General features: G+C 35.9%; 3 protein-coding genes, 1 long non-coding RNA gene and 2 pseudogenes across 8 annotated transcripts; 4 read left to right on the top strand and 2 right to left on the bottom strand.

Annotated features, from left to right (window-relative positions):
* Positions 1-27,253: 27,253 nt before the first annotated feature.
* Positions 27,254-28,026, top strand: LOC110208977 (phosphoglycerate mutase 1-like; annotated as a pseudogene).
* Positions 28,027-90,805: 62,779 nt separating this feature from the next.
* LOC144457552 (uncharacterized) lies at positions 90,806-98,496 on the bottom strand. The gene is made up of 2 exons (XR_013486959.1): positions 92,706-98,496; positions 90,806-92,399 (listed from the first exon to the last, which is right to left on the bottom strand). It is a non-coding gene; the product is annotated as an uncharacterized LOC144457552 (long non-coding RNA).
* Positions 98,497-147,272: 48,776 nt separating this feature from the next.
* TBC1D32 (TBC1 domain family member 32) lies at positions 147,273-384,457 on the bottom strand. 4 transcript variants are annotated; one of them, XM_020986958.2, is made up of 34 exons: positions 384,373-384,457; positions 384,039-384,193; positions 376,118-376,279; positions 368,349-368,526; positions 364,491-364,559; positions 355,978-356,103; positions 352,322-352,400; positions 352,044-352,147; positions 351,892-351,953; positions 346,785-346,929; positions 345,373-345,432; positions 343,862-343,952; positions 342,564-342,701; positions 341,565-341,657; positions 329,625-329,767; positions 328,603-328,730; positions 321,937-322,138; positions 320,510-320,592; positions 307,041-307,179; positions 305,696-305,783; positions 303,081-303,199; positions 286,509-286,625; positions 279,606-279,694; positions 275,346-275,468; positions 274,617-274,725; positions 273,726-273,819; positions 252,729-252,854; positions 226,414-226,497; positions 214,655-214,724; positions 193,145-193,260; positions 191,856-192,010; positions 189,333-189,473; positions 174,912-175,100; positions 147,273-148,083 (listed from the first exon to the last, which is right to left on the bottom strand). In XM_020986958.2, exons 2-34 carry the CDS (start codon positions 384,191-384,193, stop codon positions 147,964-147,966), a joined length of 3,897 nt encoding a protein of 1,298 aa, XP_020842617.1. In that variant the 5' UTR covers positions 384,373-384,457; the 3' UTR covers positions 147,273-147,963. The 4 variants fall into 4 exon arrangements, 3 of the variants coding, with proteins under 3 accessions (XP_020842617.1, XP_078011301.1, XP_078011302.1); XM_078155175.1 differs by lacking the exon at positions 226,414-226,497; XR_013486958.1 differs by lacking the exons at positions 147,273-148,083; positions 191,856-192,010; positions 193,145-193,260 and having other exon boundaries at positions 175,012-175,100.
* Positions 360,935-361,513, top strand: LOC110208799 (large ribosomal subunit protein eL18 pseudogene; annotated as a pseudogene).
* LOC110208811 (uncharacterized) lies at positions 384,187-385,241 on the top strand. The gene is made up of 2 exons (XM_078155178.1): positions 384,187-384,508; positions 385,040-385,241. The coding sequence occupies exons 1-2, from the start codon at positions 384,220-384,222 to the stop codon at positions 385,081-385,083; spliced, it is 333 nt and encodes a 110-aa protein (XP_078011304.1). The 5' UTR covers positions 384,187-384,219; the 3' UTR covers positions 385,084-385,241.
* A 69,606-nt stretch (positions 385,242-454,847) lies between these two features.
* On the top strand, positions 454,848-473,030 carry GJA1 (gap junction protein alpha 1). 2 transcript variants are annotated; one of them, XM_020986961.2, is made up of 2 exons: positions 454,848-454,919; positions 470,092-473,030. In XM_020986961.2, exon 2 carries the CDS (start codon positions 470,108-470,110, stop codon positions 471,254-471,256), a length of 1,149 nt encoding a protein of 382 aa, XP_020842620.1. In that variant the 5' UTR covers positions 454,848-454,919; positions 470,092-470,107; the 3' UTR covers positions 471,257-473,030. The 2 variants fall into 2 exon arrangements, with proteins under 2 accessions (XP_020842620.1, XP_020842619.1); XM_020986960.2 differs by lacking the exon at positions 454,848-454,919 and adding an exon at positions 454,926-455,094.
* Positions 473,031-576,716: the final 103,686 nt, after the last annotated feature.

The raw sequence follows: 576,716 nt of genomic DNA, 5'->3' as shown, positions 1-576,716 counted from the left end.
TGCTGACACCAAACCCAGTGTACTTTCCACTAGACTATTTTGCTTGGGACAGTCTCTGGGCCCAAGTACAAATATCATAAAATAGGCCATGATGTTATGTTATCAGATGGAAAGGAACAATCATATTCTTGAAAAGGGCAAGAAAATTGCTTGTAGGCATCCCTGCTTTTTCATCATTCCACCTAAGCCCTGAAAAACAAGGGCTTGTGACTACATCGGTCTTCAATGGCAAAAGAAAAAAAAATACTTTGTACCTTGACAGTCAAGTAACCTCCCCTGTATTATGAAAGCCATGAGGCTGACTGATTTAGGACTGTTCTACCAATTGGGGTACTACAATATTTGAAGTGCTGCTGCATACTATAAAAGGCCACTCTGAATCACGGGGCATAAGCTAGAGTGTTGAGGGAGAGATATTCCCAGTGAAAAAGAAGGGTAATAAATCAGGAGTAGTGAGTGTTTCTGGATAGTTTTATTGAGTTAAATAAAGCCATCTTGACACTTTTTGAGTACACTCTGCTGGGAGGCAGAATTGCGACAATTGTAGGGATTGCCAATATTGGAGAGAGAGAAAAAGGATGCTTTCAAAGCAATTCTTCCAGTTGGATTCAGGTATTTTAGAAGAAGTAGCAGTTTTCCAAGGTGAGTAACAGTGGGCAAGGATGGGTAATTAATTATAAAGTGATTGCAGTGATAAATAGGGTGGGGCAATGAGGATTTTGCCTTAGAGCACCAAATTCTGGAAGGCACTGAAAGTACTTGTACTTCTTCAGCCAGCTAGATATATCTGAACTAGCTCCTAGTTTGCAAGGAAAATTAGTTAACATGGAGCCCTCTGGTCTCTGTATCCCCTCTACTTCTCTCTCCATAGTGGTAGCAGCCTAGTATAAGTCTTCTAGTGTTCCATTGAATTTATCTTTAAGAAACAAACAAAACAAATTGATTTGAGAACTGGGAACTGAGAGGGTGACTATCTATTGGGAAATAGCTGAACAAATAATAGTATACACATGTAATGGAACATTACTATGTGCTATAAGAAATAACAAAAAAGGACAGTTTCGAGGAAACCTGCAAAGATTTGTATGAATTAATCCAGGGTGAAGTGAACAGACCCAGAAATGCCATTTAGATGAACACAACATTGTAAAAGTGAACAACTTTGAAGGACACAATGCAATGATCTACCATGATTCCAGAGGACTGAAGATGAAGACTGCTATCCACCTCCTGATAGAGATGTGATAAACCAAAAATTCAAAATAAATCATCTTTTTGGATTTAGCCAGGGTATGAATTTTTTCTTGATTATTCATATTTATCAAAAGAATTTTTTTTCAGTCCTAATTGTAGACTGCCTTCTGCTCAAAAAATCAGTCTGGCTAACTTCAGAGAGCCTCATCATTTGAAGGTTAGACATTCAATGAAACATTTTGGTTCATGAGAATTCAAAGACCAATCGTTATCCTGTCCTGTGTCTAAAACAGTAACTTCATATTTATAAAACCCTCTGAGCAAATGCACATGTTTTTTTAAAGGCCAGTTCAAAGTTGAAAGAATTTAGTTAGTGATGAGGTAAATTGGATGCTAGTGCTAATGAATTGCATTCTCCAAGAGTGTTCTAATAAACCTTGATTAAAATGGAATTAATTTTAAGTTTCTTGTCTGTTGAATTTCACAGATTTCATAGCGTATATTGATTATAGTCACCTCCGGAGTAACTTTTGAAAATCTACAAGGTAGTTCAAATCCAAGTAATATTGTATATAACAATCATAGTATATGTTTTCTATTCTTTTTGTGAGACTAATAGTAGGGACTAATAATAAGGACTGCCTTTTGTTTAAGGTAGTATGCATATATACATATATAGATATATATAGATATATATATATGTGTGTGTGTGTGTGTGTGTGTGTGTGTGTGTGTGTGTGTGTATATGTATATATATTTTCATAAGGAGATGACTCAGATTCATTAGGCTATATGGGCTGTTTGTTTTTTTTTAAATAAGCAAGATGAATCTGCTGATCAATCCAGACTTTCTCATGAGTCTGTCCTCCTGTTTAGGCTCATGCATTTATGAGATGATCAGGTATAAAGATGCTGTCTGCAACCATATAGCAAATTTAGCACATCTTCACAGGACTCCAATGGACAGAAAGTGAACAAGGGGATATTTTCACTGGAAATATTTTCATATGTGATCTTGGGCTGCACTAAGAGAGGCATAACTTCCAGAAAGTAGATAGTAGCCCTCCGTACTCTGCCTCAGTCAGACTCAATCTAAAGTATTGCTTCAAGTCTCTCTCCACTCCAATCCATTCATTCAGCCATCAAAGTGATTTTCCTAAAATACAAGACCCAACCATGTCACCCTTCTACTTAATAAACTCTAGTTGTTCCCTATACCTCCAGGGAAAAAAAAAGAAAAAAACAAGTTCTCTGTTTGACGTTCAAAGCCCTTCATAATTTACCCCTTTCTGGCTTTCCAGTCTTCTTACATCCTTCTCCCTGTGATTCACTCTTTGATCCAGTAGCACTGGATTTCTGACTGTTCTTGAACAAGACACACCATCTTTTGGTTCCCGGAATTTTCTCTGCCTGTCCCTCCATGCCCAGAATGCTCTCCCTCCTCAACTCTGTCTACTGACTTTCCTGGTTTCGCTTAAGTTCCAACTAAAATTATTTCATTTACAGTAAGCCTTTCCCTATCTTTCTTAATTCTAGAGCCTTCCCTAAGTTAATAATTTCCTATTTATTCTGCATATAGTTTGTACCTATTTCTTTCCATGTTGCCTAACCCGTTAGATAGCGAGCTCCCTGAGGGTAGGGTCTGTCTTTTATCTCTTTTGGTACCCCCAGCTCCCAGCACAGCATCTGGCACATAGTAAGGCACTTAACAAGTGTTTTTATTAATTGGTTGATTATTGTCTCCAGTTATAGGTGCTCATTTTAAGAAGCACTTTAATAATATGGAGAATGTCCAGGAAAATAGAAACAACATGGTAAAAGGCTTTGAGTCCACTCCATAAGGAATGATTAAACAAATTAGGGATGTGTTTCCTGAAGAAGAAAATATTCAGGATAGCTGTCATCAACTATTTGAAAATGTTTCATGTGGAAGAGGGATTAATTTTCAATTAATCAATCCACAAATATTTATTAAGCAACAGGCACTGTGCTAGACCCTGGAGACAGAAGTACAAAGAATGAAACTATCTCTACTTTCAACAATTTTATATTCTGATGAAGGAGACAACAAGCATGTCTGTAAATATACAAGCCATAAACATAAAGTGCATAAATACAAGTATATACAGAAGAATTAAATATGAGATAGTTTGGGAGACAGGGAAATAGCAATTCAGGGATATAAGCAAAGATTTCATGAAGAAGATAATGCTTGACATAGATTAAAAACTAATTGGAAACTAAATAACATAATCCTAAAGAATGAGTGGGTCAAAGAACAAATCATAAATAATCAATAATTTCATTAAAGAGAATGACAACAATGAGTCAATATTCCAAAATTTATGCAATGAAGCCAAAGCAGTGATTACAGAAAAATTTCTTTCACTAAGTGCAAATATAAATTTCAAAAAGGATAGAGGAGGTCAATAAATTGGGCATTTAAATAAAAAAAAAACTAGAAAAAAAGAACAAATCAAAAATCCCCAATTAAACACTAAAATAGAAATCTTGAAAATCAAAGAAGAGATTAGTAATACTAAAAGAAAGACAGCCATAAAACTAGGACCTGGTTTTATGAAAAATAAAAATAAAAATAGGTAAACCATTGATTGGTTAACTTGATTTTTAAAAAGAAAGAAGAAAGCCCGGTTATTAGTATCAAAAATGAAAAGGATGAATACACCACTAATAAAAATAAATTTAAAGTGATGATTAGAAGTTATTTTGTCAAATTATATGCCAGTAAACCTAACAATCTGAGTTAAATGGGTAAATATTTACAAGAATTAAACTGTCCAGATTAACAGGAGAAATAGAATACTTAAATAACCTTATTTTAGAAAAAAAAAAGAATAAATCATAAACAAGCTTCCTAAGTAAAAAATCTCCAGGACAGATTAATTCACAAGTGAATTGTACCAAATATTTAAAGAAAAAATAACCCAATACCATATAAACTATTAGGAAAAATAGATAAAGAAAAAAATCCTACCAAATTCCTTTTATGACAAAAATATGGTTTGGATACCTAAACCAGGGAGAGCAAAAACAGAGAAAGAAACTATAGACAATTTCCTTAATAAATATCAATGCAAATGTTTAAAATAAAATAATAGAAGGGAGATTGCAGCAATATATCACAAGGATCATACAGTATGATCAAATGGAATTTATGCCAGTAATTCAGGGATGGTTCAGCCCTAGGAAAACTATACCACAATTTACCATATCAATAACAACAAAAAATCTTATAATTATGTCAACAGATGCTGAAAAAGCCTTTGACAAAATACAACACTTATTCCTATTAAAAACACTAGAAAACATAGGAATCAATGGAACTTTTCTTGAAATGATAAGTAGTTATCTATCTAAAACCAAGAGCAAGTATTATTTGTAATAGGGATAAATTCAAAGCTTTTACAATAAAATCAGGAGTGAACCAAGGATGCCCATTATCACCACTATTATTCAATATTGAAATAGAAATACTAGCTATAGCAATAAGACCAAAAAAAAAAATAAAGAAATTAGAAGAGACAATGAGTAAACAAAACTATCACTCTTTGCAGGTGATAAGATGGTATGCTTAGAGAACTCTAGGGAATCAACTAAAAATTTTTATTTTCATACAAATAAGGCAGAGCTAAACAATTAGGGAAATATTAATTGCTTATGAGTAGCCTGAGCCAATATAATAAAAATGACAATTCTACCTAACTTTATTTAATTATTCAGTGTCATACTGATCAAACTACCAAAGAATTATTTGATAAGGGGGGGGGGGAGTAACAAAATTTATCTGGAAGAACAAAAGGACGGGGGCAACTAGGTGCTGTAGTGGAATAGAGAACCGGCCCTGGAGTCAGGAGTACCTGAGTTCAAATCTGGCCTCAAACACATAACACTTACTAGCTGTGTGACACTGGGCAAGTCACTTAACCACATTGCTTAGCTCCCCACCACCAAAAAAAAAAAAAAAAGGTCAAGACTATCAAGGAAATCAATGAAAATATGTGAAGGATGGCCATTTTAAAAACTTTACTACAATACAGTAACCATCAAGAAATAGATTGGTGGATCAGTGGAATAGATTAGATACATAATACACAATAGTAAATGACCATAGTACTCTAGTATTTTATGAATGCAAAGATCTAAGCTTTTGGAACAAAAACTCACTATTTGACAAAAACTGGTGGGAAAATGGGAAAAAGTTTGGCAGATACTAGGCATAGACCAACCTCTCACCTTGTATAGAAAGATAAGGTCAAAATGGGTAAATGATATTGACATAAATGGTTATATCATAAGCAAATTAAGGGAATGTAGAATATTTTACCTGTCAGATATGGATAAGGGAAGAGTTTGTAACCAAAAAAATAGAGGTTACAGGAAGTAACATGGATATTTTTGTTTACATAAAATTAAAAAGCTTTGTACAAACAAATCTAATGAGGACAAAATTAGAAAGAAAACAGGAACCTGGAAGAAAAACTTTACAGGCTTCTCTGATAAAGGTCTTATTTCTCAAACATATAGGGATCTGAGACAAATTTATGAAGGTAAGACCATTCTCCAGTTGATAAATAATCAAAGGATACAAACAGGCAGTTTAGAGAAGAAAAAAAAAATCACACCTATCAATAGTCACATTAAAAAATGCTCCAAATCACTACTGATTAGAGAAATGCAAATTGAAACAACTCTGAGATATCACCTGACAGCTATCAGATTGACTAACATGACAGAAAAGGAAAATAACAAATGTTGGAGGGGATACAGAAAAATTGGGACTCTAATGCACTGTTGGTCAAATTGTAAACTATTCTAACCATTCTGGAGTACCATTTGGAACAATGCCTAAAGAGCTGTAAAACTTTAAATATGCCTTGACCAAGCAAAATGATTACTGAGTATATATTCCAAGAAAAGATCAAAGAAAAGTGGGGAAGACCTATTTGTACAAAATATTTATAGCAGCTCTTTTTGTGGTGGCAAAAAAAAATTGGAAATCATGCGGATACCCATCAATTGGGGAATGCCTAAACAAGTTGTGGTATATGATTGTGATGGAATACTATTGTGCTATGAGCAGAATAGTTTCTGAAAAAACAGGGAAGACTTATATGAACTCATGCAATGTGAGATGAGCAAAACCAGGAAAACACTGTACATAGTAACAGCAATGTTGTAAATATTGTGAAAACTGTGAAAAACTTAGCTACTCTGATGAAGGCAATGACCCAAGACAATTCCATAGGACCCATGATGAAAAATGCTCTCCACCTTCGGAGACAGAACTGATGAATTCTGAATGCAGGTCAAAGTACACTTTTTTAAACTTTATTTATTTTTAGAATTTTATTTTGTTTTGTTTTGCAGTATGGCTAATATGGAAGTATGTTTTATATGACCTCAAATGTTTAATCAAAACCAAAGTGCTTGGGGCAGCTAGGTGGTACAGTGGATAGAGCACTGGCCCTGGAGTCAGGAGGACCTGAGTTCAAATCCAGCCTCAGACACATAACACTTACTAGCTGTGTGACCCTGGGCAGGTCATTTAATCCCATTGCCTAACACCAAAAAAAAAAAAAAACAAAGTGCTTGTCTTCTCAAGGAGGGAGCATGGGGGAAGGAGGGAGAGAATTTGAAACTCAAAAGTTTAGACAATGGTTGTTTTAAAAAATCTTACATATGATTGGGAAATATTTAATGAAATAATTTTACATTTTAAAAAGATAGTGCTTGAGTTGCATTGTATGGAAAAGGGGAACTCTAAGAAAAAGACTAAAAAGGAAGTACTTTCTAGACACATGAGGTGGCCAGGAGAAAGCCATTGAAATAGGAGATCAGGTGTTTTATATTTGAGAAACAAAAAAAAATGACAATTTTGCTAGATTTCAGAGTGCAAGAAGGGGAGTAACGTTCAATGAGGTTGGAAAGAGAGGAGAGGAAAGAGAGGCTGGAAAGAGGTTGGGGAAAAGTTATAAAGAGAGGAGTTTGTTTCATCCTAGAGCTGATAAGAAGTCATTGGAGTAGATTGAGCAGAAGAATTTACCTGGTCAAATCTGTGATTAAGAAAAATTACTTGGATAGCAATGTGGAGGAAAACTTGAGGCAAGTAGGGTTTGAACAAATCTAAGTGATCGGCGACTGAGACCTGGACTGAAGTAATAGTGCCTATGTGAGTGAAGAGAAGAGGTCAAACTCCAGAAATTGGAGATACAGTATGATTTGGCAACTTACTGGATAAGTCAGATAAGGGAGACACAGAAGTCAAAGGCAATACCAAGTTTATGCAAATAATACAAATAAATAAAGATAATTCCAAGTTTATGCAAACCTAGGAGAATAGTAGGGTAATGGTATTTTGGTGGTGGAAGGAAGTCTGGAAGCATAGAAAGTCTAGGGAGAAAGATAGTAAGTTAAGTTTTGGACATGAACTTGAGATGTCTCTGGGACATCTAATTTGAAATATCCGATATACAATTAGTGATGCATGATTGTAGCTCAGAGGAGGCTGGGGATGGAAATCAATATATACACACTTACACATACACACACGCATATGTTACATATACACATATACACCTATACTTAACATAAGTGTGATTGCATAGATGTAATACTTAAATTCATGAAAGCTCCATGAGAACTTACAAGGTTACAAAAGAAGGCTATGATAGACTCTTGGGGAATACTTACAATTAATAAATATATTTCATATGGAAGATATATATTTATTTTGTTTGACCCTATTGTAGTGAGATCTATAACTTCTATATCAATCAATATGATATGTGTAATGATTATACTATTTAGATTTGTTGGAACTTCCCTACTTTCCAGTGGACCCTGACTTGGAAGCTCAGGTTTCAACCAAAGCTAACAATCCCTGGTGCCTGTAACAGCTAAGAGAACTGAACCAGGTGCCTCACTATTGCTCCTGGCCATGCTAAACTCTGATTCTGTGTCCTGCTGAACATTCACAAGGCTCAATAACCCTAATGACATGAAGACTGTTCACACAAGACCCAAGAATGCCTATATTTTGGTCCAGCCATGGACTTGAAGACTGTTAACTCAAGACCCAAGAATTCCTGTATCGTAGTCCAGCCATTTGTGGTTTTCACACTTAAAAACCCTATCCTTGCCATAAGAGGATGAGCCCCCCTTCTTAGGAAGGAAGACTTCACTTGCAAGCCATTTCCCTCTCTTTGAAATTAAATTTCTGTTTGATTCCTGACTCTCTTACCTCTAGCCTGCTCTGTTTGGTTCTGGCCATTCACAGGTTAGAGGCTGATTCAGTCCAGTTGAGAAGGCCCAAGGGAAGAATTTGGAGCAACAGGTAGAAATTGTGGAGATTTTAAAATGGGCTTGTTGACAGGAAAATCTTTCTAAAAATTAGACTGGCCTAGAAAGACGATGGGCTCAAGCAAAAGGTAAAGATCCCACTCCCTGGATATCTTCAGTTCGAGAATGCATAATCACTTATTGGATGTGTTACAATGGGGATTCTTTTGCAGGTAGGGGTTTTACTAGATTAATGCTGAGGTTCCTTTTAGCTCTCAGTTCTGTAATTCTGTGAACCAAGTTTATTTGCTCACAATTTAGAAGCATGGCATTAAACCACCTTTGTGAACTCAATTCTTCAAGTGATACAAGGTAAGCACACTAGTGTGGCTCTGTGCCCAGTTAGAAACGTTTATTTTCTTCTAATTGCTTTCTTCTCTGTTCCTCCTTCCATTCTTGAAACTTGACATTTCACTTTCCCTTTAGGAAACAGATAAAGAAGAAAGGAATACACATCACCTTTGCATGAACTTTCCATGGAACAGTGTCATTAACTCAAATCACTCATTTGATCAATAACAGGTGAAGAGAACCAGGCATTCTTCTAAGTGTGTGGGGAAATTAGTAATTGGTTTCTATCCTACAGTCATTTGCGCAGTTCAGTCAGGAGATAAACTAGTACAATTTGCTGTCCTCCCTACAATTTATTCAAAATGACCTTTTAGTACTAAATCAAGAACATATTCTAAATTGAAAATACACAAACCAGAACAGCTTTTCCTGAATACACTGTCATGGGATATTAAGCACACCTTAAGAGGTCAACTTAAAAAATGAGAGTAGCTAAATATCAAATTGACAATAGCATTCATCAGGATTACTCAAGGTCTTAGAAAATATTGCTTTCTTTCATCACTTTAGTGCTTACAGATGAGTTTCAGACACAGAGTCTACTTTGAATAGCTCTTTCACAAAAAGAGATTTGGTCATGGAGTAACTTTTGACATCTCTAGGTTTGTTTTTTTTTAAATCTTTTTCTCTCTATTTGTCTCTGTCTCTCTGTCTCTGTCTTTCTGTCCCTGTCTCTCTCTCAATATATAGATATAGATACACATATATATGTATGTATATATATACATATATATGTATATATACACATATATACATATATGTGTGTATATATATTTTATATATACATATATGTATGTATACACATATATACATATATATGTATGTGTATATATATACATACATATATATACATATATATGTATATATGTGTATACATACATATATGTATATATATGTATAGCTTGATAAGATAACAAGATGTTTCTTTTTTCCAGTGGCTTGATTTCATCATCACAGCCACTCCTACAAGCACAGACTGCAGTCTGTCCATATGTTAGCAGATGGTTTTCACAAACATCTAAGGACATAAAGAGTATACCCCTAATGTCCAACTCTGTCAAGTGAAGCCTCTGAGTTTAGTTAGCCAAGTTCTTAATTTGCTGATGCACAATTCATCACATGCCATAGTCTTGAGGCCTTTCCAACTTGAAAGGATTTGCCAGTGCTTAAGTTCATTGACACGACCTTTGAAAATTCAGTTACCTCCAGTCATTCATGGCATCAAGGCCATAAATTAGGAATATTACACTAATAAAATGTGTTATTCCTTACCAAGTACCAATAAGTTTACAAGATAGCAGATTTACATTTCATAAGACTTACAAGCTAAGTACATATACCATTACACATTAAGTACAAAATCAATTTTTTTTAAATAAAGTAATTATATTCCTTTCAAATATGCAACAAAAATTAACATATACATTTCTTTATTTTCTTCTTCTTTTCTACCCTCTCCCAACCCTACCCTAGAGATGGCATACACACACATACACACACACACACACACACACACACACACACATATACATACACAATTATTCTATACATCTATTTATCAATTCTTTCTCTGGCTGCAGATAGCATCTTTCTTCATATGTCCTTTATAGTTAATTTGGTTATTTGTAATAGTCAAAGTAAATTATTCACTCAAAGTCATTCTTAAAACAATATTGCTGTTACTATATACAATGTTCTCTTAGTTCTGCTCATTTCACTCTTCACTATTTCATGTAAGTCTTTCCATGTTTTTCTAAGATCATCAAGCTCATGATTTCTTATAGCACAGTAGTATTCCATCACTATCATATACCACAACTTGTTCAGCCATTCCCCAACTGATCGTCATCCCTGCAATTTCCCATTCTTTGCTGCCAAAAAGAGAGTGGCTATAAACATTTTAGAACATACAGATTCTTTTCCTTTTTCCCTAATCATTTTTAGAAATAGACCTCATAATGGTAATGCTGGGTTGAAGAGTATAAGTTGCTCTTTAGGCATAATTCTGGATAGGCAATTTACATTTTAAAAATGCAATTCAACTATGATATTAATGGTATATTTATCCAAGCCAGTTGTTTAGACCGATTCAATAACCTAGCAAACAGTGACAATTTGGTTGTAGGCAACATGCTGCAGTGGAGAGTGCAATGGACCTAAAGCACTGAACATGGAGTAATGGGACTTGATTTCAAGTCCTAATTCTTCAACTTACTTTTCATGTAAGCTTGGGCAAGTTCCTTAACATCTATAAGCCTCTTCACCTTCCTCTGTATTCTGAGGCCTTGGATGTGGCCTTTTGACTTATTAAGAGGATTTGTTCTGTGAAGTTTGGACTCAGTCAAAGGGCTGCACTTGAGTACCTAAAGGGCCACATGTGGCCTCAAGGCCACAGGATCCCCAACCCTGGCTGAGGGGATTGAATCTAGATGACCTCTGATGTCCCTTGTTACTATAATCTTTTGACATTCAAATATATTCAAACATGCAAGAAGAAACTCAGAATATGAATTCAAATGTACTTAACTAAAATAAAAAAAAACAATATTCATAGTTTAATTTATACTTTCAATGAATGAAGTATTTTCATTTTTCTTATTCTGCACTAAAGACGTTTTGCTATTTGACAAATAGGGCTAATGATAGGGAGTGTGATTTTATTGGTGTAGGGAACTTTTGAGTGAAGAAACTTCTTCTGCCAAAGCCAGTCAGCACATTCTCTCTTTCATATAGTTTTTTTTAACATTTCCATTTATTATTTATTTTTACCATTCTTTTCTTTTAAATTTTGAGTTCCACATTCTCTGCTTCCTACCCATAGCCTCTTACACCCATTTAGAAGGCAAACAATATATCTATTATACATGTGAAATCATGAGAAAGATACTTCTATATTAGCCATATTGTTTTCAAAAAAAGCAAGAATGGGAAAGTTATACTTCAGTTTGCACTCAGAGTTCATCAGCTCTCTGCGTGGAGTAGGATAGTATATTTTTTTAATCATGAATCCTTTGTAAATGTCTTAGATCACTGTATTGATCAGAGCAGCCAAGTCTTTCATAACTGATCATCATAACAATATTGCTATTACTGTGCACAATGATCTCCTGGTTCTTCTCACTTTACTTTGTATCAGTTCATATAGGTCTTCCCATGATTTACTGAAACCACTCTTCTCATCATTTCTTATAGTATAATAGCAATCTATCATAATTATATACTGCAACTTGTTTATCCATTCCCCACTTGATGAACATCCTCTCAATTTCCAATTTTTTGCCACCACAAAAATAATTACTATAAATATTTTAGTACATATAGGTCCTTTTTCTTTTTCTTTGATCTCTTTGGGATATGGACCTAGCAGTGGTATTACTAGGTCAAAGGGTATGTGCAGTTTTCTAGTCCCTTAAGCATAGTTCCAAATTGTTCTCCAGAATGATTTGACGAGGTCACAATTCTACCAACAGTTCATTAGTGTGCCTATCATTCATTAGTGTACCCTCATTTCCTTCAGTCTTTGTCATTTCTGATAGGTGTAAGCCCTCCACTTCTTTAAGGTGGAAGCCAGTAACTCTTGTGTCATCCTGACTAGGGGTTTTATGATATTTTATTTGTTTCTTTTTGGCTGCTTGAAGCATTTTCTCTTTGACCTGGGAGCTGTGAAATTTGACTGTAATGTTTCTGGGAGTTTTCATTTTGGGATCTCTTTCAGGAGGTGATCAATATATTCTTTCCATTTCTATTTTACCCTCTAGAACTAAGATATTGGAAAAATTTTCCTTCACAATTTCTTGAAATATGATGCCTAGGCTCTTTGATCATAGTTTTCAGGTAGTCCAATAATTCTTAAATTATCTCACTTCAATCAATTTTCCCAGTCAGTTGTTTTTTCTACATTTCACATTTCCTTCTTTTTTTTTACTTTGTTTTGTTTCTTGATGTCTCATGAAGTCCACATTACCTTTCTCTTGCCCAATTCAAATTTTAAATAAATTATTTTCTTCACTGAGATTTTGTATTTCCTTTTGCATTTAGCCAATTCTGCCTTTTAAGGAATTCTCTTTAGAGCATTTTTGTGCCACTCTTACCATTTTGCCAATTTTGTGTTTTTTTTTAAACTGTTATTTTCATCAGTATTTTTGTGCCTCTTTTCATAATTTTCTTGTGTCAGCTCTTTTTGCAGTAACAAAGAATTGGAAATTGAGGGGATATCCATCAACTGGGAAATGGCTGAACAAGTTGTGGTATGTGATTGTAATGGAATATTGCTGTTTTGTAAGAAATGATGAGCAGGCTAATTTCAGAAAAACTTGGAAAGACTTAGATAAACTTATGCAAAGTGAAATGAGCAGAACCAGAACCCCATACACAATAACAGTAATATTATACTATGATCAACTGTGAATGAGTTAAATCTTTCTTCTCAGCAATGCAATGATCCAAGATAATTCCAAAGGACTTATGATGAAAAATGCTATCCACCTCCAGAAGAAGAACTGATGGAGTCTGAATGCAAATTGAAGCATACTATTTTTTACTTTCCATAATTTTTTCATGTTTTTCCCCCTTGGATTGTGTATCTTCTTCTCAACATGATTAATATGATAATATGTTTTGCATGATTGAGCAGTTATAATCCATATTAAATTACTTGCTGTCTCATGGAAGGGGAAGGGGAAGGAGGGGAAAAGAAAATTTGGAACTCAAAACAATTTTTAAATGAATGTTAAAAATTGTCTTTATATGTAACTGAAGAAAATAAAATATTATTAAAAATAATTTTCTTGCATCACTCTCATTTCTTTTCTTACTTATTCCTCTGTCATTCTTATCTCTTTCTTTTAACTTTTCCAAGCATTCCTGTTGGACTTGGGTTCAATCAGCATTTTTCTTTGAGGCTTTAAAAAAAAAAAGCTGTTATCACATTGTTGTCTTCTTTTGAGTTTATGTCTTGGTCCTCCCTGCCACCATAGTAGCTTTTTATGATCAATTTCTTTTTTGTATGTTTGCTTATTTTTCCTACCTATTTCTTGACTTTAAATTATGTTAAAATTTGACTGTTTATCTGGGTGTGGGGAAGCAGTGTGTGAAGCTTCAAGCCTTTTCCTGTTCCTATTTTGAGAACTAGTTCTGGGGATCAGCAAATTTTTGGTGCTTCCAGCATGGTGTGGTCCTGGGAGAGGTATGATCATTGATCTCCTGATATGCATTCTGGTCTTTACCCAGAAAGGGCCCCCAGTCCTCTGCAGTCACAATTGCTACTGCTCTTCTTTGATTTGGAACTGTGACCAGGGCCCCTGCTCCCAGCTGTCCTCTCCACTCTGGAACTATAACTAGGCACTGGGTATGCAGAACAAAGTTGCCAATCAACTCTAGCTGTACCCAGTGCCAGCAAAGAGTCCCTGTTAAGATAAGAGCTCCTGAAGCTGTTACTGTTGCAGTTGCTTCTATGGTACAGCTGTGGCACATGTGGGCTCAGGACAGGCCTCCATCCTTGTTCTACAGATTTTTCCTACTCACCTCTCAAGTTTTCTTAGGCTAGGAAAATGGCTCATCCCAACCTTTTGTTGGCTCTGCTGCTCCAAATTTGATTTGAGGCATTATTTTAAAGTTGTATGGGATCTTTTGTTATCACCATATAGAGTCAACTGAACAGTGAATATTGAGTTAAAGTTCTCTTTTGAAAGAAATTCAGACCTGGAATTTCATCTCCATTTTGATCTGGCTGGCCATGTAGCCAGCATCTATTTAGAATTTATATGAGGACCATATGGACAGCCTACTGAATATGATCTATCATTCTTTGGCTTGGTAATGTAAGTAACATAAGTCAGTAGTGAACATAGATACCAAATCAGAAAAGAGGAGTCTCAATTACAGTTAACTTTGTTCAGCTCTTGGGAAACAATTCAATAATGCACATTTCATCATATGAATTGAAGAGATTTCATCTGCTTTCTTAAAACAGACATGGGGGGCAGGAAGCACAAGGTGATTTGGGGTTGAGTTCCTGGGTTAATTATTCAAATGGTTTCAGAACAGCAGCAAATGTTTTGCATTGTTCTTCTGTAAGTTCCTTAACTTCAGATTTTAGGATAATCTCAAATTCTCTGAGGAAAGGACCTCAGATCATCTAATCCAACCATTTAATTTACAGATATTCAAACTGAAGCAAAGAGGAGTCTAGTCATTTGCCATAAGTCATATGTTTACTTATGAGAAGAGGCAGGAACGGATTCCTTGATTCCCCAAATGGGTGACATCTCTATTGTATCAATCAGCAATATGCAGTTATTAAGTGCCTATGGTGTGCTAGGCACTGCGCTAAGTGCTGGGGATATAAATATAAGCAAAAAGAAAGACAACCCTTGCCAACAAGGACTTTGTATTCTAATTGGAGAAGACAGCATATAAAAGAAAGGTAGAAAGGTGGAAAGGGTGAGGAGAAAGTGGATGAAGAGGAGCAAACTTTGATTCTGAAGATGTTTCCTTGACATGGTAGAGTAAGTCAGGAGAGCTGGGGGGGGGCAGAGGAGCAGCCTAAAAAAGAATGAAAATAAGGATGGTTTGGGTATCCTCCTTAAAGTGGAGGTTCTGTGAAGACCTAGAAAATCAGAGCAAAAGGCTGAAGCAGATGAAATTCCAAGGATAGAATGAAATTCCAGAGTGAAGAGGCTTCTTTGGTATGACATAATTTTTTAAAGACAATTTTTCTTTTATTTTGTTGTTGGTGTTGGGGGAGGGGACTTCTTGAGACTCATGATTTAGCCATAGCTAGAATTAGAAAAAGTCCAGAGAATCAAGAGTACAGCCTAGAAACCTGGACAGCTATCATTGTCTTATTGATTGAAAGGGACAATACATACATCTTGGTTCATGGTCAATATTGTATTTTTGAAGGGTTATTGACAATATATAAAAAGTCAAATGATACGTAGTGTTTCTGTACTTTGTTATACCAGATGAAAGAAGCAATTGTCCATAAAGTGGCTTTCCCCCCAACACTTAATAAGTCCTCTATAGATCTGGCATCAAAAAATGGATCACAAGGGAATTTTTTTTAAAAATCACAATTTTACAATTTACACCTAGTAAGAATTTGTGTATCTCACATTGTTAATGAAAAACAATAAAACAGTTAATAGTAAAAACAAATAAAAGAAAAGCATTCATTCCCTCACGTTCCCATCTGAAAAAGTCCAATTGGCAGAGTTGCTTCAAAAGAAATGGGAACTAAGATGGTAAAATACCAACTCTAATTCTTTCTGAAAACATACCCTTTTTGAAACAGAAAAGAATGAATCAGCTGAGGACCATAAGTAGAAGCACTGCCAGGTTCTACAAAGCTTAAGAATAATGGTACCTTTTGTCAAAATGATAATGGGTGATATTTTTTCTTAAGATGAAATGGTAAGACATAATGTAAAGGAATTTACTTAATTGAAGCTTTTAAGGATTTTTACTACATTTTTCAACCAACAAAAATAGTTCAACTTATCATAGAAACAGGTAAGCTCCTAGAGTTAGAAGGTAATGTAGGTCAATTCCCTACCTGACGAGCAAATTCTTCTTTAACATTTCAAACAAGTGGTCATTCAACCAACCTCTTCTTGAATGTCTTCAGGGATTGGGGAACTGACTCCTTCATTTAATAGCCTATGCCAATTATAGATAGTTTTAATTGTTAGTATTTTTTGTTAATATTGAGCTAAAATTTGCATCTTTCATCCATGGAATTCAAATCAATTCAACAAGAAAGCTTTTATTAATTGCCTATCATTGCCAGACTCTGTATGTACCAGGAATTAGGAAGACAAAAACAAAAGGAAAAACAACCTGTACTTTCTGTTGCCCTGCACTGAGTCCAGTTATTCATCCAAGGTCTAAGCAACAAAAATATAATGCCTCTTCCACATGATAGTTGCTCAAATATTTGAAAATAGCTATCTTCACCCCTTCTCTCCAAAACCTTTTATTCACTTGGCTGAATAACTCCAAATTCCACAATAGATTTCAAGTTGGAAGGGATCTTAGGAGTGATCTTGTCCAATCTCTCATTCTACAGATAAAGGTACCTGGATCCAGAGAAGTTGAATGACTTGCCTGAAGTGTTAACAGTAGTAATTGTGGGAAATGAGATTTGAACCCAGGTCTTCTGACTCCACAGTTGAACTTGTTGCCTCCCTGACCTTCGTGGATATTCATTTGGAGCTATGCTCTATTCAGTTACAATTATCATTAATCCCTTCATTAAACAAACAAAAAATAAAATCATTAATTAAGAGTATCAAACAGGGCTCATTTTAAAGCAACATGCCACAATTGTCCATTAGCTTGTGTGCAATACAGTCCACCAGCACACACACAAGGAACCACATGGTTTTGTTTGTTTTTCCTTGGTGTAGTTTTATAGCAGGTAGCCAGGATGTTGTTATGTTCTTGCTTTATGAAACTAGAGATATAAACTGTAGCCTTGTAGATATGACTCTCTGTGGTGTTAACATACTTCCGAAAATAGGAAAGTGGGATAGGTTGAACAGAAGCTTTGGAAGATATAGTCTCAAAGAATTATATCAAAATTGAAGCAATGGTTCTCCAGAGAGCCTGGTTCTGTGGTGTGACTATAGGTCTGGCCAACCAGATATGCAGCTGTATCTCTTAAAATACAATTGCTAGGGTGAAAAGAGAAAAACCTTAGTTCTTCCTCCATAACTACTAATCCCCATTTGAGTGCTTATAATATTATAGGTCTACCAGCTTAGTCTTGACCATTGGGAAGTTTCTGCTGTCTTTCTCATGTTTTCTTTCAATAAGTTAAAGACTTTATGCACAGAAATGGGACAATAAGCCATACAGTTCAGGATGGTGTGTTGAAAGCTCTTAATGTTTTTAATTCAGGGGAGAGTTTAGCTTGATTAAGAAAAATAGCAATGCTGGTATGTACTCTCTTTATCGCTTCCTTTTATTTACAGATTGTGATAATCAGGCAATGGAAAAGACACCTCCTAAAATGAGCACAGTACATCATACAAAGCTATCAAGCCAAAGCTTGCCCTGCGATATCATTTGTTTCAGATACTTCTCCTAAAACTCCTGTTTTCAAGATCTTTCCTTCTCATGCCTCCCACACATCTGCAGTCTGTTAAAGAGTATTAAAACACTATGTCATTTTTACTTCATTTAATTTTTCACACAAGTTCCTCCAAGGATTTTTGTTTAAATTCAAATCATTGATCTCATTCTCCTTTCTATAAGGTGCCACATTTGAAGATATTTTTACTTTGTTCCTAAATAAATATTAAATGTTCCTGTAACAATGCCTTTAGAAAAAGAACAAACTGACCCAAGAGCATGTAAAAGGGATCTATAGATGCAAAGGAATGGATATAGGCACACTCTCCTAGTTGAGGTGCAAGCAATGACAGCCTTCAGGTATCTCTCAAGTTGTTTAGTAGGCCTTTGCCTTCCACTATGATCCAATTACTGGGTTCGGTTCTGAATTGATTGTTCAGTAGTAGTCTTCAGAGGCTTTGAAGTTAGGGTCTAAAATAGAGTAAAAGAAAGTGACCACCACTGGGATGCATTTTGCAGATTAAAGGACAGTATGAAGACCTGGACATATTTTGATTATAGAGGAACACAGGTCATAGGTATGAAGGGAAAGAAAATTCATAAATAGTTTTAAAAGGACACTGGTTCCACAATCGCACAACATTCAGTCAGAAAGAAAATATTAAAAATTAAAATTATTAATATAACATCTTGGTCAAGAAGATAACCATGATTTTAGTACTCTTCCACTTCTATAATGAGACTTTTTAATATTAAAAATTCCTAGGTGAGGCCCAGCTATGTGTAGAAGTTAGTAAAAACTTAATACACCAAAAATGAGGGCAAAATTTCCCTTTGACCTCTCTTTTGTAGAGTCAAATTTCTTGATCATTATTTGTTAATTGGTTTCTTTTAGTCCTCCAGAAACGAACTGAAAATAAATCAGTATTCCATAATAGAGGATTAGTATATAAGATTAGTTGATTACAAACAACCCTCCCTACCTCCACCACCACATTTGCATGTACTTTTTCAGAAGCAGTAAAGTGCTGCTGTATCAATGAAAGAAAAAGGAAAATTCTCCAAAAGCCTATTATTTTATCTTGCTGAAGTTTCCTATTACATTTGAAATATAAATCTCTTCTGTTGTGCTATGAAGAAATTCAATACAATGCTTCATTTCTTATAATAACCATTAACAACATTGAGAAATATTGGTTCCATTTTAAGGCTAAGGAAATGACTAAAATTCAAAGGTTTTTAACCAACTAGGCCAAGATGATAAAGCTGATGAAACTCTTAGTATAAGATGAAACTCAATTTATTCACAGGCTGCTTACAACCTATATGATTTGGGGCAAATCATTTGATCTCTCTAAACCTCAGCCCATTTCCTCATCCATAAAATAGGGATAACAATACCTGCATTTTTACAAGACAAGGTTGTTGTGAGGAAAATACTTTGTTCAATTTGAATAGAAATGTGAGGAATTGTGGTCATAGCTGTTCATAAAATTCAAACTCCTAAGCCTGACAATTGAGATACTTTGTAATTTGGCTTCCCCACCTATTTTTATAGGCTTAATTCACACTATTTCCCTTTACACATTTCAGCCAAACTGGATGCTAACTGACCCCTGACCTTGATACTCCATGCATTCACACAAGTTGCCTCCCATATCTGAAATGCATTCCTTACCTCCTCACCTCCATGTCTTGGAATCCAGAGCTTACTTCAAGGCTCAGTTTAGGGATCACTTTCTATTTGAAGTCTTCCTTGATCCCTCCAGCTATTAGCATTCTTTACCTCATCAATTTTCCTTGCACTACCTATCTGTGTTTACAGTCTCCCCTCCTGATAAAATGCAAGCTCCTTGAGGGCAAGAAATACTTTATTTTTGTCTTTATATACACTGGCCTCGCACCAAACATTACTCATAGCAGATGCCTAATAGCAGCATGTTGTATTGAATTGAATCAAATTGTTTTTGTCGTTAAATTATTACTGAAATGGGTGCTTTGTCAAAACCAACCCTGTTCCTAATGTCTGTAGCAGAGCAGAACATTTAGACATTTCAAATGAGATGGTTCCCATAAATACTTCTGTTACTAAGGAAAGTAATGTATTATTTTCAATATATTCTGTATTGAATAAAGTCTCTTTCGGGCATAAGTAAATGAAAATGCATCCTAATTTCCTTAAGTTCAAACTTCAATGATTCAAGTATCTTTGATGTCACAGTTGTTCCCCTGATGGATTGTCTTTAGAGTTATTGATAGTAAAAAAAAAAAAAACATATCATGACCCTGGAGCTAACCTTGTGAAAAGTCTCTCAGATCTTAGGCTGGTGGACAAACATTATGGTCCCATGACCAAAGCCTTCCCAATTTGGTAGGACCTGCCAGAGTTTGTACTCTACTGGAATAGTCTTCCAGAACCAATTGTCATTCCACCACACAAAACCCTCTATTGTCTTTGAAATCCCTTCATCATCTGGTTCTAACCTCCCTCTACAAGCTGATTACACATCTTCTCCTTAATGCCCTCTCCACTGAAGCCAAACTACACTACTTACTGTTTCCCCATAAGAGTTATTCTCTCTCCCATCTCAATACTTTAACACAGGTTGCTTCTTATGCCTGGAATGCACTTCTTTCTTACCCTCCACCTCAGAGAACCCCTAGTTTCCTTCAAAGCCCAGCTCAAATGCATCTCCTATAGGGAGCTTCTATTGATTCCTTCAGGTGCTAGTGCAAATCACTCTGTATTTGTTTTATGCGTATTTTATATTTACTTATCTGTGCAAATGTTGTCCCTCTTCCCAGTAAAATGAGTTCCTTGAGCACAGGAAATAACTCTTCTTTTTTTTTTTTAATTTTGTATCCTCCCCCAAAGAGGGGACTAGGTAGCACAATGGATTGATTGCTGGGTTGGGAGTCAGGAAGACCTGAGTTCATATCCAGTCAAACTTACAGGCTGTATGACCCTGTAGTATATGCAATATTTATGAGATGTTTTGACATTAACATTCTATGAATGATGTATATCCCCAAAGATGTGTGCAAGAGCCTCAGACTCTCCTGTATAAGTTTGTTTTATTCAGTTTATAGCCTTATTGTTTCTGCAGCCTGCTGGGATGCCCTATCCCACCCTATCCTCTTCTGGGAGACTGTGATAAGTCTCCCTGGTGGCCAGCAAGGTGAAAGTTTCCCATCCACTTGATATATTGTCAGGAGAATGAGTATAGAAGAGGGCCCCTGCTTTTGACCTCCCTTAGGAAGTACTGACCTAAACAACCCAGGAACCAGCCATTAAGATGCCATACCCTAGTCTGTTTCCGCTGATAAAATTTGACCATCGTCTATGGCAAAGCCTTTAAATACTCCTCAGGGCCATGTGTATGCTCTGCTCTCTAGCATATGGCAAGGGAAACTCTGCCCAGCCCTCTAAGCATTTCCTAGCCACTGAGCTGCTGCCCTAGATTTTCCCCTTCTCCCTCTCCCCAACCCATATCCTTTGCCTATGGACCTCGCTACTCATACTGCTTACTGCCAGCTGTATGCTCTGCCAATAAATGTGTCCTTGAAGGACATGAGTCCATACCTTTATTTTGGAACCCCATAAATCAGGTCCAGTCTAAGATATATATATATATATATACATGCATACATACATATGTATATATATATAACATATATATACATATATACATATATACATATGTATATATATACATATATATATATATATATACATATGTATATATATATGTATATATATATGTTGTATATATATATACACATATGTATGTATGCATGTATATATATATGTACGTATATATATACATATATATACGTATATATATATACATATATACGTATATATATATGTTATTTATATATATATATATATATATATATATATATCTGTTATATCAGGCCCTTTGCAACTGCCTCATTCTCCTGATGAGCACGGCACTGTGATTTCAGGACATAAACAGCAAAGGCTGTGGGTAACAACCTTGCCTCCCAGCAAACAGGGGCTCCTGTTCCCTGAGAACTGCCCTATTATAGTAAAGGAATCAGACAACTTATGAAATATACCCCAGGCAAGTCACATAACCTCTGTCTGCCTCACCAAAAAAAAAAAATGGTGATCATAACAGTTGTGAGAATCAAATGATGTATTATTTGCAAGAACCCAACAATGTTTAACACATAGTAGGCATTTAATAAATGCTTGTTCTCATTCCTTGGCACATAGCAGGTGCTTAATAAATACCTATACAATTCAGTTGAATGAGGCACTGGAGCATGATTTTGATGGAACACAAATGTACTAAAACTTTCATTTGGGCTTCTTTAATTCATCAGTCATTTCAAGCAAGCTTTAGTTTTCACTGGAGCCCTTGCCTCTGCTTGTTCCATTATGATTATCAATTAATTAATTACAAAATAATGCTAATAAGGGGCAGCTAGGTGGCACAGTGGATAGAGTACCAGCCCTGGAGTCAGGAGGACCTGAGTTCAAATCCGGCCTCACACCAGACACTTGACACTTTTTAGCTATGTGACCCTGGGCAAGTCACTTAACCCCAATTGCCTAAAAACAAACAAAAACAAAATAATGCTAATTCCTTCCGCCAGTGGACTATATTGTTTTCTTCCTTCCTGTTAGTCTTCAGTTCATAGGGCTTTAGTACTTCCCTCTTTTATCTAGTGTCTCCCTCTTTTCTTTAGTCCTTCAATGTTCTAGTGTATTTGTTTCAAATAAATTTATTATGATTCCCAAGAAGAGCTGGCAAGCTAAGCCTCATTTGCTGCCTTTCAGTCTAAATTGAAGAAGTCACTAACAAGTGCAATAATGATACTAATAATAAGTATTTATTCATAGTTAATGCCTTTCTTGATTTTTTTCTAGCTTTTTGATAAACTATGAGTTGAGTATCTCCTCTTCTATCCACCCTCTTAATCTTTTAAATCCAATTTCTTCTTCATAAGCCTTCTTTCTCCCTTTGTCTGTGTCTTTCAAGCTTTGATGTTACCTTAGATGAATGATAGGTTTTGTTAAGAATAATCCCTTCCAGTGTTTGCTTCCTTCCTCTTTCAAGCTTTGATGTTCCCTTAGATGAGTGATGGGTTTTGCTAAGGATAATCCCTTCCAGTATTTGCTTTCTTATAAAACACTGGAGGAAAAGTAATTCTTAACAAAAGCTATAATGGATGTCACTGATCCAATCAGGATAGTCAATGGATGAAATATTTCAGTTCAAGAATCACATTTGTACTGAAAATCTTGACAATGACACAATTCACTCTTTCTGGTTGGGAAGATTCATGAAGGCAGGATCTGTATCATATTTACCTCAGTCACTTGCATAGTGCTTGGCACAGAGTTTTGGACATAATAGTTACTTAATAAATGGTTTTTAAGTTTAACTAAATTCCAGACTAAGCAGAAATTATTTCAGCAGATTTGATACTATATCACTTCCATTCTGCCCACATCTCCATATATATGAAAGTCTTTTGTTTCTTGAAAGGAATAAATCCACTTTAGTCACTTGTGTATTTATGAGATTGTGCTGTTTGGGTAGATACTATGCATTTATTCCCCATAGGCCATATCAGTAAAACTTGCAAAGTGTCAGCATCTTGGTAGTCTGGACATGTGGTTTTATTTGTCAAGGGAAATCCAGGTGAAGAAATTACCTCTACCAATGCAGATACAATCATACAGCAAATCTTGTAACCTTAAATAGTTATGGAAAGCATTAACAGAAGTGACTTGCACAGCTAGTATGTATCAGAGGCAGGTTTTGAACCAGACTGCTTCTTGAAAGGACATTACTTATATTGGATTTGACACAAATGTGATGATCAGGACCAGAGTAACTCAAATTAAACTGTTGTAAAGAAGGTGATGAGTCTGAACCTTTGCTTCTTACAAACAGGAATGAGTTCTAGTGACCAGGCCCTTCCACCCTCCCACCCACCCCCCCGCCACCAAGGATGTCCTATGAATTCCATTTCTTAGAAGAAAGAGTGGCAGAATCCTTGCTATGCCCTTTCTCCCAGAATTTCCAAAAAGCCATGAGGCAGTTGGAGACTATGACACTTGCCATCTCTGTTAACAAATGACCAAAAAGTCAGAGAGGTTTTACAATCACATTAACTTAAAAAATACCAAAGAGCTCACACAGGTTATAAGAAAACAGCTTTCTTTATTCCATTGGGGGAAGGGAAATTAGACCTGGGTCAGGGCATCCTTTAGTAGGATACCTAAGGCAGCGGGGCTAAACTTTGATTTATATATTTGTGACTGCAGAAAGAATCAAACAGGGCAGTGTAGCAACAGTGGTAAGGCATAACAGCAACAGTGAGCCAAGGTTGCCTGATCATAAAAAGTCCATTAATAGCAGGGATCAGGTCTGGACCTGCTGGTGCTTTCCTGAGCTCAAGGACCATCAGTTCTGTGATTTAGTTGCAGTAGTGTTCAGCCAGAGGATTGTTGTTATGCCAAGCTCAGGGCACAGCTTGCTTGCTGGGCCTTAGCTCTGGATAGTAAAAAGAAAGGACTAAAAAGGGAGGGGCGGTCTTGCACCCTGACACATTGTACCGAATCCTCAAATTAGCCTTATTACTAGCTCTGCATTACTCCTATGGTATAATCCAGTTTTTCTTTTTTAATTTCCTGAGTTTGTGGAGAACCTCTTTATTGCCTACATGTTTGAGGGCTGTACCATGGCCTTCTTCCCTTAAATAAGATTAATCAGGCTTCTCAGGTCATTTCCTACTAAAGAAGAACAATGACTGGAAGATGTTCAGCAATGCTTAAGAAAGCTAATTGACTTTGGATTATTAAGCCTGCTGTACCCAGGACCAGTAAACAACCAAGTGACAAGGGTAACTGGGGGGTTAAGTATCTGACAATCTCACAGCACTACGCCTCAGGTTAATTCAATACAAAGCCAAAACACTGAGGAGAGCTGAAATGACAGAGAGAATATGATGTACCTTTTGGGAAATGGGAAATAAAGAGATAGGAACAGAGATGTCAGGATAGAAGAGTACCAAGCTGTCCTTGCAGAAGCCGGCCTTGCAGTGCATTTTCCTCAAACCACAAGTGATGATGTAGCTATAGCGAATCATTAGACAACTGCTAGCAACAGAACACAAAATGGAGGAAGACCATTGTATTACAGATGTGAGCCTGCACTGGGGCTTTTCCAAATCTATGTCTTGTGTGCCATGAGGAGGAGCTAACAATTGGGTCCTGAGTCTTTCATCTCATAACTGGTCCTACTGGATAAAATGAGTTAAACAGCAATTGGCAAATCTTCTGTATCTCTAATACTCCTTTGTATACTTGAAGGAGGAGTAACTATATGTGTGTGTTGGGGGGGCAGGGAGAGAACTGAACAAACTAAACTGTGTCTTTCCTAGAATTCTTGAGTTGAGAACATACCTATATGCTACCAAGTGTCATGATGAGTCTAGAAGTGGTAGCTGTGAAGCTGATTGGTAAATGCTCTTTTATCTATTACTGATTCTACAAAAAAAAAAGTAAAATACTATATACAATTAAGCATGTCTATTTTTTTTTTATTCCATATAAACACAATCCCATTATGTCATAATATGACTAAGGCTCAAGGAATCACAGCAGAGTCAAGGAGGAGGAGGTCAAGGAGGGGTTTTGCACAAGGTAGGGGCTCAGAGCTATTGTTAGTAACCATACCCCTTAGTGAAATGTCCTCACTACAGCTTCTCAGATGTTATTTCCATTGATAAAATATATATATATATATCCATTTCTGATGTTGAACTGTTTGATGATGGTGACATCCAAGGAGATTTATTTCTCTCTGATTTGTCGTAGCACCCTAAGGTACAGCTTAGGCAGCTAGCTGACACAGAGCATAGAGTGCTGGACCTGGAGTCTGAAAGACCTGAGTTCATACTGGGCCTCATATACTTACTGTCTGTGTGATCTAGGCAAACTACTTAACCTCTATCTGCTTCAGTTTCCTCAACTATAAAGTGGGGACAATAACCGCACATAGCTGTTTTGAAGATCAAAAGAGAAGATATTTGTAAAGTGCTTAGCACATAGTAGGCCCTTAATAAATGCTTGTTCCCTTTTCTTCCTTCTTAAGGACCACAAGGTCTTAGCTGTCTTAAAGGCCCAGCATTAAGAGTACCTAGTACATAGTAGATAAGTGGTAAGTGCTAGTTGACTTGATGAGGTACAGACGAAATCTACTATGTATGTGCTGTTTCCCCCTACTGGAACGTAAGCTCCTTAAAAGCAGGTACTGCCTTGTGTTTTTGTTTGTTTCCTCAGAGATTGGCACATAATAAGCACTCAATAAGTGTTTTTTCATTTAATCATTCATTCACATATTCATTCACCCAGTCAATCATTCTGTCCCAGAAAGTTTGGGACTCAGAGATCAAACAAGAATCAGACAAGCCAATAAAGCATAAAGTAAGAGGTGTTTATCATGGCAAGTTTTAACTCACACAAGCATAGACCAATAGCCTAGAATGAGACACTGGAAGGGGCAGAGAAGTAGAATGGAGCAGAGTTAACAAAAGACAAACTCAACTAGAAAGATCGATCGTTAGAACCTCAGCTGTGATGAATTTTGAGCACCTGTAAGGGGAGGAAGTCAGGTCAGCAATGGTCCTTCTAAGAGGATTCTCTTGGACATAAAAGATTGAACTTTTTCAGACTCTATCATTCCTCCTAGTCAGTATTTGGGAGAGCTAAGATTGAGTCACCTCTCACATAAGAGCAGGTTAGTCAGACAAGGCCATGGATTTTACGGCTATGGAGAGAGATTCTCCTATCTCTAGAGGGTATAGTGCCAAACACTAGAATTCAGGAACTCTTGAAGTTGAATGAAAAGTCCAGTATCAAAAATTTTAATTTCTGACAAAAGTCGGAAGAAGGCCAGGAACTGAAACCTACTTTCAAGTGTTCCCTGTACTTCAAGTTATCATCTGGGGATACAGATACAAAGACAAAAAATGATATGGCCCCTGCCCTCTAGAAAAAGTCATCATTTTCCTTACCAGTTGAGAGGGAAAGAGAGAAGGTTGGAGTAATTAAAAAAAAAAAAGACAAAGTCCAAACTAAACCATTTGTTTTAAACAGAGTTCATTTTAGTAAGCCATAGGGAAAGGGTCATTCTTCAATTAAGAGTCTATCCTTCCAGCAGGGCAGACCTAGGATTGAGGAGTTCGCTGACTGTCCTAGATACCTGCTGCCTCAAGCCTCTGCCCCACCATGGCTGCCTACAAGCTGGTCCTGATCTAGCATAGAGAGAGTGCTTGGAACTTGGACAACTGCTTCAGCAGCTGGTACTACACAGATTTGAGCCCTGCTGGGCATGAGGAGGCCTAGCATGGTGGCCAACAGCTATGAGATACTGGCTATGAATTTGATATCTCCTTCACCTTTGTCCAGAAGAGAGCAATTCATACCCTTTGGACAGTACTAGATGCCACTCACCAGATGTGGTTCCTGTAGTGAGAACTTGGTGCTTCAATGAGCAGCATTGTGGAGGTCTGACAAGCCTCAACAAAGCAGAGCCAGCTGCTAAGCATAGTGAGTCCTAGGTGAAGATCTGGCAACAATGCTACAACATCCTACCACCTCCCATGGAGCCTGACCATCCCTTCTACAGCAACATCATCAAGGACCATTGATATGCAGATCTGACTGAGGATCAGCTGCCCTCCTGTGAAAGCTTGAAAGACACCTTCACCCAGACTCTGCCCTTCTGGAAAGAGGAAATTGTCTCCCAGATCAAGGAAGGAAAACATGTTCTGATTGCAACCTATGGCAATAGTCTTCAAAGGATTGTCAAACCTCGTAAGGGTCTGTTTAAAGAAGCAATCATGGAGCTGAATCTGTCCACTGACATTCCCATCATATGTGAGTTGGACAAGAATCTGAAATCCATCAAGCCTATGCAGTTCCTCAGGAATGTGAGCAAATGAGAGATTGTGGTCAAGGCCATGGAGGCTGTGGTAGCCCAAGGCAAGGCCAAAAGATGAAAGCAGGTTACCAGCACGTGCCAGTAATAGCCAGGTCCTTCCATTCTTGCTGTTACCACCACATCTCTCACTGCCTGTTGCACACACTGACTACCACCTCAGGGATCACAACACCTAATTGCAGTAGGGGACTGATGGATCCTTTTCTCATTTCTTCTTCTCTTTTTCAGACCAATTCTTTTCTCTCTTAGTGCCCCTCCCCTCAACCACATTAGTCAGAATGCCTCCTAGGCGGTTCGGCTCAGTAAGGATCTGGTCAGTGGTTAGGGATGTGAACATAGTAAGAAGTGACCAATGTGGGGAGTTGAAAGAAGCAATTTGTCCAGTTATTCCTACGAGCCAGTCCTGCCAGTAGGGCAGCCCTCTCAGGGGCTTGTTGTAGGAAGCTGCCTATTACCCAGGTGGTCATTTAACAAATTATGAAAGTCTTATTTGGATATTTTCTCCCTAATCCAAGAAACGTGGATTTAGGAGGTTGAGATTATGTCCTAATGTTTACCTGTTGCATATGCTTTCACATAAGACCCTTCCAGGCTGGTTATTACTGGCTTTTAAAATTAAACTGTCCCACTTGGTAGTCATCAGAGATCTCAAACTGCATCAGAGAAGGGAGAGTCCCTTGATTTCTAAAGGGTGGACAAGTATATCCCACTGTGCATTTGATAGCTGCTGTTCTATTTTGTGGCAGTAGAATGTCCCTAGATCATATTGAAATATGTCTTAGTGTCCCATTGTCTTCCACCTTATGTCCAGCCACCTGAATCCTTATCACTTTTACCTAACCCTGCCTCCTCCCCCCCTTTTTTGTTGCTCACTATAATAAAGGAGTGATGTGCAATAAAAAAAAAAAAGAGAGTCCATCTTTCGATATAAGTCAGTTACCAATCATCTTCAAAGCAGCTGTGTCACTGGGAATCTATCATAAGAATTCTTTCTATCCTTTCAAGAAGCAGTTAGAACACAAATCTTCTTCCATGGGAGATATGCCCTTGAGCCAAAAGTCCTTTTGTAATATCTTCAAGTCAACTAGGAGAAGTCATCAGATCATTTAGAGGTTCCCCAAACAAATCTCCTTATAATCTTATGACAACAAATTCAGTGCATCAAATATTTACACTGTCATATATTATTTTATTATATTTTATAACTTGTTTATGTGTTCTTATGAAATTTAAATAAATTATTGATTTTATTTGAATAAAATATGAGCTAAATTTATTTGTGATAATGTTTTAATGAAAATTGAGGGTAGCATGACTTTTTTTGTAAATAAGAGATGGGGTCACTATAAAATGTTTTGAAACCACAGCTTTGAGGCAAAAGAATCTTCATTGGTGAGAAATAGCAGTTTCTGGTGATCCCAGTAAAAAAGCACAGAATGTGAAGTCAAAAAGTTTTAATATTCTCAAAAGTGTTTTTGTGCTTATGAGTCCAACCCCACAAAGAACCTTTTTTTTTTTCAAGTAGGTGATGAAGTGGCTAAGAGGCAATTATCTTAGAGGAAAAGATGTTGTGGAAATATTTTAATTTTTTACTTCATTTCTGTAGTTTGTTTTTCTTGTTTTTCTCCCCACAAAATCAGAACTCAGTACTTCATTGTGGTATACAGATGATTCTGGACTGTCAAAGGCTAAGCCAGTAACGCAAGGTCTAGGAGGGTCCTCCATGCTGGAAAAGCTTTAAGGATCACCCCAGCAATAATTAAATCCCAAGGACCAATCTACCTAGGTACAGAGAAGTTGATCTCCAGCTGACTAGGCATTTGGGTGATTAATTCTTTGGCCATGAAAACATATAGATAGAACAAAGAAAAATATGAAATAGTCATCAATCCTCATGCCTTTATTCCATTTTGCATTAAAAAAAAATATAAAGTTATAGAAAAGGGGGGAAGGGAGTGTTAAGAATCACACAATTTTTAGACTATATATAACCTAACTTGGTCATTGATACTCTAAATGTGAAATCCTTGTGCAATAAACAATATGAAGACCTACTGCTGAGGTAGCTGAATCAAACTGATCTTGACATTCTTGCTAAAAAGACAAAAAAAAAGGAAGAGACACCAAAATATAAGAATTACAGTTAAGTGAAAAGATACCTCACAGGTACTTCTTGGAGGGACAAAGAAAAGAGTTGGTGAAGTTGATTTTATCAGACACAAAGAGGAAACAAGAAACATTATTTCCTAAGATGAATATCACTTCATGTTTCAATATTCATTATAAGTGTTACAAAATGAACATTATGATAATAATCATAACTCACACACCCAAATTATGTAGAGAACACAAAGAGGGAGAGAACATCTATAAAGTACATGATCAGATGCTCCAAATTAAATTAGCACACACTTTAACAGTTGCTGACTTCAAAGCAATTGGGGGAATAGATAACGACAGCAAGAAATAATCAATAAACCTTTATTAAGTACCTACTATATGCAAAGCACTGTAATAAGCACCAGGGATACAAATAAGAAGAAGAAATACAGTCCCTTCCCTCAAAGAGCTTACAATCTAATGAAAGGGGGCAATTCACAAAAGGAACCTGAAAGTGGGTGAGGCAAACAGGTACTCTTTCTTTGCAAGGGGTATGATGGAGTTCAGTCCAAGGAGTGCAGATGACAGAAATAGAATTGATTGGCCGGGGAGGAAAGGGGGAGAGATAGAGAGGGAGGAGAGGGAGATGAGGGAAAGAGAAAGATGAAGAGTGGGGGAAAGGGAGTGGAGGGGAGATGTTTGATATATACAGCATGAGCTTTTGATGTAAATGGAGTTACAAAAGTAAAATTCAAAGAGAAACTCTCTTTTCCTAATCCTCACATGTAACAACTATTCTTGACCAGGCCTAATGCAGACCAGTTCAGTGATTATTCTTGGGATTTAAATGGAGTTGAAGACTTGGGGGCCATAAAATGCAAAGATTATAATTCTACTTGTAACAAAGGACATAGTACTAAAAAAAAATCAATGCTTCCCCTCCCTACTTCTACAATTACTAGGAGAGGTTAAGTGATTTGCCCAAGGTAGAACGTGGAATTTTAACCCAGATCCTGTGATTCAAAAGCCAGTGCTCTTTACCCTATACTATGCTGCCTCTCATCAAAATAATACCATCTTAGAAAGGGGAAGAGCCACAGAGACCATCCAGTGGCTAGATTCCAGCCCAACCCACATCAGAACAGATCACCATATTCTTGGAGTGATTGTCTCCTAAAGCACAGAACAGTTTGTATCAGAGGATCCTGTGCTATCATTAATAGAAAGCTTCTCTTGTGATTGCCACATATCTCAGCAATCCCACCCCTCCATCCTCCCCCTTTTCGATCTGATTTATGCTGCTGTTTACAGAAGTTTCATTACTCTCCTAGGGTACAAAACAATACAAGAGTTTGACCCACTCATCTACTCAGGCAGTAGGCTAACCCAGTGGTACTTGATAGTGGAGCTATGCTGCCTCTTAATAGGATCCTCTTCTCATTCCTACAAAAGGGTATCGTACTGCATATCAATCAACAGGCCAGGGACCAACAGGCTTTCACCTAATACTGTAATAGTTCACCTAATAAATTACTCTGGAAGAGCCTCTTCGCAAAGTCACTGCAGCACATGACTATAGAAATTCAAAAAGGATAAAATATCAGTACTGTGCCACACTACCCCAGCTGCTAGGCATATGGAGTGATGGCTTTTATTCCAGGACTTCAAAACATTTCATGCAAATTATCTAGTTAATTAGGGAAGGGTTTTTATAACTTTAGTTCTGGTGACAGTTCGTTGCAAATTAGAAATTCAAAAAAATAAAAAGCTGCAACAGTCAACCTTCATTCTTCATTTCATGTCTCCCACCTTCTTTTTCTGTTTCACTCAATTTTCACCTTTGATTAGATAACAGTAAAAGAATGGCTGTTGATTGGTACTAAGTATGTCAACTAACCTCAAAGCAACCAAACAATAATAGCTCCTACAAAGTTTTGTTGTTGTTCAGTTGTTTTCAGTTCTGTCTGACTCTTCATGACCCCATTTGGGGTTTTCTTGGCAGGGATACTGGAATGGATTGCCGTTTCCTTCTCCACCTCATTTTACAGATGAGGAAACTGAAGCAAATAGGGTTAAGTGACTTGCCCAGGGTCACACAGCTAGTAAGTTTCTGAGATCACATTCGAACTCAGGAAGATGAATCTTTCTGATTCCAGGCCTGGCACTTTATCCACTGTGCAATCTTGCTACCCTCTCATACAAAGTACATAACCTTAAAACAGTTAAGATAATTCATCAACTAATATAGTTGTGACTGGTAGTACATGACAACTTGTAGTTTTATAGTTCACTGGTTGTTAACAGAAAGGATAAACATTTTACTTTCAATAGCTCTCTGCCTACATTTTTGTAGTTGATTGAATTTTTATTACCTCTTACTTAGATTTTATTGCCATTGTTGTACCAATTTTTATATCGCTATGTTATTTCTTCACTTATGCAAGTCTTTTTTATCTATATGTGTCTGAAGTACTGAAAAATCATTTATTAAGCATCTACTACACGCCAGGCACTGGGAATGCAAAAACAAAAATGGTACAGTCCCTATCCTCAGGGAGCTTACATCCTACAATATATATGGATAAAGAATGTTTTTAAAGAAAGGAATTTTTTATCTTGAGACTCAGACTGATTATGAGCACAGTCAAAGGGCAGTTCATAGTCAAATCCTTTACAGTTGTATGAGTGTATATCTGCATATATACATATACATGTGTATGTATCTATGTATACAAATGTAATATGTATGTGCCTGTATGTATGTGCATCTGTGCAAGTATATACTGTCCTGCCATCTCACAATCCTTGGGATCTCTGGATAAAATGGTATGAATTTTTTTTCTTATATGGTTCCAGATTTTTTTCCAGAGAAGTTGAACCAATTCTCAGTCCCACTAGCAAAGAACTAAAACGTCTGTCTTCCCATGAGCCACTCTAACAATACATTTTCTTATTTGTATTATATTTAATAATTTGACTAATGCAAGGTGATACTTCTGGGTTGTTTTCATTTTTATTTTGATTATGAGTAATTTCGAACCATATGTCAGATGATTGTTGATAGTTTATATTTCTTCTATGAAATTGTTGTTTATACTCTTTGGCTGTTTGCCTTTTAGAGAAAGTAGAACCTTTTTTTTTTTCTATCACTGACATAATGCTATAATTATACTCCCTGATAATGTGTTTGGGTTGACTTATCAGGCTTCTAAATAGCATAGAGTGTTCTTCGATGATTTGATTCCTGTTTGGTTTTCATTTTCTCATAGATTACATTTCTGAGTTGCCTTTTTACAGAGGCTCCTACTACACTCTAGTCCTTTATCATTATACAACAAAAATAATATTTGGTAGAGTCTATCAATATTCCATCATTAGGTATTTCAATAATGTTAAATAATAATTTAATCTTTAGTTTGTATATGTGGAAACAGGCCCCTAAAAGTGAAGAGCACTCTTATCTCAGTTGTCCGGCGTTACTTCAAAGATATATGTTTCTATGCTAGACTAGGATGCCATATAGCAGGAGTGGCTGAGTCAGAAAGTGGTTTAGCAGAGTTTTCTTAACTAATTTACCATTTGAGGAGTGGGAAGCAATCAGCTTCAATTTTAAAAAGAAGAACACATTGAGGAATCAAGTTGAGTCAGACAAATTGCCGGTTCTCTGGTGCTCCTTATATTTTAATGCCCTAATTTTGTACTGAATTCTATGGCTTTGCATTTTTGTTCAGCAATTGGTTTTCCTACACGTCTCAACCCTCCAATCTTAATAATCAATTAAAAAACATTTAAGTGCCTACTGTGTGCTAGACACTATGCTAAGTGCAATAATTCATAGAGAAACTATAATGAACCTGCATTTGCATTATAGTTTGCATTTGCTTTTTGCCCTATTTGGACTTGGCCTCATCATTGCTAGGTAAAGATTGCCCTTTCTCCAACTGAATTTTACTAATTGCTGGTATGTATCAGTTGTATCAGGATTCCCATGTGAGAGGGTTATTTATTGACCAATCTATCAATTCCCATTTGCTGTTTGTCTCCTCGCATATTTGAAAGTATATGGGAATTATGGCCATTGAAAAAGTCAAAGTGGTGAATTTACCATCTTGTCTAATAAAATAGCTGAGCATACTAATACTAAATCTAAATGTCAGCATAAAATTTCAGTTTTTATCACAATGCCATCTAGTGATTATTGCCTCAACTCTAACTAATGTCTCTATGTTTATGGCTTAAATGGGATTTTATTTGCATAATTAATGCTTCCAAACTATAACTGCACAATTAAACAATATCTTAGAAAAAAATAAAAAATACATAAATAGTTCTGTGCTATTGTTATTACATCAGATTCAGTCAGGAACCTGGAACTGAATGCTTAGATTATTGACATTGACATCCATAGGATAATGACCAGAACCAGGTCAAGGCTTGTGTATACCCTAAGAAATGTTGAAACATTTCACCTACTGTGTGTTACTGTCAATGGAGATTTTGAGCCTACACTGTGACATATATGATGACTTATCACAAAATAAATATCCAGGAAAAGCAGAATATCCCGGAATTAAAAAAGTATTCATTTGAGAGAGAGAGAGAGAGAGAGAGAGAGAGAGAGAGAGAGAGAGAGAGAAACGAAGAAAGAAGTAATATTAAAAATCATCCATAAGTGGTACATTGGAAAGAATAATGCATTTGGAGTAAGTGTGTGGTGTCAAATTTCAGTCCTGTTACTTAATACCTGTGTGACCTTGAACAAGTCACTTAACCTTTTCCTAACTTCCCTATAACTAACACTATCCTCATAATCACCCAGGCTCTTAACTTTTGTATCATCCTCAACTTCTCACTCTCTCATTTCCAAGCCCATATCAAATAGAACATCTAATATCTCTCATATACACCCTCTTATCTCCTCTTAAACTGCCACCACCCTGATGGAGGCCCTCATTGCTTCAAGCCTTGACTATTGCAACAGCCTATTGGGTCTACTTGTCACAATTCTCTCCTTTCTCCGGTATATCCTTCACACAATTGTCAAATTGACCTTCCTAAAGTGCAGGTCTAACCATATCACCCTTCTATTTAATGAACTATAGTGGTTCCCCATTAAAATATAAATATAAAAAAATATAATAGCACATTTAAACAATGGCTTGGAGAAAATAAAAATTATACAGATGGTTCTACTTTGCTTCTACTTTGAATTCAATTAAGAATCTGGAATTGTATGCCTACATTACTCTGCATGGTCATGGCATTGACATATTTTAAGTCCTGAGCTTGGCTTTTAAAACCCCTCATAACCTGGTCTTTTCCTACTTTTTCAGTCTTCTTACAACTTATTCTGCCTACTCTGTTATCCAATGACATCGGCCTCTGTGCAGCTCCTCATACATGACACCCCATTTCCCGGTTCCAAATTCTTTTTCCTGGCTGTCCCCCATGCCAAGGTGGCTCTCCCTCCTGATCTCTCCCTCCTAGCTTTCCTGGCATACTTCAAGTTTTAACTAAAGTCAATTTTTTTCAAGAAGATTTTCCCAGTCTTCCTAAAACTTAACCTTCTCTCTGAGACTACCCCCAATGTATTTTATATGAACATATATACATATGTAATACATACATCTTGTTTGTACATACTAGTTTATATATTATTTCCCCTATTACACTATGAGCTCCTTGAGAAAGGGGCTATTTTTTTTTACCTTTCTTTACATCCCTACTACTTAGCACAGTGCCTGGCACATGGTAGGCACTTAAGTGCTTCTTAATTGATTGACAGCCTCTTCAGGCCTGTTTATCTATAATATGAGGCAGTTGGACAAGCTGACCTTTATGGTTTCTTTCAACTCCAAACTTATGATCCCATGTTAGGTAGTAGACCACTTTGCCTGTCTGAGGCCAGGCCGAGTGCCAAGTGCATCAGCATGTCCAAAGCACATAACACATCTGTCAGGAACTGCCTTTTTTCCCCACATCCATTATTTCCATTCTAACCAAGAGTTATCACATACCTGTTTATACTTAATGGTTGTAGACAAACCATACTTGAGAAATGGGTTTTTGCTAACAGGAAGAGTATGACATTCTCTTGTATGAGGTATCAGGCTGAGTCTATTACCAAGATGTACCTGGTGTTGCTGCCTCATGTCAGATCAGCTGCCTGCTTTTGCCTTGCCCTCAAGTAATGGTGAACACCCTGTCTCCTGTCTGCACAGGCTTTTGGACATTGACTTTGCCTTGCCCTTTGGCATTTTTATACTTTTTGTTCCTGTCTAGCTGCTTGGTTTCTGATCCATTGCACACCTTTGGCATTTGCATATGGTCTCTCTTCTGCCTGCCTGTATGACTTTCCAATTTACTGCTTTGCTCTGACTTTGCTTTACGGTTCTAGACTCCTGACCACCAGCTTGGTGGGTGACCCTCCTTAGTAACCTAAGGATCCTGTTCCTGGTATGTTTCTGATTCTTCCATGCCCAGCTCCTGATTCTATATCTACATTTCACCACTCCTCATGGTCCTTGAGATATTGCTAAAGACCAAAGACTAACTAAGAGCAAGGGAGAATGCGTAACATTAATTGTGGTACTATCTACTTTAGTCATTGTCAAGTCTAACTACTTATTTTGAATAAGATGTTCTTTGCTCAAAACCAGTAGTGGCTCTGAGTAAATGGAAGCATTTTATAAAACTTAAGAATTAATATTCCACAAATTCAAAACTGGTTATAACTTCATCATGGGAATATATTAAAAATTACCTTTAATCATTAGCTTTTCTTTGAAGATAGTTCTAACCTAATTCAGATTACAGGGGGGATATTTAAATGGATTCAGGACAAACTATTTTAAACCCTTTAAAATATCAATTTGCTCACAGTTAAATTTCTATTCTAAGTGGATTTTATTCTTGTGTATTCATTAAAGCTAGGCTAACAGGATGTTTACCAGCCAATATGTTGTTGGCCTTATTTCCATGTTATTTCCTTTCATTGCATTCCACTCTATTCCATCGTTGCACAACATAATGAGAGCACAGATATGTTGAATACCAGAGCTGACTTATATTCAGATTTTCGGTAATTGGTAGTTTCTATTAAAATAGGTTGTAGGTCCTTGGCAATCCTTTATGCCACTGAGGAAAAAACTGCTTTTTTTTTAATAGTCCTCTGTTGCTGCTGTTCAGTGATTTTTCAGTTCTGTCCAACTCCTTATGACCCCATTTGCAGTTTTCTTGGCAAAGATATTGGAATGATTTGCTATTTCCTTCTCCAACTCATTTTACAGATGAGGAAACTGAGGAAAACAGGGTTAAGTGACAGTCCTGTCAAGTGACTTGCCAAGGGTCACATAGCTAGTATGTGAGTATCTGAGGCCACATTTGAATTCAGGAAGATGAGACTTCCTGACTCCAGGCCCAGGACTCTATCTACTGAGTCACCTAGCTGCCCTGAAATAGTCCCCTAGTCATGTTCATTGTAGCTTAGCCACTGGCTCTCTGTCTCACTGAAATAATGGAACCCATAAAGAAGGTATTCATCACAGCACATATGGTCAGGATCTTAGGCTTGCTGGTACAGCCATTTTCACTGGTAAAAGGCTAAGTTAAAAAATATCTTTACCCAGAAATGCTAGGACAGCGAGGTGGTATGGTGGATAGCATTCTGGGCCTGGAGTCAAGAAGATCCGAGTTCAAATCTAGCCTCAAATACTTAGTAGTTGTGTGACCCTGAGCAAGTCACTTAACCTCTGTTTGCCTCAGTTTCCTCCTCTGTAAAATTAAGATAATAATAGCACCTACCTCCTAGGGTTGTTGTGAGGATCAAATAAGACAATGAGTTTAAAGTGCTTAGCTCAGTGCCTGGCATATAGTAAGTGTTATGTAAATGTTAGCTTATTACTATATTATCTGCTATCCTAGTTTGCATTTGTGTATATAATAAGAAAAAAAAAACAAAAAAACTATATTTGTTATTTCTTATTTTGTACAGTAAAATTATTTCTAGTTTATTGGGTAGAAGTCCACATGTGACATTTAAAAAGGTTTGAGAGACATAGTTTCTGGATAATTTAATTAATTTATTAATAAGGCCAGCAGGTTATTAATAAAATTTGATCATCTCTCTGAGACCAAAAACCCGTCATAATGGTGGGGTTATAGTTTATATGTCCTTTGAAGAGGAGGTGTTCCTGAGGGGTGGTAATCAACTTGGACTAGTTAACACAAAAACAGGTGTGGGCTAGATTAAAATCAAGGCCTTGGGTACATGGCTTAGGTCCCTCAAAATTTGGTCAAGGAGACATCAATTTACATATCACCTGTCTTTATATCACCAGGCCTGACTGAGCAAACACTATGAGCAGGTATACACCCATTGGTCCATACTTAGAATTTCTTTTACTGTCTGATTAGATCTTGGCCTGGGTAAAAATTTAAAAGAGATTTCCCACACTGGTTGGTTTCTGTATGAGGAAAACCTTGATCCTAATACAATAATTAGTTATTAAATATAAGAGAGAAATATTCATTTCTCACATATATGAGATTATACTACATGGGCTCATAATGTATATTTTAATTTTGTTTTAATTCTTGCTTTTACTTCTCAGCAAAGACCAGGTTCAGTCTAGACTTTTATGTGCAAGAACCTGTTATCAATAAGATGCATTGTTGAAAGATACCCAATGATTTTACTTTCCAACCCTGATTTTAAATATTTTCTACTTGTTCTTTCCTATAATTGGGAATAGCCAAAGTCAGTCTTTAGCTTAAATATGTACATATTGCAGCACAAGGATGCAGCTGGGAGTCACTACGGCATAGACAGTTTCCACAGTCGTAGCTATGGTAGTAGGTTGAAAATAAAATGAGTGAAAGCAGGTTCTCTGCATTCTAAAATAATCCAGAAAATGAGAATCATTCATAAAACTGCTTGATATGCTGCTTTCTCTTAGCGCATATTACTTCATTAATTATTATGTTCTAATTTCATTATATGACCTTTATTTTAGATATAGATTTTCTACATAAATGAAAATATGATTCTGTGATCTCCTTCCAATATTCCTTCCAAAGATGTAGAATACAATCTAATTATGCCAGCCTGTATTGTTTTAACTCTTATCTATGTCCTCACCTAAATTCATCACAAAGAATGCATCTTACATGCTGGAGGATGTCTTCACTTTCCTTTGACTTCATGAGGACACCAGTGGAATCAAATGTTATTCATTGATTATCTCTTATTTTTACTAAGTGACCAACACATTGTTTTTTTAACCATATTTTCTCTGATGACATTCTTTTCTCTGGTTCTCCTTTATAGCTCTGTATTCGTTATGTGTAAGAGCTTACTGGTGCCCACCATGTATCTTTCCACTGCTCCCTGAATGATAATCCATTTTTAATTCTTCTGAGATTGTAATAATGTTCCATGACTTGCAGGCAAACAACAGTACCAGTATAATACATACAAACACACAAACACACACATACATGTGTGTGCGTGTGTGTGTGTGTGTGTGTGTGTGTGTGTGTGTGTGTGTGTGTGTGTGTGTGTGTGTATGAGAGAAGTCTGGGATCATTAAAGTGGACTTGAAATTTCCAAAAACAATATAGCCTGCCACCTTCTCCAGTTGAATGCTGAGTCTAACTTTCTGCCTGTCTACCTGTCTCTCTCTGTCTCTGTTTATAAATGAATGAATGAATGAATGAATGAATGAATGAATGAATGAATGAATGAATAAATGAACACACACATCTACAGGCCACATATGTGCACACATACATATGCATATATCCACATGTGTGCACACGCATGGATGTGTGTGTATATATGACTGTATACATTGCATTAACATAAGTATGTGTGCATATAAAATGTTATATAGTACATGTAATATAATACATAAGTAATATAATTACTATATTATTTTGCTATATATTGCATATGATATACAATATAGTATAAAATATATAATGTGGCATATATATTTATACATGATTATATGATATAATTATACATTACATGCTGCATAATTTTATATAGTATGTATAATATTGCATAGTGCACATAATACATAATTACATATATTATTATACCATATTACTCTAAGTTATATATTACGTAGATTATATGTATTTATTTACATACATATATGTGTGTGTACGTAAGCTCTCTAGGTTGCCCATCTAATTATACTTAGGAATCCGGATAGTAGGCATTTAAAAAAAAATCTGCCAGGGGGATAAGCATGAGCATGACATGAAGTATAACATATGGAACTTGGAGCCAGGAAGGCTTGGATTTGAATCCTGCTCAGATATTCAATAGCTGCTAGTTATTTAACTTCTTTCACCTTTAGTTTCTTCCTCTCTAAAATGGTGATAATGATAGTACTTACCTCACAGGGTAGCTATGAAGATCAAATGAGATCCCATATTTAAAGTGCTTTGTCATCTTTAAAGTATTACATGAATACCATCTATTACTGGGCAGATTTAGGAAATACCTGTACTCTGATTTTGCCTCCACTACTAACTGAATGATCAAGGGCAAGTCACTGAACTTCTTTTAAGCTAAGCCTCATCTGTAAAATGGGGATGATAATAACAGTACCCACCTCACCTGGTTGTTATGAGAATCAAACATTATATTTAAAGTATTTGTATACCTTAAAGTATTATATGCATATCCCTCATAATTATTTTTTCCTGTGTAGATAGGCCAAAATCTTTTCAGAGGTTAATGGATCTCATCCAGAAAGCTCTTCAGTGGTCATCTGCAACCAGGAGTATACGAATGACCTCACCATCTATAAGGAATTTCTCTTCATCTTCTACATTGACTACCCTTCATGACAGTGGCAAATGGCTTTGGGAAACATACATCTCTCTTTCATTTCTCACCTACTATAAGTGATGATAGAGTACTGGGAAAAGTTTATCTCTGCCACCATGCCTTTCAAGAAGTTGTGCATTTGGGGCAGCCAGGTGGCGCACTGGATAGAGCATCGGCCCTGAAGTCAGGAGGACCTGAGTTCAAAGTCGGCCTCAGACCAAACACTTGACACTAGCTGTGTGACCCTGGGCAAGTCACTTAACCCCAATTGCCAAAAATTTTTTTTAAAAATTAAAAAAAAAAAGTTGTGCATGACTTTGATGATCTTTAATCTCTGCTCAAAGTGTAAGTTTCAGTGTGAGTCACCTACTCCACAGCCCTAACACTACAAGAGGTCTTCACCACTGCATTGGACGTAGTCTACAGCTCTGAGCTCCCAGAGTAGACCAGAGCCCAGTGAGAAAGTGAGGAGCATGGGGAAAGGAGTGGCAGCAACAGGTAAAGTTCTGTTCAACTGTCTCATTTTTGTGACTGTTTCCAATAAATGATGCCTTGGTTTTAAGGGGAAAAAATGGGAATTTATTTTTCATTTGTCTAATCTTCCAGGTTGGTTTAAGATTTTTAAATAGTAATATTTAGACAGTTCTCAGAAAAACTCATGAAGAGTTCAATGTGGTGCCAACAGCAAATTCAGACCATGTCTACTCTGGGAAAAGCAACAACATTGCATTGGAAAATGGTCCAGTTTGTTTTGCTTTAAGCAAGTAAGAATTGTTCAGAAATTATATAGCAATGTGGCTGGAAACAAAAAGATAAATCATTTAATATTTGGATTGGAATGGACAGAGAGGTCATCTAATACTTTATTCCCACAGGAATATCTTCCTCAACAACCATGACAGGTAGCCATTCAACCTTCATTTAAATAATTCTAGCAAGGAGTTCACTCCTTAATGATGCTGTTTATTCCACTATTGGACGGCTCTAATTACTAGCTAATTCTCCTGTACAGGGAACTAAAATCCACCTCTCTGTTATTTCTGTTCACATGTCTTTGGTCTTTGTTCTGTCTCTCAGGGGAAACAAAAACAATCTACACCCTCTTCTATATGACATCCCTTCAAATATTTGAATTAAATTATCATTTCTTCCCTTAGGCCTCTTTTCCTCCAAGGAGAAAAAAATACCTCCAATTCCTTCAAATCCATCTTTCAAGGCTTCTAGACCCAGAACACTATTATTTACCGTCCTTTGGACATTTTCTAGTTGGTCACTTTTCTTCCTTAAAAATTACACCTGTGACAGAATGCAGCATTTCACATCCAATACTTTGTGTGTGTCACAGAGTTCAATGGGGCATTGTACCGAGATTTGGGATATTGTACATTTATTACATAGCCGGAGACAACTTTTGGAATGCAGCCATCTCTCACTTTTGTCTCATGTTGAGTTTGGATTGTAGTATTTTACAACTAGAAGGGGTGTTAGATATCCAGCCCTCCAAACTGACATAGGAAGAAGTGAAACCCCAGAGAAGCTCAGTGGTTTCCATAAGATCATATCAGTAGTTAAGGGCAAAGTCAGGATTTGAAGCCAGGTCTTCTGACTCTCAGTCCACTACTTTTTCCAGTATACCATACTGTCATTAAATGCCTAAACCCTCTACCTCTACACCAACTCTTATATGCATCCCCTTTTCTTCTCTGATGCTACCACCATCCTGGTGCAGCTCTCATCACCTCTTACCTGGGATTATTGCAATAGCCTTCTGTCTGGTCTCCCTGCCTTGATTCTTTACCCACTCCAGTTAATTCTCCATTCAGCAATCAGTATGATTTTCCTAAAGTGTTGGTCTGTCCAAGTCACTCTTCTATACAAAAAGAAAAAAAAAAGCCCATTTTCATTGGCTCTCTGTAACCTCCAGGATCAAATATAAAATGGTTTTTTTGGCATTTAAAGCTCTTTATGATATGACACTTTCCATGATTCCAGCCCTCACCTACTGCAATCCTTTGACATTCCACTTTCTGATTCCCTTTCACTAGCTTTCCCTTATGCCTTGGAAGTTCTCCCTCTTCAACTCTGCTTCCTGTTTTCCAAGGCTTCTTTCAAGACTCAAGTGAAATCATACCTTTTGCAGGGAGATGTTTGCAAGTCTCCCCAATCCCAGCCCCAAGTACCTTCCCTTGAGTTTACACTCTGAAGGTCTCTTTTAACTCTGGAATTGATTGTGTGACCTGAAAGACACTAGCACAGGACTGCCCAGCATGGTGTCCCCTTATCAGAAAAGGTGCTATGCTCTATGAGCAAAGCAGAATTGAAGTAGTTCGAAAGAAATGCAAGATGCACAGATTTAGAGAATCCATCCCAAATGTTCACATGGACTATTTATGCCCAACTTGTGGTAGAGCATTCCAAGATCATATTGGTCTGATTTGACACTGTCAGACTCACTGTAACTTGACTCTGACACAGTGAGGTCCTTTTAGTCCTCTTTGAGAATGAAGGACAATCAAGCAAGCTTCCATTCACACTGTATATATTTTGTATATACAGAATTGCTTGCATGTAGTCTTCTACATTAGAATGTAAGCTCCCTGAGGCAGGAACCATCTTTTGACCTTTCTTTGTATCTCCAGTTCCATGCCTGGTAAATACTAAGTGCCTAATTAAAGCTTATTGACTGCCTGATTAGCAACTCTCAATTCAGACCATTGGTTGTACTGGTATAGCGGATTCAGTTTTAACTTAAATTGAACAAAGATGTTACTTCTGTGGTCACCTGTACCTGAAGATTATTCTGGCGCCATTATTCTAAGGTTATTCACATTGTTAATGAAGATCTTACTAAAATCATATAGAACAGAGACCAACCAAGTGAATCAACATAGGCTCAGGAGTGAGTTATTGGTCTCCTGTAGACCTTTCCTGATAAAGATGTCAAGAGTTCGTAATGAGAGGCCTTTAATAATTCTGCATTCATAGCCTTGCTCATCCTCAGGACTCTTTTCAAACACTGATCTATAACATATCCAGCAAAGTAGGTAAATATGCCCTTTCTTCAAAAGGAAGAAAACTCGAGCCATATTTTAACAGGATTTGCTAGTGTTAGAGTATATTAAAGTGAAGATAAAAATTTGGGAAATCACCTAGGAAGCATGGTTATACATTTTAGGGAAGGAAAATTATTCATTTACAGTCATTCTTTTAGCTGAGTTTGGCCTATCTCTCTCCCATTTATATCTTTTTTAAAAAATTCTCGATGCCTTTTAACTTACTATTGCTTTGGACAATACCAATTTTTGGCAGTTGTCACTTTCCCCCATGTTGGCCATCCTTAAAGAGCTTGCCCAAAGGAGTATTGAGGATTATAATAAGAGCCAGCAAGTGAAGATCCAATCTCCTAGCTTCTCTTAATGCTTAATGCCCCTATGGGACCATTCAGAATTCCTGGGACTTGCTAATTTTAAGCTACCTGAAGCTCCCTTCCCCAACCACCATTCTTTACTCCTTCATGCCCATCCAAGTATCCCTCTCATATAATAATAACAGCTAACATTTATATAGTGTTTACTATACGTCAGGCACTATTCTAAGCATTTTACTTATAATTATTAATTCATTTGATCCTCACAACAACCCTGGGAGGTAGGTGCTGTTATTGTATCTATTTTACAGATAAAGAAACTGTGGCAAACAGGTTAAGTGACTTGTGAGGGGTCACACAGCTGGTAAGTATCTGAGCCTAGATTTAAATTCAGGTCTTCCTGATTCCAGGTCCAGAGTTCTATCCAGGCCCATTACTTAACCTCCATATCCTTATCATAATCTTCTCTATTTTTACATGATGGCCTTTGAAACCAATGCTCTATACTTAACAAATTGTCCTCCACTTGAAAAGACTTTGTATATATTTACTGATAAATATACATGTTTTTTCCTGCCAATAGAATGTAAGCTCCTTGAGGGCAAGCACTATTAATTTCTTCTTCTGCCCAACTGCTTAACACAGGAACTGGCACATGACAGGGGCTTAATAAATGCCTATAGAATTAAAGTTAATTGAAAAAGTGGTTGAGAAAAGGGTACAAGAGAAGTCTGGCTCCATCTCCTCACCCCTAAGGTTCCTGTAACCACAAAAGTTTCTTATGAGACTCTCACAGGCCTAAACTGTATCAGGAATTCTCAGTTCCCACTATGGGTTCCACCAGAGAGTACAACCAGGTAGAATTCACCACACTTTTGAGAAAAGAAGTAGGAAATCCTCCTCAAACACATCCAGCATACCAGTATTCTTTATAATGGGTCTGAGGACCATAGTTCTATAGGGGGTAGGATTATAAGAGCCTTATTGATGGACCCAGTCCTATAGGATTTCAGGATGAAAAAAAAAAAAGTCAAATTTCTCCCAAAGATTCCTCACCTACAAAAGGGTTTAGATACATCTTGGTGTCATAACAGATAAAGAGCTGGAGTTGGAGCCAAGAAGATCTGGGTTTGATTTCTGCTCCGTCACTTGCTATGCTAGCTGTGTAACTATGGGCAAGCCATTTAATCTCCCTCAGCCTGAATTTTCACATACGTAAAATGGGGATAATTATAGTCCATGTTTCACAGAGCGGTTGTGAGGATCAAATGAAATACTATGTATAAAGCACTCTGCAAATCTTGAAGTGCTGTATCAATGTTACCTACTATTATTATTTAAAAGCATGAAACTTGAGATTCCCTCTCTACTAAGATGTTCTATCCATGACCAGGAGGCCCCAACTACTCTCAAAATGAAATATATTGAGGGGAAGCCAATAGTCACAGAAGGCATATATTTTTCCTTCTCTATTTTCTTTGTCCAGTTTACCAAGTAGAGGGTCCTGTCTATCCATCTCCTCTCCTGTTCCTTCTTCCATCTGCCTCATTTGATTTCCTTTGCCAAGATGAAACATTATGGTGCTATTTAAAAATCACCTTTTGTTTTCATGAGAGCTCCAAAACAGTTCAGTTTGTTCAAATTTTCCATTTCTTGAACGAATGTCTAACAAGGCTTTCTCAGTCTATAGATTCCCTGTTCACAGATGGCTGGTTTGCTTACCAGCTGTAGTTTGATAGTTATTACAGTTAATTTACTTAGAAAATTAAGGCTTCACTCTGCCGCACAAGGGTATTTTACACTTAGCTGACAAATCTAATGCCCTTCTAATTGCACTGGCATACTCGGACTACCATGCCTGACCTTGCTCGTAAATCTCTGAGTCACAAGTGTAGGCAGTATCCAGGATTTCAAAATTTCTCAACATTCTGCTATTGGGATGACAGCATCCATCAGCCAGATGGAGAATACTACCTCTTCCTGACTAACCTCAACTTATCAGATGAAAGAGAGAGAAGCATTTGTTTTTAACTTGGGAAGGTAAATTAGAACAGGCATTGACTTCTTGACAGGAAGTGATAAGCACTTTTCCAGCCTTGTATTATGGAGCAAATATTCTGAACTCTCCATAGCATTTTGTTTGAGGTGGCACCAGAATGAACCAAAATGGGAGTCACAACCACAGTGGAAGTGAATGCCAACATTCCCTCTCTGCCAAAATGCATCCATATAGGAATTTTTTGTAATGTTTTCTTTGCAACTTTATCATGACGCTATTTATTTATGATGTCTCGTTATGGCGATCTTACGCATGAAAATGGAGAAGGCAGTGATCTATATTGTATGGTTTGAAGATTAGCAAGCAAGACTTTAGCATTCAAAACTGTCTCACACAGACACACACTGTGTGTCACAGTGTCAGAAACTCCACAATTACAGATTCATTCATTTGTGGTCCTTCCCCTATAATCTATTGATACTCTTAGGAAAGTACCACATTAAGCTAATCCCAGCTTTAATACTTGTTAGCTCTGTGATGATGAACTAATCACATAAAGTCTCTGTGCCTTAGTTTCTGAAAAAAAAAATGGGGATACCAGTGCCTAAACTCTACACATCACTGGGTTGTTGGGAGGAAAGACATTTAATAAATCGTAAAGTACTATTTTAAAAAGGTAAGTTATTATAATTTACATCAAAGTGTTATTGGCTTAGCAGGTTCCTTTCCTTCTAATAGGAGGGATCTTCAGCTCAGTATGGTGGTTAAAGGTGAGGGTGAGAGGTTGGAAATAAGGAAGTGAGGATCACTGAAGACATTAATCTGAGGAAACTGAATAGCCTAATGTTTTTTCCATCTTTTCATTTCTGAGGAAAGAGTAAGAGCTGTTTGTGAGTACACAAGAATGGAACATGGGAATTTTCTTATGATTAAAGAAAAAAAACAGTTACTGTTAATAAACAGAGAAGGACAAGATCAATAGACATTACTGAAGAAACAGGAGATCCAAGAAGGCAATTTAATGCATTCTGAGAAAATTAGTGTGTTTTTTCTTCTAGAAGCAAATTAAGAAACAAAAAAAAAAAAACCCTATTGTTAGATAAGTGTGACATAAATAGTTGAAATTTAGTCAGGAAGGTGCTTTTCTTCTACTTTGGTGATTTTGTTTCTTTAATTGCTTATGGGCTAGATCTAGGATTTTATAAGTACAATTCCCAATGTGAAAAGGCTCTGCCTAGATGGAAAACTGTAGCTTATCTGCACCTTATAATCTTAAAGAGTTTCCACTGCTAGGTTTGACTGGCCCAGGCTCACAATATGTATCCAATGTAACACTTCCACCCAGACCTTCCTGATTCCAAGAAAAGATCTAGCTGTTATTACAAACTGTTTTTGTATTTTTAAAAATCCCTCTAAATTGGAAACTATTTTGTTTATATTTGGTAATTAAACAGTTATACTAATTATTTTAATAATTATTTATTAACATGTCCATTAATAACAATTAGTGATCAGTTAAATGTTTATATTAATTATTTTCGTATTTATGTTTTTATAGGAATTTTATGTTTTATAGGAAAAGCACTATCACTTAACTAGATTATACACTAATTTATGTTCTGAGCTAAGTCTGGTTGGAGGAAAGCCCTAAGAGTCACATTATATTTAATCTGATACCAAACTAGGGTCATAGTTTCTAGGTAGAAATCAGAAATTTGTAAGATATGTCCTAGCAAGGACTTACCTTACATATGTCATGAGTTGCAGCTATTTGTTAGGAAGCAGGTCTGACTTTAAGCATAGGCAAAGTAATAGTAACAATAATAAAAATAGTAGACAATTAATAATTGGATTAGTTATATAATTTTATAATTAGATAATGATGATTAGATTAATAGTAATAGAGTAATAGTAATAGGCAGAGGCATAGTGATCAGGTAGGGAAGAGACATAGCATAGCAATACTTTCTCCTGGTTAGATCACATCTCATATAAGGTATTAAGTTCTGGGAAGCTAAAGAGCATCCAGAGGAGGTCAACCAGGATGGTAAAAAGCCTCATGTTTTCCATACCATATGAAAATTGGCTGAAGGAAAAAGATATATTTAGCCTGGAGAAGAGAAGGCACTGGTGAGCCATGACATAGTAGCTTTCTTTAAGTACTCAAAAGATTATCATTTGAAAGAGGGATTAGATGGGTTTGGTTTGGTCTTAGAAGGGAGAACTTGGAGCAACTAGTAAAAGTTTAAAAGGACTGATTTAGGCTTTATGGATGGAAAAGCTTCCTACAATTGGAGCTGTCCAAAAGTAGAATGAATTGCTTTGGCAGGTAATGGGTTCCTTCCCTATGACTGGAGGTCTCCAACACAATCTGGATCATCACTTATTGGGAAAGTTATAGAGAAGTTCTTGTTCAGGTATGAGTTCAATTAAATGTCTTTTGAGTTCCCTCCAGTTGTAAGTCAGTGTCCATCTTTTTGGTTCGAATTCCCATCTAGGATTTCTTGGGTTCTTAACCTAGGCAAAAGATGAGAAAAGAAAAGGGAAAGAGAATAAGCTTTTTTTTAACCACTTACAATGTACTATATACTATGTACCAGGCACTATGCTAAACTCTACAAATATTATCTCATTTGTTGCTTCACAACAACCCTTTGAGATAGGTGCTATTATGATCCCCATTTCATGGCTGTAGAATCTGAGGCAGACAGAAGTTCTGACTTAGCCAGGATCACACAGTTAGTAAATTTCTGAGGTCACATTTGAACTCAGATCTTCCTGACTCCAAAACCAGCACTCCATCTAGCCCTGTACCATCTAGCTGCCTCTGGCAGAAATTATTGATCTCTCTCCTAGAGATAGCCTATGACCTACAATAAGCAACCTTCCAAACCAAAATAAGCTATCTTCCCTTCCTTCACTTCTATATGCCACCAAGAGGGGTACACATATACAGAAAGATAGCTCATCAACTTCTTCCTCAATCACACACCTGTCCTCCTCCTCTATCCCCCACATCCTCAGAACTCAATGCTGTAAGCGATTCATCAGAGGTCATCTAGGTCAGCCCATATTTGAAAAAGAATCCTGAATATAATCCCTTGGCCCCCACCTATTCCTCTAGAGGAATAGGAAGCCTATTACTTCCCAAGGCAGCCCATTCCTTTTTTTTTTATTCTGATTATTAGGAACTTGTTATTTTTTGTTTGTGTTTGTTTGTTTGTTTGTTTGTTTGTGTTTCCCTTATAATGAACCCAAACCTGCCTTTCTATAATGTCTACCATTACTCCTAATGCTGTCCTAAGGGGAAAGCAGAAGTCTAATCCCTCTTCCATATGATAGCCCTTCAAATACATGAAAATAATTATTATTTCATTTTTAAGACTTCTCTGTTCTATACAGCATGTCTCAAATGTCTTAGTGCAGTTTTAAGTTATTATAGCTACTTAAGCTATGTATTATATTACATTACATTATTTTAACTTAAATTATATTATATTATGTTATATGGTATCTTATCATACCATATCGTATTATATTGTGTATTTAAACTACTGTAACTTAAAACAGCATTTAGATTCTTGGGATACCCTGTGTATGACTAATTCTTGCTTTAAAGTAACTTGGCCTTGATTTTTTTTTCCCATTCATTGAATTATCTTCATGACAGGAATCAGGGGAAAGGTACTCCCTAGTAGGATGGCCTGTCTTCATGCAGAGCCCTTATTATGTTGATCTTAGTCTTCTGAGTATCAGTGGTTCCATGGTATATTTATTAGTATCTCCATTAATTTATGCCTCTGTGAAAAACTCCCAGTGTCCTAGGTTCAATAGTTGCTGGTCCATGCCTTAGTCCATACCTAGATTCATTAACTATCCCCGTCTTATGTTGGTAGGTTTTCCTGAGGTGTCCATTCTTAGCATAATACTGTATAGCCAATTCTCAAATAGCACAGACTTGAGGTTCTTCACCATGCCTGGCTGCCCTCCTCTGGATCTAATTAATGTATTTTCTAAAATGTCGTGACCCGGACTGAATACATAATGTTTTATGTTTCACAAAATACTTTCACACATATATAGCTTCATTTACTCTCTACAGTCATCCTTTGGGGACAGATAATAAAATTTGTATAATGGCTTTGGTCTTACAAAAGGCTCTACTTATATGATCTTAATTTTTACAAAAACACATTAGGTAGATAAGAGAGGAATTGTTATCCCCATTTTATATGTGGGAAATTTAAAGCTTAGTGATTGTCTGAGGTGGCAAAGTAAAGTGGCAGAGAGTCTCAAACCCAGGTTTTCTGGTTTCTAATCCAATTTTCTTTCTAATATATCACACACTTTATCTCCAGCATGGAACTATGGGCTCCCACCACTCTTTCAAGGAATAATCTGTATTTCTGTAGGTTTGCCTGAAGAAGTAATCCTGTGTAACCCATGCATTATCACGTTGCAAGATTCTTGTAAGCCCTTTCCCCACTTCCATTGCTTGAGACAAAGTGTAGAATAAGTTCTTATAAAGGCTCTCCTCATCAAAATAAGGTCATATAAGGCCTATTGCTCTCTCCAGGAAGTGTCCAAACTCTGATCTATGGAGGAACTTGAAAATTACTATAAATTATTCATGTTTTGGTTAATGTACTATAATATACTTAGCAACTGAGCCCAAGAAACAGCTCTGACTATTGCTAAAGTTTATAAACAAAATTCTAGAAAAAAAAATTGGATTACACATGCATATCATTTACAAATATTAAAGGGAAAATATAATCAGCTTTAATTCCTAATCTACATCAATGGTAAGCTTAGCCTATGCTTGTTCTTTCCCAGTCCTTTCTCTTGCATGCAGCCTCACTTCCTCTATACGTCGCTGCTTAATAGCAGCAGATGTCCTCCCATTGCATCAGACAATCACACTGTCAGTTCATTGTCACTTGAGACTTCACATAGAACTTATGTCTCAAATTCAGAGAAGTTTGGCAACATGCCTCATAAATATCCAGTGCAATGATTACTAAATCAGTTGATGCCTGGGTGTATCCCTGATGCTCAGTGTAGTACCCAGGAGAACTGTTTCAGTCATTTAGGGACTCAGGCTAGGAAGTATTCAGACAATATTTTTGTTGGAGTTATGTTTTTCTCTGAAAGCCAAAATGAAGAGTTCACACTTCATTTGGTAGCTAATGGAGAATCAATAGCTTTGTTCATGCCACTTCTCCATTTTGGAATGGAATCCCCTCATTCAATAAGCGAAAGCTCCTCTCTTTCTTCAAAATTTATCTCAAGTGCCACCTCCTCTATTGCCTTCCTTGACCTCTAATCTCTAAAAGCTCTTCTTCTCTATCCTCTTAGCTGAGAACTTTGTATTTCACATGTAAAAATAAAAAATTGAGGTGACTTGCTAGTAGCTCCCTCTTTATTCCTGTTCTTCATCTTACCTCACTTAGATGCTTTTGAAAACTATCTCCTTCTATGCTCCTATCTCACAAGAACTGATCTTTCTCTTTGCTAAGGAAATCCACTACACATGCACAAGCTATCCGATTCCATCCAATCTTCTTCATCAGATTACTTCCTCCATAATCCCTGACCTCTCATTAATCTTCAATCATTCCTGTCAAACCATTGTTTCCATACTGCCTGAAAACATGTTCATGTCTCCCTTACCCTCAAAAAACCCCCTCTTGATCTGTCCAACCATGCCAGCTATCACTCTATATCTCTCCTCTCTTTTGTGACTATGTTCCTTGCAAAAGCTGTCTACAATAGGTGTCTCAATTTCCTTCCTTTCATTTTCTTCTTAACTCTAGTCTGGCTTCTGACTTCATCTTTCAGTTGAAACTGCACTCTCCTAAGTTAGTAACGATCTCTTAATTACCAAATATAATGTCATTTGATCAATGCTCAGCCTTTTTTTTAAATAATTTATTCATTTTTAGTTTTCATCATCCACTTCCATAAGCTTTGATTTTTAAATTTTCTCCACCTCCCTCCCCAAACTCTTCCCCAAGATGGTGTGCAATCTGATATAGGCTCTACATATACATCCCTATTAAACATATTTTCACATTATTCATGTTGTAAAGAAAAATTAGAATGAATGTGAAGAACCACGAGAAGGAAAGAAAAAAGAGAGCAAATAGTATGCTTTCATCTGCATTCAGACTCCATAGTTCTTTTCTGGATGTGGATAGCATTTTCCATCATGAGTCTTTTGGAGTTGTCTTAAGTACTTGCATTTCTGAGAAGAGCAAAGTCTATCAAAGTCAGGCATCACACAATGTGGCTGTTACTGTGTGCAACATTCTCCTAGTTCTGCTCTCTTCACTCAGCATTAGTTCATATAAGTCCTTCTAGGTTTTTTTCTGAAGTCTGCCTGCTCCTCATTTCTTATAGCACAATAGTATTCTATCACGTTCATATACCACAACCTGTTTAGCCATTTCCCAATTGATGAGCATCCCCTCAATTTCCAATTCTTGGCCACCAAAAAAAAGAGCTGCTATGAATATTTTTGTACATGTGGGTCCTTTTCCCATTTGTGTAATCTCTTTGGGATATAGACCTAAAAGTAGTATTGTTGTGTCAAAAGGTATGCACAGTTTGATAGCCCTTTGGGCATAGTTCCAAATTGTTTTCCAGAATGGTTGGATCAGTTCACAACTCCAACAATGCATTATTGTTCCAATTTTCCTACATCTTCTCCAGCATTTATAATTTTCCTGTTTTGTTATGTTAGTCAATCTGATAGATGTTATGTGGTACCTAAGAGTTGTCTTGATTTGTATTTCTTTAATCAATAGTGCTTCTTTTTTTTTTGGTTTTTTTGGTGAGGCAATCAGGGTTAAGTGACTTGCCCAGGGTCACACAGCTAGTAAGTATCAAGTGGCTGAGGCTGGATTTGAATTCAGTTCCTCATGACTCCAAGACCAGAGCTCTATCCACTGTGCCACCTAGCTGCCCCTAATCAATAGTGATTTAGAGCATTTTTTAAAAAATGATTATAGGTAGTTTTAATTTCTTCATCTGAAAACTGCCTGTTCATATTCTTTGACCATTTATCAATTGAGGAATGACGTGTATTCTTATAAATTTGACTCAGTTCTCTACATATTTTAGAAATGAGGCCTTTATCAGAGACATTGGTTGTAAAAGTTCTTTCCCAATTTTCTGCTTCCCTCCTAATCTTAGTTGCATTGGCTTTGTGCGAAAACTTTTCAACTTAATGTAATCAAAATTATCCATTTTGCATTTCATAATGTTCTCTATCTCTTGTTTGGTCACAATCTTCAGGCTTTTTGGCCACTCTGCAGCCTTTGACACTGTCAATTACTCTCTTCGCTTGATATTCTCTTCCCTCTAGATTTTCTCTTTCTTAACATTTAATTTTTATTTTCCCAATTATATGTAAACAAAATTTTTAACATTTGGTTTTTTTTCTTAATTTTGAGTTCTGTTTCCTTTTCCTCCCTTCTCCTCTCCCCTTAACCCTCCTTGAGAAGGTAAGCAATTTAATATAAATTATACATATGCAGTCATGCAGAACATTTTCATATTAGCCATGGTGCAAAAGAAAATGGAGACAATTTTTTAAAAAAAGATAATTAAAGAAAGTTTAAAAAGTATTCTTCAATCTGTATTTAGATTACTTTAGTTCTTTCTCTGGAGGTGGATAACATTCTTCTGGAGGTGAATGAGAGTTTTAAAATATTATTATAAATGAAACAAGTGGTAGAGGAAAAATTAGAAAAGAAATGAGATCTATTAATGAGAGAATTAGAAAGATAATTAACAGCTTGGCTTACGAGGTACAAAATCTTATACAAGTAACACTCCTTGAAAATTAAAATGAATGAAATAGAAGTTGACAATTACATGAAGAAATAATAAATATTAAAACAAAGTCAACAGATTGAAAGAAATATATAAAAATGCAAAGTATCTCATCAAAAACAGTTGACCTGGGAAACAAATGAAAGAGAAATAATTTAGCAAACACTGGGCTATTTGATAACTATGATTTCCTCCCCACTCCAAAAAAACCTTTGATATCATATTTCAAGAACTCATGAAAGGAAACTGCCCAAATATCATAGAATTAGAAGGCAAGGTGAAAATAGAAAGCATACACTAGTTACCTCCTGAAATGAGTCTCAAAATGAAAACTTCTAGCAATTTCTAGAGCTTCCAGGTCAAAGAGAAAATACTGCAACTAGCCATTAAAAAAAAAAGAATTTGAATAATGAGGAAATATATTTAGGATCACACAAGATTTAGCAGCCACCACCAAAAGGGAGAGAAAAGAAGAGAATACAATACTCCAAAAGACTAGTGATGTAGATTTCCATCCAAGAACTATTCAGAAAATCTAAGTGTGATCCTGCATGGGAAAAATACACTTTTTATTAATTAAGGAATTTCAAGCATTCTGGGTAAAAAGACCAGAGATGAATAGAAACTTTTAAATATGAACATAATAATGAAGAAAAATATAAAAAAGGTAAATGCAGGTAAGCAATTAGAGAAAATATATTTTAAGAATAAAGCATTTGCATTCTAATAAGAAGAGGTAATAAGAAGTACCCCTTAAGGACTGGGATGTCAACAAGTGTTATAGACAGAGTAAAATAAGAAAGAAGTCCTGGGAATGATTTTTGTTATGTTTTTTATGACCTTAAAAGGACGGGGGGAAGTGAGAGGAGAGAAATGATACAGTAAGAGAAAAGAGGGAAGGATAAATAGAGGACTTGTTATTTCACATAATTGAGGGGTACAAGTAGAAGGGGGTAATGGAGTAGGCATCACTTGAACCACATTTTGAACTGGTATAGAATGAAGTGAACAGAATCAAGAGAATAATTTCTATTATAAAAAATATGCAATTTTAAAACACTCTAGAATTCTGATCAGCACAATGATCAACCATGATTCAGAAAGACTAATGATTTAGAATACTGCCCACTTCCTTTCAGAAAGGTGAAAGAATATATATGCAAAGTGTGACATATTTTTTAATATAGCCAGTGTGACAATATGTTGTACTTGACTATGCACATTTCTTTCAGGAAGTTTTGTTCTTTTTTTCCCACTGGGGAGTGAGAATTGAGTGGGAAATGACAGATAACTGCTAATTATTTTTTTTAAACCCCCCATCAAAAAAAAGAGGTAATATATCTTTGGGAAGATTAATATTACTCTGGCAACTGAATTTATAGAATAAAAAAGAGATCTAATGCTATCACAGTATAAGACATATAATAGGCAATAATAAATGTTCACCGTGGACAGCTGGGTGCCCCAGCAAATAGAGCACCAGCCCTGGAGTCAAGAGGACCTGTCAAGAGGACACTTATTAGCTGTGTGACTGTTGGCAAGTCACTCAACCCTGTCTGCCTCCATTCCTCATCTATAAAATGAGCTGGAGAAGGAAGTAGCAAATCATTCCAGTATCTTTGCCAAGAAAACCGAAAATGGGGTCACAGAGAGTTGGCTACTACTGAAACAACCCAATGACAAAATATTCACTGAATGAATATTTTTTTAAAAAGAAAGTTAAACAATGAAGAGTAAAATGATTGTTTCGCACCAAAGAGTACTCAATTGAAATTAGATGAGATTAGATAACATATAATTGTAGTTTTCTTGGTCAATATTATTGTAACTTCCTCAAGAAGCATTCAGTAGCACACGATTATAACACAGAAGGAAGATAGTGGGGGTAAGATGGGGTAGGGAATAAGTAGCAAAAGAACAAAGGATTTTAGGGAAAAGGACAGTGTAAAGTTGGACTGGTTAATTGTAGAGTCAAGACTGAGAAAGGAAAAAAAGATGAGGCCAAGGCAGGGGCAATGACAGGACTGATAAAGTAATGAGGAATAGAGTGCCTAGGACTCTTGATGAAGACAAAAAAATAAATTTAGGGGAACTGAGATAGATGGAAATATGAGAGGGAATACATAGTCTCAGGGAGAAATTTCAAAATTCTAGATTGTAGAGTATGAACAGGTATGAGAGATGGTGAGATCAAGAAAATCTATATGTGATCCCTATGTGTGGCTGAGATAAAATGAAGGTACAGATCATAGGAATTATGGCCGTTTATAAACTTGGAGGCCAGAATGTTTGAGAGAACAGTTAAAAGTATTGGGATAAAAATAAAGACTGTGTATTTAATTTCTTGAGAAAGGAAGGAGAATGACCTGGATCTGGTGGATAGAGTTTTGTAAATGGATGAAATGAATATCAGAGGAGGAGAATTACTTAATGATAACAGTAAAGGATGAAGATGCTGAAAGTACAAGTGATGAGCAAGAACTATATCTGTTTATTTTTTTGTTCCATAATGGTAAGAATGTAAGAGAGAACTAATACAGAGGTCATTTCTAAAAGAGTAGAATAGGGACTCCAAAGGGCACAAGGGAGGGGAGGGCAGATTTGGATAGGAACTCTTAAAAGGTAGTACTGTATTTTTTTCCCTTCAACATGAATATATGCAATATTGGGAGTAGTCATAGGGGTATAGATTTAGCATTGAAAGAGATCTCTGAGGTTATGTAGTTCAACCACTTGTAAGTGGTTATCCCAACTCTTCTTCAAGATACCTCTTCCACCCCTTGCCTCCACCCCCATCCCATGGGCTGAGGTATTTATTGCCTTTACTCCCAGATGCAGCCCATTCCTTTTTTTTTTTTGACATTTCTGAGAATTAGGAAGTTTTCCTTTATATCTATGTGGAAATTGGCCATCCTGTAATATTTACCCTTTGCTTCTAGCTCTGTCTTCTGAGGACAAGTAAAACAAGCATAATTTCTCTTCTGTGTATATATTAATTCTGTGTTCAATAAAGATATCACAGATAACTCAAATATTTAAATGAGTCTGTGATCTCATCAATTTGGGAATGTCCTCCAATGACATCAATCACAATCCATCTGCATCTACCCATTCCACATTGTCAAGGAGAAATCTATGCAGGTACACAATTTATGAGGACATAAACTATCAAAACATATTATAGATAATATACATGATCTCTAAATTTAAAATACCAGTGTGGGCTTCTTAAATGTTATGGAAAAAAAAAAACTAAACATCCCTACCCTTTTACCAACGTTAAGCTTGAAATTCTCAGTCTGTAGCTTCTAAGACTTTGTCATTACGATCCTCTCTAATAAATGAATGGTATTCTACATATCTTCTCACCACAGTAAACTCTTATACCTAGTTGAACCCTCCCTACTTCTCTAAAAAAGGCTGCTTTGTGACAAGGAGAAAGGGATGGTATCCATTTCCTACAAACATCTCTCCATACTCCCTATGGAGACTTGTCCTCAGTAATACTCACTGTTTGGATGACTCTGTGTCCTTTATTTGATGAGGACATTCTAACACTTTCTATTACATACTCTTCTTTTTTCCCCAGGGCTACAGAATCTTGACACCTTATCTAAATTCATTTCTCTATAGCTAAGAGAAATTGCTGCTAACACCAAATTGCCACTTAAATACTATATTTTTAATCTCTATTTTTGCAGGTGAGGTGAATGTTTGGGATACATAAGTCAGGTAATTCTTTTCTGACCCTTATCAAGTAAACCAAGCCAATTCCATGATCCTAGGATATCAGATTTAGTCTCCAAGTGATGGTCACTATTTCACCTTCAACTCCTCCCTTAATGGTAAAAAGTATGTTACCTTTGAGAGTGATGAACAAATGCCAAAATGCTTTCAAAATATAACCCTTAGTCTGATGATGGATGAAAATAAATGGGTATTCTGGGTTCCATATATGTCCTAAAAAAAATATCATTATTACTGAGTGGTTCTTCAGTGAGGTCAAAGTTGACCTTCATCCCAGAGTCTAGCACAGAGTCTAGCTCTTAGTAAGTACCTCATAAAAGTTGTTTGATTTTGTTTGACTTGATGTGTTTGCTTCAAAAGGAGCTCTAATCTAAGACCTTCATGGAAGAAGGACTGAAAGATTGCTTTTTTTCCCCTTCAAACTATGAAAAAGAAATATATTAAAGTGTGAAAGCACTACCGTGTTTCTCCATGAGTCTCATAGAGAAATTGATAGGTAATATATTTTACAGTTTTCAGAAACCCTGAGGGTATAAGAAACCAAATGTAACTAGGGATTTTATTCTTGGAGGCAATATAAATTTCCTTCAGGATTTCATTAGAATTAAGGGTGGAGGGTGAAATGCATTAAAAGAAGGCTTTATGAATTCAAAAGCATTCAAAGACATTTGGAGTTCAGTGTCAGCACCTCCATTTCTCATTTGCTTTTTATTTTTCTCCTCAAGTTGAATGACTAATTAGGTTAGTTGAAGCAATGTTAGGCAGCTGCTCCACTTGATTGAATGGGTCCTTCCAAACACACAGAGGTCTGTTCTATGTCTATCAGATAATCCTAATCCAGGGGTCTTAAAATGCACTAAATTTGTGCAAGGCCAATGCTGCTTTTTGCCAATGGATTGAAAAGAACTAAATTTTTTTTTAAATGAGACAAGTTTTGTCTATCAGAAAACATTCCAATATCTTGCCATGTTCATTAGTCAATCCCACCAATTCAATTCAGCAATTCAACATGTCAAATATTTATTAGATGACATCTGTGCTAGGTGCCAGAGGTACAAAAACAAAAACATAACAACACCCTCCTATGCCTTATGAGGTGCTTGCATTTCAGAAGAGAGATAAAAAATAATATCATAGATCTAGCACTGGAAGGCACCCAATCCAATCACCTCATTGTCAGGATTATGTAAGTGAGGCTCTGCAATAGAATTGATTTGCCCAGTGTTACATGGGTAGTAAGTATCATAGGTAGCATCTGAACCCAGGTCTTCTGACTCCAAAACCAGAGTTCTTTCTATTGTCTACATTGTGTTCAAAAAAAAAAAGTAAATACAATGTTCATGCAAAGTAATGCAAAGTAATTTCAAGATGTACAGAGTACTGGAGATGAGGAGAATGGGCAGGGATTCAGGAAAGACTTCAAAAATATTCCAGATATGGGAAACCACTTGTACAAAATTGAGGAGTCAAGAGATGCAATGGGATGTTCAGGGAAGAGTGAGTAAGCCAATTTCACTAGAATGGAGGATGTATATTAAAGAGTAATATGAAATAAGACAGGAAAAGTAGATGGCAGCCAAACTGTGGAGGACTTTAAATGCCAGACTAAGGATATATTTTTTTTTAATTTTATCTGAGCAGCAATAGCAGCCACTGGAGTGTCCTCTGTGGAGGACGGATTGGAAAGGGAACAGGGTAGAGGCAGGAATAAAAATTAGAAAGTTCTTGAAATAATTCAGGAAAGACATGATAAGGCCTGGATTAAGGTAAATGCTATGTGTATGATAAGAAGGGGATAAAATATGGAACATATCATGTGATGCTTGGAGGTGACAGTTGCTTATTCTGAGTGGTGCCTAGAACTATTTGCAGATTTGGGGAATAAGTTCATTTCCATTTTCTATGTAATTTTTACCTGTAGAAAAAAAATTTTGAAGGCACAATTTGATAAATGTTAGGCAAATACTATTTAATGCAAGAAAACAAAATTTTACATAAATTTCAAATGAAAATGCTCATGCTAGAGTTCAACACGAGATCCTGTTTTTGTTTTTTTTTCTTATTTTGTGTTCTTATTCCTTGTTAATATACTGAAAATACTGAAAGCCAGTATTTGTTCACAAAAATGATTGAATACTTTCATATTTGATTTTCCTCTTTTCCATTTTCAAGGAAAGATGGCTGCACAGAATTTTGTTTTATCCTTTTCCTTTATGTTTGGATACAGTTCTTTTTTTTTTCCCTTAGTCTGTGGCTTTGTTGTTGTTGTTCAGTCATTTTTCAGCCATGTAACACTTTTGTAACGCCATATGAGGTTTTCTTGGCAAAGATACTGGAGCAGTTTGCCACTTCCTTCACCAGCTCATTTTGCAGAGGAGGTAACTGAGGCAAATATGATTAAGTGATTTGCCCAAGGTCACACAGCTAGTAAGTGTCTGAGCCTAGATTTGAACTCAGGTCTTCCTGGATCGTGGCCCGGCATTCCATCCACTGCACCACCTAGCTGCACCAAGTCTGTGGCTATACAATGCCAACAAAAGCATTTCAAAGGTGAAAAATTAAGTTAATCAGCTGTTGATTTTGTCTGCACTTTTCCAAACCACTAGTTTAACTATTTAGCTGAATCAACATTCCCTGAATTTACCCTGGGCACAAATGGCCCTTGAAAAAAAAAAAGAGTCAATTTAGTGATAAAGACAGTCATTTCATATTGTTTAGGTGAAAAGAAATTGACCATTTTTTCCACTTTGCAAAACATTGGCATAATTTAAATTTATGGTACTTTGCTAATTGGATTGTAAGTGATGCAATGGATAGAATTCTGGACCTGAAGTTAAGAAGACTTGAATTTAAATTCAGCCTTAGATACTTACTAGCTATATGACCTTGGGCAAGTCACTTAACCTCTGTTTGCCACAGTTTTCTTATCTATACTGGCAAGGATAATAACAGCACCTACCTCCCAGGGCTTCTATAAGCATAAAATGAAATAAAATTTTGTAAAGCACTTTGTAAATCATAAAGCACTATATAAATTCTAATTATCATCATCATCATTATTATATCATGCTGCATGACTCTTTCTTATAGAATATTAAATTGTAGAGAAATACTTAAATACCTTTTATAGATAAGAAAATTAAGAATTATTTGTTCAGGATTACTCAGCACGTTTGTGAAACATATTAGATATAACCTACGGCTGAGATCCCAAGATCTAGATTTACACAATCCAGATTTAATATGGGGTGGGCAGTATCCTTAAGAATAACTATTTCTTTGGCTCGTGTTGCCTCCATCCAAAGTTTTTTTGGGGGTAATTTTTAAATATAGCTAATGTCTTCATTTTCCCCAGAAGCAAACAAGAGCTCTCATTACAAAGAGCTCATTACAAACACTAGGCATAAGAAAACATCTACCTCAGGCATTTTGTTGTTCAGTCCTTTTCAGTCATGTCTGACTCTTCCTGACTTCATTGGAGGTTTTCTTAGCAAAGATACTGGAGTGGTTTGTCATTTCCTTCTTCAGCCATTTTACATATGAGGAAACTGAGACAAATAGGGTTAGGTGACTTGCCCAGGGTCATACAGCTAGTAAAGTCTGAGGCTGATTTTAAATTCAGGTATTCCTGACTCCAGGTACGATACTCTATTCACTGAGACACTTAGGTGCCCAGGACTAATGGTAATGGTTGCTAATTCAAGGGTATCTTGTTAAACTCTATTCTGTAGCACACGTAAATGGCAAGTTTACAAATAAATAGTTGGTTTCAGTACACTATGGGGTACCATGTACATGTTATTCCAGATTTGCTGAGTAAAGGACACAAGCTAAGAATGAGAAAAATGACCCAAAGTATATCTGGACCCTTTGATTCAGGAGAGTCTCTGACCCAAGGGTTACATGAGTGATGATCAAGAATACTATTGGGCTTTCCCCTGAAGCCTGTGTCCTCTTTTCCTTAACCAATGGAAGACATTTCCCAAATATAAACATAGGCCTTGACATAGGACATCCTTTATTTCACTCCACAAAATGCATAAATAGAGAAAGACTAAAAGGGGTCATTAAACAGAATAGAAAATATATAAAGGACTCATAAATACCTGATAATCAACAAACACATTTCTCCCTTTCAAGTGAGTTCTACTTTCTCCTGAAGTCCTAAAGTCCTTCAAACTCAGAACTAGTAAAAGCAGGACTTAATTTTAAATCTTATTTCCCCTTCCCACTTATCTTTCTTTCTACTACCCTCCCCATTTTCCTTCTCATGTATCCTTTCATCTCCCATTTTTGTTCTCATTTGTTCTCCTCTTGCCCTCCTATCCTCTCCTTTTTCTACCTTTAACATTATACTTTTGGAATAAAAATATTTGTGCATCATTATTTCACCTAATCTTGGGATTATCTGAACCAAATCAGTAGTGCTGGCAGTGTATTTTTTTTAACACAAGTGGACAATATAATGATGTTCTTCTGGCAAATCTGATCATCTGTTTGGGACAGAATATGAAGATGAAAACATCAAACCGAAATTCCAAGATGTTAATAGTAAGAATAGATATCTGCCAACACATTTTGAGATGGAATTTTTCTTTCTAAATGTCTATAATACTGGGATTTTTGCAAACTTCGTTGTAGAATTTACTTTCTGTTCCCACTATATACACACATACAGTAGGAATAGAAGGACTCTGAAAGAAATGAACACTTAGTTGCCAATTTGATGTCCTACAAAATAATAGAGAGGTCTATAAAATATCCTAATTTTAAGAATTATTTCTGCAAAAGAGATCAAGAGGAAGGGGGGGGGAGCAGATGCTAAATAATAGCAGGAACTTATGTAAGCAAAGGGTCTTGAAGACAAATGTTAAATCATGACTTGGGTCAGATGTATTGGCCAGGTTTTCTCCATTTAGCTAGCCAAAATATTCAAACAAATCAGTATTTTCATTGATTTAGAGGTTTCTTCTAATAACACAGATTGTAACCCAGTTGTGCTGGGCAAATCCTATTGATGTTCTCTGATAAGTTTGAGACTGAAGGTGCACCAAATAAACTGAAGGCCTTCCTTATTTTCTTCTCACATTGAGGGGATACCAGTGGAGTATACCTGTCATCACCTCACATTGCCTAGGCACTTGACTAGCCCATCTTTTCTTCCTATCTTACAATTCCTTAATTAGTACCAATTAATCAGTCCATTCATTGATGAATGAATATCAATATTGCAAGATAACCAGCAGAGTAACAGGAATACATCTGATATGGGATTCCTAACACTGACTTTTTTGAGGTATGAAAAGGTAGATTTTAGATGAGAAATAATGAAAAGCAAGACTTAAGTAAATCTTTCAAAGCCTCAAAAGAGATTCAAAGCAATTCCTAAGTAAAATATTGTGTCATTTTGCCAACTTCCCTCTCCTATTTGAGGCTTTTCAAGGTAATTTAAAACTCTAAGACTAGCCATAGAATATATGAATATTTTAAAAACTAATTAACATACATGTTTTTGTCCATACTATATCAAAATTGCTTCTGCATTTATAAAAAATCAGAATGGAAAGTAATTGATATCCTAGAGTCTCTGCTTGAATTAAATATAAGTTCCTTGAACAAAAAACAATTCACCAGATTCTCACTGTAATACCCATAACATGTACCTTGTCTTCCTAATCCTGGGGGATTTCTTATAGAAAGTTCAGATTCAGAGCCTAAAACGACTAGAAGGTTTTTGTTTATTTTTTTGTTTTCCAGTCCCCATCAACTCTAAGAGAAAAAAGCAAACGAACAAACGTGAAATTATGTCAGTGGTAGGGTAATTATAGCTGAATTCATGCGGACCAAACAAGAAGTCCAATGAGGTAACAGCCTTAATGAATTAACACTGGAGAATACTAACTTTTAATGCACTAACAGCACCACCCCCTTTACCAGTTCTGGTATTCCAGAAGGGTCCGGAAACCAACACATGGGCTTGTGCCTTAGGACCCAGACACAGATCCACTCTTGTTACAAAATACCAATAATCAATGTATTTTGTGGGAAAAAAATTTCAGAATGGTAGGTGCACACAATGTGAAGATTAAAAAAAAATTTGTTATATACCCTAACCAAGTTTATGGGTTCAACAAGGGAAAATACCTCCTATTATTATTCAGCAATTTTTAAAAGGCTACAGAAGAATGGGAGAGATGGAAAAGGGAGGAATTAAAACAGCAAGAATGAAAAGGAAGGTCTCTGTAGAGAGGGGGTGCCACTAAAGAGTACCCCCAATGAAAGAAGGACCATAGGGAGATCCTTTTGTCTGAGATAATGTTGTATCTTCCTGGACAACATCCTATATATATATATATATATACCCCTGCCCCAGGGACATATCTAAAGAGCCATGTAAAAGGATCAAGAAATCCAGGATGGGGAAGACTGAATAAACTCAGATTTTTTTTTCCCCACACTGTTTACAATTAAAGTAAGAGCTTCAGAAGGGGAGAGGGGAAAATAAATTTGGGAAGTGAATAGTGGTTATTGGTGGGGTTTTTTTGTGAAGAATATGATTCAGATTTCTGGACAATGACTTGAGATATAAATGAATGATTAGCTCTAGACCTGGGATATAATACTGCTAATGAGAGCCAATAAAAATATATTTGCCTGAAGATCAAGAAAGCTTTAAATTGAAAATGAAGGAAGAGAAACAAAAATATACACATTTATCTGACAAGTCCAACTACAATATAAAATAGCAGGTAAAATATGAGAAGAATATTAGTAGAGAGGATCTTTTGTCACAAGATACATCATACAAATAGAGAAAAAGTAATGAAAGTTTTGGCCTGAGATACTTATGCAAAAATGTGCAGTAAATGGGCAACCGACAAGGTGAAATTGAGATTTTAATTTAAGAAGATAGATACAACCTCATTGTTTATCTGAGAGTTGATAGAATCTGACTTGTGACTAGAATATAACTAAAGTATGCCTTTTTCAAAAGAAGAGATAAAGGGGGCTATAGAGTAATCAAGGACAGATATAAGAAAAACCATGAAACAAAGGGAGAAAGCATAGTGACAGCATTGAGGGGTAGAACGGGACTGGATGTTTTATGTTCCTATCCTCATTACTTCCCTTATGAACTGGTAATTTTAAGAATAAGGCGCAAAAAAGTGGTGGTAGGACAAGATTTTATAATTACATAGAATGGTCTGGTGGTGATCTCTGAGCTGTTTTCAGTGATCTCTAAAACTGCTGAGAATGAAAAAACACTGCAGGATGGGATATAGGAAAATGTCTCTTTTTTCATTTTTAATGGGATAAGGGAGTTTTTGACAAAATTCAACACTCATTTCTACTAAAAACACCAGAAAGCATCTACCTCAAACCATCAGCAAGCTGCATTTGTAATGGGAATAAGCTGGAAGCCTTCTCAGTAAGATCAGGAGTGAAACAAGGATGCCCATTATCACCAGTATTATTCAATATTGTATTTAAAATGCTAGCAAGAGTGAGAAGAGAAGAAAAAGAAATTAAGGGAATCAGAATGGGCAATGAGGTAATAAAACTCTTTTTGCAGATGATGTGATGATATACTTAGAAAATACTAGAGATTCAACTAAAAAGCTAGTTGAAATAATAATTTTAGCAAAGTTGCAGGATATAAAACAAACCCACATAAATCATCAGCATTTCTATATACCACCACCAAAACCCTGTAAGAAGAGATAGTAAGAGATACCTCATTTAAAATAACCATAGGCAACGTAAAATACCTAGGAGTATATCTGCCAAGAAAAATCCAGGAACTACATGAACATAATTATTAAACACTTTTTACACAAATAAAGTCAAATTTAAATAATTGGAGAAATATTAATTGCTCCGTGGGTGGACAGAGCCAATATAATAAAAATGATAACTTTACCTAATCTACTGATTCAATGCCAGACAAGTAAATTACCAAAAAAATTACTGAGCTAGAAAAAATAATAACAAAATTCATTTGGAAGAACAAAAGGATAAAAATATTAAAGGAATTAATGAAAAAAATGTAAAGGAAGGACATTTAGCAGCACCAGATCATAAACTATATTACAGGGTAGTAACTATCAAAACTATTTCTACTGGCTAAAAACATAAAGGTGGATCAGTGGAACAGAGTAGACATACAATACACAGTGGCATATAATTATAGATATCTTGTATTTACAAATGTAAACAATTAAGCTTTGGGGATAAGAACTCACTATTTGGTTAAAAAAATTGTTGGGAAAACTGGAAAGCAGTCTAGCAGAAATTGGGTAGAGATCAATATCTTATATAATAATACAACAAAGATAAAGTCAAAATGGATACATAACCTAGATAGAAAGGGAGATATCATAAGTAAATTAGCAGAACATGGAAAATATTACCTATCACACTTACGGACAGAAGAATTTATAAATAAGCAAGAGACAGAGAGCACTGTAAGATTTAAATAGATCAGTTTGGTTACATTAAATTAAAAAGGGTTTATATAAATAAAACCAATATAGCCAGAATTAGAAGGGAAGCAGAAAATTGGGGTGAAATGCTTATAGTTTCTCAACTATAGAGATAGTTTTGTCAAATTTATAAGATGTCATTTCCAAATTGATAAATTGTCAAAGGATATAAACAGGAAGATTTTAGAAGAAGAAATCAACATAAAAAAATGTTCTAAAGCATTATTGATTATAGAAAGGCAAAGCAGAAGAACTTTGAGATATCTCACACTAATCAGATTGACTAAAAGGATAGAAGGGAAAAAATAACAAATGTTGGAGGGGATGTGGAAAAATTGGGACACTAATACAATGTTGATGGAACTGAACTGATCCAACCATTTTGGAGAACCTTTGGAATTACGTCAAAAAGTTATAAAGCAATACCACTATTAGGTCTGTTTCTGAAGGTGATCAGGGCAAAAGGTAAAGAACCCATGTGTTCCAAAATATTTATAGCAGCTCTCTTTATGGTGGCAAAGAACTGGAAATTGAGGGGATTCCCATCAATTAGGGAATGGCTAAATAAGTTGTGGTGCATGTTTGTGATAGAATATTACAGTGCTATAAAAAATGATGAGCTGGTTGATTTTAGAAAAACATGGTGGGGCAGAGCCAAGGTGGTAGAGCGAAAGCAGTGATTTACTTGAGCTCTCCCCCAAACCACTCCATACCTATTAAAATGGCTCTAAATAAATTCTAAAGCAGCAGAACCCCTAAAAACACAGAGTGAAATGAATTTCCAGACCAAGACAACCTAAATGGTTGATCTGAAATGTATATTGTACCAGGCCGGGAGCGTGGCTGTGGTGTGGGCACACAGGCTGCAGCAAACCTGGAGCAGGCCTCAGAGGCCTAAATCAAGGGCAGCTGTGGCAGTTTTCAGACTTCTCAACCTACAAACACCAAAGACAACTTAGAAGGTCAGTGGGAAAAGTCTGTTTCTGAAGTGAGAGAGGAGATAGGTCTCAGTCCTAATTCCTGAAAGTATGGCCCTGAGGTGGCAGCTGTTTCCTGAGCTTCCAGGCCCACACACTGAGGCGGAATCCAGTGGCTGATCAGAGGAGGATTGCAGGCATCCTTCGCCAGTGCTGAGGCAGGAATCTCTTGCTTTGCCCGTTCTTGGATCTGGGTCACAGTTCTGGGCGGCTGTCCTGGGGCAAGGAGGAGCACTGGAGCGGTGGAGCTTGTAGTGGTGATACAGAGAAAATTCTCCTCACAGTTCCAGGACAGAAAGGAGTACTTGTGGTCACTCACAGACCAGAGTACAGGCCAGGAAAGGAGTAAACACCTTGCCCCTTATCATATCACCTTGCAAGAACTGAAAATTTATAGGTCCCTAGAAGTATCTGTAAAAACAGCTGTACAAACCCCCAAAGTTTAGGACAGTACATTCTCCACATTAGAAGAAGACTTCCACCTTAATAAAGAGTTTATAACTCAAGTAATTGGCTGGGATCATGAGCAAACCTCGCAAGAACTGTCAGACCATAGAACCTTTTTTTGGTAACAAAGAAGATCAAAACATACAACCAGAAGAAAATAACAAAGTCAAAGCTCCTACATCCAAAGCCTCCAAGAAAAATATAAATCAGTACTAGGCCTTGGAAGAGCTCAAAAAGGAGTTTGAGAAGCAAGTAAGAGAAGTAAAGGAAAAATTGGGAAAAGAAATGAGAGTGATGCAAGAAAATCATGAAAAACAAGTCAACAGCTTGCTAAAGGAGACCCAAAAAAATACTGAAGAAAATAACACCTTAAAAAATAGCCTAGCTCAAATGGCAAAAGAGGTCCAAAAAGCCATTGAGGAGAAGAATGCCCTAAAAAGAAAAATTGGCCAAATGGAAAAGGAAGTCCAAAAGATTACTGAAGAAAATACTCCCTTAAAAATTAAAATAGAGCAATTGGAAGCCAGTGACTTTATGAGAAATCAAGACACCGTAAAACAAATCCAAAAGAACGAAAAAATTAGAAAATAATGTGAAATATCTCATTGGGAAAACAACAGACCTGGAAAATAGGTCCAGGAGAGATAATTTAAAAATTATCGGACTATCTGAAAGCCATGATCAAAAAAAGAGCTAGACATCATCTTTCAAGAAATTATCAAGGAAAACTGCCCTGATATTTAGAACCGAGGGCAAAATGAAATTGAAAGAATCCACCAATCTCCTCCTGAAAGAGATCCCAAAGGAAAACTCCTAGGATTATTATAGCCAAATTCCAGAGTTCCCAGGTCAAGGAGAAAATATTACAAGCGGCCAGAAAAAAAACAATTCAAGTATTGTGGAAACACAATCAGGATAACACAAGATTTAGCAGCTTCTACATTAAGGAACGGAGGGCATGGAATATAATATTCTGGAAGGCAAAGGAGATAGGATTACAACCAAGAGTCACCTACCCAGCAAAACTGAGTATTATCCTTCAGGGGAAAAAATGGTCATTCAGTGAAACAGAGGACTTTCAAGCATCCTTGATGAAAAGACCAGAGCTGAATAGAAAATTTCACTTTCAAATACAAGAGTCAAGTGGAACATGAAGAGGTAAACAGGAAAGAGAAATCATAAGAGACTTATTAAGGTTGAACTGTTTATATTCCTGCATGGAAAAATTACATTTATAACTCATGAGACCTTTGTCAGTATTAGGGTACTTGGAGGGAAAAAAAATTATATGTATGGAAAGAGAGAGAGAGAGAGAGAGAGAGAGAGAGAGAGAGAGAGAGAGAGAGAGAGAGAGGGCACAGGAGAAGTTGAAGATGAAGGGGTCATATCTGGAGAATAAAATTAAGGGGTAAGAGAGGATTATACTGGGAGAAGGAAAAAGGGAGAGGTAGAACGGAGGAAATTATCTCATAAAAAACAGAAAAGAAAAGGCTCTTACAGTGGAGGAGAAACAGGGGAAGGTGAAAGGGAATGAGTGAATCTTATTCTCATAGGATTTGGCTTAAGGAGGGAGTAACATACACACTCAATTGGGTATGGAAATCTGTCTTACTCTACAGGAAAATAGGGGGAGAAGGGCAGAAGAGAGCAGGGGAATGATAGAAGGGCAGATTGGGAAAGGGGGTAACACTTCTGAGGAGGGACAGGGTCAAAAGAAAGAATAAAATAAAAGAGGGGGCAGGATAAGATTAAGGGAAATAGAGTTAGTTTTTCACAACATGACTACTAAGGAAGTGTTTCGCATAACTGCACATGTATAACCTATATTGAGTTGCTTGCCTTTTCAATGAGGGTGGGTGGGGAGGGAGGAAGGGAGAAAATTTGGAACCCAAAGTTTTAAAAACAGGTGCTTAAAAAAATGTTTTCATATGCACCTGGGAAATAAGAAATACAGGAAATGGCGTACAGAAATCTATCCTGCCCTAAAGGAAAATAGAAGGGGAAGAGGATAAGAGAAGAGGGGGAGAGATAGAAGGGAAGGCAGACTAGGGGAAGGGATATTCAGAATGCATGCCATCTTGGGGTGGGGGAGGGGTGAGTTGGGGTGAAAATTCGAAACTCAAAATCCTGTGGAAGTAAGTGTTGAAAACTAAAAATAAATAAATTTTTTAAAAAGAAAGAAAAAGAAAAACATGGAAAGACTTGCATGAAATAATGAAGAGTGAAATGAGCAGAACTAAGAGAACATTTTATATAGTAACAGTAATATTGTTCAAAGAATAACTGAATTCCTGTTATTCTGAATATTACAAATATTTAAATCAACTACAAAGGACCTGTGAAGAAAGACACTATTCATCTCCAGAGAAAGAATTGATAAATAGAAGTATGCATAGCATAGTTTTATATAAACACACAGAGGTTGTGATGTTGTGGTTTGTCCTTCATTCTCGAAGAGGACCATAACAGCAGGAAGATGATGACATAACTTGCAGTTGAATTGGATTTGAGGGAGGGAGGGCTGTGCAAAGAGCCAAGAACAGATCACTAGGACACTCCACTGCAAAACTGTCTCCAGGATGATACTTTCTCCTCCAGAGCCATCTGGGTCCAGTGGCCAGATATTGATCAGGATGACTAGAGATGGCCTAGGATGCAATGGGAGACCTTGGCCCTTTTAAGCTAAGGTCTTTTCAGATTCTCACTTTGAGTAAGGCAATGCCCATTCAATGAATAGGCCTGATTAAGAAGTGAGTCAAGGGATAGCCCTTTTAATTAAAAAAAAAAAATCAAACTGGGAGGACAAGACCCTAAGGGTTGCTGGCCAAAACACAAATAATTCTGTTTACATTCACTCTGAGCTTAAAGGGCCCCAAATAAACAATTAAGCGTGCTTGGGCAGGGACCTATTGCTGTCCAGTCACACACGCGCACACACACACACACACACACACACACACACACACACACATCAGTGGCCTTCTCTATTGCAGAGTTTGAAGGGAAAAAGGGAGGCAGTTTGGAACTTAAAATGTAACAAAAAAAAATAAAGTTGAATTTTGAGAAAGAAAAATAAATAGGATGGGGAGACTTCAAGCTATAGGTTAGTGAATTTCACCTCAATTCTTAGCATAATTCTTGAACATATTATTAACAGAATGATTTGTGAGTATTTTGGAAGGTGATCTAAAAGCCATAGGTTTCTCATGGTTGTGGCAAACTAAACCCCATTTTCTTTTTTGACAGTGTTACTAGAATGGCAGCTCAAGTAAATGGTGTACTCACCATATACTGACACGTCAGTAAGACATTTAACAAAGTGTTTGATGATTTTCTTTGGGATGAGATGGAGAAATGGACTACATGATTTTTCAATAAGCCACATTTGCAACAGGTTGAAAGAATGTACCAAAAGTCCTTAATGGACTTCCATCATCCTGGAGACAGTTTTATAGTGGAACCTCCCAGTGATCAGTTCTTGGCTCTGTGCCATTTATAAGTTTTTATCAGTTGATTGGTTGACGGTATAAATGACATGATTATCAATATGCAGATGGCACAAAGCTCTTGTTAATAAATACAATGGGCAGCGGGAAAAAAGTTAGAATTTGGGACAAATTTAATAGGAATAAGTTTAAAATACTAAACTTGGATAAAAAAATTGTATAAGAATCAGATGGGAAATATGGTTAGATAAGAGATTTTTGGGAAAAGATAAGAGGATTTTAGTGGACTTTAAGTTCAATATTAGTCAACTTTGTGACTTATCTGCCAAATATCTATCTATGCATATTATATATGTATGATATGCATATATGTGTACATATCTTTGTGTGTATGTATATGTGATTGTATACATATGTGTGCATATAAGTATATGTATATATGTGTGTGTATAAGTATATGTATGCATATATGTATGTATACATACATGTATACATACATATACATATATACACATATACACACACACATATATACATATATATACACATACACACACACACACACACACACACACACACACACATATATATATATATATATATATATATATATATATATATATATATATATGTAAGATATAGTAGTGCTCCTGGGATGCACTAGTAGAAATATAAGGGAGGTGAGAGTCTTGCTATATTCCTACACTCTCTCCCGGTAAGACTACATCTGGACAGTACAATTTTAGATTCCACATTTTAGGAAGGATATTGACAACCTAAAGTGTACTGAGAGGAGAGTGGCCAAGATGAAGAAAAGACTTTAATCTTTGCCACATACAGGTCATTTTAAAGGAGCCAGGGATGTCTAGCTTGGAGAAGAGAAGATTTAGGGAAAACGCAACAACTGTCTTCAAATTTGTGAAAACCTGTCAAATGAAAGAGGACCATGAAAGAAAGAAATAGGAAGAATGGGTAGAAGTTCCAGAGGGACAAATTTCATCACATTTTAAGGGAAAACTTCTTAACTACAGCTATTCTAAAGAGAAGTTATCTGCTTTCAAGGATAGTAGGGGTCAAGTGGAAGTTAGATGATCACTAATCATGAATACTATGGAAAGAAATCTTGTGGTATAAGTTAAACTAGATATCTTTTGATGCCTCTTCCAACTCTGTGATTCTATGATGATTCCATCAAAGTTATACTTAGCCTTCATTAACGACAAAGGGCAACGTTATCTTCTGGCACTATACGTATCCAGAGTTTACCCTAGCCCTAGCGTCTCATGACTCATATCAAGGCTTAAACTCTGAGATCATCCCTGTCCCACTGAAAAGTCACATTTATAGATCCCCCCCCCCAAAAAAAAAGGCTTCTTGAGGGATCATTTCCTTGCTTAAGTGTCCTGGCTCTGCTTAAGACCTAACAACAACTTTAATGCAGTGGTGACATTTGCTGACTTCCTGTCCTTCAGTATTGGTTCATTTTATCAGCTGCCACTAAAGGAGAGGTCTTGTTCTAAAGAAGTCCCTATTTCAACCAGAAAATGCCAGGCTGTCAGTCAGTGGGTATTTAGTTTCATAGGTTTCAGAGCCCAAAGAGATCTTAGAGCTCAAATAATTGAGCCCCCTCATTTTATTGATTAGGAAACTATTACCTGGAGAGGAAAATAATTTGTCCAGTCACTCAGCTAGTTAGTTGAGGTCGTAAGATTAGAATCTAGGTCTCCTGACTCCCATTTAAGTGCTCTTTCCATTATACAACTCAACACGTTAATGATATCAATGAGAGAAATGGGTAAAACTTTTTAATTTTACATTTAAACAAAAGAAAATGACAAATGTGCTAAAGTGATGTAATTTTTTAAAACAAACACACAAATGTATGCACTGAAATGAAAAAATGTCCACATCAACATTGTTATGTGGGAATGCTTATCAAATTTAATCAACAAATATTCAACAATTTTCCCCTAACTCTTTGCCTTTGTATAAACCATCCCCTGTGCTTGAAATGTATTGTCTTTGCTCCTCGACTCTGCTTCTCAGAATCCTTATCTTCTTTCAAGGGTCTTCTCAGAGCTAACTTCTCTCTTTTTATTATTCTTCAGTTATTAAAGCTGTCTCCCACACAAATTATTTTGTATTTACTTATTTTTATACATGTTGTTTCTGTCTCCTTCACCAGCCCACACCTACTCAATGCCCTGGTAATTTGTAAATTCCCTGAGGACAGGGACTGTTTTATTCTCTCTCTCCCCCCACCCTGCCCCACCCCCCCACCCCATCACCACTACCACATTCAGCATTTAATATAATACCTTGTTCACAGTAGGCGCTTAATAAATGATTTTTGAGAGTTAATTTGATCAGCCACCTACCATGTGGAAGATACTCTAAAAATTGCTGTGAGGGCTGCAAATAAATACAATATAGTATTTCTGCCCTCAAGAAGCATAGCAAACACAGGATGTCCCAAAAGTCTTACTGTGGTTTTTATACTTGTTAAAGACTTTTGGGACACCATGTATATTTCAGAGTCAGGACCTGAGCTCAAGACTTTGATATCAACTCTCTATTTCCTAAGCAACACTGCCTCCCTGTGTTTCTGTGAAAGTTACACCAGCCTCCATAAGCAACAAAGGAGCTGTTATCTTCTGATTCTAAAGGCACTTTATCTATGCACATATTGTTTCCCTCCCCATCCCCACTGATTTGAGTGCCTTACCTCTAAGATTACCTTCCATTTACACTGTGTATCTTGTACATACATAGTTATTTTCACGCTGTCTCCCTCATTAGAAAGTGAGCTCCTTGAGGGCAAGGATTTTGTTTTAGCTTTTTTATCCTTAACACTTAGCACAGTATCTGGCAATTATAGTAAGCCATTGAAGATCTGTTGACTACTATTGCTGTTGCTGCTCTTGATGTTATGAGCAGATAAATTATATGATTTTACACTATGCTTTATCTGATTATATCACCAACTAGCTGTGTGACCTTAATAAAGCCACTTGGGTTATCTAGGCAAGACTTATCACTAAAATGATGTGTTTGGACTTCATAATTTCTAAAGTCCCCTCCATCAGTATGATTCTGTGTTCAATAAATCTGGCTTAGTGGTACATCAAGTAGGTGGGAGGGGGGAAACCAAAAGAAGAGGGATCAGTTAAATTATTGAAATATGTCAGAGAAAAGACAAAGAAAGGTTGAATGAAGGTAGGAAGAGAGAAAGTGGGCAAGACATGAAAGAGACTCTTCATAATATCTACTATGACAGTAAATCCTTGTCACTTTGAGAGCTGGTTTGATTTTGGGGAACAGATACAAACTGTTCAAAACAAGACTTGGAAAATATGTTGTATGACCAAGTTGGATACTACAATTTTCAGGCAGACATAAAGTGTAATTACAAATTATTGATAATGATTTTCTTATATGGACTAGAAACCTCTTGTGAAGGCAATTTCCCAAATTTGGGGAGACAAAAGGAGTATAATTAGAATAAGTATTTGCCTTCCTAGGTCACTACTATAAAAGATGGTACTCATATAAGTACAGTTGAATCTCTGCATAAGAGAAAGATGGTAGCTTAGATGTAGGAGCAGATGTCAGGAATGATCAAAGAGAAAAGATTTGAAATTTTAGAAAAAGTTTTCCATGAAGTAAAAGTATCTGCTGGTTTAAAACTCAAAGACCCTAGAAATTACCTTCTCTATCCTCCTCATTTAGCAGATGAGAAACTTTTATGCTGAGAGAGTTTGAGTGATTTGGCAAGAGGTCACACAGGGATAGCCAGTGAATGTCAGACACTGGGACTACATCGCAGGTCTCCTGAGCCCCAAACCAATGAAATACAATATACCTATATTCAGGAACTGCTAGAATGGTAGTCTATTGTTCTCTCAACTTCTAGTCACCCCAATCTACTGCTGATAAAGTTATTTTTGTTGTTCAGTTATTTCAGTCATGTCTGACTTCATGACTCCATTTTGTTTGTTTGTTTGTTTTTTGGTGAGGCAATTGGGGTTAAGTGACTTGCCCAGAGTCACACAGCTAGCAAGTATTGTGTGTCTGAGGCCAGATTTGAACTCAGGTTCTCCTGACTCCAAGGCCAGTGCTCTCTCCACTGCACCACCTGCCTACCAAGTCCCCATCCCATTTTGGGTTTTCTTGGCAAAGATACTAGAGTGCTTTGCCATTTCTTTCTCCAACTCATTTTACAGATAAGGAAACTGAGGCGTGCGGGGTTAAGTGACTTGCCCAGGGTCACACAGCTGGTAAGTGTCTGAGGCTAAATTTGAACTCATGAAGATGAGCCTTCCTGATTCCAAACCCAGAGCACTGATTAAGTGGTTAGACAGTGCACCACATAGCTGCCCCGAAGTTGTCCTACTTATTCAATCTACTCCAGGGACTCCCTGTAATCTCTAGGATTAAATGATCTGCTCCTCAGCTTGCCAACCTAAGATTTCCTGTGCTCCTCACTTCTTAGCTTTTTTGCTGTACCTGCCTCATCCAAGATATTGCCTTCTCGATAGATATATATATCTTGATTCTATACGTCTCCCTCACCTGACAGTTTGCCTTTGTGTTCATGACACTGAACTGTTCCCTCACTGCAATTAACTTAACTACAGCAATCTAGCAGGGATAACCTAGGCCCCTTCACTGACACGAACAGATTCTGTTGATTGTATAAAGACAGGAGGTACAGTGAGTGAATACAACACCAAGAAGGCCTGAGTTCAAATCATGCCTCGGATTCTTATTAACTGTGTGACCCTGGGCAAGTCCCTTAACCTCTGTTCACCTCACTTTCCTCATTTGTAAAATGGGAATAACAATGGCATTGACTTTCCAGAGCTGTTGTATGGATAAAATGAGAATATTTTAAAGTGCTTTGCAAATCTTAAACTAGAGTGGAGGGAAAGATGATGCACATAGATAAGTAGAGAGAAGATATCTATAAATCAACTGCAAACTAACCAAAGGAGGCATTCTAAGCTAGGAAGGGGTGGTAAATTAAGAAAAACCTTAAGCAGAAGGTGGCATTGGAGCTGATTCTGGGGGAAAAAACAAGAAGATTTTAGGAGATGGAGGTAAATAAGGAGAGCATTTCAGGAGTGAGGAATAGCCAGTGTGCAGGTACAGAGATAAGGGATGGATTATACTCTCAGAAGGCTGCCTGAGGCACTGAAAAGTTAAAAGACTTTATTTTCCATCACATTATTTTTGAGCAGTCAGGTGGCTCAAGTCAGCTAGGCAGCAAGGTGCTTAGAGCACTGGGCTTAGAATCAGGAAGATTCATGTTCCTAGCTGTGTGACCTTGGGCAAGTCACTTAACCTTGTTTGACTCAGTTCCTCATCTGTAAAATGAGCTAGAGAAGGAAATGGCAAGTTACTCCAATATATTTGCCAGGAAAACCCAAAATGGAGAAACAAAGAATCAGAACAATTGAAAAATGACTAAACTGAAAGTTTTCAGTCATAAAGCCAATATGCGTCCAAGGCTAGACTTGAACCCAGTGCTTCCTGATTTCATGAATGGCTCTCTGTCCATTATGCCATGCTACCCCTCAAACTATATTGCAAAGAAAGGTAACAGGAATAGAAATAACACAAATGCTAATTTAGTTGCCCAACTCAAGATTTTCTCTTCCAGACATGGATGTTGTGGGGGAGAGAACAAGGCACAGAAGCTATAACTCATTCCAGGCGATAAAATCAAGTTTTATTATATAAATCCATACTTAATATACCTTCCTATAATATGAAGTCTCATCATGCTAATATAAATTTGTGCCATAAAAAAGTTATGAAAGGAAGTTCCTCTGTGAGCAGGAGAGCTCGAAGTTCAACATAAATCTGATGAGCTTCTGCAACTCTGAATTGCTTGAGTTTATTGCTGCGCCACTTGAAATCATCCTTATAATTCTGCTCTCATTCCTCAAGATCCCCAAAGAGCTGTCAGGTGCATCCTCAGAAGCATCATTGCTTTGTTTTCATCAGCCTGCATGCTCTCCGGCATTTCCCCATTGCCTGTCAAAATAATTAATGTCTGCAATGGACAGATCAGGTACAGTACATTTTAATATAGGCTCCTGTAAGAAACCCGGTCAAAAGAACATTTCACTGAAATGAGCTTCAAGTCTCTGACCTTTCATTTCTCTCCAGAAACATTTCTGTTCTGTGTTGAGCCTCCTGGACACAGCTGTCAGCCCAGCGCTGTTAATGACAGTTTATCTCCAAGGAACTAGCTTTGCCAAAATGGTTGGAGAAGTTAGGTTGGTAAACGATCAGTTCAGGGTCCTCCTGGGCTGCCAAAAGTGTTAAATAAAAACAAATCCAGGCAGTTGAATAAGACTGAAAGGTTTTGGGCACTTAATGAACGTGTTCACCAGCTAGCAAATATAACTCTTTTTATCAATAAACACATGCTAGCACATTGTGTATCTCATTGCCAGTGGGATATCGAACACCTCACTGGGTGGCCTTTCAAGCCATTAAGTCCGTGGCCCTCAAGCAAGCCTGATTCCTTCACCATCACCAATAAAATATTGTACTTTATGGTTCACCTTTCTATAATGATGCATTTCAGTCTCCTCCATCTCCTCCTTCTTCCCCCTCCACTCTCTCAATAATTCTGAGTGCATTTAACAATAAATAGCCCTCCATAAAATATCCTGGGTGCTTCTCAGAATGCAGTCTTTGCTTCCGTTCTGGGTTTCAGAGCCCTCTATTATTTTGTGCTAAGTCATTCTTCCTTGTTACCTAAATCAACAAGGAACAGACAGACCTATGAGATGTGTAGGGGGAAATGCATTATTCCAGTAACCAGATGATGGAAATATTAATGATCCATTCATCATATTTCAGAGGGAAGGATTTTAAAGTATTCTTGCCAACATACTCAGAGTTATGTTTTTTTAGCTGCTTAATATAAACAGAAAATGCTTAGTCTAAATACTGAAAAATGTTCTAAACTACCACTTGCATTAGAAAGCTTATTTCATATAAGTTCTCAAGTCTCTTCAGAGGCAGTACCTTTTCTTTTCCACCTCTACATAAGAACAAAAAAGTAGAAGAAGCTTAGAAAAAAAACCACTTCATTTATCAGAAATTTCAGTCCTCGGCATATACTCCAAGGAGGAAAGGGACAGAAAGACCTATATATATAACATAGCATTCCCAGACGCTCTTTTAGGAATAGTAAAGAACTGAAAACAAAGTGGATGCCACTCATGTGAGGAATGGTTCAACAAATTGTGGCAAATGAACATAATAGGATATGACATGCCATAAAATGATGAATATGAAAAATTCAGAGAAACATGGAAAGTCTTGCATAAATTGACACAGTAAAATAAGCAGAAATAGGAAAACAATATGATTGAAGTATTATAAATAGAAAAAAATAATAAAATGAAGCCAAATGCTACTATTACAATGATCAACTTTAGCCCTTGAGAAGAGCTGCAGATGGTAGCCATCTCTAGGGTTGGAGATGAGGAGGGAGGAGGGAGAAAAGGAAAAAAACAAAAATAAGAAATTTACAGGATACCTTTATTATATATTAAAAGGAATAGCAAGATGAACATAATAGATTTGCAGTTTCATGTGAAATCATCTTTTTTATTATACTCTGTTATAGAAATGTTTGTTTATTCCATAAATGAAAAATAAAATAAATAATAAAAAATTAGAGAGGTGGGAGATGATGGGTGTAGAATGTTGTATATAGGCACTGTACTTGTTGGTTTAGCTTAACTAATTTTGTGACAAGGAAAGGCTTGGAGGAATGATGGAGGTAGAAGAATATATCTAGAAATGCCTGTATGGAAAAAAAAAAAGGAATAGAACCTGGAGCTATGATTCTGCTGATACAGGGAGTTCCTTGGTGAGGAAACTCCCTTTCACCAAAACAAAACACATGAAAATATTTTAAATGAATTTTAAATTTTTTAAAAATATTTTAAATTTTAAAATAAATTAAAACAATTCATTTAGCATGTGAAATGTACAGAATTAAAACTGCTGTCTATATGGCCCTTGATGGTGTATGTAGAGTTGAGTGTATGTATTTGATTATATATCTAGGTATGTATATGTGTATATCTATGTACGTGTAAAATTTTGTTCTCATAGAACTCTTACGAAGTAGACAGGGTGTATTTTATTGCCCTCATTTTGAAATTCGAAAACAGATTCTGAGATGTTAAGTAACATAGCCAAATGGCTAAGAAGTAGTAGGGCCAGACTAGGAACCTATGTCTGATTCCTGACACTAAGGCTCTTTGGCTGTGCTATAGTTTTATCTTTGATAACAGAGGAAGGAATTATTATTAGAAGGACTTGATTCCTAAAAAAAGGATGATATTTGAATTTGTTAGTAGACAAAAGAGGTAATTGTAGCATAACTGACCTCAGAGCAAGAAAGATATGAGTTCAAATCCCATATCTGACATAAAGTTACTGTGTGACCTTGGAAAAGTTACTTAACATCTCACTGCCCAAAGCAAATCTCTAAGACTAAAAATTGCAGAGCAAGTGCTTATCTGCAATTAAGTTTTCTAAACCAATGGAAATTTCAGGGCCAATTTTTAAAAAATGGATAAAATGGAAAGACTCCTTAATGAGATGAAATTGGTTTCTTGGTTCAGTGGGTCACATGTCCTGAATTATCCCATCTTATTTTTCTATGTGGTATTAACTCTGGAAATCCCATAGTCTATATTGTATCTTCTAGACAAATGACATCAGAAACATGTGGCATATCAAAATTTGAAGTACAACAAGATAGACCTGCCATTCTTTTGCAATAATTTAATTTTATTCCACTTTACTGAATGGATGAAAACTGCTTTGGAATATATACCATAAACCAAAATACGGTAATGATGAAAGCTGAGTGAATCTTCCTAGACACAGAGATGCTCCTCTTTATGGAGTGGGTCACCTACCCCAAGATATTGTATCTTATGCTTCTATATTATACTGACCCTTGAAGCCTAAATTTTGAGTAAGTTGAGGGAGCATCCTTTTTTTTTTTTATTAAATTTGCAGGGCACCACTAAGAAAGGTGTTCCTCCCTCTTTCCCACTCCCAGACCACTTCACCACCCCAAACGTTCTTCCCCTATCTATCAAATGAGAAAATATCTGTAAAGCACCAAGCACAGTTCCTGGCACATAGTGGATGCTTCATGAATGCTTATGTCCTTCCCCCTTCCCCCTTTACCAGGAAAAGACTTTGTATTCCATAGTTTGAAGTAAGACTTAAAATACAAATACCTCCAAAGAGGTATTAAACTCATATTAAGTTAAAAAAAATACAGTTAAAAATAAACCTTTCCCTGAGAATGTGTTTTGATGGTAAAAGAGAAGATAAGCATTGGAGAGATTGTGGCACATGTGATGGAAAAAGGCACAAAGACGAAAGGCTAAATTTTGCTAAAATTTCCTTTACAAGAAATTCTTCCCAATCTCATCTCTCTTCTTCTATTGCCTTTCTTCCTCTCCTCCTTCTCTCCTCTTTATCTTTCTCTTCTTCTATCACTTCTACTCCCTCTTCAATGATCTTTTCCCCCTCATGGTGTGGGGTTAAAAAGGAGGGATAAGGGGGAAGAGAAAGAGTTATTCTGTTTGCTTTTTGTTGTTGTGGTTGTTGTTGTTTAATATGATTGACAGATTTTATAAGTGATGATTTTTTTCAAGAATTTATCAATACTTTATAGAAATTGACTATATTTTTCAAGAGTTATGCATGCCATGGTTGTATCTAATGTACATGTAGTAAATGTAGTTATACATGAGCTCACAAAAAATCCATAAAGAATTTCAAACTTAAAAAACAAAGTGTAAGAAATGTTCTTTTCAGTTCTGGCTTACTCCCCACCTTCAGCCAGAAGATTCCAAGATAATCTACCTTTGGGATTTCATGCGATGAAGCCACTATTTTCCTCCCAGCTCTGAATTCTGTTGTCCTTCCAAACTTGGCGAAGTGAGCTGAAGGTCAGGCCGTTTGTGTATTTGCTTTCATTGATTAGGATGCAATGATCAGCAGGTGGTAGTGGTGAGTAAAGTTCATGAGACGGTGCAGCAGATACAACAAGCTAGACATGCAAGACACAATGGATTTGCAAAACAGCATGGGCCAATGTAATTTAAGATGACCTTCTGGTTTTCTACGTGGGAGTAGAGTATTTATTTGCAATTAGGGGGAAATAGTCTGAAGTGTGTGATGTGTATCTGGGACTGAGGTTTTATATTGACTTTCTGAACTTCATTGAATAACAGCAAAAAAGTATATTAGCAATTTTTTTTTTAAATTGCCCAGTTGCTTTAACTCCTATCTTAAGAAATTATGCTGATTTTCCAGGAGGCCCAGAAGGTCAGGACCATTGCTTTAAGGACAAAGAAACACTAGAGCTTTATGGTCTGTCTTAAGAATGGATACTTTTAAAGAGACTCCTTTTGCCTCTTCCTCTCACATAGCCACCACCCTAGTTCGGGCCCTCATCACATCTCAAATGGATTATTGCAATGAACTCTTAATAGGACTGCCTTCTTCAAATCCCTTCCTTCTCTGATATTTTCTTCACATTAAATATCAAAGTGATTTTCCTAAAGCACAAGTGTAACTGTGTGACTCCCCTACTCAATAAACTCCAATGGTTCCCTAGAGTCAAATACAAACTCCTCTGTTTGGCACTTAAAACCCCTCTGGAGTTCCAATAATAATGATAGCATGAATGGGAGCAGAACAGCCCAGCTCCCACTCAGTCTCCCCAGCAATTTTTTCAAGAGAACAAGACTAAATAACATTCACAAAATCCAAAGAGAAAACACAGTAAATATCATTGTCAAGTCCAGATTGTGCACAGCGGAACAGCCAGAAGCTTGCATACTTTATGGGTGAAAATGTGGTAAGGAGAAGGGGCGGTGAAGAGGAGTGAACCAGAAAAATTGAAGTGAATACAGAATTCAAAACACTTCCAGGTCAGAAGAGGAATATTCTAAACTCACTTGAAACCTGTAGTTTTATGATCCAGGGAGAAGGATAACTACCAGTATGCTGCAATGATGAAGCTCCACAGTGCTCTGATACCCATGTTAGTTCTCTGATTCCAGGCCATAGAAAGAGGAAGCCCCAGCACAGTAAGATACCTGTAGAGTTCTGAGCCCCTACTGGGAACTGGAGTGGCAAATACCCCAACCAAAAAGACAGTGACTGCTTCATAATATAGGGGATCTGAAATATTTTAGCATACTGACCTCCATTGGCCATGAGAACACAGCTGAACAGTGTTCTTCACCTAAAGGAGTTTAGTGGACCTGGAATATGCCAACACTCTCAGGACCATGATCTCATGTAGTACAGATGAAGACCAATTAAGAGGCACACTATCCAAGAGTACGTAGGTAGCCAGAACTTGCCCCTGACACAAAGTCTCAATCTGGTAAGTAAGGATGGAATTATGAGTACACAAAAGCAGATACGCATAATAAAGAAATTTCATGGTTCCGAGGAAATCAAAGGTACAAGCCTAGAAGAAGAGAAAACCTCTAAAAGTATAAACAGAGCTATTAATAAAAGAATGGTAAAGCCAAAAAAGATTACCAGAGTTCCTGGAAGAAATGAAGCAAGAGAGTGAATGGATATTTTAAATTAAATGGGAGCCCTAGAAAAAAGTTCAGGAAAGGAAATAAATAGCATAAAGCAAGAGACAATAAATATTAACCAAGTAAGAGATTCCTGGAAAATTAGAATAGACCAAACAGATATAATGACTCCATGAAACAAAAATGAAATACTAGAACAAAGTCAAAAGAACGGGAAAAAATGTAATATATCTTTTAACATTTAAAGTCCTCACAATTTATTCCCAACCTACCTTTATAGTCTAATTACACAATCCGTTTAATATATCCTATAATCTAGTCAAAATGTCGTTTATATTCCCCACATATGACATTCCATCTTCCATCTATGTGATCTAGTACTACCTAATATGAAACTTTTCTTTACCAGCTAGAATGCAAGTTTCCTTTCTATCCCGAGCATTTATCCTGGTGCCTGCCACACATCAGGCACTTAATACATGCTTATTGATGGGATGGATGGATGGATGGAGAAACTCATCTTTTTTGGTGGGTATGTATTATTTATTTATTTATTTTCACTTTCAACATTCACTTTTATAAGATTTTGAGTTCCAGTTTTTTTTTCTCCCTCCCTCCCTCTCTTTCTACCTCCCTTTCCCCCTCCCTAAGACAGCAAGAAATCTGATATAGGCTATACATGTACAATTATATTAAACATATTTCCACATTAGTCATGTTGTGAAAGAAGAATCAGAACAAAAGGGAAAAGCTATGAAAAAGAGAAAAAAAAGAAAGAGAGAGAAAATAGTATTCTTCAATCTGCATTCACACTCCATAGTGCATTTCTTTTTTTAAAAAATTTTATTAATTTATTTTGATTTATCAACAATCACTTCCATATGCTTTTGAGTCGAAAATTTTTCTTCCTCTTCCTTCCCCCCACCCTCTCCAAGATGGGCACACAATCTGATATAGGCTTTACATTTACATACCCATGAAACATATTTTCACATTAGTGAAGTTGTAAGTAAAAATTAAAACCAATAGGAGGAACCATCAGAAAGATGAAACAAAACTCAACAGAAGGTAAAAATAAGTGATAGTGATTTGACTTCCATAGTTCTTTCTTTGGATGTGGACAGCATTTTCCATCCCAAAGCCTCTGGAGATGTCTTAGATCCTCGTAATGGTGAGAAGGGTTCAGTTTAACAATCTTAGTCATTGCATAACGTGGCTGTTATTGTGTGCAAAGTACTCTTGGTTCTGCTCACTTCACTCAGCATCAGACCATATAGTCTTTCCAGGTTTTTCTGAAGTCAGCCTGTTCATCCTTTCTTATAGCACAATAGTATTCCATTACATTCATATACCACAACTTGCTCAGCCATTCCCCAATTGATGGGCATCCTCTCAATTTCCAATTCTTTGCCACCACAAAAAGAGCTGCTATGAATATTTTTGTACATGTGGGTCCTTTTCCCATTTGTTTGATCTCTTTGGGATATAGCCCTAGAAGTGCTATTGCTGGATCAAAGGGTATGCACATTTTTGTAGCCCTTTGGGCATAGTTCCAAATTGTTCTCCAAAATGGTTGGATCATTTCACAACTCCACCAACAATGTATTAGTGTTCCAATTTTCCCACATCTTCTCCAACATTTATCATTTTCCTGTTTTGTCATGTTGGCCAATCTGATAGGTGTGATGTGGTACCTCAGAGTTGTTTTGATTTGCATTTCTCTAATCAATAATGATTTAGAGCATTTTTTCATATGACTATAGATGGCTTTAATTTCTTCATCTGAGAACTGTCTGTTCATATCCTTTGACCATTTATCAATTGGGGAATGGCTTGTGTTCTTATAAATTTGTCTTAATTCTCTATATATTTTAGAAATGAGGCCTTTATCAGAGAGACTGGTTGTAAAAATTCTTTCCCAATTTTCTACCTTCCTTCTAATCTTAGTTGCATTGGCTTTGTTTGTGCAAAAACTTTTCAATTTAATGTAATCAAAATTATCCATTTTGCTTTTCATAATGTTCTCTATCTCCTGTTTGGTCATGAATTCTTCTGTTCTCCATAGATCTGATAGGTAAACTATTCCTTGTTCTCCCAGTTTACTTATGGTATCAGCCTTTATATCTAAGTCATGAACCCATTTTGACTTTATTTTGGTATATGGTGTGAGATTTGGGTCTATGCCTAGTTTCTGCCATACTCTTTTCCAGTTTTCCCAGCAGTTTTTTTCAAAGAGTGGGTTCTTATCCCAGAAGCTGGGGTCTTTGGGTTTATCAAATAATAGATTACTATAGTCATTGACTACTGTGTCTTGCATATTTAACCTATTCCACTGATCCACCTCCCTATTTCTTAGCCAGTACCAAGCAGTTTTGATGATTGCTGCTTTATAATACAATTTAAGATCTGGAATTGCTAGGCCACCTTCCCCTGCATTTCTTTTCATTAGTTCCTTTGATATTCTGGACCTTTTGTTTTTCCAAATGAATCTTGTTATTATTTTTTCTAACTCTATAAAATAATTTTTTGGTAGTTTGATTGGTATGGCACTGAATAAGTAAATTAGCTTAGGTAGGATTGTCATTTTTATTATATTAGCTCGGCCTACCCATGAGCAACTGATGTTTTTCCAATTATTTAGATCTGATTTTATTTGTGTGAAAAGTGTTTTGTAATTGTGTTCATAGAGTTCCTGGGTTTGTTTCGGGAGGTAGACTCCTAAATATTTTATAATGTCTACAGTAAGTTTAAATGGGATTTCTCTTTCTATCTCTTGCTGTTGGGCTTTGTTGGTAATATATAGAAATGCTGATGATTTATGTGGGTTTATTTTATAGCCTGCAACTTTGCTAAAGTTGTTTATTATTTCAAGTAGTTTTTTACTTGATTCTCTAGGATTCTCTAAGTATATCATCATGTCATCTGCAAAGAGTGATAGCTTTGTTTCTTCTTTGCCTATTCTAATGCCTTCAATTTCTTTTTCTTCTCTTATTGCTAAAGCTAAGGTTTCCAGTACAATATTGAATAACAGTGGTGATAAGGGACATCCTTGTTTCACCCCGATCTTATTGGAAATGCTTCTAGCCTGTCCCCATTACATATAATGCTTGCTGAAGGTTTTAGATAATGCTATTTATTATTTTAAGGAAGACTCCATTTATACCTATGCTTTCTAGTGTTTTTAATAGGAATGGGTGTTGTATTTTATCAAAAGCTTTTTCTGCATCTATTGAGATGATCATGTGGTTTCTGTTGGTTTTGTGTTGATATGCTCAATGATGCTGATAGTTTTCCTAATATTGAACCAACCCTGCATTCCTGGTATAAATCCTACCTGGTCATAGTGTATTATTCTTGTGATAAGTTGCTGCAATCTACTTGCTAGTATTTTGTTTAAAATTTTTGCATCTATATTCATTAGAGAAATTGGTCTATAATTTTCTTTCTCTATTTTGACTCTTCCTGGTTTAGGTATCAACACCATATTTGTATCATAAAAAGAATTTGGTAAGACTCCTTCTTCACCTATTTTCCCAAATAGTCTATATAGTATTGGAATTAATTGTTCTTTAAATGTTTGATAGAATTGCATGTAAATCCATCTGGCCCTGGAGATTTTTTCCTAGGGAGTTCATCAATGGCTTGTTCAATTTCTTTTTCTGAGATGGGGTTATTTAAGTATTTTACTTCCTCTTCGTTAATCTGGGCAATTTATATTTTTGTAAATATGTATCCATTTCACTAAGATTGTCAAATTTGTTGGCATATAGTTGGGCAAAATAATTCCTAATTATTGTTTTAATTTCCTCTTCCTTGGTGGTAGCTTCACCCTTTTCATTCTTGATACTAGTAATTTGGTTTTCTTCTTTCTTTTTTTAATTAAATTAACCAAAGGCTTATCTATTTTATTGGTTTTTTCATAAAACCAGCTCTTAGTTTTATTTATTAGTTCAATAGTTTTCTTAATTTCAATTTTATTAATTTTTCCTTTGGTTTTCAATATTTCTAATTTGGTGTTTAGTTGAGGATTTTTAATTTGTTCTTTTTCTAGTTTTTTTAGTTGTATGCCCAATTCATTAATCTCTTTTTCTATTTTATTTATGTAAGCATTTAGAGATATAAAACTTCCCTAAGAACTGCTTTCGCTGCATCCCATAGGTTTTGGTATGTTGTCTCATTATTGTCATTCTCTTGAATGAAATTATTGATTGTTTCTATGATTTGTTGTTTGACCCAATCATTTTTTAGGATTAGATTATTTAGTTTCCAATTATTTTTTAGTCTATCTTTCCATGGTCCTTTGTTACATATAATTTTTATTTCATCATGATCCGAAAAGGATGCATTTAATATTTCTGCCTTTCTGCATTGGATTGTGAGGTTTTTATGCCCTAGTACATGGTCAATTTTTGTGTATGTGCCATGTACTGCGAGAAAAAAGTATATTCCTTTCTATCCCCATTCAGTTTTCTCCAGAGGTCTATCATACCTAACTTTTCTAATGTTCTATTCACCTCCTTAACTTCTTTCTTGTTTATTTTGTGATTAGATTTATCTAGTGCTGAGAGGAGGAGGTTCAGGTCCCCCACTAGTATAGTTTTGCTGTCTATTTCTTCCTGTAACTCCCTGAACTTCTCCTGTAAGAATTTGGATGCTATACCATTTGGTGCATATATGTTTAGCAATGTTATTACTTCATTGTCTATGGTGCCTTTTAGCAGGATGTAGTTTCCTTCCTTATCTCTTTTGATTAGATCTATTTTTGCTTTTGCTTCGTCTGAGATCAGGATTGCTACCCCTGCTTTTTTCACTTCAGCTGACGCATAATATATTCTGCTCCAGCCTTTTACCTTTACCCTGTATGTGTCACTCTTTTTCAAATGTGTTTCCTGTAAACAACATATTGTAGGATTATGGTTTTTAATCCATTCTGCAATCCATTTCCGTTTTATGGGAGAGTTCATCCCATTCACATTCACAGTTATGATTACTATCTGTGTCTTTTTCTCCATCCTTTTTCCCCTATTTATGCTTTTTCCCCTCCTTTTTCCTTTCCCCCTTCACTAGTGTTTTGCTTTTGACCACCATCTCCTTCAGTCCCTTCCCCCTTTTCTTCCCCTTTAGTCTTACTGCTTCTTCCCTCTTTCCCCCTCCCTTTTCCCCCCTCCCTTTTCTTTCCCCTTTTCCCTCCTACTGCCTATAGGGCAAGTTAGATTTCTATACCTAACTGATTATATTATGCCCTTCTTGAGCCAAATCTGATGAGAGTAAGGTTCAAACAATGCTCCCCCTTCCCTTCTTTCCCTAGTTCAGCTGTTCCAGGGTTTTTTTCTGGGGTGATATTTTCTGGGTTTTCAGAGGTTGATAGGGGAGAGTGAGAGAGACTACCTTTTCACTCTGCCATCTTGGCTCTGCTCATCATTTCTTATGGGAAAATAGTATTCCATTCCATTCATATACCACAACTTGTTCAGCCATTCCCCAATTGATGGGCATCCCCTCAATTTCCAATTCTTTGCCATAACAAAAAAGAGTTGCTATAAATATTTTTGTACATGTGAGTCCTTTCCTTTTTTTATTATCTCTTTTATTATCTCTTTTTATTATCTCTTTAGGACATAGACCTAATAGTGGTATTGCTGGATAAAAGGGTATGCATAGTTTTATATCCCTTTGGGCATAGCTTGGAGGAACTCATGTTATTCATCTTTCTATCTCTTAAAGCTCTTAGCACAGAGTTTTGCACATGGCAGGAGCTTTAAAAATAGTTATTGCATGACTGAATGAATGAATTTTTGTATCCACAAATGTTTGAATACCAAAGAAATTAAAAGTTAAAAAAGAAGAAAAGTACATATATTTTGAATAGTAAATTTTGATTTCTACCTAAGAAATATCAAAAGTATATTGATAAATTAACCTTGTTAGATAGTAATAATATTTTTAAAATAATATTTATTTTGGCCTGGGCCAAACTAGGTGGCACAGCGGATAGTCTGGCCTGGAGTCTGGAAGACTCATCTTCCTGAGTTCAAATCTGGCCTCAAACACTGACTAGAAGTGTGACCTCGGTTTTTCATCCATAGAATGAGCTAGAGAAGGAAATGGCAAACCATCCAGTACCATTGCCAAGACAACCCCAAATAGAGTTATGAAGATTAGGACATGACTGAAATGACTGAATAACAAAACAACCTATTTGTTTTGGCCTAGATTTTCTTTTCCTATATCTAAACAGGAACATGTGTTAGTTAATTACTTAGTTATTTTTGTGAAACAAATTACATGTGCATAATATAATATGTCATACTTCAGTTACTCTTCCTTGACTATGTTCTCAAGACCTTTGCTCTATAGATATTACCTAAAGCAATATATCAATACCAAGAGCTATTATGCTTGCTTTGTGGATGCCCTCCATTAATTACTCAAATACTCAAAAAGATCTGTGATCTCATTGATTTGGATGTTTCTTCCAATAATGCAGACTACAAATCATTAAGACCTTGCTATCCTATTTGACTCTTGTCTACATTGCATAAGTTTGCAATAAAGGGTCTATCCAACCTGCTGTAAGCCTTCTTTGATTTCTCCTGACATCATGCAAATACCAATCAAGCACATGGACTTTTCACCTGTCATTCCTGAATATGATGATCTACTCATCTGTTTTGTTGTTTGCACTTACAGTTCCTTGATAACATCCTCTACTCCTGTTCTTCTTCACAGTTCCTTTATTTTTTAATATATTGCAACTTGTGCACACCCACTATGCACCTCTCTGTTGCTCTTTGTGTGATATTTAATGTTTAATTCCTCAAAGATAATTGTGCTCCATAACTAGCAGTCATGCAGCACCAGTAGTATAATTATAATGTGCATTAATTATGTCATTAATTCTAATGTTGATTCAAAAAACATAGATTCCCTTTAGCCAGTATTTCCCACAGAATGGCTCATTTGTTTTTCATTTGCTTCCCTAACAAATTTAATAACACGTGAGCAGTAGAAACTCAGTAGTGCAAGAGTCAATTGATTGCATTTTTCATAAGTGCATCTCTATCCCACAATGCTGTCAGAAAAAGGACCACACAGGAGTTCTGAACCACTAAAGAAAAACTGTACTTAACAGTGTCTAGAAGATGGGCTTCATTAAAGAGCTCTGAGTGGAGAAGAACATGGTTTTTTCCCTTTATTGATGTTATAGGAGTCAGGCTCAGGAGGACTGAGGCCACAAGTATGAATCAGTGGAGGAAATGAGCTTCAGTCAACTGAATCAATCTTTGAAAGACTGCAAACGGTATGATCATTTTTTGACATTCTGAAAATAGCATTTGCTTTATTAGAATTGGACAACCATCTTCTCCAACAGAGAGCTAAGTAGAAGCTTGCCCACAGGCCAGGAAGCCACTGGTGAGAACCAATATTCTTCTTTAAACAATGGAAAACTGTCCATTTTTATTTCAAATTCTGGGGGGAAAATAGCATTCTCTCTCTTGAAGCCAAGTAATTCATGCTTGGTTTTGTCACTTACCCAAAGAAACTGAGTTTTAGGAGTCAGAAAAATTAAAGGGTTTTTTTTTAAATTTCTGAGGCTAATAGAAATGCATTCCAGGCTAAATTACTGATTAAAAAAAAAAACAACTTGTTAACTCTGTCACAATTAGATTAAGAAATCTATTTCATTTTTTAGAGAGAAAAGAATATTGCTTTATTTTTAAGTCCAGAAAAGTAAGTTTATAGATTTCATAAAATATATTTAAGTCTCTGTCTACTTATGTAAAATTCTTCAATTAATTGAATTATTTAAATGCCTTTTTTAAGGCAAAAATGTTGGTTTTTTGTTTTTACCTTCTTTACTGGGTATTTTTAATTAACTTGGTCAAATTGGTTACAACCTGATTTGTGGATCCAAATCAGTTTCAATTAGCTTTTGGCTTTCAAAACAGCTACTATGGCTACCCATCATTTCCATTCAACATTCATTTATTAAATGCTTTAGATATGTACAGTACTTAGTTTTCACCTGTACTTAAGGTAGAACAGAATGCTAATCACTGAGTCTATTCAGACACATGCATCCAAAAGCAATAATTAAAATCAGTGAAGTCATCTTTCAATACAAAGAACAATCAAATATAGCATAATAGTATACTGTATTATATGTAATATAGTATATGTAATGTGTGTTGTATATATAATATACTATATGGTATACAAACATGTATAACATGCACTGTTGTCTATAATACAATAACATGATAAAAGCATGCCATCCTTCATCTATGGAGTAGTTGGTGCTACTGACAAGCCTTCCACAAGGTGTGTTGCCTGTGTCTGCCCCATTTGACATGATGTAGTCAATATTTCATGAAGATCAGGAATTAAAACTATAAGATCAAAACTTGTTTTCTATGTTACTCTGAGAGTTATGATTATTGAACTATTCCAGTAACATGGGCACTGGCTAGAAGAAATTTATTTAGTTAGATTGAAAGGCAATTAACTTTAAATAGCCCTATCTTTTGTCCATGTCAGAAGCAGCAAAGACCTAGGTTAAATTCTCATCTCAGACCTATACCAGCTGTTACCCTAGCTGATCACAATGGGAGAAGTGACTTTCCCAGGGTCACACACAACTTTAAGACTCTAAGTTGCATTGTAGGTACTCATCTGCATTGTTAGAAGGCATTTCCTCAAGAGGTACCCTTTATCAAAAAATCACAGGTTCAATTTTTTAAAAAATGCTTCTATAAAAGCATGTGTTTGTGTAAAGATGCCCACAGACACTTTTATTTAAAATAATAAAACTAATTTCACTATAATAGGCCACAGTTAATATTGGCATGTGAAGAATGGCCACTACCAACCAACATGCCTTTTATTTTTACTATTATGTTTTTTTTTTTATGGTTCAAGCATTTTAATTCCCTTCTTCCTTGTTTCCTAATGTCTGATCAATTCAATATAGGCAAATTATCCTAAAATGAACTGTTGCATTTAGATAACAACTTCTTGATAAAATATTATTGTGACATCTAGTACAATCCCTCACACGTAATAGGCACTCAAGCAATATTTGTAGAAATGGCAATATTATTTTCTTTATTTGTAAAATAATAAAGCTAAAATTAGTGTGAGCATTCCTTCCTCCACTGATTCAAATTACATTTGCCCTAATAGATGATTTTTATGAGTTTTTAAGACCAAAACTTCCCACAATACCTAGTGGCCAGTTTTCAGTAATGAGTCTTTCCGGATTTACCCTATCTGGTCCTGGGAGTGTGATGTCAGGCCCATACTCAAAATCAGGCTAGAACAGGGAATGAATCTATGATGTCATTGGTAAAGGGAGGTAGGAAGTGAAGAATCCTTCTCTTATCAATGTAGGCTAACATCTCAGCAGCAACTTATACAGCATTAGAGAAGAGCTACTAGGACTCTAAGTGTTGAAGTGATAATGATTTGCCCAGGGTCACACAGCCAATAGAAATCTGAGGAAGAATTTGAATCCAGGTCTTCCAGGTCCCACAGCAGCTCTCTTTCCACTTCTCCACATCACCTTAAAATCCAAATGTTATAAATTAAAAATTGAAGCAGCATTTTAAAATAATTTATCATAATATTTCCCATTAGAATATGAACTTCTTAAGGGCAAAGAGATGTTTTTGTTTTTGTTGTTTTGTTTTGTTTTTGTATTTCTGTATATTTCTAGAGCTTAGCACAGTGCTTGATACATAGTAAACTTGTTGACTTAATGATAAATTAAAAAACTACTCAAATATTTAAAAGGTCTTAAGTTTATATAAGAAAAAAAGGATTGACCTAGTCATGTTTGAGTAGAGAAGATTTAGACAAAGATACTTACAAAAAGAGCTGGATCCTTGGGAACCTCATTCATAGGAAATAATCGGTTGTCTGAAACATCAGTGATGAGTTTCTACTATTCGTTGTCCTCATAAGGTCTCTGAAGAATAAATGGCTCCTGAAAAATCCCTAGTGCACAAGCAACCTTGTGGAGTGGGGAGGGAGCTGAAGACTCAGGAAAAAAAGCTTAACTCACATTGTAAGTAAAAATTTGTTAAGATATCTTTTAAAAAGAGACCTAGACAAAAACATGTTACAGATAACTGAAATCCTGGCCTAGTGAATGGTTTAGATTTAGAAACAAAACAAAAACCACTTCAGTCCTTTCCTCTTCATTTTGCTAGCAATGCTGTACTGAAAAATAGGAAATCATCATTTCTTTTAATAAACAGGAAATGCTTGCTATGCAAGCTTTAAGATTGGCTTTTGACTAGCATTTGGTTGTGGGGTTTCATGACTTTGAGAGCTCCACAAATCACGTAGGTGCATGTGTGGAAGAGCTGGGAGCTTAAATGATTGTTTTAAAGTGAGGTCTTATTGCTGGAAGTAGTTGTTCCATTAGAGTGAGAATTAAAGTTTGAGGAAGCTTGTTGGAAGGAAGCTTAATGTTGTGTGTATGTGTTTGTGTGTGTGTTTAGCACCCAGCACACTAATTTGTCACTGTGAATGGATGACTAAATACAGTCCTTATGTCATCATTGAGAATCTGCAGCATTTGCAGCCACACTATTAAGAAGCAGAGAGGGAATTGTTAATACTCCCTCCTCCTCCCAATGCAAGTACATTAAAATACTAAAGAGACACATTCTTGTTGACATAGAGCATGTAATGGTTTATAGACAAATTTGGGGGCTGCATCCTAAAAGACGACGAACAATCTATTCATTTCTTAGAACATCTTGAGATTTTGTCAGTCTCAAATATACAAGATTAGCAATGGTTTATTCCATAAACAAGCAAAGCCATCAATACTGAATCCAAATGAGAAGGTGTTGAATAATAAATCTCCCTAAATACTATTTTTCATCTATCCTTTTGGGATATTATCAATGCATATTCACTCACCAAACTTTGGACTTTGGAGAAACTGAAACATTGAAGGGATTCCTATCTCTGTTGTTGAAAGCAAATGTGATCCTGGTAAAGATAAGTGGTTGAAAGACCACAGAAACAATTGTCAAAGGATCAGAAATCTTAGCCAAAAGGAATTTAGGAGTCATTTAGTCCAAACCCCTCATTTTACAGATGAAGTTGAAGCCCAGAGATTAAGTGACTTGCTCATTGTCATTAGAGTAGGGAATGACAGAATGGGGATTTGAACTCTGAGTTCAGCATACTTTTTGGTACCCTAACAATGGAAAAAAAAAAGATAGGGATCCTAAGATGTCTGTCCTTCCTATAAGTCATAGCATGAACTCATTTGTATCACATTCCCTGAATGAGACTTGGTTAAAGGCTTTCTTCAATATTTTGCTATCTAATTAAGATGATCCTAGATTCTCCAAATCTGTGTTAATGGACTGAAAACTCTGACAGTTTAAATGGAAGGGCTTAAATATAGACAAGTGACATATTGTGGCTGTCATCTGAGGACCAGCCTAGCTAAGTGCAGGGAGGCTCATCACCTTAAAAAAAATGGCCATCAGATGATTAATTTTTGCAAATGGTAACAAGTAAAGGGGTCACAGCATGTGTCAGAGAAAACAGCATCACCATTGATGAAATTACAATCAGAGGTATATAGAACTGGAATTCTCCCCCTCTCCCACCTCATCTCTTAAAATTCTTAGCTCCCTTCAGGGGTTTCCTCTTACAAGAGGCCTCTCTTGATTGACCTAATTGTTAGTACTAATTCCCTCTCACTCACTAAGATTTTGTATTTATCACATATTTTGTATATAAAATTTAGAGCAAGAAGGAAGTTAAGAGGCCATGTAATTCAACCCCTCATTTGACATTTACTTATCTGATCACATGTAGCTCATTACTGGTTTTTCAGTTACTCAGAATTTGACTTCCTTTGGGCAAACTTTCTGTTCACATTGTTCTAGGCCTTTTGTGTATAGTTCTTTTGGTTCTGCTTATTCTTTTGGCTTTGCTTATTTTTTCCCAGGAGAACAGAAGTTCCCTGAGGGGCAAGGACTTCTTTTCATTTTTGCCTATGTGTTCCTAGTACCTAGCACCGTACCTGGAAGTGACCTCCAAGGTCATCTAGTACATCATCCTCATTTTAGTAATGTGACTTTTCTAAGGTCACACAGGCGATAAAAAACAGAGCTAGACTTGAACCCAAGTCATCAAATTCCCAACTCAGTGCTCTTTTCCTATTCAATATAGAGTAAATATAGTCTTCACTGAGTTTTCTGCCTCTTTTTGTCTCCTTCATCAGGTTTGCACTGTCTTTTTTTTTCTCCACGGTCCCCTACCCCCACTCACTGAAGCTTGATTTAAGCTTCCCCAAACCTAGAATATGACAAGAAGATGCTATAAATTGTCCACCTTGTAAATGTTCTTCTCTGAAAATTCCACCTAACACCAGACTGAAAAGATGCATGTGATAAATTATTTTCTGGCTTGTAAAAGATATCACAGTCTCTACTTGGTCATTAATTCTAATATTCATTTTTACTTGGCCCAGACCAGATGCTTTTGATAAATATTTCTGAACAAGTTGCCTCTAGGATAGCTGCATAGTTCAGTCAGGTGGAGTATATTAAATTAAGGTCTCTGATCGGGGGTTATTTATCAATGATCCTCTGGTGTAAGAACCATTCAGAAAGCTCATGTGTGTAGATCTCAAGTTAACCATTCTTTGGGAATATCCAAGTCTAAGGCTCGTTCTTCAACCAAAGCCAGAATATAAAATGGCAGCTCTCTACGCCAATGGAACAATGTGCTTGGAATGTTAGATGCATATTTTTTGTGCCCCTTAGGTTTGATCACCTTTGTCTCACTTGCTTCGCCCTTGCTACTGTTCTGTTAGTATAACATAATAATGAACAAGTATGTGATACAACTACCCAATGAAAAACGACATTAATTTGCTCATGTTAGTGATAATTTGCTTACGATACCAACATCTCAACGGTTTATCAATATGATGAAAATGAGCAGCAATAGTGTTATCAAACACCTGCAAACTGATAAAATATTTTGGAAGACAAAATATACACATGTCATTTGTCTTTCGTTTATGAAGAGAACCAATGACATCATAGGTGATATATTGACTTGCACATGAATTGTGTTTAAGTGAGGCAGAGTTGTACAAAGTCATCAGCCTCACTCTCTCTTCTTGAGTCATTGAGCCCAGTGGCAAGACAAAAGTCAAGATGACTGGCAATGGCCCAGGATGCAGTGGATGACCAAGCTCTAGGAGATTCATAGTGCCCGTTTAAGCTGCCTCCATAGCTGTCAGAACAAATTGCTGTCATCTGCTCATTCTGCTGGGGAAAGTTTTCACATTCTTGGGGTAGTCATCTGCCTAACTCACCAATGGGTTTGAGGCCTGTTGGTTACCCTTAACCTGCTTTAGCCCATCTGTTGAGATGGTTTACTGGGGTATGGCCATGGCACATTCTACAGCTTCTTGGAGCAAAGCGTGAGAGTGAGGTGAAGCTGGACACCAAAGGTGGATAAGCAACCTTGTAAAAGGCTCAGCAAGCCCTTACACCAGAGGTGCTAGTCCTCCCTGAACACCCCATATACCTCTATACACATAAAGCAACACTCAGTAGCACAAGGCACTCTCTTTAGCCCAAAATGGAACAGACTTTCTTAGGAAGCAAGTGGATTTCCCTTCTCTAGAATTTGTTATGTGAAGGCTGGCTGATCATTTAATGGAGCTGCTATAGATGGAGGCCTTGTTCTGTTATGATTTGTACTAGATGTTCACTAAAGTCCTGTAGAGTTCTAAGATTCTGTGTACATAAGGGTTAAGCTGGAGGGAGTGCTCCCTAACAAAACTTAGAGCAGGAAAGCTCCATGACAAGAGGGGACTCAAACTATCAACTATTCTCACTTCCAAAGCAAAGAAGGAGGAACGTGGGTGGTACTGTGAATTGGAAAAGAAGAGCCAGATAAGCAAAGGCGAGAGGTAGGAAATCATCACCTGAGGAGATAGTGGCAGGGTAAATAGAGATCTGCCTCTGGAGTCAGCAAGACCTGATTTCAAATCTGACCTCAGACACTTGGTTATACAATCCTGGGCAAGTCATAACCTTATAACCTTGCTATGATCTAGGCAATTCTCTAAGCTGCTGAAAAGACGCCAACTTGCATTGGTAGAGGAAGAGCCCTTATCTGAGAGTTCCTATTATCACAAGCCCAGTCCCTCACTCTAACCTTAACGTCCCTTCTAGGCTTCTATGATTCTAGTAAAGCACTTAGTTTAGATTTCTAGTTATTAGTGGATATTCCTAGTTAATTTCTAAGAGAGAGCTAGTTAATGATGGATAAATAGCTGTGTCATTCTCTGGACTTCTCTCTCTTCTCCTCTTCTCATTCTACCCTTACCACAACCATCCAACATATATAAAATAAAATAGATTTTATTTGATTTTCTTAAATATTTCAATGTGTAATAACTTGACTAATGTCAGTAAATAATCATGTGATTCTTTTATTGGGGTTCTTCTGGGGAGCCTAACTCTTGCACAAATATCCTACCTTCCTGTTAGTAGGAGGATCATAGGTAGAGCCTCTTTACTAGAAGTTAGATATAGCCCAAGGATTTATTTCTCTGCATAACACTACACCTCTGGGTTTTCCTGTTGGGAGATGCCAGTTTTGGCTATTGTTGAAAAAGTCAATACTTGAGTGTAGCTTGAGCAGCAGCTTTGGACACAGATTTCACTGTTTATTTTTAGTTTTTCCTTTTATTTCCCTTTCTTTTCTTCAAAGGAAGACTCAATTTGACTGCTTCTAGTGTAAGTGAGTTTCATCTTCCTGGCATGAGAGTTTACATTATGTATTTTTCAGTTTACAAAAATCTATTTGTGGTGACCTCTCAGTTCATGGATATCAAAAACACAGAAGATGAAAATACCAGACTCAAACACTCTTGAGAATGAAAAATACCTAAGGTGAAATATGAGTTCTTTATTTCCAGCCAGTAGATTATAGTCTCAGAATGCCTATTAAAAATAAGCATTCTTTACCTCTATCCTCTGGGATTAATAAGAGTATCCAATGAAAACTCAATAAATGTTTGCTCACAGTAAAGATGGCATGGAGAATTTGATTCCAGGATATATAGTGACTTGACCTGATGATCCTTATACTTAGGAGTAAAGAGGTGGTGCTCTGGACCTAGAGTCAGGAAGAGCTTGACTCCAAGTAAGACTTCAGACTCATATTAACTATGTAGAATGTATGGGGTGTTCAGGGAGGACTTGAGCCTCTGGTGTGAGCCCTTTTCAGGGGATGATCATCTACCCTTGGTGTCCACCTTTCACCCAACCCATACTTGTGACTCCAAGAAGCTGTAGGATGTGTAGAGGCCACACCCTGCTAAAACTATCTCGGCAGATGGACTAAACCAGGTTGAGGGTAACTTACAGGTCTCAAACCCATTGGTGAGTTAAGAGGATGTCTACCCCAAACATGTGAAGACTTGCACAGGCTGACTGGGCAGATGAGAATAATTTATTCCAAGAGCCATGAAAGCAGCTGAAGCAAGCATCGTGGAGCTTGGTTAGACACTGAAGATGCCAAGTTCATCCACTGCATCTTGGGCTATTACCAGTCATCCTACTTTGCCTTGTCACTGGACTTCAATGACTCAGGAAGAGAGTGAGGCTTGCAACTTCGTGTAACTCTGCCTCACTTAAATCCAAGTCACGCATAAATCAAGACATCGCCCCGTGATATCATGGATTCTCTTCAAATAAAAAAAAAAGGACACAAAACTTTGTGGCCCTAAGCAAGTCACTTAACTGCTGTCTGCCTCAGTTTCTTTGTCTGCAAAATGTGGATAATTATAGTTTCTACTATCAGGACTGTTATGAAAATAAGATGAGGATATTTGTAAAATGCTTCATAAGCCTTAAAGCACTCTATTAATTAGTATTCTCTGCATTGAGGAGATTCACTGACTGCCCCCCTAGTGGCCAGTAGAAATATAATAGCTCCCTGAGGAGCTATGATTGACATAATTTCAGTAATTCATTTTCTGCAATCCCAGTGTGCTCTGTGTGTATCCCTGTTTGGAAGATATTGGGTCTTTACAAATGATACCTCTAAAAGGAATGTGAGAGCACATGCTTTATATTATAGCACTCATTCCCAGGACTTGTAACCCAGCTCTGATATTTATTAGCTGTATAAGCATGGAAAAATCCCTTCCCTTTTCTGAACCTTATTTTCATCATCAGTAAAATAAGAAATCATCATACTTTCACTAGTTACCTTAGAGTGATATTCTGGAGAAAGTACTTTATAAAATATAAAGAGTTATATAAATATAGGTAGTTATTATTTGGGGGAGAGGGAAGGCTCAAAGTCTATAAAGGAGGCTTCAGACCAATAATATATGCATAAAAAGCAGGAATCTAGAACAAAGGTAGAAGATGATATCCTCACAGCTGATCTACTAACCATTTTTCTTCCCATTTCCCCTTATTTGTGTGGGGAAACCCAGAAGATTTAATGTGCTGAGGGAAGTTATGGTACCTAAGAACTATACTGTGGCAGTTTCTTGAAAAGTACCTCTCTGAAAAGTTAACCAAAATTGTTTAAGGATGAATGCAAGTTCATAATCAGATACGTACTGTAGTTGACAAGGACTTTCTAACCCTGAACCAGATAGAGGCTTACTACCAAGAGGATATGAGTTCCAAAGACAAACAAAATGCTAACTAACTCTGATTTGCAAGTCAGCTGGTCATCCTTGTGCTGACTCTGGGAACTGACAGCCTCTCTTCATTTAAAGAAAAAAAAACTGAACTCCATATGAGGCTATCTCCCTAGTCCAATGACTGGATCTATAAGAGTTTCACTTGCTCACTAAAAGTCCTAGGACTTAATCTAAAGTTTTCTTCTTTCCTTCCTTCCTTCTTTCCTTCCTTTATTCCTTTCTTTTTTTTCTTTTTCTCTTCTTTCTTCTTTCTTTTTCTTTTCTGTTTTTGGACCTGTGTTTTGTGTAGGGAGTATAGAACATCTTCTATCAATGTAAAATCTATACCTTCTCTGAGAGGTTAAGTGACTTACCCAAGATTATTCACACAGTTATGTGTCAGAGGCAGAACCTAAACTCAGGTCTTCCTGACTCTAAGGCCAATTCTCTACTTCTTTTTAATGAGGCTGCCTTTTAAGGTAGAGGCTTAAAAAATGAAAATGGGAGAGCAACTACTCCTCTTCTGGGGAAGATCTATGCCTTTTATCTTTTCTCTGTTGAAAACTACTTCTAAGATCCAATTGATAGCATCAATTGGCAGTACACTGTCCAGCAGAGAGATGGAAAGTGGCATGGAATAGCAGAAATGATGTGATGTGAAACCCAGCAATGAGCAGCAGTGGAGATAGTGACCTGGGGAGGCAGGCCAAGTGAGAGAAGCACACTGACATCATCAAAAGACGTTGGTGTTAGCATCAGAAGCATAAACTGTCCCTTATGCACATGTTCTGGTTTTATGAGTTCACTGCCTGTTTGCCTTTCCAAATATATATATAATGGCCACATATATTCTCTTTTTTGTATGCTCTTCATATATGTTGCCCTCATGTGCTCCCTATCTTTAGTGATCATCACTTATAATTCCTAAATAAACCTATCCCTCCCACCAATTTTATGTGGCTTTGACGAAGAGTGTATCCCAGATTTATTTAGAGGAGAACTCTCTATTATTTTTTTCATACTTTAAATGCTTTTGCTTTGAACTAATTGGATCCTCTTGATAAGTAGTAAAGATAAACATAACAGGAGTGGGTCTTAAGCAGGAAGACTATAACTTGTGAGCTAGGATTTTTAGTGTATGATCCACATCCTGGTAGATTTTCTGGAGCTCCAGGTATGAAAGGTGGCATCTGAGATGTGAAATTTTATAATTTTCAGTGTCTACATATAAAATCTTAGACTAAGCCTTGACTCCTCCCTCTCCTTTATTCCCTACACCCAGTTATGTACAAAGTAATGATTCTTCATCCTCTAGAATGCTTCTCTTGCAAGTTTCCTTCTTTCCAGTACATCCAGCACGCCACTGCCGGATTCAGGTTCCTAAAATGCTTCTTTCATCATGCCTTTGCTTGAGAACTTATCTAACCAATGAAATCCAAATTCCTTAGCCTAACTCTTTAAGGTCTTACATAACCTTGTCCCTCTAACTCAATCTAACCTTGTTTCCAACTATATACTGGGCAGGCTAGTCTTCTCTCTGCCCTTGGAATTTAATTCATATAATACAAAATGAATATTCCTTTCCCTTCCTGTACCTCTCCTTCCCTTCCCTGTTCTTCCTTAGAGACAATTGCTAAAATTTAGTCTTAAATTATTTTGTTGATTTTCTAGATTTAAGAAAATGATAGAGAAATGTTACTAATGCAGAACAAACTTAAAAGTGTGCCATGCGTACATTTTTCTAGAGAACCAGTTGTTAAATATTCACCAGCAAAGCACGAATACTATTATTATTATTTATTCTTATTTGACATCTTCCTTTCCTAACTGTCCCATCCTCAAGTGATCTTTCCTCCAAATTATTATATTCTATCAAAAGTTCATTTGAGAATTAGTCATCATCTTTTCTGTGATTTTCTGGAAGTGTTATTAATCTTAGATTATGATTCAACTTTTTATGACATGTTCTCAGAGAGATATTACAAATGCCAAAGTAATTTCCTGGAGGAGAAGGACCTTGTTTCATTTATCTTTGCATCATCTAGTAGGTGCTTGATTAGTATTTGCTGATTTAATTTTTCCTGAATAAGAGGATGACACAGGTCAGGGGCACAGTTATTGTGTTTGACAATGTCCCCATGCTAAGTAGCTTCTCTTTTCTTTTCGAGTTCTGCCTCATCAATGCTGAGAACCAAGGTTGAGAGTAGAGAATACATTATACACAAGGGCAAGGGCACTGGATTTGGAGATAGAGAACCCGGGCTCAAATCTCTTCTTTGCCAGTCACTAGCTATGTGATCTTGGTTAGCTCATATTTAAACTCTCTGGATCTCAGTTTTCAAACTGGTAAAAATAAATGAATAAGACTAGATGACCTCTAAGGTCTCTTCCAGCACTAAATCAATCATTCTATGATGATTCTTTCCCTGCCATCCTATCCCATCCAGTACTATGTGGTTTTAGAAGAAATTATAGAGGACAGAAATTAAAGAAACATGAGCAGAGCAACCTGTCTGGTGCCTTGATAACTTTCAAACATCACTTTCACACTTTCCCAGGCGGCCTCTGGTGTGGAAAGCTGTTGAAGCGCAGCTTTGTGCATGAAGGCAGCAAATCATTTCTAGCAATATGAGAGCTTCCAGCACTGCATTCCAAATGACACCAGATAAGCACTAGGGGAAGCTGAGGAAAGAGATTAGGTGATTTTTTTTTAAAGCAGGAAATTGTTCATGTTGATGTCTGAATACAATCCTGTTCAAATGAAACCTGGATTCTCTTTTTTTCAGGCAGTGCTTTCTGTAATTGTACTCATTGTGCCAACTATGCCTGAGTCCTATAGATTGGCTGCTGGATATTCTATAAATTTATTTTGGAAAACAGTGGTCCCATTTGAGGAGAGCAAATGTTTTATTGAGTGTGTTTTCCCTTTTTTGGGAAGAGGGGTACTTTATATATTTAAACATGTAACTCTTTATTTGCTTTCAACTATTGAAAATTCATGATGCATAAGTTGATCTGAACCTTGGCTACCACCCTACAAATTCTCTTTCTCCTTTAATATATGTTCCAAATCTCATTTTCTTTCCTCTCTCTCTCTAGTCTTAACACCCACTTCCAACATTTGAAATTATCTAGCCTCCTACTTAATAAAGAAGATTGAAGCCATTCAATATGACCTAAAGATTACTATTTAAAGCTCACTGGCTCTGTGATCAGAGTATCCAGGTTCATCTCCTATGATAATACCTATGACCTTGAACAAGTCACTAGATTTCCTTAGGCTCTAGTTTTCTCAGCTGTAAAATAAGCACGGTAAATTAAATGGTCTCTGAGATCCCTTCTAAGTTCTTGAATGTTCAAATGACTCCAGTAATTCACAAAGCATATTCTTAGTGTATCCTCTTGACTTTGCCAGTAAATGTACTTTGCTATACAGTTCCCTGGTTCACTTACTCTGATCTTTATGAAGTTTATAACATCCTCCCTATTAAACATAGGTCCTATTCCATATATCAATAAACCTTTATGAATATTGACTTCTATATATTGAAAATATAATATTTATCAAATACTATACTCATAGGATGATAATTAACCTCCTGAGAGAATTAAATGGGATTTTTTGCACTTAATAGTATTTTGTTTTTTCCAATTACATGTAAAGATAATTTTTAGCATTCATTTTTGTAAGATCTTGAGTTCCAAATTTTTCTCCCTCCCTCCCTTTCCTCTCCCTTCCTGAAGAAAGTAAGCAATCTGATGTAGGTAATACATGTATAACCATGTTAAACATATTTCCACGTTGGTCATGTTGTGAAATAAGAATCAGAACAAAAGGGTAAAAAAAAAAACAACAACAACAACAAAAAGTGAAAATAGTATGCTGTGATCTACATTAGACTCCATAGTTCTTTCTCTGGATGTGGATAGCGCTTTCCATCATAAGTCTTTCGGAACTGTCTTAGATCACTATATTGCTAAGAACTAAGTCAACCATAGCTGATCATCACACAATGTTGCTGTTACTTTGTACAATGTTCCCTTGGTTCTGCTCACTTTACTCAACATCAGTTCAAGTAAGTCTTTCCAGGTTTTTCTGAAATCTGCCTGCTCGTCATTTCTTACAGCACAATAGTATTCCCTTACATTCATATACCACAACTTGTTTAGCCATTCTCCAAATGATGGGTGTCCCCACAATTTCCAATTCTTTGCCACCACAGAAAGACCTGCTATAAATATTTTTGTATATATGGGACCTTTCCCCTTTTTATGATCTTTTTTATTGATTGATTTATTTTTATGATCTTTTTATGATTTTAATGTATGGGATACAGACATAGTGTTGGTATGGCTGTATCAAAGGGTATGCACAGTTTTATAGACCTTTTGGGAATAGTTCCAAACTGCTCTCCAGAATGGTTGCATAAGTTCACAGATCTATCAACAATGCATTAGTATTCCAATTTTCCCACATCAAGAATTAGGTTTTTAAGCTGGATTTGGAAGATGAGAGACACAGATTCACTCTTTATCCAATTAATCCAAAAAGGAGTCACTAAGTGATGACTTCCATTCAAAAAGATCCAGTTGAAGAAATTTAACAGTGTCTTGTGTATTTGATGATATTTTACCCATTTTTATTTAATCAGCCAAGGAATTATGAAAGTGTTTTCAATCAGGTTTAATTTAATTGTGTTTGCTGTCACTTCATAATCATTTAAGTAAAGTGTCATTGATTACTGGCATGGGAAGATCTGACCTTGGCTTAATATTCAACCCAATCCAACAAACAGTAAGCCTACAGTATGTGCAAACTGAGGAGGCAGCTAAGTGGCTCTGTGGATAGAGCACTGGGCCTGGAATCAGGAAGACTGAGTTCAAATCTGTCTTCAGATACTCACTAGCTGTGTGGTACCCTGGGCAAGGGGACCTTTGCTTTGTTTGCCTTAGTCCACTGGAGAAGAAAATGGCAAACCATTCTAGTATCTGCCAAGAAAACCCCATGGACAATATGTTTGAAGGGGTCATGAAGAATCAGACATGACTGAACTACTGAACAACAACAAAGATGCAAATCAACGGAAGACACAAAGACAAAATGGAAAGTCTCTGACCTCAAGGAGTTTGTATTACACTGGAAGGATATAATTACTCAATATGCATTCATTAAGCATTTACTATTTGCCTGGAACTGTGCCAAGTACTGGGGATATAAAAACTGAGAGAAGAGAGCAGGCATTAGCAGCTAGGAAAGTTAAATGCAATAAGCCAGCTGAGAGGGGATAAGCTAGAGTTGTAGCTGTGTGAACAATGAGGAGATGGCACAAAAGACAGGCAAATAAATAATTTGAAGAGGGAGAGGAAACATACAACTAGGGAGAATTAACATTCTATGATTAAATATAATATATTTGCATAGTACTATACACATATATAAAACCTCATTTGATTCTTACAATAGTGTTGTGAGGTACTGTACGTATGACAGATGTTATTCATCCCATCTTACAGATGAAGTAACTGAAATTCTGAGAAGTTAATTGGCCTGTCTATGATTACACATAACTAGGATGACAAGAGAGGATGATGTACCTGCTAGACCCTCCAGTGGCTTTTAGGTACAGCCTTTCACTTTTTCATACCACCCAGAATGTTGAATCTTCTTAATAGTATTCTTGTACTTCTCTTACATATAAATTTAAACACAAACCTTTTGCTTTTGTTTTTTTCAGGAAGAGGACTCCTACTAAATTGTTTCTATTTAAAGTCATTATAAAAATGGCCCCTGATGCCATCTGCCTTTGTAGAGCAGCACAGCATGCTTTACCTCAGTAAGAAAATGTAAGTATATTTATCTTTGGTTGGAGCCATCATCTGCTGTCATTGTAAGAGAGATGACAAAAATAATTACAGTGATATTGCCGACTGATCACCAAAATGGTTCTCAGATATCTGCTTGCTACTGAATCTTTAGTTCCTGGTCCTTTTAGAAAAAAAAAAGTTATACAATTTCTATGGGAAAATGGAGATTAGAAAGTCAAGTTCTATAAAAAGAAAATAAAAAGTATAGAAAATTCACTCAGATTTGTGGGAACCATGTTTGATTTAGGTGCACCAGAATTAATGGGAGGCGGGGTAGAATAGGACAAGACTGCTGCAAGTAAAAAGGTATATCTACCAACAAAACTCTCACTGGAACCTAGCAGGACGATAGATGGGAGTGAAGGGGACTGGTTAAAATGAGAAGCCACTACACCCTCTAAGATGTACTAAGGTTAATTTAATAACAAAAGGTAGTATTTCTGGATGCAATTGAATGAACTCTTTGACCTACCATTAAAAATGGCCATTTAGGACAAAAACCAGAAATGGAGATATGCATTTCTCCTGGCAGGAAGAAAAAAAATAGAATTGAATAAGATCAATATTGCACAAGAACAGCAGAGAGAACATGTAACTTATAAAACTCTGAGTTCACATAGGATTCATTCCAAAGGTTGAAGAAAGTGGCAAATGTTAGGAAAAATCTTTAGCAGCTCTATTCCTTGCTTCTCTGTAAATTGGAGTGGGACCTCTATCCTGAAGGGAAAATAAAATGCAATTCTGTGTAGAAAGGGACCTAGAAAAACCCTAATGAGGGTCATAACACTTGTCTATTTTCAGAGGACAACAGCCTGGCCAAACGAGCTAGTATTTTCTCTGTGTCACATTTTCTGCCTCCATTTTCAATTCTCTGCTCTGAGTAGTGTGTCTCCCTGATCAATTTCTCCATTTTTTTAGAGTTAAGATTGCTCTGTATTTGAGATGCTTTGGCAAAGACTGTAATGAAAATTTTAAATCTGAACAAGATTTCTTGAAGTTCTAAATGAGCCATCAAGGAGAATTTCTGCCAGATGGCACCTATGATGGAAGGCCTGGAGGCTTGCTTTTAGTCCCCTGGTTCCCAGAAACAGACTAAATCTCGCAGAACCCATATATCCTCTGTATTTTTTAAGTTCCTTATCTGAAGAGGGGATTGAACTAGAGGCAAACTGCTTTAACTAAATATCAGGAATCAAATGAAATAAATTTTCAGAAAGGCTTTAGAAGTCACAGACTGGGCAAAATTGAAAATAATAGGCATAAAATATGGTCCAACATGGACAAACATCTTAATCATTTTGTAGCTGCCTATAACAGAGGATTGAGACTCTATGTGAGGTTGTCCTATGCCCTCTTAGGAGTTATCCTCTGATATATCTGAGAATGGATGGAAGCAAACTGAACTGACATAATTCAGATACTCAGTACTAGACTAAATTTGCAACCATGGAAAGAATCCCATTAGAGAAAAACTCCTATGAACACACAAACATACATGCAGGCAAATACACAACTTGCATATACATACATAAATATTTGCCACAATGACAACATACTGGAAAGAGATTTAAAGCCAAGACTTAGACAACATTGCTACACATCTTTCAGTGTTTCCTGCTCCTTCCCAGTCCATACTCAATCTTTCAAGGCAAAAAACACAAAGCTCACAACCCTTGACTATCATACTCTCCTACTCTTTGAACCAAAACTAGTCTCCACCTCCACCACTTTTCTCCATACCCCCAGCAACTATTATGCCTCCTGGTGCCCCCAAGCATCCTCACAAAATTCAACAATTACTTCATTCACTCTCTAAGGTGTTAAGTGTTGTGGAGGGACTTGAGTTTGTTTTCCATTACCATTACTCAAAGGTAAAAGGGGAAAGAGGTTTCCATCAAAGACCATAATCATGGGTCCTTTACCTAGGAAAAAGAGTTGTATCCAATCCATTTTCTTTTAAAGAACTACATCTCCCAGAAGCCTGGTGGAGTTCCATAGTTTTCAAGCCACCTAGTTTGAAAGGAAGACAGAAATCTCATGATGGGATGAGGCATGGGCAAGAAAAGCCTAGGATGGATGAAGAGAGGAGAAAGAAATGGCAGCTGGAACTTCTGCTGACATAGTGATAATCTGGTTGTTTTGTTTAGATACTGTGCTGTTAAGAGCTTTATTGCTTATCTGGTTGCAGTGCCAAAGATCAGTAATCTCAGAATGTCCCATGGTTTCAATGTTGTTCTGATTGCTGCACAACCCTTCAAGATGTAATGTGATATGTCTGCACAGACTGTTTCCAGTGATGATCTTTAATCTTCACACTGTAAATGAAACTGTCTATGTCCTTCATCCATGGGGCCAAAGATAAAGGGTGAGTTGTTTTGCAACCTTTAGTTCCTGGAGGCATGGAGCACCATACTTTGGGAAGGGAGTGGTGAGCATTGCTGCTGCTTGATTTAGGTGCCTTTATTTACCTTGCATTCTATTTTACATAAATATCCCTTACTTTCTGTATGATGTGACACAATTTATCCTGGTTTGATTGGGAAACAATTAGTAGAAGTGGGGACCCATGAGCTATGGATTGAGATAATCACTTCTGGAAAAACATAAACCTGGATGTAAGCACAGAGGGAGAACACACTAAGAGATTCATGAACTACACTTATTTTCTCTCTTCTCAGGTAGTACCAATTTCTCCCAACCAACCCCAATATACATAGTCAGTACAAGTGGTAACTAAATTTTACTTGAGGTGCGAGGACATATTAAAGTACAAACTTTACAAGATGATGTAAATCACAAGCACGATTTCAGGCAGCTTGCTACTATAGTTTACAGCATTTAAAAGCCCCAGAATAGGGTTCTCTTAATGTTGGAATCTTCTGTTTTCAGTGAAAATATTGCCCACTGCATCAACAAGTGCACCATTGTTTTTCATTTAAAAAAAAGACATAGCCTGAAAACTGTTAGCCTACATCAAAAGACTAAACAATTTGCATCCATTTTCTAATAGATGTCTGATAGTTTAATAGACTACAAACTACTTGCATGTCCTATTTCCATGTCCCTGTCGTATCCTTCTTTACCCTAAACATATTTTGGACCAACTCCAGATCTTAGAATGTAGGTGCCTTAAAAATTCAAAAAGATACAGAGAGAAAGTCATGTCCCAATGTATGCCTCTAGTGTATGCTCCAATACAAAATCTAAAATAAGCCAAAAATCTGGTACTGGCCAAGAAAGAGAGTGGTGGATCAATGGAATAGACTAGGTACATAATACACAGTAGTAAATGATCATAGTAATACAGTGTTTGATAAACCCAAAGATCCAAGGTTTTGGAACAAGAACTCAGTATTTGACAAAAATTGCTGGGAAAACTGGAAAGCAGTTTGGCAGAAATTAGTTATAAACCAATGTTTCACAGTGTATGCCAAGATAAGGTCAAAATGAGTATAGGATAGACATCGCTTATAATTTAAAATCTTTTAGAAAGGGGGCGGAGCCAAGATGGTGGAGTGAAAGCAGTGACTTGCTTGAGCTCTCCCCCAAATCCCTCCAAATACTCATAAAAAATGGCTCTAAACAAATTCTGAAGCAGCAGAACCCACAAAAAGACAGAGTGAAACAAATTTCCAGCCCAAGACAACCTGGACGATTGATCAGAAAGGTGTATCACGCCAGGCTGGGAGCACAGTGCAGCACAGGCGCGCAGGCCACAGCAAACTTGGAGCAGGCCTCAGAGGACTGAATCGCGGGCAGCTGTGGAGGTTTCCAGACTCCTCAATCCACTAATGCCAAAGACAACTTAGAAGGTCAGTGGGAAAAGTCTGTTTCTGTCGGTGGTCAGAGAGGAAGGTGGGGTCTCAGCTCCATTCCCCAAGAGCCTGGCCCTGTGAGGGGCAGCTGCTTCCCGAGCTTCCAGCCCACAGACTGAGGGGGAATCCAGTGGCTGATCAGAGAGGGACTGCAGGGATCTCTTTGCCAGTGCTGAGGCAGGAATCTCTTGCTTTGCCCGTGGGTGGATCTGGGTCACAGTTCTGGGCAGCAGTGCTGGGGTGAGGAGGAGCACTGGCGTGGTGGAGCTTGTAGTGGCTGTGGAGAGGAACCCCTCCTCACAGTTACAGGACAGAAAGGAATACTTGTGGTCACAGGCCAGGAAAGGAGTAAACACCTTGCCCCTTATCATGTCACCTTGGTAGAACTGAAAATTTACAGGTCCCTACAAGTATCTCTGAAAACAGCTACACAAACCCCTGAAGCTTGGGACAGTACACTCTCCACATTGGAAGCAGACTCTTACCTTAACAAGAGTTTAAAACTCAAGTAATTGGCAGGATCATGAGCAAGCAGCAAAAAGAATCAGACTATATTATCTTACTTTGGTGAAAAAGAAGATCAAAATATACAACCAGAAGAAGACAACAAAATCAAAGCTCCTACATCCAAAGCCTCCAAGAAAAATATGAATCAGTCCCAGGCCTTGGAAGAGCTCAAAAGGGATTTTGAGAAGCAAGTAAGGGAAGTAGAGGAAAAACTGGGAAGAGAAATGAGAGTGATGCAAGAAAATCATGAAAAACAAGTCAACAGCTTGCTAAAGGAGACCCAAAAAAATACTGAAGAAAATAACACCTTAAAAAATAGCCTAACCCAAATGGCAAAAAGCCAATGAGGAGAAAAATGCCCTAAAAAGAAAAATTGGCCAAATGGAAAAGGAAGTCCAAAAGATTACTGAAGAAAATACTTCCTTAAAAATTAGAATAGAGCAATTGGAAGACAGTGACTTTATGAGAAATCAAGACACTGTAAAACAAATCCAAAAGAATGAAAAATTAGAAAACAATGTGAAATATCTCATTGGAAAAACAACTGACCTGGAAAATAGATCCAGGAGAGAGAATTTAAAAATTATTGGACTATCTGAAAGCCATGATCAAAAAAAGAGCCTAGACATCATCTTTCAAGAAATTATCAAGGAAAACTGCCCTGACATATTAGAACCAGAGGGCAAAATAGAAATGGAAAGAATCCACAGATCTCCTCCTGAAAGAGATCCCCAAAGGAAAACTCCTAGGAATATTGTAGCCAAATTCCAGAGTTCCCAGGTCAAGGAGAAAATATTACAAGCTGCCAGAAGGAAACATTCAAGTACTGTGGAAACACAATCAGGATAACACAAGATTTAGCAGCTTCTACATTAAAGGACCACAGGGCATGGAATATAATATTCCGGAGGGCAAAGGAGATAGGATTACAACCAAGAATCACCTACCCAGCAAAACTGAGTATAATCCTTCAGGGGAAAAAATGGTCATTCAGTGAAATAGAGGACTTTCAAGCATTCCTGATGAAAAGACCAGAGCTAAACAGAAAATTTGACTTTCAAATACAGGACTCCAGTGGAACATGAAGAGGTAAACAGGAAAGAGAAATCATAAGAGACTTATTAAGATTGAACTGTTTACATTCCTGCATGGAAAGATGATATTTGTAACTCATGAGAACTTTGTCAGTATTAGGGTAGTTGAAGGAAAAAAATTGATGTATGTATATATAGATAGATGGAGGGTACAGGGTGAGTTGAACATTAAGGGGTTATATCTGGAGAATAAAATTAAGGGATGAGAGAGGATGATACTCAGAGAAGAAAGGGAGAGGTAGAATGGGGTAAATTATCTCAAAAAAAAAACAGAAAAGAAAAGTCTCTCACAGTGGAGGGGAAACAGGGGAAGGTGAGAGGGAATGAGGAATCTTATTCTCATAGGATTTGGCTTAAGGAGAGGAATAACATACACATTCAATTGGGTATGGAAATCTGTCTTACCCTACAGGAAAATAGGGGAGAAGGGGACAAGAGAGCAGGGGGTGATAGAGAGGAGGGCAGATTGGGAAAGAGGGTAATCAGAAGCAAATACTTCTGAGGAGGGACAGGGTCAAAAGAAAGAATAGAATAAATGGGAGGGCAGGATAGGATTAAGGGAAATAGAGTTAGTTTTTCACAACATGTCTACTAAGGAAGTGTTTTGCATAACTGCACATGTACAACCTATATTGAGTTGCTTGCCTTTTCAATGAGGGTGGGTGAGGGAGGAAGGGAGAAAATTGGAACTCAAAATTTTAAAAACACATGTTTTAAAAAAAATGTTTTCACATGCAACTGGGAAATAAGAAATATAGGAAATGGGGTACAGAAGTCTATCCTGCTCTACAGGAAAATAGAAGGGGAAGGGGATAAGAGAAGGGAGGGGGGAGAGATAGAAGAGAAGGCAGACCAGAGGAAGGGGTATTCAGAATGCATGCCATCTTGGGGTGGGTGGAGGGGTGAGAAATTTGGAACTCAAAAACTTGTGGAAGTGAATATTGAAAACTAAAAATAAATAAATTTATATGAAAAAATAAAAATAAAAAAATAAAATCTTTTAGAAATCAGAAAGAAATTAGGGAGGCATGAAATATTTTACCTGTCATATCCATGAATAAGGGAAGAATTTATAACAGAACAAGAGATAGAGAGGATCACAGGAAGTAAAATGGATAATTTTGATTACATTACATTAAAAAGATTTTGAACACACAAAACCAATGCAGTCAAGACTATAAGTAAAGTAGGAAGCATATTCTCAAAGAGTTTGCTTATACCTTTGAACCACTGCTAGATCTATTTCCAAAGATGATTAGAGGAAAAGGAAAAGAACCTATACGTCCTAAAATGTTTATAGTAGCTCTCTCTGTGGTGGCAAAGAACTGGAAATTTGGGGGATACCCATCAATTGGAGAATACCTGAACAAGTTGAGGTATGTGATAGTGATGGAATACTACTATGCCATAAGAAATGATGAGCTCGACAATCTTAGAAAAATATGGGTAGACTTGCATGAAATAATGAAGAGTGAAATGTATACAGTAATAACAATGTTGTTTTAAGAACAACTTTGAGTAAATAAGTCATTTTGACTATTATGAATACCCAAATCTACCACAAAGGACAGATGAAGGAAGATGCTACATGCATCCAGAGAAAGACTTAATAAATAGAAGTATGTATAGAATGATTTTACATGAATATACATATTTGTGTCTAATGGTAGTCATCTCTAGGGTGGTGAGGAGAGAAGAAAAAAAGGGAAAAAATTTACATGATAACTATTATATATTTTAAAAGAGTAGCAAGTTATATATAATAGATTTGCAATTTCAGGTGCAATCATCCTTTTTATCATGTTATGTTATGGAATGCTTGTTTTATTCCATAAATTAAAAAAAGAAAGGTCTTTTCTTTTGTACTTTATTTGGTTGTCTTCATTGATCACTAAAATTGAGATTGCTTATCTAGAACCAATGGCATAACTAATTTTGCATTCAGTATGGATAAATCAAACCTAACTTGACATATTATTACATTGGACAATGAGGATGACAAGTAGAATTTTTTCCTGCAACATCTATAAAAAGATAAAATTTCTAGTTCTTTTTTGTGTTGATTTCAAATTTTTGCTTCAGATTTTGTTTAATCACCCACAATTTTCATGGCAATCACAGTTTAATATTTTAATTCATTCAACTCACCTAAAATTTGGCCCCTTATGATTTCCTGTTGTATTTTAACTGTAGACCATCCCTTTGAAATGTCCAATAATAGGTAATCAATCAACAGGTATGACTGCACTCTGTTGGCTCCAGTATTGCCTTTCCATGTCCTGTTAGAAATATTCCTAGAGTTAATTAGTCACGTCACCTGAAAAATAAAGTTGTTGGATCTTTGGACTCCTGTCTTGCTGCCTGCCCTACCCCACAGGTTAGAAGAATCCATGGGGATTAAGTTTCCCAGGAAGAATCCTAAATTTGTATCCAAGAAATGGTTCTTTAGTCACCTTTACAAATCATAAGTCTCTAAGTTTTGATAAGATCCCTGATGATTTTTAAATAATTTTCTGCCTTGTAGTTTCTTTAAAAGGTTTTGGTCACTTTAAAAAATGTTTCCACATTGCTCCTTCAACTATTATTTAACATGCTTATAATAGCACCACCTCCTTTTTCTTAGGACCCACAAATATAATTGCATTATTTAAATTTTTGGTAGAGTTCATCTGCTTTGCCTATGAGATTTAAAAGTTAGTTTCCTACCAACCTCACAAAAATATTCAGATGACTGACATACCGTTGAGGCACATTGAGAATTTAAATAATGCAAACCAACAGTGACAAGATACAAAACACTTGAGAAAACAGGATTTGAAACAATAGCAATGTTTATCAAGTGATGCCTAGATTACAACTAACAAAACTATCTGCAAGGTATTGAGACTTTCACTGCATGACTGAACACACTTAAATTTGTTCAAGCTTGTCTTGCCACACAACACGTAAACTGGGACTTCACACAGCATGCAAGAACAAGCCAACTAGTGACTTCTTACTACCCCCATCTCCCTGTCACATTCAGTTAAATCACACTATTACCACCTCATATGCTTAATTTATATCAAAACTGACAAGGCATTTAATAACAGTGGGTGATAACAAAATTTTATTTGCATTTTTAATTCAACCAAAATATATTTACATCTAGTACACTCCTAAACCTTCCCTGTATTTAACTACCTTGTGTTTATTTTGAATTTATCACGTATATACTGATGTGGTATCTATCATCTCCTCTGATAGAATATAAGCTTCTTAAGAATAGAGATGTTCATTTTCATTTTTTTATTCTTTGTATCTCAGAGTTCTTAGCTCATTGTAGTTGCTTAATTATCTGTTGGTAAGTTAATTGATCAAGTGCTATAACTCACATATTTTTTGTATTCTGTCCTTTTGTGTCCAGGACTCTTTACATACAGAGAGGGCAAGCAGCTCAAAAGTATATACAGGGAATAAGGCAGTGTTTCTGAAGATGATGACTATGAACTATGTACTATGTAGGTACACTTGCTGCTGTTGAGTCATTTCAGTTGTGTGCAACTCACCATGACCCTATTTGAGGTTTTCTTGGCAAAGATACTGGAGTAGTTTGCCATTTCCTTCTCCAGTTCATGTGACAGAGAAGAAAACAGGCAAATAGGATTAAGTGACTTGCCCAGAGTCACACAGCTATTAAGTATCTAAGGCTGGATTTGAACTCAGGTCTTCCTGACTCCAGGCCTGGCGCTCTATCCACTGTGCCACCTACCTGTTCCTGCAGGTATATTTAACCCTTCCTTTAGGATAAGCCTTATTAAAACAAAGAAAAGAGATAAATGTGCAAAAGGCCTCAAAGTTTTTTTAAAGGAAACTAATGGCAAGAATAGGAGTTTAAAATAAATTTAAATAAAGTGAATACCAGAGGCAAGGAGGCAGTATAGAGCAGTGGAAAGAGCCTTGGTTCAGATCCCACCTGTGTCACCTTGCCCAAGTCTCCAACCTCCATGAGCCTGAGGTTCCTTATATTTATGTTGGAATAGATGGCCTCTGAGATCCCTCCTAGATCAATATGATCAATGATCATATGACAAAGAGAGGAAGAGAGCAAGCCCAGAGGTATGTGTCAATAGGTCAAAGGCAAAGGGTTAAAACCAAGAGAAATTGTTAGGAGTTGCCAGGAACACAAAAGAAACAGCAGTCAGACCAGAGTACAAGAGCATTTATCAAGTACTTACTATGCGCTAGGAACTGGGCCAAGGAAAGTCAAGTACACAGCTCCTGCCCTCAAGGAGCTTATCTTCTAAGCAAAGAGGCAATATGCAAACAGCTACATACATCAAGATAGATAGATAGATAGTTGGATGGATGGATAGATATGTGTGTGTGTGTGTGTGTGTGTGTGTGTGTGTGTGTGTATACACACACACATATATGTATATGTGTAAAATGGATAAAACGGAAGGTAATCATAGAGGAAAATGGGTAGGGGTACTGAGAAATGACTTTTACAGAAAGTGGGATCTGAGTTGAGTTTTGAGCGAAGCCAGGAGGCAAAAGTGAAGGGGGGAAACCAGGGGAAAGGCATAAAGTAAGGACGGGGATATAGTGTGTGAGGAACAGCAAGTAGTCCAGTGCAGCTGGATCCTGGAGTAAATGGAGGGGAGCAAATGATAAGAAGAATAGGAAGATAGGAAGGGGCCAAACAGGCATTTTATATTTTATCCTGGAGGCAACAGGACACTCCTGGAGTATATCAAATAAGGGGTGACATGGTCAGCCCTGCACTTTGGAAAGACCACTTTAGCAGCTGAACGGGGAGTGGATTAAAGCAGAGAGACACTTGCAGACAGGAGAAAAAACCAGAACATAATGCTACTTCAATAGTACAGGTGAGACATGATGAGGACCTGTACCTGGGTGACCACTCTGTGAATGGTAACAAGGGAACTATACAAGAGTTGTTTTGAAGGCAGAAACATCATTGAGCATTACCGAAGGCCAGTTTGATTTTGTCAGTCATTTATGCTACTGATCTTTGCCCACTTCCATAAGCTTATCATCCCCTAAAAGTTTATTTCATGGGGACTGACGTATTGGTTATAATCTCTGTGGCGATTTGACATTTTTGTCAGACCAGTTCTTATCACAATTGTCAGCTTGAAAACTGTTGAGTTACTTTCAGCTTTTTTCTCTATCAAACTGGTAGAGAGACACTATATAGTTGAGAAATGATAACCTAGTTATAGCATATAGTCTGTATTTTAATTTAAAAAGCATGGAGGATAAATAATTGAGACTTATTGAAACCTTTTTGGTCAGTTAAAAATAAAACTTTTTTATCTTAAAGAAGGGAAGAGACTAACTGAGAATATTAGAACTAGAAAGTAAAAGCAGTGAGCAGTAGCAGAAATAAAATCCTAATTTCTATCTTTTATCTCTTCTTTACAATTGTAAGCATTCATTTAAGTAATAAAAGAGGTCACTTTTAAATCACAGGACCATAGACATAGAGGTAGAAGGAGCCTTATAGTTCACTGAGTCCAATCCCCTCATTTAGTAAAATGGTTTACTCACAACCTTGTGAGCTTGGATGTTAAGTATCATTCCTTCTAGTTTACAGATAGGGAAACTGAGGCATGGAGATGTTAAATGATTTGGCCACTCAGTGAGTATTAGAGCCAGGAACTGAACCCACGTCTTCTGACTACAAGTTTACTTTTCTTTCCACTAAAGCACATTGAAAATATTTTATAATTAGTTCATTGTACATCTAATTTTACCTGATGTTTTCATTTTAAAATAATAGTATAAATGATAACGATGATGATGATGATAATTGGCATTTGTATAAAGGACTTTAAAGTTTGCTAAGCATTTTATATCCATCATGTCATTTGATTCTCTACTTTGAAGGTAGAGGAATGAACTAAACCAGGAGTGAGGCCACAGGTTTCCCACTTCTAAACTGAACAAACTCCCAAGGCCCTATGGGTCTATGACTGAGCAGATTTAAGCTTACAAGTTATGCTTTAAAATATCAGACTTTTTATTTTTGGATTATTCTTATGGAAGTGAAAATATAGAAATGCAGAGGCAAAGAGAAACTAAAACTTTAAATTCTTTACCAAAGCATTATCTTCAGTTTATGAAGTCCTTTTAAAGGTAAGGCCTTTTACAGTTTCTTTATGTGAGATTTTTTTCCCCATTTATCTCTATAAAATTATTAGCCAGTTTCCCACATAGATGGTATAGCAGACTGCCTCTTCAGTATGGTTTTAAGGGCACCGGGAAGATCCTAATGACCCTCAAAATCTTCTCTTATGTTGGTAGCATTCTGCTATCAGAATTTCATCCTTTTGGCTTAATGTTTTGACCCCCATCTAAATGCAAACTAACTCTGAGAGAGATAATACTTTAAACTTTTATCAATCATTTGCACCTTCCCGTGAAGAAAGAATTTTAAATAATATTTTTAAAAGGGGACTGAGAGGAGTGGGGGCATGAGGATGTTAGATACCTGGAGAAGAGGCAGTGATACACATATGTGTATGTGTGTATGCTGTTTTGAAACTCTAATGACTAGAATTAGTCATCATACATACATATACACATATGTATAAGTATGTATGTATATATGTTAGTTTCTATATATACATATAACACATATGTACATGTGTAGTGTTTTGAAATGCTAATGGCTAGACTGCGGAGTTGCCATACATACGTTATACATATATATGTATATATGTGGATATGCACATATATGTATGTATACTGTTTTGAAACTGACTACAATACTTAGTCATAATATATGTATATGTTTATGTATGCATGCACATATACATATATATGCATACATACTGTTTTGAAATTCTAGTGGCTAATCTGCTTAGTCATTATTCATATAGAAGTTACTTTATCCTCAGATTTCGAAGGCCTCTGAGATTCATGTTGCCCCAGTTTCTCAATTTTCAATTTCTGGTGCAGATTAATGAGCAGGAAGAAAGGCACAGACAAAGCTAAGCTCACTTTTCCCCTTGTCTGACCATATTCCTGAGTTTCATATGTGTACATATGCAGCAAAGCTACCCTTAAAAGGATAATATACTGGATTGTGATACATGAGTATATATACTTCAGAGAAGAATGACTAATGATGAAAGTATAATTTTGTCTATTAATAAGTGATTGCATTTGAATAAATATAATAGGCCACACATCCTCTGTGGCACAGGCAAGGCTTAAAATGAAAGCATGAACAAACACAGGTGATGCTCTTTGAAGATATTTTTAGGGGCATCTGGACCTATGATTTCATTACTGTTCATTAAAGGAACTCCCAGTATGAAAATTCTCTCCAGGTATGTAGACTTGCAATTCTTCCATAACTTGAGGTCTAAAAGAGATACCTGATTCACTCAAAGCTTAAATGACTTTCCCATAGTCAAACAGCTAGTGTGTGTCCAAAGCAGGGCTCGAACCTTGGTTTCTTGCCTCCATCACTTTTTTAGAGAAGCAGCTTAGCAGAGTAGAAAAAGTGCTGGAGTGGGAGTGAGGAAGACCTGGGCCCAAATTCTCTTTCCAGCACCAGATTCATCACCATAGAAAAGTGAGTAAGGTGTTGGAGCCTGTTTCCTCAACTATAGAATAGGGATGATAATACCTTCACAGAGCTGTGGTAAACCTCAAATGTATGTGAAGCACTTTGAAAACTTTAAAGTGTTACATAAATGCCAGTTGCCAGTATTATTCTTATTAGAAAGCAAAACACTTCACCCAACAGAAAAGCATTTTGTTTTAAGACTGGAGATAACACCTTTGGCTCTTTCTCTCTCTCTGATGTCAAGATAGGCAGGGGACACACTAACTTTTACTTTCAGTCACTCTTCGTTAGGACCTATGCTTTGTGTAGTTAAGTTTGGAACAGCTCTATGAGATGTGTGTTACTGGTATGAAAGGGAAAGGAGAAATTTCCTTGAACAACTGGAGGACAAGTGGCCACAAAATATGAAGGCTGTTTCCATGTCTCAAAAATATTAATCACTTGATATTGTAGACAAACCTTCTAAATTAAAATCCAGACACGACTGCAAAACATGGGCTTTCTGATGTTTGTAAAAAGCCCAGAATAAAAGTATAAACTCCAAGAATGGGTGTGCTGCTGATTTAGAAAAATTGGCATCTTTACATGATTCTGATTGATAGTTGTTACTTTTTTTTTTTACTTTCTCACATTACTTTTTTTTCCTTTGAATTTTTATTTCCATCTCCCTTGGATCTCTAGAATTTAACTACAGTATCTAGAGTTCTTTTATTTTCAGATTATGATAAAGTTCTTCTATTTTCTATATGGAGGTCTTATTTTATTCCTTCAGCATTGATTTGTAAGTTTGAGAGCTGCTCCTTTGCAGTTTCCCCACACCCTTTCCAGTCCTCATGTTTACATTGCCTCTAATTGTTTTGTTCATTGCACTCAATATCCAGACATTCTAGCATCTCTCTACAGCTTAAGTGATAATGGGGCTGGCTCCTGCCACAACCTGTTCTCTGCCAACGTGTGAATAATGAGACCATCTTTGTTGGGTGATTACTTTGTGAATAGAAATGAATAATTTACCTGATAATCATTTCCATCTATCAGACTCTGCATTTTCCCTAATAAGTGACTTCAACGCATTTACTTAAAATATATATTGAATTTTTCATAAGCTGGATGAGTGCATTCAGGCATCTGCTTATAGAGTCCCCAAACATTCGTCTTTGAGAAATGAAACCTTGGGAGAAAATAGCAGGTAAACTAGATTTTCAAACAAACCCTAGTGTTGGCAGCCTTCTGTGTGCATGATCTGGGAAAAATCCCTAGAGTTATTTGTTTCATGACACTCTGCTAAAGTGATTACCTGCTTTCATATCTTCCATTCAGGTGAGTGATTCAGGTGACCTCATATATTAAACAGAAGGCTGTACTGCAGCTACACACTTAGAAACCCAACTCATCCCTAATGTGGTGAATGATTGGAATCACTGGAGTTGAAATAATCTACTGTGAATAACAGAATTCATATCTAGGGTCCTAAGCAATTAATATTGCATTTTAAACTCTAGTTCAGACAGCTCTTGCAACCTAAAACAAATGATTTGTACCTTACCTTATCTTTACCTATTGAAAGAACAAAGAAGCATTGTATTTAGTGAATATGAATATGATCATAGATCTAGAGCTAGAAGGGGCCTTTGAGGCCATTAGGAAATTAAGACCCAGTGAAATTAGATTTCTTGCCCAGGGTTCCATGGGAGCATCAAAAGTAGGACTTGAATACAGTGCCTTTGACTCCAAAGTGAACATTAGGCTTAAAGATAGGATGGACAATAGATTAATATCAATACTTAATACACCTGTGCTAAATGGCATAGTATCTAAATAATTAAAGGAAAAATCGATCTATCTACATGGAGAAATAATAAATATATAATGATAGCTACCATTTATATAACACTTTCAGGCTTGCAGAGCACTTCAAACATATCACACATTTTATCTTCACAACAATCCTGAGAGATAGTTGCTATTATTATTCCAATTTTACAAGTGAAAAACTGATGAAAAAAAGAAATCAAGTGACATATCAATTCATACAGCTAGCAAATGTCTCAGGTCACATTTGACCTCAGATTTTCTTCCAGGTACAACACTCAAACCAATGTGACACCTGCCTGTCTCTGCAATAGACAGAGACCTCAAAGTGTCTCCTTCAAATATACAAAAATAACAAACAAAACAAAAAGACCAATAAGAAGATAAGGAACAAAATAGGATTTTAGAAGAGTTAGGCATGATAGATCTCTGGCAATTACTGAATGGGAAGAGAAAGAAGTATATATATTTCTCAGCTGAGCATGGTATTTTTGCAAAAGTTGACTGGGTATTAAGGCACAGAAACCTCACAAAGGAAAAAAAACATAAATATTAAAAATATATTTTACTGACCACAAAACAAAAATATATTAAAAAGTTTTCAAAAAAAGGATTTAAAATTGACTAGAAATTAAGTAATTTAGCAGTAGAAAATTAGTGGCTCAAAGAACAAATCAGAGAGACAAATGGCAATTTTACCAATGAAATGATAACAAGAGAGCACACCAAAAATTTGTAGGATGTATCTAAAACAATCCATAGGCAATATATCACTAAACACCTTTATTAACATAATAGAGAAAAAGCAGATCAATTAATTTGGCACACAACTAAATAAAATGAGAAAAAAACTAGAAAAGCAACATATCTAAAAAAAGCTCAACAACAAAAATCTGAAAATCAAATAAAAAGAATTTTTAAAGTAAAATGTCACTGAACTTATTAAAAACACAAGGAACTTTTTTAAATTTAAAAAAACCTAGTAAAGTTATATACTTTGATTTTTAAAAGAAAGAGAAAAATTAAATTTCTAGTACCAAAAATATTGGCTTTGAAATGTCTATGGAACATCCAGTCCAGAGGTGCAAAAGGTGATGAGAGAATAAAACTGTGGAGAGATATTAGGATTGAATATAGACATCTCTAGGAATCACCTACATGGAGATGATAACTGAACTAATGGAATGAGATCACCAAGTGAAATACCATAAAAGGAGAACAGGAAAAGATCCACCCCTAATCAATAAACCAGAAGAACCCAACTATTAGGGTAAGGGCTTGATATTTGACAAAAACTTTTTGGAAAACTGGAAAGTCCGGCAGAAATTGATATCTCACACCACCTACCTAGAGAAGTACCAAATTGATATATGAAATATTTTTTAAAAACCCTCTACATTATAAACAAATTAAAGAAGCAGAGAAGGAAATGACCTTTACAACTACGAACTGGGAAAGAATTCATGACCAAATGGGGGACATGAAAGATAAAAAAAAAGACAAAATAAACAATTTTACTACATAAAATTGAAAAGATTTTGCACATATAAAATCAATGCAGTCAAAATTAGAAGGGAAACAGTAATGTGGGGAAAATCTTTGTGTTTTTTCTAAAAAGGTCTCATAATCTAAGCTATATAAGGAATTAATTCAAATTTATAAGAACAAATGCCATTCTCCAATAGATAAATGGTCAAAGGATATGAAAGGCAGTACTCAAAGTAAGAAATTCAAGTAAGCTACAAACTTGTGAAAAAATATTCCAAATAATTAATAAATGTAAGTAAAAACTGAGATTCTACCTCATGGCCATCCAAAGATGACAAAAAAGGAAAATGGCAATTATTGGATGGGCTGCAGAAAGGCAAGCACACTAATGAATGCACTGTTGATGGAGCTCTGAACTGGTCCAGATTTTCTGGAAAGCAATTTAAAACTATTACTCCCAAAGTCATCAAACTGTGCATACTTTTTCACTAGTATTAGTTCTATATTCAAAACATACAAAAGGTAAATGTTCTATAAATTATATATATATGTGTAATGTATTTGTGTATGTGTATATATGTATACATATAAATATAGATAGATGGATAGATAGAATGATAGATGGATGGCTAGATATAGATATAATCTCTATACAGGAAAAAACCAGAAACTAAAGGAGTACCTATAAATTTTGAGAATGGCTAAAATTTATTGCAAATTAATGTAATTGAATATTATTGAATTTACAAAGCAACAACCTTGTAGAGAAACATAACTTTGAAAGACTCAAGAAAGTTGATAAATGAAATCACCAACCATGAACCCAGAGTACTGATGATAAAACATGCTACCCACCTCTTAACAGAGACGTATTGCTCTCAAGATTCAGACTAGGATATACTATTTTGAATGTGGCCAATGTATAGATTTGTTTTGTTTGATTATTCATATTTATTACAAGAGTTTTATTTTTCCTAATATGTATGGGCTAGTGTGGGGCTGGAGAAGGAGGACTCAAAAACAGCATTGTCAAAAAGGAAGAAAACAAAAGAGGTCATTGAAGAATTTTTTTTAATGCACAGAAGTAAACAGAAGAAAGTTTAGAAGGAAACACAGACCAGAAGGAGAGCTTTGAAAGTAAAACTGAATTTATTATATACTTAACATTTTTTAAGTTTTATGTAATAAAGATTCCTGTTTCCATGGACAGTCCTTATCTACTCTTCTTTTTACATGGAAATTCTCATTTTATTTGGCGTTTGTTAAGTTCAGAATAAAAACAAAAATAAGAAATCATCTACACCACTGTTTAGTTTCTGGGAATGATTATAAAATATAGGCATGGGACAAAAAAAAAGATTGCAATTTGTGAAAGAATGCTTTTTTTTGACTCATTTTCATTCATAACAAAAATATATGGCATCTACATTAACTAGATGACTTCCTATGAATCCTATCAAAATATCTTCACAATTCCAATGGAAAGTAAAAATTTTGCCAGTGGTGACAAAATATTAATCACCAACAAGAAAAGGATTGGAAAACAAACTCAACCCAAATAGGATTTGGATTTAAACGTGAAAGTCAGGCAACATAGAAACAACTATAATGCTGGTCACAAATTCAGGGTGTAATAAAGGTAAAACTGTTTCATACTCATGCATTAGAAATAGGGTTTTTGTTCTAGAAAATCATTCTGTGCCAACTTGAAGCATGTAGTATTTTTTATGGCTTAAGGTTATTTCTGCTTTTATTTGGGTTTCTTTTTTTTTTCTATTTAGTCTAACAATTTCCCACCCTAAAGATCCATTCTCACCCATTATCCCACCCCCACTCCCATCTCCCCACCCCACCCCAATGATCTGTACATCCTATGGATTTTGTTTACAGTTAAAGCTTCCACTGCATACTTTGATGTTAGGTACCTTGACCTTGTAGCAAGATATGAAGAGCTCAAATGATGTCAGGTGGAATGTACAATAAATATAAAACATTGAGCATGGTCTCTTTCAGCTTCCAGCATGGTCTGGACAGACAGGTTGCTGTTAGCTGTCGTGCTTCTTTTCTCCCATTTGTTTTCCATTCTTAGTAGGAATTGATTAACCTCTCTTTCCCCTCCTTTTATATTGCTGAGTGGAATAACCAATGGCAGACGTCTGTATTCCTTCTGAATGGGGACAATCAAATGAAATTCACACTGTATTCAGTACAGAATTGCATTCGATTTTTCTTTTCAGTACAATTAAAATCTGGATTCATTTAAATATTCGTGGCATATCTAGGGCAAATGTTGTGCACAATAAAAGTTTATTATATGCTTTTGTATCTTTTCCCTGAAAAAGGGAAGCAGTCTTGGGCCAGTAAGTGAGTGATAAAGAATGGCCCAGATGCTCGTATTACTAAATATTACAATACTGACCACATGGTACCAAACTGATGCCATTCTCTTCCTAAACCCTTCCTAATCATAAAGCTATTGACTAATATCTATTATCATTAGATTACACTCAGGTTGTCTGTCTTTGCTCTCTCTCCTGCTTTATTTAGTTTTAAAACAGGAATTTAAATCTGCTTGGTCAAATTCTCCTGAATAGAAAGTAAGAACTAGATCTGGTCTCTTCTTGACAATTTCTACCAAAACTACTTTATGCCATTTTGAACTTTTTAAATTGACTTTCCTCCAGCAATCTCCATGTGGGACCATCAGGCCCAGTTTGCCTGGTTTTTGCGTTGTTCTGGACCCCAGTGGTACAAGAGCAGAGCAAGTAGATGTCTTTGCCAACTGCAGGGAATTAAGTATCCCATTGAGAGTCACCAGGGGAAAAGCTTTTTGAAACTCCTACAGCTGGTACAGCACTTGATGTGAATATATTGAATGTCAGTTAGATCCAGGAGTGAAAAATATTCCAGGGCTTGAAGACACGTCCAGAAATCATTTATTTTGCCTCAAAAAGCCACTGGAAAAAAAAAGCCATTGAATATTCCCAAATATTCAGCTTGTTGGCAAGAAATGGAAGTTTTGTTGGGACAAAAGGGAAAGCAAGCTTCCCAGAATATTATTTCATAGCATCTGGAGCTGGGGTTTGCAGGGTTTACAGTTGGTGAAAATTCATTGAAGGTCCAGGCCTTTTTTGTTCTTTCCAAAGTGACACTGTAAGCAAATATCCTGTTGCCTTCAAATAATGGCAATCATGCCAAACACAAGCTCAATAAAAGTTTTAATTACTGCAGTGATCTTGGTGTATGCTTATGGTCGTTGCTGAAGGGGACTGAAGAGTTGGGTTCTATTAAGAAGTTGAGTTCTATTAATAATGATAAAACAGTTCTGAAGGAATAAGGGTTTATTGAAAGAGAGAGGATATGCCAGAACTTCTATTAGTACAAATCCTAACTCTGACTTGTAAGACCCAAGACATTACAATTTACACATGTTAAATTATATTACTATTGATAAATGCCAGTATACTATTGATAAAGCCAGTATTTTTATTTTATTACTAACATTCATTTTTACATTTTGAGTTTCAAATTTTCTCCCTCCCTCCAGCCCCACCCTCACCTAATGAAAAGGCAAGCTATAAGATAACCCATTATACATGCCGAGTCATAGAAAACATTTTTGAATTAGACATGTTAAAAAAAAGCAAAAAAAAAAAGTGGAAATACATGAAAAAAAATGTCTCAAGATGAACTGAGAGTCAATTAGGTCTCTCTCTGGAGCTGGAAAATATTTTTTCACCATGAGTCCTTTGGGAATTGTATGAATCATTGTATTGATCATAGCAGCCATAGTTTCTGCTCACTTTGCTATGCATTACTTCATATAAGTCTTCCAAGTTTTTTCTGAAACTATTCCCTTCATTATTTCTCATGGCATAATAGTATTCTATCACAATCATGTTATCAAAAGCCACTTCCCAGTTGATGGGCATCCTCTCAATTTCCAATTCGTTGCTACCACAAAGAGTTGCTATAAATGTTTTATACATATAGGTTCTTTTCCTTTTTCCTGTCTCTGTGGGATACAGACCTAGTAGTGGTATTGCTGGGTCAAAGGTTATACACAGTTTTATAGCCTTTTAGGCATAATTGCAAATTATTCTCCAGAATAGTTGGACCAGTTCACACCTCCACTAACTGCATGTGATTACCTATTTTACTATATCCAGTATTTATTTTCCTTTATATCAGCGATATTGAGGCGGATCACTTTAATCTATGCGAGTGCGACACTGTAAGTGAAGTACAATAATAATAATAGCTAACATTTATTTATCGTTTTAGGGTTTGCAAAGCACTTTTCATGGGTTATTTCATTTAATCCTCACAATGACCAAGAAGTAGGTGTTATTATATCCTCATTTTACAGATAAGGAAACTAAAGCAGCTGGAGGTTAAGTGACTTGCTCAGGGTCACACAGCTAGTCAGTGTCTGAGGCAGGATACAAGCTTAGATTGTCCTGACTACAAGTGCAGAAAAAATCTATGTACTTTGCCACCTAGTGTTGTCCCTCAACATACAATATGTGTTTCAGCAATATAAGAAACATTCTTCTTAATGATCTTGTTAGCTGTTTTCTGAGTTCTATCTTCCCACCTCCATGCCCTTATAAAAGTGGTTCATGTTTGGAATACACTTCCTCTTCATTTCTGTTTAACAGATGCCCTAGTTTTCTTCAGAGGATAACTCAGGTGTTGCAAAGAGATGATGTAGCCAATAGAGTCCAGGACTTAAAGTCAAGAAGACATGAATTTGAATTCTGCCTGAGGTACTTAACTAGCTGTATGACTCAGCAAGCCACTTATCCTCTTTAAAAGTCTTAGTTCTGTCATCTGTAGATTGGAGATAATAATAATAGCACTTACCTCACAGGGCTGTTATAAAGATCAAATGAGATAATACATGTAAAGTATTTTGCAAACCTTAAAGCAGAAAGTTCCTAGCCACTGCCTGGAACACGTATAATAGGTGCATAGTAGATGTTTGTTGGTTGATTATATACTTATGGAATGTTGGCTACTTGAAGATAGAGATTTTTTTTTCATTTCTGTCTTATCATCTAAGATTTTGTTTTGCAGATAGTAGGCACCTAATAGATTATTAAATTGAAACCTGTTCTAAACATCCAGACCTTTCATATTCCAGAAAAGTTAAAATTTGAGGGTTGGACATTAAAGGTATAAATATTCTCAATCAAATCAAAATGCAACATTAAAGGTATAAATATCCTCAATCAAAACAAAATGCAGACTTACAGAGGTTAAAAGGACTTCATCAGATCATTGATGGGTCCAGGCCATCATCTCTCAAAAAGATCCAGGGTAGATGACTTTCCCTGTGAAAAGATATCAAACCATAGGGACTATTCTTGATAAGTAATTTCAAGACTTAATCACCCTCACAATCACATTTTTTTTCCTTTCATATGATCTACTTTCTACACCCTCTCCTTCTGTCTTCTACACAGACTGGCTAGCTACCTTCTTAATATAATTCTTTATATATCTGAAAATAGTAATTAAGTTACTCAATAACCTTCTGGTCTCCATGTTTGACGACACTGTTTCTTCCTCCTCCCCTATTATTTTTCTGCTTTTCATCCTTTTCATGGTCTTTACTCTCAATCCTTTACATTCGATTGTATATTATAATCATTGCTTCACTTTCTGCCTTCCATCTTAGCCAAGATAAAATGGTTGTTGATTTCACCCCCTGCCAAAATATTCCAGAGTGATAGGGCATAAGGAAAATATAATCTACCTCCTACTTTGAGGGTTTTTTGTTTTTTTGTTTCACTTGGATGCATTTTATTTCAATCCCTTTACTTCATGAATGTGAGCACATGGAGTTGTTGAAGGCTCATTTCACATCCTAAAAATGTAAATCTACGTAGCAACCTGAAACCTTCCAATTTCAGTGCCTCTTTTGCTAAGAACTCTATTTGTTATGAGGAAATATCAAGTTGTGCAGACTGAACGGATTTTCTAGAAGTCTTTTCTTAAATCCATCATTAATTCATTTGATAACCTTGGAGAGACAGTAAAACACTAATGTTTGTTCATCTAAAAAATAAGATGATAACCAGCCCACCTTATTTGTTACTTGTTCAAATCACTTATATGCAATTCAACTTGTTTCTATTTTGTATTTGCCTAAGTCAAACTGGTGTTTAAAATAATTTCACTTGACAAATGCTTTGTTTTCTCTCTGCTTTATATAGGATACCAACTCACTTGTCAAAATTAATTCTAGGTTGAATATCCATGTTGTTTATGTATTTGGAAGAAAAATTCTTTGAGGAAAATTACAAGGATAGGCAATACATAGTATTCTACATATTTTCGATTGTAGAAGGCAACCTAGCATAATGAATAAAATATGGACTTCAGAGTTGGAAAGAGTAAGGTTCTATTTCTGCTCTCACAAATGGTGCCCAGGACCTCAGTCAAATCACTTAACTTCTCAGTGCCCCAGGCAAATCTCTAAATCAATAAGCTGTAAAACGGTTGCCAGTCTACATTGACTGGGAGAGTACCCTTATTAGGAGTTCTCTGTACTAATGAAATTACAAGTTTATACCTAATCCCACCCCACCAAAAAAATTCTGTTACATGTGTCTGCTGTTAATCCATTATAATATAAAGCTGCTATGTATTCTTATTTGCCTCCTATCTTCCTCTGAGTTGATTTGGAAAGATAGCAAGCTGAGGGCATGGGTGTCTTGTTCAATGGTGTCAGACTCTTCATGACACCATTCAGGAATTTTTTGGCAAAGATACTGAAGTGATTTGGCATTTCCTTATCCAAATCATTTTACAGATGAAGAAACTGAGGCAAACAGGGTCAAGTGACTTGCCCAGGGTCACATGGCTAGTTGACAGAGGCTGGATTTGAATTCAGGTCTTCCTGACTCCAGGCCTAGTGCTCTATTCACTGTATTATGTAGCTGTCTATATGGGTTTCTTAGGAAGTGCTAAAGATATAATCATCAGCACCAGCACAATGATAGGACTGCATCCTGGGCTATCTCCAGTTGTTCTGATCGATATCTGGCCACTGGACCCTGATGATTCTAATGGAGAAAGTGAGGCTGGTGACTTTGCACATTCCTCCCTCACTCAAATCAAAGTCAACTGCAAGTCATGCCATCATCTCCCTGATTCATGGTCCTCTTAGACAATGAAGAATAAACCACAACCTGTGTAATAGTAGGAGCTGCTTAATAGGGACCCAGCTGGCCAGTCCCAATTGAGCAACTCAGCTCCTCCTCCCTTCTTCTTCCCTCTCCTCCCTTCTCCTCCTCTCTCCCTTCCCCTCTCCCATTACCTGAGGGTGTTCTGCCCAAAGGAAGGTAAATTTTGATGGCCAAAAGCTACCTAGTTAACTTGGGGTTTACTGGCTAGATTTCCTTCTCAAAGACCAAGCCTTAAACCCAATTCACTCTGGAGCTCACAGATTGGACAACAATAGGCCCCTGCCCAAGCACCACTTCATGGTTATTTTTTGGGACCTCCTGGCTCATAGTGAATGTAAATAGTAACTGTTTCTCTTTTGGACAGCAACCCTGAGGGTCTTCCCCTCCCACTTTGATTTTTTTTTTTTTATTAAAGGGGCCATTCCTTGACTCATGTCTTAAACAGGCTTATTCACTGAATGGGCAGTGCCTCACTCAAAGTGAGAACCTGAAAATACCTTGGCTCAAAAGGGCCAAGGTCTAGGGGGCAGCTAGGTGGCAGCTAGGTGGCAGCTAGGTGGCGCAGTGGATAAAGCACCAGCCCTGAAGTCAGGAGTACCCGAGTTCAAATCTGGTCTCAGACCAAACACTTGACACTTACTAGCTTTGTCACCCTGGGCAAGTCACTTAACCCCAATTACCAAAAAAAAAAGGGGGGCCAAGGTCTCCCATTGCATCCTGTGCCATCTCCAGTCATCCTGATCAATATTTGACCACTGGACCCAGATAGCTCTAAAGGAGAAAGTAAAGATGGTGATTTTGCACAGCCCTCCCTTATTCAAATCAAAGTCAATTGCAAGTCATGACATCATCTCCTTGATGTTATGATCGTCTTCGAGAATGAAAGACAAACTACAACCACAACTACAGGACTGATGACATCCCCCTAACTCACTAATAAGTTTGAGGCCTATAGGTTACCCTTAACCCAGTTTAGCCCATCCACCAAGATAGCTTACTGGAAAGTTGCTGCTGCACATGCTTCTCGGAGCCACAGGTGAGAGTTGGGTGAAGGTGGACACCAAAGGTGAATGAACAGCCCCAAAGAGGGCTCAACAAGCCCTCACACCAGAGGTGCTAGTCTTCCTGACCACCCCGTACATCCCATGATGCATATAAAGAAGCAAGAGGAGATATATGAACTCTTGCAAAGTAAAGAAAATAGGAAAATAATATATACTTTAACGGAAAGAACAACAAAGTAATGAAAACTAAATATTGTAAAATTATAATGACCAAGATTGGCACCCCCCAAAAGAGAAGGCAATCTTCTATGGAGACACTGGGAACTATGGATGTGGAAGAATGCATATGATATCAAACCTTCCTATGTGTCATTTTGTTTAACTGTTGTTTTTTCCTCTTTTTTATTTGTTGCTGTAATGGATGGTTGTTTGGTAGGGGAGGACAGCAGAGATATAGGTGATGTTAAAAATAAGAGATACAAATTATTTTTTAATTACTCCCATACACAAAAGGAGACTCTCAAAAGGTGAACTACAGTAAAAAGAAGCCCTGTCTGGTGTCCTGACTGAAGAATCAAGATCTCTGTAGGAAAAAGCTGTAACTCCAGCCAGATCAGAAAATGAACTCTTTAAACCTGGCTAGTGCCAAGGATGCATAGAGAGAATGAATATCTACTGACTATGGGATAAAACTCCAAAATTGGCAGTATAAAGTGACTTCTGCACGCGAACACCATAGGTAAACACCAAGAATGGCAGGAAGCAGAAAGCTATAGCCGAAGGCATTAGACAAATAGATCTAGTGATGTGCCACAGCATGACCTCATCATGATAATGAGTATTCTACGTCAGATATTGTTGGAAACTGTACTGATAACTTTTTTTGTGTTCTGTGCCTGTGACTACAGAATCCACACCAGTGCATAGCTCTAACCAATTAATAGAAAAAAATTCTACCTAGATTCTTGTTAGGGCCTTCAGTTGAAAAAAAGGGTAACAGATGCTTTTCCCTTCCCCACCCCTAATTAACATAGGCTTTTCCTGATATGGTAGGCCAATAATACAAGGATTATAAGATGATTAAATAGTTTTCCATTAGGATAGTAGTTTGCTAAAAAAAGGCTCCACTTTGTCCCCATTACCTCAACTATCCCCTTCCTGCCTTTCCAATACATGCACGTACATCTACATGTGTACTTACATGTATGTATGATGTATGTATGGATGTATGTATGTGTGTGTGTATATATATATATATATATACAGAGAGAGAGAGAAAGAGAGTATGATTTAGAAATGCAGGTCTGAGATCCTCAAACACAACATACTATCAACTGTCTCTCTACCTATGCCCTTACTGTCCCCCATGCCTGGACTGCGCTCCCTCCTTTCTTCTGCTTCCCAGTTTCCTGGGCTTCCTTGAAGACTGCTCAAATTCTACACTATGCAGGAAGCTTTCTTGGTCCTCCAGCTGCTAATGATGTTCTATGTTCAGATTTCCTTCCATTTACTATACACACACACACACACACACACACTATATATGTACCCACACACACACACATATATATATGCATATATATATATATATTTATAGTATATACCAATTAATTATGTGTTGTCTCCCCCCACTAAAATATAAGCTCCTTGAGGTCTGGAATTGTTTTTTGCATTTCTTTGAATCTATAGGACTTAATATACTACTGGGCACATAGTAAATTCCTAATGAACAGGCAGCTTGGTGGTGCAATAGAACATAGGATCTAGAGTAAGGAAGACCTGAGCTCTAATCTAGCTTTAGATACTTACTAGCCATGTAACCTTGGGAAAGTCACTTCACTTTTGTTTGCCTCAGTTTCCTCAACTGTGAAATAGAGATAACAGCACCTACCTCACAAGGCTGTTGTGAAGTGCTTAGTATAGTTTCTGGTACATTGAAGGAGCTGTGTTCATTCCTCCCTAACCCCTGCTCCTTCATATCTACAGGATTTAACAATGTTTGGCACACAGTAAATTCCTAATAAATATTTGTTGATTGACTATTGTTTTTTGACTACTATTGCTACAAAGCTCCACTATCAAGCATCCCATTATAACGGTTTTGATTATAACAATAGGTAACATTTATATAGTCCATTTTAAGGTTTGCAAAGGACTTTGCATATATTACCTCTTTTGATCATCACAACTTGTGAAGTAGGTCAGTTAGAAAATATGTATTAGGCATCTAGGAGGTGCTATTATTATTCTATTTTACAGCTGAGGAAACAGGCTGAGAGCTTAGACTTACTCAGCATCACAAACCTACTAATTGTCTAAGGCAGAATTTAAAATCAAGGTCTTGACTCCTATACCAATACTCTATCTTCTATACTACCTAGGTGCCCTCATAATACATCTTTCTTACCATATCACCTATAAAATTGCTATTAAATCTGTCCTTTGATATCAGCATTAAAATGTAATTCTAATTTATTATATGTGCCTTTGGGATGCTTAATCCATGTTATGAATGGGATATGTGTATGCTCCTCTACCAGATCCAACACTGATTCCTCATCATGGCATTGAGGTGACCTTGAGCTCATTAAGGTATGCCAGGGAAATGTAAACTTAAAAAACAAACTAAAAATGTTTCAATGACAATTGTTTAGGAATGAGTTGAGGCAAAGTATGAGTGGTTGGAGTGAAGTCCATTCAGGGATGACATGGTGAGACCTGTACTTCTGGAAGATCACATTGGCTACTGAGCAGTGAAATGATTTGAGTGAGGAGAGACTTAAGGCAGGAAGATGAACCAGCAGTATATTTCAATATTCTAAGCATGTGATGAAGAGGTATAACAGAAAGAGAATATGCTAACTATTCAGGAGTGATTTCAAGCAGAATATCAGTGGGTAGAGACAAGTTTGTTGGGGAAGGCAGGTAGTCAGAGTCCTCAAGGCCCTCCCTCAAGGTCTAATTCAATAGTCTTTGAGTAGGAAGGCATCTAAGAAGTCATCTGATCTAACCATCATCCCTAGGTGGCCATTCCTTCTCCTTTTAAACTAATCAATCAACAAAAGCTATATGCCAGGGGTTGTGTTAGGTGCTGGAGATAACAAAACTAAACCCAAAAAAGTCCATAGCTTCAGGAAGCTTATATGCAAGATGGAGGGGGTAGAGAATGGAGGATGATAAAGGAAGAGACAAATGTACATGTAGAAGAAAAGTGCATACCAAGACTTTTTTTGGGGGGAGGGGGTTGGAGTTATGTCAGGGGTGGGGAAGGGAGACGAGCTGCTGGAGAGATCAGGAATGGCCTTGTACAGAAAGTGACATTTGAGTTTAGTTGGAAACTAAAAATACTCTAAGGAGGAAATGAAAAAGAAGTGAATTTGGGGTTTGGAGACAGCTAGTACAATGTCATAGAGAGATTAGACAGAGTATTGTATCAGAGGAACAGAAAAAAGGCCAACAAAACTCTAGTAAAAAGGACTTCACTATCTCCCTAGATATTCCTTTCCATTTTTGAACTTTTCTAAATGTTAGCAGATCTTCCTTATACTGTTATTGCATATAATGATCTTCTGGTTCTGCTCACCTCACTGTGCACCATTTCATACAGGTCCTTCCAGGTCTCTCTGATACCATCCCCCCATCATCTCTTACAGCATGAAAACGTTCTATCACAATCAAGCACCACAACTTGTTCAGACATTTCCCACTTGACGGGCATCTCCTCAATTTCCAATTCTTTGCCACTAGGCTATTTTTTTAATGTATCAAATTTTCTACTCTTATGTCATGTACAGCATGAAGTTTCTGGAGTTTTACTGAAAAAACTGTATTGCAACATTCAAGTGAAGAAAATAAAGTACAATTGTGTCAATTTCCTAAAAGCCAGTAAGGAGATAGTAACGAATGCAGAAGAATTTACATATCCATAGAGAGGCAGTAACATAGAAAGAGCATTCAGGTCAGAGTCAAAGAATCTGAGTTCAACTCATTCTTCTGTTACTGTCTGTGTTAGCTTGACAAAGTTATTAAAATCAATCTATCCTCAATTTCCTCATCTATAAAATGAAGGCAAGGGGAAGATCATATCAAAGATAACTTCCACCTCAAAATCTATGATACTGTGATCTTATATGTATACATAGACTAATGATCTATCTTTCTTTTGCATTTGTACCCACAGTAAATAAATAACACAGGACATAGTACAAAGTAGGTGCTTAACAAATACTTTAGTTGGTTGATTTTTAAATATACACATTATCTCAATATCAGTTTTGCCTTTTTCTTTTCTCCTTTGGTGGGAAAGCAAAGCTTATTGAGATTTACCTTTCTTTGTATTCCCTATACTTAACACTGTGCCTATCACATACTAAGCACTTAATAAATGTTTATCAAATAACTGACCCTATCTAGAACTTAGAAATAAGTTTAATTTTACCATGAAAAGATTTAAGTTAGCTATTTCATGATTACACAATACCAAAATGGCTGTCCTATTTTTTCAAAGTGCTACCTACCATAAAAGTATCAAGATCAGTATTCCCATACTGGAACTCACACATCCAATGAGTTGTCTCATCTCTTCCTAAGCTAGTCACCCTGAGAAATGGCCACCTATGCTCACAATGCTGCCAGGGAACAAAACACTTTGGGACTTTGCAACTGCCTTCACAGCTTGTGGTGAATATCCTCATTGCTGTCAAGTTTTTGTCTTTTAAGCGCTGATTTGGTTCCTGGAAAAAAGCTAAAAACAATTCAGATCTATGTCTGATGAATATGGTGTGTTATCAAGCTGGGTAATATCATGTGGGCTCAAAAATAGGGTGTAACCATAAAGTAAGGAGACTGTTATTTTAAATCTTTGCAGCTGTATTTAGTCAGTTTATGAATCAAATCTTATAATGCCTTTTATGAGTTTTTAAATTACAACAGGTAATTAAATTATAGAGAACCTCTGTCAGATTTCCTAATGCCACAAGGCTCTTTCATGTCCCTGGTTTACTGGAGGAAAAAAAATGTAAAAAGGAACCTACTAAGGGACCTGTAGAAATCATCATTTCATCAAGTTCTTTATTAGGTGGTGACATATTTCATTGTATTTCAAAACAGTGTCATGAAAGTATGAAATCTCATAAAAGAGAAGTTATTAAGTGTATATGCTACCTATTTTGCAGCAAATTAGTGTGATTGTCTTCAAATGCAGTAAAAATAGATTTTTACACCTTGAATATAACAATATACATAAAAATCAAGGAGGGGAGTGATGATGAATTTTGGTTTGGTAGTTTATCATTAAAAAATATCAGCAGGCTAAAGTAAAATTTCTCAAGACATTTAAGGAAACTTTTAGTAATAACAGAGAAGATAGTGGATGTTTACACAGTGATAGATGACAGCATAAACTTCCATTCATTAAATTTTGGAGCCTGTATCATTAACGTCAGCAATTATTTCCAGCAGGGGTGGCCCAGAGGAAAAGTGGTCTAGGCTGTTACCGAAAACAACATACTAATAGCTTGTGGCCATTGTGGAGATTTACAGCCCTACAGAAACTCATTAGTTTGGTCTTTTCTATTCTTTCTCCAAACACCTATGGTGAGTATAATGAAGTTGGACTAAATAGCCACAAGGAATGGGCATTCTGCTTTATAAGGGGCACTTAAAGGTAAGGATCAAGTTCTGATTGAACCCATGAAGTTTTGTGACTCTCTTTCCCTTTAGAGTCCAACTAAGCTTTCTTTTTTGCAAGGTAAAGTTTTATAGTTTTCTACAGATACTTTCTATATTTCTCTCCCACCCACAAACCCACTTGCAATTAGTTGTGGGTGGTGGCCAAGAGTGCATCATTAGAGTAATTGGCTACATATAGTCTGGAAAACCTGTGTGTCGAAGGTTGGCCTGGTTAACTGCAGATGAAATTTCAGCAACCTCAAATATGTGCAAAGACACATTGTGGTACCACTAAGCCAATCCTAGACAACAAGGCAAACTTCCACCTCACAAAAACTGAATTTTAGCTACTTATGAAACAGGTAATTTTAATAACAACAGCAATTACATTTTAAGATAAGGGAGAAAAGAATTTTCCATAAAGAACAAAATGATAAAGTCCAATGATAAAACTTCAGGGAAAACATGTCATTTTTTTGCTTACTTAGTTTATATTCCTAGTACACCACTTACATCAGGTATATCTTAGCTTACCAGTATTCTTAAATGTCCTTCTCTGTTTTCCTGTGGTAAATGACAACATCATTTTGCTTTTCATATGACATATCTGAGTTCCTATATCTATTGGCCAGATCCTAGACCATCAAAGTCATTTTTAGGATGAATATAATCATGCATTTAAAAAACAGTCCACAGGTTAGCCTGATTTTGTGATTATATTTGTCTCACAGAGGCAATTTGGTATAATGTTTTTTTATCTTTACCTTGAGAAACAATTTATGTAATATAGGAGTAAATTGTTCTCTATATACAGAATGTCCCAAAAGTTTCAATGAGGTTTTAAGCAACTTTAATTTTTTTAAAGTTTTAAGTCTAAAATTGCACTTGGACTTTTGGGACACCCTGCATTTGACAAAAGTCACTTGTAAGATCATCTTAGGCCAGATTTCCCTCTCCTTTCCCCAGACCCCTTTGGGAAATTGTTTATGATTGTCTGTTATCATACACAGGTTACTTTATTTTCTTAGGTTACAATTTCAAAAACTTTTATTAGATAAATAATTGTTTTAATGAGTTCTCAGCATTACACATTTTGTTAAGGGTAGCTTAAATATTCTTATTTCAAAAGAGAAAAGCAGAGGACAGCGTATTCATGGGGGGAAAACTTTTTCAAAATTGTATTACTGTAATCTATTCTTGGTATTTGGATTTTTTTTGGAGGGGTGGTGACATGATGTGATTGATTTAGAATTTATTTATTTATTTTGGTCTGTCATCAACACAGTTCTTTCCCTGTTTAACAAGAAGAGTGCACATTGCCAATGACTCAAATGTTCTACTGCTCTTTCTAAACTTTTGTCATAAATCATAAAGTATAGAAAAGAAAAGAAGGCACATGACTTGACAGTGTAGTGAGAAGAGAGCTATATATACTAAGCTTAACTGTAGGCTCTGACATTTACTGTACACCCATGCTTACAGTTCTAACATTCTGTGATTCTTGGATTCCTTGGCTTTCAGACACAACTGTCTACTCATCAAAGCCAGTCAATTAAAAAGGAAGACAAGTAAAACATGGCTACAAAGTGATGAGTGATTTCCATAAGTCAAGTGTGAAAATCAATCTCTGATCATTTCTACTTACACCAAACTGTTCTCTTTAGCCCAAGAAACTGACTCCACATTATCTCTTTTCCCTTACTCTGCCTGGACTAATCTTTTTCTCCTCATTCCAGAAAGCAAAAAGTATCTTCGTCATACTGCTCCTCTGGTAGTTCTCACTTGCCTGCATCCCACTCAGTCAAAGCAAAAACTATTAATGCTTCAAACGCTCCTGCGGGTTTCTATGAGAGAAGAACTGAAGCCAAACACCCAGCTCATGCTGTGGAATTCTTTTTTTAACTTTACTCCTGAAGTGCCTTATTATCCTGAAGTCAAGTATTCACTGGAGTATTTTGTTCTTTTAGTATGTAAAACTTTTAAGTTCTGACTTATGCTCTCTGGTAATTAGAGGTAGTTTCAGCTAAACACTCTTCAAAATGGGCTCAGAGAAAATACAGGGTCTGCTTTCTAAACTGATCATACTAATCATACTTCCAAGAGAATAAAATAATTGGGAATGACCTAGATAAATGACCTTTCTGTTTGGCCTGGGCATTTGATAGCCTTCAAAATCCTGCCAAAGTCCCCGTAATGGTTCCAAATCTTGCCTTGCAGGGCTCTGGCAAGTTTTTCTCATCCTTTACCACATGAAACAGTTTCCTTGATGAATCTCCCTCTCCCTTGACCCACCCCACTGCTAGTCCCTTTTTCTTAAAGTTCAAATTACAGAGAAGTAGAATAAAATGAAGCTAGGTAATGAAGTCTCAGCTACAATGAAACAGCTTTTATATCATTCTAAGTTCTACCTACTGCAATATGCATTAGTGTGTCTGCATTGACTCTAGTGGCAGGCTCCTGGAGGGCAGGGTCTTTGCCTTCCCCCTTTTATAGAATGTTGGATAGCCATCAAGTATTGATTTGGTCTGAGCACATACTTGGTTTAAAAATAGCTTTGAACTGTTCCACTAAAACATTTCTGGAGTGGAGGAGTTCAGGGGCACCTTTTTCGTCATGGTGTTCATCTGTTAGCACTCAAGGCTAACCTTAGGAGCAGATGGGGTAGGTGGCCTCCCATGATACGGGATTTGAAATGAACCAGAAAAGACCTCTCCAACCAAAAATATGTCTTCTAACCAGTCTACCACTGACTCTTAAAATTTCCCTATAAGTCTTTCCTTTGGATTAAACACTATTGTTTCTAGGATAAACAAAAACAAAACAAAAATCCAGCTTTATAATCCAGCCAAGCTGGTTTACTTGTTGTATCCCAAACTCAGTCTTCTTTTTCTTGCATACATACCTTTGCATGTGTTGTCCCCTATTCCTGTAATGCAGTTTTCCCTTGCTTCTACCCTATATTTTCCTTAATTTTTTTCCCTTAGATTTAAAGCTCAGTTGAGATGCTATTTAGAGATTGGATTCTTAACCTAGGGTCTAGGAACTTATCCAATTTGGAAAAGACCAGACTGATGGGAGGGACAGGTATAACAGTTATTCTCAAATATATGGAGTTGTGATGCAGACAAGGGATCAGACTTGTTTTATTTGTCTTTAGCAAGTAAAACCAGGAGAAATGGGTAGGAATTGCAAAGAAGCAAATTTAGGTTTGATGTCAGTTAAAAAACAAAACAAAACAAACAATCCTTAACAATTAAAGCTGTTCCAAAATGAATGGGCTGTTTTAAGAGCAAATAGGTTTCCCCTCTGGGGGCCTTGAAGCAGCAACTGGAGGATGAACACATGACTTAGTGAAGGTTCCTTGTTAGCACAGGTTGGACCATATGGCTGCTGAGATAACACTACAATTCTGAGATTCTGTAATTCTGTGAATGCCAGGATAAGAAGTTTTTAACTGTATTTGATAAGCAATTAGTAACAACTGAAGGATTTGGAGAATAAGGTGCATAACTAGGCCTGACCACTAGGGAAATTACTTGGGTAGATGGATTGAAGAGGGGAGAACCACAGGCAGAAAAACCACTTCGAAGACTAACTCAAGTTCAGGTGACAAGGACCTAAAGTAGAACAGTAGCAATTGGAATGGAAAAGAGTGAATGCATAGATGAGATTTTTCAGAAGTGGAATAATTGACATTATTTGAATAGATATGAGGGGTGAAGAGGGAAGAAGAATAGATTTCACTATTCTAAGTTGGGGTGACTGGGAACCAGTCAATAAGCATTTATTAATTATCTACTATATGTCAGGTACTGGGTTAAGTAATAGGGATACAAAAAGAGGCAAAAGATAGTTCCTGCCCTCAAGGAGTTCACAATTTAAGGCATAATGGAAAATAATAGCACTATTAACAAAAATAGAATAAAAACAGAAGAGACAGATTTTGAGGGAAAGACAAGAAGTTTATACTTGGACATGTTAAATCCAGAGTAGACTCTGGGTATGCCTAAGAATTAGAAATGCATATTTGAACTCATGGGGAGAAATCAGAATCAGTAATATTGATCTGGAAGACATCCACATAAGAGCTACTTGTATTCATGGGAGTGAATGACCTTGCTAAAGGCAATAGTAGAGAAAGAAAGTTGAGTAGAGTGTCACAAACAGAGCTTCATGAGATGCCCATCTTGGGTAGCAGGAAAACTTTAAAAGGCTAGTGAAGGAGAAAAAAAAAAAGAAAGATGGCAGGAAAGTAAAGAGACTATAGTCAAGAAAAGAGAAATATTCAAGTGGTCAAGATAGGGAAGAGAGAAGAGTATATTCAGTGCAGGGTGATGGGAAAGAACTGAGTGATGCAGAGATTTGGAGGTCACAATGAGGACAAAGAACAAGGTCAGGGGTTGCAAGGCAGAGAGAAAGGTGGAATGATTGCAAGTTATGATCAGACAAAAGAATTTCTCTGTTCATCAAGATGTCAGTAGAACACTAGTGGATGATGGCAAGATCAATGGTATGTCCATCTCTATATGTAGGTGAGGTGGAGTGAAGAAGTGGTAGAGAAATTGGAAATTAATAAACTGAGGAATTGGGAAGTTGGGCTGTTTGAGGGAGTATCAATATGTATGTTGAAGTTTCCTAGCATGGAAGGGAAAGAAAGATTGTAAGTCAGTCACTGAAATCATTGAGAAAGGAAGAAAAGCATCCTGGAGATCAGGAGATAACAATTACAAGAATCTTAATTAGGTGAGAAATATAAATTGAATAAATCTTTTAGAAGTGGTTATTGAGTGAAGGTGGTGAAAATCTACAAGTGGTAATGGGGAGCAAGGAGTATTCCAACTCCTTTACCACATGAGTTGGGTGCCTTACTGAAAATACAACCAGTACTGGAAAGGGTGATGAGGGAAGCTAAGTCATCAAGAGGGAGCCAGGTTGCAGAGCTTTTAAGATGGAAGGAATTAGAAAGGTAAAAATTTAAGATGAAAGCAAGTTTCTTAAATATGGAAAATTCCAGAGAACACTGGAAGGTTGGACAGCTATGGAGTGGAACATTGGAGTAGATGGGTTGGGGGCAAGGATGGAAATAAGGGAGTGGGCACTGGGGCATAAGAAATAGAATTTGTACAGTTACTAGGAAGGGAGGGTCCAGAATCTTTGGCATTGCAGACCAGCCAGCTGGTAGTGTAGAGTGAGCAGTAAGACTAGCCTTCTTACCTTATGGAGGTTGCAAAAGAATCAGATGAGAGAACTGCTTCCATAACTGGAAGTATATGATAAATATATATATATATATATATATATATATATTATATATATGTATATATTTTTTTCTTTTAAGTTCTTCTTTTATGAACTACCAGGAGTGGATTATTAAACCAAGTGTTTAAACACATGTTCTATTCTCATATTTATCACTTCCTCCACTTTATCTTGAATCTCATTCTTCTGAGAAGGATACCTTCTGATTAGAAGCATTTCATAATAGTGTATAAAGAAACCATTTGGTGAAATCACTGCAGAAAAGGAAACTGAGGCTATGGTGATTAGTACTTTGGAAGTATTTTGCCTTCATTCATATTGCTATAAAATTTATTTTTGTCCTAATTATATCTGATAGAACAAAATGAAAGGAAGATTTTTGAGGGATTCAACAAAGGAATTAAACTTTGGTTTTTAGGAATAACTTAAATTTGAATAGGATAAGAAATAAAAGAGGACTGACACATTTTCTGATGATAGTTGATCAATGTTTAAATAGTGGATTAGATGATCAAATTTTAACAGTGAACATTTTAATAAGTGCCTCCTCCAATGTATCTCAACTACACTCTATTAGCAAACATGACACTCCAATTAATTCCATGGTGCGAAGACTTGCATGGTGGCCAGTTGCCAGTAGTAGAAAACGTGTTGGGAATTGAGCCAAGGGAGTTAACTGATTTTAAAGGCTAAGATATTGCTGGAGCTAAAAATTCAAGTTTTATGTGAGGCTAAATCCTTTGAACCTACTTTAACTCATCAGGTAAGTAAATACGTTGGCACTAATTTAAGTGATAATTTTGCACTTACTTTGTAGAAATTGTAATTGTTACAGATGAATATATTTCACAATAAAGATTGTGTTTGTAATATTTTAAATCACAAGTGAAATATTTTTATTTCAATATAATTTCTCCTTTACTAATAGATAATACAAAATAATCCAAAAATACTTATGTAAATACTTAACTATGTATTGATATGATCTAAACAATAAAAATATCTAAAAAAACTAATACTTTTGCCATAGGGACAGGAAGCATTGCTATAAATGTGTTTTATTCTAATTGCTTAATGGAAAATTATTGATTGATAGGTACATTATGTGGTCCACCAATATCAACAAAATGTCAAAGAATACAAAAAAGCCCCCCCCCCCCCCGCAACATTGGTTGGACTTTCTGTTTTTGATTTATGGGAGGAAATGGGAGTCTTACATAGAAAGGGCATGAACTGAGTTGTTAGAGTTACCCACTTCAGTGAGATCCCAAATCTATTAGACCATTCAGACAAAAAAAAGGAAGTAGTGAACACAAGGCTAAATTTCTGCTGTTCTACGGGATTCATTCTCATTGTGTTAAAAACTAACCTGCAACAGAAATGAACTTTTCCTGCTTTAGCTCCTTTCCTTTGTGGAGAAGAGTGTGAAGCCAAAAAGCTGCTTTCTTCCCCAATTCAGTCCATCCCTGTTAACTCAGCAATGCATGCATCTTCAGCAATTCACTCACACGTCATGTCATCAGCCCCCTGATGTCATGGTCCTCTTCAAGAAGGAAGGACAAACAACAACCTCTGTAAATAGTAGCAGCAGCTGCCCCACTGGAGACCCAAGTGGAACTGTGGCAACTGTGCAACATATCCTTCCTTCCTTCCTTCCTTCCTCCTCCTTCCTTCTTCCTTCCTTCCTTCCTTCCTTCCTTCCTTCCTTCCTTCCTTCCTTCCTTCCTTCCTTCCTTCCTTCCTTCCTTCCTTCCTTCCTTCCTTCCTTCCTTCCTTCCTTCCTTCCTTCCTTCCTTCCTTCCTTCCTTCCTTCCTTCCTTCCTTCCTTCCTTCTCCCCTGCCCTCCCTTCCCATGTCTTCCCCTCCCTCTGCACACATATAATATCATTACAAGCTAGATTTTTTTTTTCTGAAGGACCATGCCTTAAACTCAAATCACTCTGGTTCTCACTGATTGGCCAACAAAAGGTCCCAGGCCAAACTGACCTGGTCATTGTTTGGGCCCTGATTGACTGAGAATGAATGTAAATAGTAATTGTTTGTGATTTAGCCACAAACCCTGAGGGTCTTTCCCTCCAAGATTGATTTTTTTTGACTAGGTACAAGAGACCATTCTCTGCCTCATTTCTTACCTAGCCTTAATCACTGAATGGGAGCTGCCTCTGTCAAACTGAGAGCTGTTAAAGACCTTAGCTTTAAAAGGCCAAAGCCTCCCACTGCATCCAGGGCCATCTTCAGTTGTCCTCATCTATATCTTGCCACTGGACCCAGATGGCTCCAGAGGAGAAAGTGAGGCTAGTGACTTTGCACAGCCTTTTCTCGCTTAAATCCAAATCCAATTCGCTTGCATGTCCTGGCATCACCTCCCTGCTGTTATGGTCCTCTTTAAGAATGAAAGATAAACGACAACAGCAACGGCAGAAACAGGAACAGCTGCCGCTGGCCTCAGTCTCTCTCCAGAGGGGACAAGTAAGAGAACACAAGTCCAGAAACCAGCCTCAGCGAATAAAGACTATATAGATTTTTTTTTCAGTAAAAGCTATTTGTATGTTAAACATATTTGTAATGTTTCCCACAGCACCAAGCAAATCAAAATGTTTTACAAACACAAATAAACACTTAAAGTTTTACAAAATGCTTTTCTCACAACCAAATATGGTAAGTAGTATGACTAATATCCTCATTTTACTGATGAAGAATTTGAAATTGAAAGCTAATATATCTTTTTCAAGGTCACTTTAAAAATGGTACAGTGGGGACTCAAGCACAAGTCTTATGATTTTGGCAAGAGTACCAAAATTTATTTGTGCACCAGTTATTTGGAAGTTAGAATAAATATCTTACAGAAATATTATAAAGTGGTGATTAGGCAGCAAAGGTAGCCCCCAGATGCCTAACCGACCAATTATATAGCTGAAATACCATACATCTGCAATTTAAAATAATAGAAAACAATATTGTTGCAAAAGTATGTTACTTCATTTACATAACGAATTAAATAGGCTTTGGGCTGATCAGGGAACCTAATCACCAATTCTGGCTCTATCAAAGAGAAAATTAGCTTTCTCATCTTGATTTTGCTATACTCTAGGATAAAGTGTTCTGAGCTGATTGAAGGCTGGAAGTGGGAAGGAGATAGACGTTGTAAATGTACTCATATTCTGTTCAGTTTATTTATACTTTATGAGTCTAGACCTTTAGTATTTCATTCCAACAAATAATCATAAATTAGTATTTCGTGCATAGCACTCAGTTCTTTATATGGTAGGAAATAAAAACAAAAACCAAAAACAAACCCATAAAAATATGTTCTATGTTCTCAAGGAGCTTATAATCTAGCAATGTATGAATTAAAAGTTAAAATTATGAGTTAACATAAAATAATCACATGTTGTACTATGATTAAGCACAAATAAATCATTTAGATGATAAGTGCTATAAATTCTCAGGAAGGTGAAATCACTGTGGATTGGGGGAACTGAATCTTGAACAGTGGTAGGATTTCAAAAGACAGAGATGAAACAAGGAGGTCATTCCAGGCAAAGGATAAAACACAAGAATGTTGGAATGTCCATTTGATGAATTATAATAGTCATAGATTTCTTAGAATTTAGAACTGGAAGACATCACAGAGAGTATATATGATCCAACCCTTCATTTTGTACACAAGGAAACTGAGGCCCAGCAAGTTTAAATTATTTGCCTCAATTATAGCTCTAGGTCCCATGATTCTAGGGGAATAATAAGATTTAAATCAGAGCTAAAATTTAATTTTTTTTTTGTAAATTAAAAAGGTAGGCTGAGGGCACATTGTGATGGATCTGAAACACTAGGCTAAAAAGTTTGGCGAAAAGGGGGACTTATATGAGGAAAACCAGGAATTAGAAGGATCAATTGTGTAAGGCAGATTGGAAGGAGGAGTAAAGTAGACCAGTAAAGACAACTATAGTGATCGGTAAGGGACATGGGATGGCCTGGATTAAAACAATGGTAATGAAACAGAAAGTTACATATAGGACAGGTGCATAAAATTAAAAATTGGGCAGTGCTTGGTAACTGACTGAATATCAGGAGTAAGGGAGAAGGGGTTATTAAACATGATTCCAAAGTTTTGAGCCTAAGTAATTAAGAAAATCATGGATAGTATCATCAATAGAAACAATGGAAGTTATTTTGGGGTAGAAGACAATGTATTTAACGTCTAAGTGAAAATGCCTAGGAAGAAGTTACATCTGGTGAATAATCTCTCTTTTTTCTTCAGTTAATAGGACTTGAAGAAAATATCTAATCATTTATTTTATTGGTCACATGAACCCTCCTCACTTTCTTTCTTTCTTTTTAAATACATATATTTGTTCCTATCTTTTATGTGACTTTCTTAGCGTTTGTTTCTCCCATATAAAAACCAAAGATTTAGCACATAGAGTCAGAATGCTCTTAAGTGTATGAAGAAGACTATACTGTATTTAATGTGTATGTATAACATAACTGTCTTTAAAATGTACAACCATACTGATGATTCTATGATCCTCCCCAGATATGAGTAATATATTGCCATGTTAGTGTAGTATCAATCCTTTCTAATTGGTCTAATTAGCTAAACAATCATGTGGATAGATTGGTAGGGATAAGGATTGAATGGGAAGACCTACTAAAAGTAGATTTTCTTTCCTTTCTAGAAACTATAAAACCACCATCTGAAATACTCCATGCATAGCCATTATCTTAATGTACATAGAAGATATTCCATTAGGTACCCATGGTGAATTTCTCTGACTGATTTAATACCTAAATAACTATCAACACGAAGTGTGTGAGAGTAATTATCCAGAATTATAAATGTTATTGTTAAAAACTTCACCAATGATTACATGCTATGTCATAAGATATGGTTTATTATAATTGAATCATAAATAGTATATCAAGTACCCTATTCAAAAAAGAAAGAAAGAGAGAAAGAAAGAAAGAAAGAAAGAAAGAAAGAAAGAAAGAAAGAAAGAAAGAAAGAAAGAAAGAAAAAGAAAGAAAGAAAAAAGAAATACAATTGGCCCTGCCTTTAGGGGATTGTTGTTGTTCAATCACTTCAGTCAGGTCTGACTTTTGTGACCCCATTTGGTGTTTTCTTGGCAAAGTTTGCTGGAGTGGTTTGCCATTTCGTTCTCTAGTTCATTTTGCAGAAAAGGAAACTGAGGCAAACAGGGTTAAGTGACTTGCCCAGGATAACACAGCTAGTAAATCTCTGAAGTCATATTTGAACTTAGGTCCTCCTGACCTCAGGACCAGCTCTTTATCCACTGCTTTCTTAGGGGCTTATAAACTCTAAATAATGGAAAGGAAAAGAAAAAGACTATCCAAAGGTAGGTCATATTCTTTTTTTTCCTCCAAACTACACTGATGAAATTAAATAACTCACACAAAGTAAATTCACAATAGCCACCACATGGGCTAGAACACTTTTTAATTGCCTTCCACTAGCCAAATCACTAGGCAGTTATTCACACAGCATTATTTACTTCTACAATGAAAATTAAAGTTAGCCTCCTGGCTCTAGCTGAAGTCAGCTTTCTAAAAGTGCAACTTTTGTGTATTATATCCTACCTCAGTTTCCAATCAAAAGCAGCAATGAACATTCTAAAATTAATGTATTGTTTCTTCTTTTTCCATTTCATATTTCCAATTACTGTGGAGCTGCTTTTAAAAAGAAATAAAGTGCTGCAAGTTTCTTAGGACCAACAACAATAATTCAGGAGTAGAATGGGAAGAAAGGGAACCATAAACTTATATTACAGGTTCTGTGGAACAGGTTTTGAAAATTAAGTTTGAAAGCAGACAAAGCTGTGTGTTTTAGGTCATCTAGAGGACTCTCTAGCTAAATTCACATGAGCCATGGATAAAATGTACAGGATGTCAAGTTAACTTGCCCTATTTTCTTTGATAGACTTTATCACCACCTTGTGAAAAGAACATCCCTGATATGGTCATATTGCCATTTACAATATAAAACCTGGTTTTGGTAGTCTGATGTTCTAATAGTTTAAAATCACACAGAACTGAATATTATACAAGTCATCATGCCTCATGCCAGTTCTTTCTTGTACAGAAAAGAAAAAGGGTTTGTTGTAAACCATTTTTTGGTAAAATGGTTAGAAAGGATGAGGTTGGGTAGAAAAGCCTGCAGCAAAATTGTTCAAGTTAAACTCAAAAACAAGATGTTACTATTGGACAACTTTTATTTAAAATAGATGGTCCTACCGAAAAAAATGGTTATTTAATGTGCACTTTTATACTCTAAAGACTCTTCATAAATAAGAAACACAATGACAATTATATTACATGAAAATAAACTGGAACCAGCTTTGAGACATACTTGTTCAGGTAAATTTTCCTTAAGGACAGACTTCCATTCAAATAAAAGAAAAAATGATGTGTTCACTTAAATTAATTCAGAAATCAATGCTTTAATTTCTTGCTTCAAATGAAATCCAAATCAGATTAATCACTACAGAAAACATGTCAAAGAACAACAGTAGAATGTTCATCAGGATAGAACAACCAATTTAACTTTGAAGTAAGAAAGGTAGAGATTTTCATATGAAAATTTATTCATGGATCTAGGTATCACCTACCAACTTTTAGAAAATAATTAGGCAATGAAACAGTAGTGCACCCCTCCCCTCTGCTTCTTCACATGAGGACCATGAATACAGAAAACAATTGTCTTATCTCTATGGACACATACAGGCTTGCAAGATGATTATTTTCAATATTGCTTTTTATTACCAAACTCATTAGAATTATTTGAGTTAGATGACAAAGACCAGATTGGAATAAGGTGGTATAGTTTAGGATGCACTCAAAGAAAACACAAACAAAGACCGCAAGTAACCTAGGGCTGGCACTAAAGCAATCTACTGGCAATTGTAAACCAGCCTAGAAAAATGAATTCATTTCAGGTCACCAATTGAGATAATGCCTTCTTGAAAATACTATTCTATTCACAAACCCCTCATTATTGATTTTACAATATGTGCATTCACAAAGCGTGAATTTTTATGGATACCAATATGAAACAATCAGTAGCCTTTTAAGAACAACTAAAACATGGAATTGAAATGCTAGTTCTCTGGAGCTACGTGCTTTGCACTCGAATGTTCTTCATGTCTTGCAGTAGCATGGGCCTATAGTTCTGTTCCAAGTTTTCCATGTATTCAAAGTAGTCACTCACCCGAAATCCATGAAGTGCTTCCTCCTGCCCAAACAATACAAAGGGATATTCATTAACTTTGAAAAATATATTCAGTCCCATTAAGGAATTTTAAATGTCTTCATTTAACTCAACCTACTTCTCCCCCCCCCCCCCCGTTACAGGTTGAGTATTTTAGACTACCAGAAAATGTCTTATGTTTTGTGAAGTGAGAAATCAGAGTATTCTCCATCAGGCAGTATTTTAAAATAAACTAACTGGGTTTTCTGTACCAAAAACCTTCTATGAAATATCTCTTAAAAATTTACAAATTCCACAAGCAGTATTCAATAAACAACAATACAAATTCTTGAATTTATTCTAAAGATCAACTGCTAAAAGATAATATTATTTTTCTCCTCTGGATTACAAAGTACATTAGCCCTATAGCTATCCTTCCAAAAAAGTACAGCTCTTGGAACTACAGGAATAAATATCAACCTTGCTGAAGTGATTATGTACCAAAGCAAAATACTAGCACATTTTTGATAGACATATACAGGGTATTACTTTGCTAAAGTGCTTATAATTATTACACTCATACTTCTCTCACCTCCCAATATATAAGTAGTACCTATCTTCACGAAGCAGAAAGTTTTATAGGAGACTAAATTATATTTTCTTGGATCTGTGATTTCATTGACATGTATGTTCCTCAAGATTGGAAATCACTCATGCTTCGTATGCTATATAGTTATTGTCCTTGTCCCCCCATAAATCCTCTAAGGCAGGTTCACTAAAACAGGCTAGGGACCTTCTCCTTATCTTTCTTTTTTAATTAATTTTTTTTGTATTTTTTATTTATTTATTTTGATTTATCAGCAATCACTTCCATAAACTTTTGAGCTTTAAATTTTTCTCCCCTTCTCTCCTCACTGCCCTCCCCAAGATGGTGTGCAATCTGATATAGGCTATCTATACACATTCCTATTAAGCATATTTTCACATCAGTCATGTTGTAAGGAAGAATTATCTCCTTATCTATCTTGATATACTGTAGACTCCAAGGCTATCAGTGATCCTTGCTTTCACTACTTAATTACCCTACATCCTTTTCATACATCTGTCTAATGTAATCTTTAATGCCACTTCTGCACAATTCTGTGGGTAATAAACTTATTACTTATACTCGCCACATAATTTTATTTGTTCTGGGTCTAACCTAGGACAATCAAGTAAATCAACATCACAGGTTAAAATGCAATGAGGTATTCATAGACCAGAAAATGCAATTTTAAAAATTCACTAATCATAAGACATTAAAAGAATGTAATATATAGTTAGTCAACAAACATTTATTAAGTGTCTACTAAGTGCCAGGCACTGTGCAAGATGCAGGAGATACAAAGAAAAACAAAAGACAGCTTACAGATTTGAGGAGTTCACAAGCCAATGGGGAGACAATACACAAACAATTAGGTACCCCCCCCAAAAAAAGACTCTATGTAGGTATCTGTATGTATAAGTAGGAAACAATCAATAAAGGGAAGGTAGTACTATCAAGGGGGATCTGGGAAAGGTTTCATGTAGATGAGATTTTAGCTGGGACCTGAAGGAAGCCAAGAAAGCCAGGAATCAGTGATGAAGAGGGAGAGCATTCTAGGCATGGAAGACAGCCAGGGAAAATACTTGGAGTCAAGTGATAGAATATTATCTTTTTCTTTTTCTGGGGGGGTGAGGCAACTGAGGTTAAGTGACTTGCCCAGAGTCACACAGCTAGTGAGTCTGAGACCAGATTTGAACTCAGGTTCTCCTGACTCAGGGCTGGTACTCTATCCAATGTGCCACCTAGCTGCCCCAAGTGATAGAATATCTTGTTGAAGAAAAAGCAAGGATGTCAGTGTCAGTAGATCAAAGAGTACATGGCAGGGAATAAGGCCTAAGACCACTGGAAAGGTGGGATAGAGGCCAATTTGTTTTGCTTTTTTAGACTCACCTGTTTCTGTGTGTGTGTGTGTGTGTGTGTGTGCGCGCATAAATTTTTTTCCCATCTGCTCAGTTTTCTTCTGTGTATATCTGGTTTTTTTAATATACTTCTTATAAGCAACAGATTCTGGGGTTTTGTTTTGCTATTCAATATGTCATTTTTGTGCTTTATTGGACATTTAAAGTCATGAGGTTTGCATTTTGCTCCATTTTCCTCTGATACTTTGTCCCTCAAATTAAAAATTTCTTGTCTCTACTTCTGTAAGGACAATCATTTGTCTCCATTTATTTTAGCTTAATCTAATTTAAGACACCTTTATTCCCACTGGCTCTCTTCCCTGAATCCTGAAGCACTACCTTCCCATTTTTCATTCTTTCCCCTAGTTTTGTTTAATTCATTAATTCCATTTTCTTTCTTTCTTTAATCTACTTACCTAATTCTTCCACTTTTTTTCTCAATTAGTCAAGTAGAATCCCTCTTCTTCTTTTCCCTCCTTTGACTGGGTTGTATGTTAGCTTTAATTTCATTTTTCTCAAAAAAAGTCTTTTTCTCAAAAAAAAATCTCTTCCTCATTTTCTCTATTATTTCTCTTCCCTTTTAACTATTCTACCCTTTTTATTCTTTGATTCATGGTTCTTATATTTATTTATTTATTCCTTCTTCAGTCTAAAACTCCTTGTAGAATTAAAGCTTCTAAGGTATAGATTTTGAATTCTCTTTCCTAAAGTTTCTATGTCATTGCCTTGTACTCTTGTCCTGCCCCAGTTTTCTGTTGTGCCTCACTCTTAAAATTCCAATTCTTGTATATGATAGAAAGGACATAAGTATTTCTCCACCTTAGGAATTTTCTTCTATCCTTGTTCGTGCAGTTCATTACTTCCCTTCATGTCCTCTCCCTCATAATAAAAATAATTATGATTATTTGCCCATTTGCCATGAAATTTCCACTCTGGATTCAAACTTTCCTACTTTTCTGAGTATAACTGGTCCATAGAAGCTGATTCCCTTTCTCCTGTAGCAGGATGAATAGTTTCTTTACTCATTGTAAGGTCCCCATGTCCCACAAAGAATATATCTCTTCCCCCATGGGAATGTTCATCAGTGGCACCCTCTCTCAGTACTGAAATGATTTCCCCCTTTCTTTCCTTCTTCAATCCTTCCCTTTGCCTCCAAATCCTTTCTCATATAGGTTTTTTTTTCTTCCTGAGAAACTATGGGTTGACTTCCCCTTCATGATTAATCTTTGACTTGATTACACCACATATTCCCTTCTATCTTCTTCCTCTCCTCACCTCTCCTAAGGGCTCTCCAATCTTTAGTTTAGCCTCCCCCCCCCCCCCCCCCGCCCAAAGACGTACATACAAAATACAATGATTCACCTGTGGGTAGGGTGTTGTGAGGTTTTAGTCCATGTTTCAAGCCTGTTCCTTCACTATCACTTCTATTTGACTCCACTTTCACCTTTCACCCACTTCAGCCTCCCACGCCCTGCACCTGAGACCTCTTTTGCTGATTGGATGGCTCTTCATAGAACCTCCACTAAAGGAAGGTACCCAGGTCAGTCAAGTTGCATTCTTTTCCTGGCTCACTGTAGACTTCCTCTACCATTCATCCAGCTGAGCACTCTTCTTCCCCTTCCATCCCTCTTTCAGTTTCATTTTATATATTGTCTTCCTCCATTAGAAGGTAAACTCCTTGAGGTCAAGAGAGGTCTTCTCTGTGCTTAGCATAATGATTGACACATAGTAAGCTTTTACTAAATGCTCATAGACAGATCTTTGTCTCCTTGTTTATTTTTAAAAAGTAAAACTAACAACAGATTGCTAATCTGTTATAGTTGTTGTAAACTCCACAGGTATCTTTTCCTTTTAGTTTTTTCCTTTTTTTTTTCCTGGTGCAATTTATTTCACCTCTCTGTGCCTTCCTTGGTTACTCTATTTGTTTACCAGTTGTGGGGGAGGGGGTCCTGGGGTATTTGAAAAGCAACCAACGTCAGGCCTGGCTTACAGTGTAGGAATGCTTCAAATACCCTTTCTTATTTAACATCTATTTTTTTTTCCATTAATGGTTAAGCTTGGATTTACAAGGTATGTCTCCATGGGTTGCATCTTAAGTTCCTTTGCTCTTCAGAACAAATTCTATTTCCTCCAGTGGCTTCTGGTGGGTGCAGAATAATCCTAAGTTATTCAAATTTATTTTACTTTACATTCAAAGATTTTTCTTCTAGTCACTTGCAGAATTTGTTATTTGTCTTTGGAACTGTTAAATTTTAGAGTTTGTGGCAGTTAAGTTCGTGGCATGTTCCTCCTCGAATCCTCCCAGGTGATCTATGAATTCTTTTGACTGTCACTTTATTTTATTCTTTTGTGTTCAGAAGGTCTGCTAAGTTTTCATTTCTTATCATGTTCTTCTAGGAGATACCTAATCCTCAGGGTTCTATGTGTTCTTCCCCTCCCCAGATTAATGTTTTGTTTGAATAGAGATCATGTTTTCTTTTTAACATTATTGCTTTTTGCTTCTCTGCTTCTAGATTGTCCTTTACTTCTGGATACACGGAAGTATTCCTAATCAGTTCTGCAATACCAATCACTTGTTTTCTCTGTTTTCTTTGATGAGGTTTGCCAATGCAGATTTCATTATTTTGGCAATACAGCCTATAAATTCTGCTCCTACAATTATTAATATTCTATTAAAACATTTGGTAACATCCTATTATGGTTCCATCTTCTCCTGGAAATGCACAATGTTCTTTGTCTCTTTAGGTATTGATTCATTTTCTTTTGTCTTGCAATATTTATTTATATTGGTCACCTGTCTTAGAAGCCTGTCCTTTACTTTTCAATGCAATTTGTACCTCAGGTTCATATCTCTCTAATGTAACAAATATAAAAACTCATTACTGAATGCTAGGGAAGTCATTCAGTCTGTTAAAAATAGACTCTAATTTTTTTTTTTTCATTTCACTTTGCCCTAATTCTTCAATAAAATTGTCCTAGGCAGCTAGGTGGTGCAGTAAATACAGTACTGGTCCTGGAGTCAAGAAGACCTGAGTTCAAATCTAGTCTGCAAGCTGTATGACTTTGGGCAAGTCATTTCACTTCTGTCTGCCTCAGTTTCTTCAACTATAAAATGTGGATCATAACGCACCTACCTCACAGTGTTGTTGTAAGACTCAAGTGAGTTAATATTTATAAAGTGAACACTTTATAAATTCTTATTCCCTTCCTACATAGTCATTATTGTACTGGATTCAGACAGGACTGCCAATTATTTAAATCTCATCTTCTTCAATTTACTTGATTTCACTGAATTTTAATTAGAAACACCCTGCATCTATTTATTCTTGCCTTGCTCCCCAAGAATTCATTCTTTACCTTTCAAATACTTCTTTCAACCTGAGATAAGAATAATCTTTCAGCTGAAAAATTCAGTCCAAATGACTGTATGAGAATGACAGTGTTACACCGCTTGATTTGTCTATCCTTTGTATAGCCTCCATGTAGTAGGATCTTACTATCACCATCGCTAAACAATATAAATTTAGAGGTTTTACAAATTGTCATTCATAACAAAAAAAAATTAAGCTTTACTATCTGTGAAAAAATGATTTTAGTACATATTAAAGATTTTTAAAAGAATGAATTTCTAGTTGTTCTCATTGTCCATTTTATATATATAATTCAATGAAAGATGAAAGAATTTGGAATAGAACTTTATTATTTTTTCTTCTCTACGTAAAAACAATTGAAAATCTAGTAAAATATATTTCAATAATTAAAGTCATTTTAAATAAAAAAGAAAGACTTTTTAGGGATATACATAGGTCTTACTTTGTTCAAGTACATATTCCCAGAAACTACCATTTTTGGAAAATATGGGGTTTTTTTCATTTTAGACATTAATTTTTAAACAAAGGGGAAAATAGCTCACTATCTGAATATATCCTCATAAAATCAAAGTATAATGGCTTTTAAAAGACTGTTGTAAGAGAAAATATTAAATACACATTTTATGAAATTGCTTTTTAGATTATACATTATTTTATTGATTCACAAACGATTATATATACATATGTGCATACACACATATTCTCCAAATCTATTTTTCTGGTGTCACAGTGACATATTTTTCTTCATACTAGCCCAAAAGTTTTTTCTTGCATATACTAATGTATTGTTTTGTTATTAATTATGCTGTTTAAATTGTCAACTTATTCAAGTTCTAACAGCTTAGTTTCTTTGGATATTTTTTTTTCTTTTCATTTACATTCATAAGTGTCACATTCAACAACAGGAGACCCTTATTCTTGAAATAACTAAATATATCATCATCATCATCATCACCATCATCATATCTCTTCCTTTGAGGTTTGCAAAATGATTTTTACCTATGTTATCTTATTTAATCCTCTCAACAACTTCTGGAGGTAGGTAGGTGCTTTTACAGACAAGGAAACTGAGGATAAGAGAGGTTGTGACCTGCCCAGTCACTTAACATAGCAAGTATCAGAGACAGGATTTTATTCTAGGTGTTTCTTGACTCCAAGTTCAGCACCCTTCCAACTGAGCCAAATTATATCATTATCATCTCCTATATTTAAAGAGCACTCTTCTGTTTTTAAAACATTTTCACATGTATTACCTCATTTTATTTTCACAGAAGACACGTGATGTTCAATTTATCCCCATTTTACAAATGAGGAAAGTGAGGTTCAAAGGTTAAGGAACTCACTCAAGGTCCTAGGGAAAGTAAGCAGCAGAGCTGGAATTAGAACTTAAATTTTCTGACTTCTGAGTCAGGTCATTATGTGCTACATCACACTAAATATCTACTAAATAAAACAATAACAAGATATCAAAGTCTCAGTACCCTATCAATTATTTAGGTTTTCCATTCCATATATGAAGGTGATTTTTTAAGTCAATAATAGTATGTTATAAAGTTCATCAGGCTGGTCAAGAATATCAAAGTACTGAGATTGTGAAAGTTAAATAGGAATGCTTTTTTTGGGAACAAACAGGGAGCAAACAAAATAGGGTTGATATAGACATAAGAACAAAAATTTATTTTAAGATATTTTAAAAATCTAAACAATGCAATTTTCCTTTTGATCAAAGAGCCCCCATCCCTTTGGCAACCAGCCTATAGTCTCTCTGTCTCTCACATACATATATACTTCTATAACTAGATGTATTTATAGATTAATTTGCAGATAAAGATAGGTTGAGCTGTATCTACAGATATGATCTCTATAGCTACAGATAGATATACATATAAGTTTATATATAAATCATATACAAATACATTTATATATGTATGTTTATATGTATATATATATAATATATATATGTGTGTGTGTGTGTGTATATATATATATGTATATGGTATGCAAACTGTTGCATTGTTAGTGTTGTCAGAGAAGCTTTTCCTGATCACCCTAGGTATCATGTTTTCCCCTTCCAAAATTATTTTGTATTTATTTATCATTTTCTACACTGCACTTACCAGTAGATAATATGTTCTTTGAGATCAAGTCTTATTTCGCTTTTTGTCTTTATATCACTAGTGCCTAGATCAGGGATGGGGGAACCTGTGGCCTGTAGGCTACATGTGGCCTTCTAGATCTTTGGGTGCTGCCTTTTGATTGAGTCCAAGTTTTGCAGAACAAATCCTTTTATTAAGGAGATTTTTCTGTGAAGTTTAGATTCAGTCAAAGGTCCACACTTGAGGACCTAGAGGGGAATCTGTGGCCTCAAAGCCAGATGTGGTCTGACCTAGATTAACGATGCCTTACATGTTGCTTTAAAATGTTCCTTAAATTAAAATGATTTTTTCTAGTCTATAGTCCCTTTTATTAATATTTTTATAATATATCATCAAAAAAGTTATAATTTTTAACATATGCATACCTTGTATGAACTCAGCTTCTAAAACTTTCCTTTATGTAGATGTTATTTTCTCTCTTGGTCTTAAGTCTTTCCAGCATTCATTCAGGAACTCCTAGTCTATCCTGACCTTCAGAAAACCCTTACAACTCCTCTTGTTAGGTAATTTTATTACCTTCTGCTGGGAACCAGAATTGGTAGGAGTTACTTTTTGGCTGGTCAAGGCAAAAAAATGGAGTGGTTGCAGACTGAAGAATTCCATTGTAATTAGTCTTATTTTCCAAACTCTGGCTCTCCTATGATAAATGATGATGAAAGGCAGCCCACTGATGTTATATTATATCCTAAATCAATGGTTTTCATATGATCCAAGCTTTAGTACTTTCCAAGATTTTTTCACCATTCCCACTTTACCTAAGGCTTACTTTTAATTGATATTAATCAGTATAATGACAGGGACAGATAGTTTTCAAATAACTATACTGACTCTCATCTTAATAGGCATATAACAAAAACAAAAATAAAAAACAAGTGATTAGCTCTTTATTGATTTCAGTAAATGACTCCTCTAAAAAGTAGTAAGGAGGCAATAGCTAGAGATCCTAAAATCATAACAAGTTATGGAAAGACCTAAAGCCCTGTGATAGATCTGCCCAACAAACCTTAAAGAAAAAGACAAACTGAAATAAGAGGTCAAATGCTCTTCAGAGCCAGCCTATCAGAAGTAATCAAATGAATTTTTAATGTGGCTTACCAAACTGAATTGCTTTCTTCTTTCTATTAACTCTTATTTTCAAAAGTTCTATTTTAGGCACTCAATAAATACCTGTTGTGCACTTCTGGATTTTGTGGGAGAAGACTGTGGAGAAGGAGCAGGGAAGAGATAAGAAATTGTGTCAAATACGAATAACAAAATCATTTAGGTAATTTGGAGGGGTTTGGACTAGTGAAATAGATTGAATTTGGTTAGGAAAAATTTTGTGATACTTGGGAGAAATTAAGAAAAATTTGAAGAACAATCCACAGACTAGTTCAGATTATTTTTTCAGGTTGTAAGAAAAGCAGGATCTACCAAAAAAAAAAAGCAAAAAAAAAAAGCAGGATCAAGAACCATTAGGGAGGATATTAAATGACTGAAGTGAATTATGGAGGATTCAAGGAAGACTAGAGACTAGAACAAGAAGAGGCAGATTCAAAAATGATGAGCAAAGATGAGTATTTGGCAAGACAAGTCAGAATGAGAAAGAAAAGATAAGTGGAATAATCAGAGGATTAAACAAATGATAAAGAGGTTTGTGGGATATCAAATAGTAAAATAGCAGGAGATTGGTATAAAGGGTTGATGGAGGTAGGTGTAACTATGGTATTTCTCTTGAGACCAAAAAAAAAAAAAAAAGGGAAATTGAATAGGGTTATTTGTAAATAGTTTAGCCAGGTGCTTGAGGTAGAGGTGAAAATGCCCACAAGTAATTTCATTGAACACGGCTGAAAATCTCAGCCCTCACAGAGAAACGAGGAAATTGTGCAGTGATTGAAAAGAGTGTGCAATGTCTGTATTTCTTCACAGCTGAATGAATGTTATCTGTGCTTCAAGTGTAGGCTGATCTTCCTCCTTGAGGAGAAGGTAAAGGGGCTCAAAGAACATATTTCTATGCTACAGGTTGTTAGAATGAAAGATTCCTAAATGAAAATGAAGACTTTAATATGGAGAAAAAGGGGTCTGAGGGGAAGGAAAGATAACTTGACCCTTGCCAAACTGATGGAAAATGGAAGAATGTTATACAGAGGAGAAAGAAAAATGATAGCTGTTAAATTAGCAATTAAAATTGATTTCTGGTTCTGCTTGAGGAAATGGGAGCTATATGCTTTGATGAGGTAGAAGAACTTGTACAAAAAAGAATCACACAGTGGAGCCACAGAAGTTATCAGATGAGGCGTCATCTAGTAACAGGTAGAAGATCAAGAGAATAGTAGCATTAATTAGTAATTTCTTGCTTAGGAGTACTGAGGCAGCTATTTGTTGACCTAATAATAACAACAGAAAGATCTACTGACTTCCTGGGGCATATTTCCAAGTAATTATTACAGACAAGTCTCAAAACATCACAAAACAGATGATGCCACCACCAATTCCTGTGATTCCTGTGGCACAAATGATGCTTCTATATGGAACCTAAAAAGGACAGGCAGTTGGGTGGCAGAGCTGATAGTGCTGAATCTGGAATTAGGAAGACCAAAGTCTTCCAAGTCCAGCCTCAGACACTTATTAGTTATGGGACCTTGGGCAAATCATTCAACCTCTATTTGCCTATATTTCCTCAACTGGAAAATATAATAGCATCTACCTCACAAGGTTGTTGTGAAGGTCAAATGACACAATACTGTAAAACACTTAGCACAGTGTGTGGCACACAGTAGGTGCTACAGAAATGCTAGTGAGGATGATGATTATCACAGCTTATAATAAAGGGTTGATAAATTACTGACCAGAGATATAATATATCTAATAGAGGCTGGTAAGAATGTAATTGTGGGGGCAGGTAGGTGGGACAGTAGATAGAGCACCGGTCCTGGATTCAGGAGGACCTGAGTTCAAATCCAGCCTCAGACACACAACACTTACTAGCTGTGTGACCCTGGGCAAGTCACTTAACCCCACTGCCTAGTCATAAAAAAAAAAAAAAAAAAAGAATGTAATTGTTAGGTGTCTTTGAAATTTAAGGGGGAAGGGGACAGCTAGGTGGCACAGTGGATACAGCTCCAGCCTTGGAGTCACGAGGACCTGAGTTCCAAATTTGACCTCAGACACATAACACTTACTAGCTGTGTGATTCTAGGCAAGTCACTTAACCCCAATTGCCTCACTAAAAAGCAAACAAAAAAAAAAGGGAGAAGAAGACTGCTTATGTATATCCCCTAAGGGAGATAACAGAGAACAGCCACAGATAAGAATGAATAACAGCATCTCTGACACCCTGAAATTCACAAGAAACAAAATTCAAGAAAGAAGCCAGTGTAACAAATGGCCTCAAATTCCTAAAGTTAAGGTAACAAACAAGAGAAACTAGAGATCTTAATGCAATGGGAAAATTTGATCTCACTGGTATCACTGGGGTCAGAAAAGGCCCATGACTTGACTGTGAATTTCAACAGGGAAACTCCTTATTCAAAAGAAACAGGAGACTTCTGCTTCTGGGAGCCAAGATGGTGAAGTAAGTGGTGAGTCTCACTTACCCTCACCTATTAACCCCTGAAAGTCCAGAAAATATCACCCCAGGAAAAAACCCTGGAACAGCTGAACCAGAAGAAAGATGGGGTGCAGCAGTCCAGTAGCCCAGGTAGCTTGAGGAATTAACTGGAAAGGCCCCTCTTACTTTGGGGAAAGGGGGAGCAGTACACGAGAGGCATCCCAGCAAGCTAGTGGAAAGCACCACCTCAGCATACCAGGAGGAGATCTTGAAGCCCAGGTGGTAAAGCAGGCAAACACCAACACCTGGGCCCCTGCAGGGGAACTAGTGGAAACCAGCTCAGAAAACCACCAGGTGCCTCGGCATTCTATAGCAACTGGCTCTCCCAGTGCCTCAGCAAAACTAAGGAAAGCAGCACTCCAAAGGGCCCCAGGTGGATAAACACCCTACAAAATTCAACTGAAAGGAGCTGAAGAAAGCAAAAGGAAGGAAATGTTTGGGTGAGCAGGAAATCTCCAGGAGCCACACTATCCAATCCTACCCCTAGAGTTCCAGTATTGCTGATTCCAGCCAACACCAGGTAAGCTGTCAGAACCCTACGACCTCCAACTACCAACACTGGAGCCCCCAGTAAACAAAGCCATCGACCAGGCTCTAGGCTCCCAACATAAGAAGCCTGGGGTCAATGTCCTCTGCTCCCCAGCAGGAGAGCCCAATCTCTTTAAAGGCCAGTAAATAAGCAAACACTATGAGCAAAAAGAAACGTATGATAGATTCTTATTACAGGAAGAGTGAAGATCAAGGCAGAAATTCTGAAGAGGACAACATTGTCAACAAAGCCACATCTGGAACCTCAAAAGGGAATATGAGCTGGTCTGAAGCCCAAAAGCCTTCTTAGAAGAGCTCAAGAAGGATTTTAAAAGTCAAATGAGAGAGCTAGAAGAAAAAATGGGAAAAGAAATGAGAGGCATGCAAGAGAGTCAATAGCTTGGAAAAGGAAGGACAAAACTTAACTGTAGAAAACAAGTCCTTAAAAAATACAATTGGCCAACTGGAAAAAAAGTACAATGAAGAAAACAAGTCCCTAGAAAATAAAATTGGCCAAATGGGGAAGGAGGTAAAATCTAATAGAAGAAAACAATTTGTTAAAAATTAGAATTGAGCAAATGGAAGCTCTCTATGAGAGAGCAAGAATGAGTCAAACAAAAACAAAAGAATGAAAAAATAGATGAAAACATAAATTACCTCATTGGTAAAACAGCTGACCTGGAAAAAAGATCCAGGAGAGACAATTTTAAAATTATTGGTCTACCTGAAAATCACAGTGAATAAAAGAGTCTGGACTTTCAGGAAATCATAAAGGAAAACTGCCTTGAGGTCCCAGAACCAGAGGTAAAAGAGCCATAGAAAGAATTCACTAATCACCTCCTGAAAGAGATCCCAAATTGAAAACACCAAAGAATATAGTACCCAAATACCAAAATTATCAGGTCAAAGAGAAAATACTCCAAGCAGCCAGAAAGAAACAATTAAAATATCATGAAACCACAGTCAGGACTACACAGAATCTTGCAGCTTCTACATTAAAAAACTACAGGGCATGGAACATGATATTCTGTAAGGCAGAGGAGCTTGGATTACAACCAAGGATCATTGTAACTCTTGAGAACTGTATTGTTATTACACTATATTAAAGGAGTATACATAAAAGGGGTAGGTATAAATTGACTTTGATGTAATAATGAAAAAAGTCTAATCAAGTGGGTTAAATGGATCCAAGTAAGTGAATTAATCTGATCTAACTAAGAAAATGTACTGAGAGAAAAGGAAAGGAGGGGGCAGACAAGGGTAAATTACATCACAGGAAAAGGCACAAAAACCTATTACAGCAGAGGGAAAGAAGGGAGGGAGATGAGCATTGTTTGAACCTTACTCTCATCAGATTTGGCTCAAAAAGGGAATAACATAATCAGGCATAGAAATCTAACATGTCCTATAGGCAGTAGGAGGGAAAAGGGGAAAGAAAAGCATAAATGGGGGGGAGGGGGAAGAGGATGGAGAGAAAGACACAGATAGCAATCATAATTGTGAATGTGATATATGAATGTAATGGAATACTATTGTGCTATAAGAAATGATGGCAGACTTCAGATAAACCTGGAAAGACTTGTATGGTTTGATGCTGAATGAAGTGAGCAGAACCAGGAGAATGTTGTACACAGTAACAGCCACATTGAGTGATGACTGACTTTGACAACTTAACCCCTCCCAGCAGGATCTAAGACATCTCCAAAAGCCTCATGATGGAAAATACTATCCACATTCAAAGAAAGAACTATGGAGTTTGAATGCAGATTAAAGCATACTATTTGCTTTTTTTTTCCTTCTGTTGTGTTTTGTTTCCTCTTTCTGGTGGTTCCTCCTATTAATTCTAATTCTTACTTACAACATCACTAATGTGAAAATATGTTTAATAGGAATGTATATGTATAGGCTATATTAAATTGCATGCCATCTTGGAGAGGGAGGTAGGGAGGGATGGGGAGAAAAATTTAAAACTCAAAAGTTTATGGAAGTAAGTGTTGAGAAATCAAAATAAATTAATTTTAAAAAAAATTTAAAAAGAAACAGGACATGGAAAGTGTGTGTGTGTGTGTGTGTGTGTGTGTGTGTGTGTGTGTGTGTGTGTAGGACCGGGGTAATAAGGGAGACAGAGGATAGATTATATATTAAGAATGTATATTCATTTGAAGAATTATAGAAACCAAAGGGGAGAAGCATAAGAGAGAGTATTTAGGTGAAGATCAAAGTAAGAAATAGAAATGGATTGTTATTGGAGTATATTTTAGATCACTTGGACAAAAAGAGGAAATAGATGAGGAGTTTGAGAAACAGATCAAAACTCTGACACAGAGGTATGATATAACAGTTATGGGGGCCTTCAATATCCCAGAAATCTGCTGGAGCTTTCTCACTGCTCCAAAAAAGGAGCAGCTAATAACTTTTTATCTTACCTTAGTGATAATATATCATCATTCAAAAAGAAGAGGAACTAACATGGGGAAATTGTGTTCTGGATCTGATAATAGAGAGGAACTGGTTGCTGGGGTGGATATGAATCTAGGGGAAAATGACCAGTCCATCTTAGGGTTTCTGACAGAAGAGGGGAAATTTGATCATAATATAACATACATTCAGTACCTGGGAAAAGCAGATTTCAAACAGTTTAGAGGAAGGATAGGTGAAGTCCCATAGACTAAAGTAGTTTGGGGAAAATCAGCACAGGAAGGAAAAAAAAGAAGGAATGCTCAAAGATGAAATTCTGAAGGCCCAAAAGAAAACAATTTCAACATAGAGGAGAAAATGGGATTTGTCTGAAAAGACTAAAGTATATAAACAGGGTACTCACTAAACAACTTACGTTTTTAAATGTACAGAAAAATGGAGGCAAAGCCAGTTAACAGAGGATAATGATAAAGGCACGACACAGTCCTATCATGGTGTTAGGGTTGCTAATGTTCATAATAAGCTAAGGCTAGATAGAAAAGCAAAGGACAAGGGGCAGCTAGGTGGCGCAGTGGATAGAACACTGGTCCTAAAGTCAGGAGCACCTGAGTTCAGATCCAGAATCAGACCAAACACTTGACCCTTACTAGCTGTGTGACCCTGGGCAAGTCACTTAACCCCAACTGCCTTAAAAAAAAAAAAAGCAAAGACAAAATAATGGGATTGGGAGTTTAAGTAATATTGAGAGGAAAAACAAGGGAATCAAAGGAGGGACAGGATATTCCACTGTTGTAGATGTAAATATTATAACTGACAACAAGAAGGCAACATTATTCAAGTCTTAGTTTTCTTCTGTTTTCTCTGCAAAAAAAGTGACATTTATACTAAATCATAGGACAAAAATAACTAACAGTGAGATGAGCTAAGAACACATCCCTTCTCAGATTTCTTTTTAGTAAGTGCAAAAGAAAGAAAAATGGAATTCTGAATGAGATCAGGTTTGGATAATCCTACATTTTCATTATTTAAAAAAAATCAGAAGACCAGATAAAATAGGGACTTACAAAGGGCAGGGTTTGTAGAATACTGTAGCTTTTTTTAGGGGAGGGCATGTTTCCTTTTTGTGTTTATATACATAGTGCCTGGTCTGATGTTTGCACCAAAAAGGTAGGCAGTTAAATATTCCTTGAATGAAACTGAATTTGCAGAATGATTTCTTGAAGAATGATACCTGGGCATCACTGACTTTCACAAAAGCACATTTAAGAAGGGTTTTATAAGGAGCTCTGATTTTACACTCTAGATACAAATAGCTTAGAAACTTCCAGAGTGAATAGGCAGAGGGACTACATTTAAGTGGATATTTAAGGGTTCAAATATTTTTGTGAGAAAGGAAATCCTTTCTAGTCTGAGAGGAAGGAGAATACTACCTATGAAGTATTAAAAGAGAAGGTTGCACTTACACAGAGACTTCAGTGAATAATGAAGTCCATACCATTAAATAATATGCCTAGCCATAAGCCCAAGTATCAGTCAATACCAGCTGTTACTGTGTTCTGAAAAATTAAATAGAAAGTTTAGCTGACTAGGTGACACAAGGATGGAAATCCTGAAACAGGCTCAAAAAGAGCCTGTATTACACTTAAAAAAGCAATCAAAGTCACTCCAAAAAATCATTTACTTTATAAAACATATGCAACATGAACAAGTAGGTAGAGTATGAGGAGAGTTTGGCCTGGAGGAAAATACAGGTTAGCACAGAAAAAATACTTGTAAACAAGTTCCCACTATACTGGTTATTTCTGAGCAAGATCAGTCTATCTACAGAATTTATTTTAAAGCAGTGACTACTTTTTAAAAAGTTAATATTCAATCTGTTTCCCTCAGTCTGATCTCCATTTCTTTACTCTGTCAACATATACTGGTAACAGCAGCTGGAGCTCAAGAAATTTCTTGACATTTTGCTGATTGGTTGGATATTAATCTGATTTGTTTTGTAATTATAAACTGATTTTGCCATAACATGTAGGCTTTGATTGGAACATTTTAATTAAGCTCTTTAAGATTTCAAAGTATGATTTTTTAAAGTTTTTAAATTTATTTTAAACTTAAATAAAAAAAGGAAAAAAAAAAACATTGCCATGTACACTGTAGAACCCAAGAGAGGATTCAATATAAAGCAGTAAATTTCCATTTCAAGAAAACCTATATAATGAATACTACACATTATTTTTAAAGCTGTCCATCTTTTCTTTGCTTCCTTGTATGTTTTCTTTTGTCCTCTGCTGTGCACTTTTTACTTTATTTTAACCCTTCCCCACCCACCTCCCAAGAAGGCGACAATTAAGCCTGGACATATTTACATACACAGACACAGATATCCATAAATATACACATACATACACACACTCAAACACATATTTGTAAGACCATATAATGCTTATTTTTACTTGTCATCTCTTCCTTCATAAGTCCAAATCTTTCCATAGTTTTCTAAATCTACCAGCTTATCATTCCCTACACCACAACAGTATTCTGACCCAATCACATTCTATCTGGGAGACTGTCTATGAGAGTTTTTTTCCCCAATTTTCTGCATTCCCTCTATCTTGGATACAGAGGTTTTATTTATACAGGAAAAGTTTAATTTAAAATAATCAAGATCATCCATTTTATACTTCAACACTGCTCTCACCTTATAATATAGTTTAAGGTCTGATACTACTGAATTTAGTTCTTTCACATCTTTTCACCCTGGTTTCCTTGAAGTTCCTGATCCTTTGCTCTTCCAAATCATCCCTGTTATTATTTTTTGACTCAGTAAGATAATTTTTTAGTAATTTAATTAGGATGGCATTACATAAATAGATTAGTTAGGTAAAACTGTCATTTTAAAAACTATATTATCTTTATCTACCCATGCACAATGAATATTACTTCAATTATTTAGATCTAACTTTGTATAAAAGGTGTTTTGTGTTTATATCTGTATAGTTCCTGTGTCTCTCACATTTTTTATACTGTCTAGTTATTTTATATGGTCTAAAACTATTAATTAATATGACTGACACACAGTATAGTTTCCCTCTTTTTCTCTTTTGATTAAATCTGATTTTAGCTTTAACTTTGTCTGAGACCATGATTACTATCCCTGCTTTTTTACATAATAAATTCTATTCCTGACCTTTATTTTTATGTTTGTATCTTTCATTTTAATAGCATTTCCTGAGAGCAATAAGTTGTTGAATTCAAATTTTCAATTTACTATCAATTTCCATTTTATAGGTAAATTCATCCCATTCACATTCTAAACTATAATTACTTGTGTATCTTCCTCACCACTCTTCTCACTCTATTCTTATCCCTCCTCATTCCTCTACTTTACTTCTACCCACTACCTTGTCCTATTCCTTAATCTACCCCCCTTCAAGAATCTCTCCATTATCCTCTCTCTCCACCGTATCCCTTATTTTTTTCTGAATTCAAATTTTTATACACTTCTAAATATATGTTGTTCCCTCTTTATCCCATTCCCATTAATCTACCCCCTATACCCCCTTTCTATACCCCCTAATCCTTTTTCCTATCCCTTCCTTATCCTCTTCCCCTTCCTTATCCCCTTATCTTCCCCTCATTTCTTTCTGAATTTAGAAGACTTTTATGCCCTCATAGGTATATATATGAATTATTTCCTCCCGATGAGAGTTCCAGAACTGCCTGCCCTCCTTTTCTGTATCAGTTCTTCCTCTCAAACCTCATTTATATGAGATAATTACTCTTTTTACCTTTTCATACATCATTTTGCTTTTTAGAATCACCTCATACTCAGCTCTACCCCACTTCTTTTTGAACTACTCAATCCCTAATGACAATCTTAGACATACAGTTTACATTTCCATGTATAAAAATTAAACTATTTGTCCTTATTGAGTCCCTTGGAATTACTCTGATGTTTACTTTATATTTCTCTTAGATCCTGTATGTCAACTTTTCTATTAAGTTCTGGTCTTTTTGCAATAAAATCCTGTGTCTGTCAATTCACTGAATGTCTATTTTTTTGTTGCTGTTGTTCAGGATTGTACTCAACTTTGCTGGGTGTGATATTTTCGGCCTCAACCCCAATTCTTTTGCTTTTCTACATACAGTGTTCCATGACCTGCAGTCTTTTAGCATAGCCACTGCTAGGTTTTATGTAATTCTAATTGTGACTCTGCCATATTTGAATTTTTTTTTTTGCTGTTGCTTATAATATTTTCTCCTTGAGCTGGGGCTTTTGGAATTTGACTATGATACTCCTGTAGGTTTTCCTCATAGGATCTCTTTCAGGTAGTGATCAACGGACTTCTTCTATTTCTACTTTCCCCTCTTGTTCTAACGCTTTAGTACAATCTTCCTTAATTATTTTTGTATTATTGTATCAAATTCTTTTTTTGAGTGTAGCTTTCAGGTAATCTGATCACTCTTATGCTTTCTCTACTTGATCTGTTCTCCAGATCAGTTATTTTTCTTATGTTTTACATCCTCTTCTATTTTTTAATTCTTCACATTTTGTTTTATTATTTCGTGGTCTCTTACAACTTTGCTGGCTTCCCCTTGACCAATTCTACTTTTCAAGGAGTTGTCTTCTTCCTTAAGATTCTGGATCTCCTTTTCCAGTCAGTTGACTTTCTTTTCATAATTTCATTTTCTTGGATTATTTTTACTTTAAAAAAAATTTCATCAATCTCTCTTATTTGAATTTTGAAGTCTTTTTTGAGTTCTTCTATGAATTCTTTTTGGGCAGATGACCATTTGGCATTACTCTTTGGAATGGGAGAGGCTTTTTTTGCTTCAATGTCTTCCTTTGAAGATGAACCCCAGTCTTCTCTATTCCTACAGTAACTGTCTATGGTTGGGATATTTCTCCTTTGCCTGATCATTTAAAAATTAGCAGGTTGTTATTATTTCTAATGCTGGGGAAGAGAGGATGGCACCTCTGGCCTCAGGTCTTTCTTGATGTTATTTTGAGCTTTCTCCTGGGCCCAATATCTGCACTCCTTTCCCATTCGAAGACACAGATAGGGACCCCCGGCACATTCTGCTGCAAATGTTGTTGCTCCCTGAGAACCATCCAGTGGCTATTCAGTTCAGTGGACATTCAGTTCTCCCCTCTGGTCTGGAACTGAAATCAAGAATTCAGCTCTTCTGTAAGCCCCACAGCAAGCAGTGTCCCTGCCCCCATGCTTCTGTACTCACCAGGCAGGTGCTAGTTCCTTCTCTCCCAGGATCACATCTCAGCAGCATAGCTGGGCCTGGTGTCCCTTGTCAGCAGAGGCTCCCTCAATCTTCCCATGCTCAGATGCCTGACTTCCCACACTGTCCTAGAGGCGAAAATTCCTGTGGCTGAGGTCAAGGCTACCTCCCAACCCAGCTTTCCCAAGGCTCACTACTTGCTATTTCAGTGAAGCTATCCTGTAGGTATTTATACTTCACTCAGGTGGAACCTCCATCCTGGGATCTTTTTCAGATCTTCTCTGGTTGTCCCAAGAGGACCACTGTTCTGCCCCAACACTTGTTTATTTTTGCTGCTCTACATTCATCCTGAGGTGCAATTTGTCTTGTTTGTGGAAGAAATCTGGAGAAATTGGAAGTTTCTGACCTACTCCACTGTCTTCCCAGAATCCTCCTTTTTTTTGGTGGAAGGATAATTTTTTTCTTAGCCTAGCAAAGACCACTATTTTTCTTTCTCTTTTAAATAGCAGATAGAGGAGCACTCCAACCATTAGCATTTTTATGTTTGTTTTTTGTTTGTTTTATCAGTTCCAGGTCATGAGGGCCTTTTTCTCATATCTTTTAGTCTGTTACCTATCTAATGATCTCATCTGCTGCAACATAAGTTAAAAGTGGTTTTGTGACAGCATTGATATTTCATGGCATTAGAATTTAAGTCGATGCCACTTAATTTACAATATTTGGAGAGAAGTTGATGGTAAATGAGTCAAGACAGAAATCTAATGTACTTATATAGAGCTGACATTACTGACCTGCTATAGCACTAAAAAGTGATAAGGTGAATGAAGCATGTTATATGGCAGAGTACCCATGAAACCTCTAAAACCCATCTTCTACTTTTGAATAGAATAAAAAGGGAAAAGAATGCACAATATAAACAACTTCACTTTAGATTCAATCTGCTGGGGTTTTTTGCACATCTTCAGCATCTTGAAGTATATTATTGCAGTAGCTCCCAATCCACAGATATAAAAATAATAACTTACATTATAAGGGTTACAAAGTACTTTCCTTTGCAATGTAGATGTTAGTTGATGATAATGACAACAACTTTCATTTGTATGGGACTTCAGAGCTCATAAAATACATTATAAGGAAAACTTCCAAGGCAATAAGAATTATGTGATGATAATAATCAAATGTAAATACATAAGTTAAATAAAAGGATGACCACAGAAGTTTATTTTGCAATATGTCAGTGACCCGTAATTTTATCTATATAGGCTTTTCCCTCCACTAATGTAAATTTTGAAATCTAATTAGAAATGAGAGAGTAGAAATTCTTAATGTGTAAAAATAACTGCATCTAGGGTAACGTCCAATTTGAGATGTCCAAAAGAAAATCAGTGATGTATAACTGAAGTACAGGAGAGAGACTAAGATGAGGTATACAGAACTGAGAATCATCTGGATAGAAACGATCATTGAATTCATGGAACTGATGATATCACCAACTGATAATAGTACGAAGGAAGAAGAGGACTCATGACAGACACACAGGACATACAGTTACATGTATACAATAAGCATATAAATGCACATACAAAAGAGCGTGGGATTAAATGTCAGGATGACTGGTGAAAATAGTAAGTGTAATGATCATTCAGAGAAAGGAGGAGCACAGTATAAACTGGAATAGTCAGGGTAGGAAGTAGAATTTGCATAGTCTTAGAAGATGGGGGTGGGGAGCATTCCTGGCTGGAGAAACTAAAATAATGACCTACAGGTAACTTATGCATACAGAGAGTACAGACAGCATGTGGAGATAACCAAATTAGAGACATAGAGTTGGAAATGACTTTAGGGGTCATAGAGCCTAACTTTCCACCACTTGGTGGAATCTCTGCACTATCTCTGCCAGGGAGTAAATCATCAAATAATTACAAAATTCCAAGGCTGATGAGCTTAGTAGCTAATAAGCAAACCCATTCTATTTTTAATGTCTCTAATTGTTAGAAAGTTCTGTCAAAATATGTCTCTGTAACTTCCATCAATTAGTTCTAATTGTTCTTTTGGGTCTATGCAGAATAAGTTTAACTCCTTTTCTAAAATTCAGTCCTTTAAATATCTTAAGAACTGTAATGTTTCCTTTCTTAAATCCTTTCTTATTTAGGCTAAATATACTAAATTACTTCAACTATTCCTCAGGCAGCAGGGTTTCAATTCCCCTTAGCAGCTTGATAGTTAGCTTCTGGATAGAATTTAAGTGGTGAATGTTCTTAATAAATTTTGTTGTTAGTTGAGTTTTCAGTCATGTCCAACTCTTTGTGACCCCATTTGGGGTTTTCTTAAAGATACTTGAGTGGTTTCCCATTTCATTCTCCAGCTCATTTTTACAGATGAGGAAACTGAGGCAAACCGGATTGAGTGCCTTGTGCAGGGTCACATAGTTAGCATCTGAGGCCAGATTTGAACTCAGGAAGATGAGTCTTCTTGACTCTAGACCCAGCATTCCATTACTGCATCACCTAGTTGCCCTTATTCTCAATAAACAGCATTCTTAAGCAAATAAAACGTGACATGCCAAAAGTATTCTAACCAGTAAAGAGCAGAGTAAAATATCTCCCTTATTCCTGATACACTTCTTTAATGCACTCAGTGATAACATACACAATTTCTTGGCAGACATATATGTTTTTGATTCATAATGAGCTTGTAGCCCTTGAGAAGATTTGAGAAGATTCAAACATTCTTGGGGAGAAGCAACTTCTAGAAAGCATACATGCAGGAGGAGAGATGAATAGCATATGGAAAAGCTCAAACTGTCTGATTAAAGGTGGAACAAACACTGGCCTTGTACTTTAATGGAGACTGAACCAGAACCACACTGATTCATAGGAATGTATCTCTCCTGAGGAAGAAAGAGAGGGGAATGCAAGAAGGAAGGAAGGAAGGCAGGCATTCAAGAACCAATCTCTTCTGTGTGCTTCACTATGTAAATAATACCTGTTATGTTTAATGCCCTGTGAGCTAAAGTTCATGTGTGGGAAACAGATGTTTATCCCTAAGGTAGCACTAGATAGTAACATCCAGGTGCTACCTCTGTTGAAGAAAAAGAACCAAATAGCAACGTTCTCAGGTTTTATCAGTGTTAGGGCAAACAAATCAGAAAACTAAGAGATCCCCAAGTGTCCAAATTCTACATTCAAGGAGCCTCTGACATAAAGATTAGAAATGCTCTACAATTCATAAAATTCATTAATCACAACATCTTTAAAAAAAATGATACCACAGAAAACTGAAACTTCATTAATTTGTGTGAGAATCTGAAAAATTAGATGTATGTAACTGGGTGTTCAGATTTTCTGGTGGGAGGGGAGGAGAAAGATCCTTGAAATTTAATCTAGGATTTTTAATCTAAAAGAGATAGTGTTTTATACTTGCCTTGAGAAACAGAGACTATGACATGAGATTGAGTTTTGTAATTCAAAGGTAGGACAATAAGCCAGAGTGGCTAGGGGTCTTTTTGCCCTCCATTTAGCTGAAAGGAGGAGGAAGTGGAGTTGGGATAAAAAAGGAGACAAAGGGCTCAGGCAACATTGAAGAGAAAGAGAGTTAAAACCTGAAAGGGGGAAGGATATGTGGAAGAGATGGCACCTGGATTGAACAATGAGGGAAGACAAGAATTCTGAAAAAGAGAAATAAGGAGGCAGTGCATGCTAAGCATGGCAGATGATATGTGAAAATGCATAAGGTTAGGTAACAATCAGTTGTCTGGTTAGGCTAAAATGTAAATAAATGATAAAAATAATACTAGTATTTGCCCACAAATTTATAGTTAATAGGTTTTAAAAAGTTTTTATTTATTTTGTAAAATATTTCCAAATACAAAATTTTTTAACATTTGTTTTTTTAAATTTTTGAGTTCTGAATTCCTTCCCTCTCTCCTGCCCTTTCCCACCCCTTGAGAAGGCAAACAATAAATCAATTATACATGTAAAATTGTGAAAAACATAATTCCATATTAGCCACATTGCAAAAGAAGATCCAAACAAACAAAAAACCCAAGAAAAATAATGAAATTTTAAAAGTATGCTGCAGGAAAATAGAAGGGGAAGGGGATAAGAGAAGTGGGGAGGAAGATAAAACAAAAACAAAAACAGCATGCCTCAGTCTGCATGCATTCAGAGTTGATCAGTCACTTCTCTGCAGAAGGATAGCTTTTGTTATTAAGGATCCTTCAGGAATTTTTTGGAACACTGTCTTGATCAGAGTAGCTAAGTCTTTCACAATTGATCTCCCTTACAATACTGCTATTACTGTGTACAACGTTCTCCTGGTTCTGCTCACTTCATTTTGCTTCAGTTCACATAACTGTTTACAGGTTTTTATGACACCATCTGGTTCACTGTTTCTTACAGCACAATAATATTGCATCACAATCACATATCACAACTTGTACAGCGAATCACTAATTGATGGGCATACCCTCAAGTTCCAATTCTTTGCCACCACAAAAAGAGCTGCTATAAATATTTTTGTACAAATAGGTCCTTTTTTCCTTTTTTTTTTTTTAAATGTCTTTGGGATATAGACCTTGTGGTATTGCTCTTTGGGCATAGCTCCAAATTGTTCTCCAGAATGGTAGGACTAATTCACAACTCCACCAACAGTGCATTAGTGTGCTAAGTTTTCCATATACCCTGTAGCATTTGTCATTTTTCTCTTCTGTCACATTACCTAATCTGACAGGTTCAAGGTGGTATCTCAGAGCTATTTTAATTTGCATCACTCATTAATAGTAATTTAGAGTATTTTTCATATGACTATTGATAATTTTGACTACTTCATCTGAAAACTGCCTATTAATATCAATTGGAGAATGGCTTTTATTTTTATAAATCTGGCTCAGTTCCCTACATATTTGAGAAACAAGGCATTTATCAGAGAAACTTGCCGTAAATTCCCCTCCCTACTTCACATAAAGTATTCCTCTGTGCCCTTAAACGTGACCCAGAAGTGGGTATGAACAAAGGAATTGCCAGATATCTGGTCCTAAATCTATCTGCCAGGTCCCCTGACGGTTTCTGACTTGCGAGTTCCCAAAGCTGCTGCTGCTGCTTCTGTCGCCACTACCTAGTCCCACCATTGGTGTTAGTCTTCAGCCCCCATGTCACCAATCTCTCCTCCTGACCTCCTAAGTTTCCTTAGACTCAAATAATATCTCACCCTGACCTTTTGTTGGCTTTGCCACTCCAGAATTTGATTTAAGGTGTTATTTTAAAGTTGTTTAAAAAGAATGTTGAATGAGTGTTTCCTTTATTCCACTGTCTTGGCTCCACTTCTAGTCAGTAGGTTTCTAATGGATCACTGATTCCCAAATTAGTCAAAGTAAGGAAGTGTTTGTCAGATTTAATAAGAATCAACTGGCTCCCTTAGGTCTCATATACAGCCTCTAAGACAACAGTTTTTAACCTGTCATTTGTGAATCGGTTTCATGGGTTCCATGAACTTGGATGTAGAAAAAATATTTCCACTAACCTTTGGTTTCCTTTGAAATCCTATGTATTTCATTTTATGAATGTAAAAACATTTTGAAAGGGATCCATTAAATTTACAAGACTGCCAAAGGGATCTATGACACAAGAATGAATAAGAACCTCTGCTTTAGGAAGATGGCGCATCTCATTATTTATATCAAATCTATATAAGGCTACTCCATAGGAAGTCACTAACTACAGTGATATATCTCACTCTTGGGTCAGTAACAGGTTTCTTTGCACTCTTTTAGTGGCTTTGGGTCCTTTCTTATGATTCTGGGAAGCATGGAACATTACTTCTTTCTCAGAAGGTCTAGATAGATGTACTATCTATGCAACTTTTCTAATTCTGTTATGCAGCTCTAGTTTTGTGGTTCCTTTTTTCCTTTCTTTGTGTCATGTGTACTATTAACGGCATTCTTTCTTTACTGCCTCTTTTTTTTTCACTTCAAAACATAAAACAACCCTTTCCTTTGACAAAGATGTATCACTACTATAATTCGTATTTGTTAAACATGATTAAATTGGTTTAGGACTTACAGATGGAACAAGAAAAGGATAGGACAGGGTCAGGAAGAGAGGGAAAAATATTTTACTGGCATAAGATGGAAAAAAAGTAAAATAGAAGAGGGAGAAGAATAAGAGGATTAAGGTAAAGAAGATGTGCATCTGGTGTGAAGAAGAGAATGTTTGAGGTAGAATGAACTAAGTTATGAAAGAAAGTAGAATGTGAAGACAATCATTGATGCCCTTAACCATAAAAAAGAAGAGAGGTGGAGGGAAAAAAATTCTCTACTTTTTAATACTGGACATAAAGTGGAATTGTTGGCATAGAGCTGTCTGAAAAGGAAAAGTGACATGGAATAATCTCAGATCATAGGGAGTGGATTATAGTCAAATTAATTAGTTATTATGACCACAGGATATTTGTAATTCAAGAAATAATTAAATTTGACTATAACATTTTAAAAAATTAGATCGGGTATATTCCATTTGATATGTGCCTTCTGGTATTTAGAAGCTCAAAGAATCACAAGGGTTTAGTGTAAAAAGGGGACTTAAGGGGCAGCTAGGTGGTAGAGTGGATAGAGCACTGGCCCTGGAGTCAGGAGGACCTGAGTTAAAATCCAGCCTCAGACACATAACACTTACTAACTGTGTGACTCTGGGCAAGTCACTTAACCCCAACTGCTTTGCCAAAAAAAAAAAAAAAGAAAAGAAAAAAAAAGGAGGGACTTAAGAGATCATTAAGTCTAATCCTCTTCCTCATCCTTTTTTTTAACCAATGAGAAAACTGAAATAGATCAAAGTGATTTGCTGAAGATCCCACCACTAGTTAATGACAGAGCTATTATTTTAACTTGTCTTCTGATTCCATATTCAGTGACCTTATCACATGAAATATGATATCCAAATAAAATTCTTTAAAACTAAATTACATGTTATTATATTTCTTGTCATGAGTTTAATTATTAACATTTCTAAATGAAATTTACTTTTACAATTAACTATGTAAGACAAAAAAGTACAAAAATATTTCAATGAAAACTTTTTTTTTCAGACTGAATTTTAGTATTGTATACTTAAAGGAAATCTTAATAGCTTTCAAACTTAGCGTCTTTCAAATGATTTTCTTCTAAATAGTTGGACTGCCATGTAGTCTAACACCATTATTTACCAAACAGAAAGCAACTAAAATATATCTATTGTTAATCAACGGTAAGGCCAATGTGAAATTACAGGGAAAATCTTTTTAAACAGCAACAAAACAACAAAATAGGGTAGGGGTTAAGTTTACCTATTTTTGATAACATTAGTCCAAAATTAAATTGAAGGACACGGGATATGTGCATTCTCTCTCCATAAACCGATATACACACATACATATATACACAGTACATATGTATGCACATAGGCATGTGTATACATATATGCATAAACATACATACATGCAGATACATATATACATAAACGCATATAGAAAGATATATAGATGATTTGCTATAAAAACACTCCACTTAAAAAATAATATAATATTTAATTTATGTGTTGCCCATGAAATTAAAAGTAGACTTACTTTAAGAAAAACCTGTAAATCCTGAGACTGCGAATGCTTTAGAATGTCTTGCTGCAAATGTTTTAATATACATATACATATGTATATCTGGTAATCAGGACCAAGAAAGATACAAGTGGCAATGTAGTGACAGATTTCAATCCAATCCAAGTAATTCCAGAAACACTGAGTGATCCACTGCTGACAAATCTAAAAACAAACAAAAAACATTCAATTTGTTAGAAATCTTCCAAAAGTTTGTTTTACTTTTTAAGAAATAAATTTTTTTGATATTTTTTGTTTTCATATTACCTATATTTGCAACTGTATTTCTCTCCCTAACTTTGCCCAAAGAACCAGCCTTAATGATAAAGACTAAAAAGGAGTAGGAGAAAAAAAAAAGTTAGCAAACATAACCAAAATACCAAAAAGTCTGACATCAATTTCAGCATTCCACAACCACGGTCCTGCACCTTTAAAAGAAGTGGGAGAAGATTTTTTTTTCGGTCATGCAAAACATTTCAATAACAGTCATGTTGTGAAAGAAAACATAGACCAAAAAACAAAATAAAACAAACAAAAAAAACAACCCCTCAAGAGAGCAAACAAACAAACAAACAAAAAACAAGTATACTTCAATCTGTATTCAGATAACATCAGATCTTTGGGTATGGGTACCATTTTTGATCATAAGTCCTTCAGAGTTGTCTTGAAGTGTTGTATTGCTGAGAATAGTTAAGTCATTCACAGCTGATCATCCTACAACATTGCTGTTACTTTGAACACAGTACACTTCACTATGCATCAGCTCATATAAGTCTTTCCAGGTTTCTCTGAGAACATCCTGCTTCTCACTTCCTGTAGTACAACAGTATTCCATCATAACCACATATCACAATTTGTTCAGCCATTCCCCAATTGATGGACATCTCCTCAATTTCTAATTCTTTGCCCCCAGAAAGAAGCTGCTATAAACATTTTTGTACATATAGGTCCTTTTCCTTTTTTTTTTTTTAATCTCTTTTGGGAAATAGACCTAGTAGTGGTATTGCTAGGTCAAAAGGTATGCATTGTTTTATAGCACTGTGGGCATAGTTCTAAACTGCTTTACAGAATGGTTGAATAAGTTCACAACTCCACCAATGGTACATTAATGTCTCATTTTTCCCACATTCCCTCCAAAATTTGTTACTTACCCGTCCTATTAGCTAATCTACTATGTACGAGGTAGTATCTCAGAATTGTTTCAATTTGTATTTCTCTCATCAATAGTGAGTTTTCATATGGCCATAGATAGCTTTGATTATTTCATCTGAAAACTGATCATATCTTTTGATAATTTATCAATTAGGAAATGGCTCTCATTTTTTATAAATTGACTCAATTCTCAATATGTTTCAGAAATAAGGCCTTTATCAGAGAAACTTGCTTCAAAATTTTTTCCAGTTACTATTGCCAACTATATTTCCCTCCATCCTATTTCCCCCCCATTCATTCTATTTTCTCTCTTCTTTCACCCTGTCCCTCCTCAAAAGTGTTTTGCTAATGACTACCCCCTCCCTCCAATCTGCACTCCCTTCTATCATCCCCCCCCCCATTTTATTGCAGGGTAAGATACATTTCTATATGTAATTTAGTGTGTATGTTATTACCTCTTTGAGCCAATTCTGATGACAGTAAGGTTCACTCACTCTCTTTCACCTCCTCCCTCTTCCCATCCACTGTAAAAGCGTTTTTTGCCTCTTTCTGTGAGATAATTTACCCCATTCTGTCTCTCCCTTTCTCCCAGCACATTCCTCTCTCATTTCTTAATTTTATTTTTAGACACTATCACTCCATATTCAACTCACATCTGTGTCCTCTGTATATCATATACACACACACACACACACACACACACACACACAACACACACACACTCTTCTAACTACCCTAATAAAAAGGTCTTATATAAATATCATCTTATATAAATTATTATATTATCTTAATATATCTTAATGTATCATCTAATATATATTATTATAGATATCATATATCATATTCCCATGTAGGAATACAAACAGTTAATAAGTCCTCTATGATTTCTCTTTTCTGTTTACTTTTTTACACTCCTCTTGAGTCTTGTATTTGAAAATCAAATTTTGTATTCAGCTCCCATCCTCAAGAATGCTTGAAATTCCTCTATTTCATTGAATATCCATTTTTTCCCCACATGGATTATACTCAGTTTTGCCGGGTACATGATTCTTGGTTGTAATCCTAGCTCCTGTGCCCTCCAGAATATCATATTCCAAGCCCTCTGGTCCTTTATTGTAGAAGCTGCTAAATTTTCTATTATCCTGATTGTGGTTCCATGATACTTGAATTGTTTCTTTCTGGCTGCCTGCAATATTTTCTTCTTGACCAGGGAACTCTGGAATTTGGCTATAATATTTCTGAGAGTTTTCCTTTTGGGATCTCTTTCAGGAGGAGATCAATGGATTCTTTCAATTTCTATTTTACCCTCTGGTTCTAGAATATCAGGGCAATTTTTCTTGATAATTTCTCGAAAGATGATGTCTAGGCTCTTTTTTTGATCATGGCTTTCAGGTAGTCCAATAATTTTGAAATTATCTCTCCTGGATCTATTTTCCAGATCAGTTGTTTTTCCAGTGAGACATTTCACATTGTCTTCTATTTTTTTCATTCTTTTGGTTTTGTTTTATAATTTCTTGATTTCTCATAGACTCATTAGCTTCCATTTGCTCCATTCTAATTTTTAAGGAATTATTTTCTCCAATGAGCTTTTGGACCTCCTTTTCCATTTGGCAAATTCTGCTTGTTAAGGCATTCTTCTCCTCATTGGCTTTTTGGACCTCTTTTGCTATTTGTTCTACTCTATTTTTGAGGTGTTATTTTCTTCAGTATTTTTCTGTATCTCCTTTACCAAGCTGTTGACTCATCTCTCTTTCCAATTTTTCCTCTGCTTCTCTTACTTGACTTTCAAAATCTGTTTTGAGCTCTTCCATGGCCTGAGAGCAATTTATATTTTTCTTGGAGGCATTGGATGTAGGAGCTTTGACTTTATTTTCTTCTGAGTTCGTGTTTTGATTTTCCTTGTCACCATAGTTACTTTCAATAGTCTAGAGGTATTTTTTTTCCCGTTGTTTGCTCATTTTCATAGCCTATTACTTGACTTTTAACTCTTTGTTAAGGTAGGGTTCTGCTTCCAGGGTGGAGGGCACACTGTTCCAAGCATCAGGGGTTTTGTGCAACTGTTTTCAGAGATACTTCTAGGGACCTGTAAGTTTTCAGTTCTTCCAAGGTGGTATGCTCTAAGGAGAGGTGTTTACTACTCTTCTGGCATGCACTCTGGTTTGTGAGTGACCACAAGCACTCTTTTCTGCCCTGGCCCTGTGACGAGGGTCCCTGCTTCACTGCTGCCACAAACTGTGCTATGCTAGTGCTCTTTGTTGCCATGGGACTGCCACCAAGGACTGCAACCCAGAGCCAAGTATAAGCAAAGCAAGAGAGTGCTGCCTCAGTGCTAGCAAAGAAACCTCTGTAATCTCCTTCTGACCAGTTGTTTGATCCCCTTACCATCTGTGGGCTGAGAGCTCTAGAAGCAGCTGATACTGGTTGTCACTCTCAAGGCCTATTCCTGGTTTGCTGAGGCCTGGTCTGCGCTTGTGTGACCGGTGCCAGACTGCGCTCTTCATTCACCCTGGCACAACAGACCTTTCCTACCAACCTTCCAAGTTGTCTTGGGTTGGAAATTTGTTTCACTCCATCATTTTGTGGGTTCTGCTGCTCTAGAATTTGTTTAGTGTCATTTTTTTAAAGGTATTTGGAGGGGTTTGAGGGAGAGCTCAGGTGAGTCCCTGCCTTTACTCAGCCATCATGGTTCCACCTCAAGATATTTTTTCATATAGATTTTTGAGGCCAAACTTTCATTTTTGCAGGGATCATTATAATTTCACAGCATTTGGCCTATTGGTCTCAGTGCCTCAATTTCTTTCTACTTCAATTCATTCTCTGAAGTGATATAAAAGCGATTTTACTTAAGCACAGATCTAACCATATCATCTCCTTACTCATTTAACTCCAGTAGTTATCTATGGCCTCTGGAATAAACTGCCCCTCCTATATTCTGCAACTGAGTCAAAAGAGCTTCTCACATAAGATATTCTATCTCTCTTCTTTGTGTCTCTGCACTGACTGACCCCTATAGTTGGAATAAACTCTCTCCTTATCTTTGACTCACAAGATGTTTTACTTTCTTTAAGATACAGCTGAAATAACTTCTTCTACATGAAGCCTAACTTTGATTCCCTCAAGTCCTAGTACCCTCTCCTTGAAAACACCTTGTATTTAACTACTTTATAGTTATTTTCTTCACGTTTATTTTGAATGTATGTAAATATGCACATACATTGAACATACACATACGTACATATATTGAACATACACATATACACATACAAGATATACATATTTATGTATATTTATTCATATGTGTGTGTGTATATATATGTATATATATATATATATATGTATATATATATATATACACACACACACACACACACACACACTATAACACCTAGCACGTATCTGATCATAGTAGAGATTTTAAAAAATTTTTTGTGTATGATTATTGTTCTTTCCACTCATATTGTTTCAGTCATTGTGAATACTGTCTTGCTGGTTCTGTTTATTTCACTTCACATCAGTTCATATAATTCTGTCCATGTGTCTTTGTATTCATCCTTTTAAAAATTATCTGATAGTATGGCAATATTCCACAACATTCATATGCTAAAATGTCTCTAACCATTTCCCAATTGATAGGCATTTTTATATGGGCATTTTGTCACCTTTAATATCTAAATTACATACCCATTTTAAGCTCATCTGAGTATTTGGCAGATGTTACTTTATGCTCAGTTTCTGCCCAACTACTTTTTAGTTTTCCCAGTACTTTTTTTTCCCCAAATACTGAGTTCTTCACCCCAAAGCTAAGATTTTTAGGTTTATCAAACACTAGGTTACTGTGTGCAGGTATATTGTATAGCTAATCTGTTCTACTGATCAACCATTGTATTCTTATCCAGTATCAAATTGTTTGATGATTACAGGTTTGTGTATAGTTTGGGTTTGATATTATTAGGTTGCCTTCCTTCTTATTTTTTTTAACCATTGATGCCCTTGATATTCTCGACCTTTTGTTCTTCCAGATGAATTTATTATTTTTTCTAGTTCAATTAAAAAAAAATCTTTGGTAGTTTGAATGGTATGGTATTGAATAAGAAAATTTAGATATTATTATTATTTTTATTATATTGACTCCACCTATCTATGAACAATTGATATTTCTATAATTATTAAATCTGTCTTTATTTATGTGAAATGTTTCGTATTTGTGTTCATATAGTTCCTGTGTCTTGGCAGTTAGACTATCAAGTATTTTATACTGTCTATAGTTATTTTAAATGGAATTTCTCTTTCTATTTCTTCTTGTTGGGTTTTGTTTGTAATATACAGAAATCCTGATTATTTGTAAGGGTTTATTTTAAGTCTAACACTTTCCTGAGGTTTTTATCATTTAAACTAGCTTTTCAGTTGACTCTAGGGTTCTCTAAGTAAACCATATCATTTGTGAAAAGCAATCATTTTCTTTCCTCATCTGTTTATTACTTCAACTTTTTTTCTTGTCTTATTTTTTGTAACAAACATTTCTGTTACAATATTAATCAGCAATGGTGATAAAAGACATCCCTGCTTCACCCCTGATTTTACTGAGAAGGCTTCTAGTTTATCTTCATTACAAATAATGCTTGTTCTGAATTTCTGATAGATATTGCTTATCATTTTAAGAAAAGTTCCATTTATTCTTATGCTTCCTAGCGTCTTTAATAGGAATGAGTGTTTCTATAAGTATTAAAATAATCATATGCTTTTGTTATTGACATGGTCAATTGTGCTTATAATTTTCCTAATATTGGACCAGCTCTGCATTCCTGCTATAATCCAACCTGGTAACAGTATATGATCTTTGGGACATACTGTTTTAATTTACTTGTTAGTATATTTTAAATTTTTGCATCAATATTCATTAGGAAAATTTGTCTATTATTTTCTTTCTCTGCTCTGGCTCTCCCTGATTTTGATATCAGACCATATTTGTGTTATAGAATTTGGTAGGACTCCTTCCTTGTTTTTTCAAAAAGTTCATGTAGTACTGGAATGAATTTTTCTTTAAACATTTGGTAGAATTCAACTGTAAATCCATTTGGTCTTTCCCTACCCCCCTTTTAGGAAAAACATTTATGGGTCATCTATTATTATTTTTTTTTTACTACAATAGAGTTAAGTATTTTATTTCCTGTTCTTTTAAAATGAACAATTTATATTTTTGTAAACATTCATTTAATATAAATTGTCTATTTTATTGGCATATAAATGGGCAAAATAGCTTTTAATGCTTTTATTTCATTTTCATTAGCTATAAATTCACCTTTTTCATATTTGTTACTGGTAATTAGGTTTTCTTCTTTCTTTGTTATTTTTTTTTAAAGAGCAATTCCTTTTTTATTGATTATTTCAATTTTTTTAAACTTTCAGTTGCATTATCTTTCCTTAATTTTCAGTAATTCTATTTTGTTGTTTAATTGAGAGTTTAAAGTTTTGTTTTCTAGGTCTTTTTGGTTACATGACCAATTTGTTTATTTGCTCTTTCTCTCTTTTATTGATGTGTTTGCAGATATACAATTTCCCCTAGCACTGCTTTGGTTGAATGCCACAAATTTTGGTATGTGGTCTCAGTGCTGTCATTATCTTTAATGGAATTTTTGTTTCTATACATTCTTTTACATTTTACCCTTACACTAACTCCTTAGGTTACTTAGTTTCCAATTCATTTTTAACCTATGCTCTAAAGGCCCTTTACTGAATGTATTTTTATTGCATAAATTGCATATATATATATATATTTAATTTTCCACTGTGTTTCTTACAAATAACATATTGTTTGAGTCTGGTTTCTAATCTAGTCTGCTATCCTCTTCCATTTTATGGGTGAGTTCATACCATTTACATTCACAGTTATGATTGTTAACTAGGCATTTCACTCCATCTTATTCTCTTATACCTATCCTTCTATTTTTCATCCTGTTCCCTCCTCAAGAGTCTTGTTTGCTTCTGCCCACTGACTTTCTTAATTTACCCTCTCTCCTGTCAACCCCCCCTTCCATTAACTCCTTTCCCTCCTACTGTCCTGTTGGGTAAGATGAATTTCTGTACCTAATTATATGTGTATGTATATATTTGTGTACATACACATACACATATATACACATACACACCTACACACACACATATGTGTAGGTATGCATGTATATATAAATTCCCTCCTTTAACCAGTTCAGATGAGAATAAAGCTTAAGTGTTGCCTGCTCCCCCCTTCTCACATGCAGTCTTCTTTGGTATAAATTACTCCTTGTGCCCCCCTTTATATGGGATTATTTTCCCCATTCTTCTTCTCCCTTCCACCTCTCTCAATATATCTCTTTTTTCACCTTCCATTCTCCTTCTGAGATCATACCAATACAATAAAAACATATCGATAAACAGACTCCTTCTAACAACTTTAGTCATGGTAAAATACCTCAGGGGTTACATGTATCATCTCCCATATAGGAAGATAAACAGTTTAACCTTGTTTTAGTCCCTTATTATTTCTGACTTGTGTTTACCTTTTTATGTTTGAGTTCTGAGCTTGAATGTCAAATTTTCTATTTGGCTCTTGTCTTTTCATCAGAAACACTTGAAAGTCCTATTTCATTAAGTATCCATTTTTTTCCTCCACTGTAGAATTATTCTCAGTTTTGATAACTAAATTATTTTTGGTGGTAATCATAGCTCCCTTACCTCACACAATCATATTCCAAGTCCTCTTCTTCTTTAGAGGTACAGCTGCTAAATTTTGTGTGATCCTGACTGATACCACAGTATTTGAAATATTTCTATCTGGCTGTTTATAGTCTTTTCTCTTTGACCTGGGAGTTCTGTAACTTTGGTTATAATGTTCCTGGGAGTCTTCATTCATTTTGTAATTTCTTTCAGGAGGAAACTGGTTGTACCTTTCAATTTCTAATTTGCCCTCTTGTTCTAACATATCTGGGTAATTTTCCTTTATGATTTCTTGAAAACACACACATATATGTGTGTGTGTGTGTGTGTGTGTGTGTGCATACATATATATATGTATATACACACACACACATACACACACTTCATTATATTTCCTGTATAATTTCTTGAAAAAAAACCTTTCTTTTTTTGTTTCAGGTAGTCCAGTGATTCTTAAATTATCTCTCCTTAATCTATTTTCTAAGTCAAATGTTTTTTTTTCCTATGAGATATTTCACATTTTCTTTATTTTTCACTCTTGATTTTGTTTTATCATTTCCTGATGTCTCATGGAATCATTGGCTTCCACTTGGGTGATTCTAACTTTTAAGGAGTTATTTTCTTCAGTATTTTTTGGACTTCTTTTATCATTTGCACGATTCTGATTTTTAAGGATTTATTTCTTCAGTATTTTTTATGCCTCTTTTACCAAGCTGTTCATTCTCTTTTCACTTACATAGCTCTCATTTCTTTCCCCAATTTTTCCTCTATTACTCTTATTTGATTTTTAAAATCTTGTGTTTGCTCTTTAAAAAAAAATCTTTCTTTAACTCTTCTAGGAATACTTGTTGACCTTGTGTCCAATCTGCATTTTTTTTTCTTTGAGGCTTTGCCTATATATATATATTTTTAAGTGATTATCTTCTCTTGGGCTTGTGTTTTAGAGTACCCTGTCACCACAGTAGATTCTTACAGTCAGGTTCTTGTTTGTTTGTTTGCTCATCTTTTCAGACTTCTTCTTGATTTTGGACTTTATGTTAGAGTTGGGCTCTGCTGACCTCTAGGGGGGAGGATGTCTGGCCTGAGCTTATATTTTTTATGCCTTTCTACTGTTTTCTCATGTCTTGGGACCCATAAGCTTTTGGTGTTTCCAAAATGGTGTGATCTGGGGAGAGGTTTGTTCACTGCTCTTCTGGTCTATGTTCTTTAAACTCTTGTCCCAGTTTGGATTAGTTTTGTGCCTGGATGAATTTCCATAGACTGCCACTGGACTGGGTCACAGGTAGCCTGTTGGAAGTCCTACATATTCAGAGTGATGGCGCTGCTGGCTTCCTCTTGGTTTTGGTCTCCTGCCCAGGTTTATTCTACAGCAGGGTTATATATGTGATGGGGTGGTGCTAAAGCTTATATAGAGAAGGGACCATGAAAAGAATGCCAAGTATGCTACGTAAGTGATGGGGTGGGGTTAGGGAGTAGTCAGCATATGCAAGTAGTCTGGTTCTGGGCTGCTAGAATGTATGGGAAAATTCAGGGAGTCAACAGAGATAGCTTTATTGAGGGAACTAGATAGTTCTGTTTATACATAGGTTTGCAAGAGGCATGGTCCTTGGGCCGGCAACCAGTGCCTGCACTGACAGCCTCTGATGAATTTGATGAATTAAAGGGTTAACTCAGTATATTCCTGTAACAAAGATTTTCTCACAAGAGCTTACTGAGATTCTGGGTTGCTTCCAGAGACATGGTGTTTGCCTTTTGGGGTCCAGGTCCCACCACCCCATTATATGGACTAAAGGTTAGAACTAGGTTCCTCTTCTGTTAATGGGTGTACTGCTACCCTGCTACATTTGTGGAACTTGTTCTTGCACATCTAGGATCCTTCCTCCCTTCAAACTGCATCCAATCCTCTTCACTCTAGAACTGTGAATAGGAACTGGGTAATTGGTGACACAGATGCCAAATGGCACCCATTTCTAATCCCAGTGCTAGCACAAGAATCTCTTGGTATCTTTCTGCCCAGGTGGTCAATCTCCTTAATATACCTGGGTTCTGGGTTGCTTCCCACTGCTACGGTTTCCCCTCCAACCTGCTGCAGCTTCTGCTGCTTCTATCTGCTGCTCCACTGTTGCTGCTGCCAGGTCAGCTTCCAAACCAGTGTCCACAGACATATCTATCTTCCTAAGCTTCCTTGGGCTGGAAAAATAACTTTCTCTTGGCTTTCTCAATCAAAATTTGGTCTTTTTATGTTCTATATGGGTCATTGTGAAGAAAATGTGAAGGAATTAAGGCAAAATTGACAGCTTTCATTCCTCCATCTTGACTCTGCCCCAAAGCCAGATTTTAAAGGGATTTAAATGCTAAACATACATGTTTCTACGTCATTCTAAATGCAAAAGAGGGTGCCCCCAAAACTATTTGAGCAGTGAAATAAATAACATAGTCAGATCTGTACTTTAGAAATATGAGATGGCAACAAGGTGGAGGATATGTTAGAGAAAGGACAAATTTCAAAAAGGGAGACTAATCAGGAAGATATCACATAAGAGTCCAGAGTATGTGACATATTGCAGCAGTGGAAGGAATACTTAAGCAAAAATCAGTAAACAGAGACTTTTAGCCTAGATTTGATTGCTTACCAAGTCAATCAATCAATCAACAAGCATTTAAATGTCAACTGCATACTAAGCACTAAGGACACAAAAAGAGAACAAAATAGTTCCTATGGCTTAAGCGAATCATCAGCTTAATTTCTGCTTTAGAAAAATGGGAAAAATATTTGCCCTGTCTTGGTTATATGGCTGCTGTGAACACTAAATGAGATGGGAAATATGAAATTACTTTGAGAAACTCTACACTACCATATAAATGTTATATGTGACATTATGTTATTCATAAATGTTAGTCTTATTTTGATGTATCATGACACAGAGGTGACTCTAAGTGCCAAAGTCTATGTCAAAGTATAGCAGGCATACCAGTAGTAAAGGGCTGTAAAAGTGTGGGCTTGGTTAAAAAAAAAAGTATATTTACATTGGGAGAGACCTGACACCAAAAAGGTAGTTAGGTGGTGACAAATTACTTTTGGCCACGGCAATACATGAAAATAGTTTGCACTAAAGGGTGAAGAAATTGTCATCTATATTGGTAGCAGGAGGGCCCTCTCCATTAAAATCAATCATGTCTCTTCTAAAGTACTGAAGGACAATTATAATTATCTATATATTTCATGTGAACACTAATGTGCTAAGTTGGTAATGGATTTAAACATTAGAAGTGTGTTGTATATAAATATGAATGAATTAACTTCATCAGTTTAGTAAATGCCATAAAATTGCTTTCCCTTTGCCCTTCCCAGGCTATACACAATATAGATAGATTGGTTTTTCTTATAATCCTTCTTATACAATGTGTACTTACTGCCCTCAATTAGGCCTCAAAAAATTGTCATGATAGTACTGAAAAATGAAGTGTTATCTGGCGAACTAGACCAAGTTATACTAAGACTAAATTAAACTACTTCTAGCATTTGTATTTTATATACTATCTTATATGAGAAATTCAAAACATTTTATTTATATTACCTAATAAACGTTCACATCATCAACGTATCATTGAAGTAGTTTGAATCTCTCTGTAAATTAGTATTGCTCAGTTATTCTCCAGATTTAAAAAGTTAAATTCATCTTGGCTTCCATAAGGAATGAAAATGCATTTTAACAGAAAACATGATGTCTGATTTTTAAAAACTTGCCAGTGATTTCTCATATAGAATGAAAAATATTAGTTGCAGCCACATGATTGCTAGTTGGAACGATACTATAAAAAAAACAGAAATAAAATGCTATTCATGTAGGTTTTTATGGAAACTAACATTTCTAAGAACTAACTGCATTTTCAACTCTTCAAAGAGTTGCTGTGGTTGATGAGGAAGGAAAACAAAAGTTTGCAATACATAAAAAAATGCGACTTGCTCTAATGTGAAAACAGTGTTTCCAAACTCTCATCTAAGGATAAAACCTAGGCAGTAAAAGAGTTAAAAAGTGAGGGTGGAGAAGGGGAAAGGAAGCCTTTCCTTACTTCTGTGAAGATATGAAGGGCTTAGCTGCTTACTTTTACATTCTTCAAGCAAAAAACCAGGGATGTTAAAATGAAGAACAGAGGCAACAACAATTCAGTCACTAAAGTATTCCCTATATAATTATATGACATGACATGAGATTCTAGATTTATATAAACTGTCTACATCACTCAAGAAAAGTTAAAAGCAAAGAGCAGAGGTTGCCCTAAAATCCCTTCACATCACCAACATGAAATGATTAGCCTAAAATGGTTAAGACAAATGAATGAGAAACCTCATCCTTCATGAAAAATCATTATTAAGTATTCACGTTCTTTGGTCCTGACCTGTAATTTCACCAGTGTAGGGAACTCCCTTCAGGGGAATTCTCTGTGTTAAAGTAGATCAGCAGGTGTTATGAAACTCAGAGACAATCAGTTGCCTGGAAGAGTGGTGTCAAACTCAAACAGAAATAGTGGCCACTGAACAATACACAAGGATCCCTGTGGGCCACATATTGACTTAGAAAACCACATATTAATATATTCTCTTCTATTACATATTTATTTACTTGGCTAAATATTTCCCAATTACATTTTAATCTGGCTCAGGGGCACTCAGAAACATCTGTGAGCTCCCACAGTGTTTGACACCTCTTGCCTGGAGCAATGGAATGTAAAGTGCCTCGCCCAGAGTCACACAGTTTTGTGTCTGAGTCAGAACTTGAACCCTGGTCTTCTTCACTCTAACCTAGTGTTCAAGCAAATATACCACTCTATCTCTCTTGTTAGTTAAATTATTTAAGTAAATTTACTACTTGCACAACAACTTAAACTGAAATGTAAGGTTACTTAACTGTCAGCTGAAATAATTTAACAATTTCATTAACATCCCCTTCACCACCTAGTAAAGGAATTATAGATTTTTCTCCACTAAGATCTTTAAAAACCCATTTGCATATGAAAAGATGATATATAGTGATTCATTAGTTAATAGTAGCATTATGGAAAAAGATGCATCATAACATGCAAAGAATAAGACTGTAGCAAAGCCAAAATGTCACCTTTACCCTGTGTGTTGCATTGCTCTTGGGCACATCCTAAAGTCTAGTGGTCTGGCGCTAGGTGAGGTTTTTTTTTTTTTCAAAATAAAAATGGACATATGCTATTCAACATAATTAACGACCTTTATCCATAAGCTAATAAAGAGATAGTTCTGAAACACAGGTCTTGCCAGGTAATTCATTTGCTCAATAAAGTCTACTTTCTCTTAAGTGTACAAAGACTTTTGTAAATATATGTAAAAAGAGCTTTAGGCTTCTCTGCACATATTCAGTTGACTGTCTCTAATGTACACTCAGGTCCCACAAATCCTAATCCAGATATATTTTTTAGGTAAAAGATAAATCAATCAATGAGTTAATCAAGATGCATTTATTAAGGGCATACTATGTATTTGTATATTCATATGTGTGCATAACCAGAATCTACTTCTATGTACTAGGTTGGGAGGATGCACAAATTAAACAATTCCTATTCTTAAAGAGTTTACATTCTACTGGAGGAGGCAATGTGTATGTATACACATATAAGAATATGCAAAATAAATACATGGTACTTAGGGAGGAAGAAGGGCACTAGCAAGTGGAGAGGTTGTGTGGAAAGTAGTGGGTGAGCTGAGTCTTGAAAAAAGTAAGGGATTCTATGAAAGGGGGTGCTTTTCAAATAAAGGGAGAAATGCAAAGGGATGGAGGTAAGAGATAGAATGTCACATGTGAGAAACAGAGAAAGTCAGTTTTGGTGGACCACAGGGTCAAAGAAGGAGAGTAATGTATACAGAAATTAGAAAGAAAGGTTGTGACCAGGTTGTTAAGAAATTTAAAAGCCAGTCTAAGATTTTAGTGCTACACTTAGTTGTTGTTTTTGTTTATTTATTTACTTGCTTGTTTGTTTAATTAAGCCTAGGCCAAAACCTAGAGTCAACAGAATAAGCTGAAGCCAGGGAAATGCAAAAATGGATGCAAAGTTCCTCCCCCTCCCACCCCAGGATTTAGTCATGGAACCATAAAGCTTTAATGCTGAAAGAAACCTCACAGATAAGGAAACTGAGGCAGAAAAAAGGTTTGTGACTGGCCTAATTTAAACCAAATGTGAGTAACACAGTAAGGATTAGAACACAGGTTCCTCTAAGTCTTACTCTAATGATCTTTCCAGGCTACCTTCCTCAAACTGTGACAGAATCCCAGAATAAGAGAGTTCCTAATTAAAACTGGAAGGACTAGTTCAAAATTCCATAATAATAAGAAGTATTACTTTGATTTTTAACAAAGAGGAAACAACAAATGATCAGTCTGGATTGGCTTATTCAATATGAAACGTATGTATTATTGATAAAAAAATAATTATATACATTTCCTATATTTTGCAAGACTGAGAATTTGATTTAAAAAAAATTCTTCATTTATCAGTTGAACAAAGTAAGTCTCTTGAAGTGTTTACCTGTGATGGGGTGAATCCAGACATGTGAAAAGCTGAAAAGACAAGTGGAACCTCAGTTTTCAACAACATTTCAATATAATGAGCACCACAAAAATATATGGGATGTATGCCAGACTCTGAGATATCAGTAGGTAGGTATTTCTGAAAGAAAAAGAGAAACTGAGAATTAGTGAAAATGTTGGCTGAATCAAATGTGCACTTGTTTATATCCTGTCATGTTACTCCTTAAATTGTTGCTGTGCAATTAGTGTGGTAGCACAGAAACAAAGTAGATTGATATATATTATAATTATGAAACTCAATTTAAGTTAAACTTAAGAATACTAAAGAATACAGAGAAAATAAAAGTTGGGGAGATAAATAGTCTTCAAATACACAAGGAAAAAGTGCATTGGCCAACTTTGGCTTCCTGTAATAGCATAATTTTATGCTGAATTGAAAACAACCACCTTCAATATAAGAAGTCCAGTAAAATGAATGAGATCAGTCTTAATTGTATTTTCTGAACAGCATGCCCTTGCTGCTAACTGAATTTTCAAAGATGAGATAATAATACTTCTGATTTTTTATCTCATCAGCTGTCTGTTCTCCTAGCATAAAGGTGATCTATCCTATACATCTATATTGTCTGCACTGCCTAGCACAGGAAATATGTCAGTTGAAATGTGAAATAATTCATACTTCAAAGGCTAAAGATATTTTAGCACAGGCTAAATATGATTTTATTGCTCAATAAATTTTTTGGATTAATTCATAGCATGGAGAGACACAAATTATCTGACAACACACAAAGAGAAATTTCACTCTTATCTGCCACACTATTTGTATAGAACTATATTAATAAATACATTTATAGAGCAATAGTTGATGGTGATAAAAGTTCATAAAACTGCTATGTATTATTCTAGTACCTTCTGAAACAAGAAAAAATATAGCATAGTTTTAATTTTAATGATGTTTTACAGAATCCTAACTGTTTAAAAAGCAGAAACATCTATGAGTTAATTCTATATAATTCTATAGAAGATTTGACTATTAAGAGCATATAATCATTCCCTAATCATGCTGCATAATAGATATTTTTTTAAAGTAATATGCAACTAAGAATATTTAGATAAAGTTAAGAAAACAGTGGGGTGGATGACTAGGAAAAATTTATAGATATTAATATGTATTAGAAAATGTATGGTTAAATAAAGAAATGAGTAAACTCAGGATTAAAAAAAATAGAGGTTAATATATCATCTTCCTGTGGGGTTGTTGTAAGGATCAAATGGAAAATTATTTGTAAAAAAAAAAATGCTGACCACACTGCATGGTGCATAGTAGGTGCTATATAAATGCTGATTCCCTTCCCCTTTCTCTTCCCTCAGGTTGTTAGAAAAATCATATTTTATTCTAGTGAGCATTAGTTAGCTAAATTTATATTTTCATTCTCTTAAAGATATTTCAATGGAGTTAATTTAGCTCATGAACCTGGAAGAAATCATGTCATTTGGAATCCAGACCATTTTTTAAAATATGGAAATGAAGAGCATTCAAACATAAATCTTTCTAATTTAAAAGTAGTTGTGGTGTACGGTCACCTTGAAGTACCAAGGTGAATTTATCTCTTTATTCATTTAACATTTTTCCATCATTATTAGTTATATGATCTGCCTGGTCTTTGTGCCCAAGATGCTAATGTAATGGCCACTCAAAAATATTTTATGCATTTAAAGTTGTTATGTTATTATTAGTTAAATGCCTTGCCTGGTCTTTCTGCCTAAAAAGCTAATAGCTAAGTAGCCATTCAAAAAAAAAAAAAAGCTGGTGTGACTTAAAAAATAGAGTTCACGAAGCTTGACATATGATTCTGAGAAAATCGTAGAGATTAAAAAACAAAAACCCTGCAAGATAAAAAAAAAACCCTTTAAACTTTGCCAGCTGCCAAATTTTCTAGCCTTTGACTACAAGTTCCAGCACATTTTTTGAAGTTCAATAACTTGTCAAAGTGTTCAACCAAAAAGGCCATAAAGATATAAAAAAAATTAGTGAAAGACATAAATAACTCAACTAACATAAAAAAATTATTAAAATGTGGTCAGAACTTGATAGCACTAATCTACAAAAATACTGAAAATTACTTTTCTTTCTAATCACACTTATATTTTCTACATTCTAACAATCTTATGCTTTATTATTAATCAAGAAAACATAGAAAAACAATATTAAAAAGTAGTCACTAAGTAGTACTTTTTGCTTTACACATGAATATTAAAAAGTAAAACTTGTTTTACTGCCAGCTTTGAATTCAATAATGCATCCATTACTATCAATTTACCTGTAACTTAGTTACTCTAAGGTGTAAAGAAAACTTTTTGAATAAATGTTATACACACACACACACACACACACACACACACACACACACACACACACACACAGAATTGACTACTTAATAGTATATAGTTAAAGGCTTTCTGAAACAAAACGAAACAATTTTCATACATACATACAGATACACACACACATAAAACTTACAGAAATATGCAGTCTTGGCAACCAGAGAAATGCAGAAGTTAGCAGCCTAGAGAATTTCTGCAGAAATATTAGTGTTTTCTCTTTGTCACCCAACATTATAAGGAACAAAGAGGACACAAACCAATCATGGCCAGGGTAACGTCCCTGTAGGCAACCTTTAGAATATTGTTAAGAAATAATCATAATTTTTTTGGCAATATAATGTGAAAATGTACGAAAATATTGCTACAATGAGTTATCTATATTACTTATGTATATGAAAGTGTTCATTTTCAAGTTTTCCTTCAGGAATGACAGATGCAAGATACCTTATTCCCACATGCAAACACATTTACAAGTAGTAAAGTAAAAATAAGCAATATCAGATTAAAAAGTGGAACTATTATGTTATAATTACTTCAATGTATTACAATTTATTCTATTCTCAATTAGAGTCTGATGCTACTAGTGAGTCAAAAGCAAGTTGCTCATTTTGTGAGAATACACTCATTTAATTCAGTAATGTTTAAAAAAAAAAGTTTGGTAAAATTCGGTACAATTATTTTACCTGCTAATGAATAACAAAATTTCTATTCAAGTAATAAAAACAAATCTACATACTTAAAGAAATTCAGTAACATGTGGCTAAATTTAAAAAAAAAAAAGGGAAGTATTTGGCAATATCATGAGATTTTCGTAAGTCAGCCGAAACAAGCATTTAGTAAGTGTTTACTACTAGGCACTGTGCTAAGTGCTGGGGATAAAAAGAAAAGTAAAAATAGAAAAATAGTCCATGGCCTCAAGAAGTTTATATTCTAAAAGGGGAGGCAACATGTAAATAATAACATATATAAAGGATATATGCACAGGACCAGAAAGGTAATTTCAGAACGGATGGAATTAACACATGTGAGTATTGGGAAAAGCCTCTAGCAGAAAGTTGGATTTGAGGTGACTCATGAAGAAAGCAAGAGAAAATAGGAGTTTGAGAAGGTGAGGAGATCAAGGTTGGGAGAGGGAAGGGAAAGGGGGGGCAGTTACCTGTGAAAAGGAATAGAAACAGGAATTTCTAAAATAAAATATTTCCTTGAATAAGTCTATAAACAAATTCTAATGAATGGACTGTTGATATATCATAGATAATTGTGTATTAAGAAAACTCAGTATTTTGGGCACATTAAACACAAATTGACTACTGCAGGTAAAAGTAATATTTTTAAAATATTTATTAAGATATTTTTTAAAAAATATCTAGGAAATTTAAATCATGGCAATGTTCCTTTTGCTTAGATTTTATTCAGAAAGGATACGAAGTGAAGATTTTATTGCTGCTTGCTGCTGCTTCAGAAATCTCTCAGAATGCTTCAACACCAAAGTGAGATCATTTTCAGCACCATCTTTGAGTAGATTAAGGAATTTACCATATCTACATAAAACCCACCAAACATTTAAAATGAGACATGCACTTAAAAAAAAAATTAAAAGTCTATTTAAGTGAATTAATAAATATGGAGGTTAATTTTTTAAAAATTCCTCATTCTAAATTCTTAACTCTAGTACAGATTTGAACCAAGGTTCCCAAATACAATACAACAAAGAGTTTGTGGAGAGCTTAGATTTACAGAGAAATGGATTTGAACTTAACTCTATAGGCAAAAGAGAGCCACTGAATATTTCTTAGCAGAAGAGTCATATGACTAGATAAAGGTATGGAAAGATTATCCTCACATGTATATAGAATGGTTTAGAGAGGGAAAAGAATAGAGATGATAAGATCTGTAAAAAGGGCACTGCAAAAGACCACATTGTGAGTGTAATAAGGCGGATGGAGGCTCTGGCCATGGTGAAGAGGTTTTGAATACTAGAAATAATGTGGAGGAGAATTTGGTAGCTGACTGGATATGAAAAATGAAGGATAAGGAAAAGTCAGCTATAACTTCAAGGAACAAGGATTACAAGATGAGATTTAGAGCTGGAAGGGTTCTCAGAGGTCATCTCTTCTGACCCTATCACTTTAAAAATTAAGAAGCTTGGGCCCAGAGAGCCTAAATGATTTTCCCAAAGTCACTGAGGTAGTATGAAGGAGATCGGACCTGAACAAATTTATTCTGACTAGATCTAGTACTCTTTGCATTACAGTATAAGAAATAGATAGAGGATGATGGCACCACAGGAAGAAATAGTGAAGTGAACATAAAGAGTGGGTTTAGAGGGTGGGCTAGTTTTATGAGCTTTTACAAGCTTAATTTTGTACGTGATGATTTTGAGAGGGATATCTGGGTATGAGATCTAATAATTACAATCAGAGATGGAAATACAGAACATAGAGAAAGGTCAACACTCTAGTGGCAGAGGAAAGGGAAGACTGCATTTTTCTTTTCTTGATATGAGTAAAGTCATTTTATAATAAGCCTCCATTTCAATATAAATGAGCAGTCAGTCACCTCTAACACCTAAGAGTCACCTATCTTTACCCCCACATATTAGGTGAACAGCCATGCCCCGTCTTGAATCCCTGAGGTCAATGACTTACTAAAAGATTAGGAAGTCTCTGTCACCTCCCCTGGAACACAACAAAATGCCCATAAGGCCAGTGGCTGCCAAGTGGTAAACATGTTTTCCCTAAACTCTAAGTACATTCAGAAGTCTGATTGCCCTATACAGCCCCTCTTATCTTTTCCAAACTTTTCCTTGACTTGGTTTGTACCTATGGATAAAATAAAATCTTTTCAATGACTGTACCTTAAATTGTAGCCAATGGATACTCTTTCCATGACAGGATTCAATATAAAGATCTGTCAGTCATCTACAGCAGCACTTCTCAAAATTTCTTAACCCACAGTTTAAGAAGTGCTTGAAGGGCTGCAAGTGGAAAAAGTTTAAGAAGCCCTGAGCTACAGAAAAGTTAGCTGAAGCTGTGGCAGTGAATACTTGTTGGCTTACTTAATACTGTTTGGTTAATTATATGAATTTCTTTTTTTTATATAAATTTTTTTAATATAAATTTATTTATTTTTAGTTTTCAATATTCACTTCCACAAGTTTTTGAGTTCCAAATTTCTCACCCCTTCCCCCACCCCAAGGTAGCATGCATTCTGAATACCCTTTCCCCTGGTCTGCCTTCTCTTCTATCTCTCCGCCCTCCCTTCTCTTATCCCCTTCCCCTTCTATTTTCCTGTAGAGTAGGATAGACTTCTGTACCCCATTTCCTGTATTTCTTATTTCTCTGTTGCATGTGAAAACTTTTGAGTTCCAAATTTTCTCCCTTCCTCCCTCCCCACCCACCCTCATTGAAAAGGCAAGCAACTCAATATAGGTTGTACATGTGCAGTTATGCAAAACACTTCCTTAGTAGACATGTTGTGAAAAACTAACTCTATTTCCCTTAATCCTATCCTGCCCTCCCATTTATTCTATTCTTTCTTTTGACCCTGTCCCTCCTCAGAAGTATTTGCTTCTGATTACCCTCTTTCCCAATCTGCCCTCCTCTCTATCACCCCCTGCTCTCTTGTCCCCTTCTCCCCCTATTTTCCTGTAGGGTAAGACAGATTTCCATACCCAATTGAATGTGTATATTATTCTCTCCTTAAGCCAAATCCTATGAGAATAAGATTCCCTCATTCCCTCTCACCTTCCCCTGTTTCCCCTCCACTGTGAGAGACTTTTCTGTTTTTTTTTTGTGAGATAATTTACCCCATTCTACCTCTCCCTTTCTTCTCCAAGTATAATCCTCTCTCATCCCTTAATTTTATTCTCCAGATATGACCCCTTAATCTTCAACTCACCCTGTGCCCTCTATCTATATATCTATATATACATACATATAATTTTTTTCCTTCAACTACCCTAATACTGACAAAGTTCTCATGAGTTACAAATATCATCTTTCCATGCAGGAATGTAAACAGTTCAATCTTAATAAGTCTCTTATGATTTCTCTTTCCTGTTTACCTCTTCATGTTCCACTGGAGTCCTGTATTTGAAAGTCAAATTTTCTGTTTAGCTCTGGTCTTTTCATCAGGAATGCTTGAAAGTCCTCTATTTCACTGAATGACCATTTTTTCCCCTGAAGGATTATACTCAGTTTTGCTGGGGGTGATTCTTGGTTGTAATCCTATCTCCTTTGCCCTCCAGAATATTATATTCCATGCCCTGCAGTCCTTTAATGTAGAAGCTGCTAAATCTTGTGTTATCCTGATTGTGTTTCCACAGTACTTGAATTGTTTCCTTCTGGCAGCTTGTAATATTTTCTCCTTGACCTGGGAACTCTGGAATTTGGCTACAATATTCCTAGGAGTTTTCCTTTGGGGATCTCTTTCAGGAGGAGATCTGTGGATTCTTTCAATTTCTATTTTGCCCTCTGGTTCTAAAATATCAGGCAGTTTTCCTTGATAATTTCTTGAAAGATGATGTCTAGGCTCTTTTTTGATCATGGCTTTCAGATAGTCCAATAATTTTTAAATTCTCTCTCCTGGATCTATTTTCCAGGTCAGTTGTTTTTCCAATGAGATATTTCACATTGTTTTCTAATTTTTCATTCTTTTGGATTTGTTTACAGTGTCTTGATTTCTCATAAAGTCACTGTCTTCCAATTGCTCTATTCTAATTTTTAAGGAAGTATTTTCTTCAGTAATCTTTTGGACTTCCTTTTCCATTTGGCCAATTTTTCTTTTTAGGGCATTTTTCTCCTCATTGGCTTTTTGGACCTCTTTTGCCATTTGGGTTAGGCTGTTTTTTAAGGTGTTATTTTCTTCAGTATTTTTTTGGGTCTCCTTTAGCAAGCTGTTGACTTGTTTTTCATGATTTTCTTGCATCACTCTCATTTCTCTTCCCAGTTTTTCCTCTACTTCCCTTACTTGCTTCTCAAAATCCCTTTTGAGCTCTTCCAAGGCCTGGGACTGATTCATATTTTTCTTGGAGGCTTTGGATGTAGGAGCTTTGATTTTGTTGTCTTCTTCTGGTTGTATATTTTGATCTTCTTTCTCACCAAAGTAAGATAATATAGTCTGACTCTTTTTGCGCTGCTTGCTCATGATCCCAGCCAATTACTTGAGTTTTAAACTCTTTGTTAAGGTAAGAGTCTGCTTCCAATGTGGAGAGTGTACTGTCCCAAGCTTCAGGGGTTTGTGTAGCTGTTTTCAGAGATACTTGTAGGGACCTGTAAATTTTCAGTTCTACCAAGGTGACATGATAAGGGGCAAGGTGTTTACTCCTTTCCTGGCCTGCGACCACAAGTATTCCTTTCTGTCCTGTAACTGTGAGGAGGGGTTCCTCTCCACAGCCACTACAAGCTCCACCACGCCAGTGCTCCTCCTCACCCCAGCACTGCTGCCCAGAACTGTGACCCAGATCCACCCACGGGCAAAGCAAGAGATTCCTGCCTCAGCACTGGCAAAGAGATCCCTGCAGTCCCTCTCTGATCAGCCACTGGATTCCCCCTCAGTCTGTGGGCTGGAAGCTCGGGAAGCAGCTGCCCCCCCCAGGGCCACGCTCTTGGGGAATGGAGCTGAAACCCCGCCTTCCTCTCTGACCACCGACAGACACATGTTTTCCCACTGACCTTCTAAGTTGTCTTTGGCATTAGTGGATTGAGGAGTCTGGAAACCACCACCGTTGCCCGAGATTCAGTCCTTTGAGCCTGCTCCAGGTTTGCTGTGGCCTGCGCGCCCACGCTGCGCTGTGCTGTGCTCCCAGCCCGGCACGATACAGGTTTCTGATCAATCATCCAGGTTGTCTTGGGCTGGAAATTTGTTTCACTCTGTCTTTTTGTGGGTTCTGCTGCTTCAGAATTTGTTTAGAGCCATTTTTTATGAGTATTTGGAGGGGTTTGGGGGAGAGCTCAAGTAAGTAACTGCTTTCACTCCGCCATGTTGGCTCTGCCCCCCATGAATTTCTAATAGTATTGTAAAAATGTTCAAGTCATTCAACACAAATGCACAACTTCAATGGGAAAAGAAAATAATATGAGGAAAATAAAATTCAGGTTCATCTTGGATGACCATCAGTAATTTATTCAAGTGATTAAATGTTTATTGAGTTCCTATTTTGTGCTACACATTCCACTAGCTGCAGGAGATAGGAAAAGGGGGAACTTTAGGGAAAGATGAAATAAGGCTTCATGGATGAAAGAACATTTGAACTGGGCCTTAGAAGGCTTAGATAAGCAAAATCATAAGAAGGAAAAAAACTGGAATTCTAAGTTGATGGAACATTGTGAACCAAGGCACAGAGATGGAAAAAATAGGGAAAGACTTCAGTGAATGGCATCAGTCCACGTTGTAGCATTTGATCCATGAAAGGGACAGTGGTAAGGGAAGAATGGATTGTAAATAATTTGATTTGTTAGGGTTTTTTTGGCTGGGCAATGGGGGTTAAGTGACTTGCCCACGGTCACACACCTCGTGTTATGTGTCTGAGGCCAAATTTGAACTCAGGTCCTCCTGAATCCAGGGCCAGTGCTCTATCCACGGCGTCACCTAACTGCCCCCTGATTGTAAATAATTTGGGAAGCACATTTCTGGGACAGAGCCAAGATGATGGTATAGAGAAACTGCTCAGCTTAACTCTCCCAACATTTCCATCCAAACAACTTTAAAATAATGCCTCAAGTAGAATTCTGGAGAAGCAGAGTCAACAAAAGGTCCGAGTGAGACATTCTTCCAGAACAAGACAATTTAGGAAGTTTGAAAGAGAGATCTGTGACACAAGGGATAGAAGATGATCCGATGCCCACACAGATGTAACATTAGTGGTGGAACTAAGTGGTGGCAACAAAAGCATCAGCAGCTTTGGAAGCTTTTAAGCCAGAGATAGTAAGGAGACCTGGCAACTGGTCAGAAAGAAATTACTTTGCTAGCAGTGGATGCAGGAGCAGAGGATGTTTGGCAACTCTGCTGCCTTGGCCAATGTCTGGGTCAGTTCAAGGGCAGAGAGAAGCACTTTCAGCAAAGGAGTGAAAGCCCTGAGGAATGGTATTACTTTTGGTCACAAAGTATTAGGGACACAAGGAACAGTATCACTTCCAGCCCCAAGTATCAGGACCCTGAAGAAAGTATTACTACCAGTCCCACGTGTAAAGGGGCCCTTCGGAGAAATATCAATTGAAATCCCAAGTGATCAGGGGCCCATCCTGGGCAAGGAGCAAGGAGCATGACAAAGAGAGAGGGACCACACCTCTTCCCAGATCATGCCATCTCTGAAGCACCAAACACTTCTAAACTGCTAGAACTAACTCTGAAAACAGCAGTGCAGAAGAAGCCGGAAGCCTGAGAAAGTATCCCTCCTTACCCCCATGCTGGAACAAAACACAAATTAACATAAAGTCCTAAATCAAGAACTGGAGGGGAAAAATGAGCAAGTAACAAAGAAAAAAAAAAGAAACTGAACATAAAAAGGTACTATGCTGACAGGGAAGATGAAAACACAAATTCAGAAAAAGATAATTAGATTAAACAACTACAAACAAAGATTCAAAGAAAAAATGTGAACTGGACATAAGCCCAACAAGAATTCCTAGAAAAGGCTGATTCTTAAGAGTCTCGCCAAAGACTGAGATTCTTATAATCTAGCCACTGCTCAGATTCTTAAAATGTGGCCCACCTGCATTAGCAATACAAATGCTTAGATTCGGATGTTCTAATAAATCTTGTCTTTGGCTGAAAGAAGGCTTGGGTCAAATTCTTTTGGGTAGGACCCACATGTCATGATTTCGGGTCCCAGCACCCCTAACCTCTAAACCTCAACATTTTGGTGGCCTATGCAGGGAAGCTGCCTAACCCCAAGCTCTTCTCTAGCCAAGACTGGAAGTTATGTATGCCTCCCCTGCTTCTTTCTTGCCCTGAAGTTGGGGTTGCTCTCCAAGTACCTAGGAAGGCTTGGAAGTGCATTTTGGGCAGACAGGTATGAGGCTGTTTTGGCACTCAGCCTGATGCCCTCAGGCTCTCGGTCCACTGGTTCGGTTCAAGGCACACCTTCTGTAGCATAGAGGACAAGGATGGACACAGTTGGGAACGGGGGAAACTGCAGGTGCTTTTTAGTTCCTGGAGGCTTACTTACTCCCTTTTCTCTATATCCCTGAATCCTCCTTCATGGAGGCTACAGGAAAAGTGAGAACAGCTAACAAAACATCATAACAGATTCTGGAGGTTTTATGATTGATCATTAAGGAGTTTTGAAACACCTCCTTACAACCCTGGTCACTCTTTTCCTTTGAGTCAAGAGGGTATCTGTTAATCCCTCTCACAGGACAAGAGAGTTTCACACCCCCCACACTTCTGAATTCACCCTCTACAGCCTGGGCCCGACTAGCAATGGCCTTGGGCCCTGGGGCAACCTTTGCCTGGAAGCATCACCCAGGTTAGGCACATCCTGCTCAAGGTAAAGAAGTTAGCCTCCAAACTTGGGTAAGTACACTCTTTTAAAGTTGTAGTTTTAACTGTTAATGATGAGGTATTGATTCTCTGTGTAAAATAATTTGGAAATGCATTTAACAAAATTGAAGTCACCTGATTGGTAATGGGTTTGTTTTAAATTTCAAATTGGTGAACTTTTTCTATCAGTTATGTCAAGCAACTTTTCATAATTTGGTTACCACTAAAATAATTTGGCTATTGTTGGTTATTATTTTAATGTGTAAACTTGCCAAAAAGCTTCTTTGGGTTTTGTCTTTCTAAGAATTTGTAAGTATATAGAAATAATCTCTAACCACTGGCTTTTTATACCAGGGCAAATTTAAATTTGAGATGTAAATTCTGGAAAAGTTTTTCCTAAATGTGATTAGTGAAACTTGCTGTTTAAAGTAATAGCTCATGGGATTTTATTTTGACTTATCTGATGAATCATAATAATCCATCAATAATCAATAATACACCATCTCTGAGAGAAATGCCACAAGCTACTCAGAGAGAATGTGATACTGGTGGGAAGTCAGCACTGGGAAAAGCTGAGAGGACAATTTTAGCCTCAGTCTAATATGGGATGCTCCTGGTTCAGGTTAACCATTATAATCCATTGAAAAGGAACGTTAACTGCTTGGTACTGGCTAAGAAATAGGGAGGTGGATCAGTGGAATAGGTTAAATATGCAAGACACAGTAGTCAATGACTATAGTAATCTATTATTTGATAAACCCAAAGACCCCAGCTTCTGGGACAAGAACTCACTCTTTGAAAAAACTTGCTGGGAAAACTGGAAAAGAGTACGGCAGAAAACTAGGTATAGACCCAAATTTCACACCATATACCAAAATAAAGTCAAAATGGGTTCAGGACTTAGATATAAAGGCTGATACCATAAGTAAAGTGGGAGAACAAGGAATAGTTTACCTATCGGATCTATAGAGAACAGAAGTATTCATGACCAAACAGGAGATAGAGAACATTATGAAAAGCAAAATAGATAATTTTGATTACATTAAATTGAAAAGATTTTGCACAAACAAAGCCAATGCAACTAAGATTAGAAGGAAGGTAGAAAATTGGGAAAGAATTTTTACAACCAGTCTCTCTGACAAAGGCCTCATTTCCAAAATACATAGAGAATTAAGACAAATTTATAAGAACACAAGCCATTCCCCAATCGATAAATGGTCAAAGGATATGAACAGACAGTTCTCAGATGAAGAAATTAAAGCCATCTTTAGTCATATGAAAAAATGCTCTAAATCGTTATTGATTAGAGAAATGCAAATCAAAACAACTCTGAGGTACCACATCACACCTATCAGATTGGCCAACATGACAAAACAGGAAAATGATAAATGTTGGAGAAGATGTGGGAAAATTGGAACACTAATGCATTGTTGGTGGAGTTGTGAAATGATCCAACCATTTTGGAGAACAATTTGGAGCTATGCCCAAAGGGCTACAAAAATGTGCATACCCTTTGATCCAGAAATAGCACTTCTAGGGCTATATCCCAAAGAGATCAAACAAATGGGAAAAGGACCCACATGTACAAAAATGTTCATAGCAGCTCTTTTTGTGGTGGCAAAGAATTGGAAATTGAGAGGATGCCCATCAATTGGGGAATGGCTGAGCAAGTTGTGGTATATGAATGTAATGGAATACTATTGTGCTATAAGAAAGGATGAACAGGCTGACTTCAGAAAAACCTGGGAAGACTTATATGGTCTGACGCTGAGTGAAGTGAGCAGAACCAAGAGGACTTTGTACACAATAGCAGCCATGTTATGCAATGACTAAGATTGTTAAACTGAACCCTTTCTCAGCATTATGAGGATCTAAGATTATCTCCAGAGGCCTAGGGATGGAAAATGCTGTCCATATCCAAAGAAAGAACTATGGAAGTCAAATCACTATCACTTATTTTTACCTTCTGTTGAGTTTTGTTTCATCTTTCTGATGGTTCCTCCTATTGGTTTTAATTTTTACTTACAACTTCACTAATGTGAAAATATGTTTCATGGGTATGTAAATGTAAAGCCTATATCAGATTGTGTGCCGTCTTGGGGAGGGCGGGTGGGAGGAAGGGGGAGAAAAATGTTCAACTCAAAAGCATATGGAAGTGATTGTTGATAAATCAATAAATTAATAAAATTGGGGGGGAAAAGAAAAAAAAAGAAACGGAATGTTAACCACCTGGTTATTCCTGAGTCTGGCTATGAAATGTATTTGATACTCCATGGTTAAAAAACTTCCACCTGCAAAAGTGTTACTTAAACTTTGAAAAAGTAAGGAGATCAGATAATCCTGCAGGTCAAATGTAAATGATTTTAATAGGACTCTTACACTTTTACTTCTCCCTATACTTAGGCCGTGCAGTCTTTTCTGTCAGATTTGTGTCTTCCAGACTACAGGCCATTCACCTACAATTGCTAGCAAGCAGCGGGTATCAGGCAATGTCCCCTCATTGTTCCCTGGATGCAGCCTATCCTTGGCTCCAGTCAACGTCCTCTTTGGGACCCCTCAAGGCAGGGACAGCTCTATGCCCCTTGCCAGCAGGAAGCAGTTTCAGAAGCCAAGACTTTTGCCCCCTTATCCCAAAAGAATTTGGGTTCCATTTGTTTGAGAAGGGAATGATGAAGATGGGATCTGAACCCCTAAAAGGAAAAGACCATGTCTTTGGGATCTGGACCCCACAAAATGAAAATCTTTGGACATTCCCAAATCCCTAGTGTTTGCCTGATGCTGTAATCCACTCAACTGGCTTTTCCTTGTGGCTATGCCCAATCTCCCAACTCTTTTTGTTTACCTCCCAACTGCCCCTAGCCACTTCCTACCCTTAATCCTATCTAGAATCCATTCTTCCTTGGCCAAGTGGTCCAGGTCCCCTGCTTACTGGCCACTCCCATCCAGATCCTCCTTAGACCCCACGTCCAGTCACCCCAAACTAGTTGGCCACTCCTAGTTCCCTCTCAGTCTTTCTGTATATAAGGTCTATCTTGTCTTCATTAAAGTGCTCAGAGTCTAGCCAAAGGCTCAAATTCTTAAAATCTAGCCAAATGTTGAAATTTTTAAAATCTGGCCCACTTACATTAACAATACAAATGCTTACATTACTTAAGAGTCTGCCCAATATGACTAATGTTCTAATAAACCCTGTGATTTTCAAAATAAAATTAAGAGTGGTAGAGGAACAACTAGTTAAAGTAATGAAAACAAAGGAGCAAATTATGAAAAGACAATTAAAAATGTGGTAAAAGAGGCACAAAAAACACTGAAGAAAATAACACCTTAAAAAACAGAACTATCTAAATGGAAAAAAAGAGGTACAAAACTTCCCTGACAAGCAACAAAACAAAATATAAAAACAAACCAAAAGTAAGTAAAAGGAACTGGCTAAATGGAAAAAGTGGTAAAATAATTCACTGATCAAAATAATAACTTAAAAATTAGAATTGGGCAAGTGGAAGCTACTGATTCCGTGAAACATCAAGAAACAAAACAAAGTAAACAGAATGAAAACATAGAACAAAATGTTAAATATCTCTTTGGAAAAACAAATAACCTGGAAAATAGATCAAGGAGAAATAATTTAAGAATTATTGGACTACCTGACAGCCATGATCAAAGAAACAGCTTGGACATCATATTTCAAGAATTTATGAAGGAAAATAGAGAGTAAAATAGACATGGAAAAAATCCACTGGTCACCACCTGAAAGATATCCAAAAATGAAAACTGCCAGGAAAATTACAGCCAAATTTCAGAGCTCTGTGATCAAAACCAAAATACTTCAAGCACCCAGAAAGAAACCATTCAAATACTATGGAGCCACAGTCAGGATCACACAAGATCTAGCAGCTAACACAAGAAAGGAGCAGAGGGCTTGGAATATAATATTCCTGAAGGCAAAAAGAGCTGGGATTACAATCAAAGGCAACCTACTCAGCAAAACTGAGTATAACCCTTCAAGTGAAGAAAAAAAAAATGGACCTTTAATGAAACAGAGGACTTTCAAATATTCCTGATAAAAAGACCAGAGTTAAATAGGAAATCTGACTTTCAAATAAAAGACTCAGGAGAAATCTAAAAAGGTAAAAATGAAAGAGAAATAATAAGTGATTCAATAAGATTAAACTTTTTACTTTTATATATGGGAAAATGATACATACAACTTATAAGAACTTTATCATTATTAGGGCAGTTAGGAGTTAACGTATGAAGAAGTTGTGAGAGAGAGTCTATTATGTTGGACTAATAAGAAAAAATGGATAGATGAGGAAGAGGAATGCCCTGAAAAAGAGGGAAAGGAAAAGAAGGATGGGGAAAATTATCTGACATAAAAGAGGCACACAAGGAAGAGTTTTTATAATAGAAGGGAAAAATGGTGAGAAGGGGCAGAGTGGCAGCAATGCTTGAACCTCACATCAAAACTGATTCAAAGAGGGGGAAACATATATATGTATGGATACGTATGCGTATGTATATATGTATGTGCATTACATATACATACACATACTCAATTGGTAAGAGAAACTTATCTTATCCAACAAGGAAGTAGGAGGGGAAGGGGACAATGGAAACAGGTTGATAAAATGGAGGGCAGATGAAAGAAGGCAGTAGTCAGAAGCAACACAAATAAAAAGAGAGAAGATTAAACAGAAGAAAGTAGGATAGACAAAATGCACTTAGTTATCATAACTGTGAATGGGATGACCTATCCATAAAACAGAAACGGACAGCAGAATGGATTAGAAACCAGAATCCAACAATATGTTGTTTGCAAGAAACAAACTGAAACAAAGAGATACATACAAAGTTAAAAAAAGTAGCTAGAGAAGAATTTATTAAGCTTCGGCTGAAATAAATAAAAAAAAAAGTCACAGTAGCAACTATGACCCAAGACAAAGCAAAAGCAAAAATTTCCTAATTAAAGGGTATGAATAGGGAAACTACATATTGTTAAAAAGAACCATAGGCAACGAAGTACTAAACATATATGCAACAAAGGGATATAGCATCCAAATTCTTAAAGGGAAAAAATAATTACAGGAGGAAATAGACAGTAAAATTATGCTAGTGGGGAACCTCAACTTTCCCCTTTCAGAGCTAGACATATCTAAGTATAAAATAAATAAGAAAAAAAGGAGATGAACAGAATCTTAGAAAAACAAGAAAGGATAACCCTCTGGAGAAGACTGAGTGGGAATAGAAAGGAATATACCTTTTTCTCACCTGTACATGGTACCTTCACAAAAATTGACAATGTATTACGGCATAAAATCCTCACAACCAAATGCAAAAAAAAAAAAAAGCAGAAATATTAAATGTACCCCTTTCAGATTATACAGCAATAAAAATTACCTTAATACAGTGCTATGAAAGCACAGATTAAAAATTAATTACAAACTAAATATTCTAATCCTAAAGAATTAGTGGCTCAAAAATGGAAAAGAAAAGGCAGGGAATCTCCTGAGCTGTTCCAAATTTCTCTCCAAACAACTTTAATGTTTGCCTCAAAACAAATTCTGAAATGGCAGAATTCACAAAAGTATGGAGTGAAACAATTTTCCAGCCCAAGACAACTTAGAAGGTTGACAGGAAAGGTCTATTGCACCAGCCTGAGAGTGGAGGAGTACAGTCCAGCCCAGACATCAGGCTACAGCCTAGGAAACCAGAAGCAGGCCTTGGGGGTGACTGAATCAGTACTGCGAGTGGCTACTTCTGGAGATGTCAGACCATAGACAGTAAGAGGATCAGACAACTGGTCAGAAAAAGATTACAGGGGTCCTTTCCTGGCACTGGGTACAGGACCCTGTTGCATTGCCCATATGAGGATCTGGGTCATAGTCCTAGGGTGAGGAGGAAGGAACAGTAGCACACCAGAGCTTATGGTTAAAGGAAAGTGGGGACCCTGGTCAAAGTTCTAGGGCAGAAAAGAGTGTGTGTGGTCAGTCATGGATCAGAGTATAGGTCAGGAAAATAGTAAACATACCTACTCTTACATCATACCACCTCAAAAAAAGTGAGAGTTTACATACCCAGAGACCTAGCTCTGAAAAAAGCTGCACAAAACCCCTGAAGCTTGGAACTGTGCCCTCTCCACCCTGGGAGCAGAGCCCAATTTTAATATAAAGTTAAAAGGCAAGAAATTGGCTGGAAAAATGAACATGAAACAGAAGAAGATCACGATCATAGAAAGTTATTACAGTGACAGAGAAGATCAAAACAAAAACTCAGAAAACAACAAAGTCAAAACCGCTATGTCTAAAGCTTCAAAGAGAAAATGTGAATTGGTCTCAGGCCCACAAAGAATTCCTGGAAGAACTCAAAAAGGATTTTAAAAGTCAAATAAGAGAGGCAGAGGAAAAATTGGGGAAAGAAATGACAATGCTGCAAGAAAATCATGAAAAAAGAGTCAACAGCATGGTAAAGGAGACACAAAAAACAGTGGAGAAAATAATACCTTAAAAAACAGAATAGGCCAAATGGTAAAAAGGCACAAAAATCCAATAAAGAGAAGACTGTCTTAAAAAGTACATTTGGCCAAATGGAAAAAGGTATACAAAAATTTACAGAAGAGAAAAATCCTTAAAAAGCAGACTTGGCCATATGAAAAGATGTCCAAAAAGTGACTGAAGAACAGAACTCCTTAAAAAGTAGAATTGGCCAAATGGAAAGGGAGGTACAAAAGCTCACTGAAGAAAATAATCCTTTAAAGATTAGAATTGAGCAAATGGAAGCTAATGACTCCATGAGACATCAAGAAGCAACAAAACAAGATCAAAAGAATGAAAAAAAAAAAGAAGAAAATGTGAAATATCTCTTTGGAAAAAAACAGTGACCAGAAAATAGATCAAGGAAATATAATTTAAAAATTACTGGACTACCTGAAATTCATGATCAAAAAAAGAGTCTATGACTTCAGAAAAACCTGGGAAGACTTATATGGTCTGATGCTGAGTGAAGTGAGCAGAACCCAGAGGACTTTGTATACAATAGCAGCCACGTTATTCAATGACTAAGAATGTTAAACTGAACCCTTCTCAGCATTACAAGGATCTAAGACATCTCCAGAGGCCTCGGGATGGAAAATGCTGTCCACATCCAAAGAAAGAACTATGGAAGTTGAATCACTCTCACTTATTTTTACCTTAAGTTGAATTTTGTTTAATCTTTCTGATGGTTCCTCCTATTGGTTTTAATTTTTACTTACAACTTCACTAATGTGAAAATATGTTTCATGGGTATGTAAATGTAAAGCCTATGTCAGATTATGTGCCGTCTTGGAGAGGGTGGTGGGGGAGAAAAAGGGAGAAAAAATTTTCAACTCAAAAGCATATGGAAAAAAAAATTTTTAAAAAAAGAGCCTAGACATTATCTTTCAAGAAATTATGAAGGAAAATTGCCCTGAGATTCTAGAACTAGAAAGTAAAATAGGAATTGAAAGAATCTACCAATCACTTCCTAAAAGGGATCCCAAAATGAAAACTCCCAGGAAGATTATAGCCAAATTCCAGAGATCCCAGGTCAAGACAAAAGTATTATTAAAAAAAACAACAACAACACAGAATTTAGAACCTTCCACATTAAAGGATAGGAGGACTTGGAATATGCTATTCCAGAGGGCAAAGGAGCTAGGATTACAACCAAGAATCACCCACCAGAAAAACTGAGTATGATAATTCCAGTCAAAGATGGACATTCAGGGAAATAGAAGACTTTCAAGCATTCCTGATGAAAAGACCTGAGCTGAATAGAAAGTCTGGCTTTCAAATAAAAGATTCAAGAGAAGCTAAAAAGGTAAAAAAGAAAGAGAAATCATAAGGGATTCAATAAGGTTAAATTCTTTATATTCCTATATGGGAAGATGATACTTGTAGCTCCTAAGAATTTTCTTTTTCTTTCTTTTTATTTTTTGCAGGCTGGATTTTTTTTTAAAATTTTTTTCTTTTTTAGGTTAACATATACATTTTGAAAACAAAATTTTCTCATTATTAAGGCAGATAAGACTTCACGCTGACAGAAGGCATGGATCTGAGTGTAATATAATAGAATGATTACCTAAAGATATTAAAATTAAGGGGTGAAAAAGAGGAATACACTGGAAGAAGGGAAAAGGTAAAGGTAGAAGCACAAAAGAGCTGGAAGGGAAGATGGGGAAGGTGAAGGTATTGTGTGACACTTATTGGAATTGGTTCAAACAGGTAACAATATCCACACTCAGTTGGGTACAGAAATCTATATTATCTTAGAGGAAAGTAGAAGAAGAAGAGGATAAAAGAAGGGTGGAGGGGGTTCTGATAGAAGGGAAGGCAGATTGTGGAAGGCAGTAGTCAGGAGCAAAAGTTGAACAGGGTAAAAGAAGAAAGCAGAATAAACAGGGAAACAGGATGGAGGGAAATATAGTTAGTAATAATAACTGTGAAAGAAGTTTTTATAGTAAATTTCTCTGATAAAGGCCTCATTCCTCAAATATATAGAGAGCTGAGTTAAATATATTTAAAAAAAAAGAGCCATCCCCCAATTATTAAATAATCAAAGGATATGAACAGGCAGTTTTCAAAGTAACCAAAACTATCTATAGTCATATACAATATAAATAAGTATTGATTAGAGAAACACAAAGTACAATAACAATACCTATCAGATTGGCTAATTATGATAGAAAAGGAAAATTACAAATATTGGAGGGGATGTGGGAAAACTTAGACACTACTGCACTATTGGTGGAGTTGTGAACAGATCCAACCTTGCTGTAGAGCAATTTGGAACTATGCCCAAAGAACTATAAAACCACACATACCCTTTGACCCAGAAATACAACTACTAGGGCTGTGTCCCAAAGAGATGAAAAACCAGAAAGAAAAAGGACCTATACATACAAAAATATTTACAGGAGCTCTTTTAGTGGTGGCAAATAATTGGAAATCAACAGAATGCCTGTCAATTGGGGAATAGCTGAACAAGTTGTACTATGTGATTGTGATGAAATATTATGCTCTCAGAAAAACCTAAATAGACTTACATGAACTAATATAAAGTGAAATGAGCAGAAACAGGAGAACATTGCTCACAATGATAGCAACAGTGCACAATGACCAGCTGGGAATGATTTAACCATTCTCACCAATACAATGATCTATGACAATTCTTAAGTACTTTTGATAAAAAATGCTCTCCATCCTGAGAGAAAGAACTGATAGAGTCTGAATGTAGATCAAATCATACTTCATTTTACTTTATTTTTCTTGGTTTTTGGTGGGGCAAGGGATCCTGTGTTTTCTTTCACAACATGAATAATATGAAAATAAGTTTTGCATGACTTCTTATCTATAACCTACATTAAATTGCTTGCCTTCTCAATGAGGAGGAGAAGGGACAGAGAGAGGTGGAAAATTTGGAATTCAACTTTTTAAAAACGAATGTTAAAAATGGTTTTACATGTAATTGGAGCAAAAATTAAATAATAAATAATACTAGAAAAAAGTATGAGTGGCTTAAACAACCAGTCATAGAAACAATCACTAATTTCATTAAAGAGAATGGCAACAATGAGACAACATACCCATGTTTGTGGAATGCAGCCAAAGTAGTTCTTAGGGGAAAATTTATATCTCAAAACAAGTACTTCAATAAAAGGGAGAAAGAAGAGATCAATGACCTGGGCATGCCACTAAAAACAACAACGGAAAAAAAAAAAAGACATCACCACAAAAAAAACTAGTAAAAGGACAAATTAAAAATCCCCAATTAAACACCAAACTGGAAATGCTGAAAATTTGTGGAGAATTGAAAGTTAAAAAAATTGAACTAATAAATAAAAATAAGATCTAGATTTATTAAAAAAAATTAACTAGATAAACATTTGGTTAATGTGTTTAAAAAAATGAAAGAAGAAAACCACATTACTAGTACCAAAAATGAAAAAAGGTGAATGTACTACCAATGAAGATGGAATTAAAGCAATTTTAGAACTTATTTTGCCCAATTATATGCCAGTACAACTGACAATATAAGTGAAATAGATGAATATTTACAAAAATATAAACTGCCCAGATTGACAAAAGAAGAAAAAAACATACTTAAATACCTCTACTTTAGAAAAAGAAGTTGAACAATCCACTAATGAGACATCTAAGAAAAAATCCCCCAAACTAGATGGATTTACAAGTAAATTCTACCAAACATTTAAGGAATAATTAATCCCAATACTATCTAAACTATCTGGGGAAAAATGAAGGAGAAATAAGTCCTACTTAATTCCTTTTATGACACAAATATGGTTTTGACACCTAAACCAGGGAGAGCAAAAGTAGAGAAAAAACAATATACACCAATTTCCTTAATGAATATTGATGCAAAATTTTAAAATAAGATACTAACAAGGAGATTACAGCACTATATCACTAAAATACTGTATGACCAGGTAAAATTTATGCTAGGAAGGCAGCAAGTGACTTGTTCAACATTAAGAAAGCTTTTAGTATACTTGACCATATCAGTAACAAAAAACAACAAAAATTCATATGATTATGTCAATAGATGCAGAAAAACCTTTTGACAAAATACAACATACGTTCCTACTAAAAATAGTAGAAAGCACAGGGATAAATGAGCCTTTCTTAAAATAAGTGTTACCTATCTAAAGCCAAGGGTAAGTATTATCTCTTATGGGGATAAACTTGCAGCTCCCCCATAAGATCAAAAATGAAACAAAGATGTCCATTATCACTGTTATTCAGTATTATGCTAGAAATACCAACTAGACAAGAAAAAAATTGAATAAAAACAGTTCACGAGGAAACAAAATTATCACTCTTTGTAGACAACGTGATGGTATAACTAGAGAACCTAGAAAGTCAGCTAAAAAGTAGTTGAAAGAATTAACTTCCAACAAAGTTGCAGGCTATAAAATAAAACCACATAAATCAACATTTCTGTACACTACTAACAAAAGCCAGCCACAAGAGAAAGAAAAAGAAATACCAATTAAAATAACTACAGACACTACAAAATATGTGGGAGCCTATCTGCCAAGACAAACCCAGGAACTATATGAACATAATTACAAAATATTGATTACACAAACAATTCTACCTAAGTTAATTTATTCAGTGCCATACCAATCAAACTATCAAAAATTATTTTCAAGAGCTACAAAAAAATAATGACAAAATTCATCTGGAAGAACAAAAGACCAAGAATATCAAAGAAATCAGTGAAACAAAGTGTGAAGGAAGGTGGCTTGGTAGATCTCAAACTGTATTATAAAGCTGTAATCATCAAAATTACCTGGTATTGGCTAAGAAATACAATGGTGGATCAGGGGAATAGATTAGGTATACAATACACAGTAGTAACTGACCATAAGTGATTTAATGTTTAACATACTCAAAGATCCAATCTGTGGAGTTAAGAACTCACCATCTGACAAAAATTGCTAGGAAAAATGTAAGGCAGTTTGGGAGAAACTAGGCATTGACCAACATCTCAAACTACATACCAAGATAAGGTCAGAATAAATAAATTATTTAGACATAAAGGGTAATATCATAAATAAATTAGGATATCATGGGAAAATGTACCTGCCAGATTTATGGATAAGGGAAGAGTTTATGACCAAATAAGTTAGGATCATAGGAGGCAAAATAGATAATTCTAATTATATGAATAAAAAAAAAAAGAAAAACAAAACTTTTACACAAACCAATGCAGCCAAAATTAGGAGAAAAGGAAATTGGGGGAAAATTTTGCAACATGTTTCTCTAATAAAGGCTTCATTTCTCAAATATGTAGAGATCTGAGTCAAATTAATAAAAAATAAGGGCAATTCCCCAGTTGATAAATGGTCAAAGGATATGAACAAGGATGTTTTCAGAATAAGAAATCAAAGCTACCAAAAGTCACTTGAAAAATGCCCTAAATCACTACTGCTTAGCAAAATGCAAATTAAAACAACTCTGAAATATCACCCCACACAATCAGATTGGCTAACAAGACAAAAAAGGAAAATGAAAAATGCTGGAGAGGATATGGAAAAATTGGGACACTAATACACTGTTGATAGAATTCTGAACTAGTCCAATACAATACAATATAATACAACCACTACTATGCCTGCATCCCAAAGAGATTTAAAAAAACAAAAAGAGGGAAAAGAACCCATTTGAACAAAAACACTTATAGCAGTTCTTTTAGAGTAACATAGAACTGAAATTTGAGAGGATGGCCACCAATTGGGGGATGGTTGAACAAGTTATTGTATATGATTGTAATGGAATATTATTGTGCTGTAAGAACAAATGATTAGCAGGATGCTCTCAAAAAAAACTGTGAAGACTGCTATCAACTCATACAAAGTGAAGTGAGCAGAACCAGGAGAACACTGTACACAGTAACAGCAATATTATAAGTATGATCAATTGTGAAAGACGTAGCTACTCTAATCAGGACAATGATCCAAAGTACCCATGATGAAATATGCTATCCACCTACAGAGAAAGAACTGATGAAATATAAATGCAGATTGAAGATTTTTTTTTGCATTCTTTTTCTTTGTGTTTTCTTTTGAAACATGGCTAAAATAGAAATGTTTTCCATGAATTTACTTGTATAACTGATATAAAATTGCTTGCCTTCTCAAAGGGGGGTATGAGGGAGAAAGAATTTGGAGCTTAATTTTTTTAAAGAACTTATTTTTCACATGCAATTAAGAAATATTCAGTGAAATAAAATATATTTTAAAAATAATTTGGGAAAGCCCTAAATGCCAGTGGAATGTCTGGATTTTATGCTTGAGGAAATGGGAAGCCATTAAAGACTCTGAAACAGGGAAGTATATAACACAATCAACCTTATTTTAAGGAAGAGTAATCTCACAGTAATATACAGAACTGGTTAGAGGAAGGAAGGATGGGAGGCAGGGAAGGCCAGTTAGAAAACAAGTACAAGAGTTATCAATGGATTGAATCTGAGTGATAACAGTAGAAACTGGAACATATTCAAGAGATAATGTTGTAGAATATACAGGATTTAGTGATCATATGTGAAGTTGAGGGAGAAAGGAGACAGATTACAGTGAAGTTTTGCAACAGGATTAAGATGTAAGATGATAGTGTCAATAGGGAAACTGGGAGGAATAGCAAGTTGTGGGAGAGGGGTGAGAGAAATGTTCAATTTGAGACAAATTTAGTTTGTAATGCTACTGAATATCCATGAAGAGAAATATCAAGAGGAGGCAAAAGGAGAAAAAAAAGTAGGAATAAAAGATGTATGGACAGAGATAAAAGAACCAGCTTAGGAAGGTGTTAAAGAGGCCAAGACATCAAAGAGTTTCAAGAAGGAGAATATTGTCACCTTGGTCAAATAGTACAGAGAGATCAAAAAAGAAAAATGTGAATAATTTATTGGATTACAAGGTCATTGGGGATTTTTAAGAATGAAGTTTCAGAAGAGTGGTGGAAATGGCTGCCATATCGCAAGGGATTAAACAATAAAAGGGTGGTGAGAAAGTAGAGGCAGCAAGTGTGAAGTACTCTCAAGAAGTATAATAGTACAGGAATGGGGGGACAATGGATAGGTAGTTCAAAGCCACAGAAAGTTCTAGTGGTGGTTTTATCCTGATTTAATACAGTCTGTGAAGTACTGGACTTGGAATTAAAGACCTATCAGATTTTGGAGAGGGCCTGATAAATTATCTGTTACACAATACCCAACTGATGAACAAGACTCAGAAATGCTTAGTAACATATCCAAGTACACAACCAATCAGTGGCAAAGTGAGGAAAAATAACAAAAATCTTAAATTTTTATAATACTTTATGTTTTCAAAATGCTTTCATACAAATTGTCTTATTTGATCCTCTGAAGGCAAGAACAGTATTAATATCCTGGTTTTACAGAGGTGATTCTCTGAGGGTCAGGGAAACCAGGATTTTTAACTACCAGGTCAGCACATTATACTTATTTTTTCTTTAGCAGAGTATAACTTTAAAATTATGAAACCCAACTACATTAATTCCAATTCATTAATTTTAATTTGTGCATTTATTTTTACATTTACTGTGCTCATCACCCTAGAATAACAATTAGAAGTAATTACATTTTTAGAAAATAGGTAATACTATGCTATTACATGCTGATTTTAAAATGCTATATTTGGAAAGAACTAACAGTGATACAGTTTAAATATGTTGCAACTGGCTTCTAGAATAACGAAGAGTTTTAGTTTGTAAAGATCATTTAATGATGTGCTAATATCTTTTAAAAAAACAAGTTTTTGTTTCATTTTCTTAAAGATGAACTCTGATTTAAATAATACAAAATCATGAGGTGTTAAATAAATATTATTAAACATACTCCAGGCAGATAAAACAAAATCAGAAAATACATGAGAGACAGTTTCAAAAAGTATACCTGACAGTCATTTTAATGCCAAGCTGCTGCACAGATGAAAGACTTTCATTCTTCACATTTGCATCAATAGCTAAAAACAATAGAAAACTGAGTCATAAAAATGAATTAAAGCCTGAATAATAATCACATTTAATTGGAAATTGATGAAAGCAATATTTTTACATATTTTAAAGTGAATTTTGAAAACACTTGATGAATTTGTACTCTAAATGCCATCAGTTTATTTTCAAATAACTTAACATAAAACTTCACATAATTACCTTCTGTCCTAAAAAGGCATTTAAAATTACATTAAAAATAAGATGTGATCTATTAGACTTTTTTCCTATTTTACTGGGCTGTATATTTTCTAGCACATATGAATGTCAAACTGAAAACAATCTAGAAATACTGCACTTTCATCTAGCAATGCACCAGACTACAATCTTCAAAATTTTTGAGTAGAATCTAATATGATCTGCTCATTTATCTCAATATTTAAAAGCAAAGCTCTAAATTTCATATAATTTACAGGTTTAAATCTTTTAAAAGTAATCCATACTCCTATTCATGTGGTATTCTCAAAGATTGATATTACTATATGTTACATACTTTTTTCAGAGATTAAACAGTAAATTTTAAATGATACTGATTTACATAAGTAGCTTATCAATATCTTACAAATGGGCAATAGTTAATAGTGAAAGGATTTTTTTTGTTTTTACCAAAAATTAGAACAGTAATAGCTCACTGTTATATGGTAGTTTCCTTACAATACTCCTGTAAGGTATATAGTGCCCCTGTAGGGTATGTAGTAGTTCCATTTTACAGATGAGGAAACTAGGGCACATAGCTAATAAGTAGCTAGGACTCAAAACCCACTTTCTCTGATTCCAAATTTAGTGCTTTATTCACATCATGGTGAATAGAATGTTGTGCTTAAGAAAATTTAAATGATGTGTAGCTCAGAGGGTAGGTTGAGATAAACCCCATTTTAGGAAGATAATTATGGGATAATGGCCTGAGATACATTCTTTATTCTCTAAACTCCTTAAAAGGGGTCCTTTGTGGCATTCTAGAATTTAGAATGACAGCTAGGTGATGCAGTGGATACAGCACTAGGCCTGGAGTCAGGAAGACTTGAGTTTGAATCCGGACTCAGACACTTACAGCTGTGTGAACCTAAGCAAGTCACTTAACCTAACCCTATTTGCCTCAGTTACCTCATCTGTAAAATGAGATGGAGAAGGAAATGGCAAACCACTCCAATATCTTTGCCAAGAAAACCCCAACAGGGGTCATGAAGAGTAGAAGACGACTGAAACTACTAAACAACAACAAAGAATTTAGGAGAGCACACTGTTTCCTTATTAAAGTAGAAGTGGATAGAGCATCATGCTCAATTTGATTCAGTATTTACTGAGGATTTTTTCCTACTGTCTAAAGGATTTCTTATGATGAGAATAAAGGAATGGAAAAATATGGCTATTATCACATGTAAACACCCCCCTCCCATCAAGTATTTGTGCCAGTCATATCATAAGAACAATAAGGACAAAAGCCCAGGTTGAGACTATTCTGCTTTAATGTGTACCAATCAGTTTGACTGAAAATATCTCAGTATGGAAAAACACCACGATAATTTGATAAAATGTTACCTGTGCAGCTAAAATTGTCATTGAAATATTCTACTGGGAACCATAGGCACAGTTTTATTTTGTCATTAAAATTTTTTCTTTCATGTTGATATGTGGTTAGATTCATACAAGTGACTCCCCAAGCTGTATTTTTATAGTATAATGGAAATTGGAAAAAAATATTCAAAAGCACACTCATAATTGATATCTGAAAGGGCAATTGAATGTAATTCATAAGATGCTCAATGTATTTGAAGTTAAAATGTTGTTTGTCAATCAATCAAGCAACAAAGATTTAGTAAGTAGCTTCTGTGTGCTAGGCTCCGTTCTTGGCACCGAGGATACAAATACAAAAAATATTAAACAGTCTTTACTCTTAAGGTGTTTACCGGTGAAACCAAATTAATTCTAATCATCACTTCTAATAGTCATGTTAAGTCCTTTAAAATTAAAAAATGACCTCTTTGAAGCATTCAAATTTGACTACCCTATCTCCATTGTGAAACTGTCTTCTCTCCTGGATTTCATAATATTCCACTGTCATGGCTCTACTTCAATGACTATTCTTTCTATGCTCTTATTATTCCTTATAATTATTCCTTCCACCCTCTATATGTGGCCATTGTCCAATATTAATCTTTAACATTGTGATCTTCCACTCTTCACTCTCTCCCTTGTAGATCACATCTGCTTTTTTTTTTTACTTCAACTGTGCAACCATGTGCAGGTCATTTAACTTATCTTAGCCTCTGTTTCCTCATCTATAAAATAAAAATAACAACTATAACATTTACCTTAAGAGTTGTGGTAAGGATAACATGAGCTGATGTATGTAAATTACTTTGAAAACTTTAAGAAGTGCAGTATCAGTGTCAGTGTATCATTCTCATCATCATCATCAACAGTCACCTCTATTAGGCTCTCTCCTGAGTCCCCTGGCTCTGATAGCTGACCTTTTACCTTTTTCTAGCCCAGAAACAAAAGTCCATGCCACTTTATGGCCATCTCTGTACTATACTGCTTTAGCACTCACCCACCCTGTTCCAGTTCCCCTATCTTCATTAGAAAGTATGCTACTTCAGGGCAAAACTTGCCTTGCTTGCTTATATTTGAATGCCAGCACTCATCATAGTACCTGGCTTGTAGTAAATGCTTAACAGATATATTCTCCATCTCTCTAAAGTTTGCATGTCTAGACTTGATTTCTACTATTGATTTTAATATCATACCTCTTGTGAAATTTCTCCTATTATGCACATGAGTATTCTACTGTCACTTTCAATGCAACATGTGTAAAATAAAATAAAATTTCTCTCTCAAAAAACCAGCATTACCTCTGGCTTCTATAGTTCTATTAATGTTCTTCCAATAATCTTGATTCCATCCTCATTTTCTATTCCTACCAAAATTCTCCCAGTCAAACCTTAAATTTATCCTTGATTATTCTACCCTCATTTCTAACACCACCATAAACATTATCCAAATACCATTAATTTTGCCTTTGTAATATATTTCTCATATATCTCTGGCTACTACTAATCTAGGTAACCATCATTTTAAGACTAAGTGAATGCCACAGTCTCCTTAATGTTCTCCTTTCCTCTAGTCTTTATTCTTTCCAACCTAATGTCAGAAATTTTTCTTAAAACACATGAGCTCTTTTCTGCATTAAATTTTGTGCCTTCTAACTGGCATCCTATCTGATCGTTCAGACAGTTTGGCCCCCATCTACTGGTTCCTATCACCAGCCTCCATCCACAACCAACTATCAGGTCAAGCCCTGTCAGGCTCTACTCCTGCCTTCCTCCTTAACTGAATACAGTTTCTTGTTAGAGGTTTTTTAAATCTCCTATCTTGGGACAAAAAAGCCATCCTTGGACAACTGTGCCCTGAGGCAAAGATCCTCTAATTCTTTCCTTAGAGATTATATAATTATAAATATATGTATTTAGCACTGTGCCAAGATGAGGGAGTTTAGGGGGGAATAGGGAAGGAAAGAAAAGATGCAGCATAAGACATGGCTCCATAACTTCAAAAAGCTTAAAATCTTGTAGGACTACCAACGTAACTCACCTGGAATGACAGATATAAGGGAATATAATAAAACACTTAATTATTTTGTATAGACTGTATGTAAGCTAGAAGTTCAAAAGAAAGGAAGATGAAAGAGAGGACAGAATGGCCAAGAAGACTACACAGAAAAGCATATGGATAACAAAAGAAAAGTAATCATAACTGAGAAGAAATGACATAAGTGAAGAGCAGGCAGGTAGGGATAAGCAAGGCATACTGACTCCAACTCCAACCCCAGCAGAATATAAATTCCTGAAGGGCCCTGAATTTTATTTTTATTACTGTATCCCTAGTACTGAGCAAAGTGCATTGTATATGGTAGGTACTTACATATTCCATAGTTATCTCCAACCCTATGATTCTATGTCCACCAAGTGGGAACCATTTCCCCTCCAAATATCTCTATTTCTATTGACAATACTAACTTCCTTCTAGTTACACAGATTCATAACCTTCACTCTTCCCTCTCTATAAAATACCATATCTAATCAGCTGCTGAGTTGGTCTTATCTCCATATATCTTGTATCTGTCTTCTTTGTCTCTCTAACATTCTGTGATGAAGAGCTAAACTGTGTGAATGCAATTCTTTTCATAATATTTTGTATCTACTTACTTGTACACATACTTTTGGTCAACTGGGTTACTCAGTGGATAGAGTACCAGGCCTGGAGTCAGGAAGATATCTTCCTGAGTTTAAATCTGCCCTCAGACACTTACTAGCTGTGTGATCCTGGGCAAATCATTTATTCCTGTTTGTCTCAGTTTCCTCATCTGTAAAATGAGCTGGAGAAGGAAATAGCAAAAACCACTCTAATATCTTTGCCAAGAAAACTCCAAAAGGGATCATGAAGAGTCAGACACAACTGAAAAACTACTCAACAATAATATACATACTGTACCTTGACTCCATTCTCTTACTCCGACTCTCAGTAGATTGAAACCTTGTGGCAGAGATAGTTTTGTTTGTCTTTATTTCCCCAGCTCCTAACCTAATACCTTGCCCTCCACCCTACTCCACTCTTCATTTTTTTTAACTAGACCTATGATTTCTTAGTGAGGAATTCCCTCTATTCATGCAGGCCAGAATCTGTTCTACAGTTTGTAGCACTAAAAAATTGCCTGGAGCACTGAGAGGTTAAATGCCTTGCCCAGGGTCATATAGTCACTGTGTACCAGGTTAAATACTTTGCATAGTCTCTCCTCCGAATTTGAGTCTTTCACACTAATTGACTATTGAACATTTCAAACTGGTTCTTCTTGGAGGCATCTCAAGATCAACATGCCCCAAACTAACAATCTTCCCTGTCCTCAACCCCCAAACCCACCCCTCTTCTAAATTTCTCTATTCTTATCAAGGCACCACTATCTTTACAATCTCCTAGATTTATAATCTTAGTATTATCCTTGACTACTCATTCTCCCTCACCACAAATATCCAGTTACTTGCCCAATCTTGCTGTTTTTACCTTCACATGTCTCACATCTGAAGCCTTTTCTCCACTCACTCAGCTACTACCTTAGTTCAGGCCTTTACCATGGCTCAACTAGATTATTTCAACAGCATCCAGTTGGTCTCTGCCTCAAGTGTCTCACCACTCCATCCAATACACTACACAGCCAAAGGAATTTTCCTTAGGTGTAGATATGACCATGTTACCCTCCTGCAACTCAATTAGCTCCAGTCGCTACCTATAGTCTCTAAGTTATAATATAAACTCTGCAGTTTAGATTTTTAAATTCTATACAACCTGGGCCTCACTTATCTTTCTGGCCTCACTGAACACTAATCCCGTTGTTGCCCCTCTATAGTCTAGTCAAACTGGTCTTCCCTCTCTTTCACACATGACAGTCCATTTTTTTCTCTGTGTCTTTGCACTGGCTCTTCCATGTGCTTGGGAGTGCACTCCCTCCTTCCTCCTTCCTCAAAGGATCCCTCTATTCCCTTAAAATACAATCAAATAAACAATTAGGACAGAGCCAAGATGGCAGAGAAAAGGCAGCAACTTGCCTGAGCTCTCCCCAAAACCCCTCTGATCACCTTTAAATAATGCCATAAAACAACTCCTAAAGAGACAGAACCCACAAAAGGATGGGGTAAAATAATTTTCCAGCCAAAGACAACTTAGGAGGTCAAGGGGAAAGGTCTGTCGCACCTGGGTAAGGGTAGAGCACAGTACAGCACATGCCAGGTCAGTGCAGAATGGGCCCCAGCAAACCAGTAACAGGCCTTGGGAGTTAGTGAATCAGCAGTGGCAACAGTTGTTTCTGGAGCTCTCAGCCCACAGACAGTAAGAGGGTTCAGTAACTTATCACAAGGAGATTACAGGAGTCTCTTTGCTGGCTCTGGGGACAAGACTCTGTTGCTTTGCCCATAGTCAGATCTGGGTCGGACTAAACCAGGTTGAGGGTAAGTTGAGAGTAAGCCTCAAACCTGTTGGTGAATTAGGTGGATATCTACCTCAAGCACGTAAAGACTTTCACAGCTAGAATGGGTGGATGAGAACAATTTGTTCCAATGGTCATGAAGTCAGATGGAGGAGGCTCTGTGGAGTGCTTAGAGCTTGGTCAGGCATTGAAGATGCCAAGGTCATCCACTGCAACCTAGGTCATCACCAGTCATCTTGACTTTTGTCCTGTCACTGGACTTCAATGACTCAGGAAAAGAGAGTGACGATGATGACTTTGTGCAACTCTGCCTCACTGAAATCCAATTTACACACAAATCAATCATCTATGATGATCTTCAAAAACAAAAGCAAACATCTATTACAGATATATACATATACTCCATACTCAGTAACTATTTCCTAAAGGAATTTTTAAAACTAATACTTTTTATTTATATTTAAAGTAAAGTCAGACAGCAAATGGAAGTTTTCATTTTTCCACTTTTCCACTCTCTGAAGACACTATGAAAGGTATAGCAAAATAAAGCTCTAAAAAGTTCTAAAAGTGTCAACTCAAAATGCCATATGTTCTATATATCATGTCTATTTACCCAAGTTTAATTCAAGCAGAATTTGTACAAAAATCAAAGAATATTATTTAGAAAGAAAAAGCATTTAACCTATAAATAGCTGAAGGGCAAAAAAATAGTTGAAAGAATATATTTACTACGTGGTAAAATCATTCATTTCAGTCTGTTCTATTTTTAGTTCAATATACTAAGGCATATATAACAAAAAAAAATTTTGTATTGTCTGGCACTTGGTTAATGGTGTGGAAAAATAAATTTTTGGAAGAGTAACAAATTTCTCCACTGGAGGACAAACCCATAGTTGAAGAAGCAGGAACTACATTGATATTTATCAACTTTTCTAAATTGTTGCCTGTATTTGTTGAAAGGTAAGAAAACTTTCACTTTAATCAAGAAGTCAGTGAGCCAAAACACTCCCTTTGTGCCTTCATTTTTAGTATATTTAGGTAGACATAAACCAGATTAAAAAGTGGGGAGGGGGAAAGAAACTATCAGTTGGGGAAAACAGAAAAGGCCTCATGTGGAAGGAGGTGCTTAAGATAAGCCATGAAGAAAACTAAGTATTCTGAGATGAAGCAGAGAAGGAAGTAAATTCCAGACACGGTGAACAGTAAGTGAAAAGTCATGGAAGTCAGAGATGGAATGTTATCATACAAGAACCAAAAAAGAGGCCAGATTGGCTGGACTCCAGTGTCTATGAAAGGGAATAATGTATAATAAGTTGTAAAAGGATTTAAATGCCCTATAGAACTGTTATATTTTTATTTTAAAGGCAGTAGGGAGTCACTAGAGTTTACTGAGTAGGAGAGTGACATGGTGCTTTGCATATATTAGGAAGATCAGTTTGGCAGCTATGTGAAGGATAGAATACAGAAATGAGAGACCCGATTCAGGAAGACAAACTAGGATACAACTACAATGTCCCAGGCAAAAACTGATGAAGGCCTGAACTAGAGTAGAGGCTGTATGATAGCAGTGTAGAGGACTGACTTGAGAGATGTTGTGGACATAGATACGAGAAGACTTGGAAAGTCAGCAGATATATTGGGATAAGAAAGAAAAGCTAAGGATGACTCTAAGGTTGTAAATCTGGGTGACTGAAAGACTGGAATCCTTGGTACCCTTCACAGAAATATACTAGTTCAGAGATGTGGTGAATTAGGTATAGGGGAGTAGGGAGGGAGATTAGTTCAGTTTCAGATGTGCTGAATTTGAAACACTGCCAGGGCATTCCAATAGAAATGTCCAGTAGGCAGTTGGTAATGAATGACTACAGCTCAGGAAGAGAAAAAAAATCACTTATTTGGCTCTTGATATTACACTCTGTATTGGTATTTACATTTTTATTCATACATTTAGTCTCCCCAACTAGACTGCAAACTCCTTGAGGTTAGGAACCATACTCCCCTATATTCTCAGATTCAGTGTTCTGAACCAATTAGTTACTAAATAAGTACATATTCATGATGATGACAATCACATTTGTTGAATGCTCAAATAATGGTACATATATGTATTGACAGAAGGTAACTGGTGGTATGTAGTAAATATGGCAGAGAATTAGTTTCTGTGCTCAATAAACTTATACTTTAATATTCTGAAGGAGGGATAATTCTCAGCTACCTGTTATATTTTAAATATTTGGTTAACAAGAATTTTGAGATGAAAGATAATTTTCTAAAAGAGCTATTTAATGTATTATTTTTTAAGTGGCAATTATAATATGTGGAGAGAATAAAACTATCCATCTCCCTGTCAAGGTAGCCCAGTATACCAGAATATTAGCTTCAGTTAAGATCTGTGTAGACACCTATAAGGAACTATAAATTGCAAATGTGTTAAACTTTATCTGTTCTTTCTTCTCTCTTAAGGGGATAAAGTCTAGCTAAATTAATTTTTTTCACATTTGAAAATTTTATAATAGATTGAAATCCTGAGGGAATCAACAACAGATGGATGATTGTTATTCTAATTTCAGCTACCTGAGGGTTTAGAAAGTTGTCATTTTTAAAAAGATGATCAATTTCTCATTTTAGGAAACTTGGAAAACATTGAATCTACCTAATCAGGCTTTCTTTTGAAACACCTTTCATATTAAAAATAACACTTTTTTGTTTATTTGCAGTAAATAGTAATTTATAATAGCAAAATGCTGTCCCTTGGGCAAAAAAAAAAAAAGGAGGGATAAATCATAAAGATATGTAAAGCCTTGGGCTAACAGTAATAATACCATCAACTTTAATATATCACCAAATTAAATATTAAAGAATCAATCAACAGAAGGGCATTTTATTTTTCCTATAATCTCAATTGTAGTTAATCAGTTATAGCCTTTAAGGAATTTTAATTCACATTCATTCTAAATACATGCCCAGAGAACAAGCTGAAAAGCTAACATCTGAGCTATCATTTGGCGTGATTTGGAAATGATGCAGGAGGGCAGAAAACACATGAATGTTCACTGAGTAATCCATCTTGTTCAGTATTTAGAAAACTTCCATCTTGCAACATTAATTGTTTGCTACATCCAAAAAAATTCAATGATATGTCAAAAGAGAGAAATTCTCATTAGTCAACATTAGTAGAAAATATGACTTCTACTGGGTATAGTTCACAACTCATCCATGTCTATGACATCCTCCCTTGAATCTTCCAAAAAGCATCTATTCAATGCATATATGTTTGACATTTTGCGTATACCAGTGTTACCGGAATTCTGTGGGAAAATTAATTTTTACTAGAATAGTCAGGGAAAGCTTCATGAAAGTAAATTTTTTTTCATGAAAGTAAATTTTGTCTTGGCTTTTAAGATGGGGTTTAATTTCAATAGGTGGAGATAAAAAGACGGGGATAATGGGTATTGCATAAACAGTACTAATGAACTAAGCATGCAATTTTAAAAATGTATAAGTCTAGTAAATTAATAAAAAATATTTTTTTTAAATTGAAAGTGAAAAAACTAAAAATTTAAAAGTAGATAATAAGTAAAACAAAGGGTTGTGAAGAGTAATAAACACTGCAAAATATTAACTAAGATAAAAAAATGAAGAAGGAAAAATAAATTGTTAAAATCTAAAATAAAAAAGGAGGAATTCATAATGGAGGGGAAATAAACTTACTAGAAAATATGATATCAGATCCCATGGCAACAAAACAGAAAGCTTTTAAAAAATATTAGTTACTAATATAAAATTAAATGCCAAAATGTGCTCAACAAGAAAGAGAGAACCTAAATAAAATGTTCACAATATAAGAAACTGAGCAGAGAAAAAGTAAAATTTCATGGGAAATTAAAAATGACTGAAAACAATATCAACAACTAGGCTTGATGGATTTACAAGTGATTTTTATCAAATAAAAGAACAAATAATTTTATGAGGTAGCTTTTAAAATTAAGAGAATGGAAACAAACTCCACTATGTCTGGAATGGTGTCTTTATTCACTAAGAGTAGTTAAGAAACTGGGGCAGCAATTTGGCAGAAAGCAGGTTTAGAACAGAATCCACTACCAGAAAAATTCAAAACATCAAAATATCAAAAGTGACCCCCTAAAAATAAAGCAGAGAATGTAAATACAAATATATGTGTGTGTGTGTGTGTGTGTGTGTATATATATATATATGTATATATATATACACATATGTATGTATTACTTTGTAATCAGCTGTGAGAAAGAGGAAATTATAAAAAATACACATCTGATTAATTATTTTTAGAATGCAGACATAAAAAATATAAATAGAATAAGAAAAAATATAGGGATGAGTTAAACATTTTTGCATTAAAAACTGATATGTGACATGCAAATTGATTCGAAATGTTAAACTTAAACCCATTTCCTAACAGATAAGCAGATAAATGATACAAATAATTTTTTAAAAATTAAAACTATTAATAGCCATTTGAAAAATCAGAAAAAGGCAGCTAATTGGCAGAATGGATAGAGTGCTAGACTTTGAGTCAGGAAGACTTCAATTAAAATCCAGACTCAGATACTCAGACCCTAAGCAAGTCACTTAATCTCTGTTTGCTTCAGTTTCCGGATCTGTAAAATGCAGATAATAAGAGCCCCTACTTTTGACGGTTGTTGTAAAGATAAAATGAGATAACATTTGCAAAGTGTCTTGTAAACATTAAAGTGCTACATAAATGCTAGCTAATATTACTCTTACTATTTGACTGCAGTCAAAAAAGACGTAAACTAAAATCTAACCTCAGGCACATATACCACCTGTATGATCCTGAGCAAGTCATTTAATCTGTGTTAGTTTCTTCAACTGCAAAATGGGAATTAAAAATAGCACTTATTTCCCAGAGCTTTTGTAAGGACCAAATAAGATAATATTTGTAAGGCACTTAGCTGATTCTCTTCTCTTCTCTGTACAAAGTGAAACAGCACAGAGATTATTACCTCAAACCTATAAAACTAAGAGATAATGTTCAAAGAGGGGGCAAAAAAACCAAGAATGGGTTGAAGATTATTAAAGAACCCCTTACATTTTTATATAACCTCCCTGCTTTCTTTTCAACTTCTTCAGAATCTTTAATATCTATCAAAAAATAAGCAAAAAATAAAAGTAAAGGAAAAAAATAAAATTTAAAAAGCAGTTTATTTTGCTACTGGTTAGATATGTTGGTATGATTTTTAGTGAAGAAGGATATTTTAAAAATCCAGCTAAAGTAAAGTTCTAAAATTCAACTTGCAATATCATGTCTAAGGGGAAGCATGGTACTAGAGAGTGGGCTGACTGCAGAGTCAGGACAATGTTGGTTCATGTCCTGCCTGACACATATTGACTGTATGGCTGGCCAACTCATTTAACCTCTCAGTGCCTCCAGCAATTTCTAAGACTAATCTGTAATACAGTTGTGAGTCTGCTGGCTATAGTTTACTCACTGGGAGCTCCTTACATCAATAAATGCACAGGTCCAGCCTACCATTGATGTTTGTAGCTCCTATGTTTGTTACTTCTGCAACATATGACCTGCATCCCCTCACTTCACACTTTTCTAAAAATTCAAAAATATTACTGTTCTTGTTAAATTGTACACATAAATGTTTACATTATGAAAACAGAGTTTGAATGTGTACCTTTATATTCAACAGCAGGAAAATAGCAGTCAAATGGGTTTTCAGTGAGATCCAACACAAACTTTTCAAGCAATTCTGCCAAAACTATAATAAACAAGAAAACCATTAGAATGTTAGAATCGTGAATGAAGCATGGTAATGCATCTATAAATTACAAACATAGGCAACAAAAGTAATTTGAACTGTTCTAGAGTTAGAATGTGAGAGGTAGAAATTAAAAACACACTGTTTTAGAATGCATAACAACATTTCAGATTTAAATTAAATTTTAATAGCTTTACTGAGAATCCATTCAATGTAAAACTTTTGAAAAGCAATCATCTACTATCTTTGGATTCTCTAAGGATTGCTGAGAATTTGAATTCTGAGTAACTTAAATTGTTTCAATGTAAGAAAATTAACATTAATTAGGTAATAACAACATCAAATTTATTTGCACATTTAAGAATAAAAAAAATTTCCTTTAAGGGTAGGCTAGAATAAATGTAGTCTCAGAATTTTTATATACTGCATATATTTCCTAAGTATAAAAACAGAGGCTAGCTATGTCTGTTCAGGGTAACCATACTGAATGAGAATCAAAGGACATCTTGTTTTTTGCTATTGGTCACCCTACATAAACACTGTCACTATCTCTGCATACATAAGTATAGTACTTGCCATCCAGATTAAAAAACAAAACAAACACAGAAAGGCAATATGATATGGTGAAAAGATCTAGGTTGGCTTAACAGCTCTGCTATTAATGACCTCAGTGATAAAATCACCCTAGGTTTCATTTTTCTCATTTGTAAAATGGTAGAAAAGAATGAAACTTAGGAGACAGAGGGATGGCAGATTTGGGTTGTTTTTTAATCATTACATGATTAAGTCTCTTCCAACTCTCAATCCTATGATCCTATTTATAATGTATCTAGTTGTTAGGGATCTGTAAGGATGTAGAGGGCCACAGACGGTTCATGAGATTTCACTGAAGGGCTGAGGCCCCTCTCGGGTGTTGGTCCATGAGCAAAGATTGCCTGGTTCAGTGCTCCATTTTTTTATGCATCTCTAACTTGCCTAGTTACTCATTAGTCATTAACAGTGCATTTGTGATTGGTGGTAGGTAAGTGCACGGACTGTGCGTGCACTGTCCTTGAGCACGGCATGGGTTATACATCATTGTAACATGAGGCAGAGTTCTTGTTATTTTACTATATAAATGAGTGCTTTGCTAAAAATAAATGGAGTTGCTGCCATCTTTTCTCACACCTTATCAATGCATGTTCAGAGTGAAAGATCAAGCTGGCCTTGATTCTTTGGGTGACTGGGAAACCCTAGGTCCTAGGTAGGCTCTGTAGCCAAGTGAGAAAGTCGCAACAATCTGGCACCCAACGTGGGGCTGCACTGCTGCCATGAAGCTGCACTGAAGCTGCACTGAAGATACGGAAAGTAAGACAGCTGCATGAAACAGTCAGGACACATCTGGACCAAGAAGACGCAACACCCACATCAAGACACCAAGGTCTGTTGGAGCCAGGCAGCCTCTTAGAAAGAAGTCTCCGAATCATATCCCATTGCAAGACTATGGAGTGGTAAGAGAATTTCTTACCACGGGGCAAAATCTAGGTGAACTCTCAGATAAGGAACAGAATGTTAGAGTAATATATCAAGTGATCAAGGAACAGGGGTGCTTGGTAACTCTTACGAAAATAAGAGAGTTTCTAGATATTATTGATATAACATCTCTATGGCTTCCAAGGGAAGGGAGTTTAGATTTAGAACCATGGAAGATAGTAAGGGAACAATTGACAGAATTTTATAATATCAAAGGCCCGAAATCAGTTCCCCTCGGTACTTTCACTGTATATAAGCTTATAAAAATGGGCTTGCAAGCTGACATACAGGGTGAGAAGACAGAATTCCCTGCCTGTACTCAAACAACTTCTTCGTTGTGCTCACCTAACAATAGCAGAGCAGGCTCTCCTGAGAGAGAGAACAGACCTAAGATTTATAGGTTATATCCTGACTTAGCTGAAGCTTCAAAACCCCCTCCACACTCTCCACACCCTGAGCTGTAAGACAGACTCAAGCAGCACGACGAGAGGTCCCTATACAACTACAGATTGTTTTGCCTTTTATAAAAACCAAAACCTTAAGAAAGATTTTGCCTGGTTTTAGAATACCATGGAAAGAAAAGATAAAATAAAAATGGTATTATTTCATTTGTGTAGGGAATTTCGGATAAGTTTTTTGCTTTTGGATTCTCCCTGTCATTGTGTTCTATGTTTGTCTGATGGTCTGTGATTAATGTCTATAATTTATTTGATCTTTTACTGCCAGGCAGCCAAGGGCTGCAACTGGATTCTGAAATGCTGACAGTGACTTTCTCCCCTTCCCCCTCCCTAATACCAGCTGCATTCCCGGGAGTGGGTGGATGGGGGAGAGAATGGGAGAAAAAGTACTTCATTATTTAGGTTATATAATTTGACAAAAGGCAAGAAAGTTTAAGCATACAGGAATAAGAAAAGTATGGATAGAAAGAATAATATAATCTGTTTGCATGAATAGATGATTTGAGAGTGAAAGATTTGGAAACTTTTGGAGAAAAAATTCTCTTTCTTTTTTGCATTCTAAGGCTCTGGCCAAAGCTTTCGGTATAAGATTGAAAGATTATGTTGAAAAATATTCTCTTCCTTTCTCTGAATTCCAACCCTGGCCAGGTTGGGATGGGGGAGAAAGAGGGACAAGATAAAGAGGACGAGTTTCCTCTTCAGATCAAAAAGAAAAGTTTTTAAGTATTGGAACACAATCTAAAGATAGTTTAAATCATTCACATTAGTAATATGCATTTCAATTTTAAAAATCTAGTCTCATTACAAATTGGTACACTTTTATGTGTTATGTCAAGCAATTTTTAATAATTTAGATGTTATTAAAATGTGAACTAAAAGAAACTGAAAGGTAGTGAGATAACTGTGTAAATCCACCTAAATTATTTTATCAAGTCCAGTTAATCTTGTTCTATGATTTTTTATAACTGTCATTTAGAAAATCAGGTATTTCTGTCTTTACCTATGATTAAAGAACAGCTTAGAGCTAAAACAATTTAACTATCACTCATGAAAATTACCAAATTGTTAACTAAGTTATTTGAAGTTACTGTTTTAAAGTTAAGACCTAGAATTTTTAATTACTTCTGAGAGAAAAGGAGGGGCACAAGGCAATTCCCTTAACTTTGTAAGCTTGCCAAAAGCTCCTACCAGCTGTGTGCCAAGGTCCTGCTCTGAGAAAAGAATTTGTTTATGTTATTGAGTTCCTAAACAATTCATTTAGCTTACTGAAAATTGCAACTTTATATAAATAATTTCTAATAATTGGCTTTCTCACCAAGACAAGTTTAAATGTGGGAAAGAAAGGATGTTAAGTAAAATTTTTATATATATGAGACCTAGTAAATCTTTATTGCTTATTGCACTTCTATGAAAATAATTAACTGTATCTGGCTTTAAGCCATAATCAGTGAAACTTACTGCTTGAGGTAAAAGACTCTTAGAACTATAATTAACTTTGTTTTGAGTTTGAATTTGGGTATGGTTGTCTCATTAAATCAGTATTTCCCATTTTCCCTATTGTGATCCTTTAAGGAGGGATGTTTCTTACCATGTGCCGAAATTTTGTTCATAACACTATTAAACTTGTTAGTCAGAAATATTCCCAGACAAAAATAATTTATTATATGGATGATAAACTTTGCAGTTGTCCTACTACTACCAAACTCTCCTTATTAATGCCCAAGTTTTAACAAGCCTTTCAGTCTCATAGATTTATCATTACCCCTGAAAAAGGTACAAAAAGGTATCACCCTTTGCTTACTTTAGGTATATTCTTCTACAGTCTACAAGTATACCACCAAAATGTTACAAATTAATCAAGATTCCTTGATAAGTTTCATATGACTTTTACAGATATTACTTTTAGCTTGTCTAATAAATCACCACTAATCAATTATTTTAAGGTGAATTTAAACTACTAGGATAACAGATAGCTAAAACTCAATTCATTTCCCCTTAATTTGTGGGCACGATATTTTACATTTACTGAGAGCTGTTATTTCCTCCCACCCACTGTTTGTGCTTTTTCTATCCATAAAACTGACAAAATACAAAACGAAATCTAATGAACTTGTTTGGGTTCCTTAGAATTCACCTGTTTTTATTATTGCAAAGAAGTCAGGAAAATTAGCGATGCTTTATGACTTCCTAGCCTTTGATAGTTATTGATTTAAAAGACTGCTTTTTTACTATTCCATTACAAAAAGCTAAAAATGATATATTACATGGATGACATTTTATGTGCTCATCCCAATCTTGAAGTGTTGGAAGGAATCTTACAAAAAACACAAGATTTGTTGCAAAGTCATGGGCTTCAGATAGCCCCAAAAAAGATTCAAAACATCCACCATATCAATATTTAGGCCATCAAATACTTCAAGAGAAAATAGTTTTACATCCACCAACAACAGACCTACAAAAATTGAAAACACTTAATGATTTTCAGAAACTTATAGGAGATATACAGTGGCTCCGATAACAGATTGGCATTCCAAATTATAAATTGATACCCTTGTATGATTGCCTTAGGGGTAATCCTCAATTAGATTCACCCCGGATTCTGACCCCTGAGGCGAAGAAAACAATGTTGTATATTCAGGAACAAATAATTGGAGCACACACAAACAGGACTGATATGCATGAAAGCGTGGAAGCTTCTATATTTAATATCCCAAATTCTCCAACAGCAGTGATACATCAAAAATAGAACCTTTTAGAATGGGTATATTTACCATCTGAAGTAAAAAACACATTAAGCAATTATATGGCTTTGATAGGGGACTTAACACATAAAATTGACAACAAGTGTTTAACATTATGTGGCACACATCCGAAGTCATATACCTTCCATTTTCTCAACAAATAATTGAAATGGCAATACAAACAATGCCTAACTGGCAAGTGAATATCAATTTGGAACTTGTGTATGGAAAACCCCTTAAATATCATACAATCTTTGAGAATTGGCCTTGGATACAACCCACATACACATCAAGTGAACCTGTACACAGCATTAATGTCTTTACCGACGCAACAAAGATGAACAAGACCTCTATCTGGTGCCCTAAAAGAAAGGAGTTACAGGTGATTAATACCCCTTTTACCTCTACACAACAGAATGAATTATATGCTGTCTATTGTGCCTTTCACAAATATAAGGAGCCAATGAATATCATCACAGATAGTAAATATGTAGAAGGAATCCTAAAACACCTAGAGACTGCAATAATAAAAAATACTGGTAATAACATCTATCAGTTACTTAATGATATGTAACAAAACATACAGAATAGAACCGAAAAATTTTGTTTTGCATGTTAGGTCCCACATACTTGCTCCAGGACCGATTTTTGAGGATAATGATTTTGTTGATAAATCTTTAACAATGAACATGGAAATAGCAAGGAATTGTCATAATAAATCACATTTATCTGCTAGGTCTTTAAGAACTTTGTATGGCATAACAAAATCACAAGCACGTGAAATTGTTAAGCGATGTACTACTTGTGTGCCTTTTCAGCCCCCTTTCCATGTTGATATCCATAACCCCAAGGGACTTACACCTAACGCCTTATGGCAAATGGATGTTACTCATTATTCTCCCTTTGGAAGACAAAGGTATGTTCATATGTCTATTGATACTTATTCAGGCTTTATTTTTGCTACTGCTCAAGCGGATGAGGCTGTTTGCAATGTTATTAATCATTTGCTTCATTGTTTTTCCTTCACTGGCCCACCTCAATGCTTGAAGACTGATAATGGTCCTGCATATATTTCGCAGGGTTTTAAAAAGTTTTGTACTGAGTTCTCTATTCGACATACTACTGGCCTTCCTTATAACCCTTGTGGTCAGGCCATAGTTGAATGCGCCAATCGTACATTAAAGATGGTGCTCCAAAAACAAAAAGGGGAGCTAAGGGATCCCCATGGCATCAATTAAACACTGCACTCTACACTACAAATTACTTAAAATTTGACAGTTGCAACCTCTCTCCTGCAATGAAATATCTGGCAGGAAATGACAACAGTACTAGTGACAACACTAAATCAAACAGATTCCTTTTTCCTAAACACAATATGAAAGTCACATGGAGAGACGTTGATGGTATCTGGCAGGGCCCAGGGCAAGTGCTAACCTGGGGACAAGGGTCTGTTCTTATTTTCACAGGTGATGGAGAACTTTGGGTTAGAATAAAGGATGTCTGCATTATCCATTCAGAAGGGACAAGGCAAGCAGAAGAGAAAACACAGGCCGGCCAGGAATCGAAGGAGCCAAAAGAATAAGAAGGTGGCACTACAAGAACTTTTAACTAAACTGTGCCTCTTGTCATTATCATCGGCAGTGGTACAGAACACAGCAGCAGCAAAGACAGGAAATACAACAAGATGGGCTTTTGTGACAAAACCACCACGGCCAAGACTGGTTACACGGGGAGAGACAATACCTGAGGTTATTTAACAAGGGAATGCATCTGCAGGATTGGGGAAGGAATTTAATTTTACACCTCAAAAGAATGGGTCAATTATAGTAAAGTTTAATTTTACAGGTATAGCTCTGGCACCTTCTATTTGTGTAACAAAAGGTAATGACACTGAGGGTGAAGTTTGTCTTAAATTACAGAACATAACCACTAGATTTGAGGGAAAACAGTTCAATGATACACCGCCATATAAGATACAACATTTCAATGTTACTATGTTGGAAATTTTAGGAAGTAAATATGGGAATAATACACCTACATTGAGACCCTCACGGTACGAACCATGCCCGTGTATATCAATGTGGGATGTGAAGGAAGAATATCCCCAGCGGAGGAGGTGTGTTACCCCAGAGAGACAACGTATCAAGCTGAATGACAGTACCGCTATCCAAGCTTGGCACAATTATACAAAAGATCTTAAACAAAATAAAACTCTGTCGCCATCCTTTGGGGGACATCCCATACCAGCTTGGGTAGCCTCCAGTGGTAAGGCTGAAGATCAGTTATGGGAGGCTTGGGCCTCGTTAGGTTCTATCAAATTGACATCTAAATTACCTGCAGGAGCAGCTGTCTTCAAGGACACAGCCACGGCGCGCACTTGTTTGACTGGTAACCATGCATTTACGTGGGGAAAAGCACGTAACATCAATATTACGAACATGAATTCAGGAGAATATAATGTTACTTGCAATAACTGCAGTGCATCTGAATGTATAGGACCCAAAATTAGAGACCAAATTATTTTCATCATTACATAACAAAAGTTTGCTTTGGTGCCTGTGAAAAGCAAAGATTGGTATGAGTCAGGTTCTGATCATATTTCTGGAATAATAGACCAAAGAAATCAATTAGCAATTGTTCAGAAGAAGAGATGTATTTCATGTGTAGTGTTAGGAATTGTTTCGCTTATAGCTATCATAACTGCTTCTGCATCCTTATCCCAATCTATATCTATCGCGAGAAATGAAATGGTTCAAGTTGATTTTATGAATCAATTAGCTCACAATGTATCCAAGGGTTTTCAAGCACAAAAAAGGATAGACAATGAATTTTACCATATACTTGAGGGAATGAAGGAAACCATTATTGAAATAGGTGAAGAACTGGATATTTTAGAATATAGAATACATTTGAAATGTGATTATAGGTATGAATTTATTTGTCTAACCAATGTTAAATACAATGACTCCCAATGGTATTGGCAAAGAATACATAGACATCTGAATGGGCTGTTTGGGAATTCTACTGTTGCATTGGATACTGATGATTTATATAAAATTGCTGATGATATTGCAAAGGTGGCTGATGAAGATTTGATGCCAGATAAAACTGCCCAACATATACCTGACTGGATAGATAAAATCTGTAACCCTTTTGATAACCTTGGATACTGGCTTATGTCCCTATTGTCTTCTTTGTTGCCATTATGTTTGATATTGCTGGCCATGCTGTCCTTTGGACTGTGTTTGCTCAGGTGCATTGCTAATCAGATAAAGGACCTTGGGACTGAGCTTCATATGCTCCGTCTCCGGCAAAAACAAAAAAGGGAAATTGTTAGGATCTGTAAGGATGTAGAGGGCCACAGACGGTTTGTAAGATGTCACTGAAGGGCTGAGGCCCCTCTCGGGTATTGGTCCATGAGCAAAGATTGCCTGGTTCGGTGCTCCATTTTTTTATGCATCTCTAACTTGCCTAGTTACTCATTAGTCATTAACAGTGCATTTGTGATTGGTGGTAGGTAAGTGCACGGACTGTGCATGCACTGTCCTTGAGCACAGCATGGGTTATACGTCATTGTAACATGAGGCAGAGTTCTTGTTATTTTACTATATAAATGAGTGCTTTGCTAAAAATAAATGGAGTTGCTGCCATCTTTTCTCCGCCTTATCAATGCGTGTTCAGAGTGAAAGATCAAGCTGGCCTTGATTCTTCGGGTGATTGGGAAACCCTAGGTCCTAGGTAGGCTCTGTAGCCAAGTGAGAAAGTCGTGACATCTAGTAAGTACAAAACATTGGGCTGGATTCTAGGACAGATATAAAACTTAGTTCTTTTAACTGTGGCAAACCCCAATGATCTGTTCTGGCCCCCCTTTCTATTCTTTCTCTATATCTCTCACTTCAAGATTAAATTAGTTTATATAGATTTATTACTTTCTATGTGAATGATGCCACAATCTGAATAATTAGCTCTGATCTCTTCTGAGCCCTAGTCCCACTATAACCAATGTCCATTTGGGTATTTCAAAATGGATGTCCCATAATTCATCTCAAATTCAACATGTACAAAATAGAACTTAGTATCTTTCCCCCTAAATCTCTTCCTCTGAATTTCCCTATTTTTAATTTTTTAAAAAATTTTTTGCTTTTTGATGAGGCAATAAGGGTTAAGTGACTTGCCCAGGGTCACAAAGCTAGTAAGTGTCAAGTGTCTGAGGTCAGATTTGAACGCAGGTCCTCCTGACTCCAACACCGGAGTTCTATCTATCACGCCAACTAGCTGCCCCTTGAATTTCTCTGTTTCAATGAAGGACACCATCCTTCCAGCATTCCAAGCTTGTAGTTTCAACATTATGATCAATTCTTCACTGCCTTTTAAACCACATGTCAATCAGTTGTCAAATACTGTTATTTCTACCTCCACAAAAATTTCTTGGCTCCTTCTTACTATTTACATAGTCACTACCTTAAGACTTTCATCAATTCCTCATTTGGATTTCAGTAAATAAGGGCATAAATAGTTCCACTGCAACAATTATCTCCCTACTCCAATCACCTTCTACACTGCTGCCATTTTCCTAAAATTCAGGTCTCACAACCTTACAGTCCTATTCTCAACTCCAATGACCAAATTCCCTTTTCCCCTTCCACATACATTGCCTCCAGGATAAAATAAAACTCAAGTTTGTCATTTAAAGCTCTTTATAACCTGGCCCTTCCCAATCCTTGCCCTTCCCTCCTCTAGCTTCTAGTACCCTTGCTGCTGGAGCCACCTTTATCAATCAATATGTATGTATTCTGTACCTACTACTAGGTACTCTAGGGATACTAGTTTAGAGAATGAAGCAACCCCTACTCTCAAAAAGCTTATATTCTAATGGGGTGAAGAAAAAAAAGTACATGAATATAAATAGATAAATATACAAACACATATGTAAATATATATTCAGAATAAATAAAAACAATAAATACAAGTAATTAAATACAAGGTAGTTGGGAAATTAGGAAAGGTTCATGTAGAAAGTGATGTTTGAACAGTGGACAGAAGTAAGAAAGGGAGATTCTGAGGCATGAGTGAGGAAGAAACACATTCCAAGTAAGTGAGGCTGTCAGTAAAGAGACATGGGGACGGGGAATGGGTGTTGTTTGTGTGGAATAATGAGATGACCAATTTAGCTGGTTTACAACATGTGGAGCGGAAACAGTATCAAGTGGGGCTGAAAACTTAAGTTGGGAGAAGGCTGTGCTAAGCTTTAAAAACTAAACAGAGAAGTTTATATTTTATTCTAGAAACTTCAGGGAACCATTAAAGCTAACTGTGTAGGGGACTAACCTGGCCAGATGTGTGCTTAAGAAAAATTTCTTTAACTATAAGCAAGGGAGAGCAAGGAATAGTTTTACCTGTCAGATTTATGCAGAGCAGGAGAATTTATGACCAAACAAGAGACAGAGAACATTATGAAATGCAAAAAGTATAGTTTTTATTACAATAAATTGTAAAGTTTTTGCACAAACAAAGCCAATGCAACCAAGATTAGGAGGGAAGCAGAAAATTGGGAAAGAATTTTTACAATCAGTGTCTCTGATGAAGGCCTCATATCTAAAATATATAGAGAACTGAATCAAATTTATAAGAATACAAGTCATTCCCCAATTGATAGTCAAAGGATATGAATAGGCAGTTTTCAGATGAGGAAATTACAGCTATCTAAAATCATATGAAAATATGCTCTAAATCACTATTGATTAGAGAAATTCAAATCAAAACAACTCTTAGGCATCACATCACACCTATCAGATTGGCTAACATGACAAAACAGGAAAATGATACATGCTAGAGAAGATGTGGGAAAATTAGAACACTAATGCACTGCTGGTGAAGTTGTGAACTGACCCAACCATTCTGAAGAGCAATTTGGAACTATGCCCAAAGGGCTATAAAAATGTGCCTACCCTTTGACCCAGCAATACCACTTCTAGGGCTGTATCCCAAAGAGATCATAAAAATGGAGAAAAGACCCACATGTACAAAAAATATTTATAGCAACTCTTCATGGTGGCAAAGAATTGAAAAGAGAGGGGACGTCCATTAATCAGGGAATGGCTGAACAAGCTGTGGCATATGAATGTAATGGAATACTATTGTGCTATAAGAAATGAGGAGCAGGTAGATTTCAAGAAAAACCTGGAAGGACTTACATGAACTGATGATAAGTGAAGTAAGCAGAATCAGGAGAACTTTGTACACAGTAACAGCCACATTGTGCAATGACTAATATTGATAGACAACCCTTCTCAACAATACAGGGATCTAAAACAACTCCAAAAGACTCATGATGGAAAATGCTATCCACATCCAGAAAAAGAACTATGGAATCTGAATGCAGATCGAAGCATACTATTTGCTTTCTCTCTCTTTTTTTTCTGTTTGTTTCTTCTTTCTCGTGGTTCTTCCCATTTGTTCTAATTCTTCTTTACAACATGACTAATGTGAAAATATGTTTAATAAGAATGTATACGTACAGCCTATATCAGACTGCATGCCACCTTGGGGAGGGTGCAGGGAAGAGAGAGTGAGAAAATTTAAAACTCAAAAGCTTATGGAAGTGAATGTTGAAAACAAAAAATAAATAAAGAAAAATCACTTTAGCAGCAGTGTAGAGCAGTGGTGTAAAACTCAAATAGAAACAGATCCTTGTGCTCTTTATACTAGCTTAGAAAACCACTATATTTTATTATACCCTTACTTATTTTATTAAACATTTCTCAATTACATTTCAATCTAATCTGGGTCACACTTGGGAGTTTTATAGCTGCAGTGAGTTTGACACCTTTGGAGTACAGTAGGGATAGAATGGGGAAAGGCTTGTGTCATGGAGATCAGTGCAATAATCTAGGTGAAAGGTGATGAGGGCCTGAACTGAGGTGATCAGATGTGAGAAATGATGAACAGATAGAAACAGCAAGATCTGTCAACTAATTAGATAGGCGCATTAAGGGAATATAAAAAGTTGAGGTAAGATCAAGGTTATGAAACCAGAAGAGTGGAAGAACGGTAATGTCTTTGACAGCAGCAGAAAAATTTGGAAGAGGGAGGAGATTGGGGTTAAATATAATAAGTCCTCTTTTGGACATGCTGAATTTGAGATGTCTGTAAGATGTCCAATAAGAAATGTAAAACAGGCAACTGTTGATGTAGGACTGAAACTCAAAGGAGTGAGTCAGGATATTGGTCTTTGAATCATCAGCATAGCAAGGGCCTTCAACATGGTCACCATGAAAGAAGACGTACAGAGACAGAAGAGGGGTTCAGGACAGAGCCTTGGAGTAATAGCTATAGGTGGAGTATTGATAAAGATTATCTAAAACTACTGAACAACATCAGCCAACAAAGAGAACTTGAGTATTCAGATATATCGGAGAAGAACTAGAAGAATGCAGAATCACAAAAATTCAAAGAGGATAGTATACAGGAAGAAAAGTTAATCCTTCAATGTCACAAATTGGGAGAAAGAAGGAATAGGAGATGATGCCAAGAGGTCTGTGATGAAAAAAAGTAGAGGGAATTTAGGTAAGTGAGGGTACTGAGGGGAAGGTATGGAGAAAAGACAGAATGTTTGAAATAGCTTCTGTGGTAAATGAGAAAGGGAAATCTTTAGAGAGGAATAAAAGGACTGTTTTGTTAAAGTGACGGTCAAGTTTTTAAAATTTCATTTTAGTAATTTTTTATTTTAAGTTCCAAATTTTTTCCCTCCTTCCACACCCTCCTCCACCCATTGAGAGGCAAACAATATGAGTGAGGGTCAATCTGAAGCTGGATAACATGAATTTATTATGTACTAGGTGAGTATAGTAATGTGACTTCTTCCAGCTCTATTCAGCATCAGGCAAACAGGAGAAGATGAGGTAGATGCTGGAAGTAATCTAGGGCTGACGTTCTGGCAGAGTATAAGGAGTGAGTGACAATAAATGCTTGACTGACAAGATATAGTCTCTGTCCTCAAGGAAGGTTGTTACCAGTCTGGAGGAATCAGGGAAGGCTTCACAGGTTGTAAAAATATGTATTAAAGGATTTTATCCATTGAAAAAAGACATATCTCTAGAATAACTTAAAGAGATACCACAGCAGTTATATACACCATAAATAAGAAATAATTAAAAGCAGGAAAGAACTAAAATTAAATACCTCTTATTAGAGATAGCGCTTGAGCTGATCCTTAAGTGAAATCAGAGCTTGACGTGGGGATTGGAAGAGAGAATATTTTAGTTATAGGAAACAGTCAGTACAAAGGCATAGAGATGGGAGACAATACATTATATGCGAAGAACAGCAAAGAGTCCAGTATAGCTAGACCACAGTATGCATGGAAACACTTACTAGCTGTGTGACCTTGGGCAAGTCACTTAACCCTGTTACTCTCAGTTTCCTCATCTATAAAATGAGATGAAGAAGGAACCCATAAACCACGACAGTATCTTTGCCAAGAAAACCCCAAATAGGGTCACAAAGAGTTGGACCCCACTGAAACAACTCAACAACAAGAAGTAAAACGTTAAGACTACAAAGAAGTCAGTTGCCAGTCAACTGACAATTGTATACCTTGAGATTTTAATTTCACTCTGAACGAGAAATATCTTCAATAAGCTTTTTTACTCTGAATTTAGCAGTACAAATTCATGCTAATCTAAGATACAAGATACTCATTTTGTACCCAGTATAAAGCCAAACAATGATTTTTAAAATAAAAGTATCCATTTCAGACTATTGCATATTAGGTGGTTCAAATCTGGGGGCAAAATATCTAGATACTGGCATTATGCCAATATTTTAGTTCAGTATTTCAATTAATGTAATAGTAACTAAATAACTGTACACTGCTAAGCAATTTTCTGAAACTCAGGAGCAAAAAATCAATTTCAGCTAGCTAGATATGCAACTATACATTCACCACTGAATTGAGAGAATTCTTAATCAAATATGAACACAGATATTTTAGAACTGAGTAGAATTAACAATTTACTGAGGACTTTGCAATGGTTTTTTTCCATGAAACTCAATTCAGTATGATGATATGTGACCTACATATCATAGTTCTCTATAATAATAATACACTTTAGATAAAAACACTAATAATCTATTTGAATTAGGGCATACACTTTTATTATATTTTCAAAAGGAGTAAATGACTTGAAAAAGTCCACCTATTCTTTCTTGCCCAGTCTCTGTTATAACGAGTAGTGTGCATTTGCAACACTGGCTATGGATTATACACACAGTCTGTTTCCAATGAACACGGCCATACCTACTGATTCAGACAGACCTCAACAATGTTTCCCTGATTTCCTTCAAGACTCAGCTTAAATTCTACCTTGTTAGACCAATTCCAACCCCACCAGATGCTAGAACCTTCCTCTCTCAGACAATCATCTATTTTGTATGTATCTTGTAGGAACCTAGTTATTTTCATATTGTTTCCCCTATTGGAATGTAAGATCCTTGAAGAAAGAGACTTTTTTTCTTTGTTGCTTTTCTAATCCCTTAATGTTTATCAACCGGATAAGTAGCAGATTTCATAAATATAAACATTTATTAAGATATAAAAGGTAGGGGCGGAGTCAAGACGGCAGAGTGAAAACAGTGACTTGCTTGAGCTCTCCCCCAAACCCCTCCAAATACTCATAAAAAATGGTTCTAAACAAATTCTGAAGCAGCAGAACCCACAAAAAGACAGACTGAAACAAATTTCCAGCCCAAGACAACCTGGATGATTGATCAGAAATGTGTATCATGCCAGGCTGGGAGCGCAGCACAGCGCAGCATGGGCGCGCAGGCCACAGCAAACCTGGAGCAGGCCTCAGAGAACTGAATCGCAGGCTGGTGTGGCGGTTTCCAGACTCCTCAATCCACGAATGCCAAAGACAACTTAGAAGGTCAGTGGGAAAAGTCTGTTTCTGTGATGCTTACAGAGGAAGGAGGAGTTTCAGCTCCATTTCCCAAGAGTACATCCCCAGGGGGAGGGGGGGCAGCTGCTTCCCGAGCTTCCGGCCAACAGACTGAGGGGGAATCCAGTGGCTGATCAGAGAGGGATTGCAGGGATCTCTTTGCCAGTGCTGAGGCAGGAATCTCTTGCTTTGCCCATGTTTGGATCTGGGTCACAGTTCTGGGCAGTGGTGCTGGGGTGAGGAGGAGCTCTGGCATGGAGAAGCTTGTAGTGGCTGTGGAGAGGAACCCCTCCTCACAGTTACAGGACAGAAAGGAATACTTGTGGTCACAGGCCAGGAAAGGAGTAAACACCTCACCCCTTATCATACCACATTGGAAGAATTGCAAATTTACAGGTCCCTACAAGTATCTCTGAAAACAGCTACACAAACCCGCGCAGCTTGGGACAGTACACTCTCCACATTGGAAGCAGACTCTTACCTTAACAAAGAGTTTAAAACTCAAGTAATTGGCTGGGATCATGACCAAACCCCACCAAAAAAAGGTCAGACCATAGAATCTTTCTTTGGTGACAAAGAAGATCAAAACATACAACCAGAAGAAGACAACATAGTCAAAGCTCCTACATCCAAAGTCTCCAAGAAAAATGAATCAGTCCCAGGCCTTGAAAGAGCTCACAAAGGATTTTGAGAAGCAAGTAAGAGAAGTAGAGGAAAAACTGGGAAGAGAAATGAGAGTGATGCAAGAAAATCATGAAAAACAAGTCAACAGCTTGCTAAAGGAGACCCAAAAAAATACTGAAGAAAATAACACCTTAAAAAACAGCCTAACCCAAATGGCAAAAGAGGTCCAAAAAGCCAATGAGGAGAAGAATGCCCTAAAAAGAAAAATTGGCCAAATGGAAAAGGAAGTCCAAAAGATTACTGAAGAAAATACTTCCTTAAAAATTAGAATAGAGCAATTGGAAGACAGTGACTTCATGAGAAATCAAGACACTGTAAAATAAATCCAAAAGAATGAAAAATTAGAAAACAATGTGAAATATCTCATTGGAAAAACAACTGACCTGGAAAATAGATCCAGGAGAGACAATTTAAAAATTATTGGACTGTCTGAAAGCCATGATCAAAAAAAGAGCCTAGACATCATCTTTCAAGAAATTATCAAGGAAAACTGCCCTGATATACTACAACCAGAGGGTGAAATAGAAATTGAAAGAATCCACCTGTCTCCTCCTGAAAGAGATCCCCAAAGGAAAACTCCTAGGAATATTGTAGCCAAATTCCAGAGTTCCCAGGTCAAGGAGAAAATATTACAAGCTGCCAGAAGGAAACAGTTCAAGTACTGTGGGAACACAATCAGGATAACACAAGATTTAGCAGCTTCTACATTAAAGACCGCAGGGCATGGAATATAATATTCCGGAGGGCAAAGGAGATAGGATTACAATCAAGAATCACCTACCCAGCAAAACTGAGTATAATCCTTCAGGGGAAAAAATGGTCATTCAGTGAAATAGAGGACTTTCAAGCATTCCTGATGAAAAGACCAGAGCTGAATAGAAAATTTGACTTTCAAACACAGGACTCCAGTGGAACATGAAGAGTTAAACAGGAAAGAGAAATCATAAGAGACTTATTAAGATTGAACTGCTTACATTCCTGCATGGAAAGATGATATTTATAACTCATGAGACCTTTGTCAATATTAGGTAGCTGAAGGAAAAAAATTATATGTATGGATAGATAGATAGATAGATAGATAGATAGATAGATAGATAGATAGATAGATAGATAGATAGAAGGCACAGGGTGAACTGAAGATTAAGGGGTCATATCTGGAGAATAAAATTAAGGGATGAGAGAGGATGATACTCGGAGAAGAAGAAAGGGAGAGGTAGAATGGGGTAAATTATCTCACAGGAAAAAAAAACAGAAAAGAAAATTCTCTTACAGTGGAGGGGAAACAGGGGAAGGTGAGAGGGAATGAGGAATCTTATTCTCATAGGATTTGGCTTAAGGAGGGAATAACATACACATTCAATTGGGTATGGAAATCTGTCTTACCCTACAGGAAAATAGGGGGAGAAGGGGACAAGAGAGCAGGGGGATGATAGAGAGGAGGGCAGATTGGGAAAGGGGGTAATCAGAAGTAAATACTTCTGAGGAGGGACAGGGTCAAAAGAAAGAATAGAATAAATGGGAGGGCAGGATAGGATTAGGGGAAATAGAGTTAGTTTTTCACAACATGTCTACTATGGAAGTGTTTTGCATAACTGCACGTGTATAACTTATATTGAGTTGTTTGCCTTTTCAATGAGGGTGGATGGGGAGGGAGGAAGAGAGAAAACTTGAAACCTAAAGTTTTAAAAACATATGTTTAAAAAAAATGTTTTCACATGCTACTGGGAAATAAGAAATACAGGAGGTGGGGTATAGAAGTCTATCCTGCCCTACAGGAAAATAGAAGGGGAAGGGGATAAGAGAAGGGGGAGAGACAGAAGAGAGGACAGACTAGGGGAAGGGATATTCAGAATGCATGCCGTCTTGGGATGGGGGGGTGAGATGGGGCGAAAATTTGGAACTCAAAAACTTGTGGAAGTGAATGTTGAAAACTAAAAATAAATTTATATTTTTAAAAAAAGATATAAAAGGTAAATATCTCTAATTTCAGAGCTTACAACCCTAAGTAACTGAGCTAAGTTAACAGAAGTTTTCCTTCACTGTTACTTGAATGACTATTTATTGTGAGAAAAATAGAATATAGTATATTTATTATGCACTTGCTATGTGCCAAGAACTATGCCAAAAGCTGGAAGTACAAGCAAACAAGAAAGTCCCTGCTCTCAAGGAACTTATGTTCTAATAAAGATAACACATAAAAGGGAGCTAGGAAGGAGAGGAGTAGAGAGGCAAGTTCCTAGAGGCAGAGAAGGGAAACGGCCTAGAAGTAAGTAGACGCCTAGATTCAGATAAGATAAGGACCAAGATGGAAAATTGGACCCCAGGATGGCTCCAAAGGCAGAGTCCAAAATAAGGTAGAGATGGTACAATAAGTGAAGATGGCATTATGATCAGTATATGGTCAATAACTTCACTATGTTGTTAATTGAGCAAAATATTCTACCATCTATATCCTTAAGAATGAATGGACCCTACCCCTAGAGTTGAAGGTCAGAGGATCTGGAAGGTTTAGATCGGGCCTCTAATGTATGATATCATCCTTATGACCTCTAGCAAGTAGCTTAACCTCATTGGGCTTCAGTTTCCTCCTCTACACAATGATGGGGTTGCATTACCCTAAATAGCCTCTGTGGTGGCTGCTAGCTTTACTTTTATGGTTCAGTGAACAATTGAAAGACTTACAGAATCTGTCCATTCAGAAAGCAAAGTATAAAATATCAGTAACCAAACTTAGAATTCTTTTCAATACATATCAAGAATTTATAAACTCTAAATTTTTTTCATTATGAAGTTTTTCTAATATAGGTCTAGTCCATAGAATAAAAATATTATTACAGTTTATGAGATAAGACCCCATTAATGAAACTTGACAACCAGATTTTTATACTCGGTTGAGGAAGAAATTTGATAACAGGGAAAATGATTATTTGGCAGGCAATAGGGAGCCCTTGAATATTTTTAATCAATAATGCCTCACCATGGTATGGAAGTGACTCTGTGTTATGCCAGTAAACTCTGGCATATTCTGTTAAACTGAAAAGTCTTTGAGTACAGAAGTATAGTGCAGTGGAAAGATACAGAACTGAAGAGCCAGCAGAAACATAGGTTCCTATCCCACCTCTGTCATTCATGCTCTTGTGTAGCCATGCACAAGTCACTTAATCCCTCTCAGCTTCAATTTCTTATAATCAAGGATAAATATGTAGTATCAACTTCATGTCTGCCCTTAGCGCAAATGACAATATTTAGAAAGCACCTCACCAAAATGTTATATAAATGTCAGTTATAAGTGCAGTGAAGGCTTATAGTCTGTATGTCAGCCTAGCCAAGTGTAAAAAGATTCAGTACCCAAAAGGTTGGCCCCTAGATGACAAATGTTTTGGCCACAGAAACTCATGAAAACATCAACTAAGGTGAAGAGGATTTTTGTAATCAGCATGAGTGGAAGTAGGACAAAACAGCTAAAGCAGAACTTTTGAAGTACTTGGATAAAAGAATGATATTAGATCTGTGCTGTAGGAAAATGAATCTGGAAGAGGCACTCAGGATGAATGGGGGTAAGAGAAGAAGTGGAAATTAGTTAATGTAAGCAGAGAAGAGAGCTCAAGGCATTACAATAATTCAAGTAATGAGGAACTAGCCTAGGTTAGTACCAGTGGGATCACAGATTTTGAACTGCAAGAAACATTTAGAGATACCTAGTCCAACTCCTGCAAGAAAAGTAACACTCAAAAGGGTTCAGTGACTTATCTAGAGTCACAAAACTTATACATGGCAAAGTCAAGATTTGAAACCAGGCCCTCTAATCTCAGATTCTGCCTTCTTCCCTCCAGTAACACTACTGAGATAGACTTAACAAGTCATAGGAAAAAAAGGATGAATTCAAAAGATAATGTTTAGATAGACTCAGCAGACTCTGGCAATCAATTAGATGGAAAGGGTGTATTTTTTGTAATTGCTTAATGCATATTATTTTTATCTGCATGATTATATTTTAAGTTCCCTAAGAGTTCCTTAAATCCCTATACTTCTTTTAGGCTTTCTATAATAATAAATAGAAAGATATGCATTTAGCAGCTTCTTGACAAGTTGGTCAGCAATTTATTGATGTTCTTTGAACCTATGTTGCTTTCCATCCATACAAATGTAACTAAGATCAATTTATTACTTATGATCATTATCATAACTATTAAAATGTTTATTAAAGATTCATATCCATAATGCTGGATAATGTAATTTCTATACAGATGGAATACTAACTTTCGGGAATTTTCATCTAAAAGCTTTTGTTCTTAGCTCTAATTATTTATGCTTTAAAATTTTTGATGTGATGTTTGATGCACATATTGGTAAGGCATATTAAATTCTGTACTTTGGAAACAAGAATTTAATACTTTTTTTGTGTTGAGCTTTCTTAGAAGCACTTAACCTTAGCTGACCGACAGGCAATAATCAAATGAAAAAATATGTGAAGTTACAGATCCACTGTTTTTATCATTTATCTAAATGAGGGGAGGAAGATGGTGGGACTGGGGAGAGGCAGAATACAAGAATGTACATGACAGCTCATTTAAGCCTTCTCAGTGAAATGACTGATGAGTACAAGGATTCAGTCAAACAGCAGGCATGAGTAAGTTTTTTGATTGAACTACCCTTCTTTGAATTAGCCTATTTCTATCAAAATTATTTAATTCTATCCCTTCTTTTATAAAAATTTCCGTCTGTTTGCATATTGTAATACAAGTGGTAAAAACTTATATTTTTGCAAAAGTCAAACATTTATTATATGCATACTCTATGCCAGGCACTATGCTAAGTACTGGGGTTGTAAAGATAAAAGACAGTCCCTTCTCTCAAGGAGCTCACACTCTAATGGGGAAGACAAAATGTAAATAACTATGTACAAAGAAGCTATATACAGGATAAACTGAAAATAATCAATAGAAGGAAAACATTAGAATTAAGAGGAGTAGTAAAATGTTTCCTTTAGAAGAAGACAATTTTAGCTGAGACTTGAATGAAGCCACGAGACAGAAATGAAGGAGAGTCTTCCAGGAATAGGGAAAAGCTAATGAAAATTTCCAGAGTTAGGAGATGGAGTGTCTTCTTTGAATAACAGCAAGGGCAACATCACTTGATCATAGAGTATGTGAGAGTGAGTAAGAAGACTGGAAAGGGGGAAGAGGGCAGTGAAGAATACCTGATTAATATTTAGCTTTTTTCAGTCTTCTTTATTGAAGATGATCCTTAAACGGGAGGTGACAGAACAACAGAAGTTAAGAGGAAACTGACACCCCAGATAGGTGAAGAAAAATTAAGAGAGTACTTAGTAGCTCTCATAGAACTCAAGCCATAAAATCTATAAATTATAACCCAGAGAACTGAAAGAGTTTGTAGATCATAGGATCATAGAATTATGTATTTTCATTGATTTTCTGAAAAGTCTTAGAGGTGCTGCAGGGCTGATTTTCAAAAACTGTTCATCAGATTAGAGGACAATGAACAAACCTGTTTCCATTCAAAAAACAGACCAGAGCATTCCTTAAAAAATAACCTCTGTGGTATAGAATATTTCAGGTTTGTCTTTGGTAGTGAGGGCATTTAGGTCATAGTTAGTGAATAAAAAAATAAATCATATCAAAGTAAGAATAAATGGAGTGGATGCTATAAAAGATTAGTGGTGGCTGGTAGGCAGAGTACCTATGAAGGACCTGCTGTATTTTTTCCATCTCTTACTGTGTTATTGTGGAATGTGGCGCAAGGTCCTGGGTCATGATTTATCATATTCTGGAGTCAATATTAGAATTATGAAAATCTCAAAGATGGAAGCTGTATTCAGATGCAGCCTTTCACTTAGCCTCTCTGAACTACACCAACTGAACTCGAATTTAAGTCTCATCTCAATGGAAAAGGAATGAGTGACTGGAAGTAGCTACATTTATATTTAATCAAGAAGCATTTATTAAGCACCTACTATGTGCCAGGCACTGTTGTAGATGATGAGAATACAAATGAAAAAAATGAAATAGTCCTTGCCTTAAAAGAACTCACATTCCTTCTGGGATGAGAAAATATATACATATAAATGACTAGAATGTCATTTGTGAGGAAAAGCAAGAAGGCTAGTTTTGTTGGGAGTTCAGGAAGAACAGAAGAAATACAGGGTGTCCCAAGAGTCAGTTCAGTTTTAAGCCTTAATAGCTGTAAAATGTTTTAAATGCCAAACAAAGGAGTCTGCATTTGATGGTAGCGGTAATAGGGAAACATGAGAGTTCTTTGAGAAAGAGATGAAAGTGGTTATTAAAAAAGCATTTCAAATAATACTTTGGTAGCTAAGTAGATGGTAGATTGGAACACTAGCAAAGTTGAGGCAGGGAGACCAATTAAGGGACTAAAGCAAAGTCCTCGTGCTGAGGGCCTGAATAAGGGTTTTCTGGTAGCATGAGTGGAGGCAGAAGTGAAAGATGTTGTGGAGCCAGAATCAATAAGATTTGGCAATAGATTGGATCCATTGTTGATGTTTAGTTGTTTCAGTCATGTCTGACTCTCTGTGACCTCATTTGGGGTTTTTTCGGTGAAGATACTAGAGTGGTTTGCCATTCCTTCTCCAGCTCATTTTACAGATGAGGAACTGAGGCAAACATGTTTAAGTGATTTGCTCAAGGTCACACAGCTAGTAAGTGTCTGAGGCCAGATTTAGACTTAGGAAGATAAGTCTTCCTGACTCCAGGCCAATACATTGCATCACTTAGCTGCCTCTGAACAGAAATAGGGAAGTTTCCAAAAGATCTGAGTTCAGGGTAAAATGAATTCTGTTTTGGGCATGATGAGTTTAAAATGCCTATAGGACATGTAGTTCAATGATTCTAACTGGCAGGTGGTGATGCACAACTGAAGCTCAAGAGAGAGAAGAAGACTGGGAATACTGATCTGGGAGATGTCTTCATAGTGAAAACAAATCCCTGGAAGCTATAACTTCACCAAGAATCAGGATAAAGAGAGAAAGGCTCAAGAGAGAATCATGTAGTTTACCCACAGTCAAGGGATGGAATTTAGATGATGAACCAATAAAGGGGCTGAGGAGTGATCAAACAGGTAAGGGGAACACCAAAAGAATTCAGTGTCATGAAAATCCAGAGAAGAATGTCCACATGAAGGAAAAGTGGTCAATAGTTTCAGATATTTAGAGGTCAAGAAGGATGAGAATTTAGAACGTATTTTGGGATACAGTCAAGGTAAAATTTCCTTTGCTTAAATTAACTATGTGTGTGTTTTCTAAAAAGATTTTGTTTTTCTTTATTACTTTTTCTTTTCTTCCATGGGTTTAGGGTCGGTTGGAGGGAGAGAAAATAAGTATTTATTAATCGGAAAAAAAAAACAAAAAAGAGAAAAGGTCACTGGATCTGGTGATTAAGAAATAATTCTTAACTTTGAAGAGAACAGTTTAAGTTGACTGATGAGATTAGAAGCTAGGATGAGAAGAGAATTCGAAAAGTAGATTTAGAAATAAAGAGTAAGCAGCTTTTTCTAAAGTTTTGGCTATTAATTGAAGGAGAAATATAAGATAATAGCTTGAGGTGAAGGCAAGAGGAAGACAAGCTTTTGTAAGGAAGCATATGTTTATAGGCAGCAGGTAAGAAATTTGTATACAGGGAGACAGAGAAGAGGACTGATCACTGTTTGTGTGTATGTGTATATTTATGCATGCACGCATGCACGCACACACAAATCACTTTACTCATTTGACTTTCATCTTTAAAATGAGGCAGGTGGACTCAAAGTTCACTTCTGGTTCTAAGTCTATGATTCTATAATGTTAATGTGTTCTTTATATACTAAGCTAAAAATCTGTCTCCATATAGCTTCCATATTTTTGTCTTTGTCTTCTGGGTCTCAGGAAAATGAGTCCATTGAAAATTTCCTTAATTCATCCAGGTGCAATGGATAAAGCCCTGGACTTGGAGTCAGGAAGATCTGATTTCAAATCCAGACAGACATTTAACTAGCTGTGTGAGTCTGGGCAAATCACAGAAAGCTCTGTCTGCCTCAATTTCCTAGTCTATAAAATGGGAATAACAGGATAAAATGAGATATATGTAAAGCACTTTGCAAACTTGAAAGCACTGTATAAATACTAGCTATTATTAAAAATAATACTTTCCTAAGATAAATCTTAACTGTAGTATTCCTTTCCTTTTACATGATATAGCGAAAAAAATGCAGGATTTGAAGTCAGGAGACCTAGGTTTCTCCAAGGCAATTGGACCTTTTCGGTTCCATTCTACCTCTAAAGCTAGGATCCTATGATCTTAATTTAAATATATCTATTCAATTAATTATAAGGATAAATTATAAAGGATATATTTTCCCATTTGTATTCTTTTTATTCTTGTTGAACAGAAAGAGACCTGGAGATCCCAAGTTTACTGTTTTTGAATACATATCAACACAGGACCATTATAGATACTGCTTTGGGTTTTTTTTTTTTCATTATTATAACCCTACTGAAATGGACTATTCAAAAATAGATTTACATTGTTTAATAAATTATTGCTAAAAAAAACCTGTACTATGGCATTTATAATTATTTTGTTGGCATTAAATAAAACACACATCACATACAAATATACCTTTCAGAGTATAATATAGTCACTATTCATGGAGTTTTAATATCACTTATCCTCTATAAATGTTACTTTTTTGGAAATCTCAGGAAAAATTTTAATATTTTGCTTTGAATTTTTATCCTCATCTTTTAATTACTTCACAGATAACATACAAATTAAAATCCATAACACATGAATGTTGACATTTAGAATCTCTTTTAAATTATAGCTTTTAATAAACAAGCATTCCATTATTGACACCAAAACTTGTTTTCCTGAATGTCTTTCTATTTTTACCATAAGCAAATATCCACTGAAAAAAATATTTCAGTGAATGACTACCCCAGAAAATATACTGCATTCAAATAAATTGCTTTGTCATTTTAGAAATTACATTGCTACTTGCTCTGCATAGCAAATTACTATTTCTTAAAAACAAAATTTACTTTATTTATTGATTCTGAGGTTAACAGGATATATGAAGAGTGTCAAAATTTCTTTTGTGTCCAAGGAAAGCCAATAAATATATGAAACTTTGAGGATTCTAGAAAGGTATATATCATTTGTCTACAATCTTCTAAAATGAACTAAAAACAGTTTTTCATTTTCTTCCTGATTCTAGTGGGGAAATTAGAATCTTTCTCACATCCTATCATGAAGTCTACAAAACATGCGGCTTGTGAAGAATCAATATATAAACTTATTTAACATTCAACTTCAGTTATGAGTCTTTCTTATCCAACCTAACAGTAGTAGTACAGAAGTAAAGAATAATGATAATAATCAAGAGAAATGGGAATATTGGAGTGGATATTGTCCTTCAGATTTCATTAATCAAATTTCCTCTGACACAATGAAAACTGAAATGAACTAAGCACTCAAAGACTGATGCCAGCAACTTTATCCTATTGTTAAAAATAACAAACTTTTCAAAATATTTTCAAGAGTATAATTTCAAATATAAAGTGAACAGTATAACAGCAATATACTAGAACTTCCAATAAGCATTATTTTCTAAAAAAGAAAAATTTAGTTCTAGTTTGAACCCAGTTCAGAGGAGTTTAGTAACTGAAAAACCCTAAGACCACAATATAAGGTATTATATCCTATAAAGTGTAAAACCAGTGAAAATTGTTATATGAGTGAGAGTTAAATGAATTTATATATCCATGCATGTTCCTGAACTGATTCATTAAATCATCTCCTTTTACTGGATAAAATCTTTGGTATAGTACACTAACTTTAAGTGGTATTTTATTATTGGTTTTCATTTCATAAACTATTAGTCTTAAGCAGCATACTTATTTATATTTGCTTATCTGGAAATTTCTGCTCAGAAACGCCAGACAATGATATTTTTGTCATCTTTGAGCAAAGACAAACACATATTTTAATAAGTGGTAAGAAACTGAGAAACACAAAATTAAACTAAAAAGACCTGTTACCCTAAAATAACATACATGTTTAAGTAGATACAGAGTATATGTATAATAATGAAGAGTTGTGAGAGTTTATCTCTGAGATCCAAAAATATGTGCTGAATCACTTCCCTTGTTTTTTTTAAGGCTTTGCTTTGATCATTATTAAGAATCAGGCATATAGTTATTCAACTAGAAAATTATTCCCTCATTGACCTCTGAACCAAGTTCCAATTCTCTTGGCATAGTACAAGGCATGCTGTAGGTATCCAATAAATACTCCTTTACTGGACTTATTCATTAGAACTTTCAGCAATAGATTAAAGTAATGCGACTAATGGCAGTGCCTGAGTTTCATAAGCTTTTAGAAAAATCTCCACAACAATCAGACCTGTTTTTTCAGAGTGATATTAAATTAACTTTTAACAATGCTACAGAAAATTTAATTTTCTTCCATGTTCTCACACCAGTACATACTGGGACTTTTAAAACTGGAACATATATAGTAACTCTGTGAAGTTAAAATAGATATTTATGCATTAATTTAAAATACACTGTGGGTTCTGCAGCAGAAAACAAGAAATCAACATCTATATATAAGGATAAAAATTAATTTTCTATAGTATGACCAAAGATTTGATGAGACCAGACAACTTCCATTTTTCTAGTTTCTATTTATAACACAATGACACTTTGTGTACACTTCCATAAATTTGAGGGTTTCTCAGAGAGTGGACTTTCTATTTAATTTTATTTGTTACCTGGATGCCAATGAGATTCATGAGGTTTTTCTAGACAACTCAAGTTCTCCTGATAGTCATTACAAGCTTCTCCATTCCCCTCCACCCAGGTGGACAAATTCCCCAAAACTCACCTTCTCCACTGATGATACTAGGTTTGGTCCTCATAGTTTGGCAAAATTGTACTCTGCAGTTCTCTACCCATTCAGCTTGTTTATCAGAAATTTTGAAAAGCGATAAAAGATTCCCAATATCATTATCTATGTAAGAAGAAAGACATTATGGTGTTATTCTCATAAGAAAATGAAGCGCCCAGTGGAAACAAGTAATATAAACAATTATAAATCATAGTACAAGTTACACAATGTTTTAAGAATAAAATACACTTCACAACTAAGGATGATTATATCTTGCAAAATTATTTATACATTTCCATCTACATACAAATCCACCACAAGTATTTATTTGTAATCATAACTTTCTAAAATTAAAATGCTTTAACAAAGAATCATATATTTATAGCTGAAAGGTGGACCTTATGGAACATTTTGTCCAACTGCCTCATTTTAAAGATGAGGGAACTGAAGCACAGTGAGGTGCCATTCTCTCACTTACCTTCAATCTCTCCTTGTCTACTGGCTCCTACCCTACTGTCTATAAACATGCCCATGTCTCCCCCATCTACAAAAAAAAAAACTCATTTGATCTCTTCCTGCCTATTAACTATTGTGTTATCTCTCCTTTGTCCTTTGTGGCTAACCTTCTGGAGAAAGTCATCTACAATAGGTGCTTCCACTTCCTCTGTCACATTCTCTTCTTACCTTCCTACAATCTGGCTTCTGAACTCATTATTCAACCAAAATTACTCTCTTCAAAGTTAACAATAATCTTGTAATTCCCAAATCCAATGGCCTTTTCCCAATCTTCATCCCTCTTGAACCATCTGTAAACTATGATACTGTCAATCGCACTTTGCTCTTTGATACTCTCTTTTTCTCTAGCTTTTTAACCACTCTCTTTTGGTTCTCCTCGCACCCATCTGACATCTATCTGACTGCTTCTTTTTTTTTTCCAATCTCCTCTGCTGGATCCTCATTCAGATCACACCCACTAACCCTGGGTGTCCCACAGGGCTCTATCTTGGCTCTCTTTTCTCTCTCTACTACCTCACTTGATGATCTCACCTGCTCCCATGGATTGAATTATCATCTCTACGCTGGTAATTCTCAAATCTGCTTATCAAATTCCAATCTCTCTTTTTTTCACATTGGCAGTAATTCCATCTTAATTATTCTTTTTTTGTACATTATGTTAAGGGCTTATAAAAATAACAGAACTAATGGTAATATGGTACGCAGTAGCACATCATATCCACATATGATGATGGGCAAGAACAGAATGATGACTTAGCAACACTTTAAAACTTTCACTTAGCTAATATGCATCAAATTAATTAAATTTTGGCTCACATTAAATGCAACCTTGTATCATTTTATAATTTGCACTTATTCGAATTTCACAGGAGCTGTGGGAGAGGGCAAGGATCAAAGCATACAATGCCCAGATCACGAGCTCTACATTTAGGACTCCTACGAAGGGCCAGGGCTTGGGCTTGGCAACCCCATTCATGATTGCTGGAGGGTAGAGTATGGTCCTGGTTTAGCATCCCTGGTCAGGAATGTGGCAGAGAGGAAAAAGTCTAAAGAACAGCTCAATCCCAGCGTGGCTACTCCCTCCAGGACTTTGGGAGTAGGCTTGACACCATTATTAGGATCTCAGTCTCAGCCACAAAGGTGCTTAAAAAAAATGCCTGAATGGCATGAACCTTTTTCAAATCTTAGAATTTCAAAATTACTCTTAAGTTACTGCCTGATATTCAACTTGCAAAACTAACATGCCTCTGTACAAACACTACTTCAGGCCACAAGCTTCTGCCAGGGATATTTCCAGAAGAGTTCTGGACTGTGTAGGAAATTAGACAACAGGTGCTTCCAATTTTAAATTTTATGTTCTAAATTACTAAAACATAAATAAGTAAAAAGGAACACTATCTAATTACATAACTTTCATAATGGTTGCAAGGTTTAGGCATACAAGTCATTCTTATACTTCCAGATTTGCTGACGTATGTACTATATTACTGTTTTGTAATAGAATCATTATCACTTCATTGACCCTGGGTGACATAAGTAAGGCAGCCCAATCACAATCTGTGATTAGATTCTGCTATATATCATTTACCAATGAAATAGACATCTCAGGCAGTCACTAGGTATTTATCTAGAAAGATTAGAAGATTATACTTTCCCTTAGGGAATACCACACTATCAAGATAATTTTCTAACAGACTCCTAAATGAATAATGAAAATCCAATGTGTCAGTAAAATATAGTGCTTTTTAGGCTAAATGAGGTTCTCTTTAATTCCTGATTCATACAAATATTTTTTCTGAACACAGAGTAATTACAATTTATACTTTTACATGTCTGATCCTGCCATGCTATGGGGGTGGATGGTAGAAGGAATCTGGATCTGTAAATTCAATGGTATAGAGAACTTCCAATATGGAACAGCATTAGGGAAATTTCAATGCTGGAATTGCTTGGGGCACTGAGGAGTTATTACTTTCTCAGGCTCACTCAGTCACTTATGTATAAGAGGTAGGACTTGAGTCCAGTCTTGCTGATTCCTTGGTTAGCTCTCTATCCAAGAACACATCATTTAAACTTCCAGTTATTATAACTGTAATTCTGTATTCCAATTCTTACTGATAAAATCTCTTATGACCGTAATTTCTACTTGTCTGTAATTCTCTGTTTAGTCTTACTGTCAAAGTCAGCAAGAGTATCTGCCTTTATTTCTACTACTTTGAGGAAAAGGACTATGATTTCAACTTTCCATCTATCCCTAAAAGCCTAGCACAGTGTTTTACACACATATCAATAGGTGGAGTTTTCATTTTTTTTACCTGAGAATTACCTTTATTTTCATTCAATGTGACATATTTATAAAGTTATAGTTAGCTTAAGAGGTTTGGAGAAAATAACTGACTTGCCCATGATCAAACATGGAAGTATCAGAGGCAAGTTTACTGACTTCAGGTTCAACAATTCATTCACCGTGCAAAGTTGCTTTTGTATCTTACAAATAGTAAACAACATATTAATATTTAAGAGAGAGAAATAAAGCACTTGACCTATTTGTTTGAAGAGGGTTGTAAGGTTGGCTTAATTCACAGAGACAGCAAAGCAGAGAGGGAGGAAGAACAGATTGGGGAGAGGAAGTGAGAGGAGACACTACATAGAACATGGAGCAAAGAGGAGTTGAAAAGAAGGACAAGATCAGGAAGTCTGGCAGATTTCCAGATGTTTCTTTTGAGATTGAATCATTATTTTATGCAAAACTGTTGTAAATTCTTCAGAATATCAAAAGCTAGAAAATATAAATAAAATACATTATTCTTTACTTTAGATGAACTTTTTCGCTGGCTTAGATAATCAAAACTAATCTATAATAAGAGTCAGTAATATAAAAACATAAAAGTGATTTGTTTTTCTTTATTATTCTTTCTTACACAGGACATAAACTGTACTTTTCCCAACTGCTATAAAAAGTGATAATTGTTTTAATTTAATGACATAAAAGTACAAGAAAAAATTAACATGAAAAAGAAAATATATTCTGAATTTTAAAGTGAATATGTCAAGAGCTGCAGCTCCATAACCTGTTCCCTTTGCTATAGTAAATAAACCATAAACTCTGTCATTACCCAGGTCATAGTTAAAGAGTGATTGCAAATGAAAACCAGCCAACTTCATCTGGAGAAAGAAAATTTTAATGCCAACTTCACGAATAATACCAGAAATAAACAGAAGAATGACACATGACAGAGAAGACATAAAAGGAAGATGAAGATTACCTGGAGAAGAACTGATAAAATAGCAAATTAATCATCATTAAGTAATTTTCAAAAAGGACTTTATGATCAAGGCAGTAAAAATGGTATTATGAGAACAGAGAAAATAGATCTTGTCTACATAGGATCCCAATGCCTAGCCTATTTGGATTTTTTGTTGTTGTTGCTGCTCAAATCATTTCTAAATTTATATGAGTGATCAGATTGATTGTGAAGTCATCTAATTTGGGAATTCAGACTTTAATTTGGAAATTTAGATAATTTTTAACTAGTATTTTTTGTTGATATACATGACTAAGCATTTTTTTCTTTAAAAAGCCTACACTCTTCCGCTTCCAGGAGCCAAGATGGCATAGTAAAAAGGAAGTAGCTTTCACTCTCCCCTATCAACCTCTGAAAACCCAGAAAATATCACCCCAGAAAAAAACCCTGGAACACCTGAACTAGAAGAAAGACAGGGAGCAGCAGTGCAGCAGCCCAGCAAAAGGGTCTCCCCGTGCCTCAGCAAAAATAAGGGAAGCAGAACTACAAGAGGCCCTAGGCGGATAAGTACCCTGCAGAATTCATCTAAAAGAAGCTGAAGAAAGCAACCTAAAGGCTTCCTAAAGCCCTGGCCTTGCTGGTTCCAACCCAATACCAGGTGACCTGTTGGAGCCTGCAGCTTCCATTGTTAACCAGGAAGAAATCCTGAAGCTGAGGTGGTAGAGCAGGCAAACACCAACACCTGGACCTCTGAGTGCCTCAGTGAGGGCTGGGGAATGGGTGGAGGCCAGCTCAGAAAACCACCAGGTACCTCGGCACTCTATACCAAAGGAATCTCCCAGTGCATTAGCAGAAATGAGGGAGGCAGCACTGCAGGGGGCCCCAGGCAGATAAACACCCTGCAGCACCTATCTAAAAGGAGCTGAAGAAAGCTAAAGGAAAGGAAAAACAGGCAACCTAGAATTGCCTGAAAGTTCCAGCCTTGCTGATTCCAGCCCACCATGAGGTAAGCTGCCAGAACCCTACAGGCTCCAATTGCCAACATAAGAGGCCCCAGCACACAAAACCAGGGACCAAGACCTAGGCTCCCAACACAAGAAGCTTGGGGTCAGGGCCCTCTGTTTCCAGAAGGAGAGCTCAAATCTCTTTAAAGGCCAGGGAATAAAGAAACACCATGAGTAAAAAGAAACGTACCATAGATTCATATTATGAGAAGAGTGAAGATCAAAACAGAAATTCTGAAGATAACAACATTGTCAACAAACCCACATCTGCAACATCAAAAGAGAATATGAACTGGTCTGATGCCCAAAAAGCCTTCTTAGAAGAGCTCAAGAAGGATTTTAATCAAATGAGAGAGGTAGAAGAGTCCTTAAAAAATACAATTGGCCAATAGAAAAAAGTACACTGAAGAAAACAAGTCCCAAAAACACAAAATTGGCCAACTGAAGAAAGAAGTACAAAAACTAACAGAAGAAAACACTCTGTTAAAAACTCTCTATGACAGAGCAAGAATCAGTCAAACAGAAACAAAAAACTGAAAAAAAAATAGATGAAAACATAAAATACCTCATCGGTAAAACAACCGACCTGGAAAATCAATTCAGGAGAGACAATTTGAAAATTATTGGACTACCTGAAAATCATGATGAAAAACAGAGCCTGGACAGTATCTTTCATGAAATCATAAATGAAAACTGATAGGAAGTCCTAGAATCAGAAGGTAAGATAACCATAGAAAGAATACACCAATCACCACCCGAAAGAGATCCCAAATTTAAAATGCCAAGGAATATAACAGCAAAATTCCAAAATTACCAGATGAAAGAGAAGGTGCTGCAAGCTGCCAGAAAGAAACAATTTAAATATCATGGAACCACAGTAAGGATTACACAGGACCTTGCAGCTTCTACATTAAAAAACCGCAGGGCATGGAAGATGATATTCCATAAGGCAAAGGAGCTTGGATTGCAGCCAAGGCAGGAGATGGATATTCAATGAAATAGGGGACTTCCAAACTTTCCTAATGAAAAGACCAGAGCTCAACAAAAAATTTGACCTTCAACTACAGGACTCAAGAAAGATATAAAAAGGTAAATGGGACAGAAAGATACAATATATTGTTAATAAGGGTGGGCTGTTTACATCCCTACAAGGGAATATGACACTTGCAACTCTTAAGAACTGAATGGTTATTACATCATGTTAAAGAGTATACATAAAGAGGGTGGATATTAGTTGACTTTGATGTAATGATAAAAAAAATCTAATGAAGTGGGTTAAATGTATCAAAATAAATGGATTAATCTGATCTTAGAAATGTACTGAGAAAGGAGGAGGCAGACAAGGGGAAATTACATTACAGGAAAAGACACAAAATCCTACTACAGCAGAGGGAAAGAAGGGAGGGGGGGGGCATTGTTTGAACCTTACTCTTATCAGATTTGGCTCAAGAAAGGGATAATATAATCAGTTAGGTATACAAATCTAACTTGCCCTATAGGCAGTAGGAGGGAAAGGGGGAAAGAAAAGGGAGGGGGGAAGCAGCAGTAAGACTAAAGGGGAAGAAAAGGGAAAGGGATAATAAAAGGGGGAAGGGACTGAAGGAGGCAGTGGTCAAAAGCAAAACACTAGTGAAGGGGAGAAAGGAAAAAGGAGAAAGAAAAACATAAATGGGGGAGGGAAAGGATGGAGAAAAAGACACAGATAGTAACCATAACTGTGAATGTGAATGGGATGAACTCTCCCATAAAACAGAAATGGATTGCAGAATGGATTAAAAACCATAATCCTACAATATGTTGTTTACAGGAAACACATTTGAAAAAGAGTGACACATACAGGGTAAAGGTGAAAGGCTGGAGCAGAACATATGCTTCAGCTGAAGTAAAAAAAGCAGGGTAGCAATCCTGATCTCAGACAAAGCAAGAGCAAAAATAGATCTAATCAAAAGAGATAAGGAAGGAAACTACATTCTGCTAAAAGGCACCACAGACAATGAAGTAATATCATTACTAAACATATATGCACCAAATGGTATAGCACCCAAATTCTTAGAGGAGAAGTTCAGGGAGTTACAAGAAGAAATAGACAGCAAAACTACACTAGTGGGGTCCTCAACCTAGCTCTCTCTGTACTAGATAAACAGGACCACAAAATAAACAAGAAAGAAGTTAAAGAGGTGAATAGAACATTAGAAAAGTTAGGTATGATAGACCTCTGGGAGAAAACTGAATGGGGATAGAAAGGAATATACTTTTTTCTCGCAGTACATGGAACATACACAAACACTGACCATGTACTAGTGCATAAAAACCTCACAATCCAATGCAGAAAGGCAGAAATATTAAATGCATCCTTTTCAGATCATGATGCAATAAAAATTATATGTAATAAAGGGCCATGGAAAGATAGACTAAAAAATAATTGGAAACTAAATAATCTAATCCTAAAAAATGATTGGGTCAAACAACAAATCATAGAAACAATCAATAATTTCATTCAAGAGAATGACAATAATGAGACAACATACCAAAACTTATGGGATGCAGCAAAAGCAGTTCTTAGGGGAAGTTTTATATCTCTAAATGCTTACATAAATAGAAAAAGAAGAGATAATGAATTGGGCATACAACTAAAAAAACTAGAAAAAGAACAAATTAAAAATCCTCAACTAAACACCAAATTAGAAATATTGAAAACCAAAGGAAAAATTAATAAAATTGAAATTAAGAAAACTATTGAACTAATAAATAAAACTAAGAGCTGGTTTTATGAAAAAAACAATAAAATAGATAAACCTTTGGTTAATTTAATTTAAAAAAAAGAAGAAAACCAAATTACTAGTATCAAGAATGAAAAGGGTGAAGCTACCACCAAGGAAGAGGAAATTAAAACAATAATTAGGAATTATTTTGCCCAACTATATGCCAACAAATTTGACAATCTTAGTGAAATGGATACATATTTACAAAAATATAAATTGCCCAGATTAACAGAAGAGGAAGTAAAATACTTAAATAACCCCATCTCAGAAAAAGAAATTGAACAAGCCATTGATGAACTCCCTAGGAAAAAATCTCCAGGGCCAGATGGATTTACATGTGAATTCTATCAAACATTTAAAGAACAATTAATTCCAATACTATATAGACTATTTGGGAAAATAGGTGAAGAAGGAGTCTTACCAAATTCTTTTTATGATACAAATATGGTGTGATACCTAAACCAGGAAGAGTCAAAACAGAGAAAGAAAATTATAGACCAATTTCTCTAATGAATATAGATGCAAAAATTTTAAACAAAATACTAGCAAATAGATTACAGCAACTTATCACAAGAATAATACACTATGACCAGGTAGGATTTATACCAGGAATGCAGGGTTGGTTCAATATTAGGAAAACTATCAGCATCATTGAGCATATCAACACCAAAACCAACAGAAACCACATGATCATCTCAATAGATGCAGAAAAAGCTTTTGATAAAATACAACACCCATTCCTATTAAAAACACTAGAAAGCATAGGTATAAATGGAGTCTTCCTTAAAATAATAAATAGCATCTATCTAAAACCTTCCAGCAAAGATTATATGTAATGGGGACAGGCTAGAAGCATTTCCAATAAGATCGGGGTGAAACAAGGATGTCCATTATCACCACTGTTATTCAATATTGTACTGGAAATTAGCTTTAGCAATAAGAGAAGAAAAATTGAAGGCATTAGAATAGGCAAAGAAGAAACAAAGCTATCACTCTTTGCAGATGACATGATGATATACTTAGAGAATCCTAGAGAATCAAGTAAAAAACTACTTGAAATAATAAACAACTTTAGCAAAGTTGCAGGCTATAAAATAAACCCACATAAATCATCAGCATTTCTATATATTACCAACAAAGCCCAACAGTAAGAGATAGAAAGAGAAATCCATTTAAACTTACTGTAGACATTATAAAATATTTAGGAGTCTACCTCCCGAAACAAACCCAGGAACTCTATGAACACAATTACAAAACACTTTTCACACAAATAAAATCAGATCTAAATAATTGGAAAAACATCAGTTGCTCATGGGTAGGCCGAGCTAATATAATAAAAATGACAATCCTACCTAAGCTAATTTACTTATTCAGTGCCATACCAAAAATTATTTTATAGAGTTAGAAAAAATAATAACAAGATTCATTTGGAAGAACAAAAGGTCCAGAATATCAAAGGAACTAATGAAAAGAAATGCAGGGGAAGGTGGCCTAGCAATTCCAGATCTTAAATTGTATTATAAAGCAGCAATCATCAAAACTGCTTGGTACTGGCTAAGAAATAGGGAGGTGGATCAGTAGAATAGGTTAAATATGCAAGACACAGTAGTAATCTATTATTTGATAAACCCAAAGATCCCAGCTCCTGCCACAAGAACCCACTCTTTGAAAAAAATTGCTGGGAAAACTGGAAAAGAGTATGGCAGAAACTAGGCATAGACCCAAATTTCACACCATATACCAAAATAAAGTCAAAATGGGTTCATGACTTAGATATAAAGGCTGATATAAGTAAACTGGGAGAACAAGGAATAGTTTACCTATCAGATCTATGGAGAACAGAAGAATTCATGACCAAACAGGAGATAGAGAACATTATGAAAAGCAAAATGGATAATTTTGATTACATTAAATTGAAAAGTTTTTGCACAAACAAAGCCAATGCAACTAAGATTAAAAGGAAGGTAGAAAATTGGGAAAGAATTTTTACAACAAGTCTCTCTGATAAGGGCCTCATTTCTAAAATAATAGAGAATTAAGACAAATTTATAAGAACACAAGCCATTCCCCAATTGATAAATGGTCAAAGGATATGAACAGACAGTTCTCAGATGAAGAAATTAAAACCATCTATAGTCATATGAAAAAATGCTCTAAATCATTATTGATTAGAGAAATGCAAAACAAAACAACTCTGAGGTACCACATCACACCTATCAGATTGGCCAACATGACAAAACAGGAAAATGATAAATGTTGGAGAAGATGTGGGAAAATTGGAACACTAGTACATTGTTGGTGGAGTTGTGAAATGATCCAACCATTTTGGAGAACAATTTGGAACTATGCCCAAAGGGGCTATAAAAATGTGCATATGCTTTGATCCTGCAATAGCACTTCTAGGGCTATATCCCAAAGAGATCATACAAATGGGAAAAGGACTCACGTGTACAAAAATATTCATAGCAGCTCTTTTTGTGGTGGCAAAGAATTGGAAATTGAGAGGATGCCCATCAATTGGGGAATGGCTGAGCAAGTTGTGGTATATGAATGTAATGGAATACTATTGTGCTATAAGAAATGATAAACAGGCTGACTTCAGAAAAACCTGGAAAGACCTTTATGATCTGATGCTGAGTGAAATGAGCAGAACCAAGAGAACTTTGTACACAGCAACAGCCACATTGTTTTAAGAATAACATTGATTCTGAATAAAGTGAGCAGAACCAAGAGAACGTTGCACACAATAACACCAATGTTGTGCAATGACTAATATTGATAAACTTAACCCTTCTCAGCAATACAAGGATCTAAGACATCCCCAGAGGCCTCGTGTTGGAAAATGCTATCCACATCCAAAGAAAGAACTATGGCAGTTGAATTGCTATCATTTTTTTTCCTCTTCTGTTGAGTTTTGTTTCCTCTTTCTAATGGTTCCTCCTATTAGTTTTAATATTTACTTACAACTTCACTAATGTGAAAATATGTTTAATAGGAATGTAAATGTACAGCCTATATGAGACTGTGTGCCATCTTGGGGAGGAGGGTGGGGAGGAAGGGGGAGAAAATGTTTAAACTCAAAAGCATATGGAAGTGATTGCTGATAAATCAAAATAAATTAATAAAATTTTTAAAAATACTCAGGATAAAAAAAAAAACCAAAAATAAACTACCTCATTAGCATAAAAAGCCTATACTCTCCTAAATTTACTGTTATATTAACATGCTATATTCTAATTTGGTTAGTAAAAAAAAAAAATAATAAGCAACAAGAAGACTAATAACATTAGGAAGATGTAGTGATTCATTATCTGTTTATGTATGTAATATTAACAAAATATAATAGATATATACCACCTTACCCTCTACATTAAATTGCATAACAATGTTGGCAAGTTACTAACTTTTATTGTCTTTTTCTTTAGTGGCAAACAAACAAAAAACCTAACTATGATATTATAATGCTTATTTAGCCAATATGGGTATCTTAAAAGAGTGATCATAAAATAGTTTACAAATATAAAGTGCTACATTATAAAATAAGTAATACCTTAATCAAAATGGAAAACACTTTTATTTCCTAGAAAAAAGGTTTAAGCACCTTATTGTTTTTTTAAAGTAATACATCTATGCAACTAATAAAGTCTGTACAGCAAGATATGTGATCTGTGTCTACGAAATACACATACAGACATTTTCAATTACCATGTAGAACTTGATAATTCAAAATGGATTTTCACAGAATTCATTCAGACCTGAAAATTTAGAAAAAGTATAAGACAAGCTCTAACCAGAATTTTCTTCAATTTTGCATGAAATCAATACACTCCATACCTCATTCAATTTACAGCAAAAAAAAAATATTGAAAAAGAGAGTAATCCATAGGAGTATCTTTTGTATTATATAAATTCTGAACTATAACACAGTCTGTATCCACCACTAAATATAACGACATCTAAAGATGTACCTTATCAAAAACATTGCATAATCTAACTATGGCAGTTTTAATATGTCAACACCTTTTAACTATTCAAAAATAAAGAATAGAGCTATTTCAAATATTATTTGTAAGATATCACTTTGCTATCCAATTCCTATATAATAGCTATGCAAATATGGTGGTAGAAGTAGTAAAATTGAAGGATCAAGAGTGATATGTTACCACAGGCTAAACTGGAAACCATCACAAAATTTTAAAAAAGTTTTACATTAGTTCTTTCACCTTTTTTCCTCCCTCAGTTCTTCAAGAATGAAAGGAAACTTTAATGATTCATTTCTTTTAGGTTTAATTTTCTGCAGTAAAGTAGCAATCTTCTAAATGATAAATGTAAGAGTCTATCTAGAACAACTGCCTTTATAACCTGGTATATACAATTTAAAATGGTACACATTGACTAATACTTAATTCTAAATTTTTTAGGCACAACCTAAGGAGAGACTTCTGACTCACTGACAAAATAAAAACTGGAAATGGACAGGAGGTTATTGTGGTGATGAGGGAGATGGAAAGAAAGCATTCTTTTAAAATAATATGTTTGGATAATTATAATGGAGAAAGAAAAGAGAAGAGAGGTGAGAGTGGAAAGACCAAAAGAGAACAAAGGAGAATAGACATAGCCATAACATATTCATGGGGGATCAGATTGCATTTTGGGGAGGGAGAAGAAAAGGAAAGAGGGGAAAATTTAGAACTCAAAATCTTATGGAAGTGAATGTTGAAAACTAAAGTAAATACATTTTTAAAAATTCACAGGGGTGGGCAGGGTGACAGGGGAGACGGGAAGAGGAGGGAGCATTTATTTATTAAGATGTGCCACACTGCCCCATTTAAATCAGGTCTGAATAACACCTGAAATTCAGGAGAAACTGAAGGACTATAAAGAAAGAAGACAGAATAAAAGTATATGTGGCAGTAGGCTAGTCTAGAGAGAAGTCAACCACAAGACAATGTTTGGACTGCCCACAATATGTCAATTAGCGTTTCAAGAATTATATTTCTCTATATAACAGTATCATAAATAATAATTTCTAAAATTACTGTATATCCATTATTATACATAGATCTTACAGGTAATAGAGAATTTATTTTAAATAGTTGCTTTGAAGGAAGTGTTAACCCAGCACTAACAATACATAAAAAATCAAATAGTAGTGACATGGCATAAATTACCAAAATTTATATTAACCTTTTACCTAATTTCAATTTCTACCGGCTAACTTTATAATTTCAACCTACATCCAAGCTTACTAAAAACATGCTTATTATAATGGGTGATTAAAAAGTTTTGCGATTTAAATATATTCAAGAGAGTCACAGGGAAGAGCCTGGACAACGAAAGACTTTAGACTTCAATCTGCCACTACTACTCCTAAGAATCTTCTATGACTGAAGAACTCACTGACATTGTCAGGAGCTAAGTCTCTCATTATCCATATATAAAAACATTTGCAAAGTCTTACTGATTCTATCACCAAATCGTTTGCAACTATTACTTTTTTTTATATAGATGCCTAATTACTACCTTCATTCAGTTCCTCATTACTGGCTCTTCCCTAGACTACATTAAATACTTTATCTTCTTAAAGTTTCTCCAATCTATCATCCCCATAGCTGTCAAAATAATCTTCCTAAAACATAGGTCTGATCATGTCAATTCTTTGCTCAAAAAATTTTCAGTACCTTTCCATTGGCTAATGCCTTAGAACAAGAGTATTCAAATTCCTCCATAGTCTGGCTCTCTTACCTTTCCAGAATTATTCCAAACATATATATTTTTAGACTGTTCCATTCACATACTAAACATCCCAGTAAAACCAGATCACTAGTCATTCATTCCCCACACTTGCAACATGCTCCCTTCTGATCTGTACCTTTCATAATCTTTGTTTCCCTTAAAAGCTCAACTCAGGTACCACATTCTCCTCTGAAGCCTTCTCTGACTCACAGATGCCAGTTATCAGTGCTCTCCCTTGCTTCAGTCTTCCTTGTAATCTAATTATTTGTGTACATTTTGTCTCCTAACCAACCTCAAGGAGAATGTAAGCTTTGAGGGCAGAAACTATTTTGTTTTTGTATCCTCAGTACCCAGCACAGTGTTGACACAGTGCATGGGTTAATAAATGTCTGTTAAATTGAATTCAATAATTAATAAATCTTTACTTCCTAAGAGTATATCATATAACATAACAAGCAAATGTTGGGGGTAGGGCATTTAATATGCAATTTCTCATTAAGAAATATTTTACTGATAACTAAACAATTTTATTTACAACTTTAATAACAAAAGAATAAACAATGAAAAACTGCATATGAACTCGTACTTGGTTTCTTCACAAAAACTATAGGCTGTGATTGTAGGTCCCAACAGTTCTAATTTATTTGCTATATTAGAAATAAAATTTTGTGCAAAAAATGTATCTTAATCAGTAGCTTTTAAGTGGATATCTTGTTTATAATCTGATGACTGTAAATTAAAAAAAAAACAGAAGAAACTGCATGATTCTTGTTTAGGGATGATGCATACATAGATTTTTCCAACACTGATGGCAATTAGATAATAATGGGCAATTTAAAAGAGATGCTAACTGTATAGGAAGGAGGGTAGATCAAAGAAATAAAGAACTGAAGATGATCTAGAGACATTGTCATCATATACATACAACAGAAGTGATATTTCCCACAAGATTAAAAAGATATCCTATATTTCTTGAAGCAGCATACTCAATAAGCAATGATTTCAGAATTTAACAAATCACCCCCAATTATATTCAAAGCTTGAAAATATATAGTTTTAAAATAACAATTTGGATCTTTAAATATTTCTAGCACATAGTACATTTTTTTCTCAATTCATGTTATTTATTTAAATACATTTATTCTATTAAATTACCATTAAGGAAAATTAATACAATGCTATCTTATTTAATACTATATTCATTTGTAATCCATCTTTTTCCTCATTTTGTCAGACTCCACTTCTTAGTCTAGCTTACCAGTTAGCTTTTGAAGGGTATGTTCAAGTAAAGTGATCACTCCCAGCCCCCAGGCATCTGCTCCTTAACCAGTTTGGGCTGGGCCCCTCCCAAGTGGGCCCTTCCCTTCTGTTTACCCGCTAAATAGAGAACCAGCTTGGGCTAGGCTTTCCCCAGGGAAAACTCTCTAATCCTTGCTTTTCCTCCTCAAAGTTAGAAGTGACTTGGTCTTCAAGGGGAAGGCCAAACCAGTTGGGGTGGGGAATGGGGGTAGGGGACAACCTGATTGTGTTGGTTTTTGTTTTGCTTTAGGGGTCTCATAAAGCAACTAGCTTTCCTTAAGGGTCAGAGAGGGGCATAATCAGCCACACCTGAAGGCCAGCCCACTTTCCCTAGCTGCAGACTGAAGAAGGAGCGGGAGGTAACTCTCAATCCACTTATTAAAATGTCTACCAATTGGGATTGTCTTGCCTTTGCCCAGGGTGGTCTAAATTATGTACTGTCAGGCTAATCAAAAGGAAGAAATACTTATGTTAAAAAGCCCTGTCCACCCTCATTCCGATCTTAGGTCATCCAGAGAAGCTACTGACCTAATTTATTGTTTACTGCTAACCTAAATAATAAATTGATCATTCTCTGGGCCCTGGCTTCTTGCTAAGGTACTAGTGTGACTGCTTTACTAACAATACATGCATCACTGTTAATAAAATGATATCTTGCCCTGGAGAAGACTGTGCTTCAGCATTATTTTTACTCACCATGCTTTTAGAAGTCTATGTTTGCTCCTTTGAGGAATACAATGGGCTCCATTTTCTTTAACCTTAGGAAGCCATTTTCTATACATCTTCATAGCATAATAGATACCAGAATTCAGTGTCAAGACAGATGTAGATCTAATTTGATAATCAGATTTAGGCTTATGGCCAGCTTCTGCTTGTTTTTGTCTTTTAAGGCATGAAAAGAATATTATAACTTCAATAATTGAGTAAATAGCTTAGTCATATGATAAGAAAATTTGGGAAGTGCTCTAAATAATTTAATATTTACTGAGGAGGCACTAACCACTAACCCTCTGAACAGCAAAGAAGCATGGAAAATAGGTAATTTGTAACTACAATTTGCCACAGGAGTTAACAAAGATAAGTACAAAAAGAAATCGAAGAACTGGGGATCTGACTTTGAACATTTACGGATTTTTTTTTTCAGAAAGTGTGCTATGTTAGTGTTTCTGCCAGAACCAGGCAAACCCCATATACACATAAACTTCAATTTGGTCTTCACCCTAGAGAAGAGGTGAAAGGCTTCTGAACACATTTCTATTCCTCCTCTTACCCAGAAGAATGAAACACTCCTTGAAAAATAAAAATAGAAGTTCTCAAGAAGAAAATACAAACAAGCCTTTCTTCAATTGATAAAAGGTTGAAAGAATATGAATAGGCACTTGTTTAAGGAAGAAAGCCAAGATAGCAATAGCAATGTGAAAAGAGAATACTTCCAGTCACCAATTATTAGAGAAATGTAAATTTAAAAAAACTTTGACATTTTAGTTCCCAACCACAAGATTAGCAAAATTGACAAAAAATGGAAATGACATACTGATATATGTAGCAAGAGGACAAAGGGAGAAAGGGAATAAACATTTTTGTAGTGCCTATAACATGCCTGGTATTGTGCCAAGTGTGTTCTAATAATATGTTGGTAAAGTTGTTTTAATTTGCATTTCTCCAGTTCACTATATAATACTAGAAATGAGACCTTTAACAGAGAAACTTGCTGCAAAGATCCCTACCTCCAACTTCCTGCTTTTCTTCTAATTTAACTTCATTGGTTTTGTTTATGTAGTTTTTTTTTTAAGGTTATTAAAACTGTCCATTTCACTTCCTATGGACCTATCTCTCTCTTTTTTTTTTTTTGGTGAGGCAATTGGAGTTAAGTGACTTGCCAAGAGTCACACAGCTAGTGAGTGTCATGTATCTGATGCCGCATTTGAACTTGGGTCTTCCCCACTCCAGGGCCAGTACTCTATCCACTGGGCCACCTACCTGCCCCAGACCTGTCTCTTATTTAGTCAGAAACTCTTCTGCTAAACATAGATCTGAAAGGTAATTTTTCCATGCTCTTTTAATTTGTTTATGATATCACTCTTTATGTCTGTATCATGTCTCTCTTTGGGATTTGTCTTGGTATATATGTGAGAAGTTGGTTTATATCTCGTTTCTGCTGATCTCCTTTCCATTTTTACCAATGTTTTTCAACAAATATTGAGTTCTTGTCCCAATGGCTTTGTCAGTTAAAGAGGTATTTAATATTTCTGCTTTTCTGTATTAGTTTATGAGGTTTTTTTTTATGTCCTAATACATGGTCAATTTTTGTGAAAACGACATGTACAGATCAGAAGTAGGTATTCTTTCTACTCTCATTAAATATTCTCTAGACATTTATCATAGTCAACTTTTCTAAACTTCTAGTTCTTCATTTCTTTTTTAATTTATTTTTGGTGAGATTTATCTAAATTTAAGAGAAGTAAATTTAGGTTCCCTACTATTAGTTTTGGCTTATTTCTGCTCATTTAACTTTTCCTTTAAGAATTTAAATGCTGTGTCACTTGGAACACATATGATTAATATATGAATTCATTGTTTACGGTAACTTTTAGCAAAATGTTGTTTCCCTCTTTATCTTTTCAATTAGGTCTATATTTGCCACTGCTTTGTCTGAGATCAGAACTGCTACTTCACATGGTATGGGCATAATAAATTCTGTTCCAGCTCCTTATTTTAATTCTATCTTTCTGTTTTGTTGGGAGTTTTTTTCCTTAACAACATTTTATTGGATTCTAGTTTCTAATTTATTCTGCTATGCTGTTACATTTTATTGGTAAGTTCATCCCATTCACATTGACAATTATGATTGCTAATTATGTATTTTCTTCCACCCTATTATCTTCCTTTTCTTTCCTGCTCTTAAGAGCTTTATTCTGCCATTTCCCTTAACTCCTTTGTCTCCTCTTTCTGTACTGGGTAAAATGAATTTCTGTTCCCAGCTGTGTATGCATACTCTTTCCTACTTTGACAATTTAGATAAGAGTGAGGTTTAAGTGTCTTCTTCTCACCCATGCCCCTTCTGGTTGTATAGACCTCTATTTGCACTCCATTTATAAGAAATAATTTCCACCATTCTCCCTTTCCTTCCCCTCTTTCTCAGTGTATAACTCTTCCCTATCCTTTATATTCTTCTTTTAAGATCATCAAAACATAACAGAATCAGCCTGCTATCTAATCAGACCCCCCCCATCACTCCTGATGATAGAGTTCTTAGGAACTATGTATATTACATTTCCTTCCCATATAAGAATGTAAACAGTTTAACATCTTTCGGTCCCTTATGCTTGCTTGCTTATGTTTTCATTTCTATGCTTCTTTTGACTCCTGTTTTTATGTCAAGTTTTCTAAACAGATTTGGTTTTTTTTCCCCCCAATTAGGAATGCTTGGAAGCCCTCTATTTCATTGAAGATCCATTTCCCCCCCGTGAAATTATACTCAGTTTTGCTGCATAAGTTATTTTTAGTTGTAAACCTAGATCTTGTGCCTTTTTGAATATCATATTCCATACTCTCAATTTCTTTTATTGTGTTGACTACTAGATCTTATGTGATCCTGCCTGTTGCTCCTCAGAACTTGAATTCTTTCATTCTGTTTCCTTTCAGTATTTTTTCTTTGAACTGGGAGCACTGGGTTTTGTCTACTAAATATTCCTGGGAGGTTTCAAATGGGGGTTTCTTTCATTTTTTTCTTTTTACTTTGCCCTCTGGTTCTAAGAGATCTGAGAAGTTTCCCTTTATGATTTCTTGAAATATGATGCTTAGGCTCTTTTTTTGTGTTCATGACTTTCAGGTAGTCCAAATAATTTTTAAGTTATCTCTCCTCAATCTGTTTTCCAGGTCAGTCATTATAGCTGTAGTTTCAAATTATCTCATTCTTTTGACTTTGTTTTATTATTCTTGATGTCTTGTGGAATCATTAACATCTATTAGAACAATTCTAACTTTCAGGGATTTATTTTCTCATGTAAAGCTTTGCACCTCTTGTTCCAAGTTGATAACTCTCTTTTCATATCTTCTTTCCATAGCTTTTCTTTCCTCATTCTTTCTTCTTCTATGCTGATTTTTAAAAATTTTTTTTTTGCCTTTAAAAAAAAAACTTTAACTCTTCTAGGAATTCTGGTTGAACTTGTGTCCAAGCTTCATTTTGTTTTGAGCATTTTCTTGTAGACATTTTTGAGTCATTCTCTTCTGGGTTTGTTTTTTGAGCATCCCTGTCACAAAAATAGCTCTTTGTGATGGGATTCTTTTTTTGTTTATTCATTCCTCCAGTCTCCTTCTTGACGATGGATTGTTAGTACTGGGCTCAGCATACTTAAAGAACTAATGTCTGGCTTGAATTTTTGTTCTATCTTCTCCTATTGCTTTCACAGCTCAGGCTGGGGAGTGTGAGAGAGAGAGAGAGTGTGTGCATGTGTTTTTAAAAGTGCATGCAAGTTTTCATTGCTCCTAAAGTGGTATCATCTGAGGAAAAGTCTGTTCACTTCCCTCTTGGTCTGAGATGTGCAAATTCCTTACCTTGGTTTTGGTCTGTTGACTTTCCCTAGTTGGTAGTTTCAGTAGAAATAGGGGCAGCTAGGTGGCACAGTGGATAGAATGCCTGGCCTGGCATCGGGAAGACCTGAGTTACAATTCAGCCTCAGATACTTCCTAGTTGTATGACCCTGGGCAAGTCACTTAACCTCTCTTTGCCTCAGTTTCTTCATCTATAAAATGAGGATAAAATTGCATTTACCTCCTAGAGTTGTTATGAGGATCAAATGAAATAACTGTAAAGCAGTTAGCACAGTGCCTGGCACATAATAAGCACTATATAAATATTAGTTATTATTATTATTATATACAACTGCTGGCTTCAGCCACTACCAGCCACTGGGAAGCTCTGTAAGTTCAATTACTGAACTATAGGTTCCCCTTTAGCCTGGTACTTCTGCCCTATTTATTCTATAGCAGACTTCCACCCTGGGCTAGCAGCTAGAATCATGTCCCAGCTCTGCTCCTGAGATCAGAGGCCACAGTTGTTACTTTTTCTGTCAAACTTGCTCCTTTCTCATTGCACATATAGGGCTTGCTAATAACCTCTCCTCTAACTATCTATCTCTACCTAATTCCCACCCCTTTTTAACCCTCTTAGAGAACATAAGCAAGAGACTTACTAAATGTCACTTATTCCTTTACTTTGTGTTAGTCCAAGGATCCCTGTAGCCTCATCACATTTTGGTGTCCAGTTGCGGCTCTCTTTCAGTCCCAGGAGTTTGAATGCTCCATGTGCAGCATACTTCTAGCCAGACACCGTTCTCACCATTCACAGATCTCTTTATCTCCCTAAGCTACCCTAAACTGGAATATGATTTGCTATGGCTTTTTTGTTGGGTTTCCCAATGAGGATCCTCTCTGTATGCTTCCTAGATCTTTGTGGAAGAGGTTTGGTGAGAGAATAGGCTATATTTTCTTGCTTCTCCTACTCCATATTGACTCTGCTTCCACAAGCATTCATTCTGAGAGATTGTGAAGAACAGAACCCAAGATAGAAAGGTTTGGACAATGGGCCTAGGGTTAGACTATGTATCTACTCCAAAAGAACCAGGCTCCTCATCATCATCTAATATGTGTTCACTGGGCAATACATTTTTTTTTGGTCACAGTAATACACAAAAACCAACTAGTAGAGCATTAGTGATTCTAATTTACGTTGGTCCAGAAAGTACCCATACCAATAAAATGACAGATTAAATGTGCATAGAGGTAAGGGGTGGGGGAAAGCAAGGATGGGTACAAATACATATAAAAGGCAATATGGTGTTATATATTCATACTCAGAAATACCTGGGTTCAACTTCTGCCTCTGACATTTACTAGCTGTGCGGCATAGGCAAGAAAATTAAACTCTACAAAAGAGCAAGTTGTGATCTGACTCAGTGAAGGGAATTCCCACACTGATATCACAGACCTTTGACACACTGACATACATGTATGTAAAAGGCACAATATTTATAGCTTTCATTTAATATGAATTTGATATATACTATTTGTTTCCATGGACATCTCACCAAATTGTAATTATAGAAAAATTAAAAGTTTATGATAGCAAGAAGATTCTTAATATACCCTAAGTCTTCACATAAACAGAGTGAATTCAAGAAAAGAGGCAAAACTAATTCTCATGTTTAACCAAATCTCTGCCATTCTTAAGCAGCTTTTCTGTGTCTCATGTATCAAAATCAAGAAAAGCCAATAAAAGAATGAAATATGTTAAGTGCCAAGAAAGATTGATAAAAAAAATTTAACTGAAAAAGAACTAGCATGTATTTATGACACCAAGTCCACATATGACATAATGAATATATTGTATTCTTCACAAAAATTTAGTTTATAACAACAGAAGTACTTCACCTTGTTTTAGATCAACTCTTTTAGTAACTTGTGAAAGATAGGAGTTTGGTAAAGAGCATGATGAAAACATTGGCCAAGGATATGGATCATTACCCTAAAAAGAAGAGGGAAAAATAACTGACATCAGCTATGAATCATTAAGAGTTTATTTTATTTTATCCATTTATATATCTTGTGTAATCTATTCTATGGTATTTGTCTCTTGTAACTTCTAGAATTACTGTCTAATTACTAGAATTCTTTTTAATACCATAATTTAATATACTTTGAATGAAAGATTAACACATACAAGTATTTAATCTGTGCTAATCCCAAAATTTGTTATGGCTAACCAAGGAAGACAACATTGCTTTTACTATTTTTTTCATGATAGGAAAAGCATAGCGTTCAATGAAAAAAAATGTTAGAATCAATTTTATTCAACAATCTGCCTGTCCCCTCTGCTTAAGTAATTTTATTTCTTCTTTATCAGTCATAAGAGAAATACAATACTTAAGAAAAAACTTCTTTAGCCAATAACAAACTATATGAATCCTAATGAGGGTACAAGAGCTTAAATTGTCAAGGAAATTAAAAAAAACCTTTTTATAAAAAGCAGACATTACATAAAGAAAGTAAAAATCAAAGATACACAGAAAGAGGGAATGACAGAAGCAATATGCTTTGGTTTTCCCCTTCAGTAATATTTATAAATGCTGGAAATTAGGAATAAAATTGTAATAAGAATAAAATATGTACAACTACACTTTCAAATAGGTAACAAAAAATTGGCAGCACTGTGACAGACAAAAGGGATAAGGGAACTTTTAAATCAGGCTATTCTGTTACCAAATTCAAAAAGTGTGTTTGTATTACATGAATATATGGAAAACAACATTTTTTTTTACTTACCTTTTGTAGTGCCCTGGGTGGTAAAATCCGTTCTAAAGGTCCACCAATAAGATTTATTCTAACAAGAACATGATTTCTTTCTACTGACAGGCCATCAATTATAAAGTCCCTGAAAAACAAAACTCTCATTTTTATTTTGTTGTTGCTGTTGTTGTTCAGCCATGTTTGACTCTTTGAGACTCCATTTTGGGTTTTCTTCACAAGATACTAGTTTGCCATTTCCTTCCCCAGCTCATTTTACAGTTGAAGAAACTGAGGTAAACAGGGTTAAGTGACTTGCCCAGGGTCACTCAGCTACTATGTGTCTGAGGCCGGATTTCAAATCATGTCTTACAGATCCGAGCCTGGCACTGTATCCACTATGCCACCTAGCTGCCCATATTTTTTCATTTATCAGCATTTAATTTCATAATGATGTATGATTAAAATTAACATAATGACCTCTAAAAAGCAGGAGATAATTTGTAAAATAAGAATTGGGAAAAAATCAACAATTAAAGGTGTACATTTGTTCACATTTAAAATGTAGGGCTTGGATTGGATGATTTATAAAATTTATTCTAATTCCCAGATACTTTACTATACCTTATCAATGAAAATCCTCTATAACCTCTCACACACTGTAAGTCTCCATCTGAAACTACAAGTAAGCTCTCAGATTTGTGAACCTGATCCCTTCTTTGGTTAGTATGCTTTCTGTTTTTTTTGGTTTTTTAAGTTATTTCTTACCTCTGGCCTCCATCGATCTCCAAAACATTTTCCTCTTGAGCATTTAACAGCACTGCAGACACTTGGTACTGAGACTCTAAAAGCAGAAGGGTATCTAGATCACAGCATAATACATTTAATAACCTGTATATTGGGAAAATAAAATGATAATAATTTAGATAAGAGTCTGAAGATTAGGATGAAGAAAATTAAGAAACATTCATTAGATCTTAAAGATACTTTGTGATTAGGACCATAGAGAACGGGGAAAAGGTCACACATAGATTCCTTTATGCCCATTTGACTCATTATACTTATATATTAAGAAAAGCAGGTTTAAAATATGTGTGTGTGTGTGTGTGTGTGTGTGTGTGTGTATACACACACACACACACACACACACATGTTTAATAGTCCTCCACCTTCCTATTTATTTTGAAAACTAAAGAAAATACCTTAAATTCATATTGATGGTTTTAATCCAGTATTGAAAATACCACATAAATCTGACAGGAAGAGAGTCTGGTATATTATGCTCTGGTGCATCCCATTTGAGGACTGAGAGGGCCTTGTGAAAACCCTGAGGCCAGAAGCACCTTTTTGTCTCCTTGTCTTTTGCACCTGTTTTTTAATCCTGATTTGGTTATTGCACCTGATTATCTTGATTTATTCTTCCCACTGTTCTTTTGATAATGCTTAATTCTGTCCTCACATTCCTCTAGATTCTTGTAACAAATGTTGTGTGAGTATCCCAAATTTCTTCTTACAGAATAATGCCAAATTATATCACTTACTTTTTTGAGCACTGTTTTTAAAAAAAAAATTTACATACAAAACATTATTAACTAATGACTTAAAATCATCAGAAAATCAGTTTATATTGAAATATTACCAGTAGTTGTATGCATCATGTACCTTTAATGCAGAATTTTCAAATTTAAAATACATAACTATCCAAAATGCACAAAATTTCTTGATCTCCAGAATTATAGATTTTGGAACCAATTAAAGAAGAGTGTCTGTTTCCTCAAAAGTATTTTGGCTCTTTCATTATGTTGTTTATTAAGACTTTACATTTATCCCTAACACATTTCAACTTATTACACGGTCTTCCATTATCTTTTTGGATCCTGACAATCATTCAGAATGCTAGCTATCCTTTCTGACTCTGTCAACAAAAAAATTGATGAGCATGCCATCTATGGCCTTATCCACGCCAATGTTAAAAATGTTGAACATCACTGGGCTAAGTACAGATCTCTAAGTCATTCTCCAGGAGATCTACTGCCACATTAATCTTAGATAATTCTTTCAATCACTTCTGAATTCACCTAATTAATTGGATTATAATCAACTGCAAATTTCTTCATACTCTTTACTAGAAAAGTATGAGATACATTAAGATTTGTTTAAAAAAAATCTAGGTAATGTATATCTACACCATTTCCCTCATCTTGCAGTTTAATAATTCTGTCCAAAAAATGAAGTTAGTATTGTATGACCTAATCTTGATGAAGTAAGGTGGTGCTTTACAATCACTTGACTGACCCTTTCTTTAATGATCTATTCTTGAATTTTCCCAAGAGGCTAAAAAAAGAAACCAACAAAGCTCACTGTTTGAAGAGTTGTTATAATTTAAAGATTCTGTTCTCTTCCCACTTTTGAAAACTGGAAAAACATTTATTCAATTTGTTGGTACTTTTCCCATTACATCTGCCAGTTCTTTCAGTAAATGAGAATGAAGTCCTTCTGGGCCAGGTGACTTGAATTCATCAAGAAAATTTTGGAAAGCTCTTACTATTTTTTAATGAAAGTATCAAACTATCTTAAGTATCATCATGGAGTATTATTGTGCCATCAGAAATGACAAATATGAGGAATTCAATTACTTCAGTAATACCTCTATGAACTAAAGCAGTTTAAAAATGGGAGCCAGTGAGGCAAAATGGGGGGAAAATTGGATTTGAGGTCAAGTTCTTATCCTGTCTCTGCTACTTACAACCTGTGTGAGCTTAGGCAAGGCACTCACCCACTCTGAGCCTCAGTTTCTCATATGTAAAATGAGTGATTTGGACTAGATGGCTCCTTCTAGGATCCCATTAAATATTATTGTACATCTATAATCTTATAATCCCATGAGGTAACCAGAAGTGGGAGAATAAAATATATTCAATAATATAAATAAAAAGAATGCTAAATGAAGTTCAACACTGAAGCATATATAAAAATCTAGTCCACAGAGAAGAGGTGTAACTATCTTCCATCTTGAGGAGAGAGATGAATGATTATGCAGGTAGTATGTCACATACACTGCAAGTGACCATTGTGTTAATGAGATTTTGCTTATATTTTTCTTTATAACCAGGGAGGACTCATTTGGTGGAAGAAGAGAAAATATATCAAGGAATGGCTGTAATTTAAAAATAAAAAGTATCCTTAAAAGTAGAGGAGTCAGGAGGGATAGGAAATAGGAGATACACACAAACATAAAATAAAGATGAGATGTAGGATTTAACAGGGGGAAAAAAAGCAAGATTAGTAATCATGATCTCAGACAAAGTTAAAGCTAAAATAGATTTAATCAGAAAAGAAAAATAGGGAAACTATACTATGTGTCAGCCATATTAATCAATATTGTTGTTATACACTATTTAAAATAACTAGACAATATAAGGTCAGAATATTGCTATGATAGAAAAACAATGAATTGGGGGACTTAGAAAAACAGGAAAGAACCTGGACCTATGAAGATGTTATCCACCCTCAGAGAAACAGAGGACAAACAAGTACAGTACAGTCTTACATAGGTGCATATGAATGTATTTATCTATACATCAGTATGATTATAGACATCTAAATATACATATAAGTGTATATATGTATCTATATATGCTTGTGTGCATAAGTGTGTATGTATATAGGTATATGTGTGTGTGTGTGTGTATGTGTGTGTATAGGGAGGAAAAAAGAACAAAGTAAAAAGTGCACAGCTGAGAACAAAAGAAAACTTATAAGGAAGCAAAGAAAAGAATAGCTCAAAACACAATGTGTAGTATTTACTATATAGGCTTTCTTAAAATGGCAATTTAATCCTGTATATTTTGAACCCTCTCTTAGGTTTTGCTGTATACATGGCAACGCTTTTTTTCTTTTCTTTTTCATATTTAAGTTTTGGTAATGTATTTAAGTTTAAATTAATTTATAAAAAGAAAAAAAAGAAAATAAATTAAATTTTAAAAAAGAAAATTAATTGCTTGATCTCTTTGAAAAGCAGTCTGCTCACGGGGCAGCTAAGTGGCACAGTGGATAGTGCACCAGCCCTGGATTCAGGAGGACCTGAGTTCAAATCCAGCCTCAGACACATAACACTTACCACCTGTGTGACCCTGGGCAAGTCACTTAACCCCATTGCCTAACCAAAGAAGAAAAGAAAAATAGTCTGCCCATTGACCTCTTCATGTTCTTGAAGAACAATTAATTTTTTTAGTCAAAAAAAATTGCTTGACTTTAACAAAACTGAAAAAAAACTTTTTAAAGCAAATACTTTAAAATCTAGTATCCTTTTGGGATTATTTTTTTATCAATGTGACCTACAATCAACAACACAAAGGAAATTTTGGAAACTGAGCTAATACTTAGACATAGCTGATCTATTAACATTTCTAAAATATTTTATTGATATCTTTTATATTTATCTTTATATTCCCAAAACTCATTTCCTGATTATCTATTAATTAATGTTTGTTAAATTCATTTTTAATAGTTAAGAGACAGAAATTTCACCCCAGTGGTTACAAGAAAAACTCAGAAAATCCAAGTTGTAACGAACATTAAAGCAACAGTGACAATTCAAAAATACCCTCATATTCCATCAAAACCAAAGGGTCTCTTCAAGAGTTAAGAAGGCTTCAATTCAGTATGAAGCTTCAGAGTGATGCACAGCAGGCAACTTATTGTTCTTACACAATGAAACAGAATCTAGACCAAAGAATGCCATAATTTCATTAAGCAAAATAACAATGAATAAAGTGAAAAGTCCAAATAAAACAATATAATAGGATCTTTTGCCTGGGGTAGACTTCAAACTGTTAGGTAACAACTTCTTTTTCATTGTTTTGAGATCACAAATGAAATAATAAAAAATGGTGATTAATAATTGATATTAAAGGTTCTTATTTGGTACAGGAGAAAAAAATTAATACAAATTATTTTTAACATCCTGAAGAGAAACTTGTTTTAATGTAAATGAACATATGCATTCTAAGGAAAAGAATCCCATACCTCAGACCAAAAATATGTGATTGTTCATAGTTGAATAATGATCGTATCTTGGCTTCAGAATTCAAAATGATAAGTCTATCAATAATATCCTGAAAAAGAAAGAGATGAGTAATACTGCATATTATATAACAAATATTTATTGAGAGGAAAAAAATGTGGTTCATATAAAAGTCACTGACAACTTGCTGAAGCTATGCCGCTCAGATCTCCTCAATATACTGTGAGGCTTTCTAGGACATAATATGGGGTACAAAACTTTACTCTAAGGAACACTTCGATGAAACATTGAAACGATAAGTTATTATATATGTATATGTCTTATACTGTAAAATATATGTATAATACACATGTACATATAAAAAGCACTACATAGTGCTAGCTATCATATACAGCTTTCATGTATGCATATATATAGCTTTTGTGTATGTGTGTGTATATATACATATATATTATAGCTAGCATTTATACAGTGTTTTAATGTGTGCAAATTGCTTTACATAGGTTATCTCATTTGATCTTCACAACAACCCTGTGAAACAGACACTATGATTATCCCCATTTAACAGTTGAGGAAACTGAGGTTGAGAAAGGTTAAGTGATTTGCCCAGGGTTACAGAGCTAGCAGATATCAAAGGCAGGATCCAAACACAGATCTTCCTGACTCTAAGTCCAGCAATCTACATATACCAGCACCTACTTGCTGTGTATGTGTGAATATATACATATATACATACACACAAACACACATAAATATAATGTATACATATACAAATACTATAGATATATACACACATATACAGTCAATGAAGATATTTGAATTTCTAAAATATAATTGACTCTGCCATCCTTTCAAGCTCCTCCCTTTCTTTTTTTTCAATTGTTCAAAACATATTTCCATATCAGCCATGTCACAAAAAAGCAAGAAAAATAATGCAAAGAGAAAATTATGCTTTAATTCACACTCAGAGTTCATCAGTCCTGTCTGCAAATAGAGAGCATTTTTTCTTCATGAGTCTTTTGGAATGTCTTGTATCATTGTACTGATCACAGCAGCCAAGTTTTTCATAATTGATCATTAAAACATTGCTATTATTGTACACAATGATATCCTTGTTCTTCTCACTTCACCTAGCATTGGTCCATACAGATCTTGCCATGTTTCTTTTTTTCTGAAACTTTCCCTCTTACCCTTTCTTATACTACAATAGCATCCCTTCACCATCATATGCCACAGTTTTTTCAGCCATTCCCCAATTGATGGGCATCCCCTCGATTTACAATTCTTTGCTACCTCAAAAAGAGCTGCTACAAACATTTTTGTACATAGAAGTCCTTTTCTTTTTTCTTTGATTTCTTTGGCGCACAGACCTACTAGTGTTATTGCTGGGTCGAAGGGCAGGTGCAGTTTTGTAGCCCTTTGGGCATAGTTCCAAATTGTTCTCCAAAATGGCTGGACTAGTTTACTACACCACCACAAGTTCACTGGTGTACCTAGTTTCATCTCATCCCCTCCAGCAACTGTCATTTCTGACAGGTGTGAGGTGGTACCTCAGAGTTGTTTTAATTTGCTATTCTCTAATCAACAGTGATTTAGAACATTTTCTTCATATAACTAAAATGTTTTGATTTTTTCTGAAAACTGCCTATTTATATTCTTAGGAGAATGACTCTTATTTCTATAAATTTGACTCAGTTCTACTCTCAGTCCATATTTGAGAAATGAGGCTTTTATTACAGAAATTTGCTGTAAAATTTTTTTTGACATTACTTCATTGTCTAAGGTACTTTTTAGCATAATTATCTCTTTTAATTAAATCTGGTTTTGTTTTTACTTTGTCTGAGATCATGATTACTAACTGCATTTCCCTCATCCTATTTTCTGTTTACTCACTCTCCTCTACTCCTCCTCCTCCTCACCCATCCTCTCTCTCTCTCTCTCTTTACCCTTATCTAAAGTCTGTTTTGCTTCTGACCTCTGTTTTCTTTTATCTCCCCTCCTTTTTTTTTTATCATCCATCCTTCTCTCTTGTCCCTTTTCCTTCTTTCCCTTATTGCATGTTACATCTCTACACACAACTGAGTGTATATATTCTTACCTCTTTAAACCAATTCTAATGAGAGTTCAAGAACTGCTCACCCCCACTATTTTCCTCTCCATTATAAAAGCTCTTCTTTGTGTGCCTCTCTCATTTGAGAAAAAAATTCCCATTCTACCTCTCCCTTCCCCCTTTACCCAATGCATACCTTTTTCTCACCCCTTCACTGTTTTTTGGAAATCATTCCAACATAATTGACTCATACCAGTGCCCTGTCTATGTATACTCCTTTTAACTGCCCTGATAATGATAAAGTAAGGTCTTAGGAGTTCTTCCCATATAGGAATATAAATAGTTTAACTTTATTAAGTTCCTTATGACTACTCTTTCCTGCTTACCTTTTTATGCTTCTTTTGGGTCTTGTGTTTGAATACCAAATTTTCTATTCACCTCTGGTATTTTCATCACTAATGCTTGAAAGTCCTATATTTCCTTAAACATCCATTTTTTCCCCCTGAAGCATTGCACTTAGTTTTGCTGGTGAGGTTATTCTTGGTTGTAATCCTAGCTTTTTTGCCTTTTGGAATATCATACCCCACCCCTAGGCTCCTTTAATGTGGAAGCCACTAAATCTTGTTTGATCCTGACTGTGGCTCCATAATATTTGAACTGTTTCTTTCTAGCTGCTTTAAGTGTTTTCTCTTTGATGTGTCAGCTCTGGAATTTGGTTGTAATATTTCAGGGAGTTTTCATTTTTTAATCTCTTTCAGGATGTGATTGGCAGATTCTTTCCATTTCAATTTTACACTCTGGATCTAAGATATCAGGGCAGTTTTCCTTGATAATTCCTTCAACTATCATATCTAGGCTCTTTCTTTGATAATGGCATTCAGGTAATACAATAATTACTAAATTATCTCTTCTCAATCTAATTTCAATGTATGTTGTTTTTCAGACAAAATATTTCACATTTTCTTCTATTTTTTCATTCTTATGACTTTATTTCTTGATGTCTTATGGAGTCATTTCCTCCCATTATCCCAATTATAACTTTTAAGGAATTAATTTCTTCAATGAGCTTTTATATCTCTTTTTCCATTTGGTCTATTCTGCTTTTTAAGGAGTTCTTCTCTTCAATGAATTTTTGTGCCTCTTTTACCATTTGGCCAATTCTGTTTTTTAAATGTGTTGTTTTCTTCAGTATCTTTTTTTTTGCCTCTTTTACCAAGATGTTAATTCTCTTTTCATAATTTTCTTGTATCCCTCTTATTTCTTTTCCCAATTTTTTTCTCTACCACTTTTCTCTTTCTTTAACTCTTCCAGGAATTCTTGTTGGGTTTTGGTCCAAATGGCATTTTTCTTTGGGGATTTTTTTGTAGTTGTTGTCCCATCATTGTCTTCTTCTGGGTTTATATCTTAGTATTCCCTACCTCCATGGTAGCTTTTTATGGTCAAATTATTTTTATTTTGCTCATTTTTCCAGTATACTTCTTGACTTTGAACTTTATATTAAAGTCCGACTCTACTCAGCTGGGGATGGGGAGACAGTCCCAAGCTTCAGCTTTTCGTACTACTGTTTTCAAAGCTAGTTCTGGGAGTCTGCAAGTTTTGGGAGCTTCTAAGGTGATGTGATCCTGGGAAAAGTATGGTCACTGTTCTCCTGGTCTGAGCTCTGGTTTTTAACCAGAAAGGGCCCCTGGTCCCCTACAACTAACAATGCTAGCAGTAACATTCTCTTTGCCTTGGAATTGTGACCTAGGCCCCTACTCCTTTGTGACAGACCAACAACACTCCTCTCTGTACAGGAACTGCAACCCAGAACTGTAAATTGACAATAGAGTTGTCAATCAGCATCAACTGTATCCAATGCAAACAAAGGGTCCCTTGTAATCTCTTTGTGACAAGTTGTCCAAGTCCCTTCCCATCTCTGGGCTGAGAACTCCTAAAGCTGCTGCTGCAACAGATGTTGCCACTGCAGCACATATAGGCTTAGGACAGGCTTCCAACCTGGTGCCACAGACTTTTCTTATAATCTCTTAAGTTTTCTTAGGCTGAAAAAATGTCTCACTCTAACCTTTTGTTGGCATTGCTATTCCAAAATTTAATCTGAGATGTTATTCTAAAGTTGTTTGAAGTGGAATGCTGGGAGAATAGCTGGGTGGCTGCTCCTAATCTATCATCTTGGCTCCCCCCTCCTCTATTTCGAAAGCAAATTCCTAGAAAAGCAGTTTACATCCTCTTCCCCAACTCCCACTCAATGCATGACCTCTTAGAATTTGGCTTCTGACACCACCATAGGCCTGAAACTGTTCTTTCTAAAGCTAACAATGATTTCTTAATTACTAAATTCAATTACTTTTTCTCAGTATTTACCCTCAGTAATCAAAAATTTATACTAAAAATCCAAAAACAATATTAGAATAAGACAAATCAAACAAAACCAGGAAACACAAATATCTTAAATTTTCATATGCAAATAACATCAGTTCGATTTGCTAGTATAAATATTATCTACCCTAAGAAACCAATGATTAAAATAGTACATAAAATTAGTCTAATTTTTATAGTAGATGGCAGTGTGTATAATCTCTTATAACCAGTTTTGCCAAGGAAACTGCCTTGATATTGTTTTCTCTATGATTACCTATATTACATGCTATTATAAGGTAGGATAACTACAACAATAATTAAAACAGCATTTATATTATATTTTTAGATTTACAAAAAAAAAGGTAGAGCAACTATTACTACACTTGTTTTATAGATGAAGAAACTGAGTCCCAAATATGTTAAGTGACTTGGCTAAAGTTATACAGATATTTAGTCAGAGCCAGGAAAAACCCCAGGTCTCTGACGACTTCAACACTAGTACTATTTCGAAAACAGTACACTGTCTCAAATTTTTGCATGAATGACTATATATACATATATATGACTATGTGTATATATACATACACACACACATATACATATATATATGAAGAGAGAGAGAAACTGGTAAACTAAAGTTATCATCCATTGGTCTTAGAGCTAGAGGATGTTAGTTAAGTCTATTAGCTTATATCAAACATACTCTAAAAGCCATTCACATTCAGTGACTTAAAGACTGCCTTGTTTCACATATGCACCATGCTTCATAAATGTTCCATGTACTGGAGCTCTTTGCTACTTATTCTCATGGACAGGAAAATCATTACTTTTCCAAGAACTTCAAGTCCAAAATTTTCGTGTGATTAATAAGAAGTAAGAGCAGGATAAGGAAAGAGTTTTGATAAGAAGAAAATTAAACAGTTCTCTACTGAAATAGGTAAGGCAATAATGCCTACCTTTTTGCCTTATTAAGTGTTAGGTAAGAAAACGTACTATTTTTTTCCTATGGGAAGCACCTTCAAAAGATGTTCCTATAGGTTTTTCTGAATCACAACTGATGAGTCAATAAGCATTTATTAAAAACACTAGGCATTGCGCTAGAGGATGACAAAAATATGAAAAATAAAATAATTCAGACTTTCAAGGATCCTGGTACAAGCATCTGACTCAGGAATCTTGGGCTTCCTGGTAACTCCAAAGTTCTAGTTTTGAATCTAAGTAGTATATGTAAAGAAACCTTTGATCTTCTTACAATAATCAAGGACAAAGCTAGGAAGGTCTTAACCCCTCATCTCTGAAACTTGTGCCCTGGGGTCCCCATTGTACTAACTGATGAGTGACTCACCTAGTTGGACAGCCAAGCTTTACTTTATACCTTTGCCATCTTATTACCATGTATGTGTCCCCTTTTTCCAACCCCTGCAGCTATGGAACCATAACTAAACCAATGCTGCCACTGCTACTTGAAAGGGTATAATTGATCTACCATTTCCTCTCTAACTCCACTCACCATCACCATGCCTTTAAAAACCAAAATATCTTTCTTGACCCGGGTCTGGCATGTAATAAGCACTTAATAAATTCTTCTTGATTTAAATGACCATCACTTCTCTACATGTATTGCTTCCTCTTTTAGACCGTAAACTCCTTGAGGGCAAGAGCTGTTTCTCCAGCACTTGGTATTTGTATCCCCATCACTTAGCATATTGTTGGCATACAGTAAGCATTTATTAAGTGCTCATTCATTCATTTACTCATTCTTGAAAAAAGGAGAGAGAACTTAGTCGAATTAGCTAATGGATCAATATACCGCTATAATCTGTCAAAGTTCTGGTAAATAACATCCTAAATCACTTCCAGGTCCCAGATTTCCTACCTTTGTGAGGTGTGGTAGTACCAAATAATTATTATTCCTTTAACCTTTACTTAATTAACCCTTATATGTCCATATAGGCACTAAAAAACTTTGAACGATCAAAAAATGGTCATTGACTTTTAAGTGTGAAATACCTTGGATAAAACAAACATACATATAGTATTCACATGCAGTACCAATAAATAGCTTTCTAGAATAGCTTTTTGTTATTTTAATTTCAGGTTTTAAAAAGGTATGTATTTGGTCTGAAATTGAGTTTGCTCCTAATTAGCCACATTTCTAAAGATAATCAAAATAGTCACCAAAAACATAGCCACTTATTAAAAAAAAAATACAGTCACCAAAAAATAGTCACTGGTAAATTCTACTATGTATGTGTCAAGTATGATCCTTCTTTCTTTCGATCACACATAAGAAGATTACTTTGGGATCTGGTGCAATGTTGGCAAGAAGAGTATGATGCCCAGGTTCACTCAAATATCACATTCAAGTATAATTCACAATATAGATAATCCATGAGGAAATCTGGCTATAAATTTGATTAAAAGAATGGCTGTTCTCATTCACAGAATAGTTTTACGTCTAAGTCTTTAATGACAGTTCTTATAAGAACATACTTACAATTATGCATGTAGGAACTTCACGAAGTGAATATTCTGATTTATTTGGAATATCCTGGTTGCCTATCAGTTCATAAACAGCAGGGTAGGATAATAAATTTACCAGTCCTAGAAAAGACTATGGAGAAAGAATGGAAAGAAAAGGAAGGGGGAGAAAGAATAGGAAAAAGATAAGAGAGAATAGGTTATTTAAAGTTCAATCTACGAAAGAAATTTTGTTTACATATGGCTAAGAAGTAGACTAGTATAACAGTTTTAATTGCAAGATTTCAGTCCATTTCTTTTTTAAAATAATAGTTAACAAAAATACATTCCAAGTAGAGTACATTTTAGACAAAGTGTCACATACAAAGGCATATTCACATTTCATTTAGCGACTATGAAAAAAACAACACGAAAAAATTTTAAAGGCATAAAGCAAAGTATTCAAAAACATTTGCTCCCATAGAAGCAACCTATGAACCTGAGTCATTTATTTAATTACTTAATGTTAGGGTTTTTAACCTTTTTTGTGTATCATAGACTCCTTTGGCAATCTGGTGAAACCAATGGTTACTGTTGTTAGAATATTTTTTTAAGTCCATAATTGAAAGAAATACAAAATTTCAGTTACAAGTTAGTGAAAATAAAGATGTATTTTTTTTTCTCATTCAAGTTCATAGCCCCTTTGAAATCTACCCATAACATCTCCAGAAATTCACTGCTCCCAGGTTAAGAATTTCTGTTCTATCTAATGCATAAAAATCAGAAACCAAATTAGCTCCTTACTGCTAGTTTATGGAAGCAATTTAGATTCATAGAAAAAAAAATTGCTTTCAGAAAGAAAGCAAAGTGACCTATAAAACTCATTGCTTTTCTAGACCAAATAACAGACTCTTTCTTAGTTTACCATTACAAGAATCTCTAAGTCTCTCTCTTCACTGTGATCAATTCTACACAAAACACAATCTCTCTTCTGAAATGCCCATTTTATCATATTACTCTTTTGGTCAAGAATCTTTAACAATTCCCTATTAACAAATCAAATTGGAGCTTCTTTACCTAGTTTTAAAAGCTCTTCATCTCCCTTTGTACTACCCAACAACTTTTTTTTTCTTTATTTCACAACACAGGCCTTTTATTATAGAAAAGCACATTTGCTTACTACCATAATACCCATATACACATATACATTATGTAAAATGTACTTGCCTCATCTTCATGCTCATGCTAGTAGTCTTCATTATACCAGATTACTCAAATTTTCAATGTTTTCTTTAAAACCACAAACATTCCAAAGTCAAGTTCACTCAGATATGATCTCATCATTTATACTTAAGACTTACAGTTTATATCCATTTGCATTTGCAGATATATTTTCTTATCAATTTAAAATTATGTTCATGTATCTATTAGCAGATAGAGTCACAACTTTTTAAGCTTAAAAGGAATTCAAAGATGAGCTATTTCAAGTTATGGCTTTTTAAAATGAAGAAATAAGGACAGAGATGAATGACTTGGCCAGATTTCTCAGTATCAGAATCTGGTCATAATTTTTTCTATAAAAGATCTATTTCTAATTAGCTCAGCTTATCTATTTTTTAAAAATAATTTTCTGACAAATTTTTACAGACTTGACTCTAATCTCTTTCTGGTAATCACATTGTACAATTTGGGTACATCAGTAACATTACATTGTTAGTGCCTTGAAGGAGGAGAGTCACCTACAGTTTTAGAAGCAAAAGAAGGAGAAGTAGCTTCATGAAAAAGACAGATAAAACTAATTTTTGAAAGATAGATAAGATTTTAGAAATTGGTCAGGAAGTGCCTTATAGACATAGTAGACAACAAGGAAGAAGGAAAGGGTAAGAAAAATTGAGGAAATACTAATTCCTAAGATGAGACACACCAGCCAGGCTACAGAATATGTGAAACATAGTAGTATAAGGTAATATTGAATGGTCTTAAATTCTTAGTTAAATAATTGTATTTTATTTGGTGGGTAATGGAGAGTTTGAACAAGGTTGTGAGAAGAGCAACCAAAGTGTTGTGTTAGGATAATTACACTGGCATTAGTCTATGTGAGCTACGGTAAAGTGGAGACAGGATTGGAGTGGGGTAGGGAGACCAAATAAATGGCTACTGAGATTCCAGGCAAGATGTAACAAGGGTCTGAACTGGAATAGCGTCAATGGGAAAAGAAAGAAGGGTACAGATATAAGAACAAATGAGGAAGCAGAAACCATAGGACTTAGAAACTCTTTGGACACTGACAATGAGGGAGAAGGAGAATCAAAAGATCAGTCTAAGATTCAAACCTGGAGATTTCACACTAAGAGAATGGTAAGGTCAAGACCTAGGCATGACTTCCCAGTTATATTACCAATAAGACAGAAGACTACACATATTCTTCAATCCTTACAACCTCTTGAATCTCTCTAAAATAGGATTTATACACAACAAAAAAATAAATTTCTCTATGATCTAGGACACCAAGCACTCAAATGAGGTAAAAATTCAGTGCAATAAAACCAAAGTAGTTTAATTGTTAGCCTCTAATTGACTCACTTAACACCCTTTCCTCTACTGCACATCACATTCTGGGAGCAGAGCTGCACAAAATGACCCACTAACTTGCAACAAGAACTTAACTCTACACTCTCTTTTCCATATTCCCTCCCACCCACCTCCATCCAACAGTGTTGTAGAAAATCAAAATGAAGACACTTGCCCAGGAAGCCCTCTATTCCACAGTAGAGCTCAAACAGAGAGCTATGGAAGAGAGGAAACTGAGGAAGGAAATAAGTATGGCTGTGTGGCACTCCACTGAGCATGAAAGAAAGGGACTCACATCCAGCTGGAGCCAGTTTTGCCCCCATCTGAAGCAGAAACTGAGGCCAGTGAATCATGAACTACTCAATGTGGAAGGAGACTGATGAGAATTCTGAAGTCCACCCCTCCTCCCCCCAAAGAGGAGTCATAAAGTAGATAACAGGGGTCTATAAGGGAAAAAAGTGAAATTCAAAGATCTCAAAAAGAAGAAAACTCAACTAAAGGCCTCAAAAATAAGCAGATAAGCTAAAAGAGAAAATAAAACAGAAAAGAATGTGACATCCATATCACTAAAATAATCCAGATACATATAAATGAATATTCTAAGACAAAGGAAAAAAATTCAAATGTCATGGGGCAGAAAACCTTGTAGATCCATCCCCAGGAGACCATGAAACCATGGCAGGATGTTACTTAATGGTTTGAAAGACAAATAAAAACAAAAGCAGAAGTTATGGTCTGCACATATAAACAATTATAAGAATAGAAAAAGAAAAAAAAAACAACTTCAATCCATGGTGGGAAGTATTAACAATGAAGCAAGAGAATAAGTGAGTGGGAATGAAAATACAAAGAAGTAAAGACCATCCAGAAGAGAAACAGAAAAGCAATAATGCTAAAAGAAAACACAGTCTCCACAAACAAAACATATTGATCTTCAAAAATGGATGAGCTAAACTTGAGAATTATAAGTCTTCCAGAACAGAAAAAGTGAAGAAGAAAAAGGGGATTACCATTCAAGAAATAACAAAAGAAAATTGCCAGAACATCTAAATGTAGGAGAAAAAAAAATAGCCAATCAAAAGAATCCCCAGATTGCCTCAAGAAAAACAGCTTATGCTGAAAACTTCAGAATCCACAGTAATAAAATTTAACAGTTCCACTGAACAAAAAAGCTTGCCATCAACCATAAGACCTTCAAATATACAGGAAATAAAACTGAAGTAACACAGAACTATTCAGCATCCAACAGAAACTGTAAGAGGGAATGGACTAATATCTTCCAAAGACCAAAGAAGGTCTAGATGCAACCTTGGGGTAAACTACCCTGCAAAACTGAATTAATTAATGAAAATTAATGAAAAAAAAAAAGACAGATGGTCAATAAAAGAGTTGTTCCAAATACCCCTAGAAAGAAAACTAGACCTGAAATTATTTGCTTCAAAAAACACCACAGACAAGAGACATACAAAAAGTTAAATGGAACAACCAAGAAAAACACAAAAACAACATAACAACAAAGAGATCAGTAAAACTATTTCTTTCTGAATGCACACAAGAAGACAAGGGTGAAAGCAGAGGTCAAATAAAAGTGATGGTAGAGAAACAGGCCATAAACATCATGGACTAAACCTCACAATATCATACTTACAGGTGAATCAATGTTTATTGCGGGTTTAAATTACAGAATGGGAGGGAGAATTAAAGCAGAGAGGAAAGGAAGAAAATGTAGAAAATATGTGATGTAAATTAATCCAGTCAATTGAGGGAAAATAACATTTGTAGAGTCTTCAGGAGAAAGGCTGATGAGACAGGGAGAAACTAAAACAGAAAATAAGAAATGGGAAAATCTTGTTTGAAGATGAATGCTTGCATAGAAGAAGAGAGATAATCTATAAAAGTAAATGCGGATGTTACAACTGGCATTATCTGCAGAGATTTGGTGCTTAGAAAGACCAATGCATCCTGCCTCAGGTTAAGAAGGAACAGAGCTACCGGAAGGCATCTGACATTCAAAAGAGTGGAAGGATATAGACATATGGAAGAAATTTCAAGCAAACAGGGTGGTAGGTGGAACAATCATGAGGAAGGCAAAGGTTAATGATGAACTGCACAATAAGGAACGTGGGAAAATTCCTACATGGGGTGATATCCTCTCTATTACCTGCAGATACAGTTATCTACGAAAAAACTGCTCTACAGGCCAAGATCCACAATGCAATAAATACAGAAATTGTTCAGAATAGGAACCCAAATAGATCCCTTAGATACTTTAACTCCATGAGGAATAGAAAGGATAAAGAAGGACTAAGTATAAGAGGGATCAATCAAAGAACTGAAGTGTAGAACAGATAAGGAAGATAAATAATAAAGAGAATGAGGGGGAAATCATTTTTGCAAAAAGAGACAAGAAATGAAACTGTAAAAACTAGGGAACAAAACAAGGAGAAGGAGAATAGGGATTTTATTTGACTGCTTAACTGAGAAAGGGATAAAGATGATATGGATTAAATAACTATATAAAAGCCATCAAGAAAAATGAAAAGTTAAACAAAATTCCAACATTAGTGAAGGAAATTACAAATTGGGAAAGGACTTGAAGAGAGCCTTTGTTTGACATTGGAAGTCCTTCATAACCTGGCCCCTTCCTACCTTTCCAATTTTCTTATTCCATTCTCTTGTACCTATTATTGAATCCATTGGCACTGGCCTCCTTTCTGGTCCTGGAACACAAGATTTTGTCTCTCAGCTCCAGGCTTTTCACTCTCCTTATTCCACCTGCCTGGAACTCACTCCCTCTGCATCTCCACCTCCTGGCTTCTCTGGCTTCCTTCAAATCTCTACTAAAGCCCCAACTCCCCCCAACATACCTTTCCTAGTCTTCCATTACCTTAGCGCTTTTTTCTGAGGTTATCTTCAATTATTCTCTCTCTCATGTTGGCTTCTCCATTATTCAATGAGCTCTTTGAAAGAAAGGATTGCTTTTTTTCATTTTCTTTGTACCCTTAATGCTTATTACAGTGCCTAGAACAGTGGTGGCTTAATAAATACTTGTTGACTTAATATATACTATTTATTATCATATTTCTAAAGATGCCTCTATTCTTATTTTTTGCAGCATTTTTAGCATGAGTATTATACTTGGTAAAAAGATTTTTACATCAAATGAGACAATCATGTAGTTACAGATATTTTTGCTTTTAATATTTTTATGGGGAGGCAGAGTCAAGACAACACAGTAAAAGCAGGGACTAGCTAGAGCTCTCCTCCAAACCCTTCCAAAAACCTGTAAAAATTACTCTAAACAAATTCTAGAGCAGCAGAACCCACAAAAAGACTGAGTGAAACAAATTTCCAGTCCAACACAACCTAGATGGTCAACAGGAAAGGTCTGTTGTGCCAGGCTGGGATAGGAACACAGTCTAGCACAGGCCACACAGACCAGGCCCCGGGGAACCTGGAATAGGCTTCAGGGGACTGAATCACTGGCAGCTGTGGTGGTTTCCAGACTTTTCAACCCACAAATGTCAAAGACAACTTAGAAGGAGCAGGAAAGGTCTGTTGGACCTGGTGAGAGAGGAGCACAGGAAACCCCAGCACAGGCAACACAGCCCCAGGGCAGCAGCAGCTGCAGCTGCTGCTGCTTCCAGAGATCTCATGCCACAGACTGTAAGGGGATCTAACAACTGATCAGAAGGAGACTATAGCAATCTCTTTGCTGGCACTGAGGCAGGATTCTGTTGCTTTGCCCATACTTGGATCTGGGTCATAGTCCTAGGTGGCAATCCTGGTGCAAGGAGGAGCACTGGCATAGCAGAGCTTGTGGCAGCAGTGCAGAGAGAACCCTCCTCAAAGTTCCAGGGCAGAAAAGAGTGCTTGTGGTCACTCACACACTATAGCAGGCCAGGTATGGAGTAAACATCTCTCCTTAAATCATACCACTTTGGAAGAACTGAAAACTTACAGATCCCTAGAAGTATCTTTGAAAACAGCTAAACAAAACCCCTTGAAGCTTGGGGCAGTATGCCCTCCACACTGGAAGCAGAGCCCTACCTTAACAAAGAGTTAAAAAGTCAAGTAATTGGCTGGGAAATTGAGCAAACAATAGGAAAAAAATTCAGACTATAGAAATTTACTTTGGTGACACAGAAGATCAAAATACGTAATCAGAAGAAGACAACAAAATAAAAGCTACTACATCCAAAGCCTCCAAGAATAATATGAATTGCTTTCAGGCCATGGAAGAACTCAAAAAGGATTATGAAAATCAAGTAAGAAAAGTAGAGGAAAAATTGGGAAGAGAAATGACAGTGATGCAAGAAAATCAAGAAAAATGTATTAATAGCTTGCTAAAGGAGATCCAAAGAAATACTGAAGAAAATAACACTTTAACAAATAGCCTAACCCAAGTGGAAAAAGAGGTCCAAAAAGCCAACGAGGAGAAAAATGCCTTAAAAAGCAGAATTGGCCAAATGGAAAAGGAGGCCCAAAAGCTCACTGAAGAAAATAATTCCTTAAAAATTAGAATGGAGCAAATAGAAGTTAATGACTCTGTGAGAAATCAAGAAATTCTAAAACAAAACCAAAAGAATGAAAAAATAGAAGACAATGTCAAATATCTCACTGGAAAAACAACTGACCTGGAAAATAGATCCAGGAGAGATAATTTAATTACCTGAAAGCCATGATCAAAAAAAGAGCCTAGACATCATCTTTCAAGACATTATCAAGGAAAACTGCCCTGATATTCAAGAATGAGAGGGTAAAACAGAAATTGAAAGAATCCACTGATCTCCTCCTGAAAGAAATCCCAACAGGAAAATTCCCAGGAATATTATAGTCAAAAATCCAGAGTTCCCAGGTCAAGGAGAAAATATTGCAACCAGCTAGAAAGAAACAATTCAAATATTGTGGAAAGACAATCAGGATTACACCAGATCTAGCAGCTTCTACGTTAAGGGATCAGAGGGCTTGGAATATGATATTCTGGAGGTCAAAGGAGCTAGGATTAAAACCAAGAACCATCTATCCAGCAAAACTGAGTATAATCAGTGGGGGAAAAACTGACATTCAAAGATGTAGAGGAATTTAAAGCATACTTTAGAAGCCAGAGCTAAACAGAAAAACTGACTTTCAAATACAAGACTCAAAAGAAGCATGAAAGGTAAGCAGTTAAGAAAAATCATTAAGGGACTTATTAGTGTTCAACTGTTTACATTCCTACATGGAAAGATGATGTTTGTAACTCATGAGACCTTTCTCATTATTAGGGTAGTTGGAGGAAATATATACGTGTGTGTGTGTGTGTGTTGTGTGTGTGTATAGATAGACGGGGGGGGGAGAGGGACACAAGTTGAGTTGACTATGAAGGGATGATATCCAAAAATAAAATTAAGAAGTGAAAGAAGGATTAACTGGGAGAAGGAGAAAGAGAGAGTTAGAATAGGGTAAATTATCTCACACCAAAGAGGCAAGAAAAAGCTTTTACAGTGGAGGGAAAGAGGGGGGAGAAGGTGAGAGGGAATAAGTGAACCTTATTCTCATCGGATTTGGCTTAAGGAGGGAATAACATATACACTCAATTGGGTATGGAAATCTATCTTACCCTATAGGAAATTAGGAGGAAAGCAAACACTTTTGAGGAGGGACAGGGTCAAAAGAGAGAATAGAATAAACAGAAGGGGGGACAGAATGGAGGGAAATATAGTCTTTCACTACATGACTATTATGGAAGTGTTTTGCATGACTATACATGTATAATCTATGTTGAATTGCTTGCCTTCTCAAAGAGGGTGGGTGGGGAGGAAGGAATGGAGAGAATTTGGAACTCAAAGTTTTTAAAATGAATGTTAAAAATTGTTTTTTCATGCAACAAGGAAATAAGATGCACAGGCAATGGGGCACAGAAATCTATCTTACCCTACAAGGAAATAGAAGCGGAGGGGGATAAGAGAAGGCAGATGTGGTGATAGAAGGGAAGGCAGATTGAGGGAAGTGGTAATCAGAATGCATGCTGTCAGGGGGTGGGGGGATGGGAGAGATGGGGAGAAAATTTGGAACTCAAAATCCTATGGAAGTAAATGTTGAAAACTAAAAATAAATAAATAAAATTATAATAGCATTATGTTAAACATTTCCATAATTTTCACCTTGATAATAAGGATTTCTGCATAAAATAATAGAGTCTTTTTATGAGGATTTTAAAATTTTTGAAGCAATATTCATTAACAAAATTATCCAAGAGTTCTCTCTTTGCTTCAACTTTCCCTAGTTTAGATATCAAGGCTATATTTGTCTAACAAAACAAAATTGGAGGAGTGCTTCCTTTATCATTTTTTACAATAATTTGTTTTGTACAGATATTAATTATTCTTTAGGATTATTTAAGAACACTATCTGAGGTTCTGGTAAGTTGGATATTTTACACTTTTGTAAGTCATGCTTTACTTCTTTTTGAGTTTTAGTTTTGTTGGCAACCAATTTTATACAGTAGGCACTGACAATTCTTTTTTATTTCTTCTGGGTTCCTTGTGACTTTAATTTGTTCACTTTTTATTTTTTAATTTAATTTTCCACCCTCTTCTTTTTAATCAGGACAGTTAAATCTCGTCTATTTAGTTAGCCTTTTTGAATAATAAGCACTTAGTTTTATTTTAGTTCTACAGTCTTTTTGGTTTCCAATACATTTATGACTTTCCTAACTTTTAAAATTTCTTCTATTGCATTGATTTGGGGTCTGTTCATTTGGTGGCTTTCCAGTTTCTTAAAAGGTACTGTGGAACCGAATGGAAAAAAGAATAAGATTTAAAAAGTTGTGTTTGATATAATTATCTAACAAGTATGTAGTAAATTAACTGAAAGAAAATAATCTGGAGGAAGGGAAGTTGAGCAGGATATTTTAGAAATAAGCAGATAGGTGATCAGGGTCCAGATTAGAGAGGTAGTTATAGAAATGAAATCTAGAGAAAGAAATGACAAACCACTCTAGTATCTTTGCCAAGAAAACCTCAAATGGGGTCAGGAAGACTTGGACATGACTGAACAACAACAGAAAAACAAATAGAAATGAAAATTCCCATTAAACCTATTTTCCTGCTCAAACTATTTTACTTACACCAATATATTTCAAAAGTTCATCAGGGAAATCTGTTCATTTAACCTCTTACACACATATATGCAAACATAAATACATACAAATTCAATCATAAAAATGTATTAACATTTTATTCACATCAACTAATCATAATACATGGTTTACATGACATGCTAATATTTATTAAATATTACTTTGGAAAGGTGCTAATTTTTTTAGTCAATTGAATTTAATCACATAATTATATCAGATTAATAAACCTTTAAAAATGCTGTTTAAGATAGCATTGTTTATAACAAATTATGCATCTGTAACTTATTGCAAGTCATGATATAATTATCTTTAGAATTCCTACGGACTTCTACAAGATCCCATCAGATTATAAAATTCAGTCCACATATCATCTTAATTAATTCTGATGTGCTATTTCCCATATTCGATTAAGTAGAACTCTACGCGAAAACAATCTAATAAATGCATTTGGTCCAAAACATCCCTGAACAGAATTGTAAAGAGATTTGAGGTTCAGTAGAGTCAGATTACAGTAAAAAAATACCAATTTTTACTTTAAGATTTTTGAAAAATCATTAATATAGTTTAATGTTTTATATAATTAATATAATTTTATCTGTGGAAGATTTTAGGAAGTTAAGAGAATATAAATACAGGTTCCTAAGACAAGTATAATTTTGATATGCTATATCTACCATTGAGTATTCATAAAAATATGGTATACCAGTTACATGATTGCAATATTATTAATGTTTATAAAGTAACATGAAAATTTGACTGATAAATGACAAAAAATAAAGATTTTTTTTAAACGTGGTATTTACTTTTAAGGCAAAAGCAATGCCTTAAGGCAAAGTCTTTTCTTGGGAATTAAAAATATCTCAAGCCTTAGATGATCTCATTGGTTTCATGTCAAAAACAACAAAAAAATTCAAATAACTCATTATAAACAAAACTTGCTTGAAATAACAAGTTACTTGATTTAACTAATTATTTTAAAAGAAATTAGTTGTTTAAGTACAGCACCATAACCATTATTCTTAACTGACCTATGAGGAAGCAGAGAAATGATTATTTTCTATTATATTAACCCCAGGCTTTTTATTTCCTCATTTGGGGACTAACCCCTGTAGATCAGTCAGCCAGTTTCTGAAGGGTATGACTGGTGGAAAAGATTGCCCTAATCCTCAGAGTACATGTTCCTAGATGTTGGGCAGGATCCTACCCAACTGGGAAACTCTGCTTTTGGAAGTATAAACAGAATCTAATCTAGGTGGATACTTGCCCTGAGGGAAAAAGCCCATGACTTTGCACCTCTCCACTGGAGTTTAGGGCGACCCAGCTCATAAAGAAGAAAATCAATCACAGAGATGGATTCCTGTCTAGATTGCTGAGGTAGCTGAGTCTCATGATCAAGCCATGTTCTCAGCAGGAGGAGCTGAAGACTTTGCCAACCTCCTCATGAAAATGTCCACCAATAATAGCTGACTGTACCTATCAGAGACATTTCCTTTCAAAAAGATATTTAAAGCATTCAGCACGTCCATTATGTGCCTTTGGTTACTGAGAAAAACCACTGGCCATCAATTTATTGATTACTAGCTAGCCTAATTAATAAAGTGATTATTAATTACCCAGAAACTTTGTTTCTTGGGTTTTTCATTCATTACAGGAAGCTCACCATCCAGTCAACAAACTTAATGAAATGATATGTGCTACAAATATTAAGGTAAGCTAAAGGAGAAATATACATGGACAAGCATTGTACAGGATAAAGATATGGAATAGGCTATGAGTGAAGATAACACTAAGGCCAATTAGATATATTATGAATTTCAGTGATATGTTCAAAAAGTTTTAAAGCGCCAACAAAAAGAATTATAATTTCTGTGTATGTATATGTGTATATTGTGTGTGGATATATATGTATATATCTTGAAATGAGAACTAAATCAGCAAAGCTTGCTATAAATATTTTTCCAATTTCCTGCTTCTCTTCTAATTTTAGCTTTATTGGTTTTGTCTGTGCAAAATCTTTTCAATTTTATGTAATCAAAACTGCCAATTTTCCCGACTTGAAACTCTTCTATTTGGTTATAAATTCCCCATCTACAGATCTGACAGATAATTTCTTCCATGTTCCTCTAATTTTCTTATATCACTCTTTACATTTAAATCATTTGGAGCTTCTTTTGACATTTGCTGTGAAATGCTGATCTAAAAATAGTTTCTGCCAGACTACTTTTCACTTTGTTTGTTTTTTAAGGCAACTGGGTTAAGTGACTTGCCCAGGGTCACACAGCTAGTAAGTGTCAAGTGCTTGGTCTGAGGCAGGATTTGAACTCAGGTCCTCCTGACTTCAGGGCCAGTACTCTATCCACTGCGCCACCTAGCTGCCCCTACTTTTCAGTTTTCACAAGAGTTTTTGTCAAATAGTGAATTCTAGCTCCAGTAGCTGAGATTTTGGGGTTTATCAAATGCTAGGTTACTGTGCTCATTTGCTTCTCTATATTGTATGCCTACTCTGCTTCACTGACCAACCTTTCTATTTCTTACCTAGTATCAAATTATTTCGATTATTACAGTTTTGTAGTATTAGTTTGAGATTTAGTACTGGTAGGCCTCCTGTCCTTTTTATTTTTTTCACTGATTCCTTTGATATCCTTGACCTTTTATTCCTCCAAATGAATTTTTTTTTCTAGATCTATTAGGTAATCCTATAGTAGTTTGGGTGGCATGACATTGAATAAGTAAATTGATTTAGGTAATATTGTCATTCATCAAATTGGCTTGGTCTACATATGAGAAATTAATCTCTCTCCAATTATTTAGATATGTCTTTATCTGTGCAAAGTGTTTTATATTTGTAGTCATAGTCTTTGCCTGTATCTTAGCAGGTAAATGCCTAAGTATTTTATACTGTGTTATTTTAAATCGAATTTCTCTTTCAATCTCTTCCCCCTCCTCTACTTTTCAGTCTCCCTTTAAATGCTGTCTTCCCCCATTACATTTTAAGCTCCTTGAGAACAGTCTATCTTTCTTTTTCATATTTGTATCCACAGCTTTAAGCACAAGACCTAGCACATACTAGGTGCTAAATAAAAGTTTACTTCAAGACTGATTTTATTGTTGTTTTCTCCATTTATACTGGCATAGTCACTTGAATATAAAGTTTTCCTGGTTCTGTATACTTCACTTACTTTTTTCTTTAAAAGTTTGATAGATGGCGTAGCTAGGTGGTGCAGTAGATACGGTACTGGTTCTAGAGTCAGGAGTATCTGAGTTCAAATCCAGGCTCAGACATATAACACTCACTAGCTGTGTGACCAAGTCACTTAACCCCAACTGCCTCAGCCAAAAAAAAAAAAAGTTTGACAGAATTCTCTTATAAATCCACTTGAAGTAGGGATTGGTTCCCCTACTTTTTTTTTTATTCCTTACAGCTATGGTTCAATTTCTTTTCTAAAATTGAATTTCTGAAATTCTTTATTTCAGTGGTTTCTCATTGATTTTTCTTCTTTATTATTTAAATAAACAGCATTATCTTGTATTTTCCACATTTTAAAGTCAACTATATGACTGTGAAGCTGTCAAACTTTCGGACAAACTCCCAAGTAAACCCTAAGCAGATCAAAATGTAATTGGGAAATATTTAACAAAATAAATTTTAAAAATGAAACATAATGTTAATTTGTGATTTTTTAAGTAATATGCAGTCCTCAGGGAGCCACTGGTATTTGATTTTGATAAGACTGTATTAGATTCATCTACAAAAGCCTAATTTTTCTTTTTTATATAATTTTTATTGATATCTTTTTTTTAGATTAACAAAAATTCTCCCAGATACCTCATCCTCCTCAAGAGCCAACCTCCTCAAAGAGTTATATAACACAGAATTTTAAAAAAGAAAAAAAGGAAAAAAAATCAAAACTGATCAATATATTGAAAAAGTCTAAACATGTGTACAATTCCCATACTCTGCGGCGAAGTACGGTGGTGTCAAAATAAAATGAATTAATGATTAAAATGTCCATATTGACAAATAATAACAGTATGAAAGGAATGTTTTATTATACTAGTCTCTCAGTGAACAAGCATTTTTTAAGTGCTTAGTATCAAGTACTGTGCTAAGTACTGAGAATAAAACTTCAAAATCTATTCTTCTCTACCATGACCTCCCATCCTATGACCTCTCAGTCCTCTCTTGGGTCATCACTCATGCACTGACTACATTTTCCTCTCCATCCAGAACCCTTAGTGAACCAGTTCAACTCTACTGGAGTCCAATGCTCCCTTTTCCAATCGGATATATTTTGTCCTGCCAACCTTTTATAACTCTCACTATTCTATCTATATGGTACTGAGCAAAGCTAGAGAAAATCATGAAACCAGGCTGATAAGTTCCACTACAAATTTGTTATATAATCTTAACTAGGCCTTAAATGAAACAAGGTAATAATTCTTTTACATTTCCCAAATTGACTATCTCACTCATCACAAAGGATCTCCCATACCTCTTCTCAAACCTTCCATGGATTCCCACCCTCTCAGCTGAGAATCTTGCCACATACTTACTGAAAATATTGGAACCATTCACCAAGAGAAATCCCTCTTCCCCCCACCTCTTATCTCATATAATTAAAATGCCTTCTGCAATCCTCTCCTCCTCCCATTTCACATGAAAAGATGGGTCTTCTCATTGCCAAGGCTAACGCCTCTACATGCAAAAGTGATGCCATTCAATTCCCTATTCTCCAGAATATCACTCCCTCAATCATGCCCACTCTGTTACTTATCTTTAATCTCTACTGGCTGCATCTCTGCCACCTACAAACATTCCTATGTCTTTCCCCCTCCTTAAGAAAAGATCTTCTCTTGATCCATCTATCTCAGCTAGCTATTGTCCTATATCCCTTCTCCCTTTCCTGACTAAACTCCTGGAGAAGACTATCTAAAATCAGTACCTCCTCCTCCTTTCCTCTCACTAAAATTATCAATGTTCTTTTAATAGACAAATGTAATGGCCTTTTCTCAGTCCTCATCCTCCTGACCTTCCTGCTGCTTTTGATACTGTTTGAGATGTAAATCCTGGAAAAGTTTTTCCTAAACTGTGATTAGTGAAACCTGCTGTTTGAGGTAAAAGCTCACGGGGTTTTATTTTGAGTTGTTTGATGGATCCTAATAATCCATTGATAATCAATAATCCACGATCTGAGAAAAATGCCACAAGCTAGTCTGAGAATGTGATACTGGTGGGAAGGCAGCATCAGGAAAAACTGAGAGGACAATTTCAGCCTCAGTCTAAGATGGGATCCTCCTGGCTCAGTTTACATATCATGTTCCTTTGAAAAGGAATGTTACCTACCTGGCTATTCCTAAGTCTGGCTATGAGGTGGATATGATACTGCATGGTTGGAAAACTGAATTATCTGAATCCAAACAGAGCTAAGGATGTTTTATCCTATCATATCTGGGCCCTGTAGTCTTTTCTGTCAGATTTGTGTCTTCCAGACTACAGGCCATTCACCTACAATTGGTAGCAAACAGCAGGTACCAGCCAATGTCCCCCCATTGTTCCCTGGATGCAGCCTGTGTTCGGTTCCTTCTCTTCGGGACCAGCTTGAGGCAGGGGCAGCTCTACACACCTTGCCAGCAGGAAAAAGTTTCAGAAGCCAAGACCTTTGCCCCTTACCCTAAAAGAATTTGGAACCCATTCATTTGAAGGGGTAATGATGAGGATGGGATCTGGACCCCAAAAAAGAAAAACCCTGGACTTTCCCACATGGCCAAATCTCTGGTATTTGCCTGAGGCTATAATCCCATCAACTGCTCTTTCATTGTGGCTATGCCTAATCTCCCAATTCTCTGTTACCCTTAACCTAGCCTAGCCCTCCATTGTTTTACCTCCTTATGGCCCCTGGCCACTTCCCACACTTCATCCTAGCTAGGCTCTATTCTCCCTTGGCCACATGGTCCAGGACCCTGGCATTTTATTACCTCACAGTCCCCACAGTCTACATAGTCACTCTTAGATCTCTCCCACGGTCTTTCTGTATATAAGGGCCATCTTGTCTTCATTAAGGTGCTCAGATTCTTAAAATCTAACCACTGCTCAGATCCTTATAACCTAGCCAACAGCTCACTAATGTTCAGATTCTTCAAGAGTCTGGCCAATATGGTGGATCCTTAATAAACCTTGTTTCGGCTGGGAAGAAAAAAAAAAAGAAATCTTAAACTCAACATGTCCAAAACTTGGTTCATTATCCACCTGCCAACCCCCATACCTTTCCCTCTTCCAAACTTTCCTATTACAGTCAAAAGTGCTACTACTCCAGTCCCCTAAACTCACAATCTATGTATCATTCTTAACTCCTTGCTCTCTCTCACCCCCATATCAGGTCCCAACTCCTGTCGTTTCTACCTTCACAATATTTCTCAATATGGCCCTTTCTCTCTTCTGACTCTGCAACCACCCACATCCAGGCCCCCATCATCTCTGTCTGGACTACTTAAATAGTCTGATGATTGGTCTCCCTGCCTGGAGTGTCTCTCCACTCCATTCCATCTTTCACTCAGCAGTCAAAATGATCTTCCTAAAGCACAAATTTGTCCAAGTCACCCCACTATTTTATCAATTCTGCCAGCTTCCTACTGCCTCCACCATCTTTTGTAAAATCCTCTGACATTTAAAGTTCCCCCATAACTAGGACTCTTTATACCTTTCAGTTTTCTTACTCCTAACATCCTCCCAAGTAATATGCTACCTAGTGATAGTAGCCTTTCTGCTATTCTTTGCACTAGGCACTCTATCTCCTTACTGGATATTTTCACTTGCTATCTCCCATGTCACAGGCTTCACCAGATGGCTAAAAAGGTTCTTGAAAGAAAAAGGGTTAGGAATTCTTATTCTAGAGAATGTGCTAAATGACTTCTTACCTTTTGACAGCTTCGGTCAATGGGATCCACTGGAGTAGGTCTGGGATGTGTTACTCTAACGTCATCTCTTCCACATTCCAAAATGGCCCATAATTCAGTTATAAGTGCATTAATAAACCCTAAAAAATCAATTATTTTATATTATTTATTTAAATTCTAGAAGTATTAGGATACTACTCATAATCTATCTACCACTCAGGCAAGATCATGCTATTGGAAGGAATCTGAGGGAATCAGAGAAGTTACTTTATCAAGAATGAGGCCAAGAACCAAGGTAACACCTCCAAAAGCAATGAATAGAATATAGAATGGAAATACACTATAGCCTAATGCTAAAGGTGATGACATAGAGTAAAAGGCAAAAGATATATGTGATCTTAAGAGAAACCAGGGTATACTCAAATTAACTACAAAGATGCTACTTGCATCCAGAGAAAGAATTGATAAATAAAATTATGTATAGTATGATTTTACATATCTATATCTATATATATTATATGTGTATATATCTATATCTATCCATCTATATAGATAGATAGATATAGATAAGATATAGATATACACACATATTTGTGTCTAATGGTTGCCATCCATAGGATGGGGAAGGGGGAGGGAGAAGGCAAAAAAGAAAGTTACATGATAACTCTATTATATATTTAAAAGAAAAAGCAAATTGTATATAATAGATTTAGAGTTTCACATGCAATCCTCTTTTCTACTCTACTTTGTTATGGAAATGCTTGTTTTATTTCTTAAATTCAGAATAAAAAAAAAAAGGCGATGACACAAAGGCTTTCAAAATTAAATGAGATACTAATGACTGGAGACAGACAATTTTCTACCAGACCAGGAAGTAGTGACAAGTCTTCTTTACGCTAAAATTTCCTTTATCATAAAATCATCCTTTATTATCAAACCTAGATATGTCTGAAGAAACAGAAAAGAACTGGGAGGTGACAATCTAATAACTTCAGTACCAAGATACTATTTAACTTTATACTGAAGTTAGACTCAGGATAGTGTATAACTTTTTCTATTTGCTTTCTTCTTTGTTTTTAATAATTCTCCATAAAATTTAATTTAAAAATATTCCAATATAGTCTCAGCTAAATGATTCTTTTGTACCCCATACCTAAGCCAAATCAGTCAACAAAGTATTAGCATGATTAAAATCATAAAATTTTGATGCTAGAAAGGCTTTAAAGCTCCCGACCCTTTCTCAAGTATTTCCATTGGTTCACCACTGCTCTCCTGATGCAATTTAAATTACTTGTCCTTCACTTCAAAACTCTATTATTTCACATGTACCTATAATTTTTATTTCATTTCTTCCTATCCTTTGATTCTTTTACTCCAGTCTAATAAAGTATAATATCTTTCTGCCTAGCATGTTTCCTTTTCTCAGTATAATTATAGTTCCTTGTTTTATACAATTCCATATTGGACACAGTAAGTTTCCTATTCATATCCAATGTTTATTGCCACTCAGGTTTTAAGAATCTCAACAATGACAAAATAACTTCACCATATAGAGAAAAAAAACCCTACCATTAACTATACAAATCTGAACATGAAATTGTTTCTGAAGTAATGCAATTAGGATGAAGAACAATCATTAAAAAAATTTCTACTTATAATCAAAACATATGTTCATATATACTACATAAAGTAAACAAAGAAAGAGATTAAAAATTAAGCTAATCTTAGCCCTAAAACATAACGGAAGCAGACCATTTTAAAATCTCATATGAAGTACTAAAAATACAGAGTAAGAATACGTATGTGTTATACAAGTATATATATATATATATATATATATATGTATGTATATGTGTATATATATATATACATATGTTTAACAATAAAATTAATAATATCACATAGTGATTCACAAAAGACATACTTAAGACTTGAAAATGAAGACACAATGTAACCAGTTGAGGGTAATTGGAGTAAGAGTCTAATTTTGGAGAGTATGCCACGTTTCCATCACTTTTCCTTTATGTTTACCACAGTAAAGCTGGTAATGAATGCTGTCATCACAAGCAAGAGTTAGGTAGACAGCATATTTGGAACACTAAGACTTTTCAAAAACATAATATATGTTGCATGATATCAGGAGGCAAGACGGCATGGGCCTATGGGATCCCTCCCAAGAGAAGTTGTGGTGGTTTAACACCACTTTATCAATGGCCCATAAAACAATTAAATCTTTTGGCATGATTGTGATTTTCTGACACCAATTCTGACATCAATCATGAGGTCAGGAAAGCAGGGTGATGGACAAAAGAAATCTACCTGGAATGATTAAGATGCAGTATTACTTCAAAAAGGATGACACCACTCATTGTTACAAGGTATTCTCCAACATTTAATAAAGGAAAAATCTTATGGTATAAAGTATCCCTCATAGATTGCTTCATCAATTATCACTGCTCTACAGAAGAAAAGTAAATCTAAAGTTCACAATTAATTCTAAGAAAACCCTAAGAGAAAAATCATACCTTCCAGGTAATGTATAACTTTAAGAAATTACAGAATTTTATTGCTACTATACTAAGCTCTAATTGTATCATTTGTTTTTTAAAGTGATAGCTTTAAGCCAAAAATATTACCTGAATTCCGTAGAGCTGCTGCACCTGCAGACGTTGATGCCACTTGTGTAACCACCACTCCATATCCAAACTTTTTATGCCTACTGACCTAAAAATAACAACAAAATAGTATGATTTTTAAGATTAAAAGTAAAATAAATATTATTCATACATTGCTTATGGACCCTTTATTTTAATCAAAGACTAACAATATAATCAACTACCAGAATTTAAGCTCTGTGAGAGAAAGAATCCTATCATTAAAAAATAATTAAATAAAAAACTTTATACATCTACCAGTGCCTATCACTCAAAATATTAGGTACTTAATAATTATATGTTGAATTTAAGGTTATAACTACAGCTGTGTATAAACAGCTAGATATTAAAATTATTTTAAAAATAACTAAAAGTATGGACTAAAGGTTTAACTGCTAAAACTGATGGCAAAATTCCTGAACTAAGAAAGCTCAAACATTTTTACTCATAGAAGCCCATTTACTCAGATTTTATATATAATTAATACACTTAGATTTCTAAGCCAGCAGAGATTATCAATAATAAACAATGAGAAGGTGGCAGAAGGTTGGTTACAAGCAAAAACATAGACTATATTTAGAATTGATAGCCTAACAGACCAAAAAATGCATATATCTCCATAAGAAAACAATTTGGCCCATTTACCTCCAACACATTGTCTACTATAGAAGATTAAAATAATGTATGTTCACAATAATATGTCTATGCCATCCAGAAAAGTCAACATTTTGTTCTGTGCATTCTTTTTTTTTTTAATGGCTAATGTATAAAGCATTTTGGAAAGATTTCCAGTCAAAGTGGTTTATGTTTTTAAAGTGCTAGTGTTTAAAAGAATATACCATTAGCTATTTAGAGAATTCAACTATATAGAGAGATTCAGTCCTTGAGAGGTAAATTCAACAAACATGTATCAAGCATCTACTACATTTTAGGCACTAGGGATACAAATACAAAGATTAAACAATTAAATTTTTTTAAAATGAAAGGCCTTCGAGGAATTTATAATCCAGATAACTTAGATTTAACTGTACACATATGTTTGATATCATATCAACAAAATATATAGCTGATTCAATTGTTTTCACTGTTTATGAAGTGGTTTACTCACACACATATGGCCAAAAATTGTGTTTTCGACTGCCTAATGATCTGCTACATAAAAATCAAGGTGTAGGCTATGATGCTTTCTTTAACTGAATTTTATATTACTATAAATCTTCATCTACAAAAAAATAATATTATTTTAAATGAAAGTACTATCATTAATAATACTACTAACAATAATAATAATAAGTACATATTGTTTGTGATAGATTTTAATTCATACCTGCAGTTTTTTTGCATACTGGTTGAACATAAATGTCACACAATCATTGATAGAACCTGTTTTCTGAAGAAGTAGTAGTCCTCTTGGAGTAGCAGCAAAATTTAGCAAGTCATCTAATAAATTTTCTTCCCATGCCACACTAAACCAAGATTTAAAACAAAACAGGAAGATACTTATTTAGGAAGAATGGAGATAAGAACAAACAAATAACATATCCTATCACTACAGATGCCATTCTTTTAAAGTGCATATTGGTGTAAGGACTCTAGAAATATAATGAACATAAAAGAGACTTTATATTTAATGATTAATGTTTTTATTTTTGTATCATTTATACATAATTTTCCTTTCCAAAATGATTCTAATATCAACTGCATACGTCACTGTTTTCATATTACTTGTATTCTTTTATCCACACCTCTATTTCATCTCATTTAATTGCTAACATTTACATAGAACCATGTGCCAAGAAACCTGTAAGCATTTGAAAATTACTGTCCCATTGAACTTCACAACAATCCTGGGAGGTGGGTGCTATTACTATTCCCATTTTATAGATGAGGAAACTGAAGCAAACAGAAGTTAAGTAACTCATCCAGGGTAACAGAGCTTATAAGTGTCTAAGGTCCAACTTGAACTCAGGTCTTCTTGACTACATGTCCAGAACTTTATCTACTGTACTAGCATTTAAAAAAAATTACTTCTGTGCCTAGATATCCAAAGCCTCAGTTCTCCATTATGCATATACCTTCTTTTTATAACTAAGTAGTATTCTTTTGAAGCTCCTAAAGCATATATGCATTATATTTTATTTTCACAGCTTTTTAATTTATTTTATATAGGGAGTTTGAACTTTCTACATAAGAGAACAATGAAATACCAAGAAATAATTATTGATAGATCACGCATTATCTGGCACAGCCTGATTTCGAAACTATGTTTTCTAGCTGGGGACGCCCAGGAAAGGAACTGTTTACTTTATTGTAGGGTCTAAAGAACCAGCAAGTAAGAATGTATTCTCTGCTAAGCATTCTGGGTTGTCTGCATAGATAGCATTCATAAATATTTTTTACATTTTAATTTTGTAGTTATATTTAATGCAAAAGAATGGAACTATTCTCAAGGGCAGTGTTGTACACCTCTTAGGAAAGACGGATTGGATTGTTGTTCAGTTGTTTTTGGTCATGTCTGACTCCTAATGATTCCATTTGAGGTTTTCTTCGCAAAGATACTGCAGAGTGGTTTGCCAAACTCATTTTACACAGGAGGAAACCGAAGTAAACAGGCTTAATGACTTGTCATGAGTCACATAGCTAGTAAGTGTCTGAGGCCAGATTTGAACTCAGGAAGATAAGTCTTCTTGACTCCAGGCCCAATACTCTATCTACTGTGCCACACAGCTGCCCTGGACTTGAACTGTATTAATGGGAAGAGACCTGCTAATAAGAACCATATCCTGTAGGTTTTCTTCTGGTAGATCCAAGTAGGAAGACTAAAACTTATTCTGCGAAACAGAATAAGTAATGTGTTTCCTTCTGAAAAATGGGGTGGGGGGTTGGGGAAATACACACACACACACACACACACACACACACACACACACACACACATATATATGAGATATAAACTGGTTAAAAATTATCTACTTCTAAAGGGGTGGGACTCGGAGGTACATTTCAACAAAAATAATCAGAGCGCCTAGTGGACGTGACCATAATGAAATCACTTAAAATGTAACCACCAGACACCAAAGAAACAGTATCAAACTGGATATGCATTATAATCTAGCTCATTTATGACTGGTATTTTCATATATGTATGAGTTTTTCTTATGTTAGTGTGGTGCATTTGTAGATAATATATTAATATCTTGTTTATCCTGGAACATAAAGAAATGGTTATCAGACTTAACTAAAATATACTTCTATGGGTTTTAACAATGATTCTGACCCTGCTCTCTAGTTCTAACCAGACAATCCATATTCTGAGAAGAACTAGCTGGTCAAGTCAACAAACATTTACTAAGTACCTATTATGTGCCAGGTATTGTTCTAAGTGCTCGGGATACAAAAAAAGGTAAAAATGGTCTGTGTGTTTAAGAAACTTACAGACTAATAGGGAAGATAACATGCAAACTACTCTTGTACAAGCAAGACACATATAGGCTAAACCAGAAACAATCTGAGAATAGCCCTAAATAAATTTTAAAAGTGCATTAAAACAAATTCTATAGAGCATAACCAACAAAAACTCACAGTCATTTTTCCAACTCAAGTGGGCTGAGGAGGACAGAGAGGTCTGCAGACACTGGAGTGGAGAAGCAACACCAGTTGTATGTAGGCCTTGGAGCTGGCAATGGCAGCAGTAGTACCAGGAAGGCTCAGCACAGTCAGTCATTTTTCCAACCCAAGTGGGCTGAGGAGGACAAAGAGGTCTGCAGACACTGGAGTGGATGTTTTCCAGGAGTGTGGCTCAGTGGAAGCAATACCAGTTGTGGGCCCTGGAGTTGGCAGCAGCAGCAGCAGCAGTACCAAGAAGGCTCAGCACTTTTTTATGTGTCTCTTGAGTCTTGTACTTGAAGATCAAATTTTATGCTAAGCTGTGGTCTTTTTATCAGGAAGTTTTGGAAGTCCCTTATTTCATACATATATTCATATATCCATTTCCTCCCCTGAAAGATTATGCTCATTTTCGCTGGGTGGTTGATCCTTGGTTGTAATCCAAGCTCCCCTGCCTTATGGAATATCGTATTCCATGCCCTATGATCTTTTAATGTAGAAGCTGCAAGGTCTTGCATAATCCTGACTAGTTCCATTATATTTAAATTGTTTCCTTCTGGCTGCTTGCAGTATTATCTCTTTGACCTGGTAATTTGGAATTTGGCTACTATATTCCTTGGCGTTTTTAATTTGGGATCTCTTTCAAGAAGCAATCAGTGGATTCTTTCTATGGCTATATTACCTTCTGGTTCTAGGACCTTAGGGCAGTTATCCTTGATGATTTCCTGAAAGATGCTACCCAGGATCTTTATTTTCCATAATGGTTTTCAGGCAGACCAACAATTTTTAAACTTTCTCTCCTGGATCTATTTTCTTTTTCTTTTTCTTTTTTTTGTTTTCCTTTTTAGGCAACTGGGGTTAAGTGACTTGCCCAGGGTCACACAGCTAGTAAGTGTCAAGTGTTTGGTCTGAGGCCAGATTTGAACTCAGGTCCTCCTGATTTCAGGACCGGTGCTCTATCTACTGTGTCACCTTGCTGCCCCTCCTGGATCTATTGTCCAAGTCAGTTGTTTTACCAATGAGGTATTTCACGTTTTCATCTATTTTTTCATTCTTTTGTTTCTGTTTGACTGATTCTTGCTCTCTCACAGAGTCATTAGCTTCCACTTGCCCAATTCTAATTTTTAACAAATTGTTTTCTTCTAATAGATTTTGTACACACTCCTCCATTTGGCTAATTATGCTTTTTAAGGAGTTGTTTTCTTTGGTGTACTTTTTTTTCCAATTGGCCAACTGTATTTTTTAAGGACTTGTTTTCTACAGTTAATTTTTGTCCTTCCTTTTCCAAGCTATTGATTCTCTCTTGCATACCTCTCATTTGTTTTCCCAATTTTTCTTCTACTTCTCTATTTAACTTTTAAAATATTTCTTGAGCTCTTCCAAGAAGGCTTTTTGGCCTTCAGACCAGTTCACACTCCCTTTTGAAGTTCCAGATGTGGGTTTGCTGACAATGTTGTCCTCTTCATAAAATTTCTGCCTGATCTTCACTATGCTCATAATAAGAATCTATTGTACGTTTCTTTTTGCTCATGGTGTTTGCTTAATTCCTGGCCTTTAAAAAGACTGAGCTCTCCTGCTGGGGAGCAAGGGGCATAGAACCAAGCTTCTTGTGCTGGAAGCCCTGGGCCTGGTCACTGGTTTTGTGTGCTGGGGGTTCTGATGCTGGCAGTTGAAGACTGTAGGGTTCTGGCAGCTTACCTGCTTTTGGGCTGAAATCAGCAACACTGGAACCCCAGGGATAGGATTGGGTCTTCCGGCCCCTAGAGGTTGCCTGCTGACCAGGGCCTTTCCTTCCTTTCACTTTCTTCAGCTCCTTTCAGATAGATGTTTTCTTGATACAGGATGTTTCTCTGCCTGGGGGGCAACTCTTGAAGCACTTCCCAGAGTTTTGCTGAGGTGCTGGGAGACTTAGTTGCCGTAGAACACTGAGGTATGTGGTGGTTTTTTGAGCCGGTTTCCACTGGTTCCCCTGTCCTTACTGAGGCACTTAGGGGTCCTGGTTTTGGTGTTTGCCTGCTCTACCACTTGGAGTTCAGGATCTCCCCCTGGTATGCTGAGATAGGGCTTTCCATTAGCTTGCTGGGACGCTTCCTGTTCTGTACTGCTCCCCTTTCCCCAAGGCAAGAGGGGCCTTTCTTGTTAATCGCTCATGCTACCTGGGCTACGGGACTGCTGCACCCTGTCTTTCTGCTGGTTTAGCTGTTCCAGGGTTTTTCCTAGGGCGATAGTTTTTGGGGTTACTTACTTCTTACTCTGCCATCTTCGCTCCCAGAAGCAGAACTCTCTACATTCCTTCTTAATATAGAATCATGATAGAGATGTAAGTTTTTAACAGTTCACAGAAGGAAAAACAAGACAATCCTTATAAATCTTAAAAACAAATATACAAACTATGGGAGTCACCCTCAAGGAGATGAAAGTTGGAAGGATATTAGAAGTTATTCAGTCCAACAGGTATCCTGCACTTGAATCCTTTTGGGAACGATTCTCTAAACACCTTCAGTGACAGGGAATTCATTAACTAACAAGGCAGACTGTTCCTTTTTTTTTTTTTAAGTTTGAATTGTTAGTTTTTCCTTTCTGATCTTAGTTCTGCTTTCTGGAGATACAAGTAACTCCACTTCTTTCACCTGACAGTCTTCTACACATTTTAAAATTTCTATCATATAGTAACCCCTCTCCCCAACACTCCCTTCTCTAGGCTAATTATCCCCAGCCCTTAAGCCATTCATCATATAAATTTACTTGGTGAACATAAGACTTAGAAATATATTTTTCAACCTTTTCAAGACTCTCTTTTTTCATACTCTTAAAATATGGAACACAGAATAATGATAGCAGAGATTACAGGAGCTTTATTTGGCAGCCAGCACGTTTAACTCATATTAAAGTCACAGAAAACAAAATTCCTTAAACTTTCTTAATTGCTATTAAACAGGTCTCTCTATCCTATGTTTGGACTGCTAATTTTTTTTAACACAAGCATGAGTTTTATCTTTGTCCTTATTAAAATTCAGTTCATTAGTTTCAAACTTTTGCTTCACCTTATCAAGCACTTAAAAATAAATTTTAATTGATATATTTTGTTTTACATTGCCTATATTTCTTACTTTATACCTCCTCCTACAGCCTCTCAGTCATTATATGGTAGGCTGTGTATTAAGAGCTGGGGAAATCAAGGCCAAAATATTCCTGCCCTCAGGGAGCTCACTCATATTCTAACGAAAGAGAAAGCAGGTGTATAAAAAAGCACACACAAGATAAACACAGAGTAGATGTAAGTCTCTAGCAGCTAAACTGAAGTGGGGAATCTGAAGCCTTGAGGCTATGTGTGGCCTTCTAAGTCCTTGTGTATTGCCTTTTGATTGAGTCCAAGTTCTACAGAACAAATTCTTTTATTAAGACGATTTGTTCTGTGAAGTTTGGATTCAGTTAGCATTTGAGGATCTTGAGGGCCACATGTGGCCTCAAGGCCACAGGTTCTCCACCCCTGACCAAGAGCAAGTGGGAAGGGCTTCCTTCAGAAGGTGAGATTTGAGCTAAGTCTTGAAATAAGCCAGGAACCCTACTAGGCAGAGGTGAGGCAGTGGCAACCAATGCAAAGGTACAGAGAAGGAAAATGAAGTTTCACATATAAGGAACAGCAAGATAGGTGAAGATAGATGGTTGTAGAATATGTGGAAAGGAGCAAAGAATAGGTAGGAAGGGGAAAAATTGCAAAGAACTTTAAAGATCCCCCCACACAAAAAAAGGATTCTATATTTGATTCCAAAAGTAATAGGAGTCACTGAAGTATATTAAGTAGGAGAATGACACAGCCAGACTTACCTTTAATTTAGGCAGCTGTATAAAGGATGGGAAGAAACTTGAGGCATAAGAACAATTAGAAGAATACTGCAACAGTACAGGTAAGAGTGGATAAGGCCCTAAACTAAGGTGATGACTGAGTGAATGGAGAAAAGACGTATGTGAGAAATATTATAAAGGTAGAAATGGCAAGATTTGGCCACAGATTGGATATGTGAAGTGCCTGAGGGTTAAGAGTTGAGAATGACAGCAAGGATGGCAACTGAGATGACTGCAAGAATTAAAAAGAGAAAGAAAAATAAAAGCACAGCAAAAATAAACAATATAGCAAAAAAGAATTACATAATATACAGTGTTCCAAGCCATGGACCTCATCTCTGCAAGGAAATGGCAGAAAATGACTTCACAAATATCTTATTTGGGTCCAAACTTGGCCATCATGATTTTGCAGAATTCAGTTTTGTTTCGTTGTTGCTGTTCTTCACATATACATCATTGTGATTATTATGTATATTGTTTTCCTATTTGTCAAATTTTTTTTAATTTTTACTTTTTTAGGTTTTTTTCGATATGCTTTTGAGTTGAAAATTTTTCTCCCTTATTCTCCCCCCCACCCTCCCCAAGATGGCGCACAATCTGACACAGGCTCTACATTTATATACCCATTAAACACATTTACACATTAGTGAAGTTGTAAGTAAAAATCAAAACCAATAGGAGGAACCATCAGAAAAATGAAACAAAACTCAACAGAAGGTAAAAATAAGTGAGAGCAATTCGACTTCCATAGTTCTTTCTTTGGATGTGGACAGCACCTTCCATCCCAAAGCCTCTGGAGATGTCCTAGATCCTCGTAATGCTGAGAAGGTTCAGTTTAACATTCTTAGTCATTGCATAACGTGGCTGCTATCGTGTACAAAGTCCTCTTGGTTCTGCTCACTTCACTCAGCATCAGACCATATAAGTCTTTCCAGGTTTTTCTGAAGTCAGCCTGTTTATCCTTTCTTATAGCACAATAGTATTCCATTACATTCATATACCACAACTTGCTCAGCCATTCCCCAATTGATGGGCATCCTCTCAATTTCCAATTCTTTGCCACCACAAAAAGAGCTGCTACGAATATTTTTGTACATGTGGGTCCTTTTCCATTTGTTTAATCTCTTTGGGATATAGCCCTAGAAGTGCTATTGCTGGATCAAAGGATATGCACATTTTTGTAGCCCTTTGGGCATAGTTCCAAATTGTTCTCCAAAATGGTTGGATCATTTCACAACTCCACCAACAATGTATTAGTGTTCCAATTTTCCCACATCTTCTCCAACATTTATCATTTTCTTGTTTTGTCATGTCGGCCAATCTGATAGGTGTGATGTGGTACCTCAGAGTTGTTTTGATTTGCATTTCTCTAATCAATAATGATTTAGAGCATTTTTTCATATGACTATAAATGGCTTTAATTTCTTCATCTGAGAATTGTCTGTTCATATCCTTTGACCATTTATCAATTGGGGAATGGCTTGTGTTCTTATAAATTTGTCTTAATTCTCTATATATTTTGGAAATGAGACCTTTATCAGAGAGACTGTAAAAATTCTTTCCCAGTTTTCTACCTTCCTTCTAATCTTAGTTGCATTGGCTTTGTTTGTGCAAAAACTTTTCAATTTAATGTAATCAAAATTATCTATTTTGCTTTTCATAATGTTCTCTATCTCCTGTTTGGTCATGAATTCTTCTGTTCTCCATAGATCTGATAGGTAAATTATTCCTTGTTCTCCCAATTTACTTATGGTATCAGCCTTTATATCTAAGTCCTGAACCAATTTTGACTTTGTTTTGGTATATGGTATGAGATCTGGGTCTATGCCTAGTTTCTGCCATACTCTTTTCCAGTTTTCCCAGCAGTTTTTTTCAAAGAGTGGGTTCTTATCCCAGAAGCTGGGGTCTTTGGGTTTATCAAATAATAGATTACTATAGTCATTGTTTGTCAATTATTTTTAAAATGTTAATTCTGTTATCCTATATATCGGCTATCCACAAAAGTTTTGCCCAATCTACAAATATGTTAAGTATGTCTTCTACGTAATCATTATAGCTGTTGATAAAAGTGTTAAACTCAACAGGGGCTACTATTACTGCATTATACTTTCTTAATAAATGAAGCTATCTGAGGCAAAACCAGAAGAACATGAAGAAGTACAGTCAACTAGCCCCACAACTCCTCCTCAAAGATCTAGAAAATTAACCAGGCCTACTTCTGATTGAAAAATGAAAGAAAAAATCACCATGAGTAATTATCCTAGCCCAAGTGGACACAGTGAGACAGAGAGGTCTATAGACACAGGAGATGGGGTTCTATCCAGGATTGTTCCACAAGGACCATTTCAGCATAACAACTAAAAATTACCAAAACTATCTGCTAAGGCAAGAAGAGGTCTCATTACTACATTAAGTAGATTAATCTTGTTCAAGTTAAAAGGATAGGTGCCAACTGGAAGCTTTGTCACTGACTACCCAGTTTTAGGGCACAGATCCAGGGCAGAAAGAGAAGGTGATCAGTGCACAAGAGTGGCATTGCAGGGTAAGGAATGGTAGCAGGATCTAGATAAAACTGAGAAAGCACCAAGTTCAGAGGCAAGCAGCATCTGTACGGCTCTGACCAAAAGAGTGAAGTGGGGACTCAGTTCCAGATTCTAATCAAGTCTGGATTCTGTGAGGGATAAACATGGCAAGTATCCTATACCACTGGGAAGCCTATCACTCTGAAACTGCATAACTTAGAAGCTAAGTCCAACAACAATCTGCTAGAATTTCAACCACAGGTAATTCAACAGGTATGTTGCTCAGACATAAACTCGGGTCAAAAATTTGCAGAGCTCAGACAAGGAGGGCAGAAATCAGACATTGCCCTGAATCAGGCCACTTCAGGAAAAATGAAAACTTACAGGTCTTCAGCCTGAGCTGTTGCAGAGATCCTGGAATCCAACATTTAATATCCATAAGAAAGCAGAAAAATGACCATAGGGTTGTTTTATACTAAGTTATCTGGAATACTTTTTTTTTCTATTAAATGAAATATATATGCATTAGAACTGCTAAAAGTATACCTTTCTATCAAAATTATATCAGGATGGTTATTGTATCAAACTCTTAAATTCACAATTTGTGCATAAGAAAGCATAAAATCAGAGATACAGGTAACATAAAACCCAAGTGATAGTTTGTCTATCAAGAGATATGCAATGACCATACATGTAACTACATAAATAATGAAGAGCATGACATGAAAGGCTTAATATTTCTAATAAATAAGTCATTCTTGGGTAGCCTTCAAAATATGAAGACAAAAATAAATGGAATGACTGACTCACCAGAGGGATGAAGAAATTAATAAAGCTGTTCTAAGCCATCCAACCTCTAAATCCATGCAACAAATAACCTACTCAAAGGGCTAAGTCATTTGAACTCTAATTTGTAACTTCTATAACAAATAATTGAATAAAAGGTCCACTAGGGCCAGACAACATTGAGAATAGCAATTTTAGACGCAGTATAACCTCAGTGATTTCGCACAGATGGGAGTGATGCACTTTCTACATTTTGGAATTGGCCAATTATCTAAAGTATGAAAATGCTGACTAAAAGAATTGTTTTGTCATGATTTTGTCACATCTCACAACAGAGGCAAGAATATATATTTGTGTGTATATATATGTGTGTATATATATATATATGTGTGTGTATACATATATACACACATATACATATATCTATACATATATGTATGTATATATTAGACATGGAAAACTGCTTGTTCTGGTAGTGTCACGATACAATTTTTTTTTTAACCATTATATACATCTGGGACACAAATGATCAATCTTCAATCATTCAGTAATTTTCTATCTTCAAGAAATTTAAAAAAAATTATACTACTTATCATAGTAATAGATTGACTATGTCAGTGTTCATACCATTAATATTTTTCATTTCCCTACTTTAAAAAATAGCAAAGAGAACAACAGTATTATGATCAGAAACTATTGTATGCATTTTGTATAAAACCCTGAATAGCTCATTAAAATTAGCTCATATCTCCACTGTACTCTATGGTTTTACTAAGTACTTGAATCACAAAAACCCTGGGAGGTATGTAACACAATGATTACTATCCCATTTTATAGACAGACAAATTGCAACTCAGAGATATGTGAATGAGTAAATCAACAAACATTATGTAATCAGAAGTGATTGTCAGTCACACAGCTAGTAAATGGCACAACTAAAACTCAATGAACTCAAGACTTTCATCTCAAAGTCTAGTACTTCTTACAGGCATACAAAACATATGTTTTAGGCAATATTTAAAGAAGGAAGAATTAACAAACTCCAAAGTGAATTCCAGAAAATTCCATCACCCCACTAACAAAGTTAAGGTAAAGGACCACTTATGTTTAGGATAACTATGATGGAACACAATTTCTTCTAACATATTGGAAATTTTGCAATTTCAACAGTCAAGGAACAGGAAATAAGACCACAACTTACAGGGAAGTTACTTAAACCAATGAAAACCTCTTGATCACACTCTTCCTACCCTCCCCCTCCTCCCCCCCCAAAACAGAAATGTTTAGAAAATTTAAAAAGGGAATTTCTTGATTTTAATTGCTAACCTGAAAGTTTTTTTAGAGGGTAGTCTATTGGTGACCTGGGCTCTTTTGCCAACTCTCACTTTGTCATTGGGCTGGAAGGCTTCAAAATATCAGTTTCAATGGAAGAAAAACATATCAAAATGGATTTTGCAATTGAAAGTACCTTTGACCCCTGTGGCCCTTCTCCCTAATTACCTGGTTTCTCCCAGAACTTCCATTTTAAGAAGTTAGTCCAGACCAGCCATGTCTTCATTTTTCTCCAGGCTGTATTACTGACTAACATGGCCATTTTCTCCAGTGCCTCTGTGCTAGGTACCTTTCCTCTCTCTTCCTCACACTCCTTAAGCTACTTTTATATGCTGTCTTCCTGTTATAATGTAAGGCCCTTGAGTGCAGAGACTGATGGGTTTTTGTTGTTGTTGGGGATTTTTTTTTGCCTTTCTCTGGGTCCACAGCAATTAGCACAGTATATAGCATTTTGTAGGTACCTAATAAATGGCAGTTGACTTGACTTACTTGACACATTAAAAGATAGCAGCCAAATACCAGTTTAAAATATAAACTCATATGGAAAATCTTAGAGAAAAGAATAGTAGCAATGTTTGAATAGAATTGTTCACAAAACAGAGAGAAGCATCAGAAGGTAAAATCAGTTTAAAGAAAGCCTGGTGAAACAAACTGTTGAAAACAACAAAAGAAAACAAATATAAAAAGATTAACAAAATTAGCAAAAATCAACATCAGAGGGACTTCAGAAGACAAACTAATACTCTATTGGCTCAGGTGGGTACTGGCCCAATAATTCTGGAAAGCAATTTGGAATTATGTGGAAAAAAGTAACCAAAACATTCAGAGATGGGAGATGGAAGTGTTGTGTGTCAGTTAGCAAAGTTTGGCTAGATCTCAGAATATAGAAGACAGAGTAATGTCCCAGGAGACTAGAAAAGACAATCTGTTTTTGTTGGTGGTGGTGGTTTGTTTTTTTTTTTTTTTTTGATGAGGCAATTGGGGTTAAGTGACTTGCCCAGGGTCACACAGCTAGTAACTGTTAAGTGTCTGAGGCCGAATTTGAACTCAGGTCCTCTTGACTCCAGGGCCAATGCTCCATCCACTGAGCCACCTAGCTGCCCCTAGAAAATACAATCTAGAGGCAGGCTGGGTGGGGCTTTAAATGGTGAGCACAAGAGCTTATATTTTATCTTAGAGACAACAGGAAGGAAGCCACTGAAACTGGTTGGTTCTACAAGGGTCATATGGTCCAATCTGTGCTTAAAGAAAATTACTCTGGTAGCAGTGTGTAGGATGGACTGGAGTGGTGAGATATTTGAAGCAATTATTATTATTATTACTATTACAATTATTATTGAGGCAATTATTGCTGTAATAATCTAGGTAAAAGAGGATGAGGGTCTGAAATAAGTTGGCAGCCGCTGTGAGAACAGACAATAGATAAGATGTAAGAGACATGAAAACAGAAACATTAAGATCTGGCAACTGATTTGATATGTGGGGTAAGGAAGAGTGAGAGTGAAAGATAATGCTGAGATCATGAACCTGAGACACTGGAAGGATGGTAGTACCTTTGATAAAAACAGGGACATTTGGAAAAGGAGACTGTTTAGGGGGAAAGATAATGAGTTCAAAGAACCTTGGAAAAACCTAAATGAATTTCTATATTGTCATATGAGGTCATCACACTGAGTATTTTTAACTTTTTCTTTGTTAAAAGGGAGGATTCAATTCTAGTATGTGGGGTATGGGGTGTGTGTGTGTGTGTGTGTGTGTGTGTGTGTCAGAGAGAGAGAGAGAGAGAGAGAAACAGAGTGACAGACATATGGTAGGAAGTAGGGGAGAGAGGGAGACACTTCCAGAGGTAACAAAAAAGACCTCAACAAAATATATTTTAAAAATGAAAATCATGATTATGAATAATTAAAACAGATATGAGAAGAAATACAAAAAGTAATTCTGAGAGGAAACCCAAAAATATGCACAGTAACTATGTCTATGAAAATTAAACCAACACTAACCAACTGATTAAAGTTCTAGTGAAAATGCATTTGGTTAAAATCCACAGAAATAAGTCTGGGATGGGTTTTGTTCAGTCGTTTCAGTTGTGTCTGACTCTGTGACCCCATTTTGGGGTTTTCTTGGCAAAAATGCTGGAGTGGTTTGCCATTTTCTTCTCCAGCTCATTTTTCAGATGAGGAACTGAGGCACAGGGTTAAGTGACTTTCCTAGGGTCATACAGCTAGTAACTGTCTGAGGCCAGATCTGAACATAGGAAGATGAATCTTTCCAACCTTAGGCCTGGTACTCTAGCTACTTCAACACCTTTGGAATAGGTTATGTAAACAAATTCTGTTATGACAGATATATGCTTTCTTCATTTAGTATTTTTTTTAAATCTGAAAATAATAGAAGTTTGTCCTTGTTTTTCCTGTTTTCCTATCTTGTGGGTATATTTGCTGATTAAAGCTAAAATAAAATTTATTCTGGAAAAAACTGCTTTTACCTATTCTATTTCAATTTTGGGGAAATCACTAACTTTTCTATAAACAACAAAGTACACTCAGTTTCCTAAGCCAACAAAGCTAAACCAAATGTTCTGATGAAAAAGAAACAATTTTAATGCACCTTTTCTTCTCTTTGTAATAGAGTGCTATTATCTGCTTATTTTTAATCAATACATGAAATATAAACACATATGAGAACAGTCTATAATACTTACATATTTTGAGACTCCTGGCTTACTGAAGAAACAGAATCAGAACCTTTTACAGGAGTAGGAATTCTTTCTGAAAGCAAGCTGGTCTATAAAATAAAATCTGATATTAATTAGAAATGCCATTACTAATATGCATTGCTCAAAAGTGGTTTTATTGTGAATAAAAATATTCATAATCTCGCCTGAACTCACGTTTTTCAAGTAATTTATTATGTAGAACCCCTTGCAAAGCACTCTACAAAGTACAAAACCAAAGAATTTAATAATCAACTTATCAGCAAGGATTAGACAACAAAGGATGACCGCTGTGGGGTTGTGATATGTATCAGGATATAGGGGAAAAAAAACAATAGCATACAATGAATGAACTTCACTATACAATCAGATCTCAAATATTCTAACATTAGCAAGGAATTATTTAGAATGCACTGAATATCATTTATTGGAATATGTACCCATATGTAAGGGTATGATTCCCCATGTGGACAGAGGGAAAAGAGGGAAGTAGAGATGGAGAAAAGAGAGAAGAGAGGAAGGAAGGAAGGAAGGAAGGAAGGAAGGAAGGAAGGAAGGAAGGAAGGAAGGAAGGAAGGAAGGAAGGAAGGAAGGAAGGAAGGAAGGAAGGAAGGAAGGAAGGAAGGAAGGAAGGAAGGAAGGAAGGAAGGAAGGAAGGAAGGAAGGAAGGAAGGAAGGAAGGAAGGAAGGAAGGAAAGAAGGAAGGAAGGAAGGAAGGAAGGAGCGTTGCCCAACTGAAACTGGCCAGTAAAGAGCACCAATGACATCAGGAGGGTGATGTCTGCTTGCAAGTGAATTGCATTTAAGTGAACCAGGGCTGTACAAAGTCATTAGCCTCACTCTCTCCTTCAATTGTTTCTGTTCTGGCCAGAAATCCTGAGGGTCTTCCCATCCCAGTTTGATTTCTGTTTGTTTTTTTTTCTTTTGAGTAGGCAAACTAGCCCATTTTTTAATCTCATTTCTTACCCAGCCTTAAATCAATGAATGGGTGTTGCCTCAGACAAATTGAGACCTGGGAAAACCCTTGGCTTAAAAATGCCAAGGTCTACCCACTCCATCTGAGGCCATCTCCAGAGTTCCTGAGCTATGTCTTGCCAATGGACTCAAATGACTCTGGAGGAGACAGTGAGGCTGATGATTCTGCACAGCACTGCCCCCACTTAAATCCAATTCACTTGCAAATCATGCTATCCCCCTCCTGATGTCATTGGTTCCCTTTCAGAACAAAGGACAAACAACAACACTTATATTACAATAAATCTCCCCCATCACAAACACTCATCCTAAAAAAGAAACTGATAAAAGTGCTCAATACAACAAAATACATAATGGAAAAAGTAATACTATATGTATTTGAAATACAGATTTGGCCAAAGTTTCAACAAATTCTAAAAAAAAAAATAGCTATCAGTTACCTTTTTCCAAGCCTTAGCAATAGAGTCATGCAAGTTATAAGGAATTAACACCTGAAGACCTTCACAGGTGCTATACATCTGGCGGCATACTGAAATGAAAGCTCCTTTAACCACAGGCAACATCTCAGATCCAGAAAACACAGAAATATCCTCATCAAGAAGCTTCTTTGAAAACTGGGCAATTAAATGAGCACCTGTGGGGCTAGAAGAGAACACCATGAATTCTGACTCTCCATTCTGAATTTTTGAACCATTTTCAGAATACCAAAAGTCTAATCTAGTTCTGTCCTTCCTCAGGACTCTTTATATTACTGCTCCTGCCTTATCTGTATGGCAGTGACTTCTGAAGCATCAGAAGCAGGATACAGGGGAAATTCAAGGAGAATTGATAGGAGGGAGATTAAGAATGTAATCACACCTAAATATGCTTCATTTGGGGATAGAACTATATTCCTGAGTTCCCTTTACTCAGTACTTAACCATATTTATAGTACTTAGTTTTCCAGTACAAGAATCAGAATTAGGTTACAGTTTGAAATGGCTCTCCTCTACTTCACTGTTGTTTTGTTGTTGTGGTTCAGTCATGTCTAACTCTTCCATGACCCCAGTGAGGTTTTCTTGGCAAAGATACTGGAGTGGTTTACCATTCCCTTCTCCAGCTCATTTTACACATGAGGAAACTGAGGCAAACAGGGTTAAGTGACTTTCTCAGGGTCACACAGCTAGTGTCCGAGGCCAGATTTGAACTTAGGAAGATGAGTCTTCTTGAACTGAGGCCCAGTATTCTATCCACTGTGCCACTTGCTGCCCCTCCTCTACTTCATAGAATGGATTCAATCTTATCCTCTCCTGTCTTCTCTAGCAGATTATTGCCTCCTCAATCATTCAGCTCCATTTTCTCATATCCAATATCTTCCTACCTAATGATTCATTCTCCGAAGTCTATAAATATGCCTAGGTCTTTTTCATCCTTGGGTTAGGGAATCCTAATTTGATCCTACCATCCCCTCAAACTATTATTCTATACCTCTCTTCTTTCACAGCCAAACTCTTAGAGGAAGAAAAAAAGGATGCTTATACTCCTTGCTTCTGTTTCCTCTCCTCTTACTCACTTCTCAGCCCCTTATAATGACCCTATCATTCAACTGAACTATTCTTTCCAAAGTGCCTTTTCTCAGTCCTCACCCTTCTTGACCTCTCTGTAGCATCTGACACTGTTGGCTACACCCTACTCCTACATACTGCCACGAATCTGGATTTTTGTTTTTGGTTCTCCTGTCTTCATTGCTCCTTCTCAACATGCTTTGCTTGATCACCATATATATTGGGTCCTGTAGATAAAGCTGTACTTAGAAACAGGTTCTTTCCTGAACTCTGGTCACTTGTTCTACTCTCCCAGTTACCTGACCAAGACCAATGGGTTCAATTACTATCTCTATACAGATGAATTATTTTAGCCTCCATTTTCCGAGCTCCATCCTACATTACCAATTGCCTTTCAAACATTTCAAATATACTATAGGCATCTCAAACTCACATCATTGAAAATAAAAATAATTTCTTTCCATCAAATGTTGAGCTTCCATATTTCAGCTGAGGGCACAACAATCTTCCAGTCAGCAGGGTTACAAATTTGTGATCATCTTCAACTCCTCACTTTCCTTCACTTCATTTATTCAATCAGTTCTTATTTTCATTTCATCTCCCACAATATATCTTATATCTGTCCCCTCCTCCTCAATCACATGACCACCACCCTAGGTCAGACACTCAATACTTGTCAACTAGACTATGACAATAGCCCCTAATTAGTCTTCCTGCTAAGTCTTTCCTCTTTCTAATTCATCTAACAAACAGATGCCAGAATAATATTACTAATGCACAGGTATGATCTCATCATTCCCCTGCTCAATAAACTCTAATGTCTCCCTATTGCCTCTCAGATGAAATACAAGCTCCTCTAACTGGCATTTGAAGACATTTATAATCTGTCTCCACCAACCTGCCAGTCTTATGATATGCTCTTGATGAAACAACCTCACTTCTTGTTATTCCTCCCTCACAACATTAAACTGACTGTATCTGAGTCATTGCACCAGCTATTCCTCAAGCTTGGAAGACACCTCCTCCTCACTTCTGCCTTTTAACTTCTTTCAGAACACAGCACAAATGCCACCTCCTACAGAAGGCCTTTCCCAAATCCTTCCTCGCCCCTCTCGCTGCAATACCTTCCTACTGAAGTCATTTTGTATTTATTCTTCATGTAAATGCATACATACTGCCTCCTCCCACTAGAATATGAGCTCCTTGAGAGAGAAGATATTTATTTTTGTCTTTATGTGACTAGAGCACTGAGGTGACAGATGGGAAAGCAGAGGGCTCTCCTGTTACTTTCACAATGTTAGACAGTGAGGATTGCCCTGAACACAAAGGCTGGTACCCTGAGATGAATTTTTGGTGAAAAAGACAAAAGTTACACTAGATGGGCAGAAATGTACAGGTTGCTATCCACTGGTTGCTATTTTTGGAAGGAACTCCCACACTGATAAAGTGATAGATCCATCTGAGTATTTGATTATTTTCAGAAATTTTCACAGTTATTGGCACAAAGTAGGCACCTTATTTATTGAATGTTTGATAAGGTTATTTCCAAAAAGAGCAACTTACTACTCAGTAGAAAATATACAAACATTTCAGAAGTCCCCAGCCCAGGGTAGGCCACACTTTTTGCAGTTAACCCCATGGTCATAACAACACTCAAGCTTGCCCCCATACACCACTTGGCAAGGCCTTGCTTAGAGCTCTTCTGAAAATTATCAGGTGGGCTGTGGGTGGTCAATAACCTTTGTCAGCCATGGCAGAGTTGGTAAATTATTTTTTTCATTATAATATATAGTAGTATAACTGTTTTTTAAAATGATGCCAATAGGGTGGAGCAAGATGGCAGAGAGAAGCCAGGAAGTTGCCTGAGCTCACCCCAGTTTCCCTAGGAAACAATGCTAAATCAAGCCTCTAAATGGATTCTGGAGTGACAGAACCTACCAAAAAAAAAAAAAGAGTGAAACAATTGTCTGGCTTAAGATAACTTAGAAGGACTTCAAGAAAGGTCTGTCTCACTCGGGTAAAAATGAAGCACAGCCCAATGCAGATGGTGCAGGAAGCTTTCGGTCACAGTACAGATCAGCAGCCAAGGCTCAGCAGGCTAGTGGAACAGCAGTCCAGTTGTGAGCCTCCAGCCCCAGTTCAGCAGGCAAACTGCCAGCCCTGGAAGCCTAGCACAACAGGCGTGACTATGTGGGGCTACCCCAGCACAGCAGGCAAGCCACCAGCACCTGAAGCCCTGGCATGGAAAGCCAGTGATCAGGCCACTGGCCTCCAGCACAAGAAGCATGGAACAGTGCTCCCTGTTTCCCAGAAATCAACTTTAAAAAATGAGCAAAAACACAATAAGAGCCCTGACCATACAAATCTACTATGGCAACATGGAAGATCAAAACATAAACTCAGAAGAAGACAACAATGTCAAAATGCCTACATGTGAACCCTCAAAAAGGAATATGAACTGGTCTCAAGCCCAAAAAGTCTTCTTGGAAAAGCTCAAAAAGGATTTAAGAATCAAGTAAGAGAGACAGAAGAAAAATTGGGGAAAGAAATGAGAGTTATGCAGGAGAATTATGAAAAAAAGCCAACAACTTGGAAAAAGAAGCACAAAAATTGACTGAAGAAAACAACTCCTTAAAAATAGAATTGGCCAAATGGAAAAAAAAAATCCACTGAAGAAAACAACTCTTTTAAAAGTAGAATTAGCCAAATAGAAAAGGAGGTACAAAAGCTAACTAAAGAAAATAATTCCTTAAAAATTAGAATCGGACAAGTAGAAGCTAATGACTCTATGAGCCATCAAGTCTCATAGTCAAACAAAATCAAAAGAATGAAAAGATAGAAGAAAATATAAAATACTTCATTGGAAAAACAAATGATTGGGAAAATAGATTTAAGAGAGATAATTTAAGAGCTCCCTGAAAGCCATAATCAAAAAAAGAATCAAGAAATTATCAAGGAAAACTGCCCTGATATCCTAGAAGCAGAGGGTAAAATAGTCATTGAAAGAATCCACTGATCGGCTCCTGAAAGAGATCTCAAAATGAAAGTTCAAAGGAATGTTGTAGCCAAATTCCAGAATTATCAAGTCAAGGAAAAATACTGTAAGCAGCCAGAAAGAAATCATTCAAATATCAAGGAGCCACGGTCACAATTAAACGGGACTTAGCAGCTTCTACATTAAAGTATCAGAGGCCTTGGAATATGATATTCCAGGAAGGCAAAGGAGCTTGGATTACAACCAAAAATCAACCACCCAGCAAAACTGAGCATAATCTTCCAGGAGAAAAGACAGCTATTCAATGAAATAGGGGCCTTTCAAACTTTCATAAACAGAAAATTCAATCTTCAAATACAAGGCTCAAGAGAAGCATAAAAAGGTAAACAGGAAAGAAAAAAATGTTATTCAATAAGATTAAACTGTTTACATTCTGACACAGGAGGATGATACTTGTAACTCTTGAGAACTGTATCTCCATTATGGCAGAATACATAGAAAGACGGTGTGAGTATAAGAAGACATTGATGTGATGATATTAAAAAAAATAAGTGGTGGAAAAAAAGGATTATACTAGATGAATAGGAAAGGGAGAGGCAGAATAGGGTAAATTACATTACATGAAGAGGCACAAAAGACCTACTGCAGGAGAGGGAAAGAAAGGAGGATTTGACGATAGTTTGAACCTTACTTTTATTGGATTTGGCTCAAAAAGGGAACAATATACACACTCATTTGGGTATGAAATTTTACCCTATAGGGAAGTAGGAGGGGAAAGAAAAAGGAAAGGAAAGGCAGAGCTAACAGAAGGGAGGGCAGAAGTAGGAGGGGAAAGAACAATAAAGGTAGAAGGGCTTATAGAAGGGAGGACAGACTGAAGGAAATGGTAGTCAGAAGCAAAACACTGGTCAGGAGGGAAAGGGTAAAAGGAGAGAGAAAGGTATAAAGAGGGGGAAAATAAGATGAAAAGAAATGCACAGTTAGTAATCATAACTGTGAATGTTAATGGGATGAACTCTCCCATAAAATGGAAGTGGATAGCAGAGTGGATTAAAAACCAGAATCTTACAATATGTGGTTTACAAGAAACATATGTGAAGCAGAGATACACACACAGGGTAAAGGTAAGGGGCTGGAGCAGAATATATTATCCTTCAGCTGAAGTAAAAAGAAGCAGGAGTAACAATCCTGATCTCAGACAAACCAAAAACAAAAAGAGGTGTAATTAAAAGAGATAAAGGAAACTACATCCTGCTAAAAGGCACCACAGACAATGAAGTAATATTGGTACTAAACACATATGCACCAAATGGTTATAGCATCCAAATTTCTAAAGAAGTTAAACAAGTTTTAGTAGGCAAAACTATTCTAGTGGGGGTTCTCAACCTCCCCCCCCCATAACCACAAAACAGACATGAAAGCAGGTAAGGAGGTGAATAGAATTTTAAGTCAGATAGACATCTGGAGAAAACTGAATGGGGATAGAAAGGAATATACCTTTTTTTCAGCAGTACATGGCACCTACAGAAAAACTAACCATGTATTAGGGCATAAAAACCTCACAATCAATGCAGACAGGCAGAAATATTAAATGCATCCTTTTCAGATCATGATGCATTAAAAATTACAAGTAATAATGGGTCATAGAAAGACAGACTAAAAATTAATTGGAAAGTAAATAATCTAATCCTAAAGAATGAGTGGAACTAACAACAAATCATGGAAACATCAATAATTTCATCAAAGAGAATGATAACAATGAGACAATATGCCAAAACTTAGGGGATACAATGAAAGCAGTTTTTAGGGGAAATTTTGTATCTTTAAATGTTTACATGAATAAAACAGAAAAAGAAATCAATGAATTGGGCATGCAACTAAAAAAGCAAGAAAAAGAACAAATTAAAAATCCCTAATTAAATACCAAATTAGAAATTCTGAAAATCAAATGAGAGATTAATAAAACTGAAAGTAAGAAAACTATTGAACTAATAAATGAAACTAAGAGCTGGTTTTATGAAAAAAGAATAATAAAATATATGAACTGATGCTGAGTAAAGTGAGCAGGACCAAAAAAATATTGTACACAGTAACAGCAACATTGTGGGATGATCAACTACAACAGACTTAGCTCTTCTCAGCAATATAATGATCCAAGGCAATTCCAAAAGACTTAAGATGGAAAATGCTATCAACATCCAGAGAAAGAACTATGGAGTCTGAATACAGATCAAAGCATACTGTTTTCACTCTTTTAATTTTTTTTCTTTCTCATGGCTTTTCTCTTTTGTTCTGATTTTTCTTTCACAACATGACTAATGTGGAAATATTTTTAACATGATTGCACATGTATAACCTATATCAGATTACCTGATATCTTGGGGAGGCAGCAGGGGGAAGAGAGGGTAGGTGAAAAATTTGGAACTCAAAATCTTTTTAAAATGACTGCTGAAAACTATCTTTACATGTAATTGGAAAAATAAAATACTATTAGGTGCAAAAAAAATAAAATGATATCAATAGAAATAAAAACATATGATGAAAATTATAAAGAGGTAATTGCTTACTTTTCATCCTTAGAAGAGTTCATGCTTTCTCCATAAAGAAGTAAAAAAAGACCTTCTTCCACAGAAGCAATTCTTGCCAAAACATCAGCTATATGAATTAAAGCTGTTTCAGAACAATTTGGAGCAGCCTATGTATAGATATATATTTTAAAAGAATAAAGTGAATTATATTATTTTCTTTCATGCTAATGATTCACTCAACCCATATATATTAAAGTAGCAGGGACAAAGTCATATCTACACGACGATAAAAGGAATTTAGCTTTGGTTTCTATAGATCACCATAAAGACTGAACAAAATTTAAGAGTAAACCATAGTCTATTGCCAAAACAGGACCGATCAGCTTAAAAGCAAAAATATTTATTTTTCAATCCAAACTAGTTAATTATTACGTATTTAGCCCAATATTATATGTCCCATTCATGATACTAGAAACAATTTAGTGATTTCTCTTATTCATTCTTGCTCTTCCATGCATTAGTTGCCAACCAGTCTCACTTGTCTGTGATATCTTTGATCCAACCCTTCTTTGGAACTCTTCTGTGTATATTCTATAAATGCTTCACTAGAAATCTTTTCTTTCTTCTTTTTTGTTTTTTGAGTATTGCTATTATTAGGCTCCTTCTATACCCATTCCATGAGTATCATCCAATTAAATGCTTTTTTTTTAAATTTTCACAAATCATTAGCCTAAGATTGATCAAAATAAAAAGCTGAAACACTCAAAATATGTTCTATGTAATTTCTCATGCCACTTTGTTATAGCTAGTGTTATAGCTAGTCATATACTAGCATAGTGATATTATACCCAGCATAACTGATAACCTCCTGCATAAACTGATAGCTATGTACTATGATTAAGAACTCAATTAGCATAAAATATTTCATGCTGGGAAACAAATGAATAACAAAATATTTCAAATATACCACATTACAAAATGAAGTCCTTACTGAATGTCCTCACCAATTCCCAACAGGGTATCAATAGGTCCTCTGACTGCATTTAGTAAAGCATACTAACCTCAGTTTCTTTCATTAAATTATGAATAGGTTCAAGAAATGCATCTATCACCGGGCTCTTATATAAACACTCAGTTGCACACTCTTTTTGATCACACAGTATCCGTAGTACTTCAGTCACCAAACTTGCTGGAGAATAGTCCTCTGATGGATAAAATATAATAGTATTCTGTGAGATGTAATTCAACAAACTATGTAATTAATAAGTCTTAAAGATTTGTTTTAAAATTATTTGGTGTTGGAGATATGAAAAGCAAACAATACAGGATATTCCAAAAAATCTTAATGAAGCTCATTATACTTCATACAAGTTACTGCACTAAGGCTTTTGAAACACCCTGTATGTATTCCCTACCTTTAAGTAAATGGGAAAAAAAAGCTCAACTTTTTTTTCCCCTTGTTCAGTCATTTTTCCTCTTCATGACCCCATCTGGGGTTTTCAGGGCAAAGATACTGAATGGTTTGCCATTTTCTTCTTTAGCTCATTTTACAGATGAGGAAACAGAGGCAAATGGGGTAAGTGATTTGCCCTGGGTCACACAGCTAGTAAGTGTCTAAAACCATATTTGAATTCAGGAAGATGAGTCTTCCAACTCCAGGCTCATCACTCTATCCATTATGCCACCTAGGTGCTTATTCACTACTTATAATAATAGCTTACATTTGCATAATGCTTAAGGTCTGCAGAGTGCTTTACAAATATTTCATTATAGTCTTACAACAACCTTGGGAGATAAATGCTTTCATTATTCCTATTTTACAGTTGAAAGAACTGAGGCAAACAATATGACTAAACAAGTCCAGGGTCACATAGCTACTAAGTGTCTTCCTGACTTCAGGTTTAGCATTCCAATATTTCAAGGATCTGTGCTTTCATCAGTGGGCATTCTCTCCATTTGTGTGGACTGAAACCCCTGCCTTAGCACAAAATGTTATGAATTGTTGTGGCTAAAAAATATCATCTGCTGGCCAGTCTTCTGGAGATGAACACCAGTGCATTTTCTTGGCCCATTCCTTGAGCAACAGACATACATAGCCTGTGGTTTTTCTAACTTAGTAAGGCCTGCCAAAAATAATCCATTGCTATCATAGATTTCAAGAACACTGGGTTATAGCTCCATGACACAGCAACACAGGACTTAACAGGAGTAATTTTAGAAAAGATGTTTTAGCCTTAGCTTTCTAAAATTACTTTCTAACAACTAAAAATAACAAAATAAAACCCAAATGAGATGAATGTTAAGAGTATAAAAATTTAAGTCACTGATACAGGCAGCTTAGATCAACTACCTCACTCAGGAAAAAAAAAAAAAGAATGACGACATATATCTAGAGGCTGCTAGAATGATTAACAATACCCATGAGCGTACTCCATGACTCTAACAGAATTCTAAAAAGTTTCTGTGATACACCTATAATTGGAATAATCAAAGGCAGCTAGAGTTTACTCATCAACAGAACTCAGAAAAGTTGCCTGAATTTAAGCTACACATACATGTGACTTCACGTCCCTAAATCAGTCCAAAACTAAGATTTGGGAAGACACTGTAACCAAGGGTATATAAATGGCTGGTACACTCTTTGTTTTATGCAACATTATCTAATAAATACTATAAATATTATCATACAAATCCTGTAGTTAGATCAGCATTAAACATAATGTTTATGTTCTTTGAAATCTCAAACCTGACTGACATAGTTACATCCTTCAATTACTACAGATGGTATATATCACCAGTCAATCAATAATAATTTTAAAATGTCTAGTCCACACCAAGCACTGTGCTAAGCACTGGGAATACAAATACAAAGAATGAAATGATCCGAATGCAAAGGAGCTTAAATATTGAAGAAAAGAACACTTTAAAAAACAGAATTGGTCAAACAGTAAAAGAATTACAAAAATTTATTGAAGGAAAGAAGTCCTTAAAAGCTCACTAAAGAAAGTCATAACTTCAAAATTAGAATTGTACAGTGAAAGCTAATGACTACATCAGATTTGGTTCAGAGAGAAGAATATGTATAAAAAGATATAAAGATAGAGAGAGAGAGAGAAAGAGAGAGAGAGAGACTTATATCTATGTCTTATATACCTCTATCTATCTATACTCGGTTGGGTATAGGAATCTTTTCTCAAATATATAGGGAACTGAATCAAATTGTAAAAATAAAAGCCATTTCCCAAATGATAATACGTCAAGGGATATGAACTGCCAACTTTCAGAAGAAGACATCAAAGCTATCTATAGTCACATGAAAAAAATGCTCTAAATCACTTCTAAGTAGAGAAATGCAAATTGCAACAACTCTGGGATACCACCTCATAGCTATCAGAAATAACAACTGCTGGATGAGATGAGGGAAAATAGGTATATTAATGAATTGTTGGTGGAGTTGTAAACTGGTCCAACCATTCTAGAGAACAATTTGGAACAAGGTCTAAAGGGCTATAAAACTACACACACCCTTTGACCCAGCAATGCCACTAGGTATATAACCTAAAGAGATCAAAGAAAAAAGAAAAAACCCATATGGACAAAAATATTTATAGCAACTCTTTTTGTGGTGGCAAAAAAAAAAAAGAAACTGAGGGGATGCCCATTAATTGGGGAATGACTGAACAAGTTGTGGCATATGATTGTGATACAGTACTGTCATGCTATAAGAAATGACAAGAAGAATGGTTTCAGAAAAACATGGGAACACTACGAACTGACGCAAAGTAAAGTAAGCAGAACCAGGAGATCACTGTCCACAGGAACCACAATATTGTAATGATGAACAACTGGGGAAGACTTGGCTACTCTGATCAAGACAACGATCGAACACAATTCCAAAGGACTCAGGAAAAATGTTCTCTGTCTCCAAAGAAAGAAGTGATGAACCATGAGTGCAGGCTAAAGTACATTTTTCTCACTTTATTTTTATTTTTTTGGAGGGGATATAATATGGCTAATACAGAAATATACTTTGCATGATTTTGCATATATAATCAATATATTACTGTGAGAATGTGTAACTTTTTTGTTTTTTTATATTAAAATAAACAAACGTTTTCTTTAAAATAAATAAAATAGGAAGCAAAAAAAAATGTATAATGATGCAGATAGTAATAGACTACAACCTGGGATATCTTAAAATTAAGAAGTGGTATATTTGGCAACTGTTAGAGGCCAAACCAAAAGTAATTTTGGGGAAGAATATAAAATTTCTACTTCTTTTAACATGTACATTAAATATTAAGGACTAAGATTTTCTTTTAAAACAAAAGGGAAAAACTTTTAGCCTTTTATAAAGGTGAGTAAATAGTATATGGCTGAAGAATTAGATAAGACAGATGAGAGAACCAAGACATATATGGAATGAATTGGCTCAAATTAGGCAGATTTTTTAGACTGGTTTCTACGCATAATAAATTTTGCTGGATTAGTAGTCAACACATATAGAAAAATTAAGGAAATATATGAAAAAATATATGAAAAATATAAGAAAAAAAGAAATATATGGAAAAGCTATTTTCATAGCTTAAACCTATGGAAATACAATTTTAAGATATATTGTCCTTTTCTATTGTTTGAAGTGTCAGAGAAATCTACTGTTGTACTGAAAATGTTCTGAGCAATTAAGCTGTCCAGCATTTATTCCCTTGAAGTATTTTCAGGATTTTTGCCAAGAAGTGACATGCACACAACATTTATTTGAATGCTTAAATGTTGCATTCTGGAAATTTTTTCAAATACCCAAAGTACTGTAAAAATCATTAAAAAAAAAAAAGCTAAGCTCTTGAGGCAGTCTTACAAGTCAGTCAACCACAGTTAAAGTAAATGAGAATTTTACTGAAAAAAAGGAGTTTCTTATGGAACACATTTTAAAATGTGACTATGACGTTTGAACTTTGAGATTTCAGTAAAGATTGGCAACTTGTCAAGATGTTCCAAAGATCAGATAGGAAGAAGAAAAGATAGTAAATGGCACAAATACATATCATCATCATAATAACTTAGATTACATCTTATTTTATTGGTTGCTAAGTTTACATTTCATAGCAATCCTTCGAGATAAGTAACATGATTACTATTAGTTCCAATCTAGGCTAAGTCCAAAGTAACAGACCTTCTCATCTTTGTGTAATTTAAATACGGATAAAAATGAAAATTCATGAATAGGAAATTAATAAATAAGGGACATCTAGTTAATATCATATTATTCAGAAGCCTCACACCTATATGCCATGAAGGAATTTTTCAGTAAAGGTGAAATATTAAATCAAACATCACCAAAAAAAATTAACTAAAACTTTAGAGACAATAAATAGCTGGTTACAGACATGGAAATCATATCAGACTAAACTGTGACATCAGCCTATCAGGTTATTAGAACAAAAAAGTTTCTTGTTGACCTAATAATCTACAAAGGAAAAACCAAGTGGATAAATAATGCCCAATGAATAGATTATGAGAGACAGTTTGATGGGTTGCAAGCCAATGCAGTGGGTTAGTTCAGTGGCACATATATCTTAGATGGGCACTACAGATCGAAAATGAGCTAACTCCAGAATTAAATAGGTGAAAGATAATGGGTTTTTTGCATTTGTGAAATTATGCAACACTTTAAATAATTTCATGCTGCTCCTTTACTCAAGTATACACCTTTTCAATGCTAACCATTTCCCAGGTCTTGCTATATGTGCCTGCAAATCATGAAATATTGACATCTCTCAAGAATCACAATTGCAAGTAATCAAAAAGGAAAGAGAAATACATACAATGAGTTAAGTAGGCTACAGTACATTACCAGTGCTAAATTGAATATAAGAGGTAGCATAAAAGAAATTATCAGGGACATGAATGTTTAGAAAAGGTTGGGCAATCATGAAGTAAGAAGAACTAATAATACATGGACAACCTAGTAGTTGCAGTACTATCCAAGAAATATTAAGAGACCTACAGCAGTGTTTCTCAAAGTGTTGTCCATGGACCCCTAGGGTTCCTGAAACCTGTTTTTAGAAGGCCCACAAAATCAAAACCATTTTTATAATATTAAAACTTTATTACTACATTAAGATATTCCTCTTTTTTTCCAATACATATCTATGTGGGCATAAATGTTCTTTAAATACTTGAACAAAAATGCATACCATAATAAGATTTAATGCAACAACAGATGTTAGAATTCAACTGTCTTCTATTACACCAGTCATTTAAGAGATTTGCAAAAATATATAAAACATTTCCCCTCTTCTCATCAATATTTCTTGGAAAATAGTAATTTTTTCATAAAAATGTGTCATTTATGTTAACATTTAGTGGATAGATTAGCATATTAAATGAATGAATAATATGTTAAAATTTTATCAATTTTAATTTCTAACACTATTAAGTTAACATTGACAGATATTTACAACATAAACAAAAGACTTGAAGATTCTTAATAATTTTTAAGTGTAAAGGATTCTGGGGCCAAAAAGTTGAAGAACTGTTAACCTAAAAGAAAATCTCTTATCGACTGGGTTGATACTCTCTGTGGGATTTAAGGAAGGACATAGAGAAGTCAAAGAGACAGCATGGTGTAGTGGATACAGTCCTAAATTTATGCCTTACTTACTAAATGTATGACCCAAGGACAAATGACTTCATCTCTGATCATCGATTTCTTCTTCTGGTCATATTTACCTCACAGATTATGAGGATAAACTGACATAATGTATATAAAGATTTTGCAAACTTTAAAGTCTTATAAAATTGTCAATTATTACTATAAAATTATGAAGGATGAGAAGGGGTTGATGGGTTGTGATCTATCATGTGTGACTATATGGCTGAAATCATATCCATCAAAGCAAGTATAGCATGTGTACCAATTTAAAATGTCTTATAAGTCATATGCATAACTGTGTATATGCTACAAAATTAGACTGGTACTTAGAGCATCACACTCATTCTCTATCATCACAGTGATGGAATACCTGTCTCATGATAATTTGGCTATTCTTCTTTCCACAAAACCATTTTCATAGTGGGTCTTCTAGAGAAGGTGAAAAATAGTAATGTCTCCATTAATGCTATGTTAATTCTAGAGCTAACTCTCTAGTTCTGCATTTCAACCCAAGAAGATCCAGGTCAAAGTACAGAAACTGATCCTGAAGAAAACTACTGGTTAAAGGAACTGCTTCAAAACAGCATAAAATACTTAGATTACTTAAATTCTCCTGTTATATTTTTATATAATAGAAGAAGCTCAGATTACTACTACTAATAAAACTTCATCTGCATAGTTTTACAATTTTCAAGGCATGTTCACATGTTATTTCATTTAATCCTCACAATAGCCCAGTGAGATGGAGAAAAGGCAAGCATTATTCTCATTTTCTCATTTTACATGAGGAACTGAACTTCAAAGACATTATAGACATAAAAATGTTAAATGTCAGACATAGGAATGGAATCCAGGTTTTCTGACATAAAACTAGTGTTTTTTCACCATGCCATTGGGGTTGATCTACAGCAAGCACCATGTGGTTCTGTTGCCAATTAACCCTACATGAAATGAGTACATTTCAGGCAAGTAGGTGAGAAACAAGAATGGTAGTATGTTGAATCATTTTTTTCCTACCAATATTACCTCAGAATAATAAAATTCATATTAAAAGAGAATGAAAGTTTTAAACATTTCTATAATAATTTAATTGAGAAATAAGAATGATACACTACAAATGTAAAAAACAAACATTAAGACAAAAGAAGAAAATTTGTTGTAATCTATTGGCTCAAGAAGGAATAACTAGATTAAACTGAATAATTGTTAAGAATGACAATTATTAGTAATAACAATTGATATATACATCACTTTATTCAAAAATTTATACAAATTATTATATTTAATCTTCAGAATCACTCAGTGAAGTAGGCAAGGTGAGTACTATTATCCTTGTTTTACAGATAAGAAAACTGAGTCCCAAAAGGAGCATGACAAGAACAATGGATTGAAGGAACTGGGTTTAAATCGAGCACAGTGCCTTGCACATAGTAAGTGTTTAATAAACACGTCTCCTATCCGCTCCCCATTTTGTAGCATTCAGTGAAATCTATCTTCCCCAGATGACTCCCTATCCATTGTCTCTAGCACTGGCTATACTTTCTTCCATGCCCTTAAAAATACCAGTCCTGGAAGGGAGTTGGAATACTCCTTACACCTACTTTCACAATCTTCCTTTGCCATCATCACTTGGCAAACTCTACTTTGAATTTCACTGTATTAAATCAATCCAGATCACAGTGGCTGTGGCCTACTGGCCCTCAGGGCATTCCTCTTTTTTCTCAAAGAGATTAATATGTAGCTCATTTTCTTCACTTCTCCAACTCCTGCCTTTGTACTGGAGGACTTCAACATATATGTTGATGCTACCTCAAATACCTTAACCTTCTAGTTCCTCAATCTCCTCAAATCCCAAGACTCTTCCACTCTACCTCAGCCACACAAAAAGAGGGTCCACCAATAGATATAAATTCCCTTTCCTCTCTTAAACCTGGAGTTAGCCAGTTCTGTTCCATACTATCATCAACTTTTCAATATCTCACCTCCTTGTAGTATCACTACTCATTCTTTGTCAAATCCCAGCTCTGAATTACTCCAACCACCTACTACCTCTTCAACTCTTACTCAAATAATGCTGTCTGGATCTGGATGATGTCATATAACCTTCATATTAGATACAGTAGATCAGCATGTTAGCTGACCTCAAACAGGCAATTCATTTATTCCCACCATAAAATTGTCTTTATCCTGCTGTCCCAAACCTTGTCTTTCCTCAAACCTCCCACACACCCCTCTTCCCTCTTAGCTAAGGAATATACCTACCTCCTACCTCACTGAGAAAATAGAAGTCAATTGCCATGAGCTCCCTCTTCCTCTCTTCCCTTCCTCTTAAAATCTCTTATCATTCCCTGCTCTAAGGTTATGCCTAGCTATACATTTATGTCCTATTAACACAAGGAATTTGCCCAAGATCAACACAGCTAAGAAATGTGAGAGTCAGTACTTGAATTCAGGTCATCTGACAAAACCCACACCCCTTTCCAAAATTATTCTATAGAAAACTGTAGACATAGAAAATTAAACAACAACATTGAATGATAAATGTTCCAGCAACATCAAATTCTGTGTTGGAACATAGACAGTGTGTTGGATGTGGAGACAAGATCTGGGTTCAAAGCCTCACCTATGATACTCAGCAGTTGTGTGACCCTGGCAAGTCATTATACCTTATTGTCTCCCAATTTCCTTATCTGTAAAAGGGGAATAAAGACAGTACCCCATAGGATTGCTGTGAGGATCAAATGAAATAATTTGTGAAAAGCACTCTGTAAACCTTAAAATACTATATAATTGTGCACAATTATTTTTTTAAAAAAATAATCTAGAAAAGATACTAAGAATACAACAGAGAAAGTGCTCATTGACTGAATGTTTTGATATATATGACTTTCCTCATTTAAATTTTATAAGTAAGAATAAACAGATACTTGGAAGGCAAGTAACTTGCTTGGATTACATAAAATGTTTTTCTAAATCCTTAGATGAAATCAGACCTTAGGTTTCAATAATCTACTGTGGACCCACTGAACCAAAATGCTACATAAACAATTCAAATTGGTTTTTACAGTGGCTGAATCTGATAAGGATGTGGTTCATTTCCATGTTAAATTTCTATGACTTTCTTTTTTGATATTCAGGGAGAAAGATACAACTTGACTAGAGCTTTGATATAACATACCAAGCAAGTCAATGAATTAGAGAGAAGGTATTCTAAGCTAAGTGGATGATTTAGAAACAGATCTATTGTGAGACTTGCATTTATATGGTAATCTTCCTCCTTTGAAGCTGGTGGCTTAGAAGCACTAAAGGAATAAGTGAATGGCCAAAGATGAAGTATAGAACCTTTGTTTTCTTAACTGGGAACAAGGTGAAAACTTGAAGACTTAATGACTACAAAGAAATAAATAATATGTAGATGCATTTAAAATCTATGCATATCTGAAAGTGATAGATACACCTCGTATAAGCAAAATTTCCATTGACAGAGAACAGCTAACAATTAACAAAAGTGACTGATTAAAGTTACATATTCCTACATTTCTTTTGCCCATTAGGGATAAAAATAAGTCCTGGTAGAGCCAAAAGAAGAAGCAAGCAAAAAGAGGGAAAATGATCCTTAATAATTCCCAAACTAAATAACAAATATCTAAATACTGAGAGTAAAATACATATTACTTAATACAGTAATTAAAAGGAGATGCAGTATTCAAAATAAAGAAAGAAACCACAATACTGGGAATCTGTTTAAGATAGAACAATATTCTTTAAATATTAACATAAAACTTACTAAATTAAAGTATGACAATCTAGAATAATTTCAATTGCAAAAATGTTTTATTTCATAACACCACTCTCACACACACACACACACACACACACACACACACACACACACACACACACACACAGGCATAAGTATTAGGTTCTTGTCCTTCATTCTGGAGGAGGACCAAAATAACATCACAACGTTAGAGTCAAGTTACAGTATGTACAACTGTGGCTGATCAGACTAGTATGAGCTTGGAATGCTCTATCACAGGTCGAGCACAAACAGTCTGTGTGAACATTTGGGGGGAATTCTCTACATCTGCACATCTCACATTTCTTTTGAGCTACTTCAATTTTGCTTTGCTCATAGACCACAGTACCTTCTTTGATGACGGCACACCATACTGGGCAGTCCTGTCTCCCTTGTCACACAATCAATTCCAAAGTTCCTCAGACAGACCTTAAGAGTATCCTTGTACTGCTTCTTCTGACCACACTGTGAGTGCTAGTCTTGTGTGAATTAACCATAAAACAGTCTTTTAAGCAAGGGGACATTTGGTATTTGAACAACATACAACATGGCCAGCCCATCAGAGTTGTGCTCTTCGCAATACAGCGTTAATGCTTAGCAGTTTAGTTGAAGGAAGGACCTCAGTGCCTGGTACCGTTTCCTGCCAAGTGATCTTCAGAATCTTCCTAAGACAATTCAAATGGAAGTGATTCAGTTTCCTAACATGGCATTGGTACACTGTCCAGATTTCACAGGCATACAACAATGAAGTAAGCACAACAGCTCTGGAGACCTTCAGCTTGATAGTCAGTCTAATAGCTATTCTCTCCCAAACTTTCCTTTGGAGTCTCCCAAACAATAAGCTAGCTCCAGTAATGTGTGAAACAATCTCATTATCAATATGTAAGACCCTGGAAAGTATACTGCCAAGACAAGTGAACTTAACCACAGCATTTAAAACTTCTCCATTTGCTGTAACTGATGGTTCCACATATAGATGGTGTGGTGCTGGCTGGTGGAGACCTGTGTTTTCTTGGTGTTCATTGTTGGGCCAAAATTAGCACACACAGCAGAGAAGTAATCCATACTTTGTTGCATCTCAGCTTCTGAGGCTGCACTGTGTGCACAATCATCTGCAAATAAAAAATCATCCGCCAATACTCCCTCTATTTTAGTCTTAGCCTGTAGCCTTTTCAAGTTGAAGAATTTACCATCAGTGTGGCAGCTGACCTTGATGCTGTGTTCATCTTCATTGAAGGTATCTGACAACATTGCGGATAATATCATGCTAAAAAGCATGAGAGAAAGCACACAGCCTTGTTTCATTCCATTGGTGAGTGGGAAAGTGTGAGAGAATCTTCCGTTATCTAGAACCTAGGCAAGCACGCTATCATGAAATTGACGTACAATACGATGAATTCCAGGCAACCAAATTTTGACATAATTTTCCATAAGCCTTCATGACTGACAGTATCAAAGGCACTGGTCAGATGAACCTTGTATACCAATGTCTGTTCTGCTCCTGGCATTTCTCCTGGACTTGTCAGGCAGCAAACAACATATCAATCATTCCTTGGCCCTTTCTGAAGCCACACTGGCTCTCAGGTAGATGACCATCTTCCAGGTGAAGGATCAGCCTATTAAGGACTCAGACAAGAATCTTGCCAGCAATGACTAAAAGAGAGAGATCCCTCCCCACTCTGAGTGTCACAAGAAGTTTCCTTAACCTTTATAGAGATGGACAATGGAGGCATCCTTGAACTCCTAGAGAGAACCTCCTCTTGCCATATAACCTGGAAATTTCAGTCAGCTTTTGTATGAACAATGGACTCCCACCTTTTAAATCTCTATTAACTAAAATTCAAGGTTAATGTTTACAAAAATATAAATCGCCCAGATTAGAAGAATAAAAAAACAGAATAGGAAAAATGATAAAAGAGACACAAAAATCCACTGAAGAGAAAAACGCCTTAAAAAGCAGAATTAGCCAAATGGAAAAAGATACACAAAAAAATCTCCAAAGAGAACTCTTCTAAAGAGTATAATTGGCCAAATGGAAAAGGAAGTATAAAAGTACAATGAAGAAAATAATTCCTTAAAAATTAAAATTGGGCAAAAGGAAACTAATGACTCCAAGAAAAATCAAGAAATAATAAAAATCAAAAGATCTAGCAAGATAAATTTTTCAAACATCTTCATAACATGTGATGTTTGTCTTTTTTGTGATGGACAAATAAATGTACAGATCTGTTCCAAAGAATGACTTTTATGAGACAAGTTTGCGGGTAATAATAGAGATGCAAAAAAAGGGTACCAATAAATTTTTTTTAAAATACAGAGGAGACAAAAAGTAGAAGGTGACACAAACAAATAGAGCAATTCATTAAATGCACGTGGTTAAATGTAATTTACACTTAAAAACTGTAGAAAAGAGAAAAAAAATTCCACTAAAATAGATTTTTGTTGTACATACAACTAAGCTGTTTCTTATTCTTCATGTAACATAGATAATCTTAAGATACTTAAATCCTTAATTGCTACCAATTAAAAAAATAAAGACAGAATTACCTGCATGTGCTGTTGCTGTCATTTTTGGACAACTTGGAGAGTAATAGATAAGGCGGGTAAACAATACCAGCAGATCTGTAAGGGATACTGAATCTAAAAAAATCAGAGAAGAAAAAAAATGGTCTCTAATATACATGTAACTACTTTAGACTCACAAATTTATGAACCAGAATTACTTGCTCCTACTCCTATGTCCTACGCCCTGAAGGACTAGCTTTCCAAAAGAGATAGGGAGGAGGGGGCTGACCCACATTTAATAATCATTGTTCAATAAATGAAAAAAAAAATTACAGGCACAAATTAGACAAAGGGGAGGTAGAAAGGAAACAAACAGAAACTCAGTTTGTATACTCAGCCAACAAAATAAGCCATTTTAAGATGCAGTTTTTCCATTTCAACTGAATTGAAATAATTCAAAATTATAGTTAAACTCAATGGGGGAAAAAAGTCAAGGCAATCAGAACAGAAAATGGCTATTCTTTTAGGATTTGCAAAATTTAGACCAATCAACTTCAGTTAAAATAGTTCCCCTTAACTACAGGTCTTTAAGCAGACTAAATTTAAAACTACTTGTGAAGAAAGGTAAACTGAATTCATACTTTCTGTAGTGGTTGGATTTAATAATATCTGAGTTTCTTTCGTACTCTGTATGGTCAAATTTAAAGAAATTTCCTTTTAAAAGGCATGAAAGCTAAGAAGTAAAATACTATGTAGTTCCATTAGTGCTTTTTAAAACAACGGAAATATTTGGTCGAGGAACAGACAAAATCTAGGAGGATAATTATCTCATGGCAAAACTTAGGTGCCTCTAGCATTTAAGTGAATATGTAATTGCTTAACAGAAACAGTATCACTTTCTTACTCTTAGCATTCTCTTTTCTGAAAAGTACATCAATGTTATATAACAAAGGCAAGTAATTTAAACATATATTTTGAATCTATTTAAAGACTATCTATTGGGAACTGTGAACAATTTTCACTTAATCTAGTTGTCATTACCTTTTCTATTATTCAGTTTTACAGGAAATAGTTTTCTGCCTTGTGTATAGATCAATAGTCTTCCTAACAGGCATAGTGAGTGAACAAAATAAATATATTGTAATTCTTGTCCTGAATAGAAAGTCTTCTGCTTATTCCCTTAAAAGAAAAACAAATTTAAAAAAACATTTTAATGCAATTTAATTTATAAGAGTTATCTGTTTTGTTTTCTAAAGGCTGTGTGGCTAACAGTCTAATAGAGAAAATTCTGGTACAAATAAAAAATCTTGTTATTCCTCTAATTTGACAGTTTCCTTACTAGCATATTTTCACATGATACAAATCTCCTTCTCATCTAAGTCTGTGTAGGAAAGCAGTCATAATGAAATTTAACAAGCCTCAATAGCAGGGAAGAGTATAATTTCTGTAGCTATTACACTTTGGTGTTTATAATAGACACCAAAGGGAAGTCCTAATATTTAAGTTCCTTCAACATCAACAAAGATTTTTAAAATGAGGGGACATGAAGATGCTTAATTAAAAACCAAATAAATAAATATTTAATTCCAACAAAATTTGAAATTCTCAAACCTCCAATTATAATTATGTTTATATACTTTTATGATTACTCTTTCTCTAATACACATATACTATAATTATATCTGCCTAATCACGCATGTTAAAATCCTGCCACTGGGTAAATCCCTTCTACGTCAAAGCATCTGCCTCTAGTACCCTTCCTATTTATTGGACACTTACTCAGTGTCCTGTATTGGACTAGTTACTACTAGAATACATGGGAAGTATAAACAATGTCTTTACTCCTCATTGAGCTTACAACCAAGTTAGAAGAGACTATATATAATATTACTACAGAAAAATAAAAGACACTATAAAATCAACCATTTAATAGTGAGACAAAAACTAGGTACAAAAAGAGCACAAAAAAAGAGCAATCAGTAGGTGCCAAGAAGTCAAAGAAGGCTTCTTGGAGTTAAGTTTGACATTAAAATGATCTACAAAGAAGTCTGTTGCAATAATCTGAACTAGGAAACATCCCATAAAACAAACTGAATAATTACACATGGTGAAGAAATTAGCATGATTATGTAATTATTCTAAAATTTTAATCATTTGTGACATATTTAACATTGTGGAAAGGTTTGCTTTTATAGGTGTCTAAGAGTTAACATAATTACCTAGATCTACTTTATCTGAAAAATAACATTGATGATGTTTGTTTCTAAACAATGTTTATATTTGTTAAGAAAAAAAACTAAGTTGATTTCTTTTTCTAACTCAAGGAAAATGACACTTACCACAATGTTTGGGACATATCAAATTTTCGTCAGATCTCATATTTTCACATGATTCAAAATACTGAATGCACTGTTGAACTGATGACGTTATCTATCAAAAATCACAAATTGTAAGCATCCTAGAAATCTGCACAGTTCCTCATTCTAGGTTTTAAGATAAATGAGGTCAGTTCTTAAAAAATGCTCTGGGAAAATAATAGGAAATTATGATTCACAATATTTAGGACTGTGCTTTTTCAGGCTGCTGAAAATTACTGCCCTCAGATGAATTAGATCAATATGATGTGCTTAATTAACAAAGGTTTATGAAAACATATGTGGGCCAAAGTATTTTTCTAATAACAACAGAACCCTCTTATAATGCTGACTTCAGGGGATAAGAATAATATAAAGTTTACATATTACTGTGTAATATATAGCACTCTGTAAATAATGGGGTATGATTTAACGACCTATCATACAATAGGATCCACTTTATTATAAACAGCTACATCACAAGATTTTGCTGCATCTATAAGACTAAATTATCACATATTAAACTTTTCACATAAATGAACTGACTTCAAACATTTTTATTATCCTTTTACTACCAGTTGGGATTAGTACTGCTGAGTCTGTATGAGTGTATATGTATTTCTGCTATTATACGCATGACTGCATTTAAAAGAATTAACATGGAAGTAAGTCATGAGAAAGACTGGAGAACTGTTACCTAACTGAAGAAAGTGTTACATCTTAAAATGCTTCTCCATGTCTTCGTCACAAAATGGTAAAGGGAAAGACAAGCTGTGACCTAGGTGAGTTCAAACTTCTGTTCTATTACCTCTTTGTTCAATAAAGCCTTGCATAAGGGGGAGAAGAAATATGTACATCTATAATATATTTAATGCATTCTTGTTCTTTCCAGATGTTTAATTAGGGTTTCCCACTATCCTGTATGATACAGAATATTTCTTTAAAAAAAGTTTCACAGTAATTCCTTTAATGGGATTTTTCTAATGTGTGTTATAATGTAATCTAATTATCCCTTCAAGTTTCTTGTCCATTTATTATTTTTAATTCTTAAACTAATTTTGGAAAAATTTCAAAATTTTTTTCTTGTTCCTGAGTTTTGCTATATCTTTTCTTTATAGTTTAAGGTGTTTTCCACATAATCTAATACTTTTTTCTTCTATTAATACCTGCTCAAAATCACATTATGTATATTACAAGATTGCTCCTTTCTTTAATTATTTGTAGAACATTACTTTAGCACTAACCTTATGCATTTCCTGGCCTCCTTCCTCCCCCCTCCTTTCTACTCCCCTCTCATTTGAGGGCTTTCAATTTCAGTACTTTTGAGCTTTAAGGAATTCTGGTTTGAGAGGTTAACTAAGAGCTTGACTCAGGATTCAGCTTAATTTGTATACCAGTGCACTTATCTTTGGATACTTTGATTATGAAGATTGGTCCATGAGCTTTTGGTTTTTAGCAATACTATTTCCTCCAAATTCTTGTACATTTGTACGTACCACAGATTTATATTTTTTTTCAAGAAGTCGTAATACCACAGTTCTGCTATAATATGCATGCTAAAATTAGGGAGAAAAATATGTTAGACTTCATTTAATGTTCAAATTATAACCCCCCAAAATCAGTTTTTCTGCATCATTTCCAATAATTACATAATTAATGACACAATAAATTAAGTTTTCAGTCATCCTAATCAGCACCAGGCAGATTTCTCTATTAGCATTGGATTAGAACCAAAGCAATCAGGAGAGCTGAAATGAATAAATGCATTTCACAAAACTATTTTTTCATTTAGAGATGGGACAGAAGAAAAATATTCACTACTCAAATATATTAAGCTAGGAGAGACTGAATCTAGGTTTTCAAAGGAATAGAGAACTCTAGTTAAGGAAACACCCTCTAGCAATGTAGAATGGTCCTCTCTCCTCAGCAATTTATCCTCTTAAAGAATTGCCGGGGGAACTGAAAGATTAAGGTCACTTCGGGTACACAGGGTCACTCAATCTATATGTACTACAGACAGGATTTGAAGCTAAATCTTCCTAGCAGAGGTTGGCTTTTATCATGCCCTTCCCACACATTTAGGGACAGAAACAGAGATCTAGATAAATAACGTAATATAATGGAATCAATTTGTGCTTACTCTCAGATCTACTTACTTTTGTGCTTACTCTCAGATTACCTTAAAATTCCAAGTAAATATTGTTACTTTTATCTTTCTCAAAAATCAAATGCAGGAAAAAAAATATTCTTGCTAAGGGTCCCAGTTTGTTGGGTATTGCTAATCACAATTTTACTTTATAGTTGGGAAAAGACAAAACGCACCAATGTATGACCTATCATGAGTTGTATCAGAAACTTTTACTCTATCCTAAAGTAATAGACATGGTCTGCTTTCTTTTCAAAGCTCCATCATTCTGTGTTAGGGAGCATGAGCACTACTCCAGTGGCACAGTTTGAAACAGCTATTAAAACTATTAGCAGATGCTATTAAAGGCAGCAGCACCTTTTCATAAGAGAAAACCTTGTCGAGAGAGGGGTTCACCACTAACAAGCTCCAGAAGGTTCCTGGAGAAATGTCAGTGGCCACAATTGTATCCAAAATGTATTTTCTGAATCACACATTCAAGCTTCTGCCATCAATTGATGACACAAGATAAATTAAATGTTTTCCCCCCAGTGTTCTACTATACCTATTTAAAATTGTAAACATAAAAAGAACAAATAAATAAATAAAATATTAAATTTTTCATGAAAATATACTGATCTAAAATAATTTAACATTATATTGCACTCAATAAGTATTCATTTGATAAATGGTTTTTAACACATTTTAAAGTTCCCTAACTTTACACATTAAGCATAATATTAGGGTACTTACAATGTATCAACATATTTCATTTTCTCTTACCATCCATTTTTTGAACCACACAGCCTTGACATCAAGTAATGCCAAAAAATAGATTGGATCCAAAATCTTTTGTGAGACAAGTAAACTTTGGTCATGCTGAATTGATAATAGTGACAGAGTACTCCCCACAATTTCTTCCATATACCTTAAAATTTAAAAAAAATTAAAATTATTTTTAGAATAAATAGTCTATGTTATTATGTTAAATATATTCTTTAGGATAGGATCACTGAATTGGGTAACCTTAGAGGTCATGTAGTCCAATTTCCTCACTTTAATTCATGGAAGGAAGATAAAAGGATTAACACACATATTTAAAAAATATTTTAGATTAGGTATGTTTTCAAATAAGCAACATCTTACAATAATGTTCCAAAACCATTACCTCAATCTAGAGCACAGAAGGTATTTTTCCCATTACTAAAATACAGTCACCCTTAGGAACTATTTAATGATTCACAGAAACTTTTTACAATTCTTTTAAGATAACGGAAAAAGTTTTTTTTAATTTAATGGAAAAAATAATCCAAATCTAATCAAATTAATTGAGTGGAATTTAATCAAGACACTGAAATTACTTCAATTGTAACAAAAAAGCAAAGCTTTAATACTCTATAATCAAGAATTCATGTGTAATATTCTTACTTATTTTCAAAACCTGTAAATTTTATTATTAGGTGAATACCAAAGACAATGAAGTTTTTTTCATCCTACATCATTACCTTGCGGTGGTAATATACTTCCACTCTTCCATACAGTGACACTGGCTTCCTTGAAATCCCATCTACAAGAAACCTTTTCCAAGCCCTCTTAATTCTAGTGTCTTCTCTTTGTTAACTATATCCTATTTATCCTATATACAGCTTGTTTGTATATATTATTTTGTTGTCTCTCCATTAGACTGTGAGCTCCTTGAGAGAAGGGAATGTCTTTTGCCTCTTTTTGTATTCCCAATATTTAGCACAGTGCCTGACACTTAGTTAACTCCTTAAAAAGTTTACTGATTAATATTATTTGTTATTAAAAGATCAAGAAGACAAACATGACAAAATAACAGTCAAAATAACTTCTATAAATAAATACCATTTAAAGTCCATTTAAATGTACATTTGCTATTTTAATATACACATTTTAACAAATATTTTTCTTTGTATTGGATTCCAAAAACTGAATAGTTCATTAATATGTAAAGAAATCTAAGGCATAAGACAATAAATAGCATTGACTGATCTGATATTCTTCAAATGGGAAATTTTGACTAGCAGTTCACCTTAATACTACATCAGCTTTTAATAACATTTCATTTTAAAATGAAAGGAAATGATGCAATAAACTAGGAAATGGAAGAAAAGTTTCTAGTAAAGTTGTTCCTCTATCGAAATATCAATTGGTTAGGAAAGTATATCCCTTAAGACAGAAAAAAAGAGAAGTAGGAGGTTTGACATAGTGGTACATTATTAGAAATTATGCTACAATCATCTAAAGTGAAGTTATAATACCCATGGAAATAAGGATAGGTCTATAGTCCTCTGATTTTCATTCATCGACTTACTAACATATCCATTTGGAAAAGTTCCCATGTAAAATCATCAAAAGATAAAAAGAATTAGTAAAGTACTTATTGGGTACATACAATATTCATATTCATAAGGTAAGGAATAAGGGAAACGTGTACAACTTTGTCTCCATCTTTCAGAAGACTATAACTTAGTCCAGGGGTGGGGAACCTGCAGCCTCAAGGCCACATGTGGCCCTCTGGGTCCTCAAGTGAGGCCCTTTGACTGAATCCAAACTTCACAGAACAAATCCCTTTAATTAAAGGATTTGTTCTGTAAAACTTGGACTCAGTCAAAAGGCAGCATCAAGGACCTAGAAGGTTACATGTGGCCCCGAGGCCAGAGGTTCTCCACCCCGGTAGACAAATAGACTAAGATATATTAATTAATGGACATTACAAGGCAGCATTCAATTTAAAGTTAAAAATGTGATAAAGACAATACATGTTTCTAAAATAAAGAAAAGTTGGAAATCAATGAGGAATGATATTATCAGGAAAGGATTTATAAAGTGGATCGGTCTTGAAGAATATCTAAAATTTGTTTAAATGAAGGACAGACGGAAGGATATTCTAAGCAAGAGGAAAAGCATGACCAAAAGGGACAGAGTAGGCATGAATTTAATAGCAAATAACAGAGATCAAGTAAAGTAGCAAGAAAAAAACTTTGGCCATTTGCTTGAATGATTTGGTCCCACAGATAGCTGTGAGAAGTAACAGTGAATATATATAGATTGACAGACAGACAGACAGATACAGCTAGACATATATCTATCGTCTATCTATCTCACAGCTGTCTGTGTGAGAAGTAATAATGAATGTACATATATATGTGTGTATATATACGTATGTGTATATGTGTATGTGTATATATTTATATATATTCATATTTATATATGAGAATATATGCCCTCAATCATTCAGGGCACACATATAAACTTTGGGGAGCAGGAAGAAAAGTGAAGGGTAGTAGAAAAAGAAAAATCAACTCACATCTTACCATTGTTAAAATAATGACCTCTCTGAATTTTCTGTTCTTTTTCTCCAGTATACCATTAATCTCATTCTTTGTTTCTAGTTCAAGCACAAGGCACTAACTGACGTCTTCTGACCCAACTCATATATGACAATTAAAATTATGTCTAGTACACACACAGACCTGATTTCTGCCAAGTTCATTCCTACCCAGAACATAAACCCCAATTTTATCTGAACCTTGATCTCCCGATTCAACCTCTATGAGGTATTCTTAACCTTTCTGTGGACCTTTGGCAGTATGGTGAAACCTATGAACCCCTTTTCAGAATAATGTCTTTAAAGGACTAAAACAAAATACATTAGATTACAAAGGAAACTAACTATACTGAAACATAGTTATCACAATATTTTTTAAAAGCACATTCATGGACTTCAGGTTAGGAATTCCTGCTCTATAATGTGTCCAATATCATCAAACAGATTTGCCACTTACTTGTCATGTCATATCACCTTAATTACCTATCATTAGAAGTAGCCAATAGATCCAATTCAGGTAAAACTACTTATTCTTTGTATAGGGATGATCATCTCTCAACTCCTTTTCTTAGAGCCAGTAGATACTTTTTTTTCCCACCTTGTTTAAAAATATGCATAGGTTTCATAGCCACAAGAAAATATCAACACTCTCGACTGTGCAACTCCAAGTATTTGATTCTTTGGAGTAGCTATTAAAACAATATAGATGCCAAACCCAATTCCCTCAAATTACGAATATGTTACTCTTTGTTCTACCACTAGCAGTACTGTCAAAAAGGAAGCTGGACACCCAAAAGCATAGCTTGATGCACAAGAGTGTACTTTAGAACCACAGCCAGCTAGCATTAAGAATACACAGCTTGATTTGGGCAAGTTAAATCGGGGCCCTTCATTAAGAAGAGGAGGACAAGGAAATAAAAACAGCTAACATGCTGAACAAATATTCATGAGTACAGCCCCTAACCACTAAAGGAATTCTCTCTTTTCTTGCTGTTGTTCAGTAATATCTGACTCTCATGACGCCATCTGGGGAACAAGCCCTACATGTAGCCTTAACTGGCCTACTGAGTGATTGATACTCTAAAGGAATGTGAGGTCTGTTTATTCTAGGGCATTTTGTAGAGGAACCATCTCCTTTTGTCTCCCTCAATATAAAACCTACCAGACCCTCACATCTAAAAGCCATCCAGAAACGATGTATGTCCTAAAAGGAGTTATATCTGTGTCCTGGAAAGGACCATTTGTCTGGACTCCAGTTACATATGCAGCCTCATTTTCCCAAACCAGGCTAGTGGGACGCTGAGATGATAGGAAAGCAGAGAACATGTTTTGTACTTTTCTTATATGAGTGAGTACATCTAAAGCAGCTATCAGAAACTATCAGAAACCCTGTAATTAGGGCAACTTAAGATGAGGTTTTATCTCTATTCCATTATTCCTTGAAATTCCCAAAGTGACTAAAATATACATGTCAGGAAAGACAAAAAATATTTTTATCTCTGTAAACTTTATTCTTCTTGAAGACAATGGCAGCATTTCTGTTGGGGCAAAATTAATATAATTTAATTCCTTAGCTTATTCTGGGCCATACTCCTTTTATAAAGTATAAAATAGAATTTTATAGTTGGAATAAACTACAGATATCATTTAATCTAACCACCGTGTTACAAATGAGGAATGCTGACACACAAACAAAGGGTCACATACTTAGAAGTTAGAAACTAAAGTGCTAATTGGTATCAATAGAGTGAGGATTAGAACAAAGATCTTCTGACTCTTCTTAGTTATCACATATAATCAGAAACAAGAAAACACCCCGTGTCAAAACACTGCTGGTAAAATATGTTTCAATGGATGGGACTCCCTGCTAGGATCCACTCTGACCAATGCAGAGGATTTGAGAGCAAGTTACTAAAGAAAATACTGGCCTTGAAAGATGTCAAAAAGTCTAAACCTATTTCTTACTTCCCACAAAGAGACCCAGAACCTGAACAATTTAACCACATATCTTTGAACATGCTGGGAAACTCTGAGACCTGTGCATCATTTCTGGAATGCACAAAATACTGTCATTCTTACAGTTTTACTCCACATTTGCTCATATTTGGGTGAGAAGCATATTTACCTATTAACATATATATCTCCCATCTGAGAAAAACCAATCAACTTACCACAGTTTGGAATTAAGAGGGCTTAAAAATAAACTGTCTGAATTGGCAAGCAGTTGATGACTAAACCACCACTAAACCCCAAATCTTTAGACTCTTCTTGGTCTAGCAATTATCCTATGCTGCCTATGTATTATACAGGATGAATTGTTTAGAATTACAATGTAATTGAGAAAAGAACACAAAAGGGTAATATAAAATTATTTTGACAATCATACATACATAAATGTATCATTTAAATCACAAGTCCACCCCCATCCCAATTCCTAAATATAAAAATAGAGTACAATACTGTGTCACATGAAATATAGGAAAAAGTAGTAACATCCACATTTATACTTCTAAATCTGACATTTTCTAAATGACTTACTTCTCTGGGTGACGAATCCAAAAAGATGGAACCTCCTTTTGATATTCATTTAGAAGGCGCACCTATACGGAAGACAGGAACACAATTTGAAAAGTAGGAATTCTGAAATATAAAACTAAATACAAAGGAATGTATGTTTAATCAATATGTACCTTTTTAAGTAAATGGATCACATTAGGATGTGTAACATCTACCCCAGTCAACAGAGTAGGAATATGGTTTTCACCCGAAAGGAAATATAATTCCAAATGTCTGGCTGAAAAGGTAAAATGTAATAGAAGAATAGTATCATTATACCACGTATTTAGTAGTTTGACAGCTATCCACCACCTATTTTCCAAGCTGTGTATGTCTACATATTAATGTGTACAAATATATACGTAGATATGTGCATATGAAAAATGTGAGAAAACATGTATAACATACATACCTAAGCTTGTATAAATTTCTTTGGTCATATGCAGTGGTGAAAGAGTAAACGTCTGTGCGCAGAATTTCAAAATTCGATCCTACAGAAAAAGGATAGAAAATTTACACTAAATATTCCAATTAAAGAAAGTAAGAGGAATCTGTACAAAACAAATGGCTGTTTCAACTTTGCAAAAAAGATTAATATTTTTCAAAGAGTGGTCCCTTAGAAGATTGAACTCAGCAAAGAGAATTCATTAGATTCCTATTTATAAAAGAACAAACGTTCTTATGCTGGCCAACCAAAGCAGATATTACAAAATGACATCAATTAACCAAGTTGGAGGGGTTTTTTTAGTATACAAACACATTTTAAAATATATCACAATTTAGAATATCTGTATGGGACGATAAACTATAAAAAAGAGATATTCACAATGTGCCCTATTTGTTTTTCAAGTCCCAACTTTTTTTGTTGAGTTTCACAACAGAAACATTTCCCTAGTTACCCTTTTCCTACTCCCAAAGAAAAGAAAAATACTACTACATATTGATGGCAATAGGGAAGGAGCTCCAGTCTTAAAATGTTATTACTGTAGGGAGTTCCTGGTAAGAAAACCACCTCTATAAATGTATCTCTAAGTGTTCTGCAAGGTAGGATCTTAGAGAAATGTATGAAGCTTTAACTGGCCCACAGTCACTCACAGTCAGGATGTGTCTGAGGCCTAACTTGAATCTGGATCTTTCTCACTCAAAGGCTAACTCTCTACACTACATTACATATACTGTTTCTTATACTTAGAATGGCTAATGCAATTAAGTATTAAAGTATATGATATTTGTCCAGGACCAAACAACCAGTACGTGGCAAAGACAGGACATCTTTAAAGCCAGTTCTCTCCCTATTCTCTCTCTCTACTTTCATAATAAATAAATAGTTTCAATGTTATGCATTTATTATGTCAAACTATTTAGAGTAAATTACATGAAATAGAAGCAATTAAGCAACTCAGATGTTCCCTTTCATTAATTTCAAATTGTATCAACTTGGACATATAGCAATGTGTTGAACTGTAATGATTAAACCTTATTTTCCATAGCTCTACATGAGGTAGTTCTACTACCAAGTGACTGAAAACATTTTCTAGCAAACCTGAGAAATTTGTGCCAAATTTAAGACACTTAACTCTTTAGCAAGTGTAAAGTTTCATTTATAGCAAATTGGTGGGAATTCATAACATTTCAATTAATGTTGTTATAGCTTATTATATACTGCTTCAAGGAACAATCTTTTACAAAACAGTCACTAGAAGAAACACAGAATCAAAGTTAGAAGAAAATTTTAGTGCACATATAAGCTAGGAACGAAAATAATTTTTTGTTGGATTTCCTAATCCAAAATTATTGTTTCTATAACCTTTTCTCCTATTTTGAGATTCATCTGATTATTTTCAATAAGTAACAGTACTGTCCGTTGCTATAAAAAGACCCATTGTTAAACACTAACAAGTAAAATTATTAAATATAGCGGGGACTACTAACTCACAAGTAAAACTTATCAAAGTATTCTACATAAAATATTTAAATGACCTTAACTGCTTCCTAAACTGCCAGTCTCATAAAGTTAAAGTATTCACTGAATACAATCTTTACTGAACCAAGAAGTATAACACAAAAGTATAACACGATACTCTCTTTGATCTTTTAATTAAAGAACACCAGAAATATTAAAAACATGACTCACAAAGACACTTTCCTTTTTCTGATTACCACAAATTAAAAATGCTTAGTTTGTAGTAGTCTGCAACACCCTCTGGTGTTTGAAATATTGAAGTACATTCAAGTAATGGTCAATTAAATTTTCTTCCTTATAAAAATTTTACAAAGTAACAATAGCTGCAAAATTAGTATCACTATCTATCTTAAAGTCTTCAAGATACAATCATTTATCTTCACTGCATTATATTATAACTTTATATGGATATAAGTATTAGTAATATAACAAAACAGATTGTAGTATTGAGGCAGCAGGCAACGACTTAGGATAATGGGTTCTATTCCCAACAGTGTCACCAGCTAACTGTGTAATTCTGGACAAGTCAATTGACCTCACTCTGCTGATTGAGTTTCATCTATAAAATGGGGCAAAATCACAAAGATCATTTCCAGCTCTAATATTCTATTCTATCCTGCCAAATTTTGCACAAAATATTCTATAGAATTTAAACATAAACTTTAGTACAATGATGTATAAAATGTATTTTTGAAAAGCAATAATTTCTAGAAAATAAACCAAATAACTATTCAAAAGGCTTTATTGAAAAACAATGAACTACCAGAACCATTTTAAAAAATTTACTTGATAGAAACTGTCTACCTAACACAAACTTAAATATTGCACAGTGGTTGGCAATCAACAAGCAATTTTTAAGCTCTTACTTAGTGCCAGGCACTGAGATAAGCCTGAGGAAACAATGAAAGACAAAAACAAATAAACAAAAAAACCTTTATCAACTCACTATGCCACTGTCCATTGTGGATCTTCAAACTTTTTCATTCCACTTCAAATACCCCATAGCTATACCTATAGTGCCCCTTCCTATGGTACCCTGCAACCTCTCACTAAGAACCCTGCTTCATATTTTGCAGAAAAAATTTGAAGCTTCTACTCTTCTCTCCTCTTCTTCATCTCACACCATTCAGATGCTGTCTGCCAGTATCTTCTTCTTTACCCATTTTCACACAAAGAGGTGGCCTTACACTTTACCAAGGCCCCTACTTCACTTACACAAGTGATCCCAGCTCATCCCATTTACTCTAACAGATTAGACTGCCCCTCTGTCAACCCCATTTGATTACTTATCTGCAAGCTCTTCTTGTTCCCCTCCCTACTGCTTGCAAATGTCCTCATGCATCCTCCATTCTCAAAAAACCCTTCACTTGATCCTTCCATCACAGCTAAACTACTGTCTTATGTCTCTTCTGCCATTTGTGGCTAAAGTCCTAGAGAAGTCCATCTGCAATAGGTATCTCTACTTCTCCTTTCACTCTCTTCTTAACCCCCTACAATTCAGCTTCTGAAGTCAACATTCCTCTGAAACTGCTCTTTCCAAATTTACTAATGATCTCCTAATTGTCAAATCTATTGGCCTTTTCTCAATCCCTACCTTTCCAGTCGTCTTGTATTTTACTCCCTGCCAGACTCTTCAATCCAGTGACATTTACCTCCTTGCTATTCCACAACCAAGACACTCCATCTCTCCATTCTGGGCATTTTCTCTAGCTATCCTCCATACCTGGAATGCTCTCCCTCCTCATCTCATCCTACCGAATTCTTGGGTTTTCTTTAAGTCCCAACTAAAATCCAATCTTCTACAAGAAGCCTTTCCCAACTCATCTTAATTCTAGTGCCTCCTCTGTGTTAATTATTTCCTATTTATTCTCTATATAACTTGTCTGTACATATTTGTTTTCTTGTTGTTTCATTATATTGTAAGCTCCTTGAGGGAAAGGACTGTTGTTTGGCCCATTCTGTATGTCCCCAGCATTCAGCACATCATTCTCCTGAGCTACTCATTTATAGAAATAAATTCCATAAATATAGAAAGAATGAAATAGTTTATTTTACATAATAAAGGGATTTAGCTTTAACATTTTTATAAGTCAATGTTTCCTTACATTAAATGCTGGATCAGGATCTGAAAGACATATTGTAAGTTTTTCACAAAGAGTAGTCCAGTTTTCACAATTTAATATATCAGAAGGAGGAGCAGAGCACAATGTTTGTATTGCTTCAAGTCGCACCTGTGATATCAGAAGGAAATAAAAAGAAATCCACATGTTATACTAACATAAACCATTAGCACAGAACCAGTAAAATAAGCAACCTTTAATAAGCTACTGAATAGTTGAGTCTGAATAATTAATCTAGAATTTTACTATAAAAGAAACCAGATCTTCCTTTAAAAGGTAAGGCTTGCAAGCCAGCTTCTTATGCATAGTAGTATGAGTTTAAAAAAATAAAATAAAAAACAAAGGCATCCTTATGGCAAAGCAAGAAAAATTCCTTAACTGAAAATCAAGAGTACTAAAGTCTTCTAGATTACAATTCTAGCCAGCTAGAATTTTTTTTTTAAATTTACTTCTATAAGATATTGAATAATATCTTATCTCCAAGAAAGGATAGCGAGGGGAAGGAGGGCAGAAAGGTTAGCTACAGCTTAGAAAACTAAGCTTATAGCCTTTCTTTTTTTTTCGGGGGGGGTTAGGCAATGGGGTTAAGTGACTTGCCCAGGGTCACACAACTAGTAAGTGTTATGTATCTGAAGCCAGATTTGAACTCAGGTCCTCCTGAATCCAGGGCCAGTGATCTACCCACTGCAACACACAGCTGCCCCAAAGGTTTTGTTTGTTTGTTTGTTTTATGTTTTTTGGCTAGGCAATGGGGTAAAGTGACTTGCCCATGGTCACACAGCTAATAAGTGTCATGGATCTGAGACCACATTTGAACTCGGGTCCTCCTGACTCCAGGGTTGGTGCTCTATCCACTGCGCCACCTAGCTGCCTTTAGCTTATAGCCTTTCACAAAACATTTATCACTAAACATCTGCCCCTACTCAAGAGTCCAGTGGAAACAGTGGCATTCAAATGGTTGAAGTATGAGCAGAGAGAAATTTATCCCCACTCATTGAACAATCCTAAAGCATATGATAATTCTAATTACTATTGCAAATTCTTGTTCTACCGAAATAAGGCTTTGAAAAAAAACAGTAATATTCACAAGTTTGCAAAGTTTGAAAGTACCCTACAATAAAACAGTTTAGTCCTCCTAAATTTTTTTCTGATTGGTAAATGAAAAAAAAATCTCTGAAAAATATTTCATGGCTTAACTCCATGTCCTTAACTCATGTTCCTTGGAACGAAGAGGGGGAAAAAAACTCCAATATACTTTAGAGTTTCCCTCCTATCCCCCCCCAAAAAAAATTCATAGTTCGGGGAAATCTGGCAACATGAAAAAGTTCTGGTCAATCTACTCTATCTACCTTAACATCTAAAACTGTAAGACAGAAGCAAAATGGAGTAGAACAATGAAAAGGAAGAAAATCCTTGTAAGGTAATCACCTCAGAAGTTTTTTAATAGCAACACTACACCATCAGATCTATCTTCCACATATACACAAACTATTAGATTGATTTCTTTTTGGCTTAAGAAAACCAAATTACCAGTATCAAAAATTTAAAAAGTGAATTCCAAATCAATGAAGAAAAATAAATAATTATGCCAATAAATCTGACCATATAAATGAAATGAATACTTTAAAAAAATTAATGCCCAAATCAACACAACATGAAACAGAGTACTTACTCAAATAATCCAACCTCAAAAAAAAAGTCAAGTTGATTAGCAAAAAAGCAAGTTAATAAGCATTTATTAAGAGTCTACTATGTGCCAGACATTATACTAAGTGCTGGGGACACAAAAAGAGGCAAAAAATAGTCCCTAACTTCAAGGAGCTCACAATCTAACATGGGAGAAAACATGAAAAGAAATACATACAAACAAGCTATATACAGAATAATTATGAAATAAATAAAAGAGAAAAGACATTAGAAATAAGAAGGCTTCCTGTGGAATGTAAAGTTTTAGTTGAAAACTGAAGAAAGCTAATGAGTAGAAATGAGGAGAGAGAGCACTCCAGGCATAGTGGATAACTATAAAAAATGCCCAGAGTAGAGAGATAGAGTGTCTTGTTTGTAGAACAGCAATGAACAAGCATCAGTGGATAGAAAAGTATGTGGCAGGTAATAAGGTGTAAGAAGCCGGAGGAGAGGGGGGAGATTGAGGAGGGGAATGTATGAAGAACTTTGAATGCTGAGCTATGTATTTGATCCTGGAAGTGATAGGAAGCCACTGAAGTTTATATGATCAGACCTGTTATTTACGAAAATTACTTTAGTCACTAAATGGAGGATGAATTGGAGGGAGAGAAGACTTGAGGCAGGCAGACCCATCAACAGACTATGGTGGTAATCCAAGCATGAATTGACAAGGGCCTACATAAGACTGGTGGCAGTGACAGGGTGGGGGTTGGGGACATGTATTCAAGAGATGTCGCAAGTGACATTGGTAGGCCTTAGCAATAGATTGGATATGAAGGATCAGAGAGTAAGGAGTTGAGGATGACACCTAGGTTGCAAGCTTGAGGGACTGGGAGGATGGTTGTTTCTTGATAGTAATAATGAAGTTAAGTGGGAGGTAGGGTTTAGGAAGAAAGATGAATGAGTTCAGTTTTGGGCATGTTGAGTTTAATATGCCTATAAGACATCCGGTTTAAGATGTTTGAAAGGCAACTGGACATGGCGAAATTGGATGACCAGTGATGAGACTGGGACAGGATAAGAGGATTTGAGAATCATTAGTATAGAGATGATAATTGCTGCTGTTTGTCCTTCATTTTCAAACAGGACCATGACATCAGGGAGGTGATGCCATGACATGAAAGTGAATTGGATTTAAGTGAGGGAGGGCTGTGCAAAGTCACTAGCCTCACTTTCTCCTCTGGAGCCATCTGGGTCCAGTGGCCAGATATAGATCAAGACAACTGGAGATGGCCCAGGATACATAGGGGACCTTGGCCTTTTCAAGTTAAAGTCTTTAACAGGTTTCAGTGTGACTGAGGCAGAGCCCATTCAGTGATTAAGGCTTAATTAAAAAAATGAGGCAAAGAATGGCCTCTTAAAAAAAAATAGATCTAGGAAGGGAAGAACCTCAGAGGTTCTGGCCAAAACAGAAACAATTGCTATTGATATTCATTCTGAGACAATCAGGGTCCAAACAGTGACCAAGGAGGGCTGAAGAAGACACTGAACTGAAGATAACACAAGTTAAGTGACTTGCCCAGGGTCACATGGCTAGTAAGTGTCCAAGGATGGATTTGAACCTAGGTCTTCCCAGTTCCAGACTAAGAACTCTATCCACTGTGCTACCTGCTGCCTCTATTTAACGTAAGAAGCAGGGGATCTGGTCACAGTACCAGTACATAGAGGGGTGCCTGTGGCCACAAATGCTCTTGCTCCTCCTAGACCTGTAAATGCACCTCAGGCATCCTGCTATCCTGTGGTTACAAGCCATAACGCTCCTCTTCTCCACTCTGGAACACCCTGACACCAGGGCCCCTGCTCAGTCAAAAGCCTTGGGACCACAGCCCAGAACTCTTTATGGGTGATGCAAAGTGTGCTACACCCAGTGCCAGCAAAGGGTTTCTTGTAATTTTCTTCTGACCATTTGTCCAACCCCACCTACCTTCTGTGTGCTGAGAGCTCCTGAGGCTGCTGTCCTGCTGATGCAGCTGCCTCCAAGTGTGGCCTGCACTACCTGGGCAGGATTTCCTGTATTACCATGACTCTGGTAAGACAGACCTTTCTTGACAACCTTTTAAGTTGTCATGGGCTAGAAAATTGTTTCACACTCTAAATTTTTGTGGTTGTTTAACTGTATGAGGGAAGGTTCTATCCTAGGATGTAGATATGAGGAAGTGAGGTTAAAAAAAAAGCATGACTAAATCATTTAGAATATGTATTGGGAGGAGGTGGACTCAAGATAAAGGATTACAGGCAACGCAGCTGAATTCTCTCAACACTCTCCTCCAAACAACTTTAAAATAATGCCTCAAATCAAATTCTGGAGCAGCAGGACCCAAAAAAGGTCAGGGCGCAATATTTTTCCAGCCTAAGAAAATTCAGGAGGTTAGCAGAGAAGTTTATGACACTGGGGTAGACGCTTTTATGGAGCCTACACAAATGGAGGAATTTAACTATTGCCCATAGGCAGTTCCAAGGTGGAAAAGAGTGCTGAGGGTTAGTCACAAGGGAGCAGGAGCCTTGGGCACAGTTCTAAGGCAAAGAAAGTGCTAACACTCATGGCTGCAGGGGACCAGGATCTTCCTGGGTAAAGGGAAGAGTGCAGACCAGAACAGCAGTGATCATACCTCTCCCAAGATCACACCACCTTGGAAGCACCAACCCCCTCCCTCCAAACTAGCTCTGAAAACAGCAGCATGAAAAAAACCTGAAGTTTGGCACAGTGACTCCCCAACCCAGGTGAGCAGAATCCAACTTTAAAATAAAATTCAAAGTCAAGAGATTAACTGGAAAGTGAGCAAACAACAACAACAACAAAAAGAATTTGATCATAAAAAGCTACTATAGTGGTAAGGAAAACCAGTACACAAACTCAGAAGAAGACAATATGAAAATAGCTACAAGCAAAGCCTCAAAGAAAAAATGCTAACTGGACCCATGCCCAACCAGAAGAGTGGTAGGGGAAAAACTGGGAAAAGAAATGAGAGTTATGGGGGAAAAATTATGAAAAGAATAAATAGCCTGGTAAAAGAGGCACAAAAAATTGAAGAAAATGACACTTTAAAAAAGCCAGAATTTCCTTAATGGTAAAAGAGGCAGAAAGTTCACTGAAGAAAAGAACTTCTTAAAAAACAGAATTAGCCAACTGGAAAAAAGAAGTACAAAATCTCACTGAAGAAAATAATTCCTTAAAAATTAGAGTTGGAGCCTTCCCAGTCTGCTCCACAGCCTGTCGGTCTTTCCTAATTGGGCCAGTATTCAACAGGGCGCCAGCATGGGAGTTGCCAACGAGGACCAGAAAGTCCAGCGCAAGGAACCCAAGAGCCAGGACATCCACCTGAGGCTGCTGTGAAGGTCTACTGGTTCCTGGCCTGTAGAACCAACTCAACTTACCACAAGGTTGTAATGAAAAGGCTGTTCATGAGCTGGACCAACTGGCTCCCTTGTCCTCGTCCCAAATGATCAGGAAAATGATGCTGCCTGGCAGAAAAAACAAGATGGCTGCGGTTGTTGGGACTGTGACAGATGATGTGAGTTTCCAGGATGTCCCCAAGCTGAAGGTGTGTGCCCTTCGTGTTATTGGCAATGCCTGGAATCACATCCTCAAGGCTGGTGGGAAGATCCTCACCTTTGACCAGTGGGCCATGAGCTCGCCCAAGGGCCGGGACATTGTCTTGCTGTCTGGTCCCTGGAAGGGCCATGAGATGTACAGGCATTTTGGGAAGGCACTGGGCACTCCCCATAGCCACACCAAACCATATGTCTGATCCCAGGGCCAAAAGTTAAGCATGCCAGGGGCTGCCATGGCAGCCGAGGCTACAAAAACTCACTTCCTTCCTCCTTGTTATACTAAAGATTTTTGAACAAAAAAAAAAAATTAGAGTTGGGCAAGTGGAAGATGATGATTCCATGAGACATCAAGAAACAATAAGACATAGTCAAAAGCATGAAAAAAAATAAAAGAAAATGTGAAATATCTCATAAGAAAATCAAATGATCCAGGAAAATAGATCAAGGAAAGATAATTTAAAAATTATTGGATTACCTAAAAGCCATAATCAAAAAAAAGAGCCTGGACATCAATTTTAAAGAAATATTTTAGAGCTAGAGGACAAAATCAAAATTGAAAGAATCTACCCATCGCCTCATGAAAGAGATCCCAAATAAAAATTTCCAGGAATATTACAGCCAAATTCCAGAAGATATTTCAAAGCAGCAAGAAAGAAAGAATTCAAATATTGTGGAACCAAAGTCATGATCACATAGCAGCTTCCACGTTAAAGGAGGAGAGGACTTGGATTATGATATTATGGAAGGCAAAAGAGCTAGAATTACAACCAAAAATTACCTACCCAACAAAACTGAGTATAATCCTTCAGGGGAAAAAAAAAGTTGACATTTAATGAAACAGAGGACTTTCAAGCATTCCTGATGAAAAGAGTGAATAGGAAATTTGACATTTAAACACAAGACTCAAAAGAAGCATACAAAGTTAAACGTGAAAGAGTAATCATAGAGTCTCAATAAAGACAAACTATTTAAATTCCCATATGGGAAGGTGATCCATATAATTCCTAAGAACTTTATCATTATAAGGTCAGTTAAAAAGAATTTACATAGAGAGAGCATGGATATGAATTGACTATGTTGCAATGATCTCCAAAAAAATAAAAAGGAATAGGAAAGAGGTGTGAACCCTGGGAGAAGAGGGAAGACAGAGGTAGTATGGAGAAAATTTTCTCACATAAAAGATGCACACAAAGAGCTTTTACAGTAGAGGGGAAAAGCATGGCAGGGGTGGGAAGAGGAGCATGGCAGGCAATGGTTGAACCCCATTCTCATTAGAATTGGTTAAAAGAGGTAAGAATTTATGTAAACACTTAAATCATAACTGTGAATGTGAATGGAATGAGCTCACCCATAAAACAGAAGCAGGTAGAAGAATGGATTAAAAACCAGAATCCAACAATATGTTGTCTACAAGAGACGTGTTTGAAACAGAAAGATACAGACAGAGTTAAAATAAAGGGCTGGAGCAGGATAATATGCTTCAGCTGAGCATAAATAAATAAATAAATAAATGCAGGAGTAGCAATTAAGATCTCAGACAAAGCACAAGCAAAAACAGACCTAATTAAAAGGGATAACAAGGGTTAACAACATTTTGTTTAAAAGTACCATAGAAAACAAAGCAATATCAAAATGTTCTACAGCAAGTTTTTTCTGATAAAGACTTCATTTCTAAAATATATATGGAGTATAGAACTGAGTCAAATTTACAAAAATATGAGATATTCCCCAACTGATAAATGGTCAAAGGATATAAACAGGCAATTTTCAGAAGAAGAAATCAAAGCTATCTATAGCTATATTAAAAAAAAATGCTCCAAATCACTATTGCTTAGAGAAAGGCAAATTAAAACATTCTGAGGTGTTTCCTCACACCTATTAGAAATGAACGCTGGAAGGGATGAGGAAAAATAAGGTACCCTAATGAATTGTTGGTAGAATAGCAAATTGGTCCAACCATTCTGGAGAACAACTTGGAACTAGGCACAAAAGGCTATAAAACTGCGCATACTCTTTGACCCAACAATACCACTACTAGGTATGTATTCCAAAGAGATCAAAGAAAAATAAAAAGAAATTATATGTAGAAAAATGTTAATAGCAATTCTTTTTGTGGTGGTAGAGAACTGGAAAGAGAAGGAATGCTCATGAATTGGGGAATGGCTGAACAAGTTGTAGTATCTGACTGTGATGGAGTACTATCATGCTTTGGGAAACGATGATGAGCACGGTTTCGGAAAAAACATGGCAAGACCTATAAGAACTGATGCCAAGTGAAGTGGGAAGAATGCGGAGATCATTGTGCACAATAACAGCAACGTTGTAATAATTATCAACTGTGAAAAACTGGGCTACTCTGATCAATACAGTCATTCAAGACAATTACAAGGGACTCAAGATTCAAAAATGCTATCCATTTCCAGAGAGAGAACTGATGAAGTCTGGGTGCAAACTGAAGTATGTATTTTTTCAATTTCTTTATTTTTCTTGCTTTTTTTTAAAAAATAAGGCTAATATAGAAATACGTTTTGTATCATTTCACATGCAAAACTGATATACTGCGTGCCTTCTCAGTGACTGGGAGAGGTAGCAGGAGGGAAGGGGAGAATTTGGAACTCAAAATTTAAAAAGAAAACAATGTTAAAAATAATTAACTAAAAAAAAGAAAGAAATATGCACTGGCTAATTCATGGGACCTGTAGAATGAGTCCCAATGTCCTTTAATCATCCTATTCTATTAAAAGAACAATTCCAACCACCTGGGAAACACATAGTTGCAAGAGCTGCATGTAGCTCAGGTCTTTAGATAAGCAAATCAGAAACTAAAGGTGAAGATAAACCCTTCTTGGTGGGGAATTATGGATGTGAAATATTGCATGTATTATCACATTTAGTTTGTATACTGACTACTTTTCTTGAACTACTTTTTTCTTGTATTTTTCTTTTCTTTACAAGGATGGTTTTCAGGTAGGGAAGGAGGAGGAATATACTAATTAAATTGACAGTAAAATATTTACATATACATGTATATATAAATAATATTAGCATACTTTTCTGAATCCTCTTATTTCTAAGAAACTGCCTTAAAAATCCTAAATGATCTTAATTTGAATGCAGGCACATCTGGTAAGAAAAATCAGAACTAGTCTGTCTAAGGCTGGCTATGATGAAATTACTATCTTGCTTTCATCACATCTATAATTCATTATTAATATATGATATACAAAAAAGTTTTATGACTGTTTTTCCTTTAAACATACCTCTTTAGGTTGCCCAGGGTCCAGTTGTTCTAAAAGTAATTGTAATTTTCCTTGACTAAATTTATAACTCTGAAAAATATATTAAACACATGAAAAAATTTAATTTATTTAGTATCCTCATAATCAGAGCTTTAAAAGCTAGAATTTCTAGGCATAAAATGAAATGAAGAAAAATAAAATGGGCTATATTTCCAAAGACAGATAACTTGAGAAGTTCATGGAACACTGTTTCATCATGAATATGAATATCATCACTGCATTTTTTAAATTACAGTATGCAGAAAGCTACTAGATCAAGATGTAACCATACCCATACTATTTTTCTCCCAACAAATCTGTGACACAAAAGTGGCAAACACAAACACCTCTTAAGAAAATAGCTAAAATCCAAACATATAAGGTTCTAGGCATTTCTATGGGGTTGTTTGTTATTATAGGTGATAGTGGTGGTGTACATTAATCCCTTCTTTGTCCTTTTATTTCCATTTTCTCTCCCACACTTTGGTAACTAAAATTCCTTAGAGAAAGGATGGTCATCAGAAGACAGGTTTATAGTAGACCACAAGCACTTTAAAAGCAGGGTTCAAATCATGCCTCTGGGGACTAGATGTGTGACCCTAGACAAGTCACTTAACCTCTTTAGGTCTTTCTTCTCATTTGTAAAATGGGGGGGATTAAAGTAGATGGATTCTGAGGGCCTTCCTACCTCTAAATCTATTAACTCAAAAGACTTGGATGTACAAAGATAGAGGATGGGGTGGGGAAAGATGACACTGTACACCTGAGTAATTGGAAGAACTCCCTAGAAAAATAGGAAAGGTTAGAGGAAGGACAGATGAGCGGTAGAGGAGTTCCAATTTGGATATATTGAGGTTTGGGTGCCTGCAAAACACCTGATTAGAGATGCCTAACAAATAGTTGGTAAAAAAGGACTACAGTTCAGAAGGAGATTAGTTTTGCTTATATAAATTGGCAGTCATATGCAGAGAAATAATAAATGGACTCATAAAATTTTCTGAAATCAACAAGGTTGAGAGAATACAGAGAGGAGTTTCTTTTTTTCTTATTAATTTTGTAACATACACTTTCTGCTTCTCTGAGGCTTCACCAGACTGCCAGAAGGGTCCATGGCAAAAACACAGTTAAGAACCCCTGATCGAAAACATCAACAGTGAAGCAATTCAATTTCTTTAGCAGTATGACCACTTGTTGCTCATTCAACAAGAATCTCAGATTTAGATTATTTTCAGTTAAGTTTGTGAATATCATAGATCTAGAACTAGAAAGGCCCTTAGAAGTCATTTAGCTGAATTGTCTCATTTAACAAAGGAGGCAACTGAGGTCCAAAGAATTTAAGTGATTTGCCCAAGGTCCTGCGATTCAAAATTCAGTGCACATTCCACTGCACCAAACTGTCTAAAAATTGATTCTTAGCATCCTTTGCTCCTTTTTCAGTATTTGGCTACTATTACTGCAGAATTAAAAGGGGTTCACATGGAGCTGACAATGATTTTGGATTTTTTTGCCATGGCCAAAGAATCCATCACCAAGTGGCTAATCTACAGATGATGAACCACTTCATGATTATCCAGGCTGGTCTTCACAAAGCAGACATAGCCTGGGTCATAATCAAAGCTTTTCCAACACGACAGAATTTGCCAGGACTTAAATTCTAGCCTTCAAGAATGCAGGGTCAAGTCCACACAATGGTAAAACATTAGAGCAGAACTCTGTGGATATGAGGTCTATACATAAAAATCTAATCAAATAATTATCACTTTCCTCCTCTTAATAAGAACAGATTCAATAACAACTTAACATTCAAATATATAGCTTGAAAAGATTCTGAGGGTAACATGACAAGGAAAATGGCTTCATTAAATAATTAATGTACTTAATTAACACTTGTTCACTTGTCTAAATAGAGTGTCTTGGACTATAAATGCTTAAATGCAGCTTGCTTTGACTAGCAAAGAATAGGGAACCTGCAGCCTCAAGGCCACATGTGGCTTTCTAGGTCCTTGGTTGCAGCCTTTCGACTGATCCAAGTTTTACCAAACAAATCTTCTCATTAAGGGGATTTGTTCCTTGAAGTTTGGATTCAGTCCAAGTGCCTCACTTGAGATAGGGCAGTGGCCCTGGAGTCAGGAGGACCTGAGTTCAAGTCCGGCCTCAGACACATGATACTCATTAGCTGCATGTGACCTCTGGTAAGTCACTTAACCCCAATTGTCTTGGGGAAAAAAAAAGCTTCTCACTGAGCTAAAGAATCAAAATGTTTTCTATTCAGCAATAGTACTATTTAAAAGTTATCCATAAAGAATACTGCGTGTAATCTTTTCCCCAAGGAATCACAGAATCAATTACTTCATTTCAATATGAGATGAGGAATATTCTCATAACCATTAACTTAAATTGTTTCAGGAATATAACTATGTATTCTCCAACTGCAAATATCTATCACACTACCATAATTCATTAGAACAAGGAAGCTCTCAACTTTGGTGCTAGTGCCATCTGAAATCTTTATGATTTGCTTTAAAATTTTATAAACTACTTAAAATATGACAATCTGAAGAAGTGAAGAAACTTTTTTTTTTCTTAACATCATTTATGTAGGAAACAAAGATAAGGAAGGTTTGGGTATAAGCCTGTCCAATCACATAATTACCACTTTCATCTTCTCAATAAGAACAGACTCAAAAACAACTGAACAATCAAATATCTATGTTGAAAAGACAGTGAGGGTCACATGACAATCAAGACAGCATTGTCATTGTCTTCAATCCTATGGAAGCTGCCAATCCTAAAAAAGAATTATACTGTTATATATTGAATAACTATACTTAAATTCACAGAAGAAAAAGACAGAAGCATCGGTAAAGTCAAATTTTTTTATGAGTTAATACCAGAAAATGCATATACTTAAGAGTGCTCACTCCAACCCCCTCAACCCCATCAGCCTCCCTGTACTAAACACACTCACAGGCTTATGCAGCCTAGTCCAAGGTTAAAGACTCTCACTGCTGCAGTGACTTTGCCCCTCTGTGCCCCACCATCCTGCACAGAGTACCAGACAGACACATTCTTTAAGCCCAGTCCATCGGAGAAATCTAGCAGAATGGAAATTTACTACCACCTAACTTCAGGACACAGGTTCCAAAGAAGCATATGAAAAGACTAGTACTGGCCTTGGATTGGCAGGGTCAAAATTCTTAGGCCTGAATGTGGTAGTCAATTTATAAATGTTGAAAAAAGGAGTGTGCCTAAAAGTAACCAAGTAAAAAGTCTAATTAAGATAAGAAATGTGAGAATGTATAACTAACTTACCTACTCTGTATACTGATTACACCTCAAAATTCTTTCAATCAACAGTAAATTATTTTTTTATTTACTAAAACTAGCTCTTGCGTTTGCTCTACTGAAGTGGACTCTACAGGGGAGTACTACCGGAGAAGTGAAAGGAGGAAGAGCTAGCAATCCTGGTTTCATCATACTCTCAGCTTCATTTAATACAAGATTTCTCCAGTCTCAAACAGGGATCTTTCCATTCAACTTCCCTAAACTGTAAGTAATCCTTATTATCGCAGTTATAAATCTAAGATTTTAAAGGTTAAGATTTAAATTCTAGTCTCTGATCTTCTAGTTCCACTCTAGCTAAGTATTAAAGTCTGCCTTAGTTCTGATTTAAATCCCACAGTTGAAGGTTCTGTTGTTTTCAGAGTAGCCAGGAGAATTGGAATTTTTTGGCACCTATAAAACTTAATTATATTTATAATTTCCATTAATCACATTTTTACTCTCTATATGAAGTTCACCGTTTATCTCATGGCATGAATGAAAAACTAAACAACACACCTGATTAAATGAAGAGTCACTGTCAGAGCAATTGTCAGTGCAATAATTACTGCATTTCTCCTTTACGGTTTTCTTCTGTACCTCCTTATTTCGTATCTGATCTTCTTCAAATTTGCTAATTAAAGATTCCACCACAACCATCATGACATTCTTCAGGGAATGCATCATTTCTTTATACCTTTAAAGTTAAGAGTTTCATTACTACTTTTGTTAAAGAGTAAGGCCATTAGTGAAGTGGATCAAATGAAAAACTGTAAACAAGATACTTATTTCAAAGTATTTTTATTTCACTTAATAAAAAATTGTTAAAATGCCCTCAGAAACAAAAATATTGTTTGAAGGAGCCACAGGGATAAAACCTAAATTACTTTGATTTCTCTGAAAATGGAAACTTGGTATTGGCAATAATCGCAGATATATTTTACAATTAGCAAAAAGTCAGAATTGATGTGTAGTCAATCTAGTTTCTTTGGCTTCACAGACAAGAACAGCAAATTTCATAGATTTCTGGCATGGGTGATGCTAAAAGACAATTGAAACTTATTGTAGCTTGCCCTCCTTCCCATTTTCTTTTTCTTTCTGCCCTTTTTCTTTCTTGCTCCTTCCTCTCTATCAACTCTTTTTTTTTTTTAACCTCTCCCCTGGGTCCATCTGCCCTGATTATTATTTATGTTTCCTAGGCATTCACAATCACAGGGTAATAACTGAGCAACATAGTATAATTTGAGTATAACCAAAGCTGTCAATCAAAGGAGTCAAGTAAAGACTAGACAACCATTTGTCAGGAATGCTGTAGAAAGGAGGTTGCAGTGGACAGCCTGCGAGATCCTTTCAATCTCTTAAAGCCTACAGTTAATTAAGATATAAGCTTGGTTTCTCCACTTAGTTGATGAAGACTGTCAAATCATTCATAACTAATGGGATGAAAGGAAGCAAGGAAACCTACACAAATACAGTCATAAAATTTTAGAAGTCTACAGCACCTCAGAGATTACCCAGTTCGACACTTTTATTTTATAGATGAGGAAAATTCCTATTTTAAATAAACATACTGGAAAATTTAATTATATGTACTGCATACATAAGTAGAAGCATGAGGGTGAATTAATGTGCCAAGTGATAAATCAGTACTCTCCAAGCTCTAAAAGCATAGGTCCCCAAAGTCAGTGATACTGACCCCTGGGGGGGGGCGCTGGAACGATCAAGGGGGTGATATTAGCTTCCAGTGACACAAATTTCAAAAAATTGTTACAGGGTGAAAGAAGGTAGATTTCCGGGGGAGTGGTGAGCATTTTTTTAAAGGTGGCAGCAGACCAAACAAGTTTGGGAACATCTGCTCTAAAGGATCAACATCTGTCATACACAAAAAAGGGAAACTCTACCTAAAATGCAGAAAGCCTAAATAAGGTCTAGCTGGCTAAGATGAAACAAAAAAAATTTATGTTGTTTGCCTGAACTGCCTAAGGATTCTCAGGTACCAAGTGACTAAGTACTTCAAAATCTAAGATCATGAATCTGATTAAGATAGAGAGGAAAACTGGGACTACGAGTTCAGGCAAATCTTAAGGAGGGCAAAAAAAGCAACAGTATCTGAAATCCTCAGCAATCTAAAATTTTCTTTTTAGACCTATTATAAACCTTTTTCCACATAAAACCTCTAAAACCTGTGCTTCTAATAAGTAAGAAAATGGCAATCTGCTTCCTTCCTTTTTTCTTTCTTTTCCTTTTCTGAAGGTAGGGTCAGAAACAAAATAGCCCTAAAGAAGTTACTGGGGGAGGGGAAGAGGGTATCACCCTGAATAAATAACAGCTGCCGGAATTAGAATGCATAAACACCCTTTGCAAAGTTAGGACAAAGCTAGTGGGGGAAAAAAAATCCAGAAAAGGAAACAGGATAGGGTCACCATTAAGCACATTTCTCCAAATCCAAGGGACAAAAACTAAGTGAAAAAAAGATAGAACACATACTAAATAAAACCCAAAACAAATGAAAATCATAGCTTTATACAACTTCCCTAATCACTATGTGGGGTAACCCAAGAAAGGAAATTGCAAATAGCTGAATTTTAAGTTCAAAGAGCTATCTGCAAAAAAACTGTAAATATGTTTAATAAGAATATGATTTGTAATTTATAAATGCAAAGTATGTTTACTACAAGTGCTATTACTACAACATTATGCTTGACTAATTTTTTACAAAATTGGAAGAAATTAATGTAGAAAGAAAAATAATGTACAGTTCTTCTTTACATGCTTTCATGTACAGATCACAAAATAAATGACATTCATTAAAAAAGTTACCTGACTCAGCTGAGGTAATTATCATTGCACATACACATTCACACATGGATGAAATAAAATAAAATTAGAATGGCTTATCCACAGCTGAACAATAATGTGCTAACAATACTGAAAATAACTCTGAGGTCTGTCATTTTAGCTATTAAGACAGCATAAAAATCTTAACTGATAAAATGCTTTCATCATTTCATTTAGAATGATACTCTAATATTGCTAGAAATAGAATGCTAGGAAAGCATACCACTTTTTTTCCCCCATGTCCAAAAAAGCTCAGTGGGAAAAAAAAATAAGAAAATTCACATTCTAAAATGTTTATCTCAATATTTTTAATACTTTTACTCCCAATGCAACTACCCTATTACAGGCCCTCTGCACTATTTAATTGGACTATTAAAAGAGCATTTGTAAAGTTAATAATAGCTAATATTTACATAGTGCCTACTACATTACAGGCACTGTGCTAAAGTACTTTGTAAATATCTCATTTAATCCTCCTAGGGTTGCTGTGACACAGGTGCTATTGTTGCTGTTGTTCAGTTGTTCTCACTTGTGAACAACTGTTCGTGACCTCATTTGGGGTTTTCTTAGCAAAGATACTGGAGTGGTTTGCCATTTCCTTCTCAAATTTTTTACAGATGAGGAAACTGAGGAAAACAGGATTAAGTGATTTGCCCAGGGACACTCAGCTAGCAAGTTATCTGAGGCTGGATTTGAACTCAAGTCTTCTAACACCAGGCCCAGCACTCTTTGTAGTGCTCAGGATAAGTTCTTTTCTTTTTTTCTTTTTCTTTTTAAGGTGATTGGGGTTAAGTGACTTGCCCAGGGTCACATAGCTAGTAAGTGTCAAATGTGTGGTCTGAGGCTGGATTTGAACTCAGGTCCAACTGATTCCAGGGCCGGTGCTCTATCCACTTTGCCAGTTAGGATAAGTTCTTGACTTCACTCTACTCCTACCCTCTAGCCCAACTTTTATACTAATGTCATAATAAAATTCATTACTTATAGTCATGGATGTTTAACTGCTCTACTCAAAAATCTCTAGTCAATTAAAACCTACCTGAACTCACTGCTCAAAGATTTTAAAAACTCCCTCCTATAATGCCTTCCCCATCCTAGAGATTCCTGAGAAATGGAGAGATCCTGAACCCTTAGATGTCACCATTTAAACCCTATTCTTTATCCCTTACTGCCTTATACCTTATTCCCATTCCTCTCAACCCAATTTCTGCAATGTCCCACTCTAAAACTACCTATTCCTTCCTCTGTGCTCTCTGGAATACTTACTGCAGAAGACCACAAACCTGCTTTGCTCTTAAATCATTTCCTGTCTCATTCTTTCTATATTCTAGTTCTCAATGAAATCTGGCTCTACCCTAAAGACACAGCCTCCCTGGCTTCTCTTTCCAGCACTAGATGTACCTTCATTCATTCACTGGTTGAAATGGGGGAGTTGTAATAGTCTTTGCTTCCTATTGCTACTTCCAAGTTCTTCCTCTACCATTATTACTCTCTTTTGAGGTTCACTCAAGGAATATCTACACCTCCCCCCAGTCAAAATCATGATAGTGGCTTTCTACCAACCTCCAGATCATTCCCCTTCTTTCCTCAATGAGTTCAGCGATTCATTCACAGTTCTTTTCCCCTCATCAACTCTTGCCCTCATACTAGTAGCCTTCAACACACATACTCATGCTCTCTCAACACCCTACCTCGGAGTTCCTCAGCTTACTCATTTCACATGACATATTGCTCCACATCATGAAAGTCATACCAGAAGATAGTCATACTCTTGATCTTGCTATCACTACAAAATGTACCACTTCCATGTTTGTGAACTTGGCAATCTCCCTATTTGATCACAAGCTATTGTCATTCTACGTCTCACTCAGCCTTGCAATTTCAAATTCTGCTCTTTATCCACACAGCGTGTGAACTCAAATCCCTGGACCTCTCAGTTCTTTTCAGACCATTAACCTTGCACTAGCTCTACTTCCTTCCCCATCTTGACTCTAGATGAAGTAAACTGGTTCAACTTCTCTTCCCACCTTCTGATATCACCAATCTTGCCTCAGCCTTGGGTCACTCCCACTATCTGCTGCATTCACTCCTATACATGTGCTAAATCACAAAATTGTACTATGTGCACTAAAAATGTGTTACATAACCTAAACTGAGCAACAAGGCCATCTTTTTACACCTAATTCAACTCACTATCCCTCTCACCAGAGCAGCTCTTCCAAACCTTTTCATATCTCCTCCCTCCCATGACTCCCTGTTCCCCACACTATCTTGGCTGAGAACCTCCTCTCACACTTTACTGGAAAAGTTGAAGACATTCACCAAGAGCTGTCTCTTCTCTCTTTATATCAGATCACTCAGATGCCTTCCATCACTATCTTTTCCTTCACTGGTCTTTTTTTAGAAATCTGTTTTAATAGCCAAACTCAACTTCTCACCTTGCCATCCCCTTTCCCATCTCAACTGTAAACAAAAGAAAAACAAAACCCATCACAAACATGTATAGTCAGTCAAAACAAATTTTCATATTGGCAAGAAAAATATGGTCTTATTCAGCCTTCTGAGTCCTTCACCTCTCTTTCAGGAGGTGTGTAGAATGTTTCCTCATTAGTCCTCTGGAATCATGTTTGGTCATCATGCTAATAAGAAATCAGCACAATAATATTCTATACCATAACTTGTTCATTCATTCCCTAGTTTAGGGACACCCTCTCAGATTCTGATTCTTTGCCACTTCAAAGAGCTACAAATTTTTATGCATTTTTATAGGATTTTTGTTTTGTCTTGTTTTTTGCTTTTTTGCTTATGACTAATTCCTCCCTTACTCTTCCCTCCTTCAAATTACCCCTCCCCCTCCCCCCTTTTCCTTCTATTTTCTTGTTGAGAAAAATTTATTTCTGCATTCAACTGTGTGTACATATTTTTCTTTTCACCAGTTCGGACAGAAAAAGTAAGGTTCAAGTGTTAGGCTCTCCCCCATTTTTATAGATGTCTGCTTGCACAAACTGATTATGTACAATAATTTTCCCTACTTTTCCTTTCCCTTCTCCTTCCCCTTCCTCCTTTCCACATAATGAATTCCTCTCACCCTTTTTCTTTTTTTTTTAAATCAAGACATGAATTATTCTCCATGACTCCTGATGATGACAGAACTGCAAGGAAAAACATGTATCATCTCCCCCTATTTAAATGTAAGCTGTTTATCCTTGTTTAGGCCTTTATCATCATTTATTTGTGTGTGTGTGTGTGTGTGTGTGTGTGTGTGTGTGTGTGTGTTGTGTGTTTATGTTTCTCTTCACTCCTATGTTTGAACTTCAATGTTTTAACATCTCTCACTATAGTCTTCTCCTCAGAAATGTTGGAAGTCCTCTATTTCATTGAAGGCTCATTTTTGCTGGATAAGGTATTCTTGCCTATAAACTCACATATTTTGTCTTCTGGAATATTGTATTCCAAGTTCTCCACTCCTGTAGGTGGTGGCTGCTACATTATGTGTGATCCTGACTGCACTTGAATTCTTTCTTTCTGCAATATAAAAATACTGCTTGCAATATTTTTTCTATGATCAGAAAACTCTGGATTTTAACTATGATGTTCCTTGTAGATTTCATTTGGTTTCTTTCAGGAGCTGACCAGTGGATTCTTTCTATTTCCACTTCCCCTTCTGGTTCCAAGAGATCTGGTCAGTGTTCTTTTAAGAATTCCTGAAATAGGAAGTCTAGATTTTTTTTTCTTTTTGGCAATGGCATTCAGATAACCCAGTGATTCTTAATTATTTTTCTCCTTGATCTGTTTTCTGTTAGGTTTTTTCCCCCCTACTATGAGATGCCTTATACTTTCTTCTATTTTTTCAGCCTTTTGACTTTCTTTCATTGGCATCTTTTTGATCCTTCTAATTTTCAGGGAGTTTGTGTTTTGAACCTCTTGTGCCAAGCTGTTAATTCCCTTTCCAAATCTTTCTTCCATAATTCTTATTTCATTTCCAATTTCTCCTCAAGTATTCTCATTTTGTTTATGTGTGTGTGTGTGTGTGTGTGTGTGTCTCTATTCTCTATTCATCTCTTCCAGGAATTATAGTTTAATTTTTGACCAGGCTGTATTTTGCCTATAGACGTTTTGGAATCATTGTCTTCTGGGTTTGTGTCTTGAGCTTCCCTGACACCATAATAGCTCCTTACAATCAGCTTCTTTTTCTGTTTGTTCATTTATCCAGCCTACTTCCTGACTTCAGAGTTGAGGCTAGGCTGGGCTGGGCTGCACTTCTGAGAGGGAAAGTCTGGGCAGGTAGCGATGCTTCTTTTGGGGGGTATTGAGTGTTGTATTTTTCCAGGATTTCAGAGGCAGGCTAAGGACCTGCAAGCTTTCTGTGCTTCCAAAGTGGTATGATGAAGGGCAAAGTCTTATTCCTGGGCTGACCCTACCCTGGTGTGAACTCTGCAAGTTTCCTGGCCTGTACTTGGGTGTGAGCAACAGTAGACTGCTGCAGGATGAAGTCCATATCAGCCAGCTGGAAAGCTCTGTTGGTTCGGAGTGACAGAACTACAAACTCCTCTTTAGTCTAGTATGCGATTCCTACCCTGGTTATTCTTCTGAAGGCTGAGCCGGAGACACCCTGCTCTCCACCTGGGCTCTGAGACACATCACTGCTGCTGCTTTTGAACTTCCTCATTTCTTGCTATTCTGCTCAGGGCCTCTCTACCTGGGAACACCACCCTCATGGGCAAGTCCTCCTCTTAGTCTGCCTTGGGTCTTAAAAACTGGCAGCAGGTTACAAAGTTGCCAGTTTGAATCTATCACCAACAGAGCTTTAAAAAAATTAACTCCCACTTTCCCCATCCATGCCCAAATAACACTCATCATTTATACTATTTTGGCACAGAATTATGTTATGTGTATTATTTTTTCTCCATTTGTACATAAATCTCATCTGCACAAAATAGGGTCACTGCATTCCTTATAAGCTCTCAGGATCATGTTAAGTATACCTTAGGCACTCAAAAGTACTTGTTGAATTGTAGACTCGAATCCATATTAGGGTCTGGTGGAACATCTAAATGGTAGCAATGCACTTCAACGACTACCTTTTGCAAACTAAAATGCGGACACAGTCTTATAAAGGAGATTATTTTCTCAAAGTCTGAAACAAAGAAAAGAAAATCTATAGGCCAACAAAATTGCTATCAACTATAAAACAGACACAGAAAGTCAGTAGTTATACTGCTATCTTTAATAATTAAATAAGAAATGTTCAATCTTTGTTGGAATTGCCATTGATATAGTTGAAAATGGATGACCAGTTCTTTCTATTTGAAGAATATTCACTGATTCATAGCTAAATACCTTGGTTGTCTACATTTACTGAAACCAGAAGTGAAATTGAATGTGATTATGTTAGCAAATGACACCTGTGAAAACAAATGTCTTTAAAACATTAACTTAAGCATACTCACTCTTTAGATTCCTGGGTTACTTTAGTAACATGTTGAACAAGAGTATCATAGCCAGATCCTTCACCTTGATTCTGATCTGAGGTACATTTTTCCATTTCTTCCTCAATCATAGCCCCCAGAGTACTGTATATATATTGTCTAAGATATTTCACAAATTCATAGCTGAAACAAAAATTAAAAACAGCTCAGTCACATGCCTTATTTTAAAAAGTCATCATTTTAAAGTTATAGAGGGTTCAGTTTTATATTACTTAAGGATTCTAGTCCTTGTACTACACACCATCTGCGGTGGTATATAAAAAGCTGGCTTCAGAGCCAGTAAAATCTGGGTTCAAGTTCTGACTCTCTGTGTGACCCAGAACAAGTCATTTAACCTTTCGATATCCCCCAGCAATTCTCTATGATCATAAAATTGCATAAAAAGTGCTAACTTGCATCAGTGAGGGTATTTTCTCATCCAGAGTTCCCTATAATAATGAAAACAGAGGTTTAGTCTTCATTACCTCACGATGCTAAGCAATAGAGTACATTTATACGGCGCTTTTTGGTTATAAAGCTCTTTCACATACATTATCTCATTTGACATTAGCAGAATATTGAGGAATTTAAAATTTTTCCCCTAAATCATCTTACAGAGATGACCCTTTAAAGATAAAGAATTGAAAGGAGGTAATTTCAGAAACCAGAAAATGTTTTTGGAGCTTTTTCATATTATTAGTCTATCCTATGTTAAATCTGTACTAGCTGAGAAATAATTTATTCAGTGTTTTCACGATTTTCAAACTGATAAAAACAAAAGGAATGGAAAAGTTAAAACATTAAGAAACATGAGAAATAAAGAACATAAGAAAAGGTTAAGATTAGAAAATCAATGAATACAGTGAAATGAAAAGATTTCTACACATAATTTAAAGTACTGGGGGTTTTTTTTCCAGCACTGGTGGTGGACAGAGACTTGCTTTATTTTTTGTTGTGTTGTTGTTGTTGTTTTAAACAGTGTAGGGAAATCTCAAAGTGGAAAATCGCTCTAGCAAGGCAGACCAAGAAGTCTCATCACTTTGGTTTTAGAGTTGCCAGGGTACTGACAGGTTAAGTGATTTGTCCTGGGGTGGGGGACCCGTGGCCTTGAGACCACATATGGCCCTCCAGGTCCTCAAGTGCAGCCTTTTGACTGTGAAGCTGTACTTGAGGACCTAGAGGGCCATATGTGGCCTTCAGGGCACAAGTCCCCCACCCCTGGACTAGTCCATAGTCACACAACTAGTATGAGACTAATGCAGAATTTGAAACCATGTCTTCCCAACTTCAAGACTAGCCCTCTAACCACTGCACTACATGGTTTTTCATCATATGAGATATGCATAAGAAAAGGCCAATTCCAATGGTACATGTTCTGTCTAGGGCACTTCTCATGAAGGGCTGAGCCTGTGCCCTGGCTACTTGGGCAAGACATATAATTGAGAACCAAAGAGACCTTAAACATTATAGACATATTAGTCTGAATTAGTGAGATTTTAACTGTAATTTTTTTCTGATAATTCATTTTCTAAAATAAAGGAAACATTAATATTGTTTATTATTAGAAATTGACAACTGAAAAATAGATTCACACAATATTTTCATGTCATCTATGCGATTTGGTGCAAGTCATTTAATTTCTCTGCAATTCAAATGACATCAAAAGTCTTCATACCCCACTCTCTGACCCTTCAGCTCTGGGAGCAAGAAGATAGAAACCTTCCTTTCCTTTCTTTGCTTAGAAAAGCACAGAGTAAGGCCTGTGACTTCCCATTTGCCACAGGCACTAATATTTTCCTAGTACCCCAGGTTTAACATGATGTTATCTTTAACTTCTCCCTCTTCTTTGTCCCTCATATTCAATCATCAATTATTGCAGATTTTTGCTTCATAGTGCATCTTCAATTCATCATTTAGGTTAGCATAATGTTTAAAAAAGAAGTGGACTGGGTGTCAGAAGACCTGCATTTCATTTTCTTTAGTTACAAGGCAAGGGAATTGGATTAAAGCCAATTCTAGCTCTAAATTCTGGATTCAATACATTCTGATTTTCTATGAACACTGCCACCCTGGCCCAAAATCTTCTCTCTTAAAGTCTCTCCATTTTTTCTTTCCACCTTCCAGTGCTTTCTGTATTTTGCTGCTAGATTAATCCTTCTAAACATGGAGACCTTTAACTCTGGAAGGATCTCTTGTGATTCTAAAGTCCACTTTCTTTAACCTGACATTCAAAAGTCCTACCATAAACTGACCCCATTTGATACATTCAGCATGGATCATTTGCTTCAGAATCCCTAGTTCCATATCTGGTCCAAACCCTTTAGATTTTCATGATTTTGCAATAATTTAAAGTACCTTTATTCATTCGGTAAGAAATGTTTAATGAGCACCTAATTTGTACGTGAATCTGTACTGGGCACTATGCAGAAGCAGGTAAAATAAGATATGCATAATTAACTACAATACAAGGGAGAAGGTGAACATGAAAAAAAAAGAGTGGTAAACTGCTATAAGAATTTCAGGGGATATGGAAATCAGTAAGGGCTTAATGGAGGTGGAATATGACCTGGGCCTTGAGCAGGAACAGAACAAGTGGAGCTCACTTTAGTAAAGGGAGAGGTATAGAAAGTCAAACAATTCACTTTAGCAAGACTTTTACCATACAAAGTCCCAAGTGTTCTGCCTGTAATCCAGTCCAATACAAGAGAAAATGTTACCACCTACCTTTAAATCTAAAATGCATGGTAAACCATACTAAAATGTTAGTTTTAAATAAAATAGTTCAATTGAACCATTTTAGAACTTATGGATAAGTAACAAATGAGTTGCAATATATAAGATGCTTTCTTTAGTTGCATTTTTAAAAATCTAAAATAAATTTCAGTTTTTTACAAAGAAAAAAGTCTTAGATCTGGAAGGAAATTTCCCAATTCCACATCATTTCCAACAACTCCATTACTTTACAGGTGAGGCAACTGAGGCCAACTGAAATCAAATCATTTGCCAAAGATCACACAGCAAATGGCAAAATCAGCATTAAAATAAAGGTCCCCTAATTCCAAACCCCATACTCTCCCACTGTACCACAGTATTTTTCCCTGGGTCTTCATATCTCTCTTACCATCTATATGATTTCGCTCATGCTGTTCTCCATATTTGGAAGCTCCTTTCCCCTCTACCACCATTTTGTCAAAAGAGGTCTTACAGATTGAGCTATAAGCTTGACTCAAGTTCTCCCGAAACTTTTCAAAACCTCAGCCTACAAAGAACTGCTCCAAACATTAATTCCTATTGTACTTGAGTTCCTATAAAACAACCCAGAACTTAATAATATGGATTGGGTTATCTATTCTCTGGGTACTTGAAGCAGCTAGATGTTTATTTCAGCATCTCAAAGGCAAAAATTAAAATAAAAAAAATCTACTTCCCTTGGTTCTTCAAAATACCTAGAATAGGTATTGCAGGTGCTTAAAAATCCTTAACAACTGCTTGCCTATCTGATCATGATATTTAGTTTTCTAATTTCTCAAAAGCCTGATAAATATTCATTATATATGAAGAATTATAAAAATGCTTGGATAAATCTACAAAACAGAAAGGTTTAAAAGTTCAAGAAAAAAAGATTAAATAAGTAGTACATAGAAAAAAGTAGACAGACCATAAGAAATGAATTATGTACAAGTATCAGAAAAATGTATATGGGTAAAGACATGTCATAATGAGTAGAACACAGGATTAGGATTTAAGATTAACTAATTAAGATTAACTACTTGAGTGAGCTTGAGCAAGTCACTTAATTGTTCTGGGCCTCAGTTTCTTCATTTGTAAAAAGAAGTTAACAAAATGATTAAATTACCTTTAAACTGAAAAATGCTATTCCAAGATCAATGTGGATTATTCTGATTCAGAAATCTAAGCCTTATTCTTAGAGGAAAAACAAAGAAATTACAAGGCATTGTTTTAATATTATAAAAATAAATATTCTAACACACTAATTCTTATTTTAAAAAAAATACTTTTCTGTCAAGAGAATTTAACTTCCAGGACATAATTCCATAAGTAATATAACTAACATATTCATGAGCTAAGACCTATGGCTTTTAAATGCCTATACTGGAAGTGGGAGAATGGCAAGCAACTCACAGATGAGATTTGGAAGATATCTAAAATCAATTCCATATCAATCCCAACTTCTTCATTTTACAGATGAGGCAATTAAGGCCTAATGAAGTCAAGTCACTTTCCCAAAGTCACACATCAACTGGAAAAGCCAGGATTAAAATGTAGGTACCTTAATTCTAAAGCCAACGCTTTTTCACTGTACCAGTCTCCTCTGTTTTTGAAGACACCTATATAGACAGCCCATATGTTTCTTCCAGGACCCTATATCAATAATAACCACCTTTATTCTGAAAGTTTGTTATTTTTAACTTATATCCACCCTTCTATAATACAAATATCTTTTTTGTTTTCATTCTTGTTGAAGTCACTCTTCACTGGAATCTTCTTAAACTGAACACATTAATCAAGTTGTACAGCTCAAAATGTGTGAGGGAGCATGGAAATTATTATGTTAGAAAACTGTGTTAAAGCTGTGACGGCCCTTTTGAAAACGCCATCGGTGAATCGTAGACTATTTTAGTTATATAATGTTATAATATCTTGTAACAAGTACTCTGATTCAAAGCTGTATGTGGAAAGTCTTTAAGATTCTTTTCAGCTCTAGATCTAATTACACTCATTTATATGTACTACACTGTTTATTATACATCCAATTGAGTTTGTAGATTATTTTCTCATTTTTAAAACAATACTATGACCCTAACTCACCTTAACCTATGTTCCTTCCAGGCCTCCCATACTTCTATATACTTCATTTTCTATAGTATTTTTTTTCCACAAGTATAACATGCAATTACCCAATCATATTTACTTTTTTCAAACTATTTACCCAAAATGGTAAATTGCAATGTTTCCAAAGAATATTAAATGCATTTTGTCATAACCTTTTTCAAAGCATTCTTAGAACTTTAGTGAACAATTGGTCACTTATATGGAATACTGCCGGAATACTACTCTAATGGGTCTGCCAGTGAAAAGCCCCATGTGAAAATGAGGCCTAGTGAACAATTATAGCCCATTCTCTTGCTTTTTGGTGCACTATTCATAATGGTCAACCTTCTTTATGCTTGCTTAGAAAAATATTACTAAGAACTAGTGACATATCCACAGGCGGTATTTACTAACTGATGAAGTGAACCCAATTTTTTTTTCTATTACTTTCCTTCTAAGATTTTACCTAAGTTACTTATCACGGAAATATTTTCTAAAATGTTATGGTTCTGAAAATTTTTATATGTACATGAATTTATAGAATAGATAAGTACAGAATGATGTATTAAACAATAATCTGAATAGCAAATTTAGTACTAAATTCACATTTTCAATCTAAGAAAAGGGAACTATTTTACTATAACACTATATCTTTTCTAAGCATAAGATAGGAAGGTTATCACTTTTAAAGATATTAGATGTGCAAAACAATGTTTCTCACAGTTGTTTATGTAGAAAACATGTAAATAGCAAAGAGGTTGCATGGTATGGTAGATGCCAGCTATGGAGTTAGGTGGCAAAGAGGAAAGACAGGATGAATCTGGATGTCCTGAGTCCAACTACTGCCAATTATATACACCTAGTGTCTGTGTGACACAAGTCCCTTTCATTGCCCCAGGCAACCGACTAATTCTATTACTTGCAGAACGAAATTCCTCTACCAATGAAATCACAGGTAAGGACCCCTCCCCCAAAAAAATCATTAGCACAGAACCACTAGAAGATACTGATGGTTAAAGGCATGTAAAATTTTCATACTGTACATCAGAGATGCCAAACATGCCACCTGCAATACCCTTGAGCGCTGCCTAAATCAGATAAATCTGTAATTGGGAAATATTTAATAAATTAAATAAAAATGCAAGAAAACATAAATCTAAAAAACTAAAACTAAATTTTTTAACTAAATCAATATTTTATCATTGTAGGCTCCATTACAGGGTGTCAGAGACCCCTCCTCTCATCCAAAGTCTTTAGGCTACACTCTGAGAAGGCAGTAGATAGAGCTCTGGGTCTGAAATCAGAAGACCTCAGCTCAAATCCATCCTCAGCAACTTACTAGACTGTGACCCCAGGCACAATTTCCTCAAATGTAAAATGAGGATAATAAAAACATCTACCTTGAAGGCTTGTTGTGAAGATCAAATGAGATAATACCTTAAAAAGCACTTAGCACAGTACCTAATACAGAGTAGATACTATACAAATACTTATTCCCTTCCCCTACATAGATAGAGGAAAGTACCCTTCTGAATTCCAGAACCTTTAAATTTACTTGCAAGTTTGAGTTACCTTTTTAGTGCTGAATCTGACAGCCATTTAATATTGAAATAATGCAGTTACTTAACGAACTATGCCCTTTTATCACCTCAGAAAAAAAAAAGACCTGCCATATTATTACAGGGGAGCCTGACTAGTACAGCTAAAGTGCTGAACTAAAAACCAGGAAGACCTAAGTTCAAAGCCCACCTCTGAAACTGATTAGCTGTATGATTCAGGAAAAAGTCAATGACTTCACCTCTCTAACCTTCAGTATCTCATAGAGTGATGGTGAGGATAAAATTAGAGAAATGAATGTAAAGCTGTAAAGTGAAATGTCTACTCTTATTACAAGTTTAACTAATCTGCTAGCATCAATTATCATAAAAATGATTTGACAAACTCATTGCATGTGACAGAACACAATTAATCTTCTATTTAGCTTAAAGTCTGTCCAGGATCAAATATCATCCAAGTAGTTGTATTACCTAAGGAAAAACAGAACCTGAGTCTTGCTTGATTTTTTTTCTTGCGTATGGCAAAATTAAAAACCCAGAATCTAATCAAATAAAATTATTCCTTTCTGACCTCTCACAGGAATATCATCTAGTTATCTGTACTGAGACTTGAAATGAGGAAACACATAAACAGACTGAGAGGTAAATAATCATTAACCTGGATGAAAAATTCTCATTAGCCAAGCAAAAAAAATTTTAAACAAATCTTAAGACTAAAACTAACCACTGCTTAAAAGATAACTAAGGGTTCTAATTAGAGCAGCTGCAGTGTAACTAATGGAATCACTAACATGGCCAAAAATCCCCAGAGGTATATAAACAACTACTTTTTTGAGGTAAGCAAGAATCTGAAGGGTTTAAAAAAATATTAAGGAACCTTAAGGTCAGATTTTAAGATTTACTAAAAAGTTTTCATTCCATTTATAAGATCCAGCTTAATAGAAAAATCCCAGACTTCCACTGAAACTCAGTTATCCTAATCTTTCAGTAAAGGAATAAAATCCTTCAATCACTGAACCAACAGGAACAAAATACTGCACTTTCTCGGGATAGTCATTCCAGACCTCTGTGCTGATTAGACTCAAAAATGAGATTCTTCAACTCTCTCACAAGGTGTCCCAAAAAATCTTAATGCAGTTTTAAATTATTAAAGCTCCCCCTACAGCCCTGTAAAGGATTAACTGTTCAGGTCTGATACTATTGAAATATCTATTAGATATTAGCGGGTATGTGGGGGGTGGGGTAGGGGGATGTGCAGGGGGAAGAAGTGTATAACGAAGTGTTAGGGAAGAAATGAATATGAGAGTTAAGAGGAAAAGGAGAAAGGCCTTTTTTTTTCCCCAACTGGGGCCCACCCACTCTTTACAGGAGCCTTGTCAAGGGGAGATAGGAAAAAGTGTAACTGAACAGAAGGAAGTAGCGGCAAGTTTCGTTCAGACAGCGCTTCAAATGGCCCTTTAAACTTTCTACTGATCTGCCGGTCCGTGCGCTTAAAATACCAAACGAAGCTTTACTTGTGAAAATTTTCATCCGTTTCCTCCAGGTGCAAGAGGATCTCCTCCGCGCACTCAAGGGAGGGAGCGCCCGTGATTTTTTCCTTCACGCTCTGCAGTAACTGCCTGAGCATGGACTGCAGCCGAGCCTCGTCCTCGCTGGAGAAATTGGCCATCTGTGGGGAAAACACCAGAGAGCCCCATGATTGAAAAGCCCCTGAACCAGGGCACCGAGCGTGTTCCACCCCTCCTCCCGCCCCCTCCGCCAGGGGGCGGGGCCGAGGCCCAGCCACAGACAAGGCCCCACAGTAGGGGCGGGGCCCGCCAGCGCGCATCAAAAATCAAACCGCCTTACTTTAGGAAGAGAGGGACGCGACAGTCCCTGCCTACGACAGCGGACCCAGAATCCAAGAAGGACGAGGACGACGCATCCCCCTCCGCCTCCGCCTCTCCCAACGACCCAGGACGGCGGTCGCTGACCCACAGCACGGGTACGTGAAAAGGAGCAGGTTGGCACCTATGAGGGACGACTGCGTTAGCGTGATGACGTAAAACGTTGACGGGAAAATAATCTCCGCCCCCATCTCCTTCTTCAGATAGGACATCTGGAGAGCAGAAGGGAGGGTGAAGGAGGCGGGGCTCTGTGGAGGCGAGGCTCCTTGGGGGCGGGGCTCTGTGGAGGCTGGAATCCAAAGGAAAAGAGGGAATACAATGGGTGAGAGGGAATGCAGTCCGTAGGAGGGGTCGAGGGGCTGGAAGGGACTCAGGTGAGAGGCAGGGGCAGGACAGGTGTAACTTGATTATGGTTCTTGGGAAAGGAAAAGAGAAATTAGGAGAATGGGGAACATTTTGGGTTACTAACATTTTTTTGTGTGTTATAGACCCCTTGGGCTTCTGGTGAATCCCATGAACCCTTTTATAGAATTTGTTCGCATGTTTTTCAGTACTATCTAGCTCTTCCTGTCCCCATTTGGGATTTTCTTGGTAAAGATACTGGAGTGATTTGCCATTTCCTTCTCCAGCTCATTTGACATATGAAGAAACTGAGGCAAACCATGTTAAGTGACTTGCCTCGGGTCACACAGCTAGCGTCTGAAGCCAGATTTGAACTCAGGGAAATGATTCTTCCTGATTCCGGCCCAGCACTCTATCCACTGCACCACTTAGCTGCCTCATTCTCAGGATAATGTTTTTAAATGCATAAAATAAAATACATGGGATTCTAAGGGGAACCTATTATGATTATTAAATACTTTTATTTGTGTATATGGATATGTTTTTTAAGCTCATGGATTCCAAATTAACAACTCCTCATTAAAAGGAAGGTCTGTGATTTGGAAGGGAGGAAGCTGCTAAAAGGTAAAGGATCACTTAATCTAAATTTGAAACTGAAAGTGGTGCTTGAGAAAGCTGTGAATGCAGAATGAATGACAGTGACAGAGTTGCATTAAGATTATGTACTTCCCTTCAAGAAACCAGAAGTATCAAAGAACAAAGTTGGTATTTAAACTCACTGTTACATATAGGGTTCATATTTAAGTAACTTAAGAGCCTTACCACAGGCCATCTCCTTCCTTCTGGCCATAAAGATCTAACTGGTTTCTTTTTTTAAAAAATAAATTTGTTATTTGTTTATTTTTAACATTCCTTTGTAAAAAAAATAAATGCAGAATTCTCTACTTCCCTCCAGTCCCTTCTCTGCCATTGAGAAGGCAAGCAATATAATATCAATTATACAAGTGAAATGTAAAACACATTTTCACATTAGTTATGTTGCAAAAAAAGTGAAAAATTATACTTCAGTCTATACTCAGAGTTTATCAGTTCCCTCTCTGCAGGTGGATAGTATTTTTATCCTGTGTTCTTAGAATTGTCTTGGATCATTGTCCTATTCAGAGTAACTAAGTCTTTCACAATTGATCATTGTTACAATATTGCTGTTACTATATATAATGTGCTTCTGGTTCTGCTTACTTCCCTTTGCATCAGTTCATATGTTTTCCCAGGTTTTTCTGAAATCGTCCTGATCATTACTTCTTCTATATAGCACAGCAGTATTATGTCACAATCATAAAACACAACTTGTTCGACCATTCAGTAATTGATGGTTATACCATCAATTTCCAATTCTTTACCACCACAAAAAGAGCCACTTTTTTGTACCTATAGGACCTTTTGCTTTTTCTTTGATCTCTTTGGGTAACTGGTTTCTAACTTAAATGTCTGAATGGGAAGCCAGAATGGGAAACAGCATTTTAATGAGTCAAAGGTGGAGCACATTCTCTGAAGTATCAAAGGATGTATATTATGGTGTTTCCTGTGATGCAATAATTTTTTTTTTAAATGTATTAAGCATTTTCTAAATGTTAGGTATCCTGGGATACCTGGTGATACAAATTCCAGCAAGCAAGGCAGTCTACACCTTCAGGAAGAGAACTTCACCTCCAGAGTGGATTTTGTGTTAAATGTCAGCAACGGGGAAGGACATGTAAGACCTCCATTTCTTCAATCTTAAAAATGAAGAGGTTGGACTAGATGATTTTTCTTTCCAGTTGTAAATCTATAGACTAATGGCTTTCAACACGATTGAACTTTATAATTCTGGGATTCCATTTTAGAATAACATTAGGGGATGCAACATGGTGCAAAAATCTGAATGGTATAAAATGGAAAGCAACTCAAAAGGAATAATACCTCCCATTGTACTTCTTGACAGTTTGCTTATAATGTATCTGTTCCCTAGCCATTATCCTTATCCTCATCTCCTTTCCATCTGAACCCTGAATTCCACCCTTGGTTTCCCAAGCCTGAAGAGGGGAACTTTTGCCTTATCTTCCCTGACCCATAGCTCCGCACAAATTCCCTCAATCTCTCAGTCTCTGCCTCCCTCTTCCTTCCCACCATCTTCCAGCACCAGGCCCCACATTTTTGTTTCCCTTCATTTAGCATGTAAGCTTCTGATAGGCAGAGACTGTGTTTGTACCTCAAGGTATTGCAGAATACCTAATACAAAGTAAGTACTTAAAATTTTTATCTGCCATTCAGTATAACTCTACTTAAATACACTTCTGTAAGCAAATGAATTCCATATTCATCCCTGAGTAGATTCTATGCTTAAAAAATCTACCTTGGGACATTTTGAGGGTCTTGATTTTAGTGAGCCAAAATCTTGAGATTCTTATGTGAAGACAGTATGCCCCTGCCAAAAATAGAATCAGTCAATTAATCAATAACCCTTTATTAAGTATCTGGTACTTACTAAGCAATATATTAGGCTCTGGGAATACAAACACAGAAATCAGAGTCCCTGCTCTCAAGGGGGAGATGATATACATACATACATACATACATACATACATACATACATACATACATACATATATATGTACATGTATATATATACATATAAGTTTATAATATATGCAAAATGAATACAAGGTAATTGGTGAGGGCAAATGATTATGAAAGCCTCAAATAAAAGGTAGCATTTAATCTGGGCTTTCAAAAAGAAACTAGAGATTATAAGAGATGGAAGTGAGAGGAAGGAGTGATTCTAGACATGGCAGTCAGCTTGTACAAAGGCATGGAGACAGGAGATGAAATATCCTGTCATTCTGTTGACAATATATCTCCCTCAAAATACAGTATTCTAAGATTATTCCTTGACATCCCTTACCTAAAAGATATTTGCTAAATATGTGGGGTTATTGAAAATACAATTTTGACAAACAATAGCAATCATTGTTCACAGAATTAAATTTCACACTGGGGATTGAACACCAAACACATCATAACCAGTGGAATTGACTATATCTTAAAGCAAAGGTGTTAAATACACAGCCTACTGCAACATGAGGCCTACTGCCCAACCAAGTTAAAATGCAATTAGGAAATGTTTAATAGAATAAATAGAAATAAAATTAAAATAGATAATTTTAATTTGTGATTTCCTGAGTCAATATTTCCCTTGAAAGGATCTCTTTCTATTTCAATTTGACATCATTGTCTTAAAGGACCAGAAATCCCTGATTAACAATGTAGAGGTCTTCTTAGAATGAGGAGGTTCTGTGTACTTAAAGCAAAAATCACAATCAATATAAAAAAAAACCCAAGAATAAAGATGAAAAGAAAACACTGGCTGAAATCATAACTACTACATAAATCCAATTTGACCTGTGCAAACAAGGTATGACACTTAAAAAATAGGGAATTGATAAAGGAAAAGACATAAATATAAGCTACCATTTTCTTCAGAAGTTAGAAATTGCCACAACATAGAAGAAACACCAAAGGGCCCAGAAACTATTTCAAATAACTAATCTTGTAAAGTAGATAGACATAGACCAAAATCCCAAAATCTAAGAGGTGGAAGATACCATAGAGATCATCCACTCCAACCTCTCTCCTACCAAAAAAGACCTCCGGCATGGCCAAAGTGATCATTAATCCTGCCTAAAGGCCATCATTAAGGAGAAAAGACCTCTAAATTCCCATTCCAAATTTGGATATCTCTATTTATTTGGAAGTGATTCACAGGATTTAGAGCTAGGAGAGATGTTGGAGGTAGGTCATCTAGTTTTACAGGAAAAAAACTGAGGTCCATAGAAGTGATTTGTCCAAGGTCACACAGGTAATAAATGGCAGAGCTTACTCTTGAACTAAACCCTCCAAGTCCAAATTCAGTGCTCTTCACTTCATCATATTACTTTTGCCTACATGTACATGAAACTGTAGTATGTTACTAATCATGACTTGTAAACAAGAAGTGGCATAAGAGATATTATCAATACAAGTATGACAAGGAAATAAGGTGGGCCAGTCATGCAATAAGAATAATAGACTGCTCAAGTGATGAGGTATTCATGAAATACTATAAGACCAAGAAGAAGGTCTGTAGCATATTGGGTAAATATTCTATGAAGGTCTTATGGAAGTTGATAGACAAAAGTCACCCAGGATGTGGGGGTACATTTGAGTTGTGACTTGAACCACTGGAGGAAGCAACATCTATGAAATCACAGATCCATCAAAACATTAATCAAAGGCTGCCTCCAGATCATTCTCTCTGGATACCTTTGCCCACTTCTCATTTAGCTATTTTACCCCACACTATTTTTCAGCCCTTCTTATGGAATCTTTCTGATATCGGACTGCTTGACTGCCTGGTGTACGAAAATAGTGACTTAGTCAATTCTAGATTACCTGAAAAGAACATTGGGACTGGAAGTTACAAGACACATGTTCTAGTCCCTCCTTTGCAACTAACTCACTGTATGCCCTTTGCCAAGTTACTTTACTGCCCTCCAGGCCCAAGTTTCCTCACCCATAAAACAAAGAAAGTTGAATAGATTATATAAATGGTCCTTTCTGTTTCATCTGCCTCTCTACAACTTCTCCTTCCTTCTTCTATGAAATCCCAGGTTTATTTTCTGATGCCGAGCAGAAATCTAATCCTTCCACTGGACAGCCCTTCAAATTCTTGTAGACAGCTCTCATATTATCTTTAAGTCTTATTTTCTCCTGTCTAAACACAGTCAGTTCTTTTATAAGACATGGTTTCCCAACCTTTCATCATCCTATTTAAACACTCACCCCCACCCTGTATATATTTGAGCATTCCTATGTATTTCCTAAATGTTATTGCCTTGTTAGAGCAGAGTATAATGAAATTACTACCTCCTTCATTTTGGACACTATTCCTTTCTCCATGCTAGGATAGCAATATTTGGGGTTTGGGGGGCAGGAGAGGAGGCTGGAGTCATATCTGCCTTCATATTGAATGAATAATGAACTAAAGCTCCCAGAACTTCTGTTCTTTATTTGATTCGTGAAATTTATTTTTTTTAACCCAAGCATAAAGCATTCTATTTACCCATATAAGATTTCATCTTTTTTGATTCATCGCAACATTCTAGTGTGAAAGGTATTTTTGGAGCCTGATGTTTCAACCAGCATATTAGGAATCCCTTCTAGCTTTGTGTCATATACAAGTTTAATAAACATGGTATCCATGACTTCTTTAAAATCATTGATAAAAAATTCAATTATTCTCCAAAAGAAGACATTGAGGAGATAAAAAATTGAAAAATATCTATAAAACTTTTAATAACAGTATTTTCATCACCAATTACAATAGAGCTACCACATTTATGCTCTAATCACATACTCCCTGATGTACTGCATGAGAAAGTAAATATGGTACCAAATTTAAAAAAATATGAGATTAGTCACTTAACTATTTTGGGTATTCACAAGAATTATTAGCATCTTGGAAAAAGGCTTCAATCAGCTTTATCAGGTTCTTCACTTCATTGTCTTCAGCTATGCTCTGTAAAGAAGTGATAGAGTAGCATCATGCTGTAAGAGGAAGAGCCATAAAGCCTCCTTCCCCTCTGAGGACATATGGCCCCGTTGAAATGGGTCTGGGTTCATTCTAAATTCAAGGAGTAAAGTCTCTGATTTGGGAACACCAACCTCAGAAATTCAAAAGTTGGATTCCAGGCAAGGTCCTGAAGATATCTAGGGGGAGCAAATTATAATCTTCAGTAGTTACTCATGGGACCCCAGTCCAGTAGAGGACTCATCAGGGAACAATGCTATTCCTGTAGAGCCACTGCTATGTAGGAATTGAAATAAGTCTTGAGCCTAATTCAGACCTTAACCATACCTCCACAAGACTGGTTGTGTAGGGGTGGATTATGTCCCCGTGGTGTTGAGGAAAATGTTTATTTGTTTGTTCTTGCTGTATCTTCAAAGTAAAAATCAGTTTCTAAAAGCCAATTAATGTCAAATGGTTAAATGTAATTGAGGTGATAGTCACTGGGTAAGGAAACTTGGGCCTGGGGAGGGTAGGTAAAGTAACTTGGCAAAGGGCATACACTAAAAGTGGGAGGAACATAGTCAGTAGGACTTGAGCTGACGGCAGAAAAAAAGAAACATTCCCAAGTCTTTCAGGGTACCTGAAAACCCTGAAGGAAGGTGTAGTAGGCTGTAAAAAGCTGGGGCCAGAGCATCCATATTATATGTTTTTATCATATTGTGTTTGTTTTTTAAGTCCCAGGCCTGGGGTTGAGGCTATTTAAATTTGCAATCTTTAGCAAACTAAAGGATTGATGGTAGTTTCAGGAAGAACATTGCTGTTAAGTAAACTTTTAGAGGACTCTACTTTCCTCCATAGCTGTATAAACTTTTGAATACTGCCAAAGGGTTAACTTCAAAAGCTGATGCCTAACCCTGCCAGAAGGAACAAAAAGCCCAACTCCAGACTATTAAGCTCTTAAAGAAGCTCCATGTGTGAGGAAAGTGATAAATAGATGAAAAAATCATTCGTTAAGACTTAATATGTTCTCAGCTTTGTGCTAGGTACTCTGGATACAAACAGAAGGGCAAGCAGTCCTTGCTCTTAAGGATGTCACGTTCTAATGGAGTGACAATATCTCTGGTGGGAGAACCAGAAATGATAGCTTGAGGAGTCTCATTTTTTTTTTCCTTTAGAAATTACCTTAGGGTGACTTGCTTCATTTCTCCCGTTCTTATTGATGTTTTTGTTTCATTTTTAGGAATCTTTCTTATTAATTTGAAATCATAAAGAGACAGCTGAACCTATGATATCCCATACTTTAACAACTTCCCAGGGTTCAGGCTGCATATGATTTTAAAAATTATTTTCTTATTTTTATTTTTTTCCTTTGGTGCCAATTATCTTAGATAAAATTAATACATTTTATTAAGCATAACAGCTATTTCTCCCAAATCACCCAAACAAATCCCACTCTGAAGTACATTTCCCAAAAACAGTTAAGCAAAACTATAATAGCATGGTTGTGACTGATATATGTTGCTTTCCACTTTTGCAGAGTAGTCATTGTTAAGTGAAAGGAAGTATATGTACTCTGATTTTGTTACTATAGTGACAATGTATCTCTTGTAAATACAACTGATGAGGCTAATTGTTGCTGCCTCTCAGCATTGATTTGTATTTACATTGCTGTTCTCATTGCATATATTTTTCTTTGGGCCACTTTCTTCATTCTGCATCACTTCATAAAGTCTTCCCACTTTTCTCTGAAATTTTCATATCTGTCATTCTTTTTAACACAATAATATTTCATTTTTTTTTTTGGAGGTGAGGCTGGAGGTAGGAAGGCGAATGACCTGTGATTTCACCAGTGTGGGTAACTTTCTGGTGTGGAAACTCCAAATTCGGTCAAGATGACGGAGTAAAAATGTAGTGGCTCTCACTCTCCCCTATTAACCTCTGAAAACCCAGAAAATATCACCCCAGGAAAAAAAACCCTGGAACACCTGAACTAGAAGAAAGGGAGCAGCAGTGCAGCAGCCCAGCAAACGGATCTCCCAGTACCTCAGCAAAAATAAGGGAAGCAGCACTACAAAAGGCCCCAGGTGGATAAGTACACTGCAGCATTCGTCTGAAAGGAGCTGAAGAAAGCCACCTAAAGTCTACCTAAAGTCCAAGCCTTGCTGATTCCAGCCCAACACCAGGTAAGCTGTCAGAACCTCCAGCTGTCAACCAGGAAGAGATCCTGAAGCCCAGGTGGTAGAGCAGGCAAACACCAACACCTGGACCTCCAAGCGCCTCACTGAGGGGGAGGGGGGGAGCCGGGGGAGGGGGGAACCGGTGGAAACCAGCTCAGAAAACCACCAGGTGTCTTGGCACTCTATATCAAAGGAATCTCCCAGTGTATTAGCAGAAACTAGGGAGACAGTACTGCAAGGGGCCCCAGGCAGATAAACATCCTGCATCACCTATCTAAAAGGAGCTGAAGAAAGCTAAAGGAAAGGAAAAGCAAGTAACCTAGAATTGCCTGAAAGTTCCAGCCTTGCTGATTCCAGCCCAACATGAGGTAAGCTGCCAGAACTCTACAGCCTCCAACTGCAAACATAAGAGGCCCCAGCACACAAAGCCAGTGACTAAGACCTAGGCTCCCAACACAAGAAGCTTGGGTCAGTGCCCTCTGTTCCCCAGTGGGAGAGCTCAATCTCTTTAAAGGCCAGGAAATAAAGAAACACCATGAGTAAAAGGAAATGTACCATAGATTCATATTACGAGGAGATTGAAGATCAAGACAGAAATTCTGAAGAGGACAACATTGTCAACAAACCCACATCTGCAACATCAAAAGAGAATATGAACTGGTCTGAAGCCCAAAAAGTCTTCTTAGAAGAGCTCAAGAAGGATTTTAAAAGTCTAATAAGATAGGTAGAAGAATCCTTAAAAAATACAATTGGCCAGTTGGGAAAAAAAAAAGTACACTGAAGAAAACAAGTCCCTAAAAAACACAATTGGCAAACTGGAAAAAAAGTACACTGAAGAAAACAAATCTCTTAAAAATACAATTGGCCAATTGAGGAAGGAAGTACAAAAACTAACAGAAGAAAACAATCTGTTAAAAACTAGAATTGGACAAATGGAAACTAATGACTCTATGAGAGAGCAAGAATCAGTCAAACAGAAACAAAAAAATGAAAAAATGGATGAAAACTTAAAATACCTCATTGGTAAAACAACCGACCTGGAAAATTGATCCAGGAGAGACAATTTAAAAATCATTGGACTACCTGAAAATCATGATGAAAAAAAGGAAACTCCACATTCCCTAAACTTATACAGTCATCCCCTAAACACTGGATACAGATTTTGTTTCCATCATTTTTATAACCAATAATGCTATTAAGGGACTTTCAATAAAATGACTAAACAGCAAGAAGCCAGGGAATTCATCTCCCCACAGCATCCTTAGCCATCTGATGCTGCATAGGTCCTCACCCATCCCATCAGAAAGTCTTCAGACTTTCATTCTTGTAAGCTTCCTATCCCTCCTAGGCTGACTTGAAGAGATGTTTCCTCAACTTTGTGAAGTTCTTTTATTTTCACTTATGTAAGTCATATATTGGTTCTCCCCTTTTCCCCTTTTCCTTTGTGACAGATGATAGTATCATAGATTTAGAAATCAAAACCACTGCCATTTGCAACTCCCTTATTTTACAGGTGAAGAAACTGAGGTAAATATGAGAAGTGACTGACCTAGGGTTACAAAGCTAGTAATTGGGTGAAGACCCCCTCTGTTTGTATCATATATCTATATTATGGGGCTTAGAAGATTACTCTGTATTCAGAAACTGCCACCGTCCATGACATGGTTATATTCCCGGCTCTGTTTCTTACTGCCTTTGTGATCATAAGCAAGTCTGCCTTTGTGATCATAAGCAAGTTGTTTAACTTCTTTGGGTCGGAGCTTTGTCATCTGTTAAGTAACAGAAGTAAACTATTCTTTAAAGTCTATTTTAAATAATACAATCCTAGAAGTCTATGTATGTATATGTATATTATATACATACGTATATGTATATATATATATATATATATATTCTTTATTGATTAAAAATATTGTTAGATTTGACCAATTGTTTGTTCTTAGGCTTATCCTTCTTTCCTCATGACGAAGTTTTCATTGTATATTTTCAGCATTATTCCCTGTCATCCACAAATGATCAATTTAGACACTTCATCATGGACCAGGGTGTTCTTGAGTTCTTGAGGTTTGTGTTAGTGAAACATGATGTCTATTAATCCTGCCAAGCTGGAAAGCCTTGAAGTATAGCAATGGGTTATGAATCCAGCCTTTCTAAATACAGAAATCTTACTAGAAGATTGGCTTCCTGATGATGGATTCTTTTTGGACATAGCCTGGAAGAGCTAAGATCCATATGGATGGAGAGGAGTAACTATTCTTATTAAATCACTTTTGAAATAGTATGTTTTTTTCAATTACATGTAAAGATAATTTTTAATATTTGTTTTTTATAAAATTTTGAGTTCCAAATTATCTCCCTCTCTTGTTCCCCTCCCCTCCCTAAGATGATAAGCAATTTGATATGTTGTAGAAGTATAATCATGCAGAACATATTTCTATATATAAATTTCATATGCACATTCTATATATAAATTTCATATAGAAGGATGTATAAAAAATAAAGTGAAAACAATAAGCTTTGGTCTGTATTCAGACTCCATCAGTTCCTTCTCTGGATGTGGATAGCATTTTCCATCATGAGTCTGAGAATAGCTATGTCAATCATAATTGATCATTGCACAATGTTGCTGTTACTGTGTGTAGTGTTCTGGTTCTGTGCACTTCACTTTGTATCAGTTCATGTAGATGTTTCTAGGTTTTTCTGAAATCTGCTTACTCATCATTTCTTATAGCACAATAATATTCCATTACATTCAAATACCACAATTTATCCAGCCATTTCCCAATTGATGGGCATCCCCTCAATTTCCAATTCTTCACCACCACAAAAAGAACTTCTATAAATATATTTTGTACATGTAGTTCCTTCTGCCTTTTTTATGATCTCTTTGAGATACAGACCTGCTGGATCAGAGGGTATGCAGTTTTATAGTCTTTGGGCTTAATTCTAAATTGCTCTCCAGGATGGTTAGATCAGTTCACAATGCCATCAGCAATGCATTAGTGTTCCAATTTTCCCACATCTTCTCCAACATTTATCATTTTCCCTTTCTATCATATTAGCCAAACTGATAGGCATGAGGTGGTACCTCAAAGTTGTTTTGATTTGCATTTCTCTAATCAATAGTAATTTCGAGCATTTTTTCATATGACTACAGATAGTTTTGATTTCTTTATCTGAAAACTTCCTGTTCATATCCTTTGACCATTTATCAACTGAGGAATGACCCGTACTCTTATAAGTTTGACTCAATTGCCTATATATTTGAGAAATGAGGCTTTTACCAGAGACACTTGTAAAAATGTTTTTAAGCTTTCTACTTTACTTCTAACCTTGGTTGCATTGGTTTTGTTTGTGCAAAAGTCTTTTAATTTAATGTAATCAAAACTATCCATTTTATACCTCATAAGACTCTTTATCTCTTCTTTGGTCAGAATTTCTTCCCTTCTTCATAGATCTGAGAAGTAAACCAGTCCTTACTCTCTTAATTTGCAATCAAATCACTTTTGGAAGTATTGAAGTATAAGTATTCCCAGAGGATTTTTTTGTTCCCTTCCACTGACTTGCTCATGTTCTCACTACTCAATATTCAATTGAATCTGTAATCCAACTGATTTGAATATTGCCTCCAAAGAGGCCAATTGTAACTCATTCATATATGCCTATCCAATGTGACTCTTGTCTGCGTCCTCTCATAAGTTCATCAAAGGGCACCTGCCTTTCTCACTTTCTCCTGAAATCACAAGCATACCAGTGAAATGTTGTGGTTGTCCAACTGTCATCAGCTATTCTTGCCATGTAACTAACTTATCTTTCTTCATAGCATATTTTTTCCCTGATGACATGTATTATTCCTGTTCTTCAAAGTTCTTCATTGGCTATATGTTACAATCTGATCATACACACAACATACTTCTCCATTGACCTCTATATGATATTAATTTTCAATTCTTCAGAGACTTTTTTTTACATCTTGTTACCTTATAGCAATGTTGGTAGAATATTGGTATTAAAAATAAAACGATTGGCCATTGTTTTCTCAAGAAGGCTAAGCTCATTAAAGGAGCTTTTTAACACATTCTCAGAAACATAAGATTGATTATTTTAAAAGTTTTTATTAAATTGTTATTCAGTGTTGCATCTCATTTGGCATTCTCTCAAGGTAGGTAGCATAATGCAGAGAGTACTGGATTTGGATTCATGAAGATATTAAATATTACCTCAAGGAATGCTAGGTTTGTCATATAAATGCTACTAATTACAAATATAATAATATTTGTTTTATTGTATTAGTTTTTCTGTTTTTTTTTATATGATGAGACAAGGTGAACAGTAGAGCAGGTGTCAACTCAGTTGTATAAATTGAGGCAAGCTAATCATCCTCAATTTCCCTTTCTCAAAACTGAGAGGGTTAAATTAGGTTTCCTCTTTAAGTGAAAGCATTCTATGATTTAGAGGATGTTTCAGTTTATTAATTAGATTTCCACACAGCCATCCCCCTGAATCTTGATAGCAAATTAGATATAATTCTCTTATTTAGCATACTAAACCTTTCCTTTGGATATTCTTTTCTCTTTTTGTAACTTATCACCTGCTTTTCAAGTTCAGTTTCTTCAGACTCATTTTCATATCAATATTGGTCTTTGTAATTTGTAAACTGTGATAGTTTTTTTTTCAGTATAAGTTTATCAGTATTACTCTTTAAATATGTCTTAACTGGGGCAGCTAGGTGACACAGTGGATAGAGCACCGGCCCTGGAATCAAAAGGACCTGAGTTCAAATTTGGCCTCAGACACTTGACACTTACTAGCTGTGTGACCGTGGGCAAGTCACTTAACCCCATTGCCTGGGGTAGGGAAAAACAAATAAATATGTTTTAACAAAAAAAAATTTAGCATATCCTTAAACATTTTCATTTTTGAACACTTTTCCCATTTATATAGATTAAAATTTAGAGACTGGAACAAATTCACTAAGCATCAGGGGAATAAAAAAAAGTAAGAGGTGCAATCATGCTACCAGAGAAAGAAAAAAATCAATATAAAAAGATAAACAAGAAAATTACATTAAGCTTAAAGACTACAAACCAATATCTATGCTGTACCTATATGTTCCAAATTCCTTAGTATGTAAATTTGTAACTAAATTAAAAGATGTAGACAAAAATACAATAATAGTAGGTGACCTAATCTCTCTCCCTCTCTTTCTGAATTTGACAAATCAGAAAGATAAAAAAAGAATATATTGACTTGAACATACTGTTGGAGAAATAAGGCTTAAAAGACTGTGGCATCTTTTGGATGGGGCCACTGAAGAATATACATATTTATTAGCAACATATGGCACTTCTACAAAACTTGACAATGAATTTTGGAATGGAGAAATTGCAAATAAATGTAAAAAGACAGAAATACTAAACACATCCTTTATAACATACAATAAGATACAAATAGTAATCAGTTCAGAGAGCACCAAAGGAGACAAACCTAAGAAACAATAAAATACCAAATAATGAATGGATCAAAGACCAAATCATACAACTATTTAATAATTTTGTGAAAGACATTTCTAGAATGCTGCTAAAGCAGTCCTCAGGGAAAAAATTGTATCCCTACAAAAATGCAAACAATAAAGAAACAGGGAGAATTAATTAGTTGAATATACATTTTAAATTACAAAGCCAATAAATAAACAAACCCTAAGTAAGTACAAAATATAGAAAATTATAGGAGAAATACATTGGAAAACAAAAATACTACAGATAATAAATAACATTCTTTAAAAACAAAAAGACTAACACAGTTGATGTATTTTAGTTAACCTGATTCAAAAGTAGAGGGGAAAAAATCAAATCAACAAAAATAAAAATGAACAAGATGAAATCAAAAGAAAAAAAGCAGAAGAAATAAAATTATTTATCAGAACTTACTACGTAAGTTTATACTGAAAGTATAAACAAAATAGAGAATTACTTTAAAGACATAAATTATCTGGACTAGCAAAGTAGCAAATACAGATCTCAAAAATCCAATCTCAGACAATAAAATTGAACTAGTTGTAAAGGAATCAACAGCAGAAGGGGGAGGGGGAGAGAAATGTGGTCTTACTGGGTTTATAGAAGAATTCTATTAATAGTTTAAAGAACAATTAATACCTATTCTCAAAATTATTCTCAAAAATTGAGGGGAAAAAGCACCATACTAAGCTCTTTCTATGTGACAAATAATGTCTTAATAGCTAAAGCAAGAAATTATAAACTATATATATAACTATATATATAAAACTATATATGGATGACTGTTGAATCAATATTTTAAATATTTAAAACGTATTTTAAATATTTTTGCCAGTATAGTCTGGCAAAAAGGTCACAGCAATTTATTCGAAAATTACTTATAACCAGTATATATGTATGTATATGCATGCACACACAAACACATACATACATGCACACACCAGAAATGCAAGGTTGATTAAAGATTAAGAAAACGATTAACATAATTAATCATATAAAATAATCCCAAACTGCATGTTCATCTCAATAAATGCACAAAAGCCTCTAAGAAAGTATACTCACTTATGGCCAAAACCTTACAAAGTGTACACATAGGAATTTTTTTAACATGATAAAGAAAAGCTATCTAAAAGTAAAAGCAAGCATTAAATACAAAAGGGATACACTAGAAGGTTTCCCCCCCAAAAAAAAAATACAGCAGCAAAACAATGACACCCATTTTCCTCTGCTGTTATATGATATAGCTCTAGAAATGCTAACTATGTCAATCAGATAACAGAAATTATTTGAAAGCATAAAGAGAGGTTAAAAAAGGAGATAAAATTATTTTTATTTGCTGATGACAATAGTTTAAAAAATCCTAGGGAATCAACAAAGAAACTAATTGAAATAATTAACAGCTTCAGCAGAGTTGCAAGTTACAAAATGAATTTATAAAACCAGCCTCATTTGCATATAATAATAAGATCCAGGAGGCACTAGTAGAAAGAATTCTTCCTACTATTCAATATATCATTATTTGGAAGTCATTCTACCAAAAAACATTCAATTCTTGTATAGAATCAATTATAAAATTTTAATTAAAGAAATAAAAAACTTAAATAGTTTGAGGCATATTCAGTGTTCATGGCTGGGCTTTTGTTCAGTAGTTTTAGTCATGTCCAACTCTTCATGACCCTCTTTGGGGTTTTCTTGGCAAAGATCCCAGAGTGGTTTGTCATTTCCTTCTCCAGCTCATTTCACAGATGAGGAAACTGAGAGGTTAAGTGACTTCCCCAGGGTCACACAGCTAGTAAACATCAGAGGCCAGATTTGAACTCAGGAAGATGAATCTTCCTGACTCTAGGCCCAGCAATATATCCACTGTGCCACCTAGCTGCCCCATGTCTGGTCTATACCAATATTATAAAAATAACAATAGTACCAAAGTTTAATTTATAGATTTAATGTTATACCAATCAGACCACCAAAGGGATGCTTTGCAGAGGTAGATAAAATAATGACAAAATTCATTTTGAGAAACAATAGATCTAGAATGCAAAGGGAAATAATGAAAATAGGTATTCTGCCTTTGTATATATAGTGCTTACCACAGTGCCTGGTACATAGTAGGCACTTAATAAATGCTTATTGACTCCCTGACTTCTAGATCTCCAACCATAATATAAAGGAACATTCCAGAAACATTTAGTACTGTTTTTAAAATAGAAAAAGTAGACCAGTGAGATAGATAAAACAAGAGAATTCCCAATTTCATAAAAACTTCTAAGAAAACCAGAAAGGAGTCTGGCAGAAGTTGGATTTAGACCCCGCTTCTTACAACAAATTCCATAACATTCAAATGATTACCTGAATACTATAGATGATGAAATGATTTTTTAAAAAGAAGCAGATCACATATCAATCATAGATATAGGCAAAAAATGAATTTTCCACTGAGTTAGGTGATGAGGTAAAAAAGAGTGCTTGAGGCAGATGGAGCAAGCAGGATGTGAGAAAGAGATAAGATGCAGGCTGTGAGCCGCCAGAAAAGTGATCAAAGAAGACTATGCATTGAAGCCCCCTCCATGGACTTATCTGTGTGCTTTCACAAAGCACCCTCAATTCCAGAACAGCTCTTCCCCTCCCCTTTCTTGTTCTCTTTGCTTATCACCTCTGGACTACCTGGTATCCCAGACGTTTTGGAGCCATGCTTTTTCCTGTCATTCTCTCGTCCCTTTCCTCTATTCCTTAAAATTGTATTTAAACCATACCTTTGACCTGGCTAACCGCCTTTGCCTCCTACAGGAAGCAGGGCCTGTGGCCAGTGCTCTGCCTCCCGTGTGGAGTAGAACCCATTGGGGCTCTGTCTCATGGGGAGCAGGCCCACTTGGGTGCATCACCCCAATAAATGCCTTTGTTTAAATTGGAGACTGTCCAAGTGATTTTTTTCATCACACTAGGACCCGCATGTCTATTCTTCATCATTAGGGATAGTAGCAGTTATAAAAGTGAAAACTGATAATTTTGATTACATGAACTAAAGAGCATTTCATAATGAAATTTAACAAATCTAGAATCAGAAGGGAAGTTGCCAACTGGAGGGTAAGTACTTTGGGTTAAGTATCTCTGATAAGGGGTTGACATACAAGATATGTTGACAACTAATAAAGATATAGAAGACCAAGAGTCATTCCCCAGTAGAGAAGTGTCAAAGGATATTCAGTTCAATTCAAACCAATGAATATTTATAAAGCTTCTGCAATGGGTCAAGCACTGTGTTAATTCCTGGGATACAAATAAGAAAAAGAAAGACAGTCTCTGCCCTCAACAAACTTACAATGTAATAGGGAAGACAACACCCAAAAAGAAGCTAGAAGGAGATAGGAGGGGTGGAGAGGAGGAACATGGTATACCCAGCATGGGGGCATCTTTTTCCACGAAGTTGAAACCAAGTAGAGCTGCAGATGAAAAGTGTAGTAAGCTGGAAGTCTAATTCCTGCCCTCTATAAGGGGAAAAAAAGGAGTTAAATGCTCTAATCTCTAGCCAGCCTATCAGAGGGGAGAGGAGGCTGAGAGAGGTAGGAAGGTGTGTATCTAAGTCTGAGTTAGGTGCATGGTGATGAAATTAGAACAAGTCAAATTGCAAACTATTATCAATCGACCATATAAATTAAAAATGTTCCCAAGTTCCAATGGCAAGAGAAATGTGAAACAAAACAACCCTACAGTTTTACCTCAGACTCAATAAATTGGTAAAAATGACAAAAGATGGGAATGATCCTTCTTCAGGAGTTGTGGGAAGACAGAGACATTAATTGGTGGAGTTTCTGAACTGGTATAACTATTTTGGAAACCAAGCTGAGATTGTGCGAATACAGTGACAAAATTGTCCATACCCTTTGACCCAAAGATTCCACTGAGTTGAATATAACTAAAGGATATACTGTCATACTGGCAAGAAAGGGGCAAATAGAAAGGCCCAATATATACCAAAATATTTATAGCAGCAGGTTTTTGGTTTTTTTTTTGTGGCAGTAAAGAGCTGAAAACAAATGTTCATCAGTTGGAGCATGTTTAAACATATTGTGGTCATGAACGTTATGGAATATTAATGTACTGTAAGAAATTATGAACATAATGACTATAGAGAAAAATTGGAAAAACATGAAATTAGGCAGAGTAAAGTAATTAAAGCAAAAAAATACAATGATTGCAACAATTTAAATGGAAAGAACAACCACAAATATAATCAAATTGCAATGTTACAAAATACGAAGAACAACCTTCATCCCAGATAAGAAATATGAGAAGAGACCTCCTGTTACTCAGGTGAAGGGTTCAGGGTCCATGAATATGTAACAATGCATATAATGTCATACTTTTAAAATGTACTGATCAGCTTTAATAATTTTTTCACTTCTTTTTATTTAAAAAATATTTGTTATTAGAAATGGCTCTCTGAGAGTGACTGAGGGAGAGATACAAGGGACAATCTAGGCAATGTAAAAACAAAAGATATTAGTAAAATTTTATATGTATATGCAGGATAACCAATTTCTCAGGATATTATAGTATTATTTACTCTACAGAAAAAAGTCATTTGACTTAAAATTATTTTTAGTAAAATATGTATTAGCTATCTCTTCCATGGCCTCCTGAAAGAAAAAAAATCCTTATAACAAATATGAGTAGTCCATTAAAACAAATTCCCACAATGACCATGTCCAAAAATGTAGGTCTCTCTCTGCATCCTGAGTTTATCACCTCTCTATTAGAAGTTGGGTAGCATGCTTCATTATCAGTCCTCTTTTTCTACGACATTTTAGACAGTTGGTTAGCCCAAGCATAGATAGACTATATGATGTCTTGAAAATGTGGAAATGAAAGAAAAAAGGGTGCCTTCACCTTCCTCTTTAGTTATATTTCTGGTTATTTTGTAAGTACATCTTTCAATTCCACTAAAAAAAAAATTATCTAGAAGCCGATGAAAGTTCTGACTCCAAGACATCCATATGCAAAAATTATTCTTCTGCATTACCTTTTCTTATACCTTAGTGAGGGAAAAAAGGTCACAGTGTTCCAGCACTCAGGTAGGTCTTATTTATTCTACTTTATTCAATTTCCATTTTAGGAATGAAAAATCAGAAACCTATAACTTGTAGAGGATTTTGATCAAGCAAACAAGTTGAGACTTGTTAAAGAAGATGAATGCCAGCCCTGAGTTGTCTATGCACCTTGAGAAGTTGTTAATAGAATTTTGTGTTTCTTCACTTCATTGACAGACAGTGCTCACTCTCTCATCTACCAAATTCAATCCTATACCTGTTGAATTGAAAGTTTAGTTCCCATTTTGCTTTATAGACTCTTTTTTACTTTTACCTTCAGACAAGAAATTATTTTCTGAAATATCTAAAAATGAACAAAATACCAATAACACAATAAGACTGTCTTCTAAATCATAATGTTAAATAATTGTATCAAATACATGAGTATACACAAATGCATCAATGTGTCAAGAATCCATAATTTTATCCAATACATTGTCCAACTTTGATCTCAGCTTATCTATTGCTTATATTTTAGTGAGTTTCTCAGGCTCAGAGAGGTTAAATTACTTGTTTGTGGTCATAGATTTTCCAATGTAGGATTTGAACTATGTCTTTTTGACTTAAATTCCAGTATAATATTCACTACCCTTAAAAACAATATTTCTATCAAACCATATTATTGCTTTGATATATCATTACATTTAAAATAAATGAGATAATCTTTTTCACAGTGATGTGGGAATATTATTTGCATGTATCTGTGTCTATCTTATTTTCTTCTATTTATCCTTCTCTCTTTTATCCTGACTCTTCTCAAGAATCTATTTTGCTTCTAACCACTGCCTCCCTTAATCTACCCTTCATTTTATCATCCCAATATCCCATATCTCTTATCTCCTTCCCCTCCTATTGGCCTGTTGGGTAAGATAGATTTCTACATACAACTGAGTGTGTATGTTACTCCTTCTTTGAGCCAATTGCAAACAAAGTAAGGTTCAAGCGTTGTCCATAATCCCCCCCCCCATTTTCTTCTCTACTATAAAAGGTTTTCCTTGTGCATCTCTTTTTTTTTTCTTTTTTAGGCAATTGGGGTTAAGTGACTTGCCCAGGGTTGCACAGCTAGTAAGTGTCAAGTGTTTGGTCTGAGGCCAGATTTGAATTCAGGTCCTCCTGACTTCAGGGCCAGTGCTTTATCCACTGCACCACCTAGTTCCCTCTCGTGCTCCTCTTTTATAAGAAAAAATTACCTCTTCTCCCAGTGCATTTCTCTTTCTCACCTATTCATTTTTTTGAGATCATCCCAACAAAATTAATTAATTCTCATGCCTTCTGTCTACAAATACACATTCTAATTATCCTAATAATGAGAAAGTTCTTAGGATTTACATCCTCCCATATAGGAATGCAAACCATTTAATTTTGAGTCTCTTATGATTACTTTTTCATGTCTACTTTTTAATGCTTCTTTTGAGTCTCATATTTGAATGTCAAACTTTCTATTCAGCTCTGTTCTTTTCATCAAGAATGCTTGAAAGTCCTCTATTTCATTATTTTTTTTTCTATTTTTCCCCCTAAAGGATTATACTCAGTTTTGCTAGATAAGTTATTCTTGGCTGTAATCCTAGCTCCTTTGTCCTCCAGAATATCATATTCTAAGTCCTCTGCTCCATTAATCGGGAAGCTGCCAAATCTTATGCGATCCAGACTATGACTTTATGATATTTGAATTTGTTCTTTCTGACTACTTGAAATATTTTCTCTTTGACCTAGAAGCTCTGGAATTTGGCTATAATAATCCTGGGAGTTTTCATTTTGGGATCTCTTTCAGAAGGTGATTGGTGGATTCTTTCAAATTCTATATAACCCTCTGGATATAAGATATCAGGCAATTTTCCTTTACAGTTTCCTGAAATGTGATGTCTATTTCCAGGTCAGTTATTTTCCTGATAAGATATTTCACATTTTCTTTTCTTTTTTCATTCTTTTGAATTTGCTTTATTGCTTCTTGGTGTTTCATGGAGTAATTAACTTCTACTTGCCAATTTCAATGTTTAAGGAATTATTTTTTCAGCTTTTGCACCTTTTTTCCATTTGGCCTATTCTTATTTTTTAAAGAGTTCTTTTCTTCAGTGAATTTTTGTGACTTTTTTGCTATTAGGTCAATTCTATTTTTTTTGTGTGTGTGTTATTTTCTTCAGTATTTTTTTTACTTCTTTTACTAAGCTGTTTATTCTCTTTTCATAATTTTCTTACATCACTTTAATTTCTTTCTCCAATTTTTCCTTTACCACACTAATGACTTTCTTTAATTCTCAGAATTCTGGTTGGTCTTGGGTCCAATTAGCATTTTTCTTTGAGGCTTTGTGTATAGTTCCCCACATTGTTGTCTTATTCTGAGCTTGTGTTTTGGGCTTCCCTCCCACCATAGTAGCTTTTTATAGTCAAATTCTTTTTTGTTGTTGTTGTTTGCTTATTTTTACAATCCAGTTTTTGACTTTGAACTTTATGTTAAAGTTAAGCTCTGCTCACCTAGGGATGAGTAAGCACTATCCCAAGCTTCAGGCTTTTTTGTGGCTATTTTAAGAGTTAATGCTGGAGGTCTGCAAGTTTTTGGTATTTACAAGGTGGTGTGGTCTTGGAAGAGTGTGGTCACTGCTCTCCTGATCAACACTCTGGTCTTTACCCAGGAAGGGTTCCTGATTTCCTGAGGCCACAAACTCTTGTGTTCCTCTCTTCCTTAAAATTCCAACCCAGAATTGCTTATGGGTAATAGAGCCGCCAATCAGTGCTAGCTGCACCCAGTACTAGCAAGAGTCCTGTATGATCTCTTTCTGACCATTTGTCTGACCTCCTTTTCCCCCCTTTACTCTCTCTGGGCTGAGATATCCCAAAGCTGCTGCTGCAGTTACTATCCCAGCTGCCTCCAAGGTCCATTGTACACAGTAGCAACAATATTGTAATGATGAGCAACTGTGAAAGACTTAGTTACTCTGATTAAGACGATGATCCAAGACAATTCCAAATCATTCCATGATGAGAACTGCTATCCATTTCCAGAAAAAGAACTGATAAACTCTGAGCAGAAGTTGAAACATTTTTAAAAAACCCTTTCTTTATTTCTCTTGGGTTGTTTTTTCATGTTATTTTTTCTTTTGCAACATGACTAATATGGAAATATATTTTGAATGACTTCACACTTATTATCAATATGTTTCTTGCCCCCTTTAATGGTAGAAAGGGAGTGGAAGGGAGGGAGAGTATTTGGAACTCAAAATTTTAAAAAATGAATGTTAAAAATTTTTATATGTAATTGGGAAATATTTCATAAAATGAATAAAAATATAGCATTTCAAAAATAGCAGATAGTAATCTGTTTTGGAAGAGAGAGTTTCCTCTCAAGGATTCCCTTTACTCCCAGATCTGTACCTGGCTTGCAATCAAACAAAAAAATATGTGCAGCTGAATGGTCACTAGAATATTCCATTCCTAAGTGATTTAGTTCCTAACTAATTTAATGTCTTGGTCTTTTATTTGGATGTGTCCTGCAGAAGAAATTCAGCATAATTTTCTTTAGTAGATTGATAGCCTATTCAGGGCTATAAACTAACATATACTATTCTCTTTGCTTTGTTCTATACAGTTTTGGAAAAGAGACCAAAAATTTATGCTTCTTCATAATTTTATTGGAAAGAAGAGTAAATATCACTTGATTCATTTTCCTCTCATATAATGTCATTGCCTAAAGCAATGGATAACATTGATAAAACATACTTACTATATTTCTGGAAGCTATTTCATGGCTCTGGAAGGAAGCAAGCTAACTCTCTGAGGACCACTTTTCATTTATAATTCTGCTGGACAATTAAATTATGGTAAAGGAAACATAGAGTTTGCCTCTAAACTTCTGGCATTTTATGTTAATGGTATAGTGAGAAACCACTCCCTGGTGCAATAAAATATTTTTTTTTGGTGGGGGGAGACTTTAGTAGTTCTTCTGTCACATTTAAACAAAAACTACTGGTTATGACCCAAAGTGTTAATGTATGGTCCTGTTGAGAGAGATGGGAACAGTAATTTTCTCAGGAAGAAAATTATAGCATAAATGCATAAAACTTCTTTTGTTTAAAAATTCTAGCTTTTTAGTCAATGTTAAAGTCTAGTTTTTGAGGTAAAAAAGACAGAACACCTTGTTTTGATTCCGGGTTGTTAATATGTTCACTGCCTGAATTAGGAAAGAAATAAATCTCCACTGTGAAAAGCAAATGATTATGTGTAGCAACTGAATTCAACAATATTCCCTCTCAATTTCTCAGTGTCATAGAATTTTAGGTTGGAAGGGTCCTCAGAGGGATCTAGTTTGATCCATACCTAAATAAAGCCCCTTCTACCATGTACTGAACAAATAGGTATCTGGTCCTTACTTGAAGATCTCCATTAAGAAGAAATCTATTACCTCCCAAGGAAGCATATTTCATTTTTGGAAAGCTCTATTTTTTTTGGGTTTTTGTTTGTTAAGTTTTTGTTTGCTTCAAGCCTAAATTTGTCTCTTGCAATTTCTACGTACTGATCCTAGCTTTGCCCTCTGGGGCCAAATCTAATCCTTCTTCCATGACCATTTTTCATATATATGAAAATAGCTGTTCTGTCGACTTTATCCTTCCCTCTATTTCTCCCCTCCCCCCGGTTACATGCACATTGCTGTGTGTGTTTATGTATGCACATGTATATGTGGCATAGTGGATAGAGTGATGGGCCTGCAGTCAGTTAGACTCATCTTCCTGAGTTCAGCTCTGACCTCAGACACTTACTAACTGTGTGACCCTGGGCAAGTCACATAACCCTCTCTGTTTCAATTCCTCATATGTAAAATGAGCTGTAGAAGGAAATGACAAACCACTCCAATGTGTCTACCAAGAAAACCCCAAATGGAGTCATGAGGAGTTGGACAAAACTGAAAAATGATGGTATTGAATACATATACATACATACATATATGTTCTTATTATAACTTTAACACTGGCACCTACCCAGGACTGAACACAACACTCTTGGTGTGATTAGAGCAGACTATGGTGGCATTATCACCTCTCTACTTCTGGACATTGTTCTTTTCTTAACACTATGATAGCATTAGCTTTCCAGGCTGTTATAGCACACTACTCACTCATATTAAGTTTGTAGTGTACAAAAAAATCCTCAGGTCTTTTTTTGGTGCACAATTCTAGGGCACAAAAAAAATCTGAAGATAGATGGATAGATAGATAGATAGATAGATAGATAGATAGATAGATAGATAGATAGATAGATATAATGATCTCAGATTACTACTTCAGTAGCTGACTTCTAATTTCTAATGTAAAATAAATGGTTGGTTTCCTCTCAGGAAACTAATTTAGCTCCATACACCTCCAAAATTCCCAAAATATTGATTTTGCCTCCCTTCATAGCTGAGAAACAGGTTTTGTCATCTACTAACATTGTTCCAAAATTATGCTTGTCCTTTAAACTCAATTTTTGTGATTTTTCAGGCAGGAGAATGAACCAACCAGACATTTTATTACTTGGCAATAACTAAATTTTATATCCAGTACTCTAGTCTTATGTCTGTTCTCTCATAATGAATTGCTGTACTGGCAATAAGCTCTGTCAGACAAACTGAGAATGCAAACACCTTTTACTGAACTTGACACCATGTGTTTTTGTGATTTTTACATTCTCTTTCTCCTCTGAGTACCAAGAAAATGTTTTGAAACAGCAGAAACCATTCCCTGCTGACTTACAGCTACCCCCAGAAAAATCATTTGGCTGCTAAAGGATGAGGCCAACATTTTCTCAGTTTTGCCTTGGGGTAACTGTGAATGAATAATGATTTTTCTTTCAACATAAAAAGCAATCTAATCATCAGAAATGCATAAAGGATGACTTTTCAGATTTTTCTAAAAATGGGTAGAATATACCAGTTACTGTGCATAGGGAGGCCTGGCAATTGATCCCTGGGGCAATAAGGTCACAACTATTGCCACTAGCCCTAACAAGAGGTTCTACCTTCCCAGTCTGAGGCTGACTTTAGGAAGCAGATAAAAGCAGAAAAAACCCTGGACTCTATACCATTAAACTGTACAGGTCTCATGTCAGATTTCGTTTCTTTCATCTGATGAAAGCTAATCCCTGTTCACAAGACGGATGGAGGCAAGGATTCAACCCCTATTTTAGGGAAACACTGGTAGATACTAGTCCTATCACATACGGCTCTGTGGTGGGGAGGTCCTAAAGATCTTCTATAGGACTTTCCACCTTTAAATGCTTTTAAAGGTTTTCCTGGACAATACTCTTGGCATGGGCAATACTAAGAGGAAAAAAGAAAAACAAAAACAAAAACCAATAACAATAACAAAAACAAAAGTAAAGCCTCCTATAAGTCACCAGCTTTGTAAAAAAAAAAAAAGTCAGGGCCAGTTAGGTCCTTGGAGAGCTTTGTCTTCTTTTAGGGATAGCTACTCCAAATGAGATCATGAAGAATTGGATGCTACTGAAAATGCCTCAACAACAACAACAACAAAATCCCTGTTGCAAAAAGGAAAGAAGCTCAGTCCTGACTCATATTGAGAAATGCTGGAAGATATTAATACTATGACTCCTATCACACTCTCTTGGTCCTTTCCTACTAAGGAAACTCATGCTATACAATTTGAAACAATATTATATAAAAGAAAGAGTATTGAATTAAACAGTCAGGGAACTTGGGTTGTAGCCCCAATATTTTTCAAACTGTATGACCCTGGGCTGGTTATTTAATCTAGCTGGGCTCCAAGTTCTTATTCTGCAAAATAATATGGTTGGATCTTGCAATTCAAATAAAAAAGCATTCATTTGTCAAAAATAATGTAATAAATAAGAATGTTTGCAAGGTTCTGAACTACAAAAGCAAAAATTAAATAGTCCCTGTTTCCCTCCAGGCTCTAATTTCTACTTTGTAAACTTTGGTATCAGGCCTCAGCTGTAGTTTCACCTTGGAACTTCCCTCGGTATCTGAGGCTTCCTTATTCTTCAACATCTATCTTCTCCTATGGCCTTTTTAGCTAGAAACATCCCTCCACCAAAGGACTCTTTGAATGCTCCTGATCAGAGAATACCTTTCTGAAGTACCATCTTCTAGGATCATTTCTTTCATCCTTTCAGGAAACTGAAAAACTAACAAAGACTAATAAATTATTATCATAAAGTCAGCTGGAAATAAGTGGAAAATTAAATCTTCAGGGTTAAAATAAATTTTACAAAATCCTGTCTTTTTTTTTCTTTTCTCCTTTTTTTTTTTCATAGTCAGAGCTCTGGAAAACTTCATTATTGCTTGTAGCCTTTATTTATTTAATCATCTGTACAAAATGTTACAAAGAGTACAGCATTTAAATAATTTTATGTAATGGGCTTAAAATAGTCTAAGAAATTAATAACTAATCATTCTTCTTATAAAAAGTCCTTTAAGAGATTTTTATTGAATTTTATTTTAAAAAAGTGTTGACTAAAACCAAGATGCTGCTTGATGGAGAACTAGATATTAACTTTTAGCCTTTTCTTTTGTTTGTTTTTGTTTTTAGAATGAACAAGAAGCTTATTTGGTCTTGTTAAATTTTTAAAAATCACATCTAAAATAGTTTGAAACTGTTCACTGAAAAGAATGTATTTTAATGGATACTTGTTGATTAATGATTTTTTTTTTATAATTTCAAGTGGGTCGTGTTTCATTTTATGAAAGAAAAAAATTTTCTGACTGCTTCGTATAAGCCACTTTTTACTTGGACCTACATGGCAGTATAAAGAGATTATGCTTTTCGTGGGCATGCTTCTTTAGAAAACTTGCTTTAATCTGATTGCTGATAAGTCTTGACATTCACTCCCAGCAGTAAGTAAAGAATATCCCAATTATGATTACCTAAAGAGTCTTAGGAATGACAAGTAGTTCATATGGGACCTTAGGAGACTATCTACTTCAAAGCATTTGTTTTATAGATGAGGAAACTAAAAGAAAACTGAGCTGGAAGTGATATTAGAGATCATGCTGTAGGAAAAGTTTTATGACTGATTCAGAGTGAAGTAAGCAGAACCAGGAAAACAATACATATAATGATCACAAAAAAGTAAACAGAAAAAACAACAACAAAATGACCAAATGCTGTGTAATTATAATGCCCAAATTTGGCTTCAGAAACAGTTGAACATGTACTTCTTTCCTTTCAAAGACCACAAGTAGAGGACTAAGGAAAAAGGGAATAAGCATTTATTAAAGGTCTACTGTATGCCAGGCATTGTGCTAAGTCGATTACAAATATTATTTAATTTATTCTTCACAATACTCCTGTGAAGTAGGTGCTTTTACTAACACTCATTTTATGGTTGGGGAAACTAAGACAGAAGTTAAATGACTTGCCCAGGGTCACAGAAGTAGTAAGTATCTGAAGCCAGATTTGAGCTCACATTTTCCTGACTCCAGGACTAGCACTCTATCCACTGTACCACCTAGCTGCCTCTGTGATGGGTATGGAATTATGTATTTATTGTTAGACAAAAGTCAGTGGTTTGGCTCATTTTCCTAAACTGCTTTCTTCCCCATCTTTCTCTTTGTTACAAGGAATAGCTTGCTAGGAAAAAGAAAGGAAAGGAATCAATTTGGGAATCAATGTAATATGAAAATGAAAGTCATCATTAAAATTCAGATTTTTTTTAAAGGAAAGAAGAATACAAATGGAATTTGATGATAAATAAGAATCACAATAATAAAGATCATCATGGAATTGAAGTCCATAAAAGTGAACATTAGAGATTTGTCCAAGTTAGTGGCAGATCCAGGATTAGCATCCCATTTCCTGGACTCAAGTCCAGAGCTGTTTCCATTACAAGGCATCCAAGATGTTATACTGATGAGATTCTCCAGGCACTGTTTTTTTTTTTTTTTCAGTGTCTTCAACCTCAGGTTATGGTTTCATTCCCTAGTCTGCTAGTGATGTGGGTTTCTAAAGTTCTTATAGCAGCAGTTATTTCTGAAGTAGAAAGTTGTAATGAAAGAAAGGAGTTTTACAACTTCAAAGCTCTGTAGTTGCCCAGAAAGTCAAAGCAGAAGTTTTTGTCTACAACGGAATGTAGGGAGGTGAAAATAAAAAGAAAAAAAACTGCAAATCCTTGGAATGTTCTGATGTATTATATCAGCAAAGCCCTTTGATGGCAATGCAAAACTAAGATGACATCTGCTGACACAAGCACATTTTATTCACTGATGAATGTTGCTATAGTCACAGGAATCTAATCTACATGAGTATAAAATCCACAAGCATGTGAATCTATAGGTGATTCAAAATTTACATATATATTCAAGGCAATAGCATTTAACAGTCCATTCTAAACACCTATTAATTTTTGTCATCAGTTTGAGGTGTTGTATTAATATTGAACACCTGTTGTTTTAGACATATTTTTTGCTTTCTTCTTGAAGTAATTAAAGTAAACCAATTTATGTCTGTTCAATATCAGCCCTTACCCAAATTGTGGCTCTCTTCACTTTTGCCTTTTCACTATTGTTACTAATTACCAGACTGTTGCAACCCACTATACCCTATCTTCTAGTAACTTAATGAAATCCTGTTGCCTTTGGTTCCAATGTTATTGAGAAAAATGCTTTGATAAACTAATTCACAGTAAGGCATTAAGTATCTGATTTCTTTTTCCCTACTTCACTCTCTCCATCGTTTGTAAAATGCTTCTTGGAGAAGGTAACACAAGTCAAAAGAATGGACCAGCAATGGACCAGTAATGGACTAGTAACGGACCAGAAAGTATAGTCCCTAGGTAGGGACATGTTTCAAATGGCCTTTGCAATGTTACTCAATTATATGTAGACAAACACTTAGCACATCTAGAGCAAATCCCATTCTTGGATTGTTTGGATATGGGGAAAATATCATTAGAGGCTCTCCACTGAAATGGTTTGGACTTTATACTTGTGTTTCTCACCTGCTCTGACTAAATCTTAATTTATTTGTCTTCAGGTTGCAGCAAACACACACGCATTTTTAACTTTCATATTCTTATAGGAGGAAATCACCACCCTCACCCCTAATTTTATTTTATTTTTATTTATTTGGTAGTGGTGAAGAGAGAGTAACAGAGAACTCCATAGTAGGAAGGATGCTCAGAGACTAGTTCAACCCATGCCTAACTAAGAATCCTTTTTAAGACATATCTGACAAGTAATCATCCAGCTTTGGTTTAAAGAACTCCAATGAATGAAAACCTACCATTTCTTGAAATAGTTCATCCCATTTTGGACAGCTAGTTTTTAGGAAGTTTTCCCTAACATTAAGCCTAAATGTATTTATTTGCAATTTCCATCCATCGGTCATACTCTTCAGGGTCATTCAGAATAAGTCCAACTACCCTGCCTTCCACATTATAGTCCTTCAAATACTTAAAAATAGTCATCATATAAAATACAAAATTTCAACCTCCCATCCTTCAAATGATCTACATGCAACGTGAACTCGAGGCCCTTCGCCATCCTGGTTGCCCTCCTCTGTAAACTCTCTGGCCTATAAATAGCCTCTCTAAAATATGGTGTCTGGACCTAAACCTAATTCTCCTTCTATGGTCTCAGCAGGAGAGAGCACAGGAAGAAGAGATAAAATGGTACTACAGGGAAAAGAACACTGGCTTTGAAGTCAGAGGATGTGGCTTCCAATCCTGCTTCTGATATTTATTATTTGTGGAACTCTGGACAATACATTTAACCTCCCTGGGCCCCAGTTTCCTCATCAGCAAAATAAGAGGGTAATACGAGCCTTTGAAGTTCTTTCCAACTCTAGATCTCTGATTCGATGACCTCCTAATCCTGTGCACTATCTTTCTTTTAAGGTGGGGAGGGAATAAATATTTACATAGCGTCTATTATATGCCAGGCTAAGTGCTTTACAAATATTATCTCATTTGATCTTCACAACAACTTTGTTAGGGATACATTATTATTATTCCCATTTTACAGATGAGAAAACTGAGGCAAAAAGAGGTTAAGTGACTTGCCTAGGGTCACACAGTTAGTAAACTTTAAAACTGGATCTGAACTCATATCTTTCTGATTCTGTGCTCTGTCCACTGCATCACCTACCGGTCTAAGACTGACCCAGTTTTCTTGGTTTTCATATCATACAGTTGATTCATATTAAGTTTACTGTCCAATAAAACTAATGGTACACATAAAACAATGGTACACATTTCCAGAGTCCTTCACATAACAGGAAATTTTTAAAAATGCTAATATGTTAATTTAAAATGGTCACATACACTTTTGGCTCATCATAGAAATATGGAATTTTTAAAAATCATGGTCAAAATATTTTTATTGTAAGGGACATTTTAGTCTTCCTAAATCCATGTACAAGCAAAAAGAATCCTTGCTCTGTTGGCCCATGAATCTGAAAGTTCCTGCAGTTCTGAACAGTTTTGTGGTCCATCACATTTAGTTACATTAATCATAGCACTTCAAAACACATTAAGCAAAGAAAAGAATGTAGTTTGATAGATATGAACAGATGTGACACAGGGCCACAATTAACCATTAGCTTAAGAACCCAGAAAAATAATAACACCTGAAGCTTTGTAAGGTTCACTAAGCAAAGAATCTGTTGCTAACAGCAAAAATTCAATTTGCAGCTTCCCAAGTAGAAGAGAACAGAAATATAGTATATGTAAAAAGGGCCATGTAGATTTCTTCACTCATTTATTATGATCATTTATTTAAATTCCAACATGTAAAGGCAGAAAATGGTTATGGGGTTTGTGAAAGCCAATGTTTCCCGATTCACTAACACATTCATTTGAAGTTGCAAGAAAAAACGTGAAATCTTCCAACAAAATAAATTACATTCTCCATAATTATACATGTATTTCAAAAGAACTTGATTTCTACAGTTTACCTTAAGTAAAATTTGTAATTTTTATAGGTTGTTTTAAAATGATACTGCATTCAGTGGAAACATTTTGAAGCACTGCACAGGAGAAATAAGATTTGAAATGGCATGCTCAGATCCTTACTGGAGGTTGCATAGTATGTTCTAAATTGTCCATTATTTAGAAAAAAGAGCCATAGACTAGGAGGTCAGAGATTGTGGTTCTATTCCTTACTAATTTTAACTAGCCATGTTACCTTGGGTAAGTCAATTAACCTCTATTAGACTTAGCTTCCTCTTCCATAAAATGAAAATGGGGTAAGAATAGATGGCTTGTAAGATTTTCCCATCTCTGGAATTTATGATTCTAAGACTATATTCTGTGGAATTTTATTGTATCTTTGTTACTTTTTAACCTAAAGAAAACAAAAAAGTCAAAAATATTTTTTTCAAGAAGTGAAAAAAAATAGCATCATTCTTGCATTGAAATAGTTGTATCTTTGCAGTTGACCTTAGTGAGGAACAAAGAGGAATGGCAAAGAAAAATTGATGTAAAAAAAATGATCTTTTCTTCCAGTCTATAAATCAGTGTTTTCCTAAGGTTTGGAGAGGTGTTTTGTTTTACAAATAGAATTGCTTAATACTGTTTACTCTTCTAAAGAGATTGAAAGATGAAACAAGCATTATATCTGAAATATATTCTTTCTATTACGCATTTAGACAAACATCCCTTACTTTTACTTCCTCTGTATACAGTTTTGGCAAAGAGGAAAGTCTTCACTAACCAATATACTGTTAAATGGCTCAGTGGATAGAGTGGACCTAGAGTCAGGAAGACCTGAGTACTAATCCACCCTCAGATAATAGCTGTGTGACCCTGGGCAAGTCACTTAGCCTCTGCTTGCCTTAATCCACTGGAGACAGATGTGGTAAACTACTCCCGCATCTATGCCAAGAAAACCCTATATAGGTCATAAAGAGTGGGACATGACTCAACAACAAGAAACCCATACATTCTTCTAAGTCTAGATTTTTTTAAATTTTTGTTTGTTTGTTTGTTTTTGGCTAGTCAATGGGATTAACTGACCTGTCCAGGGTCACAGGGCTAGTAAGTGTCAAGTGTCTGAGACCCGATTTGAACTCAGGTCCTCCTGATTCCAAGGCCAGTGCTCTATCCGCTGTGCCACCTAGCTGCCCCTAGATGTTGTTTTAAAGAATAGAAATCTTGCATAATTTGCTTTCATCTTCTAACCAAAGGCAATCAAAAGTCTCAGTTAAGGGATTCAATTTGTATAGTCATTATAGGTTTGGGTTTGAATCAAATTTATGGAGAACTCAATTCACCTCTAAACTTCCCTTTCCTTATTTGTATATAGGGAGAATAATACCAATATAACATATATACTAACTCTCTTTGCATTCAAAGCATTTCGGGTTCAGATTTGGGGAGTATTTTTAAATTCTGAATTATCTAATTTGTCTTGGGTTATCCTGCCTCAGTTCAAAACAAACAAACTGGATATCTCTAAGGTCAACTAAATTCAATTTTTCTATGTTAACAGACCAGGCAATGAACATGCAATGAAATAGGGAAATAAATAATTGGGGGTAAAATAGCAATTTTCAAAAAAGTCTTGAAACCCATTCCTTAATGAATGCAGCTTTATGCATCCTGTTGCTACTCTCATCCCTGTTCAAACCTTTCCAAGACTTAAAGTATTTAAGTAGGGAAGGTATGACAAGATCTCAGGAGCCTGACTGTACTTTTAGAGGAGTCCCAGGTTGAATTGATTTCAGTAAAGAACTGAAGATATGTTTGACTGGTCACCTGCTTCCTGGAGCATGCTGATAAATGTTTAACAACTGGCTCTCTAAGAAAAAAAAGAAATAATGAATATAGGACACACTTTTAAGTTTAATCTGCATTATTAACATTTTCTCCATCACTTTTTTTTTTTAAAATACTGAGACAATACATCAAGCCCTGATTTGTAGCATTTGAGGATTTTCCTCAGGTGTAAAAACTCATACTAAAAATTCAACAGTCAGCTCTCAAAAGCCAGTAGGAGCCAGCTGGCTCCAGCATGACTCTGCCTACTCCCTGATTACAGCTATCTCCAGTACAGCCACTGGTATGTGATAATAGGTAGTCCATCTACTTTTCCACAGATGGGACAATGATTCTCCTTGCTCCTCATTGGTTCTGATAATATGTAACAAAACTAGAGACTTACTGTCCAGAATGAGGCCAGTTACATTCTTCCCTTAGGTTCCTAGGGGTATCCGTAAAAGGTTGTGAATAGATTTCTCTAATGCTTTCAGCTCAAATCCCCATTCCAAAATATTTCCCCCTCACTGTTAACCACAGTTTAACCAACAGCATAAATTAGCTTTTTACAAAGGGATATTTATTTTGAAGATAAACCAATTACATATAAATATCCCTCCTCATCTTTCCCTAACACCTGAGCTACACACTCTCTCCTATACTACCTCAATCTCTGGGGAGAGTGGGCGCAAATTTAAATCAGTTTCTACATGGCATTTGCTCCACCAATTTCAATTCCAAATGCAGCATAGCCAATAGATAGATGAACCCACATCTCTCCTACTTTTGGACTGGGCCAGTAAAGTTACTTGGGATTTTACTCCTCACTATCTGGTTTCTGGCAAATCCCAGCATGTACTCCAGCTTCCAAACTTTGGATGGCTCCTTCTCCTGACCTTTTGAAGCTCAAAAAGTTATAGCCATCTCTAATATCCTTTGCCTAGAGAGGGGAAAATAGACATGACAGAGACTGAAGCAACAACTGGGCCATTCACTGATAGGCCATGTGGCCCTTGTGGCTAGATAAAGGTCTGAGGCTTCTCTCCCCACCAAAGGTTTAATCGTTGCCTTCTCACTTGAACATAGCTAAGACAAGGACAGCTCTCACTTTATTCAGTTATTGCCTTTGGAATACACCCCAGTTCTAGTGATGCAGACAATCAACAGTTTGTCCCTTCATCACATGGTTAGCAGACCAATATCAGTCAGTCATATAACTTCTGCACATGCTCCAAATTTGGGAGCAGGCAACTTCCATTATACGTGTCTTTCTGGAAACAAGGTAACCGGTCTGCTCACTATGGAGAACACATTAGCCAAACATGCTGTGCATTTATGTAAAATAACTGCTAGGGTGGCTGCTTATTCCCCAAAGCCTCATGGACAATCCATGATCATGAACCTTGACTCTACTTCTATTTTCACTGTGTCTTCCCCACTGGCAACTGGCAGCTTGAGACCCATTACCCTGTACTACACACACATAATCTCAAGGGAAGAATCTTGGAAACTTCAATAAATGATTATGCTCTAAATCCATGTGGGAAATCCTACATTCAGATAAGCCAATTACACTTTCTGTTAAGTGCTTGGTAAGCCATAAAGAGATATGTAAATGTAAGTAGGAAGAGTAATCAATTTGAGCAACCTCCACAATCAACTTGATAAGATTAATGGATGTAACCCTTAGTTAAAAGGTTACTTCCTTTGGAGGCAGATCTGTGCCTTTAGCCCTTGGTTGCGATAGCACAGAGAACTATTCTGATTGGTCCCCAGTGAAAGCTGCTATCTCCAAATGATTGGTTGATTGAGACTTAGGAACTACCCCTATCTCTTCTTGCCCTTTTTTGTTTCCTAAGCTTTCTTTCTCCTGGGCTTCTCTTCCTTAAACTTCCAAATCAGAGTGGAGCAAGGGGAAGAAAAGGGAATAACCATGTACGTAGTGCCCACTATGTGGCAGACACTGAGCTAAGCACTTCATGATTTTTTTTCTCATTTGATCTCACTACAAAGGGAGAACAATTTGGAAATATGCTCCAAAAGTCACTAAGTATTCTTAGGCAATCTGACAGCAATAAGACTACTAGGACTATATGCCAAAAACATCAAAGAAAGAAAAAGACCCCATATGATGACTCAGGCAGATGAGCTTAAGCCTTTAGTAGCCAATGGTTCCTCTCTGGCATCTATCTCCTTTTCTTTTTCTCAAGGTTAGGGTCAGGGGAGACCCCAGAACTTCAGAGAATGCTGAGTAAACTCACTAAGTCAGCAGGATAGGCAACTAAGTCTTTCAAAGCTCCCAGGTCAATGCTCCCAGGAGCAGGGCCACAAGGATGGTTACATGGCAGTGTCTCTAAAGGACAAAAAAAGACCTCAATGTTACTATATTAAATATTACTATATAAATGAAGACCTAAAATCATGTGATGCTTTAGTTCTCTTTGCATAGATAAAGTGTATAGGATGATAAGTATGATCAATTTCACATTTAAATATTTAGAAAATATTTAATCCATGCGGATCTATACTCCAAATGTTAAAATTAAAAATTTTGTAAAAATAATGGCTGCTTAAGTGATTTCACTATTATTTTGAAATGCTCCCCATTGGTTATAATCACATTATACAGCATGTCTTTCACAAAATCAGTGACTTTAATGGGTTAATTTCTCTGTTTTGAAAAAAGGAAAAAAATTAATGCATTTCATTCATGACAAAACCTATCAAAGAGTATCCCTGCATTCACTGACCCAAAAAGTTTAAGAGCTTTGTTCTTAATTTTAAGGACTTGCTTTTAGGAGTCATATTTTAATTAATCCTCTCAAACAATCTGGGTGAATAATGAATGGACTGATCCATCTAGCAATCTCATGGCTTCATGGAGACAATAGAATAGCCAGCAGATTTCTCAATAGGTACATTGATATCTTTCCCCTATTGTTCCAATTTAGTTGACAGCTTAAAAAAATCTCCTTTGTTTGAGGGTAACTCCCATACAAACTTTAGACAGATTTGCCAGATAGAGACAGCTAATGAGTTCAGCTTTTTTTTTTCTGCTTAATTTATTTATCAGGTAAATTGAAGCTGCTTCTAGTTTATAGGATTATGAGTGGGTCACCTTTCTATAAGCTTTAAATACACACATACACATAGAATTCTTATAGTTGTTCAATCATTTCAGTCCTATTCAACTCTTTGTGACCTCATTTGGGATTTTCTTGGCAAAAATCCTGGAGTGACTTGCCATTTCCTTTTCCAGCTCATTTTACAGATAAGAAAATTGAGACAAGGTTATAGGACTTGCCCAGCATCATACAACTAGTAAGTGTCTGAGGTCAGATTTAAAATCAGGAAGAGTCATCTTCCTGCCTCTAGGCTGGGCATTCTATCCACTGTGCCACCTAGCTTCCCCCATACACAGACACATACACTCATATCAAGCTAGTGATGCCAAGAATCAAGCCACAGATCTTCCCTGTAAGTCAGAAAAGTGTCATCATCCTATGAAAAGCTTTTAAAACAATTTATCTAACTCTCCAAGTATCTATCACATAAACTACAAGATAGTCTATCAAATGCCAAAATTTTATTTAACAATCCTCAAGGAGAGATAAAAGGTGATCCATGTACCAAAGGACTTCCCTTCTATAAGGGACTCCTGCACAGTATTCATACAGAGCCTGGATTCCTCCTAGAAATCATTTGACCTGTAAAGAGATAAATCATGCTTCTTTCTCACTCTCTGGATCCTAAGGCCCCAACCTAAGACTAGAAATCTGGAGAAAGTCTCTAGAACAAAGTTTAGCTTTGCTTCATTTCTACTGTTTTCTCGAAAGGAATTAACAAGATCCTCTCTAGAGAAGGCATTCAATATACAAAATAAATATCAGGCATAGGACAGGCATTTATTTTTTCCACCACAAAACAAATGCTTAAAGCACAAAAAACTTATAAGTATACATTCAACTATAAAAACATAAAATAATAGCTCATCTTCATTATTATAAGCTCCCTAAAAAAAAAAAAGCAAATGCTGAACATATTTCACCTCAAATGTGCCATGTAACTCATGAGCCAGGTGACTTGGCCAGTCATGAATTGCTCTTCATTTCTTTCAGGGTACAAAATAATCCTCTTGACAGTGGTCATCTTTCCTTCTCCTTTAAGAAGAGGTGTAGTTTCAAGAAGGACCTTCTGCTGGGCAGAAGTTACCAACTCAGGAACTCCCAACCCAGTCATCTTCCATGAGACCCTAGGCACAGCAACAAGGAAATAACCAGAAGTTAGCAGAGTACATTGTTCCAGAAAGAGGGGCCAATGTGACTTTCCATCTTTACAGACAGAATGCATATTTGGCTGTATGGGATTACACTTGTTGTCAAAATTATTCACTGGAATTCCTATTATACTTCCAGAAATGGATATGGTAGCATTTTAGCAAATAATTTGGACATCTTTTAAAATAGAACAATGATAGTTAGCTATTGTGAACTTTTGAAAGTTGTACTATGGACATAAATCCTATAATTGAGTTATGTTACTCACTTTAAAATTTAAAAAAAAATTTTTAAAAGAGCTGTAAAAATTCTAAATATTTGAGTACTAGCAACATGTTAGGTACTGTACAGATTAGAAGTATGAGGGGCTGCTACTTTCAGATGCAGAGAGTTTTGCTAATGGCAAGGGGCAGAAACAAGGATGATTGTGAGAGAAACACTGAAAAATTAGCCCCTCAGAGAAGAGGCATTTATTCTGGGTAAGGATGGCCAAAGCACTCTTTCCTAGAACTCATTTTTTTGTATAACTGACATAAGGACTTTGAAGTTAACAGTTGGGAAACCATGGTCCCTGTATGGTAACTATGGGACAAATGTATAATTATCGGGTAGATTATAGAAATGTAGAGATTGGTTTATCACCATGATGTAGAAGTGAGTCATCTTACTGAAGACACCCAAAGTTCAGAATACAAATGATATCAGAACAGATCTGATTTTAGGAGACACCTATGGACATGTCTGGGAAGAGACCTCAGAGGGTGCACTGCCTCCTGCTGCATGGAAGAGCTGACAGGAAAAAGTAAGCTTGTACCTACACTGCCTCTTGTTGCCTGAAAGGTAGGTTCATCTCAGATTTCAGACACAGGAGTTAATTAGGAAAGCTCTATAGATCCTAGACTTAGGGTTTCTGCTTTTGCTGAAAGACTATAACACTACCTCAGCATTTGAAAAGATGAACTTCCTGAATGGAGCACCCATCGGAGAAGCAGGACTGCCCATCACTGACTATTCCTAAGGAAAAGAGAAGACAGAAAAGATGGTAATCTAGGGTTGTGAATTGTCCTGCACATGTGGTCCCTACTTATGTACCTCCTTATGATAGTTCTGTAACTTTATGCACACTTTCTCCCCATAAACACCGTGCATATTGGTAGGAAAGTTGGTCCCTAGTTTATAGGTGGAACGTTATTATTATTATTATTTTTCTATATTTCTTTGCCTTCTATTTAGTAGATGTTTCTGATTGACCAAATGGAGTTCATCTTGGCTAATTTGTCAAACAGAAAGTACATTTTGGGGGGCTCAGGAGCTACAACATGCTGAGTTGTAGTACTAACTATTCTGTCTGGAAACACTCAAATTGTTAGCATGAATGCAGGTGAACAAGTCAACCTAAAGAGACAGGGCCTGAAAGGAAAGGGACAGCATGGGAGAATGTAAGGACTATTCCCACACTACTGAAGCATCTCATTAGGGTAGAGATCTGATACTTTCCAAAATTCAGGGATTTACTGTAGACTTTATGGGAGAGAAATTCTTTTAATTAGTTCCAAGGAAGAATATTTGAAGGTTTTCTGGATTTGGTGTCAGAGGACCTGGGATTGACTCTTGGCTCTGCCATTTAAGATCTATGTAAACTTACATAAGTCATTTAGTCTCCTTTAGCTTCAGCTTGCTCATCTGAAAATGAATTGGGTAAATTATATGATCTCTAATGTTCCCTCTACATTTGAATATACAATACTATGAGTACAGACCTTAAAATCACATTTTTTTACATTCAGCATTTTTTGAAGCACTTGGTAAGGTGTGTACAAACTACTTTACTTTTTTTCTTAATATTTTTGTCCAGTAGGGAATATACTGTTTTATTCAATTCTAGGATTGTTGTACTTTAGAGACACGAAAAAGAAGAAAAAATAGTGCAATACTGTCTACTTTGGTAAAGCAAAAATGTACAAGGCATTCCCAAATACAAGGCATCCCCAAACAAAAATTTAAGGTATTCCTAAGCCTAGATGTGATTTAAGGAAAAATTTCGTTGAAATTTATGTTAATTCATGTTAAGAAGAAGATTCCAGGCACCAGAAGGCTGCCATAATGTCACAGAACTCTGAGATTTCATCTGCTTGGAAAACTGCTGCAAAATCTCATTACTTTTTTATTGGTATTCTAATAAAATAGGCAAAACATATGCATACTTAAAGTTTAAGGACTATGTCTATCACTGCAAATGAGAGGATATCAACAACTACTGAACTGTAAGCCTACTTTTTCATATCTCAAGATTGCAATGAAAATTACCTATACATGTAGCAAGGGTATCCTTTTTTCCCCAGTTCTTTTTTAAAAATTTCCCCCCAATCACATGTAAAGACAATTTTTAACATTTTTATTAAATTTTGAGTTCCAAATTTTCTCTCTTCCTTCCTCCCCTTCCCTGGGATGGTAAGCAATTTGATATAGGTACATGTACAATCATGCACAAAAAATTTTTCGTATTAGTCATTTTGTGAAAGAAGACACAGACCAAAAAATACCAAAAAAAGAAAGAAAATGAAAAACAGTATGTTTGATCTGCATTTAGACTCCATCAGATAGTATTTTTTCATCATAAATCTTTCTGAATTGTCTTGGATCATCATATTTCTGAGAATAGCTAAGTCATTCACAATTGATCATTGTACAATATTGCTGTTCCTGTGTACAATGTTCTCCTGATTCTACTTATTTCACTTTTTTTTTAAACCAAAAGCAAAGGCATTTATTGAGCTGGCATAGTAAAAACAGTAGCTACACAACATTACTTTTTTTCCTCTCCCAATACCTGGGTTCCACTCTCCAACAAAGACATACTGAATCTGTGGGAACAATGGTCACAAATTTGGAGTAGTGAGATACACCTATAGGGAACTTAGGGACAAAGTAATTCATATCTCTAGAACTGCAGGACTCCAATATCCTTTCCCTCTTTCTGGCATTTTCCTTGGACAGCAAGGAGAGCAAATGAATTGCTACTTAAAAGAAATAAATTCTGACCATTCATTAGAAGGACAAATACTGAAATTCAAGCTTAAATACTTTGGCCACATAATGAGAAAACAGGACATATTGGAAAAGACTGTGATACTTGGAAAGATTGAAGGCAAAAGGAGAAAGGGATAGTGGAGGATAAGATGTATACACAGTGTCATGGAAGCAATGAATATAAACTTGGATAGATAGTTGGGAGATAGTAGAGGACAAAAGGGTAATAAATGGCTATAGTAAACTACTATTTAATAAACCCAGAAACTCCAGCTTCTGGGATAAGAATACACTATTTGACAAAAATTGGAAAATGATACAGCAGAAACGAGGCATAGACCAAAAACTCACACCATATACCCAGTTAAAGTCGAAATAAGTATGTGGCAAAGGGTAATACCATAAGTAAATGAGGAGAACAAGCTATAGTTTACCTGTCTTTTCTATGGAAAAATGAAGAATTTATGACCAAACAAAAGATAGGGAATATTATGAATTACAAAATGAAATTTTTGATTACATTAAGTTAAAACAGTTTTACACAAACAAAAGCAATGCAATCAAGATTAAAATGGAAGCAGAAAGCTGAGAAATACTTTTTTTTCAGTCAGTGTTTCTGATAAAGGCCTCATTTCCCAACTATAGAGAACTGAGTCAAATTTATGAGAATATGTCATTCCCCAACTGATAAATGGTCAAAGGATATGAACAGATAGTTTTCAGATTAAGAAATTAAAGCTATTTATAGTCATATGAAAAAATGCTCTAAATCACTGTTGATTACAGAAATGCAAGTTAAAACAATTCTGACATACCACCTTACCCCAGCAGATTGGCTAAAATGACAGAAAAGGAAAATAATAAATGCTGGAGAAGATGTGGGAAAATTGGACACTAAAGTACTGTTGGTGGAGTTGTGAACTGATCTAACCATTGTGGAGAACAATTTGAACTATACCCAAAGGAAATAAAACTGTGCATACCCTTTGATCCAGTAATACCACTAGTAGGTCTATATCCCATAAAGATCACAATAAAGGAAAAATGGACCCCGATGTACAAAAATATTTATAGCAGCTCTTTTTGTAGTGGCAAATAATTCAAAATTGAGGGGATACCCATCAATTGGGAAATGGCTGAATAAATTGTATATGAATATAATGGAATAGTATTGTTTTATAAGAAATGATTAGCGGACAGATTTTGGAAAAAAACCTGGAAAGATTTAAATGAACTGATACTGAGTGAAGCGAGCAGAAGCAGTAGAGCATTGTACACAGTAACAGTAACATTCTGGGGTAATCAACTATGATAGACTTAGCTCTTCTCAGAAATACAATGATCCAAGACAATTCCAAGAGACTCATGATGAAAAATGTTATATACATCCAGAGAAAGAACTATGGAGTCTGAATACAGATTGAAGTATACTATTTTAACTTTTTTTGTTAGTTTGTTTTCTTTCTCATGTTATTTTTTCTTTTCTTCTGATTCTTCTTTCACAACATTATATGTTTAACATGATTATACATGTATAACCTATATCAGATTGTTGTCTTGGGGAGGTGGAAAGTAAAAGGGGGGAGAAAAAATTGGAACTCAAAATTTTACAGAAAATGACTGTTAAAAACTATCTTTACATGTAATTGGAAAAAAATAAAATACCATTAAGTGCAAAAAAAAGTTTAAAGTAAAATAACTGAAAAAATAATAGCAATAGCTAACATTTATTTGGTACTATGTGACAAGCATTTTATAATTATTATCACATTTGACCCTTACAACAACCCTGAGATATAGGTGCTATTATTATCCCCATTTTTATAGATGAGGAAACTGAGGCAACAGAGGTTAAGTAATTTTCCCAGAGTCACAGAGCTAGTAAGTGTCTGAGAGTGATTTTGAACTCGTGACTTCCTAATGCCAGGCCCTCCACTATGTCACCTAACTCCCTAGAAAATGAAGTAGAAATCATAATGAACAAGTGTGGCTTCATCAGAAAATGGTGATATCGATATAACCTCATTTCATTTTTGACAAGGTTGCTGACAGGCAGTTCAGCAGGCTATGATAATTACAATTTACCTAGATTATAGGAAAATATTTGACAAAGTCTCTTATACTGTTGTAGTAGACAAGTTGGAGCAATATGGTCTATGTGATCATGCAGTTAGGTGGTTTTAGAAGTGGTTTAATGGCTAGAAGTAAAGAAAGGTATTTAATGCTATCTTAAAAAGAAGTCTCCTGTAGGGGTTCCCAGGGATCTCTCCTGGTTCCTATGCTACTTAATATTTGTATCAGCATTATCAAATTTTCAAACGGCATCACACCAGGAGGGGCAGCTAAAGTGTTGGATGATAGCTAAGTTTGAAAAAAAAAAGCTACGTATTAGAACATTACATTGATACAAATAGATGCTGTTGAATAAGGATAAATGTAAAATCTTATATTTGGGTTAAAAAAACTTTCATAAGTATGAAATGCAGAAAACATTGTTATATAACAATGGAAAAGATTTGAGGGCTTTACTGTATTACAAGCATGATAGGAGTCAATAATGTGATATGACAGAAAACATAATCTTCGGCTGAATTAAATTGCTTTCAATTTTGGGAGTGATATTTTAGAGAGAACATTGATGAATTGGAAAAGACCTAGAGGAAGGTTACCAGGAAGGTAAAGTGCTTTGAGATCATTACACTGAAGGAAATGAGCATATTTAGCTGGAGAAGGAAAAGGCGTAGAGGAGACATGATATTTGTCTTCGGTATTTGAAGGATAGTCATTTGGAATTAGACCTGCTCTGTTTCATTTCAGAGACCAGAACTAAGAGTTATGGTTGGAACATGCAAAGAGGAAGATAGAAAATGGCCTATAATTAGTGTTGTCTAAGAGAAGAACAGGATGAATTGCAAGATAATCATTACTAGAGGTCTTTAACCATAGGTTGGATGCTCATTTAACATGTAGATTGTATAGGGGATTCTTGTTCAGGTATAGGTTCGAGTAGAGGGTGTTTGGGGTCTCTTCTTAAGTTTTTGTGTTTGGAGTGTCAATGAATCTCATGGAAGGAGCTCTGTAATGTTCTGGAGTTTGAGGTAATCAGTTTAATATTATATGGAAACAGGAACAAATAAAGTCCCTCACCATCTATTAGAAATACCTCTCCTATTTGGACCCTTCACTAGGCACCCATGATGGAATTATTGGGAAACTTTGGTATGTAAATATCTCCTTGTGGTATACTTTATTTGATATTGATAATTACTGAATAATCAGTGAAAAAAGTTATCTCTATTATCATCTATAAAGATATCTTGCAAGATACCAGTACTTGGCATGTAGTAAGTGACTATTTTTTTTTCTAATTTGCAAAAGTAAAAAAATTAGTGAGCTGAAATAAGACCATAATAAATTAGTCTGATATAGGCCGTTAATGACTAAATGCTACAATGACACAGGGAGTTTGCAATAAGAAAAGCCCTCTACTAATACAGAAACGTACCTCCTCTGTAACTTATAGTCTCAGAGAACTGTCTGGGGTAGTGAGAGGTTAATTGACTTATCTAGGGTCACAGCAAGTATGTGTTAGAGGCAGAACTTGAACCCAGATATTCCTAACACCAAAGGTAGTTCTCTGTCTAATATTTATTCAAGTTCTTTTCTGATGATTCATCATCAGAAGAAGGTGACTCTGACTTTTTCAAGGTGATCTTCATGGAGCATGGGTTCTAGCAGGCCCTAATGAGGTAGAATAGTATGGAGTATACTCCCAATTCCAAACTGTGCATCTATTGTCCAAGGATGAGATTTAGTAAGTTTAGAGAGGATCAGCAACAAAGGGTTAACAAATCATGTGATGATTTTGATTTTCATCTTTTTTTAAAAACAAACAACAGCTCATCGTGGCAAAATACCATGTTCTAGATGAATCATGTTATGGACTGGTAGAAAGAAAACCCAAACTTACAAATCCTCTTAGCTACCAAATTCCTGCTCTGGGGCCCTGCCACCCCAACTGGTGATTGCCTTACCTGGCCCTTTATTCTAGAATCATGTTTCATTTTACTTTCTATTCCTGGGTTATCTTTTTGGCCATCATTTTGTATACTTTTGCTCCTCTTTACAGCTCTGGAGACATAATTAATTCAATGCTGCCATTGTTCTTGAAAGGCTGTGTTTTTCTATATCCCTCCAGCTCCACTCAACCATTTTTGTGATGTTCTTCCCTGTCCACCACTCCCCTCGATGTGTTGCCCGCTTATATTAGCATGTAAAATCTTTAAGGTAAATGACAGTCTTCACTCTTGTATTTGAATCTCTGGTACTTAGCAAAGCGCTTGGCACATAAGGTGTATAATATTTTTTTTCATTCATTCATTCATGAAATCTTAGATCTTTGAAGTATTTGTTGGAATACTGTAATAACAGGCTATGGAAAGAGGCATCAGGTCTGGGACTAGAGAGGTGGTAGTTCCTTTAGTAGAGATTACATATAAAATGTATTCTGCTCTGGGCACCAAATTTTAGGAAGGAAGGATACAGATAAGCTGGAAAATGTTTGGAAAATGGTTAACAGAACAGCAAGAGGCCTCAAAGTCATACCAGATGAAGATTCATCAAAGGGATGTTTAGCCTGGAGACAAGAAGGGGGGAGGAGGAGGATGTTATGATAACTGTCTTCAAGTATTTGAAAGGCTGTCATGTGGAAGAGGAATTAAATTTGTTCTGGCTGGCCCCCAGAGCCATGGGTGGAATTTTCAGAGGCAGGTTTTGGTTGCATATAAAGAAAAAAAACTTTCTTGTAATTAGAGTTTTCCAAAAATGGGAATGGGCTGGCTTAGGAACTTAGAGGGCTCCTCACTGCAGGTACCGTAGCAGCTATATAGTCACCCATTGTGAAGGTAAGAAAGGGCATTCATGTTTGGTGTGGTTTGAGTGTCCAAGTTCCCTTCTATGATTCTGTCTTCAAAACTGCATACCTGCAATAACAAAACATACTTATGTAGCATTTTATACTTAACTCAAAGTTTTCCTAACCATGCCCCTATGATATAAGCACTATTATTGGAGGGAAACTTTGTGACTTACCCACAGTCCCACAGCTTTTAAGCAGCAAAGTCCAGTTGTGTTCTCTCAACTCTATCAAACAGCCTCAAAGCTGCCTAGAGGCAGCTAGCTGACACAATACATAGAGCTATGGGCCTAGACTCAGGAAGACCCAAGTTCAAAATCAGCCTCAGATACTGATATATGTGATCCTGGGCAAGTCACTTGATCTCTCTCTGCCTCAGTTTTACCAAATGTAAAATGGGGTTAATGGACACCTACTTCCCAGAGTTTGTGAGGATCAAATGTGTTAACATTTGTAAAGTGCAATTGGAGGGGGCAGAGCCAAAATGGTGGAGTGAAAGCAGCAACTCGCTTGAGCTCCCCCCAAAACCTTTCCAAACACCTATAAAAAATGTCTCTAAACAAATTCTAAAGCAACAGAGCCCACAAAAAGACACAGTGAAGCAAATTTCCAGCCCAAGACAACCTGGATGGTTGATCTGAAAGGTATATTGCACCTGTCTGGGAGAGGAACACAGTTTGTCGTAGGCCTCAGTGAACCTAGAGCAGGCCTCAGAGAACTGAATCATGGGCAGCTGTGGCAGTTTCCAGACCTCTCAACCCACAAACACCAAAGGCAACTTAGAAAGTCAGTGGGAAAAGTCTCTTTCTGTGGTGAGAGAGACGCTAGGTCTCAGCCCCAGTTCCCAAGTGTGGCTCTGGGGTGGCAAGCTGCCTCTTGGGTTTCTGGTCCACAGACTGAGGGGCAATCTGGCGGCTGATCAGAGGGGAATTGCAGGGATCTCTTTGCCAGTGCTGAATCAGGAATCTCTTGCTTTGGCCGTTTTTGGATCTGGGTCACAGTTCTGAGGGGTGGGCCTGGGGTAAGGAGGAGCACTGGCATGGTGGAGCTTGCAGTGGTGATACAGAGAAAATCCTCCTCACAGTTTCAAGACAGAAAAGAGTGCTTGTGGTCACTCATAGACCAGAGCACAGGCCAGGAAAGGAGTAAACACCTTACCCCTTATCATACCACCTTGCAAGAACTAAAAATTTACAGGTCCCTAGAAGTATCTCTGAAAACAGCTGTACAAACCCCCAAAGCTTGGGACAGTACATTCTCCACATTGGAAGCAGACCTCTACCTTAATAAAGAGTTTATAACTCAAGTAATTGGCTGGGATCATGAGCAAACCTCACAAGTGTCAGACCATAGAACCTATTTTTGGTAACAAAGAAGATCAAAACATACAACCAGAAAAAGACAACAAAGTCAAAGCTCCTACATCCAAAGCCTCTAAGAAAAATATGAATCAGTCCCAGGCCTTGGAAGAGCTCACAAAGGATTTTGAGAAGCAAGTAAGAGAAGTAGAGGAAAAACTGGGAAGAGAAATGAGAGTAAGAAAATCATGAAAAACAAGTCAACAGCTTGCTAAAGGAGACCCAAAAAAATACTGAAGAAAATAACACCTTAAAAAATAGCCTAACCCAAATGGCAAAAGAGGTCCAAAAAGCCAATGAGGAGAAGAATGCCCTAAAAAGAAAAATTGGCCAAATGGAAAAGGAAGTCCAAAAGCTTACTGAAGAAAATACTTCCTTAAAAATTAGAATAAAGCAATTGAAAGCCAGTGACTTTATGAGAAATCAAGACACTGTAAAACAAATCCAAAAGAATGAAAAATTAGAAAACAATGTGAAATATCTCATTGGAAAAACAACTGACCTGGAAAATAGATCCAGGAGAGATAATTTAAAAATTATTGGACTATCTGAAAGCCATGATCAAAAAAAAGAGTCTATACATCATCTCTCAAGAAATTATCAAGGAAAACTGCCCTGATATTTTAGAACCAGAGGGCAAAATAGAAATTGAAAGAATCCACCAATCTCCTCCTGAAAGAGATCCCCAAAGAAAAACTCCTAGGAATATTGTAGCCAAATTCCAGAGTTCCCAGGTCAAGGAGAAAATATTACAAGCAGCCAAAAAGAAACAATTCAAGTATTGTGGAAACACAGTCAGGATAACACAAGATTTAGCAGCTTCTACATTAAAGGACCTCAAGGCTTGGAATATAGTATTTCAGAGGGCAAAGGAGATAGGATTATACCCAAGAATCACCTACCGAGCAAAACTGAGTATAATCCTCCACGGGAAAAAATTGACATTCCGTGAAATACAGAACTTTCAAGCATTCTTGATGAAAAGACCAGAACTGAATAGAAAATTTGGCTTTCAAATACAAGAGTCAAGTGGAACATGAAGAAGTAAACAGGAAAGAGAAATCATAAGAGACTTATTAAGGTTGAACTGTTTACATTCCTGCATGGAAAGATGATATTTATAACTCATGAGACCTTTGTCAGTATTAGGGTAGTTGGAGGGAAAAAATTATATGTATGTACATAGATATAGATAGATAGATAGATAGATAGATAGATAGATAGATAGATAGATAGATAGATGGATAGCTTGATTGAGGGCATAGGGTGATTTGAAGATGAAGGGGTCACATCTGGAGAATAAAATTAAGGGGTGAGAGAGGCTTATACTGGGAGAAGGAGAAAGGGAGAGGTAGAACGGGGTAAATTATCTCACAAAAAACAGAAAAAGGCTCTTACAGTGGAGGGGAAACAGGGAAAGGTGAGAGGGAATGAGTGAATCTTATTCTCATAGGATTTGGGTTAAGGAGGGAATAACATACATACCCAATTGGGTATGGAAATCTGTCTTACCCTATAGGAAAATAGGGGGAGAAGGGAACCAGAGAGCAGGGGAATGATAGAAAGGAGGCCAGATTGGGAAAGGGGGTAATCAGAAGCAAACATTTCTGAGGAGGGACAGGGTCAAAAGAAAGAATAAAATAAATGGGGATGGTACGATAGGATTAAGGGAAATAGAGTTAGTTTTTCACAACATGACTGCTATGTATAACCTATATTGAGTTGCTTGCCTTTTCAATGAGGGTGGGTAGGGAGGGAGGAAGGGAGAAAATTTGCAACCCTAAGCTTTGAAAACACATGTTTTAAAAAAAAGTGTTTTCACATGCAACTGGGAAATAAGAAATATAGGAAATGGGGTACAGAAATCTATCCTGCCCTACAGGAAAATAGAAGGGGAAGGAGATAAGAGAAGGGGGGAGAGATAGAAGGGAGGGCAGACTAGGGGAAGTGGTATTCAGAATGCATGTCATCTTGGGGTGGGGGGAGGGGCAAGATAGGGTTAACATTTGGAACTCAAAATTTTGTGGAAGTAAATGTCAAAAACTAAAAATAAATAAATTTAAAAAAACCATTTGTAAAGTACTTTGAACAGTTCCTGGTACATAGTAGTTACTTAATAAGTCCATCCTTCCTTCCTTCCTTCCTTCCTTCCTTCCTTCCTTCCTTCCTTCCTTCCTTCCTTTCATATCAGAGAAATTATATAACTTATGCACAGTGCCAAAGCTTTTTCTTGTGAGCTCTGAGAGTTAAGTTGATTTTTTTCTTTTTTGGAGGGGTGGCAAAGGAAGAAACAGAGCACTTCACTGGTGGAAAGATGCTTTCTTTGTAATTTTAGAAAGTTTCTTTACTTGTTGTCAATATTAAACCATCAAAACTCATACTCTGAGTGACCTGGCAAGGAACTATTGTCCAAGAGAATGTCTGACTTTCTAATTGCCTTTCAAGTGTTTTTTTTTTAATTCTGTTTTCAATTCTTAGTGTTTGGGATATTTTTCAAAAAAAGGTTAAATTTTTGCAGAATGTTTGTGCATTTTTAGAGATCTCATTTGAAAAAAAAAGCACGCTCATGCACATTTTCTGGAATACTGTTTTTTAGGACAAAAGGACAGGTGTTATTTTGTACCAATATCAACCTCAAAGGAAAGAACGAAGAGTCCTATTAGCATGGAATATGTGATGGAGACATTTTTCTGTGTAGGTGTGTGAAAGGAACACCTTGCTGTGCTACATTTGAGGTTGATTTGGGTCTGACAGCCAGACTATGTGTATTACTTTAGGGAAAGAACACAGTACTTTATAGCTGTTTACACCCTCCTTATGACCTTGCAGAATCAGCTTTTCTGGCTCAGCTGTGTTCAGTGTTTAGAAAAGAGCTAAGGAAGAGGGTTGAAACACTGTTCCTTTATAGACCTCTGTCTTTTCTTGGCCATAATTCATGCTCAGAGACAGGCCATAAAATGAGAAAGATTTAAGAGTATGGGCCTAGAGTTTGGAGACCCAACATTGGTCCCAGATCTGCAACAAAGTAGCTGTGTGACTTTGGGTGGGTCCTAAATGTATCCAGGACCTATTTTCTTTATTTGCAAAGTAGAAGGGAAGGGTGATCTCAATGCTCTCTATGGGCTGCTACAATTCTCACAGTCTTTGATTTTAGGAAACATTCTGGCTTTGGGCAATGCCTACCCTAGTATAAAATGAAAGTGTGGTAATTTATAATCTAGCTGTTTGCATTCATCATGCAGAAAAGCCTCCATTTGCTCCTTCAAATGTTGCCTCAAACAGCTATATCAGGGGTGGGAAAATGGCAGCCTCGAAGCCACATGTGGCCCTGCAGGTCCTCACACGCAGCCCTTTGACTGAATCCAAACTTCACAGAACAAATTGGGTTTCCATGGTTTCTCCACCCCTGAGCTATGCCATAGTGACAGGCAGCTAGCCTTGAAGTCAGGAAGATCTGAACTGAAATCTTATTTCTGACATATAGTGATTGTGTGACCCTGGGCAGGTCACCTACCTTCTCAGTGTCCCAGACAACTTTTTAATAACTCAAATTCTCTAACAAGTCAAAGTCACAGAGCAGGTGATGATTTGCCTTGGTAGTTTCCTTACTGGGAGATCTCAACACTAATAAACTCTTACAGCTAGTCCAAAAAAAAAAAAGTTCCTTTATATGACCACACATTTGAGGACTGTTCATGAACTCTCTATTTTACAGTTAATGTTTAGCGAGAGTGGTTTAATCATCAATTATCACCTTTTCAGTTATCACACACAAACACCCACCCACCCACACACATATCTCTATGAGTTACCTATTTGTTACTATCTGGTTTAAAAACTCCTGTCAAAGGATTTGAATTTCCTTTCCCTACCTCTGAAATAATGATACCTAATAGTGGGAAACACAGCTGCCAGCACTCAGAGTGACTGCTGAAATGAGACTGACAGAAAAAAAAACAAAACAGATGGTAGGGAGCCAAGGGCTGGTTAATAATCCTAGGTAACTGTAGAAGTTATTGAATGCTTATTGTTGACAGTGGTACAATCATGTATGATGCACAGAAAAGTCTAAAGTTGTTTGTCTTTTGTTTACTTGGAAAGAATATTGGATTGAGTCACAAGACTCTGGTTCCATTCCAGTGTTTGCCACTTAATATCTTATATTTTCATACTGTCTTGTGACTTGCAAAGCATTTTTCTTACAATAATCTTTTAAAGTAGTCAATACAAACATTATGATCTTAATTTTACATATGGGGAAACTGAGGCTTCAAGAGATTAAGTGACTTGATTGCATAGTACTGCTAGTAAGCATCAGAACCAAGATTTGTTTTAGGCCTTACCTGATTCCACCTTCTCCCACTCTACCATACTGCCTAATTACATGACTGAGTGAGACAATTAGCCTCTAGAACTCACTTTCCTTACTCATAAAATGAATGAATTGGATTTAATAAGCCCCAAGGACGCCATTAGGTCTGACATCCTATGATCCTATATAGTGGTAGTATGGGTACAGTCATTATGCTGGACTTGGGATCAGGATGCCCTGGGTTCAGATCCTGCATTTGACTCTAGCTGTGTGACCATGGACAAGTCATTTCTTCATATCTAAAATGGGGATCAAAATGCCAGTAGTACCTACCTCAGAAGGTTGTTGTGAGAGCTTTGTAAACTTTAAAGTGCTATATAGACTCCAGTTATGATGAATATATCAGCCATTTTGTGTGCCTACCTGGTGGAACCGACCACGTTGAGGAAAGGGTGGGAGGTTTAAGTGCTTCAGTAAGCATTTGAATTGTGGCTGCTGAAGGTGGACAGCTCATTGGGGAATCTTTTGTTTCTTTTATAGACTGAATTGCTTTCTGACTAGTCTTGATATTGTAAACTTTCCCAAAGTAAAAAAGAAATGCTTTCCTTCTAACATTCCTTCTCAGCATCATAGATGCATGGAGTCTAAGACATAACAGTGGTTCATAACTGGTCATCTCTTCTGCATGCTGAGAAAATAGTATGGTGTTTTACCATGCCCATCAGCTGTTATAGGAAAAGACAGTATTAATAAAATTCTCATTAAGTGTGTCCTAGTGGGTAATGATATTTATCAAGTTAAACGTAGATAAATTGGCCAATCTGTAGTTACAGCATAGGCACAAAATGCTGTCTGAAAGACATGACAATTTCAAGAGGATAAGGGAGAACAAGTAATTAAGTTAGACCATATTCTTTGCATATGAGAGGAATAATAAGTTCCAAATTAATGAATCCTGGATTCCACCACCTCCCTTTTTTAAAAGCAGCACTTTTAACTGGAAAAAGTAATGATCATCATGATATAGTAAAAAGACCACTGGATGTGCAGTCAGGGGAATAATCTAGCAGCAATTCTTAGGAATCTGCCTGAGCTGCACAAATGAGAGCAAACCATTTCACTTCTCTGTTCTTCAGTTATCTGTAAAACTGGGGGGGGTAGTAGGATCACAAATTTAAACTTTGAAAGGACTTCAGAGGTTTCAAACTTCAGTAGTTTCATTTTTCAGATGATGAAATCGAGACCCAGAGAGGTGAAAAACTTGCCGACATGATTAAATAGTAAATGATAAAGCAGGATTTGAACCCTGGTTCTCTGACTCCCCAATCCAATACTCTTTTCACTCAATTGTACTGCTTCTCATTAATGCTTATACTATCTCCCTTGAAGTTTTGCAGTCAGGAAAAGTTAAATTGCTATAGAAATGTGAGTTTTTATTATTATAATTTCTGACATTTCCTGAAACTAACATTTTTGTACTTAGGAAGAAATCACTTATATTACATATGACTTATGTGCTACCCATATGTATAGTGTTACCTTAAAGAGACTTACTTGTGTAATTATAATTAGCTTTTTCTTGTGATCTCTGAGAATTAAGGTTTGTCTAAATACAGCTCGTAGGGAAACATGGAAAGATATTATCGGAATCTTGCCTACCAGGGGAGACTGTGATTGCTGCCCTAAGGGGAACAAGAAAAAGGGCTATAAGACTAGCTAGCCTTTTCTATTCTTCTCTGAGAGGAGGTTCCAGACTAGAATGATATATGTGCATCCCTAAATATTACTAGCTCAAATTTTAGATTTGTAAGTTAAAAGAAGCCACTAGCTTCACCAGGTGTTATCTCTTAAAGGGGGAGGGTATGCCAAGTTTTCTCACCCTGGCTTGTCTCTTTCCACCAAATCTTAACTACACAAAAGATGATCACAGAGACTGAATAATGAGTGAACTTATTTGTCTAAACAAATAACATATAGAAATAGGAAGTAATACAGATTAAAACATACCAAAAATATGTAGAGTAAATGAGCTCTCCCACTGGGAAAAAGAAAGCTTAGCTCAACCAAGAAAGAGACCTGGATCTCACCAAGGGGAAATTCTCCACTGTCTCTAGAGAGGAAAGTTGAAAATCAGGTACATGTTCAGGAGCTGGCTTCCCCTATGCTTGCCATTTCCAAAGGCTTTTTTCTCCTTCTATTTTCCCTGAAGTCAATTCTGAAGAGAATCTGGAACCTCTCATAATCACTAGAAAAGCAGGAGAAGTAGGACACATGAAAAATGTTTTTCATATCCAAAGTCCAAAATACTCATACCAGCAATGCCTCACACACAACCATGGATAGAAAATCACTTGATGTAGGGCTTTTCCCCTGCCCCAACCCCCAGCTTGGTTCAAAGTGGAGTAAAATTCATATGCCCGCATCTTTTGAATACAATGACTTTTAAGTTCCATCCACCCCATTGCATTAAAACACAGAAGTCCATCACTTAGTTTGATATAAAGCAAAATCAGAAGACCCAAGTACCATTGATTTTATAGTGAAATGTTTCCCTCAATTCACTAAATCTTAGAGTTGGAAGATACTTTAGAGATTGTTCAGTCTGATTTGTACTTGAATAAGAATATCTTCTGTATATCTGATACAAGTAGCTATTCAGAATTTGTTTGATGAAATACAGTGGGGGCACTACCTCCTGAGACAACTCATTCTGCTTTTGAATAGCAATAATTGCTGTTTTTCATTACATAAAGCTCAAATTTACCCCTCCTTTTGGGGATAAGCAGAGCACATCAAATTTAGGTATTGCATGTATTAAGAACATATTGCAATGATCTGGAATTGTAATATGACTTTGGGGATCAGCCATTGCTAATCCTTATTCTGACTTAAGGGAATACATTTCCTTGTGCCAGTTTCATCTACTAAAAAACAAACAAATATTTTTCTCTCCTCTCTCTCCTCTCTCTCTCTCTCTCTCTCTCTCTCTCTCTCTCTCTCTCTGATGTCTCTGTCTTGTTAAAAAGATCAAGAGTAGCAAATGTTACTAATTTCTGGTAAATACAATGAGATAAGCTAAATTGGCATTAGGTCATGGAGAACTTCTAGTATTGGGCAACAGAGCATGAACTTGACTAAGGAGAAAATAGGGAACTATTTAAGGATTTTGGGCAGAAAAGTGACGTATCTCTCTTTAAAAGGATGATTAGTCTAGCATTTGGTATTAAAAAATAGATTGTCCACCAAACTCATCCCTCCTCTGAACTTTCATATTGCTGTCAATCACACTACCATAATTAGCACTTAATAAATGCTTGCTAAGTGATGGGCCCTCCTTTCAGTATCTCATGCTTGCAAGGTTGGACTTATTTTTGACTCTTCATTTTGCTTTACCACACTCATCCAATCAGTTGCTAAATCGTGGCAATTCTGCCTTTCCTCTTTCACATTAATCTCTTTCTCTTTTCTCATTCAGCTGCCACATATTTCAGGGTATCATCCCCTCTCACCTGGACTATCACAATAGCCTGTTTCTTGGACTACCTGCCTTAAGCCTGTCTCCTCTCCAACCCATCCTTCATACAGTTTGAGAATTTTTCTAAAGCACAAGTCTGACAATGTCACTACTCTGCTCAATAAACTCAATAAATCGACCCTATTAGCTCCTCCATGAGGCATTTAATGCTTTTCACAACTTATTTCCAATCTACTTTTTGGGGTTTCTTATACATCACTCCCCTTCATCTGTTCTTGGGTCCAGGCAAAATGGCCTTCTTGCTGTACCTCATACACATTCCATCTACCATCTCTCTATTCCTTTGCATTGTCTGTTCCTCACACACGTTCTCCTAACCTCTGCTTCTCCCTATCCCTAATTTTTCCAAAGTTCAATTCAAATGCTACTTTTTTTTTCCCAGGCAATTGAGGTTAAGTGATTTGCCAGGGTCACACAGGTAGTAAGTGTCAAGTGTTTGGTCTGAGGCCAGATTTGAACTCAGGTCCTCCCGACTTCAGGGCTGGTGCTCTTTCCACTGTGCCATCTAGCTGCCCCTTCAAATGCAACTTCTTATGAATCTATTTTTCTGAACCTTCCACTCTTAATGTCTCTCCCCAAAATTATCTTGTATTTGTTTTGTATGTACTTATCTGTATACATTTTTTCTCCTCCCAAAGACTGTAATGTTCTCCAGGGTAGCAACTGCTTAATTTTTTGTCTCTGTATCCCTAGTGCTTAGCACATCATTTAATATATTTGTTGTTCAGTTTTTTTCAGTGAAGTCCAACTTTTTGCGACCACATTTGTGGTTTTCTTGGCAAAGCCATTTCTTTTTCCAGCTCATTCTACAGATAAAGAAACTGAGGCAAATACTGTGAAGTGACTTGCCCAAAGTCACACAGCTAGTAAGTGTCTGAGGCTGTATTTGAACTTAAGTCTTCCTGACTCCAGGCCCAGTGCTCTATACACTGCGCCACCTAGCTGCCCCTGTATGTATATATTATATTATTTTACCTAATTCTCTGATTAGTACCTATAGTAGTTACTTAATAGACATTCCCTGATTTCTTGATTAATGATAGGATTTAGAGGTGGAAAAAACTTAAGAGATCTTCTGGCTCAGGGATGGGGAACCTGCAGCCTCTAGGCCACATGTGGCCTTCTAGGTCCTTGGGTGTGGCCTTTTGACTGAGTCCAAGTTTTATAGAACAAATCATTTTATTAAGCGGATTTGTTCTGTGGAGTCAGAGGGCAGTACTTGAGGACCTAGAGGGCCACATGTGGCCTCAAGGCTGCAGGTTCCCCACCCCTGAGACTAGTCCAACCCCAATAGTTTTAAGGAAAAAAAACAAAAACAAAAACAAAAAAACAAGGCCTAGAAAGTTTAAGTGATAAGCAAGTTTACAAGTTACAGAATGATAATAAAACTCAGCTTTTGCCTCTCTTTCTGTTCAGCTTCTCCTATGAGAGGCATGTTCTAACTTTCATTACAGTTAGTTGCATACATGTGATATTCTGTTCCTTGAAGCTGGAACTATGCCATTTTTCATCTTTGTTTCTTAGTGCTTAGTACAGTGAGCGCACTCCACTGTTTACTAGTTATGTGTCCTTTGTAATTGAACTGAAACTCAGAGAGACATTGCTAACATTGTCTAGTTAAAGTTGGTTGTTTTCTGACTGGCTATTTAATGAAATTTCTTACTCAGGGTCAGAGCATTTTCGAACACAGAATATACCGATATAGTTACAATGCATCTGTGTGAAAAGGCTATATGTGGTCTCGTAGAAGGTAGAAATCTGTGAGGCAGCTTTCCATAAACCATGGAGTAGTATTCACAGTCTCTAGATTATTGCCACTGTATATTTCATGAGAGGCCTCTTGAGGGAGTGAATAAGGGTCTAGCCTTGGAGCCTGGAAGACGTGGGATCAGATCCTGCCTCTGAGACATGTTAGCTTTATGACCTAGGAAAAATCACTTAACTTCTAAGTGTGCCAGGTGATTCGGTAAGACAAAAGGTAAGTGGAAAGCCTCTTGTATTGAGTGAGAGGATGAGTTCTCATCCCGACTCTGATACTTATTTCCTGTGTGACCATTAGTAAGTTGCTCAACCTCTCCAGGCCTAAGTTTCCTTATCTATAAAAGGGAAAAGGTTAGACTAGATAATTGTTACTATCCCTTCCAGCTTTAAATATATGATCCTGTGATCCTTAGCTGTAGACAAATTGCTAATGTGCACAGGTAGACCTGAATTCTCTAACACCAATAAAATCATAAATCCAATCAGCCCCACCCCATCACAATACTATTTTATCCTATGAAAAGAGTTTTAATCTCAACATTTAATTAAACTCTTATCTTTCTATGTTTTAATCTATATATGTTTGTATACACCCATATACATAGTTACACATGTGCATTGTTCAGTCATCCAGTCTTGTCTCACTCTGTGATCCTGTGGACCATAGCATGCCAGGTCCTTCCAACTTGATGGACTCATCTTCCAACTCATCTCTTTTAGCATTTTAATACTATCCATGGGGTTTTCTTGGCAAAAGATACTGGAGTGGTTTGCCATTTCCTTCTCTAGGGGAACGTCTTTTGTCAGAACTCTCCATCATGACCTTTCCTCTTGGGTAACCCTGCGTGGCATAGCTCATAGTTTCCCTGAGCTATGCAAGTCCCTCTGCCTCAAATGATAAGGCAGTGATCCAGGAGAGGATACATGTATGTATCTATATACACACATGTATTTCTATATGTATATATTTCTAATATGTGTGTATTACATACACGCATATAATTTTAGGCAATCAGGGTTAAGTGACTTACCCAGGATCACAGAGCTAGTAAGTGTCTGAAGCTGGATTTGAACTCAGGTCCTCCTGACTCTAGGACTGGTTGCTCTATTCCCTGTGCCATCCAGCTGCCCCTCTATGTATATGTTATTTTACCTAGGAAGTTCTTTCCTTTGAAGTGTGAGATTTTAAAAATAGAAAGAAAAGAATGATAAGGAATATGTGGGAAATTTAAGGGGTTTGAAGCCCAAGATTACATTAATCTTCCAGAGTTTAGAAGGTCAGCATATCAAGTCTGCAAATCTGTACTGGGCATCTCATAAGGCAGGATTTTCAAGACAATGCCAATGGTCCCTGTTGCCTTCAAGGTCAGAAATTAGGTGAGACCAACCAGCCTAATAGTATTTCATCGCAAAATCTCTAGGAATCTAGGTGGATAAAAATGAAGGGAAAAAAAAAGACAGGAAATCACATTAAACTTGAATGAACTTATTTGAGCTTTACAAGAAGCTTGGCTCAAGTTTATAAAATCTGAAGGAGAAATTAAAAAAAAATCCCAACTAGAGTTGTTTTCTACCCACAATATCTTGAATAAATATAAATATATACGTATTAGAATTGATTGCATGTTTTCACTCCAAACCAAACATATACCAATTGTTTCTGCCTTTTAGGATTCAGTAAAATGAAACTAGGAGATGGATAGGCAAATTTTTAAAACTCATGGTTAACATGAAAACTCTCATTTTGGTTTTTTTCTGAACTCCTCAAACTTAAAAAGTGATTCTTTAACTAATTTCTCTCATGTTATCTTGGAACTAAGATAGCATTTACCACCCCCACCCCTTAGGATTTATTCTCATTAACATTCTCCTCTATTCTCTGGGGGCAAGTAGAATATGTCTCATCTCTCTTCCTTAGATGCTTGAAGACATCTACCATATCTTCATTTCCCACCAAGTTGTAATCCTTGGACTAGATTCAATCATTTCCCTAGGAAAACTCATTAGGAATCTTAGCACACTGCAAGATTGCATGAGATTTGTCACTCATTCCTCATCAGTACTCTCTGCTCTGCTAATTAGAGGACTGGATAGCAAAGCAAAGAACTGCTCCCAAAACCTCTATTTAAAGAGGGCTCCCAGATCATCCATTTCTTCATTTCCCATCAGCTTGTGTGCCTTGAACTGGACTTAATCATGCTTCTGTGCTGGGTGCCTTCTTCCCCAGCTTCTCCGCCCCACCTCCCATTTTCTATTTCCTTTTGTGGGTTGTCTTACTCCTATTCCTCCATTAGGGCGAGGACTATTCTTCATATTTGTATCCTTAGCACTTAGAACAGTGACTGGCATATCAGTAGGTGCTTAATAAATGTTTATTGAATGAATGACTGCCCCTACCCCCCCCATCTCAAGCTTTCTTTTCTCAAGGCTAAACAGTTTCTATTCCTTCAATTATTCTACACATGGAACTAAAAGCCCTTTAGCATTCTGGTTGTCTTCCTCTAGATACTCTCCTTATCAATGTCCTTTGGAATGTGATGATAAGAGCTGAAAGCAATACTCAATATAATTTGAACAATGAAAAATATAGCAGGAATACCACCTCCCTATTTCTGGAAGCTATGCTTTTTAAATGCATTTGCTTTTTTGGGCCACCATATCATGCAGCGGATTGCAGTACATTAACACTCCTAAATCTTTTTCAGATGAATTGCTCTCTAACCATACCTCTCCATCTTCCACTTATAACATCTATTAATGACCATTCTTTGAGTCTGAAAATTCAACCAGTTCTTAATCCACCTCCTTGTATATCACCTAGCCCATATCTCTCCATTTTTCCCACAAGAATAACTCAAGACGATTTATCAATTATTTGGCCAAAACCTAGGTAAAGTATCCCCTCATCTGCTAGTTTAATATAAGTACAAAAAGTCAAGATGTAGCATGACCTCCTCTTAAAAGTCATGAGTTTTTTTTGCGTGTGGTCATTTCTTCTTTATCTAGATATTCAGTAACCTAATCACCTATTCTAGAATTTTGCCAGGAATCAAACTATTCGACAGTTTTGAGAATTTTATTCTCTTCCTTTTTATTTCAATTGGGACATCATCATATGTCCTTTTCCAGGTCTCAGTATGCTTCTATTCTCTAAGCTCTTTAAAATATCACTAACAGTTTCAGCAATCACATTTGCAAATTCTTTTAGTATCTGAAGACGCAGTTCATTTGGGTCAGGTGACTTGAATTCATCAAGATTAGATCAACATTTTTTCTATCTTGTTAGTTATTTGGGGTAACAATTCCCTGTAATTAATTTTTTTAAATTCTGTTCTTTCTGTTCTAAAGATATAGTCTACTTGACAGATCAAATACAAACAAAATAATAATTAAACAGCTTTTTTCTTAGTTATCAATTATTATTGTTTTATATGCTCCTTTCCCTTCTTTGACCTTCCTCTCTCTCTACATAGCTAGAAAAGGAGAAAATCCCAAATCTTTTGTGTTGTTATTACCTTACCTAGACAGACTTAGCTCTTTTAAGTTTTAGTAATCCTAAAACCATTCTATAGGACCTTATCAAGCTTAAATATTTATCCCCTTGTCGATGTTCCCTTGCTTACATCTTCAGTACACATCCTTTTAAATCAAAGATTTTTGATGACTTCCCTATACATCTACATTGGCTTCTTCAGATGACTCCCATTTTTTTTTCCTCCTTGACATAATTACTTCTTTTTGCGTCTGAGAATTTCCTTCTTGAGAGCCTGTTATCTCTCCTTGGCTGACTTCCCCCGTAGAATTTTCATCTATGGCATGTCCTTCCTCTGAATACCATTAAATCTGGTCTCCTAAGATCTTCCTTTCCTTCCCTATCAAAACTCAAGGAATAAGTGGTCACATCCTGCCAATGTTCCTGTCATTTCAACTCTAACAGTTTTTCCCTGTGATAATCAGATCCAAAATATAATTCCACATTCACCTGATTAGTTTCTTTGTCACCATGATGATGGTAGGGGCAGGGATGATGTCAAAAGAGAATTGACCACCATTCAGGAAGAGCTGCTTACTCACTATACTTTAAAGGAGACACAACTTCTACTATCATCCTCTCTCTTCCCAAATGTGGAGAGTATTAAGACCCTTCAAAACTCTCCTTTGGACTTACATGGGCAGGGGTTGGGTGGGATCTATTTCCTCCATGTGTTCTGATTAGAAAGAATGCAAGATTTAGAGTAATAAGATAAGTTCCAATCTTGGCTCTGCTAGTTACTACCTGTGTAACCTTGAGCAAATCATTTATGCTCACTGGGTTTCAGTTTTCTCAAGTATCAAATGAAGAGATTGGACTAAATCACCTCAAAAGTTTCTTCCATCTCTGAATCTCTGATACTCTGATTCTACAAAATACTCAAAACACAAAGAACTCATGAGAATATATTGACAAATACTTGAAATTATATACTAACCCCTGTCTCATGTGATCCTGGGAAGTTAAAAATTAAATCAGTAAAAAACATGAAACACATTGTAGGACTGCTGTTTAGAAATTTCACCTTCACCTCAGCTCTGCACTGTCCAAGTAGCAAAGTCAATGTACATATCTTCTAGGAAGCCAGGCCACAACCTGGACTCATCCAGGAGGAAGTCACCCCCTCTTCTAAGGTGCGAAGATCACCTTTTGTTGAGAAACTAGCACATGGACCCAGACGCTCCAGGTAGTTTGAATTAGGTTGTTACCAGGGCTAGAAACAACAGTCATCTCTAGATAACTGTTCAGTTACCTGTGCTCAGGACAAGAAAATGAAGCCAAAGAGATGGTAAGACTTGAAATCCAGGTTCCTTTAGTACATGAACCCTGTCCACAGAAGTCTTGAATTGCAGTCCTTTTATGGATGCTAGCTAAAAGGTTCAATGTTGTATTCTTTCTTAATTACACATCTACATTTTAGTTTAGGTCTTATGGAAGCAAAATATCTAACCTGAAAGCATGACACTAATATGGGCATTTTAGGCATTAGAAATGAACAGTAAGGAAGACATTTTGGTCAGGGACTTTTGGTATCTCCCTAATGACATTACATGGATTTGCTTTACTTTCAGTCAGTCAATGAGCATTTTAAAGTGACTACTATGTGACAGAAACTGTGTCATGTGCTTTCAGGAAGGTCTAATCCTAGATTGAAGATATCCCCAAACCCTACACTCTATTTTCTGTGTCTGTGACTTTGCATATGTTGTCCTCCATACCTGGGAATTCAATTCTTCCTCATTTACTTCTATGTCTTAGAACTTTTAGCTTTTGTCACGGTTCATCTTCTATAGAAAACAATTGTTAGTACTCTCTCCCTCCTCAAATTATTTTGTATTTTTTTTATCTGCATAAATGTTGAGTCCCATAGAAAAATGTGAGCTCTTTGAGGTTGGAGACTGTTTCTCATTTTGTCTTTGCATCCCTAGCTCTTAGTATATTGCAGTGTGTGTAATTAAACTTGTTGAATGAATGAAGTGATTTGTTGCAGTCTAACATCAAATGCAGCTTCTGTAATAACTATGTATGGGTGGAATCTGACACAAATGAGTTTGTGTTCCTTCCTATCTAGAGCAGATATTAATTAACCAATTATGGTCATAAATGGAAGATTTTCTTTGCCCTCTGAGGAATTTAAATGTTGTATTTCTCATAAGTGTATAAGTTGGGATTGTTTCACAGCTAGAACTTGGAGGTGAGAGGCTTTGTCAGAGGTGCTTATGTTCCTAGAGATTTTCTAAGCAAGGAACTGAATTATTAATTCAAGAGCTTCCAAAGAGGACTATTGTGTAAAACTGCCCATAGGCACTTCCGATGTATGAGAATAGACTTTAGACATACAACAGAAAGGCATTTTAATAGCTTCTGTAAGTGGTGCTATAACCAAGCATGTAAATATTTCATTTGGGAATTACTAACTCAGCTGACTTTTGAAGCAATGTTAAGCCTTTTGTTTTCCTTAGGTAGCTGTTCCAACCCTATAGAAATGCAATTTTTTTTCATGTGTTCATGTTATTTTTAAATACATGTTTATCTATGTCATTAGCTAAGGTTAGCTTTGCTTTTTGAGCAATAGTGCAGTGTTTCTTCACATATTAAAATACCCTCTAGGCAAACCACCATCCCATGGCTCAGAGAAAAAGCATGGGATGGGGGAGAGGGGAACTGGTAGCATCAGAAACCTGGGTCCTGTTCCAGCTTTGTCATTTCCTGTATATGTGACATTGACCAAGTCAATTTATTTTTCTACAAAATAAAGGAAAGGGTAGGGGTGGACTAGATTGTTGCTATGGTCCACTTCAGACCTAATTGTCTATTATTCAACATATGCCAAGCACTGAATACATTCAGCCAAGTTCATTTCATTTCAATTCAATAAGCATTTATTAAACACGTGCTGTGTTTAAAGACAAAAATAATATACGTGAAACAATTTCTACTTGTCAAAGAGCTTATATTTCACTGGAAGGATGCAATAGGTATAGACAATACTAATTTATAATGATTAGTGGATAAAATTCCTTTGATGATTAAGTTAATATTAGCTAGCATTTATAAAGTATTTTAAGGTTCATAAAGGGCTTTATGCATATTATCTCATTTTATTCTCACAATGACCCTGGGAGGCAGGTTCTGTTATTGTCCCCTATTCATAATTGAGGAAAATGAGACTTATAGAATTTAAGTGTCTTGACCAGGGTCATAAAACTTGGAAATATCAGAGATCAGATTTGAAGTCACCTGACTTCAAATCCAATGCCCTAACTACTATGTGATATAATAAGGATATAGTCATTCCTAGGTAATTTTAATTTTATCAACACAAAATACAAATATTAAAATATTTATTTGATGCTTTATTTTTAAATTCCATTAATTCATAAACAATAAATGTTAATTTACATTTTTGCCAGACTTCTAAAATATGCATAAAGCTTAAATCAGCAAATGATACCTAAATTTAATACTCTATTAACTTTATTTCTTCAATGACCAGAATGTAATGTCATATCTGACATGATTCTTGATCCCAAACATTTTTTTTTTGGTTCTGGTATCTGTTTTAAGAAGTGAGTGGAAAGAGCTTACTTAGATGGAATCAAGGAAGAAATATGCAGTTTGATTATTATTAACAACAACAACAATAATAGTAAAGATGAAGCAGTACCATTGCTAGGATTTTATACCTGAAAAAGGTCAGAGATATATACCAAAATGCTTACAGCAGCTCTTTTGTCTTATGGGGAAAAAAACCCTAGAAATAAAGTAGATATGTATTTATTGGGGAATAGCTATATAAAGTATGGTTCATGAATATAACAGAATATCATTGCATGATAATAAATAGTGAATAATTTTTCTTTGAGAAAAGAATGAGTAGATGCAGGACATGAGTTGCAAATTACATTACAAAATTAAAACAGAATATATTATATTTTAATAGGCAAGAAAAGACTTATTATTTATCTGAGTTATTCCTGAATCAGCTATGTACAACCAGACGTTCAGAATTTTCTGAACAAAGATCAGAAGTAATAAAAAGCCAGAAGAAAGTATAATGATAAAATGACCTTTTGTACAATTGGAATATTTGGTCTTGAGCTATTCAAACAAATAGTTGACAAAAATTGAAAATCGACAGCAGGAATAACATTGACATTACTGCATATAAAGATTTCATACAGAAATATGAAATTTAACCAATGCAATTCCATTGCCACAATAAAAATAGCAAAAGAGCCCGGAAAGTATCTAAGTCCACAAACATTTACCTTACTTGCCAAGCAGAAAAGAAAGACAGACAAAGGCAATGTTGGCTTAGAATACGATCTCATTTGTAAAATCTTATAAAGAAAAGATGGATGATTATGAGCAGCAGCATCTCATTAATCAAAGAGATGACCACTTTAAAGAAAACTTGGCAACCAATCCACCTAAGCAAAGTTAGCCCATGGGCATTTAAGGAGGGAGATTGGAAAGAAAACAATACAATAAACAGAAGAAAATGGGGACAATCTATAAAGTTTATTACGAGCATCTTCACCATCAAGAACAGTGGAACTATCACACTTGGACCCTAATATTACAGTCTTAGATGTGTAGATAGAAATGAGATTAAAAAGGAAAAAAGATCAGGAAAGCATTTGAATTGGAGGACATGTAAATAGAAGAAATCTCTGGTGGAGGTGAGATAATTGGGAGGGCATTAACAGATTGATAATCAAGGTATTTGAAGGAGAGGAAGATATTCAGATGTATAGAAAAAAATCTAACATTTTAATAATACATATTTTTAAAAGGTTCCCATGAGAACTACCACTTTATGCACCTATCACCCTATCTATTCAAAAATCTTTATGGTAGCTATCTCTATGTGAATCAAGGGCATCCTTGATGGAGTTAAGAGAAGGGAAAATGCAGGCTTTCACAAGTGATATTCAGTCATGGACCACATCTTTCCCATTCTACAAATGAAAGATATAGACAATATATGATCCTATTGAGCTTGTTTTCAGCTAGTCATGAAAAGACATTTGGTGGTAGAATAGAAAATTAGACAAAGATGAGGCTACATAAGACCAGGGAGTAGGGACATCTGTGGCTTATATAACCTAAAATGCTCAACATACTAAAAAAATCAATTATTTTTGTGACCTCATTGATTTGGATGTCCCCTCCCATAGTATAGATTACAATCCCTCCGACTTATCTATGCTTGCCTAGATCATCATACCCTTTGCTATGTCCTCCCATGTTTAATATACAGTTTAATATATATAAATATATATTTAAATGAATAAGCATGTACTCATGTTTATATATACTTATACTAACCATATAAAAGACAGTGGGAGGAGAGAGGGAGAGAAACAGAGGGGAGGAGTGGGTGGGAGACAGAGAGAGGGACAGAGAGACATCTCAGACCTTAAAATGCAACTCCTTAGATGAATATGTTAGGGTGAGAATGTGAACATTCATGAAAGTCTACTAAATTTTTATTTGATGGTAGAGATTGGTAAAAAAAGAAGAATTCTGGATCTGGAGAGAAAGGATAGGATTTCTAATCCCAGTTCTGTCATTCACTACCTTTGTGACCCTGGGCAAAACACCTCATCTCTCTAGGCCTCAGTTTTCTCATCTAGAAAAATGCTTTGAATTCAATGCCCACTAAGTTGTTTTCCAGCTTCAAATCTATGATCCTATGAAGATAACATAAACTAAAAGAATTTAAGTATTTAACAGCTATTTTATAGAGTTTATTTTTACTTTGTACAGAAGGGGGAGCCAAACTCAAATTTATCTGCAGAAAATTTTTTCTTTCCTTACTGAACCTTTTTCAAGAGGCCAGTCTTTCTCATTGGTTTTATTTAGGTGGAAGGTAATAAAAATCATTATGATGGGCTGAGCAGGGGACCTGCGGTGGGATGGGGTTAGAAAACTAAGATTGCTGGAGTAAAGAAACAGAAATTTTATGCATATAAAATCAAATTTTGCTTACCTCCTTTATGGTATGCAAAGTAAGTGAAATACACAAATGAGCAAAAAAAAAAGGATAAGAAAATGTACATCTCTCCTCTCTTTATAGGCAAGGGATTTTATGAAACATTGTATATGCTGCCAGACTTGCTTGATTTTTTGGTTAGCTTTGCTAAAATTTCCCTTAATCTCCATCTTTCTTTCTTTCTTTCTTTCTTTCTTTCTTTCTTTCTTTCTTTCTTTTCTTTCTTTCTTTCTTTCTTTTTTTTTTTCTTCTTTTTTCCTTCCTTCTTCTTCCCCTCTTCTTTCTTTCTTTCTTTCTTCTTCTTTTTTTTTCTTTCTTTCTTTCTCTCTCTCTCTTTCTTTCTTTCCTTTCTCTCTCTCTCTCTTTCCTTTCTCTCTTTCTCTTTTTCATTCTTTATAACAAGGAGGCTGTATGGGTAGGAGAGAAAACAGGGATATATGAAAAATTAAAATTGTATAAAAGCAAAAGTGATGAATAAAAATTAAAAAAACAAACACAAAACAAAAATCATTTATTATTCTCCTTGCATTTCTTATGCTACTTTTATTATGGCAAAAAAAGCAGGGATATGTGATCAGGTAGCATGAGAAACACTAACCCAGACTGTCATCTCCCAGGTTCATAACTGTTGAAAAAGAGCTGTAGCATGTAAGATAGAAAGTGATGGGAATGCCTTTAATTTATGAATGAAGTAGGGGTAGCTAACATCCAGCTTACCTTAGGTTATAGGTGACCTTCTCAGATTAAATTGTATCATTGCTTTTCAAGTTGGCTTTACCAGCTTTTTATTCTTTCCACTAAACTGAGCTTGGGAAATTTACCTGCAGTATATTTTAATGTTAGAGGATACATCACCTTACTGAAGTATTTTCAAACTACACAGCATTATTTGGCCCACTGGCTTATTTTCCCCACTCTTTCTATATTATTTTTCTGCATGGAATTTAAAGATAAGGAATATGGAACCATGAGTCTATCAGTGAAGAAGATTAGCTTATCAATAAGGTATAAACCGAAGTGGAACCAGTGCCCAAGTTAAGACAGGGCTTCTTGCAACAATGTGTACTGGTATATTTCATTCTGAAACTGTAATTTGTTCTTTCACAGTAATTTGTTTTATATCTTTCAAGCTAAGTATTAAAACCAAGCAACAGAATGGTTTAAAGCTGAAAGACTGATCCAAGTGGATCAGAAAGATTGCCTTACTTAGGGAAGGAACCAATGATTCTTGTTTCCTTGCTTCTTTCAGAGCAGGGTTAACACTGGCAAAGTAAACCTCCTGAATGTTTTGGCCCTGTTCAATTCTTTTTCCTTCAAAAACGAATTTATTTGGTAGCTTTTGTTTACATATCAACTTCATTTTTGTATGTGTTCCATCCTCCTGTCCTATCAACAAGTTATCTATCCCTTGTCCTGGAGGGGGTGGGGGCGGGGAACAGGCCAGGAAAACTAACAAACATATCAATCTGATCTGACAGTAGTATATTCTATGTTGCAGATTGAGAACTAGAGAGAGATACATTTTCTTTTTTATTCTCCTGTCCAAATTTAGTTGTTAAAATTACCTAGTATTAAGGTTTGTTTGTTGGAAGTAATTGTGTTCTTTCCATTTACGTTGTTATAGTGTCATATGCACGAATATGTGGGTATGTGTTTATACATACATACACACATATGTATACACATATATGTTCTGTTTACTCTGTATCAGTTTAAGTTTTTTTCAGGTTTCTTTGAACTCTTAATATTCATTTTTTAAGCTGTGGTAATATTCAATTATATTCACATACTGCAGTTTGCTTAGCCATTCCCTAAACAATGGCACTTCTCATTTTTTCTGCACCTATATAGACCTAGCCCAAATAATCTCCAGATCACTTATCTGGATTAACATTATTTAACAAGAAATCATCCAGTGTGCTACAACAACTATTGTTAATGAAACAACGTGGGTTAATTCTGAGAGTAACCTATGCCACTTAATGAACTTTCTATTTTTTCAAGCTTCATGAAAGCATTCTACATTTCAATGCATAGTTTCAGGATGTACTGAAAAAAAATCTCCTGTTTAATTCATGCCTGTATTCTACCTTGTTACTGAAGAATGATTACATCATTTAACAGTTGGGGAAAAGTCATTTAAGAGAACCTGTGAATTCAAAAAAGCAGGAATAGATATTTTGGATTAATTGTTCAAATCTTAATCTAAATGTTTCATAAACCTTTCCAAATGAAAAAAAAATGTCCCAAGCTGTAGTAGCATAACTCTTAAAAAATGGAATCAATTATTAAATTTTTAAAATACTTGTATCATTTAGGTACTATTTAGAGATGCAAAACATCAGTAGAGAAGAATAACCCAAATCTCATCATTTCAACTTGGATAGACCATTTCTGTTGTGTTATTGTTGTTTCAATAGGGCTGTTTATGGAAAAAAAAGCTGATTTTTGGTGTTATCAGCAACAGTGCACAAACTTTCATCCAATTATTCTAAGTAAGGACAGAGAAGAATACCTATACACTTCTCATCTCATATTATGAGTGATCATTGGCAAACCGTTTCAGAGCAAGGAAAGAAAATCAAGTAGATTTAATAACGTAGACTAATTTAGGATCCTAAATTTAGAACTTATAGGTATTTTAGAAGTTCTTACTCCCTCATTTTATATATAAGGAAACTAAGAGTCAAAGAAGTTAAGAGACTTGCCCATGGTCACACAGCCAGTGTCAAAGGTACCATTAGAGCTCCAGTCTTCCTGATTCCAGGTTCAGCATTCCATCTATCTCACTGAAACCCATGAAGCCGGGTCTACTCTGTGACTTACACCACCAGCTTATGAAATTCTCATTACAATCCATATCAGCTTGACTTTAATCCTCTTTCTCTTTGTTCATAAAGATAACAGGTCAAAAATGTATTATATTATTTGTAAGTGGATTACATCCTTAAATATAGACCCATCTATTTGTAGTGAAGACAGTCTTGTTTTAATGATACTGGTATTGAGTAGTTAGTCATAGTATCTCCTTTGCCATAACCAATTTGAAATTGCAACTTTGTGATCTATGAGTTGGTGAATACCTGTAATAATTCGATCTGATGGAATGGAAAAAATCTGAATGTTAACCAAACTGGATAAAGAAAAATTCAACTGTTAAAAAAAGAAATAGTAAGGTACTTTTTATAATGAATATAATGAATCCTTTCCTTATTAAAGTCTTTCGAATCCTAGGACATTTATCTTCCTACAGTCTTGCTTTTTGTTCCTGAAAATGAGTAAAACATTTCCTTAAGAAAAGGGCTAGGTAAATGTAAAATAAACAATAATAATGATATTGTTTATAGATTTCCAAGGATAGATTCTTGAAAGCTGTACTGCTAGTTTTTATGTATGTAATAGCTTTTTTAGTTAGTTACAGGGAAAACAAGTTTAATTACGACTTTTGATGAAGCAAGTGAAAAGAGATGGATTATATTAGTATAAGTATGGCAGATTGTATCTAACGGTAAAGGAGTTGAAATATTTAGGACCTGAAAAGTTCCATTGCATTTGATGTATTTGAAGACTGTATCTAGTTAGTCATTATGGGAGTTGTATCTTGAAAGTTTAACTAGTATAGAGTTCCACGAAGAACTGAATGGTTAGGTGGTATTCAAACTGATTTGAAGACAACAGTCAGGAACCTTTTTAAATTTAAGCAACTGGTTAATCTTCATAGTGATCAATTGTTTATCAACCAGTTCAACTAAATGCAATTGGTTATCTTCAAACAGATTTGTGTTTGTAGACAATCAAATGTTCACTCGAATGCATTTTTTCACAATGTTGTATGAAAAGCACAATTAGAATGAGGGTAAAGTAATATCTTAACAGAAAAGGACTCATAAGTTCCACACGATATTTATGAGTCCATTCAGTGAAAGTAAGGCAATTTTCATCTTTGGTGAAAGGTTACTTCTTTCAAAACATTTGTCTCATTTCTCTCTGGTAAAAGAGTCTTGGGAAATGAAGAAGAAAGTCTCTAGCACTAGATGAGCTCACATTGCTAAGAGATAATAGGCCAAAGAGTGCAGTGAGCACCATATCCCACCTATCCTATCCAGGTAGCATCATGGAAACATATTTATGGGGAGCTGTCCAACCACAGAGGACTTCTGGGGCAGCTAGGAAGCCCACAAAGGAACTGCTCACACCAGGAGTGAGAGCATCCAACAAAATAACTCCATATGACTCAGGTAATTATAAAGACTGATGCAGAGTCTTGAATAGTTAGTGTCATGAAAACACTGAAGCGACTCATGAAAATTACGTGCAAAGCTCAACTGTCATTGGGCAAAAGTTTCTTCTGTGATTTTTAGAGAGGGAGTTGGTCTCAAGGATGGTCTAATGGGTTTGGATGAGAGCCAAAGCTAACCTGACCTTAACCCAACTGGCAATATTAGCACTACAAGCCTGTATTCAATAACATAACCTAATATTTTTTCTTGCAAAATACTGCTATTTCATTAAATATCTTGCATTAATGTGGGTGTTGTTTCATTAAAGGATGCTGAGATCATATTATAGAACTACAGCTCCCCCACCGAGACTTGTGCAGATAAGGATTTCAGAGTCAGCTGAATTTCGAAAAGCTTCCTAAATAAACACACCTTTGCTTTTTGGTTGACTTCTGAAGGAAATGGCAAAAATCCAGGGTGGGCAAAGGGGGGGAAAAAGTTAAGACAGACGTGTTTATTTTGGAAACTTCAGGGTATCCCCCACTTGCATGTTACTTGTCCAAGAGAAGGGAAATGTTGCATATAAAGAAGCTACTCCCTCCACCTTTAGCTTTCCCATTACTTAGTCTCGGGATCCTCTCTCCACTAAAAAAAAAAAAAAGAATTGGTATCTATTAATAGTTGTCTATCTATCTATCTATCTATCTATCTATCTATCTATCTATCTATCTATCTATCTATCTATCTATCTATCGACATATTTCACAATCACTCCCCTGTGTTTTAGGAAAAGGCTGTATTTTCTTTTTCTTTCTTTCTTTCTTTCTTTTTTAAACATAGCAGCTTGTGTTTTACTTTTTCGAGCAGCAGCAACGTTGCTGAGACTCATAGTTCAGAGCAACGAGTCTAACTCTTCTTTTGCTCCAATTTTTAGTGGCGGGACCCTTTCAAGTTCGTCTGTTTCTTACCCGTCCACTTTACCCTCGCCTTCCCGCCCCCCTCTACTCCTACAGTTTGCTGTTGCTCCGGACTCCTCTTTGGCCGCTCCTCCCCTCTTGCCCCTCCCCTTTCTCGTGCTAACTCCTCCTCCAAAGTTTAGTCAGTGGCTTGAAACTTTTAAAAAGCTCTCTGTACTCCAAGTTACAAAAAGGCTTTTACGAGGTATCAGCACTTTTCTTTCATTAGAGGGAAGGAGGGAGGAAAGGACAAAACGGCAGCAGACTTTTAAACTTTAAATAGACAGGTCTGAGTGCCTGAGCTGGCTTTTCCATTTTATTTCAGCCTCCAAAGAGTTCAATCATTTGCTTGGGCTGCATCACTCCTTTTAAGCAAAAGAGTAAGTTTTAAAGAAAAAAAAACTTTACCTATTATCTTCTTTCTCTTTAAGTAAAAGTTCTCTAAAGTCTGTTAAGCGCTTGAAAATTTCGTATTTAAGTAAAGAACTGCAAATAGCATGGTGAATAGAACGGACTTCTTTTGTTTTGTTTTTTTAAATTAAGACTTTCGGATATCCTGGCTTTCTTTTGAGAGTTTAAAAAGTTTTGTCAGTTAATGCTGCAATAGGTAAAATGTTGTCCAGAACCCTCTGCTTGGAACTCTGGAAAGTGGTAACTGATTTTTTGGGGGGTTTCAGAATATACATATATGTACACACATATATGTAATAGCACAGTACCGTTCTATAAAGTGTAATTTTACTTTGGTTCTTAAAATAATTTAGGTGTGTTACAGTTGGAGGGAAATGGGGGAGGGAGGGTGCGCACTGACAGCATCTTTAAAATTAGAGCTTTGCCTCGCCTGCTTCCTATCTGTTTTCTTCACGTTGCACTTTCGTATGGAAATCTTGATTGCTTTATAATGGCCTGTACCATGCTAGCTTCTTAATTAGGCGCGTTGTTAAGATATTGCTAACCCTGATCCGGTGACTTGCACGTGGTCTCTCCGTGAAACTGTCTCCTTTTCTAAAAACCAGATGGAAAGACCCCAGACGGATAGATGAAATGGGGAGTTTAAAAAAAAAACCTTTGAATAAGGTTATTCTGTGTTTCCAACTTCTATGAGAACTCTCCTATTGAGGGAAGGTTTGAAGAGAAAGCCTCCTGTACTTTCCCACCACGTTGGCAATTTGTGGGAACCGAGGTCCTTTCAGTGGCTGGTGGGTGTTTGCTGATTATCTCAACAACGGGAAGAACCATTTCCTCCTTGTGCCAATCAGTAGTATCCATAAGTTGTCTCCAAGAGCTAGGGGAAAGAATAGGGAAAGTGTAATTCTTAACCAGCATCTTACAAAGATGCCTTTTCTTAAACCTGAAGCAGATTCCAGAACGCTAGAGGGGTTTCCCCATTGTTATTGTTGCCTGAGTTTCTTGCCAGTAATCGAAAATTCAGCCAATGTTGTCAAAGGGGGTTCAATTAAAATATATTCTTTCATTGACATAACACATGTTCTGTTACTCAGAAATGCAAAAATGCAAGTCTGCTTAGTGAGGATTTTCCCTCTTCTGCTTTAATCCCCAGTCTAAAGCAATTAGTTTAACTCCTTGAAGTAGGTCCTGCTATATGTTGTAAAAAGGCTGAAAAACAAACAAAAAAGCATTTTCTCCAGGCAGCTTCCATGTTTGAAAGGGGAACATTAGACACAAAGAGTTTGAGAGAGAAAGAAAAAGAAAACTCTTCTGAGTAGTGACTTGTGTCTCAGATTCCTGTATGTGGCGGAGATCAGATAGAGGCAACATGAGTTCTGCCATCTTAACATCTGGACTGCTTTCCGCACTGCAGAACTCCTGAAGATTTGGATTTTGAAATGTTTACTGAATTGTTGCCCTCAGAGTTTTTCATAGTAAAAGAGCCCCTGATGACCCACAGAAAAATGGGTGGTAGGTATGCAGAGTTCAAAGTTTGAAGTACTGGTAGAGAAGAAAACAATAGATTTGATTAAACTTGTCACTCTCTGTCTAGATAGGCATATGCAGACTCCTTTCTTCTCTCAAACATGCAGGACATGGAGATACTCATATAGCTTTAGAAATCAGTACAGGTTAGGTACTATGATAAAACATGCCTAAATAGCTTTTATCTTGAAGGCACTTAAAAAAAATGTTTAGAGCTTCTATGAACATCTCTGAGATTAAGGTGAGTGGGGGGACACTGCTTTAAATTTTAAGTGAGGAAACAGGTATTACTGAGAGGAGAAAATGTATTCTGCTCAAGTCTGTCCCAGCCCTCTGCTGGGATAGTTAGATTGTACTGCCTCCTTAGCTGTGGTTATTTAATTAAAAATTGACTAATTTCGCATTTGCCCAGCCCTGCACCAGGTGAATTTTACAACCTTATCTTGCTCTAATTGCCTCTCTCCCACCATGTACCTCTTGTATCTATAAGTATACATATATGTATATTTCTTTGTTTCAATCCCAGTTTGTTGGGGGTGAGGGTATAGAGTGATGGTAGGGGACATTTATCTGTACCTTAGAAATTTTAGTATCAAATACAAGTTTCTGGTTTGAGAATGGATTTTCATCTATTTTGAACCAAGTCTTTAATGATGGAAAAGATGAATATTGGTTTATAAACCATTTGAGTTGACCCAATTTGTGATTTCTTTAATGCTTGAGATTTGTTGAGGCAAAACTCCTATGTAATGGAGAATTCCCCCTATCCCCCCAAAAACCACATTTCATTTAACCACTCCCTGAAAAAGATAACAAAGACTATAGGATAATTTGAGCTAGAATATATTAAAGATCATAGACTTAGAACTAGGAGGGATCTTAGAGTTCACTTAGTCCAACCGTTTCATTTTACAAGTGAAAAAAACAGGAGGGAGCTAAAGGTGAAGTGACGTGCCCTAGGTTATAGTGAGTGTAAATGGCAGAGCCAGAATTTGAAGTGGGGCCTTCCACTACTCTTTTAGATAGGACACACTTAGAAGCTAAGAAGAAATTCCTTAGTTTAGCCTGAAAGGAGGATTATTTTCTTTAATCAATCAACTTTTTAAGGTTGCCATGCACATACTAGGCACTGTGCTAGAAAACTCTTGTTGTCTAGAAGCTTACAGACACACACACATACACACAGAGGAGAAACAGAGACAGAGACACACACAGAGACAGAGAGACAGAGAGACAGAAAGACAGAGAGAGACAGAATGAGAGACAGAAAGAGACAGAGAGACAGAGAGAATGTATAAATTCTTAGGGAGAAATATCTCAAGCATTGTACTAAGGACAGTATATATACACATATTCATATATATATGTCTTATGAAATAGCAATGTATTGATTATTAAAGTGTGCTATTTTGCCAAATGAGGAAAAATTTGACTTCCTAAATGTGAACATAACCACCTTTTGCTTTTTTGCAGAGGATGGAGGGGATGGGGAACAAGATGTAATGAAAGTGCTTTTCATATATTTTTAATACTGTTTTAAAATGTTTCAGGTTTTCCTGTTCTGAAGTTTATTGATAAAGTATCCCCTCTCTCCTCATTTTTACTTTTCCTCAGATGTTGGGCATCCTTGGGGAAACCCAGGATTCAAAGGGATTGGAGATTTTCTTCAATTATCTCAGAGAGTCTTGTTCTCTCTTCTTGGCTTTTTGAGTTGTTTGGTTGTTCAGATCTGCTTTAAATTCTGGCACAGACATATAGGAATGTGGAGAAGGACCAGAGCTCCTGGCACATTTCATTCCATTGACTAGTTGTAGACCATCCACTGCTATAATATAAAGGTGCTTTATGGGTAGTGTGTTTCTTAGCCTGTGAGGGGTTTGGTAGGAAGGAAAGCAAATTACACACACACACACACACACACACACACACACACACACACACACGCTCTCACACACACATGTTACCTCCTCCTCCCTTTTTCTTCTCTATCTTTTGTAGTCCTTTTCAAGGTCCCATCTGAGCATTAGTACTCATGTATTCAATTAATATCCATATCCCAAAAGTATGATGAATCATTATATCAAAAAATCACCTTAAATTCTCTTTTTTTCAGTAAATTTGTGATTATTTTCTGAAGGAATTATATCATTTCATGAATCCTTTACTTTGCCTCTGTAGGATAGGTTGTGCTTGTCTTTTATCTTAAAGATAGAGACAATGTTTTGCCTTTCTTTTTATCCCCAATGCCTGGCACATACTAATTCCTTAGTAAATACTTCTTGTGATTTTTATTAAACCTATGGTACTAACAATGAAGATTATGAAAGATCTTTACCCATTTGCCTTGTTCTTCATTTTTAAACTTCCTTAGATTTTTAAAACATTTCTGACAAAAATGAAACCTGTGGAATACTTCTGTCAAAATGTTACCAACACAACACAAAAGGGGTATTCATTTTCAGTAGATTGTATTGACAAAGTGTTAACTGACTATTGGGTGGCAGATTTCCTGTGCAATTTAGGAATTTTCATGGTCCTCCCAATAGGATCACAGGACGGTAGACTTTATAGTTGGAGGTCTTGCCCCCAATAATAAACCCAGTAAGTAGCAAGTTGAGTTGAACTGTTCTTCCATCATTTTTTTTTTTTGCCTACATCCTGCCTAGATACTCATGCCAGGTATTCCATGGTAATTCATTTACAGAAAACATTGTCTCATCTTTTCTTCTTCTGTATATCTCTAATCAAGAATTTCCTAATATAACAAGATTATATGGTTAAAGGTTTCAAAGGACTGTCTTAAAAAAAAAAGAAAAGAAAAAAAAATCTACCACCACAAGGAAAAACCCTCTAATTCAGAGATTCTTAAGCATTTTTGTGTCATGAACCTCTTGGCAATCTTATGAAGACCATGGACCCTTTCTCTGAATAATGTTTTTAAATGCATAAATAAAATCCATAGGGATTACAAATTAAGCCTATTATATTGTGTTTTATATATATATATATATATATATATATATATATATATATATATATATATATATATATATATATATATATACATATATATATATATATATGTATATTGGTGGGGCTAAGCAATGGGGTTAGGTGACTTGCCCAGGGTCACACAGCTAGTAAGTTTCAAGTGTCTGAGGCTGGATTTGAACTCAGGTCCTCCTGACTCTAGGGCCGGTGCTCTATCCACTGTGCAACCTAGCTGCCCTTCAAAATACATTTTTTTAAAAAGGTCAAGGACCCTAAGTTAAGGACTCTTATTTTTTTCAATGTTAATTATTATTTCTCCTTTCCTAAGGAAATGACAGCAAAGTTAGAAAAGAAATATTTAGAAGGTCTATTCTAAAGAAAGAAGAAAATAGATTGCACCTAATTGGTACATTCATGGGAGTGCTGTGGGTGTGTCAAGATGTCAAAACAACGAGTCAATTCAGTGTGGAAAACATCAGTCAAATTAGTGAGAAGCTTAGTATGTTAGAACTAGACAGGATTTAAAAAATCACCTAGGTATAATTTTTCATTTTACAGATGAAGAAATAATAAGGCCTATCAAAATTAAATGACTGTTACGAAGTATGCTAGGGTCACATAGCTAGTTAGTGACAGAGCTGGCCTTGAATCTAGGTCTTCTGACCTGCAGTCAGATGCTCCTTTCTTTCCACCAGGCTTGTTATATACTTTGTAGATGAAACAATTGATTGAATGTTTCAGTTTTTTATTTTTTTATTTTTCTGGCTTCATTTTGAAGGAGAGAATCCACTGTTACCTCTGCCTCCTTTCCTTTTTTTTTTCTTCCCGGTTTTGCTCTTTTGGTCATCAGATCAAATAGGTGACTACCACTAAAAGTGCTTTTGCAGTATCCTTTCCAAAGGGACGAAGCAAAACCTTTGCTGGAAGCATGGGACAGTAGATAGTGCATCAGAGGGAGAATGACTACTTGTATACAACCACCATTTAGATCCTGAATTCATCTTCTCCATTTTCTTGCTCCCATCACTATTTCCATTCTCCATCAGGGTAACGATGATGGGCTGTGTGTAGGTATAGCCTCTATATTTCTATCAAGGTAGGCAGTGATTCTTTCCTATTCCCCTGTTCCCCCACCCCCTGCTTCCCACAGACATCTAGTGAAGCTTTTGTGAAGATCAGCACCTCCATTTAAGAAGAGGCAGAGGACTAACTCCAGTTTCTGATAAGAGGTTTTTAAGGGCAATTCAGCTGCTAAGAGTAAAATGCCATCTACCAAAATGAGACACCTGCAGAAATTTAAAAGACTATTATGTAAGTGGTTAACCAGGACATCAGGAAATAAAAACTCTAATGAGGATATGCGTGCCTGGAAAGGGAAAGAGACTTACTGAAATGTCACAGAGTAAGTAGCAGAGCTGAAAATGGAACCTAGGTCCTCTGATTCCAAATCCAAGGCTTTCTACTAAAGCAAGCTGTTTCCGCATACAAGTTCAAACAATTGCACGTCGTTTTAAAGGTTACATAAGCGTCACCAAATTTGTGACCAAATTTCAAAACTGTGAGCACACACACAATAAAAAGATGAAAAAATGTAAGATGAATTTGCAAATATGATACAGGTATGACAGATTTCTGATGATATGAATGCTCCAGATCTGGAGTTAACTGAAGACAATGTCCCTATGGCATGAATAATAACATCACTTCTTTCTTAATTGTTCTTTCAACTTGTAATAACATTACTGTCAAACTTCATAGGAATTCAAAGCAGCTGGCGAAACTCTACTGATCCAAATCTTTAAAATCATAAAGTTGGTTGATAAAGTCAAGAAGCTCTTTATTGAAAAGCTTAGTTGCGGTTGGGTCCCATCATCGGCTCAAGTATGGATGAATGTAATATATGCTTTTGAAACACTTTTTTATTAGTACTTTGATTCAATTCATAGGGTCATAGGTTTTGAGATAAAGTGGACCTGAGATGTTATCTAGTCAAAACTCTTCCCTTTTCAGATGAGAAAAACAAGGCCCAGAGACAATAACTTCTACAAAGACATGCAGTGGAGCTAGGATTTGAGCCTAGGTTTTCTCATGCTGAATCTAGAAAACTTTCAACTTTACTATACTGATCCTCCTGTATTCCATTCAGTACACAGTGATGGTCCTAGCCTCAAGAAACTGACATTCTACTAGAGATGTGGAGATGTGAATGTATAAGTATTAAAGTAGATAGTGATTGGGAAGGAGAAGCTCAGATGTGTGTGTATATATAGATATATATGTATGTGTATATACCTATACATATGTATATATATACATATATATGTATGTGTATATACATATACATATGTATATATACATATATATACACACATACATAAATATGCACATATATTTTCAAGAATCTCATACTCCTTCCTCTGTGTAGCTTTCCTTTACTCCCAATTTGCTGAGAGGTTGAGGGAAAGCTACACGAAGGAGGGAGTCGGAGATTCTTGAAAAAATAATAGACAGTGTATTTTCAAATGCAAAAAACATGGCTTATCAGGCTTTGTGTTATAAAAATCCCTTCTACTGAAATAGGTTCCAGTGTACTTGAAGATCACCAAGCTATTATGGTTGAGTCCCTAAGTTTGGAGCAATTTCTATTATACTGGTATCTATTGATGATTAGACACCAGATCCCAAGGAGGATAGTATAAACAGAAGGAAACATTTTTTCCCCACCATCTTCTAATTTGATGTCATTGTAGTTGTTGTTGTTCAGTCCTTTTAGCCATGTCCGACTCTTTATGATCTCATTTGGGGTTTTCTTGGCAGAGATACTGGAGTGATTTGCCATTTCCTTTTCCAGCTCATTTTACAGATGAGGAACAGAGTTAAGTGACTTGCCCAGGGTCACACAGCTAGTAAGTGTCTAAGGCCAGATTTTAACTCAGGAAGATGTCTTCCTGACTACAGACCTGGCACTCTAGCCACTGTGCCACCTGGCTGCCCCTCATTTTCTAATATAACTCAGTTAATAAGTGTGTGTGTGTATTTATGTGTAGAATTATGAATAGTAGAAAAAAAGAAAATATTTGAGTTATTTGCTAAATGTATTTTAAGTGTATAGACATGGCCCACAATCTTTTAAGCATTGCCTTTTAGAAACAATTTGATTTGGGATTGGGGAATTTTGACATTTAAAGAAGAGATTTGGTGGTGAGATTTTTAGTTCTTTCACAGCAGATGTCCTTGTACTATAAGCCTTTTGTGTTTAGGCTCTTTTCTAAAGGGCACAGATGATCCTCCCTTGCTTTTTCTGATAAACCCATTCTGCAATCTAGGAATCTAACTTCCAGAAACTTTTCTTCCTATCTTACCACACGCAATTGTTAACTGTTTCAAATAATAAAAAGGCTGAGAAGTTAGAATTAGAAGAGGCCTTAAGAGAAAGAAAAAAAAAGTAATGGGTTTGTTTTCCTTGGAATTTTATTAAGCCACATCACATCCCCTACCCTCTCTCCCCAACTTGACCCAGAGAGGTGAAAATAACTTAAGAGCATAGATTTAGAACTAGAATGGATCTGAGACAATCTAGTCCACCTTCCCCTCCACATGCATACACACACACACACACACACACACACCCTACTGTTTTATAGCTGAGAAAACTGAGATGCAGAGAGGTGAAGTAACTTGCCCAATGTCACACAGAGTTTGAACCCAAATCCTCAGACTCCACAGCCCAAATACTTTTCACTGTACCATGCTGTAGGGTCATATAGCCAATTAGTGGCAGAGTGGGACCTAGAGCTCCTAGCTCCCAATTAATGCTTTTAACCATTATTTCAAACTTATCTATCTTAACCTCTTATATTGACAGAATTATCAATTGACACAATGTTTTAGATACAAATGAGCCTGTTGATCTATTTTTATCCTAGAAGGCAGTGCTTTAACCACTTCCCCCAATTCATGATTGCTTTGACAACTAGCTTGAATTGTATTTTTAATTAGAAACTATCTGACTTAAATTAGAATTTTTTAAAAAAAATTTGAGTAAAGTAACACTCACTACTGACATCAGAAAGCTCAGATTCTGGTATTGGCATTGTCTCTGCCTGAGATTATTGGCTCAAAAACGCAAGCCCAGAAGCGTGATTTGTCTTTTAGGCTGGTCTCTGGCAAAGAGGTAGGCAAAATAATTTCAGGTTCAAGCTTTGTTTTCAAGATGTTTGTATTCTTAACAAAACCACTTAGAATTCTTGTGACTTGGCAGAGGAAGAGAGGGGCTGATGTAGAAGGGGAAAGTGGAACACCTGAAAAAAAGCTTCACTATCAAAATATGGAGAGAATAGTTGCTTTGGGAAAAAAAGAGCTTCACTTTCAAAATATAGAGTATAGAACTTTGGGAATCCTGTTCTCTTTTCCTACAAACTTCTCTACCACTTGACCTCTTTTGGACCTTTCCCTACTCTGAATATGCTCAGTGAAAAAACCCTTGGGATCATAGTTTATCTTCTTTGGGATTTGCTTCGGTCTTTAAGGGGCCAAAGATAGTATAATTTTGGCTTTGGGGCTTTTGGTTTCTAGATTTTTTTTTTAATAGGATAACATTTGTGACTGTGAAAGGTAACCTAACAAATGTGTACCAAAACAATTCATTTAGCTCTAGCAATTAAACATTTGGCTCCTACAAAAAGTTCACTTACACCAGTTAATTCCAGTATCCATTCAACAAATATAGCCCTGGCTTAGGAGCTAGAAATAAAAAAATCACATTCCCATCTCTGCTACTGCCTTCCTGTATAATTAATAGTCATCATTCTTTCTGTGCTTTGGTCACTCTGTGTAAAAATAAAGATTTTTATCTGTCACCTACTGATGACTGAATGAGATATGGTCCATAAATGGACTTTAATATATAATAATTTTAGGGTTTAAATATTTTTTTTCAACAAAGGCTTAGTGTAAGGAAGATGCCATCAGGTGGACAAACTTTTAACGTGATTAATCTATGCAAGCAGGGAAAAGTGACTGATGACAGAAAGATGCAGTTTTTAGGAGTTACCTTTTGCTGATTTTGTTCCCTTTACTGGTGAGTCACATGGATTAATGTCCATTGCCTTCAAATTTTCTGATGGTCTCTTAGATAGTGATAATGATGGGTGTGTGCATGTTGCAGGAAACTAGGTGATCAACCTGATAAATAAGATCTCACTACTAACATATTATTCCTCTGATGAGTAAGTATAACTCATTAAATTCACGTAGAAGTTATTTGGGTGCAAAACCATTATTTTGTACATTTTGTTTGTTGATACGACCTTAAGGAAATTGCTAGCTGAAGAATTACCTAACCATTGAGCTCATTTCCCCTGGCACTGTTGGGACTTTTGTAGAATGTCAGAACTAAATTGAAAGGTGCATTTAAAATGTGACACTCTGTGTGTTCTTCTATACTTGATTAATGTGAACAAATGATTCCATGTCATCCGTGATTATTTAAAAGCCTCTCTAGATTTTTCATTTGATGTGATCTCTGCTGCTATTTGCTGTAAGCATCTTTGAAAACTTATTAAACTTTGAAAAATGATATAAAACACTAGCTAGCTACAATTGTTAGTCATAAACTTCCTAATCATGTGCAAAATCTGTCTTAAATTCTTTTTTCATTGAATGATTATGGTGCAATATATAGAAGCATTTGGTCATCATTCAAAGTTTACAAATATATCTCATTGGATGTTTTCCTGAAATTTTGAAGTCAATCATCCAAGACTGCTATTTTCTGAGCAAAAGCAGATGGTAATGACAAAAAACTGCAAATCTTTCGGAATAGAATTAGGGCCAATTTACACATCATCACATAGAAACTCACTGCTGTCTACTGACAAATGTCCAAAAATCCTTTTCTGTTCGTATGAACGTAGTCGATTGTGTTTCTTAATTATAACCTAGTAGTTTATCTTCAATAGATAATTGATTTTTTTCCCTCTACAACATCTATCCATGAAGAATAAGTTCCTTCTCCTTGACTTCCCTTCTCCCCTTGACTACTTAACCTTCTATGTCTTTCATCACAACCTTCTTGACCTTCTTTTCCCAGATTAAGACTGTCTTCTTTGTTTGCCTGCATCTTTCGGTGCTGTCCTAAATCTGTTTCACTGTCCAAACTTCCTCTCTTCTCAGAATCAAACAGATGTAAATGTGTCCATGGAACTAAAAGAATTAAAGTATACTCTTATATATGAGGAGCTTTGACTCATTATCTCTTATTCTAGTTTCTTTTTTTTGGTGATAGCCTGCAGGCTTTTTAGTACAGACTGCTTTTTGAAGAACTGACTGTAAGGGGTAAGTAGAAGATCTGTCATAGCTACACACAGCAGCTTCCGTGTTCTAGCTTCTTCCTTGTTCTATCCAGGAAACCCCAAGACAAATGCTTATTCTGGGTCACATGGCACACGATCCATAAGATACAGCTTTTATGTCCCTGAAGAGGTTGAGGGGGAAGGGCATTTGCCAATCTAGCCATGGTAGAACAATGAATATCATTACATGAAAAGATGAGGCAAGAAGAATTGAGGTTATTGTTCACTTATAAATAGAAACATATGTTTTATGGACCTTTTGTCAAAATTCTTATGGTTATGAAAAAAATGTCGAAGTCATCTAATCCCATCTTTAGTTTAACAGTTTTCCTATAATATATATTTAGAATTTGAAGGGATGTTAAAGGTCATCTAGTTGAATCCACTAATTTTATGTACAAGGAAAGAAGTTAAATGATTTATCCAAGGTAACACAAATATTAAATGGCAGATTTTAATTTTGATTGAATCCTGTTCCTTTTACCCAGTGGTTTTCTTACTGCTCTTAGCCTCTATCACATTGAAGGTAACTTCTTTGAAGATAGCTTTTTTTTTTATGTGTATCCTCAATATACAGACTATATGAGGTGCTTAATCTTTGTTTAATTTAAATATTTATACATTAGTAAGACCCTGGAATTGTATTTTGATTTAAAAATATTAGCAGTTTTCCTTTTACAACTTCACCATCCTCTCCCAAATCCTTCATTTATTCGCTTCTATTATTAATTTGACTACATTCTCTACTCCAGTCTCTGACCTATTATATTGTCCTTCTTTCTTTACATTTGCCAAACTAATATTTTCTTTGATCAGACCTAAAGCAATTACTTCCTCACTTTCTACCAAACTTTAATCCTCATGTCATCCATATAGCTCCCTCTTTCAGTATGACAGTGAGTGATAGAATTAGCAAAGGACTGAATGTCCAGAAGTTACTCCTTTGAATTGATTTGCTTAAAACAGCTGTAAGAATAATCCTGGTCCTCTGGTTCCCACCTCCTTTTCCTCAGTTTTACCTCAGTTCTTGCTTTCTCTAGCTGATAGCTTTTTTTCTGGCAAGGCTGTTGGCGTTTTGGCCTTCTGGAGTCTGATTCAGAGGATCATAGATCATAGGTTTAGAACTAGAAGAAGCCTCAGATGTAATCCAGCAAAATCTACTCATTTTAGAAATGAGAAAACCAAAGCTCAGAAAAGTTAAAATACTTTGCCAGTGGTCACATAGCTAATTAGCATCAAGTCTTTGCTAGGTCTGATCATCTATCTACATATTGGTTGCATTTGCTCTCAGTCCCTGGTGAAGAGAATCTGGGGGGTGAAGCAGGAACCTTTATTATGCATTCTCCTCCTTTTCACCCCTCTGTTCAGCCTACCATCATGCGGCCTTTTACCTCCTTCTCCTCACCCTAGATGACGATGGATCAGGAGTGGTTCTTTCGTTATTTTTCCTGGCTCCCAAGTAAGAAAGCTTATCCCTCTCTAGGATTTAAAGCTATCTTCTCCTTGATCTTCAGGCATTCAGTATCTTCTTCCTCCTTCTGGAGATTCAAGAAATGTTCTAGTAGGCCTTGGCACTCCATCTCCCTGCCTACACGCACTCTTGCCTCTTGCTCTACTTAAAGCATAGTCATAATGTAACCTCTCATTCTGGCTTTGGTGATTTTTGACTCTTCTTCCAGTTGCCCTACACTGGTTTCAGGCTCTGGAACTATAAGACCACAAGATTAGGTCCGCCATGGCTCCTTCGTTGAGCGAGATTTCCCACTGTTACTCTCAGCACGAAGTTTCTTCCCAAACCAATAATGTTCTTCATCTGATCTTTTATTTTTTATTTGAATGATTCTACTCACTCATAGTCTAAAGTGGGAGGACCAACTCCCTCTCATTAGTGCTAGCCAATGAACACTGGCACTGGATACATTTTCTTGCCCTCACTTATTGTCTCTAACCACTTTTCTGCAGTCAGTAGCTGAATGTGAATCGTTTGTTCCTCCCTTTCTCCTACTCTTTCCCTTTAGGGGAATGGTTTGCTAACATTCAAGGTTAGAAGGAGGCGAGAAAACATTCAACTGAGAGTACATATTAACAGACCATACTTGTGTTGTTCCTACCCCTAAAGGCAGGGCCAGCACAACAGATGGTGATGTATTTTATATGTAAGCTGTCTAGAAGAATGTTACGAATCACATCTGTCACAAGTGTACTTAAAAATGTTAATTACCCAGAAAGAGAGAGAGAAAAGGCCGAATCTGGTGTTTTTGTGGGAAAATGAATCTAAAGTTAATCCTTTTACTACTACTTCTTTCCACTTAAATGCTCAAATCACATCTTTTTCCATTTAGTAAAATATGGTGTACAAGAAGTATATTCTTTTATAGCAGTTATACACAAATGTATCAAACTGGAACATTTCATTGGATTTTTCTTCCTTTCTGGTCAAAGAGAAGCCATCTGTGCCACATTATTGACACTACTTAGCCAATAAAAGTGAAATAGACATTAGAATCACTGGGTATATAATTCACAATGTGGTTAGAGTTCCCTGGTAAGGCCATAGTGACACACACACACATGTGTGTGTGTGTGTGTGTGTATATGCATATGTGTGTATGTGTGTATATATGTATGTATATATACACACAAGTATGTGTGTGTGTTTATAATTTGTGCATATAAGTAAAATATGCTTCGATAAAAGCAGCCTGGTAGTATGGGAGAAAGATGCTTTATTTGTAGTCAAGGAATCTAAATTTGAATCCAAGCTCTGCTACTCATCTGAATAACATTAGCCAAGTACAAGTCTGTACCTCACTTCCTTCACCTGTTAAATGAGAGTTACCATTCTTTAAGTCCTATGATCCTATACACTGAGACCCTGAGTTAAGAAATATTTGTCTCTATGCTAGAGACATAGAATCCATAGAATAGTACTGGCCAGCTTTGTACTTAGGCCCTCATAAATCATAACAAATAAGCACTGCCCTCATTTGTCAAGTTGATAAGATAGATACAGCACAATTTTTCAAGTCACATGGCAAATGGTAGAACTGGTGATATATCTTAGTGCGAAAGTATTCTGTAGAATAAAAATAGTTATGAACCATATTTGTTGTTGTTGTTATACAGTCATTCCAGTCATGTCTGACTTTTCAGGACCCTATTTAGGTTTGTCTTGGCAAAGATTCAGGAGTGATTTGCCATTTCCTTCTCTAGCTCATTTGACAGATGAAGAAACTGAGGTAAACAGGGTTAAGTGACTTGCCCAGGGTCACACAGCTAGTAAGTGTCTGAAGCCAGATTTGAACCCTGGTCTTCCTGACTCTAGCCCTAGCACTCTATCCATTGTGCTACCAAGCTGCCATAAATAATATTAAATAGCTGTTATTTTAGCTAGTGCAGTTGATAGAATGCTAGGTCTGGAGTTAGGCAGATTTGAGTTCAAATCTAACCTCAAGATAGTAACTATGTGATCCTGATCAAGTCATTTAACCTCTCTCTATTCCAGTTTTCTCTTCTGTAAAATGGGGATAATAATAGCACCTACTTCTCAGGGTTGTGATGAGGATAAAATGAGATACCATTTGCCAAGCACTTTGCAAACCTTAAAACATCTTTAGAGTGTTAGCTATTATTATTTTTATCTAAATATATTAATTTCAGGAAATAAATTGTTATAATTTTTTTTTTTTCAGAGAGGCAGAATGACATAGTAGATAGTATTTCCTTGGCCTCAGGAAGTCCTGAGTTCAAGACCTGCCTCTGACACCTACTAGTCATATGACTATGATTAAGTCACTTAAACTCCCAGTGTCCCAGGTAACAAAAACCGTAAGTTGCAGGTAGTCGATGGGCTTTTATCAGAGGAGTGCTTTCGTGTGTTACCTGACTTTAATAAAGCCAGTTTGTTCTTTTAAAAATGTGACATAAGAATATTTCGTACTTTGGAAAGAAGAATAGTATAAAAATTTGAAATAAATTTTTCTATAGTTTCCATGATCCTTAATTATATTTTAGATATTTTTTCATCTCTAAATGATATAATTCAGGTAGAGTAACTTAACACATATGATTAATTTTTTGTTTTGTTTTGTTTTTTAGACAACATCCAGGTAACATGGGGGATTGGAGTGCCTTAGGCAAACTCCTTGACAAAGTTCAAGCCTATTCTACTGCCGGAGGGAAGGTCTGGCTCTCTGTCCTCTTCATTTTTCGAATCTTGCTATTAGGAACTGCAGTTGAATCAGCCTGGGGTGATGAACAGTCTGCTTTTCGATGCAATACTCAGCAACCAGGTTGTGAAAATGTGTGTTATGACAAGTCCTTTCCAATCTCTCACGTGCGCTTTTGGGTCCTGCAAATTATCTTTGTGTCTGTACCAACTCTCTTGTATTTGGCTCATGTGTTCTATGTGATGCGTAAAGAAGAGAAACTGAACAAGAAAGAGGAAGAGCTAAAAGTTGCTCAAACTGATGGTGCCAATGTGGATATGCACTTGAAACAAATTGAAATAAAGAAATTCAAATATGGAATTGAAGAACATGGCAAAGTGAAGATGCGTGGAGGGTTGCTTCGTACCTACATTATCAGCATCCTTTTTAAGTCTGTCTTTGAGGTGGCCTTCCTGCTGATTCAGTGGTACATCTATGGCTTTAGCTTGAATGCAGTCTATACTTGCAAGAGGGATCCCTGCCCTCATCAAGTGGATTGCTTCCTCTCCCGTCCCACAGAGAAAACCATCTTCATTATCTTCATGTTGGTTGTGTCTTTGGTATCCCTTGCCTTAAATATCATTGAGCTATTCTATGTGTTCTTTAAGGGTGTCAAGGATCGCGTGAAGGGAAAAAGTGATCCTTACCATGCTACAGCTGGCCCCCTGAGTCCCAGCAAAGAGTGCGGATCTCCCAAGTATGCCTATTTCAATGGTTGTTCTTCCCCAACTGCTCCACTGTCACCCATGTCTCCTCCAGGGTACAAGCTTGTTACTGGAGATCGCAATAATTCTTCGTGCCGTAACTACAATAAGCAAGCCAGTGAGCAAAACTGGGCCAACTATAGTGCCGAGCAGAATAGAATGGGACAGGCTGGAAGCACCATCTCCAATTCGCATGCCCAGCCTTTTGATTTTCCAGATGATAACCAGAATTCAAAAAAACTAGCAGCGGGCCATGAGCTACAACCACTTGCCATTGTGGACCAAAGGCCTTCCAGTAGAGCCAGCAGCAGGGCCAGCAGCAGACCCCGGCCTGATGACCTGGAGATCTAACTCTCTGTATCTGCAGTATTGGATCAGTAGTGAAAAATGGTGCATTGGGATGTGCATCCTAGGTGTTCATTTTGTTCCAGTGGAGGTGGTACTTAACAGCCTCAGGCAGGAGGCTTGACAACACAAAAACTTTAAAATATTTGGGTTCTTTTTGGGAAAATGGGAGGGAGGATGAGAGAGGCACACGGTATTTAAAGTAGTTGATTCAGAGAATTTAAATACTAAAGAAAAAAAATGGGAAAAGATTAGCCAGTGCATAGGTAGGGTGGTTTGTTTTATTTTTTCTCCCTAGAAAGGTTTTGTATATGTGAGTGTGTTTGTAAAGTGTTGGTTGATAAATAATTTTCTGTTTAACTAAGAAATCACTTTTGTCAGGATAAAATGCTACCTGAAAATGATGTTATTTCTTTTGAACAAGTTAAAGACGTAGGATTGTCCTTTATTGTTTCCCTGTTCAGAACATTCCATTGTTAAAATTTGCACTTTGAAGGTAAGCTTCTTAGGTCTGATCTTCTAGGTTTCAATGAATTTGGACCAGATAACCCATATCCTTGGAATCAACTAAAATTTCAGACAAGGCCCACAAAAAAAGATCATTTTCCATATATACTTGCAGGTCATTCAGCCAGGTAAAAGTTTTTCCATGTTGGACATATATTGGATTTTTTTATATCCATTTTTCTTATCACTACCGTCACATATAAATCCTCACTTTTCACATCCTTTTGTTCCTATAGACAATCTTAAAACAGTTTGGCTACCACTTGCAAATTTACAAGTTGGAGAGAGGGAGTCAAACCATGTTTCATTTTGGGAAAATCACGTGTGTCTCTGTGTGTGTGTACATGTGTGTATGTGTGTGTTAGAGTGCATTTTGATATCCTGTATATTGATCGGTACAGGCATATACAGTGTGAAATCACAAGCACAGGCAGAAAAATAATGCACACACAGCGTGCTCCGAATTGAACTTTTCTCATGGATTTTGTGGTGTGGGCCAATATGGTGTTTACATTATATAATTCCTGCTGTGCAAGAAAAGCACACTTTAGTCTTTTTTTTAAATTCTAAACACATTTTTTTTCCCATGTATCCTATTATGGATACTTGTTTTGTTATTTTTTTTTTAACGTAGCAGTGACACTATTGAGGCATGAATGATTTTCTTTTTCTGAAATGTAATCATTGATGCTTGAACAATAGAACCTTTAGTACTGTAAACAAGCTTTAGTCATTAATGTGAGAATCTTAGAAGAAATGCTTCGAGCTGGACTATTATGTGTGCCTACATGAATTTTGCGGTAACTGGTCTTTTTTGGTTTTGCCTTACTCCATGCATACAACTGAACAGGATTAGCTGTCATTTGCATTCTTTTCTGAGGCTGACAGTTCAATCTCTGGGGGATTTCAGAAATTTTGACTTTGCACTTACATTTTGCTTGGAATTCAACAGGGGCTGGAAGAAGTTTTGAAGGGTAAACAAGAAACTAATTTATTTGAAATATATGCCAGAGAAATCAACCAGTTTCTTCAAATGCATTGCTTTTTCTTTTTTAGTTTATCACAGTCAAACAGGGGAAATACTTAGCATAGTTTTCATTTTGTTGCACAACGTACATAAAACAGTTTTGTACAATCCAACAGACTAATCTGTTTGACATTCCATGTTAAACTACTGTCATGGTCAGCTTCATTGCATGTATGTAGATCTAGTCCATCAGATTCTATTTCCAGGAGTGTTCTTTAGTCAATAAAGTTTTAATTTAGTATAAAACTTGGCTTCATCATTTTTTGTGTGTGGTTATTTTTCTTTTTATTTATTTATTTATTTTAGCATTTTAGGACCTCATGTCCATTGTATTGTTTCAAGTTGTACATAAAGATAATATTGGCACTTAAATTCTACTTTACATATTCAAATTTTAGGGCATATGTAACTAAAACATATATTTTATTGGGGCAGCTAGGCGGTGCAGTGGATAGTGCGCCGGCCCTGATGTCAGAAGGACCTGAGTTCAAATCCCACCTCAGATCAAACACTTGACACTTACTAGCTGTGTGACCCTGGGTAAGTCACAACTGGGGAATTGCCTTAAAAAACCATATATTTTATTTAAAGTAAAATTTAGTAAGCTATCTTGGTATATGAAAAAGATCATTTGGGTTTAAAGGGATAGGGACTGGCCCTGTGATTTGATGGTGCTGGGAATTCTTAAGGGAGAAAATTCTCTCTACCAATACAGGATGGCAACTTTTCTGCAAGTTATGATCTTAGAGAATTGCTGGAGCACTAAGAGGTTCAATGTCCTACCCTGGGTTACACAGTCAGCACATCAGAAGAAGCACTTAAGCTCAGGTTTTCATGGTTCAGAGGCAAGCTCTCCATTCACTATGCCATACTTTTCCTTGAATTAAAAAAAAAAAAACAAAGGAACTGAATCAAATATTTTAAAGGCTTTTAAAAATCATTTTATTAGATAGAAAACTCATTTTTAAGATAATTGTATTTTTTTAAAAAAAGTCTCGATCATAGGTTACAGAGGTAGATGGGATATTAGAGACTAGATGCTCCAATCTCCTTTTATAAATGGGAAACTGAGTTGCAGAGTGATTAGGGTCTTGCTCAAAGTAGAGGTAGTGAATGGTAAAGATTCAAACCCAAATTTTCTGACTCCAAATCCAGGACTCTTGAAATATGGCAATTAGTATTTTAAGTGACATTCAGTACTTAACCATTTTAAAATTTTATTCACTTTGGGTTTTGAAACCTGGTTTCACTACCTTATAGATTAGGGAATCTGAATGTTAAGGATACAGGCCTGAACCTATAATAGGATTCTTCTATTTTCAAATTCATGCTTTTATTGAGTTGGGAAATTTTACTGTCATTCATGATTATGTTTTTTAAAATAAGCTCATATCTTGAGACTAAAAATCTGATCCTTTCCATTGTCTCACAAAAGAATAATGACGTAATGGTATATATTTGTTTCACTCCATTTAGAATTACTAGGATCAATAATAAATATTCCAGACTAGCCTAACAAATCCGTTCATTTTTTAATGAATTTGTGTTATATATTGAGCACTTCAAGAAACCTCATGAAATGCACATTTTGAAGTCACATGTTACCTTCATGAAATGCAAGAGTATGTAATCCTGAAATATGATTGCTTAAGCAGTGTGTCTGGCTAGGTTTACGTGGTGATAAATCTGCCCAACTCCTGGACTGGAAGATTATCTTACGAGGGAAAAAAATAGAGTCAAGAATGAAAGAGTTGAATTTGTTATACTAAAAGTTGTATAGTCTATTTACTTCCTGTAAAGTTTGAATTCAGTCAAAGAGCCACACTTGAGGACCTAGAGAGCCACACATAACATCAAGGCTGCAGGTTTCCCACTTCTGGTATAAGCCCAATGCTGACAAACTCAAAAACAGCAATAGATCCTTGCAGGCCACATATTGACTTAGAAACCACAAATTAAAATTACCCATGTCTTATTTTATTTTTATTTGTTTTGTCAAACATTTCCCAATTATATTTTAATCTGGTTAGGGCCATACTCAAGAGTTTTGCTGCCACTTGCCTCAGTGGGCTATGAGTTTGACATTTCTGGTATAGCCTATCACTGAGACATTTTTTTGAACAGCCTTTTTTGAGGCAGACAAAAGAATAAAATTTAAGATTTGAAGACAGTATAGCTGAATAGAAATTAACACAAGAAACCAAATTAGAAAATCCATTTTAAATAAAATCATGTAAATTGTAGTTCACAGATCGATATTTGTAACACATTTTTGAATTTAATTCATTAGGTAGTTACTAAGTACCTACTATGAATCAATTTCAAGTTAATTTTTATTTATTGGAAATAATATTTCCCATGTCCACATTCACATTTAAGAATATAAAATAAAGTTTTAAAAATAGGTTTAGAAAACATAGCCACTAAGTTTTAGCAACTTGCCTAATGTCACACAGATAAGTGAGTAGCACAGTCAGGATTTGGAATCAGGTCTACTGAACCCAGATCTGATGTGTTGTCTCTTATCCCTCAGCTTCCATGTTAGAAAGTATAATCAACACGGCTCTGTCTAATTCAAAATCACTGTGTTGAAAATAACTGATGTCTCCATCCTAAAGGATAAGCTATCTGCTTAAATCAGTGTAACACACTTAGTGGAAAAAATCTTTACAAAGTATCTTTCCTAGAAGGCTATATCTATAGAATATAAAACAGATAGTTGAGTGAATTCTTGTGAAGACAAAAGGGATTGATCCTGGAAAAGAAAGTGGAGCTTTATCAGCATGTTGGGGGAAGCAGAAGGTTTTATTGTTTCTCAATCTGTTCATTGATGTCATAGTGTCATAGATCTAGAACTGGTAGGAATCTTTGAAATGACCTAGTCTAACTTGCTTATTTTAAAGATAAGCAAATTGGGACCTAGAAAGATCAAGAGATCTTTCCAACATCAACCAGGTAGCAAGAAACAGAACCATATTCGATCCCAGTTCAACTCCATATCCTTCCTCCAAGTCTCCCCTGCATAGTTACGTCCTGAGTTTCCCCATTTCCCTTGGTCAATTTTTTGGCCCAGGATGATTGGGAGTAGGGAGGTGGCTGTTAAAGACATAAATGCTGGTAACTATGAAAGTAAGTCTTTGCTTTCATGGCTGGCATGTGTGGATATAACCATGTACAATGAGCCTAGGGATGGAGATGTTCTAACAACTGTACTGCTGAATGCCTGAGGTTGATGATGGGAGGACCTCATTTTAAAAGCTTAGGACAGAGTTAGGAAGAAATAAACGAAAGCAAGTTCTTCTGCTGTGTCTGGGCAAGTTAAAAATTGGGAAAAGCCAGTCTATTCTGGGCAGAATGATACAGATTCTTTAATCATCTTTCTTTATCTGTTTACACTGACTATGTCACAAAAAACTGAAAGCCAATTTAGGCTCTGTTAATTTGGGTCCAAGTCTAAGGATGGTGAGACATTGGAAGAAGTTATTCATTCATTTATTCATTCAACATAAATTTACAAGCACCAACTATATCCAAACTACTCTGTTAGGCACAATAAAAACTATTGAATTTTTATGGACTTTTTTCTTTTTTACATTTAGAAAATAAACCATTTTCTCAGATTTGTATAAGGTTTTGGAGTTGAGAAGCTATGTATTCCACTGTTGCTCAATTTGTGCTGATGTCCTCAGTGAGCGATACTATGACTTTCCTCATTTCCCTTTGACAAAAAAAGTGTTAAAAAAAACTCTCCCATATGAAAAGGGAATATCTTTTTAAAGTTCCCTCCAGTTATTGGATTCTAATTTCATATTTCTTGGCTTATCCATAAGTATTACAAAACTTTTCTACATTGAAATTCACATTTTTTGCGTAAGATGCCTATATTTTATACAATAGTGGCTTTTATATTGCTATTATACAACTTTTCAGAATTTTGCAGAAAAATGTGGATTCAAAATTCTCTGAATTAGTCTGATTATACATTAGGAGAACCAGTGTAGTTGTGTAATTGGGAGAGGTTATTCTCACACTTCTAGATTGCTGTTGCTTCAACTTCCTAGGCACATTTTTCTTTCCTAGGGTTGGGAAAACCCTATCTAATCTCCTTTAACTCATTCAGTATTTCTACTTTTTGTTCCTTGCCTACATGCTACCTCTCCTGATGGTTTTGCACTTCAAATTCCAACACGCCAGACCAGCAGCTGCACTTTGTATACAGAAGGAGAAAACTTAACAATTGGATTGCTGACTTATTAAAGTTTATTATTATTATTATTATTAAATAAGTCTCTGACTTAATGAAGAACAAAGGTTATAGAAACATTATCTAAAATACTACTCACTCTTAAACTCAATTTCTACCTTTCCTTAATTGATTAGAACATAGCTAAGGCTCATCATGTCAGAATTTGCAGCTGGCAACTTTTAGACATTTACCATGGGCATGGAATTAACTACAATCTAAGAAATACTAAAAGAAATTTAGAAAAGTAAGACAGCTATGTAACAGAGAAAAGTGGTTTGTAGTAGAATCTTATACTTTCTCAGTCTCAAATTGTTCGGGAACTTTGTGTCTGAGTGCTTAACTGATGTCTCCAGTAATTATAGAATCAGAATCTTAGCATGGAAAGAGACCAGAGAGGTCATCTAGTCCAACCAATCCAGTGTGTATTTAGATTGTTACATAAAGAGTGGTTTAAATGCCCATACACTTTCCTGTTGAATACAGAAATGGTCCCAACCAGACACCTACCTTTTCCGTTAAAAGTCAGACTTGAAGTCCAGATGCTTACTTTGTTCCAGTGAACTCTCTGCCCCTATTTAATGTGAAATTAAACAGGATTTTGTGCATTTCATGGGAGCATTTTTAACCATTCATTATATCACTATTTGTTAGAATTATAAGATCAAAAAGCTATGTATTTACAGTGAGAATTTTGCCCCTTTGCCGCTTGAGAGCTGAAGTTCCCTGGCAGAAATGCAGATGGTTATTTTGGTCATGAAGAAAATGGATAGAAAACTATAAATATTTTCAACAGCATAAAGTGAACTCAGGATGGGGGAAAAACTCTTAGATGAGTATTTGTCATTTCTGACCAATGAGGTTGCCTAAACTGAAATCTGTTCATGACACAGCCTCGTCTAACCTAAGCAAAGAGAAAAGATGACTTTATAATTTAAATTCATCTGAAGAGCTTTGAAGGATCTTAGAATAAAACCTTGAGACCTTTCAGAAACCAGATCTTGAGCTTAAGTCACAGAGTACTTGGAGTACCTTTGAAGACTTAGAAGTAGAAATGGCTAGACTCAAACATGGAAGTAAAAAAATAATGCCTAGATAAATTGTAGTTAAACAAAGCCCCCAAATTTTTCTAGAAGGCCCACTTCAAATCACTTAAATTCTTTATCACGTGAACTTAGATTCCATAAGTAATAGACACAACAGGATAACTTGTTAAAGACAGTTTTTGCTCTGATATCTTTTTCCTGAATTTTGCTCAAGTACCCATCTCAGAATGGCTATATGACTGGTTGGCCTGGGGAGTCACTTGCTGTTCATGAGTTTCAAAGTTCAATCTCCCTGAAATAATTTTAAATCTAGATGTAATCATAGCCAACATACTGCCATTTATGATTCAATGGGAGTAAAAATGGTACCAGATATTAATCAGAATATAATTGGCATTCCTTCTTTCAACTTAGAGCTAGTAATTGTAAATTTAGTTTCTACATTCTCCACCCACACTTTATTCTTCTCCTATGAACTTTCACTGAAATCTTCTGTTGAATATTGAATACAAAATACATTTCCACTCAGATTTTGTTCACTTCTTTCAGCTAAGTTTCATATTTTCTTTTTTAAAACTTGAACCTCCATTGTGATCCAGGGATTGAATGATGGAGAACTTTTCTCTGATACTCCACTCTTTACACACATTGGAAAGAGTTTCTTTAGTGAAAAAAAAATACCTGTTGTTTGAAGTGATTCCCTGTGTAATATGCATTGGCATGCCACAATCTTAGGATGTCTTATTCTCCTAAATAGTTTCTGTAACAAACAAGTGGCATGTTAGACATTTTAAAACTGACTTTGGATGAATCTAACAGATGTTTAACCATTGTAATTAAGGAGCATCATTTGGGCCTGTTAAAATCCATTTTATTTCTATCTGTACTCTGGTTCTCACTTGTCTGGTGGATTATTTTTGAAGCACTTTATAATTAAAGATTATAGGAACTGAAAGTGATATTTATCTAAGATCCCAAGCTTGGCAGATGTAGTGAAGATTGTGCAACGTGGCATTTGCCCAGGCCTTTGGTCCACCTCACACAAGCTCAAACCCTGCCTACAAACTAATGATTCTACTTGGCAGAGAGCCATGCTTCATGAGTACTGAAAACTCTTCTTATGTCCATTATGTGAGCAAAGAAGAGAGTTAAGAGAACACTAAATATTACAAGTAATACTGTCAATTGAGGGAAATTCTAGTAAATGTAGAAGCATGGGCCAGAGTAGTACAGTGGGTAAGGAGCTAGAGTTGGAGACAGGAGGACCTGGGGTCAAATCTCATCTCAGACACTTGCCATGTGACCCTGGACAAGTCACTGTTTAACCTCTCCATGTCTCAAGCTTCCTTATCTGTAACATGAAGGGGGTGGAAGTAATGACCTCTAAGGTCCCTTCCAGATCTAAATTATGAGGCTATGATCTTAAAAGTGCTAGCCTAATAGGAAACAAAATGAGGATGGAAGAAGGTTAAGACTTAACTGGTTTTCAACTTTTGGCAATTAAAAAACCTTAGTTACGTAAATACCTCAGACTTAGAATCAAACTGTAATAAAAATAACTGTTTAAAAGTTACCTTTATGTAATGCCAATTTCTGACCTTTGGAATTCCTTGTAATAAGTCAGTCTAGCACATAGCTAGCCACATAGTCAGTGACTTTTTGCTGTTTCACGCATATGACACTCTGCCTCCATTTTTGTCTTAGCTGTCTTCCATATCTTGAATGAACACACCTCTTAGAATCCCTTGTTTCCCTCAAAACACTGATCAAGTTCTACTTTTACATGAGGTCTTTCAGATTGCCCTCCTCTTCCTGCTAGTGTTCCTCTCCTCAAAATATTTACCTTATATTTATGTTGCATACATTTTATACAAATTTATTTATGTACCTGTTACCTCAGCTGATAGAATGAGACGTTCTTGATGACAACTTTCATTTTTACCTTGTTTCCCCAATGTCAAGCACAGTTCTTAGCATATGGTAGGCCTTTATAAATACTTGTTGATTGATTCATTACTGAATAAATATTTGTTGTTTGAAGTACATAGCGCTGCTTTTTTTTTTTTTCCCGGCAATTGGGATTAAGTGACTTGCCCAGGGTCACACAGCTAGTAACTGTCAAGTGTTTGTTCTGAGGCTGGATTTGAACTCAGGTCCTCCTGACTTCAGGGCCGGTGCTCTATCCACTGCGACACCTAGCTGCCACCTGCTTTTTTTCTTTAAAAACATCTATAGATGAATTCGAGATTAAGTGCCAGATGATCTGCAATTAGGTTCTACTTTAAAAGCCACATTATAGTTAATCGTAAGGCTGCAAATGATTTCAAGACCTGGAAGCATGAAAGCCTCAGGAGTTTCCAACATTCTTAGGACTTATGGGGAGTTTCCAGCAATCCCAGGACAAAGACTGTGATTCCTCTCAGGAATTTTCTACAAAATTAGTATGATGAATAAGAACATGTGGTAGAGTGAGAACAATGCTTCACATTAAAACAAGGAAGTATTCATAATGGATGGTTGACATTCAATATTAAACTTAGAAAAAATCATATTGTAGAAAAAATCCTCACCCCATTAATGCTACTATGAACATATGCCCTGTCTCAGACACTATATATTTTCTGAATTGGTGCTTTAAACAAATCTTGGTGCCCTTACTTGCTATTTTTAGGATCTCACAAAACCATAAATACTACCATATGTCAAAGTACGGCTCTACTGATGGTTTGGACATGGAATTTTTGTATTTATTTTTACCATTCTGTTCCTTTTATAGGAAGATGTATGTTTCTTCAGTGATCAAATTCATGATTTTAGCCATTTTTGATTTAGAAGGGTGGGTTTGGCAAACTTTGATTGGTAGGTATTTTTCTTTGACTTCTTCCTAAGACCTAGTATCCCCAAATCAAACTTGTCAAGAGATTGCCCATTGCTGGTTTACAAAAAAAATCAATGGTTTTATTTATTGAGGAATGAGTGAAGGGGGTGAGAATAGAGAGATCTAGGGGAATAATGTTCCGTTAATGTTTTTTTTTTTCTGTTTCAAATAGAATAGCAGAAGCACCACCAATCGAAACACATATGCACAATAGCTCTGCCTAGTAGAAGGATGGTACGACACATAAGCATTCAGTTTCAAGTATCTTGCCAATATGTTTTAATTTATGTCAAAATAATTATAAATACAAAACACAACCTAGAATGTAAACTTCTTGAAAGGCAAAGAGCTTGATTTTGTTTCTGCGTTTAGATCCCCAGTGCCTAGCACAGTGGTTGACACAGAATAAGCTCTTAATAAATATTTACAGAAATTTGTTGAAATGAAAATAACTATCACCTTAACCTGAAGGGTCTGATAAATAGTTTCTAACCCTAAGCTCATTTTACTGATAAGAAAGCTGAGCACAAGGAAGTAGTATAATGTGAGAAATATGTAAGTGTATAAAAAAATCAGGGTGTCAAGCACTTTAAATATTTCTAGTTCATACATCATATTTATGCAGCACTCTTTAAATAAATACACCAACGTTACTGGAATGCCTTTTTTTCCCCTTTGCTACCTAATCTCAGCATTCCACTGTACTCCATGATCAGCCACATGGATTCTAAATCTAATTTAAATTACATTCCATGCTCAGTAGAAAAAAGCCTTGATCTGACTCTAGTGCTTGGTACAGAATAATCTGGAGTTATTCTTTCTCTGGCTTCTAACTGATCCTCTTATCCATGCTCAGCAATTCTGCCTTCCTTTTTGTCTTGCTAGTGTCTTAGTAGATAGTCCTTAATTATAAGGTGGTTTTTCTATATGACAAACTTACAAAAACTATACTGTACACCTCAAGGCATGACTTCCAGATTGTCTGATTGTCATTCAGTGTTATATGTACTTATTTTTCAACTTTACCTTAATAGACTTCAGCAGATAAAATTAAAGGTAGAATATGGATTAGGTCACAACCCTCTGCAAAAGAGACAACAAATCTACGTTTATAATACTTCTGGAAAAAAAGTTTTGACTATATTTATCACTTTAAAATTTACAAACTAGTGTTCTTTCTCTCTCTGTCTTTCTCCCCCTCTCATTCCCCCTTTCTCTCCTCTACTTCTCTTCCTCTGTCTGCCTGTCTCTGTCTATATGGATATATGTGTGTATACACACATGTGCATGTGCACACACACACACACATATATGTATTCTCATGGTCTATAGATTTCTTTTCTTTGTTTACTTCAAGACAGGCAGTAGGTATAGTGGAAAAATAGGAACCTTGGAAATTAGGAGAAATCTATGTTCAAATCTGCTTTTCAGATTTAGCTATGTGAACAGGGATAAGTCATTCAGTTTCCACAACTGTAAGATAGGGTGGTAATAATATTGTAGTTTCTAATTTATAAGGAGATTATGGGTGTCTCTCTCCCTCTTCCCTTTTTTATCTCACTTCCTCTCTACATACATATATATGTGTGTATATCTATAGAAAATCACTCTAATGTTTCCAAATCTAGCATTTTCTCTGTAGTTTATATACACATACACACATATACATATGTATGTGGGTATGTATATATTCATAGTCTATTTTTTTTCCTTAGGCTCCAGCCCAAGTCTCACTTGCTCATTCTTTGGGTTTTGATGGCTCAGAGTGAGTGTAAATAGCAATTGTTTCTGTTCTGGCCAGAAACTCTGAGGGTCTTTCCCTTCCTGGTTATTTTGTGAAGGCAAAGAAGGCCATCTTTTACCTCAATTCTTACCTAGCCTTTAGCTCACGAATGGGTGTTGCCTCAGACAGACTGAGACCTGGGAAAAACTGTAGCTTAAAAAGGACAAGGTCTCCCACTGCATCCTGGGCCATCGCCAGTTGTCTTGACCTATATATTGCCACTGGACTCCTGTGACTCTGGAGGAGAGAATGGGGCTGATGACTTTGCACAGCTCTGCCCTACTTAAATCCAGTTCACTTGCAAGTCAGCACATCACCCTCCTGATGTCATTGGTCCTCTTCGAGAACAAAGGATGAACAACAACAATTATTTTTTCTATTTTAACCACGTGAAAGATTGTATAGTTTAGTGAGTCAGTCAGTCAATGAACATTTGTTAAGCACTTACTCTGTGTGACAATAGCGGCCTTGAAGTCAGAAGAGATCTAGGTTCAAATCTGCCTCAGATACTGACTATTTGTATGGACCACCATGGTTAAGTCATTCATTTTCCACATTTGTAAAAATAAGGGTGGTAATAACACTATAGTTTCTAATTTGTGGGGAGGTTGTGGAGCTCTCCCTCCTTCTCTCTCTCTACATCCCTTTCCCTCTTCCTCTCCTCATACACATTCTAGAATTATGTATATATATATATACATATATATATATTCATATGCATACATAATACATACATTTATATCTATATCTGTATCTATCTGTATTCACACACATGGTTACACAGCTACATAGCTAGTCACTATGTGAGGCAGATATTAACCTAGATTTCTTCTGATTCCAAGGTCCCTGCTATTCTATTACCATATTACCTCTCATTCAGTTAAAATAGAAAAGAAACACACAGACTATGAATAAAATAGAAATATGGAAACAAAATCTAAGTGTATTCTCAGTTTCTTGCAGATTGATAGAAAGGTTATTAACCTAGATGTGGTGCAAAAGAAAATAATCCCTGGCAAGAAATTAGAGGGGTTCTATGGTCTGAATACAGAAGACAGTACTTGTTTGTTTTTCTGCAGTGTTTTGGAATAGAATTCAGGAGACCAGTGAGAGTAAAAACTGGTCAGTGGAGGTTCATAAAAATCAAGATAACAGTTCAGAAAGATTTGAATGAGTTACTAATTGAGATAAGGGTGTGAATGAGAGGAAAGGTGAAGAATCTAATCTTGTAACTTTGATTTTTCAAGGTTTTTCCCTTAAACTTCAACAATTTCCCTGATTGCATTAAATCTTTTTGCAATCATACTGTATAGGGAAGACTGTGATGACAAATTAGTAAAACCTCACGCTTTGTCTTGGCCTATCTGCAGCAAGTTTTTCAGGTAGCTATGTAGAAACAATGAGGAAAGGATCTTAGGGTTTTGCAATTTATGCAAAAGTGTGTTCGGTTTGTGGGCCCCAGGCCACCCATGGATAGCAATAGTCTCTCCCCTAAGAGCAAAATCAGAAAATCATATTTCAAAAAGTCATATTTTAAGGTAGAAAAAATAACAACAAGCCACATGATGCTAGAATGTGGTACCTCAGATTGTGGTGTTTGGAATATGTCCAGTCAAGCCATGTTTGATAGGTCCAGCTTGGGTCTTTACCAGCAGACAAGTTAATGTTAGGTAACCAGCAAGTGTTCTGCCAAGTGAATCAAACATCATTATAGAAAAAGGAACTGCTCTAATCAGATCATAGCAGAGATTGCTCCTGCAGATCCAGAAGTGTTAGGGCACATTGAGAGCATTGCATAAGGAAAAGGAGGAGCTTTTCAATAGATAAAGGACAGGTCATTCTAGCACTGAAAACAACTTGTGTTTAGTCCCTTGCAATGTTTAAACTATATCTAGGCCCTCTTCAAGTCCTCAACCTCTGACTTGAGATTTCCTGTAAAAATGAACAATTGTAAACTTCTCCTTCCCTGTAAGACTATCAAGACTTCCCTGGACCACAAACAAACTTACTCTGAGTTGATGGTTCTCCTTGATAATGCATGTGGAACTGTGTGATGAAATATTTGTTCCCCACCCCATTATTATTTGTCCTCTGAAGACAGGACCCACTGTTCTCCCCCATCTTTCTTACTCTTTTCTAATCAAGTTAATTTCACTTCAGAGAAATTCTTTCTCACCCTTATTTACACCTTCCCTTTACTCTATTCTTTTCTTCCCTTTTGCTCCTCCCTAAATCTTTCCCAGGCATCACCTCAGAAGAATTTCTCTTATATACATTTAATTTCTATTCTGAGGTAAATAACAATGTATTTAAGACAAGCAGATACTACTATCGGTACATCTATATAAAGAGACACGAAAGCCAAACGTTTTCATGTGAAATTAGAAACAAACCACCATCCATGCATCCAACATGTAGAGATCATGAAGTGCCCAGAACCTTTAGATACACATCTGTCACCTCATCTTTCCAATTCAAAAAAAAATAAATTGTTATGTGTCTACTATGCATCAGGCACTGGGAATACAAAGACAAAAATGCAACAGCCCTTTCCCTGAAGCATCTTACTTTTCACCGTGGTGATATAATATGTATACTAATAAGTATAATATAAAGAAGGAGTGACAGGGGCAAAGCAAATATCAGAAAAAAATTTCAAGGAATATTTGAGGAGGAAGAAAACAGTATGTGGGGTAAGGGGAGGGTGACTACATAGGGTCGTGGCGTGTGAAATCTTCAGGAAACTTTTTTTTTTCCAAGTCTCCCACTTGTACTCGTTGTTATTTGTCCTTCATTCTCAAAGACGATCATGATATCAGGGAGGTGATGTCATGACATGCAAGTGAATTAGATTTAAGTGAGGGAGGGCTGTGCAAAGTCACCAGCCTCACTTTCTCTTCTGTAGCTATCTGGGCCCAGTGGCAAGATATAGATCAGGACAACTGGAGATGGCCTGGATGCAGCAGGAGACCTCGGCCTTTTTAAGTTAAGGTCTTTCCCAGGTTTCAATTTGACTAGGCAATAACAAGTCAGTGATTAAGACTAGGTCTCTCACTTGCACTTAATAAATGCAAGCTATAAGTAGCAAACAAATAGTAGGGAAGAGCTATTGGATGATTAATTTGTCAGTCACAGTTGCTCTCAAAGATCCTTGACTATGTTGTAGAGGGGTTGTAATCTACATTAATTGTAGTAGCATTCACAAGGAAAAAAAAATCACAGATCCTTGAAGAATTAACAGCTACAGTCCCTACCAGGTCAATAATACTAAGAATTCCATAATTCCTATTACTGTTTAAAATTTCTAGCTGCTCTTTGAGCATGAGTTTCACTCGATCAGATAATCTTATCAATGTCTATGCATCACACCTTGTTTTTAAAATCATTTGCAGCCAAAAGTAAGTACTGTATTTTGCTACAAATGGAGCTAGTGAATGTCAAAACACAGAATCTTTTAGTTGGTTTATGTATTCTATAAACAATTCATTAAGAGCATTTCCTGCTTCAATTGGAGGCTTCCAGTAAGTTAAATAGCCTGATGACCCAAGGCAATTTTAAATATTTTAAGAAAACCCTCAAGATAAAAAAAAGTTTTACCTTATTTGCTAGAAAATATTGTGCTAATTTTCTCTAACTGGAGAGTTCACAAGAAGGATTTTGGTGCACTTACAATTGTTAATAAACACTTATGTTAAGATTTTGAAATATGTTTCACAAAGTTGGGATACTAAAATATTGTTTTGTTGTTATTGAATTGTTTCAGTTGTGTGCAACTCTCCATGACCCCATTTGAGGTTTTGTTGGCAGAGATAATGGAGTGGTTTACCATTTCCTTCTTCAGCTCATTTTACAGATGAGGAACTGAGATAAACAGGTTTGAGTGACTTGCCCAGGGACACATAGTTAGTACATATCTGAAGCCCAATTTGACCTCAGGTTCTCCTGACTCTAGGCCCAGTGCTCTATCCACTGTGCCACCTAGCTTTTTTATTTACATATTAAATTTTCCTGGTTTGATTATAGAATCCTTTGTGTCTTTTATAGAAAATCCATTGAGGAATAGATTATGTCTAATCTTAGCAACTTTGTATTCCCTCTTCTCAATAGATGTAATCAACTTACTATCCAGAACTTATTAATGAAATTTTAAATAATCATAAAAATACTGAAAACAACCAGAAACAAAAAGGAAGTAATTTGTGATCTCATGAGTCAATGATTTAAAAAAGTTAAGTTGTAGGAACATTGAGTCATAGAATTATAGATTTAAAAATGGAAGGAAAGTTCAAAGTTATGAAGTCCAAACCCTTAATTTTACAGTTGTTTGCACTGAGACTCAAAGAGGTTAGATAATTTGTTCAAGGTCACAAGGTATATTAGAGGCAGGATTTAAACCTAAGCCTTTGACCCCAAATTCAGCACATGTTCCATTGCCCAATGGGTGCATCATCATAGGCTGTACTATGCTATCACTCCATGTTTGTTGAAATTTAAAAGGGGTAATGTTGAGATTCATGTTTTAGAAAAATCATTTAATGGCTGAATGGAGAGAGAAGTTTTGGTTGAATTATAAGATCAACAGCCATATTGTAAGGGATTGAGAGGAGAGTGAAAGGAGAGAAAGTGGAGGAACCCATTGTAGATGGTCTTTTTGAGGGGTTTAGATACAAAGGGCAGAAGAAATATTGGACAATAGGGGAGATGGAAGGATCAAGTGAGGGTCTTTTCAGGATAAATTTTGTAGGCAGTAGGAAATGAGCCAGCAGAGCGAGAGAAGTTAAAAATAAGTGAAAAAATTGAAATGCGATCTATTGGAGGCGATGATATGAAATGGGATTTCTTGAACAAGTAGAGAGGTTAACCTTAGTAAGAAATAAGGTCATTTTGTCATGTGATACATAGATGAAGGAGAAGAAAGTGGAAGAAGGCACCTGAGTGATAGAAGATGAGAAAGAAGGGAGAAGAGATAGTTTGTTGAATGGCCTTAATTTTTTCTGTAAAATGAGTTTCTTAGCTGAGAAAGTAAGGGGAGTGAGAGCCATGAGAAGATTGAGGAGGAATGGAAAGTTTTGAAAGAGCCACTGTGGAAAGTGGGTTAGTGAGCTAATAAGGGAGTTATAATATTGTGACTAAAAACTAAGGCTAACATTTACTTAATCAGAGTCAACCCTGGATTTTTCATAAATTTACGATGTTTTCTTGATAATGGAAATGATCAGCTTCACAACAATGTTAAGCAGTCAGCTTCACAAACAATGTTAGGTACATGATAAATGCTCAGTAAGAGGTTGCAGAATTTGACTTAATGATAGATAAAGCTGCTTATCAAATACATTTCAAAAGTTGCTCAGTCTAATTGGTACATTGAGATGTTTTCCCCCAACTAGTTAATGTTATCTCTTCATTCTCAATCTACATTTTGCCCCTATGATTGACTTTAAAAGTACATACATATAGAAAAGCATACACCAAAATGCAATTTATTTACATAGTCCTCTTCATTATATTCATTTTACTCATCTTTCTCAGCCAACTATGTTCTCCCCATCCTAGATATCTTGTTCCTCTGCATTTCTTTCCTTGTGCCCTGCATCTTCTTTTTCACACTAAGATTTTAAGTGTATATGTTCATTGATTGATTCTGCATCATGAATTCCTTATACCCTTTGGCTCCTTGTTTCCTGGAGGTAATTACCCTCTTTCTATTTTGTTCCTCCCACACCTAATGTATATCAATTGATGTAACAACTATTCAATGCCTATTGGCAATATTTTTGAATACATAAAGTTTATTTTTTTATAAAATAAATTGGAGTTCTAAATGCCTGCACATGAATTTTTAGATACATGCAGCAAAAAGAAGTATCTGTTTCAGATACCATGGGACAACATGTTCTGAAATCAGTCTTTGACAGTTCCTTTCATATAGCAGATTTCATTAAGTGTCCACCGTTCAGTACCAAGCACGGTTCCTGTTACATAGAATGGCCTTAATAAGTATTTAGTGCTTGATTGCAAGACTTGGGACTTCAAATTAAAAAAAAAAAGAAAAAAAAGAAAACAAGAGTTGGTACTTCAAAAACCAATATTTAAGACATTTGAGTAACAGATGGTGTTTTAATATTCCCATCAGTTTCAATGTGGCACCAGAAAATGAAGGGGAAAAGTGTGGAAATCCTTGAATCACTCAACCTGAAAAAAATAAAAACTTGCCTAATTTCTATATGCTTCAGCTTTTAAGTGAGAATTTTTTTTGACAAGATATCACCAATTTTGGAAAATAACAGTATTCTGAAGTTTTTATGGATTGAAGGATTAAGCAATGGACCAAAAATTCAGAAGTTATGAATTCAGTCACTTTTGACTCCATTTACTAATAAATGGAGTGTGTGAGAGAAGAATAAACACTGGATGATCAAAAGTACAGATGATGGAAAACTAATTAACAAGCTTTTGGAATTAAATCAGGAAAGGACATCCTATCTTGTACTTTAATTCTGCAGAAAAAAAAAGTGGGGAGCCAGGTTATTCACCTTTGCTCTTGTGATAGACAATCTTATCCATGAGGAGATAGAGAAAGGGGCAGTGGTAGTGATGGTGGTGGTAGAGTCTATTTCTACACCGGAGGGAGCGGGAAATGCTTGAGTTAACAATGGCAGGGCACCAGAAAGATCTTCCTCACTTCTCCCACAGTCTATTAATTATACATTCTTTATAAAAATCTCATTTTAAGTGAGAATACCCCTTAAGGAGTAGGTAGTAAGGAGTTTGGTGTGTGTGTATGTATGTGTGGGGAGGTAACTTAAATGTTCTGAGCATTTTGTGGGAAAAATGGCATAGGAATGGGATATACATTTAAGGTCTTTGGAAAGCCATAAGGCAATATGAGAGTATCACATGCCTGGAACAAAAAAGATAGATCTCCAAATATAGACTTTGACAACTCTTTAGTTTGGGGGTAGACGTTTCTGATATGAAATACCTACATACATTTATACACATATGTATATATGTACATATATGTATATTCTGTATCTCTTTACATATGTGTATTCTTTCTATACATATCATATTCTCTCTCTATATATATAGTGTCCTCTCTATATAATAATTTCAATAATTTTGCTATTTGTCCCCCCTCAGAATTTTGAGCTATTTTTGTAGTAGTGAAGAATAGTTTACGCGGATTCACTAATGCTCTTTCATATAATATTTCAAAAAGTACTTTGCAAATCTTAAAGCATGATATCAATAATAGCTATTTTTATAATTATAATTATTGTTATTATTATTACCAGTACTTGACAAAGCATCTGGTGGGGGCTGAATACAGTCTGTGGTCAGATAATAGATTGAGACAACAGACCCATATGTGAATTTTGACCCTGCACTCACTAGAATGAATAATGCTATAGTACAGTGAGATAACATAATAGTTTTTATGTAAAATAAGTTTACTAAGATACACTTAAATATGGACACATATATGCTTCAATATTTCTTCAACAAATACATCATCTCATTAATGTGGGTTTTCTTCCAACAATAGAAATTGCAAACTATCACTATGCTTTCTCATTCCATGTGATTCTGGTCTATTTTCTACCTTAACTGACATATAATTGTCAAAGACCCATATATACTATATGGTGGATTGATCTGGGGAGTTCCTCAATCAACTTGATGAACTTTTGGGGCAATGAGCCTTTGTTTGTTCCTTTTGAATATACTTCTCCATAAATGGTAAGGATGTATCTAATGGCATCCTTGTTAAGAATATGGGAGAAAAAACACATACATATATGATATGTAATGTGGCTAATACTATAGGAAGAACTGGCATATCTATTGGCATAGATAATTTTAGACAAACAAAGTAAGGCTTTCTGAATATGGAGGAATTGATTTATTCTTTAGGAATTGGGTAAGAATTTTTGCTGGTGGGTAAGCCAAATGAATCAATTTTACTATAAGTAATAGGAGTCTCAAGACCTGAACGAGCCCTATGAAAAAGCCAGATTCTCTATAATTTTATTTTTTTAAGACTGTTTCATCATAAGAAGCTATAGGTATAATTTCATAGCTCTAAAGTAATAGAAAGTCTGTTATACTTGCCTTTGAGAGTTGAGAAATCACTAGTGGTTGGAGAAAAGAATAGAAAGAAACAGAGCAAAGTTCACTAACCCACACAGGAATGGCAACCTTGACTTTGTGAAACAGATATTATTAAGTCACCAGTCTGGTTAACTAGCTGATCAGTGAGCATTTAAAAAGTCATTGGGATAAGTTTTTAGTTAATAGGGCAGTATTCCACTTGTAAAAGCAAAAGCGGGCTAGGAAGCCTAATGTACAAAAGCTGTTGGCCAGAGACACTGATTGATTAGTATTCCTTTTTTTCCCCCCCAATAACAGGGACATTGAATGTGCTGTATGACAAATATGATTGTAAGAGTTCTTGGCAATCTAGGATGGTATGTTAATGTTAATAAGATAAAATTTAACTAAGATCTTTACAAAGTTTCTGTTTGTTCTACATATGAGTAAAGGCAACTTCAAATCAATTAATTAATAAATTAATATATCACCAAGCCTTTATTAAAGATACTATGTGCCAGGCACTATGAGATTGGGTGTGATGACCTGCTCAATGTAACCATTCCTTTTAGTGAAGAAAAAGAAATTAGCCAGTAATCCCTGAGTAAGGGAAAAGAGAAAATAACCAGTGCTGAATCATTACCCTTTGATGGGGAATGGAAAATGTAGCATACAGAAAATTTGCTCCCCCCAAAAGAGAAGAACATGATTACAGAATAGAATGTAGATGTTAGAGTTAGGGAGGCCTATGTTTAAATTCTGTTTTCGACACATTCTGGTAACGGTCAACCTGGGAAACTCCTTTAACCTTTCAGTAGCCTCCAGTAAATCTCTCAGTCTACAAATTGCAATCTAAAGCAGGTTGCCACATTTCATTGACAGGCAGAGTTTCCTAAAAGTCCCTATTCCATTGAAAGCACAGGTGCAGACCAAAAAACGTAACCTTACACTTGTGTTTAAAAACAACAACAACAACAACAACAACAACAACAAATACACAAATTCAGGAGGAACAAGATGTGATAATAAAACAGTTCAATGTAAAAAGACCTTGGAGTTTAATTGGACTCCCACCATCTGTTGCCTTCTCTGCTACTCATGTTCTTCTGGATAAATCTGGAAAAAAATAAGGAAACTGTGCCTATTAGGTCCAGTACAGATTTATGTTATACAATCTCAACTGGGCCCTTACTGAAGTCAGGCAATAATTTTACAGCTCCCTAATTACTTCACTATCCTACTCAGCATGGCAGCTTTTCCAAACCTTTTCATTCTTCCTCAAAGTTCCTATGAATTTCCCTCTTCCTACTCTTTTAGCTCAAGAATTTGCCTCATATTTCACTGAAAAAAATTGAGCCCATCCTACAAAAGCTCCTTTTTATCTTCCAAACTTCATCTTACATCACTCAAATACCTTTTTGGCACTATCACTTATTTCATCCCTGTGATGAAGAGATGGTCCTTCTCCTTCCGAAGGCAATCTCCTTTACATGCAAAAAGGATCCCATTCCATCCTGTCTTCTCAAGCAGACTGCCTTCTCTATCATCCTTTCTCTCTCTCTCTCTCTCTCTCTCTCTCTCTCTCTCTCTCTCTCTCTCTCTCTCTCTCTCTCTCACTTTTCTTTAGTTTTTCCCTATCCACAGACTGCTTCCCTACTCTCTACAAACATGCTTATGTCCCTCCTATTTTCAAAAAAGATCTGTCCAACCTCTCCATCCTAGCTAAACTTCTTGAGAAATACAACTATAATTTGTTGTATCCACTTCTCCTCTTCTTACTCTCTTCTTATCTTTCTGGTTTCTAACCTCATAATTCAATTGATACAGTTCTCTCCAAAGTTACCAAATGTTCACTTAATTGATAAATCAAAAGATTTTTCTTAATCCTCATCCTTCATCCTCAGCCTTTGACATTGCTCATCATCCTCTTTTCCTTGATATGCTCTTTTCTTTTTTTCTTTCCTTTTTTTTTTTTGCTAGGCAATGGGGTTAAGTGACTTGTCCAGGGTCACACAGCAAGTTTCAAGTGCCTGAGGCCAAATTTGAACACACTTTCTCCTGACTCCAGGGCTGGTGCTCTATCTACTGCGCCACTTAGCTGCCCCATGCTCTCTTTTCTCTGGGTTTTGGTGACACTACTCTCAAGAATTTCTGACCACTCCTCAGTCTCCCTTGCTGAATGTTCATCTAAGTCATACCCACTAGTCTTAGGCTTTGTCCTTGAGCTCTCTTCTCTTCTCCCTCCATAGTATTATGCTTGGTGATTTTATAAGCTCCCATGTGTTCAATTATTATCTTTATTCTGAGATTCTCAAATTTCCAAGTTGTTTGTCCTGCTCTAAATTCTCACCTGACCTCCAATTTTGCATCTCTAACTACCTTTTAGAAATGTCAAACAGGATGTTTAATAAATGCTTATTGAATTTATTTGACTTGCCTGGACTTGTGTGACCAATGAGGCAGTCAAAAACCCTAATGCAAAATAAAATGGCAGTAATGGAAGTATAATGAGGAAATCATAATCCTGTTTTACTCTCCCATGGAAAGAGCATATAAGAGTATTGTGTCTTGTTCTGGGCACTACATTTTAGAAGGGATATTGACACAAGGAGGGTAGCTGGGAGGGTAAGGGTACTGGAGATCATGCCATGCAATGATCATTTGGAAAGTTTGGGGAAGGATATTTAGCCTGGAAAAGACAAGACTTATAGGAACAGATCTTCAAATATCTTAAGGGTTATCGTATACAAAGGACTAGTCTTGAGTCAATGGTTTGAAGATTCAGAAAGGTAGACTTTATTTAATATAAGGATAAACTTCCTACTAGTTAGAACTTTTTCAAAACAAAATAAGTGTCCAAAGAGGCAGTGAATTTCCCATCATTAGAGATCTTCAAGTAGAGTATGAATGACTATTTGTTAGTTACATTTTAAGTAGGATTTGTGTTTTGGATGAGCATCATACTAAATGACCTCTGGTTGTAAGTACTTCCATGGTGCTTTCTGCCTCTGGTTTTGATCAAGGCAATCATTTAGTCCAGGTGTGGGGAACCTGTGGCCTCAAGGCCACATGTGGCCTTCTAGGTCCTTGGTTATGTGGCCTTTTGACTGAGGCAAGTTTTACAGAAAAAAATCCTTTTATTAAAGGGATTTGTTCTGTGAAGTTGGATTCAGTCAAAGGGCCACACTTGAGGACCTAGGAGGCCACATGTAGCCTTGAGGCTACAGGTTCCCCACCCCACTAGATTCTAGTCTAACCCCCTATTTTTAAAGAGGAGAAAGTAAGGTTCAGAACTGATTTCCATTCTGAAAAAATTCACTCCCACTCTGCTGCACTGCTAGTTGAGTTTTCACCCAAAGACTAGACTTTGAAAATGAGACATTTTCAGAAAATATTCATAACTCCTGAAGTAAGTTTTTTTTTCCTTCAAAAAATTCTTTTTAAAAACCTTCTCCCTATGTTGCATGGGCTGGAAGTTCAGGGATTACTCTCCGTGAACTCAGCCTTGCTCTAGTCTGTGTAGGAACTCTGACCTAATCCATTTCCAACTTGGGCTACATTGCCCCTCCTTAGACAATCTGGTGGTGCCCAGCTGCACTAATTACAAACCATATGAACACCACTGAAGCTCAGAACTACTGAATTCAAGCAATCCTGTGGCCTCTGCCTCCCCAGTAGCAGGAATATGAGCATTCCCCACCGCATCAAGAACTACTGATTTTTTACTAAACTTAGTTGTCAATTGTGCCCAAGATTCAATAGCTTTCTAGTCATTTCTAGCTAATTGCTTATTATCAGAATCAGAAGGTCAAACTTAGCCTTACTGTGTCTGGCCAGCAGTTAGCCCTTTAGACTCTAGCAGTTTATTTGAAAAACACAAACACAAACACAAACAAAACCATAGTTTCTCTGTCTCTCTGTCTCTCTGTCTCTGTCTCTGTCGCTCTCTGTTTTGGTCTCTCTTTACGTGTTGGAAAAAATAATCATGGTGTATACAAAAATCATTTTTTTCTTTCAAAGGCATAAATGTTGGACGTAAGTACTTTTATTTTTCAGTTTAAAAGCAATATCCTCCAATGTTACATTTTGCCCAGAGAGAAACTGTGTGTAGTCTTATGTTTATCATTATATAAAAAGCCATTAACAACAGTAATGTTGTTTGGAACATATAATTGCTTTTCTGATCCGGTTACAGTTAATACACACAGCCAGAGATACTGGTCCTAGAACCAACTCTACATTGTTTTCATAATATTAAGCTAACTCCATGAATTTGCCAAGCAAATTTGTTTGGAAACAAATTAAAGGCAGTGAAATATAGGCCTGAAAATGTTATGTTTCTTTTTATAAATTAAGGATAAAGGTGATTATTACTTTATTATTTTAGGGTTTTTTTCCAGATTATTTTCTAATTCCATTGTAAAGTGTTTGGCAACTCTGCAGTACACCTATGTGTGGCACTTCAAAGGTTACTTGTGTAATCAGAAAGAGTATTTAAGTATAAATTCCAGAATACTTATATGAGCTACAGTTATTCTTAAACGGCTTTTCTTTTATTATTTACCTGAAGAAAACTTTCATTTAATTTTTGTCATCTTTTGTCCTAAAAGTTCTCAGAAAATATTACAGACTGTGATTTATATTCACTTATTATATGAAAACTACTCAAATTGGAATGGAGCCAATATTTCTTCACTCCCCCCATTATTTACTATGTGAGTGATCTCATTCGGTTGCGTAAATTCAGGAATGCCTTATAAGCTGGAAATTCTGAGTTGTACCTTTCCTTCACTGATTTCTCATCCTGTGGTCTGACACAAATATTTGGTTGCCTTCAATGTGTCTTCTTGAACATCTACCAAATTAAAACAAAACAAAACAAAACGACTTGAATATAGAATATCTTGTGCTTCCTAAAGAATGCTTATACCTCTACCTATTGTATATCACCGTGGTCTTCTTTTCTGTTTATTTGAAAATGTGACCTCACAAACTGTATGTCATCTTGAATTTTTCTTTTCCCAAATTCTCTACTTCCTGTCAAGATCTTTTATTTTTCTGCTATACTTCTATAATGTACTCTCACTCTCCAGAAACTGAACCACTTCTTCTAGCATCCTACCAGAAATAATATTTACCTACCTTTTAGGAGACTGTCTTCTTCATTGACATATGACCCTTCATCCATTCATTCAACAAAAATTTACTAATTTTTTTACTGCATAAAAAATAACCATGTTGATATTGAGGGAGAATTAAAATAAACAAATAAGCTATAATCTACTAGAAAGGAAGGCAAGTAGAAATACAAGAAGTCATTAAAGAGGCGAAAGTAAAACCAAGAGTGTGCAGTATTACAAAAGTCAGGAAAGTAGAGAATTTTCAGAAGGAGAGATTTATTTACAATGGCAAATACTGCAGAGGTGTCAAGGACAATGAGTACTGAGAAAAAGCTACTGAATTTGTCCATTAGGAGGTCATTTTTGACCTTTTGGAGAGTACTTTTATTAGAATAGTGGGGAGATAAGCCATATTGCAAGGGTTTAAGGAGAAAGGGAGTGGTGAAATGGAGGCAGAAGTATAGACTACTCTACTTCTGCCTCCATTTCAAAGCTACAAAGAAGCTTAGAAATAAAAAAGAGGAAAAAGATTGAGGGGATGATTTGAGGGGTGTAGTGTGGCTGGATATAGCAGCTTGGTAGAGGGATAGAAGAATAAAGCATTTATTATGTACTTACTATATGCCAGGTGCTGTGCTAAGTGCAAAGAACATAGATACAAACAAAAAAAGATAGACACTATTAAGCAAGGATATGCTGGAGCCAGATCAATTGTTAAATTTTCAGTGTGAGAACTTATACTTTAGAAACTAGCAAACAACACAAATTAGTGCTGGACATATTGTTTTGTTGATTGTCTAGACTTAAAAAGTGATGAAGGAGATATCAATAATGAAGATTAAACTTAAAAGTGTCTTGCTGTTGTCATAGAGCTGGTTGTTAAACATCTACCAGCATATCACTGGACCCTACCCTCTAGGATCTTACAATTTTTATGAGGGAACAAACCACATAAAAGGGAGCTGGAAGGCAGGGTAGGAGAAGCCTTAGAAGGGAGGAATAAAAAGGGTACCCTTTGAGGGATAAGGTTTCTGGTGAAGTGGTGAAAAAGGTGAAAGGGAAGAGGTGAAAAAGACTGAACAGTCAGAAGTGGAGCTAGCAGTGAAGTAAGCATGGACAGTCATCAGGGACTCACTACTGAAAGAAGGAGGTACACAGGGGTGGAAGCATCTCCAGGGCAACTGAGAAAAAGGTGGTAGGCCAGAGAGTCAGGAGTGGAGCTGGAAAGGAAGTGAACACAGATAGCTTAGGCAGCTCATTGAAATCTAGGCCAGGGATTGATCAAGGGGAGAGAATTTTTAGAACAGGGGATTCCTGCTTATAGATGGAAAGAGCCAAGGGATATCAAGAGACTGAATATGTTAGAGAGAGAATTCTAACCTCTCTCTTTTTCCTTAGGCATATTAAAAGGTATGTGACGCACAACATAAGTGCACTTAAGACTTGGAATCAGGAAAACTTGATTCCCACTCAAGTCCCATCTTAGACACTACTTATGTCACCCTAGGCTAGTTATTTTACCTCTTTTATGCTAATTTTTTCTCATCTGCAAAATAGGGATAACAACGGCACTTAACTTCCCAATGTTGCTGTGTGCATGGATCAAATGAGATGACACACATATAACCTTTTGCAAACCTTGAAGTGCTATATAAATGCTAGTCATCACCACCATCATCATGGAGGTGGTTGTTTATTGTTACACTGAAAGGAAGAAGTCTTTGCCAGCTTCTGAGAGCTCTTATATCTAAATTCAGAAACTCTGTGTCCTTGGGGATGTATAGGACTCAGAGCACCACAGCATTTTAGAGCTGGAATGCATCTGAGAGAGAGATCATTTAATCCAATACTCACATTTTACAGATGAGGACAGGAGGCCCACTAAATTTAAATGGAGTAATTTGCTTCTGCTTTTCCCCTGAGGGAAAGGACTACTGTACAGAATAGCAGAAGTCTCCTTTATCTGCCCTCTACTTACCCACCTTCACGCCACTGTCCAGCTCATTTTCTTTCAAAATAGGTCTATGTGTAAAACAGATCTCTGTTATTCCAGCTGTCATACTTCTGTTTTTTTTTCAACACAAAGGGCAAGACTTCTTTGTGCCTATAAAATTCCCTACTGCATTTATTTTTCACTCCACCTGGGTCAGTTTGACCTCCTTTAAAACCCTCTGGTCTACCTCCTTACAATCCTTCCTGCCATTTTCACCTGTCCCAGCCTGTATCTTTTACAACATCATTTCTCATGCTCAGTTTTACCAGCTATAAAAGAAGTGCAATACAATTATGTCTGTTGTTTGTAATATAAGGTATTGTTAGAATTTACATAATACTTGTTTATATGCCAACAATAGAAATCACATTGTGTTGATGTAGTAACTTTATTCAGTAGGAAGCCTAGTTATTTTATTTGCGTATTTTGCCTGTTGAGAGAAGGGAAACACATGATCCTATTTTGTTGCTGAGGATAATGAGACAGAGGGAGGTTACCATTAGAATACTTGTTTTTATTGTAATTGAATTTTGTATATTGTATTTGCATTACCTTGCAGGGATAGTCTTAAGGCCTCTTTAGAACTAGAGCTTCATTAGTCCTAATAACCTGCTGCTGATGCTGGTGAGCAATAAAACTACTCACATGTGACAAGTTAAGAAGCTAAACTCTGTGAGTAACTTGACTCTTTCTTGAATCCTATGCCAAACCATAGGTGGAGTTGAGAAGGTGGCTATGACATCCTGAAGAGATTTCTCAGCTTTTTTCTTTGCATTTGCCCTTGATCTCTCTCCAGCTGTCTTGTTACATTTGTAATATTAGATAGCTAGTAATACAAAAGTATTATAATTGGTGACTTTTTTTTTAGATCAGAAGTAGGAGGAATATTTCTAAATATGTGGTTGACCATCTTCCTTTCCCTGAACAATTTTGTTAATCAGTCCAATTCTTGGATTTTGTTACTAATTCATCACAATAACTGAACACAATGATTAGAAAGTTAGGGACTTAGAGAAAGGTGGGAAGATACATTTACAGAGTGTTAATTAATCTAGAAGCAATGCCTTCAATTTTAATTAGCACACTAAGAGAGAATTAGTTTTTCTAATCTTGGAAGACTCTCAGAGAATGTGGGTATTCAGCTGTGTTTTCATCAAGAAAATCTAAAGCAGAGTTTCACTTTCCTATTCTGTTTAAAGTAGGCAATATGTGGTTGATATGAGGTCACAGAGGCCTGTTTGGTTTGTGATAGCAATATGGTCATATCTCTTTGCTTAGGGATAGAGCTGGATGCATGGTCCTACTCTTACTCCTCTTTTCAAATAATCCACTACTCATGCTTGGCAGATTACATGGTATTTAGCATTTAGCAGATTTAGATTTCCCCCATAGATATTTATCCTTTCAATATTTTAGAGTTTTTAGAAATATAACCATTGCTTTAGGGCAATAAAAACGTATGATTTGGACTAGTAGTTCCACAAATCCCTGTAGTAGATAGCAGTAGGAAAAAGTGAAGGCCTTTTGCTTGTAAAAACATTTACTGTCTCCTAGCAATCTGCAGTGATGTTATGTGAGGCGGACAATAGATAAACGGTTTCCAAAGTCATAAAGCTTTAGAGCAATAAGGACGAAAGGAAGCTCTCCTCAGGACATACCTCAGGAACCAGTGTGACAAGAAATACATATATACATACATGCATACACATATGATACGTTTAGCATATACATACTATAGTACAATGTGTAACATGTTACCTATATTAATATGTAATAACTCATAATATAACAATATGTTCTTATATAATATGTCATTATACACGAAAGATAGTATATATTCTATCTATTTAACAATTGGCTTATCCGTAAGACAATTTCATAGAATTTCTGAGATAGATGACACCACAAGGATTATCTACTCCAACAGCCTCATTTTATAGATGAGGAAGCTGAGGTCAAAAAAAGATTAAAAATTTTGTTCAAGGCCTATGGCAAGTAAGTGACAGAGTTTGGAATAGAAAGCAGACTTTCATACTTTCAGGCCAGTGTGTACCATCTGATTAACAAGTCAATCAATAAACATTTCTTAAGCACTTATTGTGCATTCTATGCAATAAAATGGTCACTACACCACACCAAAATTCAATTTTAAGATGAGACTGAAAGGGATTCAATACTTGAGCTAGATTTCTTCATTTTCCCAGAGAGAATACAGTGACTAAAAAGGAACGCGGGGGTATGGGGGGGGCAGAGTGGTAGCTGGGTAGAGCAGGCCCAGATAGAGTTCCAGGCCTGGAGTTAGGAAGACCCCTCTTCATGGATTCAAATCTACCCTCAGACATTTATCAGCTGTGTGATCCTGGTCAAGTCACTTAACCCTGTTTGCCTCAGTTTCCTCACCTATAAAATGATATGGAGGAGGAAAAGCAAATCACTCCAGTATCTTTGCCAAGAGAACCCCCTAGAAAGGGTCATGAAGAGTTGGATGTGACTGAACAACAACAACAAAGCACTGGAGAAATTTTGAGATACAAATATCTAAATTAAACCAAAAGAATCTGAGTAAGATTTTTCAAGATGTTCTTGACATCATACAGAACAATGCGCTATCAATAAAAATATCTAACATTAAAAATCAAGTCCACAAATGTTCATGCAACATTTATTGAGGTACTGTGCTAAATAATGGGAAATTAAAATCCAAACAGAAACAATGACAGTCCCTGCCTTGAAAGACAAATTCTCTCCTTCCCTCTACCCCTTCCCCCATCTATTTAGAAGGCAAGAAATACAATGCCCACGGTACATATAAAGTCATGCAAAAGATTTCCAAATTAGCCATGTTCTGGAAAAAAAAGAAAGAAAAATAGAGGAAAAAATATACTTCAATCTACACCCTGAATCTCTCAGTTCTCTCTCTGGAGATGGATAGCATTTTACATTATGAGTCCTTTGGAGTTATGGGGGATCACTGTATTGATCAGAGTTACTAAGTCTTTCAGAGGTTATATTTACTGTGTTGATCAGAGTTACTAAGTCTTTCAGAGATTATTGCTTGTATTCCTTTTTATTTATTTATTTATATTATTAAAATATTGCTTTTACTGTATAGATTGTTCTCTTGGTTCTACTCACACTACATATCAGTTCATATAAGTCTTCCCAGATTTTTCTGAACCTATCCCCTTCATCATATCTTGTAGCCCAATAGTATTCCATCACAATCATATATCATAATTTACTCAGCCATTCCCTGGTTGATGGATATCTTTGAATTTTCCAAATTTTTTTGTCACCATAAAAGTAGCTGCTATAATTATTCTTGTGCATATGGACACTTTCCCTTTTTCTTTTGTTTCTTTGAGATATAGAACTAGTGGTGGTATTGCTGGGTCAAAAGGTATGCACAATTGTTAAACCTTACAGCATAGGTCTAAATTGTTCTCCAGAATGATTGAACTTGTTCACAACTCCTCCAACAGTGTACCTATTTTTCCACACCTCCTCCAGCATTTGTCATTTTCCTCTTCTGTCATCTTAGCCAATCTGATGGGTGTAAGGTGGTACCTCAGAGTTGTTTTAACTATTAGTGATTTGAACATTTTTTTCATATAACTATTGATAGCTTTGATTTCTTCCTCTGAAAACTGCCTGTTCACATCCTTTTACAATTTATCATTGGGGAATGGTAAGGAGCTTATATTCTAGAAAAAGAAGATAACATAAAAGGACATTCAAGAGGGTAGTGGGGAGGGGGAAGGAAAAGTACTCACTGTAGGAATAGTAGAGAAAGTCCAGAGAGTCATATTTGAAACCCAGAGAGGAATAAAAGCATGACTGATCTTAGCACTTAAAATAGAAGTTCTGGAAAGAATCAGGCAATCAGAGGAAGGGGCTGCAGAGCAGAGTGTACTTCCAGTATGAGCAGTTTAGTAGTAGAGTGAAATTCAGGGGGAAGAGGCTGCTGTGGTATGGGAGGGTATAAGTCTAGAGAACAGGAGTGAAGTCTAGGGAGGAAAAAATAGCTAACAGAACCAAAGCTTGTTTCCAAAATGTCACTTGAGTAAGCTGGAGGAATCATGTGTTTATGTAGGGTCATTGGAAGCATGAAAATCTATTCTATTAATCTTATATGTGTTTAAGAAACAACTACATGACATAAGAGACCTTTCTGTTATCATTTATGTCTTGTTTCTTGTGTCTTGGGCCTTGCTGAGACCTTTCTCCAGAGATTAGTTGGCAGTATTAAGAGGTTGACTAAAACGTTTGCATTTAAAAATGCAAAAAAAGTGTAACATCTTTGGCAAGAAGTTTGTTGTTCACAAAACCCTCAGGGATTTATCTAGTTTGGGAAGAAAGGAAACTAACTCAAGAGCAGACTTTGGACAGGGGAGGCAAAGATTTTCACACATCGGCTACAGGAGGAATTTTGAGATTCTTGAGGAGAATAAGAAGAGAAGAAGGAAGATGTGACAATCATTTCATGACAGCAAAGGGATCATGGCAGTAGCAACCAGTGTTTGCCAGATCTGAAGTCCCTTCTTTTAGATCTTGAAAGATGATCTTTAAATGGACAAAATCTAAAAAAATTTAGATCCTTGTATAAATGGAGGTATGTAATTATACATATTTAATAGGTATTGCTTGCTTCAGTAGTATTGAAAGAAACATGCCATCTGAGAAGAATGGACAGACCTTTTCCCACCCCAGTCTTCTCCTTAACTATGTTTTAAAATAATGGTAAAGAATACATTTTCTAGGTTTAATATTATTTATCATAAATGCCCATGATTGATTTTGTCCTTATGTTACAATGTGTTCCTTTGTTGCAATGGAAGTCACACAGTACAGAAATATCTTTTCCTAGGGTAGAACTAGGAGTTCAACACACAGAAGGTTGTTAGAGAATTTACTTTCTATATGGGGATATAAGCACAAGCCATTTCAAACCTAACCTTCTAAGTGCAGAATTACTGTGAATGCACTGGCTATCTTTTATAACTCTGCTTTGTGGCCATGAGCCAATGCTACCTTAGCTAATATACTTCCCATTGAATATAAAAGAATAAAATTTTTAAAACTCTTTCAATTTCCCTTTGAGACACCCAAATGAATTTTTGTAGTTTAGCTACCTCGGAAGTTGACTTTTTTTTTTAATCAATAAAAGAGACTTGGGATAGAAGAATGACATGATGACAGATTTATATGAGGAAGATTAGTCAGGAAGCTGAAGATTCTTAAAAGAAGGATTTCTTTAAAAATAATTTTAAAAAATCCTGGATATGACATTTTCAAACAAAGTGTCTATACCAATGCCAGCAGAATGTTCAGTATCCTTGAAGCCTGGCTCCCTGTGTGCATGAAAATCAGATAGACAAGAACAAGCTGCAACTTATCCACCAAGGTTATAATTAGCATTAACTTAACAAAGACAAGAGAACCAGTTCATGCTGAATTTCCTTTGATGTTAAATTAAAGGAAGAACAGAGTAAGGGAAATGGATCTTGGCATGGGGAAAAAAAACCCTATGATTATATTTAGGGGTTCCCAAGAAATTGAAGGACACATATACATCTAAGAATATGCTAAATAGAGTTTTAAGAATTTAAGCCTTTAACAACTTCATGACTGGCAAAATCATTCCCCTGCTGGGAAATCTTCAGTGTCTCCCCATTGCTCTAGGTAAAATAAAAACTCTTCAGTATGGTATTTAAAGTCTTGCAATTGGGCTCTAAACTGTCTCTCAAGACTCATTTTATATTGCTCCCTTTCAGATATTTTACTTTTAAGCCAAGCTAATTCATTAGCTTTACCCAGAACTCAGTTACATCTGGCATCTCTCTGACTTTGAAGAGATTTTTTTTTTCCATGCCTACATTTGACATTGATGACCACAGTGTCCTCCTGGGTATCATTCTTGAATTTGCATGAAATTGCTCCCTTTTTGATTTTTCTCTCATCTGTCTGATTGCTCCTTTTCAGTCTTCTTTGCTGGATCTTCATCTACTACATGTCCCTTGATTGTGAGTGTATCCTATATCACGGTCCTGGACCCTTTCCTCTTTCCCTCTGTGCTCTCTTTCAGTGACTTCATCATCTTGTACATATTTAATTATTATCTCTATGCTGATTACTCCCAGATTTGTATTTCTAGATCAAATATTTTTCTTGAGTTCCAGTCCTGTATCACCAACTGCTTCATGGACATTTTGAATTGCATATTTGTAGATTTAAACTCAACATGTCTGAAACTTAACTCATTATATTTCTCCCCCCAAACTGTCCATTTCTAAACTTTTCCATTTCTGTCTTGAACACTGTCATCCTAGTGTTGTCTTGAAAACCACCGTCTCAGGGTAACAATCTTAGTGTCCTTCATAATTCTTTATTTTCACCCAATCACTGTATCCAAGAAGTTGTTACATCTTTTTATTTCTGCCTTAACAATCTCAACAAAAAGTTCTTTTTTTCTTTTTTAAGTTTGAGGTAACCTAGGCATGTGTGTAGGTTAGCAGGAAGCAGTGTGTAATAGTGAAAAAATAAACAATTTAGAATCAGAGAACCTATTCTGTGTGATATTGACAAGATTTTGGAAAAAATCTCCCTAGCAAGATGGTCAAGAAATCATATAAAAATAAAGGTGCCAGAGATTTATTTTATCATATTTAGCTTTCCTAAAATTCTATTCCTGTCTTTAACTTTTTCTTGTTTATCTCTTATTTTATTTACCTAGCTCTGAAAAGGGGATACTGAGATCCCCAACTATTATAGTTTTTTTTTCCTATTTTTGCCTGTAATTCAATTAACTTTTCCCTTAAGTTTACTTTCTTTTAATTTTACTTAGATGTTATGCCTTTCAGAGAATACATATTAAGTTTTTAATATTTCATTGTCTATGATACCTTGAAGCATAACGTAATTTCCCTTTTTAAAAAAAAATTTAACCATACCTATTTTCACTATTGACTTGTCTGAGATCATGGTTTCCAACTTGCACATTTGAGTTCACCCAAAAGCATGTTAAATCCTGCTCCCATGCCTCTTTCAAATCTCTATGCATCTTTATGTGTCAACTTAATTGTGTTTTTTGTAAACAAAATATTGTTTAATTCTTCAGTCCTCTTCCATATTAGGTATGAGTTCATGCACTCATGTATACAGTTATGCTTATTAATTGGATAATTTACTCTATCATATCCTCTTATATTCTTTCCTTTCTCTACTCCCTCCCAACCATATTCCACTTTAGAAAGAAGAATAAGGTTGTTTTGTGGCTGTTTTTCAATTTGTATTGCTGTGATCAATTGTGTATATTATTTTCTTGGCTTTACTTACTTCACTTCTCATTAGATCCTGTAAACTTTTTCATATTTTTTAAAGCAATCATCACATTATAAAATGTAATTTCTTTAGTCATTCCCCAATTGATTGACATCTACTTTGCTTCAAATTCTTTACTACTACAAAAATATTACTAGGAATATTTTGGTAAATATGGAAATTTCCTTCCTAACAATAACCTCCTTAGAGTATAATCCTAGTAGTACAATTTTTGGGTCAAAGGGATGGACATTTTTGGTCATTTTTATGCAGAATTCCATATTGTTTTCAAAATGGTTTTTACTGATTCAGTTTTTTTTTTTGCTAACACTATATTGTGTCAATCTTCCTATAACCTCTCCAACATTGACTAGTCTCATCTTTTGTCATATTTGTTTATTTGCTGGTTGTGAGATGAAACCTCAGGGTTGTTTTCATTTGCATTTCTCTTTTTATTGGTGATTTGGAGCATTCTTTCATGTGCTTGTCAATAGTTGTCAATTTTTCTTTTAAGGAATATTTCATCGTATCCTTTGACCGCTTACGTACTAGGGAAAGTTAAGGCTTATCTTTTTTAATACCAGTATTTTTCCCATGATGACGTAGTTCTGGATGTAGTATAGGCTACAGTCCATGAATAAGTGAAGTTGAAGATCACCCAAAAGGCAATGGAGAAGAATATGGTAGATGAGACCAGGTTATAAGATATGGGAAACAAGGGATTATTTAGGAGAAGTCATGTAAAAGATGCCATCAAAGAAATATTTAACTGGAAAAAAAATGTACTGGCCATGTGAGAGTGAGTGATAATTGATCAATTGCCTGAATTTTCTAATGGCAGCCATGCAAAAGCAACAGAATATGAGGAAAGCTTTTAAAAAACTGTGTGGATCCCCTGTGTTGAACTTATGAGAGGACATGGAGTCATATGAGAAGGGCAGGCATGAATGGTTTGTGATGTGCTACTCTATAGGGAGTACTCACATCAGTGAGGTCATATATCTTTCAGAGTATATATTTTCTTGAGATTCATTCAATTTATTAGCTATCTCTGGACATTTCCATGACCGAAAGATTAAATGGTATACTGGGTAGATTGTCTGACATAGATTTAGGAAGAACTGAATTTAAATTTGGCCTCAGACATGTTTCCTAAGCCCCAGTTTCTTCATCTGTAAAATGGAGAAAATAATAATCCATCTAACAACCCATGGATCAAGTAAATGTGAAGCACTTTCTAAACCTTAAAGTGCTATATAAATACTAGCCATTTTTGTTATTAGTATTAGATAATAAAAATTGCCTGGGAGATATTATATGAATATTAGCACTTGAAAACCATAGCATATTTGAAACAGAACTAGGAAAAACATCTTACAATTTTGGATATGGGTCCATTGAAAAGAATATTTGATTGTAACTGCTTTGTTCTGTGGCTGACATTAAAAAGAAAAAAAAAAGAAAAGTTTTCTTCCTGATATCTCCAAAGCATAAAGTTAATTGGAGAATCAAAGTAATTATTTAAAAGAAAAAGAAAACTTCGCTTTCAATTTTCTGATGTTTGGTATGAATTATTTATATGATTAGTTCCAGGTCTTCTCCTTACCTTATATTGTACATGTAGAACTGCCTTAATCATGTGTAAATTTAGAAGTTAACAAGCTGGGCAGGTGGAAAATAATTCACTGACCTACTCAAGCAAACATATATTTTAAATAAAAGTTATGTTATTGACTTTAATTTTAAACATAGATTTGTATTGATAGCTTTTATTTTGATCCTAGATTTATTAGACTTTTTCCATGTACCATCCCTTTGCTTTTGCCAAAGCCATCCCTTTTGAAAAATGTCCTTTTTAAAGAGAAAATATCACCAAATATTATACACACACACACGTACACACACACACACACACACACACACACACAAGCCTCTGGAAGGGAACTAGTTGTTGTTAATTGCATCATTCTGAATGTGAAATTTAAAATGCATTATGTTTGCTTTTTTTCTAAAATAAAGGTGAAAAGAGTTTTATTGATCATACGTACTTACACATAGGCTTAGTGACAGAAATACTATGATTTCTCCAAATTTTTCCTCAAATCAATAATTTGTTTTTTACAAAATAATCAGTGATGTGTTATGAATCTTAATATTACTCTATAAAATAATGCATGTAGGCTTCCATACACTAAAGTTGAAAATTTTGGTTTTTCTGAATAAGCACAATAGTCTTCTACAGAATTAATATTGAAATGTACCTGCCTACCCATTCTTTGAGTTACTGCTGTACATTTGATCATGTAAATCAACATATAACTTTTATTTATAGTATATAATTACCAAATATGTATAAATATCTATCAGGGAAAATGAGTTCATTGAATTACTTCTATAACCTTAACAACAGTTTAGATATATTTAGCTTCTTTTATAGAAATGGACTTCAAAAGTAATGTTGGTGTTTCTTCCCTTTTTATCTTATACACTTCAAGACAAAGACAACTGGAAGTGGTTATTATTTCTCTTTTTGCTACATACATATATGCATATACTTATATGTACCTATATATACCTGTACATATATGTATGTATAAAAGTGTGTATACACACACACACATGCACACACAATCTTGCTTCTCTAGCCTTCATTTGGTTGGCATGATTTCTTATTTCTTTACTCCATATCTATGGCAGGAGTTTGTAACTTTATTGTGTGTCATGGATGCCTTTTGATATCTGGTAATGGGTTTCTTCTAAGAATAATGCTTTAAGATGCATAAAAATACTTAATACCTGAAAGAAAATATATTAGATTAAAAAAAGATGTAATTTTCCCCTTTCAATTTCAAAGATCCCCTGAAATTTAACCATCAACTTCTTTTGGGTCAGGGGTCTGTGGAATGCTGATTATGAATTCTGAGCATATTTTTAATGAAAACAATTAGATTTGTAGTTTTATGAAGGGTATTCATCTTGTAATCTCATTAAAATACAATTAATTTTCTTGAAATATAGACTGTCCTAGAGAATCTAAGGGGAAATAGCGGGCATATTTACATAAATGTGAATGGTTAGTGATTCTGCTTAATTGTAGCAGTTGTTCTGTGGTGGGAACAGCAGGACCCCTGATTTTTTTTTACTGTAAATATTCTCTCTACTAATATAGATTGCAACCCTTTTTCTTGGGTGAAAATCCTCAGGAGTTCTAATGGTTGAAAAATTTGTCACTCTGAAGTCATCCTCAAGAGGAGTCCCTCCTTATAAGTGGGTTAATTCAAGGTTGATCCTTGACTTACAGACACATAGTATACCACTGGGCCAATACTCAAAGACTTTCAAGCTTGGGCGGGTCTAGCAGTACATGTACTCTAGCCTTCTACTATTTAGGGATTACTTTCACTGCAAAATGAGTCATTGGAGTGAGATTTTATCACCAAATTATGTGAGAGAAACTATGCCTAGTTCCATTCTCAGATTTTGCATGAAACTTCTTGTGCCTGAACTTAATAGGTTTTCTAATCAGAGATATAGGTTTCTTTCTCATTTCAACCTTGGAAGACTCTTCAGAGTAAATAGTTCCCATCTCCTTCCCCATTCTCTTATATAAATCCATTCTACAATACCTCCAACAACTTTTTACCCAACTTCTACTCAAACCACTATGCACTGAGACAGCCATTTTAGAATGCCATTTTGGGGCCATTCTAATGACTAGAAAGTTCTGGTATTGCAAAGAAATCTACCTCTCTCTAACTTATACCCCTTAATTCTAATTCTGTTTTCTGGAGCCAATATAGCTTCAGGAAATGAATGCAATACTACTGATGTGGTTTGACTTGCTCAAAGTACAATAAGATCAACAGATACTTTTTAATTGAACATTACTCATCTGCGAATTTAGACAGAGACCGAATTAGATTTTTTTCCATATCCATAGCAATACTACACTTGTCAGTGATATTTGAAAAAAATTATGGAGAATAGGAGAAATAATGCAGGACTAGGGAAGGGTAAATATTAGGCTGATTTTTTAAAAAAGGCAAGAGAATAGAGGCTGTTAGATTCAACACGTCATCCAAAGTATTAACAATATTCCTCAATTTCATGTCATATGCTCAAATCTATGCCTTCATCCAGGTCACTGATAAAAAAATGTTGAAAAGAACAAGGCAGAAGACAGATCTAACTATTTTTTTCTGAGATTGTGATTAGGGGTTGAACAAATTGATAAAGAATGGGCTAAGCTAATTTGTTAAGAAAGAGGTTGACAAAGTTTCTAAGTGAGCAGCTGAGAAATTGTGAAAGTTGATGGCAAGCTAGAGCTTAAGTGTCAGTTGAGCCATGTTCCAGGTGGTAATGAAACAAGGGTCAAAACTGAAGCAGTGGCCAGGTTGTCAAATATCAAATTGGTCCATTTGATTAACGACAGTCTTTCTTTGTTCTTACAACTCAATATATAGTGACCCCTTTTATGCCTGCATTGATCCTACTCTACTCTCTTTCATTCCCTAAATATATACTTACTTAAGATTACCTATCAGCTCTTTTCTAGTGGAGATAGAAAATGATAAAATAAGATCATCAGCTGAAAAGATCATCAATTTCTAGAGCACTACCTTGGAAGTCTGGACCTTTGTGATTTTGAGCAAATCACTTCCTCTTTCAGAGAAACAGTATATAGTAATGGGATTAAACTATGTGATTTATGAGGTCCCTTCCAGTTATGAAATTATATAATTACATGATGATTATTATTACCATTGTTATCCTTATCACCCAGAATAACAAGACAGATGTCAGGTGCATGACAAATATTTCCTAGGATCATAGATTTAGAATTGGAGACCATGAAGACTATCTAGCTGAACCCTCTTACTATAGAAATTAGGAAATTAAGGACTACAGTAATTCAAGTAGTAAATGGCAGACCTGAGATTTGAACCCAGGTCCTCTGAATACAAACTTAGTATTCTTTTCTCCACACCACGTTGCTTCCAAGTCTCTTTTAATTGAAAGTTTTTTAAAGTTTTTTTTTTAAACTTTTTATTTCTCAGCATAATTCCCAGGCTAGTAGATTATACAACTAGGGGAGGCAGCATGGATCTGAAGTTATAGAATCAAGGTTCAAATCCTACCTCTGACACTTAGAACAAGTATGACCTCGGGAAAATCACAACTGCTATAGGCCTAAGTTTCCTCATGTGTAGAATGGGAGTAGGGAGTGAATTGCATAATCTCCAAGGACCTTAACAACTTGAACTTGGAGTCAGTAAAACCTGAGCTCTAATCCTGTTTCAGACACTTAATAGCTGTGCGTCTTTGGGAAAGTCACTTAATTTTTCTGGGCTCAGTTTCCTCATTTGCATAACAAAGGAGTTAGATTCAATGGTTTCTAAGGTCCCTTCCTGTTCCACCTATGCTATATCTGTGATCCAATTTAATCAAGAGCTAAACCTTTAATTAATGGGGATATCAATAATGATATCAGTTGAGATTTCTATTGTGCTTTAAAGTACATTTGTTTAGCCACAATTTTCAAAACATTTTACATGGTTCTTCAATCATTATCTCATCATCATCATCATCATCATCATCATCATCATCATTATTTACAGTGCTCAATTTTTATATCCCTAAGGTCCACTGCTGGCCAAATCTAAGTGCTTAGGAAAATACATCTAGTCTTCAGTTGTGTTGTATAACTTCCAAAAAGAAGTAGGGCATCTTGAAAGAAAGAGTAAGTAAGTGTACCTGAACATTTAATATTCAGCTTGAGTGTAATTTAGACACTGATGAGGTTCACATAGACGTATCTGTTGAGTGACAATGGGTTACATTTTTTTTTAAAGATATGGCTCCTGAATTCAAGGAGCCTTCAAGAATCCCCATTTTCCTATTCACAAATTTTCCTGGCCTCTATTGCATTGAGCAATTTAAAATAAATATTATATATTTATATTGTTACTTAGAAATTGAAGGTGATCTTTTAAGTAAATGATTTGTCTTGAGGTGGATACAAATGTAGGGGACAAATTATGATATGCAATTATGGAAAAGAAAATTCTGAAACTTTATGCAAGAAAGTTTACTTACTGGACATGATAGCACACTGAAACCATTTTTCTTATGGAAAAGAAAATTCTAAAAGGATATTTATCTGTCTGTCTGTCTGTCTGTCTATCTATCTATCTATCCTCCTAGACTAAATTTTTAAGATGTGGACAGTCAGAGGATCAAAATAAACCATTTGTGTTAAGTCTTCTATGTCTATTCAAAAGGAGTTCAAGGAAATTTGCCAGGTATTTTAAATAAACATGCCTGGTTAATGTCCCTGCACTAGAACACGCAAGAGCTTGGGAGACTTTATTTGTGTAAAGGGAAAAATGGTTTCAGTGTGCTATCATGTCCAGTAAGTAAACTTTCTTGCATAAAGTTTCCCATAAACTAGTTGAGTTTTAAATGAGACCTAAAGAGAAGGGTTAAGAGATTTGGGTGGCCACCCCACCAAAACACACACACACACACACACACACACACACACACACACACACACATACACACACGCATACACGTGGATACCATACACATAATCTAACAACCAAAAACTTACTTTATAGTTAGACAATATCAGTCAAATTAGTTTCATAGAGTACAATAAAACCATGATTATCAAGTAATGGGAAAGATCCTGCTACAGCTTGGACTCTAAGGTGGAAATAGGGATGAAAGACCCAAAAATATAATGCAATCTTATACAATTTGAGTAATACAAAGAGTAAGTAAAGTGATTATATCTCAAGATACTGAAGTAATAGAACAAATGACTCTGAGGAGTCCACATTTTATATAGAAAAGACGAAAGGAAAAACACATAACTAAGAATGCAGAAGGGTGGCATGGGTCTAAGAAGAATAATGTTTGAAAGCCTAAAACCCCAAATAAGCTGGGGCTTGTGAAAAAGCCAAGGGCAATAAAAAGGGAAGGGGACAAGTAAGCTATATAAAGAATCACAAAATGTTGGCATTGGAAGGGACCTCAGAGGTCTCCTATTTCAATGTGTTAGGGCAGGTAGGTGTTGGTGTGGATAGGGTGCTGGCCCTATAGTCAGGAGGACCTGAGTTCAAATCTGGCCTCAGACACTTACTAGCTGTTTGACCCTGGAAAAGTCACTTAACCCTATTTGCCTCAGTTTCCTTATCTATAAAGTGAACTGGGGGAAGAGATGGCAAACTACTTCATTATCTTTGCCAAGAAAACTCCAAATGAAGTCTTAAAGAATCAGACAAGATAAATCAACTAAACAGTAACAAGAATTTCTTTTAAAATAAAATATGCCTGACAGGTAGTCATCTAGTCTCTGCCTGAAGTCCTCCAGGGAGGAGGAGCCTACCACGTTCAGAGACAATTCCCATTGAACTTTTGATTAGCTTTAATTATTAGACATAAATCTAATTTTATGTCTGTGATTTCTACTCATTACACCTTTCCTTTTAATAATAATAATAATAACTTTCATTTTTATAGCATAGACATATAAAGTCTTTGAAGTGCTTTATACTGGTTATCTCAGCTGTCCTTATAATGTCCCTGTGAGGTAAGAACTTTAGTTAATGTTATCCCTATTACACATATGAGGAAACTGAAGCTGAGGTCTTTTTTTTCATCAAAAGTCAAAGTAAAGCAAAACCAAAAAACCCTATCCAGCCACATACCCCATGTTGTACTTATGAAACTGATTTTATGGACTCAAGGAAGCAAGTATAATATTTTATATTTATCCCAATTAAATTTCATGATGCTACATTCAGCCCAACATTCTAGGCTGCCAAGATCCCTTTGCATCCTGATTCTGTCATTCAACTCATTAGCTCACCTTCCAATATTGTATCATCTGGAAATCTGATAAGCACATAACATATGCCTTTACGCAAATCATTGATGAAATTGTTAAATGTAACATGGCCAATGTCAATCCCGGAATCATTCTACTAAGACTGTCTTTCAAGGTCAAGGTAATCAATTTGAATTCACAGAATTGTATTACTGTCTAGCTTACTCACATCTCTCAATCTTGTCCACAAGGATAACGTGAAGCATTTGGTGAAATGCTTTGCCAAGATTTATTCTCAATTCAAAATTTTCTCAATCTACTGGTCTAGTTACTCTGTCAAATAAGGAAATAAAGTTCATCTACTATTACGTGTTTTTGATGAAACAGACATGAACTCATTCAAAACATTTTGTTTGGGCCCTATTACCAGATCACCACTGCATTAAAAAAAATAGGGCAAAAAGTAAATCAGTGAAAGAAAGGGCTGACATTTGGCATGGGTAATCTATAAACATCAAAAAAAAATCTCATATGCTGTTTTTGTCTTCTCTAACTCTCTGACCGAAACAGAACAAAAATAGTTAAAAGGAAATTGAGGAAATTGAAATAAAGAGATAGTAAGACACCTGGCTGTGTCATAGAGTGGGAGAATAGCTGAATTGCTTTGGGACCGCTCAGGGGGCATCAATTGACCAATTGAAGGTGGTGCCTTTCTACAGCCTATATGCTAAATGACAGTTCATTAGGAGGGGAAAGAAGGTTCTCAGTCAGTGTCAATTGAATAAAAGAAATCCGGGGCATAACAGTAGGAACCATAGCCAAGGAATTAAGAATTAAGAGAGGCAGTTACAGAGAATAAGGGAGCCAGCCCTATTACCATAAATTGATGTATATATGTAGATTTCTATGGTTTGTGACAATGTGACAGTTATACAATGTTCAGTTTCATTTTTTGTTATTGTTCTTTCCATTGTTGTAGTCATTGCACACATATTTTTTCTGGCTCTTCTTACTTCGTCTTGCATCATCCATTCATGTAAGTCCTCCCATGTTTCTCTGAATTCTTCATAAACCTAATTTCTTATGGTGCAGTAATATTCCATTACATTCCCATGTCACAATTTGCTTAGTCACTCCCCAAACAATAGGCATCATCAACTTTGTTTTTAGGTCTTTGCTACCACAGAAAATGATGCAATGAATATTTTGGTTTATATAGGATCTTTCTGTCTTTGGCTTCCTTGATGATATATACTTAGCAGTGGGATCTTTGGGTTAAAGGGCATGGACATGTTAGTCACTCTTTTGGCTATTTCAAAATTGCTTTTCTGAGTGTTTAAACCAATTTCCAGCTGGTGCAATAATGTGTTACCCTTACATCACTTTTTTCAAATAAAAATAATTTATTCAAATCAAACAATATGATTTCATCTTTGTATAGTTCAGCATGTTATCCAAGCCAATGTCTCTCCCAATTTACTACTTTTAAAAAGGAAAAATAAAGACTCAATTTTGATTAAGGAAAAGCAACACCAGTAAAGCTACGTTAGAGATCAGACATAATATATAGTCTATGCAGCTGCATGAGAAATAGTTTATGCCACTTTATTACACAGGTAGTTGGTTCTATCAGCTAAAGCCTAGTGACTGGTATTTGTTTCATGCATATTGGCTTTGTTCTAATACTTTGCAAGAGATTATACTCCCTTGAGTCAGCCGTGTTCATCAGTCAGAATAAATTCCAGCGCCTGACACCATTTCCATTAATCACAGACAAGCCAGTATACGTGAATAAGATGATAGAAAGATGGAAACAATATCTGGTCTTGTTTATGTATGCTGTTTGGTAATACAGCAGGAGGTCTGAGGAATTTTTTTGAGTTTAAATAACACCAAAGCGCCTAATACTGAAAAGGAAAAAAAAGGCATTCTACATGAAACACTCAAGATCCCAAGGCAAAAAGGTCTCTACACCAGGAAATGTCTGGATGGCCTCAGTTACAAGTAACATACACAATTGTTACCATAAAGCTCTCTGGAAGGCCAGCTGTTTCTTCCATGCTTCCTTATAGGTAGGTCATAATTGTAACTTCTTGCAGATAGGTCCTAATTGTAACTAGGTTGCAACCTATTTATGCTCATTATGAACCTTTCATTGCTTCTTGGGTCACTAACAAGTTTAATCCTTTGGAGGCTGTTATATTGCAAGGTTTGTAACTATATGTTATCAACAGGAGAATGATCCTAATTTTTATTAGCAACGATAATATACACTCTGCTTAGTTCCAGAAAGAACTAGTACAAGTGCTGAATTGATGTGAAGTCATTGAGAGAGAGATTTTTAGCTTCTTGTAAAGAAGAACTTCCTTCTATTGATTAGAATTTTCTGAAAAGGGATTGAGTCATCATTTGAGAAAGTTAGTTCTCATTCATCAGAGATATTCAAGCACAGATTCGGTAGATACTTGCCTGGGACTCTGTAGTAGGGATTTGTGAGTAGGGAAAGGAGTCTCCCAAGGTTGAAATACGGGGATATATTGAGTATGGGAGGGCTGTGCTAGCACACCCTTGGGGAGCATTCTCATGTTCATCAGGGAAGGGCCAATAGGAATATTCCCCCAGGGTTTTCTAATACACACTCAGTCCATTGTCCTTGTGAGTCAATGTTTGACATTTTATGATTCTATAGATGGATGGATCATGAAAAAATAATAATAAAAATAAATTTATACATTGTTTAAAGGTCCACAAATCACTCTGCTTACCATAAACCTGTAAGGCAGATAGTAGATGATTTAAGCTGCAGAATAAAGGAACTAGGTTAGTTGTATATATGAGAGTGGAGGTTATTAAATGCTATGATAGGTAAATGAGGTAAATCGTAGAACTTTCTTCTCTGGACACATACCAGTCTATTTCTGTACAATTTTCAATCTAGAATTCTTTAAAAATATATTTGTTTGATTTTTTTTGCCAATCTACGTTACCAATTAGACAAAACTATTTGTAAATTTGTGGGCTGGGCACAAATATATGATGTAAGTAAAATGTCATCAATTTATCTATAAGAACATAAGGAAATAAATATTTGGCTGAAGCTTAAGTAACAAATAAACAGAGAATTTTTGAATATAGATTTGGCCTTTAATGACTATACTAGTACTACAAACAATCCTTACTTTTATCTTTTCTTAAATCTAGTACATTTGACTATCATACCTCTACTAATAGTAAATCCTTTTGTAAAACATTGACAATTCTAGGCTCTTTTAAGGATTTTTTTCATGTCTTCCTCTTTCATATTCTTCCCTCTAGGGTTCTTGGTTTTTAAGCTTTCATTTTTGTACTTTCTATTTTTTCTTATTCCAGATTTCTTAACTTTTTTTTTGTTCTGCTAGCACAATTTAGTCTGATACTTTCAGAATAAAAAGCACATATTTCCCCAGGTAATTCAATCAACTGCTTAAGCAATGAAAAGAGTCTTATAGAATACATCCTAGGATACATTTTCTATTCTTGTGGATTCATGCAGGTTATGATACAATGCCAACTTGTCATTGTTCCTTTAAGATCAGAGTATGAGTAGATTGTTTTCAGTTTATTTTCCAATATAGTATAAATTCCAGAAATTAAGAAAAAATTACCTAAGTGCAATGTATTTTAAATTAAATTAATATTTTTTTCTTTTTTTAACCATATAAATAAAGAAGTTAACAGCATACTATAAGATTAATCTATAAATTCAGGAGTAGGGTAAATAATATGCTATGGACTAAAATTCTATAGATGGAAATGGACACAGAAAGGAAGAGAAGCTCTTAAGAATGAAATTTTTTTATTAAAAATGAGGGAAAAAGAAGTTATCTATTTGGAGAAATGATGTAGTTACACAGGGAACATGCCAACCAACTTAGAATTTTTAAAGATTCACACAAGAGTTCTTAAATAGAAACAATGGTAGCTAAAAATGGCTGAATACAACAGTGCGGCACAGTTCTATAAGAACAGTGTTATTGATAGGCTTATTAGATTGATAGATTGGGAAATTCTATAGATTCATAATTCACCTAGATTTTAGCGAGTGTTTTGAGAAAATCTCTTATGCTATTCATGTCAAAAAGATGTAGGGTTGCAGGGTTAAGTGGCACGATAATTAGATGGATCTGGAACTAGTTAAATAGCTAGAGGAAAAGTGTAGTCATTAATGGTTCAATGTCAACTTGGAAGAAGGTCTCCAGTGGAGTATCCCAAGTATACATGCTTGGCGTTCTGCAATTTACCTGTTTGTTTGTTTTAATTACATGGATAAAAGTATAGATGGCAGGCTTATCAAATTTGCCGATGCTAAAAAGCTAGGAGATAGCTAACACAAAGAATGACAATCATGATGCAAAAAGATCATGGCAGGTTAAAACACTGGACCGAATTAATAAAATAAATTTTAATTGGGATAATGTAAAGTTTTATGATGGGTTTGAGACAAAGAAATAGTTGAAAGAACTGGGTATATTTAGCCTGGAGGAAAGAAAACTCTGAGGGACATGATATCACAGGAGTATAGTTTTAAAATGAAAATAAACCTTAGAGGATATCTAGTCTAACCCCTTTATATAAATGTTAAAACTGAATCCATGGGAAGTTAAGTGACCATTGTTACCTGTGTAGTAAGTGTCAAAGGTAGAATTTGAACTCAGGTCCAGCGACTCCAAGTTCAGCACTCCAAGTCCAATTATTTTTCCATTAAAACTCACATGATAGTTATTTTCATGTGTTTGAATATTGTGCAAGAGGGATTAGATTTGTTCTGTTCAGTTCTGGAGAGCAGAGTACAGGGGTGGAAATTACAAACCTACTGAAGTTCCTTCCAACTTTGAGTTCTGTGATTTTTTTTTTTGGTTATATGAATGTGTATATATATATACATATACTTTTTTTTTTACTCTGTAATTTGGCTTAACCATGCAATGACCTTTCAAATAGAGTAAATCAATGCTTATTTCTAGTTAGGAAGTTTTTCACTACTTAAAGGAAAACTATAATGTCAAGTTTTCATTGAGTTTTATAACTATATATTTATATTAAAGACTATATGTATAAATTAGAGGAAAGGACACTTTTGTTGAAAACCTCAGTTGTTTAGGGATCCTAAAGCTTTGCTCTTTAAATGTGGATATTTAAGAAATCATCATGTCTATGTTATGAAGCAAATTGTCACTGTTAATACTTCAACATATCCCACTTGATGATGTAGTGGAAAAAATGTTGAACTTAGACTGTGAAAATCTTGGCTTGAGTCCCACCTCCAACATTCACTGGCTGTGTCCCCCTAGAGAGGTCATTTGATCACTTGAAGCTTTAGCTTCATCATCTTCATAATGGGGATAAAAACAGCTTCCTTGCCTGCCTCATGGAGTTGTTCTAAGGACCAAATGAGATAATAGATGAGAAAATATTTTGTGAAAATAAAGCAAGATATAAGTAAAAATAAACAGGTGCTTAGATTTAGTGCTCTAAGGAATTTTAGAAATCATCTAGTCCAACCCTTTCATTTATTTTGAACGATGAGGAAACTGAGGTCCAGAGAACTGTAATTAGCAACTTTTGCACTTGGGGCAAATGGAAATGGGAAGAATCAGGGGTTTTGGATGCCAAGGTGAGGAAAGTCACTTAAGGACATTTACAAAATTTTCACAGTAAAGAACTAACCACTATTGGGGCTAGAAAATGGGCCAGAAATATGAATACAAGGATGATTACAGGATTCAGCTGACACACCACTTTCTAGAGAAGATCTTTCTTATCTCACTTATATCTTCATATAAGTTCCTTCCCTCCAAATTACCTTCCACTTACACACTTTGAATTGTATATGTATATGGCTATTTACATGTCATCTACCCTATTAAAATCTGAGCTCTCTGAAGACAGGAGCTATATTTTTGGCTTTCTTGTGTCCTCAGAACTTAGCACAGCTCCTGGTAAACAGTAAGAACTTCATAAGTGCTTTTTGACTGACTGACTGCTACTCTATAAAAGAATTGGCCTCTAAGCTTTAGGGATGGGTTGCTGAAGAGGTCCTGTGTGGGAGGTAAAAGGAGGGTTTGACTGAGGCGTGCATCCCTTCCCTGCATTCATTGAGAAATATATGCCTCAACTTGTACTGCATGACTTTCTCTACCCATTTCTTTATTTAGAGTTATTCTACTTCTTGAATTAGATGAATCATGATCCTTTACCTAACAGAGAAAGATTCTGAGGACAGTATATCACTGTAGCACAACACTGAATTTGTAAATACTTGAGACAAAACTCTGAGAATTTTTATTTGAATAGAAATGTCATCATATTTCATCTAGCCAGGATTCAACACTTGATTTTTGCTGAGCTGGATCTGATTGGGTTCTTCTTCACCAACAGAGTGGAAGTAATGTCTAGTGGCTTTGGGTTTCTTGTCAGGGATATTGCTTTTAAATATCTTATTACCAACTTTTTGGAAGAAATAAATCAGACCCTGTGAAGAAACAAAGAAATGATCTTATGACAGTGTGTATTCAATACACACACAAAGACAATTTTCAGAATAATCTACCCTCCCCTTCCTTTTTAAAATGACAAAACAAACAAACAAAACAAGTTGTTTTTAATCTTGAACCAAAAAGAATATCTGATCACTTGAACTGTTCAGATAATAGCTTCATTCTTCACCTCATTTTGCATGTGTAGACAATATAAGTTCTTAGCTTTTACTCTCAAGAAGTTTTACATGACATTTCATTTGTTGTTAATTCTATGTGCTCCACAATGAGCTTTCTCTGGTAGACAGTTTCCATTTTCACATCACTCAGATTTTTCTGAAGGCTGTGAGAGCTTGGTCAACCTGCTTCTCTGCCTTGTGACATAGGTTTTTTTTTTCTCCCATTGTGAAAATTGCAGCACCAGAAGCTTCAATGATCTGCCTGCCAAAGAGAGATCTGGGCTCTACCCTTGAAAATGATTGATGAAGCTCAGGGTGGGGTAGGGGAGTGAAAAAACCAGTGACTGTGCTACGGGATGAGAGGTATCACACGATGTTTCATACCAAGTCATCCTGATCCACTTGTACAGCTAAGCTGTCAGCCTCATAGCCATTAACCTTTATCCCAGTCTACTTTTGTGCTCATGAGAAAGAGGAAGAAGGTGACCAGGGGAGGATTCTGATTCTTCCTAAAGCAGGAGTTCTTAACATTTGTGTGTCATGGACCACTCTGTCAGTATGATGAAACCTATAGACCCCATCTCAGAATAACATTTTAAAGTTACTGTTGACTCATTTCAGTCATGTCCAATTCTTCATGACCCCTTTTTCAGGGTTTTCTGGGCAAAGATATTAGAGTGCTTTGACTTTCTCTCTCCAGATCTTCTGACAGATGATGAATTGAGGCAACTAGGCCACATAAAATGAAGTACACAGGATTATAAAGGAAACAAAATATATTGAAATAGTTTATATACTCTATGGAAACAGATATATGCTATATATATATGTTTGTATACACAGGTATAGATAGGTAAATAGATGATAGATGTTGTTGTTCAGTCATTTTCAATAATGTTTGACTCTTCATGACCTCATTTGGGGTTTTCTCTGCAATAATACTGGAGTAGTTTGCCATTTCCTTCTCTAGTTCATTTTATAGATAAGAAAACTGAGGCAAATGGGGTTAAGTGACTTGCCTGGGGTCACACAGCTAGTAAGTGTCTGAGACCTGATTTGAACTCATGAAGATGAGTCTTCCTAATTCCAGGCCTGGTGCTCTATCCACTTCACCACCTAGCTGTCCCAGCTAGCTCCTAGCTAGATAGCTAGAAATAAATCCAGAGAGCCCAGGTTAAGAACTCATGTCCTTGCACAGTAAAATTATAGACAGAGGCAAGAGCCCAACAGATATGCCAAGGTGATTCTGAATTCCTGAAAAAGGATCTTGAAAATTATTCAATGGCTCCTACTTGAAGGGGATCTTAAACTGACTTTGGGGTGTTTCTGTATTGAACAATATGGTCCTTGTTCTGCCTTTGCTTCATACTCTCACTGGATTGCAAGTTGCAACAACTCTGCTTCTGGTTCCATTCAATTTGAGAAACATTTGTTAAATATCTCCTACTCTTAGGCACTGAGAAAGCAAAAATTTTAAAAAATTAAGAAACACAGCTCTCACACTCAAGAGAATAGGGCTTCTTGGCTGTAGCATGGGAGAAGGTATAATATAATATAATAAATATAATTTAATGTAATATAAAATAATACAATACAGTACAATGAAGTATAGTACAACATAATATAATATGGTACAGCATAGCATAACATAATGTAATGTAACATAACATAACATATATAATATATAATACTCTGGTGGCTTCCTGTTGCCTCCAGGATCAAATACAAAATGCTATGTTTGGCATTCAGAATTATGTATAACCTAGCCCCCCCCCTTCCAGTCTTCTTATACCTCACTCCACAACAGGAACTCTTCGATCCCTTAACACTGGCCTCCTGGCTGTTTGACGAATAAAACACTCTATTCTCTGAGAAACTGTCCACCTTGCCCGAAATGGTTTCCCTCCTCTGCTCTGGCTACTGACCTTTCTAGCTTCCTTTAAGTTCCAATTAAAATCCCACCTTGTATATCAAGCCTTCTACAACCTCTTAATTTCAGTGCCTTCCCCCTATAAATGATTTCATACCTTGCCTTGTAAATATTTTTTTACATGTTGTTTCCTGCATTAGATTGTAAGCTCCTTGAGGGCAGGGACTTTCTTTTTGTATCCCCAGTACTTAGCACAGTGCTTGGCACATTGTAGGTGCTTAATAAATGCTTATTGATTGAAATATAATGTAAATTAGGGTGCCATGGGAGTAAAGGAGAGAGTGAGACATAGTGTTCTATGGAAATCTGAGGAAGATGTAACCATTTTTAGCTAGTGGGGATCAGAGAGAACTTCATGGAGGAGTTGGAACTTAATATGAGTCTTAAAGGAGAAAAAAGATTCTGAAAAAAAAGATGAGGAAGAGCTGCATTTCAAGCATAGGAGATCCTACTATGCCTATGTGAATATACAGAAGCAGGAAGAATAACATGTTGTTTAGAGAACAGTTAAGGATCCAGTTGTTTTGAAATGTATTGTTTGTAAAGGAAGATAACCTGCTTGAAAACGCAGGCTGAGGCTAGTTTATGGGGAGGGGAGTACTAAAACACTAGTTTGAGGCCTTCACGTTTTATCTTAGAGGCAGTAGGAAGGGAGCCATAGGAGGCTTTCTTTTTCTTTTCTTTTCTTTTCTTTTCTTTTCTTTTCTTTTCTTTTCTTTTCTTTCTTCTTTTCTTTTCTTTTCTTTTCTTTCTTTCTTTCTTTCTTTCTTCTTTCTTTCTTTCTTTCTTTCTTTCTTCTTTCTTTCTTCCTTTCTTTCTTTCTTTCTTTCTTCCTTTCTTTCTTTCTTTCTTTCTTTCTTTCTTTCTTTCTTTCTTTCTTTCTTTCTTTCTTTCTTTCTTTCTTTCTTTCTTTCTTTCTTTCTTTCTTTCTTTCTTTCCTTCCTTTCCTTTCCTTCCTTTCCTTTCCTTCCTTTCCTTTCCTTCCTTTCCTTTCCTTCCTTTCCTTCCTTCCTTCCTTCCTTCCTTCCTTCCTTCCTTCCTTCCTTCTTCCTTCCTTCCTTCCTTCCTTCCTTCCTTCCTTCCTTCCTTCCTTCCTTCCTTCCTTCCTTCCTTCCTTCCTTCCTTCCTTCCTTCCTTCTCTGTTCTTTCTTTCTTTCTTTCTTTCTTCTTTCTTCTTTCTTTCTTTCTTTCTTCCTTCCTTTCTTTCTTTCTTTCTTTCTTTCTTTCTTTCTTTCTCTTCCTCCTCCTCTCCCTCCTCCTCCTCCTTTTTTTTTTTTTAGCAAGGAAATGTGCTAATAAGAATGCTGCTAGTTTCTTTTTTTTTTTAAGCTGTGATGAGGACGAATTGGAGAGAGAAGATACTGATAGCAGATAAATCAGTGAGGAGTTTATTCTAGGTGTCTAGACAAGATAGGATGAGGGCTTAACCCATGGGGATATCAGAAAGAAAGTAGCCATATGAACTTGTAAAGAGTTAGAGTACTGCAAAAAACTAAAATTTCTGATAATCCAACTGGGTATTGAGTTGTCTGTTAACTGTGGGTTTTGAATCTGACTCTGGCTTCTTATATGTTCTCTTCCTCTCACTTTGAGTGTCAGGGTCCTTGATTGACCTCTGGCTTTTACATGATTTTTCTCAGTTGTTTCTTTGAATATTGTCACCATACCATGAACATAAATGGGCTTGGAAGATGGGGCCAGGTCTGCTAACTCATCAGCAAGACTGCTATCTTTGCTACCACTTCCTGGGGCTCATCAAATAAACCCAAGTCCTGCTGAGTGTGGGAGTTAGGATGAGTGAGAGATGATAGCATGGGAAGGATGAGTGGATCTGAGGGAAAAGGTGTGTCAAGTAGTGGCACAGTAGTGTTCAAAAGTCAGGTCTCAAGAATGTGATAGTAGGAGGGGGAAGGAGAGAGAGCCCAGGATTGAGTGGATTATTTAAATCAAACAGTTTTACAGTTCTCCAATCAGTATAACGGAGGTGGATTGGGGAAGAGGGGCCATAGAGAAGGGGAGGTTAAACTATTACAGGGAAATTCTACTATGACCAAAAGAATGCTGCATCTCACACCCTACTCTCTGGTCTCTGCCCACCATCCATTCACCTCTTAAAAGATATATAAATTGTAGGCAGATGTACTTCCTTTAGGGCTTCCAAAGGCAAGCTGAGAGGTTTTGTAGGCTGAATAGTAGGAAAAGGAAAATCAAGTTAAATATATTAAAAATCGAACTACATTAAATGCTGACTGTTGAGGTCCCCCAAACCTGCCCTGCCCAGGCAGTTCCTGTGCCATGGCATGGCAAGGTACTTTTTAATCTCACATGACAAAAGCTAATGATAGTGCTTTCTCTTTACTCATCTTTTGAAAGTTACCGAAGTTCTAACCCCAGATTATAACCTTCTCTTACCATAATTTCAAGCAATTTGAATGAGAATTGCAGAGGCAATGATAGGAAAAGCCACAGATATGGTTCTGGCTTGTGATGGCCTAGATTTTCTTTAAGTTGTTTAACTGTTTCAAGACAAAGTCAGCAGCAATGAGAAAAAGATGGGCCATATATTTACTGAATTTGAGGTAAAAGTAATAAAAAAAAGAATATGTCTTCATTAATGTTTTGATCGAAGTATTTCACTTTTCCTCTAAGTGGTCCAGTAAGTTGGATTATATCTCATCCATTTTTTAATTCAATTTAATACAACAAATATTTATTAAGCACCTGTTATATGAAAGTCATGGGAAGGAAATATAGTATATAACATGACATAGCAGATGAAGCCCTTGTCTCCAAACCAGAAAGGCCTTTCAGTACTCTAGCTAGCTAAGAACATAAAATGTAGCAATGTTAACAACCTGCATTGGTAGAGGAGGTTTTCCCTGTAGCAGTGAAATTAGTTTCAATACCAATTTATCTTATTCACATATATGGAATTTATTTACATATCTACATTCATATAAATGCATAAAAAGGGGTGTAGATTGGTGGAATAGCACTGTTGATTATTAACAAGATGATTACATTATGTCAAGAAGTCCAAGAACCACCATGGCAGACAATATTAGCTTGAAGATCAGTGAAAGAAGAAACAGAATTGACATTGTTATCAGAATACATGATAGAGCATCTTGTCAGAGAGGAGAAATTTTGAGGAAGGGAAATAGATTACTGTAAGTGATAGGAGATGTAAACTAACCAGAAATTTCCCATACCTCTCTGTCTCTGTCTCTCTCTGTCTCTGTTTCTTTCTGTCTCTATCTCTTTCTGTCTCTTTCCATTTTTGTCTCTCTGCCTCTCCCCTATCTCTCTTACCTCAATCCCTAAAAATGAGCAGTTAATAATTTCTCAGCTCAGTGATTCTCATTTTTTTTTTTGTTCTGTGAATCTCTTTCAACAACAACAACAAAATGTATTGTGAACTTTCAGGGTAATTTAACATACTGTCCATAATATTCTTTTAGATTTATTCATTAAGTACACTTGCTAGAATTACAATGATAACTTTGCCCCAAAGAGCTTCAAATTAAAATTTATACAATATAAATATAAAATATGAAATTTTGTTCTATTTATAATTATGAAAACTATATAAAACTATAAAATAATTATAAATATTTCATGTGAGACATTTCATAATAATTAAAAGGAGTGATCTAGCAAAACCTCATATACTTTATATTATCTGGAAGACGTCATGTTAAATTTCTTCATTTTATGAAGTTTTAAAATACAAATAACATTTTAATGAAATAAGTTACAACTTAGAAGATATTTCAAATAATAATCATTTGTAAACTTAATTTTGATGTCACATTTTTATATTTGAACAAAGGTTTTCAATATTTCACTAAACACTAGACCAATACAGTCTTCAACCTGGTTCCACATCAAGTTTACATCTTTATTTTGAATTAAAACAAGAACAGAGTGACAATGTTTGCTCATGCAAATATGTGGTGGCACATTCAGTAGAATTTTATAGGTTCTCTTGCTGAGAGAATAAAACTCATTTAAAAAAAATTGTGGGGCATCTAGGTGGCACACTGGAACTGGCCTTGGATTCAGGAGGACCTGAGTTCAAATCTAGCCTCAGACACATAACACTTACTAGCTGTGTGACCCTGGGCAAGTCACTTAACCCCATTGCCTAGCCAAAAAAAAAATTAGCCACTTGACCAAACAATAAAAATGAATAGCTAGTTATGATATAAAATATTTACTTTTCTATTGCAAAGTGACAAGTCTTGTTTTAATCATTCATATGAAAATTAACCCTTTTAATGAAAGAAACTCTTTAGACATATCTTTCCTTTCATCTACCACTGGCACACTGGCTACACTCTTACACAGAAATTCTATTGAATGACTGACCAGTTTTGCTAATGAGTTCATTTGAAAATATGCCAGATAGAAAAATAGTAAAATAAATTTATATCAGCAAAGTCTTAATATTGCAATAAGAGGCAATATGTTTGTTTCTCAGAACATTTGTGATGGTTTCAAGGTGACTTGTAACACACATGCCCAAATGATCATGGTTTTCAAATAGCCTGACATTTGTGCTGCAAGAATGTAAATGTTTATAACATCATGATTGTGTTACACTAATGAGGTCTGGTTACAGGGCAAGAGAAAATAAAAATGGAGCTAATTTGGTACAAATTGGAGTATGTGCCTATGTCTGACCATCTGTTTAGAACTGACTAGCATTTCAATGTCAGTTCTTGTGGCAGTTTGGAAACAATTTGACGACAGGTTGAGAAACTGCAAGAACACATTGTACTTATTCAGAAGTGGTTGGAGTTTGATGTAATAACCACACGAATACCAAAATGTTGGGCACAAGACCATGAAAGTTTCAGACTGCTACAGAAACAAACCTAGAATGCTTCATATATACACATGATTGTTGTCATAGAGAGAAAATATATTTGTAACACCATTGGGCCATTATTTACTGCTGAATTACCATTAAAGAGTTTTTAACATTAACCCCTTGGACCACTGTTGCAAACCCTCAAGGGCTTCTCGAACCACCAATGTGGGAATCATGGCCCTAGTGTACCTTGTCCTTCAAAAGATGGAGGAACCCATAAGGGGAACTGCTATTCTAGTACTGATTCTTGCCCACAATGAAAAATTAATTGTTAAAGACCTCATGGAAGCATTGGAACAAAACGACCTTTTTAAATTAGAATTTGTGGTAGAGGAGAAAGAAGTTGGGCATAGTATGGTATATCCCTTAGATTTATAAAGAGTAGGTGCAAAGAGTTCAGAGAAAATACAGATAAAACTTTTTTTTGGGGGGGGCTAATAAGTATTTGTGCATTTGAAAGTTTGTCATGTGAAAAAAAAACCAGATGAGACTTTTTCTATTTAGCCCCAAAAGGCAGACCTAGGAGTAATGGGTAGAAGCTAGATAAAAATGGATTGAATATAAGGATACCGTCAATAATGCTTTCAACATAATCATCCTTTAATAGTGACAGCTATCCAGAATTTGAATAGGGTACATTGGTTGGGGAGAGGAGCTTGGGTTTCTTTTTTTTTTTCTTTTTGGTGAGGCAATTGGGGTTAAGTGACTTGCCCAGAGTCACACAGCTAGTGATTGTTATGTGTCTGAGGCTGAATGTGAACTCAGGTCCTCCTGACTCCAGGGCTGGTGCTCTATCCACTGTGCCACCTAGCTGCCCCTTTGGGTTTCTTCTTAATAGAAGTTTTGAAGCAATAGCTGGATGATCAATTGTCAGGGATCGTGTACAGGGGATTCTTATTCAAGAATTATTGGATTAGATGGTTTCTAAGGTCCTTTCCAACTCTGAGGCAATATAATGCTGTAAACTGAAAGGATCCAGGAAAGCTACATGGAGAAGGTGATATCCATATTTATACTTGAAGTTAAATAAGAGAGAAGTAAATTTTAGACCTCAACTACAGATGATAGAATTTTGAGTTCAGGAAATATTGAGTAGTCAAGTTTGATTTGAACATAAAGTATATAAAGGGGATGTGATAGGAAATAAAGCTGGAAAGGTAAGTTGTGGAGGGTCTTAAGTGTAACACTAAGGAACTGAATTTTCTTTTATAGACAATAGGGAGCCACTGAAGATTCTTAAGCAGAGGACTAACATGGTCAGAATCATGTTTTGGGAGTATTATTTATCAGTTACATGAAAGACAGAATTGGAGAGGGGAAATTCTAAATATAATGGCCTTATCTTTGTCTTTATACTCCTTTAGGCAATTTAAGTAAAAGGTGATAAAATCTTGAACTACTGTGATGGCAATATGAATGAAGAGACACAATATGACGTGTTGTTGAGGAAGAATCAGCAGACTTAATAACTACCTAAATATAGGAAACAAATGAGAAAAGTTAAGGATGGAGTCAAAATTATAGACCTAAACAACCACAAAAATAGTGATACTTTCCACAATAATAGAGAAGCTTTGAGTAGAAAGGAAGATGATGAATTCTATTTTGGACATACGGAGTTAGAGATGCTTAAGGGCTATCTTGGCATATACTTCCAGCAGGTAATTAGAATTATGGGATTGGATTTCAGGAGAAAATTAGCACTGGATATGTAGATCTGGATATTATCTGGATAAAGAAGATATATGAATTCATTAGAGTGAAAAAGAGCACTAAGAGAATACAAAGTGAGAGTAGAATATCCAAAGAATATCCAAAATCCAAGAATAGAGTATGGGGGCCACCCATACATAAGGAATGAAAGATGTGTATGATCTAGCAAATAAGACTTAGAATAAGTGACAGGACAAGTATGAGGATAACCAGGAAAACTATCATGGAAGGCAAGGAAAAAGTGATCAACAGTGTCAAAAGACAGATAAAGGAGTATAAAGACAAAGATAAGGTCATTATATTCAGAATCAATAAATCTATCTATCTAAATATCCATCTATCTACCTATATTAAACCCCTAGGTTATGTTAGACTCTGAGGATACAAATAAAAGAATGAAATGAACTCTTCTTTCTTGAGGAGATTATATTTTTTATCAGGAAGACAAGTATATATATATATATATATATATATATATATATATATATATATATATATATATATATATATATATACACACACACACACACACACACACACACACACACACATATATACATACATACACACATACACATATATACATATGTATGTGTATATATATACATATATATGCAATAAATATAAAGAGCATAAAATAATAATAAAAATGAAATGGGAATGTTATTAATGTATAATGAGACTGGAAAGATGGATTGGTACCAGGTTGTGAAGGACTTTAAAGGCTAGACAGAAAAGTATATAGTTGATCCTAGAGACAATAAGGAACTAGTGGAGTTTATTGAGTAGGGAGTAACATGGTCTAAGGAAAATTGTTTTGGCAGATGGATGGAGTTAATAAATGGGGTAGTGAAAGACTTGAGACCAATTCAAAGGCCATAGAAATAGTCTAAGTGAGAGGTGATTACGACCTGAATTATAGTGGTGGCTGTATAAGTAGACAGAACATGTTGGATGCAAGTGATATTGTGTAGGTAGAATAAACACGATTTGGCAACTGAGTAGATAAGTGGAATTATAGAAAGTAATTAGTCAAGGATAAGCCACTGGCACAAATTTGGGAGACTAGAAGAATGGTGGTGTATTTAATAGAAATAGGAAAATTGGGAAGAAGAGTGTATTTTGGAGGAAAGATAATGAGTTCTGATATGGGACATATGGTTCAAAATGTTCAATAGACATTTTGTGGGATTGAAGATCAGGGAAGAAACTAAAGATGAATATATGTTGGTGGGTCATATGTATAGAGATAATTTTACCCATGGGAGCTGATGAGGTCACCGAGATAGAAAGTATATAGAGGGAAGAGAAGATAACCTAGGGCAGAATCTTGGGGAACACCTGTGGTTAGGTATACTGGTATGAATGATAAATAACAAAGGAGAATGAGAAGGAGCAGTCAGTCAGGTGGGAGAATCAAGAAAGAATGGTTTATACAAAAACCTAGTGGGTAGAAGGTATCCAGAGGAAAAAAGGGGCTCAACAGTGTCAATATGTACAGAAGTCATGACAGTTGAATTGAAAAAGACCATTAGATTTTGCAACTAAGAAATCATTAGTTATTTTGGAAACAGTAGCTTCATTTGAGTGATGAGATCAGAAGCCAATAAAAGGTTGAGTAGTGAGAGGGTAGAGGAAGTGGAAGCAACTAGTAAAGCACAGCTTTTTCTAGGAGTCTGAGAAACTGAGGAGATATAGAATAACTTAAAGAGATATCAGAGACTAGTAAAGGTTTTTTTTTTTGGTTTTAAAGACATGTTTCAAGTCAATAGAGAAGGAACCAATAGATACAGAGTGCTTGAAGATGAAAGAGAAAGCAGAGATGACTGAGGGCAATGAGCTGGAAAACATGGGATTAAGGATACATGTAGAGAGATTGACTTTGCCAACAAAAAGGGTCATCTCATCTCCATTATTTTTTTTAAGACTATATCTCCTTGTCTCACTCAGCTCAGAATACAGGGGCTACTCTGGGCCTGATCCTTATAGTGATTAGCAAGACTTTTGACATACTCCATTTCCTAACTGGGCTGGTTCACCTTTCTTTAGGCATCCTGGTGGCTCCCTGTTTTTGGAGCTTCACAATATTCATTCTGACCTTGGTGTGGATATCTGATCAACATAGTCCACTGCAGCTCAGAGATCTGCCAGCCCCAGCCTCCTCAGGAGTAGGGATCACACCTAACATGCCACCTCATTTTAAAAGACTGTAGAAAAGGAGAAAAAGAAGAGAGTATAATATCAAGGGATTTTCAAGTGAAGAGAAAGGAAGAATAGGGACCTCACATTGAAGAGCTTCCATTTTCTTAGTAAAGTAAGAGGCAGGGTCCTTAGCTGAGAGGTTCTAGGGAAGAGAAGGTATGAAGAGGTTTGAGAAAAGAAGAGAAGGTTTGGAATAACTTCTGCGAATCAGGGAGGAAGAGAAAGATTGGCTTGCAGTAGCAAGTTGGATAATAATAATTTGTACTATAACCAGTCAGAACAATGGAAAGTAGGAGCAGGATATGAATAGGAGAAAGATGATGAAAGTAATTCAGGATTTTGGTTTGGCAAGATAGAAGCAGTGATAGGACAAAGGAGTGAGTGATTAAAGGGTAGAGGACAATTTAAACTCTTAGGTGGTTAACTATAGCGTTGAAATTAGGAAGTAAGACAAGTCAGGGTAGAGGTAATAGCCTGAGAAAGTACTGGTGGGTGAAGAGATCGTAAGTCTTGATAAAAGTGAAGAATAAGTTTGAGAGGAGTGAGACAAAAGTAGAGATGCAATGATAAAAAGTTATGGACAGACTGAGGAATGTCAGATTTTTTGATCAAGGAAATAGAACACTAATGGGTAATAATGAGATGTAGAATATGACCATGCCAATGTGTGGTTGAGATGGAGTGTAGGAGTAAGTTATGGGATTTTCATAATTGGGATGTTAAAGTATGTGAGGAAGCATTAATATGAATGATGGCCCCCCAATCAATCAACCAGTAAACATTTGCTAAATGTTTACTGTGCCTGGCATAGAGAATTAAAAAAAGTGAAAAGTCATTCCCTTCAAGTTTTTTTATCATCATCATCATCATCTTTGTCATCATTAACTAAAATTTATGTGGCACTTCAAAGTTTGCAAAACTCTCTGTATGTATTTCTAAAGGGAGAGATCACATTTACAAAAACAGGCATATGAAAGATACCTGCAGAGTTGCTACAAGGAAATCTTGGATAAGAAAGATGCGGTTAACTGGGGTGAGGAAAGGGACCAGAAAAGCCCCTCCTGAAGCAGATGACATTTGAGCAGAGTCTTAATGGAAACTAGGAATTCTAAAAAAGTGGAAATGAGGAGGGAAAGCATTCCAAGGATAAGAGGAGTTAGAGAAGTTGAGTACTAGTTAAGAGGTCATTGGTAGCTTTTGAGAGAACGTTTTCAGAAGAGCAGTGAGATCAAAACCCAAATTGCAAGGGGATAAGAAGTAGACAAAAAAGTGGAGGCTGAACAGCTGTACACAACTCATAGGAATTTGATTTGGTCAGAGCAAGGAAGAAAAGATGTAGGATAATAGTTTGAGAAAGTGGCAGAGTTATGATATCCCCTTTTCCCCTTGCAGTGTAGGCAGAGATGTCTTTGACAAATACTTCAATTTTTCTGGGGTTTATTATTTTCTTGGTGTGGCTACTCCCTCCACTGAAACAAATTGACACTCTTTAGTAAATAGAAGTTCTTTGACAGCCCTCCAAACATTGCTAACACCATAATCAGTCAGGTGTTGAGGAACTCTGAACTTAACTTGATCATCTCTATGTGATCCACATCCAGTCCTGCAGGAGCCTCTTCTCAAAATCTTTCCAACATGGTGAATGTTGCCAGAGTTTTAACTATGCAAACATTGCCTGGGAGAACCCAGGGCCCCCTCCACAGCATGATGAGGCTTTGGAGGGTAACATTAGCAAAGAAATACTTAAGAATCAAATATTATCCTCTGTGTAAGACTGGAGAAATAAAATATCAGAATGGTTAGGTCACTTTTATCAGCCAATTCTTTTTTCAGAAACAGATTCCATATCTTCCAAGTGTTAGTTCACTTCTTTGCTCACAAGGCCAGGATATTAAAATTCTCAACGGGAAGTAATCAGGTCAGTCTCAAGAAAAGGCTAAATTAACTTCAGTGTAAGCATTTATTTTCATTCAGGTTTTGTTAGTGTGCAGCTCAATATCCTTGGCACCTCTCTCATTTTCTATTGTGGTGTCTTTATTTCTTCAAACATTAATTTAAAACCTTGAAAGGCCCAAATTAATATACAAAGTAGAGCAAGATGACATCTTTAAAAAAATCATTACTATGCATATGCTGTATTTAGTAAAGCTCCAACACCAGATTGAGGGAAAATGGAAAGGCTTGCATAAGCAGTCTTTCTATACCTGGGAAGTCTCAAGTTACTGATAAAGCCCAGACTTCTTTTGAAAGAATGAATTATGAAGTGAAATTGGCTTGGCAGATCACAAATCAATGACAAATGAGCCTCCTGGCCCCTTTGCTTCCATGCTTTTGCCAAAGCATTTTCTTCTCAGGGTTGCCTCTTCTATTTAGAAAGGGCCTGATTCTGCAGTTGTTAGAGAAAATTCCCCAGGAAGTTTATGCATCATAAAGAAGGCAAAACCAAGACTGCGGAATGAATGTCATGGCTGGAAAAGACTTCAGAGAAAATGTTGTCAAAACACGAAGGCAAGGAAACCAAGGCACAGAGATTTGAAATGATCAGCTGAAGGTGACATGGCCGAAGGTTAGTGGCCAAACTGGGACTCAGGTAACCTGATTCAGTGTTTTAAAAATAACCTTCCCAAATTTGTATATATCAAATGATTCCTTAAAAATTTAAGCTTCACTTCTGTTTTTACATATATTTTAATATAATGCTGTGATTAAAATCACAATTAAATCCTACCATTAATGATGAGATTTTTTCCCCTAGTTAAGGCTGTTGCAATAGCACTTTCCATTAGAGATTTCGTTCCACATTTTAGCAACCTTAGAGGTTTCTGGAGACTTGGTTATCTTATTGTATTTTTATGCCAGGCAGCCCTATTAATTCCTATCTTTCATCCTTTTGGATTCTGCTAACTGTATAGTAGGGGTGAGAGAAATATTCTTTTTTTTTTTTTTTTGGCTAGGCAATGGGGTTAAGTGACTTGCCCAGGGTCACACAGAAAGTGAGTGTTATGTGTCTGAGGCCGGATTTGAACTCAGGTCCTCCTGAATCCAGGGCCAGTGCTGTATCCACTGAGCCACCTCAGTGCCCCCATGAGAGAAATATTCTAAGCACTCTTTACCCTGCAGTTTAAGGTCACCTTGCAGTATGTGGGAAGTATGAGTCGTCCCCTCATGCATGCATGCTGGCTGTGTGCATTCCCTACATTCACAATTCTTTATGTATCTGCTCTGGCCACACATGTTCCCCACATGTTATTCTCCAATACATAGTCTCTAGGCATATCTAATCTTCTTATTAGTGGAGAGTGCACTTGTGAGAAAGGACACCTCAGGTTTTCAGGGGAAACCTTTCAGTATTACTTTCCTATGTTTTTTTTTTCATTCAATGCTTTTGCTTTGAATTGTGTCCTTTGATACTTAGTCAAAATAAATGTATCAGTTGGGGCTGGTGAGCTATGCTTCTGAATGGATGCTTTGAAGCTGAGGCAGTTTTTCTAGGGGATTTCATATGTGAGAAAGGGTCACCCCAGGTGCCATAGAGGCAAAACCTCTTCCATTATTCAAGTTTCACTTTCCTCATTTACAAAAAGAAGAGGTTGTACAGAATAATTTCTAGTGTTCTTTTCCTTTCTAAATCTTATGATCCTATGGAGATATGTCATGCATGATGTAAAAACACCAGGCAGGATTTTCGCAAAATTAATAAAGATGAGAGAGGCTTGAGCACATATGCAAGTATGTAGCTCTTAAGATTTCAAAATCATATTGATGCAGTTTGGCTACACAGAAATTATGAGAAAGAAAGGAAGATGATTTAAGAAGGTAGTTTTTTGTTTTGGCTTGAGTGGTAGAATCAGTAGTAGAATCGATTGACCCCTTTACAGAGGATGAACTAGCAAGGGTCAGAACTATGCCCCAATGTAACATGAGGAGCATCATATAATCACAGTGTCTGCTGCCTGATAGACTCAACTCCCTAATCTGTCGCCTGAGTTTCTACTCCCTAGAGTACTATGGCCTTCCCTCTCCCCTCTTGGAAGTTTCTTTTTGAAATCTTTCAGTGTTGCTTGGGCTGGGAACTTTTTTCAAGGCCGAACTTGGACGGGGCAAGGAATTCCCAAGGTGTGAAGTAGATCAGCAGGAAAGATAATGTCTTTGGATGGGACATTCACTACCCAACCCTCCCTTGCATCCGAATGAATTTTACTCTGATAATACTCATACTTCGTACCACAAAGTATGGCAAGGAGAATGCCTTGCATATGGAAAAGAACTAGATAAATGTAAACAGTACAGATAATAATGGCTTGTTTTTATATAGAACTTTGAAGTTTGCCAGGCATTTTACAAAGGTTACCCTACTGTATAGAGAAAATATACACTACATTGGTTATTAGAAAAGAGTAGCCCACTTTCACATGTTATGACAAATGCCATTGTAGTTTTTTGACAGAGCTTGACTTGCCCAATATTACTCAACCAGTTAAAGAATTGGATTTAGACTCATGACACCTGGGTTCTAATTCTGTTTCTGCTGCTTTTAATGATCATAGCCTGAAACTAACATTCTTGCAAGGCATCTATTTCAGGCTGTCTTGTCTGTTGGTTGTTTTTGTTCCTGAATTTTAAGAAGACTTTACACACCCAAATGCTCAATAAATGTTTGATGAATGAGATTGAATCATTCATCCAATTTGTAGGCAGATAGTTTTTTCTTGCAATATTTGTAGAATCATAAATAAACATTTTATTACTTTCAATGAATCAAAAAAGTATTTATTTAATAAAAATTCTTAGTATGTACCAGGGACTGCTAAATGCTGGGGATACAAATAAAGGCTAAAATATAGTCTTTGTTGGAACACAAAAAAGACCTCTTATGCAAGGTGTGATTCTAAATGGCTTTTGAAGGAAGCGAAAGAAAGTAAGGGGCAGCTGTGAAGGACAGCCAGTACAAAGGCACAGAGATGAGGAATAATAAATAAGTCAATGTAGGTGGATTTTAGAGTACAAGAGAGGAGAGTAAAGTGTAATAAGACTGGAAAGGCAGGAAGCGGTCAGGTTATGAATCACTTTAAATTCAAAACAAAGGAGTTAATATTTGACCCTGGTTGAAATAGGGAGTCACTAGAATTTATTGAGTGTGTGTGGAGGGGTGATTACATAGTCGGACTATGATTTAGGAAATCTCTTCAACCCAGTGGATGATGGAATGAAATAGAGAGAACCTTGATTTAAGGAGACTAATTAAAAGGTTACTGCTATAGTCAAGTGAGAAGTGACTAGAATGTGAACTAGGGTGGTGGCTGTGTGAATATACAGAAGGGGATGTATATTGAGAGATATTGTGAAAGTACCAATGACAAGATTTGTGATAGATTGGATATATGGGGTGAGGAGAGTAAGGAGTAGATGATGACAAAAGGGGCAAGTCTGGGTAAGTAGGGGGAGGATGGTGCCCATAGCAATAATAAGGGAGTTTGGAAGATGTGGAAGTTTTGAGGGAAAGTGTTGATCAGTGTAGGGAACTCTTAGCAGAGAAATATTGATTGGCATGACAATTCAGCAACTACTCTGCACCAGTCTCTACAGAAGTATGTGAGGACCTGAAGTTAAATGAGGTGACCACCAGTTACATAGCCAGCGTATGTCAGATGTGGGACTTGAACCCATGTCTCCTACTTTTTGCATTTGTGTACAGATATATGAGGTCTTAAAAGAAGGTGGGTTTGCTGTATGTTTCTACTATTCTCCTTACCAGAATACCAGAAGAAAAACTAAAATTGGAAAAGAAGTGACTTCGTCTAACTTTCAGCTGTAATAGTATCATGTATTGTGGGTCCTTATTCTTTCAGAGCCACCCTGCCTCAGGATTCCCACATACTCTGAAAGGCTTGTAAGTTTCTTTTCTCTGCCATGGGCTCAAACCCCAATTGGCTGGGTTTCTCTCATGAGAATTGGGGTAGAGGATGACTAGTGTTCTAGTTCTATTTAAAAACTTAACAATGGTTAGCTTTTACAAATATTTGCTTCAAAGATATAGCAAGAAAAAACATGCAAATATTCCTCCTAACACCTCAGGGGGCATAATCCTCCCTCAATCATTTGAATTTAGAACTTAGGTCACTTCCTATATAGAGCTGTTTACACCAAATGGAAATCTCCAAAGGTAGTATTGCTGCTGGCTTTACCTGGGATGGAGTCCCAAATATCAGTTACTCCAAATATAAGTTATTTTGTGTTTCTCAGGGATGACTCTAGGGTGACTGCAGTCCCTGGTTTGGATTGCTGTAATTCCTATAGCTCATGTTCTTGCATGAAGATCAGAGATTCCACTTCTTGCACCCAGGATGGAAAAGAATGAAACAAGAAGCCTATTTCTTGGGGCCTTATGGTCTGGGAGAGGGAGTGTGGGAGGATGTATAGTCTTTCCTATTACAGTGTAGTTTTCTCATTGGATGCTGAGAGGCATGTGTCACTCCACTCCTCCAAAAACAAATGTAGAAAAGATAGGGCCAATGCTGACTCAGGTCCTTCTAAAAATGTGGACTTTTCTGGCTACGCAGTCAGTGGAAAAAAGGCTCTTTTTAACCATATGGGAGTCCAGCTGGAACCAGTTTCAGAATGTTCATACTTGCACTTCCTTCACATATTATCACAATTCTCCCAGAACCAACTCCCTGGCACCCTTCATATGGAGATGCCATTTTAGCAAATGTACATGTACCAAACCCCATTATATGAAAATAACAAAATGACTCCCTACTCTGTCTGTTGTGAGAATCATAAGAAAATGCTTTTAATATAAGGGAGGTGGTTTCTTCATGAGATTTCACTATCATCCTTCAAAGTCTATGCTCCTCTCCCCACCCCAATTCATTCAACATACTTGTAATTTTATCACCACGAAATATGGCATATATCTATGGGATATCACAATGGGACATAGGAACAGACAGTTACAACCATGTCTGAAACAAAACCTCCCCTAGGATACTTATATAATAGGACTAATATTTACCAGTATTTCCTTGATGTAGCTTGGTCTCCCATGTGACCGTTCGAGTCACTATGTCCTTCACCATATCCTACCTAGATGATCACATATAGATATGAGAGTGCCATGTCTAGAGAAACTAAGAACCCCTGCATCCTTATTCCACATCCTTTCTTCATTAGGGCAAAATAAACCTCTTTTACTTAATAGTTCAGTTCAAATGCCTTATCTTATGCCAACATTGAACCTGAACTGAGAAAATGCTAACAATAAAATGAACTCTGACAGCAAAAGTTTCTCTCAAGACTCAATTCTAGCTCTACTTCCTACATGAAACTTTCCATGATTTATGTCCTGCCCCCCCTCCCCAGTTGCCAATGCCTTTGTCCCAAATTACCTTGTATCTGTCTATTCTGAAAACATATTTTTCAACATATGTATGTACTCTTAGTTTTTCTTGATTATAATGTAAGCTCTTAGAAGGCAAAGACTATCTTACTTTTGTGTTAGTTTCCCTAGTTCTAAGCACAATGTCTAGCACATAGTAGGTACTTAATAAATATGCATTGATTGATTGATCCTCAACTACTTGAATAAGTTATATGTTGAAGGGTTCCTATTAGAAAAGCCTTCTCCTGGTCTCCTAAGTCAAATGTCCAAAGTTTCTAAAGAAACAGAGAGTTTTTTATTTCCATATACAGTAGCTAATGAACAACATTCCTTTTGAAGTATCTTTGCATCTCTAGAGTCTCGTTTTTTGGATTTTTATATTTTTCCTGAATTGTGGATCCACTTGAATAGTGGATGTATGTGTGTATATGTATGTTATATATGTATGTAAACACAATATATGTGTGTATATGTGTATATATGTATATAGGTATGTGTGTATATATGTATATATGTATACATATATACATAAATATATATAGGTATGTGTATATATGTATATATGGGTATGTGTATATATATACACATACATATACATATACATACACACACACACACACATATATATATATATATTATATACACATACACACACACATAAAATTTGCTTGTCCTTCATTTTCAAAGAGGACCAGTGACATCATGGATAATGTATTGACTTGTGAGTGAATCAGATTTAAGTGAGACAGTTGCACAAGGTCATTAGCCTCTCTCACTCACTTACTCACTCTTTCTTCCTGAGTTGTCGAGGTCTAGTGGCAAGACAAAATTCAGGACAACTGGCAATGGTCTGGGATTCAGTGGATGACCTTGGCATCTTCTATGTCTGACCAAGCTCTAAGTGCTCCACAGTGCCTACTTCAGCCATCTTCATGGCCATTAGAATAAATTGTTCTCATACACTCATTCCAATGGGGAAAGTCTTCATATGCTTAGGGTAGACATCCCCCTAACTTGCCAACAGGATTGAGGCCTGATGGTTGCCTTCAGTTTGGTTCAGCCTGTATGCCAAGACAGTTTACCTGGGTGTGGCCTCACTGCATGCTACAGCTTCTTGGAGCCACAGGTAAGAGTTGGGTGAATCAGGTGGACCCCAAAGGGAGATGAAAAGCTCTGAAAGGACTTTACAGCAGAGGTGTTAGTTCTCCTGAACATTCAATATACTATCTATCTATGTATCTATCTATCTATGTATCTATCTATCTATGTATCTATCTATGTATCTATCTATCTATGTATCTATCTATCTATGTATCTATCTATGTATCTATCTATCTATCTATCTATCTATCTATCTATCTATCTATCTATCTATCTATCTATCTATCCATCCATCTAACTGTCTCTGTGTATATACACACAGTCAGTGGAATTGAACTGACATTGGAAGAAAAGTTATTCAGCTGTCCACACCATATGTAAGATTGGAAAGAAGAGATAGGGGGGGACAAAAAATGTGATTAAATATTCATGCTTGGGGCAGCTAGGTGGTGCAGTGGATAGAACACCAGCCCTGGAGCCAGGAGGACCTGAGTTCAAATCTGACTTCAGACACTTACTAGCTGTGTGGCCCTGGGCAAGTCATTTAACCCCAATTGCCAAATAAACAATCAAACAAACAGACCAGCAGACAGACAGACAGACAAACAGATAGATAAAAAATAAGTAAGTAAATATTTTTTAAAAATAAATAAATAGATAAATAGTCTTAATTTGAATCGGTCAGGAGGTAGAGCCCAGATGGTGGAGAAAAGCCAAGTTGCCTGAGCTCTCCTCAATTTCCCTCAGAAACAATAATAAATCAAGCCTCTAAACAGATTCTGGATTAATAGAACCCACAAAAAGATGGAATGAAACAACTTGCCAGCTTAAGATAACTTAGAAGGACTTCAGAAAAGTCTCTGTCACTTGGGTACAAAGGCAGGGACATCAGAAGGCAGAGGTGGAGGGTGGAGGGATGGTCTTCCAGACATAGAGGAGCCAGTGAAAACAGAGAGAATCAGGAGATAGAGTCCTTGTGGTCAAGGAATGCTCCCATCCAATCATGAAGGTCATGGATTGCTTTTCTTGAATAAGATGCCAATATTTAAAATGACATGAGTGATTACATTAAGTTGTTTTTTTTTTTTTTTTGCATAAACAAAGTCAATGCAACCATGATTAGAATGAAAGCAGAAAGCTAGGAAACAATTTTTACAGCCAGTGTTTCTGATAAAGGTCTCATTTTTCAAATATATGGAGAACTGAATCAAATTTATAGTCATTCCCAATTGATAAATGGTCAAAGGATATGAGCAGGCAGTTTTCACATGAAGAAATTGAAATTATCTCTAGTCATATGAAAAATTGCTCTAAATCACTATTCATTAGAGAAAAGCAAATTAAAACAACTCCGAGGTACCACCTCACACTGTCGGATTCGCTAATATGACTGAAAAGGAAAACGATAAATGTTGGAGATGTGGGAAAATTAAAATACTAATGCATTGTTGGTGGAGTTGTGAACTGATCCAACCACTCAGGAGAGCAATTTGGAACCATGTCCAAAGGGCTATAAAACTGTGTATACCCTTTGACCCAGTAATACCACTTCTAGATCTATATCCCAAAGAGATCATAAAAACGGGAAAAGAACCCACATGTACAAAAATATTTATAACAGCTCTTTTTGTGGTGGCAAAAAATTGAAAATTGAGGGAATTGCTATCAATTTGGGAATGGCTGAACAAGTTGTGGTATATGAATGTAATGGAATACTATTGTGCTATAAGAAATGATGAGCAGGCAGACTTCAGAAAAACCTGGAAAGACTTATATGAACTGATGCTGAGCAAAGTGAGTAAAACCAGGAGAACATTATACACAATGAGAGCAACATTGTGTGATGATCAACTATGATAGACTTAGCTCTTCTCAGCAATACAATGATCCAAGACAATTCCAAAAGACTCATGATGCATCCTTTTTTCACTTCTTTTTGTTTTTTTCTTTCTTGTAGTTTTTCCCTTTTTGTTCTGATTATTTTTTTACAACACGACTAATGTGGAAATATGTTTAACATGATTGTACATGTATAACCTATATCAGATTGCTTGTTGTCTTGGGGAGCAACGAAGGAAGGGAGAGAGGGAGAAAGAAATTTGGAACTCAAAATCTTACAAAAATGAATGTTGAAAACTATCTTTACATGTAATTCGAAAAAAAATGCTATTAAGTGTAAAACAGAAAACCCCCAAAATTTTGATTCAATCTCATAAAGCTGCACTGACTAAATGAAAAAGAAGAAACTGATATGCTGCTAGTGGAGCTGTTCATTGGCTCAATCTTTCTAAGGAGCAATATAGAATTACACAATAAGATCAAGTGATCTCATTAGAAGGTTTATACACTCAGGATGTTAGTGATGTAGTAAAAAGATTGATGTGCACAACAATATTTCTAGCAGCACTAAATATAAGGGGTGGAAGTTCCTATAAGCAAACTATGTGTCCAAGGGTCAGAGAATAACTAAAAAATTATGGCATGTGAATATGCTTTTACCATAAGAGCATATTATAACTATGTACTTAATTCCACAAAAACACCAAAAATAAGAATTAAAAGAAATATAGATAGATTCATATGAAGTAATGTACCATGTAGAAATTAGAGTTAAAGAACAATTTACACAATGGCAACTGTTTAAATAAAAAATATCAACAGAGCACAATTCATATTTTACATTCATAGGATGATATAATCATGACATATGTTACCTGCTAAAGTTAATATATAAAACTTTTGTTTCTTTCAAGTCCGTGTTTACCTTTCCAATCTTTTTTGCTGGTTTGTTTTGCTTTGTTTTATTTGCTTTTGATTTTGTTTGTATTTTCCTTCTTGTTCATGTATTTTACCTTATACTTATCAATGGATGTTGACAAAAATTCTGAATTAAAAGAAAAGAAAAAATGAAGAGAAAAATAGTTTTGATATGCATAGCATTTCACTAAGCTTGAAATTTTTCCAGTGCTTCTTAAGAAGTATGGCATTGTTATATCATGCCATAAATAATAATAATTCATATTTTCATAGATTTAAAGTTTGCAAAATGCTTTGTTCATTGCTTTGCTATGGAAATGAATGCTTACCATCAGGAACGATTTGGTAAAGACTCATGTTGCTTTGTATATTTAAATCTACCTAGTATTGTTGGTGACAAATTTATCACAGTTCCAATTTGAAATGGCAAGTAGTTGTTTAGGGTGTACACAAGACAATAGCGCAAAAGTTTGCTCTTTGCATATAGAAGAACTACCCATCAGAACAAAATAACACTGGGTATTTCTTTCTATCCTTGATGTCTCTACTGGACCACCAAGGTGGACACAGAATGCTACTAAAAAGATTGATAATCGCGTTGGGTAAATTTTAGAAACAGTCCTCAGAATTGTTCTGAACCCTCATAACTGGATATAAGTAATGAGGAGATTTCTAAGGTAAAATTTTCTCTAATTCCAGAACCATTTTATGTAACTGATTATAAAGCATGTCTTTCTGTACAAAGACTATGAGTCAAGTAAATAAATATATTTATACCTTAATTTACTCCTCAAAGTACATTCTTTGTACTTGTATCGTCAGGGCCACTGTTCACATGTATGAAGTACAAAATAAATGCTTGTTGTTGACATCATTTGTATGTTTGTGAAGTCTAATATTTATTTTTCCCAGATATAAAAAATAGATTTTACAGACAATTGTCGTTGTGCAGTAGTCCATTTTTCCAAGTACTAAAATGTAGTGCTTTGGATAGAGTAGGTGCTCAATAATTATTTGTTGAGTAAGTAAATTACATGCAGTACAGTTTCTTGCTCACTGTTCCATTCCTTTTTCACTATAATGATGATTGGTTGAATGAACTAAAAAGTGAAATTAGCTGAATGAGCAATGACTAAATTCCCTAAGTATCCTTAATGGGTTTTATTTAAGCTGCAGTAAAAAAAGACGGAAATTCAAGTCACAAGTTTAAAAATTAATGACTCCTTTGTAATTTTTTTTTGAATGAAGAAAAACAAATGTTTGTTATCAATTAAAATTGATCAAAATTTTCTAATAATTAGAGATATATAAATTAAAACAACTTTGAGACACTACTTACCAAATTTTAAAAAACAACTTTATGATTTTAAGACAGAATTTTGGCAAATTAGGCTTAGACCAACATTATACACCATATTCTGTAATAAATTCAAAATGAATACATAACCTTAAAATTAAAATTCATAGCATAAAGACATAGTAGAAAATCAGAGCATTCACCTTTCACAGCTATAGGTAGAAGACATACTCTTAAACAAATAAGGGATAGACACAGTTACGAAAGATAAAATAGATAATTTTGATTATATGAAAATCTTTTGCACTAACAAAATTAAGACATTTAGATTAAAAAGGGAAGTAGGTAGGAAAAAAATCTTCATATCAAATCTTTCAGAAAGACTTTGACATCCAAAATACATTGTCAACTAACAGATATACATATAAATATACATACATGCATATATATATATATATATATACACAGAGTACATATATCTATATTTGTATATGGATATATGTGTATATAGATAACCATATATAAACATACATATTTATGTCTTTATCTATATATCTAAAAGTCATTCACCAGTAGATAAATGGTCAAAGGATACATACAGTTCTCAAAAGAAGAACTGTCAGCTATCAAGTAGCACCTGAGTGAATTCTCCAAATCACTAATAATAAGAGAAATGCAAATCAAGAGAAGCCTGAGGTTTGACCTGAAACCTATCATATTGGCAAAGATGAAAAATATGGGAATAGTCAATGCTGGAGGAATTGTGGGAAGATAGGTACATTGGGGCATTGCATTGAGGTATGAATAGGAAAGACCATTCTGGAAACAAATTTGGAATTATGCAATTAAGGTGACCAAAATACCCTTATTCTTTGACCCAGAGATTCCAGTATTAGATTTATATCCCAAAGAAGTTATTGAAAAAGTTATTGATGAGAAAATCCCATAGATACCAAAATATAGCAATACTCTTTTGGGGTACCAAATAACCTCTCAAATGGTATAACCACCTACACATAACTGGACCATTACTTATTCAGTTATGTCCAACTCATGACCCCATTTGGGGCTTTCTTGGCAAAGATACTGGAATGGTTTGCCATTTCCTTTTCCAGCTAATTTTACAGATGATGAATTGCGGCAAACAGCGTTAAGTGATTCAGGCCCAGCACTCTTTCTGTTGAACTATCTAGGTGCCCTGAGCTATGCCTGAACCATGAATAAGTAGATCTCAGTGACAAAATGAGGCTGGTGAGGAAAGAACAAGAGATGCTCCCCTTAGAGTCAGGGACCTCAGGAAAATTTACTCCACTCCATTAAACATTCCCATCAGATTCAAAGCTCCATTTGACCCTGAGCAGGAGAAAAGTAAAAGTGTTGATCAAGGGAAAGTCACACTTTCAGGCTTCCTGAAAGGAGGCATTAGGAAAAACTAGCTCCACCCTACTTGAATGAGAGCCATCCAAGAGAGAGCAGCAGGATTTTTGCTAACTTAAACATCTCCAACCCAATGCGTGGCTACACAAGAAATTAGGCAAAGCCATAAAAAGCGAAACAAAGTGAAAAATGGGATAGGTGGGGGAGATAGGGGAGATAAATAAGCATACACGTACATAAATGAGTGAATGAATGAATGAATAAATGTGTGTATGTGTGTGTGTGTACACATACACATAGAGTACAACTAGGCAAAATAATAGTTTTATATAGGATTTTATTCCTCATTTTTTAAATTTATATTTGTTGAGATTGTTTATGATAAAATATTTTTAAGGTTGCTCCTTTAACTGTAAAATATATATAGTAAATATGAAAATATCTTCATGCTGATTATTTACAGTTAGTTTTTAATTGACTTTGGTTCCTTACCATTGTGCTGCCTTCTTCTAGATTATTTTCCATACTCTTTATCCTTCCCCAGTCATCCTGGGTGTAGAGGACACTAATGTTTTGATATTAGCCTTAGTTTGGTTAATTTTCCTGGTTGGTTAATGAGGAATTAGGAAGGTAAATTTTCTGAAAAGAATGGTAATACATTACAAAGACAAAGCTATATAAATTTCTCTTGGTTTTCCACTGCTTCTTCTCTTTTAGTATGGATACTTGAGAGTTATGTGTATACACTTACATACACACACACACACACACAGAGGAACATATCCACATGTACACTCACATTCACACATATAACTCTCAAGTATCTATACTATATTCACAAAATATTTTATTTATACATTTCTTATATCTGTCATATATTCCTCACATACATACATACATACATATACATACACACATACATACATACACACACATACATATGAACACATCAGATTCAAATATGTCATCTGGTATCTTTTTAACTGAGTTACATAAGATTTTACCTGGTGTCAGTAAATAAATACAATTCCAACCTAGGTTTTCTTGTCTAGTGATTCTTGCTTTTGAGCTAAGAACCCATTTTGAGCTGAGGACAACTGAGTAAAATTGTCCTTGGGAGAAAGATAATGAATTATAATGGCATCAATAGCAGAACCACACCTAGTAGTAAATAGCAGTAGTAAGAGGTATGATGTTTACCCTTACCCAATCATTGAAATGAAAACAGCAGGTTTACAAAAAGTATTAGTCACTTCCGCATACCTTTGTGAGTGGGATATATAACTGAAGGTTAAACTAAAGCTCAGAGGAGTTTAGTGAATTCATTGCCTAAAAGCAAAAAAGTAAACTTCCCAAGGAAATTGAGAGTGACAGCGTAACTGAAGAAAACCTCAGCTGTCTAAGCTTTTAAAAATTTATGAATATTTTTGAGTAAGAGGAAATATGGTATAGAGAATCCTATCAAGGAGACTAGACTTGTTCTTTTTGATTCTAGTGCAGAACTAAGAGCAATGAGTACAAATTATAGAAAGTAGATTGAAGTTCAATGTAAGGAAACACTTGCTATCAATTGTAGCTATCCAGAAATGGAATGGTCTAACTTGAGTGGGTAAAGGAGGATTCCTTTTCTTTTTCTATTTTTTATAATTAGTTAATTTATTTTTAGTTTTGAACATTCACTTCCATAAGATTTCGAGTTTTAAAATTTCTCCTCCTCCCTGTCCTCCCCCCTCCCCAAGATGGTGTGCAATCTGATATAGGCTCTACTTATACATTCATATTAAGCATATTTAGTCATGATGTAAAGAAGAATAAGAACTAAAGGGAGGAACGATGAGAAAGAAGAAATAAAATGAAATAACAAAAGAAAAGGAAAGCAAATAGTATTCTTCCATCTGCATTCAGACTCTATGGTTCTTTTTCTGAATGTGGATAGCATTTTCCGACATGAGTCTTTTAGAGTTGTCTTTGATTCTTGCACTGCTGAGAAGACCTAAGTCTATCAAAGTCAGTCATCCCAAAATGTCACTGTATAAAATATTCTCTTGGTTCTGCTCATTTCACTCAGCATCAGTTCATATGAGTCTTTCCAGGCTTTTTGAAATCTGCTTGCTCATCATTTCTTATAGCACAATAGTATTCCATTACATTCATATACCACAACTTGTTCAGCCATTCCCCAATTGATGGGCATTCCCTCAATTTCCAATTCTTTGCCACCACAAAAAGAGCTGCTATGAATATTTTGTACATGTAAGTCCTTTTCCCATTTTTATGATCTCTTTGGGATATAGACCTAGAAGTGGTACTACTGGGTCAAAGGGTATGCACAGTTTTATAGTCCTTTGAACATAGTTCCAAATTGCTCTCCAGAATGGTTGGATCAGTTCACAACTCCACCAACAATGCATTAGTGTTAGAATTTTCCCACATCTTCTTCAACATTTACCATTTTCCTGTTTTGTCATGTTAGCTAATCTGATAGGTGTGATGTGGTACCTCAGAGTTGTTATGATTTGCATTTCTCTAACCAGTAGTGATTTAGAACATTTTTTCATATGACTATAGATAGCCTTAATTTCTTCCTCTAAAAGCTGCTTATTCTTATCCTTTGACTATTTATTGGGGAATGACTTGTATTCTTATAAGTTTGACTCAGTTCTCTCTATATATTGTAGAAATGAGGCCTTTATCAGAGACACTGGCTGTAAAAATTTTTTCCCAGCTTTCTGCTTCCCTTCTAATCTTGGTTGCTTTGGCTATTTTTGTGCAAAAACTTTTCAATTTAATGTAATCAAAGTCATCCATTTTGTATTTCATAATTTTGTCTATCTCTTGTTTGTTCATAAATTCTTCCCTTCTGCATAGATCTGATAGGTAAACCATTTTTGCTCTCCAAGTTTGCTTATGGTATCAGTCTTTGTATCTCAATCATGTACTCATTTTGACTTCATGTTGGTATTGGGTATAAAATGTTGGTATATGCCTACTTTCTTTCATACTATTTTCCAGTTTTCTCAGTAGTTTTTGTGAAATAGTGAGTTTTTATCCCAGAAGCTGGAGTCTTCATATTTATCAAATAGTAGATTACTATGGTCATTGTTGCGTCTTGCATACCTAACCTATTCTGCTGATCCACCACTCTATTTTTAGCCAGTACCAAGTAGTTTTGATGATTACTGCTTTATAATACAATTTAAGATTTGATACAGCTGGACCACCTTTCCTTGCATTTCTTTTCATTAGTTCCCTTGATATTCTGGACCTTTTGTTCTTCCAGATGAATTTTGTTATTGTTTTTTCTAAGCTTACAAAATATTTTTGGTAGTTTGATTGGTATGACACTGAATAAATGAATTAATTCAGGTAGAATTGAGGATTCCTTCTCAATTAAAGATTAAATAACTACTTCCCAGAGATATTAGACAAGAATTTCCTATTTGGGTACAGGTTGGACTAAATAGTCCTTTCTAAATGTCATTCTTTGATGCTTTGATATTGATACCAATGTATTGGATATTTGTTTATCTGGGAGCCCATATGAAATGTGTTATTATAAGTGAGACTATGCTCACCTTGTCCTATCCACTGGTTCCATACCTGGCTTTTCTTCACTTATCTTGCTGTTTTCTCTATTATGGCATTTTTTCCTATTCTAACTAGGGTAGCAGTGACTATTAGGCAAAGAACCCCTTTGTATCTTACCTAGTTGATGTTATCAGTCACTCTCTGCACCTTAGGGTGCCAGTCCCACACTTTTCTTCCTCCTTTATCCTGCTGCCCCTCAACTCCATTCCTCTTAAAGTAGAACAAACAGGGGCAGCTAGGTGCTGCAGTGGATAGAGCAACAGCTCTGGAGTCAGGAGGACCCAAGTTCAAACCTGGCCTTAGACACATAACACTAACTAGCTGTGTGACTCTAGGCAAGTCACTTAACCCCAATTGCTTCACCAAAAAAATAAAGTAGAGCAAACATGACAAATTTCAATGGCTTTGAGATGAGCAGAGTAAAAATAAAGACGTTATAATCTCCATTCAGATAACAATGACTAGTTACCTGAGTCATATTGTCTAGAATTTTTTTTTTTAAGAGGAGTGGAAAAAGGTGAACAGAAAATATAAAGAAGATACATTGTTTATTAATAAATTGATTTCATTTTGGTCCTTTATAAATGACCTCATTTTTAAGCTTCTGGAGGCCCAATTAAGATTCCTGAATTCTCAAGAATGTTTTTTTTCTTTTAATTCCACACATGTATATAGTTTACCATTGATGCTAATCTTTGGATTTCCTTTTAACCCCAGTGATAACAATGATGATTTTGTGTACCTTACATTGTGTTGTTAATGACAATAACAAGAATAATAGGTCTTAGATATATATCATGCCATTAATCTGACACAGAATTTTAAACATGAAAACAATCATTTCAACTGGAAAGAATCAAAGGGAAACAGCCAAGGCAGAAAATAGGAAAACTACAACTTAGGGTCAGTGTCTATCTAAAGTGGAGTAGAAAGGTGAGGGACCATTTGGATGATTCCACTTATTTAGACAACTTATCTGCATAGCTTTAAGTTTCTCAAACCACTTTTCCGTACAAATACTGCCTTAAGTTTTCTGAATAACTCTCCTAATAGTCCTATGTTTGATATGATAATGAAGATTCTTGGCTCATATCCATTCCTTGAGAAACCAAGAATAGAATACAAGGCTTAGGGTCAGGAAAACCCATTTTAAATCCCAACACTGCTGCTCATTTCCTGGGTGACCTTCTGTAAGTTTCTCTTCTTCCCTTGTCCTTAGTTTCCTTACGTGGAAGATGAAGGGGTTGAATTAAATAAATTATAAAGTCTCTTTGAAATCCTCCTCTAACACTTACTAGCTGTGTAATCCTGGATAAGGGGCAGCTAAGTGGCACAGTGGGTAGAGTACTAGGCCTATAGTCAGGAAGACTCACCTTCCCGAATTCAAATCTAGCCTCAAATACTTACTAGCTGTGTGATTTTACATAAGTCACTTAATCATGTTTGCTTCAGTTCCTCATATGTAAAATGATCTGGGAAAGGAAAAGGCAAACCACTCCAGTATCTTTGCCAAGAAAACATCAAATGGGGTCACAAAGAGTCAGATCTGACTGAACAATAACAAAAACCCCTGGATAAATCATTTAGGCTTTTGGAGTCCTGATTAAGATTCTTGAATTCTCAAAAATGTTTTTTTTTTATTAATTCCACACACGTATATAGTTTACCAATGATGCTAATCTTTGAGTTTCCTTTTAACCCAGTGATAATGATGATGATTTTGCCTGGCTTATGTTGTGTTGTTTAGGCAGCTCCTTACTATTTATTTACTTAGTTATACCTGGGTAGTGACAGATAGTGGTAGTACCCCACACTGAAAAAAATCATGCATCATTGCTGTATTTGCTTATCAATCCCTAGAATCCTAGAACACCCTAGATTATAGTATCCACAATCCTTCAAGTATTGAACAAGCATTTATTAAGTACCTACTATGTGCAAGGTGCTGTAATAGGTCCTGGGGATACAAATACAAAGAACAAAATAATCCTTACTCTCAAAGAGCTATGTTTGAATCGAACTTTAATAAATGTTAAATCTACTTTTTTTGGATATATTTGTAAATAACCTATGATATATAGACACACATCTTACTGGGTTTTCTTTAGCATTCATTTGTTTTTACTCCACCTATCAATCCTTTGACATTTGAAATAAATAGGTTATGGACAAAGACATGGTGATGCTAGCAGTAAGAGAAACCTTTGTGGGTCCAGGCGTAGAAAGGAGTCCACATTATTTACTGCTCTTCAGAGTCTGTTCCCATGAGCTTACTGTGTTTTTCTCCAAGATCTATGGAATGGCCAAAAATCACTACAGGCACAGTCAGAATATAATCTGTGGTTGACCTTTTATGGAGATAATGATAGATAGATAGTTGTGGTCTTGACATTTTTGCTAGGCAAAGCTAGTCATAATTTGTAAACATATACTAACTAAACATGATATTATTGTTTTAGGTAAAAAGGTTTTTAAATGTTGTTTTTCACCACAATCTACTCTTGGCTCCTTCCCATTCATGAGTATTGAAGTGGACCCTTCAACTGGCATAATCAGATGTCCACTTGGAATATGGCTGCAAGGCTCAGGTGGATAATTTTTTAACTGAGGCTGAGGAGAAAACACAGGATAGTGAGAAAAGCTCTTATCTGATCTGTATGTAGGAAATACTTGTTGCTCAATGGGTAAAATATATTGAACTTCTTTTTGTCTATATCATCTAATTGCTTGATTCATTTAATAAATATTCATCCGATAGCCCAAAACTTTGGTAGGTTTTTCCTCTTCTATAGCCAACGTAGAACATAAAGATGAAGAAAATAGAATGTACATACATACATATACACACACACACACATATATATATATATATATGCATATATGCTTAAACATATAGAGAGGAAATATATTAGAAGTAATAGTAGAAAGAGCACTGGCCTTAAAATTAGTCTTAGGAGTCTTTAAAACTTTGATTCAGGATCTGGCTCTGCCGATTAACAAAGAATGAAATACTTTTTACTCTTAAAGAGCTTACTTCCTAAGAGAATTTTGATAAACATTTCTACTGTTTTAAGTATCTTTCGATTGATGTTGTAAAGAACTTGTGATGTACATGTGACTTGTAATGATGTAATAATAATAATAGCTAATATCTACATAGCACTTACAATGTGCCAAGCACTTTATAATCATTGTCTCATTTCATCTTCCCAACAACCCTGAGAAGTAGGTTGTATTATTTTCCCTATTTTACAGATGAGGAGACTGAGGCAAACAGGTTAAGTGACTTGCTCAATGTAATACAGCTTGTAAATGTCTGAGACTGGATTTGAACTCAGGTCTTTCTGGATCTAGGTCCAGTGCTCTATCCCCTATGCTACCTCTACCTTACTGTGTTTACTTTCAGCACTTTGGAAAATCACTTGACCTCTCTGAACCTCAGTTTTATTTATATGAAGATGAAGATAACAGCACTTGCGTGTATTACCTACTTCAGAGACTTGATGTGAGCATCCAATGAAATAATAAATGCCACATATGTTATGACCACATAGCACTATATAAATGACCTATCAAATAAATATTATTTGACATAAACTCTTGTTTTTCCCCAGTATTTTAATATCTTCCCTCTTGAAAATAAGATTAAAGTATATATTCTTGTATTTTAATTTTTTCAAAACTAGCTGAATTGGGAATTTGGCTTATTGAGTTTAAAGAAGTCCTGCATTGGGTTGAACTGGACAGCTGTGAAAATTCAAATATATGAAATAGATAGATAGATAGATAGATAGATAGATAGATAGATAAATTTTATGAAAAATGACAAATTTTCTGAATCTCAAAAATCAAAAACTCCATACAATGAGTACCAAATATGACTCTCCCCCCTGTAATTATACATAATATGAGATTCCTAGAAACTGGAGACAAGACCTACTAAAGCATTTTGTTCCTTCCCTACAATGTCATTTCTGATGTTTTGTCTAGGCAAACCTTAGATGGTTTCACTATTAGGGCTATACTACTTCCCTTGGGAAGACATTCTGCAGCATGAAACCTTACAATATTAGAGAATTTCATCATCTCCCAAGAAGTCCCAAATAAAAGTTCCAATTGTACTTTTCTTTGTTACGTTTCTTTGTTACAGACCCTTTTGTGGTTTGGTCAGGACCACATAAATGGCAGTTTCAACTGTGCATATGAAGGGCTGTGAGTAGGGGCCAGGCACAGTATGAATTGCAACATCATCTTTGAACAAAGTGACTGAGGTCTACAGGTGTTAGCTTATATGGAGAACAGAACCTAATATTTAGTCCTGGAGTTCAGACTTACATCATTTATAGTCGCTGATGGCATATTGTGGTATCATCCGTGACTGTATTTCTATGATTAGTTTCTGAAAATGACTCTCACAGCTTAAGAGTAGTGGCAAATCTCTAATAAGCATAGTCAAAAAAGGGAAACTAATTTTTCACTTGAATTCCCAGTTTCCTGGAGGAATGATGTGCATTTTGGCACCTTATGAAAAGAATTGAGTGTTTTTCTGTAATAGTTGTTGCTACCATGCTGTTCCTTTAAAAATAAGTTTTATTGATACTTTTTGCTTTTTGTTTCAGATTTTATTTCTCAATATTCCCTTCTCCTTGTAACAAAAAAAGTTAAACAGAAAACCAAACTGAACAACAATAACAAAATGCTTGCTTCTTATACCTTTTGCAACATGCCATACCTGTAGTACTTCATCTCCTTACCAACATGATGAAAGCATTTTTTGTCCTTGGTCCTCAGGAACCAAAACAAATCATTGCACTTAATTCAAGTTTGGATGTCTTTAAGTGTTCTTTTCGTTTGCTTAAATGAAGAGATTGCATGTGTTCTCTTAATTCTTCTTTTTCCCTTCGTACATACCAAAATATTCAGAGCAACACTTTTTTTTTGAGGTTAGCCAAAAAACAAAGCAAAACAAATGACCAAATAGAAATGACGTGGGCACCCGTTAGAATGACTACACAAATTGTGATATGAAAATGAATGGAATATTCCTTACATTGCTCATTTCAAACTCACAATAATATCCCATCACATTCACATACCACAATTCATTCAAACATTCTGTAATCAATGGGCACCCATTTGTTGGTAGTTTTTTGCTACCACACATACACATACACACAACAGTGTAATTTTTAATATTTTGGTATGAAGGTGACTTTCTGCATTTTGCCTTTGACCTCTAGAGTAAGCAAGATTGCTGGGTCATAATACTATTTTTTTTTAAAGTTATTGGAATAAACTATGTAAATTCATGATGCCCAACTCTCCCTACTTCTCTAATCCATAAGAAGGGGGAATGGTAAATAAGGATGCTCTGAAACTTCTCTTCACATCACAACCTTGTGACAAAATTCTGTCACATCCATGAATACAGTTGGGTAGTAGGGTTCTAAAAGGCTGGAACTGGAATGGGTTCAGCTCAGAATTAGTGAAGAACTGGCAGCCATTGGACTACAGTAATTCTCCTGCTACTTCTTCAACTAAAACAGGGCTTGTTCACTAGTTCAGGGCCCAGATAGTTTTCTTCCAATTCAAGTACAATTCTCATTACAGAGGAAAAACTGAGGGACCAGGAAGCTTCTCTTTCTTTTTTTCCTGGGGTGTGTAGAACATAACTAGTTTTTCACAGCTTGACAGAGAGGGAGAGGGAGCCAGTTGCTATGTCAGAGGGCCTCGTAGCACTTGCAGGGAGTGAAATGAATGACTTAAGGTTTTAATTTCCCAAATTCAGTAATTCTATTTTTACTGAGTATCCTCATATTTTAAAGTTCACTGCAATGACTAAATTAGATCTCTAATATGCAGATACATTTAAGCTAAAATGATTCATATAGTATAAATATTTGTCATGGATCTAAATATATGTCTAAATGTTAGTTACATTATTTTAAAAGAAAGCATATCCAGGTTCTTCCATTTCTGCAGTCCTTTGACATCTAAAAGGATTTTTCTCATTGTCTTTTCCTGTAGTCTGGCTTATTTAGTTACCTCATCAAAAGCAAAAAGTAGTCACTCAGAGATGAAACTTCCCTTAGAAGTTTATAGAGATGTGCCAGAATGATGTGCTGGTCTCTGTTTCCTACTTTGTTCTGAGACAAGCTTGACAACTTTTTTGTTAAATAAAAAAGAATTTAGTCAGTATTTAGCTTTCAAGCTGCAACAAGTCTCAGACACAATGTCAATTAAAAAAAAACTCTTTGGCATGCTCGACTCTAAGAAAATAAAAGGAAAAAAATGCACTGGCAGACGGGAAATGATAGACCACAACAAAAACTTTCTGTGTGTAGTGACACCACAGACAATTTAGGGTGTGCATTTCCCAGAGAAAACAAGAACTAATGCTGTAGTCACATTGAATAACCCTTGGGAAAACATGAGGTACTCCAAGAAAAGCTGGGCCACTTGATTTTATGGCTTCTAAGGAACTAAAAGCAATTTCTATGGCCCATCTCATTCCTCTTCATAGTAAGTTAGTGAGGTAGAAAGTGGATGAACAAAGTTCTCTCCATATTTTCCATGTGAAAATTGAAAAAAAAAACTATAAAATTGATAGTAATTAAGGCATCTAGGATAAGAAGAAAATTGACTCAATCAGAAAAATTTATGAAATTTCTCATATAAGAATTTTGAATCCTACATATGCATGTATATATGTATATGTATGCATACTATGCATCATACATATGTATATACAGACATACATGGACATATATCCACACATATATATACATACACACACATATTCAAAAGCAATTCCCCAATAGATTATTGGTCAAAGTATATGACCCTCAAAAAATAATTATAAGCTATTACTAACCATAAGAAAGAACACACCTAGTTACTAATAAGAGAAATGAAAACCAAAATAACTCTGAGGTTTCATCATATACTCAGCAAATTATTGAAGAGGGCAAAAAATGGAAATAGTTAATGTTAAAGCAGTCATGAGAAGATTGGCATCCAAGTGCATTGTTGTTGGAGCTGTGAATTAGTACAATTACTTTGTAATGCAATTTGAAATTATGTAAATAAAATTATTAAATAGCCATACCTTTTGACCTGTATGTTCCACTACTAAACATGTGCCCTAAGGAAGTCATTAATTAAAAGAAAGCTTCCATATATACCACAATATTTAGGACAGCACTTTCTGTGGGAGCATAGAACTAGAAAAGAGGCAAATGGCCATTAGTTGGGGGAATGGCTAAACAAGTTATGGTACATGAACACAATGGAATATCACTATGCTATATGAAATAACACATATGATGAATATATAGAAACATAGAGACTTACATGAATGGATGCAAACAATCTGCATACACAATGGCTACAGCAACGTGATCAGAATGAACCACCAAAAAATAATTGAAAGTGAATGTTTCAAAATGGCAAAGAACAAGCATGCCCCCCAAAAGAGAAATGGGAAGACTCTTCATTCTCCTCCTTTGCAGAGGTGGGAAATCCACTGATGTAGAACAATTCAAATATTTTTTGATTTTTTGATTTATTAATTAATCTGTCTGATAGTTTTTTTTCTATTAAAATGTTCTTAGTTACATGAGAAAGCTCTTTGGAGTAGGAAGAGCAATACAAGAGGAAATGAGTGATTTTAAAACAAAAGATATTAATATATTATTTTAAATGAATAATAGTAATGAATCCCATTTTTTAGCACTATAAAACTGGCTGCATTCTTTTTCATAGCAAAAAAAATTATTATTCCATTTTTAAAGGCAAGGAAACTGTGGGACAGAGAATTAGTGAATCTTGAAATGTTGGCCATGAACCCATATGTGGAATTTTTGAGATAAAAGAGACCTTCAAAAACACCTAAACCAATCTCTTCATTACAGAGATGTGAAAACAGACACAGAGGCATGAAATGACTTGGCCAAATTATTCAGGTAATAACCAGCAAAGCAAGATACAAGATGATATCTTTTGACTTTGGAGGCACTGGTCTCTGCCTTTCATGTCAGGTGTTCTCACTCCAAGGGCAGGAGGAGGGAGAGAAAGAGGAGGAGGATAATGAGAAGGAAGAAGAAGAGGAAAAGGCAGTGGTGGCAAATGAGGAGGAAGAAGAGGAGGAGGAGGAAAAGGATTGAGGCCATTTTGGAGAACTCATTATTGACATTAAAAAATAGAACTGAAAGGAGCTTAGAGATTACCTAATCCAATCCCCTCATTTTTCATATGAAAATCACATCTGCAGAGAGGTGAGGTGACTTCATCAATGCCACACAGTGAGTCAGTGAAAGAACTAATGCTAGAACCTGGGCTTCTTGATTCCCTATCCGTGTAAAATCCTTAAAGAAAAATACATTTGTATACTCAAATATTATTGCCTTGTAATTTTTTTTAAATTGTATTGTCAAGGTCTCCCCACACCGTCCTCCATGATTGGGAAATATATCATTTTATGTCTTGATTTTTTGTTGTTAAAGAGATACTGTTAAAGTTCTCGGGTTCACAATTTGACTTACTATTCCTTTTAAAAAGTGATTATATGAGTGAGCCCAATGAGTCTTTCACTCTCACCCCTTTCTATTAAGCATACTAATTATTATAAAACATGAAAACAATTCACAATAACCATTAATTTTGCAATTCTAAAAGCACATTCTTTAGTTTCCCTTAGCAGACCAGGCCAGTTATTCCAGCTGGTTAAAACATGGTGTTAATGAGGTCAAGGTCATGGGTTAAGTCATTATAGTCATTTATCACAAAATAAAATCTTTCTTCCATCGTCACAAAGCTGCCCTTTCAACCCTGGACATATGTGTTGGGAATGTGTATCATTGGTTGCAATAGGACTGGATTAGATCTCAGGGCAAAAGTTTTTGTCCTGCTGGAGATACTTGTCCTGCTGACAGTGGATTTGTAGTGTCATTTTAATGGGACAGATCACACATTTATTCATACCAGTGACTAAATGACCAGCAAGTCCTGTTATTCAAATGGTGTTTCTATGATCAATGATGCCAGAAGTCATGAAAACAGAAAATTTGGGTGCTATAGTGGATAAATTTGGCCTCAAAATCAGGACTAAAAATCAAAACCTATTTCTTACACAAACTGGCTATGAGATCCTGGGCAAGGAAGCCAACCTCTTAATGCTCAAGGCAATGTACTAAGACTTTAAGCTGCAAAATACTTGCAGATTTACATTGGTAGAGCAAGGTTCCTCATCAGAGAGATCCCTAGACTGTTGAAACACAGATTGGTACCTAAAGAAAAAAAAAGGCAGAAAACAATGGATCCCTTATTTGGATACGATAAATCATAAAAGGTCATAGAATGTCAAATCTGAACTAGGCCTTAGAGGTAATCAAGTCCAATTTCTGCATCTTTTTTATTGTTGTAGAGTGTTTTGTTGCTATGATTAATTTTTTTTTAAAAAAATCATCATTTCCCAGTGATTTGCTTCCTGACAGTTGAACCCTTACTGGCAACAAGCAGAATTAAACAAAATATTGTCCACATCTGCAGTGTATAGGTGTTTTACACATCATCTCTGCTGAGGCCAAAGCAAACTCTTATTTTGCAGATTAAGAAAATAAGTTTCAGAAAGCTGAACTGACTTACCTAGTAAGTTAGTGGGAGAGTCAGGAATAGAAACTAATTTTTCATACTCACTGAATACAATCTTCATATTTTATCCTTCACTACAGCTATCCCTTTCTCAATTTTAAACAAAGACAAGTCACTTTAATTGAGAATACAAAGTAGTCTGTTCTATGCTGACTAGATGGAAATTTATTTAATTGAAAGGAACATGTATTTTACTTATAAGTCATTACAAGTTGCATAAAATTACTCATATCTTTGGTACATTTAGTATGAAAAATGACACTGTCCCCAAGTTTCTCAGGCTTTAGTAATCACCTCTCAGAACTATACAGGATAGAAATACACTCTTCCCTCTATTAAATTCTCTAAGACTCCTCAACGTTCCTCCAGTGAACCCTGGAGAATCACATGGTAGAGTGTTCCAGTAAGAGCATTCAAGGCCCTTCATGATCTGGCTCTAACTTACCTTTCCAGCTTTATTTCTTACTACCTCCCTTCAAACACTATGCCCCAGCCAAACTGGACTACTACTTGTTCCTTGAACTCAACATTTCATTTCCTGCTTCCATACATTCACACAAGCTGATCCCCAAACCTGGAACACACTTCTTCATCTCTGTTGCCCAGAATATTTCTCTTCTTTTGATTCTCTAGTGTTATTTCTCTGAAGCCATCCTGGATCCTTCCAATTGTGAGCACATTGTTCCTTCTCAAATTGCCGTTGATTTACTAATCTGTATACATGTTGCACCCATGGGAAAAATGTAAGATCCTTGAGGGCAGGGGATATGTTACTTTTGGTTTGGTCTTATGTCTCTAGCACAATGCCTTGCATAATGTTTGTTAAAATGGAAAAAAAAAGAAGTCTACAGAGACTATGGTTAGGTAGTAATGGATCAAAAGCTTTTCTATAAAAGCAAAATTAGTACGACACAAGGCTGGCTGCATATATTATTGGCTACACTATTGGCAGAATGGAACTCTTAAACCCTCTCCCCAGATTAATGTCTCGCTTAGTTTTTCCCATGGTGCAGATAATTGGGATCATTTTATTAATTGTATGACATATATGGATAAAATCAGAAAGAAAACAACTTGAAGCTCAAATCTCATTTGGATTTCTAGCCAAACATGGTGAAGTTACTTACTTGGCAGTGTCTACCTTTCCAGGCAAGGCTGTGAACTTGATCATGATGACCACACTTCTAAGGCAATTATAGTTTTAAGGCATTTGGTTACATAAACTCTGCCAGCCCAATCCTCACTCGACCTGCATTGCAAGGTTCAAACTAGCTGTATATGGAAAGGATTTCAGTAATGTTGGACCACAATTCCTGCCCCCATGCTCTTTGGGCTACCCTGGGAAATGAACTCTCCATATTTGACGCTTTGATCGCCTGTCTCCAATTCATTACACCCCCAGCCCTGGGCTGTCACTCCTAAAATTAAGCCACTGGGCTTGGCTGCCCTGAATGACCACAAGGAATGTTTACAGAGTTGGCTTATCCCTGGACTTTTTCGCTCTCAGTTCTGTAAAATAAAAATCTGTTTTCATACTACTTAGCAGCTCAGTTGTGTGTCTTACAGCTTTATTCATTAGCATTTATCTGGCATTAGATTTGCCAGTAGGAAGCAAATGACATTCATGAAGCAAGATTATACAAACCATGGATCCTAAACCTATATAAAAAACTGTATGGGTAAAGAAAGAATGATTTTATGAGTTTTACTGGCTTATTCTTAGAATATTCTGACTTAGTTCTCTACTGCGCACATTACTGCCTGGATGTGCGAAATTTGTTTTCCTTTCCCTGTTAGATGGCAATGCATGGAGTGCCCTTTTGTAAACATGGCCATGGAATGAGCATGGTTCTACTTCATTTCCTCAATTCTTTGTTTTCCTTTTCTTTCATCTTTAAAGCTATCAAATCTAGATTTCTTAACTTCAGATTATCTGAAAGACAAAGGGTCAATGTGTTCCCCAAGACTGAGAAGATCAGGTATGAAAGGAGTAGGGATAAAGAAGTAATATTATTATTATTTTTTAAATGTCAAAGTTATCTTTCTATTCATGAAACATCAACAGATTTTGGAAATTTATACTGTGGTTAAAGTCTTCTTAAAAAAAAAGAAAAGAAAAGGAGGAAACATGCATTTCTTGACATTTCCAGGTCAGCCTAAAAGGTTTCAAATGATATCAACAATAAACAATTTAGAAAGTGTTGTTATGATGAGGTCAAAAAGTGGTCTTGATTCAAGCCATTTCTTGGAATTTAATTTTAATGTAGTCTCTCAAATGTGGCTTTTAAGCCATTCATGAGGATTTTTTCTATTTTTTAACTGAATTTTATAGTTGAAGTTCTTAGTTCTAATCCATAGCTGAAATTTTATGAGCCCAATAAAAGATACATCTTGATAAAAATACAACTTTTACTGCAAGTATTCATTGCTTTCTAAAGCAATAGGTTGTATTAGGATAAGACATACATTTTTCATTATCTATGATTTACACAAAATGCAGGTTTAGTCCAAGTGTTTCCCATACTGCTCAAGCATATATCATATCAGTAAGCACTTTTAGACTACATGCATATCATGAGTCTATTATTATTTTAAACCCGTAACAGAAAAAAATGAAACATTTCAGGAGTTCAGGAGTGACAGATGAATCTTAATGGTATGTCCAAGTAATGCTTGAGAAATTTGCAATGTAATTTTGATCTTTTGATTTTCAATTTGTTCTAAACATAACTTGTTTATTTTTAAAGTCTTGTGAACTGACATAACTGGTGAAAATAATCAGAAGATAAATATGTACTCTAAACAGTTTATACATACTTGCCTGGAGCATGAGCATTAGATTATGTTCTTCCTTACTCTTTTGATAATTCAGTTCTCTGATTTTAAGTAAAATCATAATAGTTAAAAACAACCCAAGGTGATTATCAATGGAACATGTAGAATGCATGTGGACAGAGCAACATTGTTATCACCTTGGAAAGACACTGAAAATGTTATTCAATCTTGGATGTGTAATATTTTTGACATTGTTAATGCTGGCTGCCAAATGAATCAGATGTAACACTTCATCTTTCACGTGCTTCACAAATAGGAAATAATTGATTATCATGACGTTTGGATGAGGTAAGTAAACATTGCAATTTTCATCTTGCTGAGAAAGGAACTGACTAATAAAGTGTTTTGCCCAAGGCTGCAATGGGAAACTGTAGGAGAAAAAAGAAGTAAGAATAAGTTACTCCTGTCCTTTGGTCAGAATATTCCACTTCATCTTTCAAGATATCACATGAATCATTTTTTGTTATATTACCTTTATTTGTGAATATCATTTCCCCCTGCCCTATCCAGTGAACCATTGCTTGTAAGAATGAATAAACATCAAAGAAGGGGGGAAAGTGGTTCAGCAAATACATCAGTTTTGTAGGGGACAGTGTACAATGGAATCGTCAATTCTTGATTAGGAAGCCTGTTAATCTAGGGACTGGCTGAATGGATATCAGAGAATTGTGACCATCTGTTAATCTTAGCATAGCTGTTTCAGTTTGTGCGAAGTGTAGTCCAACAGAAGTTTAACAGTCTACTTTCAGGTCAACTCAAAAGAAAATTCATAAAATCCTGATTGGAGGACAGAGATGTTTAAAAAATTCGTAGCATTGTGCCACCCCAGAAAAATTCAAAACAAGGTAATAAAAAGAAAGCTGATCTGTTTGAATAGTCCTCAGGAATTACGGGCTTTATGCACTAGAAATAAGCTTCTTTGAGAAATGTCGTCGCCGCTGGAAAATATGCACACTGATTTGGGAAGACAACACACAGATGCAGTTTCCTAACTTGGTCTTTTTGTGCATTGCTTTTGCCTTTGGCCATTTTTCTTCAGCAAGGCAAAATGAAAATTACAGGGCCCCAGGAAATACATGCAATTTTTGGATTTTTTTTTCTACATTGTCATTTTTAGTCAATGTTGTTATTCCTTAAGCTGAGAGGAGGTTTCTGAGCTGAAATAAAAGTCAATTTGGTAACAAAATATTTTTGTGACTATGAAACTTTTTGCCACTTTTGAGATACATAAATATAGCAATTTAATCCACAACCAAACTGGGCCTGTCTCTTTGCTTCCTGAAGTCCCCAAATCATGAATGTTTGTTAAGTCAATGACATTTTACTCAAGAACAATGTGGAGATTGTCCCCAGAATCAGCCAAAGTTGAACATTTTGCTCTGTTCCCTCTTGGATGAGGTATTTCCAAGTGGATGTAGACCAGATCTCACATAAATGTCATCTAGTGTGACTGTAGTGAGTAAAAAGTATCCATTAAGTAAATCTTAGACAATGTTAACATTTCCCTTTTTACAATATCCAATAAATGATTTAAAAATTTTTTTTTCTCCGGAAGAAAGATGGCTAAGGATAGTGTGGCAAACAAGAAATATGTTCCTAGATTAATATTCAGCTGGATGTTAGAAACAGGCAGTCCCAAAATAGTTGGCATTGTTATAGTCTAGTCATGAAATATAAGGATAACTTTATTACAGCATGGCTTTCCCCATCAAGTGTGGCCAAAATATGCCGCTCATACTTATACATACACAGTGTCACACTACTGTGACATCTTTGAACCATCTGAACCATCTCCTCTTACCTGCCTCCCCGTCCTGGCATATTCTTCCAGTACACTATTAGAAAGGTCAGGAAAAAAAGGTTCGGTTTAGTTAAGTAGCACAACATGAGTATGATTAATAACCTCTCATCACTGCTGTTTTGTGTTGGTGTGCCTGCTTTTAGGGGGGATTTGGAGAGTGGGGGAAAACAACAAAACGAAGACTCCCTCACATAGTCCTTGGATCAGGGCTCAATGCATTGCCTGTGTTAGCGAATTTCATGTTTTCCCTAGCACTAACCATCTCTACTCACTTTTTCCCTTTTTTGTCCCACTGGCTTGATCTTCTCAAGTGGAACTGACTCACTCTTAGGCTACTATTCTTCCTCTCCTTTATACCCCTTGCAAACCTCACTGACTCATGAGTTCCTAAATCCTCAGTATTCTTTAAGCCACTCAAACTGTTCCACTTCACTTTGCCATAGCAATTGCTTTCTATTCACACCCTTTCCCTCACCACACCCAAATCAGTTTGGAAAATAAAAAAAAAAATGGGAGGGGGTGGAATAGAACTAGTATGGTGGAAAGAAAACCAGTTCTGAAGTCAGAAGTTCTAAGTTCAAATCCTACCTTAGATACTACCCATATCACCTTGTCATGTCACTTAATTTATCAAGGAAAAAAAAAAGAAAAATCAACAAAAATGATATGATTATATCAATAGATGCAGTAAAAAAAAGCTTTTGTCAAAATGCAACACTCATTCCTACTGTCATTATTGTTTATCATTTTTTTAAAGGCAATTGAGGTTAAGTGACTTGCCCAGGGTCACACAGCTAGTAAGTATCAAGTGCTTGGTCTGAGGTTGGATTTGAACTCAGGCCCTCCTGACTTCAGGGCTTATCCACTGTGCCACCTAGCTGCCCATTCCTCATTTGTTCTTGAGGAGGACCAATGGTATCAGGAAGGTGATGTCTTGAGGTACAGGTGAATTGGATTTAGGTGAGGCACAGCAGTGCAAAGTTATCAATCTCACTCTGTCCTCCAGAGTCACAAGAGTCCAATAGCAGCACACAGATCAGGATGACTGGCAATGGCCCAAATGCAGGGAAAGACCCTGGCCTTTTTAAGTTATGGTCTTTCCCAGGTTTCAGTTTGTCCAAGGCAACACCCATTCAGTTATTAAAAACTGTGTCAAACTTACAAGTATATAAGCCATTTACCAATTGATAAATGGTCAAAAGACATGAAAAGGTGGGGTTTTTTTTGAGAGGCAAAGGGGTTAAGTGACTTGCCCAAGGTCACACAGCTAGTGAATATCATGTGTCTGAGGCTGGATTTGAACTCAGGTCCTCCTGACTCCAGGGTCAGTGCTCTATCTACCACACCACCTAGCTGCCCCAAAAAGGTGGTTTTTTGAAGAAGAAATCAAAAGCATACATAGTCATGTGAAAAAATGCTCTAAATTATTATTAAGAGAAATGAAAATTCAAACAACTCTGAGACACTGTCTCACACTTATCAGATTGGCTAAAATGATAGAAGGGGGGGAAATGACAAATGTTGAAGGAGATGTGGAAAATATGGGCCACTACTAAACTGTTGGTAGAATTGTGAATAGATCCAATCATCTTGGAGAGCAATTTGGAATTATGCCCAAAGAGTTATAAAACTGTGTATAATCTTTGACCTAGCAATATCATCATTAGGTCTGTTTCCCAAGGTAATGAAGGAAAAAGGAAAAGAATCTCTATGTTCAAAATATTTATAGCAGTTTTCTTTGTGGTGGCAAAGAATTAGAAATTGAGGGAATGTCCATCAAGTGGGAATGGATGAAAAAATTGTGGTATACGATTGTGATAGAATACTACTGTGCTGTAAGAAATGGTCAGGTTGGTTTTTAGAAAAACATGTAAAACTTGCAAGAAATAATGCAGAGTAAAATAAGCAGAACCAAGAGAACTTTTTATATAGTAAAGGCAATATCATTTGAAGAATAACTGTGAATGACTAAGCTGTTCCAAGTAAAATGATCATTCATACCAACTATAAAGGACTTGTGAAGGAAAATGCTATCCACCTCCAGACAAAGAATTGATATATGGAACTATATGTCATATGTTCTATATGTATATCAAATGCTGGCCTTCTATAATGTGGGGTTAGAATGGAAGGAGACAACTTGAAACTCAAAGTGTAACAACAAAAAATTAATTAAAAAAGGAAAATGACTCAGTTCTGAGGTTACTTCCTGTTCCATTTGTTAGGTCTAGGGAATAAGTGGTGTCTGTATGTGCTTGAAGTTTCTGGTGCACAGTTGATTAACCTTAGCTTCTGACAATAGGACGCTGTTTATACTTGAACTTTTTCAATAAATAGGCCTCTCTGGAAAATTTTATTTGTGTTGCTACTTTAGAAACTGACAGAAACAGGCAGATAGATAGATAGATAGATAGATAGATAGATAGATAGATAGATAGATAGATAGATAAATAGATAGACGTAGATATAAATCTCTGTTTCTGTCTCACACACACACACATGCACACATACAAATAAACACACTAATGCTAGTACAAAATAATTCATCCATTTCTTTGAAAACAACTTTACTTTTAGGGTTTTTTTTTTTGTTTTTCAAGCTTAAAGATATTTCATTTCAAGGTCTGTTCAGTCCATCTGTTTGCTGATCTCACTGACAGAATGAGCTAGAATATTTCATTTGAGTTCAAAAAGACTTATTGAGCTCTTGGGGGTGGGAAGGGGAAGTTAAAATTTCCCTTTACCCATGGATGACTGTCGTTTAGTGCTTCCTTAGGGTCACCTCTGAGCAGAGGAGAATTGTGGTACTGATTTCTTTCTAAAGAATATTTCATCTTCCTCACTGTGGTTTTTTGTCTCAGAAAGGAAAATTTTTCAGAGTTCCTGCAGCTGTGCACTTAGTGAGAAGAATAAGATTGAGGCTGCCTCCTAATTCCCTCTGACCTTGGTTGAATGTCTGCTCTGTGAGTGTCTGAATGACTTTGCTAGGGTTAGCCTAAGTTTCGCAAAGTTCAGAATAGTCAACTACAGGGTCATGTCAGAAATGAGAAAAATTCCATCCCTAATATGATGATTCACATTCAAAGCCTGTGATGAGATGAAAAATGACACACAAGTGTTATTTACATTGGAGTCTAGTGCAGCTACTGGCCAAACAATGTTTGATGGCTAATCATTATAGAATGTAGTTTTTATGAATTTGGATCAAACTAAATGGGTAGAAAAAATTTCAAGGAATAACCTGTTTTACACATACACTTACTTTCTTAATTTCTTTTCTACTTTACTTTCTTGAAAAATATTTTTGTCATGGTCTGCTCAATAACCCTAAGTTTTGAGAGACAGAAATAGAAGCTGTTTTTGAAATATAGCTGTTTTTGTTCTAATCATGAATGAATGAATGAAAAATCATTTATTGGCAATTACTATGTGCAAATCACTCTGCTCAGCACCGAGGGTATGAATTGAAAAGTAAGATAATCTTTGTCTTCAAGTAGTTGACATTCTAATTGGGGAAAGAGCATGCAGAGGACATTTCAGCTTCAAGGCAGATGGAGAGGTCTTTCCATGCAGGTTCAAAGTAGATGGCAATGCATCTTTTAAAATGTTATTTTCATTGATAAAACCACATTCATTTTTGATGCTGAATCATCTGGCAGTGTCAAAGATTCTGGATGATTGAACTTTCCTTTCTGGGTCATCAGTAGCTGTGACTACAGCACCTGTAGAATCAGGTGCCAGCTCACATCTCCACAATGAAATGAATGTTAACCATGCATTTAATCGAATTACTCTACTGATTAAATATGAATTTTAATCATACATTTGACATTGTTCAATCAGTGAAAGGCAACCTGAGTCTCTACAGTACTGGACTGGGAACCAAGAAGCTTAGTTCCCTAGTGGATTCTGCCTTTGATTTCCTCTTTGCAACAATCAGCAAGTCAATATTATTGTAGCAAAAAAAAAATACTAGACTGGGTTAAGGTGACCTGTGTTACAATTTCCAATATACAAATAACTAGATATACGACCTCTCTAAGTCATTGTTTCCTCATGTGTAAAATAAGAGAATTGGACCAGGTGGTGAAATGGATAGAGTGTTGGGCCTGAAAGTCATGAATATATGAGTTCAAATCTGGTCTCAAGCACTTACTAGCTGACCTTGGGCAAAGCATTAAACCTCAGTTTCTTCCACTGTAAAATGGGGATAATGATAACAACTACCACCCAGGGTTATTGTGAAGCTCAAATGATAATATTTATAAAGCTCTTGGCACTATATAAATGCTGTCATTATTATTGTTATTATTATCCTGTGCTATCTCCTTCTACTTCTGCAGTGACAGTGGCAGAACGGAAGTCACAGGGGTTTTAAGAATCACTCAGCATTTAGGCCATGTGTAAGCAAAATTTACTTTTGGATCCACTTAATGTGACATTCTTATCCAACAATGAGAGAGCTGTTACACTACCAGAAAATCTAAACTGCATTTAAATTGTCCTTGCCATAATGGAAACAGGAAGGAGTAAGAAAGTTAAAACAAATTAGAGCTTCAAAAACCTTTCACAGAGAAATAAATAAAAGAGTTTGTGGAATTGATTTCATTGTATACCTAACAGCAATAAAAAACATTTTCTGCAACACTTGGTCAACTCTTTTGTGGTATTAGCAATGAGTATAAGCCAACAGATTGCCATGAAGTTAATTCCAGCATCTCTTGCAGGAGATAAAGCAGAGAAATTCTATGAATAATCTGAGAAGGCCCCCAAATTAACATATGACTGGATATAAGAATTCAACAAGAAGGCACATTGATGAGGATAGTAAATAGTATGTTGGAAGATATAGTTCAGGATAAAAAATAAGATTACTCAAAATCCTTGCACCTGTATATTATATGTTCTTCTAGAAGAGAGTTAGAAAATTCTGTTTTGTGGGAATTCAGCAATGACCCCGAAATCAAAATTGACTAGCTCTTCATAGACAAGAAATGACTTGTTTCCAACATTTGTGGGAGTCATTTCAAAATCAGTTTTCTGTTTGTAGTGCAAAAGTCAAGATCAACATCAACTCTGACAAAAGGATGAAGTTGAAAAGGAGACATTGCATGCAATTACAAAAATTCCAATCTAATCTATTTAAATATATTTTTTTAAAAAGTTGCAACCTTGGAAAAATCAGAAAGGATTGAAATAAAAACATTAACCTTGATTCTTATGAAAAAGTTAAGCAATATAAAATTTTTACAACTGTTAGAAGGCCAAAAGAGAACAGAAGCTTTCTCAGCTGGCACATACTAACTTCCTCAAGAAACAGAGACCTGGACCCCAAAAGGAAAATGGCTTTAGGATACGTGTCATTTGAAAATACCATGAAGGAAGATGATAGAAGATAATGACCTACATTACTCCCACAAAATGTCAAAAAGGAAAACAATTCTCACTAAATCTTGACCTGAGACCCAACAAAGTTGGATTGTCCTGAGAGAATATATAGACAACTGGGAAGACAACAGATAATATGAAATAAAATAGATTTGCCAGCATTTTTGTAATGTTTTACATTCACTATTGATTACAGTAGAGAGAACAAAGATGGAAAATGAGGTTGGATCTCACCAAAGGCAAATGGGAAAAAATGTTAGTGGTAACATGGTTCTAAAAACACTCAGCGATCAATGTTCAAGATATCTCAGAAGGAAAGAATTCAAAAGAATAGAAGGAGCACATATTGTACTCTGAGCTTCTACCCCACACCACCCCCACTTAGACTGCAAAGACATGAGCAATTATCATCCCATACGCCTTGTTTCTAATCTCTATAAAATCCTAATAAGGATTGCATGTTTTGAGGGCATCCTTTATGAGAGTATAAAAGGGGAACGTGAAGGTAGAATAGGCCGGCTTTTGGAGACAGTATTCCTTAGAAGCCTACAACTTTACAGTTAGATAATTAACACAAAGATTTAGAAAACAAAATCCAACTGGATATATTGTTTATTGACTTAAAAACAAACAAACTAAATAAAAACTATTGGTAGAGCATAATGTGCTCTTACAGGCTGTGTCTGAACAAAGTGTCTCCTCTGTTTATGTTGAGATCATGCAAAAGTCCTTGACAGAGTTTAATTTTTTTAACTATCCTTGGAGCATCAATATCAAGTGAGGCATAAAATAAACAAAGTTATGCTTGCCAAAGGGGTTTGCAAGTGTCAAGTTCAAATGGAAGAAAAATGTTTGTTGGTGCTTCTGTTTGTGTATGACATTCAGTGATGGTGGATCTCATCCATTAAATTCAATTTAATAAACATTTATTAAGTTCCAGCTGTATGAAAGGAACTGGGCTAGGCACTAGAGATACAAAGGCAAAACTTGAATGATCTGTACCCTCAAGGAGCTTATATTCTACTAAGATGATGCAACATGTACATAGATAATACATGACCATTTCAGGAGGGAGAATTAATTATTTGGGTAGGGTATAGAAAAGGGAGAGAAAAAATATCTGTATTTTTTTTAAAAGATAAACCTTGCAATAAACACAAGGAAAACAAACAAAATGTGTGAATAAATAATATGTATTACCAAGATTATTTCATATAGTTGAATGAGAAGCCCAGTAATTGAATCAATCAAGACATTTTTTTTTCAGAAGGGCACAACAGACTTGTTTGTAAAGGGCTTTAAATCTCTAATGGAGGAGTATATTTGATACTAGAACTAATAGGAAGGCACCAGATTTTATTGAGGGGCCAGGGTGTATTTGACATGGTCATATTTGTGCTTTAGGAAAATCACTTGAAGCAGGCAGACCAAATAGGAAGCAATAATCCAGGTGAAAGGTGGTAAGAATTTTAATTTAGATGGTGACTGTATAAATAGAGAGAGGAAAGCTTATCAGAGATCAGATAATTACAGCTAATGCCTCCACTGTGTAGATTAAGTCTTCTAGATTCTTTGAACATGGCATACTTGTCCTATCTCTTTTCTACCTGGTCTAGAAATAGACAGTCTGTGACACAGTCTGTGCATGTGCTATATAAACTATATGTGCTCTCATCTAAAATTGGGTTTATAGGACAGTCATTTAGTCAGAGAGAGATAGAGAAAAGTCCAGTTGTGCTTACCAAGGGATTATTTAAAGCCAACCATAGCAGAATCAATGTGTGTGTGTGTGTGTGTGTGTGTGTGTGTGTGTGTGTGTGTTCTGTCTTTCTAGTTTTGAAATGGCCTATTTCTTGTACTTGTTTTTCTGTAGTATATGACCTCCACTTCTTTGTGTTAGTATTGACTGCATTGAATTACAAGTTTCTAGAGGTCAGGAACTATGTCTGTGTAACTCTGCTTACTTTGTGATTTGATGCCAAGAGCAAATAGGTACTTACTACACACTTTTAGAGGATGTAATATTAACGTAATCCTATACCTTTAACAGTAGCACACATTAATAAGTGAAAAGCATCAGGGAAATAAGGCAGCATGTGACAATCTTGTCTTTACTGAGGCCTATTTAAGGGAATAATGCAGATGTCTTTCAAGGATATCACAGGGGTATCAATATAAACTGTAGAAAGCTGTTGTTCAATCTCAGCCCTACTCTGACCCTTAATTGCCAAGGCTAAGTCAAGTCGGTCAAGTGAATGGTGTAGGCTGCTGCAGGGGAGTCTGGAGACACATTGTCTAGTAAGACACAAGTATCTTGTCTCCTCTTGATCCAATTTGGCCAAGATCCTCTTCATTATGTAAAAATGTTACTGTTTATCTGCAACATGTTTATGTTCTTCTGAAGGGATTTTTCAAGGTTTGGATGATAAGAAGATCTTTCGGTTGTTTGTTTTTTAAGCAAGTCTGATAGTGGGTGAGATGTCAAGTGAAATTTTTGTAGTATTTCTAAATAATATTTAGATTGTAGCTACTTTTAGGTGATTTAGTTTAATAGTCACATTCAGCAAATTAAGATGGAAAGTGAATATTTAGGCAAGAGGACTTATTACACATTAATTACATTATACTTCCTAAGTAAAATAAATGAAAGAACATTTCATTGCAACATGAGATGTAACCAGCCAGAATTACTTACAGGGACGTCCTACCATAAACTTCTCTAGGATTTCATTTCCTGGAAAAATCTTTGGATTGTTCTCTCCCATCCTATCTACTGAGATTCCCTATTATCTATTTCTTCTTTGTATCCTTTTCTTGATATCTTTTGTTTTTGCCTCACCCATATTTCTTTATATCCTTCCTCTTATCCCTTCCCAGAGAGTTAGACCTTATAATAAATAATTTTTAAAGTGAGGAAGGAAATAAAAAGTTCTGCAAAACTAACCAACATATAAAATATATCCTTTTCAAATCTTATCTGATATTTCTGAATGGGTTGGTCCAAGAAGATATATGTTTGGGAAGACAAAGTAGGAAGTCTGAGGGCCAGCTACTATTAGAAAATAATACTTTATTCTGATGCTATTAGTTTTTTTTGTTAATTGCCTCATTGAACATTTATATCTAATAGAGAAGACATACATCTAGAAATAAATAAAATATTTTGCATATCTTTGTTCTAAAACTACATGGTTCTTTCTAAAAACTTTGTCTCAAGTTTTTAAAGGCCCAGGCATAGCCTTTGTACTCATAAAGTATTGGGTTGCATTTCTTAGCAAAATATGATATATTATTTAAGACAAATTAATCTAAATTACTATTGTACAGATAGGGTAAAACAGCTTAAAAAGAAAAAGTTAAAATAAAAAAAACACAACAGTTTTTACAGAGGTGTCAAGGATTCTATTTAGAGAAATTTTTGCATATTAAAATAGGCCTTCTGGAATTCCAACCAAATTTCAATCACCTCTGTGCATGATAGACTCATTACAGAGCTATGGATTCTCTTTCATGATTTTCAGAAAAGGACTAAACATTTAAAGGCAGTCTGGGAAGAAAATGTACTGATAAACATTTTAACTTTACTTTATACAATAGATGTGTTCACAAAACTGGTGGGCTAATAAAATTAATAACAGTTGATAATAAAGGCTGATGTTTACATAGCTCTTTAAGGTTTGCAAAGTACTTTACATTTATTATCTCATTTAATAACTTTACTGTTGTTCAGTAGTTTTCAGTGTTGTCTGACTTTTTGTTATCCCATTTTGTGCTTTCTTTATTTTTTTATTTTTATTTATTTATTTTTGGCTGGGCAATGGGGTTAAGTGACTTGCCCACGGTCAGACAGCTAGTAAGTCTTATGTGTCTGAGGCTGGATTTGAACTCAGGTCCTCCTGATTCCAGGGCTGGTTCTATCCACTGCGCTACCTAGCTTCCCTATTTTGGGCTTTCTTGGCAAAGATTCTGGAGTGGTTTACCATTTCCTTCTCCAGCTCATTTGACAGATGAGGAAACTGAGACAAACAGGATTAAGTGACTTGCCCAGAGTCACACTGTTGACAAGTATGTGAGACCAGATTTGAACTTAGGAAGATGAGTCTTCTTGACTGCAGGCCTGGCACTCTATCTACTACACCACCTAGTTGCCTTTGATAACTTCACCTCACGCTTTATCAAAGAATAACCCTGTCAGGGACTTGGGACAAGAAGAACAGGTGGGAGCCTAGGGCAGTTGCCTTTGGTGGAGGGTCTTGAATTTGACTTCAGAGTTCAATGCTGGAGGTGAAGGACTGAGGAGATGAGATGCAAGAGGAGTTAAAAGGAGGTGAACATTCAAGCACTCTAGACTTTTTGTGACCTTTGCTCACTCCAGAGACACTGTGACCTCCTTATTCCTGAGATTCCCTGTCTCTAAAAGTCATCCCAACTACATTTGCTAGCTTGCACTGAGACTCCGGGCCATCACCTCCTTTCCAAATGTTTCTTGCACCACACCTCCCCATTCTTCTGTTTCTGGTATTGAGTTCTGAGACCAAGTTTGGGACTTTCCACTGAGGATGGCTGCCCTGGCCTCCTACTTGTTCTTGTTTCAAGTCCCTGACCAGTCCCATCTGTCAGTCCATCAATCAGTCATTTATTAATCAAGTGTTGAGTTCAGGGTGTCCCATTTTAAGAAGGATTTAGATAAATGAGAAAAGTTGGAGCCTTGCTGCTTCAGCTCACTTAGCTTAGCCCTGTGAGTAGCAGTTGATTGGCAGTTGGTAGGAATGACTAGCTTCTTCTCCACAGGAATTCCTTCCCCAGATGAAGGGTCATATGAGATTTCAGTGTTTCAGTGTTTCCCCTCACAGCTACTTCCTAGAATATCTCCCTCTGGCATCCAAGGTACTTTCTCCTTCCACCTTCTCCCTCCAACTGCTTGATCACCTCCACATGGAAAGGGTAAGTCCCAAAGAGACCGGGTTCCCATACTTCTCTACATCACATCATTGTACCTTTCCTTCTAAGAAGAATATAAGTGCATTCACTCCTCCAAAGTGAAGTCCATAGCTATACCCTTAAATGCCAGATTACTGGTGGTCCTCAGCTTTCAGGAGCATGGGGGCATACTCTCCTTCTCACTAAGGCCTCTTCCCTGGCAAAGGCAGAAAGTAGAGCCAAACAGCCCACAGGATACAGCCCCTGTGTCAGCAGGCCATCATGAGCAAGAGGGATAGGAGTATTCTCTTTGATTGGAGGTGATAAAAAGATACTTAAACTCAATGTGGAGAAAACTTTCTAAAAAGGGATGTTCCTCAAAGCAGAAAAGATTGCCTTAGGAGATCGTGAGTCTAGCTCACAGGAAGACTTGAAGGAAAGGCTGGATAGCTCCTTCTGAGTGAGGTTGGAGTGGTATTGGTTCTGGGGTTTGGGTTTCAGCTAAGGTCCATAGGGAATCCAACTCTGAGATTCTGGGAAGGTGTGATTTTCCAGAGTTCATACTTCCCACAGGTGTGAATCTCTGTGGTCAGGGCTGTGGTCCAAAAGAGGCTGATATAAATTTCAGAGGAGCTAGAGCCTGGGAGGCAGACCTTCCTGGAGCTAGAACCTGGCAAAGACAGCACAGCAGAGAAGCTGAGAAACCCAGTCTCTGAGGGACATGGAGAACAGTGCTACCCCCTCAGTGAAGAAGGAGCAAAGACTGAATGGAAACTGTCCAAGGGCCTGCAGGGTCTCCTGACCTGCCCAGTCTGTGGGGGCTTCTTCAGTGACCCTATTACAGAGGATTCTGACATTTTCTGCCAGGATTGCCTTCCTCAAAAATCCCAGCCTCCATACCTCCATACCAATTAGAAGAAGCAGAACATCATACAGGTGGCCACACAGTTGAAGTCATTCCATGAGGAGCCCCAGTCCATCCTAGAGGTATGGTGCACAAAGCATCAGGAGTACTTGAGCTTTTTCTGTAGAGATGACAATGAGAAAATCTTCCATGTATGCAGTTACTCCAGCCTTCACCAGGGCCATATGCTGACCTAACTGCAAGATCTAGATATAAAAAAAGAGGCAGATGCACTGGAAACAGAACAGAGTAAGCCTGTTTGCTGAAAGGAGCCTGCAGTGAGCCAAAGTCTTGCTCACTCCCAGATGCCTTTGCTGGTGTTCCCTAGCTGACCTTAGTGAGCTGCGCACCCCAAACCGGCCTAAACCATCCTTGCAGTCAACTGTTCCAGCAAAACATCCTGTTTCTCTGCCCCACTCATTCCCAGGAAAGACTGGCCATTCTTTTCCCCCAACTCTTCCCCAATCCTACCTTTGATGGTTTGGAAGCATAAATCTTCCCAGGCTCTCCTAGGCTGTCAGGCTCATTTATACTGGGGTGCCTCAGGTCTGATTTTCCTCCTAATAAAACTTCTCTGCTTTCAAAACAAAAGAATAACCCTGTGACATATGAGCATTATTGTCCCCATTTTACAGATGAGGAAACTGAGGTTAAGTGATTTGGACACTGTCACATAGCTTAGTGTCTGAGTCAGAAGTTTAACTAAGGTCTTTCTGCCTCCAAATACAGGACTCTACTAAACTGCTTAACTTCATTTTGTGTGTGTCTGTGTGGGGTGGGGGTAGTAAATCTTATTTAAATTTAAATGGTCTAGAGAAGATCACTCTTTAAGGTAATCCTGTAGAGAATTATCTTCTAAGTGAAAGATCTCCCTTCAATTTGTCTATTTTAGCTCACCTTTTCATAAAGCAGGTTAAACTTCTATAATGTCATGGACATATAAAGCCAGATTGCAGTTACATAGAAAATAAGAAGATTTAAAGTAATGATCTTCACGATAGTTACAATTTAATTCAATGGAACAAACGTTTATTGATTATCTACTTTGTACAAGACAGTGTTGCATAATGAATAGAGATCCTGTCTGAAGGCCTGGAAGACCTGGGTTCAAGTCTTACCTTTAATACATATTGGCTATGTCACTCTGGACAAGTCACTTAATCTTTCAGGGGCCCATTAAGCTATAGAGCAGGCAGATGTCAATCTTATTGGTAGAGAGAATTTCCTCATGTGGGGTTTCAGAGGCCCATAAACTTATGTCTGGTCCATAATAATAATAATAATAATAATAATAATAATAATAATAAAAATAAATTATAAAGTCCCAAGGATGAAAAGATGAAAATATCTCTGCCTTTAAGGAATTTACATTCAAAGAGAAGGAATACAATGTACACACCAATACGTGTGATTTAAGGGAGAATATTAAGAGGTCAAAGGAGGGATCCAAAGTACTGTGGGAAAATTTGAAGAGGAGAAAACATTCCTTTTAGTAAAATAAAGGAAGATATCTGAGCTATGCCTTAAAAGAAGAGGATTTAAACTAATAATAGTTAACATTTATACAGGGTAGTTAGGTGGTACAGTGGATAGAGCTCTGGGCCTCCTAGAGTTAGGAAGACCTGAATTCAAATCTGACCAAAGATATTTATTAGTGTGTGACCCAGAGCAAGTTACTTAACCCTGTTTGCCCCAGTTTTCTTATCTGTAAAATGAGCTGGAAAAGGAAATGGCAAAACATTCCAATGTCTTTGCTAAGAAAAGCCCAAATGGAGTCTCAAAGAGTCAGACAGGAATGAACAACCACAAACAATGACAGCATTTATAAAGTACTTATTTATGTATCAGGCACTGTGCTACGCGCTTTACAATTGGTATCTGGTTTGATCCTCACTACAACACTGGGAGGTACGTACTGTTATTACCTCCATTTTACAGATGAGGAAACTGAGGCAAGCAGTGGTTAAGTGATTTGTCCAGAGTCACATAGTAGTAAGTGTCTGAGATGGGATTTGAATTCAGGTCTACCTCACTCTAGGCCTGATACTCTATCCACTGCCCCACCATGGAATATATTAAAGGTAATCTGGGGAGCAAAAGCACTGAACAAAAGATGAAACTGGAATATGTTTAAGGTAGAGGGAATGGACTTCAAGAATACATAGGGGAGGAACATGGCAGCATCTCCCAGAATAATCTTTTCCCCCTCATGGCAGAATGAGAGACTTTGATAGGGCAAGGGAAGCAACAGAGAAAACGTAGTTTAACCCGTTTTTGAATTTAAATATACTCACCAAGAAGCTGGTTAGGCTTAGATTAGGACAATATCTTCAAAGTGCTATAGCAGCCCCCTGGAGAAAGTGGGCAATTTCTAAGTAGATCAAAGTCCAGAAGCACTAGGTCTAGCTTTTAATCACGTTCAGGGAAATGTCTCATTTGTGGTAGTATCTCTCCACAATAGTATGTAAATCACACAATATTTCTCATTTCCTAGTAACTTTTGCCCTATCTTTCGAAATCCTTTCATTGTATTCATTGTTATCATTTATTTCTTCCAAACAATATTACTTTTTTTTCCATTATTTTTTGTTATATCATTTGGTGGTTTCTTGGCAAAGATACTGGAGTGGTTTGCTATTTCCTTCTCCAGCTCATTTTATAGATAAGGAACTGAGGCAAACAAGGTTAAGTGACTTTTCCTTACCCTTAGAATTTCCTGATTCCCTCTAGATTTCAACACCGGGCCTCACCTCAACTGTTGATTCATCTTGGAATTGATGAAGCCCCTGGGGATTCCTGGCCAGGAAACGGTTTACCACAGCCCACTCACCATGTATTGTCTCTCTGCAAGACCTGTCCCCACTCCTGCCCCACCTCTCCTCTCCTTACTCCTGCCATTGTTAAGTTTTTCTTACAGATTAGCCTACCTCCATTCTCTTTGAGGCTCTCTTCTTGGCCTTCTCTGGACTTTAAAACTATGCTCTGTCTCCAGGACCTTGCTTCATCCTTCTCTGTTCCTCCTCCCCTCCCCACTACTTTTCAATTGCCTTCTTTTTCACTTGTATTTCTATCCCCAACACTTAGCACAGTACCTAGCACACAGTAAGTGTTTAATGAATGTTACTTTCCCTTCCTTTCTTTGTCCTTCATTTCACTCCTAACATAACAAGGAAAAGATGTTATCATCACCTTCTCAGTAAAGTGGA

Source organism: Phascolarctos cinereus, unplaced genomic scaffold (assembly GCF_003287225.1).
Source record: "Phascolarctos cinereus isolate Bilbo 61053 unplaced genomic scaffold, phaCin_HiC Scaffold_5;HRSCAF=322, whole genome shotgun sequence".
NCBI lineage: Eukaryota > Metazoa > Chordata > Mammalia > Diprotodontia > Phascolarctidae > Phascolarctos > Phascolarctos cinereus.
This window is presented reverse-complemented; position numbering and strand designations above follow the sequence as displayed.

Excerpts from the sequence above, each read along its gene's own strand:
- TBC1D32 (XM_020986958.2), bottom strand. The coding sequence starts at position 384,193 with ATGGCCAATTTCTCCAGCGAGGACGAGGCTCGGCTGCAGTCCATGCTC. Across the intron at positions 345,433-346,784 it reads TGTGGTTCAAAAAATGGATG|CATGCATATTATAGCAGAAC; the intron begins GTAAGAGAAAAT and ends CCCTAATTTTAG. Across the intron at positions 273,820-274,616 it reads CACCCAGGGCACTACAAAAG|GGTAATGATCCATATCCTTG; the intron begins GTAAGTAAAAAA and ends TCTTCTTTTTAG.
- LOC110208811 (XM_078155178.1), top strand. The coding sequence starts at position 384,220 with ATGATTGAAAAGCCCCTGAACCAGGGCACCGAGCGTGTTCCACCCCTC. Across the intron at positions 384,509-385,039 it reads GTCGCTGACCCACAGCACGG|CTCATTTGACATATGAAGAA; the intron begins GTACGTGAAAAG and ends TTCCTTCTCCAG.
- GJA1 (XM_020986961.2), top strand. The coding sequence starts at position 470,108 with ATGGGGGATTGGAGTGCCTTAGGCAAACTCCTTGACAAAGTTCAAGCC.